At 40.5% G+C, this 467,769-nt stretch overlaps 194 protein-coding genes across 194 annotated transcripts; 91 read left to right on the top strand and 103 right to left on the bottom strand. All coding sequences in view use genetic code 12, as the record gives it.

Moving 5' to 3' along the window:
- Positions 1-537: 537 nt before the first annotated feature.
- On the top strand, positions 538-1,557 carry PICST_36611 (60S ribosomal protein L6; the record flags this gene model as incomplete). Its single annotated transcript, XM_001385739.1, has 2 exons — positions 538-549; positions 1,039-1,557. 2 exons carry the CDS (start codon positions 538-540, stop codon positions 1,555-1,557), a joined length of 531 nt encoding a protein of 176 aa, XP_001385776.1.
- Positions 1,558-1,984: 427 nt separating this feature from the next.
- On the top strand, positions 1,985-3,356 carry PICST_78835 (FKBP-type Peptidylprolyl isomerase; the record flags this gene model as incomplete). The annotated part of the gene is made up of 1 exon (XM_001385738.1): positions 1,985-3,356. The coding sequence occupies one exon, from the start codon at positions 1,985-1,987 to the stop codon at positions 3,278-3,280; it is 1,296 nt and encodes a 431-aa protein (XP_001385775.1).
- Positions 3,357-4,085: 729 nt separating this feature from the next.
- HMG1 (3-hydroxy-3-methyl-glutaryl coenzyme A reductase (HMG-CoA)) lies at positions 4,086-7,869 on the top strand. Its single transcript, XM_001385737.1, has 2 exons — positions 4,086-4,160; positions 4,492-7,869. The coding sequence occupies exon 2, from the start codon at positions 4,498-4,500 to the stop codon at positions 7,639-7,641; it is 3,144 nt and encodes a 1,047-aa protein (XP_001385774.2). The 5' UTR covers positions 4,086-4,160; positions 4,492-4,497; the 3' UTR covers positions 7,642-7,869.
- A 308-nt stretch (positions 7,870-8,177) lies between these two features.
- PICST_36608 (cystathionine gamma-synthase) lies at positions 8,178-9,968 on the top strand (the record flags this gene model as incomplete). Its single annotated transcript, XM_001385736.1, has 1 exon — positions 8,178-9,968. One exon carries the CDS (start codon positions 8,178-8,180, stop codon positions 9,966-9,968), a length of 1,791 nt encoding a protein of 596 aa, XP_001385773.2.
- A 409-nt stretch (positions 9,969-10,377) lies between these two features.
- Positions 10,378-10,962, bottom strand: PICST_61331 (putative steroid binding protein 2; the record flags this gene model as incomplete). Its single annotated transcript, XM_001385401.1, has 1 exon — positions 10,378-10,962. The coding sequence occupies one exon, from the start codon at positions 10,960-10,962 to the stop codon at positions 10,378-10,380; it is 585 nt and encodes a 194-aa protein (XP_001385438.2).
- A 283-nt stretch (positions 10,963-11,245) lies between these two features.
- On the bottom strand, positions 11,246-13,918 carry WAR1 (WAR1; transcription factor activity; the record flags this gene model as incomplete). Its single annotated transcript, XM_001385400.1, has 3 exons — positions 11,246-11,460; positions 11,551-11,753; positions 11,832-13,918. 3 exons carry the CDS (start codon positions 13,916-13,918, stop codon positions 11,246-11,248), a joined length of 2,505 nt encoding a protein of 834 aa, XP_001385437.2.
- Positions 13,919-15,283: 1,365 nt separating this feature from the next.
- Positions 15,284-17,716, top strand: MNS1 (mannosyl- oligosaccharide 1,2-alpha-mannosidase). The gene has a single exon (XM_001385735.1). The coding sequence runs from the start codon at positions 15,537-15,539 to the stop codon at positions 17,445-17,447; it is 1,911 nt and encodes a 636-aa protein (XP_001385772.2). The 5' UTR covers positions 15,284-15,536; the 3' UTR covers positions 17,448-17,716.
- Positions 17,717-18,488: 772 nt separating this feature from the next.
- PICST_32703 (bZIP protein that binds to CRE motifs, interacts with Mig1p) lies at positions 18,489-20,520 on the top strand (the record flags this gene model as incomplete). The annotated part of the gene is made up of 2 exons (XM_001385734.1): positions 18,489-18,500; positions 18,622-20,520. 2 exons carry the CDS (start codon positions 18,489-18,491, stop codon positions 20,518-20,520), a joined length of 1,911 nt encoding a protein of 636 aa, XP_001385771.2.
- A 1,929-nt stretch (positions 20,521-22,449) lies between these two features.
- MSB1 (polarity establishment and bud formation protein) lies at positions 22,450-25,910 on the top strand. The gene has a single exon (XM_001385733.1). The coding sequence runs from the start codon at positions 22,616-22,618 to the stop codon at positions 25,784-25,786; it is 3,171 nt and encodes a 1,056-aa protein (XP_001385770.2). The 5' UTR covers positions 22,450-22,615; the 3' UTR covers positions 25,787-25,910.
- YAT1 (mitochondrial carnitine acetyltransferase) lies at positions 25,871-28,364 on the bottom strand. The gene has a single exon (XM_001385399.1). The coding sequence runs from the start codon at positions 28,204-28,206 to the stop codon at positions 25,948-25,950; it is 2,259 nt and encodes a 752-aa protein (XP_001385436.2). The 5' UTR covers positions 28,207-28,364; the 3' UTR covers positions 25,871-25,947.
- Positions 28,365-29,294: 930 nt separating this feature from the next.
- On the bottom strand, positions 29,295-31,556 carry EMC38 (gamma-glutamyltransferase). Its single transcript, XM_001385398.1, is given in 2 exon segments — positions 29,295-30,245; positions 30,264-31,556. The coding sequence occupies 2 exon segments, from the start codon at positions 31,377-31,379 to the stop codon at positions 29,409-29,411; spliced, it is 1,953 nt and encodes a 650-aa protein (XP_001385435.2). The 5' UTR covers positions 31,380-31,556; the 3' UTR covers positions 29,295-29,408.
- A 955-nt stretch (positions 31,557-32,511) lies between these two features.
- Positions 32,512-34,737, top strand: BUL2 (BUL1-like protein; the record flags this gene model as incomplete). Its single annotated transcript, XM_001385732.1, has 1 exon — positions 32,512-34,737. One exon carries the CDS (start codon positions 32,512-32,514, stop codon positions 34,735-34,737), a length of 2,226 nt encoding a protein of 741 aa, XP_001385769.2.
- A 552-nt stretch (positions 34,738-35,289) lies between these two features.
- Positions 35,290-37,575, top strand: BUL5 (ubiquitination pathway protein; the record flags this gene model as incomplete). Its single annotated transcript, XM_001385731.1, has 2 exons — positions 35,290-35,356; positions 35,387-37,575. The coding sequence occupies 2 exons, from the start codon at positions 35,290-35,292 to the stop codon at positions 37,573-37,575; spliced, it is 2,256 nt and encodes a 751-aa protein (XP_001385768.2).
- A 1,540-nt stretch (positions 37,576-39,115) lies between these two features.
- Positions 39,116-41,769, bottom strand: MUC1.8 (possible mannoprotein; the record flags this gene model as incomplete). The annotated part of the gene is made up of 2 exons (XM_001385397.1): positions 39,116-39,159; positions 39,396-41,769. The coding sequence occupies 2 exons, from the start codon at positions 41,767-41,769 to the stop codon at positions 39,116-39,118; spliced, it is 2,418 nt and encodes an 805-aa protein (XP_001385434.2).
- A 783-nt stretch (positions 41,770-42,552) lies between these two features.
- PMT3 (mannosyltransferase) lies at positions 42,553-43,508 on the top strand (the record flags this gene model as incomplete). The annotated part of the gene is made up of 1 exon (XM_001385730.1): positions 42,553-43,508. The coding sequence occupies one exon, from the start codon at positions 42,630-42,632 to the stop codon at positions 43,506-43,508; it is 879 nt and encodes a 292-aa protein (XP_001385767.2).
- A 405-nt stretch (positions 43,509-43,913) lies between these two features.
- On the top strand, positions 43,914-45,273 carry TUF1 (mitochondrial translation elongation factor TU; the record flags this gene model as incomplete). Its single annotated transcript, XM_001385729.1, has 1 exon — positions 43,914-45,273. The coding sequence occupies one exon, from the start codon at positions 43,914-43,916 to the stop codon at positions 45,204-45,206; it is 1,293 nt and encodes a 430-aa protein (XP_001385766.1).
- A 185-nt stretch (positions 45,274-45,458) lies between these two features.
- Positions 45,459-50,177, top strand: APC1 (Anaphase-promoting complex (APC), subunit 1 (meiotic check point regulator/Tsg24); the record flags this gene model as incomplete). The annotated part of the gene is made up of 2 exons (XM_001385728.1): positions 45,459-45,683; positions 45,753-50,177. 2 exons carry the CDS (start codon positions 45,459-45,461, stop codon positions 50,175-50,177), a joined length of 4,650 nt encoding a protein of 1,549 aa, XP_001385765.2.
- An 849-nt stretch (positions 50,178-51,026) lies between these two features.
- PSD1 (phosphatidylserine decarboxylase) lies at positions 51,027-52,781 on the top strand (the record flags this gene model as incomplete). The annotated part of the gene is made up of 1 exon (XM_001385727.1): positions 51,027-52,781. One exon carries the CDS (start codon positions 51,027-51,029, stop codon positions 52,779-52,781), a length of 1,755 nt encoding a protein of 584 aa, XP_001385764.2.
- A 539-nt stretch (positions 52,782-53,320) lies between these two features.
- MOB2 (protein kinase activator involved in cell cycle and shape regulation) lies at positions 53,321-54,193 on the top strand (the record flags this gene model as incomplete). The annotated part of the gene is made up of 2 exons (XM_001385726.1): positions 53,321-53,397; positions 53,488-54,193. The coding sequence occupies 2 exons, from the start codon at positions 53,321-53,323 to the stop codon at positions 54,191-54,193; spliced, it is 783 nt and encodes a 260-aa protein (XP_001385763.2).
- Positions 54,194-54,452: 259 nt separating this feature from the next.
- On the bottom strand, positions 54,453-58,208 carry RPO41 (mitochondrial DNA-directed RNA polymerase; the record flags this gene model as incomplete). The annotated part of the gene is made up of 1 exon (XM_001385396.1): positions 54,453-58,208. The coding sequence occupies one exon, from the start codon at positions 58,206-58,208 to the stop codon at positions 54,453-54,455; it is 3,756 nt and encodes a 1,251-aa protein (XP_001385433.2).
- Positions 58,209-58,988: 780 nt separating this feature from the next.
- SNF7 (Vacuolar sorting protein SNF7 (Vacuolar protein sorting-associated protein VPS32)) lies at positions 58,989-59,657 on the bottom strand (the record flags this gene model as incomplete). Its single annotated transcript, XM_001385395.1, has 1 exon — positions 58,989-59,657. One exon carries the CDS (start codon positions 59,655-59,657, stop codon positions 58,989-58,991), a length of 669 nt encoding a protein of 222 aa, XP_001385432.2.
- A 709-nt stretch (positions 59,658-60,366) lies between these two features.
- On the bottom strand, positions 60,367-61,425 carry SED5 (SNARE protein SED5/Syntaxin 5; the record flags this gene model as incomplete). Its single annotated transcript, XM_001385394.1, has 1 exon — positions 60,367-61,425. The coding sequence occupies exon 1, from the start codon at positions 61,363-61,365 to the stop codon at positions 60,367-60,369; it is 999 nt and encodes a 332-aa protein (XP_001385431.2). The 5' UTR covers positions 61,366-61,425.
- Positions 61,426-61,797: 372 nt separating this feature from the next.
- On the bottom strand, positions 61,798-63,720 carry UGA3.2 (putative transcriptional regulator; the record flags this gene model as incomplete). Its single annotated transcript, XM_001385393.1, is given in 4 exon segments — positions 61,798-62,321; positions 62,335-62,354; positions 62,432-63,191; positions 63,294-63,720. 4 exon segments carry the CDS (start codon positions 63,718-63,720, stop codon positions 61,798-61,800), a joined length of 1,731 nt encoding a protein of 576 aa, XP_001385430.2.
- Positions 63,721-64,897: 1,177 nt separating this feature from the next.
- On the top strand, positions 64,898-66,980 carry TUB2 (Tubulin beta chain (Beta tubulin)). Its single transcript, XM_001385725.1, has 3 exons — positions 64,898-64,948; positions 65,164-65,199; positions 65,410-66,980. The coding sequence occupies exons 1-3, from the start codon at positions 64,937-64,939 to the stop codon at positions 66,706-66,708; spliced, it is 1,347 nt and encodes a 448-aa protein (XP_001385762.1). The 5' UTR covers positions 64,898-64,936; the 3' UTR covers positions 66,709-66,980.
- Positions 66,955-67,605, bottom strand: NBM4 (NADH-ubiquinone oxidoreductase B14 subunit (Complex I-B14) (CI-B14); the record flags this gene model as incomplete). Its single annotated transcript, XM_001385392.1, has 1 exon — positions 66,955-67,605. The coding sequence occupies one exon, from the start codon at positions 67,603-67,605 to the stop codon at positions 67,240-67,242; it is 366 nt and encodes a 121-aa protein (XP_001385429.1). The 3' UTR covers positions 66,955-67,239.
- A 249-nt stretch (positions 67,606-67,854) lies between these two features.
- Positions 67,855-71,019, bottom strand: RIC1 (WD40 repeat protein; the record flags this gene model as incomplete). Its single annotated transcript, XM_001385391.1, has 1 exon — positions 67,855-71,019. The coding sequence occupies one exon, from the start codon at positions 71,017-71,019 to the stop codon at positions 67,855-67,857; it is 3,165 nt and encodes a 1,054-aa protein (XP_001385428.2).
- Positions 71,020-72,596: 1,577 nt separating this feature from the next.
- RPS16 (40S ribosomal protein S16) lies at positions 72,597-73,692 on the bottom strand (the record flags this gene model as incomplete). Its single annotated transcript, XM_001385390.1, has 2 exons — positions 72,597-73,154; positions 73,672-73,692. 2 exons carry the CDS (start codon positions 73,690-73,692, stop codon positions 72,747-72,749), a joined length of 429 nt encoding a protein of 142 aa, XP_001385427.1. The 3' UTR covers positions 72,597-72,746.
- Positions 73,693-74,354: 662 nt separating this feature from the next.
- RPL13 (60S ribosomal protein L13) lies at positions 74,355-74,963 on the top strand (the record flags this gene model as incomplete). Its single annotated transcript, XM_001385724.1, has 1 exon — positions 74,355-74,963. The coding sequence occupies one exon, from the start codon at positions 74,355-74,357 to the stop codon at positions 74,961-74,963; it is 609 nt and encodes a 202-aa protein (XP_001385761.1).
- A 396-nt stretch (positions 74,964-75,359) lies between these two features.
- RPA1 (60S acidic ribosomal protein P1) lies at positions 75,360-75,978 on the bottom strand. The gene has a single exon (XM_001385389.1). It carries the CDS (start codon positions 75,931-75,933, stop codon positions 75,607-75,609), a length of 327 nt encoding a protein of 108 aa, XP_001385426.1. The 5' UTR covers positions 75,934-75,978; the 3' UTR covers positions 75,360-75,606.
- A 635-nt stretch (positions 75,979-76,613) lies between these two features.
- On the bottom strand, positions 76,614-78,326 carry HOL12 (transport protein; the record flags this gene model as incomplete). Its single annotated transcript, XM_001385388.1, has 1 exon — positions 76,614-78,326. The coding sequence occupies one exon, from the start codon at positions 78,324-78,326 to the stop codon at positions 76,614-76,616; it is 1,713 nt and encodes a 570-aa protein (XP_001385425.2).
- A 3,126-nt stretch (positions 78,327-81,452) lies between these two features.
- On the top strand, positions 81,453-83,891 carry EXG2 (Glucan 1,3-beta-glucosidase precursor (Exo-1,3-beta-glucanase)). Its single transcript, XM_001385723.1, has one exon. It carries the CDS (start codon positions 82,372-82,374, stop codon positions 83,686-83,688), a length of 1,317 nt encoding a protein of 438 aa, XP_001385760.2. The 5' UTR covers positions 81,453-82,371; the 3' UTR covers positions 83,689-83,891.
- Positions 83,892-83,909: 18 nt separating this feature from the next.
- On the bottom strand, positions 83,910-85,202 carry CSD1 (cysteine desulfurase Selenocysteine lyase; the record flags this gene model as incomplete). Its single annotated transcript, XM_001385387.1, has 1 exon — positions 83,910-85,202. One exon carries the CDS (start codon positions 85,200-85,202, stop codon positions 83,910-83,912), a length of 1,293 nt encoding a protein of 430 aa, XP_001385424.2.
- A 1,131-nt stretch (positions 85,203-86,333) lies between these two features.
- Positions 86,334-88,145, top strand: MDM31 (Mitochondrial distribution and morphology protein 31, mitochondrial precursor; the record flags this gene model as incomplete). The annotated part of the gene is made up of 1 exon (XM_001385722.1): positions 86,334-88,145. One exon carries the CDS (start codon positions 86,334-86,336, stop codon positions 88,143-88,145), a length of 1,812 nt encoding a protein of 603 aa, XP_001385759.2.
- Positions 88,146-88,275: 130 nt separating this feature from the next.
- Positions 88,276-88,650, bottom strand: PICST_49115 (conserved hypothetical protein; the record flags this gene model as incomplete). The annotated part of the gene is made up of 1 exon (XM_001385386.1): positions 88,276-88,650. The coding sequence occupies one exon, from the start codon at positions 88,648-88,650 to the stop codon at positions 88,276-88,278; it is 375 nt and encodes a 124-aa protein (XP_001385423.1).
- Positions 88,651-89,969: 1,319 nt separating this feature from the next.
- Positions 89,970-91,319, top strand: MST1 (mitochondrial threonyl tRNA synthetase; the record flags this gene model as incomplete). The annotated part of the gene is made up of 1 exon (XM_001385721.1): positions 89,970-91,319. A coding segment is annotated over one exon (1,350 nt), but the record flags the coding sequence as incomplete, so codon positions are not given.
- A 96-nt stretch (positions 91,320-91,415) lies between these two features.
- Positions 91,416-92,594, bottom strand: CDC73 (accessory factor associated with RNA polymerase II). Its single transcript, XM_001385385.1, has one exon. It carries the CDS (start codon positions 92,578-92,580, stop codon positions 91,441-91,443), a length of 1,140 nt encoding a protein of 379 aa, XP_001385422.2. The 5' UTR covers positions 92,581-92,594; the 3' UTR covers positions 91,416-91,440.
- A 441-nt stretch (positions 92,595-93,035) lies between these two features.
- On the top strand, positions 93,036-94,520 carry ATG17 (Autophagy-related protein 17; the record flags this gene model as incomplete). The annotated part of the gene is made up of 2 exons (XM_001385720.1): positions 93,036-93,392; positions 93,426-94,520. The coding sequence occupies 2 exons, from the start codon at positions 93,036-93,038 to the stop codon at positions 94,518-94,520; spliced, it is 1,452 nt and encodes a 483-aa protein (XP_001385757.2).
- A 600-nt stretch (positions 94,521-95,120) lies between these two features.
- TIP39 (Tuftelin-interacting protein TIP39, contains G-patch domain) lies at positions 95,121-97,361 on the top strand (the record flags this gene model as incomplete). The annotated part of the gene is made up of 1 exon (XM_001385719.1): positions 95,121-97,361. The coding sequence occupies one exon, from the start codon at positions 95,121-95,123 to the stop codon at positions 97,359-97,361; it is 2,241 nt and encodes a 746-aa protein (XP_001385756.2).
- A 1,055-nt stretch (positions 97,362-98,416) lies between these two features.
- Positions 98,417-99,112, top strand: PICST_32672 (predicted protein; the record flags this gene model as incomplete). The annotated part of the gene is made up of 1 exon (XM_001385718.1): positions 98,417-99,112. One exon carries the CDS (start codon positions 98,417-98,419, stop codon positions 99,110-99,112), a length of 696 nt encoding a protein of 231 aa, XP_001385755.1.
- A 281-nt stretch (positions 99,113-99,393) lies between these two features.
- Positions 99,394-100,179, bottom strand: RAB7 (GTP-binding protein; the record flags this gene model as incomplete). Its single annotated transcript, XM_001385384.1, has 1 exon — positions 99,394-100,179. One exon carries the CDS (start codon positions 100,177-100,179, stop codon positions 99,394-99,396), a length of 786 nt encoding a protein of 261 aa, XP_001385421.2.
- A 742-nt stretch (positions 100,180-100,921) lies between these two features.
- PICST_65879 (predicted protein) lies at positions 100,922-101,706 on the top strand (the record flags this gene model as incomplete). The annotated part of the gene is made up of 1 exon (XM_001385717.1): positions 100,922-101,706. The coding sequence occupies one exon, from the start codon at positions 100,922-100,924 to the stop codon at positions 101,522-101,524; it is 603 nt and encodes a 200-aa protein (XP_001385754.1).
- Positions 101,707-101,717: 11 nt separating this feature from the next.
- PICST_65878 (predicted protein) lies at positions 101,718-104,223 on the bottom strand. Its single transcript, XM_001385383.1, has one exon. The coding sequence runs from the start codon at positions 103,664-103,666 to the stop codon at positions 101,765-101,767; it is 1,902 nt and encodes a 633-aa protein (XP_001385420.2). The 5' UTR covers positions 103,667-104,223; the 3' UTR covers positions 101,718-101,764.
- Positions 104,224-104,667: 444 nt separating this feature from the next.
- Positions 104,668-106,959, bottom strand: PDE2 (nucleotide phosphodiesterase). Its single transcript, XM_001385382.1, has 3 exons — positions 105,617-106,959; positions 105,553-105,570; positions 104,668-105,478 (listed from the first exon to the last, which is right to left on the bottom strand). Exons 1-3 carry the CDS (start codon positions 106,537-106,539, stop codon positions 104,722-104,724), a joined length of 1,698 nt encoding a protein of 565 aa, XP_001385419.2. The 5' UTR covers positions 106,540-106,959; the 3' UTR covers positions 104,668-104,721.
- A 1,323-nt stretch (positions 106,960-108,282) lies between these two features.
- On the bottom strand, positions 108,283-109,829 carry PICST_32667 (predicted protein; the record flags this gene model as incomplete). The annotated part of the gene is made up of 2 exons (XM_001385381.1): positions 108,283-108,321; positions 108,345-109,829. 2 exons carry the CDS (start codon positions 109,827-109,829, stop codon positions 108,283-108,285), a joined length of 1,524 nt encoding a protein of 507 aa, XP_001385418.2.
- Positions 109,830-110,054: 225 nt separating this feature from the next.
- On the bottom strand, positions 110,055-114,277 carry LYS2 (L-aminoadipate-semialdehyde dehydrogenase, large subunit; the record flags this gene model as incomplete). Its single annotated transcript, XM_001385380.1, has 1 exon — positions 110,055-114,277. One exon carries the CDS (start codon positions 114,275-114,277, stop codon positions 110,093-110,095), a length of 4,185 nt encoding a protein of 1,394 aa, XP_001385417.1. The 3' UTR covers positions 110,055-110,092.
- Positions 114,278-114,703: 426 nt separating this feature from the next.
- Positions 114,704-116,809, bottom strand: RAD16 (nucleotide excision repair protein; the record flags this gene model as incomplete). The annotated part of the gene is made up of 1 exon (XM_001385379.1): positions 114,704-116,809. The coding sequence occupies one exon, from the start codon at positions 116,807-116,809 to the stop codon at positions 114,704-114,706; it is 2,106 nt and encodes a 701-aa protein (XP_001385416.2).
- A 792-nt stretch (positions 116,810-117,601) lies between these two features.
- PICST_32663 (predicted protein) lies at positions 117,602-118,561 on the bottom strand (the record flags this gene model as incomplete). Its single annotated transcript, XM_001385378.1, has 1 exon — positions 117,602-118,561. The coding sequence occupies one exon, from the start codon at positions 118,559-118,561 to the stop codon at positions 117,602-117,604; it is 960 nt and encodes a 319-aa protein (XP_001385415.2).
- A 335-nt stretch (positions 118,562-118,896) lies between these two features.
- TIF34 (Eukaryotic translation initiation factor 3 39 kDa subunit (eIF3 p39) (Translation initiation factor eIF3, p39 subunit)) lies at positions 118,897-120,130 on the bottom strand (the record flags this gene model as incomplete). The annotated part of the gene is made up of 1 exon (XM_001385377.1): positions 118,897-120,130. The coding sequence occupies one exon, from the start codon at positions 120,128-120,130 to the stop codon at positions 119,078-119,080; it is 1,053 nt and encodes a 350-aa protein (XP_001385414.1). The 3' UTR covers positions 118,897-119,077.
- Positions 120,131-120,372: 242 nt separating this feature from the next.
- Positions 120,373-121,490, bottom strand: DLH1 (carboxymethylenebutenolidase). The gene has a single exon (XM_001385376.1). The coding sequence runs from the start codon at positions 121,244-121,246 to the stop codon at positions 120,437-120,439; it is 810 nt and encodes a 269-aa protein (XP_001385413.1). The 5' UTR covers positions 121,247-121,490; the 3' UTR covers positions 120,373-120,436.
- Positions 121,491-121,928: 438 nt separating this feature from the next.
- PICST_47694 (predicted protein) lies at positions 121,929-122,084 on the bottom strand (the record flags this gene model as incomplete). Its single annotated transcript, XM_001385375.1, has 1 exon — positions 121,929-122,084. The coding sequence occupies one exon, from the start codon at positions 122,082-122,084 to the stop codon at positions 121,929-121,931; it is 156 nt and encodes a 51-aa protein (XP_001385412.1).
- Positions 122,085-122,343: 259 nt separating this feature from the next.
- Positions 122,344-123,387, bottom strand: ARR4 (pump-driving ATPase; the record flags this gene model as incomplete). Its single annotated transcript, XM_001385374.1, has 1 exon — positions 122,344-123,387. The coding sequence occupies one exon, from the start codon at positions 123,385-123,387 to the stop codon at positions 122,344-122,346; it is 1,044 nt and encodes a 347-aa protein (XP_001385411.1).
- Positions 123,388-125,750: 2,363 nt separating this feature from the next.
- On the top strand, positions 125,751-127,262 carry PICST_61460 (predicted protein; the record flags this gene model as incomplete). The annotated part of the gene is made up of 2 exons (XM_001385716.1): positions 125,751-125,905; positions 125,930-127,262. Coding segments are annotated over 2 exons (1,488 nt in total), but the record flags the coding sequence as incomplete, so codon positions are not given.
- Positions 127,263-128,343: 1,081 nt separating this feature from the next.
- PICST_23026 (predicted protein) lies at positions 128,344-128,781 on the bottom strand (the record flags this gene model as incomplete). Its single annotated transcript, XM_001385373.1, has 2 exons — positions 128,344-128,502; positions 128,530-128,781. Coding segments are annotated over 2 exons (411 nt in total), but the record flags the coding sequence as incomplete, so codon positions are not given.
- An 852-nt stretch (positions 128,782-129,633) lies between these two features.
- Positions 129,634-130,458, top strand: PICST_61692 (predicted protein; the record flags this gene model as incomplete). The annotated part of the gene is made up of 3 exons (XM_001385715.1): positions 129,634-129,995; positions 130,023-130,056; positions 130,231-130,458. Coding segments are annotated over 3 exons (624 nt in total), but the record flags the coding sequence as incomplete, so codon positions are not given.
- A 211-nt stretch (positions 130,459-130,669) lies between these two features.
- PICST_49015 (predicted protein) lies at positions 130,670-130,948 on the bottom strand (the record flags this gene model as incomplete). Its single annotated transcript, XM_001385372.1, has 1 exon — positions 130,670-130,948. One exon carries the CDS (start codon positions 130,946-130,948, stop codon positions 130,670-130,672), a length of 279 nt encoding a protein of 92 aa, XP_001385409.1.
- A 1,178-nt stretch (positions 130,949-132,126) lies between these two features.
- Positions 132,127-132,705, bottom strand: PICST_36574 (predicted protein; the record flags this gene model as incomplete). The annotated part of the gene is made up of 2 exons (XM_001385371.1): positions 132,127-132,557; positions 132,693-132,705. 2 exons carry the CDS (start codon positions 132,703-132,705, stop codon positions 132,127-132,129), a joined length of 444 nt encoding a protein of 147 aa, XP_001385408.1.
- Positions 132,706-133,004: 299 nt separating this feature from the next.
- PICST_32655 (predicted protein) lies at positions 133,005-133,814 on the bottom strand (the record flags this gene model as incomplete). Its single annotated transcript, XM_001385370.1, has 1 exon — positions 133,005-133,814. The coding sequence occupies one exon, from the start codon at positions 133,812-133,814 to the stop codon at positions 133,005-133,007; it is 810 nt and encodes a 269-aa protein (XP_001385407.1).
- A 270-nt stretch (positions 133,815-134,084) lies between these two features.
- Positions 134,085-135,509, bottom strand: PICST_36572 (predicted protein; the record flags this gene model as incomplete). The annotated part of the gene is made up of 1 exon (XM_001385369.1): positions 134,085-135,509. One exon carries the CDS (start codon positions 135,507-135,509, stop codon positions 134,085-134,087), a length of 1,425 nt encoding a protein of 474 aa, XP_001385406.2.
- An 866-nt stretch (positions 135,510-136,375) lies between these two features.
- On the top strand, positions 136,376-136,852 carry PICST_62274 (predicted protein; the record flags this gene model as incomplete). The annotated part of the gene is made up of 1 exon (XM_001385714.1): positions 136,376-136,852. The coding sequence occupies one exon, from the start codon at positions 136,376-136,378 to the stop codon at positions 136,850-136,852; it is 477 nt and encodes a 158-aa protein (XP_001385751.2).
- A 103-nt stretch (positions 136,853-136,955) lies between these two features.
- Positions 136,956-138,917, bottom strand: PICST_36571 (predicted protein; the record flags this gene model as incomplete). Its single annotated transcript, XM_001385368.1, has 1 exon — positions 136,956-138,917. The coding sequence occupies one exon, from the start codon at positions 138,915-138,917 to the stop codon at positions 136,956-136,958; it is 1,962 nt and encodes a 653-aa protein (XP_001385405.2).
- A 2,736-nt stretch (positions 138,918-141,653) lies between these two features.
- Positions 141,654-143,828, top strand: DUR5.1 (urea transport protein; the record flags this gene model as incomplete). Its single annotated transcript, XM_001385713.1, has 2 exons — positions 141,654-141,824; positions 141,960-143,828. The coding sequence occupies 2 exons, from the start codon at positions 141,654-141,656 to the stop codon at positions 143,826-143,828; spliced, it is 2,040 nt and encodes a 679-aa protein (XP_001385750.2).
- A 593-nt stretch (positions 143,829-144,421) lies between these two features.
- On the top strand, positions 144,422-145,138 carry SNF8 (sucrose non-fermenting; the record flags this gene model as incomplete). The annotated part of the gene is made up of 1 exon (XM_001385712.1): positions 144,422-145,138. One exon carries the CDS (start codon positions 144,422-144,424, stop codon positions 145,136-145,138), a length of 717 nt encoding a protein of 238 aa, XP_001385749.2.
- On the bottom strand, positions 145,131-146,712 carry DEG1 (pseudouridine synthase). The gene is made up of 2 exons (XM_001385367.1): positions 146,412-146,712; positions 145,131-146,366 (listed from the first exon to the last, which is right to left on the bottom strand). Exons 1-2 carry the CDS (start codon positions 146,620-146,622, stop codon positions 145,180-145,182), a joined length of 1,398 nt encoding a protein of 465 aa, XP_001385404.2. The 5' UTR covers positions 146,623-146,712; the 3' UTR covers positions 145,131-145,179.
- A 277-nt stretch (positions 146,713-146,989) lies between these two features.
- SPB4 (ATP dependent RNA helicase) lies at positions 146,990-148,843 on the top strand (the record flags this gene model as incomplete). The annotated part of the gene is made up of 1 exon (XM_001385711.1): positions 146,990-148,843. The coding sequence occupies one exon, from the start codon at positions 146,990-146,992 to the stop codon at positions 148,841-148,843; it is 1,854 nt and encodes a 617-aa protein (XP_001385748.2).
- A 34-nt stretch (positions 148,844-148,877) lies between these two features.
- PICST_62196 (predicted protein) lies at positions 148,878-150,440 on the bottom strand (the record flags this gene model as incomplete). Its single annotated transcript, XM_001385366.1, has 1 exon — positions 148,878-150,440. The coding sequence occupies one exon, from the start codon at positions 150,438-150,440 to the stop codon at positions 148,878-148,880; it is 1,563 nt and encodes a 520-aa protein (XP_001385403.2).
- Positions 150,441-152,478: 2,038 nt separating this feature from the next.
- ETF3 (translation elongation factor) lies at positions 152,479-155,769 on the top strand. Its single transcript, XM_001385710.1, has one exon. It carries the CDS (start codon positions 152,509-152,511, stop codon positions 155,653-155,655), a length of 3,147 nt encoding a protein of 1,048 aa, XP_001385747.1. The 5' UTR covers positions 152,479-152,508; the 3' UTR covers positions 155,656-155,769.
- A 481-nt stretch (positions 155,770-156,250) lies between these two features.
- PLB2 (phospholipase B) lies at positions 156,251-158,374 on the top strand (the record flags this gene model as incomplete). The annotated part of the gene is made up of 2 exons (XM_001385709.1): positions 156,251-157,965; positions 158,023-158,374. Coding segments are annotated over 2 exons (2,067 nt in total), but the record flags the coding sequence as incomplete, so codon positions are not given.
- Positions 158,375-158,637: 263 nt separating this feature from the next.
- On the top strand, positions 158,638-160,389 carry MEP3 (putative ammonium transporter; the record flags this gene model as incomplete). Its single annotated transcript, XM_001385708.1, has 1 exon — positions 158,638-160,389. One exon carries the CDS (start codon positions 158,638-158,640, stop codon positions 160,387-160,389), a length of 1,752 nt encoding a protein of 583 aa, XP_001385745.2.
- A 118-nt stretch (positions 160,390-160,507) lies between these two features.
- Positions 160,508-161,513, bottom strand: YMC2 (mitochondrial carrier protein). The gene has a single exon (XM_001385365.1). The coding sequence runs from the start codon at positions 161,505-161,507 to the stop codon at positions 160,605-160,607; it is 903 nt and encodes a 300-aa protein (XP_001385402.1). The 5' UTR covers positions 161,508-161,513; the 3' UTR covers positions 160,508-160,604.
- Positions 161,514-163,409: 1,896 nt separating this feature from the next.
- On the bottom strand, positions 163,410-166,289 carry PICST_62257 (predicted protein; the record flags this gene model as incomplete). Its single annotated transcript, XM_001385364.1, has 5 exons — positions 163,410-163,560; positions 163,645-164,357; positions 164,388-165,072; positions 165,106-165,181; positions 165,350-166,289. 5 exons carry the CDS (start codon positions 166,287-166,289, stop codon positions 163,410-163,412), a joined length of 2,565 nt encoding a protein of 854 aa, XP_001385401.2.
- Positions 166,290-167,204: 915 nt separating this feature from the next.
- LYS7 (copper chaperone involved in lysine biosynthesis and oxidative stress protection) lies at positions 167,205-168,010 on the bottom strand. Its single transcript, XM_001385363.1, has one exon. The coding sequence runs from the start codon at positions 167,988-167,990 to the stop codon at positions 167,244-167,246; it is 747 nt and encodes a 248-aa protein (XP_001385400.1). The 5' UTR covers positions 167,991-168,010; the 3' UTR covers positions 167,205-167,243.
- Positions 168,011-168,505: 495 nt separating this feature from the next.
- On the bottom strand, positions 168,506-170,821 carry PICST_32640 (predicted protein; the record flags this gene model as incomplete). Its single annotated transcript, XM_001385362.1, has 1 exon — positions 168,506-170,821. The coding sequence occupies one exon, from the start codon at positions 170,819-170,821 to the stop codon at positions 168,506-168,508; it is 2,316 nt and encodes a 771-aa protein (XP_001385399.2).
- An 809-nt stretch (positions 170,822-171,630) lies between these two features.
- On the bottom strand, positions 171,631-173,096 carry ARO7 (the record flags this gene model as incomplete). Its single annotated transcript, XM_001385361.1, has 1 exon — positions 171,631-173,096. One exon carries the CDS (start codon positions 173,094-173,096, stop codon positions 172,293-172,295), a length of 804 nt encoding a protein of 267 aa, XP_001385398.2. The 3' UTR covers positions 171,631-172,292.
- Positions 173,097-173,506: 410 nt separating this feature from the next.
- Positions 173,507-174,319, bottom strand: PICST_32638 (predicted protein; the record flags this gene model as incomplete). Its single annotated transcript, XM_001385360.1, has 1 exon — positions 173,507-174,319. One exon carries the CDS (start codon positions 174,317-174,319, stop codon positions 173,507-173,509), a length of 813 nt encoding a protein of 270 aa, XP_001385397.2.
- Positions 174,320-175,721: 1,402 nt separating this feature from the next.
- On the top strand, positions 175,722-177,131 carry PICST_48836 (predicted protein; the record flags this gene model as incomplete). The annotated part of the gene is made up of 1 exon (XM_001385707.1): positions 175,722-177,131. One exon carries the CDS (start codon positions 175,722-175,724, stop codon positions 177,129-177,131), a length of 1,410 nt encoding a protein of 469 aa, XP_001385744.2.
- Positions 177,132-177,174: 43 nt separating this feature from the next.
- PICST_68010 (predicted protein) lies at positions 177,175-178,040 on the bottom strand. Its single transcript, XM_001385359.1, has one exon. It carries the CDS (start codon positions 178,036-178,038, stop codon positions 177,292-177,294), a length of 747 nt encoding a protein of 248 aa, XP_001385396.2. The 5' UTR covers positions 178,039-178,040; the 3' UTR covers positions 177,175-177,291.
- A 167-nt stretch (positions 178,041-178,207) lies between these two features.
- Positions 178,208-183,024, bottom strand: MDR1 (multidrug-resistance transporte; the record flags this gene model as incomplete). The annotated part of the gene is made up of 2 exons (XM_001385358.1): positions 181,333-183,024; positions 178,208-178,274 (listed from the first exon to the last, which is right to left on the bottom strand). Exons 1-2 carry the CDS (start codon positions 182,964-182,966, stop codon positions 178,208-178,210), a joined length of 1,701 nt encoding a protein of 566 aa, XP_001385395.2. The 5' UTR covers positions 182,967-183,024.
- A 1,150-nt stretch (positions 183,025-184,174) lies between these two features.
- Positions 184,175-185,998, bottom strand: MDR2 (multidrug-resistance transporte; the record flags this gene model as incomplete). Its single annotated transcript, XM_001385357.1, has 1 exon — positions 184,175-185,998. One exon carries the CDS (start codon positions 185,996-185,998, stop codon positions 184,175-184,177), a length of 1,824 nt encoding a protein of 607 aa, XP_001385394.2.
- Positions 185,999-186,675: 677 nt separating this feature from the next.
- On the bottom strand, positions 186,676-187,881 carry PICST_36557 (predicted protein; the record flags this gene model as incomplete). The annotated part of the gene is made up of 1 exon (XM_001385356.1): positions 186,676-187,881. The coding sequence occupies one exon, from the start codon at positions 187,879-187,881 to the stop codon at positions 186,676-186,678; it is 1,206 nt and encodes a 401-aa protein (XP_001385393.2).
- Positions 187,882-188,156: 275 nt separating this feature from the next.
- Positions 188,157-189,812, top strand: SEO2 (Suppressor of Sulfoxyde Ethionine resistance; the record flags this gene model as incomplete). Its single annotated transcript, XM_001385706.1, has 1 exon — positions 188,157-189,812. A coding segment is annotated over one exon (1,656 nt), but the record flags the coding sequence as incomplete, so codon positions are not given.
- Positions 189,813-189,892: 80 nt separating this feature from the next.
- Positions 189,893-190,912, bottom strand: GRP1 (Cinnamyl-alcohol dehydrogenase Flavonol reductase/cinnamoyl-CoA reductase; the record flags this gene model as incomplete). The annotated part of the gene is made up of 1 exon (XM_001385355.1): positions 189,893-190,912. One exon carries the CDS (start codon positions 190,910-190,912, stop codon positions 189,893-189,895), a length of 1,020 nt encoding a protein of 339 aa, XP_001385392.1.
- A 270-nt stretch (positions 190,913-191,182) lies between these two features.
- Positions 191,183-193,003, bottom strand: PICST_32630 (carbohydrate metabolism, cell wall maintenance; the record flags this gene model as incomplete). The annotated part of the gene is made up of 1 exon (XM_001385354.1): positions 191,183-193,003. The coding sequence occupies one exon, from the start codon at positions 193,001-193,003 to the stop codon at positions 191,183-191,185; it is 1,821 nt and encodes a 606-aa protein (XP_001385391.2).
- Positions 193,004-194,423: 1,420 nt separating this feature from the next.
- PICST_78790 (predicted protein) lies at positions 194,424-196,338 on the bottom strand. The gene is made up of 2 exons (XM_001385353.1): positions 195,574-196,338; positions 194,424-195,351 (listed from the first exon to the last, which is right to left on the bottom strand). Exons 1-2 carry the CDS (start codon positions 195,927-195,929, stop codon positions 194,490-194,492), a joined length of 1,218 nt encoding a protein of 405 aa, XP_001385390.1. The 5' UTR covers positions 195,930-196,338; the 3' UTR covers positions 194,424-194,489.
- A 3,562-nt stretch (positions 196,339-199,900) lies between these two features.
- HBR1 (zinc finger transcription factor) lies at positions 199,901-202,215 on the top strand. Its single transcript, XM_001385705.1, has 3 exons — positions 199,901-200,301; positions 200,380-200,965; positions 201,056-202,215. The coding sequence occupies exons 1-3, from the start codon at positions 200,087-200,089 to the stop codon at positions 201,815-201,817; spliced, it is 1,563 nt and encodes a 520-aa protein (XP_001385742.2). The 5' UTR covers positions 199,901-200,086; the 3' UTR covers positions 201,818-202,215.
- A 293-nt stretch (positions 202,216-202,508) lies between these two features.
- Positions 202,509-204,459, bottom strand: GAP1.6 (amino acid permease). The gene has a single exon (XM_001385352.1). The coding sequence runs from the start codon at positions 204,446-204,448 to the stop codon at positions 202,655-202,657; it is 1,794 nt and encodes a 597-aa protein (XP_001385389.2). The 5' UTR covers positions 204,449-204,459; the 3' UTR covers positions 202,509-202,654.
- A 1,296-nt stretch (positions 204,460-205,755) lies between these two features.
- Positions 205,756-209,607, bottom strand: PICST_90675 (predicted protein). Its single transcript, XM_001385351.1, has 2 exons — positions 207,162-209,607; positions 205,756-206,972 (listed from the first exon to the last, which is right to left on the bottom strand). The coding sequence occupies exons 1-2, from the start codon at positions 209,432-209,434 to the stop codon at positions 205,901-205,903; spliced, it is 3,345 nt and encodes a 1,114-aa protein (XP_001385388.2). The 5' UTR covers positions 209,435-209,607; the 3' UTR covers positions 205,756-205,900.
- Positions 209,608-209,986: 379 nt separating this feature from the next.
- Positions 209,987-210,877, top strand: PICST_32625 (predicted protein; the record flags this gene model as incomplete). Its single annotated transcript, XM_001385704.1, has 1 exon — positions 209,987-210,877. One exon carries the CDS (start codon positions 209,987-209,989, stop codon positions 210,875-210,877), a length of 891 nt encoding a protein of 296 aa, XP_001385741.2.
- Positions 210,878-211,306: 429 nt separating this feature from the next.
- Positions 211,307-213,244, top strand: PICST_61778 (predicted protein; the record flags this gene model as incomplete). The annotated part of the gene is made up of 1 exon (XM_001385703.1): positions 211,307-213,244. The coding sequence occupies one exon, from the start codon at positions 211,307-211,309 to the stop codon at positions 213,242-213,244; it is 1,938 nt and encodes a 645-aa protein (XP_001385740.2).
- A 106-nt stretch (positions 213,245-213,350) lies between these two features.
- Positions 213,351-213,767, bottom strand: PICST_32623 (predicted protein; the record flags this gene model as incomplete). The annotated part of the gene is made up of 1 exon (XM_001385350.1): positions 213,351-213,767. One exon carries the CDS (start codon positions 213,765-213,767, stop codon positions 213,351-213,353), a length of 417 nt encoding a protein of 138 aa, XP_001385387.2.
- A 1,292-nt stretch (positions 213,768-215,059) lies between these two features.
- Positions 215,060-216,971, bottom strand: PICST_68004 (predicted protein). The gene has a single exon (XM_001385349.1). The coding sequence runs from the start codon at positions 216,926-216,928 to the stop codon at positions 215,105-215,107; it is 1,824 nt and encodes a 607-aa protein (XP_001385386.2). The 5' UTR covers positions 216,929-216,971; the 3' UTR covers positions 215,060-215,104.
- A 270-nt stretch (positions 216,972-217,241) lies between these two features.
- Positions 217,242-220,349, bottom strand: RIA1 (Translation elongation factor 2/ribosome biogenesis protein RIA1 and related proteins; the record flags this gene model as incomplete). Its single annotated transcript, XM_001385348.1, has 1 exon — positions 217,242-220,349. The coding sequence occupies one exon, from the start codon at positions 220,347-220,349 to the stop codon at positions 217,242-217,244; it is 3,108 nt and encodes a 1,035-aa protein (XP_001385385.2).
- Positions 220,350-220,572: 223 nt separating this feature from the next.
- Positions 220,573-220,827, top strand: PICST_62738 (predicted protein; the record flags this gene model as incomplete). Its single annotated transcript, XM_001385702.1, has 1 exon — positions 220,573-220,827. One exon carries the CDS (start codon positions 220,573-220,575, stop codon positions 220,825-220,827), a length of 255 nt encoding a protein of 84 aa, XP_001385739.1.
- A 488-nt stretch (positions 220,828-221,315) lies between these two features.
- DHH1 (RNA helicase of DEAD box family) lies at positions 221,316-223,559 on the top strand. The gene has a single exon (XM_001385701.1). It carries the CDS (start codon positions 221,751-221,753, stop codon positions 223,278-223,280), a length of 1,530 nt encoding a protein of 509 aa, XP_001385738.1. The 5' UTR covers positions 221,316-221,750; the 3' UTR covers positions 223,281-223,559.
- An 831-nt stretch (positions 223,560-224,390) lies between these two features.
- Positions 224,391-226,291, top strand: ADE4 (amidophosphoribosyltransferase). The gene has a single exon (XM_001385700.1). It carries the CDS (start codon positions 224,571-224,573, stop codon positions 226,161-226,163), a length of 1,593 nt encoding a protein of 530 aa, XP_001385737.1. The 5' UTR covers positions 224,391-224,570; the 3' UTR covers positions 226,164-226,291.
- A 1,790-nt stretch (positions 226,292-228,081) lies between these two features.
- On the top strand, positions 228,082-229,065 carry VRG4 (GDP-mannose transporter into the lumen of the Golgi; the record flags this gene model as incomplete). The annotated part of the gene is made up of 1 exon (XM_001385699.1): positions 228,082-229,065. One exon carries the CDS (start codon positions 228,082-228,084, stop codon positions 229,063-229,065), a length of 984 nt encoding a protein of 327 aa, XP_001385736.1.
- A 655-nt stretch (positions 229,066-229,720) lies between these two features.
- Positions 229,721-232,684, top strand: CSE1 (CAS specific exportin for Srp1p required for accurate mitotic chromosome segregation; the record flags this gene model as incomplete). Its single annotated transcript, XM_001385698.1, has 1 exon — positions 229,721-232,684. One exon carries the CDS (start codon positions 229,721-229,723, stop codon positions 232,682-232,684), a length of 2,964 nt encoding a protein of 987 aa, XP_001385735.2.
- Positions 232,685-232,848: 164 nt separating this feature from the next.
- HAP2 (transcriptional activator) lies at positions 232,849-233,553 on the bottom strand (the record flags this gene model as incomplete). Its single annotated transcript, XM_001385347.1, is given in 2 exon segments — positions 232,849-233,463; positions 233,476-233,553. The coding sequence occupies 2 exon segments, from the start codon at positions 233,551-233,553 to the stop codon at positions 232,849-232,851; spliced, it is 693 nt and encodes a 230-aa protein (XP_001385384.2).
- Positions 233,554-234,220: 667 nt separating this feature from the next.
- Positions 234,221-235,129, bottom strand: PICST_32615 (hypothetical protein; the record flags this gene model as incomplete). The annotated part of the gene is made up of 1 exon (XM_001385346.1): positions 234,221-235,129. One exon carries the CDS (start codon positions 235,127-235,129, stop codon positions 234,221-234,223), a length of 909 nt encoding a protein of 302 aa, XP_001385383.2.
- Positions 235,130-235,609: 480 nt separating this feature from the next.
- Positions 235,610-238,423, top strand: PICST_68000 (hypothetical protein; the record flags this gene model as incomplete). Its single annotated transcript, XM_001385697.1, has 1 exon — positions 235,610-238,423. One exon carries the CDS (start codon positions 235,610-235,612, stop codon positions 238,334-238,336), a length of 2,727 nt encoding a protein of 908 aa, XP_001385734.2.
- On the bottom strand, positions 238,390-239,307 carry PICST_47752 (Predicted DEAD-box-containing helicase; the record flags this gene model as incomplete). Its single annotated transcript, XM_001385345.1, has 1 exon — positions 238,390-239,307. The coding sequence occupies one exon, from the start codon at positions 239,305-239,307 to the stop codon at positions 238,390-238,392; it is 918 nt and encodes a 305-aa protein (XP_001385382.1).
- Positions 239,308-239,458: 151 nt separating this feature from the next.
- MTO1 (Mitochondrial Translation Optimization) lies at positions 239,459-241,528 on the top strand (the record flags this gene model as incomplete). Its single annotated transcript, XM_001385696.1, has 1 exon — positions 239,459-241,528. The coding sequence occupies one exon, from the start codon at positions 239,459-239,461 to the stop codon at positions 241,526-241,528; it is 2,070 nt and encodes a 689-aa protein (XP_001385733.2).
- A 111-nt stretch (positions 241,529-241,639) lies between these two features.
- PICST_32611 (hypothetical protein) lies at positions 241,640-243,751 on the bottom strand (the record flags this gene model as incomplete). The annotated part of the gene is made up of 1 exon (XM_001385344.1): positions 241,640-243,751. One exon carries the CDS (start codon positions 243,749-243,751, stop codon positions 241,640-241,642), a length of 2,112 nt encoding a protein of 703 aa, XP_001385381.2.
- Positions 243,752-244,203: 452 nt separating this feature from the next.
- Positions 244,204-245,391, top strand: YFL5 (Mitochondrial tricarboxylate/dicarboxylate carrier protein; the record flags this gene model as incomplete). Its single annotated transcript, XM_001385695.1, has 2 exons — positions 244,204-244,693; positions 244,718-245,391. 2 exons carry the CDS (start codon positions 244,204-244,206, stop codon positions 245,389-245,391), a joined length of 1,164 nt encoding a protein of 387 aa, XP_001385732.2.
- Positions 245,392-245,500: 109 nt separating this feature from the next.
- ECO1 (N-acetyltransferase ECO1 (Establishment of cohesion protein 1)) lies at positions 245,501-246,265 on the bottom strand (the record flags this gene model as incomplete). The annotated part of the gene is made up of 1 exon (XM_001385343.1): positions 245,501-246,265. A coding segment is annotated over one exon (765 nt), but the record flags the coding sequence as incomplete, so codon positions are not given.
- Positions 246,266-246,578: 313 nt separating this feature from the next.
- Positions 246,579-247,481, top strand: BNA6 (Nicotinate-nucleotide pyrophosphorylase [carboxylating] (Quinolinate phosphoribosyltransferase [decarboxylating]) (QAPRTase); the record flags this gene model as incomplete). The annotated part of the gene is made up of 1 exon (XM_001385694.1): positions 246,579-247,481. One exon carries the CDS (start codon positions 246,579-246,581, stop codon positions 247,479-247,481), a length of 903 nt encoding a protein of 300 aa, XP_001385731.1.
- Positions 247,482-247,879: 398 nt separating this feature from the next.
- PICST_22479 (predicted protein) lies at positions 247,880-248,347 on the bottom strand (the record flags this gene model as incomplete). Its single annotated transcript, XM_001385342.1, has 1 exon — positions 247,880-248,347. A coding segment is annotated over one exon (468 nt), but the record flags the coding sequence as incomplete, so codon positions are not given.
- A 618-nt stretch (positions 248,348-248,965) lies between these two features.
- On the bottom strand, positions 248,966-250,690 carry SMI1 (Protein involved in (1,3)-beta-glucan synthesis). The gene has a single exon (XM_001385341.1). The coding sequence runs from the start codon at positions 250,644-250,646 to the stop codon at positions 249,075-249,077; it is 1,572 nt and encodes a 523-aa protein (XP_001385378.2). The 5' UTR covers positions 250,647-250,690; the 3' UTR covers positions 248,966-249,074.
- Positions 250,691-251,858: 1,168 nt separating this feature from the next.
- Positions 251,859-254,162, bottom strand: GSH1 (Glutamate--cysteine ligase; the record flags this gene model as incomplete). Its single annotated transcript, XM_001385340.1, has 2 exons — positions 251,859-252,298; positions 252,386-254,162. 2 exons carry the CDS (start codon positions 254,160-254,162, stop codon positions 251,859-251,861), a joined length of 2,217 nt encoding a protein of 738 aa, XP_001385377.2.
- A 1,025-nt stretch (positions 254,163-255,187) lies between these two features.
- On the bottom strand, positions 255,188-257,732 carry PICST_78660 (predicted protein). Its single transcript, XM_001385339.1, has one exon. It carries the CDS (start codon positions 257,631-257,633, stop codon positions 255,246-255,248), a length of 2,388 nt encoding a protein of 795 aa, XP_001385376.1. The 5' UTR covers positions 257,634-257,732; the 3' UTR covers positions 255,188-255,245.
- A 625-nt stretch (positions 257,733-258,357) lies between these two features.
- On the bottom strand, positions 258,358-259,536 carry PICST_67997 (mitochondrial 54S ribosomal protein YmL3; the record flags this gene model as incomplete). The annotated part of the gene is made up of 1 exon (XM_001385338.1): positions 258,358-259,536. The coding sequence occupies one exon, from the start codon at positions 259,534-259,536 to the stop codon at positions 258,448-258,450; it is 1,089 nt and encodes a 362-aa protein (XP_001385375.1). The 3' UTR covers positions 258,358-258,447.
- A 615-nt stretch (positions 259,537-260,151) lies between these two features.
- Positions 260,152-260,334, top strand: PICST_62753 (predicted protein; the record flags this gene model as incomplete). The annotated part of the gene is made up of 1 exon (XM_001385693.1): positions 260,152-260,334. The coding sequence occupies one exon, from the start codon at positions 260,152-260,154 to the stop codon at positions 260,332-260,334; it is 183 nt and encodes a 60-aa protein (XP_001385730.1).
- A 282-nt stretch (positions 260,335-260,616) lies between these two features.
- PICST_47989 (predicted protein) lies at positions 260,617-261,939 on the bottom strand (the record flags this gene model as incomplete). Its single annotated transcript, XM_001385337.1, has 1 exon — positions 260,617-261,939. One exon carries the CDS (start codon positions 261,937-261,939, stop codon positions 260,617-260,619), a length of 1,323 nt encoding a protein of 440 aa, XP_001385374.2.
- A 1,225-nt stretch (positions 261,940-263,164) lies between these two features.
- On the bottom strand, positions 263,165-264,004 carry PICST_47649 (predicted protein; the record flags this gene model as incomplete). Its single annotated transcript, XM_001385336.1, has 1 exon — positions 263,165-264,004. The coding sequence occupies one exon, from the start codon at positions 264,002-264,004 to the stop codon at positions 263,165-263,167; it is 840 nt and encodes a 279-aa protein (XP_001385373.1).
- Positions 264,005-264,271: 267 nt separating this feature from the next.
- PICST_61936 (predicted protein) lies at positions 264,272-264,736 on the top strand (the record flags this gene model as incomplete). The annotated part of the gene is made up of 2 exons (XM_001385692.1): positions 264,272-264,635; positions 264,672-264,736. Coding segments are annotated over 2 exons (429 nt in total), but the record flags the coding sequence as incomplete, so codon positions are not given.
- Positions 264,737-265,062: 326 nt separating this feature from the next.
- On the bottom strand, positions 265,063-268,593 carry PICST_47968 (predicted protein; the record flags this gene model as incomplete). Its single annotated transcript, XM_001385335.1, has 1 exon — positions 265,063-268,593. One exon carries the CDS (start codon positions 268,591-268,593, stop codon positions 265,063-265,065), a length of 3,531 nt encoding a protein of 1,176 aa, XP_001385372.2.
- Positions 268,594-270,122: 1,529 nt separating this feature from the next.
- On the bottom strand, positions 270,123-270,743 carry PICST_32597 (predicted protein; the record flags this gene model as incomplete). Its single annotated transcript, XM_001385334.1, has 1 exon — positions 270,123-270,743. The coding sequence occupies one exon, from the start codon at positions 270,741-270,743 to the stop codon at positions 270,123-270,125; it is 621 nt and encodes a 206-aa protein (XP_001385371.2).
- Positions 270,744-271,784: 1,041 nt separating this feature from the next.
- On the bottom strand, positions 271,785-272,915 carry PICST_32596 (predicted protein; the record flags this gene model as incomplete). Its single annotated transcript, XM_001385333.1, has 1 exon — positions 271,785-272,915. One exon carries the CDS (start codon positions 272,913-272,915, stop codon positions 271,785-271,787), a length of 1,131 nt encoding a protein of 376 aa, XP_001385370.2.
- Positions 272,916-273,794: 879 nt separating this feature from the next.
- PICST_48545 (conserved hypothetical protein) lies at positions 273,795-276,542 on the bottom strand (the record flags this gene model as incomplete). The annotated part of the gene is made up of 4 exons (XM_001385332.1): positions 273,795-275,796; positions 275,866-276,046; positions 276,110-276,376; positions 276,425-276,542. Coding segments are annotated over 4 exons (2,568 nt in total), but the record flags the coding sequence as incomplete, so codon positions are not given.
- A 1,574-nt stretch (positions 276,543-278,116) lies between these two features.
- Positions 278,117-279,103, bottom strand: PHO3.2 (acid phosphatase; the record flags this gene model as incomplete). The annotated part of the gene is made up of 1 exon (XM_001385331.1): positions 278,117-279,103. The coding sequence occupies one exon, from the start codon at positions 279,101-279,103 to the stop codon at positions 278,117-278,119; it is 987 nt and encodes a 328-aa protein (XP_001385368.1).
- Positions 279,104-281,757: 2,654 nt separating this feature from the next.
- Positions 281,758-282,747, bottom strand: PHO3 (acid phosphatase; the record flags this gene model as incomplete). The annotated part of the gene is made up of 1 exon (XM_001385330.1): positions 281,758-282,747. The coding sequence occupies one exon, from the start codon at positions 282,745-282,747 to the stop codon at positions 281,758-281,760; it is 990 nt and encodes a 329-aa protein (XP_001385367.1).
- A 1,712-nt stretch (positions 282,748-284,459) lies between these two features.
- PEX3 (Peroxisomal biogenesis factor 3 (Peroxin-3)) lies at positions 284,460-286,033 on the top strand. Its single transcript, XM_001385691.1, has 3 exons — positions 284,460-285,600; positions 285,658-285,808; positions 285,854-286,033. Exons 1-3 carry the CDS (start codon positions 284,535-284,537, stop codon positions 285,945-285,947), a joined length of 1,311 nt encoding a protein of 436 aa, XP_001385728.2. The 5' UTR covers positions 284,460-284,534; the 3' UTR covers positions 285,948-286,033.
- Positions 286,034-286,510: 477 nt separating this feature from the next.
- On the top strand, positions 286,511-287,005 carry PICST_32591 (predicted protein; the record flags this gene model as incomplete). Its single annotated transcript, XM_001385690.1, has 1 exon — positions 286,511-287,005. The coding sequence occupies one exon, from the start codon at positions 286,511-286,513 to the stop codon at positions 287,003-287,005; it is 495 nt and encodes a 164-aa protein (XP_001385727.1).
- An 843-nt stretch (positions 287,006-287,848) lies between these two features.
- PICST_48789 (predicted protein) lies at positions 287,849-288,991 on the top strand (the record flags this gene model as incomplete). The annotated part of the gene is made up of 1 exon (XM_001385689.1): positions 287,849-288,991. A coding segment is annotated over one exon (1,143 nt), but the record flags the coding sequence as incomplete, so codon positions are not given.
- Positions 288,992-289,442: 451 nt separating this feature from the next.
- Positions 289,443-291,056, bottom strand: PICST_84628 (predicted protein; the record flags this gene model as incomplete). The annotated part of the gene is made up of 2 exons (XM_001385329.1): positions 290,548-291,056; positions 289,443-290,487 (listed from the first exon to the last, which is right to left on the bottom strand). Exons 1-2 carry the CDS (start codon positions 291,006-291,008, stop codon positions 289,443-289,445), a joined length of 1,506 nt encoding a protein of 501 aa, XP_001385366.2. The 5' UTR covers positions 291,009-291,056.
- A 1,233-nt stretch (positions 291,057-292,289) lies between these two features.
- On the top strand, positions 292,290-295,317 carry KSP2 (serine/threonine protein kinase). The gene has a single exon (XM_001385688.1). It carries the CDS (start codon positions 292,791-292,793, stop codon positions 295,239-295,241), a length of 2,451 nt encoding a protein of 816 aa, XP_001385725.2. The 5' UTR covers positions 292,290-292,790; the 3' UTR covers positions 295,242-295,317.
- Positions 295,316-296,455, bottom strand: GAT2.1 (GATA-family of DNA binding protein-like protein; the record flags this gene model as incomplete). The annotated part of the gene is made up of 1 exon (XM_001385328.1): positions 295,316-296,455. The coding sequence occupies one exon, from the start codon at positions 296,453-296,455 to the stop codon at positions 295,316-295,318; it is 1,140 nt and encodes a 379-aa protein (XP_001385365.2).
- A 1,281-nt stretch (positions 296,456-297,736) lies between these two features.
- Positions 297,737-299,506, top strand: PICST_84653 (STE-like transcription factor; the record flags this gene model as incomplete). Its single annotated transcript, XM_001385687.1, has 1 exon — positions 297,737-299,506. One exon carries the CDS (start codon positions 297,737-297,739, stop codon positions 299,504-299,506), a length of 1,770 nt encoding a protein of 589 aa, XP_001385724.2.
- A 117-nt stretch (positions 299,507-299,623) lies between these two features.
- On the bottom strand, positions 299,624-304,149 carry PICST_78610 (putative mitotic spindle protein). Its single transcript, XM_001385327.1, has 4 exons — positions 303,266-304,149; positions 302,129-303,085; positions 300,908-302,080; positions 299,624-300,664 (listed from the first exon to the last, which is right to left on the bottom strand). Exons 1-4 carry the CDS (start codon positions 304,029-304,031, stop codon positions 299,664-299,666), a joined length of 3,897 nt encoding a protein of 1,298 aa, XP_001385364.2. The 5' UTR covers positions 304,032-304,149; the 3' UTR covers positions 299,624-299,663.
- Positions 304,150-304,404: 255 nt separating this feature from the next.
- PICST_90137 (predicted protein) lies at positions 304,405-305,653 on the bottom strand. Its single transcript, XM_001385326.1, has one exon. It carries the CDS (start codon positions 305,613-305,615, stop codon positions 304,461-304,463), a length of 1,155 nt encoding a protein of 384 aa, XP_001385363.1. The 5' UTR covers positions 305,616-305,653; the 3' UTR covers positions 304,405-304,460.
- A 1,160-nt stretch (positions 305,654-306,813) lies between these two features.
- Positions 306,814-308,004, bottom strand: CHT2 (chitinase 2 precursor; the record flags this gene model as incomplete). Its single annotated transcript, XM_001385325.1, has 1 exon — positions 306,814-308,004. A coding segment is annotated over one exon (1,191 nt), but the record flags the coding sequence as incomplete, so codon positions are not given.
- A 1,470-nt stretch (positions 308,005-309,474) lies between these two features.
- Positions 309,475-311,578, bottom strand: POL12 (DNA polymerase alpha-primase complex B subunit; the record flags this gene model as incomplete). Its single annotated transcript, XM_001385324.1, has 1 exon — positions 309,475-311,578. One exon carries the CDS (start codon positions 311,576-311,578, stop codon positions 309,521-309,523), a length of 2,058 nt encoding a protein of 685 aa, XP_001385361.2. The 3' UTR covers positions 309,475-309,520.
- Positions 311,579-312,228: 650 nt separating this feature from the next.
- Positions 312,229-313,366, bottom strand: PICST_78927 (predicted protein). The gene has a single exon (XM_001385323.1). The coding sequence runs from the start codon at positions 313,340-313,342 to the stop codon at positions 312,422-312,424; it is 921 nt and encodes a 306-aa protein (XP_001385360.2). The 5' UTR covers positions 313,343-313,366; the 3' UTR covers positions 312,229-312,421.
- A 669-nt stretch (positions 313,367-314,035) lies between these two features.
- Positions 314,036-314,788, top strand: PICST_48387 (predicted protein; the record flags this gene model as incomplete). Its single annotated transcript, XM_001385686.1, has 1 exon — positions 314,036-314,788. The coding sequence occupies one exon, from the start codon at positions 314,036-314,038 to the stop codon at positions 314,786-314,788; it is 753 nt and encodes a 250-aa protein (XP_001385723.1).
- Positions 314,789-314,947: 159 nt separating this feature from the next.
- PICST_72886 (predicted protein) lies at positions 314,948-317,662 on the bottom strand (the record flags this gene model as incomplete). Its single annotated transcript, XM_001385322.1, has 1 exon — positions 314,948-317,662. The coding sequence occupies one exon, from the start codon at positions 317,660-317,662 to the stop codon at positions 314,999-315,001; it is 2,664 nt and encodes an 887-aa protein (XP_001385359.2). The 3' UTR covers positions 314,948-314,998.
- Positions 317,663-320,040: 2,378 nt separating this feature from the next.
- PICST_62444 (predicted protein) lies at positions 320,041-320,760 on the bottom strand (the record flags this gene model as incomplete). Its single annotated transcript, XM_001385321.1, has 2 exons — positions 320,041-320,502; positions 320,527-320,760. Coding segments are annotated over 2 exons (696 nt in total), but the record flags the coding sequence as incomplete, so codon positions are not given.
- A 2,933-nt stretch (positions 320,761-323,693) lies between these two features.
- Positions 323,694-324,797, top strand: SWD2 (member of Set1p complex, histone methyl transferase; the record flags this gene model as incomplete). The annotated part of the gene is made up of 1 exon (XM_001385685.1): positions 323,694-324,797. One exon carries the CDS (start codon positions 323,694-323,696, stop codon positions 324,795-324,797), a length of 1,104 nt encoding a protein of 367 aa, XP_001385722.2.
- A 385-nt stretch (positions 324,798-325,182) lies between these two features.
- Positions 325,183-325,731, top strand: PICST_21007 (predicted protein; the record flags this gene model as incomplete). The annotated part of the gene is made up of 1 exon (XM_001385684.1): positions 325,183-325,731. A coding segment is annotated over one exon (549 nt), but the record flags the coding sequence as incomplete, so codon positions are not given.
- A 142-nt stretch (positions 325,732-325,873) lies between these two features.
- On the bottom strand, positions 325,874-327,175 carry RIB6 (DRAP deaminase and pseudouridylate synthase; the record flags this gene model as incomplete). Its single annotated transcript, XM_001385320.1, has 2 exons — positions 325,874-326,815; positions 326,840-327,175. The coding sequence occupies 2 exons, from the start codon at positions 327,173-327,175 to the stop codon at positions 325,874-325,876; spliced, it is 1,278 nt and encodes a 425-aa protein (XP_001385357.2).
- Positions 327,176-327,434: 259 nt separating this feature from the next.
- PICST_47641 (the plant PR-1 class of pathogen related protein-like protein) lies at positions 327,435-327,860 on the bottom strand (the record flags this gene model as incomplete). Its single annotated transcript, XM_001385319.1, has 1 exon — positions 327,435-327,860. A coding segment is annotated over one exon (426 nt), but the record flags the coding sequence as incomplete, so codon positions are not given.
- Positions 327,861-329,454: 1,594 nt separating this feature from the next.
- On the bottom strand, positions 329,455-332,400 carry PICST_32574 (predicted protein; the record flags this gene model as incomplete). Its single annotated transcript, XM_001385318.1, has 1 exon — positions 329,455-332,400. The coding sequence occupies one exon, from the start codon at positions 332,398-332,400 to the stop codon at positions 329,455-329,457; it is 2,946 nt and encodes a 981-aa protein (XP_001385355.2).
- A 575-nt stretch (positions 332,401-332,975) lies between these two features.
- ATP7 (ATP synthase d subunit) lies at positions 332,976-333,672 on the top strand (the record flags this gene model as incomplete). Its single annotated transcript, XM_001385683.1, has 1 exon — positions 332,976-333,672. One exon carries the CDS (start codon positions 332,976-332,978, stop codon positions 333,501-333,503), a length of 528 nt encoding a protein of 175 aa, XP_001385720.1.
- Positions 333,673-336,045: 2,373 nt separating this feature from the next.
- On the top strand, positions 336,046-337,362 carry PICST_61648 (predicted protein; the record flags this gene model as incomplete). Its single annotated transcript, XM_001385682.1, has 1 exon — positions 336,046-337,362. A coding segment is annotated over one exon (1,317 nt), but the record flags the coding sequence as incomplete, so codon positions are not given.
- Positions 337,363-337,964: 602 nt separating this feature from the next.
- Positions 337,965-341,831, top strand: CDR6 (ABC transporter family protein; the record flags this gene model as incomplete). The annotated part of the gene is made up of 2 exons (XM_001385681.1): positions 337,965-339,941; positions 340,047-341,831. The coding sequence occupies 2 exons, from the start codon at positions 337,965-337,967 to the stop codon at positions 341,829-341,831; spliced, it is 3,762 nt and encodes a 1,253-aa protein (XP_001385718.2).
- Positions 341,832-341,883: 52 nt separating this feature from the next.
- On the bottom strand, positions 341,884-342,198 carry PICST_48210 (predicted protein; the record flags this gene model as incomplete). The annotated part of the gene is made up of 1 exon (XM_001385317.1): positions 341,884-342,198. A coding segment is annotated over one exon (315 nt), but the record flags the coding sequence as incomplete, so codon positions are not given.
- Positions 342,199-343,244: 1,046 nt separating this feature from the next.
- Positions 343,245-343,649, top strand: PICST_48859 (predicted protein; the record flags this gene model as incomplete). Its single annotated transcript, XM_001385680.1, has 1 exon — positions 343,245-343,649. A coding segment is annotated over one exon (405 nt), but the record flags the coding sequence as incomplete, so codon positions are not given.
- Positions 343,650-344,107: 458 nt separating this feature from the next.
- On the bottom strand, positions 344,108-345,874 carry PICST_16565 (predicted protein; the record flags this gene model as incomplete). Its single annotated transcript, XM_001385316.1, has 3 exons — positions 344,108-344,262; positions 344,353-344,862; positions 344,896-345,874. Coding segments are annotated over 3 exons (1,644 nt in total), but the record flags the coding sequence as incomplete, so codon positions are not given.
- Positions 345,875-348,640: 2,766 nt separating this feature from the next.
- PICST_32567 (predicted protein) lies at positions 348,641-353,689 on the top strand (the record flags this gene model as incomplete). Its single annotated transcript, XM_001385679.1, has 1 exon — positions 348,641-353,689. One exon carries the CDS (start codon positions 348,641-348,643, stop codon positions 353,687-353,689), a length of 5,049 nt encoding a protein of 1,682 aa, XP_001385716.2.
- Positions 353,690-353,924: 235 nt separating this feature from the next.
- Positions 353,925-354,227, top strand: PICST_48525 (predicted protein; the record flags this gene model as incomplete). The annotated part of the gene is made up of 1 exon (XM_001385678.1): positions 353,925-354,227. A coding segment is annotated over one exon (303 nt), but the record flags the coding sequence as incomplete, so codon positions are not given.
- Positions 354,228-354,795: 568 nt separating this feature from the next.
- Positions 354,796-357,087, top strand: PICST_61353 (predicted protein; the record flags this gene model as incomplete). The annotated part of the gene is given in 4 exon segments (XM_001385677.1): positions 354,796-355,071; positions 355,126-355,704; positions 355,774-356,773; positions 356,792-357,087. 4 exon segments carry the CDS (start codon positions 354,796-354,798, stop codon positions 357,085-357,087), a joined length of 2,151 nt encoding a protein of 716 aa, XP_001385714.2.
- A 1,510-nt stretch (positions 357,088-358,597) lies between these two features.
- On the top strand, positions 358,598-359,891 carry PICST_79035 (predicted protein). The gene has a single exon (XM_001385676.1). The coding sequence runs from the start codon at positions 358,920-358,922 to the stop codon at positions 359,664-359,666; it is 747 nt and encodes a 248-aa protein (XP_001385713.2). The 5' UTR covers positions 358,598-358,919; the 3' UTR covers positions 359,667-359,891.
- A 5-nt stretch (positions 359,892-359,896) lies between these two features.
- Positions 359,897-361,975, bottom strand: PICST_32564 (predicted protein; the record flags this gene model as incomplete). Its single annotated transcript, XM_001385315.1, has 1 exon — positions 359,897-361,975. The coding sequence occupies one exon, from the start codon at positions 361,973-361,975 to the stop codon at positions 359,897-359,899; it is 2,079 nt and encodes a 692-aa protein (XP_001385352.2).
- Positions 361,976-362,877: 902 nt separating this feature from the next.
- Positions 362,878-366,063, top strand: PUT3 (transcription activator involved in proline utilization potential fungal Zn(2)-Cys(6) binuclear cluster domain; the record flags this gene model as incomplete). The annotated part of the gene is made up of 1 exon (XM_001385675.1): positions 362,878-366,063. The coding sequence occupies one exon, from the start codon at positions 362,878-362,880 to the stop codon at positions 366,061-366,063; it is 3,186 nt and encodes a 1,061-aa protein (XP_001385712.2).
- Positions 366,064-366,311: 248 nt separating this feature from the next.
- PICST_32562 (predicted protein) lies at positions 366,312-367,196 on the bottom strand (the record flags this gene model as incomplete). The annotated part of the gene is made up of 1 exon (XM_001385314.1): positions 366,312-367,196. One exon carries the CDS (start codon positions 367,194-367,196, stop codon positions 366,312-366,314), a length of 885 nt encoding a protein of 294 aa, XP_001385351.2.
- Positions 367,197-367,423: 227 nt separating this feature from the next.
- Positions 367,424-370,080, bottom strand: MEF2 (mitochondrial elongation factor G- like protein; the record flags this gene model as incomplete). The annotated part of the gene is made up of 1 exon (XM_001385313.1): positions 367,424-370,080. The coding sequence occupies one exon, from the start codon at positions 370,078-370,080 to the stop codon at positions 367,543-367,545; it is 2,538 nt and encodes an 845-aa protein (XP_001385350.2). The 3' UTR covers positions 367,424-367,542.
- A 1,440-nt stretch (positions 370,081-371,520) lies between these two features.
- MCH2.1 (Monocarboxylate transporter) lies at positions 371,521-373,059 on the top strand (the record flags this gene model as incomplete). The annotated part of the gene is made up of 1 exon (XM_001385674.1): positions 371,521-373,059. The coding sequence occupies one exon, from the start codon at positions 371,521-371,523 to the stop codon at positions 373,057-373,059; it is 1,539 nt and encodes a 512-aa protein (XP_001385711.2).
- A 1,229-nt stretch (positions 373,060-374,288) lies between these two features.
- Positions 374,289-377,077, top strand: PICST_90468 (predicted protein). The gene has a single exon (XM_001385673.1). The coding sequence runs from the start codon at positions 374,346-374,348 to the stop codon at positions 375,915-375,917; it is 1,572 nt and encodes a 523-aa protein (XP_001385710.2). The 5' UTR covers positions 374,289-374,345; the 3' UTR covers positions 375,918-377,077.
- Positions 377,078-377,505: 428 nt separating this feature from the next.
- On the top strand, positions 377,506-378,639 carry PICST_62189 (predicted protein; the record flags this gene model as incomplete). The annotated part of the gene is made up of 2 exons (XM_001385672.1): positions 377,506-377,752; positions 377,816-378,639. Coding segments are annotated over 2 exons (1,071 nt in total), but the record flags the coding sequence as incomplete, so codon positions are not given.
- Positions 378,640-379,217: 578 nt separating this feature from the next.
- On the top strand, positions 379,218-379,619 carry PICST_48488 (predicted protein; the record flags this gene model as incomplete). Its single annotated transcript, XM_001385671.1, has 1 exon — positions 379,218-379,619. The coding sequence occupies one exon, from the start codon at positions 379,218-379,220 to the stop codon at positions 379,617-379,619; it is 402 nt and encodes a 133-aa protein (XP_001385708.1).
- Positions 379,620-380,608: 989 nt separating this feature from the next.
- PICST_36516 (predicted protein) lies at positions 380,609-381,646 on the top strand (the record flags this gene model as incomplete). Its single annotated transcript, XM_001385670.1, has 1 exon — positions 380,609-381,646. The coding sequence occupies one exon, from the start codon at positions 380,609-380,611 to the stop codon at positions 381,644-381,646; it is 1,038 nt and encodes a 345-aa protein (XP_001385707.2).
- Positions 381,647-382,009: 363 nt separating this feature from the next.
- Positions 382,010-384,180, top strand: PICST_84899 (predicted protein). The gene has a single exon (XM_001385669.1). The coding sequence runs from the start codon at positions 382,032-382,034 to the stop codon at positions 384,123-384,125; it is 2,094 nt and encodes a 697-aa protein (XP_001385706.2). The 5' UTR covers positions 382,010-382,031; the 3' UTR covers positions 384,126-384,180.
- A 114-nt stretch (positions 384,181-384,294) lies between these two features.
- Positions 384,295-387,828, bottom strand: PICST_62134 (predicted protein; the record flags this gene model as incomplete). Its single annotated transcript, XM_001385312.1, has 1 exon — positions 384,295-387,828. A coding segment is annotated over one exon (3,534 nt), but the record flags the coding sequence as incomplete, so codon positions are not given.
- Positions 387,829-388,481: 653 nt separating this feature from the next.
- On the top strand, positions 388,482-390,002 carry EXG3 (glucan 1,3-beta-glucosidase; the record flags this gene model as incomplete). The annotated part of the gene is made up of 1 exon (XM_001385668.1): positions 388,482-390,002. One exon carries the CDS (start codon positions 388,482-388,484, stop codon positions 390,000-390,002), a length of 1,521 nt encoding a protein of 506 aa, XP_001385705.2.
- A 383-nt stretch (positions 390,003-390,385) lies between these two features.
- PICST_62413 (predicted protein) lies at positions 390,386-393,076 on the top strand (the record flags this gene model as incomplete). The annotated part of the gene is made up of 3 exons (XM_001385667.1): positions 390,386-390,770; positions 390,828-391,389; positions 391,477-393,076. 3 exons carry the CDS (start codon positions 390,386-390,388, stop codon positions 393,074-393,076), a joined length of 2,547 nt encoding a protein of 848 aa, XP_001385704.2.
- A 25-nt stretch (positions 393,077-393,101) lies between these two features.
- Positions 393,102-393,749, bottom strand: PICST_61589 (predicted protein; the record flags this gene model as incomplete). Its single annotated transcript, XM_001385311.1, has 1 exon — positions 393,102-393,749. The coding sequence occupies one exon, from the start codon at positions 393,747-393,749 to the stop codon at positions 393,102-393,104; it is 648 nt and encodes a 215-aa protein (XP_001385348.1).
- Positions 393,750-393,920: 171 nt separating this feature from the next.
- Positions 393,921-396,022, bottom strand: LCB2 (palmitoyl transferase). Its single transcript, XM_001385310.1, has one exon. It carries the CDS (start codon positions 395,748-395,750, stop codon positions 394,050-394,052), a length of 1,701 nt encoding a protein of 566 aa, XP_001385347.1. The 5' UTR covers positions 395,751-396,022; the 3' UTR covers positions 393,921-394,049.
- A 726-nt stretch (positions 396,023-396,748) lies between these two features.
- Positions 396,749-398,374, bottom strand: PICST_49011 (predicted protein; the record flags this gene model as incomplete). Its single annotated transcript, XM_001385309.1, has 1 exon — positions 396,749-398,374. The coding sequence occupies one exon, from the start codon at positions 398,372-398,374 to the stop codon at positions 396,749-396,751; it is 1,626 nt and encodes a 541-aa protein (XP_001385346.2).
- A 567-nt stretch (positions 398,375-398,941) lies between these two features.
- PICST_47663 (predicted protein) lies at positions 398,942-399,961 on the top strand (the record flags this gene model as incomplete). The annotated part of the gene is made up of 1 exon (XM_001385666.1): positions 398,942-399,961. One exon carries the CDS (start codon positions 398,942-398,944, stop codon positions 399,959-399,961), a length of 1,020 nt encoding a protein of 339 aa, XP_001385703.2.
- A 717-nt stretch (positions 399,962-400,678) lies between these two features.
- Positions 400,679-402,928, top strand: PICST_32546 (predicted protein; the record flags this gene model as incomplete). Its single annotated transcript, XM_001385665.1, has 1 exon — positions 400,679-402,928. The coding sequence occupies one exon, from the start codon at positions 400,679-400,681 to the stop codon at positions 402,926-402,928; it is 2,250 nt and encodes a 749-aa protein (XP_001385702.2).
- Positions 402,929-403,247: 319 nt separating this feature from the next.
- Positions 403,248-403,466, top strand: PICST_23784 (predicted protein; the record flags this gene model as incomplete). The annotated part of the gene is made up of 1 exon (XM_001385664.1): positions 403,248-403,466. A coding segment is annotated over one exon (219 nt), but the record flags the coding sequence as incomplete, so codon positions are not given.
- An 881-nt stretch (positions 403,467-404,347) lies between these two features.
- SNA1 (aries arylalkylamine N-acetyltransferase) lies at positions 404,348-405,034 on the top strand (the record flags this gene model as incomplete). Its single annotated transcript, XM_001385663.1, has 1 exon — positions 404,348-405,034. The coding sequence occupies one exon, from the start codon at positions 404,348-404,350 to the stop codon at positions 405,032-405,034; it is 687 nt and encodes a 228-aa protein (XP_001385700.2).
- A 483-nt stretch (positions 405,035-405,517) lies between these two features.
- On the top strand, positions 405,518-406,278 carry PICST_32544 (predicted protein; the record flags this gene model as incomplete). Its single annotated transcript, XM_001385662.1, has 2 exons — positions 405,518-406,214; positions 406,256-406,278. The coding sequence occupies 2 exons, from the start codon at positions 405,518-405,520 to the stop codon at positions 406,276-406,278; spliced, it is 720 nt and encodes a 239-aa protein (XP_001385699.2).
- Positions 406,279-406,523: 245 nt separating this feature from the next.
- USP39 (ubiquitin specific protease) lies at positions 406,524-407,993 on the bottom strand (the record flags this gene model as incomplete). The annotated part of the gene is made up of 1 exon (XM_001385308.1): positions 406,524-407,993. The coding sequence occupies one exon, from the start codon at positions 407,991-407,993 to the stop codon at positions 406,524-406,526; it is 1,470 nt and encodes a 489-aa protein (XP_001385345.2).
- Positions 407,994-408,287: 294 nt separating this feature from the next.
- On the bottom strand, positions 408,288-409,226 carry RPN11 (multicatalytic endopeptidase; the record flags this gene model as incomplete). The annotated part of the gene is made up of 1 exon (XM_001385307.1): positions 408,288-409,226. The coding sequence occupies one exon, from the start codon at positions 409,224-409,226 to the stop codon at positions 408,288-408,290; it is 939 nt and encodes a 312-aa protein (XP_001385344.2).
- Positions 409,227-409,630: 404 nt separating this feature from the next.
- Positions 409,631-411,058, top strand: PICST_62767 (X-Pro dipeptidase; the record flags this gene model as incomplete). Its single annotated transcript, XM_001385661.1, has 1 exon — positions 409,631-411,058. One exon carries the CDS (start codon positions 409,631-409,633, stop codon positions 411,056-411,058), a length of 1,428 nt encoding a protein of 475 aa, XP_001385698.2.
- A 350-nt stretch (positions 411,059-411,408) lies between these two features.
- GDI1 (Secretory pathway GDP dissociation inhibitor) lies at positions 411,409-413,090 on the top strand. The gene has a single exon (XM_001385660.1). It carries the CDS (start codon positions 411,671-411,673, stop codon positions 413,033-413,035), a length of 1,365 nt encoding a protein of 454 aa, XP_001385697.2. The 5' UTR covers positions 411,409-411,670; the 3' UTR covers positions 413,036-413,090.
- Positions 413,091-413,571: 481 nt separating this feature from the next.
- AKR5 (Aldo/keto reductase) lies at positions 413,572-414,543 on the top strand (the record flags this gene model as incomplete). Its single annotated transcript, XM_001385659.1, has 1 exon — positions 413,572-414,543. The coding sequence occupies one exon, from the start codon at positions 413,572-413,574 to the stop codon at positions 414,541-414,543; it is 972 nt and encodes a 323-aa protein (XP_001385696.2).
- A 481-nt stretch (positions 414,544-415,024) lies between these two features.
- Positions 415,025-415,975, top strand: AKR3 (aldose reductase; the record flags this gene model as incomplete). Its single annotated transcript, XM_001385658.1, has 1 exon — positions 415,025-415,975. The coding sequence occupies one exon, from the start codon at positions 415,025-415,027 to the stop codon at positions 415,973-415,975; it is 951 nt and encodes a 316-aa protein (XP_001385695.1).
- A 1,911-nt stretch (positions 415,976-417,886) lies between these two features.
- On the bottom strand, positions 417,887-419,080 carry HAT2 (histone acetyltransferase subunit; the record flags this gene model as incomplete). The annotated part of the gene is made up of 1 exon (XM_001385306.1): positions 417,887-419,080. The coding sequence occupies one exon, from the start codon at positions 419,078-419,080 to the stop codon at positions 417,887-417,889; it is 1,194 nt and encodes a 397-aa protein (XP_001385343.1).
- A 421-nt stretch (positions 419,081-419,501) lies between these two features.
- On the bottom strand, positions 419,502-422,147 carry SUL4 (Putative sulfate transporter; the record flags this gene model as incomplete). The annotated part of the gene is made up of 3 exons (XM_001385305.1): positions 419,502-420,218; positions 420,285-421,972; positions 422,009-422,147. The coding sequence occupies 3 exons, from the start codon at positions 422,145-422,147 to the stop codon at positions 419,502-419,504; spliced, it is 2,544 nt and encodes an 847-aa protein (XP_001385342.2).
- A 2,620-nt stretch (positions 422,148-424,767) lies between these two features.
- On the top strand, positions 424,768-426,315 carry SUC1.2 (Fungal transcriptional regulatory protein; the record flags this gene model as incomplete). The annotated part of the gene is made up of 2 exons (XM_001385657.1): positions 424,768-424,984; positions 425,087-426,315. Coding segments are annotated over 2 exons (1,446 nt in total), but the record flags the coding sequence as incomplete, so codon positions are not given.
- Positions 426,316-428,639: 2,324 nt separating this feature from the next.
- Positions 428,640-430,358, bottom strand: AGL1 (alpha-glucosidase maltase; the record flags this gene model as incomplete). The annotated part of the gene is made up of 1 exon (XM_001385304.1): positions 428,640-430,358. The coding sequence occupies one exon, from the start codon at positions 430,356-430,358 to the stop codon at positions 428,640-428,642; it is 1,719 nt and encodes a 572-aa protein (XP_001385341.1).
- A 1,305-nt stretch (positions 430,359-431,663) lies between these two features.
- Positions 431,664-433,409, top strand: MAL3 (maltose permease; the record flags this gene model as incomplete). The annotated part of the gene is made up of 1 exon (XM_001385656.1): positions 431,664-433,409. The coding sequence occupies one exon, from the start codon at positions 431,664-431,666 to the stop codon at positions 433,407-433,409; it is 1,746 nt and encodes a 581-aa protein (XP_001385693.1).
- Positions 433,410-434,535: 1,126 nt separating this feature from the next.
- Positions 434,536-436,065, bottom strand: MAL5 (maltose permease; the record flags this gene model as incomplete). Its single annotated transcript, XM_001385303.1, has 1 exon — positions 434,536-436,065. The coding sequence occupies one exon, from the start codon at positions 436,063-436,065 to the stop codon at positions 434,536-434,538; it is 1,530 nt and encodes a 509-aa protein (XP_001385340.2).
- A 761-nt stretch (positions 436,066-436,826) lies between these two features.
- YIC1 (Alpha-glucosidase II; Alpha-xylosidase) lies at positions 436,827-439,298 on the top strand (the record flags this gene model as incomplete). Its single annotated transcript, XM_001385655.1, has 1 exon — positions 436,827-439,298. One exon carries the CDS (start codon positions 436,827-436,829, stop codon positions 439,296-439,298), a length of 2,472 nt encoding a protein of 823 aa, XP_001385692.2.
- Positions 439,299-439,548: 250 nt separating this feature from the next.
- On the bottom strand, positions 439,549-441,111 carry SUC1.4 (Probable sucrose utilization protein; the record flags this gene model as incomplete). Its single annotated transcript, XM_001385302.1, has 2 exons — positions 439,549-440,793; positions 440,896-441,111. Coding segments are annotated over 2 exons (1,461 nt in total), but the record flags the coding sequence as incomplete, so codon positions are not given.
- Positions 441,112-443,728: 2,617 nt separating this feature from the next.
- Positions 443,729-444,727, top strand: ETF1 (Electron transfer flavoprotein alpha-subunit; the record flags this gene model as incomplete). Its single annotated transcript, XM_001385654.1, has 1 exon — positions 443,729-444,727. The coding sequence occupies one exon, from the start codon at positions 443,729-443,731 to the stop codon at positions 444,725-444,727; it is 999 nt and encodes a 332-aa protein (XP_001385691.1).
- Positions 444,728-445,344: 617 nt separating this feature from the next.
- Positions 445,345-447,930, top strand: PICST_84922 (putative stress-related vesicular transport protein). The gene has a single exon (XM_001385653.1). The coding sequence runs from the start codon at positions 445,388-445,390 to the stop codon at positions 447,869-447,871; it is 2,484 nt and encodes an 827-aa protein (XP_001385690.2). The 5' UTR covers positions 445,345-445,387; the 3' UTR covers positions 447,872-447,930.
- Positions 447,931-449,610: 1,680 nt separating this feature from the next.
- Positions 449,611-451,263, top strand: NAG5 (hexokinase I; the record flags this gene model as incomplete). The annotated part of the gene is made up of 1 exon (XM_001385652.1): positions 449,611-451,263. One exon carries the CDS (start codon positions 449,611-449,613, stop codon positions 451,261-451,263), a length of 1,653 nt encoding a protein of 550 aa, XP_001385689.2.
- A 373-nt stretch (positions 451,264-451,636) lies between these two features.
- On the bottom strand, positions 451,637-452,395 carry NAG1 (Glucosamine-6-phosphate isomerase (Glucosamine-6-phosphate deaminase) (GNPDA) (GlcN6P deaminase); the record flags this gene model as incomplete). Its single annotated transcript, XM_001385301.1, has 1 exon — positions 451,637-452,395. One exon carries the CDS (start codon positions 452,393-452,395, stop codon positions 451,637-451,639), a length of 759 nt encoding a protein of 252 aa, XP_001385338.2.
- A 774-nt stretch (positions 452,396-453,169) lies between these two features.
- NAG2 (N-acetyl-glucosamine-6-phosphate deacetylase) lies at positions 453,170-454,432 on the top strand (the record flags this gene model as incomplete). The annotated part of the gene is made up of 1 exon (XM_001385651.1): positions 453,170-454,432. One exon carries the CDS (start codon positions 453,170-453,172, stop codon positions 454,430-454,432), a length of 1,263 nt encoding a protein of 420 aa, XP_001385688.2.
- Positions 454,433-454,614: 182 nt separating this feature from the next.
- NAG4 (Synaptic vesicle transporter SVOP) lies at positions 454,615-456,567 on the bottom strand (the record flags this gene model as incomplete). The annotated part of the gene is made up of 2 exons (XM_001385300.1): positions 454,615-456,364; positions 456,386-456,567. 2 exons carry the CDS (start codon positions 456,565-456,567, stop codon positions 454,732-454,734), a joined length of 1,815 nt encoding a protein of 604 aa, XP_001385337.1. The 3' UTR covers positions 454,615-454,731.
- Positions 456,568-459,677: 3,110 nt separating this feature from the next.
- Positions 459,678-461,690, top strand: PICST_36494 (zinc finger protein; the record flags this gene model as incomplete). Its single annotated transcript, XM_001385650.1, has 3 exons — positions 459,678-459,863; positions 459,915-461,462; positions 461,535-461,690. The coding sequence occupies 3 exons, from the start codon at positions 459,678-459,680 to the stop codon at positions 461,688-461,690; spliced, it is 1,890 nt and encodes a 629-aa protein (XP_001385687.2).
- Positions 461,691-461,794: 104 nt separating this feature from the next.
- AMD2 (Acetamidase) lies at positions 461,795-463,420 on the bottom strand (the record flags this gene model as incomplete). Its single annotated transcript, XM_001385299.1, has 1 exon — positions 461,795-463,420. One exon carries the CDS (start codon positions 463,418-463,420, stop codon positions 461,795-461,797), a length of 1,626 nt encoding a protein of 541 aa, XP_001385336.2.
- A 474-nt stretch (positions 463,421-463,894) lies between these two features.
- DUR3.2 (Urea active transport protein) lies at positions 463,895-466,572 on the top strand (the record flags this gene model as incomplete). The annotated part of the gene is made up of 2 exons (XM_001385649.1): positions 463,895-465,818; positions 466,520-466,572. The coding sequence occupies 2 exons, from the start codon at positions 463,895-463,897 to the stop codon at positions 466,570-466,572; spliced, it is 1,977 nt and encodes a 658-aa protein (XP_001385686.2).
- Between the last annotated feature and the right edge of the window lie 1,197 nt (positions 466,573-467,769).

Raw genomic sequence — 467,769 nt, 5'->3', positions numbered from 1 at the left:
TCAAGAGACACAAACTGTGCACTAATACAGAGATTTAGTTGAGCAAATAGCTGTTAACTTGATATACCATCTCATATGATCTAAACAATGACAATTGCAGTTACTCTGGTCCATTCAAGGTAAATTTTCTGTATCTCAATTTCCCATAGTTAATATGTTGGACTGAGCCATCTGAATAGATTCAACAGTCACCTTGGTACGGCACATAAGCCGAACATTCCGTCTCCTTCCAAGTCAAGCAAATGCGACTTTGATATTTGCATCACATGACTGAAAGCAAATTGTGACTGCTTTTTGTCTACACGTGAATTTGGTTTTCTGGGTCTCACGCACTATGTGCACTCATCCTCATATTAACTTGCTGGTAGGTAGTGAAAAACTGAGTGACAGACCTCGTCGCTGTGTGCACACCCTTTAATTTCTCATTCTCACTCTTCCAAAAATCTCTTACAGCGAAAAATAGTATCAAAAAAATTTGTAGAGTATTTTTTACAATCTACCATCTTTTCATACCTATCACCAAACAGCTAGATCAAAATGAGCCAAATTGTATGTTATAAGTATATCAGAAGGCTATAGAAGGGATACAGACTACTGGTGTTATCCACGCATCGTTGGTTTGATTGAAAACAGACATCTGGAAGTGGATTATTGAAGATGAAAAACCCAGTTGAAGATTCTTGTATCGAATAAAAGTAAGACACGAATGTCAGAGCAAACAACATCAGAACAACTCCATATTGCATCAAGACTTATCTACCAAGAATATCCCAGTGCTTTTGAGAAAGTTGTCTCTATTCACAAATCTTTTGACTGTAGCAAACCGAGTTGAAAAATTTTCAGATTCATTATCTCGAAGAGGACTAATATATTAATCTTCTCGATTGAAAGATATAAAACTGCAGCTACTAGAATAAAAGGACACTTATTTATTCGCTCCAAAAAGATTTTCAATAACTTTCGATCCATGCCAATCACCAGTAGATTCTCAAATAGCCAAATATTAATCACGAAGAACAATTACTAACATTTTTATAGGCTCCAAAGTGGTACCAATCGGAAGACGTTCCAGCTCCAAAGCAAACCAGAAAGACTGCTCGTCCACAAAAGTTGCGTGCCTCGTTAGTTCCAGGTACCGTCTTGATTTTGTTGGCCGGTAGATTCAGAGGTAAGAGAGTCGTCTACTTGAAGAACTTGGAAGACAACACCTTGTTGGTTTCCGGTCCATTCAAGATCAATGGTGTTCCATTGAGAAGAGTCAACGCTCGTTACGTCATTGCTACTTCCACCCAGGTTTCCGTCGAAGGTGTTGACGTTTCTAAGTTCAACGTCGAATACTTTGCCAGAGAAAAGACCCCAAGATCCAAGAAGTCCGAAGCTGACTTGTTCAACGAAGCTCAACCAAAGAAAGAAATCAAGGCTGAAAGAGTCGCCGACCAAAAGTCTGTTGACGCTGCTTTGTTAGCTGAAATCAAGAAGACCCCATTATTAAAGCAATACTTATCCGCTTCTTTCTCCTTGAAGAACGGTGACCGTCCACACTTATTGAAGTTCTAAGTAACTGAAGAAAACGAATTAATACGTTCCGTTTCCAAAAAAACTTCTTAATGTTAATAGTATGTCAGTCATAATAGGAATAATACTATTTATTAATTAGCTCTTTTTCTTGCAGTTATGAGACTTTATTGGTGTAAATTTTTCTCTTTGTATATTTAATACATTTCATACGATTAACTTGACGTAGGTACAGTAAAAGTTATATATAGCAAGTTCGAATAGCATAGCTAATCGTATAGGTTATCATATGGATTATCAGATATTGGAGTACAGATACCAGAAAGTCTCTATATTACACCACACGTGACCCACGCAGTGAAAAAAATTCCAGCCTGCCTCATCTCATCACAGCATATATATAGTTGGACTCTGTCACTTATCTACTGTTCTTGCAATTTCACCAGTAGTACCAATTCACAATAGAAAGATGGCCAGTTTGATTCCTATTTCGACCTACAACTTGGCCGTTAAGCCATTCTTCCCAGTCCCTGCTATCGAGGATGAATATCCAGTCACCATCAGATTGACTTTGGCTGCTGTTGACCCAGAAGCTGTCGACGACAAGGAAGAGCCTTCCACCTTGAGATTGTTGAAGAGATCGAATCCTTTCATTGACGATGAAGAAGACGATTTCGAAGACGAAGATGAAGAAGATGAATTAGACGAAGACGAAGACGAAGAAGAAGAAGAAAAGGAAGAAGACAAAAAGTCCAAGAAGTCCAAGAAGACTAAGAGGGCCGAAAAGGAAGAAGAAGAAGAAGAAGACGAAGAAGAAGACGAAGACGACGAAGACGACGAAGATGACGAAGACGATGTATCTGAATTTGTTGTGTGTACTTTGTCTCCAAAGGTTCAATACCAACAAACCATTGACTTGACCATCTCGCCTGATGAAGAAGTCTACTTTGTAGTCACTGGTTCGTACCCAATTCACTTGACTGGTAACTATGTTGAACATCCAGCAGACGAAGACTCCGACGACTCTGACTACGACGATGAATACTACGATGACGACGAATATGACTTGAGTCCAGAAGAAGACGAGTTGGTTGGTGGTTACAACTTGGAAGACCTTGAAGACGAATCTGACATCGAAAGTAAGATTGAAGAGTTGGTTGAAGAAGAAGAAGCCAAGGGAACGAAAAAGAGAGCCGCCGAAGAATCTGAAACCAAGTCGGCCAAGAAATCCAAGAAGGAAGAAAAGAAGTCTGTTCAATTCACAAAGGAATTGGAACAGGGTCCTACTGGCTCTACTTTGGTTGACAAGAAAAAGGAAAAGAAGGAAAAGGCAAAGGCAAAGAAGGAAGAAGCCAAAGCTAAGAAGGATGAAGCCGCTAAGGAAGCCAAAGAAGCTGCCAAGGAAGCTGCCAAGGACGGCAAGAAGTTCCCTACCAAGACCTTGTTGGGAGGTGTTGTCACCGAAGACAGAAAGGTCGGTACTGGTCCAACTGCTAAGTCTGGTAACAGAGTTGGCATCAGATACGTCGGAAAATTGAAGAACGGTAAGGTCTTTGACAAGAACACTACTGGTAAGCCATTTGCTTTCGGCTTGGGTAAGGGTGAATGTATCAAGGGTTTCGATTTGGGTGTTGCTGGTATGGCTGTCGGTGGTGAAAGAAGAGTTGTAATCCCAGCCAAGATGGGTTACGGCTCGCAAGCCTTGCCAGGCATCCCAGCCAACTCCGAATTGACTTTTGACATCAAGTTGGTTTCCTTAAAATAAGTCATTGACTATAGAAAATGAACATGTACGTGGTAAGCATGTAGATAAATTAGAGTGAAAATATAGGCTAGCCATCACAGGGTATGTAATGTAAACAATAGAATAATCACGCTCAATAAAAGCTGCTCCCAGGGATTCAAAGTAGTTCGCTAGTTATTGACTATATACCAACTTTTATACTTCAGGCATACCAAGCAGTGTGGTGGCCTTGGGCACAGTGCAAATGGCTTAGAGTGAAAGTAAAAGCAATTATACACTAAGCACAATTACACACTAAGTGAACAGCGTATCCAATTGAGCCTATAACATAAACGGGGAGTATACACCTTAGAGCATATGAGTGATGGCTACAGCGTGAAGAATAGACTTTTAGCATATGCTCTAAAACATGCAAATAATATGCCAACAGTTGATCCTGGTCCAGGAATCTCCCTATATATCTTCAAATTAGGCCGCGCTACCACAAAATAGACGTGTCAAGCCATCCTAGACAAGTCGAACCGTGGATACCGCCACAGCCTATGAGTAATCCAAACGACAGCCATTGGTCAGTCACACTTGTGGCAGTAGAGTACATAAGTCTATACGGTCGTACTCGGTGGTCTGTGACTCAGTTGAGCCTGTTGGAAACTCAGTGCTAAGCTCTGGCTATTATGGCTCTTTCGCGAGGCTTGCCTATCGCGTCTGATTCTCTGTTTATACGACCAAAAAAAAATGTGTCGTATAACCATCATCAAAAAAAAGATTTGCAGATTCCTGTCGAACGCATTTATACTCATCTGCCTTTTTACACAACCACCTCCAGGTGACTCTATTGTACATACTCTCGTGCTCGTGTCTACATTGTTTGTAGCCAGTATTGAGATTGCCATACTACTAGGTATGTAATTGTCGCTGAGCAGCGTCGACTTCTTCTGTCGGTAACTCGTCCCAGAATTTTTCTACCTATACGTTTGAGCGGTTGGGTACGAATAAGAATAAAGTACTAGAAGGACACCAAAATTCGCCTCCTTAAAATCTCTCGACACCAATGCTCGAGAAACTTCTCTGGAGGACAACTTTGGCTTCACGGTTTTTCGTCTTGAACTTGTTCGCGTCGATTTATCATTCTCGCACTCTCGTCTGAAAAATTCTGAGATTTCAGTATCTGAAAATTCTGAAATCATACCATTGATACAATGGTCCCATAGAATTTCTACTAACTCTTCTAGCTCAGAATGGTTCTTGGCTTCATAACCAGGGCCACTAGCGCCTTGGCCAGGACTTCGGCCCATCGCCCAATACATTTCATCATCATCACCTCATTGCTAGCATCGATTGCTTACTTATCAGTAGTTGACGAATATATTCCAGAGAACTTCAGCGATACAGACATTGGGACCTCCTACTACCACCCGGCAGGCAGAGCGGATTACAAGAACTGGATCAAAATCGACAATGCCTCGGAATACCCAAAAGCTAATCATGTCACAGTGGTTCCTTTGAGATTCAAGAGAGTTCTTCACAGTGAAATACCAACTGTTGAAAACACGTTCCAAGGCTTACAGCAAAACGAACGTGTCCTCATTGTTGATTCTGATGTTGTAGACTCGGCCTTGCAGTCTATCGACAAGATCTCCTACAACGGTCTTACATGGAGAGCCAGAAACAACAACAGAATTATGAAATATTATGAGTATATCCGTACCAGTCTTCTGAAAATCAGAAGCTTGATGCAGAATGCCGAAAACTTCGACATCACCTTGATTACCGTCGCTTATCTTGCCATGTGGTACACTTTAATCAAGGTTTTCGTCGATATGAGACTCGTAGGCTCCAAGTTCTGGTTAGCCTTTTCAACAATTATCTCTTCCACTTTTGCTTTCCTCTTTGCCTTAGTGGTTACCACTAAGGTATTGGATACCAAGGTTCCATTGATAAGTATTTCAGAAGGTATTCCCTTTTTGGTAGCCATTATTGGGTTCAAGCACAAGGTCTCTATTGCTTCTGCTGTCCAGACAGCATCCAATACCTCAGAAGATGTGAGAACCATCGTGGCTAGAGTAATCTCATCCCACACCGTTAGTATGTTGAGGGACCATGTAGCCGTCATTGGAGTTCTTCTTGCATGTGCTTCTTACGGCTCTCATTTGGCTGGATTGAGAAACTTCTGTATTTTGAGTTCTTTGATCTTGTCGATCGACTTAGTTTTGGTCTACACCTTCTTTTCTGCTATCTTGGCTTTGAAAGTCGAAATCAACAGAGCTCGTCGTACTGAAGACTTGAAAGAAGCTCTTGAAGAAGAAGGTATTTCCTCGTTGATTGCTCAAGACGTGGCTCTTCAATCTTCCAATATCGAACACCCAAATGAAAAGAACTTTTTTGCCTCAGATGACTCTTCTATTGTCTCTTTCAAGGTAGCTATGATTCTTGGGTTCTTGGGGTTCCATGCTTTCTGGTTAGGAAGCTCATGGTTGTATAACTCAACTGGAGATGCTACACTCTCTGTGTTGGACACTGCTCCACAGTTAACTAAATCTACTGCTAAGTATATCACCATTGGTTCTAAGGGTACCATTGTAACCATCTTACCCGCCAGAATCTACTTGCCATTGGGATATCTAGTTCTTACTGAAGACTTTGTCTTGTCAGTTTTGGAAAAGATCAGTTATGCCATACGAGACAACCTCATTTCCAAGTTCCTCTTGTTCGGATTTGCTATTTCCATCAGTGTCAACGCATACTTCTTAAATGCATCTCGTTACCAGGTTTCTGCCACTACAAAGCTCATACAAAGAGAATTCTCTAGACCACAATTGAGCGAAAAGTCCAAGACTCAAACTGTGACATCTGCGCAAGCCCCTAGAGTTTCCAAAATTGACACCAAAGAGTCGTATGAAGACTCTTCTAGTGAAGAATTGGAAATCAAGGTCCCTGCTAAGCAATTGCCATTGGAAGAATGTATTGAAATCATGAAGGATGGAAAGGTCAAGACTTTGAATGATAACGAAGTATCGTCCTTAGTGGTTTCTGGAAAATTACCATTATATGCTTTAGAGAAGCAATTGGCAGATAACACTAGGGCTGTTGCTGTTCGTAGAAAGGCTATTGCCAAGTTAGCCAATGTTCCTTCGTTAGATTCCGGTCGTTTGCCATACAAGCACTATGATTACGATCGTGTGTTTGGTGCCTGTTGTGAAAATGTTATTGGATTCATGCCTATTCCAGTAGGTGTAGCCGGACCTTTGATTATCGACGGTAAGCCATATCATATTCCTATGGCCACTACTGAAGGTTGTTTGGTTGCTTCTACTATGCGTGGTTGTAAAGCCATCAATGCTGGTGGAGGTGTTCAGACTGTGTTGACCAGAGATGGTATGACCAGAGGTCCATGTGTCTCGTTTCCATCTTTGGCAAGAGCTGGAGCTGCTAAATTGTGGCTTGATTCTGAAGAAGGTCAACTGACTATCAAAAAGGCTTTCAACTCTACTTCCAGATTTGCGAGATTGCAACATATTCAAACTGCCATGGCTGGTGATTTGTTATTTATTCGTTTCAGAACCACCACTGGTGATGCAATGGGTATGAACATGATCTCCAAGGGTGTGGAATACTCCCTTAAGTACATGGTTGAAGAGTGTGGATGGGAAGATATGGAGATTATCTCGGTCTCTGGTAACTACTGTACCGACAAGAAGCCTGCTGCCATCAACTGGATCGAAGGGAGAGGTAAGTCTATTGTGGCTGAAGCCAGAATTCCATCTGAAGTCGTCAAGAAGGTTCTTAAGTCTGATGTGGATGCTTTGGTTGAATTGAACATATCCAAGAACTTGATTGGTTCTGCCATGGCTGGTTCAGTTGGTGGATTTAATGCTCATGCTGCCAATTTAGTCACAGCTGTGTTTTTGGCGTGTGGTCAGGATCCAGCACAAAATGTCGAATCCTCCAACTGTATTACCTTGATGAAGAGAGTTGGAGATGATTTGCAGATTTCTGTTTCTATGCCTTCTATCGAAGTTGGCACTATCGGTGGTGGTACTATCTTGGAGCCACAAGGTGCCATGCTTGACTTGTTAGGAGTCCGTGGCCCACACCCAACTAATCCTGGTGATAATGCCAGACAATTAGCTCGTATTGTTGCATGTGCCGTGTTGGCAGCTGAACTTTCTCTTTGTTCTGCTTTAGCTGCTGGCCACTTGGTTCAATCCCATATGCAACACAACCGTAAAGGTGCTGCTGCCACTCCTGCTGCTCCTGCTGCCAACGGTTCGGCCAATGGATCGGCCAAGGCACAAACCAAAGCTCCAAAACCCAACGGAGCTGCCAATGGAAATGATTTAAAGCGTCTTAAGGAAGGTGCTGTCACTTGCATCAAGTCCTGAAAAGAGAAAATCAAAAATTAACTATAATGTAATATATTCGGTCTTATCTTCAAACCGCTATTCGTCTTTCCAAAAGGATTAGAATTTGAAAACTAAATACGAAAAACCCAAGGCGAGGATCCTCCAAATCATTTAGCTTGCTATGTTGTTTGCATTATTTATACAAGGTTTTCTTTATATCTTTATTTCATAATACCTCTTTTGCATTAATAGATATCAACATATCGTAAAAAGATGTAGCAAGTTGGGAAGTTGATCGTTTAGGATTTTTCAAATACGATATACCGCCATAGAGTGTTTAACTAACTTCTCAACATATATCTTAATGACAGCAGTTGAATAAGATTTGTCAAAATAGAGATTTTTAGACATGGGTGCAAAATCGCGACACTGATCGCGATTGAAAAATACGACATGAAAAATGTTCAATGTCGCGGTGACTCAAGCTTCCTCGCTATTCATTTCTGACAAACGATGATTTCATTCATGAAGCACCATAGCAGCCAGGAATAGTATTATACGACAGATTAGAAACAATGCCTTCACAAGAGATCGGGATGCCCATCCCAAATATTCCCCATGCTGTCTCAGTTACGTTACCTACGTGGGAGGCAACTGTGGGATATGAAGAGGGAGAAGACTGGGTTGTAAGCAAGATGAACTCGGGATATCCAAGATTTTTCATCCATAGTGTGATCCAATCTTTGTCGAAGAAAATCGAGACTAAGTACGGAAGAGACGGTGAAAGGTGTATGATCTTTCCATCTTATAAAGTAGCAAAAAGATGTAGACAGTTCATCAAAGAGAAGTCCGAGAAGTCCTTGGTAGTTAGAGTGTTACAATTAAGTACACCCGCACCAGCGAACGAAGAAGAAAGGTCAACTGTGATAGAAGCTACTATTGGGGTTGTTTTCTTCCCTGCTGACGTTTTTCCATTAGCCAAAAACTACTGGCAACATTCTGGTGAAGGTATCAGTTCCAGAATGGGAGAGTATATTTCCCGTGCCTTGTTTGAAAGCGAAAGCAGATCTATTAGCCCTAGCCCAAGACCGTCAATTAGGGCTGCAAATAGCAACTTGAAACAGGAGCTTCAAGTCCAGCTGATCCAAAGGAAGTCACCTTCGATTTCTGCTAGCATCCGTAGCCCTAGTTTTACTGTAAGCGAAGAAGAAATCAAAGAACACGACACTTTTATCGAACAAAAGTTTGGAAGAGTTTTGGACTTGAAATTTGCAAAAGAAGCAAAAATAGCATTGAGAAGAAGAATCTGCGGTAAAGTTGACAAATCACACAACCAAAAGGAAGAAATGGAGAAGGCTAGAAGAGGTAAGAATCTAAGTGAAACTGACGTCTACTTGTTCCCGTCTGGTATGGCTTCCATTTTCTACGCCCACCATGTTTTGCTTAATGTTTCAAAAAAACCAAAGAAATCTGTGTGCTTTGGTTTCCCTTATGTCGATACTCTCAACATTCTTAAGAAATTTGGTCCTGGTGTCCATTTCTTGGGACTTGGCGATGACAAATCTTTGGATACACTTGAATCAGAATTAGAATCAGGAGAATTAGATATCATGGCTTTATTCTGCGAATGTCCTTCAAATCCATTATTGAAAACTCCTAATTTGAAGAGAATTAGAAAATTGGCTGACAAGTTCAATTTTGCCGTTGTGGTCGATGAAACAGTTGGTAACTTCTTGAACATCCACGTCTTGCCATTTGCAGATATGGTATGTTCTTCGTTGACCAAGGTCTTTTCAGGAGATTCCAACGTCATGGCTGGGTCTCTCGTGTTGAATCCAGCATCGCCAATGTATCATGCCTTAAAGGAATATTTTAATAGAGAGTACGAAGATTTGTTCTGGGCCCAGGATGCCTTATGGTTGGAAAGAAACTCTCGTGATTTTGCTGAAAGATCCGCCAAGATCGATAGAACTTCATGGTTAACTGTGCAATTATTACAGAAGAGTCCGCTTATATCAAAGGTCTACTATCCAAAGATTAGTGAATCCAAACAATATTACGACGAAATCAAAACTGCCACTGGTGGTTATGGTGGTTTGATATCTTTCCTCTTCAAAGAACCCCATCAGGCTGTGGCTTTTTTCAACGCGGTTAACTTACACAAGGGTCCATCTTTGGGAACCAATTTCACGTTAGCCTGTCCTTACGCTATCTTGGCCCATTACCAAGAGCTTGACGAAATTGCCAAGTGGGATGTGGATAGAAACTTGATCAGAATCAGTATTGGTTTGGAGGATCCGGACGAGTTGTTGGATGTCTTGCAAAAGAGTTTGGACATCGCAGCCGCCGAGCCTAAAACTGACTGAGAAGATTATAGTGACATATTAATGCATTTAATCAATAATATATTATTTACGACAAATCTGATATTGTAACTTCTGAGAATTAGTAGGCCAATACATTTTGCAACTAGATTGTGTTGGATGCAGTACACCGATATCGGCTGCAAACAACTTTACAAATAAGTAAGTAAATCGGGTCTTCATTTTTGGTAGTTTCAAATGTCAAAAACGAGTTAACTTTGGGACGACTCAAAAGAGATATTTATTGAAAAAGTCATTCCAAGAGATAATCAAACCGTTGTAAGTTCGCAAAAGTTGCCCTGTGAACATATTCCTATGCCATTTTCAGAAGCAGATAAGGATACTACTACAAAAAATACTACTCCAAAGTATTTCTATTTTCTATAAGTTAAATTCTTTTTCGGCTAACTTTTTAATTGCCAGCATTCTTTGTACGGCGACCTGGAAACTTGATATGCTCACACGGAGCTGGTGGTTCTCCTACAGGGTCTGGTCGTTGAACGTAGCCTGCTAGCCAATACTTGGGATGTTCCTCGAAGAATTGTTGCCATTCGCTGAGTTCCTGTTTTGCTTCTTCCTCTTTTAATCCACGCAAATCATAGGTGTACTCTTCAGGATTCATAAAACATCCTGTCACATACAATCTTGATGCGTCCTTTCCGCTCAATTTCGAATACGAGCCTTTGGGACCATATATTCCACGAGAAGCTGTAACATCATACACGTATCCATTCACACCGATATAGATAGGCAACAGCATATCACTTCCATTGTACAATGCCAATTCATCTATAGTGAGATTAACATAGTTATTTGTCAACCTATGTTTCAAGTATTGCGTATTTATCCATTTTCCATTATAGCCCCATGTCGAAGTCGAGGTAAACCACCACGAGAAAAACGCATTGAGAAAAAGTAGACCACCTACCACGCGAACTATATCTATAAGAGTAAACGCATCGCGTGCACCTGAATTAGTTCGTTTAGGTCCGGCCATCTTATCTTGCTATAGAAACAGAAGAAAAGTGTAGAGTCAGATCAGAAATATTCGAACACCTCAAGTTGAAAATTGTTTACGATATGCAGGCAATGATATCAAAATCGTCTTTTGCAACTACATTTTCCTACCAAATCATACAAGTACACCTTTCTAGAATATTCGTACATTTGATCTAGAGATCATTTCTATGGAAGTAATTAAACTCAATCTAAGTATCATAGAGATATTAATAAATAAGGGTAGAAGGAAGGGCAATAAATAACATCCAGAATTGAAGCCGTTAGTTCATGAAAAACAACTCGTCGTTGACCTGTGCTGAATTGTAGTTGTTGTTGGAGAAGTTGATCCTGTCGGACTCAGTGCTAAGCAAATCAGACCAGAACTCATCGTTCAAAGCCATGTACGAGTTTTCAAGTTGATCTGGATTGGCCAAGTTGTTGTAAGCTTGTTTGTTCAGGCCAATGGATGGTTGTCTAAATTGAGAAGGCAACTGACCTAGTTGCAGCAGCGAGGTTTGCTGGTGCAGTTGATTCTGATGCTTTGTTGATGGAGCAACAACTGAGCTCAATAATGGAGGAGTCATACCAGCATTGGGGTTCCCATTAGTGCCAAACATCGGTGGTAAGGCATGGCCATTGCTGGGAATAGGAAGTGAGGAGTTGTTGATTATTCCAAGTGAGGAAGAACGGTGTAAATGAGATAGATTAGAAGGTTGAAGAGTTTCAGATGCTCTAAGAGGAGGAATGGAAATAGCTCCTACCGACGCACTACTAGTCAAAGGAAGAGCACTAGGTGTAGGTGCATAAGATTGTGGAGTATTCAACTTAGCCTTCGAATCTTCCAGACCGTTAGTGGCATGGGCTGACGGCGAGCTTCTTCCTCTCATGTTAGAGTCCTTAGAATCTCTTCTGTAAGAGGCAGCATACGACAAGATGTCTAATGGGACATTTGAATCATATTGGTTAGCATCGTCATTAATGATAGACTTCTGTCCAGCTTGATGGTGTGCTCTGAATATATTGGAAAGTCTATCCATTTCATGAAGTTCTTTCTTTGGAGTTGGCTTCAAGTTCTGTGGAGTTTCACCATTCTTGCGCAACAATTCCTGAACTTGGGTTGCATACGTTTGTATGAACAATTGCAACACCAAACGCGTCTTCTTCAAGAAGTGGTTGGCCGAATGTGCTATACTAGCCTGATCAAGAATCTTATTTGCTCTCTGAATGGCAAAAATAGCATGATATGGAACTAAATCCTTTTCAATATGAGATGGCAACGATAATATCAAGTATCTTAATCTCAATAACATACCAGCAGTATAAATGATTCGAGAACTATAAAACAAAGGAATACCAGCCACCTCCTCCAAGGACAATTTGTTGAATTCATCCAATGCATTGAGACAAGAATTGGTACAATTTGAAATGGACTTGGCTGAAGACTCTGTAAGTTTCATGTTGTCGCCATTTTCATCATTGGTGAACACATTAGTAAGACATGGTTCATGCAAGTAAGCCTCTACCGAAAAGTAGTAAGCCAAGAAGGCATGATCATCGTCTCTGATCTTGTGCCTGACAATGGAGAGCGCCTTCTGCATCTCGTGGATGATGTAATGTGGTGTTGAACGTCTTGATTCTGAGATCTCGGGCGAGTGTATGATGTGGTGTATTTTATCCAAGAGGTGGCTCAACCTGGAGAAAAGAGCAAGTTCTCTCCATGTTCTATTTGGAGACCTCTCAAGTGTCGAACAACATTCTTCGACAAAAGGAGTCCACTTGACGTAGATGGTTCTTTTAAGTATTAAACAGATACTGACGGTGGTGAAATATACAATCAACACCAAGCTCTGGTACTCGGAATTCTGTTTTTTATTGTCATCCTGAGTCACCGCGCGATCTTCTCCTTTGAAGCTGTAGGAGGGTCTAGCAACAATTCCCAAATCATGGAGCATGGTGACCCCAAGAGTGTTGAGAAGATGGTAACGACGCTGTCTAAAGAGTTCAGGACTGTTGTACCAGACACAGAGCAAGATCAAACTCTTGACCAACTCATCAGACTTGGTACCAGAGACCATGACTTCTACTGCTATGGATTGCACAGCAGCATTGTCAATGTTCAACGCCTTGTCAATGTCCAATTGTTTATTATATACTACGGAGGTGACAGACATGACGGCGTTGAACAAGAAGGGCAGTTTTTCTCTTAACTCTTGTATCGAAATCTCGTTAGGAATCTCGATGAGTGGGTGCTGCACGAACAATACTTTTCTGTAAGTCTCGAGTCTTTCAGTTGCTTCCTCAAGGGACAACAAGCCAGTGGAGACCACATCCACAGGTCGGGAGTCACGGAATAGCAGAGTTCTACGGTCAGCTACAGTTTTCAAGTCATTGGTTAAATCGGTAAGCTTGGTCACACTGCTATCGCAGAGAAATAAGATCTCCCTTTCCAAGTCAGATTTCGAGATGAACGGCGGTGAATCTACATCCGATATAGTATCATTACTTGTGTTTATGTTTCTGCTGTGGTGCATTGCATGCTGGTTGAAGGCTTGCTGTTGTTGAAGCTGGGCTTCGAGGGATTTAACCTGTCTTTTAAGATTTTCAATAACTTCTTCTGAGGTCGTAGGGGCTGGCGAGGGGGCTTCCAGTACCGAAGCAATGATGGGAGTACTGGGAGCAACGCTGGACTCAACTGTGGGTGCTTCACTGCGATCGCGGAGGTTAGCCAAAAGGATATCGGCCTTTTTCCGCCTTTTTCTGGTTTGGTTAAGATCAATCTCGCATTTACGATTGGCATTTAGACACCGAATACAGCTCCCACTGGGGTTGGTAGGGTCGGCTGGGGTACACTTGACTTTAAGGGAGTGACAGCTCTTGCAAGCCACCGATCTGCGAGCCGACTTGGATTTCTTGGTGCCAGTAGAGGCATCATCGCTGTTGTTGGCTTGTGACATCGAAGCCGGGGTTGCGGCAGACGAGGGGGGCAGAAAGTCGTCTGGAGGCAGATTGCCCTGGAGAGACATGGGAAGAAACGGAGATATAAGCTGAAGAAGGAGGAAGTGAAAAGGTTATGTTAAAGGTCTGGCAAGAGAGTCAGCGTGAATACAGTTGTGTTGGCACAGAAAGTTGTGATTCCAGCCAGTAGAAAAAATTGTAGCCGATGGAAAAACCGTGGAACCGATGTTGCGCACTGAGAATTGCACCTGCCCCAGCTCAGTTCCGACGTGCGGTGGAGATGATCGGCTTATTGTGAGTACTGGAAGCAGGTCGTGACTGTGACATAAACCGGAGAGCAGCATGAGTGATTGGGATGGGAAATGGAGTTGTGTTCGTTAGAGCGAGATATAAGAGAGTAGAGACAAGAGAGGTTGTATGAACAGGTTCCAGAGGGCCAGTGCTAGGTTTCGCTTATGGTTTATATACGTTCTACGAGAGACTTCTGGGCAATGGTGATTGCGTGGTTTTTAACTATGGTGCCTTAATCCCAGTTCGTGCTCGCACAAATTGTAGTGCTATTTAATAGAACTTTTCACAATTTTATAGCGCATTTATCCGTCGATTGATCTGAATAGAGATTGAAGACTTTACTGTCTACATCTGCAAGACAGCAACCGTATGAGTCGCAAACAAGACTATATACCAGCGAACATCACACACGAATCACCAACCAACTGAATTCTCTCTAGCACTTGCCGTGAATGGTTCGATCTGTTCGTTTATTCTTTTTGCCGGACCAAACGGCTACCAGCTGCATATGAAAGAATTAGTGTGGATTTTCTCCCTAGCCACTAGTCTGTGGTTGTGACACCAAACTCTAAAGACCGAAGCCCTGACACATGGCAGCTGTCTCGATTACAAACCACAGCAATTCAGTTCTCTTCCTCTCCAACCCTCAATCTTGTCACAATACTCTTCCAGGAGACTTCACCGTGATGCACCTGCCTTGCGGCTAGTCCCGATTGCAACTAGGAGCAGGGCTTAAAGTCCTGCATGGCTCAGTCAAAAGTTTGACCGGATCGACTCTCGAGGACTCGCTCTGTCTACTCCGAAACTACACAAATTACACAAATTACACATGGATAGTTATATTAAGCTACAACTTGCTTCAGCAGTCTTTGACTTTACTGGAGTGCACTGTACTCCGCTGTGAAACTTACTCTTCCACTATTTCTGTCCACGCTTCCATTTCTACGTGGAAGCGTTCTCTCGCCATACTGTACATACAAATTCCTATCTAGTCACATGACCGCGACTCTCCACAAATATGACAACTGTTAAATCAATCTTTACCGTCTCCTTCTTCTGCAACATCCAGTGATTCTACCTCCACACTGCTCTGCTTTCGATACGTTCTGTGTGCTGGCTCAATCTGTTGCTGAATCCTCTGCTTACAGCTCCATACTTGATCCGCTCTTTCTGTGGAATTGTGATATATTACAGGAAAGCAGTTTATTTTCACTCTTCTATCAGACTCGCACTTGGATTTTTTTCGGTGCAAGAATTATCAATTTAGCCATTGCAATTTTTACTGAGTTTCTACTCTTTGCGCTGCGTTCCCTTCCTCGGCCATAGATGTCTTCGTTCTCATTTAGCGCAGACAAACTCTCTCTAGGCAACCGTTGGAAAGCCAAATCCTCTTCATCGTCGTTGCCAATGTACTACAAGGATAAACCCAACTTGAAATCTCCTCGTCCGTCCAAGATCATCATGCTAGTCAAGGGATTCATAGGCTCCTTGGTGCTATACTACATCTATCTGTTGACCTTCGGCTCTAGTGGCTTATTTGGACTTACATATTCCAGCGGCTCCAAATGGACTCGTGCCCAACAGGAAGTTAGACTGGCCATGTTGGACTCATGGCACACCTATGAAAAGTTCGGCTGGGGCTACGACATATATCATCCTGTAAGACAAAAAGGTGAGAACATGGGCCCCAAGCCTTTAGGATGGATGATTGTGGATTCGTTGGATACCTTGATTTTGATGGATGCCGAAGACGAAGTTGCTAGAGCCAAGAAGTGGATCAAAGAAGACTTGGACTACAGGTTCGACTATAATGTCAACACGTTTGAAACTACCATCAGAATGTTGGGAGGTCTTCTTTCAGCATTCCATTTCACCAATGACGACTCCCTCTTGGATAAGGCTGTTGACTTGGCCAATGCATTAGATGGTGCCTTTGCTAGTAAGACGGGCATACCCTTCAGCTCTGTAAACTTAGAGTCTGGCGAAGGCATTCCTAACCATGTAGACAACGGTGCTTCGTCAACTGCTGAAGTGGCTACTTTGCAATTGGAGTTCAAATATTTGGCCAAGTTGACTGGTGAAGTGTTGTACTGGAATCGTGTAGAGAAAGTAATGCAGGTATTAGAGGCTAACCAACCAGCTGATGGACTTGTACCTATCTACGTCAATCCACAAACTGGTAATTACCAGGGTAAGTTGATCAGATTGGGTTCGCGTGGTGACTCTTACTATGAGTACTTGTTGAAGCAATACTTACAGACCAACTTACAAGAGCCCATCTATGAGGGCATGTACCGTGAGTCTGTCAGAGGTGTGAGAAAGCATTTGGTCAGAAGATCGAAGCCCAGTGATTTGGCTTTTATCGGTGAATTGGAGAACGGTATCGGCAAGCACCTCTCACCCAAGATGGACCATCTTGTGTGTTTCTACGGTGGCTTACTTGCTCTTGGTGCTACCAATGGTTTGACCTACAGCGAGGCTAAGAAGTTGCCGGACTGGACAGATGAGAAGGAAGAAGAGTTCCAGTTGGGTGCCGACTTGACTTATACTTGTTACAGGATGTATGCCGACACGCAGACAGGTTTGTCGCCAGAAATCGCTGTGTTCAATGAAGACAAGACACAAAACTCTGATTTCCACATCAAGCCTGCCGACAGGCACAACTTGCAAAGACCGGAAACTGTTGAGTCGTTATTTGTTTTGTACAGATTGACTGGTGACGAAAAGTACCGTCAATACGGGTATGAGATTTTCAATAGTTTCATGAAGCACACCAAGATAGAAAATGAAAACGGGGACATTTCATTTACGTCATTGAAGGACGTCACTAGTATCCCCTCACCTACCAAAGACAACACGGAGTCCTTCTGGTGGGCCGAGACCTTGAAATACTTGTATTTGTTGTTCGACGACACCAACAAGGTACCGTTAGACAAGTATGTGTTCAACACAGAAGCACATCCATTCCCTCGCTTTGACTTAAACAGCAACCTCAAGACCGGCTGGATCAGAAAGATCGACGGGTCCAAGGAGCCTGAGCTTCAACAACCCATGGTAAAAATAGACAAAAACAAACTTCCAGAAGCACAACCGGTAGATAAGCCTGCAGCCGAAGAAGCTAAAGAAATCCTCAAGAAAAACCCCGAAGCTGCAAAAGAGGAGAACGTCGAGGCCAACAAGAAGAAACTCGACGAATTGATCAAGGATGACATCGGTGCCGCGGCTGTCAGAGAATGAGCGAATATACTAGTTTTGCATTTGCCTATCAGCATGTAACATTTAATAATTGAGATATTACCAGTCCGGAGAAATTTGCAACGTCGAACGTGTCATGACGTTCTGCAGTTTTAAATAGGTTGCGTTTTGTTCCCAATGGGGCAAGAAGTCCTTCTAGTCTACTAAGAATATGTATGTAGTTACTTAGAGTTTACATGCTTATAGTTTAATTACGGCCCGTAATCGTAATTACGAATGCATGGAACGCAATAAATCTCCGAAGAAGTGGGACCATAAGGCTGCGTACTGCACTGAGCTATGAATAGAAACTCCATATGGCAAGATAATTTTGCTCAATTGCCGTAGAGCCCCTCCGTAGATGTAAAAGCTCCAGATAATACTCTGATAATACCGCGAAACATTCAGAAAAAAACTTTAAAATGGCTTCAATCTCAGATAATATCTTGAGGGATGTTCCAGGGAGCTTTTAGACTTATTTTGGAGAATTGCGCTGGAGCTGTGACCGGGCTATGATATCATCGCTCCAAGTGATATCCCGCAACAAAAGCAATTACCTCTGTGGTCCAGGCTCTCCTGGATACTGGCTGTCGCAGCCGTGTGGGAGAGATTGCTAGATGAAAGGGCTTGCTCCGGAACAGCGGTCGGAAGTTGGCGCAGTGAGAGATCGATCCGGTAGCAGAAAAATTTGAATCAGCCTGCCAAAATGGAGACACAAAGGAAATTGCCAGTACACGACAAGCAGGGAGATTCACTATTACTAGAGAAGAAGTAAGGTTTTGGGATGATCACGTGATATAATACATATAAACTAGCGTTACTTCCGAGGCTATCTCCGACCGCGTAATGAGCCTACTCCTCTTGCGAAAGGGATGACGTAACTGTGAAAAAAACATACAAAACAAAAATAATTAAAAATACTTCAATCAACCAGTTAACCAGATTCACTCCACTGTCTGAGCTCCATACCATAAATAGTTGACGATCTGCCCTCAAGCCAACTGACTCTACATCTACAACGAATAAACCAGACAACTTCCTAATATGACAAACGAAGTAAGTATACTGTGCCAATGACAGGAAAAAGACTCGCACCAACCGTTTCATTACGTCACTGTACTGATGCGATTAAGCGACTCACCTTAATATCTATGGCGGTACTAACGACACCCTATAGCAACAGAAGACTACTTTTGATTTAGAGCCCAATCCTTTTGAACGCTCGTTCGCCTCCAAGGACTCGCTGGTACTGAACGCTTCACTGGTTCTGGAACATCATAACAGAGACTCCGAGAACTCATCAGCCACTTCGTCTACCAAGTCCTCTAACAAACACAACCTCCACATCCCCAATCTTTCCACACTCAACGGTGCCAACAACAACATTAATAACAACATCAACATCAACAGCAACAATAATAGTATCAATAATAGTAGTAATAGTACCAGTAACAAACTTCCGGGAATCACTCCTCCCCTTTTTACACCCGGTGGAAGAAGATTACATCCTTTGGGACTTTCTCCTCCTGTCCCCGGATCTAATGGTGCTGCTGTCACAGCTAACGGAACGGCCTTGCTGAATCCTGGCACTCCAGGTTCTAACTTATGGAACAGTTTGTTGAGTGCTACCAACAACCACAATAATAATGGTTCCAACGTCAATACTGCCAATGTTGCTACTAACGGTGCCAATGCCAATGTGATAGCTGCAGGCAATGGTCCCAATTCTCAAGCCAATTTCAACCAGTTTGTGAATACTCTCAGAAAGACTGGATTGACTCCTAACGAGTCGAATTTGCGTTCTGGCTTGACGCCTGGAATTCTCTCCCATCAGTTTTCATTTGGAGCACAGGTTCCGGGCTTGACTACTCCTAGCGCCTTGCTTAATAGTCCTATGACTCCTGGTTTGTCTTCCTTGTTGGGCTTGACGTCTAACAATTCTGCCAATAACGTCGCTACCATTAACTCGTTACAGCCAACACATCAACAGACATACGATACCCTTCCCCTGATCCCGCAAGAACCTTCTGAAAGTTTGCCTACTTCAGAACCCCTTAGACAGCCAATGGCTGCTCCAGTTGTGAAACAGGAAATTAAGAAACAAGAAACGAGTAAACGTAGTCAAAGCAAGAAGAGAAAGGCAGATACCGCAGATTCTAGTAAGGGAAAGAGGCAAAAGGCAGATTCCGCTGCAGCTAAGAAGGCTGCCGCCACCAGAGCCAACCTGGAATCCGATTCGGACAAAGAGTCCTCTCCACCTAGAAACTCGAACAATCCCAAATCTGAAGACGAGAAAAGAAAGAGCTTTCTCGAGAGAAACAGAGTGGCTGCGTCTAAGTGTAGATTACGTAAAAAGCAATTGGTTCAGAAGATGGAGGACGAATTGGCGTTTTATTCTACAGGCTACAGAGAGTTGTCTGCTGAAGTCAACCAATTGCGCGATCTGTTGATTACACTCAAAAGTATTATAGAAAATCACAAGGGCTGCGCTTTGTTGGCACAGAATGTCGGAGGTTTTGATCAGATAGAGAGAATAATACAACAAGCCAACTACATCGCTGAGATGAGTAACAACAGTCTGAACGATGTTACCTCTATCCCACTGACTATTCCAACAACTCTTCACAGCACAAATTCCGTCAGTGCCATTCCTGCTCGTGGAAATGATTCTCAGTTTCAGGCGATGTCCAACACCTTAGTTACTAAGACCATCGGCACTCCTAACAGCAACGATGTTCAAGCCAACTCTAGCACGAATACCACTACTGTGGTGACACCTGAATTGGCAGGAGCTTATTCTCATGCCACTATCAACCATGCTCACGGCATGTCAGACATGCCACAATCTAATCCTGATGGTCCTGTTGCTATGAATGGAGGCAATGGTGAGTTGAGGGCCATAAACAGCATGTCAAACTTATCCGCTTTGAACACAGGTGCTCAAGCTCAAATGCAGCAACTTCCACATCCTCAACAGGCCTTGCAGAACTATAGTCTCCGTCCTGTTAGCAGCATGGTTGAGTTACAACAAGCCATGCATGCACATGGCAATCTTGGAAGCGAGTTGAACGTATAGTAAAGAAACTTCACATATAACGGTTGAATTTATAAACGATTTGAGAATGTGATAAGTATAAATATTGCTCATTAAATAGTCTTATAATACAAGCTTAAGTTATTATGGAAATGAAATTTGTAGTCAAGGTATATTTTCTGTTATACTTTTGTACACTGTTTAGGTGCCGATGTTATGCAACGTAAGTAAAATGTATAGTAGCATAGCAATTCTTTAAGAACATCGTTGACGTATCCTACTTCTAGAATTTCAATAATTTAACAAATATGGAAACATTTTAAAACAAGAGGAGGAAATCTAACTGGTTTGGTGTAACATATTAACTTGCAATTCTTATCATACGAAATATGAACCTGAAAGCAGAAGGCACTCTGCACAATTAGGTTTGCCGTGGATGTTATGAAATAGTCTATTGTCCAGAATCGGATATTGGAAAGGGTCATATTGTCACGAATCGTATTCCCAAGTTTTAGTATATTGCAGCTCTATCTCCTTATGAAACTATCATTTATAGTTCTCTTTTTATAGAACCATGCATGGAACAATAGTCTTCAGAAGACCCTGGAAAGCTTATTCCCTGCATTGGCGAACGCGAGCCGAATAGTTATTCCAACTACGAGCCAGGCACGAAGACGCGTCCGTAAGTTTTCAACTATACTTCTACTAAGACTAGTCTAAGAAGAGCATCAAGACGCCTTCGTTCTGTAAAGCGTTTTTCGACATACGCGATTTAGCACAGGCGATATTTTCACCGACAATTAACGAGTACGAGTATATAGGTAGAGCAGTCTGCTGTCTGAATTTGTTGGCTGTGCTATCTCTACTTCTCCTCTGTATTATACGATGTTGCCTGGTACACTTTGCGCATTATAAGTTAGATGTCGATTCTTGTCTAATTCGTGTAAAAGTACTCGAGCAGACTCAGCTCATGTCGTCAAGGGATGAACTAGTTTCTATTGTAAGCAGTAGGACTCGTCTCCTCACCAGTCAACTCCGATACTTACATAGACAATTGTTGCTAGAGTATCTTCCTATCTACAATGGTATTGCGACAATGATGAGAAATTGCCAAATAATGGAAATCCAGATAGCACATGTCGTCCAGCACAAACTTTAACCACCCGATGGAGGTCCTGCCATTGCTGGAGAAAGACCCTACATCATTACAATGGTAAGAAAGGCGTTTGCTATTGTGGAAGAATCGACAATCAGACTGTGAAAAAGTCTATTGTTACTAGCCATATCAGTGCAGTCTTTAGGGGTAGGCAACAATAGCTCATGGTTGTGAAGGCATACAATGGAGGAGACACATCGCTGAGCAATAGACAAGGGATAGAAGGGCGACACTTCAAAAATGAATCAACAGGAGAGGGACATCGTTCCCAAGACTACCACCACAAGTAACATTCTTGTCGTTTCCGTGAGAGTAGAAAAGAATTCCTGGGAATGGATGCGAAAATTGTTGCTGCGACTTCCAAGATAGTCGAATGTAAAAACACAGATGGTAGCGAAAAACGAGCAGAGGCTTTTCTCTAATTTTACTCGGTTGTCATCTACAGACTTCAACATACATTATGCATGCGATGACTGGGAATGTTGGCAATGGCTTCTTGATCTCATTGCCCATTTACCTGTCTGCCCATACCCATAACACTTCCTAATCGGGGCTAATTGGGTGTTTTAGACTTGACGTGCCACGCCCAATTTGGCAAAGGTCAATTGAATCTGCAGCTACGCGCCCACGACAAAAATGTTCGGGTGTAAGCTTCAGGCCATATGCAGGTCTAAAGTAAACACAAGTATATTTGGTTACAGCGACAAAGGGCCAAAAAAGCTAGTCTAGTAGAAACTCCCAGCACGTATTTATATCGTGAGATATCTTTGCAAGTTGATGTCTGGCTGACCCTCTACAACGTTCTGATATTACGTCAATTTCAATTTAGTAGCGTTTTGCTCTTCTCGACTCTTGTAGCGCGACTGAGAGTCCAATCCAGATTTTATTTGTTTACCTTTTTATTTTTCAACCAACCAGTTTCAAATTTTTTGATTTGCACCTCATCCTCCACTGCCAGTTGAAAGTCAGTTACCAACAGTCATGGCAGCGCAACAGACACGTCGCGCCGACTTCGACCTACCCAAGTTGCCGGACATGGCCACTGTCCGCAAATCAGCCAATCTCATCCGGCCAGAACAGTTTTCGAAACGGAAACTCAAGCTGATACTCCATTTGATCACAGCCGAGCTCAAGGCTCGTGGAACAAATGTGCCTCACATCCTCTTACCGTTCAGATCAAAGATCAACGATTCCAAGCTCGAACAGTTTCTTGAACAGCTTTTTCCGAATGGAGAGCTCATTGACGTAGACCATGACGAAAACCATGCGCTCATTATTATACAGCTGTACGATGAGTTCACTTTGATATGTGCCTTGAAGTACATGTGGTCAAGATTGCCTAACAACGAGATCATCGGCTGGGATGTATATTTGGAATATAGAAGAAGGGAGAGAGAGGCTGGCTACCCCAAAAATGCATTCTTGTCCATTATGCCAAAGTGTCTCAGCTCGCCAGCTCATGCCTCAATTGTGTATGATTTTCTTGACTTGTTAATCAGTATCACTTCAAATTCACAGTACAACTATTTAAGTGGAAGAAAGGTCACCAAAATGGCGTCCATTTGGGCCTTCAACCCCACGTCCAAACTCTCAAAATCTGCCTTCTATGATGCTACCATCAACCAGGAGTTCAATTTTATCCAGGGAGTTGAAGCTTGGAAATCATCCGGCAATGCTTTGTTTCATCTTTTGCTTTCTTTCTTACGTGCCATGTTGCCTGAAAATGATGCAGAAACTTTGAAGTTGCCCAAGGCATTGCAATCGCTTCTCATAACAACAGCATACCCACCTTCCGAAGATACTGGCCGTACACTCAAGTCCATGATCACCATCCCATGCGTAGTAGTCAAATCTACACGTCCATCTTCCAATGTGTACGAGTTACTCTCCAAAGTAAGACACACGCTTTCCTTTGACAAAAAGGACGCGTTCCTCTCCATCGAAAACTATACGATTCTTAAGAACATTTTCAAGAAAGATTCAACAGATGATATTGTGAGAGGTCTTACTGAAGAATCAAGAAGAGTTCTCGGAAGATTAACCGATGATTCGATTGAGTCCAAGTATGAATTGTACCCTGGATGGCCCAAATCACAACCTGAGATCGATGACAACATACCACTCTTCTCTCAGGTTTCAGTCTACGATGTAACTTTACAGGATTTCTATATTTGGACATGGTTATCCACTTTGGGATCAGACCAATCTACAGAATTCAAAAAGATTTTTGGTCGTTCGTTAGTCATGGAATCAGACTTAAAAGGCTTCCAGAAATGGATAATCATTTCTGAACAAACCATGTCTTCAGATGAATATCTCAAGCATTTCAAATTGGAACCAGTGCAAACAACCACACCACCACGTTCAAGAAACCCATCCAATGAAAGTATCAAAAGAAAGAACCTGCCTTTGCCTCCGCTTCCTCCAAAGGATTTCAAGCATTTGGATGAAACAGTCGATCCATTACCAAATATTCTGTTCGAAGAGAAAGACTACAAATTGGATGTAGGTTCGCTTACCCTTGAGGACGATCAAATGAGCTACATATACCCAAGCAAAGTCAGCGCCGATGAAGCTTCGGAATATAGACGTTACTTGGAAACAACTTCAATTGCTGAAGTCAGCATTCAAACAAGAAGCAGAACCAATTCTACTGTCCCTATTCCAAGAAAAGTTCCACCATCTTCAGACTTTGACATCAATAGCGCGCCACTGTCTAGTTTGTCATTGGGCCAACCTTGCCAAACTCCAGTTACACAATATTCTAGCAACACCGGAGATTTCAAAGAACCATTTGATTCATACACAACAGAACAAGAACGCAAAGAAATGATAAAACAGAACAAATCAGACGAGCCGTTTGAAGATTACTATGTCCCTGGTACGGGCCAGTCTCCAATGGAATTGTTAGAGAGGCATCAGCAATTGAATTCTCCAGTTAGCGAGCAACTGTTAGACAAAGCAAAGGATCCAATTGATACAGAACTTGCGTCTGATACTCCCAAGTTAGACGACAAGTTAGATGCCAAGTTAGATTCCAAGTTCGAAGCCGAATATGCCGAGAGCAAGGAAGCCAAGAAGGAGAGAAGAAGAATGAGAAAGGAAAAGAAAGAGAAGTTGAAGCGAGAGAAGGAGGTGGCTGAAGTCATGGCAGCAGCTGCTGCTGCCGCAGGTTTTACTGATACTCCAGAATTTGCATCTGTTGGAACCCCTCCAATTAGATCTCCTCCAGGCTCTTTTGCCCCACCTGATGTTATCATGTCTCCAGTACCAGAGCTGCCAAAGCGTGTTAAAGATAAGTCACAAGACAAAGAAAAGAAGAAGAAAAAGAAGAAAAAGCCAACGTCATATGTTGCAGATGAAAAGCAAACTGACTATACTATGGCACTACCACCACCTCAACCAATTTTCAATCAAGTACCTCCTCCTTTAGATTTGAATATGGCTTCACATTCTCCTGCTGTTCAAAATGGAATCTTTTTCAGTCCATTTCTGGCCCCACCAATGCCTTATCAACCCCAATATGCATACCATGGCTCCCAAGAGTATTTACCAGTACCTCCAACTCAGTATATGTACCACAGTTCTCAAGAGCAGTTGTCTCTTCCTACTGAATATCATAAATCCCGTGGTTCTTCTCCACAACTGAGATCTCCAGAAAAGTCACACACGAAATTGAACTCCAACACTGAACCACAAGGTCAAGTGTATCTGGCAATCCCTCCACAGCAATTCCCGCATCCGCAGCAATACTTACACCCCCAGCAATATTCACAGCAATATCTACCTCATAATCCTCAGCAATATCTTCCACATCCTCCTCAGCAGCAGAAACCATCTCATCATTCACCTGCTCTTCTGCTGCAACCTCAGTACCAAGCATATCAACCTGTTGCCCATGAACCAATTCACCATCCTAACCATACACCAGCTCCGCAGCCCATCTATTTGAATCGCCCTTCAGCTTCCAATCACCACCCCATATCTCCTCCGCATAGTCGACCAACAAGTGACACTGGTTCTGGTGGTAAGCATGGCGTTAGTGACTTCACGATGATGAGCATTCCAAAACAAGGTAAACACAACAAGAATTCAACTACAAATAAGGCTAATCTCAGGGCTGCGTTCATACAAGGAAGTTTTGGGATCTAAATAATTGACTGAGATTCTTGAATGAAACATGCTATGTATTTTAATGATTTATAAATAACAGACCAGAAATGAATACGAATAAAATCAGAATAAATTAATTGTTAAATAAATAAAGTATTTGTCACGTTAATAAATAAGGAAATGTAATGAATAAATATCGTCTAGTATTCAGACAAACGTAACTTCTTGCCGATTTCACGAATAGAGAATCCACTATTGTTTCTATTCAAGAAAGGCAACTCTGGACTTGGGCCTCTAGACTTGATATCGTCATCACCCATGTCGAAGTAACCGTAACCACCCAACAAACTAGACAAGTTGCTGACTGGAGTAGGTTGAACAATCTTAGGAAGCGAAGCGACAGTGGCTGCCTTGGCTGCAACAGCAGCAGCAGCTTTCTTTTCTCCCTTCACTTGCTTGAACATAGTTTCAATCTCATTCAAGTATGATTCCAAAGTAGTCAAGAATCTTTGCGTTTGTCTATGTTTGGAAGAAGCACAGATGGAGATAGAATCATCCTTTAAGATGTAACCAATACCAAACCCATTGGCAGAAACTGGACCGAAACCAAACAATCTCAATGAAGGGTTACCACAGTTGGACGTAGAGATTATAGTGTTGTTAAGCTTGTCCCAGCCATTGTCAGCAAAGATTTCTGGTAACACCTTCAAGTTGGCCATCGAATTCTGAGCCTTAGCATGGCTATGGTGGTCCACGATGGTATTTTCAGACGAAGAATCGTCGTCGTCAACTAAAGTAGAGATAGAGGCTCTTGGATCCATGTTAGTGGATTCACCATCTTCCTCGTCCTCATGAGTATCAAGGTATCTCTTCCAGAGGCAGAATAAGGCATAAAGATGTCTGTCCACACCTTTACCAGCCGAACACAATCTTGTTTGTTTAGAGTGCAGGTTACAGGCTTCTGCAAGGTATTTCAACTTCTCTTCATTAGAGATTAGAGAGTCAAAAAACTTTCTGACATACAAGTTTGACTCCTGTGAAACAGTTCTGATGGCTTCAGTTCTTCCATGGAAGAAATGCTTGGTCATAGCTGGCTCATAGGTACACTCGACTTTACCGTACAATGCATAATATGTTGCTTGAAAGGCCATTTGCACAAAAGCATCTGGGGAGAACTTCATTTTTTTGATGAACGATGCACCATATCTCTTGAACTCCAAGTGTCTGAACTCATTCTGGTTGATCAAGTCACTTAATCTGGTTTCACCGAATCTAAGAGCGAGAGACAAGTCTGGAGTTAAGTCCCATTCCAATTTACGGGGAATGGTGATTAAGTCATCATTGATCTCTATCTCATTGCTGTTCTTTCGGGTATTCTTCCAGAGGGAAGGAGAGTTAGTGTTGATTGACTGGGCAAATGACAAGATTGAGTCAGTGTAGATATCACTGACAAATCTTAATACGGTGTGGCCGTCAACTCCTGTGTGTTCAAAATTAATACCAGCCTTACCATTCTTGGTAATGATGATCTGCAACTTGTCGTACCATCTGTTGGTACAAGTACCTACCTGGATACCCTTGTCAAGTATCGACAAGCCGCACAACATATTCTTGGACAACTCCGACAAATCGTTGATTTCAATGTCGTCTAAGCACAAGATGAAGAGAGCCGAGTCGATGATCGACAAGATCTCATTATTGATGGGGTTGTTGTGAATCAAGTTGTTACGGACGTTGGCCCAGATTCTTCTGTTTTCAGTGGTCAACACTCCGAAAGAAGACTTGGCAATATCAGCATGATCAGTAGTCAACGAGTCTTGGACAATCGAGGTGAAATTGACACTCAACTCAGATTCAGACAACAAGATGTTGTTTTTGGAGTCCAATACATCAAACCAGTAGAACTGAGACTTGCTCATGACGACAATGTGGTTGGACTTGTTGTCGGATTGCATGATACACCCATCATCAGTGGGGATTCTCGAGGCACCAAAGAGTTTGGAATATTGGTACATGCACAAAGGTTGGCCATTCTTTAATACGTCTGGAGGCAACGTCTCATTCTTGAGAGCCTGGATGAACTTCAAGGAAGACAATGTAAGCGAGGTGGCACGCTTGATCTGAGGGTTGCTATGGACATTGTTATCGTTGTTGAAGGGATCGTCTTCCAAGAGGAAGAATGGGTTCAAGTTCAACACTACGGGGTTGTCGTAGTTCAAGTAGGCATCGTACCAGAACTGTTCAATGTAGGAGTTTCTTGTTTTGGCAAAAGTTCGAAGTTCCAGATCCAAGTATTTACCCGTGCCGCTTTTCAAGAAGCTCTCCACGGCTTTGACGGTTTGCTCGTGCTCCGACTCTGTCTGCAAAGGCTTCAACACCTTGAGGTAGTTGGCGCAGGTTTCAGTGAGGTCGGGAATGGGCAACTTTTGCAAGCTGTCCTGATGTTGGTAGGTAGCCATTTGTGTTGGTATGAAGAAGTGAAAATTGGGTGACCGGGAAAAAATGCAGGTGTCTTAAATAAGTACTATAAATAGAAGAAAGGATAGGAAAAGTGAAGCTAACAGTGTACGAAGTAGATATAATGTATACGCAGCCAAAGAGTAATAAAAGTCAAGGGCATTATAGCGTTGGTGTGCCAAAGCAAGGAATTTATCAGCAATTTATATCCACGAAAAATGAGGCCTACCCCAGAAGATTTGTTCGTTTTAGTGCTGCGTCACCACCGGAGTTGCATTGCTCAGCGATCGTGAGCGGGTAACTGTGTTCTGTTTGCAGGAGCGGGACAATTGTGCGGGACATTATTGGTGAAATCTGGGGAATTCGCCATAGTTAGGCGCTCAAGCCTGCGGTGCAAAACTCCGAGCATTCCACTATATACAGGCCGTGCATCTCGGAGTTTTCTTTAGCGTTTATACAGTGTGGGGCAATCCGACATGTCAGAAAATATTACTCAGATGCGGGTCGCCAGTGCGTTCATTGGCCAATTTGGTCTCCAATCCCCGTTGAACCGATCATTCAACTCCGTAGCTCTACCAACTCCGGATACCGGCGCCACATAGTTACAGTTTAAAATCGTCCGACAAATGGTGATTATCAGCATATGTCAGCTCCGAATACCCCAGGAAAATGAAATTCTAATTGTTCATTCCAATTGTTCATTAGGGTTTGGTTGTGCGTCCCGACAAAGGGAAATTTAAGAATGGGAAATTTAAGACTTATCATAAGCGTAGAATGTAATAATTGTATATTAGAGATGTTAAAAGGAATGTAGGTACATGAAAAATCTTTCTGCTGTCACACTTTCACATCTCCACGGCACTCTCATAAATTCACCTTACACGGTGTAGAATGGTAAATATGATTCAGCCTGTAATTCGTGTCTACGTAGTTCGTATCTATGAGTCCGTATATATGCTACGCAAACTGCCAATGTTGTGCAATGTGCACATCTCCTTGGGTATATCTACATATGATCTGGCTATCCTGATAAAAAACGGAGTGTGTGATTGGAGCCCACAGAAATAAAAATTGGTCCTACACTCCAGCAGAAATTTTTTACTTGATCTATTAGAATATTATTTACATTGAATAATCCAATTTCTCTATCACGGCAAAATAACGCTCCGGAGGATCAAATCGATATTGGACTTCTGCACAAATTCTAATATCCATCGGCCTCGCCTCGTTTCCGCCAAAAGTCACTGACTCCTTCTAGATGGTCGCCGTTGCGGTGAATCCCATTCATTGACGTTAATGACCCGCTTTCGTAGAAAGTGTGGCCCAACTTGCACAACGCAGTCTGTATGTTGTTGTGGCCATGTTCATCATCAAACACAGTAAAGTTTTCCACCATAATATTCCGTGGAATGAGCTGATGATGTAATCGAGGGAAAGAGATAGTGTGCAATAGCTGCTTACGCTCATAGTAGATACGCACGATAGCCTGTAAAACAGCAGTAGGAATACGCAGGCCACCCGCAGCTCCGATCAAAAGATCCGGCTTCCCGGTATCGCTATCTACAATAATCGTGGGCGCCGTCGACGATAACGGCCTTTTATGCGGACCGATGAAGTTGTAGATAGAAGGAGTTAGGTTGAAAGCATTGGGCACCTTTGGCTGCGAAAAATCATCCATCTCATTGTTAAGAATTATACCTGTGCTGTTGTCGTAGACTAAAGAGCCGAATAGAAGATTAACTGTAGTAGTCATGGAAATGGCATTGTCCTCCTCATCAATAATCGAGAAGTGAGACGTACCTTCAGGCTCAGTCAACTCGTACTTGGGATGGTAGTTGGTCCAGGGAAACGTCCTTTCGTCTGAGTACTCGCCCTTGTCGAATACCTCCTTGATCCACGACTTGCTGGTGTACTTGGTAATCAAGTCTTGCTTGTAGTTATCGATGTTGACGTCACCAAACTCCGATCTGATAGCAGATAGCCATTTGAAACTCTCAACTAGCTTGTGCGTAAGCAGGACATCATCCTTATCATTGATGATCTGAGAGTTGTTATGTACTTCGTTGAAGAAATTCAATCCGGCTACCAAAGCTAAACCACTGGAAACACCATTGGCCGTATACACAGAAAGGTCCTTATCTCCGATGGTAAGATTAACATTGATAGGGTGTTCTACATTTACTTTGTAGTTCTTGAAATCATCCTTCGTGAGGATTCCTCCAAATTGCTTAATAGTTTTAACCAAAGAGCCAACAATAGGTCCTTCTGGATCATAGAATACGGCTGAAGACCCATTGTTGGCAATTAGTTCTAACGTATTGGCATAGTTAGGACGTCTGATCCAGTCACCTTCCTTGACTGTCTCGTCATTCTTGAAGATAAAGTCCCAGTTTGTCTTGATTTCTGGTACCTGCGAGAAAACAATACTGTTCTCCATGGCAATGACTGTTTCCAATACTTTAGTGCAACGGAATCCATTTCGGTTCAAGTGAATTACAGGTTCAAGCAATTGTTTCCACGACAATCTACCCGAGCCATGTCTGACAAAAAGCTCGTACAACCCCTTCAATTCACCAGGAACAGCTATTGCCAATCCGCCTATCTTGGAAAGAACAAAGTTGTCTCCGTACATGTCTTTAAATGCTCCACTAGGAGCCATTTCACGAGCATCGATACTGATGAAATCGTTCTTATGTTTACTAACTATGAATCCCCCACCACCAATACCAGACGAGTGAGAATTGATAGTTCCAATACAGAGCGCTACAGTCACAGCAGCATCAGCCGCATTACCTCCCAGCAAAAGTATATCTTTACCCATAGTAGAACAAAGAGGTACATCACTGGTAACCATGGCTTTGGATCCAAGGTGTAAATGTTCTTCCAGTGGAGATAAAGTAGGTACACCAATACGGTCAAGTAAGGGGTCGTCATTGATGAAAATCTTATGAAGACTCCTATAGGGGTCTGGTCTCTTAATGTATTTGATCTTTTCTTCAAGGAGAGGCTGTTTTCCTTGTAGAACTAGCAATGTGTGCATAACCAAGATGGTCATAATGGCTGCTAATACTACAAGGAATCTGCTTTTGAAGTGAATTGCTGGTAAATACCGCAACCCTCGTACAGATCTCTGTTGTTGGTGCTGTAGAAGCGTGGTTTTCTCGTTTAAAGTCATCGAGTTAGATAAGCCAGTGTGGAATTTGTTGGAGAAAAAAGTCCGCTTGGTGTAGAAGTATTTATCTGTTGATAAACTATTGGAGCAGTATTCGAGCCGTAGTCGGTAGTAGGCAGTATAATGAATAAGTAGTGTGTCTATATAACTAATGTATGAAGCTGCTCTGGACAATAATTAGTCAGATCGGAATAAATAAGAAAGCTAACTCTCGCAAGACTGTGGAGCTTTTCGTTATCAGTGCGCGGAATTTCTCTCTTCTCTAAATGCGCGCCTAACGAAGAGTGCACATACCACACTGCTTGAAGACTGAGTGGTGAAGGTCATTCAGGTGCAAAAAGCAGAGAATGACTCCAAGCGGATGAAGAGGAGGCTAGCTGGAAGAAGAGTGTGGAAATGGCAATTCTAAGTATGTGTATGAGGTGATTCGAGCAGCGGAGAAGCCCAATCAATGACGAACTGTGAATCGCAAAAGAATACCCTATGAGTCTGTGAGTGTGCATTTCTCAATTGCAATTGAGCCACCACAGATCCTTGCCACACAAGAATGAATGAAAAGTTGTCTCTGCAACAAGTCAAAGCAGTGAGCTATTACAGTAACGGTAAGAGAAAGAACTGGGCCCAATCTGTTCTTCAAACATCAAACACCGAGATCTACCTATATCCCAATTGTAGTCATGTGATCAATTTTGCAGCACATTAATTAAATACGAATGTTTACCACTAAAGATATGTCGTATTTTGCCTCACAGCTCTTTCCAATACAACAGCAAATAGTTCTTCATCCGTTTATTCCATAGATATGGAGGTTTCTTTTCCTCTAAAAAAGATTCGGTTCTTGCTACCCTGGCGCCTTTCGATTTTGGTTCCAACGAATTACCTTATTCGGCCAAGCCCTGCATCCAAACACTCAGCTCATCTTTACTACAACCGTTGCTAATATATTTTTCAGTTCTTCAAGGCACTTTGCTAGCACCTTACAGCAGTCTAGAACTTCATATTATGTATATTGCGGCAGCACATTATGTCTTCACCAAATAATGACTCTGACGATAGCCACCAGAGTCCGAAACCCATAGCGAAAGTGAGGGACTTCCCATCTATAGAATCTGTGCAAAATGAAGCAACTTCAGAAATGAACTTGCAATCGCAGTTTTCAGGAATATCCATTAGTCCAATAGTAAGCGCAGGCGAAGAAGACGAATTGATAAACAATATTTTGCCTTCTTACCACATGTACCAGCTGACTATCTCCAAGAACTTGACCCCGACCGATGAAAATTTCAGAGTGGATCCACCCATATACGAGGTTAGCCCTGTGACTACTTCCAATACATTAAATAGTCTGTCATTATTTGGCTTTCAAACACCGATGAATGAGTCTGTGAACAACAGCGTAGAAGCATTCCCGTTGTCCATCACTGAATCCCTGACTTTCAACGAAGAGTCGGCTCAGGTTTGGGAGAACACCATCTTGGCAAACGCTCACAAATTGCCTAACTTGACCAAGACCAATAATGCTGTCAGCTCCAACTTGGAAGTGAAAATCACTGTCACGGAAAAAGTGTGTCAAGTTGGTATGAAACCAACAGTTATCGATCCATCCAATAAAGAATTCAGACAAGGTGACTATATCCACGGTTATGTCACCATAGTCAACAAGTCAGATAAACCAATTCTGTTTGATATGGTATACATTGTATTTGAAGGAGTTATAACTGTGCTTGACAATAACAAGGGATTCCTCGACTCAGAAAATCCAGTCAACGTTTTTAAATTTTTGAACATGACCGATTTGTATGCTTCATGGACATACGCAAATATTGATAGACTTGTAACCGATAACGGGGACCCGCACGATTGGTGTGAAGGTGAAACTGACCCTTACGATAATACAGCATTATCCATAGATGTGAAGCGTTTATTTCAACCGGGAGTAACATATAAGAGATTCTTCACCTTTAGAGTTCCGCAAAAGTTGTTGGATGATATCTGTGAGCCACACAGCTTGAGTAGACATACGGATGTTCCTCCCAGTATAGGCATACCTAGAGGTCTAATTGCACCTTCACTCCTTTTGGCTAATAGAGAGTCACAGATCCGTGATATGGCATTTATAGATACTTGCATAAGTTACAGTGTTGATGCCAGAGTCATTGGAAAGTCATCCGATTATAATTACGAAACTCACGACAGCAGGGATCGATATATTATAGCTAAAGAGGCTACGTGTCCCATTAGAGTGATACCTACTACAAACTTAGAGTACGAATGTAACCCTAAGGCAATGATACAAGAGGCGGGATTATACTACAAAGCATTTGTCGATTCCATTGTTTCTAAGATTGAATATGGCAATGACCTTACGAATGCTTCGACAAACCCTCGGACCTTGAATCTACAAGCATTGACCCCAGTGGGATCCCGAGATTCAAATCACAAGTTGCGTCAACTATATGACGTGGCTGATATGTCCATAAAACACAATTTGAAAAAGAATAGAAAACAATTTGCTGATGATATTTATCAATTTACAACGTCGTTCAAAAAGAAGTCTCTCACCGGATCTGTCAAAGTTTTGGGGATTGTGTCATTGTCTACGCCAAAGGAACATTATAGTATATCGTATGTCCCTCCAATTAAATTTAGAGAACCTGGTAAAAAGTACAACACCACGATACTGGTTCCCATAGAATTGTCATACTTCGTTGAAGGATCAAATACTTCAAAGGTTGTCTTCCCTGAAATCAAATCCTTGCAATCTGAGCTTGTTGTATTTTCTGTCAGATCAAAAAAACATTGTTTCCCATTTGAATTCACACATGAGATGTGTTTCAAAGATGAAAATATTGACTCGTCGAAGAAGAATGAGCCTGATAATTTTGATCTGATTATAGTAAAGCCGTTCCAGGGGTACATTAACGAAATCCAGAATCTAATCAAGAACGTCAGTAACGAAGTCTTGAGATTCGAAACGCAAATGTACAAAGATATCAGAAGTGTGTCGGCCCTGAGTACGAAGTATATTAACTTGTCAATTCCCGATTTCGAATTACATTCAAAGTCGTCGAAATCCAGTGGAAACCATGCACTGGTTAAGACAATTCCATGGGAATCTGAACGTATTGAGCAGGAAGACCACTTGCTTTATTCCAAAAAATTCGATGTCACCCTTGACCTTAATAGCTGTCATTTGAAGGGACCTGACAACAAGCACAACAGGGGATTCGACTATCTCACTTTGGTTCCTAGTTTCCAGACTTGTCTTATGGCTAGAATGTACTACATAAAAATTGTCATCAAGATGGTTAGTGGAGACTCTCTTGTGGTTCATGTTCCTTTGACAGTAGACAATTATTAAAATAACATGCATAGAAGGTGTATACAACTCATGATTTTAGAAAGTTTGCACCTTCAATTACTTAACTTATTATAACACCTTTACCGGTAGTACACTATATGACGAATTTATGTATCCTGTATTGTAAGAGCAACAAAATGTTCATAATAAACGCTTTCATAATCAAGAAAAGTTATCTATGAGCTGTAACCCAACCCATGTTATTGATATTTGACCAATACGTTCTTCTGAACAAATTGGGCTCATCTAAATTCATTTCCTCAATTGTTTGGCTTTTATGTCTGTAGTCTGCAAAGTAGTAGAGTGTAGTTCGATTAAGCACACAAAGTCTGAAGAATAGGTGCGAAAAGCTACTTTTCAAAAGCGGCAGAAATGCAACCATCAGGCGATTCCTGTATGAGGCGCTCCGGTTTAAATATATTGACAGGCGTTTGGTTGAACTTTCTGGGTCCACTAGGAGAGAAGGACAGCAGTAGAAGAAAGGAACATATATATTAAATAAAGTAGTGATTGGGTAGAACTAGAGGTTAAGCAGCAAAATATTGTCAGCCAATGGAGGACCGCAAAAAGTTCAATTTGAAGTTGTCATCTTTGTCTTTGCGACGGAAAAGCAAGTCAAGTGCATCAGCCAATGACATTGCCAATGAAGATGGCAACGACAGCGAGCTTGTCAACATTTTGCCATCCTACCAAATGTACCGTTCAACTATATCTAAGCAATTGATCCCAAGCAGAGAAGATCTCCGGACTCAGCCTCCTAGTTATGAACTTTCACCTATTTCATCTGCCCTGTCATACAACGAGTATGGTGGTTTCGACGGCATCCCAAGCACCTATTCTTTGCCCACCTCGCCAGTACGAGAGCTATTCGCAAACCCTTTAGATCTTGAAGGAGAGTCCAACGAAACAATTTTGGAAAATGCACACAAGTTAAAAAGAATATCTGCCTCCAATAAAGAAATATCGAAGGCTCTTCATATTCATATCTTTATGACTGAAACCGTTGGCAAAGTTGGAGTCAAACCGAAGATTATAGATCCATTATCGATTGAGATAAAGCAGGGAGACTATTTGTATGGGTTTGTGTTAGTTACTAACAAGACAAAATATGACGTGCCGTTCGATATGTTTTCTACCGTCTTAGAAGGATGTGCTACATTTGGAAGTAATGGTAACTTGCAAAGCTCTGTAGTCCGCCCTCCTACTACAGTGGTCCGGTTTCTTACCATGTTTGATTTCAATGCGTCCTGGAATGATGCAGCCCTAGATAGACTTGTTTCCGACAATAATAACCCCATGGTGCCCACTATTATTATAGACCCTATAGATGGAACTCACGTCCAGCTCGACCCAAGAAAGATACTCGAACCCAATATTACCTATAAGAAGTTCTTTGCATTCAAAGTGCCAGAAAAGTTACTAGATGTCACATGTGAACATGGATTTGTTAAGCATCTCCAGATTCCTCCCACTTTAGGAATATCCAAGAACGAAGTCATCACATCATTGCGTCAGAAATATAAAGAATCAGATTTGGAACTGTCTTTGTCGGAGGAAGACGCTCACCGAGGGAAATGTTACGCTTCCTTGACTAACGACATGTTCTTTTCAAGTGCCTCTATTGATTTTAGTGTTAGTGCAAGAATTATTGGACGTGCTTCGGACTATGAATCAATTTTTGTAAAATCTTTAGGAAAACAAGGTGATGATGAGTACGTGGTTGCAAACGAAGACTATTGCTATCTACGTGTTATTCCAGTGACTACAAACTCTTTTGAGTTGAACAGATCAATGATAAATGAAGAAGCAAAACTACTTTCTGCTAGCATGGAGCAAAATATCAAGGAGAAGATTTCATTGGCCCGCGAATTATCCGCAATTCCAGTAGATGAAAGAAGCAATACTACTTCACCAGATAACCAACTACATCCAACAGATAGTGCAGCAGATGTTGCTAAGATGCAACAATCGTACTATTCTAAGGTTCGAGCTCGTCACGTACATAGAAGTAGAGATGATTTGTATGAGGTTCTTTTCCCATTTAAGAGGAGAAATGTCTTTGGCACATCCAAGGTGTTGGGCATGTGCGGGTTAACAACGCCAAAGTCAGAATATCATGTGGACTATCATCCTTTGCCGCGATACCTTCGTGGCAAGGCTCCACCTACTACAACCGTTTCAATTCCCATGGAACTAACGTTTTTACCTGCCGAAAACGGCAGCCGCGACTTGCCTGGATTCAAAAGAATATCAGTTGAGTTGATTGCATTAACTGTGAAATCAAAAAAATTGCCAATACCACTTGTGATTCACCCGGAAATGATGTTTGAGAATAAAGGAAAATCTGTTGACAACTTTGATACTGTAACATTGAGGACATACCAAAAGTATGCCTTAGAGTTATCCAAGTTGATTAAGGACGTTGGTGTAGAGTCCTTAAATCTTGAGAAGCAGATGCTTCGGGACTTGAAATGTATGGCTAACCTCTCGACAAAATATGATCATTTTAAGATTGACAAGATGAAACTCCAATCTGATGTTTCTTCTACTCCTGTGCAATTGCTTAGTTCAATTCCTTGGGAACAGGAAGCTGTGGCAGGTGCTGGATCAACTGCCCCTCACGACGAAGTTAAGTTCACCAAGAAATTCAATATTAATATCGACCTTAGTTCAGCTATTCATTTGCCTTCCATGTCCAGTGATTTTTGTCTTGTTCCAGATTTCCAAACATGTTACGTTGCCAGGCTATACTATTTAAATATAGGTTTGAGAACACCAAACGGAGAGAAATTTCATGTGAAGGTTCCCCTAATTCTCCAACGTCAAAAACAAGTATGATTTGTCCAAAAATATTGTAACTAGGTTCATATTCTATTACAAATATATAGATTAATTTAACGTATATATTATAGCCAACAACCTTTGGGGTCGCTATAGAGGTTGCAAAAATTGCAGCCATTTCCGGAATATGTCACGTGTTTTATGTATCGGATCTCATCTCTAAAATTTATCAAGTCTACTTGATTACTATTCAAAGAAAGCAGAGTATTACCAACATCTAGATATCTGTATCATTATGAAGATAGAAGACGCCGAAGATGCTCTCATCTCTGAATGGGAGAAGAGAAGATACGTTCCAAAGCCGGGCGAGCCTGACTTGCCTCCACAGTTGTCAGATATGGCTGAAAAATCTACAGAAGATGTGATGAAGGAATTGAATAGAATGCCATTCTTCATGACAGAATTAGATGAAACTGATGGGGAAGGTGGAGAAAACACAAACTTGGAAGCTCTTAAGAGTTTGGCATATGATGGTGAACCAGATGAAATTGCCACCAATTTTAAGAACCAAGGAAATGATTGTTATAAGGCGAAGAATTACAAAGCTGCCATAGATTATTATACGAAGGGACTTGAAATAGAATGTGGAATAGATTCTATCAATTCGGCTCTTTACTTGAATAGAGCTGCTTGTAATCTTGAACTCAAAAACTACAGGAAGTGCATTGAGGATTGTAAAAAAGTGCTAATGATAGACGAAAAGAGTATCAAGGCATGTTTCAGATCCGGCCGTGCATTTTTCCTAGTCGGTAGATATGAAGAAGCCAAGCAAATCTTGGAATATGGTTTGAATATAGATCCAGAAAACAAATCTGTCAAAGATCTTCTTGAACAAGTAATTGCCAAAGAAAAAGCAATTGAAGATGCTAGAATCAAGAAGGAAAGGGAACAACAAAAAGAGAAGATGAGATTGGATATCTTAGACAACACAATTAAGTTAAGACATTACACCATATTGAAGTCTGTCAACCCACCAGAGCTACTTACAGATGCTAAGATTAGATTGGAAAATGAAACGGATCATGAATCCCAATTGATCTTTCCAGCAATGATTTTATACCCCACCACTGATGAGTTTGATTATATTGCCGAAGTTGGTGAACTTTCTACTCCATTGGAGATCTTAGAATTGCTTATGGATAGACCTAAGGAATGGTTTGAAGATCCAAAGCATGAGAATTTTAGTGTCAAGAAATTAGAGTGCTACATGGAAACTATTTCGGGTGGCCTAGTCAAGGTTGGTAAGAAGATCTCCATCAACAATGCACTCATGAATGACAAATCGAAGGCACCCTTGTTCGACAACAGTTTGAGACTCTACGTGGTACCTAAGTCGGATTCGCCTGATTGGTTGTCCAAATGGAACAAACAATTTGCATTATCCAAACGTCAAGCTTAATAATAGACATTTCTAATATAATACATGTACTATAGGATATAATTCTACAGTTTGTAGCCCATGTAGCTAGCATATTCCCGTTCTTCCTTTTGCCTTTGTAATAAGTTTAATGGCGACATATCAGGCGATTGCATTGCTCTAGCTCTGGAAGAATGGGAATCGAATATCTCCTCCATGTTGAGCTGAGGAACATCACCAAATACTGAAACTGGATTCACCTCTATGTTCTTCATTATAATCAGTTTGATCTCAGGAGTATGTCCCCATGTTTGTAATATTTTTCGGTCTTTTCCGTTGGAATCGTCTTCGTCATCAGTAGGAATATCAGGTAGGTTTTCAGCTGAGTAGTGCAATTTTGCAGGTGTAAGAGGATCAGCATTCTTGTGGGGCGTTCTTCTCTCAGCCACAGAAATCCTACTAGCTTTCTTCTCGAGAAATTGTTTCTTTGCAAGAGCACCGGTTCTAGAAGGTGTTTTATCTTCCTTGTTTGTCTTTCTTCTTTTTGCACTGCCAAAACCTCCCCTTGCTGCTTCAGGCAAAGCGACAGCATTATTTCTGTAGCTATATTTTTCAAATTGATGGACGTCGTGACTCTCCTTTGTGTCTTCATCTCGGGCGAAGACGTCTCCAAGTTGCTTCTGATTCGAAAAGGGCACTATTTCCGCCTTGTGCTTAGAAGTATGATTCATCGAAATCGTGAATTTCTGCTTCGGTTTTTGGGCTGCTGCTTCGCTTCTTTCTGCCATCATTGATTTTTTCTTCAAAATAGGTATAGCATCGGGCTCCAACTTGGGTGCAGTTTTAATCTCTAGATCTTCAATTGCTGGGTTTCGTCTTCTAGTTGGGGAGTGCAACGGCTTGGCGGCGACTGATTGATTTCCTTGAAACTGTGGTCTTTTGAGACTAAATTGGGGATTGTTGGAGTTCAATGTAGTAGTCAAAAATCTATTCTTTGTATTCATTAAATCAGTCTTCCTGCCTTCAGATTTTCTGCTCTCTGTTTCTCTTTTTGAAGATGTCGGTGTCTTTCTCTTTGCTGCACTTGAACTTGTCGGAATGGTTAGACGAGAGATTAACCCCTTTTCGTCATTTTCAGGAACATCATAGCCAGTTGTATCGTGAATTTTCAGTATTGGAGATGACTTCTTGGATAACGGTCCAACACTACGTGTAGGAGATCGGCTACGAGATCTGGTAGTAGGTTCTCTGGGACTGCCCTTGTACTTAAATGAAAGGTAACTTCGGGTAGGAGACCTACTTCCATTTGTTGACGAATTAAATGGTCTGATCGATGGCAGTTCAGAAAGCAATGTCTTTCTTACTGTTGCAGAAGTTGACTTGACATCTTCTGGCTCTCTCGGAGCTTTTGTAGAAGGGACGCCGATTTCGCTGATGATATTTTCTTCAGTTTCTGCTCTGCTTGGGATGGTGTGTTCTTTGTTGGGAATTTTTACTGGCTTGTCTGGAAGTAAATTGCTTTTTGAGGTGGTGTTGCTTAGATCGGGGACTGAATTGAGGTTAGTCGTACCATTATTTTTCATATCCACTTGACTTTTGATGCTATTGAAATTTGCAAACGCTCGCTTGGGGATTGCTACAGGAGACATATCAAAATTAGCATCAACGTCATGTTCTTTATCTGCTTTATCTTCGCCCTTGTTCGCAACCTTATTGTCAATAGCAATTTCTGAGGATGTATCTCTTCTGGAAGCAATATCTAGTCTTTCAAATAGTCTCAGTGATCTACTTTTGATGGAGGAATGCTTACTAGATTTAGTATTGACTGTAATAGGCTCTCTTGTAGGAAGTCCAACAAAGATGGAACTTCTCATAGAAGCCGATATCTTCCTTGTGTTTTCATTGCTCAGTGCAGTTGAATGAATAGTTGAGCTTCTATTGGCTTCTTCAGGTTGTAGATTAATTTTTGTCTCAAATTCTTCGTATACTCCACTTTTCTTAGCTTTTGCAGGAGTGCTCGATGATATCGTAAGTGCAGATTTTCCCGCTATTGACTTTCTGATAGCTGTGCTGATAGCCTGAAATGAATCATCTATGCCATTTATTAACAGTGTGTTTCTGGCGGTAGATGTATGTTCCGTTTGATGTGTTTCGACAGAAGGGAGAGATTGCTGTACAACTTTTGGAGGAGACGAAGAGCTGAGCGATTTGCGACCAGTATCAATTCGATCCATACTGGAATTCGAATGAGGTGGGGATATATCAATTTGATTTGGCGACGCGTGCATTAGTCGTGGTGGTTGGTTTATTCTGGGTTTCACTGGAGTTTGTCTATACTGAGAAGTACGATGTCGTATTGGTGAAGATTGTGCGATGATCGCTTGCTTTAGAGAATTACGTGATTCGGATATGACAGTATCCTCTTTGATGTTTTCAGGCTTGACGGGTATGGTGATATCGTTAGAATTGGCAGTTCGAATATTGGGAGTAGAATCCTTATGGTTAGATGAGTACATATCTTCTGGCTCTGTAGGCTGCACAAAAGTAGTTGATTTTGAAAACTCTGGTGAGAAAACGGTAGGGTTCAGCACAGCCAACAATAGCGATAGGTCTTCTGTGTGATCTTCTGTGCTATTGGTGATGTCTAGAACTTTCTGTACAAAGCTGGAGAGGCTATCATACCGAGAACTACAATCTTGAAAATGGTCCTCACAGTTGGTGAGGGCACTGTCATATTGGAGCGACATCTCGTTCGTGATCCATCGCAGTGACCCTGGAACGAGCTCGTTCTTCTTCTTTTTGGTTGCGTTCACCGCCCATAGTCTGGAACTCATGGTGGCTAGACGAGAAGAAGATAACTCGAATTTGGTGATTTCAGTACTCTTTGTTAATTTAGTTATTTGTTTATGGTATGTGCAGTACTTAGTAACTGGGTGCAAATAGTTGATAATTAGCCTTTATGTGATTACGGGTCGGGCCAGGGTAAGTTCGGAATCAGAAACTATCTAAGAGGTAATTCTGACACAGCCTGGAGATTTCGATTATTAGCAGGAAATAAATCTTTCAATAAAGTATTCACTTTTGCTATTCCGTGGTATAAGAGTATACAAATTAGGCAAACGGTGAAATTTTGTATGGGTTCTTCGAAATGCAGATACTAAAAGCTATTCAACAAGAAATCTGCAAAATAAGGATTTTCTGTACGACAGCTACAATATTTATTACGACCATATTATTGTTTTTCTTTAGTCATAATTGAAACAGATTTAAGAATTATTGCCAAAATTCTTAAATTGTAGATAATTATAAAACCTCTATTAACAACAGTGACAAAATATTCGCATGTTATATTCTTCAGAAATAAATTTTAAGACATTCTATATATATACTATTCTCCAGAATATTATAATATTCTTGAAATGTTAATTGTCAGTAACTATATCTAGACGTCACCACGCTATAAAGCTCTCCTCAAAACTATATCTGTCAAGGAAAAACGGTTGGAGTCACGATCCTGCACACCTGTTCCAAAATTTGTGGCACACATGTACCCCAAGGCACTATTTATATATGTTTCTTCTGCCATTGATAAAGAAACAGCTTGTCGGAAGAAGAACATCGCCAATCTTAATAGCAACTAATAAACACCATAGACACCACCATACACCTACAAAACACGGATATATCCAATAAAATGTTACACATACCCCGCGGCCTCGTTATACGAGACGACTCATGCTCAGTGTTTGAAGGTGCCTCGACAGTCAATCTTATCTTTCTGATCTTGATAACATTAGGGATTTTTATCAGTTATCTTCCACAATACCATCGGATATACTCCAAAAGAACGTCAGAAGGTTTGTCAACCAACTTTTTGCTTTTGGGATCGTGTTCCTCCATCTTCACCCTAACGAATATCATTTTAGTATCTTCCAAAGCCAGACACTGCTGTGCCACCGGAGCACTCAACACCTTTAACTGTATCAATTCACAACTCAACTTGGTCCAAATCGGATTGCAGTGCACTTGTGCCATATTGATTCTAGTTTTTGTGCTTATCTTGACACAAAACTCGTTGAAACAGGATAAACACGAGTACCAACGTATAGTGCAAGTCGGTAAACTCGTAGCTTTACATGGAGTAGTTTCGATTGTTCAGATAGTAGTAGGTCTCTATTCAGACAAGTCGGTGCTCTACTCAATTGCCAGCATCAATGGATTGTTGTCGACGTTGTTAACGGTGATCAAGTATGTGCCCCAAATCTACACTACTTACACCTTGAAGCACCCAGGTACGTTGTCGATAGGAATGATGTGTATCCAGACTCCTGGTGGGTTTGTATTCACTGCCACATTGTTCTTCACCAAGGGCTCGCATTGGAGTTCGTGGGTGTCGTACTTGGTCGCTGCTCTGCTTCAGGGTGTTTTGTTGGCTATGTGTTTGTACTATGAGTACTTCCACAATAAGGGACAGGATGCGGAGTTGGCTGAGCGTTTAGCAGTAGAGAGAATCATCGCCGAAAACCTCCAGGAGCAGGAAATCGACGGTGAAGAGGCAGCTCCGTTGTTGTAGAGTTTGCTAAAGTAATACTACTATTGGTACTGTAGATAACCGATTGCAAAAGACAATAGCTAAAGACGTAGTGTCCTATAGCAGAACAACATAATGCCATGAACATCGAATATAAAGTTATGAATTACACATTGCTACTACAATATAACATTGGAAAGAGTTAGCGTAACGGTTTCCATTCACTAGCACTTGGTATCTCATACAAATATAGTAGCATATTGTCTCACGCTCTTGGTTAGAATACCATCCTGCATACAAAACTGCGACATCGCTTACATAACTTTTCAGTGTTACCCGCAAATTCCCGACATCTGGCGATCCAATTTTTCAGAGTCCAATTGGATGAACTGATGTCAGCTGTTCTTTTCATCACCTACTAAAACTCGTCAGTGCCCAATTTCTACGATGTACAGAAGTGTAGTGAGCACCGTGAGTGCTTTACGTACCGCCGGCCGTGTCGGTGTGTTGAAGTTCCGTCCTGCCTTGACCAGAGGATACGCAGCCTTTGACCGTTCCAAGCCCCATGTGAACATTGGTACCATTGGTCACGTCGATCACGGTAAAACGACCTTGACTGCTGCCATCACCAAGGTTTTGTCGGAAAAGGGTGGTGCCAACTTCTTGGACTACTCTTCCATTGACAGAGCTCCTGAAGAAAGGGCCAGAGGTATCACTATCTCCACTGCCCACGTTGAATACGAGACTGACAAGAGACACTATGCCCATGTTGACTGTCCAGGTCACGCCGATTACATCAAGAACATGATTACTGGTGCCGCCCAGATGGACGGTGCTATCATTGTCGTTGCTGCCACTGACGGCCAGATGCCTCAGACCAGAGAGCACTTGTTGTTGGCCAGACAAGTTGGTGTGCAAGAATTGGTTGTGTTTGTTAACAAGGTTGATACCATTGACGATCCTGAGATGTTGGAGTTGGTTGAAATGGAAATGAGAGAATTATTGTCCACCTACGGTTTCGACGGTGACAACACCCCAGTTATCATGGGTTCTGCCCTTTGCGCCTTAGAAGGTAAGCAACCAGAAATCGGTAAGGAAGCCATTGACAAGTTGTTGGATGCTGTCGATGAACATATCCCTACCCCAACTCGTGACTTGGAACAACCTTTCCTTTTGCCTGTTGAAGATGTCTTCTCCATCTCTGGTAGAGGTACTGTTGTGACTGGTAGAGTCGAAAGAGGTGTGTTGAAAAAGGGTGAAGAAATCGAAATCGTCGGTAACTTCGACAAGCCATTCAAGACCACTGTTACTGGTATCGAAATGTTCAAGAAGGAATTGGACTCAGCTTTAGCTGGTGACAACTGTGGTGTCTTGTTGAGAGGTGTTAAGAGAGACGAAGTCAAGAGAGGTATGGTGTTGGCCAAGCCAGGCACCGTCACTTCGCACAAGAAGTTCTTGGCCTCTTTGTATGTTTTGACCACTGAAGAGGGTGGCCGTCACTCTCCTTTCGGTGAAAACTACAAGCCTCAAGCTTTCTTCAGAACCACCGACGTCACATGCTCCTTCTCTTTCCCAGAGGGTGAAGGTGTTGACCACTCTCAGATGGTCATGCCAGGTGACAACATCGAAATGGTTGGCGAGTTGATTAAGGCTACTCCAATCGAAGTCAACCAACGTTTCAACATCAGAGAAGGTGGTAAGACCGTTGGTACTGGTTTGATCACCAGAATCCTCGAGTAGGCTACTAGTTGTATATTTAGTGGTTGAGGCTCTTGTATATAGAGTATGAATTGAAAGCAGTGTATATAAAAAAGTGTAGAGTATGTAGAGTAGAAAATAGACTAGAGCTAGAGTAAGCACTAAATCACTATCACTTTCTTCGGCTCTTTCAGTATAAATCACGTGATATATAAACAAACAGATCCACTTCAACATTAATTCTGTTTGCAACTTCTATTCAATTTTATTCCCTATAGAGACAAACGGAATCAAATGTCTGAAAAGCAGTCACAAGTACTCTCGCTGCCGGCGTTGAGTCTAAAAGACGAGTTACAGGTTCCTTTCTCGACCTCTCCTTATTCCATACAGCTATTCAGTCATTATAGACAGCTTCTCACATCTACAAGAGAAGTCATAATATTAGTTGGATCCTCTGTTTCAAAGAAATTGGCTTTTGAAGAAGATATCGTGACTGCAACATTTACGTCGTTCAACAGCGTCAACTATATAGGATTTTCATTGTACGGCGGAACCAATTTACATAAGAGAAACAGCCATCACCAAAAGCCAGATCGAGAAGCAAGCAATTCATCAGCCGAATGTCTTGTAGTTTGTTTCCGTAAAGCAGCCAATATCTACTATTCCGATGGCAGAAATTATGTAGTCAGTTTTCCATTTGCTGTCAAGAATGCTTTCCCATTTGAGTCAGGGCTTGTTTTAGAAAGAGATGTCAATCTGGCCGAATTGAGCAATACCCAAGAAAGTATACAATTGTCTCAGTTGGGAGGGGCAAAATTCCTTACTTTGGTAGATCCAATAGGCGATTTCCGGATTATAGCCACTTCGTCCACATCAATTGTGTCGCCGAATGAAGTTTTACTCTCTTTTCCTAGACAAGGGTTGAACAAGACATCGTCTTTATGTGCTACATTTAATCCTCAAGAGAGAAACGTCATAATCTACAGTATACGAGCGTCACATAGAGGTACGAAGATATTAGATTCAGGTACAAAGTATCTGCGAAGGAACTACTCCTTGCTTTCTACACCCAATCCTTCCAGAGTATTAGAAGAAGAAGGACACTTTGATGCCTCTGTAGGATCATCTGGGGTTAATCAAAACGTATTGTCGTTGAATATGGAGAAAAAAAGAACGAGTACTCTATTAGCAGACATATCGTCTATTGCTAGAATGGGAACAGAGAACAACTTTCCCGATAATACAAAACGTAAGTCACATGTAGCACATGAAGTACCCATTTTGAGACGAGATATGATATTGACTAGAACTGATGTGCTTCCTACAAATACAGATAAAGCTCATATGCAAGTTTTTGGCATAAACTTTGAAGAGCAAGAAGCCATAGTAGTGGTTAATAAATTGAAGAAAGAAGCACGGGTATACTTGTACAAGCATCATTCCAATCATTTCCACCATTGCTATCAGATAACTTGTAAAGAATGTATTCCTCTAAACAGTCGAAAAATGGAGGGATTTGTTATTGCATTAAAAGAAGATGGCTCCATCATTCTCGTCAATCCATTTGTTGATGTATCTTCTCAAAAGATATACTTGAAACTGAAGTTCCCCAATGTCGATGGTTTACAGAGCTCTTTCGAAGAAAACTTGGCCATTAAATATAAGGATGGCAATGTGGGTACGATCAGATTATTGCTTCAACCAAACAACGAATTTGTAGCCAATTGTTTGCATTCTTTTAAATACTTGTCAGGGTCTAAAGTAACAGAGACCATCTGGATGCTATGGAGGTCTGCACTTGCATTAGATGAGTCCAAGGATGAATGGAATGCCTTGGTAATCGCATTACTTACCCTATTTTTCCCATTTCAAGATGGAATTGAACAATGTACCCCTAACGAGATCACTAATCTATTACCATCAGCAAAGAGGTTACTGGAATGTCTTGATTCAAAAGTCAACTACGGCGACCTTGCTTCATATATTGCATTATCATTGCATCTACTTCGCGAAGAGGCAAGATTAGATTGTACAAGCAAGTCATGTTTGAATAAACTTGGAGTCCTCCTAGCACAATTCACAGTTTGGATGGGTTGGCCAGAATCCTGGACGAAGTACTATTTAATTGACTTCAGCAGTATAGATAAATCGGTCAGATTTCTTCTGTTGCTAATGCTAGATTCAGCTCCAAATCTTTTTGAATCTCTAGCCAGTTTGTTCACAGGTAAGATTATAAGATACCTAACGTTTTCACAATTGCTGGAGGAGAGTGATTCAGTGGACTCCCTTATAACTCCTAGAACGCATTGCATTCTAAAGCTTTTCGAAATACTCGTGTCACCAAATTTTGGACCCACGGCAGTGGTCGACATGATGTGTGAATATGGAATAACGAGAGGAGAGCTAGAAACCTATCCTCCTGGAATCAGCATTCTCCTCAAAGAGGCCATCCTGCTTTGCCAGGAAAATCCATCATTTGCATGGACAAACAAGACCTTGGAGTTGGTAGGCAGAAAGGACCTTACTATGTTCTTATCCAGAAACTCCAATCCACGAAGTTTTACAGGGTCGAAAGTTGAGGTGAAAAGTATTAGCTCTATTCTCTCAAATGTCCTTACAAAGTATGAATCGATATCGCCTTGGGATGGACAGTCAGAGGCTGATAGAATTGGCTTAACAAAGTTAATCTTTGACTACGATAGAAGATATTATGAGATTACTACACTTTTGCATCAAACCAAGACGCAAACGGCAACTTTACTTGCTGAGGAAGGTATCAGTGAATATGATTTGGTTCTTCAACAAAGAAATTTAGCTGCTCTCGTGGCATTAAGAACTCTTACAATACCCTTGGGAAGGGCAGCATTATTCTACGCTGGTCGTAAACCATTGCTAACTGAGAAGTTTCCCGTGCCCAAGTTCAACCTAAACACTTTGATCGCCCCCACTATGACTAATATCATTCTTTCCGATGGATCCATACCTGCTAAGATTTCAGAATGGGGGTACTTCCATAACGGCGTTTCTTCTGGTTTAAGTATTAGTAGAGAAGCTAAGGGTATTACGGGAAGTTGGATCATTTTTAACAAACCACCCGAATTGAATACTCAACATGCAGGCTTCTTATTAGGACTAGGATTGAATGGCCATCTAAAGAAGCTAGAGGAATGGCACATTTACAACTATCTTGGTCCTAAACATCCTCTCACAAGTGTTGGCTTGTTGATTGGTATGGCAGCTAGTATAAGAGGATCCATGGATAATAAATTAACCAAGGTATTGTCTGTTCACGCTGTGGCTTTGCTTCCACAGGGTGCAAATGACTTAAATGTTCCAATTATGGTGCAAACTGCTGGTTTAATCGGGATAGGTTTACTTTATCTTGAGAGTCAACATCGCCGTATGAGTGAAATTCTACTCTCCCAGATTACAAGTTCTGTGTCCCAGAATGATACAGAACAAATTCATGAAGGGTACAGATTGGCTGCTGGTATTTCTCTTGGTTTGGTCAATTTAGGAAAAGGAAATGATTTAAGTGGGCTCAATGATACTCATGTTGTTGACAGATTATCTTCACTTGCTACGTCCATGAAAGACTATCAACCAGTACAAGAACTTGACAAGTCATGTTGTGGAGCAATTATGGCTCTCGGTTTCATCTATATCAAGACCGAGAATGCTACTGTTGCCAATAAGCTAAAAGTTCCTAATACTGAACAAATGCTAGATTATATTCGACCTGATTTGCTATTGCTTCGAAGCATCGCTAAGAATCTAATTCTTTGGAATGATATTGGAAAATCGGTTGAATGGGTACAATCTGAAGTGCCATCAGTCCTTTTCGAAAAGTATGGTAAAGGTCATATTCAAGTTCTTGATAGTGACCAATTGGGATTTTTCAATATCTTGGGGGGTTCATGTCTTTCAATGGCAGTGAAGTATGCTTCCAGTCATGACAGCACTGTCAGAAACACTTTGTTGCATTATTTGGACTTGATGATGAGGATTTCGTCGTTCAACACTAATAATTATGACCAAAAGATTGCTCATCAATGCGCCGGAAAAATCAGGAACTTGATTGCATTATCACTTTCGGTTGTAATGGCAGGAAGTGGAGACTTAGAAACTTTCAGAAGATTAAGAATATTACACGACGATACTAATAAGGAGATGGGATATGGAAACTATATGGCTATTAACACCGCATTGGGGTTCTTGTTCCTCGGTGGTGGCCAATATGCCTTTGGCAATTCTAATTTTGCAATTGCATGCTTGATAACCTCTTTGTATCCAATCTATCCAAATGAAAACAGCGAAGTCGATGTACATCTTCAGGCCTTGCGACACTTCTGGGCTTTGTCGGTAGAACCTCGATGCTTGATTATCCGTGATGTCAATTCACACAATCCTCTCAAGATTCCCGTTTCAATTCTGCTCAAGAATGGTGAAGTGAAAGAGGCATTATCGCCATGTTTGTTGCCTCCTCTTGACGAAATCTTGACCATTCAAACGCGGTCGCGGGATTACTTCAATGCACAGATCGACTTTGAGTTGAATTCTGAATACTTGGAAATATTTAAGAAGTCGCTTACGGTTTTTGTCTACAAGAGAAGAAACTTTAAGTTGCTATCACCGTCCATTGGGTCGTTGATCAAAAATGAAAACAAGTCGTTACAAATTGAAAACGGAGAAATCAAGATCAGTGAAGATGTGTCTACGTTGCTTAAGTTGGAAGCTATGGGTCATATCGATGACTACGAGAAACAGGTGTTACTCTACGAGTGCAGTGAGAATGACGATTCTCATGCCTACAGCACCGAGCTTTCAATCTTCAATATCATTGACAATAAGATCGATTTAGCCCGAATGGCCAATTCGCCCCAGTCGATGGAAGATCTCTGGAACTTGAAGCTTTTGTTTTCGTATTCTGACAGACTCATGAACAGCGAACTACACTATGTTTCGGTGGAGTTTATTGACCAATTGAAGCAAGAGGTGTGGGCAATTTCCTAAGTACCTCAGGCAATGGAGTGCATCTACATCTACATGAAGTCTACTGTAACAACAATAGTTAAAATGTTAGTGGATAGTGGATGGCTTTGACGCGAATTGTCATGTAAGAAAGAGCCACAAGTGTCAGGCACGCTTGCCCAATTTCCAGGGATCGAACTAGAAACCAGGACGACTCATTCTGTATGACTACTCTGCATATTTGCTAGAATCTGAGGTGGAGTCAACAAACCGCACAAGAGGATTGGGATTGACGACACACGACAATAGTGACCTGAATGTAGTAGGAAGATCTCATGTGATTCCTAACTGGGAGGTGCGAAAGTCTAGAATATAACTGTCAGGGTACAATGCCATAAATAAGCCGTAAAATACAGTGTAGTGTAGAGTAGTATCGTAAAGGTAGAACCTGATCGTTCCGTGAAGAGTAGAGCATAGCGCAGAAGAACAGGTGGAGTGGTTCAGTGATATTTGTATATAGACTGTAGATTCACGGGACACATTATTGTGCTGCTGAGGCTACCAATCAGACGGTTAGGCTGAAAAACGTCTCGTAAAAAAACAATAATACTACCGCACACGATGAAAAAAAATAATATACCAGTTTACGTAGTAAACCTTCACACTAGTTAAACAAACTTTCGACAACTTTTGTTGATAGTGCTACGTTTCTCAACTGAATAAACCGTGCCCAGTCCCAAAGTTAGACCATATTATTATATAACCATCAGATTACCTATTTTTGTCCCTTCTTTTGTTATGGCCTTCAGACCTCCTTTCTTCGGCCCCCCTCTGGCCAGACCCAGAATGAAGTACTCTCAGTCTCCCTCGACTGTGTTTGGTCCACACACAATGAATATCAACCACCCATTGCTGAGAGCCACTACCATGGCCGAAATCGCACTCAAGGCGCAGCGGAATCAGCAACAGGAGCAACAGCAGAAGCGGAACTTCTCCCAGTTCACCTCCTACTACTACCAGTTCCCCAAGATTCCTCGCCCCAAGAGGAACGTCTTGTACTACTCGACCTGGACATCCAAGGGCTCTAAGTTCATGCCTACAAGAAAGAACATCCACTTCCCCAACTTGAGAATCTCCCGTAGATCGCTTTCCAATGCCAACCAGAAGTTGAAAGTCAAAACTAAGAACTTTCACAAGCGATTCTTCTCTGTAGAGGCTCGTAAAAGGAGACAACAGCGCCGTAGATTTATCAGATGGTGGACCATCACGTCGTTGGCCATCGTGTTGGGTGGTGTTGCTGCCAAAGTCAGCTACGAACGCGGTGAGCAAAACGACGAAGAATCGGGTCCTCACCAGTATCGTATCAAGCCACAGTCATGGCACTTGTATGCCTATTCGACTTTACCCTTAAAGACCATTTCGCGTATCTGGGGCCAGGTCAACTCGATCAACTTGCCTGTCTGGGTCAGGTCGCCATCTTACAGACTCTACTCGGCCCTCTTCGGTGTCAACTTGGACGAAATGGACGAACCGGATCTCACTACATACAGTAATCTCTCAGAATTCTTTTACCGTAAGTTGAAACCAGGTATCCGTCCCCTCGGTGATAGTGACCTTGTTTCTCCATCTGACGGAAAAGTGTTGAAGTTTGGTGTCATCGAAGACGGCGAAATCGAACAGGTCAAGGGCATGACCTACTCAATTGACGCTCTTTTAGGGTTGAAGACTCAAAGATTGGCAGCACCAAGTCACTCCTTGGACTTCGACTACAATCTGGACGACTTTGCCGTTATGGAAAGGCACGAAGAGTTTGCCAAAATCAACGGAATCTCGTATTCTGTAGACGATATAATTGGTGGCGAAGGCTCAGAAACTTACCACATTAACAAATTAGATTACAAGGATGTTCATGATGGTACAGCCAAGGGTTCAAGAGCCACATTCTCTAAGGAAATGGCCGTGGCCAAGAACTTGGCCCCCACTCCGTTAGACGCTATCAAAACTAGCCCAAACAAGCAATTGTATTTCACAGTTATCTATTTGGCTCCCGGCGATTATCATAGATACCACTCTCCTACTAACTGGGTGACTACTTTGAGAAGACACTTTATTGGTGAATTATTCTCTGTAGCTCCCTTCTTCCAAAAGACCTTACAGGGCCTCTTTGTGTTGAACGAAAGAGTTGCCTTGCTCGGCTACTGGAAGTATGGCTTTTTCTCGATGATTCCTGTAGGTGCTACCAACGTCGGTAGTATTGTAGTAAACTTCGATAAGGACTTGAAGACCAATGAAAGGTACGAACACGAAGTATATCTGAGAAATTCTACCCCTGATGAGAACACTCCTTTGCTTGAGGGAGTCAGCGATTCTGAATCTTCCACAGACTTGACTACACTCTCCACTACTAGTTCAGAGCCAGATAAGAAGGAAAAGAAGAAATTGAAGAAGAATACAGTTTACGAAGCTACGTACACCAAGGCCAGTAGATTACTAGGCGGTGTTCCATTGTCCAAGGGACAAGAGGTTGGTGGATTCAAGTTGGGTTCTACAGTGGTGTTGGTCTTTGAAGCCCCCGAAAACTTCAAGTTCAACTTACAGATCGGTCAAAAGGTCAAAATGGGGCAGTCATTGGGAGATTTTGTGTGATTCGAGATTTTCTGGTAAAATTATACCATGCATATATAAAAGTAGTTAACGTATCTATTTAACAAATAAAAGCGATATTATATGAGTGCTTCATAATTTGCCAGACAAATAATAAGTTAGATTTGTGAACTATAAATGCCATATTCTAATATGAAATATTGTAATAAGCTCAGCACCTGTCATGGTCTACTAGACTCGTTAATGCTAGTAGCAAAACAAACACGACCGAAATAGGTAAGAATTCCACGTGACTATATACCTGCTTGTTGAATTTTTTTATTTAACAGATTGATTCAGGTATAGTTCATAAACAAACAACACCAGCCCAAACCACCAACTTTTAGGTTCCAGTTCCTTTTTCTTCAATCCTTAGACAGTATACTACTGGTATAGAACGACCAAATTGTCAAAGTTTCGATAACATTGTCGCAAGTCCTGTTTACATTTGGTTGCCAGATCATATCTTTTTAATAGTTTCAGGTCAAACGATACTTTTACTTGAGCCATCACCAGTTCCCAAATTCATAGTTACTCTCTAGATGTCGTTCCTTAACACCATAAGAGGATTTGGCAGAAGTTCCAAAAAAAACAAGAAGGAGTTAGATTCACTGTCGTTGTATTCACATCCGAACTCGTCAGGGTCTCCATTACGAAGAACACAATCTCCTACCAAAGCTACACCAGGTTCCCCTACAAAACAACAAAGAGTACACAACCAGATCCAGTTTGCCAATAGCCATTCTCCAACCAAGGGACATAGGTCCGGACAACAGAGTTCACGTCAGATGCTGCCGAAGAGATCGTCTCACTCATCCACTCTGGCATTTAATGGCTCGTCAAGCATTAAGGAACAACAGCTACCTCTATTCCTTTGTGAGCCGTTTGTTAAGACTGCCCTCGTCAAGGGCTCTTTTAAAACCATCGTGCAATTGCCTAAGTACGTCGACTTTGGTGAGTGGTTGGCACTTAACATTTTTGAGTTATTCAACAACCTAAATCAATTTTACGGTGTGATAGCAGACTATGTCACACCAGAAGCATATCCGACTATGAATGCTGGACCACGTGCGAACTATCTCTGGGTGGATGGAAACGGGCAAACTGTCAACTTGCCAGCATGCCAATACATCGAATATGTGATCGCTTGGATTTCAAACAAGATCAATGATCAATCAGTATTTCCAACAAAGACGGGTGGTGCTTTTCCACCGAACTTCATGAAAGATTGTAAGAATATTTCTAGGCAAATGTTCAGAATCTTCGCCCACATTTACCATAATCATTTTGACAAAATCGTCCATCTCTCTTTGGAGGCGCATTGGAACTCATTCTTTGCGCACTTTATCAGTCTCGTAAAGGAGTACAACTTAATAGACAGAAACGAGCTTGAACCGTTATTACCATTGATATAAAGCTTCGAACAGCAAGGCAAGATAATATAGAAAAGTCTGATGGGAAGCCCAGTCAGTTTAGGTCATTTACATGAATTCAGATATTAGTTTCCCAATGTCATATCTATTAATACAAAAAGTAACGTAACTATTTACACTCTTTAAAAAACTGAGCCTCTCTAACTATCTGCGTAAAACCAAACAAAAATGCAATATGATGCTATGTATAATGTGTGTGGAAAGAAGGTGACGTGAATCTATGTACATTTTGTAGTCACCCTCATGAAAAGAAATATGGTGATTCCTTGACTACCTCAACGTCAAGCTCACCCTTGGCTGGAATGTCTGGGAATGTCAATGGAACCAAGATCTGGAAGTTCTTGGTGGTTCCCACAATGGAATTTAAATCGTATTTTTCTGTAACACTTACTGTAGTGACCATTTCCTTACCAATCTTGACCTTCTCTGGATCTTCGGAGTTCAAATGCTCTAATCTGGTCTTTTCCAAGTAGATTTCGTCAGCTGCAGTCATAGCTCTGCCCAAAATCTTGACGTTATTTCTTCTAACTTCCTTTATCTCCTTGGCCAATGGATGCTCTCCAGAAATGCTTATCACCTGAAGACAGTTTTTATAACGCTTTTCGAACTCTTCCTTGAGCTCCTGAACCAAATTACTACTGTGCAACTTCACAAACTGGTTTCTGATTTCCTTGTTCATATGGTCCACATCGGCAGCATGAGTCCAGTATGAGTCATGAACCGAAGCAAACGACAATCTGGCATCCCCACAAGCCTTTGCTGTCATTAGCATGTGAGTGGCATCCAACGAATGGACAAAATTAGGTGGGAATGCTGCTTGCTGCTTTCTAGCATCAACTTGCGATGCACTAAATGGGTCAGAAATGGAAATATCTTGCAAATTGGTCTTGATCAATTGATTTTTGGATATTCTGTAAGGTTGGACACATGGCAATCCAAGAGGTGTGGTCCATATGACAGAAGACAAATGGTTTGGTTTACCATCATTGGACTTGGCATCCTCGTAGTCAATACGTACAGACTTACTGACTCTCTTGGCAGCATCACCCAACCAATCTTGAATCAAATGCGCACCTTCAAACAATTCTCTAATGGAGTTGAAAACGTGCATCGTTAAGTATCTTGCATAGTCAGCAACGTCTTCCTCACCGCTGAAGTATTGGTCTATCTGTTTCTTGATTTGGGCAGTAGCACCAACGAAGGTGACACCATAGACATTAGTCATGACGGTTTGCTTGACCACTTTACGTGTGATCTTGTCCTGTAAGAAAACGGCATACTTGTTCCCTTCTTCAGCTTCAGCGTCGATTCTCTTTTGAACCAACGAGGCAACGTACTTGTACACATCCTGAGGTCTGTCGGCAGGAAGTAAATTAACTTGCCTTGCACCTTCAATATCACCTCCCAAAGCGGCATAGTGTTGCAAACCATTACAAGTACCATCCTGATGGATTGGAATGTGCGAAACATATTGAGTTGGATTCTCCAATTTGTAGGCTTCTTCCAATTCAAAACAGACACCCAATGCCTGCCATGGCTTCTCTGCCTTCTTCCACCAGGCATCTGTATCGTATGGGTTTCTTGCCGATTCAAAGACATTTTCCAAATTGTCATTGACAAACTGAACTCTTTCGTTTAATGGTGCCTTGTCTACACCATACACGTTAGCCAAATGAATTTTCAACCATTCCAAACCTCTTTCACCAAGTTCTCTGCCTTCCCAGAACAAGAACAAGGATCTGGTAAGATCGTTACCCAAGTGGTTGAAATGTGGTGAGATTGGATATGCTCTGCCTCTGAAGTCGACGTTGTGAGGGAAGAATACCTTTTCGCCCAAGAAACCTCTCGCGATTTCCAACTTATAGTTGGTGTCACACCTCTGAGATCTAAGTGATGCTGCTTCATTCAAGGCGCTTCTGAGCTTTCTTTGATACTCAAACTTTTGAGCAGGCTCAGCATCGACAGGTAATGGCTCAGGCAAGTTTGGTTCTTCCATAATAGGTGGAATGTCCAAGAATTCCTCTCCAGAGTTCCAGTACCTAGTGATAATTTCAAAGACACGACGATTGACAGTCCATGGTGTCTTTCCAAGAACATTCAATCCATCATAAACTTCATTCAAATTACCCAAATCAGCAGCCTTTCTCAAGTATGCAGTGGTTTCAGCCGAGTCCTTAATTCTCACCAAAGTCGATCTAGAGTAAAGATATCCACCGTCGTTGTAACTGTGCCATTCTCTTGGTGCAACAAGCATAGGCAATAATTGTGGCTGGACGGCATTAGATAATGATCTTCCTGCCAATTGCTTGATTATCTCCTTATGAAGTTTGATAACCCCGAGCTTTTGGCCGTTTAAGAATTGATATGTATGGAAGAAAGCTGGCTGACTTCCAGTGATGGTCTTGCCTGTGGTTGGATTATGGGCTTTGACTGGAACTTTTGCCACGAACAAAAGCAAATTGGTCAAAACTGCTCCCAACTTCGCATATACTGTATAACTCCAGTCGGTAGAGTCGTCTGGATTTTCTATTATGTTGTTTTTCTTGTTGGACAAGATTCTCTTCCACTGGTTTGTCGACTTAACCTTCTTTGAAAAAGCCTTGATTTCAGACTTCAACAACGATTGTGACTTGTATTCAAGTTCAACAGCTTTACCTACAGATATAAGAGCCCTGGCAGCTCTCATACCATCTACAATACCACCAGTGGAGTTCAATTTCAACAACTCAAGAATAGTGATCACACACATCTTCTCGGGAGGGACAAGCACCATGTATGGGGCGTAGTATTCTCTGTCCTTGTACAATTTCTTTTCGTCCGGCGAAAGATCCGTTTTGGAGACTTTGCCATCCATTAGCTTTTGACACATTTCTGCTTCTTTTTTGACATATGGCAATAAGTTCTTGTACCATTGGAATAATTGAGCGTTCAATCCTTTGTTCAAAGGCAATGCTCCTCTTTTTTGCATTTCTTCAAATTCATGCTTCCATTTTTCCTTAGCCCCATCGGCACCTCTGACCTCCAATCTTCTTTGCCTGGTAAGATTGAACGAATGCAATCCACTATTAAATTTCTCACGTTGTTCTTCAGTCTTTAACGTTTTGTATACTTTGAAAAAGTCTAACTTGGATGCTTCATCGTCTGACCATGATTGGTTACCCAAACCGTCCTCCATTTGCTTGATGATAGAGACTATCTCTTTGGAGTCTGCTTCTTCTCTTAATCCCAAAAGGGTATGTCTAATCACTTTCAACCCAAACGAGTCCACAGCACGTAACGATTCAGCATCCTTATCGACGGTTGGTACTTCTGTATTATCGTCGTTGAAGTATTCTGGTTCTGATATTAACGTTTCCTTGTCGTTCAATTCGTTTCTGACTTCTCTGAAGAGGTTCACCAAATCCTCGGGGACATCTTCAATGCTGATGCTATTATCGGAAAAAACTTTCATGAGACCTTCAACTCCGATGACATCGATATAAGACAATATTTGAGTCTTTTTGGATTGAGAGAAACGGTTCAAGTACAGGATGTAAGGTCCATCTTCCGAAATGTATTTGGCGAGAATAATCGCAAAAGTCCGCTCATTGGCTGTTATTCCGTATCTCTGCTCCATTGTGGAGAAAAATTGCTCAAGATCTCCGTAATGAACAGAGGGGTCATGGGACCATGTCTGCAAGTATTTGTTCACAGAGAAGATGAAGGTATGAGGCTCTGATAAAAGAGGATGAATGGCCTCCAAGATCTTGCGAGCTCTGTCGAAGTTTTTGCTAGTCAAAAGAACCTCTAAAAGTGACTGTAAATGGGAAACGTCTTTGGCAAAAGGCGACCTAGTTACTGGATCGTAGTCAGAAGACCATACCCGTAAACGTCTCTGTTCATCTGTAATGGATTCTGGTTCATTTTCAATGATTTCTGAGAAAGTTTTATTGTGAATAGAAGGACTCTTCTTGATTTCCTGGTCTTGAAGTTTCAAATGCTCGAGGAACTGATGCATATAGTAGACAGACAGAGGTGGTTTGGCTGTAGATGTGAGAGTAGTCATGGAGCGCAAACCCGAAGAGGCAAGCTGGCGACTTCTGGCTCGCTTCAAAGACGCAACACTTCTCGACAACATCTTGGGCACTATCTGGGTATGCTACACAGTCAGAACTACCAAGTTTGTAATTTGAGCTCAAGAGTATCTGTGATTGTAGAGATAGTGAAAAACATCGTATATAAATTTTGCAAAAAAAATTTGTAGGAGATGGCAAATGCAGGAAAACAGAAATCTGCTTATGTCACAGCTTACCTGGATTATCTAGCCATATCCCGTAAACGGTGTACTCTAGTTTGTGTGAAGTAAGAGACGGAGGCAATATGAAGAAATCGATAAGATGGTATAACTGTAGAGTTAGAGTTTGCCTAATGAACAAATTTCTCTTGTAATTGTTCCACATATAGTGAATATATTTGTCTCGATGGGAGGAAGGAAATGAGACAATGAACATCTCCCCTATACTACCTTTCTATGTATAAACAATGCGTTTCTAGTACATATCTTATTATTATTATCAAAGTATATAGAACAACATCCTGCTCGTATGTATAGCGAACAATGCCTCTCGCACAAAAGATAATCAACGAACAATCGTAAGTAGCAAACAATCGGTGTAGTATTTCACCAATAACCCAATAAATGAAAACAGTAATATAAAAAAGATTACAATTATGTCATGAACTAAAATCGTATGCCACATTCTGGACGACTATGACCTACAATCTAAACCTTCTGAAGTTACAAGCCCATCTCGGCTTGCAATGCCTTCAAGGCTTCTTCGTCTTCGTCTTCTTCCACAGTAGCTTCTGGCTGAGCTTTGTTCACCGTAGGGAAGCTAGGCAACTGTTGGGCCGGTTGCTTTTCAGGAGCAGCCTTCTGTGCTGGGACTTGTTGCTGTTGCTCTTCTGCTTGTAATGCTGCCAATTCTTCCTCCAATTCGTCTTCGTCTACGAACTCAGTACCAACTGGTCTGGATATGGCTTCTGATATCTCATCGGCCAACTCAACCTGTTCTCTGATGTCGTCCATGGTGTCTTCCACCTTTTCGACGTTGTATTCGCCATGTATCTGTTTCATGGCACTGGCACCTTGTTTCATTGCCTTCATGGTTTCCAAGTTCAAGTTGGCACCTTCGATGGCTCCCAACTGGGTTTCCAAGGATTCAATCTGGTTCTCGGTCTTGATCAAGGCGACTTCGTAGCCCTTCTTTTTCTTCAATGCATTCTTGGCGGCTGCCTTGTTGGTGCTGAGGTTCTTACGGGCAATGGCCTCCTGATCAGCCATCTGCTGTTCCAAATGGGAACGTTTCTTATTCAAGGTGTTGATGTGTTCTCGCAACTCAACAATGGCCTTCTTGGGAAGTTCCTTCTTAGTCAGGCTGTTGCCACCGAAAAAGTAGTTCCACATGTTGTTAGCTCTGTTTTCTATACGGTCTAATGAATAATTATAGTGCAATGTTTAGCAGTTTCAAAATGCTGGATGCTATGAGTATTTACAAGTCAAAAATATGATTGTACTCGCGCGTTTGGAAAGAATCGATAGATAGTGTAAGACAGTAGACGACTCGGCAAAGTGGTGTGGTCTTATCACTCCTGTTACTAGATATTGGCTGGTTGACTTGGTTGGATACCTGCAGATATTAGTTAGTATCGTTGTTTAAGAGGAAACTCGTGTGTGTCGATTGAGATAAGAAACGATGAGATTCGAAAATCTCGCTGCTTTAAAAATTAATACGCGGTTTACTTACAAGTCGTATTGCTGGTATCAATGAGACGAAGTAGATGTCGCTTGTATCTATAGGATCTTATCCCCAGAAACTGGCTGGTGTAACGAAGTTGTCTAGCCCCTAAAAAGAGTGGATGAAGTGCCACTATCTGGAGCTTCTCATTCGTTTTTCTGTACATGACATTCGCATCGGTGCACGACCCAAGTACGCTTTTACTATAGCCACACTTAACTATGAGACCAAGTATCTAGAACAGGCTGGGAAAGATTGTTAACTATGAACTGTAATAATGATCGTATATATACATATATATTATTAGATGTCGTCTACGAAGGTTTTTAAGAGTCATTGCATCTTATTATGTATGCGATACAAATACTATATAGTTCATCAGCTCACCAACACCCAGAGGAAGAAGAACACTATCAATACACCAAAGATCTTCAAGAACAACCATCTGTTGCTGGTTATATGTGCGTAGTACTTCAACAACTCTCTCTGTGCTCCCAGGATGTTCAAGCTGATGTCCTCCACATTTTCGTCTATTCTCTGTATCTGTTCACCCTGTTCACTTACCATAGTAGCCAACTGCTGGAACAAATTTCCGACCTCGTTGATGGTAGACTCTATCGTTTCGACAGCTCTGTTTCTCTGTTGCAAATACTGACCACCCTGTTCTTCCATAAGTAGCATCTGTTGTGTCTGGTTGGGTATTGACAAGTATTCGCCGTTGGAATATGGATACGAGACATCTGGATCGGCATCTGGGTCATATGGTAGGGGCGATTCAGCTCGTTGCGTGTTCATGAGATATGGGTTTTCGCCTAGATTGCTGAGATGGTCGCCTGACTCCACTAGCGGCGATGGATTGTTGCTCGAACGGTGATTACTGGCCGCAGACAAAAAGTTCTCGGTTCTGTTTTTGTTCATAATTTCGTTCTTCTGTCTGATTTCCAAAACATTTTTGAATTCTCCAGATACATTCTTCATTTTAGAGTTCAACAAGTTCAACACATTCTTGGAGAACTGGGTCGTTTGCGAGTCTACAACTACACTAGCATCTCCTTTCACAAACCGTTGTAAATTTTGCATGTTCTGTTCAATCTTGAAGATCTCTTGTTTGATAACATATGTGAGCTCACCTATCTCTACTGGTTTATCGTCAAAGAGAGGCTTTCTCTTAGCCAAAAGTGCCAATTTGCTCAACAACTCTGTCACATGTACAATATCTTTAGCAATGATTGAAGCCTGCTGGCTGAATTTCAGCTTTTTGGGTGGCCATTCTTGGTTATTGGGCTTGATATAGTTGTGCTGTTTTCTATTTATTTTATCATAGGAAGTAACACATTGCTGGAATTCAAACGTTCTGTTCTGGATCGACAACGACATATCTCTTCCTTGTGTGTCTATATCGGGTCTATACGAGAAGAAAAATCGTTGTAATTCTGACGTTGTCTCTATTTGCCCTCTACAGAAGAACAGCTAATAGCCATAAAAATGAATTGCTGTTTCTTGTGGACATATCCGCGATTGTGCTGCATATAGGATGTAAATAGAATCTGTATAAATAATTCGATTTTCGTGCGGCTTGTGAAGATTGTGAGCGAATGTGATGGGCCAAGTGATAAGGAGAGAAAGTACAGTTTTAGACAAAGATGAATGTGATTGTTGAATACATGTTCATACTCAGTGTAGCGTTCCTTTCTAATTCCTAACCTGTGTTTTCAATTCCTGCTGCAGTAAACCAATAATATTCATTATGTATTAATTTCTATACGATTTTGAGCCTAATCCGGGTGGCTGCAACATTGAAAAGCATAATTAGCATACAGAAAGATTCCAGTCCTTCTCGTTGCACACCTCCACCCAATCTATACATACGTTTCCGTTACTATTCCTCTTCCATACTTCTTTGATGATATCAACCATTCTGGTAAGATTGGCAACCTCGTATGCCAGCTGGATCTTCTTTATTCGCACCTCCATATCTAGTCTATCAGTGGCTGTACAACATGTGATACCACACAAGAGTAACAGCAAAGATAATGAAGACACCAATTTCGTATCTACGAGAATATCGATACAGCTCACAGCATTGACCAATATTGACTGCATCTCTGCTGACGAAGCCGGCATTCCTTTGATCTGATAATTCATCGATAATTGACAGGTATACAGATAAACCTCAAACAAAGTAAGATGCAACTCGACTTCGTGTTTGTCATCGATAATTGGCTCCATTTGCTGTATATTTGGTTGACACCGCTTCAATTTTTCCTTCAACTGATCGATAACTTCCTCCATTTCATTATAGAAGTTTTGTCGCAATATGCGCAAGTTTATTACTTCTCCTTGAACTGTAGCAGTGTTGAGTAAATCTGGATTAGTTTTATCACTATCGTTGTATGCTTTTCGTGCATCCTCTAAGAGTTTATTGATATGTTTCTTCTTAGACTTTAGATCAGATGAAACCTGTAGAATCTCGCCTAACAACAAATAAATAGGTTGGATACATCCTTGGAGTGGGTCCAAACCATAATTACCTAGCTCCAAGATCTTGTTGCGTTGGAAAATGGTATTGTACTCTTCCATTGGTAAGATTGTTCCTTTAGAAAATGCTCTTGAGGACATTATATCATGAAACTGTACATCGGATATTAACCACTTAATATCATTGGAATAGTCAAACATGCGACATATTTCTGACAAACCGCCGTTCTTTTGAATCACTTCAATACACTGCTTAAATAAGATATTCCACTGAGAAACATCTCCAGCACAAACATGAACACCTATGCCTATCAAAAAAAAGTTGAGCAAGATATAAATGTCCTCTTTGCTGAGTTCGTTGAAGTTAGGAAATCTCTCTGTAATCGATTTATATGCCTTGATCATATATGACTTAGTTGCGTCGGTGCTTCCTTCGAGGAACAAACCTCCCCAAGAGGCCAATGCGAACAGAACAGATTTGTCTTGTTCTGCCATCTGATAGAACGTTTTGAGAAAGTAATTGCACCAGTCTGGCCCTATACATAAATTACGTGCCACCTTATGAATAAATCCGTCAAGGAAATACTTTGCTTTATCGTCGAGGTGTCTAAACGGATTGAATATTGGTGTTGTAGTAGGTGATAAATAGGGGAAGTCGCTAAAATCATCAGACATTAGGAAATCTATGTTCTTGGTCGTGAATTCACTTGTATCCAATCGCAAGTCTGTTGTGTAAGGTGTCAATTCATGATTGTTGTTCGTAAACAATTCGTCTTCTACATTCTCGAATTGGTCCAATTCAGCTGCGTTCAAGATGTCAGTATGACTCACTTGATCTATCTCATCATTAACAAGTTCTATAATGCCTTTTGAAAGTTCCATCTTATCCTGTGATTCAACAATCGCTTCTGATAGTTCTTCGGACGGAGATTTCGTTGAGACATGCCGCACAACTGCTGACTTCTTTGTAGAGTCTCTGGAATCGGAATACCTCTTCATCTTGAACTTAGTAGAGTCTCTCCAGATACATTCAGCTCCTCGATACTTACACGAACCGCATGTGGGAAAACTTTCGTCACATTTCTTCTTTCTCTTTCTGCAATTCAAACATCCATTGCGAGATCTCTTTGTCGGGCCGAGGATTATGTTTCTCGAGAGGATTCTCTTTGAGCTATAGCTTCCTATGTGAGCACTAGTAGGAGAGCTTCTGGATTCGACTGTCTCCAACGAATTGACGTCTAAAACAAGATACATATCCGGCCGCACGTGAGTGTGCTGATTTGTGAGATTGTCGATAGGCCCAAACTCCTGATTTGTAGTGAAGAAAGGGAAAAGAACTATTCCACAAAAGAATGGGAGAGAAACTTGACTGCTAGCATTTAGTAAGGAAGTCGACTACCGGCTGGAGTGACCAGATTCGGAAAAACGCGAAAGGGTATACTGTGATAGGCGAAGACTGCGATCACTGCCAAATGGAGTCTAACCAAAACTAATCTGAATTCATGTTAAGTAGATCCTAATCATCACAGAATGTAGAAAGTAAGGAACACTCTGCAGCTGCAGCGGCTGCAAAATTAGACCACTCATCTTGGAGATAACCATATCACCAGATTGTGCAATTCGATTTTGCGGTAATTCGTCGGGTAGTGCCTATTTAGGAACGTGCAGGACAGTTATCTACAATGAAGGCTGCTGTTAAAGAGAGAGGATCTTTCAAGAAGTTGTGAAGAAGAAGCTGTATAGAAAAAGTAGAAAAGGTAGAGAAGATTAAGCAAGTGGGAAGCAGAACGGAGAATCCATAAAGGAACATCAACGTTGGCTGTTGTGCGAAGCTGTGTAATTTAAAAGCTGTTTGTACGTTATCCATTATGAAAGTGCCTATCGAAATGCCTTCTGTCTACTTTTGTTGCTAGAAGAATCTCAGTAGCATTTTCACTCAGAAAACTCTCTTCATATTATGTAATTCTGATAGAATTTCTGACGTCTTTGAATGTTCACGTGCTAGTCGACTTTTGCACTTTAAATTCGCAGACTAGATTCAAAAGTTTGAGATCAGTCTCATCTGCCTCAAGCTAAATGACACAAAAACATGGCAAGAGAAGCAAAAAAGTCCACTATGGCAACAATATTTGACAAATTTTCGTAGCTTAGTGGTCTCCCTACCTGAGCACCCAAACTTGTCATTTGGCTTCCCAAATTCAATCACGATATCCTTAAATTAAGGTAAAGCCCATTAGCTGCTACACGTCAATTTACTTTCCCAAACGAGGCAAATTAAAAACACTATTTCCAAACAAATGGGTGTAGGTCGTGTGCACACCCATTCCTTCTGTTTAGACGAAATCAACAAATATTTACAGCCTAAACAATCAAAACAATTGATAAAAACTCTCTACGTATCTCCTGCTGTTCCTAATATTGAAGTCTTCTTCGTAGTAGATCATCGGAATTATTATCACACGTATCCACTATGAGAGAAATTGTACGTATCTCCCCACGAAAGACATCCCATGTCCAAATCTCACATCTTCATTCTCAGGTTTGGCCTCGTTACAGATCAGATTCGAGGTTTCTCCATTTCACCGGCATTGTCAACGCGTAGCTTGGCCCCCTAAATCTACAGCAGATGTGAAAGAAGATGGTGAATTCGCTTGCATAAACATCACATCTATAGAAACGTTACTAACATCCTTTTAGATTCATTTATCCACCGGTCAATGTGGTAACCAAATTGTACGTATCGAATTCAAAAAAGACACGAAATTTCCATTAAATTTGAACAGCAAATTTTCAAAACCAATAAACATAGCCATCCATGGCTACAAAACGTAACGACACGTAACACACAGATGTCTATCATGATCATTATCCAAATGACCTTATTAACTTGTAGCATATTTCGTGTCCTACTTTATTTAGTGTTTCATATACTAACATCTCTAGGGTGCTGCTTTCTGGGAAACCATCTGCGGTGAACACGGCTTGGACAGTAACGGTAACTACCATGGCGATGATGACCTCCAAAAGGCCAAGTTAGACGTCTACTTCAACGAAGCTACCAGCGGAAAGTACGTTCCTCGTGCTGTTTTGGTCGATTTAGAACCAGGAACCATTGACGGTGTCAAAACCTCCCACATCGGTAACTTGTTCAGACCTGACAACTACATTTTTGGACAAAGCTCTGCCGGTAATGTCTGGGCCAAAGGTCACTACACCGAAGGTGCTGAATTAGTCGACTCCGTCTTAGATGTTGTTAGAAGAGAAGCTGAAGGTTGTGACTCCTTGCAAGGTTTCCAAATCACCCACTCTTTGGGTGGTGGTACCGGTTCTGGTATGGGTACTTTGTTGATTTCCAAGATCAGAGAAGAATTCCCTGACAGAATGATGGCTACTTTCTCTGTCGTTCCATCACCAAAGGTGTCTGATACCGTTATTGAACCATATAACGCTACCTTGTCGGTTCACCAATTGGTTGAAAACTCCGACGAAACCTTCTGTATTGATAATGAAGCTTTGTACAATATCTGTCAAAAGACCTTGAAATTGCCTACCCCATCTTACACTGAATTGAACAACTTGGTCTCGTCAGTAATGTCTGGTGTTACCACTTCTTTGCGTTACCCAGGTCAATTGAACTCTGACTTGAGAAAGTTGGCTGTTAACTTGGTTCCTTTCCCAAGATTGCATTTCTTCATGGTTGGTTACGCTCCATTGACTTCAATCGGTTCCAAGTCGTTCAGATCTTTGACAGTTCCAGAATTGACTCAACAAATGTTCGACTCCAAGAACATGATGGCTGCTTCTGACCCAAAGAACGGTCGTTACTTGACTGTTGCTGCCTTTTTCAGAGGTAAGGTTTCCGTGAAGGAAGTTGAAGATGAAATGCTCAAGGTTCAGACCAGAAATGCTTCCTACTTTGTCGAATGGATTCCAAACAACGTGCAAACTGCCGTTTGTTCAGTGGCTCCAAAGGACTTAGACATGTCTGCTACGTTCATTGGTAATTCCACATCTATCCAAGAATTGTTCAAGAGAGTTGGTGACCAATTCAGTGCTATGTTCAGAAGAAAGGCTTTCTTGCACTGGTACACATCTGAAGGTATGGACGAAATGGAATTCACCGAAGCCGAATCCAACATGAATGACTTAGTCAGCGAATACCAGCAATATCAAGAAGCAAGTATTGAAGAGGAAGAATTGGACTATGCCGATGAAATCCCATTGGAAGACCAATTAGAATAGGTAGTTAGTTTGGTCAATGATGTTTGCTTTTACAACTTATTATCTCTTAATCCTCTTTTACTTCGTTTGGTTTGCTTCTTATATACATAATTTATACCCTTGACTATTATTACAAGATTTAAAAATTGGTATTAGCACCTATATAGTTTAGTTTGTTGAATAGGTCATGTTATTATTCTGTAAGATTCACAAAATACTATCATAGTACACTGATAGCTACAGCTACCAACATTACATCAAAATTATGTTACTTATAACGTGAAATTAATGATAAATATAAACATTTTGTAGAAGTATATGAATGTTATTCAATAATCTTCGATAATGGAAGAAATTATATGAATTATGAAGGCAGATGAATAGTATAGTTCGGAATCAGAATACCATTAAACCCGACTATTCATCAACATTGTGAACTGTAGTTGGCGAAACTAATGCAATTTAACAAAGTGTTAAAGGAAGCTGGATACTGTTTATGTATCCTGTTCGTGGAGATTTTCTAAGCTTGTATATTGTATTTGACCATCCACTTTAGTTTCCTCTCAAGAAGTTCTTGACGAAGTCGTTCTTGTCGACAACGTTGTAGCTGTGCTGGTCATCGAAGTATCTCAAGACATGACATTGTTGTTTCCAGAAGTTGATTAATTCCTGGAATTCCATTTGCCCCTTCATTAACAAAACATTGGAGACATCCAAGTTATTTACAAATCTTTGTCTTTCGAATTCCTGTCTGATTTTGGTCTTGACGTTGGCAACAGGCATGTCCAACTCGTATATGTCACAGAATTCCTTGGAATATCTCATGTATCTTCTGTACAAGTGCAACACTCTCTTTCTCAATTCGGGAGCGGTGGCCGAACGGCGGGTAGTCTCAGCAAATTCAGTAGCTAAAGTCATTGTCAGTGAATATTACAACACTATTAGGCGGATACAGGAAACAAACAGCTAGTCTTTTGAATCAGTTTATCGAGAGGCCATCAATGTTTTTTACTCTTTGATTCTTAGTCTGCTTTTCAAAAGACAAAATTTGGTTGGCTGGATTTATGTGCCGGATTTTCTGGTGAGCACGATTGCTATAATCTCAATTTTGCAACTAGAAGGAAACAGCACTGTCTGTGAATATAATTTGTATTGTCTATAAAACTTTTACTTCTGCAATGTCTCCTTGATCTGTTTCAAGAGTTCTCCTGAAGGTTGGAGCAATTTGATGAATCTGCACAACTCAAAGCACCAGTCCCATTTCAGCGAATCGTCCAACATCTTCATAATCTTGAGAATAATCTCTTTATCATTGGAATTAAGAGCTTCTTCGTCCGCTGCAGAGTCTTCGTCTTCACCTTCTCTTTTGTAGTTAAGATATATAATCAAGTAATTGTAGCATAACTCAACATTGTTGATCTCGATCAATCTCTTCATGAACGTAACTGGCTTCGTATCAAGAATAGTAAAGAACTTATCCCAATAAATAACTTCTATCTTTCTTAAGCAGTTGATATAGATATATTCAGAATGCTCGTTCAATTCAATAAGAGTAATCAACCTTTTAAGGATATTGTTGTTGTCGGACGTTAGGTACTTGAAAAGAAGCAATTCCAAACAATAATGATAGTTCAGAAATTGCTTGTATTTGGTGACTGCTGCCTCCAAGTCATTTGAAGTTTTGACGAGCTCATTTTCGATGAAATTATTCAAAACTAATTTCCGGGCAACCTTTGTCTTTACAACTAGTCCTCCACTAGATAACTTGTTTACAATTACATTTTCCAAGCCAACCAAATCCAATGACTTAACTGAAAGTGAGTTAGGAGCAACTACTCCATCCAATATTATCGGCTGAAAGTTCTCGGTTTCAATAGAAATCGGAATGGGAAAAACGTGCTTTTCTTTTTCAAGTTCATCTATAATTATGGTTGACATGTCAAAAGAATTTTCTATCAAGTCTTCTAATTCGTATATCAATAATTCCTCGCCGTTGAAAACGTAGATGTATTCAGTAAGCAGATCATTGAATCTCAACTTTTGGAACTTGAAAAATTCAATAGTGTCTCCAATTTTGATCAAGTCATACATGTTATTGGGTTTTAGTGCTCCGATGGGAGTTGACTGCGATGGGGGAGTTGGCATGGTTTGGTTCTTGAGCAAGAACAACTCTCCTGTTTTCAACAAGAAGAAAAAATGTCTCCGGTCAACCATCCCTATTTGAATCACATCTTTGATAGCTAATTTATGTTGAACAGATAGCAAATGGATGGTTTTGTTTACACCGATGAATATCTTATAATTTCTACGAATTCCTCTAACTTTTAAGTCTGCAGATGACGACTTTCTAGCAAGAGCCTTGTTGTCATTAAGCTCGAGGATTATCAATCTGAGATCATGCGTTAAGATAACAACATTGCAAACATGTTCGGAGATTGTGATCGGTTGTATCTTTATAAAAGTTGTCTTGAAATCGTATTTCCATAGTGTCAGATCATTGTCCAACCTTAATTCTTCTCCTCCATTTCCATATTTGAACCGAGTAGTATCCAACACAATCAACTCATCTACCATTGCCGAACTTTCATTGGCAGCAGATTTCCCATTTTCGGTTTCATCTTCAAAGTTATCTTTCGTTTTCCTGTTGACTATAACTAAGTAGTCGTTAAACCAGAATTGCGAAACAATATTGTACGCATCTAGATAATAGTTTCGGAAGTTAAACCAAAGGATATTGTTGAATTCAGTGCCACCCGATGAGAATGGAGTTGATAATGAAATGTTGTCACCATAAGAAATTGCCAATTGATTATACTTATTTCTTGAAATATTGAGAACACCACTCATGCTCTTTGAAGTTGATTTAGATGTATTGCCATTGAATCGTTCAATCTGAGAAATTATTTTCTTTACCCGAGGTTGTATTGGAAATCTAACAAATGACTTGTTGTTTTGTATTATGCTCAAATACTCATGATCATAAAAGACGTCCGCTGAGTCGTTTGCGGCTAGCAAATTTACCTTGTATAGCTTGGAATAATCGTGACCAACAATGAAAAGGGAATTGGCATTGGGTCCTATTAAGATCTTTGCTGCTCGAAGGAATCCCCTGTTCTCTTCATATACTTCGTCTAATTCTTTAATTATCTCGGTAGTGCTGAAAGTAAAACTTCCAAATTTAGTAGAGATAGACCAATATCCAGTCGAATCATCAAGAAGAACGAAATAGTCTCCACATGGAGACCAAATAATTGAGGATTTTTCCAAGCCTTTACTTTTAATATCCTTGAGATACACAAGTTTAGAAGTATCCGTGAATAACTTGAATAGCTCTATTCTTCTATTTACGTGGATTAGTATCAAGTTTGACTGTGGGTTGAAGGAGATCTTGAAGTTTTCAAGCAGCTCGATAGCTTCAAAAGTGAATATCTTATGTCCAACAGGTACTAAAAGATCACTGTCATTGAATTCTACTGTGAAGTACCATAATTCCTTGTTGTCGTTGAGAAATATAAAGTAATTCTGTTCAGTATTATAGTTGATATAACTTATGTTCGATTCAGGATCAGTCAGATGATACCAGTCTGAATCTGAAAGTTGAAATACTTCACTGCGGAATGATTGCATGTTAATTATTTGGAAGTAGTTACCCTCTTGTGCCTGTATTGCCGAACTTTGACGTTCATTTTTGTTGTTAAAGATAATCAAGTTGTGTGAGTTGTGTTTAAGCCAGTAGTTTTGAAGTCCGATTCCTATTTTGAGGATCTTGAAGACGCTGAGTTTGACAGTCGGTATAGTGAAGTTTCCTTCTTCATCTTCCAATTGCACATTATTGAAATTTTCAATATTCTCTAGATCCACATGATTTTCATTTCCCAGTACAATTGCTTTCGTGGCCGACTTTATCATTCTGCTGAACGAGTTCTTTTCCACAGTCAGACTCAAAGGCAATCCGGTTTGAATAAGTTCATAGTTCACATTATTATTCACTTCAAAAAGGGACTTGGAGTGGTTGATCAACACCAGGTAGATCACCAAATAGTTATGTTCTGTTTGAACAAACAAGTTAACTGTGTGTATTTTGAGCAATTGAGCCGTATTCACTGTGATTTGCTTTGTTTGTATATCTTTATTGGTACCATGTTGCGCTACTGAGTCTTCTGCACGTGTGTGTGAAGCGATCGGTAACAATGTGTTTTGATCATATGCTGTTATAGTAGTATTCGTGAGAACTATAAGTAGTGGAGTATGAGGCACCCGAATCACTTTTAAGATCTTCTCATGGTGAAGCAACGACGTCAGTAGTTGGGGACATGAACTGACCCATACCATAGTTGAATGAAAGTATTCTATCTTTTGTAGTTGGTTTGCGAAGGTTTCTTCTATTTATTGATTGTTCCATAATTGATAAATGGTATCACAATTGGTTTGTACGCTGCCCCATGTGAGACATGGAAGCGCGACATTTGTATCAATTGTCGTTCCAAGTATTGGGTGCAAAATCTACATCTCGGGTATATTAAGCAATAATGCCATCAATATAATCGGTCATGATATTTATATATTATAACAAAACTCTTACTATTGAAATATTGCCAATGCCATTCCTGATTGGGCAAAAATGTGTTGAGATAGCTATTCTTCCATTCTAAGGGAAGTCGGTTCAAGATCACCACACTATTAACCATGTCTACCACACACTATTGAACTTGGATCTAGTTTCATTGCTGATTGTTTGTGGATATTTGCATTGGCAATAAAAACTTCAAAGTAAACAAAGTGTTGTATTTTTTGTTGACGGAGTAAAGTTTTTTTTAAATATCGCTCAAAAATCATTAAATCCAGCATAATTGTGTCTCCTAATTTCTATTTTCTCATTCATGGTATCTATTCTGCCTCACATCCTGAAACTTTCCATTAGCAATAGCACTAAAACACTGATTCTTTTTGGATCTTGTATGTCAACTTTTTTTGAATACACGATATATTAAACCTATGTAGAATTCACGAAGTAGTAGACCTGTTGGGCCATGAGAAAATGCAATCAAGCGTGTCTGCGGAATGAGACACCACGCTGATGAAGTAGGTGGTTTGGTGATTAGATGTTCGAATCCAAGGTTTTCGATTAGTGTGAATAGCTGTCCTTCCAATTAAATACCACTTGTTGCATCGAGAGTGTTCAATGGAATAGGTAAAAGGATACGACATATGCAAAACTTCCTGAGCAAATACAGAGAGAAAGAAGATTACCATAATGTTTAAGTTCGTCAAGCTGTTGCGATCATTTGTGTGAGATTGGCAGTTTATTCTGCTGAATTATCGATCGTATAGTCCTCTTGTAATACATCGATATGAAGGCGATCAATTTGAACACCAATGCAGGAGATTTCGGTAATCACTTTTTTTAACGTAGTAAAAACTCCAGACAAAATTACTTAAAGACATATTTCATATCCTTGGAATTAAAATGCTTAGCACCGGTATAAAGCTACCGGACTTGTAAAACTGTTTAATAGGACGACTAGGCTGCAAAATCGACACCAAGTAGAAAACGGCTTATTTTCAAAACATGTGACTTTTAAACCTATTGGTGATTTTGGCCAAAAGATTCACCAACATTTGGGCGTGTGGTCTAGTGGTATGATTCTCGCTTTGGGCGACGATTCAGCAAAACTGAATTGATTACTACAAGCATGCGAGAGGCCCTGGGTTCAATTCCCAGCTCGCCCCTGTTACTTTTTTTTGGATGTTATAGGCAATGTTATACGAATACTTCCTATTTGTGAATCTCCTTTATTTTTCTGTGGTGTTTCGCTGAAGTTATAAGGAAGTTAGTGCTCATCAATTTTAGTGCAAGAGGTTGCAACTTTTTTTGCGGTGAGAAATGTAAGAAAATCTACAGGATTAACCAAATTTGATAAATTTGTATTTTTGACGTTGTATTAAAAAAGTTAAGATATTAATAAACCTCGAGTACCTAATAAACAATATTCATGATCTGTAGAATAATATAGTATATGCAACGAACGGATCGATGTTGTAATAATATGATAGCTCTTCTAACGGTAAGACTTTTGGAATCTGGCTCTGGCACCACGACCACCGAACTTCTTTGGTTCCATTCTTCTGGAGTCAGCAACCAACAAGGTCTTGTCGTAAGAAGCGAAGATCTTCTTCAATTCGTTCTTGGAAGCTTCGTCGACGTATTTTTGGTGGTAAGCAATCAAACCCTTAGCAATAGCTTGTCTGATGGCGTAAACTTGAGAAACGTGACCACCACCGGTGACCTTGACTCTGATATCAATATTTTGGAACTTTTCAACACCGACTAAGGTCAATGGTTCGTAAACTTTGAATCTTAAGATTTCTGGTTGGACCAAGGTGATTGGGGCACCGTTGATTTTGATTAAACCCTTACCGGCCTTGACGTGGGCAACGGCAGTAGCGGTCTTCTTCTTACCAAAAGTCTAGATAGATGTTAGTATTGGTTCAATAAAATAGGATGACAAGGAGGAACTTCGAACATTTAGCTTGATTATGAGGAGTATTGGAATTGATTAGATTAGAAGTAGGTGAATGTTAACCCTGGCATACAATATTTGTTTCTCTCTTTAATTTTTCAAAACATTTACGGAGTTGATGGTCGATCGTAGTCCACCATCAGAGATGGCCCTATCCCATATTGAATTCTTCATTTTTCAAGGCTAAGGGATATTGAAACTTAAATCTGCGCTTGTTGAATAATCTAGTTTGCATTCAGTTTGTCATTTCTATCGAAACTTCCACTTCTACGTCTATATTTTCATTCGTTTGATAGGTGACTGGTCTGTTGGATATAATGACTGTGGTAAATCTTGGGTTTTGGTTCTCTTTCTATTCCTGATGACAATCCTCCAACGTCTAGAGGCTACAACGACGTCTGAGATACATGGGTTGGATGCTTTTGTTCGTCTAGTTCTCCTATATGCTGTGCTCATTACATACTTGAACAGATTGGGTGGACATTATGTGCTTTGGCTGATACTGTAAACAAGATGTTAGAATCAAAGTATAAAATTTTTTAACTGGTTTTTTTTTCTCGCTCACACCTGGTCCAAAGTTCAGAAAAAATTTCACTAACTATGAGAGATGCTACCAGCAGTAGTGTGAGAGAGGGAGCAGTTTGTATGGCAGAACACCCGTGCCGCAGTCTTTAACTATGTTCGCGCACTGGCCAACTCCCATACAGTGCCGGGACTTACTAGAGACTAGTTTAAGAGACACCAAATTTGAACTGTATACGGAATACTGCTGTGGTGCACATAGGCTTAGTGCTTCCATTTACGCTTAGATACTCATATTTACCAATGTCGCACTCGTGCACAGTGTGACTGGTTTCTGCTTACTTCACCTCATCTGTATGCAGTCGTCGTGTTATGGATACAGTGCCAGAATTGCACTAGCTAGAATTTGTGTGATGAGACAAATCTCCATACAATATGAAAATTGCAGTATTGTGTCTCCTGCACACTGCGTTTTTCACGTTAACTGAGAGACTACGCACTAACTCTCGATTTTCTCACTCTTCCTCTGGTACCAAAAGTTCTGAAAATTTTTTTATACCTCTACTATAAACCTGTTTCGCTTTTTCGAATTCTCATCAGGACAACCTTGACCTTTCATTAACAATGGCTATCTCCAAGAACTTACCATTATTGAAGAACCACTTCAGAAAGCACTGGCAAGAACGTGTCAAAGTTCACTTTGACCAAGCCGGTAAGAAGGCCTCTAGAAGACAAGCCAGATTATCCAAGGCTGCTTCTATTGCCCCAAAGCCAATCGACACCTTAAGACCTGTCGTCAGAGCCCCAACTGTCAGATACAACAGAAAGGTCAGAGCCGGTAGAGGTTTCACCTTGGCCGAATTAAAGGCTGTTGGTTTGACTGCCAAGTACGCCAGAACCATCGGTATTTCCGTTGACCACAGAAGACAAAACAAGGCTCAAGAAACCTTCGATGCCAACGTTGCTAGATTACAAGAATACAAGTCTAAGTTAGTGATTTTCGACAAGAAGACCAAGGCCGCCGAAGCTGCTGCTTACGAACAAGTTTCTACCGGTGCCGTCTTCCCAGTTGTCCAACCATCTGTCGAATCTGCTCCAAGAGCCGTCGAAGTTCCAGAACAAACTGCCTTCAGAACCTTGAGATTGGCCAGAAACGACAAGAAGTACAAGGGTATCAGAGAAAAGCGTGCCAAGGACAAGGCTGAAGCTGAAGCTGACAAGAAGAAGAAGTAAATTAATTAGTACAATTTATCCAAACATCATTCACTTACGAGTCAATATTATGCATCTTCTATCATAACTAATATTGTCCTTATTTGAATCCTGAGGGGAAAATCCCATATGATTAACCTCGTTGTGTTAATTAGTTAAATGAAGTAGAGGAACTTTAACTTTTATGTATTTCATAGTATTTCTTGGTTATTAATAATATATACATATATATATAAGACCAAATCATGTACCAAAGTATTTTGTAAGCTGTTAGTTGCAGAGTTGACTGTTGAAGTTATTCGTTCTGCAAGTTGCGGTGAGAGTTGAATAATCTATTCATATTAAGTGTCTTTGATCTGACATTTTGCTTATGACTATGTTCCGCAATTGTTTCTAGCTGAGTCTACAAGACGATTTATTTCTAATTTTTATTCAATATAAATCCAAAACCAATGCTAATTAACTAAATTATTACAAATTACTATCCTGATAACACAAAACATTCAAAGATTGGTATAAAAATCTTTGAAATATGTAGTCTTTCAACTTTTTCTGTGATTGTCATCATCAATATAATTCCCAATTTGATGATACTTTTTACAACTAAATGTGCAATAAAGGTGTCATCTTTAATTTTAATTGTTTAATAAAGGTATTAAATTGTTTAATCGAACAAACCGAAACCCATGTCATCATCGGATTCTTCCTTGGCTTCTTCAGCCTTTTCTTCAGCAGCGGCTTCTTCACCACCGGCAGCAGCACCAGCAGCAGCGGCAACTGGAGCAGCACCAGAAGCTGGAGCAGCAGAGATGTTGAAGAACAAGGCCTTCAAGTCTTGGCTTTCCAAAGCCTTAGCGTAGATATCAGCCCAGATACCTTCAACTTCGACGTTAGCCTTGGTGGTCAAAGCCAACAACTTTTCAGAAGTGATTTCGAGCTCAGAGTCAGCCAAGATCAAGGCAGCGTAGGACAAAGCAGTTTCAACAGACATTGTAAGTTAACTAGAGATAATCGATTTAAGCTTAGGCAGACTATTCTTAGTTTGTTGAAGAAGAAGCTCCAAATAACCCGTTGGTACTACAACTGGTATTGAAACTTTTTTTTCAAAACTCTTCACTCTGTTTGCGTGTGTGCACCGGATATTAGGGTTGCAGCCCTCGTTATCACGTGCTCGTGTATACCAATAATCAGTAGGTTTAATAGTGCGGGTTGCTACACAACTAAGGCAAGGTTGCAACACTTGAAATTAAATTCACAGCTTTGTCTTCACAAAGCTTAGATGGACAGTCGAGTTTAAGAGACTTAGAATTTAGATTGGCATTGCTTACTGTAATATCTAGAGAAATTAGTTAAAGCGAGTTTATTTTTTGATTTTTATTGATCTACTGAACGTGCACAATTGACCTAGTCAGTTGGTTTAGGAAAGTATTGAGCTTTTTTGGTCTAATGCTGATATAAATTATGCTGTTATCTATTGCCTGTTACAGAAATAGTGTAGGTCCTTAATTGTAGATTTTCTTGGAATTCATGATCAACATAAATTGCTCCACCTATTTTGTAATTTGGCTGCGAAAAGTTGAAATAGAGACAAATGAGAATATATAATAATGGCGAGAATAGATTCAAATTATAATATAATTGTTATTAAAGTCTTCTAATTAAATACATGTTTTACATACCGTCACGCAATTGACAGAATTCAATATACCAATCCTTAGTCCAGTTTCTGATTCTCTTGCCATACCAGATCATTGGCGCAGCACTGAACATAATAACGGCTTCAATGACTGCCAAAATAATGAAGGTGTGTGTGTTTCCCATGGCATCCAACCAAGGTGAACAAGCGAAAGTAAAAATGCAACCAATCATGTTGTTGATAACAGAAACACCACACATCATTTCAATAACCATATCTGGGTAAGCATCCATAAGATAAGACATGGAAACATCTCCAGAACAACCGAAACCGAACCCAATAAATCCTAAGCCTACGTAAGTAGGTGGCCAGTCCCAAACTTGATCAGTACCCACTGCAAACAATATCAAACCGACTGGAGCAATTACTGCAGGGGCAAAAAGGAACCAAAGACGGTATTCAGCTTCTTGAATACCGTTATTTCTCTTTGCCATCCAGATGGAGAACTTATCGCTTAGAGGACCAGCAAAGAAACACCCAATAATGGCTCCAATTAAGGTTGGAACATTCATCAAGGCAACACCTGTGTTACCGTAGCTGTAAGGAGGGTCATAGTATTCGTCGTCTTCAACTGTCAAGTAGAATGTTAAAAGGGCATCTTGCATACCCCACACTAATCCAGAGAAGATAACTGGAGGATACAAGAAAACCTTCAACAACATTCTCAATTGGGTTAAATATTGTAAGAAACCAGTACCTTGCAAGTTTGGAGCTAAGGTAATCAACTGAACGTTTTTCCAGTAGGACTTTGGTGGGTCATTTTCGCCCATATTGATCAAATCAGTGTCTTCATCCTCAGAGGAGTTGGATTCATCCACGGTAGTAAATTCCTTAGAGTGTTCCTTCTTGATATCGTCGAATTCAGGCACTTGCTTGTCCGAAGATGGAGAAACTCCATTTATAACGCCTCTGGAGAATATCTTTCTGTCGAACATGGTTTCTTCGAGAACGAAGAAAATGATAAAGAGCAAACCAATGGAAATGAAGACTGCAATCCAACCCACCCATCTGAAACCTACATATTGAACAATAAAACCAGCAATTAAAGGACCCAAGAAAGTACCAACGGAAGTAGCCAAAATATATACAGTTAAGACGGAACCTAATTGATGTTGGAAATATAACTCACTCAAACTCAACTGAACCAGCGCCTCAGCACAACTTTCGGAAATACCTACAAATAATTGGGACCAGATGGCATCGGCAGTACGCCTGGAAAGAGCAAACCAAACGGCACCAAGTAAACCCAAGAAAATACAGATGAAGTAGGACAATTTACGACCATACAAAGATGCAAGTGGGGTTATGAAAAAAGTACCCCAACCAATTCCCAAGAAAAGCACCCCCGCACCGATGTTCATTTTGTCATACGATATATCGTACAACTCGTTAAGGGAATCTTGAATAGCACCAGCATCGTTAGAAGTAGCGGCGGTAAAACCAGTGATAACGGCAAGAATAGCAAAGTTCACAAACTTTCTATACTTGGACCAATTAAGTGGATCATTGGGAGAGTTACAAGGTTGTGGAATCAAAATGATGTTACCCTGAGTTTTCACTTTCTTCTTGGTAACCTCATCTTCCGGACCTATGGCATCCGTATAAATATTCTTTGTACCAGGAATAAAGTCGTCGTTGGCTTTATCGTTGATTTGAACGTTCGACAAAATTGGAGCTTCGAGATTCATCGTGGATATATTTAAGGTTTACAAGCTAAAGTTTCCATGCCAAGAGTGCAGCTTCAATATTTTGTGCTAGTAAGAAAAATGTAAGAAAAATGTTGACAGCGTCAAGTCCACAAGAGCAAATCTTGAACTACAAAATGCAACAATACGATCTTGTGGATCAACGTCTATTAATATAAGCTGGGGTAAGCAACAGATGAGATGACTCGGCTAGTGAAATTTTATGCCGCACACCATTTATAAACTTCGGATAATAGATAGTACAATCGAAGATAAGAGTATTAGAGTCGTTTCTTTTTCCGCCAATTAGCCGCTTAGATCAAGATTGGACACAAGCAACCTGCAAACTTCGACACTTCTCACCACTCAAAAATCGAAACGGCATTGCAGGTTAGATATTACTATATAGTCCCCACTGCGAGATAAGATACGAGAGCGCCCTGCAAGTACCAGATATGGCCACTTGGAGCGGTTCCGGCTCACATCCGCGGTGAAGTCACTGGACCCCAAACTAGAAAGGCGGTTCGACCAAGATTCAGATCGGGGCCCCACTACAAATCTCCACCACAGCCGACATCCCACTGAAATATATAAAAGAGAAGAGGAGCTAGGTCTAACCTGTGGATAAGCTAGAGGAAATCAGTTCCCTACCGCCCTACCGTTTAGAGTTTATTGCAGCCAGGGCATAAACCAGATTCCTTAGTGTCTTGAAAATCCCTGTCACCAGATTTGACACATTTGGTTCTTTTCCTGCATTGTCTGGTTATTTGTAGTAACCCATCACAAGGTAGAAAGTCCTCAATCAAATTGATGTATTAATTTGTATTGGACATAATAATATTTTTTCTGTTCACCGCTGCCGTACTGAATGAAGAAACCGGCCACATTTTATTGAACGGTTCTTTTAAAGTAATATAAGAGCTTTAAAAAGAAAAGTTAAGATGGGCTTCACCCTGGGATCCAATTTCTCTATCCTGATTTATTTCTAAAGTCCGTGCTGAGACAAAGTGGAGGCGTTAGGAGTTGTGCCAGGATAGAGTGCATTTGACGTTTATCAAGTTTGAGACTCGCCTCAATTTTTGTGTCTTTACCTAAAGGGGTAACGCGGATACCAGGATATGCGTCTACTCCCCACTACAATATTAGACTTTAGGGACAAGGCTACCAGCTTTTACAGAATTACTCTACTTGTGGAGTACTCTGGTGGACAATGTCCGACTGCTCCTCAAGAGCATGCATGACATATCAGTCCCTGAATTTTAGGAATTCCATTTCAAACTATTTGAGTTGGATTGTCAGCAACCTCTCTTCAACAATAAGCTCTTGTTACAATAAATGGCGGCTGCATACTTCAGTCAAAGTATTCTGCATTGCTCAAAGAAGTATTTTAATTACATTGTGGCAGAAAGTGACGTTTGGATGTCAATTACATGGCTGGTTCATACTTTGGATAAGTATACCGTAGAGACCCTTCCACGGGGTCCATTCCAGTTCAGATGTTCCAGAGAGCATTTCACTAGATTTGGTGTGAGAAGAGGCTGGTTGGCGCTATATACTGTCGCTGCAATAGAGAGACCACTTCGAAAATTTCCAAATATTTCAGTAGATCTAGTGAAATGAATAGAAAGGACCTCTACCCAAGATCGGCGCTGTTACTCCAGTTTGCGATTGTGGAGTTTCTGCGGAATGTCGCGGTATGGACTGAATGGATTGTGACAGATTTTCAGGCACGCGACCGTAGAACGTTTTTGGATGCAAGACATTAGCCCTCAAGTGGAAGTGGCCCCAGCGTGCAGATACATGAGATGGCAGCGAGACACGGGGCCCATGACCAACTCAAACAATCACTATGACACACCGACATACTTCCACATTGTCTATACGAGAGATGGTCATCTTCTCTGTGCCGAGATTCAGCGGTGGATGCCAGAGACGACAAGCCTGCTCTCTTGGGATAGGGGGTACCAAATTCCACATGGGAGCTGCGTTCCACCCCCCTTGCGTTGGTAGGGGCGCAACTGGAAACTTTCACGGAAACGAAACGGCCAAAAATGGCACTGAACCAAACCGTCCTACACAGGCATGATATATTCGTTTTGGTTTTAACCCGTTATGAACAGCAGTACCTCCAGCTCCTCGGATCAAGAAATTACAAAAGTTCCCCTAGTAGGTAATCAACTACCAAAAGAAAGTTTAAACTGCACAGCCGGACATTGATTGTGATCGACTCTGCCTCAGAGTGGTGAGAGCGTGTCTGGCGTTGCGCTCCGTGATTCTGCTTTGTCTCTTCATTGTTTCTAAGTTGTCTCCGAATGTTTGAAAAGAGGGGGATCAGAGGACAACGATTGTCCCCAGGTGTGGATGCTACTAGGCACGAGGGCATCTCAGAGGCCGTATTCAAGTTTACGACACAACACGGCTTAAAAGGCACACATGTTTCTACAAGAAATGTGCCAGTTTCACATCCACCGGCTCTACACCGGAATACCACTAGGTGAACCAGCCATGGACTTGGACACGGAGATGAGATTTGTAGTTCCTCCTGTATGGCTTTAGGCTGTGCAGCCACACACAGCAAGGAGGACCAGAACAAAAGCTAGCAGCGCGTTTCTTGTCTCAAATCCGGCCCCGAGATAATAGATTGAGATTTTCTCGTACCAAATTTATTTTGTGTGCTGCTCTCTATATTTTCCCGACCAGGCTTGGTCCCTATCTAAAATCTAGAATTGCCAGAAATCACAAGGTTCCACCTAAAACAATGAAGCCTGGTGGCTCATTCACTCATTGCACGGTGGCACAACTAACTGTAGCAGATTCTGACGCAAGCGTATCTCAGCTCAGCATGACAACCTGCTGAGTTGGGTTTAGCGAATACTGTTTTGATCGCCGCTGTGACTCCCGCAGATTATGCATGGCCAAAGCAAAAGGCACTTCGCGCTGAGCTTGTCTATCCAGTGAATGCGTGGTAACACGCCCTCCATGCAGACTATCCGTTGAACCAATGGATTTGTATGTGTGTATCTATAAATACGATACGGAAAAATAAACATAAACAGTACATATGTAAGACCGGTTGTAGTACCATTCGACTGGTTATTGGCTTCAGCTGACATTGTCTTGGAGTCTTCTCCACCATGACTCCGTTATTGTAAGGACAAGAAGCGACACTGGCACATCTCTAGCCCCTTCCAGACTTGTACATGAACAAGCATAGAGATACAATTGGAAATGATCCTTTGTCTCTAGTGGCTGGTTGCCAGTTCGCAGCACACGAAAAATAAAAAGCCAACTTATCAAGCCTAAAATTTCTTTGTGTTGAATAAATCCAACGCACACTCGCACCTTTTTTTTTTACCGTGTGGAACATTCTCGGATTCCTACCCAAGCAACACCGATTGAAGGAGTGCCGTCGCCGGCTTGAATTTCACTTGAAAACAGGTGCACACTCGCGTTCTAGAAACAACAACCGAAGATTGTCATCTCCTGTTCATATAAATATATAAGCACCCCCCGTCCAACGTGGAAGAACCCTTGTTCCACTTTTTCTCACTGTTCGTTTATATTCATAGATTCAAATCCGTATACGGTACACTACTAAGGCCCAGCCCTCTTCTCATTTCATCTTCAGCCTTGTCGTGAGAACTCTATAGTTGCAACCTTCGACATCGCCATAGCATTTCCTTGTTTCATCCACTTCGTTTCAGCCGTATTAATAGCCGCTGAGTAGACAAACCTGGCTCCTCTCTTTTCACTTGCAGCATACAATTCCAGCTCCAGGAATATCATAGCTCGTTGACAAGACCGCAAAATTATCGTCACCTAGTGTTGGACCGAACTCCCGTACGATTTCATCAATAGCTCCTTGCTGCATCAATTGTCGTAGATTGATTCACAATTCTCGGATTCAATAAATTCTCCTAAAATAACAGGATTAATTTAGAATATTATCAGAATATTATTTCCCGATAAATTTATTTTCTGGTGCATACGTCATAAGGTGCGAACATAACCTCCTTGCACATTAACCTTTTGACACCTGTACAGCAATATGGTACAACTTACATCCATTGTCTCCTCCATTTTGGTGTTGTCACAATCTTTACTTGTGGCATCCGCCTCCATCAACAACCCGCTCTTGGATAACAATAACAACTTGAAGAAGTTGACGAAGAAGGGTGCCTCCTGGGACTACCAAAATGATGTCATCAGAGGGGTGAATTTGGGAGGCTGGTTCGTGCTTGAACCCTACATCACACCATCTTTGTTTGAACAGTGGGAAAACTGGGGCGACGACTCTCAGGTCCCTGTAGATGAATACCACTACACTCAAAAGTTGGGCAAATTGGTCGCTGGCCAGAGATTAGATACGCACTGGAAGACATGGTACACCGAGCAGGATTTCTCAGACATAGCTGCTGCAGGCTTAAACTTTGTCCGTATCCCAATCGGCTACTGGGCTTTCCAATTGTTGGATAACGATCCCTATGTTCAGGGCCAAGTTGAATACTTGGACCAGGCACTTGGATGGGCCAACAAGTATGGCTTGAAGGTGTGGATTGACTTGCACGGTGCTCCAGGCTCTCAAAATGGTTTTGACAACTCTGGTTTGAGAGATACTGTCCAGTACCAACAACCTAACAATGTCCAGGTTACATTGAATGTGTTGGAGCAGATCTTTGAAAAATACGGTAACGGCGAGTATTCCAACTATGTTATTGGTATCGAATTGTTGAACGAACCTTTGGGCCCTGTCTCGGACATGAACAACTTGAAGAACTTCTTGACCCAAGGCTACAACAACTTAAGACAAACTGGCTCCGTAACTCCCGTGATCATCCATGATGCTTTCCAGGCTCCAGGTTACTGGGACAACTTCTTGACCGTTGAAAACGGTGACTACTGGAGCGTCGTTATTGACCATCATCACTATCAAGTGTTCTCCTACGGCGAATTAGCCCGTGATATCGACCAACACATCTCTGTTGCATGTAACTGGGCTTGGGATTCCAAGAAGGAATACCACTGGAACGTTGCTGGTGAATGGTCTGCTGCCTTGACTGACTGTGCCAAGTGGCTTAACGGTGTTGGTCGTGGTGCTCGTTACGCTGGTCAATACGACAACTCTGCTTACATTGGTGATTGTACTCCATACCTTGACTTGGGAACCTGGACTCAAGATTACAAAACTAACGTGCGTAAGTACATTGAAGCCCAATTGGATGGTTTTGAACAGACAGGTGGTTGGGTCTTCTGGAACTGGAAGACTGAAAACGCTGTTGAATGGGATTTCAAGAGATTGACAGCTGCTCAACTCTTCCCACTGCCACTCACCGACAGACAATTCCCTAACCAATGTGGTTTCTAAAGCATCTAAAGAATGATTTCAAAAACAAAAGTTGAATTGGGTTCAAGTGTTTGGTCTCAAATACTGTTACACTATAGACAACCTTTCTCAAACACACTAGTTGCTTTTCTCATTTTCGATCACACAATCTTCATTTCAGTTCTGGTTGTTTATTAATACATTATCTTACTAATTAATACACTATTATTAAATTTATTGTCTAGTCTCATTTAGTAGTTTCTCTATAACTTCGACTTCCCCGACAACTTTCTAAACTTCGGATCATCAGCTAATGTGTTAAATACTTCGACAACCTTTCTGGCAGCAACTTCGAAATCGGAGAGTTCCGTATATACCTGTGCCGAGAAGCGCCCGTACATCTTCTTGTTGTGGACAATAACTGGCACATACGTGTTATACTCTTGAAACTCTCTTCCAAAAACGTATTCAATGGTTTCAACATAATTGCCAGTAAAATCAGTGATCAGCAAACCAAACTGCTCGAGTGGTAGTTCTACAGTAACCATCGTGCTGACCAATGTCTTTGCTTTATTTTGCAAGACAGGACCTCCCCATATTTTGCTTACGGCATCACCAGCCTTAATAGCAAGAGAATGACAATAGTCATAGACGGCTTGTTCACCTCCACATTCTTCTTGTCTGAACCTGATACAGTCACCAATAACAGCGATTGAAGCAAAGTTCTTGGTTCCAATAAAGGTAAACCTATCAACCAACCAGTTCTCTTCATCCTCAGCACTGACCTTGGAATTGTCATCCAAGTACGAGTGGCTAACAGGAAGAGTATGAACACTACGGTGGTGCTTTTTATCAATGTACAAAGAAGCACACACACGAGGAACAAAGAGCCACTTATGCAAGTTGGTGACGAAGAAATCTGGCCTCAACTTACCCAAGTCAATAGGATTCAACCCAGCACAATGAGCGCCGTCAATCAAGGACAAGACTCCATATTTGCGACATAATTCGGTCATTTCCTCGTAGGGGAACTTGACCCCTGGCATAGAGATAACCACATCGAAGAGAGCGATCTTGGGCTTCTGTTCTTTGAACACCTTTTCAAACTTGGACAAAATCTCTGTTTCTTCCAATGGGTAGACCAACTCAATAGGAACAGCTTCAATGCCATACCGATTGACCATGAATTTGATGGTTAGGCCACAAGCACCATATATGGTACTGGGATAGACGATTTTGTCACCCTTATCCAAGGGGAAACTTCTCAAAATAGTGTTTACCCCAGTGGTAGCATTGTCAACAAGAGCAAGATTGCGGTAGTCACAATGAAAAAACTCTCCAAGCGTCTGAAGTGCCTTCTTGTACGTTTCGGGTTGTTGCACCTTCACGTAATTGTCAGGATTGTACAAATCTTTTTTCATTTCCTCCACATATCTGTGGAAGATCTTGTCAGGGAACAATCCGTACGAACCATGGTTCACTGCAGTGTACTGTGGATTGATGTTAGTGAAGTAGGTTTCTTTGAATTTCTTGCCAAAAGGCACAGTCTGTGTCATTGCCTACCGGTCAGTTTGCTGTGGATATTGTAGAAACAAAAAGTTGAACGTTAACTTTCTAAGATTATATATCATTCCACTTAAATTCGATTGACCTATATTTTTGATGTTGAAGTAGTCATTGTGCACGATTTCACTGCAATTTACGAATCTGTCATGATAGTGACTAATAGTAACTATGTGTGGTGGGGATGGTGCAGTCCCAGATAACTAATCAACAAGTACAGTACTAAGGAGCGAAACTCCGAAGCCGTTTCTAAACCGCCTTATCGAAAAAGAAAACACTGTAATCGGATTGGGTGGAATTAATTGCTTCAGATAACCTGTTTACTTCTAAAGAAAAGCATTGACAAGTGTTGATTAGAAATTAATGTAGTTGCAAAAGATGTTCATTAAGCGTTGATTAGTAAAAAATAGTTCAAAAAGAAGCTTGCTGTTACTCGATGATTGCGAAATGGGCATTCTTCCATAATTGCAAAGACTAACAATTGTGCAACAGTTTGCCAGTAGGATAAACCCACAATCTGGTTCAACGGAATTGATAAGTATTCATCATTACACAAGAATTTGAACGAGTATGATGAATTTGATGCATTTTTCATGAACATATCATGGCAGCAACGACTCAAAATGAGTCATTTCAACGATTTTTACATGTCTATTTCGAACTAGCATCTAGTGAATTTTCAGAATTCTTAACTATACCACCATGCAGTTATTTGAAGTACTCCGAAGAAGTCTTTGCGTAGGGTCCTTCTTTTGCTTCTTTGAGATCAGAGTTGAGATTTTTCGTTTACAATGCAATTCAATTCTCATTTAATGCTCTACCATACAACCCCCTTTATGAGCCATGGGTTCAATAAATTTCAGCAATTGACTGATTGACGACAATTCCATACTTGATCAACTTTGGGACATATTTGGACCCATTTCCTTCAGCTTGTTCAATATTAGTGAACTATTTCTCTGGATCTTCACCATATGCAGTTTTCAGGACCTATAGTAAATCTTCCAGCCCATCTACAAATTCACATTTACTATATTTGATCCCCACAAATTAGACACAGCAAAATCAATTACCGAATTTTCAATCGTAAGGACTCATTTGTTTGAACCTTTTCACATATTGAAATGATTCTGTTCCGACTATTCGGCCCGAACATTTCTAAACGGCTAGGTCCGCCGCTCGTTGCAAGAACTTCTATAGTGAAGCCCCTAAAATTGTTTTACCCTTCAGCCACCATCATACCCAGAAGATTCAACCCTGTACATATATACTCCATACGGAACTATACTTCCAAAGACAATGGTATAAGAAGCGAAAAATCCAATTCGTTGAAGAAGCCATCTGATGGCCAAAAAGATTCCAGCCAACAGCCTCATAACTTGCAAGAGGAGCTAGCCAATTTGAACAGAGTAACGAAGGAACAATTGCTTGCTAGAGCTAACAATATTTTTTCTCGTTTCAAGATCAGATTCAGATGGTTACTCAAGAAATCCAACCGGCCCTTCAACACCGACGACTATTCTGCCATCTTTTCGTGGTTGGTGATGGGTAATGTGCTTATGTTCTTTCTTGCTACCACGACATTCTTCTCCATCATAATTTTCACAGCCAATACTGTTCTCGCTCAAGAGTTTGTAGCTCGTAAGCTTGGAGATTTTATTACCAGGAATTCCAATTTGGCTGTAACTTTCGAAAACGCAGTTGTTCCTGGATGGTCAGATGGAAAGATCAGTTTCAGAAAATGCTTCGTTAGTAAACGCCCACGATTATCAAACAGATTCAGTAAAGGATCACAAGCAGAAGCATATGCTGCTAGTATATCAAAATACGAAGAGGAGGAATACGATGATGGAAACTATACCCAGTTTGACCTTACAATAGAAGAAGTGAACATCTCGTTATCGTTCAGCAAATGGGTTAATGGCACAGGAATTGTAGACAACATGGAAATGAAAGGGGTTAGGGGTGTAGTTGATAGAACTCATGTGCATTGGGATCCTGATGATGATGCCACCAACTACTTGAACAAGTATCAACCAGGAGATTTTGAGTTTGAAGACTTCAAAATGGAAGACGTTTTATTCACGTTGATGCAACCCAATGGATTCCGACCATTTGAAGTAGCCATCTACAACTGTGAATTATCGCGCTTGAGAAAGCATTGGTTATTCTACGATTTCTTGAATGCCAATATTATGAGTGGAGCATATGACAATTCCCTATTCACGATACATAAGAAGCAAAGACTTAATGACTTTAGTGAAGATGGCGAGACGACTCCACAAAGCTGGAAGAGGGTGACGAGAATGAGAGTAGATAACTTGAATATCGACCATCTAAACACAGGCTTGGAGGGTCCTTTTGGCTGGATATCAAGTGGAAGAGTGGATATGATAGGAGATGTGATGGTTCCTCAAGAGAATGAAGACTTGAACATGACTGAACTTGTTTCTGTCATTGCTGAGTCCATCAAAAAGGAGGCAAACAGATATAAGAATCCAGAAGTAACCAAACCTCCAAAACATCCTGATCAGCACATGAGGTTGACCAGGAACGACATTAATGACATTCTGAAATATTTCGTGCTAGACTTGACTATTCGCTTGCATAACGTAAGGGCAAGTGTTCCATTCCAGACTCCTGAGCTCACGTATATCAACTATGCCTTGATCAGACCTATTGTGGCATACATCAACTCCAAGAATACGTTTATCAAGATCCATAATCGCATTGTCAAGAACATCGAAGATTTCAGTGGATCGTGGACCATCTATGACTCGTTATTGATGGATGATATTTCGGAAGAGGTGTATGACAACTTTGTTGATTATGTCGCAGATGAAGAGGCCAGATATGTGAGAATGAAGAAGGTTGGTTTTTGGTCTATCCAGCTCATATTCCAAGTCATCGTCTTTGGCTTGGGAGCACTTACATGAATGACACGAAATAAAAACTACTGTAAATAATATATAGCTAAAAGAACTAAAATGTGAACCACCCAGGTTCACAGCGGCCACCAGTGGCAACACAATATATAAGAAGGTGGGAAATATTATTCATAATTTATCACATCCGTAAGATTAGCACTAGCAAGGCAACATAACTTACTAGACTAATTACCGATAATAGAAGTACAGAGTCTCCACTGGTCTTGAACATAACCATGTCCTTGTCAGGATTATAGTATGTATCGACCGAAGAAGCTTTGTAGACTCCAATGAAGTAAAGAAGAGAACCATAAACTGTGTATATAGTTCCTATTGGCAAGAATTCCTTAGAGAAAAGCTTTATAATGAGAATGGAAAATGACAAACACCCAATTGCAGAGCGGGTGTAAGCTCCTTCGTAGGTCCTTTGGTGGGCACGCACATCAAGCTTATGACCATTGGAAAGGATATCAAGCCGAGAAGGTAAACGTTCTCTTTGTGGAGGCTGTTCCATTGATTTGATATTGCAAGTTCAGGTGGTTGTGAAAAATTGTAAAAACAGCTATGCCAATAAAATTGTTACAAGATTGTAGCAAAGTCCCACTTATCACAACTTGCAGACAATGTTGTTTTGCAATTAGGGCGGGCTATATATTCTAGTCGCTATCCTTTGCTTGGGACTAAAGTAACTCCACAATGACTTTAGAATTGAGGCTACGATATATTTGAGGTAATTTTACCTGCACAACAACCAACGAAGAGTTCACTATTCTAACTATTTTCTGTCTGTTCTTAAAATCTTATAGATATATCACTATATATTGGTCTATCATAGTAAACGTTGTTAATATATCCCACAAATATCTGGAAAATATCTTCTGTTCCCTTCATTATCTAAATCTCTTTCATTACAGCTACATAACTATTCATCATTTCATAATGGCTCCTCCAAAACGGTATTGGGTCAAGATAAACATGTCACAGAAGTTCCTCAAGACACTTCCAGAGTTTCTCCCGCCAATATCCAAATCTCGACTTAAGAAGATTGCTGCTGAAGAAAGAAAAGCTGCTTCCAGTAGTATCGCATCTGCTGCTGGATCCAAAGTATCGTCACCAGCTCCCGAAAACGGCACTTCTGCCAATAATGCCTCCTCTTCAGGCAATCCTAAGATCAATTCCGGAATGAAAGAGTCGTCAACTTCAGGATTGGTAGTGAATAGTATCAACAACTCATACTCATTGGACAAGTCTGGCAAGCCATGTAGGAAATGGATCAAGAAACCTAGAGAGTTCAAGACATTCTCAGGCTTCAAAGTTGAATACATATCATGGAGACACGAACAGGAAAAGGGTAGTCACCCAATAAATAGTGTCAAAGAAGAGATGGAAAGTGTACCGATTAGTGCATCAGCAACTCCGGACGTAAGACTGGAGGCATAATGGGCAAATCCATAATATAATAGCAAGTATTATTGTAGGTTCACTTTCACAAGTTGAAGAACTTTACTATTTACGAATAACATGACAAGAGGAAAATGACAGCGTAGAAAATCGAAATTAGAATAGATAGCTTAATTTCTATACTGCTTGCACTTATAGCTTTATCTTTCTTCATTTATTGTATCATGAACAAATCCAAGATCTAGTTGTACTGCTCTATTTCAGTCGCACTACTAAGATTTTTCATCCAGCCTTAAATTATATTTTTCAGATCCACCCATTCTTAACATTATAGACTAGGCTATAACTATTTGTCCAATGAGATTACTGCTTCTGCAAACTTGCAATGCAGTAAAAACAATACCTCTGCTTGTGCGATGGACTCATCAAGTTCGCTACTATTCAACTAGCCATCAAGAAGCAGAATCGTCTACCCAGAACAACCAAACGATTTCCAATAAACAGCTTCTCTACACAACAGACCCTCTTACTCCAGGTTCTATATTTTTCTTGCCTCATGGAACTAGAATATTCAACAAGTTGGTTCAATTCATGAAAAACCAGCAAACGAAGTATGGGTTCCAGGAGGTCATCACACCTTTAATCTACAAGTCTAAACTATGGGAAACTTCGGGACATTGGCAGAACTACAAAGACGACATGTTCAAAGTAGTTGGAAATGACGTTTCTAAAGAACACGACATCCATAATGAACAGTATTCCCACGACAAGAGCGAAGGGTTACACGAATATGGACTTAAACCAATGAACTGTCCTGGCCATTGTCTTATATTCAGCAAGTTTGACAGGTCCTACAACGAATTGCCTATCAGGTTGTCTGACTTTTCGTCATTACACAGAAATGAAGCCAGCGGAGCTCTTTCAGGACTTACAAGAGTTCGCCGTTTCCACCAAGACGATGGTCATATCTTTTGTGAGATGGGACAAATCAACCAAGAGATCCACAACACCATTAATTTGATCAAGGGTACATACAAAGTTTTCGGAATAGGTGAAAAGGACATCGAATACTTCTTATCTACAAGGCCAGAGGAAAAGTTCATGGGTGATATAGAAACTTGGAACATGGCAGAGGAACAGCTTAAGAATGTGTTGGATACCGCTGCTGGCCAAGGAAACTGGCAGATTAACGAAGGGGGTGGAGCCTTCTATGGACCAAAAATTGATGTTTTGTTAACTGATGCTTTCAACAAGAAGCATCAAGTTGGTACTATCCAATTAGATTTCCAACTTCCTGCCAGATTTGACCTCAAATATGTGGCTGAGGATGGGACTCGTGATAACCAACCAATCATGGTACACAGAGCTGTTTTTGGATCTTTGGAAAGATTCTTTGCTATTCTTTTAGATCATTATCAAGGAAAGTGGCCATTTTGGATTAATCCAAGACAAGCAGTGATTGTACCTGTAAATGCTAGCCATGTTGAAGCAGCGGAAAAGTTGCATAAGATGCTATCTGGCGACATCATCAACTCCGTCAATGACATCTCGCCTATTACAGGTTACAATTTCTATGTTGATGTAGACAGGAGAGCTGAGACTGTAGGCTCCAGAATCAAGGATGCTGTTCAAAAAGGCTACTCCTATATAATTATGATTGGCGATAAGGACATTAAAAACGGAACGGTAGCCATTAGAACGAGAGACAGCAGACAGATTGTGAACCTCAAGCCCGAAGAGATATACGAAAAATTCGTGGAATTGGAAAAGTCTTTCCAGTAGAACTTCCTGTAGAACAGTTCTATTCACTTTGTACATACTACATTTGCATATCTTATTATAGAAGCATATTATTACAAGTTGCGAAAACTGAGCGACAGAAATACTGTTTATATTTGTACATCTATTGCTTTCCGTAGCCCTTGGCTAAGAGGATCTTTTCGATTTCAGCCCAGAAATCCTTCACTATCATCTTATCTCTGAATCTTTTATCGCCTCTGTCTACTTTTATTTCAGAGACGTTCCAGTCTTTAATCTGTGGAGGTGTAGGGTCTCCCAGGTAACTCAAGAAGAAACCAGCGTACCTTTGGAACAACGTCTCTGGCTGTGAGTATTTGTATTTGGCAAACTGCCATGATTGTCCGGTTGTGAAAATTGCAACTACGTTGTCCCAGTACTCGGGTTTGGTAAACATATCTACGTTGTCGACGACCATGATCTGGTGGGCGACAGGAATCAATCTTTCTGATGGGTGATTTATAGTCACCAAACCACCCGATGGTCTGTTTGTAGGGTTTGGCTCTGTGAATTTACCTTCTTCAAGGAATTGCTTAACGTTAGACAAAGACAATAATGCAGTGGAGGCAGGAGATACAATGATGAGGGGCTTTTTCTTCGGTCCCAGATCTCTAGAAGCAGCGGCACCGTTTGGTTTGGAGCGCTTCAATTGTTGTATCAACCTCTTTGCATCAGAAACTAGTTGACCAAACTCAACGTTTTTAGAACCTCTCAATGCGGCATTATGGTCTATAGAATCTCTCTCAAATTGGGAGATTCTTTCTATCTGAGGATCTTCTAACTTGTGCTTCTTATCAGTTGTAGTAGCGTCGGTGGCTGTAGATGGCGTAATCAATTTGCTCTTGGAACTACTATCCACAGCAACTTCGCCGACCTTCTCGTCTTTGACAAATGTACATGAATCCGAATTTCCGTTCAACCAGGTGGTCAACTCGGTTTTGACCAAGAACTTGAAGTCAGCTATACCTAGTTCAGAACATTCGTTCTTATAGTCGACAATGGACGATTTGTCGTGTAGCCAACAGAATATGACAGCACGCAAGTTTTGTGGCTTGTCTTCATTGTAAAAGTTGGTGATGGAATTCAAGTCGTAGATGTTTTCTTCGTTATTACCAAATTGGACATGAGTAGCATCTTTGATGGATTCAGTAGATTGAGAATCAGATCCCTCTATCTTGAAAAACTTGATTGGCTCCTTATGCGTTGTAGCACGATGCAATATACTGGCAGAAACTACAGAACTCATGTTGAGACCTGAAGGATGCTTATAACGAACGGAACTGACGGATACACTATCTATTGTCTTGCTGTAAGGTTGTTGAACTCGATTTTTCAAGGTTGAAATTTAGTTCTAGATACCGCACGTGACATGAGCTTCGAATTATACAGGATCATAAAAATGATTACCATTGCTAAATCTTTAACTACGATGAATCGTAGAGATTCGAAAGTTCTAGAGAAAGGCTATCTATAACCTATTTGACTTACTTTTCAACTTCTCTTTATATTTGAAGTGACAATAGTGTATCCAAGGGAAATAGTTATATATACATATCTAGCTTCAGGACTGCATATATCTGGTTTCAATCGCACTGGGTCACCTGACACAAAGCCTATCTTCAGATAACGTAATCTACTTGTCTTTATCATATCCTACTTTTGTTCACTATCCATTGCTTCAATCTACACATAGATGATGATATGCACGCAACCGTAGATAGAGCCACGGTGACTGCGTGGGCGAAACAGGCGCAATCGACCCTTGAGAAAGCGCAAACTTTGTGTACCAATGCTCAGACTCTGTTGCATGCCACTAGTTATCAGCTCACTTCACACCTACCAGATCTACTAGAAGAAGCCAATGTGTTATATGAATCGCTCAAGACACAGCATGAACTATTAGCGAAGATTCTGGAGTCATTGAGAAGATCTATCAGAGACCAACTATTGAACACTTTAGAGAAACAACAGAGTACTCTCCTACAACCTGCATTGAATAATCTAGATGATATAGTAGGACATCTTCTGGCGACTATTGTACCATCTTTCTTAATAGAAGTCAATGGAGAAGACGGCAAAGAGATCTTTGAGAAAGACGAAGCTGAAAATAGAACCCTTGCAGACTTTATATCTACTGACTCCATCAACCTCTTGAGAAGAAATATACAAATTTACACGAATAACCACGAAAAGATACGACAACTTCTCAACAATAAACTCCAGGATGTGATCTTATCTCCATTTCATGAAATTGGCTCTAAAAAGTTCAATAAAACTGTAAAATTATACGAAGAAATAACTCCATTGCAGCTCAAGCTAAAGGCAATCACATCGAATATAGCACCCCTCGATTCAAGTAATGTGGTGGCAACTCTATTAAAAGAGAATGCAGCTCTTGAAAACGAACTCGTCTCAATTCTAGAGATGCTTACTAACCACTACGACCAGTGTACTCAGGGAGTTCAAATTTTATATTCTGGAGGTTCTCAACAGGTAAACTTGGAGATCTTAAAGAATGATGCCCAAGAGTTACCAGACGTATTGAAAGAACTTCACACTGTCTATGACATCATAGTGAACAACGAAGCCCGAGCCCAGAAGTTCATAAATGCCCATTCCCCAAGCATAGAAGTGGTGATTGCTACCATGAAGGATCAACTCAGCTTTTATAGAAGTTTTAAGCTGAAGAACATTCCTGAAATCATGGTTTTATTCACGGTATGCGAGGAAATCTTGATGAAGTCGCCAATAGAAGACCCGGGAGGACCCGAGCAGACTCCTATAGAAAAATTCACTGATACTGTGAATCAATTGGTGTACCACTATACTCAATTTTTGAATGTATTCAAGTCACAGTACTTACGAGAACTTCATCATGAGCAATTCAGTTATCCCCGAAAGTTTCTTTCAAAGCTTACAAATTTCCTAAATGATGAGCTCTACAAAATGCAAATCGAGGAAAAGGAGAGAAGAAGAGCATGGTTGACAAAATATGGAGATTTCATACCGAAGGAGTTTAGATTGCCTGGAGAGTATAACCAACCAGTGATAACGCAAGTGGTTACAGAGGGATTAGAAGATGTACAAAAAGAAGGTGCCGATGCTGAACGTCACATTACACAAGAAAAAGAATTATTAGAGTTGCTACGCAAAATGGAAGAGCTCAACCGAGAAAGAAGATACTAAAATATACGATGCAATAGAGAGAAAGATTGGAAACGTCGTTAACACTGGCTATACGTCACGTGATAAATATATAAAATTTTGTTCGGATCTCGATACTGTATATTGAATCCTTAAGTCTTTTAGGCTTAATATTTAAGCTGGCTACGTCGAAGTTGTTTCTACTGAAATCCCTTGCATTAACAGCTTGCTATGAAAGCTCAGATTTGACTCACTTCCTAGGAGGCTTCTAGGTTCCTTAGGAAATTCTGTTAGCTAAATATATAGACAAATTCTCGAGGCGAGAATGTGAAAAATTTTCACGAGATTCCAACTGCCCAAAATGGGATCAACTTGGTCGGGAAATGTACATCTAGACCCATACCAAGTAGGACCAACCATCGCAGTTACATCATATGGCTAAGCCTTCAACTTCGTTAAACATTCTTGAAGTTGATGGAATATAATGTAGGATCAATGTCGTACCACAGCGACATTATACGACATTTGGATTGAATTTCCAACAAATTTAGATATCATATATGGTATACATTTGAACTATTTACCAATTAGATTATGCACTGTAGCTACTTCTAGAAGAGTTTTACGTCGACAGGAAATTGTATGTCGTTTCTGGGACTCGCATTTACCAAAGCAAGTAATAATAATTCCAATAATGATACGACTAATAATAATGTGGGTAGTAAACCCTTCAGTATGATGGCAGCAGCAGTTAGAGATGGATATTCAGATTATGAAGAGGAGATGGAGGAAGATGTAGTTGTACATAACAATGAGAGAGACCTGAAGTCAAAGTTTGCGTCACCTACAGAATCATTTAACAAGAATGCCGCTTGGCTCAACCCACCGACGGCAGTGAATTCCAATTTTCAGAAGTATGGAATAGGTGCACAACTCTTGGTTAAAATGGGATATCAAGTAGGCAAGGGTCTCGGAGCTAATGAAGAAGGTATTGTTAATCCAATAGAGACTATGTTGCGGCCAAAGGGATTGGGTGTAGGTGGTATACGAGAAAGAAAGGATTCAAATCGAAAGAAGGGGAACGATGATGTCGATATGGATATCGAAAGCAGTGACGATGAACTGACATCATTACAAAAGAGAGAATCGATTAACTTATACAGTATTGTAGAAGAGTTGGAATTGAAAAATATGACTGTTCCCAAAAAGTACATCGAATTGTCTGATCAGTACTCTCAAAATCAGTACTCAGAGGATCTATACGATCAAGTTAAAGAGGCATACAATCAACTCAGCAGAATATCAGAAGAACTCAATTCGCTTGATCAACAAGAAAAGTTCATAACATATCAGTTAAAGGATATAAATCTCAAGTCAAATACCCTTGAATCAGAACTTTCTTCCACTGTCGTCACGTTAGAGAAAATTGAAGAAACATTACCGATTCTACAGAACACGAAAGATTCCATCGCAATAATTAAAGAAGTGGATATACTACTTCGTTCAATATTGGAAACACCACTGAAATCATATCCCAACATTAGTTCATTGTGTGGGAGCATAGTTGCTGTGGCTATACCATTACTCTTCAATGATGGAAACATTGATGAGAAAAGTTCGAGCTTCAATACATTAGCCGAATGGTCGATCATCTATAGAGAAGTAGAAAAAAGTGCACTGTCAGAATTGTCGTTTTTTGATTCCTTGATCTATCCCCAAATTGCAAATCAAATATCGAAGACTATTTCCCTGACGATACCTGCAGAAGAAAGGAGTATTCAAATATTGAACTATTTGCAATTCTGGCTTGAGTCACCGATTATCATAAACCCACAATTTTGCATTCAAGAAAAGCTCATGCTGGAACTAGTAATTCCCTTCATATCTGAATCAATAGATCAATGGAACCCGCTTGATCCTAAAGATTCGTCTCCGACCTTTCTTATTGATTATCTTGCCGGAGTAGTTGACGGTGATATTTCTTTATTTGAAGAGATTTTACAAAATGTAAATCAAAAATATTTGGACTTCATAAACTATAACAATCCCAAATCTATTTGGCAAAACATTTGCAAAGCAACTCTGATTGAAGAAATTGCTTGGATAGAAGAAATCAACAAATTTACCAAAGTATGGATTCCTCTTTTCAAGGAATACCCACAATTAGATTTTGCTGCATCCAATGGAACAGAACTTTTGGAAGCCTTGACATGTGGACTACAGTTTCCTTTTAACATTCGCTCGGATCTTCGAGTAAAATTATTATTAGCATTTGAATTGCTTTCTTTGATAGAAGAAAATGATTCTGTCATATTACTTCAGTTCACCTGGGGCAACAATTGGATTGAATCACTCTTAAGTATGATTGAGGAAAATCCATCGAGAGTCGCAGAAAGTTACAGAGAGTGGTTTAAGTATTTTCAAGAAACAAAGAACTCGTATCTGGAAAGAATACTTGATGTGATTAAATGGTACCTAGATCTTGTATTGAATATTATTGAGAATGGGAGGGACGTTGCAAATAAACTTCCAAATATTAATGGAAATGCACACCCAGAAAAGTCTGAAGTTTTGAAGTTGATCCAAAATAGCACTTCGAACGAAAAGGAAGAGCATCGCTCTGTTCATGGTATTCCCGCTTACCGACTAATGACATCATTCAAAGATGTCGTGGCAGATTACTGCTTACAGAAGGGATTACTTTTTGGCTCCGAAAAGAACAGAGTACATCCGACATTAGGGTATCCACTATACACTATAAAGAGTTCGAGAGGTACAAAGCTCTTCTGCTATGCCGATCAGGATGTGCTTTGGATTGCACAAAGTGGCGAAGCTATGGAATATGATCCTATTTCGCTTGACGACTTACTACTGTATTTATAGAATGATAATATATAATTTGGAGACGAATAATGGCTGCGAAGTTAGTAATTGTAGAAATTGAAGGTGCAAAATCTCGAGACACAGGAAAAGTGCAGTGACTAGAAATGGGCAAATAAAAACATCTAACATCAGAGAAGACAAAGTTTGGTATAAACTTTATAGAAAAGTTCACATAGACCATGTTGGCCAGAGCATCCTTACGCAGAGCCAGTCAATTGCCACTAAGAAACGGCAGCCGTGCCTTACAGAACTATTCGAACAGTTCCAATCCTCAGAGTTCGAACTCTGAAAGTGAAAAATCAGAGTCGCAGGATTCGATAGTAGGAAAGGTGAAGAGTAATCTTGGCCAAACAAAGAAGTTGCTACACAGGATAGGAACAGAGGATACGAAAGAATCTGAGATTGTCTTGAAATATATCAGAAGATTTGGAATGTTTTCCATCTTAGTGGTCTTTGCTTCTATAGGATACGCTAGTGCCTATGTAGGCCAGCCCAAGGTGGAACAGGAAGAGACAATTGACTTGTCCAAGGACATCAGACAAAACAGCAAGTAGAGCGGAGAAGTAAGTTTGTATATATCAAGAACAATAAATGTACATATGGTCTAGTCTGTAGCACCTGCTACGTTGTTTCCATAGACAATTTCATTCAGTGAATCACAATAGTGAGAGAACTTCACTGAGGGTAGCAAGAGCGCACAGTTAAGAAGGGAAGCACCGCTCAGAGATATTGGTATAAGAGAAAATAACAAAAATAACAAAAATGCTGCCGTTACCAGAAACCAATCAATAAGTTTTCAGAACAGCAAAACTTCGAAGTAGACTTACCTTCAACAGCCAGTAGTTTGTTTCCGTCTGACACATCGGATACTATCTTCATACAAACCCCATACCATTAAAACCGCTCTCCTGCACACAAAGCACAGTAGTTTGTCATCGAGAGCATTTTCCAGAAATCGGCCGAAGATCAAGTTCAATTCAGTAGCTGAAAAATTTCAATATCCATACCGTTTTCCTTGAATTATAGGTTCTTTCCAAAAATAAGATAAACCGAGAATGTATAGATTTATTGCCAGATCGTCGGCTTTACGCCAGAGCTCCATGAGACTCTCGCAAAGAATGTACTCGGTGAAGCCGGTCAGAATAGCCAGGCCATTTTCCTCGAGAATGGTGTTTGCCGCAGGTTTGGTTCCAGCTGTGATTGCCTTCTCCATGCTTAATGATAACAGAATCAACAATGATGTTGATGCCGAAAAGTTAGCTCAAGAAAAGAGTGTTATTGTTGACATTGTTTCCGAAGATGAAGGCAAAGTCATCGAGGAAGTTGTAGATATTGAAGTTACTCCAGAAGAAGTGACTGAAACTGTTGTTGAACGTGTTTCTGAAGATGCTGGAGCCGAAGAAGCTGACGGTCAAGAGTCCTATGAAGGTGCCGCATACAATCCCGAAACCGGAGAAATCAACTGGGATTGTCCCTGTTTGGGAGGCATGGCCCATGGTCCTTGTGGAGAAGAATTTAAGGAAGCCTTTGCCTGCTTCGTGTACTCCGAAACCGAACCAAAGGGTATCGACTGCATCAAGAAGTTCGAGGCCATGAGATCCTGCTTCAAGAAGTACCCAGAACACTACAAGGAAGAGTTGTACGAAGACAGCGAAGAAACCAGCGAGTTGCCATCTAAAGAGCAATCAGAGACCGACTCTACTCCAGTTGAATCTTCAGAGGCTTCTGCTGAAATTAGTTCTACGAAGTAAAACTTGCATAACTGTAGACCCGTTCGCGGCTGAGTGCTAGAGACAACAAAAAAGTCACTTCTTGTTATCACATATACATACGAACAAACATAGTTATATATTATTATTGTACATAGTCAAATAATTATGTTTTCCCTTTGAACGTGAAATTAGTCTATAAAAACTATCTATTATCTGGAACCAGATAAGTGTAAATGTGCCATTAGTTTCATTAAAAGTTTTAGATGATCTCGCTTAACATGTTTTTCATTAATATCGTACATGAACATCTTGCATGAACATTAACATGAACACCTTGATGATGTGGTATTCGAGTTGTTGAGCGTATTGAGGGTGTTTATGTCGATTCTGTCAAAACCTTTGAGGTTTCTCTTTTTGACTCCGCCATCGGTGACTGCTACACCGACCTTCGCTACTTGAGTGAAAAGAGCCTCCACTTGGTCGAGCCTTTTAGATGTGACTTCCCGCAAATCTGTTTCCCAATCTTCAACATAGTCGCCTACACTCACATCAGTGTTTGCTGTGATGATTTCCTGAATCTCTTCCAAGTCTACACATCTTTCATTGACTTTGTCGACTTTGTTTCCTACGATAATGACTCCTGGCTTTTCTACAAAGCAAAACTCCATAAACCGCTTGAACCAGTCACGTATGCTGAGAACTGACTCGTAGTTAGTGATGTCATAAACCAATACTACGACATCTGTACCTCGATAGAAAGCTTTAGATATGGAATTGAACCGTTCTTGTCCAGCCGTATCCCAGATCTGGAGGTTTACGACTCTGGGAGCAGTCGTTTTTGTACGTTTTTTAGCAAGTTCATCGCTGGATCTGCTCTCGTCAAGCTCGTGTTCCATTCTGTAACTGGATGGAGTTGGAGTCTCTGGTGGAAGGGTGACGGTAGTGGTCAAGTAGTCTCCTCCGATGGTCGCTCGGTACGCGTTGGTGAAAACATGATGTACAAACTGTGATCGAAGACATGTTTTCCCTACACCCAGATCTCCTAGAAGCACAACCTTGAGAGTAGGCGTCGTTTGCTTGAGCAAATCGTCTGAGGAAGAACTCATGTATAGGAATCAACTTGGATACTAATTATAAACGTAATGAATGAGATGTTGATGCGATATGGGGTCTATTGAACAAGATATCCGAAGTATCCGAGGCTTGCAGTAGATTTATTGGTTGTAGACTTATTTGGTGGTCTATGCCGTTGAATGTAGGTAATCTAACGATTTCCTAGACGAGAAATCCAGGAATGGCTTGTACTGATAGTAGATGCTGGCAACTGTGTAACGTATTTGTTGTCGACAATGGCGATCTGTAGGGACCTTACTATTTAAAGTGAATGAGGACCAGATCAGTTGCAATTAGCTACAACGATAGTCTCCTATTCCAGAAGAGAACTAAAAGTTGTAGGATATACGACAGAAAACGAATGGCACTGGGCAGTGACGAAGGTGTGGAATTGACTCACTCTAATGACATGTACTGTTGGCATACACGCAGCAAGAAAGCAATAGTCGTCACGGTAAAGTCGCTAAAGTATGCGCAGATGGCCAGGAACCCCGATCTAATGTATATTTGATATTTCACAAGCCTTTCCAGTATGGAACTCTCAGTAAATAACAAACAATTAATCGGAGACGGCTGGGTTTGGCGTGCAGGAAGGTGCGCACTCTTTATTTTTGTTGATCATCGAACAAAAGATAACCTATTTTTAATGGGCAACAGTGCCTTTTGCCTGTCGTGTACTATTTTCGTTATTTCCGATATACTTAATTCATTCTCCCTACAATAGTATAAAGCAATATGAAGATCTACTACATCGGTATCTTGAGAACAAGCGGCGAGAAAGCGCTCGAGTTGACTTCTGCCAGAGACCTCACCCAGTTCTCATTCTTTGAGAGAACCGGAGTGTCCCAGTTCATGACCTTTTTCTCTGAAACTGTTTCCCAGAGAACCCAGGCTGGCCAAAGACAAAGTATTGAAGAAGGCAACTATATCGGACACACATACACAAGATCAGAAGGTATCGCCTGTGTTATCATCTCAGACAAGGAGTACCCTGTCAGACCAGCATACACATTAATCAACAAGATCTTGGAAGAGTATTTGGCATTACATCCACAACAAGAATGGGCCAACATCTCAGCCACCAGTCCTAGCTTGGCCTACGACCAGTTGGAACAGTACTTGAAGAAGTATCAGGATCCATCTCAAGCTGATTCTATCATGAAGGTGCAACAAGAATTGGACGAAACCAAGATCGTCTTGCACAAGACTATCGAAAGTGTGTTGCAGAGAGGCGAAAAGTTGGACTCGCTTGTTGACAAATCAGAGGCGTTGTCGTCGTCGTCTAGAATGTTCTACAAGCAGGCTAAAAAGACAAATTCGTGCTGTATCATCATGTGAATGCTCGTAACATCAACTACTAATACTATTCATAAGAACAAATCTCTAGACAGCCATATCAGCTCAAGTGGTTCTAATGGTTCTAATGGTTTTCAATAGCTTCCATCTTGTGTCTTTCATACATATATCATTCTTTATATGTCTCATCTCTACTCTATACCATTAATACACATACATACATTTCTCATGGAGTACACGTAAAATGTCTATTTTGGCTATTATAGCTCCTACTATATATGCTTACTCTTCTAATGTCAACTTGACGGCATCGAATGCCTTCAACAACTTTCTTCTCGCACCCAACGCTGCAACACCCTTTAGTTCCAACTGTTCGTTGTCCAACTCGATCAACTCCTTCCATGGTGTATCTTTCAAACAGTCGGTGTACTTGTGCAAACGCAATAACTTCAACCACGCTGGGATGTTGTTCAACAATTCGATGTTGGCAACTTCACTAGGCATAGACGAGTTAGACGAGCCGGTAAGACTAGATGAAACACTCATATTGGTAGAGCCAGTTACGACAGAGTTTATTCCTGATAAATTCTCTTGCTTCTGTTCGCTCTTTTTGCTCTTTGGCGACTTGGAACTATTGGCATTGTTACGATGGATGGAAACAGGCACCGACGACGAATTCAATGTTCTGTTGATCTGTTCTTCATGAGAAAGTGACTGAGCCATCGTCTTCATCTGCTGTCCAGGGTAATGAGGCGAAGCATTCGTCTGGTAGTAGCTGACATTTCCAGCATGTTGATGGTAGACATGCTTTCTGTTAGAGTCTAAAGCAACACGAGAATTAATGGTGGCCAAAGCACCCAATTTCAAGGCAGTATGAGCATTGAGTTCTAAAGAATCATCTTGGGAAGAACCTTGTTGCTGCTGTTGCTGTTGTTGCTGTTGAGGTTGTTGCTGAGGTTGTTGCTGTTGCTGAGAGTGGGTGTTATGCAGAGAGTTGCCGGCAGCTAATTGCAAAAAGTTTGTCTTTTCATATAAATGAGAAGTAGGCGATTTGGCACGTTCAAACTGTTGATGTGCTGAAAAACGATTAGCTCCATTCACATTGAGGCTGGGTTCAGCAGATTTCGGTCTTGGGTTCTTTTGCTCTACAAAAGCAAGATACTGCGCTGCGGTTCTATAAGTATTTTGTTTTGGCTTTGGTTGGTAGAGATGGGTTGGTTGTGGTTGGGTAAGAGTCTTCTCATTGCCCAAGTTTAATTGATCCATGTCATTATACAAGTCCAGCTGGGAATAAGAGCTATACGGCGACATGATATTGCCATACGGTGGGGCAGTCTGGCCCTTTTGCTGCGAGGGATGAGACGTCAAGTGGTTGTCCAACTTGGACTTGAAGGTGAGTAAGATATCCAATGGCAAGTTGGAGCACAAGTAATCAATCATGGATACAGTGTCCTGGGGATTCAAGTTTTCAATCCAGCCTGTGAAAGTCATGAGTTCCAGATAGAAGTTGGAAGTCAAGGGAGCCAGGGCTTGTGGTTCGAGCTGCTGCTGACGATTGAAGAAGTTTGAGAAATCGTTCACTGACTGAGGTCTATTGGGTATAGATGCGAGAGGTGGTGGATGCAAAAGCAGGTTGCCGTTATTCGTAGTATTTCCTGAACTGGTTGTAGCCAATAAGGACGCGATTCCAGCGTTGGCAGAAGCTACAGCAGGGATAGGCGAAATGGCGTTTTCCCTGAAAGGATGATTCAAACCAGAGCTGTTGCCACTGGACATAAGCAATTCTGACGAGAATCCGTGCTTAGAAGCTGCAGGAGCCAACAAGCTGTGTCCATGTCCCAAGGAAGTTGACGAAGCAGCAGCCGGGGATGGGTTTCCGCCAGTGGTGTTGTTTCTAGAAGAACTTGTAATAGAATTAGAATCACGGTTGTTTCTTAAGTCTAAGTCCAAGTCGACTGTCAAAGTCTCAAACTCGTGCTGCAAGTTATAACCAACACTTTGCTGCCTTTCAGCGTGGCCAACAGGGAGCTGTTGAGTGGATCCGGCACTTCCAGAAGGAGTAGTAGACGCAGCGGTTGAAGCACTAGACGACTGGAAATTAGCAAACTTATGTTGCTCCAAAGGAGGAGGCGATAATATGATTGGTCGAGACATGTATGGGTTCGGAGATTCGTTTGATTCCATAATTCAGAAATATGGATGGTAATTAAGATGAACAGATGAACTCAAAACTAGACGGATAAACAGAAAAATGGCGATGTCTTCACGAAAAGTCAAAATTCTTCAAAAGTTTTGAATAATGGGATTCACTTCTTGTCAAGAACTTGTTTAATTGTATGTGATGGCACGAAATGTTGTATTCGTACAATTCTATGGAATATCAGTACCAGCAGATTCCGAGATCTAAGAAGTAATATCTGACAAAATAAGAAGCAACAAGTTGAGAAAAATCTTCAATATGACGCTTCACACAAATTATTTAGCGATATATAACTTGTGAACAATATCGTAGTCCCGTAGCAGTTTTGGGCTCCAGGAATTGGGTGAAAAAAGTCAAAGCACCTTTCGGAAAAAATGCTAAAGATGTTCTGTAAAAACACAGAATATTTCAAATGGCCAGACTGCGAGCAGACAAAATCTCTTCAGACAATGGTATAGCAAACACGTGCAGCTAGAAAAGCAGTCTGTCGATAATGTTGTACTGAGCGTGATTTCAATTGCGGAGAGAAGCTTCCCACAATTCTCACTACAATTGGCAAGTCAAATACTTCTGGAGATGTGTTCAAGCCGGAAAATATGAAACGGTGGACTTCTAATGGCTGGGAAAAATATTCTGAGATGAACATCCGGCATGAGACATCAGGTCACATGTGTCACGTGTCTACCTGTCAAACTCGAGATTGTTAGTGGAGTCCAACACTATTTCACTAATACTGGAGTAATTAGAGTCTACATATTATTTTTCATTTCAATCTCACTAATGTATAGTCCATCATAATCTACCGTTTTCTAATTGTAATTATCCTATAATTTTATAAAAGATTTTGTAAGTGCCTAAATTTCAGTAATTTAAGGATTGGTGTCCTTCTTTCTTCGCCAAAGATTAGAAGTCGCTATTTGTTCTAGATTGTGCCCAATCAATTGATCTACGCTTGTAATCGTAATTCTACAAATACTTCTACCTTGACATAACCTATATCATATTATTGTTGTATATCCATCTATAGTACATTAGCTAACTATGCCTTATCCCGGTTGACCCAAAATTCCTTATTCTCGCGGATGATATCGCAGGTGTATTTTAACTCCGGCAACAACTCGGCGATGTTGCTGAACAAATTCTCTGCAAAAGTATTGATGAAAAAGATCTGGCCCTTATGCAAGTTTGGTGTAGACTTCAAGATCTCGTTCAAGCTCAACGGCACCTTGGTGTAGGTCAAGTCCTTAGCAGTGTCTAAGTCTCCAAGGTGGTCTTCCAGGGTAATCTTCTTTTCAAGCATGGCCACTTCGTCGAATTCTCTACCTAAAACCATGGCCCATTGAGAAGACACTCTCAACGGACGAGTGACATTCGAGATATCAGCACACTTGATCAAAAGCGACGAGATCAATTTGACCCGGTTGTTGTGCTTGATGAAATCATGTGACTTCAAGTTCTTTAACCTATCGATATATTCGAAGTGCTCAGCCATGTCTGTTGCCAATATGCTTGATATGATGATTTCTCGGAGCGACAAACCAGAAACTGACTCTCCAGATTCGGTGAACACAGTCAACAACGAGGGCCAGTTGACGGCTAAGATCTTGTTGATGAAGACAGACGAATGGAACAGCTCCAAAACCGACCTGTCATTGAACAAGATTGATGTAGGTGCAAAATTCTTGATCATGAATGCATTGGTGACACCTGGATGACCAACATCATGACCTAATGCGGCCACCAACAAACCAAGAGTCTGCAAATGGTTTAAGTGGTTGGGAGAGTGAGCTGGAGAACTCGAGTTTGACGTGTGGTCCTGAAATACCGCTTTTAAAGTTGGGTTGGGTGAAGTTGTCTTTGACGTCAGAACATATGCAAAATAATCAGGCTGTCCGATTATGGGAACCAACTCCTGATCCTCTGTGTCCGCCAACTTGGTTTGGAGAAATGCAAGCTCGTCGGACTTAGGGTCGTTCTTCAACTGCTTGAAGACAGGCAAACAGTCCAATCTGATCAAAAAGTGGAAACATGCCTGTAATACATCAACAGCATGACGAAAGTTGTGGAACGGGTTGCCATTCTTGTAAGTGTCTCTTACCATGAAGACAAATGCCAACAATTCGTTAGATGTAGGTATATGCAACAAGCTTCCGCTGTGATTCTTTTTCACTTGCTTCAAGGCATATTTGAACATCAAGAAAACACAGTATACCAAGTCGTCGTTTGATAACTCGTGTGCCGGGAATGCCCAGTGGCCAACAGCATGGCATAAACGGGCCAAATGCTCAGGCGTATGGTTCGAAAGCAAACTCTTGAAATCGATATCTGCAATGATCAAGTCTTTGAGGTAGATGATATGCTCGGTGGTTTGCGACGATTTGTTCGTGTTATTGCTCAAGAGAAACGACATGGTGGAAATGACTTCCCCGAGCTCCAAGTCTTCCTCTTGCGAGTAGAAGTCGTTGATTGAGTTTGTGCCTGTTCCCGTCCATGTCTCTACACGAGAGATACGGTTCGTGATCAAATTCGTCACTTGAGTAATCTTGTTGTTGATATAGTCAGGATTGAGATCTCGGGGCAGCACTATGATTATATTCTGGTGGATGAAGAAATACTTGAGCACCAACTTCTTGTCTGAAAAAGACAACTCATGCAATGAAGTGGCTGTAGAAGTTCCGCCTTCGGTTTCATCTACAACAACAACTATGGGGTAGTTTGTGTCTGCCTCATTGTTTCCCTTGGAAAACAAATAGGCAACTATATCGCGGAAGTTCTGGTAGTACTTGAACGATCTGTGGTGGAGGTTGAAGGCACGAGCTCCAGGAGTATCTGGAACTAAGGACAAGATCTCAGCCATGATAGTGATGTGGGCTTAAGATTACTATGTATGGCAAGATTTTCTGTTGAGCAAACAATGGAAGTGGAAATATGAGAGAATGTGAGTTGTAATATGAATCACAGCAAGTCTCTATTGAATACCAGAGTACACTAAACAATGAACTATGATCAGTAGCACGGTCTAGGTATAAACTGTTTGTGGCCCTATAGCTCTGTATCTTTCGTTAAAGCACCAAAGTATAGCAAAAATCAATACTGTGTAGTGGGCTTGTTGGCAACTGTTATCTTCAGATAGGAAAGTTCGGGCAACAGCCAGCGAAGATCAGTAGTACACTCGTTTGAGGGTTGAGAGTGCGAACAGGTAGCAGGAATTGGTACTGTTGCAACAAGTACACCTCAGATGTGGTAACGAGAAGAAAACAATATCAAAAAGAATAATATTCCTAGATAGAGATTGTAAATAGGTTCACTGTTTAATTGACAATTCTAGTTAAACTTGATCTTTGGCGTGAATTTCTTTTTTTGCACTGTGCAGTGCCGCCGGTAACCAAGGTTGGAGAGAGGAGATGGGGAGAAGATGCAAGTCAAAAAGGCACGTAATTATTCAGTCGTGCGAGAATGATTCCAGCCGCGAGCTCCTCTTTCACTCCATGTTGGGCATATTAACTGAGCAGAACTACTCCTCATCGCGTAGGCCGGCTTTTGAACTATACTGATGGCCAGCTTCGTTAGTATGGTGCCTGAACTAATAATTCAAGGCACCTGCAGACAGCCTGGCGACACCAATATTATATGGTAAATTTTCCGTCGTAGGAAAGTCTAAGCAACACTCACGTGACATGACTTAAGTACTAGGGTAGACACTCTCCAACCATGGCACTGGCAGTTCTTTCGCCTAGTTTTGGGGTACCCTGGGAGGATAAAACGCCTTTCCGTGGGGGCAACACTGCCTCAAGCGCAAATAGCGAATGGTGTAAGCATAAACGTGGGGGATCCGTTACGTCCTTTTCTTAACACTTCGTTGCCGAACTTCGATTCTCTAAACTTGCATATCATTACCAGAGTGATGTGATCCTGCAGATATATATGTCAGTAAGCATCCTTCTGGCCAAATTTGATGAGGCGGCCGCAATTAGCGAGCCTAGGAGTAAAGTTGAAATCTCATCTGAGGAGATGATCAGCCAGATCGATCCTTCTAGACTAACGACCAATATCTGTAAGTTTGAGCACATGTGATTCGAAGCCTTCGCAGTGCCCCCTACTGGAAAAAAGCCCGCCCTCACCTCTAACTAAAATTTCGACCACTTGCATATTTCTGCGGTTTTTTTTCTATTAGTGAAAATGTACGATCTATTCATGCAGCGAATGCACACTACCGACCTTGGCATTAGGGCTTTGTGAATTTTCTCGTAAACTTTGGCTCTAATTATCAATATAATTTCTTCCTTGTATATTCGTTTACGTATTGGGCTGGTCTGGTCAAAGCTTTGCAAATAAAATCAGCCATATTAAGCAATGTCGGAAGTGTATTTGCGCTTCCCTCAACTGCTAGTGAAGCTTATAATACGAAACTTGAATGTGTGAATCAACGATGGCTTTGTTTTCTACAAGTTCAGAATGCTTTGCTATATCCGATCGCAAGCCAGCAAATTCTCGATTTATGTCCGATTTGGCAGACTTGTTCTGATGACATCCGTTCTCTTCGTATTTGATCTCTATAGCAATACAAAATGGTACATTTTAGTCTCGACCGTCGGCATATCTAAGTAACCCTTTTGTATTCATTTCTCATAACTGCTATCTATATCCAATGTATATACTTACCACCACCACTAAGACAGCTAATGCAATATTGTACTGCTTGAAACGCATGTTTCTCTTTTGTGTGGAGTAGTCCTTGAATCGGTCATTAACATACTCCAACAACTCTATTTTATCTGCCATTTCTCTCGACATCACAGTTTTACTGTCATTTATTTTATTCTTGATCACTGAAAGCTTTATCTCTAGGTTGTTAAGCTCTGCTGAAAGATCACTGAGTCGGTTCAAACTATCCTTGATTTCACTTCTATAATTGGACTTGATTTCCTCTCGGTTCAATATCAACCTTTGGAGCAACTCGTTCGTACTGTTGTGCAAGTCCAGCAAATACTTGCTCAACCCGTTTAATTGTGCCAACGATTCAATGTGATCGTCGTCATCGTCAATTAAGTTTAACTTCGATTTTTCTACTAATGTCAGAGAAAGTGACTTCATTATCGTAGCCAATGGTTCCAACAGATCCTTGTTCTGTTTATGGTGGTCGTGCCGCTTGCTTTTTCCATTGTTGTCGTTCTCTTTATTGGGGTCCTCTAGAATTGTGTCAATGTTTAATAAGTAATTTGTAAGCTCTTGGTCCTCTATCAACTTTGAACTGTTAGAAGTGTATGTGAACCCTCCATTGTTGATTATGCTATTAAACTTCTCTTCTGTATAGTTAATGATTTTGGGAGTGGTTCGTATTTTGAATGGTTTCTGGTCACTTTCATTTGAACTGGAGTTCTCTATCCATTTCAACGCTTTTTCAGCTGTAGGCGATTGCAAGTTGGTGGAAGTACTCTTGAAATGCTGCGCCAACTCAGAACTACTTGAAGCTCGACTTACGGGATTCGATTCATTCACGGAATTATAGAATTGATCTACAAGTCTCTTTTTATCGGCTTCGCTACTGGAAGCTAACGCGGCCTTGGCATCAGAGCCAGATATAGATTGTACAGATCCAGCCACCAAAGGAGTCAAGGCTCCGATAAATTTACGATTAGATGTCATGGGACTTCTACTGCTACCACTGATAGTTCGCTGTTGAGCCTGATGGGTAGTATACTGTCGAGGTGACATTGGCGATGAAAGTAATGAACCGTTACCATTATTAATAGAACCACCTCCTACTGTTGAACGCACTGGTGTAGATTCTGTGCTATACAACGACAGACTTGATTCAAAAGGAGTAGACTTCCGTCTTCCCGAGTCTTTACCACGTTTCATGAAGGCACTTTGTACACTTGTTGTTGAAGACTCTCGTGAAATATCCGAGGTAAGAAGATTCGTATCCATTGAACGAGCATATTCTTTGTTATATGCGATATTGGAAGATGATATCGGATCCAATTCCATTTCAACAATCGTATTACTACGGTCCTCTACTGATTTTAAATGGTTCTCAAAGGGTACTTCCTTTCCCTTTGGGGTATTATTAGGGGCACTAGTACCCGTAGGTACCGAAGGCTGAGCCTTGTTCGGCGTGTAATCTCGTGATATCATTGGGTGCATAATTGCATTCTTATTTTGAATTATTCCGGCTGGAAAATCAAGCTGAATATGTATATTTATAATTTGTTGTATACTTGTTGGTTAGGTGATTTCCAGGTTAACTTGACTTGAATTAGTATATATAATCGCGTCACATGATATTACTACGGCGCTACCACAACAAATATTTGCACCCATAATAATTCTCTATAGGAACCATTGCTACAATTCAACAACACACTTTCTAATAGCTATGCATTTTCGATTTGTGAAATTACTTATACTTACTTAGGTGCAGCAGCCGAAGAACGGGCGCTGGCTCCAGAATTAATCAAGTCCAAGGTCACTTTGCTAATTTCAATTTGAGGCAACTTTGCACCTTCACCAGTAGGTACAGGCAAGAAGCCAGTCTTGATCAAGTAACTGATGTAGATGCTCATCTGCTTAGCGTCCACACCCCTTCCAGAACTGAAATCGACTCCAGTCCAGGCAGCATCAGCTTTCAAAGAAGTGGCAGCGTTGGAATCGTCCAATTCTGGAGCCTTGGTATCCTGTGGCAAGTTGTCCAAAACAAAGTGCAACAATGGGAACAAAGCAGATTCCTTCGAGTCTTCCACTACAAATCTTTCTAGCTCCTTTCTCCATTCAGGGTAGTCGACGATATCGACATTGTATCCATAGGTCTTCAAAGTACCCAAGAAATCATTAAATTCGATTCTTGGATGTCCAGTGACATGAGCTACAGCCAATTCAGTGTCTACAGGAGGATGCAATGCTGTTGCTACGACTACTCTGGCAACATGGTCTACTGGAACCATGTTGACATTGTTTGAAATGTTGGGGTAGAATCCCAATTCAGCACTTCCCTTTAACATTCTCAACAAGAAATCATCAGTGTTGGAAGCACCAGTCTGCGAAAAGCCAGTTACGTAACCTGGTCTCGTGATACAACCTCTCAATCCTCTCTTACCAGCAGCTCTGATAATATATTCGGCAGCCCATTTGGATTGACCATAACCATTGCCCAAGCCCTTGGCGGAACCTTGTAAATTATCGGATTCTGGAAGACCAGGCAAGCCCTTAGCAATCAATTCGTCGGAAAGGTGGACAAAGTAGTCTGTGTCAAGAGCAGATGTAGAAGAAACGAACGAAAAGAACTTAGCCTTACCTTGACCACACAAGTTCAAAACGTTAATGGTGCCATTGACATTGGCATCTCTCAATTGAGAGTATGGATACACCCAGTGAACAAAAGCACCGTTATGAACTATGACATCGATTTCGTTTGCTAATTGTACCCAATCAGTATCGTCCAAACCAAACTGCGGCTTGGACAAATCACCCAATACCACCTCGATATTCTTTGACCATTCGTCTTGCCAAATACCGTAAGTAAGACCAGCCTTGCGTAACCTTTCGAGACCTGCTTCTTTGGAAGAAGCTCTGACATGAGCGTAGATCTTAAAAGATTGGTTTGGACGAGACGTCAAGATATCGCGTATGATGAAAGAGCCCAAGAAACCAGTACCACCAGTGACGAACACGTTGATTGTCTTCGATGTATCAAGCTCCTTCAACGAGTCGTATTTTTCAAGCAATGCACTTTGAGCCAACTCAGCAGCGTCTTTGGAATAGTCGATAATTTCTTCGGCTTCTTCTTCAGTTTCCTTGCCATCAGCTAGTTGAAAGTCGGAACCCTTAATAAACTTTTCCACTTCCTTGGCAAAAGCTTCAATAGAAGGGTTCTTAAAGATAACACCCAATGGAACATCGACATTCAATCTCTTTCTCAATTCAAAAATCATTCTAGTACCCAAGATGGAGTGACCACCCAAGTCAAAGAACGAGTCGTCCTTGGAAATCGTTGCTGGTCTGGTGGGCAAAACCTCTAACCACAAATCTCTGATAACTTCTTCTAACTTAGAGAATTCTTCTTCTTCGGCGGCTTCAGCTCCACCAGCTCTACTGCTGGCAACCAATTTGGCCACAGCTGACAATTGTGCCGTATCTGGGAATGGCAATTTTGGCTTGTCCACCTTACCGTTAGGGTTCAAAGGCAATTTAGCAAGAGGAACCACTACAGTTGGCACAGCATAAGATGCCAATCTCTTCTTCAAGTAGTTCTTGATGTCCTTTATCAATTCTCTGTAGGAAACTAAACCTTGAACAATAGGATCAGAGTCGGTTTCATCGTCCACTTCAGCCTTAAATTGAGCCAATTCGGGAGACTCTTTGGGAACTATATATGAAATCAATGTTGGTTCTTCGTTTTTGTCTCTTCTAACCAAAGTAACGTTCTCCCTGACCAAGGGATGTTGTGACAAGTGGGTGTCGATTTCTCCCAATTCAATTCTGAACCCTCTGATCTTGACTTGATCGTCAGCACGACCACAACATTCAACATTACCATCTGGAAGATAACGTCCTAAATCTCCAGTTCTGTACAATCTGTCTCTTGGACCCAACCATCCGTGTTCTCTCCATACTTCTTCTGGCTTCTTGTTTTCCTCGTCTTTCTTAACCCATTCGCTAGAATCAACATACCAGTTAGTAACAAACTTTTCTTTGTTCAAGTCTGGCAACCCTCTGTACCCTTCGGCAAGTCCAGCTGCTCTAACGTAGATTTCTCCTACTTCACCAACACCACAAGTTTGCGATCTGTCATTTCTGTTGACAACTAGCAACTGGACATTGTACATACCGGTACCTGCTGGCATGACATCCTTTAAGTTCTTCAAGTAAGTTGAATCAGCCTTTCTGCTCTTAATCTCGAAGAAGGACACCGACCTTTGAGTTTCAGTAGTACCGTACATATTTACAATAAAAACGTTTTCTGCCAAAGTTTGCAATCTCAAACAGTCTCTCTTCGTCAAAATATCACCAACAAAGAAGGCATGATGCAAACTTGGAATTGGTGTAGAAGCTTGAGCGCTCAACAATTGACCCATAGCTGGTGTCAAATGAGTTACAGTAGCACCATATTCAGCCATCCAATCTGCCAATTTACCTGGAGTTCCAATATCGTCTGCAGTGGGCACCAACAATTGAGCCCCCAAAAATAAAGGCGTGAACATATCTCTTTGGATTGGATCATGAGCAATACCAGACAACATGGTAAACTTGTCCTTTTCAGACAATCCAAAAGTCTTTGCCATCCATGGGAAATAGTAAGCCAAAGAGTAATGACGACCCAAAACACCCTTGGGAATACCTTCAGAACCAGAAGTGAATGAAAGAGTAGGATTGGAATCAGGACCAACAATGACTCCTGTAGCCTGATCTTGGAACTTTTCGTAGCCTTGTAAACAATCAGCGGATTGGCCTTCAATCACACCTCCGACCAATGAACCGTCATCGTTGATTTTCAATTGAGGAATTGTGGTAACTACCTTCAACTCGTTTTTGATGTAATCCACAACTAATGAGTCTAAGGTCCCAGCCTTTTCCAACCCAATTAACCCAGAAGGCTTGGCTACAGAGAGGTAGATATTTTGTCTAGCTGGAGGGTAGGCAGGGTCAATCACAGAAAAGGTGGCACCAGCCTTCAAGACACCCATCACAGCTACCATCAAATCAACACCTCTGTAAGCGTAGATCATGACTATATCTCCTTTCTTGATACCAGTTTCCTTCAAATAGTTACCTACTACGTTGGAAGCCTGATTGATTTGTTTGTAGTTGAAGGTTCGAGTCTTTGTAGAAGGATCCAAGAACGACTTGGTTTCAATCACACATGGTTTTTCTGGATGTGCTAAGGCATTCTTCATGAAGATGTCTTGGATGGCTCCACGGTATCCGCCCCAGTCCAAGTCCAAAGTTGGATCTGGCAAATGTTCCTTCTGAGATGGAGTGATCAAGTTAACCTTTGTAATCTGAACATTTGAATTGGAGGAAGCTTTAGCAATGTATTGCGAAAACTGTTCTCCAAATACAACAACTCTGTCATGCTTATAGAGCAAACTGTTGTAGAAAATGGTGAACTTGTTGCCTTCTGTGAATACAGCCAAATCACGAATGGAGCCCTCAACAGTGGTGGATAGCTGTTGGTTAGGATTCGAGTGCTGATATGATAACCTGAACAAGCCTGGATGTTCTTCCAATTTCTTAGCAGCTCTTATCTGTTCTGATACCTCCGAAAGAGAAGTGTAGTCAATCTTGGCAACATTATTTTCGAATTCCTTGGTGACATTAGCAACTAATTGATCAAAACTCAACTCTGGTGTCAAACTCAATCTGATGATGAACTCAGTTCCTGAAGTCTTCGCATCTGTAGCAATGACTATGTCCTCGTCTCCAGTCAATCTGTAGATTAATGCAGAAAAGACAGCAAGTCCAGTAATAAAGCTCTCTTCCTTTTCAATTTCAAAACTATAGGTAGCCTCGACCGACTGGTTATTGGCAGGCTTCAAGAAGTCATGTGGTAACACAGACAAAGTTGGACTATCCAAATACTCTGACCAGAAAGACATGTTAAGCACGATTGGTATGACAATAGCAAGAATTTAGAAAAGTTGTAATAACTATGAGTTTCAATGAAATTGTTCACTGTTAAAAGAACTATTCTGTCAATTCTTTTTCTTCTATCTAATTGCAAGAAACAAGAAGATGAAACAAAATTAGACTCCCAATTCATCAAAACTTTTCACAATTTTTCACTCCGCTATTGGTGACTCGATAAAATCAATGGTCCTGCATGTCAACTGGTTACTTTCCTAATGCCTGGAGATACGCCGTAGATGAGTCAGAGTAAATTTCGCAGCATTTTGAGTGATATCAAGTCACGTGAAGATAACAATCAGTTGTACGGTTGTAACTATAGTTGCAAAATTTTACGAATCTAAATTGCTAATATGTATGATTGCAGATAATACAATAAAGTCTTATACAAACCCCATTTAGTTCATAAACAAGAACTGCAAGTCATCGGGAGTCAAACGATTCACCGCACCGTCGTCGTGGTTTATAGTAGCATGAATCATATTGGCTTTCTTTTCCTGTAACTCAATAATCTTCATCTCTATACTGTCCTCAATACAAAATCTGGTAATTCGAATAGGTCTCTTTTGGCCAATTCTATGCACCCTATCCATGGACTGCCATTCAACACTTGGATTCCACCAGGGGTCCATCAAAAATACTTGAGAGGCTTCACACAAATTAAGGGCGACACCACCGGCTTTCAAAGAAACCAAGAATACTTCTACTTCAGTATTATCCATGAAATACTTGATAGTATTGTCACGCTGTTGTGGAGACATCGATCCTTGTAATTTCACTGTCTGGAACCCAGCTCTCTTTAGTCTCCATTCGATCAAGTCCAACATCGAAGTAAATTGTGAGAAGACAATGGATTTGATCGTATGTTTGTCTGATCTTAACTTGTAGAGTTCTTCTACTAAAGCTTCGATCTTTGTAGAAGATCTCCATTCACCTCCATGCGAACCCATCTTGATTCTATTGACGATAGAAGCCTTTGAAAACAACTCTTCGTCAACTTCAAGGGCAGTCTGCTCCAAATCAATAGATAATCCAATATGGCAAACCGGACACTGTAAATTCTTCTCTTCGCCCATAAATGACTCTACGTATTCCAGAATACACATCCTGCAAAATCTATGGTGACACTTAGATTCAATCGGCTCTTCAGCTTCATCGTCACAAAGCTGACACATTATCACTCCTTCGATTTCACTGGAAATTTGATTCGTGCCAACTCTTTTTAATACCAAATCCGGATGATCAGCAAGCTGTCTCATTCTTGTTATCAAAGTAAAGATATTGGCATAGTTATTCAACACGACACCTTCAGCGACATAATCGTTAAACTTTCTCTTGGAATCACTGTATAGCGATGTATACAAATCCTTTTCTTCTTCGTTAAACCTGTCCCTTCTGATCTCTACTATTCTTGGTGGTAGTCCCAAGTCATCAGCTCTTTCAATTTTGGTTCTTCTTAACATTACATTTTGCAAAAGTAGCCTAATATTCTGAAAACTTACTAGACCGTCACCCTCAATACCAAATTTTTGAATATTCTTCAACATGAAATGGTTAAAGAAATTGGTGTGAACCATTGGTGCATGCCCACATTGGTCACAGTGTCTCCAATCAGAAAACTTCCATTCGTCACTCTTACAATCACACTTGGTACAGAAGTATTGGTGAAAAGGCTCCATTTTCATGAATCGAATTAAGGAGTACATTTCACCAATTCTGTTTTGTAATGGTGTTCCTGACAAACACCATCTCTTCTTACATCTTAAGTTATTCGCTGCTTTAGCTGTTCCAGATGTTCTGTCCTTGATGTTGTGAGCTTCATCCAAAATCACTCTGTAGAATTCCACTGCATGTAGTGCTGACTTTTCCTTTACCAATCCGCTTTTTCTCTTAAATCCATGGTTTTCTTTACGATATACAGATTCAAGAACGGAGTACGATGTCAATATGACGTCATATTTACTTAACTCTTTGACATCAGTAGTTCTGTTGGCTCCATGGTACAACAACACTTTCAACAATCCCGGTTCTGTATGTTTTTCGATTTCATTTTTCCATTGCATCAACGCAACAGTTGGACCAACTACCAAATTGGGCCGCTTAGTCAAGTCACTGGTGAATAACCCGATTGTCTGGATGGTTTTACCCATACCCATTTCATCGGCCAATATTCCACCTTGAAACTCACCATCTTCTTGTTTCTTCAACCAGTTCAAACCTTCAAGCTGGAACGGCAAGAGTTTGATATTCATTGAAGGAGGTTGTGGAGAGCGTTCTACTGGAATCCGTTCCAAAGACGCCAAATAGGGGAATACATCTTTCAAGTGAGGGTGAAACTCGTACAAACGGTTGGTGATACGCGTGAAATATGGAACTTTAACTTTGGGCTCCTTCTTCTTCCTCGGCTTTTTCTTGGTTACTTTACCTTTCTTGTTTGCACCTCTACTTGATAAAGGTAAGTCGTCTTCCAAATCAAGATCGTCTTCTGACAATTCGATTGCCATATCTTTCGAGGAGCCATTTTTGTCAACCGTATTGAAAGAAAGAATTTCAAAGTCGTCGTCTGCGTCATCTTCGTTTTCTGTAATCTTTAGCACGAATTCTGAGTCTCCGTTATCTTGTTCTAACTTCGTCTTCCTTTTGGTAACTTTGGAGCGCGTGGCTCGAGTACGTTTTGCAGGTGTTTTCGCTTCGCTAAAATCTTCGAATAACTCATCATCGTCTGTAGACTCATGATATGACGTGTCCTTTGTGGAAGTTCTTCTTGTTCTTCTTTTGTTGTAGCTTGGATCATTGACGATGAATCCACCCTCTGCATCGGATCCAGACGTGTCAAGCTGGTTACCATTGGCACTTTCTTGGGAAGGAGCCATGGTGAATTAGTCTAGTTTGCTATAGCAATACTGGATAAAGCAAATGAGTTGAGAAAAAGCAGAAAAAATTATGAACTACACGTTCTGATCTAAGAGGACAATTCTGTAAGAAGGTTCATTGCAAAAATGCATTCTTATTAATGAAAAATATAGATAGTGTATTCACGTGACTCTGCGGCACAATCTCATTACTATTCCTAACCAGGTTTGTGCAACATATTGTTGATTTAATATCCGTTATATAGCGCATAATTATTTAGTGTAATATTTCTTTTTGGATAACCTCTACTGGTGCAAATCATATTTAGAATTTGCAATAACGAAAACTATTGTAAAATATCTACGAAAAACAAGTTTAATAAAGCATCATGTCATAATAATTAAAATATGTAAGTGTCTATCTAGAGCCTCGTTTCCTAGTGTTTACAAACAATCTTGCGAATCTGCTAAACGTTTGTTGTAGTTTACAAACTCTTCGTCCTCAATTTCTTCTAAAGAAATGGTATGTGTCGGAGTTATTGAAGGACTACTAGTTTCTTCCTCTTCTTCTGATTCACTGGGTGTTTCGTACTCGGAATCAGTGCTGCTAGATACTGGAGCAACAACTGGCTCCAACACTGGAGAAGCAGGCACTCCAAAAATCGGCTCAACTTCAAGATCGCTATCTTCAGTGGCTAAAACCGATTTCTCTGGGTTTTGATAGCCATATTTGTGGCGATTTTTCCTTTCCTTTCTCGATATTCTGGCCTCTTCTCTTTGTTTATGAGCCAATTCCCTTTCAGCTCGTTTCTTCAACTTCTTCTCAAGTCTCCTCTGTTTTGATTTATGGATTTTTTCAGTCACCTGTTGTTTCTTAAATTTCCTCTTTTCCTCCTTAGTTAAGGGAGAAGTCACAGCAACATCAAGTTTAGGCAAATACACCACCAATGCATTGTTACCCTTGAGCCACTTCCACGTGACGTTGTGGACGTCAATGGATTCTTCATCAAGATGGAACGATCGGTCGAAGTCGTCTTCATCGCTGTGGATCTTCAAGAAAACCTCATCTGAGTTCTTGACTACTCTTATCTGGTAGTTATTGAAGTCTCCATACCTCTTGAATACCTGAATCTGGTAGTCCTGAGAAGTTTCCAATTGTTTAAGATGAGAGGGTCTGCTCAATTGATGGTAAGCCTGTTGCCGACATATTCGTTCATACTCTCTCTCTCTGAGAGCTGCCTGTCTTCTTGCATAACGTTCTCTTTCTTGTTGTTGTCTGATCCTGTACAATTCCTGTTGACTGGGGATAATTGCCAGTCTGTCGAAACGGTTGATCAAGTCAGAGAGAATACCGTTTTCCACAACGAATGGGTAAGATTTGTTTGGATAGTAGAAGTCTAGCATATTTGGCAAGGTCTGATTTGATATTGTTAAAATACTGAAATATATTTAATAAATCAATATAAATCTTAAAAACATGAATTTTTTATGGCAAGATTTCGCCTCCTTATAAATACAAATGCTTATCTATGGAGGATCATTTTCGCAGTCATCTGAATTTCAAGCTACTGGAACCTGCTAGAAGTTTCTGAGTTGTGCACATGGAAGGCTGAAGAACAATACAGAGCAGCCAAAAAAAGGTAGCGATGTCACATGACTACTATTTGAAATTTGGAGGAGGTTCTCTCTTTAACTCTTCACACTTACTTAGAAAAACCATAGACTACGGTGACTCAGATAGAGACATTTGTATGAATTTATGATATGTAGTATACAAGGCATGACGGAAGTTTCGCCATTAGTTGGACCCAAAGACCGGCTGGAGCTACAAAGCTCTCTTCGGTCCAATGGGCAGTAAATCTAGTTGCATGCAAACGATTAAGTCTTTTTCTTATATATGCCCAGATATTGGACCTACGTTTAAGCCTTTTCAGCTGACTTTTCGGTATTCTTCTCAGCGGCATCGACGTAGAAGTCGAAGTACGACTTGTCGAAGGTATGCACTCTGATGAAACCATCTTCTCCTCCACTACTGTAACCAGTACCATCTGGGTGAACAGCGACGGTGTTCAATGGACCGAAATGACCTTTGACACGACCGATTTCGTCTTCAAACACCTTGTGGTAGAATCTGGCCTCGAACTTACCCTGCGATTCAGCAGTCGTTGTGACGTTTCTGGCTTCCTGACCACCACCCAAGATGACGAAGTCTTTAAGTGGGGTTATAGCAGCGGTGTTCATAGGTGCGTCTGCCTTGTATACCTTCAAGATTTCAAAGGTGTCGACATCGATCAATGTGGAACATTTGTCCTTCGAAGAAGTGATGAAATAAGATCTGTCTTCAGCAGCAAACTGTATGTCAGTAACGGTAACGTTTTTTTCTTCAGTGTGAATTCCGTGAGCTTCAAGTGAGTTAACGGCTTCACCAGTCTGGGCATCGTACTTGTAGATGTAGCCGTCATCATGACCGGAAATAATGAACTCGCCGTTAGCTGACCATCCAGCGACAGTAGCCTTAGCTCCATCCTGAGGAGTCTCGATCACCAATGATGGCTCGGTGCTTTGGTTCGTTAAAGATTCGTCGTCGTGATTTATTTCGTAAACTACAATCGTACCAATATGTCCCATGACCTGGTCAGCAATAGCTAAGAGTCTAGATCCATCTGGTGAGAAAGCCACTCTTCTCACAGGAGATGGAGATTCCCACGTGAAAACACATTTACCAGTCTCGACCTTCCACAACTTGATAGCCAAATCACCACCTCCTGTAGCACATAAATGGGTATCAGGATCAACGTCAATCGACCAGATCACACCCTGGTGACCTTCTAAAGTACCTAATCTCTCACCGTTGGAGGAATACCAGATAGAGGCAGCATTATCTTTGGCCACAGAGAATAATAAGTCCCCTTCTCTGTTGTACTTGACTTGTGTCAACGAACGCTCGTGACCCATCAACTTTATTGGTCTCATATTATCGGCTGTATACTAGTTCTAATGGTCTGTTGAACAATTTGTCAAGCTGAAAGACTTGATGAATTTTTTTCAGGATGGTGATTTTTCAACGAGTGTATTCCTGCATATCCTCGTGGTCGTGTGCAGGGTAAATTTGAATTCGCGCTACCATATGTACATAAAACATATAAACCTTTACATTCAGTAGACTGGGGTACTTCCTTTTAAAGGTATGAATTTTGATTGTACTCTTCATTTAGATATTAGGCATAATTTTTTATTTTGTTTTTCTTTTTTTTCTACCTTTTCTATGTCATATACTACTCAGCAGATGTTCTCAATCACCTCAGCCTTACCGTCGTGGTCACCATAGTCCAACTTGAGCTTTCTGTTGAACAATTCCAAGAGCCATTCGAAACAGTTCTTAGTAGTAGCAGGGTCGTACCTGCCTTTACTGAGCTCGTCTCTGACAAAGGCATGTTGAGCATCGTTGATCTCAATAAAGGTCATATCAACGTTGTTGGCTCTCAATGTAGATCTGATTAAGTCTCTACCCTCCAAAGGAACGTGGTTATCTTTGCAGCCAAAGATCATGATGATTTCACCCTTGATCTCGCTGGATCTCTTCAAGGAGTCATCATTCTTACCCTTGCCCAAGGCATGGATGTGGATGTCTGTAGCAAAGAAACAGACAGCAGCTTTGACTCTAGGATCCAAAGATGAACGGAATGCTAAATGGCCACCAAGGCACATTCCAGTGGCACCAATCTTGCCGTTACATGTTGGCAACGACAACAAATACTCAATGGACAAATTGTTGTCTTCATCGTAAGACTTCAACTCCTTTTCAATCTTGTACTTGTTACCTTTGTCAGTACCTTCATCATCGTAAGTCAATGCTTCATAGCTCTCAAAGTTATGGTAGATCGATGGACACACGACGATGAATCCTTGACCTGCAATGTCCTTGGCGAATCTGGAAACTGGGCCGGTAACCTGGTAGATTTCACTGTAGACAATGACACCTGGGAACTTGACCTTGGGGTAGTTAGGCACCTTGGGATGGAAGACAAATAATCTCATGGTGGTGCCATAAGAGGTCTTGACATCGTGGTAGGTTTCTTCGATCAACATAGTGGTAAAAAATTGGCAATTGAGTGGATAATTGAAGTAGAGAACAGAAAGAGTGATAAACTGAAAAGTATTCAACGAAGTGAAAATTATGGGAATATTATATACCCCCGCACTGCAGGTTTTCCTGGCATAGTGCAGGCGGAATTCTCCGACCAATCCCTTTGCTTATATATATTGGAATAGGAAGCTTTTCCTGATTCGGATATTGGGATATCGAATTCGGTTCATGGTAATCATATAGTCGTTTTATAGCCTGCTATGATTACTAGATAGTTTATTGAAAATAGTTGTCCTACAATAGCAGATTTCCCCAGAAGTAGGCCGATGACATCTGGAACCTGCTCTCCTTGTAAACGTAAAACATTTATGCTGGTTATTATTTGTTGAACTACAAATCAACATACTCAATGCTGGTTCTTCTGCTTTTAGCTTCAGCTAGGCCTCCAACTCCAACAGAAGATTGCACCCTAAACCTGTACAATACTGGCACAAATGTAAAAATACCAAACAAATGATGTAAAGATATCCAACAGCAACGCTACTGTCGAAGCAACTTGCTTCTAGTATCAGAAGTTGGCTTACTTCTTGTTACCTTGTTGCTCGGCCATCTTTCTGGCATCAGCTATATAAAAAATCGTTAGTATATCACAGAAACATGTTCAAAGCAAATTGTCATAGAGGATTACCACATACCTTCAGCTTGCTTTCTTCTCATCTTCTCAGCATCACTCTCCATTCTTTTGGCAGGATCGCCACTCTTCTTTGCGTTCTTGGCAGCATCCTGTTGCTTCTTCAAATTCTTAGCTCTGGCCAAATCTCTCTGATTCCCTCTGGCCATGATTGAAATTCAAGATTTGTAAACTTGTGTTTCCAGATCGCTCAGTTCGTAGTCAACCAGTCCCTGCACTGTGTTGCAAAGAGAGACTCTCCTTTGTCGTAAACTGATAATCCGAAATAAATAACTCGGAACAGCTTTGGTTCGTAAATAATTTTCCAGTCCGATCTCAATTCACGAAAGTCACGTGCAATATTTATGTTCTTCGAATAGAAGTGTTTAAAGACTATTAAGTATATTTATATACATTCAGAGTTACTATTTATTTCTCCTCTAAACTGGTGACAAGGTCACCATTGACCTTAGGGTCATATGGAGTTAACAAGAACTTAGAGAATTTCTTCAAGTTTTCTACGCCTCTGATTTCGGTACCTAATAAAGGCATCTTAACCAAATGGTAGTCTTCGTACAATTCGGCCATTTGGTCCAAATACTTCTTTTGCATCTTCCATCTACTGACACATCTCTTACAAGGCTTTTCGTCGTCGTCGGCGAACAACAACTGGTTGACAACAATAGAGTTGACGTCCATGTTGTATGACATCAATTCCTGAATCATTCTCTCGGTTTCGTACAACGACAAGAATTCGGAGATACATACACACACAAAAGTGGTCAAATCGGGGTTAGTAAACTGTTCGTTCACCTCGGTGACATTTTTTTGCACTTCGTTCAACTTATCAAACATTTCCTGCTGGTTACCTCCACCCAACATGCTCATCATTGGACCAAATTTGCCTGACAAAGCCTGGAATTTGGACAAGAGTTTTTGTAAAGTAGAGGGCAACTGCAAGAAACGCAATGTGTGACCAGTAGGAGCAGTATCGAAGATAATGGTTCTGTAGGAGATCTTGTCCTTGTCGTCGTTTTCGTCCACCTTTTGGCTTTTGATGTGTTTCAACACTTCCATGAACGACAACGCTTCGTCAATACCGGGAATTGAACCGGTCATATCGTTCATCATACTTTTCAAAGGATCGTTTGGATCATTATTGTATTGTTGGGCTTGTTGTTGTAAGTCACTCATAGCAGCCTCGGGGTCGATTTCCATGCATGACAAGTTGGACAAGCCGTCGACCTTTCTGGCATCTTTCCCGAATTTTTGACAGAATGCATCAGACAAGTTGTGGGCAGGATCGGTTGAGATCAACAAGAACTGATCGTTGGGGTGGTTCAATGCCAATTGTACAGCGATAGATGAAGAGGTGGTGGTTTTACCGACACCACCTTTGCCTCCGACAAAGATCCACTTCAAGGTATCCTGTTGTACTATTGATTCCAAAGTAGGTTCTAATTCGAAATCCATGTTGGGCTCGCTAGTATGGTATATTTTATGAATAAATAGGTGAGGTGGTCAATAATTTAGATTCGAAGCTCGTAGCATTCATATGAGTTTAAACGTTCTCAGATGTTGGTGACTGTCTGCAGGCTTGTTCGAGAATGTTCTGCACACTCAATATGTTCGTATGATTGCAAAATGGCTGCGACTTGCGTTGAGCTTTTGCAAGTGTATTTCGGCTGGATACTTTTCGTTTAATAGAATTGTGTCTCTCAGTAGTAAGTACTTAATTCGTATTATTATCGATGTAGACAAGAGACTTGCATCCAAAACTTATTTTTTATTTTTTGATAAATTTGGAAATATCTTCCAGAAATATAATTCAAAACCTTGTGAAAGAAGTCAATTTATATATATATTGTTAAATACCATTGAAACATGATCGATAAAACTATTCTGGAAATGTTCACACTGACATATAATATTACTACAGTTATGCACAGCTAAAAGGTGAATCATTTATGAAATTGCAAGTATCGCAAAAACACTCAAGCATACTAGTATATAAATCTTCCTCTAATCCATAACGAAAGTCTGGAGGACACCTACAGCTAAAACCATCGACGGCTTTACCTGAAAATTAGGTGAAATCTTAATTTTTACGAATTGACATGTATTATAATCCAAAAAACGGGCTGTTGCAGAGGCTGTCTTCAATTTTGCCTCGAGCCAACAGGGAAAGCAAAACCAACAACTTCTCCGATATAGTGTAACGGCTAGCACGGTTCGCTTTCACCGAGCAGACCCGGGTTCGACTCCCGGTATCGGAATTTTTTTGCATTTTGTTGTATAAATTTTGAAGAAATGTTCATGTATTATTGAATTTCGTTGCAATTGTTAAATTTGGTGCATCTTTTTTCACCCATTAATTTAAAGTTTAAATAGGGTATCGACAATTTACAGGAAAATTTCGGTGCTGCATACTGAATCACAACGAGCTTCCCCACAAAATTCCCCCGGCACATTGTGGAAGAATAACTTGTTAGGTTACAAGCCTGTTGGCTGCATGGGTTACCAACTAATTTCCCGAGACTACTCGTAACTGACAACAATAGAAGTGAGTTGAAGAGATACCACCAGCACTGAACGAAACAGCGAAAAAGAAGCGGTTGAAACAGGGGAAGCGTCAGAGACAAAAAGATATCAATGTGATCACCTGTGTGTCTTTAGCAATATTTACTACATATGTAGCTACAGTGACTATATTTGTAGCGATAGTGGAGGATCGGCAAATTGTTTTATTCGTGGGAGTTGGAATAGAATTTTTTTGCACCCATTGTTTCAGAATATCCACCATGAAGCGCAAGAAAGAGCAAAAAACACCAAACCCTAAAAATAAAAGAGCCCACAGGATACTTCCACATCTTTGCATTTGGAGGAATTACGACATCTGCAAGTCTGTTGGTTACCCACCTTCACTTACTGAAAGATAGTATAAGGAGCATTATTCGTGCCTGCATGCTCTGCCTATCAGAGAAAGTGGTCACTGTGCACGTGTCTGTCAGGCGACTCTCGATCTGGTACCGTGACCCTGGCTAACAAGACCTGAAACCGCCATATCTGATTCCCACCTCCCCTGGCTCCAGTAGCTTCCCCTACCGACCTGATACGATTGAGCCAAGACAGGTTGCAAACAGATAGTTGCAGCAATTGTCACCCCGCGACACAAAACTCATCTGCAAGAAAAAGTTGGCATCTGTCGTTTCACACAAGGCTTCCAGAATATTGTATGGAAAATTTCTCCCACGTGTGCTGGCTTCCAACACTGTAGTGAGAAGCTAAAAAAAACAAACGCCAAAAAATTTCAGCCTTACATGGATTCTTTTCTTATCTGCATTCTAAAAGCAGTTTAAGGTCTATTAATCTCCCCAACGGCTTCAAAACCATCCCGAATTACATAGTGGACCATCTTGAGGCTAAGAAAATTATTATTCAGCACCCTGTAATTCGCTAGTTGCATTTGCCCCACGATCTACCTCCGATCTTGCCAAGTCCTTCAGGCAGACGTCACATCCTGCTATGGTCATCGACACTGCCAGTTATACAATAACTAGAACATTTATATAGCAGAGCTCAAATAGCCAGAACCACCAACACTGTTTGAGCCAAGCAAAGTTGTAAAGGATAGGAACTGACAACATTCGACTCATAATAGCCACATTCTCATCGCAGACGTTTTCTGCTACCATAGCTCATCACGACCACAACCTTGTCTATTATCTAGTATATCCAGGTCATCTTCAGCTCATCGCATTTATCAACTGAGATAAGAATCAAGGTTCAAGTAACAAAACACATCCTATTCAAATCTCAGCAACCACGATCTCGTCATGAAGTTCGCCAAAGTTCTCGAACAGACCTTGATAGAGGATGACATACCCGAAGAATGGATGGAGGCAGCCATTCAATACAAAGCTCTAAAAAAGTGCATCAACAAGGTAGTCAACGAACTCAAGTTCTTGGGCCTTGAAAAAAATACCCTCAAGTTGCTCTTCCAAGATGCTGACAGTAAAATCGTTGAACTCGACGAAAATGATACAACTGCCTCAAACCCAATAGTCGCTGAATATACCTTGACCAAGTCCAAAGACAACAGTCACGACATTAAGCCGATGCTAAAGATCACCTTGGACTATTCAAACGACCAATACACAGATGATCATATCTATGAGTTGGGCCAGCAATTGAAGAAACGAATAGAATCTTTGCTTAATGACGATGCACCTCTCCAGCACTTGAAACCACCTCCACTAGAATCATTTAAAGCTGATACACCAGAAGTGGATTCATCAGAAGATCTGGATACCGAAAAAATCATTGAATTGAAAGAAGAAAATGATGAGATCATTGTGATATCACCAGCGCACAGTCGTGAAGGTTCACCACCAGCAGTTGCAAAATCAATCAGTGAAAAATCAGAAGCAACAAATATAGATTCTGCATTGTCTGAGTCTACACCACCAGCAACACATAACAGGAAGAAAAATGAAATTTACATCATGTTAAACTCAGACTCAAAATTCTTCCAAATGCTAGAAGGTGAACTTGAAAACCTCGATAAATTAAAAACGGCAGAGGAAAAGAAACTTATCGATGAGGTTCAAGAATTAGGAGGAATAGTAGCTACATTGTCAAATAATGCTTCTAGATGGAAGAATTCTGATATGTACACATGGAGAGAACTTTTTAGAATTTATTTGGATTCCGAGGTGTTTTTCAAGTATAATGAGACCTCCTTGCTTTCATCACAAAGGAACAGCGAACAAATCAAGAAGAATCTTGCACAATTTCTAGATAACGTTGAGAAATCAGGAATTCTACAGAAATTCAAAAACCTGAAGAGCTTGGATGCTTTCAATCAATTTGTGAGCATGAATTATCATCTTTTGAAAATCTTGCAATTTCAATCCATAAATACAGAAGCATTCAGAAAGATCTTGAAAAAATTCGACAAACAAACTTCACTTGGTATTCTGCACAAGTTTCCGGAATTAGTTTCCAATGACCACATTTTTATTACAGGAACCTCTATAGCTCAATCCATTTGTTACATTCTCCAAAATAGAGTCCTCACTTTGATTCCACAACTAGAGGACTACACTTGCCCAATTTGTATGTCAATCGCTTACAAGCCGATCAGGTTGCAATGTGGACACTTGTTTTGTGTGAGGTGTTTGGTCAAGTTGAAGCAACAAAATAAGATTAACTGTCCAATTTGCAGAAACGAGAACGCAATACTTATTGCAGACGGGTCTAATTTGGATATGGATGCAATGAATGTAATGGAAAAATATTTCCCCGTTGAAGTCAAGGAGAAATTAAGAGATAGGAAGAAAGAGCAGTATGAGGATATTGTTGGCGCAAGGAAACAGCAACACGACAAGTGTGAAATAATGTGATATAGATTTTCTATAGAGAACGGATTTTAGGAATCACTTTAATTAATCTGATAATTTATTGTAACGAAATATCAGTGTAAGTAGCAGTTGTTAATTGCTGGACATGTTCTACAATCACAGAATAACTCGTTTTCTCATCAATATTTTTCTTGATATTACCTTTGATAATTAAGACTTCGAAAGGACCAGAAGTTACAATAGCACCGTTAAGCAGAACCTTTTTTGCTATTCCCAGTTAATTTTGCAAAATCGGTATAGCAGTTAGAGACCTGCATATTACACATTCGGTCACAATCATGCCACATACATCACGTGATACAGGTACAATCTGAAATTTCGAGGTGCTATTTTCTCAAGAAAACGTGATCCCATAGTGTAGTGGTTATCACTCTGGTTTCTGATGCTGGCAACTGGGGTTCGAATCCCCATGGGGTCTTACGTTATTTTTGCCTCTTAACTTACTGGATGAATTAAGTCTTGTTCAGTAAATCTCTTGCTTTTTGCAGTATTGAACAGATGAAGTACTTTTAGGAAAAAAAATCTACAAAAACTGAGCAACGCCTTCAAGTACGTCAGTGTATTAGTATATATAACGGAAAGACTTTTCTTCATGTTAATAGAAGAGCAATTCAATCAAGACCATCCACGAATCTCTATGAATGAACCTCCAAGCGCTGTTGTACATGTTGAACGAGCTATAGCCACCAATAAATAGTATATGATGAAGTGAATGGTTTTGATACATGATTGCTTACACAGTTTCATCCAAGATGTCTTTAGCTTTTTCTTCTGCGATGTCTACATCTTCTTCTGCAATATCTTCTTCTGTGACATCATCTTCTTCTACATCTTCAACTGCAGCCTTAGCCTTAGCAGCCGGAATACCAGCACCATCGACTTCCTTGATAGCCTGCGGCTTTTGTACTTCTCCTTCCTTGGAAGCTTTATAACCCTTCTGACCACCATTGGCACCCGCCTGTTGTTGAAGTCTAGACTTCTTTCCAGTACCAATAATTTTATCTTCATCACTACCTACCACTGCAGCTTCATTGGCAATACCACCTTTAGGAGCTTCTGCTACTCCTATACCTTTTTGTCCTTTTGATCCAGCTGCCAAATTTTCAGCCAAATCGATATTGAGAGCTTCCTTGTCTGCTTTAGAACCTACAGCGTTGGCTATTTTCTCTAGGTTGTCAGCTGGAACTTGAACGGTAGCTTTGATGGTTTCTGGCTTAATTATCTCGTATGACGGAGGAGGAGAAGGTCTCATATCCTGCGAAATCCAGTATACACATGTTCCAAACAATGACAAAAGTATCAAATAACCCAAGATCTTTCTGGGAGACGAGGTGAAGAATGCTACTGGCATCTTCATGTTATCATAGGGTGAGTGTTTTCTCTTAGACTGAGGCTTCATGTAGTACGGTCTGGGTAAACCGTTGTTTTTGTAAGAGCCCTGCATCTTGGTTTGCGTGTGACACAGATACGAACCAAGTAGAGTTAAAGAATCTGTTTAATCAATGCTGAAAGAAAGATCTCTAGATAATGCTTGGAATTTCTGGCTTGTGACCAGCGATTCCAAACTTTGAAGAAGTCGCACATACACAACCAACGAATGGATAACGCGTCACGTGCATATAAGAAAAATAAGCCTCTTAACTGGTGTAGAAGTTGAGGTGGAAAGCAGGGACTAAGATGGTCAATTAAGGAGACATTCATACTTCTTGGCGTCGGACTCATAACAAAGTTCGCACGATTGCAATTTTGTGATTTTTGGATAATTACGGAAGAGAGGTTATCTATGGAAAAACTTTGAATGCACCTTTCCTTTCTTCTGACATTTTTCGCAACTGTGTCTGATCCGTATTCTGAGCACCACACTTGGGTTAGGATGTATGTGAAGACATCTAGAGATCTGTTATATGTCTAGTGATATAAATTTGGTTGTTTCTGATTGGAGTATCAGCTGCAATTAAAGCTAAAATCCTTTAACTGATAGATACATCATAAACGAAGAATACACTTTTTGCTCTCTATACATTTGAAATAGTGAAGTACCTACATTCTTCAAAAATACCTCCACACTACAACTATCATTTTAAGTTGGCAAACTATCCCTTACTGTAATCTCATGCTAACGCTAGATAAAATCGTGAAATAATGAAAAAATTTGGTTAAGTAAATTACCCGCAAATTATTTTCTCTCTCTTATCTTATTTTTCGCAGCTAAGTAGAGAAGCGGTTAACAATGTTGCAACCACTTTTTATCATCTTATATTTACCCTTCCTTCTAGTGATAATCAATACAGAAATAATGTCGTGGTTTTGTTCTATTACGCTCATGGCTCTCGTTATTGCCTACGTAAATGCAACTCCTCCAGCATGTTTCCTTAGCTGTATTGCTGAAGTTGCCAAAACATGTCCTCTCCAGAAAATGGATATCACTTGTCTTTGTGCCAAAGAAGATTCTGTTCTTGGCTGTATGGTTGATATCTGTCCATATGGAACATTCTTCAGTGGAAGAGATCATTTCATTGGTACTTGTATGGAACACGGCAAACCGTCAATTTCAAACCCTCATCCGCCAGATCCAATTTACCCGCCAAAATTATCTTCATCTATTTCTACAAAACCTACTCCAATTTCTTCTTTCAGCCTGACTATTACCGACGGCCTGTTAACTAGTGAAAATCTGTTAACTAGTGTTAGCCTTTCAAAACCTGCTAGACTGTCAATTGTCAGTCTGTCTACCACTGTCAGCTTGTCAACCGGAACAACATCACCATATTGGACTTCATGGACAACTTCGACTATTTCTTCATTACCTACTTCGAGAAAAACTTCGATAATCACTTCGACGATTTCTTCAATCAAGTACAAGCCTTCTATGACTTGGACTACATCTACACAGCAACAAATCGAAACAGGCAAACCTGAATCCGACTGCGATTCTGATACAGAGTCCGAAGATGAATATAACAGCGACGAAGATTGTGAATGGGAAGAAACCCAATCGGTTGATGCTGACGGCAATGTTATCTTCATCAGGAGACCTATCAATGTGCCGCAGAAGTATCGCAACCCAAAGAACAACGGCAAAACCCGAAAGGTTATCATCAAGAAACCTCCCCAGGATTACCAGTGGAAGGTCGGCAAAGACAAAGTAGTCAGAGTGGTCCGAAAGTTGAAAAACACTCCAGCAGCGGCCATTCCAACCAAGAGCAAGAATATCGAATCAAACTTGTACCTGCATCCTCTGCCAACAATAAAGAAGAGTCGGTATAATCGGTACCCTAACTAATTAAGTAGATATAGCATAAGGTATAGCAATTCATAATAGAAAAAATCCACTACTTCTTACTAAATAGTCTTCTATGAGTGTTCGTATCCACGGAGACAGTTACAATCGTTTCTCGAGGTACACTAACCAAACCAATGTCACGTTTGTGAATCCCTGGAGGACTGATTATATCCTCTGATTCCTCAATAACATTGGAGAGGAGAAGGTTGCCGAAAGGGTCTATTACAGTCAAGATGCCTGTGACTACTCTGCCATCTTTTATTGCTACTCTCAAGTTAGAACCTATGAATTGGTCTGGTGTGAGCGAAGGATTGGAAGCAGAAGCCATGATAGTCAAAACCTCAATGTAACTACTGGCGAATACTGCTGCTAGTAATGTATGTTACAATGTAAATCAGGGTAAGAAAATTGACATACTGATGCAATTATTAAAATATGTGCTAGACAAGGAAATCTGTATATGGCATGAGTTACCCGCATTTGAACCAGTAGTATAAAAGTGGATTGGAAAATTTTCCAGAATAGAAACTTGTCTTTTCTCTCTAACATCAATCGCGGATTCACCCTTCATATGGAAGTCTGTATTGCTACTCCAGGCTATACTGATCGGAGGTTCATAAGTGAATGTATGCGTAGAGAGACCATTAAGTTGGAGCACGTTTCTGGGCGCCTGGTGTTGACATCTACGTGGAACACTGGGAATCAGTTGTGACTATAGCCTCTAATTGTAGTTGTAGAATTAGTGTAGATTGCAGATAAGAGTATGAAATGATCAAATCTCCGTAGATTCTACAGCAGTAGTCATTTGCGAATGTAATGATTATATCTACGTCGCTAGTAACTCTATAGCGCCTACGTTGGAGTAGTGAACCGTGTACTCAAAAGTCTGTCAACTATGAGAGGATTTGCGAGCTTTTATATGTACTCTTGTAACGATCGCCTGATCGAATTCCTTCCAATAAAGAATGTCTTCTTTCGGAACAGGGGACGATTGATGGTGGTGAATTCCACATTGCAGTAGTCATGAACTCTTTCAACCCGACTGTTGAGCTCGAGAATATCTACGCCGAATACAAGAGCTTCTTTCCATTCTGTGATTTGATAAACAAAAAGGAAAATTGTTATCTCCACATAGAAACTAAGGAAAACACCGAGTTGAAGATATCCGTTAGCACTTTTGGCTGGTACCAGTTGATGGATGTTACAAACCGTTCAAGATACAGAGAAACTTTTGAATCGCTCATGATGACCTTGAGCCCCGGGTTTATGGATAGGTTTAACAGTGAACTTACGAATAAGTTGAATGCTCATCTTCGACAGACATAATAACTTCACTTGTGTAAATTTCACATTTCATTAATCTTTTACATTTGATATGTTTAGGAGAATGGCAAAGCAGTTTCCAATTATTCTGGAGATGTGAAACCAAAAGTTTATAGCTATATGTTTAACGTTTATTCATTTATGTACAGGGTAGGTGTACGAACTCTTCGTACTGTTATTCTATCACTTGTGTTGTTGACGCTTGACGTAAGCTTCGACATCGTCCACATCAAGTTTGGTGTTCCTAATGTAGTATTGCTTGGCTCTCGACAAATATTTCTTTGGCTTGTACAAGACCTCGATATTACGGAGCTTAGGAGAGAATAATGGGATTCTGACTTCACAACCAACACGGTTGATCTTGTTACGGATCAATATGTTGGTCCCCACATTGTTCTGACCTCTTTTTATTCCCAAAACTCTTCCTACGACATCGGTTCGATCCATATATGTGACCTTTATAACATCTCCAGCTCTCAAGCCAGTCTTGGAATCCACCAAAGCTCGTCTCTTGCCAGTAGGATCGTATTTCTGTACTAACTGCTTATGCAAGTAGCTGATAGCATTTTCACCACCTCTTTTTTTTGGCAATGGTTCGTAAACCGTTGGCACATCTACAGATATATTGTTAGTGAAAAATTTCCTTAGCGATTTAATATGAAGATATAACTTACCTTTTTTCAATGAAAAATAGGTTCTAACCGTCTGTACTAAGGAGGAGACCGGCTTCGTAGCTGAGCTCTTCACACTAAGCCCAAACATAGTGTCGTTGCTTGAAAGTTGTGTGGTTCGTTTGCTTCTGGTAGTTGTAGGCTTCTATGATTTGCTCGATTTTTCAACAAGTAAAAAAGATTTTTAGTGCCTGAAATTACGCGTGCCGCACAATTTTTACGCAGGTTGAATTTGTATTAATGTACAAGTTATGCAATGAATATAGAGAAAAAACACGGAGCCGCAACAATCTTAGTAATAATTCTAAAAATTCAATTTAAAACTAGTGGTCACTAAGGCTCCCGTAATGGTAAAGATATTATGAAAAGAACTGAAGGGAATGACTACATCTAGAAACGAGGACGTCTCTTTCTACCAGTGAATTTGGAATCAAGGGCAACCTTCTTACCTCTTCTCTTCATGGTCTCCTTCTTTCTATTGATGAAATCCTTGCCGGACTCCATCTTTCTTAACAATTTCTTGTTCACCTTCTTGTTCATGACAGGAGCCTCCATAGTAGCACCAGTCAAGTTAACCGTTCTTTCAGAAAGACCAGCAGTCAACACCAAGTAATATTTCTTGTGTCTTTTTGAATCTGGATCGTCGATGATTAAGCCACCGCCAAAACCAGCAACTTTAGCAGCACCTAGTATAGCTTCAGTTTGACTATCATTCATAGGATAGAACTGAGCCACAAATTTTCCTCCTCTTCTCAATGACGAGTATAACGTATTAAAAAAACACAACAATCTCTTCTTAGGATCTACACCAGCTGTGTCAGCATTGCACAACCACTGAATGGCAGAAATAGAAATAGCTGCATCAAAAGTGCCAGCTCTGAACGGCACACCATTACCAAGATCACTTAAGAAAAGGTCTCCTTCAACATCTCTATCCAAACCTGTGGCCAACATACTAGGTGAAATATCCATCCCTATCCAGTTGTAACCTTCTTCGGTCAATATTTCTCCTGATAAACCAGAGCCACAACCCAAGTCTAGTAAGAAATGGGGCTGTTCCTTTTCCAAGTTCAAAAGTTCCAAGGCTCTCAAGGTCATCTTGGCTTGAATATGCTGCACACGTGTAGACGACGTGTATTTGAAAGATTCTGTATCATTGTAAAATACCTCAGGTGGAGCAAGCTCTTCCGGTCTTGACATTTTTGTAGGTTCCAAAGGTTGAAAAGTAGAGTAAACTATAGATCAAATGGTATCTCATCTTAATGTAGAAGACTACAAAAAAAAGATTTTGATCACGTGGAAATAACGAAAAAATATTTATTACTGCGAAATTATGTGATCCTCTTTCTACTATTACTACAATTTCCATAATATTATATATCTAATACATTTAAAATACAATCTCTAAACAATTATCTATTAAGGGGAGCAATAAGTGTGCTCAATTGGTATAAGTTAGTGAGAGTTTTGTTAGAAGTGGAACTCTTCATCCTCGTCATCTTCCTTATGAATATACTTCTCATCCACAGGATATGGTATTTGGAATGGTCTTTTAGGGGGTTCATAGGGTCCGCGGACACTTGAAGCTGGTTCAGGGTCCAGGAAATCAAAACCTTCTGAGTCGTCGTAAGTCTCCTTGTCGTTTTCTTCTGGAGACTCAAATCCATCGGACTCTGATTCCCTACTAATTAGGGAAGGTTCTTGGGAGACGTTGGCTGTCATTATATCTCTGATATCCTTTGGAAGTCTATCTGGTCTGTAAAATCTCAAGTCCACTCTGCCAATTAAGTAGCACAAGTTGATAAAAAGTTCAAATACACCCCACACAATGTACATGGCAACAGGACGACAAAGTATACTACTATCCTTTCGGTATCTGCCTTGGAAAACCACTATGGCTCTGAGAATACAGCCAACAAAAATAAGAACGGTGGTAACTGTAATTAGCAACAATGAAGCATTATGATTAATATTTCCTCTTTCTTTACTTAGTCCTTCGACTATACGGTAGTGGTGATGAGAAGCAGGAATAACACGAATGGCTCTTCTGTGTATTGAATGTCTTCTAGCAAAAGACTGAGCAGCCTCTTGAGCAGCTCCCTTTTTCACATAGTACAATGGAGAAAAAGACTCGATCCACCAAGGCTGAAATGTGTATAAATCCTCGTCTTTTTTGGTTGGCTTGAAAAAGTATGCCAAACCCAACAATGAAATCGAAGTCAATGAGTACAACAGGACCAAAACTGACGTAACTTGAACCACTTTCTTGTATCTAGTGTACACCCTTTCAGACAAGAAGTAGAGATATGGAACAATCGAAGCTACGATGGTCATTGCAACCACGCCAGCCACAACTACATACAAAGTTATCATGACTCCCCAAAAGAGTTTTCTGGAACCACCAACAGGATGTCTCCAAGTGAAAATACGCTGGGCTAGGATCAAATTGAACGAGACAATGAGAATAGAAGGTAAAATTAAAAACACTTCACAAGGTGGACCATACAAGACATAACTCAAGTCTCTTCCCCATACTGGTCTTAACGAAAATCCTATCACTCTCATTACTCCATAAATGAACCACCCGAGAGATAACCAGAAATAATGGCCCCGGGAGTAATTCATAATGAAGATGAATAAATGAGCTAGAGCTATTATTCCAAATATAACTGCAAATATGACAGATGGAACTAAATCCAGAGGTCCAGGGTAGTCTCCAAATAAGTTTATTTGATAATCTGTCGTGAATTGTTGCATTACGGGAGGAATGCTCCCAAGCAAATTACGCCCTTGCTGTGCCTGTGGCCATGATCCACTTGAAAGATCCGGATAGTTGTTCTGGTACCGCAATAATTGCATGAGACCATACACTGCGGTGTAATTTGTTGCGGACATTTTATATAGTCTGTGTATAGTTTTTGTTGATGTGTTGTTGATGTGTTGTTGTTGTTAGTACTTAACGCTTGCTGAATAAAAGGATAGTAAAGAACTTCCGGAAGGTGATGTGTTCGGTAAACTCGACAAACTCAAGCAGCGAAACATGGTACTATTTATTCGACATTTGTGCCTCGACGATGCCTCCATATTTTTCAGCAATTGTGTGTTCCGAAGAAAAACAGTTACTATTCTTCAAATGCAAGAAGATGTTCCTGGATGCTATATTGAGATTCATGCAGTGTGACCAGAAAAATTTCCAAATTAGTTCAATGTAATGCATATATCAAGGCTTCTCATTTCCTATTTTGGACGACATCTAAGAAAATGTCTGTTTCTCGAGAGAGCTTAAGAATTTGACAATAGATGAGTCTGTGGCACTATTTGATTGTGAGACATCGGACCACTTCATTGAAGAAAATCACGGAAAAAGGAATTTGGTTGAATCTATTTCTGCTCAGCTTATCGCCCTACTGCCTTCGCTTTTGTTGTGGCGTTAACGGCTTCAAAAGCAAGATTGCACCCACTTTCTAATCTTTCCTTACGCCACTCAATGTGCCAAATAAAACAAATGTCAAAATGGTTGATTTGACGTTCTTGGTGGACCCAACGTATTTAAGTGGCTGTACTAGCGAAGAATCTAACTAAAAAGTTTATTATCATTTGTTTGTTAGGAAGTTCCGCCATAAGAAATTTCCCAATTAGGTAACAAATACTTCGATATGCACTGGAGTAAACCCACGTGATACATTAGCACGCGACCCAAACGCGTTTATAGCATGTAAGAGAAGATCAACTCTTGTATTCATTCAATATAGATCAACAAAATGCCCTCTGCCATAGTAGACTTATCAGGTGTTCGCCTGATAGCAAATTCAGAACGTTCCTCAGTAAATACTCCAGATGACGTGATATCGACCCCATTTGGACTTTCACTCATAGAAATCCAAGGTGAGTTGAATTTGCCTCATGAAGCTCCTATAAATGTTCAGAAAAATGATACCAACGCTGAATATATACGAAATTTCGTCACTGTGGACGAGATTAAACATGCGGTGAACTTTGGACAATTGCAGCTTGATGAAAAAGACCCTTCAAAGGTGACCCTTTTCATTGGAAAATCACAGAGATTGTTAGGTTCCATAGTCGAATTGGATCTTCCTTTAGGAGTTATGAAAATTCCACTCAACCAAGATACCAGTCCAGAAAACGGAAACGAAAAACAAAAAGAAGACATACAGATTGTCGACATTGTTCGCAAGAAAATGATCTTCAAACAGAGGCCATTGCCTATAATGCAATAAGTATGTAATCATCTGCTAAAAATGTATATTAGAATCAGGATAGAAATAGAGGTGCAATCTATGCCATTTGTAGAGGAACTTATGATCAAAGGCTAAATAGTTGTTACAACTTGACTCTTCCCAGGTTCCTGTGGTCCCAGTTGAGAGCTCCCGAAACTTCGAATCCACGACTTTGAGGATCAATAATAATTAAGTTTTCGTAGATTCTCTTGATTTCACTGTCTGTGAAGCCCAATTCGGTCTTCATATATTTGACAATGTTACCATAGGTATCATGGAACATTTCAATTGTGGCCAACATAGCTTCGTATCTGGAACTGATCAAGTTGTTGAATCCATCTTCTTCGATGGTCCAATTCTTTCTACCTTGAGAAATCAAGAGTTCGACATCACTATTATCGCCCAATTTCTCTCTCAACTTTCTGGTCGTTTCCACAAACTTTTCCCTTAATTGAGGATGGTCTGGTCTTAAGCCAATGGTCGTCAACTCGTATTCCTTGGCAATTGTATTTTTATCAACACCAAGTAACAATAATATCAACATTCCTAAGATACCAGTTCTGTCCTTACCAGCGGTGCAGTGGAACACGAAAGGTTTGTTTTCCTTGAGGATGTACTCGAAAATAGTTCTGTAAGCACCAATACCAAATTCCAACATATTCTCATAAACATGGACATAAGTGTTCCAACTGGTCATTAAGTTGGTATATCTAATAGCAATTGCGTGAGGAGAGTAATCATCCTTGGAGAAGACTGGTGCATGTATCCTTTTGATTCCATACTGCTCTAAGTTTTGTGGTACTCCATCTTGCTCAACTTCACCATCAGAACGAAGATCGAACACAGCCTTCACCCCCAATTCTTGGAGAGTTTTCAAACCTGCTGGTTTGATGCCAGAAATATTAGCACAACGGAAAGCGGTATGAGGCTTGACATAGTACTGCAAGGCGCTTTTTTCTGGGAAACTTGAGCTTGAATTTAAGGGGAAAGTGGGATTATGAATCTTCCAACCACCAATATCTCTAAAATTACTCACCCCTTCGACGTTTTTCCATCTCGATAATCTTCCAATCTCCAAGGACGTGTGCAAGAAACGTTGGAGTTCATTTTCAGGACTCAAGAAGTTGGCTATAATATCGATCACCTTAAAGTTGTAGTTGACAACCTGCTTTTTGTTAAGTGGTAAGTTTTCTGGATTTTGTTCAATGTTGTGGTCATCGTGTTCAATTGGTTCAACTCCATAGAAATTGTGGTCAGCCTTGGGAATTAATTCCAATCTATGGGAGAAATAACCTCTGTTCAAGGCATTGGCATATAAGGAACTATCATTAATGGGTATAATCTCGTCCTCAAGTCCATAAATACTCAAGACAGACCATTCTGTAGTCAAGCCGTGTAACTTGGAGAGATCGGGCTTGGATAGAGACACCAACTCACTTTTGGGGATCAAGATCTCAGACATCTGGCCATGTCTGAGACACATCATGGGTACCTCTTTAAAGAACTCGTCATGAAGAGGGTATCTGTCAGCTACAGTAGGCAGAGAAAATCTTCCTGAACAGTTAATCAAATTTGGAACGATGATAGCATTTGGATCACCAAGCTTCAGATACTCATCTTGGAGCATGGCCCACAAGAACATGGCTACAGAACCACGCGAATGGCCGATAATCGACAGCAACGTGAATGACATGCCTAGAGGGTTGAGCTTTCCATCTCTAAGGAACTCAGCACAAGCTTGAATGTCATCCACATCTTGTGCAAGGACTCTTCCTTTCTGAGCATCTTCATTTTCAGCCGAGGATCCACAGCCACGGAAATCAATACGAAGCGAGTAGATTCCGAGATCGGCTGCAAGCTTGTGAGCAAGACGTTTTTGGTAGCAGTAGTCTCTGTGACCTCCCTGACCATGGAGAATCAAAGCAGCCTTGTGGGTAGCTGGTGCGTACCCATCTTCATATGGGTTTTCAGCTTCGGCAGAGTGGGGTATGGCTATAGTACCTGAGATACCTTTTCCAATGGTGACCTGGATTTCTTTGGGTACTGGGATTGGATCGTATGACATAGTGGATGGAGTTGATTGGTCTCTGGTTACCGATGTGTCGAACTTAAAATTTAGGTAAGAAAGCAAGAAGAAGGTAAGGTGGATTAAATTGAAAAATTAAGCTCGGTACTAAAATATTGGGTGCAATATAGATTTTCAGATGCGTAAAAGCAATTTTGGAACCACTTTGAAGACTGTTCTTCTCACCGAAGATGGTACAATCGAACGCAAGCTATTTCAAGTAGATAGAAAAGATGGACGCTAGCTGCTGCTAAAGAACAGTTGTGACTACCAGAGCAGTTATACTATATATCCGGAGATCAATAAAGAAGTGCGGAAATGGATTGGTAGACCGAGCTTAAGTACTGTATGTCCATGTGCAGATTCAATAGGATTTCATGTGATCGAGATCAAGATTGTTGGGGCATTTTTCTACGTTAGTCGATACAGTTATATCATATATGTTTTCTTCTCTCTTTGATCATAAAGTTTCACATGTGATGATATGAGTCTATTCTTCGACGAGATGTTACGCTCACCACTTTGAGCATATTTTCAAGAGTTAGTCAATAAATTTCATAAATAAGTGAGTGTAGTTTTTCCTAGACTTTTGAAGTTTACTAATCATTGTGCTTAAATCGTAGTCTTCTCTTCATTCTGCTTTCTATTGTTGTATAGTGGTTTGTGCTAATAGAGTAATACATTGAGACGATAGCGTATATTATCGAGTTGACAATTGTTTTTTCATCTGCGGCATTCATGCTATTTCCAAAGACTGAATACTATACCAAAGGACTCTTTTGGAGCCAATAAGTAACCGAGATATAAACAATTTTCATATTCATAGTTGAATATATACTCAGATGTTTAACGAACACTGTTATACGTTCAGATCGCAAGTTTATTAGAAGTCGCTGCTTGCAGGCTGGTGGTTCAATCTATAATCAAATTTGCAACTCGAAATAATCTTTAAATCGCCATCGATGTATAAATCGTGCAATGGCTACCCCTTTTGTAGTCCGAGCTTCACTTTTTCTTTAAAGGAGACGGTTTTTCTGATCTTGTGCTTTTAGTTAGCGGGGAGTAGCACAAACTTTTGCAAATGTTAATTTCTCGCTAGTCACCCACGAACTGTCGTATGTAGCTTAAACAGAACATAGGCATCTTGTGGTCAATTAAGCAAGACAGGACGTATCGGCTAGACAATGGAATGAAATTAAATTTTTTTGGTCATAATGTGATCTTTTCTGAAGCCGGAATTCAGTCTGGACAATTTCGCAGCCAAAGTATGTGGCTTCATAATCTCTATCGAAGGGCTGTAGCAGTGAGCAACATTATCTTTAGGACCGAAGTCCCGTTAAAAATAGTTCGCCACTGAGCTTCCGTCAAATCTATAGTGTTCCTTCAAGCGATTTTTTCTCCAGACAGAACTGACTTCATGGGCCGAACCATGTACCAGGGCAAGCTAAATATGGATAAGAGACCTCTATGTGAATAAAATGCTTATATTGTAGGTGCAGACGAGGATCTTGTCAATGAGTTTCGACTTCTCCAAGGCTTTGGAGAGTCTTCAAAACGCAGTGTAGCTAACCGATATGAATGGCTTTTGGCAGCAGTCTTCAAAATGATTGTACAATATCTGCCAAGTCTTGGAGACATGGCGAATTCATAGTAACAATTGTGCACTTTCAACGATTTGCGAAACAAGCAACCCACTTCTATGAACTTTTAGATACTACGTTTAAAATTTTGGTCAAACTATTTGGTTTTAAGGCACATTGACTTATTCACAAAATTAAAATCAATTCTCCCTCAATATACAAGAGCGTTCAATTAACAGTTGAATGGTTACCGGATTAAAATAGAGACCATAACCAACAGTTTATTTGGTTTCACAAAGACGAAGTTTAAGAGGTTTCACAAGCCTAGAATTCTTCCACAATTTTGCAGCCACAGTCAATTTGCTAGTTCACGTGACCCACTTACATTTGGCTGAGCATTTTCTTACTGAAGCTTATTTACGGTTTTCAAACTGTTTGGTCATAACGGGGTAGATAATGTAATCTGAAATGGTCCACAGTTTTGTTATCCGAACGAAAGGGTCATTTTCATTTATCTAACGGTCTGCTCTTTCACCCGAACCGAAGCGATCATCTGCAGCTTGGCAATCAGGAAATGCACTTTTCTTTGACTAAATTTTGCAAGATCTGGCTACAATGATTGGCAGTGAGTAATTGTGGTAAGCATGGTATTAGCTCTCCATTACTGATGAACCGGAGAGAAAACGGTAGTAGCGGTCTTGAATTGGTAGATAGTGCTTCAGCCAATTTTCCAAGTAGTTTCTTTCCTCAATACTATAGGCCCAGGGCCCCCTCCCCCAGTTGTAGAATCGGCTGAAAAACTTCGCTCGCCTGGAGCTGCAGCCACACTTTTTCAACAGGTATTTCGTATGCGACTGCTTTCCAGAATAGTGCGAATATGTTCCACAGTTCGCATGCAGACTCAAAAATGGCAGTTATCAACCCGCAGCCATTGTGGTAACCAGTTTTCAGCCGAACCGAAGTTTCATCCTTAGTTAATTAACTAAACTATTTTTTGTAATGACATTTCTACTGCAGTTGTATGGATGGTCTATAGAGGTGACATTTTTTCACGTGTGGGAATGAAGGCAATTCTATAACTATATATAAAGAACGGCGTCAATCCGTCGATTTCACCTTCTGAAATTTACAAATACAATCGAAGTGTAATTGAAGAATGTCTCAGTCAGTTGAATTATTGGGTCAAGGTGCTGGATATGGTATTTTGGTCGGAGTTGGTGCTCTCTTCGCTGGGGGTATGATCTTGACAACTAAGTTGTTGCAGAAGTACTTGAACGAAAATGCACACTCCACAGAAACTTTCTCAGTGGCTAACAGAAGTGTTGGTGTACGTAATAGTGTAATTTTTACAGTGGAGCTGGTACCTGAAATTTGTATCTTTTTCTTATGTACCAGAGGATCTACAGGGTTGCGAAATCTACTCTGCAATTTTTTAAGGGACCCTTGCTAACATTATTTCTAGACATTTCTTTCTGCTTCTGCAGTCTACTCGTCGTGGTCCTGGGCCACTGAATTGTTATGGGTGTCAACTATGGTTTATAGTTATGGTATCCAGGCTTCATATTACTACGGTGCCGGTTTAGCTGTTCAAATCGCTGTGATGTCATTGATTGGTATCCATGCTAAGAAGAAGGTCCCAACTGCGCACACCTCATTAGAAATTGTTGAATTAAGATACGGCAGAGCCAATCATTTGCTCTATTTATTCCTTGCTTTAGCCAATAATTTGCTTTCCTGTTCCTCTATGATTCTTGGTGCTTCCGGTGCCATCTCGATTATTGCTGGTAACTTGCATCCAGTCGCATCTACCATGCTTATCCCATTTGGTGTTTTGCTTTACACTGTTGTTGGGGGCTTGAAGGCCACATTCTTGACAGATTTCGTGCATACTTTGATCTTGCTTTTGATCTTGTGTTACCTTAATACATCTGTTCTCACATCGGACCAGATCGGAGGATTAGACGGATTATATGACTTATTGGTTAAGAAAGATGGTGAAAGATACATTGCTGGTAACTACGATGGTTCTATTTTAACAGGTAAGTCTCAAGGTGCGTTGTTCTTTGGATTGATTTTAACCTGCGGTAACTTTGGTTTGACTGTGTTAGATTCTTCTTTCTGGCAAAAAACATTTTCTGCCAGTCCAAAGGCTACAGTTCCAGCTTACTTGATTGCTGCTTTCTTTATTTTCGCAAATGTTTGGCCATTGGGTTCTATTATTGGTGGTGCAGCAATTGTCTTGGATGGTACACCTGGTTGGCCAACCTACCCTAGAGCCTTGACTCAATACGAAATCGATTCTGGTTTTGTTTTGCCATATGTATTAAAGCAAGTTTTGGGTAACGGAGCTGTTGGTGCTCTTCTTTTAATTATCTACTTGGCAGTTACTTCTACTGTCAGTGCTCAGATGATATCTGTTAGTAGTATTCTTTCTTTTGACATCTACAAGAAGTACATCAACCCAAGAGCACAGAACAAGCATATGATCAGAATCTCACATATTGGTGTTGTTTTTTTTGGTCTCTTCTGTGCTGCTTTTTCGGTTATGTTACATTATGTAGGTGTTAACATGACCTGGTATGGCTACTTTTACCCATTAATTATTTGTCCTGGTGTCATTCCATTGATTTTCACTATTACTTGGGATAGACAAACTGCGCTTGCCGTTTTTGTTGCTCCTATTTTTGGTTTAGTGTTTGGAATCACAATTTGGTTGACCACAGCCTACCACTACTATGGAAAGATTACTATCGTCAGTACTGGTGGTCAGTTGCCTGCTTTATTTGGTTCCTTGACGGCTTTATTACTCCCAGGTATTGTTTCTATCATTGTTAGTTTGGCCTACCCACTGAAGTTTGACTGGAAGAAATTACAGGAAGCTGACCTTCTTATTACCCAGGAAGAAGACAAGCCTGATTCAGAAAGCAACGGTGAATACTCGGATGAGGTTAACGAGAAGAGAGAACACACTCATACGACAATCAACGAAACTGGTTCAAAGGAAGAATTGAGCTCCAAGGAACTCGACGAAAAGTTGATTGGCGAAGAATTAGAGTTACACCAATTGACTGAACGTGAACTTGACTTCTGGATTAAGATTGCTACAGGTGCAGCCATCTTCATCCTCTTGATTACTTGGGTGCTCTGGCCATTGCCATTGTACAGAAACTGGAAGTTCTCTAGGGCCTACTTCAAGGGCTACGTTACCGTCTCTCTTATTTGGCTTTATGGTGCATTCATTGTTATCGGGCTAGTTCCACTTGTTGCAGGTAGAAAATCATTCTACAAGGTTTTCAACGGTGTCTATCGTGACTACATTAAAAGAGACTGAATTTGGTGAGCTATTTCTCTAATCGGGGCAAAAGTAGAAGCGTATTCAATTCTACCGGGAATATAGTGTTATTCCCTACTTATTATTTATAAACACTCTTTATTTTACTTCTCTATATATAGCATGTCTATAACTAGATTTAATTCATAATTCAAACAAATTCTGAAAAACTAGAGATATGTCATAACATGCCAATAGTCATTTTGAAAATTTTCCATAATTTAAAAATCGATATACTTGCCCAAATTGCAGTTGCAGTAATTTGTTAATTTGTTGACCAAAAATTAATTAAATAAAATGGATCTTCATGCTTCAAATTAATTCAAGTTCTCCAAAAATTAACATCAGATTGTAGCATTCTGATTAAACTGCAAGTATATTACAAAGTAAAATATTGGTTTTGAACCAAAGAAATATTTCAAGAAACAGAATTCTAATATTATAGCAAAAGTTCATTGTATATTCAAGGTGCCGAACTTGACGGACTCTGATTTCCTACATGTTAAATATCAAATACCAATCCGCAGTAAATAGTAATTTACTATACGATTCAAAAACCGATTCCGTATAGAGAAACCTTGCTTAAGGTTAAAATGAGTAATAGAAATGACGACGCATACACAAAGCTTGGTAGATCACTAAGTGAAAGACATTCAGACCAGCTTTCAACCCAATTGGCTGTGTTTCAATCTGCTCTTATCAACTTTGCTCTGGATCATGGAGATGAGATCAAACTGAACTCAGAATTCCGAAACAAATTCACCCACATTTGCCAACTGGTGGGTATCGATCCTTTAGATCTTCTCTTGTATTCGAGTTCACTATCGAATACAAAGAGCTCGCAGGACAGTAATTATACAATAAGTCTAGCTGTAAGGATCGTAGAAGTGTGTCAAGAAACAAGAGATGTTAATGGTGGCCTTATCCGTCTCAAGGAATTGGTATCTATTATACGAGAAAACACATACATTAACATCGAGGTGACAGAAGCAAATATCGAGAAGTCTTTGGCTACGCTTACTACTTTGGGAAAGGGATATGAAATCTTGACAATATCAGGCAAGAAATGGCTCAAATTTACTTCTGCAATCGGAGGCTCTATCACGAATGACCAAAAGAAAATATACGAGATCTGCGGTTTCATGGGTGGATTTGTTACCTATAGATTACTCAGAGATAATTACGGCTGGGATAAAGTACGTTGCAAGTCTGTAATTGATGAAATGATCATGAATGGATTTCTTTGGGTCGATTCACAAGGCGAAAAGGGCGAATGGCAGTATTGGGAGCCATCGTGGATTTCCAGTTAGATTCCATCTATTCTAAAGTCTATGATACAATATTTACAGGACTATTGTTCTTCTAAAATGCTACTGACTTCGCTGTCTGCCCTGCTGTTAGCTTCACTGAGTGCAATGGCTCTTTTTCTCTTCTTTTCCTTGTGTCTTGAGTTGATTGCCTCAACGGTTTCGCCTACTTCACGCTTGCTGATTGGAACGTACTTGGAATAGTTACGACCACTACCATCACCAACATTCATGGTTCCACGTTTCTGGGTGTTCTCAATTTCAGGAGCATCTTTCATTACCAATGGTTCCATAATTCCAATCATGTTAGCCTTAACTTGGTAGTCCAATACTTGGCCCCTGAACATGGCGAAGTGTTTGTAGAACTTCTCGATGGTACCTTCAGACCCGATTGGCGAGAGCCATTCCATTTCCGGATATATACAATCGTAGAGAACCAAGGGAATATCATTGGCCATTTCGTAGACTGGCTTAGTAGGATATTTTTCCAAGTCAAACAAGTCTTCGATTATGGTGGTAGCTTCAAGCTTCTGACCAATCAAGAACAATATAGCCACCATACAACGGACCTGATGCCAAAGGAAGGCAGAACCCTTCAAGTCAACAGCATAAAAATCATCTTTTAGGTGGATGATTTTCATGCTGTAGACTTCTCTGACGTAGTTTGTGATCTGTTTGGATCCGTCAATCTTACAAAAGTTACGGAAGTCATGGGATCCGATGTATTTTATGCAAGCCTCATTCATAAGCTCAATATCAAGATCGTGTTTCTTGAACAAGTATCTGTAGTGTCTATAGTCGCAACTGAATCTAGCATCGAATTTAGGAGGAGGTCTTAAACAGACAGCTGTCATTCTTATATCTGGAGGTAACAAAGCATTAATGATGGACAAGTACTTGATTTCTTTGTGGTCGTTTTCTTTGAGCAATTGCTCTTCTTCATTTAAGTTGGATCTCACGACTAACGAGATGACTTGGTTCATGGCACTGACACCTTTATCAGTACGGCCACAACGACTGAACTTGCACTTGTCTGGAGTAGGTTCAGTAATAAGTCTTGACATCGTCAAAGCTTTCAAAACGACTTCTTCAACAGTAGGCAATGGTGTTGGCTCCAGCTGGTAGGCCAATCCGTTGTAGTTCCAACCTAAATAGGCAAATTTCAATGCTATAAATCTCTTGTTGTATTTGTTCATATCGAAAGTTCGAACCTTTTTCTTTTTCTTTGACCCTTCTGTGGCCATGTCCATGATTGGAGGAGCAGACTCTGATCTACTTATGTCTTTTGCGGAAGCAACTGCATCGTTTACAACTGGACTAGCAACTGGAAGTGTTGAGTTTAATTTCGAGGATGAATTTTCCAACTGTTGGATTCTTTCTATAAGCTGTTCTTTAGTCCAGTTTTCATAATCGACCCTTGCTTCTGTTTTGGTCATGCTGCTAAATGTCCTTTTGAGCATCGCCCACGTCGGTCTATACCTTAGCATACACCTGGTATTTGATACTACTGCTGGATCCCAGTAATAGGCTCGCTGGAAGTGAAAAGTTGAAATTGGTATTGATGCTCATCGTAAAAGTCTCACTTCGAAAAAAGATTTGGCTGCTATAATAATAATTACTTACTGTGAATTTTATGTTGACTTATGTTTCTTGAAGAATAGCCCGTTTATACCTGGTCATCCATTCAAAGTCAAGAATATTAGACAGTCATAATAGAAACATCCTGTCTCAGATATTTATCATCTGTACATGCAATTTTTAAGAAGCAGAGATAAATAAAATTTGAATCATCGCATCTCATCTTAATTTTTTACGTTCACCACCAGCTACTACAATACTAAATAGACAAGTATAATGGAAACAAAGAAAGGTTCACTCGACTGGAAAAATCTCCAGTATGACCTCCAACCATGGATCAAAGAAGCGATTGCCTCGTTGGGGTTCCCTACCATGACCCCAGTACAAGCTGCTACGATTCCTTTACTTAGTGGGAACAAAGATGTTGTCGTAGAAGCAGTGACTGGTTCAGGCAAAACTCTTGCATTTGCTATACCCGTCTTACAGAAAGTCTCGAACCGTTTGTATGACTCACAAGAAGAAGGCGAAGCCCCCGAAAAAGTTAAACAAGGACACATGCTTGCTATTGTATTATCTCCTACTAGAGAACTCGCTAGTCAAATCCAATCCGTATTCAACAATGTCATCGAATATTTACCTGAAGATAAAATTCCTATTAAAACACAGTTGCTTGTGGGTTCCCTTTCCACAGTGAGAGATGACTTGGATCGTTTCTTGAAAGATAAACCTCATATCTTGATTGCCACACCTGGTAGAATGCTTGACTTCATGTCTTCACAATATGTAAAAATGAATTCGGTAGAGATAGCTATTTTAGATGAAGCAGACAAGCTATTGGACTTCTCATTCGAAAAGGATGTTGTTAACATCCTAAAGAGATTACCAAAACAAAGAAGAACGGGACTTTTTTCAGCTACTATTTCAGCTGCTGGAAATACAATTTTTAGAGCAGGCATGAACAACCCAGTGAAGGTGGCTGTGAAGTCCAAGTCTACCACTGCCAACTCAGCTCCTTCAGCATTGCATATCTCCTATCTAATGATAGAACCAGAAAAAAAGATCACTACTTTAATAAAGTTATTGCACGATTACAGATACAAGAAGTGTATTGTATATTTCCCTACCTGTACATCTGTTAAGCACTTTTATTCTATCTTCCAGAAAATTGTCAATGGAAATGACAACACTGAATCGTTCAAATTCTACTCATTACATGGGCAGCTTGCTACCAAACCAAGATTAAGAACATTGCAAAGTTTCACGGATGGAGATGTGGCATTGAACAAACATATCTTGATGACCACAGATGTAGCAGCCAGAGGTATCGATATCCCAGATGTAGACTTGGTTATCCAGTTAGATCCTCCAACTGATCCAGATGTGTTTTTGCACAGATGTGGTAGAACTGGAAGAGCCAATAAGGTTGGGCGTGCTATTGTCATGTTAAACGATGGTAGTCGAGAGCTAGACTATGTTGATTTCATGGAAGTGAAGGGTGTAGCAATGCAAGAAATGCCAACGCCAGACTTGAACCAGAGTGACCATCAACAGTTCCAAGACAAACTCAGAAAGTATATGCTTGATGACAGGGCCCGCCATGAAATTGCAATCAAGTCGTATGTTGGATTTGTCAGATACTACACCAAACATATGGCAACTTCTATCTTCAGATACCAGACTTTGGATTATCTTGGGATAGCTAAGATGTATGGGTTGTTGAGATTACCCAAAATGCCCGAGTCGAAATATATACCTAATGATAATATGCCTGATGATGGATGGCTAGGCGAACCCATCGATATGGACAAATATAGTTATGCAGATAACCAGCAGGAAGCATCGAGATTGGAAAACTTGAATGCAGAAAAGATCAAGAAGATAGCTGATGCAAAGAGGAGAAAGGAGTTGAAGGTCAAAAATGAAGCATGGTCCAGTAAGACAGAAACAAAGGAAACGAAACAAGAAAGACGGGAGAAGATGAAGAGAAAAAGAGAAGCCATTGAAAAACAGATCATGGAAGAATCTTCGGACGACGAAGAGACAAAAGTCGACTGGAAGGACATCGTAAAGAGTAACAAGAAGAAAAAGGCAAACTCTGGCCTGATGCAAGGTTCATTCGATGATTTATAGGATTGATACAAACAACTATACAGGTTAATAGATACTAAATCTTCCATTTTTCACTCACAGAACGAATACCATCAAATACAAAGAGATTGTCTAGTGGGGTATACTGTGCTGTTGCAAGTTTAAGCACTTCTTGACTGGCAATTCCACCCATCAAACTATTGATATTATGGTAATGACGAGTATTATGACTTAGTAATTCTCTGAACGTAGTTATTACAGAACTTGGGACCGAAGAACGATTTAAGATGTTATCAGCAAACAATATCTCGAGCAAGTCCAAATCCTTCAAGGTAGGTGATCTGTTGCACTTTTCTATGAATAAATTGTACGTCAATATCGCAAAGTAGATACCCAACGTGTTGTAGGGATCGTTTTCGGCATCGTTAGAACTGTTCAACAACTCTTGTATTAGACTGGAACTGTAAAGTTTTTTCGAACCTGAAGTCACATATAGCATTTGAGAATTTTTGCAGAAACTTGTGATGGAGTCTCGATTGAGTTCTTCTTTAGACCTTCCCACTTCTTCTAGGACCTTGATGACTTCCCTTGTGAAAAGTTCTTGGTCTTTCCAAGCCTTTTCTCTATATATGGTCTGCAAACACAAATAGCTAGTAGTATCGGAAGCCATGTCAGGTAAGGTTCCCGGAAGCGGGAGCTGGTTGTCATTTTTTTCTACAAATCGCTTGAGTGCCTTGATAAAGATCCAGAAGATGGGCGTGGATGCATCGAAGCTTTCATTGGCCGCGGTTACCTTTTCAAACAATTTCTGGATAGAAATTGGAATGCCTGTTGTCTGTAATGCTCTGTGAATGGAGTTGGAAGCTTCGATGAAGTTGGCCTCGAGGTTAATGTTTCTTGAGAGTTGTTCAATGTAGGAGCGGAAGAGTTTCTTTTCGTGGTAGTTCTGAGGTACCAGACCGTTATGATCTACTTTCCACGTCTGTAATGCTTTGATGTATATGACAATGTATGGTACATGAGCATGATCTGTATCATCCAACGAGTCCAAGTCTATCGAGTTTACAAAGGCCTGCAATTCTGGCCAGGGCTTATCTATTCTTAAGTCGTAAAGTCGTGAAGGGTCGTGAGTTTCGATGACGGTGATTTCGTTGGCGATGATGTTGAGTGAACCGTAAAATCCTATGGTGTTGACAATAAGGAGAGGCGTCTTTTTATTCCAGAGAATCTCCTTGAGAAGCTCGAGCTGAGGCACATAGTCGCTGACGATGACTACGTTGAACTGGTCCCAGAATTGATGGGATTCTTCCAGGAGAATGGATATGATGGATCTGTTGATCGAATGGCCGCATACTTCCGAGTTCAATTCGCTGAGATTGGCTTTTACTGCATCTGCTAGCACTTGGTTTAAATCCTGCCTTTTGAGAAAGAAGTTCCCTGACAAGTCTTGCGGTGTTACCCGTCTATTATCGATAATGGTGAACTCGCCGATACCAGGAAGGACCAAGTTTTTGAGGATTTCGGAGCCAGTAGGAGTGGCGTTGATGAGACAGATATGGGAGTTCTCAAGGTTGGTTTGGCCCGTCGAGGCCCACAACCGGAGCTGTCTATCATAACGAGACTCTTTATCTATGAGCATGGCTTCGTAGAAAGAACTTATAGAATGAATAAAAGATTGGAAAGACGATTAGAAGAAATAATATGACGGCTGAAAAAAAATAAACAGGAAAATTGAAGAATTCAAAAAGCAGGGTTCTACTAAAATAACTGTAGAAGGAAACTGTATGTATATGTGAAGCTACTGATGTGACGAGCAATACCAGCCTGCCAAATCGTGTAAAAAGGAAGCGAACCTGGAATGTTTTCTGGAACGAGTCTAATGGCAGCGACACAAAAGCTCATAAATACGAGCCAGAGAATACGCACTGTGGACAATACATGGAGATTGTCTACTAGGCACAGTTTCCGTTAGAAACATACAAACAATAACTTGTAGGCTGCAGTTAGTTTGTCCTATATTTGTCTATTATGAGGCAGGGGTGACACGCAATAATAGACCTAAGACCACAATTTCTTAAAGACTTGATGGACAAGGTGAGACGTTGCAGGATTTGCTCGATCGTTATGTACAACAACACGGAGAATGGCCGGAATGAAGGGACCACGGTAATTCCTACAGACTTTTTTGGGTAGCTTGCGGTATTTGCTATTGCTTTTCAAATTCTCCACATTTCTCGAGAAAGCCGGCTATTTTGGAGAAAGTAGCTGTTAAATTCTTCCGTTCCTAGTCGCTGCTTGTGCATAATCATACTATCTTTGTATGCAGTGAAAACCACTTTAATCTAACAATGATTTGTTCTTTTTCGGCTCTACTGCAAGGCACAGGTATACTAGAAGCTGATACTATCCTACAGAGAGTGTCTAGTGCATATCTTGGTCTAAAAATATTGGAACGCACATAGATAAAACTGAAAGATTATGATTGCAAATCAACATATACTGAAGAATAGCTACATATTCCAAGTTGACTTGCCGTTTGTATGAATTCCGCTGATGGCAGGTTCACGCTTGAAGTCTGTGCATTATTTTCCTTTTGTACGAACCAAAAAATTGTCACTACTAAGCTAGTTCTGGATTTCGAGTAGAACGCAAAGGTTGCACAGTTGACCCGGAAGTTGCATCCACTTGACTCCAAATCCTACGTGCCATTGTTCGGAAGACTGTCCTACCAATATTTGGTATCCTTCGAGCTCAGCTTCCCCATTCATGCAAATGGAATGTTCTGAAATTTGCATGGTGTGGATAATTCTTGTCACGTTATTCGTATATTGAATTGGTCATTCGGTCATTCGGTCCACAAAAACTTCTAGCGACTGCCAAGTTCTACCTGAACTGTTAGGATATCTGGCACTATGAGGAGTTATAGCATTAAAGGGATCATGTGAGCATAGTCACACGACTGGCTCAGCGATGAGATAGAGTTCCTATGCAAGACTAACTACCACCAATAGATCAGGGACAAGGAGTCAACGTGTGGGACTAGCCTCGACGAAACGGGTTAAATTGCTGATTACAGAAGTTGGCAAAAACATCCAATTGGTTAATTCAGGACGCGTGCTACCATTCAATTCCTTTCAATCACCACCCTGAATCATCCTATCTTCCAATGCTAGATTATGAGATAGCTATATATGGCGGCATGGGCCCTTCATCAGAGTCACATGGAGATGGTGGCCGGGTAAGTGTAAACGTGAGACTGCAACAGAAAAGTACCGTTACACAAAGGATCCGGGTAACAGAATTGATAGATAGCATTCGCAGTACATTACACGTTGACAATGGACCAGTAAGATAGATAAAAAAGTGGAACAAGAAGAAACCAGTCTGTTTGGCCCTTGTAGAATTCTGTTTTCGGCAATTCGAATTCTCGACATTTCGAACCATAACGGCCAGCCCGTGGCCAACAACGGCCAGCCAGTCGCTGAAGCGATATTTATTATTAAGATTCTGAAAAAGAAATGTGTCCCAAAACGGAGTGTGCGGCGCGTGCGGCTCAAATCTTTTTTTCCATCTGCGCAGCGCAGAGATTCTAGCATAGTGAAAATTTTTTTGTTAAGTATGGTGGAATTTATAAAAATGGCGGTTGACGCTAAAAAAAAGTTTTGCTGATTCAGTTCTTCTTTTCTTTCCTCCTCACCATATTGGAAATGTCCGCCGCCAGTGAATCCAAATACTCCACCGAGGTGCTTTCCGAGTTATTAGCCAAATTACAGGTGGCTGATAACAAGGATGATGCTGCTGCTTCACTCTCGTCCTTCTTGAACTCATCCATCGTTGAGCACGATGCTCCTGTTGAGTTCTTCCAGGACTTGAAGAAGCAAATCTCCAACAAGGCCACTGCCATTGGTGCCTTGCAAGCTTACAGACACATTGCCTCTGCCAACGCTTTGTCTCCATCCATTGAGCCATATGTTGTTGAGTTGGTTGCTGACGTTGCTGCTAAGGCTGGTGACAAGGACAAGGATGTTCAAACTGCTGCCTCCGACGCCTTGTTGGCCATTTCCACTGCCATCACCCCAACCGCCATCAAGGTCCTCTTGCCAAAGTTGTTGGAATCTTTGACTACCACCAACAAGTGGACCGAAAAGGTTGCCGTCTTGAGATCGATCACTCAATTGGTTGACACTGCCAAGGACCAGATTGCCTTGAGAATGCCTGAATTGATCCCTGTCTTGTCCGAATCCATGTGGGATACCAAGAAGGAAGTCAAGGAAGCCTCCACTGCTACCATGACCAAGTCTACTGAAACCATCGACAACAAGGATATCGAAAAGTTTATCCCTAAGTTGATTGAATGTATTGCTAAGCCAACCGAAGTTCCAGAAACCGTTCACTTATTGGGTGCCACCACCTTCGTTTCCGAAGTCACCATGGCCACTTTGTCCATCATGGTCCCATTGTTGTCCAGAGGTTTGGCTGAACGTGACACTGCCATCAAGAGAAAGGCTGCTGTCATTGTCGACAACATGTGTAAGTTGGTCGAAGACCCACAAGTTGTAGCTCCTTTCTTGGACAAATTGTTGCCAGGCTTGAAGGCTAACTTCCAAACCATGGCTGATCCAGAAGCCCGTGACGTTACCCAAAGAGCCTTGAACACCTTGAAGAGAGTTGGTACCGTTGGTGAGGACGATGTTATCCCAGAAGTCTCTACTGCTGGTGACATTCCAGTTACCTTGGGTGAATTCGAAAAGTTGTTGGAAGGAAAGAACATCAACAAGAGATTCGACGTTGTCAAGACCTACATTGCTGCTATTGCCGGTGACTTGATCGACGAAAGAGAAATCCAGCCTGAAGCTTGGTTGCACAACATCTTGCCATTTGCTACCATCTTCTTGCACGAAGCTGAATCCAAGGACATCATTGAAGAATTCAGAAAGAGAGCCCTTGACAACATCCCACAACCTCCTGCCTTCGAAGACGAAGAAGATGAAGGTGAAGACTTGTGTAACTGTGAGTTCTCGTTGGCCTACGGTGCTAAGATCTTGTTGAACAAGACTCAATTGAGATTGAAGAGAAACAGAAGATACGGTTTGTGTGGTCCTAACGGTGCTGGTAAGTCCACCTTGATGAGAGCCATTGCCAACGGTCAAGTTGAAGGTTTCCCAACCCAAGATGAATGTAAGACTGTCTACGTCGAACACGACATTGATGGTACTCACGCCGACACTACTGTCACTGAATTCGTCATCCAAGATGGTGAAGTTGGTTTGACTGAAGAAGTCGTCACCGAAAAGTTGATTGAATTCGGTTTCTCCGATGCCATGACCAAGATGCCTATTCAATCTTTGTCTGGTGGTTGGAAGATGAAGTTGGCCTTGGCCAGAGCTGTCTTGAAGAACGCTGACATCTTGTTGTTGGATGAACCAACTAACCATTTGGACACTGTCAACGTCGCTTGGTTGGTCAACTACTTGGAAACCTGTGGTATCACTTCCATCATTGTTTCCCACGACTCCGGTTTCTTGGACAACGTCTGTGAATACATTATCCACTACGAAGGTTTCAAGTTGAGAAAGTACAAGGGTAACTTATCTGAATTCGTCAAGAAGTGTCCTTCTGCTCAATCTTACTACGAGTTGGGTGCCTCTGACTTGGAATTCAGATTCCCAGAACCAGGTTTCTTGGAAGGTGTCAAGACCAAGCAAAAGGCCATTGTTAAGGTGTCTTCCATGTCTTTCCAATACCCAGGTACCACTAAGCCACAAATCCAAGACATTAACTTCCAATGTTCTTTGTCTTCCAGAATTGCTGTCATTGGTCCAAACGGTGCTGGTAAGTCTACCTTGATTAACGTCTTGACTGGTGAATTATTGCCAACTACTGGTGAAGTTTACGTCCACGAAAACTGTCGTATCGCTTACATTAAGCAACACGCTTTCGCTCACATTGATAACCACTTGGACAAAACCCCATCTGAATATATCCAATGGAGATTCCAAACTGGTGAAGACAGAGAAACCATGGACAGAGCTTCCAGACAAATCTCTGAATCCGACGAGCAAAACATGAACAAGATCTTCAAGGTCGAAGGTACCCCAAGAAGAATTGCTGGTATTCATGCTAGAAGAAAGTTCAAGAACTCTTACGAATACGAAATCTCCTGGAACTTGGGTGAAAACGTTGGTATGAAGAACGAAAGATGGGTCCCAATGATGTCTGTTGACAACACCTGGTTGCCAAGAGGTGAATTGATGGAAACCCACTCCAAGTTGGTCGCTGAAGTCGATATGAAGGAAGCCTTGGCTTCCGGTCAATTCAGACCTTTGACCAGAAAGGAAATCGAAGAACACTGTGCCATGTTGGGTCTTGAAACCGAATTGGTTTCTCACTCCAGAATCAGAGGTTTGTCTGGTGGTCAAAAGGTCAAGTTGGTCTTGGCTGCTTGTACCTGGCAAAGACCTCATTTGATCGTCTTGGATGAACCAACCAACTACTTGGACCGTGACTCTTTGGGTGCTTTGTCCAAGGCCTTGAAGGCTTTCGAAGGTGGTATTGTTATCATTACCCACTCTGCTGAATTCACCAAGGACTTGACTGAAGAAGTCTGGGCTGTTTTGGACGGTAGAATGACTCCATCCGGTCACAACTGGGTCCAAGGTCAAGGTGCTGGTCCAAGATTGGAAAACAAGGAAGATGATGAAGAAGACAAATTCGATGCTATGGGTAACAAGGTTGCCGGTGCTAAGAAGAAGAAGAAGTTGTCTTCTGCTGAGTTGAGAAAGAAGAAGAAGGAAAGAATGAAGAAGAAGAAGGAATTGGGTGATGCCTACGTTTCTTCTGACGAAGAATTCTAAGCTATTATTGTAGCCCAACCTCATTCATATTTCTTCCTTTTTTGTCTATATAATAATTGTTTATTTCTATACTCATAATATTATAGATTGATTTATAAAATATAAGAACTCTATAAATTTTCAAATGTAGAAAAGTCGATAGAACTACTGAAATATAGAAAGTGTGTGTATAAAGTCATTTTCAAATGGTTGCTAAAACTGTGGTAGCGCTTGAAGAAATGTGCCTACCAATGGGAAGATGTTTGCAGCCATTTATCTTCACTAGGTATATAAGAACACTACAATTTAAACCATGAAATTCAAAGCAGTATCATTGCTTCTACTGCAATTGTTCATGTACATCTTGGTAGAGGTAGAATGTGCTTATTCTTTTGTCAACTCTTCACTCTATACCAACTTCACGTTTGTAGCGAACAATCTCTTGGTTAACAATCAATTAAAATCAACTAAAGGCCAATACCTTTGGGGCCTGTCATACGCTCCATACACAGTAATATGTCCTTCCACATCGCTTATCAGAACTGCAAATAATGTATGTAATCACTTGACATGCTTCAAATTTTGAAAGCTACTAATAATCTAGGAAATATCAAGTGACGAGAAAGAGTATACTACTAGAAGGAATTCAAAAACAGAGATCTCCCTAAGAGAATTTTTCAAGAACTCCAAAATACCAGGGTTCAACTATGACTTGTTCTCTCGACTAAAAGCAAAACCTACAAAGATTGCACTAGCTTTTTCTGGTGGAGGATACAGATCTATGTTGATAGGAGCGGGATGTGTAGCAGCTTTGGACATTAGAAACGAAAATACTAGCGAACGTCTAGGAGGCATCCTCCAAGCAAGTAGCTATATCGCAGGTATTTCAGGCGGGTCGTGGTTAGTAATGAGTCAGTTTGTCAACGACTTTCCTACGATTGATGGCTTGAAAGAGTCGTGGGATTTGGAACATCAACTATTAGAGGGAGTACCCAGTTTCGACCCAATTGGAATTCAGACTCAAGTTCGAATACAAGACAACAAGAGCGGGACGGAGATAAAGAAAGAAGAACCACTAAAGAAGAAGAGCCAAGAAGAGACTTCTTTCTTTGGAAATATATATTCGTTCTTCGTAAAGAAGACACCCAACCAGCTACTTCTTACAAAAGATGATATGAACGGACCATCACCCAACAATATGATTGTCAAGTTTATGAAGTCCATGTTTGTCAACAATAACAATAACAATAGTGTAACTCCCAATATCAAAGGGTATACCAGGGATACTCCCCTTGAGAAGATCTTTTCGTACTACAAAGAGCTTCAGATAGAAGTCAGAGATAAAAGAAAAGCTGGATATCAAATTTCTCTTACAGATTACTGGGGCAGAACAATTGCCAGAAGAATATTCAGATCTACGGCAAGATCTCCTGGTGCAACCATGAGCACTAGCATTCAGATGTCTTCATTTCAGAACTATGAACAGCCATTCCCAATCATAACTACGATAGAGAGAGATCCCAGATATATAGAGACAAATATAGATTCTCACCAATTCGAAATAACTCCTTTTGAATTTGGTTCTTGGGACTCATTCCTAAATGGATTCCTACCTATCAAATACCTTGGGACCAAGCTCATCAATGGATCATCAACTTCGAGGACAGACAACAACAGCTATGCGAGATGTGTAACGGGGTTTGATAACATTGGGTTTCTCACAGGAACCTCTTCATCGCTTTTCAACCATATCTTCGTCTATCTCTACCAGATCTTATTGGATATAAAGCTGGAGGCTTCTACAGCTGTGGGAACTATATTGAAGTCACTTGGACTAAGTTCAGAATTCAGGTCTCTTATGAATCCCAGCTTACATCCAGATAACGCTATATACTCACCCAACCCATTCTACGGGTATGAGAACAAACATGGTTGTGATGGGAGAAATATAACTTCGAATGAGAACTTGTACTTGTTTGATGGCGGAGATGATGGACAGAATATCCCCTTCCAACCACTCTTGGTAAGTTCCAGAGAACTCGACATCATATTGGCCTTTGATCTAACAGCTGATTATTTGAACTATCCTAATGGAACTACATTAGTACGATCTCAAGAAAGATTTCACAACAGAGACCTGAAAATGGGAACTCCGAAATTTACTTTAGCACTGACTTATAATGGAACTACTAGGAGCAGTGTAAGATCATCGTTTCCTTTTGCGCCATCACCAGAGGAAATCGTAGAAAATGGACTTAATAAACGGCCATTGTTTCTCGGTTGTGACGTTTACCAGGACTACCCTGAGCTAGATGTAAAATGGATGAATAAGTCAAGCTCCAAATCAAGCAACTTGAGAAGTTCATATGAGTACAATTTTAACAATAGTTATAGTTCGAAGATCGACAACAAAAATAGTAGCTTCCACCTTCCACCATTAATCGTATACTACTCAAATGGCGACTACGGTTACAAAGCCAATACTTCTACATTTCAGCTCAGCTATAGCAAGGACGAAGTTGACGGCATGGTGCTGAACGGGATCAATCTAGCTACCTTCAACAACTCCAGCTACTACGAAATGTGTCTCGGATGTGCTCTTCTAAAAAGAGAATTTGATCGCCTTGAGCTAGACCACAAAACCGATGCATATGGGAATCTGCTTTTTACGACACCAGCTATATGCCGCAGATGCTATGCTGACTTCTGCTGGAAGGGTCTGATTCGTGCGATTAGATAGTTGTGTGCAGATTGATGCAGCAATTATGATCGAAATCGGCGTCACACACCATTGTTAAAATATTTAGTAGGCTTACTTGTGTATTCAACAGCCTGAAAAATTATCCAGCATCGCGCACCACAACGTCATCTGGGTTGTACAACCCATTTTATTAAATTCTATTTCTACAAGACTTGTTTCTAGGGCTCTCACGAAGACTTCTAAGATTGAACAACCATCTCTTAGATATACCCCTATATTCTTGTCTAGTGGACTAACTCAGGATGTCTGACGACACAGACATATTAGACCTACGGTCGGGGTTGAATTCCTTGTACATGATATATTGTACTTCGCTATTACCCTTGGTGATCATCGGTATAGCCTTTTTCTATTCCGGTTTGACACAGAGACGGTCTTCACTCACAATGTTTGCTATTCCTTTTTTGATTAGTCCCCTTATTTTCATCGACTGGTTCATATGGGGCTATTCGCTTTGCTATGCTAAAGCTTCAAACAAATTTATTGGAAGTATGGAGTTTGTCGTATTAAGACATCTCAAAGACTCGCTTCTTACCGTCTATGCCAATACTAGAGGCGAAATATTTGCTTTGAATCATTTCCTCTTTAATGGTCTCTTCAAAGTCATCTGTGCTGCTTTGACGTTCCCTGGCTGTATAGCCGAAAGAGGAAGAATGCTTCCCATGCTTGTATTCTTGTTTTTCTGGTCTTGTATGATCTACAACCCAGTAACATATTGGTTCTGGAATCCGAACGGATGGCTTTCCGTAGACTTGAACAAGCTTCCGGTGTTGGATTTTGCTGGTGGGAACTGTATTCACATTGTTTCTGGCTTCACGAGTTTGGCATACTCCTACATCTTGGGTCCCCGTAATCCCAAAATCTTGTACAACTACCGCAACATAAATACGGGCCATATAATATTTGGGACGTTCTTGGTGATGTGCGGATGGGTAGGCTTTGTGGGCGGATGTGACTTCAAATTCTCGCCCTATTCACTTTTTATATTTGTAAACACCATCCTTTGTGCTTGTGTTGGAGGAATCGTCTGGATGCTGATTGATTACTACTATTCTTCCATACCTCTTGAAGGAACTCAAGACTCGGACAACCAAGATGAGCAGCAGCAAAATAGACATGTGGATTCTTCTGCTAGACTTAGTCCCTTAACTTCACATCTTAGCAACGTAGCACCTGTGATTTCCGAGACTGGAGTGTTACTCAATCAGCATTTACGAGAGACAAAGTCGAATTTTGTTGAAAGAAGAAAGTTTTCTATGATTTCGTTCTCTTCTGGGATCATGACTGGGCTCGTTGTGATTACTCCAGGTGGTGGATATGTTTCCTCTCCCAATGAGTTTTGGAAGAGTATAGTTTACGGAGTTGTAGGTGCAATCTGTTGCAATCTTTCCACAAGATTGAAGTACTTTTTCCATATCGACGATGCACTAGACATCTTTGCTATCCATGGGGTGGCCGGGTTTGTAGGCTCGATATTGACTGGTATCTTTGCCAACAAGCAGTTCAATTCTGATGGAGGGTGGGTTGTGGGACACTGGAAACAAGTGGGATACCAGTTGTTGGGAAGTGTAGTTACTGCATCGTATGTGTTCATCATGACTTACTTTTTCTTGTACATAATTGATCTTGTTCCTGGATTACACTTGAGGATTGACAAGACGTTTAACAGAAGAATGAAGGAAGAAAAGATGAAGGCTAAAGCAGAAGGAAAAGACGAAGAATCCAAGATGTCTACCGCGGATCATCCACATGCTGACGACATGAGTTTCTTAGAAGCTGCTGAGTTGATGGGTACCGATTGTTACGAGTTCAACGGTGAGTACATGATGGATTTCGTAGAGTTCATTAAGGTTTTGCGACCTCAGGACTACGAGGAGGATCAACTCGAAGAGTTGTATCCGAACACAGATACCCAGTTCGAGAATATCCACGGCTTAGGCTCGGATTACGAAATGCAACATGAAGGTGGAACCCATCTCACTAAGAGAGAGTGATTTAGAGCCATCTGAAAGTTATAGTTTTATTTGCTTCATTTCCGTGTTTATTAGTATTTATTGGTTGGGATTACGGTATTTTAGAAGGGCTAGAATAGTAATATAAAAATAATATTTTAACGAATAGTGTATATATTGGTATGTTACAGATAGGATGCAGATTCGATGAAATGTCTATAATAAATTAATGTAAAGGGTCAGATGAGTTGTGCTACTCAACCCAAGAACCTCATGGTGATCTCAAAGACTGCGAAAGTAGCTCCGTTGGCTGGGGCAGCTCTCAAAATGGTAGGAATGAAACCTCTGTAGAAGCCCTTGATTCCACTAGAGGCAAATACCTTCCTGACTACGTCTATGGAACCCGTGAAGTTTGGCTTTGTCAATGAGTCTGTCTGCAATTTAGACTTGATGACATCTACAGGGTAAATAGCGATCCATAAGGTGTAGCCTGAGAGACCCCCGAAGAGACACAACTTCAACGACGAGATATCGCTTCTAGCGATGGACTTGTCCTTCTTCAACTCGCGTGCGATAAGAGCTTCATAGGTAGCAAAGTAGATACCCAAACCTACGGATTCTCTAAACAAACTTGGAACCAATCCTCTGTAGATTCCGTGGCCCAAACCTTTTGCATTGTAGAGCTTTTTGGCACAGTCAATAGGGCCATTAAACAACTTCTCGGAGCCGGTCTGTGTTTGCAATCTGATACGAATATGTTCTATTGGAGAAGCCAAGAACCCATTGGCAAAACCGGCAACTGCACCACAAGTGAAGAACTGAGCAAGTGATAAAGGTTGGCCTTGCAATTTCTGATCGTAATATCTCTTCATGTATTCGTTAACTGAGAACTGTACGGACACACAGGCACCAACCCCGACTAGAGGAGTCAAAGTTCCTTTATAGAAACCACGAGGACCTTCATTCTTCAACAATCGCTTGATTACATCCAAGGCTCCGCTGTAGGTTCCCTCTGGAGCAGATTGCAATCTGACCTTGACGGTATCAAACGGCTGGCCCACCAATACTTGGGCAATACCTCCCATGGTACCCCCAAGCAAATCCTTGAAGACTTGGTTGTTGTCTTGGGTGAGTGGGGGTTCTTCAAGCTCGATCGTCATGTGTGGCTGTGTTTATGAGACTTGAACAGGAGTGTTTGTGATTGCTGAGATGGCCTGGCTATCTATTGGAATTTTTCAGATTGCAGAAGCGTCGTGCGCTGCCAGCTTACGATGTGACTCGTTTTCTGAGGAGTCAAGAAGACCTAGACAAAACTGCACCAAGTGGCCAGGGAGACGTTAGAGATAGCATCCGGTGTTTACATCGCAAGGGAAAAGTCCACCAATCTTCACTGTAGAATTCACGATCTGCTTGGAATACAGTCAGGAGATTTCTAATGTATTACGAGTTCGTATTTAGAGATCCTTTCAGATGTTCCCCACGTTTGAGAAACTTGACGTCGCAAAATACAATTAGCTGATGCACACTATTGAACTGCAGACGAGTTGGTTTAGTCGATTCCATTCCCTTGACTTGTAGGTCTCTGGATGTAGTAATCAGCATTTCACTGGTTGCAATAGGCTGATCTCGGTATCTCACGACAATGTCGCACTATCCTAATAATAGCTGTCTACATACGTCAGATCTGTGCACCATCAGCTAGCATGCGTTTCCTGTCTGCACCAAGGCGACCATATTTACCAGTACGGGGCTGAAGAGCCCTGGTCATCTCCACATATCCGCCATTCCCAGATATTTCTAGAAAGACCCATCACCTGCGCAGAACATGTAACCTGTGTGGTGTCGTTAATGCTCCCTTGTTCCTTCGTTTGCCAGATACATGACATACGAGTTTTCGAATGCCCTTGAAAAAATGGTACCTCGAATCATCCGTTACCTTTTTTTGCCTGACTGGACTCCCCTCCTTTGCTGCTGAAGCTAACAGCTGTTCAGTTTTAAGCGACTGAGGCAGTACACAACAATAGACACCAGATCCACCTCTATCGCCGCAGAAGCAATTGGTACAATCGACACAATCGACTCAATTGGCTCAAACGGGCCGGGACGCTCCCACCCATGACTCCCATCAGTCCACTAGCTTTGCAGGCTTCCGGAAGGGTGCAAAAAGCCTCTAGAAAAGACTCGGAACTCGTCCCCATTTGGTCACAGAAAAAGTGCGACACTCGGATAATGCAACCTGCCGATGTTGCGGAAAATCAACCCTGCAGCAACACCAATCGTCACTGGGAAACCACTGCTCGTAGGTAACATGTGTTGCCATTTTGGACAACACCGCCTGCAGAAGTCTCGGACCGATAGCAGTATCATTGTACGCCTATTTTCCAAATGGTTTGCCTTTCAAACTCGTATTTATATATAAACGAGTGCTGTCCAACTCCAGATGCTCTCTCTCCACAAGTACCCCAGAATTTACCATAGCTACCATATACATAACCACTACATAACTAACCAACTCCAATTATTATCATATCGATACTATCTATTATTCAATCTCATATTCACAATGTTCAACTGCCAAAAGTACGACAGCAACGATCTCGAAAGTGTCTTGAGACACAATGTTCATGCAAAGAGTGCTTATTCAGCGGTGCTAGTAGACAAGTGCCTCAATGTGGTGCTATCAGACTTGATTTTACATTCCATGGAAACCATCAACATTGCGCAGGCACAATGTGAACGCGAAACCAATATCCTCAGCAGGGATATCAACGGTTTCAAATTCCACGAGAACGCAAAAACCTGGTTCAGTCATATCTTGGACCAGGACGAAAGTCCCACCTACGAAGACGAATACTTCTAGATGGCCAAGAATCTGGAATTCGGACACTCTAACAGACATAGACCCATGTCGCTTCCAGAAACCATTATTTATTCCCAATCCCGTCGGATTGCCTTACGAGTCACGACTTCTATAGCGTCATAGCTTTATGAACGTTTTACGATTATTTCATTCGTAGCTACCTATATTTGTAAACTATTTGATTCTATGTCTATAGACACAACTATTCTGCATCTACAATCTCTCTGTCATGATTACGACTAGCCATAATTAAACCATCAAACGGATTCATGCCGTTCTTAGCATAGTACTGGCCAGAAGACTGCGTCGGGGCTGTCAATGGACCAATGTTGTGGCCATTAACAAGTCCCGGACTACCCATTGGGGTAACCCCTGCGGCTGTATTGGTAATATTTCCTAACGTGCTAGAAGAAGGTCCTGATATTGACAACGATGACGTCTTGATGGAAGAAGCCGTTAACGATGAAGTCAAAGGTGTTCTAGTTACTCCCATGTTTCCATTACTTGCAAGCTGAGCCAAGTTAACCAGCGACGGCGATTGCAATGGTGGATGAGCAGATACAGGAGTAAAGAGATTCGATACACTGGGTATCGATACCAATGCTGGCGGATATTGCGTACCTGTACTATCCGTAGCCAAAGTCTTGTAGGATGAAACTTCTAACATATACGTCACTTCCTTTGCAGTCTTTGTCAAAGTAGACATAGAAGCCCTAATGTCATCTAAGATAGGCAAGTCCTTGACAATACCCTTGACACAAGCTAATGTTTGAACTATGGATTTGATAAACAAATTGATATCTTCTCCAAACGACTTTTTAGTTGTTTGAGAAGGGTTATTTCGAATAGTTATCAACTTCGTCTTCAATCTCTTTGTAATATCAAAAAATGACACACAGACATTGGTTAATTCGTTGACCTTGTTGGCAACACTAGCATTTGTCGCTGGATCTGAAGATGAGGCACTGGCAATTGCACTCTTATTGATGGCTTTGTTCAACTCGCTGAAGATATTTTGAGCTGTGGTAGTAGCAGAATCAATTGTAACATATAATTTTTCATCTACATCATCGTGGTCGAAATGAGTAGTATTGATAGACAATTTTTGTTTTGTCGACTCAGTTGCAGCAGCGGTAACTGGTACATTAAACTTAGGAGGAGGCTTCTGAACTGCAGGTACAAGTGTTCTGTAGGCATTTAGTAACTCGTTGAACGACCCATAAAGCGTCAAGTAGAGCATCCGAATGAAACAGACATCTATCTTGTCTACGAATGATGCAAAGTTTTCACTAAGCAAAGTCATGATTGCCTTGAATGAACTGATGCAAACATGTAAGGAGGCGACAATTTGGTCTAGGTTGGTACCTGTTTCTTCCATAATCTCCAAATTCTCTACCAACGAGTCTATGTTGGATTTGGTTGTATACAAGAGAGAAACCATTTTCATGGTGACCTTCTTGTCAGCGCAGAATCCAGTGAATCTTCTTACCGAGGAATGCAACTCGCTGAAAGAAAACAATACTTTTCGGGAGACTTTCACAATTGACAGTATCAGGTGTTTCTTATTGGCAACAGCTACTGGATTGGTTCTTGAAGGAGAAATGTCATTGGAAACTATTGCGGGAGCTGTTCTATTTGCTGCCGAATGTGTTTTTGTAATTGTATCTTCATTAGTTTTAGTGGTCTGAGAGTTTTGGATCAGTCTCACATTCTCGGATTGAACATCCTTCTTATCTCCTGGAATTTCTTGTAGAGTAGATAACCTTCTGAAATAAGCGCCCGATTTGTGTTCTGTATCAACTTTATCGTTTTTCTCTAAAATCCTATCTATTTCCTTAAGCGTATTAGACCGAGATCTGTTTCTGCTTGTAGGACGACTTAATGTAGATACATTTGACGTTGTATTTGATGAAGCCACAGAAGCATTAGCAGTCTTAGAGATTGGTGCGGCAATAGATGTTGGAGAATTTGATGCTGTGGTGGCTGTAGTTGTGGACATGGTCATGTTTGGTGGTGGTGGTGTAACTATAGAGAAAGAAGTTTCTATAGCAGATGCAGACGAGGGGTTGCTCAAAGTGTTTGTGAAGTCGGTATGAAGATAATCGCTACCGCCTGTAAGTATGCTAGTAGTATTTATAATACTGTGATTTCCATTGGTTTGAGCCTGCGAAGCAAATGGGAAGCTGGCAGTAGTATCATCTAGAGTTGAATTGGCATTCAGAACACCTGAAGACGCAAACGTATCATTAGTGCTATCATGGATACTGACACTACTGGCATCAGCTGAACTTGGGGGACTCGAGGCATCTTCTCGTTTAATCAACAATCCCATTCTTCTTGCTGCTCTAGATGCCTTTGACTTGTCTGAGATGCTTTTGGGTCTTGTAAGCATTGGCTGTTGACCATTGGGTAAAGCAGGAGGTGCCAGAAGAGGCTGGCTTTGTTTCTGGAGATTTTGTTGCTGCTCTTGAATTTTGAAGTCTAAAAGTGATTTGTGAGCCATCAAGTACGATTTTAGTTCAAGAATCCAATCGTAGTCGCTATTCAGTTTTTGTAACGATCTGATGAGTTCAAGCGAGGGAACAACTAAAGGATTTTCAGCGATCTCCATCAAATTGATACTGGGTAATTCCGCTAGTACGGGAGGCAAGTATTTGAACTTGTTATTACGGATCAGGATGATTCGTAAGTTCTTAAGTTGGCTTAAATTTCCTGGCAATGTTGACAAGTTATTTGAAGAAAGATCAAGAATCTCCAAGCTGGGAAAACAGGATATGATTGATTCTGAGATGGAATGGACATTATTCTGGTGAAGATCTAAGTATTTGATGGAAGATGAAAATGATGAGAAGTTGCCAGAGATTTCGGATAGCTGACAACTTTGAAGCAGGAGTCGTTCTAATTCTAATGGAGGGTTGTACAGATTGACAAAATCTTTGATTACCTCTATGATATCTGATACTACAAGTTTGGAACCAGGTAGATTGGCCAATTTGATGGATTTCTTACGATGAACAGCATCGAGCTGATCTGTTAGCAACGGCCAAAGTTGCGACTTGTGTAGTAGATATGACTGGGACATTTTCTTCTGTTCTATGGCCACTTCGCAAGCGGATATGGCTGTTTTTAGTGAAAAATGTGAAAAAAGGAGTCCAGATGAATGAGATCAGAGGTTCATTACTTTGGGGGGGATTGGCTAGGAGTCTAGGCTATTATGGTACGCCACTATTTTGTAGGTCAGTACTCGTGAGAAAAGTGGATGTAGATGAAGTGGGTGGTTATTGGAATTAGTGGAGATGATTTCTTACTGTGGAAACTATTGGCGAAGATGCGCTATTGAAATCCAAATTAGAATTTAACTTTGAATCAAAATCAATCAAAATCAAATCCAAGCGGTGATGAGAACAGTGACAAAATCTGCTAGGGGGAGAAAGCGCACAAAAAGGCAAGATCGCGCTAAATCGTCAAAATGTTCGGTAAAATAGGGACACTAACAGAATCTTTATACTGGTAATGTCACAACCGTTTTTGTTAAATTCGAAATGAAAAAAAGTCTAACCCAGCAATGTATTTCCCCGATAGTAATCCTTATCCTTACAATCGATGAAATAACATTCATCAGTTGAAAGTTTCATGCCATGTTGAACTATTTACCCGAGGAAACTGGCAGCCTCGTTATCCCCACCATTCACGTGCCACGCTCGCTAGCAGCGCTCGCCCTCTCCCTAACGTACCCTCCCTAACAACCAAGCTGCAATTGACGGCCCCAAGATGGCTAGGTAGAATCGTACAACCTGTTCCTTATAACTTTCGTATCATCCTTCGGAGCCTCCAACATGTGACAGTTGTCATTCCATTTGCCTCGCAATTCTGATGATGTACTTCTTATCCAGCAAGGCCAATTAGCGAGACTGGTAGCGAAAATTGGTAGCGGCAACTCCAAGTTTCTAAGCCATTCAGAATAATCTACCCACTACTAAAAACCATACATACTATTCATATATCAATGTTCATAAATCATACCTATAGTCTGCGATTATACACTTATACCCTTATTGAGGGCATCAGTTCTCTCCTGCCACACTGTCTTACCACTACAAGTACAAACCTGTTTGTCGTTTTCCCAGACTCCAGCAGACCTGGCAATGACTCCACAGAGAGAATCAGACGTCACTTCATCTTTCAACTTGGACAAGATGACACTTCTGCCTATCAAGTCATCTATACTCAACTTGGCATGTAAGAACGACTGGCCCGAGAAAAGTCCATCTTGTTCAACAACAGTGGCACCGAGAGCATTAATGGTGGTAGACAATGTCGAAGGTAATTCTACTTCCACTGGTTGCAATTGGTAGAACAACGAGCCTGTGGAAAGAGCTCCTTGTGAAAGATTGCCCGAAGATCTGATAGAGGGGTAGTAGGTACCTTTGGGCAAGCCATTAACAGTCAAATCGATGAAAAGATCATTTTGTGATACGCTAACAATTCGGGCTAAACCTTTAACGGGCTGCTGGAAATCCTTAGGATCGAACGATTCTAAAATACACACAGCAGCAGAGTTAGGCTTGCCGGTTCCTCTGATGATTGCATCTCTGCCAGTAGACTGGATAGCTTTGACTATTTCACTGGGAGGAATTGAACCTTCGGTAGTGACAAGATTGGCACCCAAATCTACTTTGAAATTCTTGATACCTTCAGTCTTCTTTAAAACTGTAGAAACTGAGTCTACACAAGCTTGGCATTCCATTGGCACGGCCAAAACAATTTCGAATGTATTTGACATCTTCTTCTAAAGCTTTAATTGATGTGAAAATGCTGGAAACGAGAGCAATTGATTATAGTACTGATTTTTCAGTCTCGTTAAGTGGAGATAAATTACTAATCGTACGGTTCTTGCACAAAAACGCAGTGCTGGGGTTTACTGCATGGTGGTAATTTTTGTACTCCTTACTATGGTCCAACAGCGGAAATGCGTAATTTGCATGCCAAAATGCGACAATAGCTCTCCCGATTTTGCAGCTAAAAGTCTGACCACAGATTTTCACATTTCCCATCCAATAATTCTCTTATTCATACTTTGAAATTCTATATTTTGTATTATAACATTTTGTATTTAACATATTTTGTATTCTAAGCATTTGTGGAGAACTGAAAATAATAGATAAATAAAATATAGAACGAGAATGTAACAACTTCTGGTATATTTATACTACAAGCCAGTCAATGGTGTATATATAGAAAAAATGGAACAAAGCAATGCAAATTGGTTTCGGTAAGACTTTTGTGATTTTCATCTTCTTAAATCTTCAAACTGCTCATTCTTCTACGGCCAATGCCAATTTCTTCCTCGTCTTCCTTGGTTGGAAGCTTGGTGCATACCCAAGTAGAAGCGTACATGTTGACCCTGTCAATAGATTCACCTGAGATTCTGACAGCAGCAGCCTTACAACTAAAGCCCATAGACTCAAAGGTGCTGATGTACCATGGGTGTTGAGAAGCAGATCTCAACAAGACTCTACCACCGTCGACAAGACTTTCCTTAAGAACGGAAATCTCATCGTTGACATCCTTGGAGTCATGATCAAACCAATCCATGTGGTCCATAATAATTGCGATAGTCAACGACTTCTTGCTCAATCTGGCAAACACGTCGTTCAAAAAGTCAGTATGAATTCTGATGTTGTCCAATGGGTTTTCTCTTTGGGGAGTAGTCTGGGCCGTCAATCTCTTGTAGCCCTTGACAGTCAAGTAGTCGGGACAGTTGTTGTAGGCGTACTTGTTCATCAAGCACAAGTAGTAGAAATAATTGTCCTTTGAAATCAAGGATCTCTTCAAGAGAGGCTCTATTGTGTCGACAACATACTTGAAGACGGATTCTCCCATCATGGAGGCCTGATTAGCTGGAACTCCAAGAGCCTTCCACAAAAAGAGTGGGTTTCCAACCAATAAAGTAGCCACTACTGAGTTGAACAAAGACTTCTTCACTCTCTCTTCCCAGATCTTCATCTGCTCGTCCATAGTAGCTGCTTCGCACAACTGCTTGATATCTTTAGTGACACCAAAGGCCTTGAAAGTGTACTTGGCGAGTCTGAGAGCCCATCTACTAGAACCAGTGTCGTAAAGTCCGTTCTTGGAGAAACACTTGTGTCCTCTGTCCATCCAGTACTGGAAGGCATTGGAAGACATGTGTGGGGACAACTTGTCGATCAACAAGTCGGTGAAGTTTTCGATCTTACCTTCACCAAACATCTGCCAGATCTGTTGGTGTGTCAAGGATCTGAAAGCTGCCAACTTCAACTCCAACAAGTGGTTTTGACATGGGTTTAAGTCTACAGCATGGATTCTCTTTGGTGGGTCCGGTAAGGTAGCATAAGATAAGATGTTGTCACCCGCAGAAGTAATGGCTAAAACTGTGTCATTGCTGTTGAACTTGAGGATATTGTGATCTTCACGTGGATCTTCCCATGTGAAGGCGTAGATGTATTGGTTCTTGAACTGTTCGTAATGCTGGTTCAACTCTTCATAGTACACTCTCCAGATTTCGCGCTGGTAGTAGAAAGAAGGAAAAGGTAAGTTCTTTTGCAAGTTCGTCAAGGCAGCTTCATGGCCCTTACTGATAGGAACGTCTTTGAGAGCAGTGGTAATGGGAGTGGTAGAAGGTGCCAAGTAAGGAGATTCAGTAGCCAAGCAGTTGAGACGGTGTAAGATATTTTGCGACTTGGACTTGTCACAGCCAATCCAGATGTAGTAAGGGATTTTACCCAACTTCTTGTTATAGGTGTTGAGAGACTTGATGGTTCCAAACTTGTATTCCAAGTAATTTCTTCTCGATGAGTCCAAAAAGACTTTGTCGGCTTCAAACCAAATTCTCCAGAAGTTTCTGAGCACCCAGGGGATGTTTCTGTTGACCAAACCTCCTACAGTGTTGATTCTGCCCATAGAGGTGTCAAAACTCTGGATACCAAAGTCTACAGCAGCAATAATACCCTGCTTATCCAACTTGGTGACTGCATTGTCGATAGCAGCATTGAAAGTTGGAATCATAGAAAGAGAGTAGGAAAACGTGATCAAGTCAGCAGTCTTGTAGTCGATTTCAAAGTCACAGGCATCAGCAACAATGACCTTGACATTCTTCCAGTTACGAGCTGCGAATCTGGCACGAGCCACTTCACAGAGTGAAGGAGACAAATCAACCAAATAGACGGCCTTAAAGTTTTCGGAAATGGAGCAGAACTGGTCCATGTACTCGATGTTGGAACCAGTACCTCCACCAACATCGATCCAGACCAACTCTTTCTTCTTCTGCAAATGGGAGACAGCAAGACGAAGACATTCCTGTCTTCCCTTCAACAAGAACTCACGGGTGGTGTCGTAGATGTGAGCCTGGTTCTTGTAGAATTGCTCAAGCGAATGTTGCTGATCCTTCTTCTTGCCGGAAGTCTTCTTCTGGATCAAAGGCTTGATAAAACAGGCCCAAGCAAACACAAGAAGCGAGTGTACCGTCTGGTTCACTTTGGCCAGCAAGAATATGAGGCCACAAACGATGGAGATCGAGGTCACCACCTGGAGCTTGGAGATGTCTGTGGGGAACAAGTCCAACAATGTTTCAGACATGCTACTTTTGTTGAAAAATAGGCAGAGCTAGGTGCAGAGATCTATCCTAGGGATGAGATACTATAAATACAAGCGTGGTGGGAGAGAGTAAAAAAGAGAAGGAGAACAGGCCAAGGTGAAAAAAATGAAACCCGTCCAGAATGTCTGGTTTATATAGATGAAACGGCGGACGACAATTGTGGAGCGAACATCTCAATACTGCAAAGTTTACTACGAGACGTGTTTTGCTCTTGGGACGTGTGCAATTGAAAAATGCTATACATCGTTTTAGCCAACAATAATATTTAGCGGCAGAATGGCTGTTAAAAAAGCTGAAAATTGGGAACAATTGCTATCGGCCGCCTGCACACAGCGTCTGGCCCTACTGCCAACTCGTGGGGTGCGACTCATGTCCTGCTCAATGAGGCAACAGGCTAAACGTGGACTCCTCTTGTGCACCAAGACCTGAGGATCTGACAGCTGGAAATCTCAAGGTAGAAGTGGCACGTAGCACGTTGTCATTTAACTATGGCAGTTTGATCCTCAATTTTCACATGCACTGGCTACAGCCACGCACGAGGCTAGCCATTGTACGGTGATTGGCCGTGGGCTCTAATTGCAACCGGATTGCTGTTTGCACCAGCTGGGGCCATGGACGAGGGCACATGGTGGTTGTTGGGTACGCGTACCATCAGTCTTTCTTTTTCACCGTAAGCAACCCCGTCGATGATCCCTTCTTGACTTTTTGCCAGAACGGGCTACCCTCTGAGTCGCTCATCGCTTCGTATTCTCCACCGTTGACTTGGGATAGCTGTGCTGCATACGGACCTACCAAATCGGGGAATAGTATGGATTAGGCAATGCACGAGAAGGCAATTTATCAACCTCAAGTGAAAACTCCACAAACCCAACACAAACCGGCGAACCGTCACAAACCCCAGTTGCTAAATAAAGGAGTGCAAATTAAGGAGTGTAAATTAAGGAGTAGCGCTGGCATTGTGTTAGCATTGTGACACGTAACAGAGTTGTAGCATGTAGCAGTGTAGCATGTAGCAGTGTAGCAGTGTAGCAGAACTGTATCACTGTAGTGCTCGACACAATACAGCTGAATTACTGGCAATGACAAATATTACAATTTCGAAAATAGCAAATTACATTAACAAAGCAAATGAGTACTTATCAGCATAGCCGTCTAATTGCATAATTCGCAATTACAGAAAATATCGACGATGATCCCTAAATATTGTTGAGCTGCTATTTGCTGCTGCGCTTGGTTTGTCTTGTCTATTATTTCTATTATTACTTGTAGATTAACGCTGCTCATACTAAACATGAATTTGCACTCTATGATGATGTCATGTCGGTATATTACCGACCCAGCCCTATGGCGTGTGCCTTATTTCTAGTCTCGCAGGCATCGTTCGCCGACATGAAATTAGTTGCTCTCACCGACCCTCTATCCGAGGATAACCTTCCAGTGCGGCTGCCCAATCTAGACGTATTTTTCAATCTGGCTCTGGTCCTCGTCCTCTAGTCTTCTCAACAAGTAGTCAATTTCTACCTTCTTGGTTAAGGGAATGATCCAATCCTTGTACAACTTGGCAATGACCTGTGGATTGATTTTACTCTGCGGATTTTGGCTGTATCTCAAGGAAGGGTCCACACCGTAGCTCTCAGCCTTGATCACCAATCTCTCGAGGATCTTCTGCTCTACGGCGCTGTTTGTGATGGATGCCTCGATGCCGTCCACATCAGCTTCCTTGATCAACTTGATGTATAAAGGCTTGTCGTTCTGGTACTTGGCTTCGGCTACAAACTTCCCAAAATGGATTCTTCTGGATATAGCCTGTAAGCACTCGATGTCCTGAGTCAGAACCGAACCCAAGTTCTCCTGTTGCTCTCCTTCTTTACAGCTGATCTGCGGCACAATCTCTTCAACGTAGAACTTCTTGATGTTGTCGTTAACGTTGATTTCGTCAGCATAATTTGCCAAGATCTTGGGGTAGTTAATCGATGGAAGAATAGTGGGCAAAAGATCGTTAGGAAAGAAGGGAGTTTCGTCGGGCGCTTCGTATCTTCTGATCTGCGAATGTGCCCTTTCCATCTGTAAAAGAGCCCAGTCCAAGAACGAGCCGTTAAAGTTGGGAATCTTGAACTTGTTGGGCTCGTAAACAGATGGCGACGAGAAGAATTGCGACCGCTCAATGAGATCAAATACAATCGAATCCTCCATCCTTACCAAGGCTTGACGGATGTTGTTCAAATCAAGAACTGTTTCGGGCTTTGTGAAATCCATACCGGTTGTTTTGTGTAGTCTATAGAAACCTAGTATTGTAGACTCTTATCGGGAACGTCTAGGTGAAAAAAATAAAGTATACTCCAGCCTGGTATTGCTATCGCGTGTCGATTGAATTTTTCAGTTGAAGAGTCATTGCGCAGACTTGTTTTTGCGTTACTTATCTCCACATAATGCACTATAAACGGATAATTAGGGATAAATGTGAATATCCGACGGACTACAATATGTGTTGGTTTTGGATATGCCAACAGCAAACCACCTCCAAGCGGAGGTAGTACCACAACATCACACAATTATGAACTTTGTTTGAATCCATCTATAAATAAATTTACATATATATAGATATATTGATAACAATGAACTCAAATAGTGAAACTCCTAATAACCGCAGAAATTGATGGTATGACCTACTTTTCCACCTTCTGAGCGTATTTAATCAAGAGCTCGTCGTCCTGGTTTTTCAAATCAGTGTCGTCTACAATGTCACCTTTCTCTTTCATTAATAACGTTGATCTACGAGATATGAGAAACCGTCTCATTCTATCCAACGGCTGCAATCCATCTCCGTAGTTGTCTGTACTGTGTTGAAGATCTTCCATAACTTGCAAATTTGTGAGTCTACTTTGTAACAAATACTCATTGGTTCTGTCAAGAGCCAACATGATTTGAAGTGAAAATGCCAACAGTGCTACGAGTAGCACTCCAGCCAAGATCTTGTACTTGTTCTTTTCTAGCTCTTCCTTAGTAGGTGGAGCTCTGTTATATTTCATCTTATAGTAATCTTCCCAAGTACCAGCCAGCCAGAACTCTTCATCAGCCTTAAAGCTTTTGGAAGACCTATGGCCCTGGGCCCTTCTGTATGCTTCATAATTCTGTTTACTAAATGGAGCTGTGTTTTGATTGTATCTTGGAGCTTCGTCCCAATTGTTCGTGGTATAGCGTCTGAAAGCTACACGACGTCTGGGATCTTTCAATATATCATATGCCTCTTGAACTTGGTCGAATCTCTGTCTTTTGATATTTTCGGATAGCAACGAGCCCTTGTGGTATATCTGGAGATTCTTGGATAAATCCGGATGGTACAACTTCACATACGATACGTATTTCTTCTTGAGCAACTTGTTCATTTCCAATTGCGACAAACTCATGTCACCGTCTGAGAGATCAAAGATCTCGTATGGGCTGGGATTCCTTTTGTTGGGCCAAGGATGAAGATTCATTCTCTTGTGATGATCTATTTCTCCATCTCCATCTGCTCTTGTAGCATAATACCGTGGTACAAATCTACATCGAACTATCAGCACTCCTATACGATGTGCCGGTTTGGCTACAACAAACATCTTGGGTCTGGATGGGTTGCTCTTTGAAATAAGTGACACCGTCTTATCGCGTTCTTTTTTAGGCTCGTACGGATTTTCTGATATAACCGATTTTTCGGGATTTCGCGGGGTTTGCAGCAATTATTCCAGCCAATAGAATAAAATGAATCGATAAGTTGCAGCCATTTCCAGTGGGCACAAGTAGTTCATTTTGCATTTACTAGCAGAAGTTTGTACAAGCAATATTTTCAGTTAAATGGTTGCATCTGTTTTTAAGTAGCTGCAAGTTTTCATTGTTGGTATTTTAGCTAATTATTTGTAGATAGGAATTTCTATTCATAAGTTGAGTCCACTGCTCTTGATTAGAAGAAAATCGCGTAGCCCTGCTCCGCAATTCTGTTTAATGGTATTAGATATTCCTTGAGCTCTGAAATAATATTTGAAATTCAATAGAATATTCAAAAGCTTGCAAACAGCCACTATTTGCGCCTGTTTTTCGTTATTGTTTCTTAATTTTCTGGAAATAGGGCAAAATGTCCAAAAAAAACCGAACCACCTTCTTGGGGTGAACGATCACATTCTTGTTCTCCACTTTAGGTGTCCTGTCAATCCTTCTTACCGAACCTAGACCACGAACTGACGATGACATAGTTATGGAATCGCGTCCATCCTCGCAAAAACCTTCGGAACACTTTCCAGAAATGGAAGTCCTCCAACAATCAGCCAACTATATATTCGACTTGGCAACAAAATACATGGGAAAGGAAAGCAGGAAATTCGGAAAAATTTAGCTAGAATGTCCCCCAACATGTTCGTCCACTTTTCTTCTAGATTCCTACGGGCATAAATTGTACAACTAAATACATGAATATTCACTTAAGCTAGTTATAGAGATTGCACAGAAAAAAACAAGAAAGACGATACCATATGGGTGGAGGCGACTTTCAACGAGATAGACTACATCCCAACATGGTCCAATCTCACACGGTTGGTGACCTCAAAAGTCATGAAATCAGATAGTAGGTATCCCCCACTGATCGCTATACCTCCAAAGAAGGGTTTGCGAGCTACTCCCCATCAAGCATCAAATCCTGTGCGAAAGTCACCCAAAGCGGAAGTGAGCCCGCTGCGAATTGCTATATTTTCTTTAGGCTGCAACAATTCACATAAGAAAATTATGCGGGGCAGTATGTGGTACATACTTCCACGAAAATTGTTCCGGACGAACATCTTTAGGTATATAATCATTGGAAAAGTTCTGTGGTTTCATGATTTATTTCAACAATAACACACACTCCATCCAATGACTCCAACAAAAGTAGTTACCACTACAGAACCTCCAGATCTTGAAAACAGATTTATCGATATCAAACGTAGTTTGGTTTCTCCGGAAAATATCGAAAAGGTGACTCAAAGCTGGAAGCGATTGCTTAGAGCATTGGAGAAACAGGCTGATACCATTTCTGAGGAGGGCCCCAAATACGTTCCACAGGTTGACTTTAAAGATATTGTTGCCAACAACAATCAACTTCCTGACAATGTATCTGCACTTTTTAAGGAGAGAGGTACATTAATGATCCATAATGTAGTTGATGAAGAACAAATAGACACTTGGTTCAACGAGTTAGTTGGTTTTTGCAAAGAACACCCCGAGACTGCTGGTTACACCTATCCTAATCCAACTGCATGGTATAATGTTTTTTGGTCGAAACCACAATCTGAAGCCAGATTCCACCCAAATACCCGTGCTTTATTCAAAGCTATGGCAAACCAATTCCATGTCGAGAACGAAGATCTGTTGATTGATATCAACACCCAGGTCGTCTACGGTGACCGTATCAGGATCAGAGAACCTGGTTCTGTTGCTTCATTGAAATTGCACTTGGACTCCAGTTCCATTGAAAGATGGGAAGATGAGCACTACCGTCAAGCATACCATGAAATATTGGAAGGAAACTGGGAAGAATGGGATGCATTTCGTCTTGATGAAAGAACTTATGCAAACGAAAACCTTTATGAACATGTTCTTACTGGAAAATCGACCATCTGTTCAGCATTTCGCACTTTGCAGGGATGGTTGGCACTTAGCAACAACAAATCTGGAGAAGGTACTTTAAGAGTCTTACCCAACTTGAAGATGGCAATGGCCTATATAATTCTTAGACCATTGTTCTGGAGAGACCCAGTTAGTGGTGATATCGATGATTATGAAATTGATTTGGAAACACCAAAGTTTCCTGGTTCCGTTCCTTCTACTGGTCAATTGTTTCTTCCAGAAGAATACTTTCCACATTTGTATCATCAGAAGTCTGTTATTTCTATCCCAGACGTTCGTAAGGGAACATTTGTCTTTTGGCATGTAGATATCCCCCATGAGGTAGACAAGGAACACAACGGTGAAGGTCATTCAAGTGTTTTCTACTATGGTCAAACTCCATTGTCTATCACTAATATTAGGACAATTTTAGATACCAAGAAAGCATTCTTAAACAACAAGTCTCCAGAAGATTACAGCTCTCAGTTGTCTGAAACAGAGAAGGCAAAAGAATATCAAGGCGCGGATATCAACCACATTAAAAACATTGAAGGTATGAGATCAATGGGATTAGAACCATTTGATGTTAACGAACCATTCTTAACAAAAGGTCAAAGGGAGGTTAGAGCATTGGCTAATGAAGCTTTAAAAGCGGGTACTTTTGATCCCCATTCGTAACCTTGCGAAAATATTCTGCACGAAAAAAGTACATTATTCATCATCCATTGTATCATTGAATTTAACTTAACCTTTACTAACTAACAAGAAGAACTATAAAACAAAACACCATTTCCAACATAAATTTAATACAAGATGAAAGCAAAACAACAAAAGAAAATTAAGCCAAGGAAATCGCATAATCTTCCTTGACCACAAACTTTTCCCAATCATTAGTAAAGCCTAAGAACAATCCGTCATTCTTAGGATTCCCGTCGTCAATAGTTTTACGAACATATCCATAACTATTGTCGTCACTCTGCTCTAAGTCTCTTCTTTTCCAAATGTCCAAGAGAATCTTTCTGGTCCTTCCAACATTACCTAATGTTGTCTTTTCCAAAATGTCCAAAATTTGTAAAGCCAAATACCTCAATTCTTCACAATCTTTACTCAAGCTCAGAATTTCCGAACTGGCCATGAAAACAGACCAAAGCAAGGTGGAGTACCACTTGAAGTCGTTCTTGATAACTATGAATTCCAAAAGAGAGAATATCTGTTTCACCAATTGCTGAATCATTTCATCTTCTGGCGTCTTGTTTAATAAACAACATTCCAAGTAAACGACGGTGGATAATCTCTTTACCTCACAAGAAAGTAAGAAACAGAATTCTTCCACCTCCATCTCAGAGTTGATTAGACACAATTCAGCTTCAGCTGGAGTGCTGGGTTCGGAAGATGCGCTCGGTGTACTCAACAGTTCTGGAATTAACATAGTTTCCATCAAGTTTAGACTCATCAGGTCCAATTTACGTCTCATTTCATTACAGAGAATCTGATAGTTGGTTTCACTAATTCCCTTTGAGAATCTTTCGAAGGACAAATCGGTGATATCAGAAATGATATTAAGCAAACGTCTATCACAGCCCATCCAAGACACCAAATTGACCTTTTCTATTTTAGACACTTGCAAATTGTTCTCTTCTTGTTGTTCCTCTTCTTCAAATTGAAGGAAGAAACTATTATTATCTTTACAAGCAGTTCTACCGATAGACTCTTGGTAATCCAAAAATTCTAACGAGAACTTCAAGAGAGAGTATTCAAGCGAATTGTGGGGTAAATTGAACTGTGGATCGTTGATGATCTTTTTGCACATTTTTAAGTAAACTGTCCACTGACGATTGCAGTCGTTTGCAAGTTCGTACAAGATAAGTAGCACAAGAGATATAAGGACATCAGTTGTGTATAGTTTAGGAGAGTGTATTCCACCCTCGTTGAATAAATCGTACAATTCATTTCTGATACGGGCAATACCCATTTCCTGGAAGTATTTTGCTTTCGACATCCAGTTATTGTCGGAAAAGCCGTCCAATTTCGACAAGTATATGGAACCAAGAGAAAGAATAAGATAGAATAAATTATTGTTATTTTGGGAATATTGAACCAAGGATGACAAATCCAAACCTTTTTCAACGACGATGTATTTGTTCAGTTTCTTGGACTGTAGGTTATAGTACTTCGACTGGTTTCCCACTGGGTTAAGAATGGGGGACACGAAGCTAATGTAGTAGGTTAATGCAAAGTTTAAACTCAGAGGATCATCAGTTAACGAGTGAAGGATATCTACGGGGATAATCGACGATTGTAGAGAGGGAACCAACCGGTCAGGCAAGTTTAGTATATCGCGGTACTGGGTATTAATGAACTGCAACTTTCTGATGTTACGGATATTCTGGTAGTAGGAATCTTTACTCCTCAATACAAGATCGCTGCTGGAGTTGGCGTTTCCACCATCTTTGGACCAGACACCTTCTCTACCAAACTTTTTACCTTGTTCTTCGAGGTCTTCTCTGAATTTCAAGGTGATTTTGTAGTTGCATCTGATGCCTCTGGACTTACATCTGGAGCACCTGGGCTTTGTCTCATCACATTTGATTCTCTTGGTCTTGCATTCTTCGCAGCCAAAACGAGATCTCGAAGGCTTTGAGTCTGAAGAGACCGACTTACGCTTTTTAGCGACTTTTGGAGCTTTTTTGGGTTTAGCCTTGGGCTTGACAGGAAGAGGCTCTGGGGTCGGCGAAGGAGCGGAAAGGATCGACGAAGTTGTGGATGGCAAGGTCGAGGTAGAAGCCGTGTCGGAGGCGGTGGAAAATGGACTTAAAGAAGGGTAATAAAAACTAGACAACGGAGACCCAATACTTTCTGGGGAAAAGTTGGTAGAATCCATTTTGGTTGTGGGTTGATTTTTTTGCGGGACTTAAATAAAGCTAAAGCTGAGCTGAAGCAAACAAGATGAAGACTTAAAAGCTGGATGTAAGGGACGTGTAAGAAGTGAAGATGATGTAGATGAAGAAGAGTAGACGTATGGTGTCTGTTTTGTTGGATATGACAAAATAGCTCTTGCTGGAAAAGTTTGCAAATACACGCACAGAACGTCAGTTGAGAGAGCTGGGAAAACTCGAATTTGTATGACTTTGCTCGTCTCACACAAACAGACAGTTCAACGGCAACGCGGAGATACAGTCAAACAGAAAGGCGGCTACAGAAGAAAAAAGTGAGGCCGAAGAAGAGAAGTAGTTCTGGTCAAGAAAACACCTGAGGCAAAAGAGTGAGTTACACAGCGAGAAACAGAAAAAAACCAAAAAGAGTAATATAACTTTTGCTCGGAAAAAGAAAGACTACATGGCTCTTGTTCCATAACCCCAGGCCATTATTTGGCTGGTAGAGCTGATTGCTAGCTGCTAATAATATTAATATTTTCATTAACTAATTCACTGACATTTTCTTTGGGACGGGGATTAACCCTCGAGAAAAATCACTCAGTCACCAGGAAAAATTACCGTGTAAAATGATGCAATTCATGCTGTTGCTGGATGACTGCATGGGGGTCTGTCCCCACTTTTATCTGCTCGCCCTGACCACTGTCTGCAATTCCACAGAGTGATGCTGGGGTTATTTTCTTGTTTACGAGAGGCAGCTGACCAATCACCGCCGACCATCGCTCCATTCCGCCGGATTAGGCTATACGATCCTATGGTGTCACCGTAACCGCTAACAAATTAATCTGGGCTGTTTCGGTGAACTGTCTCAAATGCTGAAGAATACATGTGCCCGATCAATTAGGAAATATCCAAGCCATTCCCCTCCAGTCCCAAAATTCCCTTCACTGGAGAGGGGTCCCCTTCTGCCAGATCTCTACCCCTCGTACTCTATCTAGTCTGTCTAGATAACAGCCATGGCTAATCGTCCTTCTTCCTCTCTCTCTCTGGCTGGCTGGAATTTGGAACTGGCTCTGTTGGTTCAGATGTCCGATCTAAACTGATCGTACGGCCCCAAATAGTACGCACATTTCTTGCCTCTGTAGCTGTAACTGGGCATTTCCGCTGCCCGGTCAACGTCTTTATCCCCAGACAATCTCCCTGGATCTCCTGGCTCCACTGGTGCAATTATCGCAACAATTTTCGCTGCCTCCCAAGCCTACCTTGGCCCTGCCATTGTGGACCATGAAGATAAAGATTGTGTGTGGTGCTCGGCGTCCGACCGCACTTTCCCGAGCATTCGCGATTTCTCGCAACCACTTTGGAGCCATTGTTTCTGAAGATCTCTCCAAGCGGACAATAGAGCCGTTTACACAAACGTGCCGACTTTGGCGCCACCAGTACAACATCTTCTGTTTTCGTAAATTGGCTACTCTAGTCTAGATTTACCCTGCTGGTCTTCTTTGTGTTAGATACTACACGTTACATTTTATCATTTTTCGCTAGGTTGCTGTTTTCCGCTTTTTTGCTGTAGCTACATGTTCTGCATGGCAAGGCGAACAATCTAAAAAGTATGTTTATTCTATATTATTTGTATTGAATTAATGTGACCCCAGTAACTTTGCTTGTATATGTACACGGAAAAACTCAGCAGATTGTAGTTGTTGGAATGATGTTTCACTTAGTGTTATTGTGTCGGAACTGTCGAGATTTTGTCTCTATTATTGTCATTATACGTGCGATCTCCGTCGCAATTTTTATGCATTTACTTGCGGGTAATAGTTGTAGAAGACTCGTCGCCAGATGCTTGGATGCTTCTCTTTTCGAAGTCGGCATCTTCTGCAATTTTGAGAACAGCTGCTTCGGATTGAACGTCATTTGAGTCAGAAGGCGATTCAGATTTTTCTTCTTTTTCTTCTCCCTCTTTGTCTGCAGCATTAGCTGCTCCACCACTCATGTCAGGCAACTTCTTGTTAGTCACGAAGAAACATGCGATGAATGTAATAGCAGAGAGCCCAATACCCATGTAGAACACGTTTCTGATGGCCTTGACAATTTGGGTCTTGACGAAATGTTGAGTGACAGGATTCAACTGCGCAAGGACCGACGTGTTGGACACCAATTCCGAAATGTCAACGTCCTGTAAATCAGACAAGATGGTGGTGTTGGTTGTAGCTTTGAATGCCTTCTTGAAGTAGTTCTTAAACGAAGAGGCGTAGATAGCATCACCAAGATCAGCAGCAAGAGCCGATGCAATGGACCTGCTGAAGTTCAAGAACACAGTGACCATGATAGTAGAACCAGGCGTCTTTGGAGCACAGATTTGCGCACTGACTATAGCAGGCTGCATTTGGGCACCAACCGCAATACCACCGATAATCAAAAGACCAACCTGAGCCGAAAACGAAGAGTCAACTCCAAGAATAGCCAAGAGACCGAAACCAACTGGAGCAAGAATACCAGCAGCCACACTGAATGGTTTGACGTATTTCAGCTTTTGGATTCCTACACCGCTTATTATTGAACACAAGACAACTGCAACAATCATGGGAAGCAAATGCAAACCGGCACCCATTGCACTGGCACCATGTATAACCTGAAAGTAAATAGGCAAGAACACCATGGAAAGGATGAAGGCAGCGAAAACACCGGAAAGTGCAAAAGTGGAGGCAACGATCTGGGGGATCTTGAGCACCTCAACGGCGATGATTTGGTTCTTGGAGAACCATCCATTCCAAATGATAAATGCTATAATAAGAAGACCTCCAAGAACAAAACAAAGAATCACTGCAGCCGAATCCCAGCTGAAATCGCTTCCACCGAAAGTCAATGCTAACAAGAAGATAACACACCCAGAAATCAATAAGAAAGTTCCAAAGTAATCAAAAGTCTTCAACTCTTCCACAATACTAGAGGTGGGTCTAGGAGGGTTGAAAGCCCACAACAAGAAAGCTAGAGCTATACCACCAATAGGCAAGTTGATGTAGAAAGCCCATCTCCAGGACACGTGAGAGGTGAAGGCACCACCAATCAAAGGACCCAAGACGGAGGCCACAGCAAAAACGCTACTGATAATGGCCATACCGATAGGTCTCTTTTCAATAGGGACTACTTCGGAAATGATCACAAACACCATTCCTTGGATACCTGCGGCACCTACACCAGCCAAAACTCTACCACCAATGAGAACATTCATACTCTTTGCAAGAGCACACATCAACGACCCAGCTTCAAACAAAACGATTGCTGTGACCATAGTGTACTTTCTTCCAAAGATAATGGAGAATTTACCAAACGGCTGAATGCATACAGCCATAGCCAACAAGAACCCCGAAGCTAACCAGCCGACCTTGTCAAAGTCATTAAACTTGTTTCCGACAGTGGTTAAAATTGTAGTGACAATGGTTTGATCTAAAGCCACCAAGAACATGGACAAGAAAACGGCGACAAAACAAATCACCAAATGGATACCATGCAAATATTGGTCTTCTCTCTTGGTTCCGTCACCGGCATCACTCTCAATGAAGACTTTCTTTTGCAGCTGCTTTTCAGGATCTTCCACAAGCGCCTGTGGAGCTTCAGTAGACGAATCACGAGACATTGTGTTTACGTCAACTTTAGTAAGGTATTACTGTAGTTAGTGAGCAAACAAAAATTGGACAACCTGGAGGATTAGATGATGTTTAAATATGAGGCTAATGGAACTGGCTATGAAAATAAATTTCACTATTTTTGATAGCTTTTCTCGCAGCCAAATTTCTTCTGAGGTGCATGCCGTGAGTAACTCCGTTTAAACTCCGTTTTTAATTGCTCTGAAATTAAACCCGTCTTCTGGCGCTTGTTTGTGTTGCTAAGTCCTGCATATTCTGACAGAATGCAACCAGTGACAGATTCTTGGAACACAGACGGCGTAACACGCGCCCAGATAGAAACAACTCAAATAACAAAACGGGATCTACTTACGAGAATTTCTGGTTGAATACAAATACTGATTGTAAGGATTCCTAAAGAGCAAAATATATACGAATGACCTACTGTAGAGGTTATGCGCTGGTACCGTGAAAGCTTATTCATACTTAGCAGGCAAAAACCACACAAGTACTTCGGAAGATCTCCGCATCTCAGATTAAGGTTCGGTGCGTGTTGGAATTCCTTCGAAAACGGAGTTATGGTGACATGCTCGGCTGAGATACTTGCATGAGGACAGATGGCAAATAGGTGCAAAACCAAATCTGATATCACTCCGCTATCTCTCCGTTTTCTACGTAACTGCGAAGATGAATGTAAGCTTAGTAACCCTCTAGTTCGCCAACTCCGAAAATCCGTGCCACCTCCCAATGTACCTTCCGTCATACTGAAGTAGATTTCTCTCACCAGCTGCGGTTCTCCCAAGGAGCTCCCCTTTCGTAGTGTTCCAGTCATGGAATTGGATCTTTTCCCATTGCTTCAACTTGTCCTCTCTGGTATATTCCAACCTTTGTAACGCAGGAGAGTCCAAAAGCTCGGGGTCCATCTCGGAGTTGTCGCTGGGGTTGCAAAAGTAAATAACCACAAGCCGGTTAAATCCCCTCTGATCCACAGGAGGCTCGACAACTCTGTGGAGACAAGCCTTGAAATGTCCACCACTGATGAACTCAAGCGCATCCCCAATATTGACAATCAAAAATCTTCGCGATGAGCAACATATCTCCACGCTCCAGTGTAGACATCCATAATCTGCAAGGCCAATATTGGGTGATATTGTATCGGGTTTGTTGAGACTTTGTCTCTATTATATTGTCATTATTCATGGATCCAGTTTTTTGGCATTTACTTGCGGGTAATGGACGTAGAAGACTCGTCTCCAGATGCTTGGATGCTTTTCTTTTCGAAGTCTGCACCTTCTGCAATTTCGTGGACAGCCTCAGACTGAATGTCATTTGAATCAGAGGTCAATTCAGTTTTTTCTTCCTTTTCTTTTTCTGCAGCATTAGCTGCTCCATCACTCATCTCAGGCAACTTCTTGTTAGTTATGAAGAAACACGCGACGAATGTAATAGCTGCAAGCCCAATTCCCATGTAGAACACGTTTCTGAGCGCCTTAGCAATTTGCGTCTTGACGAAATGTTGAGTGACAGGATTCAAGTGTGCAAGGAGCGACGTGTTGGACACTAATTGCGAAATGTCAACGTCCTGTAAATCAGACAAGATGGTGGTGTTGGTTGTAGCTTTGAATGCCTTCTTGAAGTAGTTCTTAAACGAAGAAGCGTAGATAACATCACCGAGATCAGCAGCAAGAGCTGATACAAGGGATCTGCTGAAGTTCAAGAGCACAGTAACCATGATAGTAGAACCAGGCGTCTTTGGAGCACTGATTTGTGCACTGACAATAGCAGGTTGCATTTGCGCACCAACGGCAACACCACCGATAATCAAAAGACCAACCTGAGCCGAAAACGACGTGTCAACTCCAAGAATAGCCAAGAGACCGAAACCAATTGGACCAAGAATACCAGCAACCAAACTAAATGGTTTGACGTACTTCAGCTTTTGGATTGCAACACCGCTGCAAATTGAACTGAGAACAACTGCAACAATCATGGGAAGCAAATGCAAACCGGCACCCATTGCACTGGCACCATGTATGACCTGGAAATAAATAGGCAAGAACACCATTGAAAGGATGAAGGCGGCGAAAATACCGGAAATTGCAAAAATGGAGGCAACGACCTGGGGGATCTTGATCAACTCAACGGCAATGATTTGGTTCTTGGAGAACCATCCATTCCAAATGATAAAGGCTATAAGAAGAAGACCACCAAGAACAAAACATAGAATCACTGCAGCGGAATGCCAACTGAAATCGTTTCCACCAAAGGTTAAAGCCAACAAGAAGACAACACACCCGGAAATCAATAAGAAAGTTCCAAAGTAATCAAAAGTCTTCAACTCCTCCACAATACTAGAGGTGCATTTAGGAGGGTTGAAAGCCCATAACAAGAAAGCTAGAGCTATACCACCAATAGGCAAGTTGATGTAGAAAGCCCATCTCCAGGACACGTGAGAGGTGAAGGCACCACCAATCAAAGGACCCAAGACGGAGGCCACAGCAAAAATACAACTGACAATAGCCATACCGATAGGTCTCTTTTCAATAGGGACTACTTCTGTAACGATTACAAAGACCATTCCTTGGATACCTGCAGCACCTATACCAGCCAAAACTCTACCACCAATGAGAACATTCATATTTTTTGCAAGAGCACACATCAACGACCCAGCTTCAAACAAAACGATTGCTGTAACCATAGTGTACTTTCTTCCAAAGATAATGGAGAATTTACCGAAGGGCTGAATGCATACAGCCATAGCCAACAAGAATCCTGAGGCTAACCAGCCAACCTTGTCAAAGTCATCGAACTTGTTTCCGACAGTGGTTAAAATGGTAGCGACAATGGTTTGATCTAAAGCCTCTAAGAACAAGGACAAGCAGACCGCGATAAAACAAAACACCAAATGAATACCATGCAAATATTGGTCCTCTCTCTTGGTTCCGTCACCGGCATCACTCTCAATGAAGACTTTCTTTTGCAGCTGCTTTTCGGGATCTTCCACAAGCGCCTGTGGAGCTTCAGTAGACGAATCACGAGACATTGTGTTTACGTCAACTTTAGTATAGGAGTACCGTAGCAGATGTGCAAACAAAAATTGAGACAACCTGGAGGATTAGATCATGTTTAAATATGAGGCTAATGGAACTGCCGATAAAAATAAATTTCACTATTCTTGTTCCATTTCTCACAGCCAAATTTCTCCTGGGTTAAATCTGTTCAAACTCCGACTCTCCATTGTCTCTCTGATCAAAGCCGTAGTTTTGCAGATGTTTGTGTTAGCCAAGTCCTGCATGAGCTGTCAAAAAAATGCAACTGCAAAAGATTCTTGGAACGCTGATGGCGTAACACGCACCCAAATAGAACCAACTTAAATGACAAAACGGGATCAACTTACGAGAATTTCTGCTAAATACGATTACTGTTTGAAACAATTCATAAAGAGCAAGCTGTACATGGATGACATACTATAGAGTTATGCGCTCTCGGTTTTCAGACTTAACTGACAAAACCACACACGTACTTCGGAAGATCTCCGCATCTCGGATTATGGTACAATGGTTGCTGGAATTCAATTTGAAAACGGACTTATCGTGACACGCTCGGCTGAGAAACTTGCATGAGGTCAAACCTCAAAACAGGTTCAAATCCGAATCTGCTAACACTCCGCTATCTCTCCGTCTGTACGTAACTGCGAGGATGAAAGTTGGCTTAGCAACTCTAATTTGCCAATTCCGAAAATCGGTGCCACCTCTCAATGTACCTTCCGTGATACTGAAGTAGATTTCTCTCACCAGCTGCGGTTCTCCCAAGGAGCTCGCCTTTCGTAGTGTTCCAGTCATGGAATTGGATCTTTTCCCATTGCTTCAACTTATCCTCCCTGGTGTACCCCAATCTGCGTAATGCAGGAGAGTCCAAGAGCTCGGGATCCATCTCGGAGTTGTCACTTGGGTTGCAAAAGTAAATAACCACAAGCCGATTAAACCCTCTCTGATCCGCAGGAGGCTCGACCACTCTATGGAGACAAGCCTTGAAATGACCACCGCTGATGAACTCAAGCGCATCCCCAATATTGACAATCAAAGAGTCGTCGCGATGAGCAACATATCTCCACGCTCCAGTGTAGACATCCATAATCTGCAAGGCCAATATTGGCTGGGAAGTTATAAAGGTAAGCGCGCTAATATCTGAGTGCCCACGCAAGAACATCTTGTCTGTCTGCTCAAACTCTTGTTGATTCTCATATGGCCGGTACAACATAAGACGACCATGGCTGCCTGACGTATCTTCGTTTGTTCCACTTTTGTGGAAATACCGTTTCAACAAGGTACCTTCGGGAATCTTGAAAATTAAGTCAAACAATCGCAAAAGTTTGGGCAATACAACTCTATGTAAATGGTTATAATAGTCTGCCACTTCTTTGAGATGGACTTGCAACAACTCAGGGTGTGCTTCCGGAGTCTCTAAGAACGAATCATGATAAGTATCTCTGACATTATAGAAATCAATCGAGTCTCGAATTCCGTTCTTGATGGACCAGTAGCCTTTTGGCTTAAATCCCTGGCCACGCTCGGCACCTATGCTTTTAGGCTTCTCTTCTTCTTTAGTAGCGGCACTCGCCAAATACTTCAACTTTTCTTCGTATGGAATTGTAAGCAAGCTCTGACTAATAGCTCTTATATGTTCAATTCGTTCTTTAGGTATACCAAAATTGACCAAATTGAAAAAACCATATGTGGTTACAGATGATTCTAGCACCTTTGCTAAACTCTTTCTTTCGTTTAGATGTTCATCCCCTTCTTTGAATAAGGAAAGGTCTATTGCTGTTAAAACTAAAGGATTCACATCGATTTTAGTTGGCTCAGGGTCAACAAACGGACGCACATTATACTTCCTATCTAATTCCTCAGCAGATAGTGCCAGCATTGTTCGAATGGTTTTGTTTCTGGCTTTTCAACATTCATTCAAGAAAACTTGTAAAATGGCTATTTGTAATCCGAACCACTTTTATTCATGCTGCATAGATAAGAACTGTGGCTGCAAACTATAATCTTTTTCGCAATCCTTTATCAGACTATCCCTGCAGCACGTTACTAGATTCACAGCATTATAGCAAAACTAAGGGGAAGTGTAGAAAATATGTCAATATGCTGATTTGCAGATTCTTAGACCTACATGTTCTTTTCGATAATTCATAAGAGATGAAGAAACTTCCTTGGTTCATTCCTCAGTACAGAGAAGTTAACGATTACGAGAGTGAGTCTATATCGCTCCTACTGAATAAGGTAGGGGATGAAGCATCCTTGAACTCACTATCAGAGAACTCAAAAGATGTTGTTGACGAAATTGTAATTAAGGAATATCGTGATGAATCTCTTAGACCATGGTGGAAATTCTTTGACGAATATGAATACCGCCCAACTCCAGAAGCAGGTAAGAAACAAGAATGGTGGAGATTTCGTTGGTTCAGCAAAACATTATCTACAGAGGAGAGGAATTTACTTATAAAGTTAGACTTAACAGTTGGCGTATATGCTTTACTAGGTTACTGGATAAAATTTCTAGATTCTGCCAATTTGAATAATGCCTACGTTACTGGACTCAAGGAAGATATTGGTATGAAAGGAAACGATCTTATCGACACGCAAGTAATCTTCCTTGTGGGTAATATTATCTTCGAATTACCATGGTTGTTCTTGTTACCTCGTGTTTCATTGCCATATGTCCTCTTTGGAGCTGAATTAATTTGGTCTTTTTTCACTTTGATTACTTTTAAAGTGCTGACTCCGGCTATGTTGAAGGCTTTCAGATTCATAATTGGATCGGCAGAGGCTCCATTTTTCGTGATTTTTCATTACTCAGCTGCATCCTGGTACAAACCAACTGAGATAGGAACAATAGGTGCAATTTTTTACTGTGGCCAATTTATTGGTGTGCTAACATCTGGTTTCTTACAAGGAGCAGCTTCAACAATCCAAGGAAATCTTAAGGGCTGGCAGTATATGTTCATAATTGATGGTTCTATCTCTTTGTTTGTTGCAATCCTTACACTTTTCCTTCAGCCAGGAACCCCATCAAGATGCTATTCCATTTGGCTAACGGATGATGAGATTCGTTTGGGACGCAAAAGAATGAAGGAGAATGGTACCGACATGTCTCATGATGTCAAGTCTTTTTTTGATAAACAAACCTGGAAAAAGATCATAACTTCATGGCAGTTTTGGGTACTAAGCTTCCTACAAATGTTTGGTTTCAATACCAATAATACTTCAAGTGGTTCCTTCGCTTTGTGGCTAAAGAGTTTGGATCGATATTCTCCTAAGAAATTGAATGATTTGACCACCATTCCACCGGCCTTGGGGTTAATCTGGATCATGATCGTTTGCGTAGGAGCTGATATCACAGGCAAGAGGTTTGGAATGGTATTTTTCTCTTTTATTATGAATTTCATCTCGAACATCATATTGGCAGTTTGGAATGTGCCTGAATCAGCGAAGTGGGCCGGCTTTTACCTTTCATACTGGTCATGGTCCCAAAGTTCAGTATTTAATCCTTTAATTAGTGATATTCTAAGACACGACAGCAACCAGAGAGCTATTGAGTGGATGATCATATACATAATGGGTCTACAGTCCAGTGCCTGGGTTCTGAGATTGGCTTTTCCTACCGTTGATGCACCTCGATTCCTAGCTGGATTCACTACTTGTGCTGTTTTAAGTTTAGCATTCAATCTTTTGTTAATAGTTGCGTACTTCTTCTATAAAAGGGACGAGAGAAAGAGTGCCATCAAGAACGGTATCTATGTCTATAACAGTACCAAAGGAGAAACACCAGAGTTTATTCAGATGCATAAACAAACTGGGCAGTCCAAGTTCGCCAAATATAGTACAGAAGACATTGCTGTGGAAATTGATGAGTAGTGATACTAGTGTATAATCTATAATTTGCTTCTAACCTTTTGTATCTGTGTCACTGTATCAACAACAATCTTGTCTAACGTAATGAACTCCCAACCAAGTAACTTTTTCGTGGTTCTATTACTCACCTTAGCTAGGGTCTTGATGTCTTCCGATCCAGTACCTGGCTTTCCAACAGGAATCTTACCTCTCAAATTGTCAAAGTTCTTGTTCAAGATATCAACCATCATTTGAGTACTAAAGTGTCCGTTTGTCATGTACAAACGTTTGCCAATGAGATTATCATTCTCAACAGCAGCCAAATGAGCTTTGGCGACATCTCTCACATCGATGAAACCGCCCTTGTCAACATCAAAAGTGTCGTTAGGCCCCAACTTAATAAGGGAATGAATAAGTTCATTGGAAGTGTTGAGCTTTTCCTTGACTTCACTTTCAAAAGCCTGAGGACCAAACACATAGACAGGGTTAACTGAAATTATCTTGAAGCTTGGTTTCTCGTCTTCCAAGAATTTCCAGGCCAACTTTTCAGCGAAAGACTTTGCTCCATAGTAAGCTGCAATTGGGTCTTTTATTGCCTCTTCGTACGTAATGTTGTTCCAGCTGGTTTCGTCAAAAGAAAGAGCGGGATTTTGTTCGTCAACAGAAGAGTAGATGGCAGCATCTGAAGAGGTGATAATAACTTTTTCGATCTCAGGACGGAATTTCTTGATAGCATTGAGCACATTCTTGGTACCATTGATCGCTGGTATCACCAAATCATGCTCTGGATCGGTGGAATCATAGAAAAATGGCGATGCAGTGTGCAACAAATATTTAACGCCAGAATGCTTGGCGAGAGCTTCATCAAATGCGTCTGGGCTGCTAATCTCTGCCACAATTTCGTATTGGAAACGATCTCCAACATTCAAATTGGTCTTAAGAGCTTCCCCTTTCTCGATGGATCTTACCGTTCCAATGACACTATAACCATTGTCGATGAACAATTTTACGATGTGCTGTGCAATGAAGCCGGAAGCACCTGTAATAAACACTTTGGACATAATGTCGCTAGATAGAGACGAACAAGATATGGATGATAACTTTGGTAAAGAACAAGAGATTTCGTTAAATATATAGACTTTAGCCTCTGACAATTTGTGCTCATATCTTTGCCTAATCTGGGTCGATTTTATCCACCCGACGCGCGATTGAAGACTTCAATTTGCGCACTACGATAAGGTAGCTGAAGTATTTTATGCAAAATCGCTTACACGACTTTCAGTAGATATTAATTAGCTATTACAACTCTATAAAAGTTACAGATAAAAGTACTATTGCTTTTCGTTTGCTTTTCCGGTTTCGTATATCTTTCCCACGACTGGTTCATTAATGGCCCAGCCAGTGCAATGTACGAGGTTTTCATTAAGGTCGTTAAAGTAGTCCCAGGCATCTTTTCGCAAGAAGGGTAATTCTCCCATCTCCTCCACTCTGTAAGTAGCCGGGTTGTCTAGGTTTTTGTTGAGTAATTTGTGTCTATCTGCCGAAGGTTTTACGATATCGTATTCATCGCTTAACACAGGGCTATGACAAGCTCCTTTGTAGGAAAGACCACCATGCTCGTTGAATCTTGTCTTTATTTTAGGTGGTTTCGAACAGATCTCATCAGGAACCCATAGATCTATGTCTTTTTGGAAGTTATGGTGGTGGAAACTATAGTCAGACATAGAGTCAGATCCATATTTGCGTGACATGATCTGAGTCACTTTCTTTGGAATGTATGCCGATCCGCCTTCAAAATAGGTATGTCTAAGGGGTAGGATCTCATCCAAAGAATTCCAGTTCCAGTTCTTGCAATGGACCCATAGCTGAGACAAGTCTCGTCTTTCATTCTGCTCATTATTTGGAGGAACGTCACCAGTATATTGCACAGCAGAAATGTCAATGTAAAGACCACTGTTGATGTCGATGAACCTGGCATCAATGAAATTTCTACCATTTCCATATTTCAAGTACGTTGGTGCAACCACAAGATAGTATTTTCCATTTCCATAGCGTGGGTTTTCAACAATGATAGAGTTGTTGTGGTATCTTCCAAGTTTGTCGATTTGCACAATTGGCATTTGTATATCCACATCTGTATCCCATGGCATGTTAACCCCATTATATGTCCAACCAAGTAAAGAGCCATGCGCAATCCAACTGGCATAGCCAGTCGTCTCTGCAAACAGGAACCAGGCTCTGATCATGTGGTGTATAATACTCTGTCTTTCTCTGTCTCCAATGAATCTCTTAAAAAATGGATATGCTATATGATGCGATCTTCCTTGGACGACATCAGTGACGATCCATGGATATTTAAAGAACTTGTCTGCATGGTCCGACAATTCGCTTGAAGTCTGTAGAAATTCTAAGTACGTCAGTTCTTCAGAAGTTAACTTTGTTTGTGATTCTTTTTCTTGTAGCTTGAAGGTTTCAGCCTCTGGATCGAACAAAAAGTCTGCCACACTAATATCCAAGTTCGACTGCAATGCTTTAATAGGGTAGGTGGTGAAGTTCGAATGTACAACACTTTTTTCTACTTTTTTCATTTTCCTAATGAGCATCTGTTTGTTCATCTTTATAGGCTTGCTATCGTATCCCATTCTTCTCTTTCCAACTACAGGGACTTCGATCATCTCGTTGTCAGTAGTGAGGATAATTCTGTCAGGCACTTCCTTGGAACAGTACAAGTTGGCCATCCCTCTAAGTACTTTTCTATTATATGATTCCATTCGGTAGCCGTTAACTTTGGCAAAGTCTTCGATGATGTCGTCGCATTCTCCTAAGGGAAACCCCTTTCTGTACCTGTTCAAGATCCGATCGGCTGGAGACAAGTCCACCCAGTCATCCCAGTGAAAGTATATACCGTCGGGATTACCAGCACGGGACACTTGACTGTTATGTTTTATTCTATCCAGCACAAATTTGAATACTGCTCTGGTGCTGGCCCTAGGGTTAAATTTCAGATCTCCGTGCAATTTGAGAGCTGTCGATTCCAAGTACTTCTGGTCTATGCGTGTCGCTATGAACAAGTTGAGACTACATGCGGCCACCACAGCGAGGAACAACAAGGTCAAGACTTTATACTTTCTATTATGTAGTAGATGTAGCATTTTTGATATAAGCATATGGACGTAGGAAGAGTAATATATACGAAAATCTGGGAAATTGCTTAATAAATACGAAATTCACCAAAGCGGTGGAGGACGAAAAAAAAAAGTCAAGCGATGTACCTCAAAAAAAAATGGAGAAAGAATCTAAATCTTCTAGATAGCAGAAGTGTAGACGATACACAGAGAAAGAAAGATTTCAAATTCAGGTCAACGTAATCATCCTCCATATTGCATCCTTGAAAGTTCCCCGAGTCTTCGGTCGGTATAGCATTTTTGTGAGTGGCACGGCTAAGTTGAAAATGTATACAGATCCTCAAGAGTTTTGCTTCGCCTCTTTGAGTTTGTATCTAATAATTGACGGTTGTGCAGCAGCTCAATCAGGTTTCAAAGTGTAGTTGAGTATTGTGGCAGTATATCGTATGGCTACAATTCTTGGTACTCTCCTAATTTTGAAAGCGTTTCTTTTTAACACATAATTCATCTATCTTTTGGTGCCTTATTTCGCCCAGATTCTAACGTCTTGTGCTGCAAAGTGGTTGTCGTTATCTTGTTCTGCATATATAAGAGAAATCTCACTAAAAAACTATGTTCTGCACCAAGAAGGATGCAGGATTAAAACACAGATGATGTCCTGTCTGAGATTAATTTCCAGCTCCGAACAACTAACAGCTACCGGCCTCCCGATGGTGCAGGTGTACATTTTGAAGTGAAAGTGGACAATACTATTTTTGCAGAAAGTAATTTTCCAGGAAGCAATTTTCCAGAAAACAATTCGTACAGGTGATGTTAGAAGGTGTAATCTGTGTTACACTCAGCCCCTACTGTATAGATCTTCTTTAGCTAAAATTGTAATATACAGTAGCTATTAGGCACGAAAATAATGGTCACGGCTACCATTCCGGAGACGAAAAACTGGCGGCTGAAATATGTCGTGTGCTTTAGAGTCACGATCAGCAGATTCTCACTACGAAGATCTACGTAAGCGGTAAAAGTGAAATTGGCCACTTTTGTGTTGTTCTCCTCCAGATCTTACCAAAATGAGAATAATGGAAGTCATAAGTGTTTGCCGTTGTCGAATTAGAATTAGGCTATAAGTAATTACTTCCCCACCATGCATTTTGCGAAGGCGCTGTTTTGGCATCAAGTCCCAAATCCTTTTGTATATTTTTTTTGCCAGAGCAACGCTGAATTCATCGCAATATTTTTCCGCCGATTGTACCTCCTTGTGTTTTTTCTGTACGCTAGGAGAAAAATATATTTTTTATGTGCACGCGATGCGATGGTATTATTCAGTTCCGAGAACAGTAGCGGTGCCGTATCTGAATTAGCCGCCAGACCTCGGTAGGGCCCCTACCTGTCTAACGTAGTTTATCTGTCGACCCTATTACAGTAGAGCAATAGAGTTTACAATATGTATGTATTATAAGATCGATCGTAGACCGATATGCATTCGTAGATTAAAGGCGTAGGTAAATGTATTATATGTCTATGCTAAAGGATCGAAAAAGTTCTGTAAGCGGGTATTCCTGAAAACTCTCATTCCCATAGTCGATCCATTCTTGAAATCAAATCGTAGTCTAGCTTTCATGAAATCTGAATCAACTTTTTTAATTCCCCTGGGCCAACAATATAACAACGTGAAGCTGGTAATCGCATACAACATGCCAACAACCAAGTCTAAACGCCAGTGGTGGTCCAAGTAAATTGTCGCCCACCATTGTAATGCTACAAAAGATGCGGCAAGCAATTTTAGGGTTGTCCATCTCGAGTAGTACGAGACAAAGAAGAAAGCCATCACTGCCATGGCTGAATGCAAAGATGGCAAAGCTCCAAACACAATGGGTGAAGCATGGAAACCGTTGGAATTGAGATGGGTTCCCATGGCCATATCGACTCTGGTTAATCCAGCGGCATAACCAGGCAAGTCATAAGTTGCTTCCGCATCTTCGTCGTATAAGTGGATGAACCAAGGTGGAGCATTGGGGAAAAGCAAGTGGGTGCAAACACCTGCTATATTTTGCATTCCAAGTCCAAATGAAAACAATCTCAAAGCTCCAGGGGCGTGGAATACATATAACCATATGGCAGTGAATAAAGGAACAAAGAAATGAAACAAAACATAAGAAGTCCATGCAAGTAAGTCCTTAGGAGTGTTAATTGGGTCCTTGAACCAGTAGTCAATGTTAAGTAGGAACCAACTCAATGCCATAAGAATTGGTGGAGACAAGTTCCAGCAGTTTAATGGCCCGTATCCTCTGGTTTTGATAGTTCTCCATATCCTACGGTTGGTTTCTGAGGTCTGTGTAGAAATGGCATTGGACGATAAATTTTTGAAAAACTCAATCGAACTGTGATGGGTGTCGTCTTGCCAATCTCCTGGAGAATTGAAAATAGACACGTCCCCGAGATCAGACGAACTTGAATTCATATCTGTTAATTCGTATTCATTAAAATCTTCTAAATCGGAAGAAGTCTCGGACGACGATCCGACAGCTGTAGGATCGTCGGAATCGATGGAATGTCCATTATGGAGTTCATTTTTGTAAACATTGGAAAGAGCCGAATATGACTGTTCTTGCTTTTTGGAGGTGGGGGTTCTATAAAACACGTAGTAGATCAACCAAGCCCCAGACACTAAGCTCACAAGAGCTACAGTGGAGATGAGCGGATGACCGACGAAGTTGAACATATAGTCGTCAACATGCATAGCCAATGCGACGTAAATCTTAGGACGGATTTCCTTGGGTATAATTCCGGCATTCTTAAACATAAGTAACCAAATAAAGACTGGTGAAAAGTTGAGCCAGAAGTTTAGCACTAGCTGGAAAACGGTACGGCCGTTTAATCCGGACCAGAAAATTCTGTTTAGCAACTGGAAAACGAATAGGAACGGCTTTAGGGCGTACTTTAGGAATAGGACAGACATTTTTAGATACAATGAGTAAAGGACACAGGTAAATGTTCAAGAAGAGAAAATGGAGTAATCTATATGCCTTTGCCGAAATAAAATGGAAATGTTCTGGGTAAAGTTCAGTGTAAAATCAAATCTATATGAACAGTTTTGTTCCCACTATGTTAACACTCTTATGACCAAATCAGCGAAAAAAGGTGATTGGCCAACAACAGACAACACTTAACTTTTGCAGGGCAAAGATGGAAGCTATAGCGAAAGTCCGTGTTCAGAGTTGGAAACACAGATGTCAAATTCACAAGATATGAAAATTAGCTAACGGAACCTATATAGATTTGGCAAATTGGTACGGAGCCTCTAAGGATGAGGTCGACTGGCAAGTCGGCGCAAGTACTGGTTGAGTTGCGAGCACAAGTGGGGACAACGATGCAAATCAGAAGAAATGAAACCACTAAATCACAGAGAAAGAACGGCCGAAAGAAAAAGTGATGGTAATTTATCTGAATTGTCACTAGAGTTGACAAGTTGTCCTTCTTAGGGGTATTTACAAAAATAGAGGGCTCAGCCTATTATATGGCAAAATGTGTACTCAGAGACGCACTACATATAAATTCAAAAACCAGTAGAAATTTTTACTGGTTTTGTCGATTACAAAAAAACAAAGAAATGAAAAGCCTAAATTCACAAACTATAACACTAAAGCGCTACTGATTAAGGTGTCAGGAAGTTTGGCCCCGCTTTGTGTCCCATACCTTATACCCTCATACCCTAAAACATTGCTGGAGAAGAAAGGTTGGTCTGCAGATGGAGAGCAAAAAGTTTTTCGTGCATAATTCAGCGCACTACGTCATCCGATCGAAAGCAAAAAAAGATATTTCTGCCGGAGCTAGCTCTCTATTTCCTTTCATTCCGACAGAGTAATCCAGGCCCAGATGAATTCTGAAGATAGCCAGCTTCGGCTCGGGTATACTCAAGAACTTTCCCTGAATTCGCTTTCTTATGGAACGTCGAAATAGCCCAAATGTCCATAAAGTCAATTACTGGACACCGTATCGACTATCGGTTCTCTATTCCACTATCCGAACCGCAGTAGAGTTTTATCATGCGTCTTTCGGTTTTTACTTTGCAGCACTTAGTCAGAACAGTATTCAGGACAATTTTGCCACGTAGCGCCAGATTGATCCTCTCTTCGGGCTGTGGGAATCTCCTGCCTTCTTTCATAACCTGCGAAGTTCTAGTGCTGGATATGGCAATGTCGGTACTTGTATTGCAACTTCCCAAAAGCTGGGGAAGGTTCGGTTAGAAGTCACACCACATTTAGTTTTATCGCATTCCTTTAGGGCGCAAATCTTGGCCCCACTTTATGAGGAGTTACAACTTGTAGCGCGCAATACCTGGACGCTTCTTGAATTAATCTTTTTTTCCTATTCCGAGCTGTTGGCAGACGGAGAAATAGGTACCTTCACTATTGAAGCTTGGCTCTGAGGTGGCGAAGGAAGAAAGTGCAAATTGACATATGTCTGCTTCTGCTGGTTATGCACGCGGACTTACATCTCGTTGCTTCTTCTGTAGAGTTTTCCTTTGAGTCTCCAGCTATTTTTGTGAGGGTGAAATTCCTCACGCAAATAAACTTTCCAGTCACACGAATTGTAGCTGGTGTATACACAACATAGGGGCATTGTCAAGCAGGTTTGTGTAGAGCAACATGAAAGCAAAGGCTGAGAATGTTCTTTTTAGGTTCAATCACCCCTGATTAGTCCACCAGATGCTGATCAATTTGTATAATCCAAATAGCGGATATCTCCAACTGTTAGCTGGGCAGCGCAGGACATCGCATACCAAGGGTAGTAATATATAAGCACTTCTGAAGAAATGAGTTGGCTGAAAATGTCGTACACTACAGAATTAACAACAAGACTGAACAAACAAGACTTGTACCAGACCAATTTCGCTAGCAGCAAACAATGATGTCGTCAACTGTGAAGAACATTGTCGTTACTTTCGATATCGTCGTCTCTTAGAATAGATAAAAATGACGTTCTATGCAAGACTGCAAGCCTAACATTCTAAATTTGTAATTAATTTTCACGAAGTTCCCCTAATCATGGACACTATCTTCGATATATTGTAAGATGAAAACCTGCTCAATAGCAATTAATTGCTCCACGAGTTCTTCTGAAAACAAAGATATAAGTGAAGCTGGAAATGACATTGTGCTTGACGCTACCACAAAGTGTTTGCAATAAGATTCAATAATGATACTTTTTGCTTGTCTAGGAAAATGTATAGCGACTTTTTTTAGAGACGTGATAATAATTGAGTTCCGGATATGCCATTTGATTCTACCCTCGGTTGCCACTACATTTGGCGCTACTGCAAATCGCTCTTTGTTATGACTTTGTTGATCCTACAACTGGAACATGTACATCCTTCCTGAATTCTGTGCACAATATGCTAAGTAAGCCTCGCATGAACTGTACGGCTCCGTTGACCAATGCAGAATAGAGGAAAACTATCCGCATATGTAGATTCGCGACACAAGAGGAAAGATTAGTCGCCTTGTTAAGATGCTACTGCAGGCTTGATAACAAAACATAGCTCAAAGCCTTGCCTTACGCGCCTAGCACACTAAAACTCTTTCCAATAAGCACTTCGGAAATTGTCGTGGTTGAAATATAGAATGGTATCTTATTCAATGATTTCTTTAGAGCAGCAAATATCTAGTACTGCACATCCAAACGTACGATATTGTACACTACGAATAGTATCTTGACTAGGATACAAAGAGGCAATAAAATGAAGAGCGTTATATTCTAAATAGTCTAATATTTCTACAACAGCTAATCAGCTTTGTACATACGTACAACACAAAATAGGATTCTTGCTGCTCTAGACCAAAAAGACTTTACTACTATTATAAGGATATTGTCTGTTTTCCTTTGGTGTTCTTTTGTACCTTAAATACCTATTGTAGAATTTCTTCTTGGTCTCGGCAATAGAGTTGACCCTGTTGTAGACGTATTGAAGGAAGTCAAATTTCTAAATTTCCATGGTTGATGCTCAGAGATATGCTACAAAGTATCCATTCAATAATGCATGGACTACGAAAAAAACTATTTTGATTTTGATTGTTCTTAAGGTCTACTTTCACCAAGAATTTGAACAAATTCTGAAAAAGTTTGATGATTTTTATTTTCTAAAATTCATGAAAGAATCGTCAAGATGCTTTGATACTCGATTTTTGATTATGTCCTTTGATTATGTCCACAAATCATTTACATAATATGCATAATCCCTTATCGAGCAGATTGTTTGAGCTATTCAGCCGTGTGCAATTTCCCGGTGTTGGTCCGGGACAGAGCAGTTGCAAAATCGCGAAGGTACCAGAAAACAGGACCCGAGCTCGGCCGGCCACTGCAACAATTAACCCTTTCGGGCTCTGAGAAAACACGTTTCGCTTTTTGCGAGCAGAGTCCATCAAATCCAGCAGCCAGAAGTTGTACCCTGTTTCAACCACCGGACTCTTCCAAGTTCTTCCGACGCTGAAGCTGACACACAAAGACAGTTAGTACATTATGTCTCATTCAGGTCTCTTGAAAAGCCTACAAATTAGAAATATACATATCACTAACTGTGTTCTCATTGGCGGACACCCAACTCTATTGCAATCCAATATGACCAGAATGTCTTGGACATTTGCCATTTTACCAGTGTCATTGATCAGAACCCAACAAGCAAACTTCACTTAAAAACTCTTTACCTATTCTTCCGCCTGTTCTGTCTTTTCTGTACAGGAGCCCCCACAAACACTATTTGTTCCGAAGGTGTCCGGGATTTCTTTCCTGTCTTTTCCTGGTTTTGTAACCACAATGTATGTAAGTAGTGAGAAAATTATTGAAGCTATAAGTACCCCAGATTTCCACTTTTGTCATCCTTGACAAATAACGCAGAATCTCGTCGCCATACCTATAGTTGTTCTGAGTCCAGACAAGAAGCCTTATTGAGATAGACTTGAGTGTCTCCTTTTATCTCCTTTGAATCAAAAACCGTCTGGGTTGAATTCGTTTTGTATATATATGATTTGAGTCGAACTAAAATTAAAGTGAACACTTTTCCAATTCACTAAACGATCAACCACGACTCTCACAATCGCATACGCACATATTCCAGAAATGACCAAGCGGCTCAGTCCTCATGAGAAGAAGAATAGGAAGCCTGCATCACGAGCGTGCGTATTCTGTCATGAAAAACATCTACAGTGCTCGAATGAAAGACCTTGTAAGAATTGTGTGAAAAGGGGCCTCGCCCATGAGTGTCGTGATGTGATACGAAAGAGAGCTAAGTATCTCAACACAAATTCACGAAGAGGCAGCGAAGCTCAGGCACAGTCCGGTTCTAAAAGAGCAAGAACAAGTGTCAGTTCAACCATAGACTCATCGACAAGGTCTTCGCCTGGAAGCTCTAGTGCAGATTATCCCCATAACCCAATAGACGGATTCATGTCACCAACTATTAAACCGGAGATACCGTCGCCAGCATCGAATATGGTTGTTTCTCCACAATTTGTAGGCAATGCTTTACTTCAACAGGAGGTACAACATCCTCAGCAGTTTCATCCTCAGCAACAACAGAAATTATCTCTTCATAACTCCATGTTGAACACTACCAACGATGTGCTTAATAGGTTACTCGAAGAACAAAATTTCAAGGACACAGACTCCGACAACATGTCAGCAAACTCTGTAAATGCCAGTAGACCCAACACTGCCATAGGAACAGGAACATTCAGTTCAAACTATTTGAACGAAGAGTACTTGATGTTGGGAGATATAATCTTGCATTCAAAGCCGACGTCGCCGTCGCCTTCTAACACCAGTGTTTCAGAATATAATACAAACACAGTATCTCCCAATTTTAGTAGTCAAATCAACTACGACGACCTTAACCAGCCTCGGAGAAAAGTTTTGCAGCGACTCAAGGATTCTCGTCCCTTCATATCACTTGGGTTTTCGAACGAATCGAGCCAATTACCTAATCTAAACAGCAGTAATGTTAAATTGGAGTCTACTGAATTCCTTGATAACAATGTTACCCAGCGTCCCATGTTTCAAGAAGCAATCAATAACCCTCTCATGCACAAGATAGCCCAATCGTCGTCTATTCCAACAGAGTATGTTTCTCCGCTTGTAACACACCATCTCTATCAGTCCGTACAGGATATATACACCAACAACATTATGAACTTTGATTATCCGCAATCGTATCATCTGTTGACCCATTTTTTAAAGAAACGGTTCCTGGGGAACAACCTACCTGCGGAACAAAAGCAAGCCAAAAGGCAGAGTCTACTTGTAATTCTTAAGTTAATTGCAAGCTACAGACCTACATTTATTTCTGCCCACAAGTCACTCTTGAAGCCCTACGATTTACAGTTCTTGGAAATGACGTTCCAGCGTTGTTTAATTGACTACGAGAAGCTTTCGCAGCTAAACTCATCGCCCACTATTATTTGGAGAAGAACCGGCGAAATCGTGTCGATAACGGACGATTTGCTCAGTTTACTTGGTTACAATCTAGCCGACTTATTGTCGCACCGTACATTTATTATGGAGCTCATGTATGACGATGAGTCGATTACCAACTATTTCCGGTTGTTTAAGACTGTCGCAGTCGGAAACCTCCATCTGAGTATTATTACCAAAATCAAGCTCACCAAAAACCAAAATAGAAACGTATCGGATCAAACAGGAACAAGACGGCTTTCATATGAGTTGTCCGAGAGGGATCACATCGAGTTTTGCTCGGTATGGACCGTTAAGCGAGACATGTTTGATCTACCTATGATGATCATAGGTCAATTCCTACCAATTCTTCCTGCAGGAGACGGTGTGAGGATGTACTAAAAATGTGACGAGTGGAACCACTAGATGCAAAAGTGGACACACCAATACAGACATCCACCCGCCCTGGTAGAGTAAAAAAATTACATGATCATGAGACCCCTCTCGATAAGGTAATCATCGGCGATAGATTGTCATTTCTGGGTGGTGACGGTCGATGAATAATAAGGTGTAAGACCAAATGCAGAAATGGAGTGATCTTTTAGTGGGGTGACATTTTCTTTTTTCGCATACAGTAGAAATTTTTGCGACTGCCCCTTCTAACTGGATTGTCTTCCAGCTGAGCACTATGACCACTTAGAAGTGGTAGAGATCCACTTACGAGGACTATATATACTGGGATTTAGGCGTATCTATTTATTTCTATTTATTCTGTATTATACAACAAAGACAACTTTGCTACACAACTAACAAACTAAAACTAACATGCTCGCTCCAGCTAAGGCCTTATTGATCGGTGGTATCTGCTACGGTGCCGGTGTCTACTATATGAGCAACTACTACTACAAGAACTCGCTGTTGAAGAAGATCTACGTGAAAAGCGACAATGAATACAACAACGTGAAGCTCATGCACCACGCTTGAATAGTTCCACAAAAGATGCTTTGTCTTGCTACTCGGCGTCAGCGATTGAAACAGTTTTGGGTGCAAAAAGTGAGACGCCCTTATCCTTTTACATATTCAGTTCACCACATTAGTTTTTCTACTTTTATTAAATGTTATTTATTATATTAGAATCTTGAAAAGTGACATTCGTAGATATGACTAGGATATTAGAATATAGACTCTGTATGCGTTACGAAGTGAATTGAAGAAAATTATGAGGCTCCCTGAAGCCATCTAACACCAGAAGTGGTAGAACTTAAGATAGAATGGTTGTTGTCTGAGTGTTTCTCTTTCGTCTGCAATTTCTTGCTTCAATAATTCGACGTCAACATCTCTTCTGCCGGTATCCAAATCAACGTCTTCCAACTTAACCATGATACGGTTCCAAGAACGGTACCATGTCTTGTGGGCAATGATAGAAACAAGCATTAATGGCAAGGACAAACAGTTTTGCCAGAATGTGATGTTGCTAGCTGGTTCACCAATTGGCCAAATAGAGATCCAGATTTCACCGACAACAATCAACGATAAAATTAAAATACCAGAGTAGGAACCAAATGTTCCCAATGGCGACACGAATGCAACTTCATCTAATGACCTACCCTGAGCAGCAAGAGCCCATCTCCACCTAAGATGTGTGAAACATATGGCAATCCAGGTGAAGAAAGCAGCCAAAGAACAGATGGAAAAGAACCAAGTAAAAACAGTACCTTGGTTTTCACTTGCAACCAAGAAACCGAGTAAACCAACCAAGTTAGTAAACATAATAGCAACCATAGGTCTTCCAGCTCTGTCAATGTAACCAAAGATGGAAGGAATCAAGCCCTGAACAGCCAAAGAAGCCAATGTTCTGGAGCACCCGTACACAGAAGAGTTACCAACAGAGACAACTGCAACCAAGATAACAGCGTTCATGATATGTGGAAGCACTTTAATACCACCAGATTGAATAGCAATAACGAATGGAGAAGCAACGATATCTTCGCTTGAGTTACCGCTCAATAACATGGGGTTGTTGTATGGAACTAAGAAACCAATGATGATAGCAGTAAGGATGTAGAATATAGTAATTCTCCAGAAGACTTGCTTAGTTGCCTTTGGCAAAGATTTTCTTGGGTTTCTGGTTTCAGCAGCAGCCAATGCTACCAATTCAATACCACCAAAGGAGAAGGCAGCACCAATGAAGACAGAACAAACACCTTTGAAGCCATGGTTAAATGATCCAGGGTTGTGCCAGTATCTGCCACCAATATATCCACCTTCACCAACACCGCAAATAATACAGACACCAACAATAAGGAAACCAACGACGGCGACAACCTTGATGATCGAAAGATAGAATTCAGCTTCACCATAACCCTTAACACCAAAGAAGTTGATAGAAACAATAACAACATAGAATACTGCAACCCAAACGGCAGGATTTACAGACGTATTCCAATATTGAATAGTCATAGAACAGGCAATCAACTCAGAGGGGAAGGAAACCAACCATGATGTAGCATACAATAAACCTAAGGTGAAACCCCAACTGTCATCGACAAATCTGGTGAAGTAGGCATTGAAGGAACCGGAGACTGGAAATTGAACAGAAAGTTCACCTAAACCATAGATTACACACAACATAGAGTAACCAACCAAGAGATAACCAATCAAAAGACCGGCTGGACCACCCATGTACAACGAGTAACCACTACCAATGAAAAGACCCGTACCAATAGAACCACCAATAGCAATCATTTGCAAGTGCCTAGACTTTAATCTTCTGGCCAAAGGATGTCTTGCACTAGCAATAATAGATTTCTCCATAGGAGTCATGTTGGTGGTGTCAATACCATCTTCTTCTAAGTCGATGGGTTTGAAAGAGTCGATGAAACGGGTGAAAGCGCTACCACCTTTTGATTCCAGATAGTAGGATCCACTACTGTAGGAACTGCTTCTATCGTCATCTTGAATGGCGGGGCTATTGCGGTAGCTGTGTGCCTCTTCGTCCAACGAGCTTGGATTTTTGCCCTTTTCGTACAGCATGGTTAGGTCCTATACTTTCTCGAACGGCTATATACAGCGACTAGATTATATGTTCGCAAGAAAAGGTAGCAAGCAACAAACAAAGTAAGAAGACAAATGAAGCTGTTGAAGAGCGAAATAAATCAACATCTACAGAAGGGGAATGGAGCCGTTTTTAACATTTCTAATCGTGGCTTTTAGTTAGATCTTTAGCAGAACCAAAAAATTGATTAGGGCATCTTGGAATTAGTCCTGCAGTTGCAATTATAAATTAAGCAATTTTGGGAAATCTTTAAAAGTTGACAGAAGAAAATAAAAAACTGTGGACATGAGTGGTTGCAGACTCACGTGAATCACAAAGCCGTAAATGCCAACAACATAGCGTCAACTGTCCCGTGAGTAAGGTGCGAACAGAATACACTATTGTTATGTAAAATTTCTATGGTAACGAAAAGGCCGATCTTCAAAAATATGCCTTACCCATTGGATCTCAAACGAGTTACAAATTGAGCAAATGTTTACAGTTCACCATTGTTACATTCTCATAGCGCCGTTCTGCCCAACTGCTCTTTGCTTAATGGAATTCTGGCATTGGCATTCTCAGCTCGAACTAGCTCTGCTTGAGTTAAGGGACCTCGGTGGCCTCTCTCTTTGTTGTTACTACTTAAGTTACAAAGTTATTTTACGATTTCTAGACAAGTAAATAATATACGGAAAAATAATACCCATCGTTTACGCCACAACATTCCAGAGCCGAAAGACAAAAGCCAAAAGCCAAAAGCCAAAAGGTAGCAGAAGAAGTCATGAGCCCGTGGTTACCACTGTTCATACAGGCATCGTCATCTATGTCCTGGTAAGGCAGTGGATTCACTTACCTTCTTTCCTCTGCTCTAGGAAGCTTGTCTAAACGAAAAATTTTATTTCTGAGCCTTACGAAACTTGGATCTACTTACAGCACTGTGCGGCTTCCTTTGCTGCAGTGGCTCAAAAAATACCTCTTTCTTGCCTAAGGCACCTGTCGTCGCATGCTAGACTACTGTGGCATGACAATGGAGTAAGTCAGTAAAGACGAAAAGGCGTCAAGATATACAAAATCTACATCGGCAATATACTGAGCTGTTTCCTGTTACCTTCTCGTAAATTTAGGTATCCTTTTCATGTACATTTCCAGTTATTTCTAGTAATTTCAACTGTATTACGTTCTGTTCCTGCATGTCTCATGAAAGCCTTATGTTTATTGTAACAAAGTACCCTTTACGTTAAACAATAGGAGAAAGTGTTGAGATCGGTCCCTGAAACGGTCGCAACAATGGCTACGATTTTTACTTCATCAAGCAAATTACATTCTAAATGCGTGGACGGCCCGCCCGTAACAACTCACATTATATAGATTCACTTTACAATGAATAGATTATACTACAACTATAGTTTGTTTCGTTTCATGGTTGCTTATAGACTTATGCGTAAAATTTATTATTGATCCGTAGGTGCAGCTGTAGCTGGAGCTGGTGGGGACGCAGAAGTCGCTTGTGCCACGTCAGAAGCTGGAGCTTGTTCAGGTACTGGTGGTGCATGTCTTGCAGTAATACCAATCATACCTGGTGGAATAATCACTGATGCTGGGATTATAGGATTACCTTGTTCGTCTTTCTGGAGAGGAACAGTACCACCTCTTGTGATTGCATAAAGTGGACATGTCTTGTTAGTTCTAATGTGTCCAAATGCTCCACAAGAAGCACACCTTCGTGTTTTAGACTTACCCTTTCCAATACCTTTACCACCGATGGCATATGAACCATCCGGCAACATGACAGTGTTGGCATCGATAATCGTACCACCAGCAGCGGCAGCAGCATGGATAGAATCTTTGGGAGGCTTCTTAGATTTGTTCTGTTTGGCTCTTTTTTCTGCTGAAGCCAATTTCTCTTCCAAAATCTTACGACGAATCTTGTTCAATTCCTTGTCATTTGTAGGCAAAATGTCACCCACTTCAGCATTCTTCATCATTTCATCTTCAATCTGCTTCTTGCGTCTGATGTATGCTGTGATCAACCTCGGATCGGTGATTGTTTCAACTTTTCTCTGGAGAATGCCATTCTCGTCTCTGACTCTTCTAGTAATTCTCAACACCTTGTTTTCGAAGTCATTCTTGTCTTCCTGTTTGACCATGTTTTTTATCGTTTTCATTTGATTGACTGGTTTGTATTCATCATAGATGGCTTGAAGATTGAAGTCAGGTCCGTGATCGACCAACGAACTCCTCTGAGAGTACCAAATTCTCTTGACCTCAGCCTCATATAATTTCTGCTGATAGGCAGCAGTATTATTTTTAGGAACATTCTCTCTGACAGGTGCAAATAGCGGCTTGAAACCATTTTTCTGTGTAGATCTCAAAAGAGAATAGCCCAACCCAATACCTGTAGGATCTCCTTCACCGTTAAGCTGCAACATCGACTTAGTCTGGTTTGCGTTGACAAAGTTACGAGACAAGTTCCAAGGAGCCAATTCCTCGTCCATATCAACTTCGGCATCTGGATCTCTGGGTCTTCTTGTTCGTTCTTTTTCTTTATCCTTTTCTTTCTTCGAGCCATTCTCTTGGGCTTCGTTTTCATTGTCCTCTTTATCTTTATCTTTTTCCTTTTCTTTTTCTTTATCTTTTTCATTAGATTCGATTTCTTTTTTCTCCTTCTTTTCTTCCTTTTTGGCTTCGTCCTTTTTATCATTGTTAAACAACATGTAGGTATCGTCTAGTGTCTGTTGACCGTATTGCATACTATCCAATAAAGAAATGTCTTCGGGAGTAATCATGGATCTTATTTCGTTCTCATTTGGAACACTGTCGCTATTTCTGATTTTCCAGAAACCTTGGTCATCACCCTGTCTCTGATATTCCATGAACTCCTTCAATCTCTGTCTATTTTGCATATCATTCTGGTCAGGAAAGTGTCTAGAAACGTCTTTAACCGACACACGAGCGACACCCATGCTATTCATTACTCTGAAAACAACCATCTTTAATCTATTCTTCGACGTATTGGTAACCTTTCTGGAATGTGGTGCTGGGATTTCTACAGCAGGAAAGACATTACCCACAGAGAACATGAAGTTAATAGCCCTCAAGAAGTACCTTTGATGCGAACCGGCACCTTGGGATTTGATGAAGAGGAAATCAGTATTCTTAACTTCATGCTTGAATATAGGAGCTCTTACCATATTGTTATACAAAGTTGGAACAAAATCTCCCGGGGCTACCTCTCCAAAATTCCAGAAGGGAGATCTGTCCTCAACACCAAGGACATGTGTCTCGCCAATTTGAGCCTTTGGTCTTGATGAATCGTCTTCCCTTTCTTTTCTATAATAGTTGATCATCTTGGAGCCCATACCAAAGTTTGAAAGTATGAGCGGATATTCTTCTGAGTATTCCATTGCAACCAAGGGAGCAGTGTCAGTAGTAGACAAATCTGAAGTTTTAGAAAATACTTCTTGTAGTGATTTACCACGATCTTTCTTCTTCTTACGCAATTTAAGTTTGGAGAAACTTATCAAAGAACCTGGTCTGATAACAAACTTGGGTCTGTGGAAGGAACGAGATTCTTCCTTAGTCAACTTGACCTTGTAGTATGGAGATTGAAGTCTTAATGCAGGGATGGAATGTTCGATATTTAAGTTACTCAACTGACTTCTAACCTTAGTATTGTAGTTAGACTTCAAGATTTCGTACTGTTTATCATTTGAAATGTTGAATTTCAACAGCAACAACTTTTCGTTAGTTGGAATCAACGATTTCGATTTATTTGACTTCTTTTCCGGAACAAACAACAAGTTAGGATCATTCATGTCCAACTTCAATAGATCTGTGTTCAACTGGCCATTGAATATGTTTTCATCTTCTTCGTCAAATGTCAGCGTATCAACAGTGTTCGATTCAAAGTTGACTTTCTTGACTGCGAACTTGGTATCGCCAGCATTGATAATGGCATCGTCGTTCCAATCTGTAGTAGAAAGAATCAAGTCTTTGGAATAGTTTGTGAATTTGTCGTTATTGGTCCAGTCATTCTTCAAGAACGAGATCTGTTTCAATAATGTCTCTGTCAGGGAGCTCTTACTGTTCAAGTCTCTGATGAATTCAATATCTTGCTGGGTTACACTTACTATACCTTTAGTAGATTTGGAATTTGATAAAGGCTTTCTAGATTTGAATAGTTTTCTCTCATCAACTTCCAACTCAAGACTTAACTTTGTAGGCACAAGAGGCTTGATATTCTCCTTGTACGCGATGTATGGCTTCTGATACCGATAGTATTTGGGCTCAGGAAGAAAAAAGTTATGAAAGTTAAATGGCTTGTTTCTGGAATAGGATGGGAAGTGGTATGCTATATTACGTCTAACTCTCTGATTTTCAAGTCGTTTTACGATATTCTCTAGTCTTTGTCTTTTTATCTTTCTCTGTTCTTCCAGAAGAACTCTTTTCTTGATAGAAGGAATGCTTGTCTGACTTTGAGTAGTTTCTTCATCAAATATTCCACCCATGTTCAAGTCCGTCAAGCCGTCATCATCTATGAGATGGTTATTGTGATCCAAATCAGTGAACAAGTTGTTGTTTCCACCAGCATCCTCAAACCCTCCGTCGCCAAACATGTCATCAAACTCTTCATTGGCTCTGTTTTGGAGCTCTTCTTCTTTCTGAGGTTCATCTAGAAACGCTTCGAAGTTGTCGTTTTCGTCTACATCGTCCAAATTGTTGGTGCTAACTTCTTCCTCGGGAAGGTCTTCTTCATCTGCCAACTCATCGATATCTTCGTAGTCTACAGCGTCTACAGCATGTTCCGTTTTCCTTTCCAGAAAAATAGCTTCTATCACGGTATCGTCAGGAACTTCAGCTGATTCTACAAATTGGTTGAAGGCGGTCTCATCCTCGACTTTCGAGTTGCCTTTGCGGCTTCTCTCTACCATCGTCTCCTTGTTGGTAAGTTGCAGCAAACGAGGCAATATGTAGGGAATCTTCATACGAGTTCCGCGGTTTTTGAGCTGTATTTATAAATTTCGATTTAATAAAATGGTTTATGAACGACAAAATGCAGCCTGTGAGATTAAGATAAGGGAGATCGAGGATGCAAATGAGAGAAGAAAGAGATGCAATTGGTACTGAACTAGTTTGATGCTGAAGCTTAGAGTTTGGGGAATTACCTCAGAGAAGAAAGAAGCTTTCCAAGTTAGTATACGTGAATCGGGGTTAGATACATAAAAAACTTACATATAAATTTCAATAGCACCTATAACTCCATATACAGGCCAACCTTCAACAGTTTTTGAGGTTCGTTAAGGTGCTACTGCATAGTCACCAGGCAAGAAAGTTCATATTGTCAATTATTGAATAATGATAAACAGTGAATAAATGCCTGTTCACATCAGAAAATTCCAAACAAGTATCTCGTTAGAACAACACGAATAAGAATAAAAGTAGTCAGTGACCTCATTACTCGGTATTCATCATTCTATACTCATCTCGGGACAATACAATACAATATCAAATTCAAACACAAATAAAACTTATCTAACATGACATTTTTCTCTGAGTTGATTCCAAAGAAAGAACTCCGAGATCTTATCGTAGTCTTCACCTCCGATTTACAACTGAAAATTCAATACTCAGAATCTGATACTAAGGCAATATACACGATTTCAAATATTACAGCCTTTTCTGTCTATCTTGAGAAACTATTGGTACAAGAGTTCAACCAAATCCATGTAATTATTCAGTTTCGGTCCTATCAGCGCACACTTGAAATAATTAATTTCTTGTACCGATTGGAATGCAACAGAGATGCAATCAAACAAACATACCAGAACGAATTCAATGCCAATTTGAACCTGCTCTCCAAAGCAAATGAAACAGGAAGCCTCTTGGTTGGCTTGGGACCTGGCCAATGTGATCTACCAGTACAATTCCGCTTCTCGATTGTCCTTGACTCCTCAGTCTTGCTAGGGGATCCTTTATCTAAAAGAAGTATTGCCCTACAACAGCATTTAAGATATATCGCTCTTAAACACGGCGGATCGATATATGTGGTATCAAATTTCAAGCAGGTTCTTCTGGCCCCTGCTGATTTAGTTCTCACAAAAAGAGAACCACAACCTATCTACGAACAAGAAGTGTCTGACTGTGACTCTTCCGATCAAATTGTTATAAATCAACATATCCCAAGAGCCTGGGACTCCTGGAACAAAATTCTTCTTGTATCTAAATCGGCCAATGCCGTTTCTGAATTCTTATTTCTGAATGAAGAAGATATTGAACAATTCGACAAGGATTACACTAGTAGCTTTTCTGCTAATTCAGTTGATGCCACATCCAAACTTTTCCGATCACAAGATTCAGTGAAGACAGACACAGAAATCTCAAAGCCAGAAACCAAATCTTATTCATTATCTGAACTTCTCAGTGTATGACATCCTACTAGTAGACATTGGTTGCAAAATGTGAAAATCCTGCATGATACCAAATACTATTTCATAATGTCCAGAACTAACAGCACACATACTACAACAGTCACTTCAAAATTCTCTCAGCACCAAATCTATGATAGTAACAAGCCAATTGACGATAGATAATTGAAATAATAATCCTATTCTTAACAGCAACCAAAAATGTCTTGTAGAATAAACGCACGTGAAACTTATCACGCCGCGACATCTTTTAGCGGTGGAAAAATTTCAATGCTTTATACAGAAATTTGGCGTTGTACTGTTTGCACCTATTGGTTAGATTTTATATATTCTACAAACTTGTTACCGATGAAAAAGAACGTCTAAAGCAGTCAGATCGTTCATTTTTTTATCCTCCATTCACATATATTCTAAAATTACAGCTTTGCTGGTATGCCTGAAGTCGCTGTCGATGATCCGCTCAGTAAACGAACTGCTCGTATGTCGATTTCAACCTCTGATCTAGACGCCGAGAGTCACAACGCTCAGATAAGAGAGCTATTATCGGAATCAGGAATCCCTGGAAGACGAGACTCAGCTGTTTCACTTACTTCATTAAACGAAGACGAAATACAAAAATCTGATCCCAATGCTAGCACAGACGCAATTAGACCACCAACATCTCAAAAGAGAAGACGGTCTTCTGCTCAATCATTTTCTAGTACAACCGTGGCACAAGTAAATAAGCTCATTAAAACTGAGAGCCTTACCAAAGGAAGAAGCAGGAAGAAACTGTATATGTCTGCTGGTTCACCACAGTTATCAATCAACGTAACTGGCGAAAAACGCTTGCCATTTCGTAGTATGCGAGATTTGATTCTCAAAGTATTTAACTGTACACTGGAAAGGCCACCAAAGTGGTTTCAGTTTGAAAAAGCCTCCGGTATATCCAAAGTCGTTGTATGTATGGTTCCTGGCTTACCTATTCACATAAGCGAATCGATAACAACTCCTCAAGATATATATGATGAGAAGTTACTGTTTCTCTATGAAACTTTTTCAGACTTCATTGCTACTTCAAGTCCAGGATCAAAGGATTCGCTCTACCCTTCATTGGAAACATTAATCAATGTGCCATTGACAAAAAAGGAAAAGAAGCAATTGTTGGAGGATTCCAAAAATACAAAGATTACCTTGTACGATTTACTTATGACTACGGACCAAATGGTGCTGCATAACTATCCAGTAAAGGTTGACGTTGAGAAAGACGAGAAATGGGTTGAAACAAAGGCATTTGATCATGATGGTTCTCATACGTTTGCGCTTGACTGTGAGTTTTGCGAAGCCAAATCTGGTAAAGTGTTGACGCGAATTTCATTAATTAATTTTCAAGGAGAAGTCGTTTTGGATAAATATGTCAAACCTGATGAAGAAATCATTGATTATTTGACCAAGTACTCCGGAATAACAGAAGAGAAATTGGCTAATATCACTACTTCTCTTAAGGATATCCAAGAGGAACTATTGCTGATTATTTCTGCCGATGACATATTGATTGGGCATTCTTTGGAATCTGATTTGAATGTCATGAAGTTCAAACACTTAAAAATTGTTGATACAGCTGTTATTTATGAGCATGTAAGAGGTCCACCTCTGAAGCCGGCGTTGAAATGGTTGACTCTGAATTTCCTTGATCGTCAGATCCAATGCGGTGAAGTTACTGGAGAAGGACATTCTTCAGTTGAAGATTCAAATGCTTGTTTAGATTTGGTCAAGTTGAAATTACAGGAAGGCTTATGCTTTGGACTTAATGTTGGAGAAGTATCCATTTTCAAGAGGTTAGCAACTGAGCACAAGTCAAGAGGAGAAGACTTCCAATCACTTCTTATCAACTATGCTAACCATAAGGAACAGGAATCTTATGCTGAACCCAGCGATCACAATGTTCAAAGAATATACGTCAGCAACGACGACGAAGTTTTGAGCAGGTATCAAGAAGAAAGCGTAGATAAAAATATGGTAGTTTTGAACTTAAGGGAGTTGGATTTCACTTCTGGTAGATACAGAGTACCAGACCATTATACTGGACCAGTTTCATGTGAGAACAACTCCCTACTTGAGATCACTTTAGAAAGATTGAAATTGATCTATAATAGTCTCCCTGCGAATGCCTTGTTCATAATTCATTCTGAAGTAGGTGATCCACGTGAAATGTTCAGATTACAAAGCATTCGCAAGAAGTTTCAAAAGATGGATAGAGATGGAGAGGATCTCCATCAACTTGCTAAAGAAGAGATTTGGGATTCTGATAAGCTTCAGCAGTTAATTGAGGAAACCATAGCAGCCAAGGAAGCTGTCACTTTGGTCAAGGTCAAGACCGTGGATACATAAATTTGTGTCTAAATGTATATTAGTTTACTGGTTATATATAATCGACTCATTATCATTAGGGTGTAATTTTATTAGAAAAGCGAACAAATCAACAAATTGTGAAGGATCAACCTAAGCCAGAAATCAGACCTTCTTCAGCAGAGAACTTTATGGCAGACTCCAACTCTTTACTGGAAACCTTGGCCTGGCTCTCTTCATTCGTGTCCACCAGTCCAGTCGAGTCCGAAACGGAGTTTGTGGACTCGACAGCATGGATAGAGGTCTTGTGGTATCTCCACTGGTTCAAGTCCAAGACATCTTGGTGGCTGTAGCTCAAGCTGGACGAATTCTTGTGGTTCATATTGGTTCTAAACCAGCCCTTCAACCTGACGGAGTCAGAAATTCCGTCTTCGCTAGAGTTGCTGGTCAAGTTTGGGGAGTACCAGTCCTTGACCCAGGTGACAGTTTCGCCTAGTTGTTCGTGGTACTGAACTACGTTGACGTTGGAAGGAATGGGGGTGTTGGTTCCGCTTTGTGAAAACATGGCTACTGGCATAGGTACCAACAATACTTTGTGTGGGGTAATGTGGAAATACTATAGTCGAAAGATGTGACGTTTTAAAACAGTGCAATGAGACTAGTTAAATACTAAAGCAGCTAATTTGATGGCGAAAACAGCGGCTATCACTATATATTAGCAGTGGAATGGATATAGCTACTAATAATTAACTTGGGCGTTGGAAATACAGCTATAGTAATTAGGATTCGACAGATCAATAGTTTACGTAGAAGAAGAGAAAGTGTTGGCCATTTGGTGGTTGCCCCTGGCCCGCTTATATACTATGAGGCAGCCACCCCACCGACTCGAAAAATTGGCTCTGGTCTAGTTTTCGGCTGTATGTAACCACAATGGCCAGAGCTTTTCTAGTAGATCTCATCCTATATGCGACTACAGCATATGGCTAGATCTATACTAGCATAGACGTCTGCCTAAACGTCATAACTTCTCTTACATAAGCTATACGTTTATGGCACTCGCCACTGGCCCAGCCTCACTAACTGAAATCGCTCTAACATTGTGCTAACTCCATCCACCTTATTTCGTAAAGGGGGGTCACTGTGAATATTGTGAAGGATCATATGTTATAACGGCGCTGTTAGCGAGCACCGCACTGTTGCAGTCACGTGACGATCAGCACATCAGCAAGGGTAGAGGGCCATTGTTCACCCAAGCATATTGAAACTCCAAATATTTTGGAGAGAGCAGTTCCCGGTGGAGCGGACTGACGAGAGCTTTTATGGATTTTGTAAATATCAGAACAGGACGTCACCCCCAAGAATTGGGAAAGACCGGCTAGCTACTCGTGGTCCAAATCACGTTTTCAATTTGCAATCGTAATTCATGCATGAACTGCACACAATCATATAATTTTAGAACATAATCTTCTCCAGTGAAACCTCTGACGAACCATGATTGGTCTGTCTTCCTGTTAACATTCAAGTTCAAACGCCTGCATTTCGCAATTTATGCACAAGGAGTATTTGAAACCTTTTCTTTTTGGGAAAGTTTATCTTGGCTTTGAAACTCAGTCGATAGTCCGTTACTATTGGTCCTCCGCATTTTCACGCAAGACATAATGGCATACTAATAGCCTGGGAATAAACAATAGGCATGTGCTCTATTCTATGAAAATCTCCGTGATCACTATTTAGTCATTGAAATATAAACCCATCTCTATCTCCATCCGCCATCTCATATTTGCCCAAATATCACGTGATATCAAGTTGCAAACTACAAGCTATTTACAATACAGTTCAGCAATTACTTACTATACAGTTGAAGTCGTTTATTATCATACTATTCTGCCATTTACACCTATGTCAGATGCTGGTCAGCTTTGGGACGTGATCCTCTTCGTGGTGTTCTCCGTCGAAGCTTTCCTCTTCGATATGTTCAATATCACTGTGTTTGTGGTCACTTGCTACAGGCTGTTGGACATCTTCATTCTGACTGTGCAATTGTCTTTCTCTCATTTCTCGCTGTCTCTTCATTGCCTTCAGTTTTGCATTTTCCAACTTCTTCTTGATTTCCTCACGTCTTTGCTCGTCTCGGCGTATCCTTTGGTCGTACCATTTCATCATCTGTCTGGGTTTAGAGCCAAAGATCAACTCATACTCACAGAACAAACAACAACCGCTACCAGGGGCAGCAGGATGGTTATGTTGCTGCTGCTGTTGGTGAATTTCATGAGACGCTTGTTGTGTCTCGTCTATGCCAGTATTGTTCTTTTTCTTTTTCTTCTTTTTGTTCTTCTTTTTAGATTTTGAAGATCCAGACGATAAATCATGATTGCCAATATCAAGCTCGTTTATCGAAGGAAGTTTCATTTGACCTCCATTTATTCCTTTAGATCCATTAGCATTTTGTCCCTGCATTGTCTTTATGAAGCGGGCCTGTATTTCCATTAACCGCATTTTCTCTTCTACATTGCTATAAGTAGGCACGAGTTTGCCAGTGTGATCATACTCAAATGTAAACTCACAAGAAGGGCCCTCATCGCCGAATTCTCCGCCCCGAAATTGCTCTCCATCTTCGTACTCATAAACTGGACAATCACAGCCATCCATTCCATGTTCGTCGCATTCAGGAGCTGTGTTTAGTTCCAACTCAATATGGTGTGTGGGCGGATAGTCGTACACATATTGATCGTCGTCGTTAATTTCCTCTAGGTCGTAATCGTCTTGGTCGTTATGAAACATACCATCTTCATCAAAGAAGACTTCGGTATTGCCTTCATGGAGACCCTCCTCGTCTGTGGTATCGTAAAGGCTGAATCCCTTTTTCCTTTCATCAAATCTGGTATATTGCAAAAAGTTTTCGGGTGTCAATCTGGCGAGTCTCTCACGAATTGTATCTATTTCACCTTCTTTTAATAAGGAATCCGACGGGTTGATGAGTTTTTTCTGTCCGTTTTTGACCGATTTTCGAACTGGTCTTTTCGTTTTAGCACTTACTAGCTTTTTTACTGGCTCTGGTACTTGCTCTGTTGCTGGCTCTGTTGCTGGCTCTGTTGCTGGCTCTGTTGGCTCTGTAGCTGGCTCTGTTGTCTCTGTTTCTGACTCTTCTATAGGAGGAGTAACTACGGATGGTTCTCGGCTGCTTTGTATAGTATCGTCTTCTAATTTGTTGATCTTGTCTGAGAACTCTGACGAAGCCTTCTCTAATGCTTCAAGAAGACTGTAGTTGAATATGGGCTGCGATTCTGAACCATTTCCAGCTTTACCATTTGGTTCATTATAGTCGTCTTCGTTTGGAAACGGCAGAAAGTTGTCATCTTCTTGAAACTGCTTGTACATCGCTTGCAGCCATGACTCGTAGTTCTTCAGAACAAGTTCAAAAAGCTTTTTGGGGTCTAATTGTCCATTAGCACCAGAAGGAATTGAAATGGGACTCTTAGAATTACTAGGTACAATTCGAGACTTGATTGAGTGAACATATGCGGGAGGTGTCGTGGTTGGTTTTTGCCTCTGTATATTGGTAAGTCCGGAGGGTCCAAGGAATTTGAAGTTCCGTACATCCTCGTATGAGAACGGAGAGGATGTTCCATTCTCTTGTGACATAGTGGGTCTTTCTGAAGGCAATTCTTGTGGTTTTTGCGATGATTCCCCGGGCACTTTTTTGTGTCCTTCAATTGGTATACTCATAATATAATACTCGTTGGGTTTATGGGCTTCATAGATTAAACGGCTGTTAAACTTGGCGTACACTGTAGACTAGGTATCGATTTAACTATAGAACTTCTTCTACTCAGTAAAATTTTTGCTACACAAGTGTCCTGTACATAGACCAAAGCATACGCCAACGGTTGCTAAAGGTGGCTGCAACTTTTTTAATATATTCATAGTCAACGTATACATTCAGTTTTTGAGTATGAGATTAAATTCACATATATAGAATACGAATACGAAGTCTATGAGACGTTTGTGTATATCAATGATTTCTACTAATAATCGTATACTAATCCTTTCTCATTGTTCTCTGCTTTTCAGCGTTCTTGACAACCTTTTCGTCTACAAACAAGCCCTTCCTTCTTCTTATAGTGTTCATGTATCTCCTGGCCACATTTTCTCTTTCAGCAAACTCGCCTAGGTCCTCAAGTTCTTCTTCGGTATGTGGAACCCAATACGGATCTATATCCAACATGTCATAACCGGCGAAAACCAACTGAGGACTAGCAGCACCGGATGTCTTTTTACGTATGTCTTCTGAAAACCCAAAGGCTTCAACAACAGGAATTCTGGCCTCAATGGTGAAAAATGGAGTACCCTCCTTCATTTCCTCAGAAATGATAGAACCGCCCGTACGTTGAACAACAGCGTAAACCTTACCTAAGACTTCAGAAGTAGCTTGGATATCACAAGTGTACATAGCAAGGAACAATCTTGGAGACTTCAATAAGAATTCCTTGTGAATCAAGTTACGAGTATGGACAATGATTCTACCTTGATTGATAGCTCTAACAGGTTCGCCATTCTCGTCCATGATCTGTTCACTTCTCTTCAATGTGATAATTACTCCCTGTAAAGGTTCTGAAGCCAAGGGCCCTTCGTTGAATGCAAGCTGAACACCGTTGAGAACGTTATTTTCGAATTCAAACTTTGACAAAGAGTCGTTGTCTCCAAATAAGTGTGTGAACTTGTGAGAATTACCCTTTGACTCGACAAAAATGTTAGGACCAATTCTCTTAGGACCAAATGCTATCAAGTGGTTAACTAGATCTTCTACATTTTCAAATTCTGCGTAAAACTTCTCTTCATCAAGGACGGATTTGAACTTCTTCTTGAATAAGCCTACTTGCTCCTCGGTCGCAAGCTTCTTATTTTGAATAGTTTGTATTTCTGATTCATGGTCAATCAAGAATTGTGTGATTTTGTTTGGCATAGGTGAGACTGAGAAATCCAAATCAACACCAAGTGAATTCTTTTCATCTTCATCGTCATTTTCATCGATGTTAGAAGTGTTCTTCCTGTCATCAGCTAAGCCTTCCCTAAATGGAATAACAGGTTCTTTGACAATGACTTCACAACCTTTGGCGAATCTTTCTTGTAGATCTTTGAGACATCTTTCAAGGTGAAGTTCACCAGCTACACACATTATCAACTCACCAGAGTCATCATCAAAGAACCATTCCAAAACTGGATCAGCTTTGGACAAAAGATCCAACCCCCTTTCCAACTTAGTCAATTTTGAAGGATTGGTTGGTTCAACCGCAATCTTCATAATTGGCTTATTGTGAATTAATGTTGACGTCGAAGCCAAGTTGATATACGGCTTGTCATCTAGTATTTCAGAACACAAAGTGGCATTCTTTAAAACAGCTTCATCAAGCCCAACAACCCCGACAATATTTCCAGCGGGGACAGTATGCATTGGCACCAATTCTCTTCCCATGATTAAGTACAAATCCTTAATTTCAACTTCTTTAGCAATTTGTTCTTTGTTGGATTCAGAATCTTTAGGAAGGGATGCATCATACTTTGGTCCAATGACAGTAATCTTTTGTCCTTTCGACAAAGAACCAGAATAAATTCTAGTGAATCCGACTAATGTTTCCGTTTGAACGTCAAGATCTTCTTCTTCTGTTTCTTCTTCAAAGTCTTCTTCTTCAAATTCCCATTCAAAAGGATCCTTTTTAACGATAGTGAATTCATCAGTATTAGAACCTTGAGCAGCTGCAGCAGCCTCAGAAGCTTTCTTAGCCAATTCTCTGGCAATTCTGCCTCTTTCCTTTATCTCATCAGCAGTTAATTCAGCAGAAGTACCAACTCTTGGCAAATCCTCATTTGGAATAGACAACAATTTAGATACGTATGCCAATGTATGATGCTCCGGATCTGATGAATCACACGTACGAATTGACTTGTCGAAGTTGCCATCAACCAATTTTGTCTTGTCAGTCTCAATTTCAACAACATTGTAGATACTTTCGTCCAAGATCTTTTCAATTCTTTGCAGTTGAGCGACAATTGGACTTGGCAAATACTCAATGACTGTGCCTAGAATAGCGTGACTAATAGGGATCCATTGTGACATGATCAAGTTCAATAAGTTCTTGTAATCTTTCGATCTCAATTCTCTTGGGCCAATTTTTGCACCCAATTTCTCAATTATCCTTTCCAACTTTTCCTGGTTTCTTTCAATGACGCAATTTTCGTAGACAGCCCAAATTTGTTCAAGAATCAAGGATACAAATAAAGGTTTCAAATTACCTTGAGACGCTTTCAATTTACTTCCAGGAATGATCTTTTTGTTTTTCATGTCCAAATAAAAGTCACCCCATAAGGTCTTGGACAAAACTGAATGAGAGAAGCCAAGTTTGGCCAGGTAAATCTTTGCAAAAGTATTTACATTAAAAGCCCAGCCATCCACAGCAGATGCAAAAACTACGTTGTTCTTTTCTGGAGTGAAATACAACTCTTCATCATCCTTTTCAACGAATTCTCCTTCGGCCCCACTTTCTCTCCAGATCATATCGTCTTCCATTCTGTCACCAGCGAAGAATGAACCAATAACAGAGTTCACCTGTTCAATAACTCTGGATATATGCTGATATGCTTCTAAAGGAGACATCTTCCATTCTGTGATCAAACGATCGATTTTATTTATCACCAACATTGGCTTCAACTTGTCTACCCAACATTGTCTGAGCACATTAACAGTCTGAGAACATACTCCCTCGACTACATCGACTAATACAACGGCACCATCACATAATCTCGAAGAGGTAGATACTTCGGATGAGAAATCGATATGGCCGGGCGAGTCAATCAAGTTGATTAAATGCTCTTTGATCTCAGTTTCGTCTGAGTCTTTCTTTCTGCGCATAACTTTGAAGTACAATGAGATCGCCGAGGATTCCATAGTAATACCTCTGAGCTGTTCATCCTCTCTTGAGTCTAGATACCTGACTTTTCCTGCCATTCTCTGTGAGATGATTCCGTTGGTAGCTAATAGAGAATCACTCAATGAAGTTTTGCCGTGGTCCACATGGGCCAAAATACAAATATTTCTAATGCACGAAGCATTCAGCTGGAGCTTGTTTACCGTCTCCTCGGATAGCCTCATAGTAATTGAACAAATACAGTAAAAGTAGGACGATATAGCTGCTGGTGAATGCTGACTCACTTATTGCAAACGATTTATAGGATTGAAAAACCATACTGTGTATGCACAATGAGCATCGCGAATTAGTCTCATCACAGTACGATTTTTCGGACTACTATTTGTTTACCATACTCAAACAAGTTAATTAACCAATATATGTTAAGTTGTAAGGGTACTAATCAGCATGAAATGTCCGTTGTGTTCTACGGGTCTCAAGCAGCATTTGTTGAACCCCAGTTTGTCCATCATAGCTTGTCCTTCTGAATCATGTGTCTATCCATTCAATATGTCTATTAGTGAGCTCCACGACCACAATCTTATTCTATCGGTGTCTACAGCTGATATCATGCACAACGTTCATAAGAAAATGAATGATAACAAAGATATAGATGAGAAGTTGGCAGAATTCATAGCGAGAGACGATCCTGAAGTCAGCTAGATAGAAAGACTACGCCAGTACAAAAGTGATGCAGAATCTTTGACAACGCAGATAATATTTAGAGAACAAGACCTAACTATAAAAAGAATAGAGATTCCGTGACGGTGATCGACTAGCTTGCGTTCTTTGATATTCAAGAGTTAACTCCATAACGATATCCAGAGATAGCTTCTACCTATTTTCTATATTTCTACATATGGATGCATGACCATGTGTGAGTCGAAAAATTCATTCAAGTGATATGATTCTCCTCGATTAACTAGAAGCGGTTTTATCAATGCATTTGAACTCGTTTCAGAGTTATTTTAGACGTTCCTAAACCCTTCCCTGTTCATTGATCACATTGATCTAGTACATATGGTAGGTTGCAAAATGGGCGGGTAACTTCGGTCGTGCGAGCAACAGAGCCCGTTGATCAAAATTTTCTGAACAACTGACAACACATGTGAGGATTATATACTCACCACCTAACAGCATTAGAATATATATACATCTCATCTATTAGATATTTAGTGTTACAAGCAGCGGTATTGTCCAATTCCAACTTGTACAAATCCATCGATTCCATAATCAAATCTTTTGGTCCTTTTTCATCATCAAAAGCATTCGTAGAGTTCATTTCGTTCTCATATTGTCATATTAATCGAAGAAAACCGACAAATAACCATTTCCAACTCAAAGATTTTAGATTCGGCTATTACTATTCAACGAATCAATTCTTGTGATTAACTTCAATTGCACCCCATAGAAACAGCCCATATTTGTTCTGTACACTGTTTACTTCTTGTATTATACATTCGCCTTCTGCATTACATTAGGTTCACCAAAGCTATACATCGCTTGTCATAGTTCCTTATTTCACTATTGTTATTATTCGTTTCACATAAAGTCATTAATCATATACAGATATTACTCACATTAAAATGTCTGAACAAAACTGGAAACAAAACTTGAACCTTCCACAGAGGGATACAAGACCACAGACCGAAGATGTCTTGAACACAAAGGGTAAGTCCTTTGAAGACTTCAATTTAAAGAGAGAATTGTTGATGGGCATTTTTGAGGCGGGATTCGAGAAGCCTTCGCCCATTCAAGAAGAATCCATCCCAATGGCTTTGGCAGGAAGAGACGTCTTGGCCAGAGCTAAAAACGGTACTGGTAAGACTGCATCGTTCATCATTCCATCATTGCAACAGATCAAACCCAAGTTAAACAAAATTCAAGCCTTGATCTTGGTGCCAACAAGAGAGTTGGCATTGCAAACATCCCAAGTTGTGAGAACCTTAGGAAAACATTTAGGCATTCAATGTATGGTGACCACTGGTGGTACTTCCTTGAAGGATGACATCTTGAGATTGAACGATCCCGTTCACGTTTTGGTCGGTACTCCTGGTAGAGTTTTGGATTTGGCTGCCAGAAGCGTTGCCGACTTGTCGGAATGTCCCTTGTTTGTTATGGACGAAGCCGATAAAATGTTGTCCAGAGAATTCAAGGGCATCATTGAGCAAATCTTGGAATTTTTCCCCAAGAACAGACAGTCCTTATTATTCTCTGCTACTTTTCCGTTAGCCGTCAAGTCCTTCATGGACAAGCACTTGAACAAGCCCTACGAGATTAACCTTATGGACGAATTAACGTTGAGAGGTATCACTCAATACTACGCATTTGTTGAAGAAAAGCAGAAGTTGCACTGTTTGAATACTTTGTTCAGCAAATTACAAATCAATCAGTCTATTATCTTCTGTAACTCTACCAACAGAGTTGAATTGTTGGCCAAAAAGATCACTGAATTGGGCTACTCTTGTTACTACTCGCACGCCAAGATGCCCCAACAGGCAAGAAACAAAGTTTTCCATGAATTTAGACAAGGAAAGGTCCGTAACTTGGTCTGCTCTGATTTATTGACCAGAGGTATTGATATTCAAGCTGTCAACGTTGTCATCAACTTTGATTTCCCAAAGACTGCCGAAACCTATTTGCATAGAATTGGTCGTTCAGGTAGATTCGGTCACTTGGGTTTGGCCATTAATTTGATGAGTTGGAATGATCGTTACTCCTTGTACAAGATTGAACAAGAATTGGGTACTGAGATCAAGCCAATTCCAGCTACCATCGACAGAAAGTTGTATGTTGCTGATAACGAAGATGCTATTCCCAAACCATTCAAGATTGAACAGTTGCCAAAAGGTAACGAGAAGGTTCATACCAGAGCTGGCTATGAGTACAAAGGCCAGCCTGAAGTTCAATCGGGCCAGCAACACGCCCAACAACAACTCCAACCTTCACAACAACCCCAACAACAACTCCAGCAACCACAACAACCACAAGCTGCTCCTCAAGGTTACCCACCAGCTTTCAATGGCTATCCACCATACCAGCAATACCCACCCCAAGCTGGCGGGTACCCTCCACCACAATTCAACGGCTACCAAGCAGCTCCTGGTCAACAGTAGTTGAATTATGAGTTCTAACATTTTTATTATGATATTTTTGTTGTTTTACGATAGGAACGATCTGCAAATCCATGTTTGAAAATGAATCCGTTCCATAATGGATCTGAATACTGGCTGATCTTTCCTATCACTATTCTAAATTAGAAGAAAGTTGACACACATGCCTAGTATGGAGATATTGAAGCTACAACAGTTAATGGCTGCAATGGCTACATTTGTAGTGTGTATTCTTTTTTCTGTTTTTCATTAGTAACTAGTCAAATAGATAGTTCGATGAGGAAGCGAATTTGTAGACCGTTTAAGAAGTAGAAGTAAACTATTTATTGTTAGATGAGTGGCAGGTATGCTCAGCTATACAGCTGCTATTGTATTATAGGAAATGTGTATTGATAATGATTGTTGCAGATAGGAGTTGTTTTCGAACTGGTAGTAATAAGACTTTTGGTGAATTCGTTTATTCGTTTGCATAAAATATTGTATTTTCTTGTGATTTTCTCACCAGAGTTAGACAATTACCAAGCATTTTTCGCAACTATAGAATTACAAATTCCCCTAGAAGGACAATATTTGAATAGTCTCACCTTCATTATATGTTTTACAATATATCCAGCCAGCTGTATTTGGTGCCTCTTACTTACGCTTGATGTCTCTCTGACTAATAGGTTCTTGTTCTTAACTAGTAGAGTTGCAAAAACGATCCAAACCACAAAGTTGAGTAATCTTTGACATGCAGGCAAATGTCTCAATTTTGACTCAGGCATCGCGAGCCTATAGCAACATGAAAAATTACCATTGCTGGAAGGCTCGATGAGGTTGCTGTGGAATTCAGAGAATTATTAGATAAATTGGCAGAAGCCGCCACCAAATGTTTCTTTTGACTTCGTTCATAGTATTTGGTTGCATTTGTAAGTGCGATACCATTCCTCCGCTTTTGCTGATATCTCTCAGCATAATTGTAGTTCTCTTTGCGCTATAACTCTATCAGAGCGCCATACCAAATTTTTGCTCACAGGAAAATTATTTTTGATTCAATCATCTCCACTAAAGCAATTTTTCAGACTCTGTACAGAGAGCTCTTGTTTTCTAGTTTTCTTCTTTTTCAAGAAATCACTTTCTTCATTGCTAAGTACAGCTCTCTCATATCGTACCACTACATCTCCATTCGATCGTTCTTTCAACAGATCGATGCTCCGTTTGTTGTAGTCTTCCCACGTTTATTTCTACCTCGTTTTCCTAGTTTTTCATTTTGTTCAAAGATTCTTCACCACCAGTTATATTAATTCTACGATTATGTGTGGTATTTTAGGTATAGTGTTGAATGACCAGCGCAAGAACGCTGCTCCAGAGTTGCTTGAAGGTGCAATGTTCCTCCAACACCGTGGTCAAGATGCTGCCGGTATTGTCACCTGTGGTACCAGAGGTAGGTTCTACCAGTGTAAGGGTAATGGTATGGCTCGTGACGTCTTCACCCAGTCGAGAATGGCCAACTTGATGGGAAACATGGGTATCACCCATTTGCGTTACCCTACTGCTGGTTCCTCGGCCGGAAGTGAGGCCCAGCCTTTCTACGTCAACTCTCCCTACGGGATTACTTTGAGTCACAACGGTAACTTGGTCAACTCCATCGAGTTGAGAAGACAGTTGGATGAAGAGGTACACCGTCACATCAACACAGACTCCGACTCTGAATTGTTGATAAACATCTTTGCTGCCGAGTTGGACAAGTTCAACAAGTCCAGAGTCAACAACCGCGATGTGTTTGCTGCTGTTGCTGCCACAATGAACAATATCAGAGGTGCCTATGCCTGTATAGCCATGTTGGCCGGTTATGGGATCATCGGTTTCCGTGACCCCAACGGTATCAGACCCTTGTTGTTTGGTGAAAGAACTAACAAGGACGGCACCAAGGACTATATGTTGGCCTCGGAATCAGTTGTGTTGAAGGCTCATGGTTTTGACAACTTCAGAGATGTCAAGCCTGGTGAAGCTGTCATCATCCCTAAGGATGTCTCTGGCGTCAACAAGCCGGAAGCAGAACAAGTAGTTGAGCCAAAGTTGTTTGCCCCAGATATCTTTGAGTACGTCTACTTCGCCAGACCTGACTCAGTCATGGATGGTGTATCTGTGTACAGATCCAGAATCGACATGGGTATAAAGTTGGCTGCTAAGATCACCAAGGAATTGAAAGAGCTCGACATCGACGTAGTTATCCCTGTTCCAGACACTGCCAGAACTTCTGCATTCCAATGTGCCGTGTCGTTGAACATTGATTTCAGAGAAGGATTCGTCAAGAACAGATACATTGGTAGAACCTTTATAATGCCAGATCAGCAGGAAAGAAGATCCTCGGTCAGAAGAAAGTTGAATGCCATGGAATCTGAATTCAAGGGCCGTAACGTGTTGTTGGTTGACGACTCCATTGTCAGAGGTACCACCTCCAAGGAAATCGTAGCCATGGCTCGTGAAGCCGGAGCCAAGAAGGTATATTTTGCATCATGTGCTCCACCTATCCGTTTCAACCACATCTACGGTATCGATTTGGCCGACACCAAGGCTCTTGTTGGTTTCAACAGAGACGAAGACGAGATCGCCAGGGTCATTGGTGCAGACAAGGTCATCTATCAGGACTTGCAAGATCTTATAGACTGTTGTAAGAGCGAAACCATCCGCAATTTCGAAGTAGGTGTATTTACAGGTGACTACGTCACTGGTGTAGAGGACAACTACTTGCAAGAATTGGAGAAGATCAGAGCACAGAACCAAAGATTGAAGGACAGAAGAGACCGTGGATTCAGTATCGACACATGCATAGACGCCAGCGACATGGTTGACGTTAAGGCTGAAGTCGATATTAGTATATACAACAGAGGCGATTATCAGTAGATTTTGGGTGCAAATGTAATAGTGCAAATGCATTGACAAAAAATAATCCATTTTCCATAGAATTCCTTGAAGTTTAAGTTTAAGTTTTACATTACAGGATACATAGTAATAATAATATGTTTGCATAGAGAGACTAGAAGTAGAGCAAATAACAACTCGGCGAACCAAATGATGCTCTCCTATAGAGCTACATAACTTATAGACTGCAACGTGTGTAAGTCTATACATAGTCTTCTCTCTTCACTATGGAAGTCTACAAGATTGCTGCATTTCATACAATAAAACCGAGTCTAACCGGAGTGAAACGACATTGTGAAATTTGCATTGTTAGACATATCTCACCAGAATCGGCCTATGCACACAATACATGAACCGACAGAAGCAGATTAGTGCGCCCAAAAAGGTATTGCCTTGGTCCAAAACGGAACCGTGCATTGACATATAGATTTCCAAAGGACCTATTGACGACTCATTTACCAAGCCATGGAAACATGGCGACATTACTAAGACGGCAGTAGGTGCCTTAAGTTGGATACTGCTGGCATCGAGAGTCGTTTATGAGCGTTCAGAAGATAGAGACATGAAACAGATATTTTCTGACGTTGGTTAAATAACTGCAAGCCGTGTTACATACATAATGGTTTTGAAAATGCTGTACAATGCGATCCATATAGACTACCGCATTGAAGTGAAATGTTCGGACGCTGGCCGTTTTCCTTTCAGATGTTGTGTATCACAGGCATTGTCAAAGTTTTAGGGCGTAGATCTAGAGATGAGGCCAGTGTCTCAGAGATCTGTGGTGCGGTAATTTCAGGAACAAAGCATGGATGCACCTTGAATATATTGTTTCTGGCTAGGGTGGCTTCCTTCACATGGCGTGGACTACACGCTCAGCGTGTTGTTGATACCAGATAAATATTATTATCGTGCTCAATGTTACGCTGGAAAACCATGGATAGATACGAAATATTCAAATAGATAGACAGAGATAGGACTAATGGAAAGTTATCCTAGCAGTGGTGATTGTAGCGAACTAGTGCACTTCGAAAGTATTCTGGCGTTGTAACATTGGGGTATGTTATGTCAAAATAGACCGAGTGGTAGATGGAACCTCAGATTGCGACTAATTAGTCTAAAGAGAAACTACAGTGCTACTGATCAGCATTTGCAAATGGCCCACACCATTGTAAATTATTCGCTACTTCCACATAATAGCAATTTCTTCAGCGCGTACCGCGCTACAAATTTTGAATAAAAATAAAGATAACATTAGAACAATTAGGATACAGACACTATCTGTTGCAACTTTTGACACGCTATTACGATTTATTATATATGACTATATTTTACTATATTTCCAGACAAGTCAATGGACATTTTACTGGACAGAGGACCTATACAAGCAACCAAAAGGTACAAGATTATGCCAGAAATACAACAATAGTGACAATACAAACCAGCCTCGCTAATCTGCCACCACCCGCCGTGGCTAGTAGCTACACTCTAACCGCCAATGTGGAAGTCAGTCCTGGTTTTACTCAGTTGGCGCCAGATATTTTCCAATCAGGCACGTCTTGTTTTCGTATTGTTGGGCCGTGTACAGGATCGCAGCACTAGCCATCGATTTTTTTTTCCTTCACTTCGCAGTCGAGATTTCCCAGTGATGTGTGTGTTGTTGTCTTGTTATTTATAACTAGCGATCTGTCTTAGTTTTCTCAACATATTGTTTTTCTTTAGCCAGGTAGATTTCTATTTTTTTGTAGTGCCACCCCCAACACGTTAGTACCCAATCTTTGAATCCCTAGCTGGACTTTGTATGGGCTTACTTCTGTTCTATCTTGTCTCCCAATCCATCTACTTCCTCCGTAAAAAGTACCTTAAGTACCGCGTGCAACAACCCAACCATAACGTCTTCGCCATGGAATCCTCATTAGCTGCTATAGCCAACTCCGGCCCCATCTCCATCTTCTCATACTGTGTCTCGTCCATCTTGATGACGGTCACCAACAAGTATGTGTTGTCTGGTTTCTCGTTCAACATGAACTTCCTCTTGTTGGCTGTCCAGTCCATCGTGTGTATTGTCACCATCGGCTCGTTGAAGTCGTTTGGTGTCATCACCTACAGACAGTTCAACAAGGAGGAAGCAAGAAAGTGGTCCCCTATTGCTGTCTTGTTGGTCATCATGATCTACACCTCTTCCAAGGCTTTGCAATATTTGTCGATCCCAGTGTACACCATTTTCAAGAACTTGACCATCATTTTGATTGCTTACGGTGAAGTCTTGTGGTTCGGTGGTAAGGTCACCACCATGGCATTGTCATCATTTCTCTTGATGGTGTTCTCGTCCGTTGTCGCTTGGTACGGTGATGAGGCCGTTTCCGGTTCTGGTAACGAATCCTTCATTGCTTTGTATTTGGGTTACTTCTGGATGGCCACCAACTGTTTTGCTTCCGCTGCCTTCGTGTTGATCATGAGAAAGAGAATAAAGTTGACCAACTTCAAGGACTTCGATACCATGTACTACAACAACTTGTTGTCCATTCCTATCTTGCTTGCTTCTTCTATTATCTTTGAAGACTGGTCTGCTGAAAACTTGGCTGTGAACTTTCCAAGTGACAACAGAACAGCCACCATCGCTGCCATGGTATTGTCCGGTGCTTCTTCCGTCGGTATCTCGTACTGTTCTGCTTGGTGTGTAAGAGTTACATCTTCCACTACTTACTCTATGGTCGGTGCCTTGAACAAGTTGCCTATTGCTCTTTCTGGATTGGTATTCTTTCCAGCAGCAGTGAACTTCTGGTCCGTTGCTTCCATCTTCGTTGGTTTTGCTGCTGGTTTGGTTTATGCTGTTGCCAAGCAAAGACAACAAAAGGAAAACGTCTCCTTGCCATCGTCGAAGTAATGTAACCATAACCATAATAACCACCAAATGAAAGTTAACTGTATTTGTAACAGCGAAGAACAGATGTACAAAAGATATTGATCTTCCGATAGCTACATCTATCCCCTAAATTGGACTTATCTAAATGAACTAAACTATTTCCTACCAGTACAATAGCATATATTTTATTTATTTATTTCCCTCTTGTTCTACTGAGGATACAGTTGATTTTTCTTCCTATTTAGATAACTAGGCATTATGTCACCTGGATGTATCTTCTTCTTTTATATGTTAATAGAATAATTCAAAAAGTGCAATGTAGGTTATAGAATCCAGAGGTAGCCGTCTCCATTGAGTTACCTATGGAATTTCAACAACATTCAAAATGGAATTATCCTAAAGTTGCTACTTTATATTGGAAAGTTATATGTATATGCAGTCGTTCTCGATCTGCTTCCTGCGTACGGACACAACCATCTTTGGCGAAAAAAACATCGAACTTGTACTGGCAAAGAGTTTCACTGGAGCCTTTCTTATATTCACCCCAATTCTTGTACCAAGCAGACAATACTTCGTTGTAGTGACGCGGATTGTGCGTGCAGACTCCTTAATTCCTCGATTCATTTCTAAAATTTTGTAATTGTTTTGCGTATTTTCTACTTGCGATCCATCTAACATGGCTGAAAACTCATTAGAAGCCATATCCAAGTATTTGGAGCAATCACTTTTGCCACAGCATGCTAAGTTGGCCGAAGGACAATTGAAGTCAGTTGAAACTCAACCTGGATTCTCCATAAACTTGTTGCATGTCATCGCCTCTACCAACTTGCAACCATCTGTCAGATTGGCTGGTGCTCTTTTCTTCAAGAACTTAGTCAAGAGAAAGTGGTTGGATGCAGATGGGTCTAACTATTTGTTGCCTGTTGAAGATGTGAACAAGATTAAGTCAGAAATTTTAGACGTCATGATAAAACTTCCAAATCAACTCCAGATCCAGATCGGAGAAGCTATCACTCTCATCGCCGAATCTGACTTTCCACATAATTGGCCCAACCTTATAGACAATTTAGTTGGAAAGTTGTCCCTGGATGATTTTGTCAGTAACAAGGCAATTTTGTTAGTATCGCACTCGATTTTCAAGAAATGGCGCCCCCTTTTCAGATCTGATGAGTTGTTCTTGGAAATCAAATTAGTATTGGACAAGTTCACCGATCCATTCTTGAAACTCTTCGTAGGATTGGATCACTTAATTGAGACTAATAGCGACAATGGTGCACTTTTGAACATATACTTCGAAAACTTATTGCTTTTAATGCAAATCTATTACGACTTCAACTCTCAGGATATTCCTGAATTCTTTGAAGATAACATGAATGTCTTAATGAACATAGTTCATAAGTACCTTAAATACCAGTCGACTTTGATAACTAAAGAAGACGAGGACGAAGAAATCGACATATTAATTAAAGTGAAAACTTCGATCATTGAGTTGACATCCCTCTATGTTACAAGATATGCCGATGTATTTGAACCTTTGATCCAGCCATTCATGACATCAGTTTGGGAATTGATAACGACTTATTTATCAAAGCAACAGAAGTATGATTTGTTGGTAGTCAAGGCATTACATTTCTTGACTTCTGTAGTTAAAATACCTAATTTCCAGTCATACTTCCAGTCGGAAAGTTCAATCAATGAAATTATTGAAAAAATTATTTTGCCTAATATTTACTTCAGGGAAGTCGAAGAAGAGATGTTTGAAGATGAACCGATAAACTTCGTCAGATCAGATTTGGAGGGATCAGATTTTGATTCAAGAAGAAAGTCTGCCACCGACTTCTTGAGAGAATTGAAGGAATTGAACAGTGAACTCTTGACAAACACAGTGATGAAATATGTGAACCAGTTCTTGTCGTTGAGCACTAATCAAGATTGGAAGAATAAGGATATTGCCGTTTACTTATTTTCTTCGTTAGCTACCAAGGGGTCTGTTACCAATATCGGTGTCACTTCTACAAATGTTTTAGTTGACGTTGTTAGATTCTTCAGTGAGAATATTGCCAACGACTTGGTTAACCCTAATGCTCATCCAATCTTGAAGGTTGACTCTATTAAGTACATTTTCACATTCAGGAACCAATTGACAAAAGAGCAATTAATAACGACAATTCCCTTGTTAATCAACCATTTGAGTTCAAATGAAAACCCAGTAGTCTACACGTACTCTGCTATAACGATCGAGAAATTATTAGCAATGACTGATTTCCACCAAAACCACGAACCTGTTTTTAACAAACATGATATTCAACCTTTCTTCACGGAATTAATTACAAAGTTGTTCAACTTGATCTTGTTGAATGATTCATCTCCAGAAAAGCTTGCCGAGAACGAATTCCTTGTTAAAGCCATAATGAGAATCTTGAACACTGCCGAAGATTCACTCACGCAAAGATTGCCCATTATTGATCAATTGTTAAAAATCTTGAAAATTACGGCCAAAAATCCTTCTAATCCAAAATTCTCCCATTATGTTTTCGAGTCTTTGGGTTTGTTGATCAAATTTGATCTAAATGAAATCAATAAATTTATTGAATTGATTATCCCTGCATTATGGGACATCTTGAGTGAAGATGTTCAAGAATTTGTACCATATACATTCCAAATTTTAGCCTTTTTGTTGGAAAATTACCCAAGATCTAACGGTTTACCAGAGGCCTACAAGTCATTGGTTAAGCCATTGATGGCTCCCACTGTATGGGAGTTCAGAGGTAATATTCCTGGTATCACTAGATTGTTGGTAGCTATTCTTGAACACGATCCCAGTGTGTTCGCTGTTAGTCAGGAAAGCTTAACTCCACTCTTGGGTGTATTCCAAAAGTTAATTGCTTCAAAATTGAACGATGCTTATGGTTTTGACATCTTACAATCGATCTTGTTGAACATTCCGTTGAATGCACTTCAGCCATTTTTGAATCAAATTGGTATTTTGTTGTTAACTAGATTGAAGAATTCGAGAACTGACAAGTTTGTCAAGAGATTCACATTGTTCATAAGCACTTTAAATTGTATTTCTTTGGATCCAGAATTAAACAAATTTGTCAACTCATCTGCAATCAATGGTGATTTTGTTATTGGGTTCATCGACTCTGTTCAACCTGGTGTTTTCAAGCAGCTTTACAGCAACATGATTCTTCCAACAACGAGTACTATTATCAATTTACAGGAGAAGAAGATTGTCAACTTAGGTGTATCTCAATTCTTAGCAACCGAATCCTTTGCTAGCACTTATCAGTCTCTTGCTGTTCCTACTATTGAAAAAATGACTCAAAATATCAATTCATATGCTGGTATTGCCAAAGAAAGTGGTACGGCTGCTGGGAGTATGGGAGGAAATGGGTCCATCGCCTTGTCCAATGCCCCTTTAAGTGACTTAGATTTGGATTCAACGTCTTTTGGCTCTCAGTTTTCCAAGATTGCTTCCATTAGTATCAAGCCTTTTGATCCCGTTTCCAAGATCAAGAATAACGATTATAATTCCATTAAGTTTGGAGTCATCTCTAATATTAAAAAGGTGCCTGTCACCGAGTTGAACCAGTTGAACCCCGAAGCAACTACATTCTTAAAGAATTTGGGTTTATAGACGGCGGTACCCAAAGATTGGAAATCTACATATTATTTATCATAACACGTTCATTCCTATATAATACAGCATAAAGAAGTCAAATAAATATTCTTTACCAACCAGTATGAAAGAACCAATAGTAGAAACTTTTACAAATGAATTAAAGAAACCAAACATTGCACCTATTCAGTGTTGCTCATCAAGTTCTCGAAGATGGAATCTTCAACATTAGTTGTTGTAGAATTCGTTTTCTCAGAAGTATTGGCTTCATTTCCTTTTGAGATCTCTGCAACTCCATTCGCAGGAGCTGGAATAGACTCATTTTCTACTTTAGTAGCGGTCTCTAATTTAGTGGACTCCTCAGAGTCTTCGTTTTGTTTGTCTTCGAATTCTTTCAATTTTTCGAGCCTTTCCTTTTCGGCTATTTCAGCAGCCGTCAAGAAACGACCTCCTTGACCTCTCGGTCTTCTCATGGCATGTTTGTGTCTCGATTCGTGCAAGTAAGGTTTCCTTGTTCTGGCAATTTTCAAGTTCTCTTCCAACTTGGCACGAGCAATTCTTCTCTTCAATATGCGGTGGTATTGTTTTGCGTTGACATAGAAAGGTTGCTCAGCTGAGACATCTGCTGGAGGGCTGGCTTGCTCGGGCTGTTCCTCGTAGAATGCCTGTTGTGATATCTGGTGGTGAACAGGAGATTGTGCTGAGGTCTGGTTCATAGTATCATAGTAGGGTGTCAGATGACTGGAACCTGAGGACGGTGAACCTGTTCCGTCTATAAGTGTATGTGGATCTGATTGCTGACTGCTGACATTAGTTGAGTTATAGAATGTTGAAGCTGGAGCCGAGGCTTGGTCCTGATAATAAGTTGATTCTGATAAAGAAGCCATACTCAATAAGAACAGTTTATGTATTTTATGTAAATTAAGAAAAACAAGGCAAAGTTCGAAAAGGTTATGGTAATTGGAAAGTGTCTGCTCAGGATGTGATAGTGGAATAGGTTATGTTTTTGCGGAAAGTTGAACTGCGTCAATTTTTTAAGTTTTCGACAACAAGCAAATACTAACAAATGGGTTTCAGTAGGATGTTTTTCGGCCTGAATCTGTAAAAAAAGGAGGTCAAATATAGATAAACGTAGTTAGTGTCAAGAAGTTACGAGACGAAATTCTTGTGTTGAAAAATCAACTTATAGTTACACTCCATAGTCCAAAAGATGTCCTGTCTACAAGGGCTAAGTTAAGAATGCGAGTCGGCGAGAAAATTTTAAATCTTGAGTCTCTTCCGAGGGTTTCCGATCTCGGAATAGAGGTCGTAATTAGATTTTACTACTGAGTTTATATCGAGTACGAATATTGTTTATGTGAATATTGTTAATATATGTATGGTCATATGAAACGTAAACTAAAAATATATGGCTCTGTAGATGTCAAGGGCATTCAAGTTGTACGCTTATTTATAGCATATATAGCTAAAGAGTTATAGATTTACTCTATCAGGTTGCTATGTGTGGAGGGCCCGGTATTACCAGAAAGTATGAATTAAGTATTTATAGTACAATTATCGGTTGGTAGATGTTTCTGGTGTGGGTGATTTCAGATTGAGCTTTGCACAGTTTGACTCTATAGATATTGTTGGGTTTAGAGACCGGGGGGAGAAGCTAGTCGGCGTAGCAAGATTAGATGTGGATTGGGTAATAATTGGAATTCCAGCCACTAGTCCAGCCTTACCACTAAGTAAATCAAACTGGTAATCTGGGTACAGAGATGGATCCAAAAATGATCTTGTCAGACTTTGCGGGCTTTGAGTTTGATCACTGAACTCTACTAATGGATCCACATCAAAGTCCTTGACCGAATCTTCAGTTTCAACACAGTCCTGCTGCATTGCGATTCTTTCCAAGAAGTAACCATGAGGTCGTACAGAACCTGAAAAACTTCTGCTGGACTTTTTTTTATCGATCAAATGCCCCAGTGTCCACTTCAGATGTCCAAACTTGACACCACTAGTTTCAGATTGGTCTGGACGTCGTATTTTAGGAATAACTCTTGTATGCAATGTAGTTGAACCAGTAGGAGACCCAAATTCCGAGCTAGCAGATAAGTTAACAAGATCGATATTGTTTCTACTGGCAGAGGTTGCCAAGTAATCCATCTCAAAAGTATTGTTTAGCTCTTTTAGGTTTATACTACCTGGTTCCATCGAGCTGTGTTCACCCAGGACGGAACTTTTCTCATAACTTGTCAAGACAGAAGAACTGGTCACAGAAGAAGAATCAGTATATTTGACTTCCTCGAGTTTCTTGTGAAGATCTAGTTTAATCGGTGGCCAGGAACATTGTAGGTTCTTGCATTCGCAATTCTGACACACTGGATACAGCAATTCATCACACTTTTTCTTTCTTTTTCGACAAGTAAGGCACCCAGTCCGTGAGCGTGTTGTCTTGAGCTTCTTCCGCGAAACATCCATGGTCAATAGACATGAGTTCCGGCCACTGGTGTGAGCTTAAGTTGGTTGTAGTTTGATTAGTTATAAAAAATTTCTGAATATTTCACTGTCCGGATTTGGCAAGAGTTTTTCTGCTAACCGCGCTTACGCACATAACCTCGACCAGACACGCTCTGAAAGGTACTTATACAATCTCTGTGAATTGTATTCACCAGGAAAGTGAGATTAATATAATTGGATTTGAATTTTCGCCTCTGGCAGATGTCACGAGGTTACACGTCTCCTGGTATATAATGAATAAGGGTACATAACTGAGAAATCTAATGGATAAGTACTTTCGAAGCCATGGCAGCTCAAAGAAATCCACGTGACTTGACCAGATTGAGTTCATGTTTGCGGCACGGATCCACATATTCGACACAGTACCTGAAAAAGATTACGTTTGACTACACTGCAATAAATTGCAATATATAGCAATATCTACTGATATATATAACTGGAATGAGTGTCCTGCTGATGGAGTCTCCCTTTCTGGATGCGATTGAGGTCGGCGATCCCGATGCAGCATCTGTTGACGATATTTTCAGGCAGATGTCGATTCCACAGATCCACAAGTTAAGCCGCGAGTATAAGCTGAAGATCGAAAAGACCAAATCTGACTTGCACAGCTTGGTGGGAAGCAAATATCGAGATTTAATTAAAATTGCAGAAGACATAGATTCTATGTACCTTATTTCGAGTGATGTCGATCTGAAATTGACCGATTTATCGTATCAGAAGTCGAATTTCATTCCTTTTAGCAATAGTAATAGCCATGCCAAATTCAATACTATTGTCAGAGCAAACCATGCCAGAGAAGCAAGAAGAAGCTCTCGTATCTTGATATTGAGAGATGCCGTTAACAATATTTTAGAAAAATTTGATTTGAAGTTGTCAATAAATGAGAATGGTTCTCCATTGGTCCATACTTCCAACTTAATCTATTATGCTAAAGTTTACTACACGATCGAGAGTTTATTTGCTGATTTGCTTGAGAGATATTCCAATCTAAAGCAGAAGTTTCTTCGTCTCAAAGAAAATTTTATAAACTATCTCGAGAACGAATTATCGAGCTACAATTTGTTTGACAACGCAGTATATGGAACTACAAATGACAAAATAAAACATAATCAGAAGTTGAAGCTTTCTGATTTGAACAATAATCGTACAATGTCGTCGTTAGCAGATGCTCAGGTCTTTGATGATCTCTACCAGGAAGAAAGTTTTGATCCAATTGAAGAAGATCCAGCAGATAGTTTTGAAAATGACGAATACATCAAATCCAAGCACGAATCGTACAACAAACTGCTGCCTCCAATTGTCAATTACTTGATTGCATACACAATAGCAAATATCTGTAACGCAGAATTGAACTCCGTCCAAAAAGTCCTTTTGAAATTTATCCAATTGAGACACAACTATTTGGAGAGTTTGTTGAATAAGGCTGACACAACTTATGACGCCACACAACTTAATTACTTTGTTATCTTCAAATTTATCGAAAACACTTGTGGATACATTGAGAAATACTTTGAAAATGTGCATAGCACTTATCATAGAAGTTTAAACTTGGCAATTAGACCGTGGAAAGCATCAAATTTGTTAGGCTTCAGAGGCTGGTTCAACGAAGAAGACGTGAATTTGAAAGAGGCCTATAATTATGAAGTTTTTCCCTTACAAGTAAGCGCTTCTATTGAGAATTTACCCAATGTAATCTATAACTTCATGAAAAACAAAATAATTTCAACTAAGGTAGAAGTATCGTTTGAAAATGTCTGGAGGACATTATTGATTTACCACAACTTTTTCTTTGGTTTAATTCGACTCTTTGATTACGCATCTTTCAACGAATCGCAATCAAAATTGATAACTATTATTGAAAACAAAAAAGAAGATAATATTTTGATTCAATTGACGAAGGCAGTGAAAAAAGTAATCCAAGGAGCATTTTCAGATCATTACGGGGAACTACTCTCAAAGGACAATTCCAGCATCATAACAAAAATTCAAGAATATATCCACCAAAGGGATAAATCAGAGCATAGTGAAGAAAGATTAGAATTATTCTCTTCTGGATTGACTGATTTGATGGACGCAAATCTTGAGATGTACATTGGCGAGATTTCGAATATTTCATTTGCTTCTTCTGGAGAAACCATCTCTGATTCATTGATGAAGTGGTTCGACAAGTTTGACGATTTCAATATACTATTGGACTTACACTCAGCACAGGATGATAACAAATTGAGCTCGTTCAATTGCTTGAAAAACCTTAACGTTTTCCTTTCCAGGCCCATTTCAGAAACCAAGCAAGAAATTAAATGGGGTTTATTTGATAAGCAATGGTTTGAGTCAGAATTCTCAAGTTTGTACAAAGAATTGAACAGCTCATTTTCTTTCTCTATTAATTCATTTGTCTCAGATCTCCAGAACATACTTGAAAGCAGCGAGTCCAACGATATTGTATCCTACTACTACTTGCTAAATATTCTCATCACAATCAAGGAAAGGTTGACTTCGTTGGATACAGTCAATTTGGACGTTATCCTGGCTGAGAGCAGCATAGATGAACTTTGTAAAAAGTTATTCTCCTATTCGATTGAAGAACTTCCGAAGGATAAGTTTTTCGCTTCTTTTGATGATCTTGTGCATGAGCTTGTTCTGTCAAGTCAAATGGAAGATTTACCAACCAGACCGTCCTTGAAATTGGCTGCATCTATCTACGAATTGGCAACGTCGTACTTGAGCGCTGGCGTTTCCGACACCAACCACACGTATGAAAAGTTGTTCCTGAGTGTTAATGGCAGTATAATTTTTGTTAATCTAAAAAACAAATGGATTCAACATGAATTGATTAATGAACGTTTTGATAAAGCTATAGAAAAACTTCTAACCAAAGATCAGGAGGAAGAGAAGGTAGACATTGAATTGAGACCTAAACAAGAAAATCAAGTCTCAAATGCACCATCAAAGGAGGTGCAAGCTGTTAACATTTTTGCCAATATGGTCTTCTTGTATCAATTCATTACATCTAGTGAAGAGGATAGTCAAATGTTTGCTGAAAGTACATTCAAGAAATTAAACGAAAACGGTACTCTTATTGATGATGTAACATTGAGAATTGTGACAAAATCAATCGTGGATTACTTTAAATCAAGTCAAACTTTATATCTTCCGCTTCTGATTTGACAGCATACGTATTATATATACGAACTAGTGTACAGCCACTAATGAATGATTGTCTAATACAAATAGACTTTAGATCCATTCTTGGTTAATGATTTTAAGGCATCTGTAGTTTCCTTTATATCCCAAATGTTTTGTTGTTTAGAGTCCAAGTAAGAGTTGTCAACTACGACAATTTTGATTTCCTCTTTCTTTAATACTTGGTCCTCGTTGTCCAAAACTTTGATTAATCTACCCGGAGTACAACAAAGCACGCGAGATGTAGTTGTCTTTAGAAGTTTCAAATCCACTTCAATCTTGTTCTTATTGATGACTTTTAATGAAGATCCAGCCAATTCTTTTGTAGCACGATGAATATCGCAGGCTCTAATGGCAGACATCGAGATAATTGCAATAAATTTTCTCTCTTCATTCGGATCAGTGTATTCTTTTGACTTCTTTTGACTGCTTGATTTTTTGTTTTTCTTTTCCTTCTTAGATCCGGTAGAAGGTAACATGTTCTTAAATCTGGCTACGATAAATTTTGACAAGTTATCCAAGTTACGTGTTTCAACATTGAAGTCAGAGGTTGATCTGATATCTGACTTGTTAAAGTAGAGCTCTCCAAGCTCCAATGCTGATAAGTCAGAGTTCTTTTGTCTGATCTTGGTGTTTATGTAGTCTACGATGGTTTCAGTAGAGCTTTCTTTAGAAAGGTTTTTCTTTTGGTCCGTATCCATTTCCATCTTTAATCTCTTTTTTTCTTGAAGTTTGGTGCTTTTAGCTTTCCTCTTTTTGCCTTCGTTGGTTTCCGTTTTAGCCTTGGCCGTTTTAATGTCTTCTTGAAAGTCATCTTCATTTACATTAACGTACTCATCGCCAGAGATCTCATTTCTAGCTCCTGATTCTGGCTCGGAAAATTCCACGTCGTAGTCTAAACCATCACCTAAGTCGTCTCCTATAGACTGTTCTATTCTTACTTCTTCTTTTGTCATTTTATAACCGTCTCTAGAATCTACAACCAGAAAGTATGAATTGTAACTCATCTGGTGTACTTGAAAAAATATATTTTCTAAATGAGATGCTTCATGCGAAATGATATTTTTCAATCTGGAGCAATCTTGAATTTCTACTAGGAGAGAATCAATGCTTCGACTTACAAGATTACAATCCAATAGATGTGTCCCATCTTTCCAGCAACGTCGTAACATACTTATAAATGCAGATTTGCGTCTGAAAATAGAAGAAAGTCCTTTCTTCCCAGTTGTTGTTATTGGCGGAGGACATGCTGGGTGTGAAGCTGCAACTGGATCTGCCCGTTCGGGAACTCCAACAACGTTAATAACTCCAAATGTTGACAAAATAGGAACAGCTTCTTGTAATCCGTCTATGGGAGGTGTAGGAAAGGGTACTTTGCTAAGAGAAGTGGATGCTTTAGATGGTGTAGCTGCGAGAATCACAGACAAAGCTGGGATTCATTTTAAAATCCTAAATGCTTCGAAAGGGGCAGCTGTTCACGGACCAAGAGCTCAAATAGACAGAAAGATATACTTGGAAGAGATGCAGAAAGAAATCTTAAACTATCCCAATTTACTGGTTCTTGAGGCACTGGTAGAGGACATAATTATTGAGCCTACTAGAGATCAATCTACAGATGCAGAAGGCAGAGAGTTTGGATCGGTAAAGGGTCTTGTACTTGGAGATGGATCTATTGTTGGTTGTTCAAAAGTAGTTGTGACTACAGGTACATTTTTGGGCGGTGAAATCCATATTGGACTCACCGCATATCCTTCTGGAAGAATCGGTGAGGATGCTACATTTGGATTATCAGAGACATTTAGAACTGCTGGATTCAAATTGGGAAGATTGAAAACTGGTACACCAGCACGATTATCATCTAAGACAATAGACTACTCCAATTTAAACGTTCAACCATCGGACTATCCACCACAGCCAATTTCATATATGAATGACAAAGTTCAATTGCAAGAACAACTTGTCAACTGTTACCAAACTAGTACAACTCCTGAGTTTCACAAACTCATATCAGAAAATTTGGACAAATCTATTCATATCAAAGAAACTGTTAAAGGGCCACGCTATTGTCCTTCCATTGAATCTAAGATTATAAAATTCCCACAGAAGCAGTCACACATGGTATGGTTGGAACCGGAAGGGCTAGATACCGATCTTGTTTATCCTAATGGAATTTCATGTACAATGCCAGCAGATATCCAAGAGCAACTTGTGAGGATGATGCCTGGTTGTAATAATGTAAAAATGATTCAACCAGGATACGGCGTGGAGTATGATTATGTGGATCCTAGAGAATTGAAAATGACCTTGGAATCAAAACTTGTAGATGGTCTTTATTTAGCTGGTCAAATCAATGGAACTACTGGTTATGAAGAAGCAGCATCACAGGGATGTTTGGCAGGGATTAATGCAGGTTTGGCTTACAAAGGAGCTGAACCACTAGAACTTACTAGGGCAGATGGTTACTTGGGTGTTTTAGTTGACGATTTAATAACCAAAGGAATTGAAGAGCCGTATCGTATGTTCACTTCGAGGTCCGAATTCAGGATTTCTATCAGATCTGACAACGCTGATAGAAGATTAACAGAAAAAGGATATAATGCTGGTGTAGTATCTGAAGAAAGATATCATCATTATATGAAAGAAATGGTACAATTCCATTCCATAAAGGACCATTTGACTTCTCTCTCTCTTTCTGGGGCTATTTGGGCTCCTGCTTTGAAGGGACTTTCCCTGGATGTCAACAGAAATACTCTCGTAGACGGATGGAAGCTTCTTTCATACAAAGGTATGCTGATTGCTGATCTTCTTCCTCATATGTCTAAGTTCACTAGAGATGGTATTGTTCCACCGTACTACGAGAATCTTTCGGCAAGACTTATGAATAGAATAGATGTCGAAAGTGATTATACCCCTTGGATGCCAAAAGAGAAGGCTCATTTAACCGCATATGCAGCGGACGAAAACTTACTACTCCCTGTCAATTACAATTACAACTATGAAGGTAAATTAAAGATTTCGCACGAAGTATGTGTATTGTTAAACACAATTCAACCCAAGACTATTGGACAAGCAAGAAGAATTCAAGGAGTTACACCCGCAGCTATATTTGAATTGTTCAAATTGGTGAAGGGAAATCAAGCACAGCTAGCCATCCAAAGGCAGAATTTAGAGAATTAAGAGCTTGCAAATTAACTATGAGACAAAAAATTCGACTGTAAATAGGCTAAATGTGTTTAGATATTAAATATTATTTATACATTTATCATTAATACACTTATATATATTACATCATGGTAAGTAAGTATCATCATAATTCTGTGACAGTATATCCGAATCCAGCATGTACGCCACATCCTCTTCGCTTTCATTGCCATCATTGCCGCTCTCGTTCAAATTCTGCACAAGTTCTTCATTGTAATTCTCTACAATCGATGCATGACTTCTTCGATCAAGTTTACTCAAGTTATTATCCAACGCAATTAGGTTTTCTAGTGGAAGAAATTTTTGTGCAATTTGAGATATTTTGTCGATTTCCATCTTCTTATTGGGACCTAATCCAGTAAAATTAGTACGTTTGAGATATAGTATTACATCACTCAAGTTGATCAGAGAAATTTTACCATTGGCTCTATGTCGAGAATAGGCGTCTAAATCTTCTAACATGGATGTCAAGAATATATCAGATTTCTCTTGGATTAGATTGAAAATATCTTGGCTGATGTATGATAATTTCACTTTCTTACTAGGAGTGGTTGTATCATCAAATGAACTAGAATCATGAACTTGAATGGTCTTCACTAAACTCTTAATTGTACTGATTGGAATTGAACGTTTCGATACGTTCTTGCTACTAGCTTTCGATTTCTTCATCGCTAGGTCAGGCAATCCTTCATCGAACTGCTTAGATGTAGCAGTTCCCTCTTTTATATTTTCTTTTTCAATTTCTTGGGGAACATCAAAAATATCTGTAAATTGTTCATCATTGTCCAATGTGAAATGATCCTGAATAATCCCAGAGGGGGATTCGCCGCTAGCAAAATCAATGACTCTAACTTGCTGGGGTGTAACTATCTGACTTCCAGACGAAAATGAAGGGCCAAGATAACTCATATCTCTTACTGGAGTAAGCTGAGCAACTCCAAGTATTGTGGAACGGTCCATTTGGCTTGAAAGTGATTCAGTTGTCTCTTTGAGAACATTACGTATTTCAAAATCTTCGAATCTTTCATCAGGATCGTACATATTAAAGTTTTCTTGAGGTTCGTCTTGATCTACTTCTTCAGGAAGAGCGTTCATTTGCTCTGATTCAACAATGAAATTATCACCCTTTATTTCAGAGTCTTTAGTAATACGTGGCTCATGTTGATCTTCATCGTAGTCTTCTGCTACAAATAGTTCCGGACTCTGTGGAGTCTCCTCTCCTAAACTTTTTGACAATGAAAATCTTGTTGAACTTTGTCTGCTTTCTTCCCTTGATTGTCTTTTCTTTTTGTTTGCAAGTAAGATTTTCTCCAAGTAGGACAAAGGCTTACTTCTAGGCTCTTCTTTTTCCTCAACTAGGAAATTTGGAACATTTTCTTTGTTCTCGTACGTCAGATCTTCAAGTTCATTCGTACGCGTAGGATCTCGTGATGGAGGAGATGCCTGTTGCTCATTATTATATCCAATAGGAGATTTAAGTATTCCCTCGATATCGTTGGGAATTGGAAGAGATTGGTCAAATTCATTAGGAATATTAGGACGTGGTGGTGAAAAGTCTATGTTTCTTGGTTGTGGTGTCTCTGGACTAAGGTCCCTTTCTGACTTTGGTTCATTCAATTGATCTCCATTCAGATCGAGATTTGTTTGCAACAGTGCTATCTCGATTTCACTATTCGGTTTATGCATTTGAAAACTTTCTTTTCGTATCTTGTCTCTCTCGATTTGTCGCACTGTGACTCTACAAATAAATCTCAAGTAGTCAATCGTTATCGGGCCAACATAATGAGGACCATAAACCACAGCTCCAGTATTAGTTCGAATCATTGACGAGCGTCTTCTTCTGGCTAGTAAATCACTGGTTCTTCTGTCATTGAAATTTTGCGATAAGATACGCGAGTGTGATCCTGATATTCTTCTTCCAGGAGTAGAGGGTCTAGATCTTGGTCTCGAACGTGGTCGACTACCTTGTTCTTGAATTTGCAGTGAAAGTTTAGCTGTTGCTTCGGTGAGTTCATTTGGTGGCAAATGTATATTTCTAAGATTGAATAAGGGTGGATCCAAACTTCTGTAAGGAATAGTTGAAGATAGAAGGTCTGCCTTATTTATCGGAGGTAGTGAATGATTTGATCCCAGTGTATCAACTACAGAGATTCGATGTCGAGGTGTCGAAGGTTCTGTGACACTTCTCATATCAGACATTATAGAAATAGATCTCAAGCAAAGACTTGAAAATACGTCTGGTGTTTGGTTGGAGAGATGGAGATGTAGATAAATCAGTGTTTGTATAGTTGATTTCATTGTTATTAAACCGGAAAATAATTCCGGGGGTTATATGTAGAACTGAAAAATTGTAGGTCCATATAATGTTCTATATTAGAGCTCCCTTATTGTTACACAACTAATGCTAAACAGAAATGCTGAACATGGATTTATGATGAGTATAAGAGAACCAATACTATAACCAGTTCCAATGCTCTCTTCGATATCAATACCCATCAGTACGTTCCACTCTAAAGACATCCACCCTTCCCTATATAACATCCGGAAGTCCACGCATCAATTTGGTCGGATCTCGATCAAACAATATCAATTGACATTCTGCGAATTGCAATAACTCTTAATGGACATAAACTCTGCAAACAACCAAAACAATGGCGACTACTTCACCTCAGTCAGGTGATAGTCTTCTAACGGCGCTTATTTCTGGATGTACGGCTGCTGCAGTATCGGGAACTTTGACTTATCCTCTTGACTTCATCAAGACCCAGCAGCAGTTGAACAACCATGCATATATGAACAAATGGAATATACCAGGTAACTATCCCGGTAGTATTGCTCAATTGTACCGTGGATGTAGTGCATTGGTGATAGGCCTGGTAATCAAGAATGCCACCAGGTTGATCTCGTATAATTGGCTGCTGAAGTTCATGGCTATAGACACTTACGATTCACAAGGTAACAGTAAAACCAAAACTAGTCCTCCTAGAATAGTCATAGCTGGAGCCATGAGCGCTTTCATAGAAACGCTTTGGTTGATACCTTTTGAAAACATTAAGATTGTTATGATTCAAAACCAAACGTTACAGAACGAAATCACAAGGCTGGAAAAAGCGAAGATACCCTTTGACATCACTGGTGGCAGTTCTACTTCGGGTGTTTCTGGAGGAATCAAACATCACCATCAACGAAGACTATCGCCCGGGAATCTCTTTACTAAACAGTATATCTCGCCACATGCTTATTTCTCTTCAGAGTTGTTGGCACAATACAATGGCAAACACCATTCCAAGTTTTCTCATTCTGCATCTCACAATAAGCTAGATGCCTTGATCTCCAAGTACAACAAGAACCCGACGTTGACTTATTTGGGTACTATAAAGGAAATGTATCAAATGAAAGGAGTGGGAGCTTTCACTGCTGGGACATTCATAACATTCACTAGACAAATGGCTATTTCGTGGGTATGGCTCTCGACCTATAATGCTACTAGACAACTAATTGATCCTCACAACTCCGAACAAAGTTGGTTTGGTCACAAACACACAGCCATTCAACTGATAGGACTCCATGTCCTTTCTTCGATTGCAGTGATTGGATTTACTCAACCATTGGATGTGATCAAGTCTCATATTCAATCCAAAAACGGAAAAGCTATCTACAAGGACTCGTTGTCCACAGCATACCGTTTGTTCGTAGAACAAGGACCTCGATCCTTATTTAAAGGTGCTCTACCTCGTGGGCTTAAAGTTTTGGTGAGTGGAGGCTTGACAGCTGCTATATATAGTTATGTCGAAGACATCGTCAATGTTGCCGGTGGCCAAACTGTTTTTGCTTCGTGAATTCATTGGATCTATAAATATAATATACAATTCGTATGCAAATGACATTATGATAAAATGTAATCAGTAGTGAAAAATGATAAAGGCTAAATGGTAGCGACAAAAGACATCATTCGAGATACACGGGAATTAGTAGTTCGCCACTCTTATGAGTTACACCATTGAACTTCTTCGCAAGTAATCCACCACTATGACTTGGTTGACTGAAGGCAACTTCATTCCTATTAAGAGTTGTTCCGAATATGGAATTTGTGAGCACAACTTCAAGAAGTATTTGGGCTAAGTGGTTACGTCTCCAACTGGGTGCAACCCAAATTCTGGAGATTCCTACCTTGGCTGTCTTTACAACTTGATTCGGTACTACCGTTTGTAAACGATGAACCATCCACCTTGCCTGTCTATCTACATTAGTTATTGGGTCCGTATTACATATCGCAATTGCATAGCCATTGATGACTATAACAAATGCTTTACTTGACTCACATTCAACCTTCTTCCAACTTCCTGAATCAGAAGGAGCGTTGAGTTCACGATTCACCATATCTAAAATAGTTTGGGCCTTCTGGATCTGCCTCTTACTATTCTTATCAACTGAAACAACTTCAGCTTTTATTGAAACAGTAGAAGACTTGACTCTTTTAAAGCCCTTCTGCTTCGGTTCTAGTACTCTATGCAACATGAACTCACGCACTACCTTGGTAGAAAGTGATGGAGGCCACGGTATACCCGAATTGTAGCGAGCGTGGTACCTCATGTGAAGCTCCTTTTCCTTTGAAATGTACTCATAATAAGTCATATGACACTCTGGGCAAGTTGTAGACTTGGAAACCAAGTTATTTCGATTTGGAAAATTCAATGTAGACTGAAACTTCTTTGCATATCTTTTCGAATTTCTTTCTACTTCAGATAAGGAACAAGTTTCAACTCCTACAGAGTCTGTCTCGTTACTGCGTCGTTTCATTCACCATATAACAATCTTTATTCTACTACTCCTTAAAGATCATTGGTCTTTTCTGATTTAAGTAGACACGCGTTTTGCATTATTGATATTAGTCGCAAAATTATGTCTCCCCAACATGAGAATCACGACTTTCTCCGGATGTCGCGCCGTAAAGCATGCCATTTTAAATCTGACTAATTTTCATTATTTTCACCAACCATTGTCACAATATTGCAACATAACCACAATGGCTTCTGCTTACGCTAACTTGTTACCTGTCAATGGCAGATGGAAACAACAAATCACCGACTATTTAACTGAAGATGTGCCTTCCTTTGATTTTGGAGCATTTGTTGTTGGAGACAAGGTGGAAACTGCTTCGTTGTATATGAAGCAAGCGGGTTTGATCTGTGGGGTTCCTTTTGCTGCCGAAGTTTTCAAGCAAACTGAATTAGAGGTTATTTGGCACTACAAGGAGGGTCAGTATATCAACAATGATGACTTGAAAGCTGAAGGTGGTAAGATCGTTGTTGCTACTGTTAAGGGTCCAGCCAATAAGATCTTATTGGCCGAAAGAACAGCTTTGAATCTACTTGCCAGAGCTTCGGGCATTGCTACCCAATCTTACATCACCAAGAAATTGGCAGATGAAAGTGGCTACACTGGTTTAATTGCCGGAACAAGAAAAACAACTCCTGGCTTGAGACATCTTGAGAAATATTCTATGCTTGTTGGGGGTGTAGACACTCATAGGTACGACTTGAGTTCTATGGTCATGTTAAAGGATAACCACATCACTTCCACAGGAAGTATTACGAAGGCTGTTAAGAGTGCTAGATCCGTATGTGGTTTCGCAGTCAAGGTCGAAGTAGAAGTTAGCACTGAAGATGATGCTCGTGAAGCAATTGATGCTGGAGCAGACGTTATCATGTTAGATAATTTTTCTGGTGCTGAATTGCAAAAGGTTGCACATAACTTGAAGAGCTACTATAAGGACTCCCAGAAGTCATACTTATTGGAATGCTCTGGTGGTTTGACCTTACATAACTTGAGCAGCTTCTTGTGTAATGATATCGACATCTACTCCACATCTTCTATCCACCAGGGTACTGGCATTGTTGATTTCTCCTTGAAGATTAATGCCAACTAATTTGCATCGCACTAGCAAGTAAAATAGAAATTAGAAAAAATAAACGATCATATTTAACGAATCGACGAGAATGTCTTAAGCTCCAAACTCTGATATCCAGAATTAAACCCGATGACATCGGCCACATTATGTAAGATCCGAGCCGTCCCGTTGTCTTCTTCTGAATTCATCTTCTCGTTTTCATCGTTTTCTTCTTCGCTGTAGGCGAATGTCAACCTGTCACTGATGTTGCGAACCGATCTGTTATTCAACAGAATTCCCGATGCCGTAGTTAATCCACTTTGTAAACTTAAGTCTTTAAGGAATTCGCTCTGGTGACTTGAAAAACTATGGATGTTTTCAGATTGTGGAGGAGATCTCTCCAGAGTGAATCTATTGGAGTTGGACGATTTCTTTCCAAAACATCTAATGGCTCGAATATGAGAATCTTTGCCGTCTTGATGATTGGCAAGTACGATCAATTTTACCACAAAACATTTGAGTACTCCATCACTCCTGATCCCGTTGAAGATGATATGCGACCATCCGATCGGCTTACTAAAGTTAACAGTACAAACTTCGTTTAAATCCCAGCCATCAGAAGATCCAGCAAGGATCTTGATTTTAGAAGGTGTATAACTTTCATCAAGACTGTAATTGGTGAAAATGGAGATCCTTTCCAAAGATACTTTTTTGGAAAACTGAATGGTTATAGAATGTGGATTACATAACTCGTTATTCATAATAGCACTGTTGTTCTGATTACTACCGTTGCTTCCATCTGACTGCCAGTATGTGTCAGGAGAGTCATCTCTAAGCTGAGGGAGTCCATATCCTTGTTTGTAGGAAGATAACTTCCAATTAGCTAGTGGTGATAAATCCAACAATTGGAGACTTTCTAATTCTTCCAATCCTTTAGAATAATATACTCGTTGTATTTGTTCCAAACTCGGCTGGTCAGATTGATTTAGCCCAGAAGCAGCTCCAGAACCCATGGTTTCTTGCTCCACATCTACCGTGGTGTTTTGGCCACTGGATATATCTTCCAGGTACTGGACATTGTCAGCTGTTAGGCCGGATGTTATTGAGTCGATCAACTCCTCCTGAGAAATTTCATCTTGCAATTGCAATTCATGATGCAGTTGATACAGGGAACTGGCTAATGCGTTCATGGACGATAAGTTACTTTCATTATGAGTAGTGTTGTTATTATTATTATTAATGTTGGAGGATTCTCTGCGGAACAGTCTTGATCCTGGGTTATTTCCTGGAGTGATAATATTTCCGAGACTGTTGTTGACACTTTGATCAAAGTAGCCAGAAGAATCCATACTGTACTCTTGAATACTATTAAAATTAGAATTAGTTCTTCTACAGTTATGTTCCTGATAGATTATTAAACGATTCTATAAGTAATTAACAAGTACGAGACATCTTTTTTAAGACGGAAGCGCGACATATTCGCAATATCTTAAATTCTTCTGTAGTATTTCTACACTGCTTCAAATGACTAATATGGATTTATATATATACGATAGGATAGGTGATAATTTGAATAACCCGGACTGAATTCACTGGTATAAGTGAGGAAAATACAAAGTAAACGACAAAAATCTATAAAGCAACGTCCTTCAAGCCTTCTTCAATTCCTTCAGATCCTTCGATCAAAGGCTGATCTTCTGGCTGCTCAGATTCTTCCGCAGTTACAAGAGCATCATCCGATTCCTCTGTTTTGGAGGCTATTTCTGGTTCTTCTTTTATTATCTTGTCTTCGATTTTGTTTTCTGTCTCAGTTTCGAGCTTGTCGTCGATAATGGTTTCTCTTTGTAAAGTTACACTCTTGTTGGCGGATTCTACATTGATCAACGGACTGGATCCAGAACTTTTAGCAGCAGTGCTCGACTGCCCCAAGGAAGGACTTTGAGCTCTCAAGGGAGTGTTGGAGCCGCTTTCAGTGGCAGATGGAGCCGCAGGTTTCTTAACTGGAACCCTTACAGGAGTGAAAGTAGTCGAGAAGTTTTCTGTCAAACCATATTTCTTCAACGATCTTCTCTTGATAACTTCAACGTAACTAGAAACTCCTTTGAGGGCACCCTTGCCGAACTCCTTTCCACCCTGATCGTAAAAAGTCAATTCACCTTGGTCTTCGTCTTCATCGCCAATCATGTAGTCGTCGTTTCTGGAGTTCGAGAGGTATCCCAAATCTTCATGAAGTTGAGCGGAGTCAATTTCGTAATTTCCTGCTTCTAAATCATTGACGAAGTTGAAAATAAATTCTTGGAAACTCGAAGCTACAACCAACTTGGTGTCGTAATCTCTTCCGAATATTATGACTTGTCCCCATATACCCTGAGGACCTGGTGCCAAATCCAATGCTATCTGGTTACCAATGTGGTCCTTCAAGATAGGAACCCAGCCCTTGTGGTAATAATATGGCTGCACCGAGTTAGGTGGAATAGATCTCTGGTTAGCTATGAATGTATTGCTTAAAGGTCTTTGAGTAGCGGTGGCAGCACTGGAGGAAGTTTCTTTTTGCTGCTGTTGTTGTTGCTGTTGAACAATGTACTGTTGACCTTCCAACCTTTGGGCTACTTTGGACCAGACAGCATACTCTTCAGCAATTCCCTCTAAGTCCAAAAGAGCTAGGCCCATGATCAAACCGGTTGGCTTACCTCCACGAAATTGGCCATCGTGTCTCTTATAGAATTGTCTGAATTCTACAGGAAGCGAACCACAGCCCAAGTCGTTTTCAAACTCGTTCAAGTCGGCAGTGGTGACTCCATCGTTCAAGTAGTCTTCCAACTCGGGGTACTCATCGTCGATCCAACTTTCGATTCTGTCCCAAAGCGAGTCAATGGTTGGTAGAGGAGGTTGTCCGCTCTGGTTCAAAGTTTGCAAAGGGTACTCAGTAACAGTTCCAGACGACTTTTGACCAGGTCTGTAGCCTACATTGGAAGTTGAGCTGTTGCGACTGCCGTCTACAAGAGAATGACTCGAAGAGTTTTGGTACGCATTGAGACGGTTGAGTTCGGAAAGTCTGGACGACGATCCATTAGCTCCTGAGCCTCCTTCGACATTGCTACCATTGGCACTGCCGGTATGTTTGTAAGGAGAGTCGTATGTAGCGTAGTGGTCATCTGTGGTGATCAGATGCACGAAAGCCTTGAAGTTATCCATCAACCCCATAGTGAATGTAATGTAAATGAGGTGGAAATGTTATTGTGATGATTTGATGGGTTGGCAATTAACAACAACTGATAATTAAAAGTTGGAAATGAGCTGAGAATGAAAATTAACTTAACTGAGAATTCTGAACAATATCCAATTGCTTAACTATTGAGCGCGTTTTGGTGACAGATGGACCAGGCGGAGGGAAAGCGAAAGAAAAGATAAGTCAGACAGAGTTCGTCGAATATAAACGAAATTTTGCTGAGGTAACTAGTATGAGAAAGACAATCACACCTAAACAACTAAGAATGGCGGGATACAACTAATTCCTTAGATGTGAATATATGATTGTAAGTTGGCTCTTGAAAATTGCCCTGTTGTGGACGAGTCGTGCGCCGAGTGAAAGTGGTGAAATTTTGTGACCTTGTTTGTGGAGCAGAGTTTAAGATGCCGTCAGATTAGTAGATGAAATGGCACTGATAGCAGTATTGAGGCGAAAATAGTCGATATTGAATTCGTTTGTCGTGAATATAGTTTAATTCCTGTCTCTTCTGTAAAATCTACACTCTTAAATATGGTGTTGTGGTATAGATGGTATCGTGCCTAGGTGTGAAATTTCAACTGGAAAGTTACTGAAAATAGAATTATCCACTTTACGAAACACGCTTATTCTTTTTGCTTGACTATAATATCTGCTCTTTCAGAGATAAAAACAAAGAACACAGCCTGATGTCGGAATAACTGGAACCTCCAATCCCGATTAATATAGAGGACATTCCAAGATGTTGAGAACTCAAACATCGGAGTAGAATAAATTCAGCAAGTTCATTGTCTGCTTTGTTTACATTGCTTGTGTGCCTTGTATAGATTTCCCTTCTCGTGTATCTTACTCATGTGACATCTGTTTCTGTATTATATCTCTTCACCTGAGTCTGCCTTGCTATCAGGCTCACTTGACTACTCATTTTTCGCAGTGTGGAAGTGTTGCTTCGCTTAGTTTGGAAAAAGGTTCTCTCGATCACCTGATTCTGGCTTAGCAATACTTAACGTAGAATTGTATTCAATGGATGCAAAACATGGCTCTCGATAACTCATATTGTGCCTGCATGTCTGTTTCAAACTCTTATTACAATCTACTGTCTCTTAGTCTACAAACTTAATTGAGTCTTAATAATTGCATTGTATTACCAGCAACGAACCACCAGAAAATCATACAATAAATACTAGACTCTAAATGCTGTTCAACAAATATTCGGTTGTTGTCTCTCCCAACAAGTCTATCAACAAGTCCTTGTCCCTCAAGTCAGTGATGGCAGCAGCTTTCTCAACAAGAACGTAGTTCAAAGCTTCGCTTACCTTCGAGTCTCGCTTGTAGAAGTCAGATCTTAACACACTGTTTCTCAACCAGTTGGCTGTCGTGGGAACCTTGCCACTTGCTCTTTGAGAAATCAATTGCAAGTATTTCTGAATTCTAGTCAAATTCTTAGCCAAGTCAGAGTTCTCACAATGGTGAGATCCTTCAGGAAGCAAATCTGTAGCAATAACCTTGACGACCAATCTGATCAAACCTGGGAACTTGTCATTCCCATTGATGATCTCATTGATAGAATATCTTTCGTCGATTCCATGGTCATCGATATCGTTGACGGCCTCAATGGTTCTTCTTCTCCCTCTATAGAAACCCTTGTGTCCGTAGGAACCATTGATTGTACCGTTCAACAACAAGTCTTCCTCAGACTCACCGGTAGTATTAGTACCGTTAATGGAGTAGCCATTGACGTACACTTCATCGTAGCCCAATTCGTCATTGCCCTTGTTTAAGAATCTGTCGAACCATGAGAGGTCATAGCCAACAAAGTCGCTGTTATCCAAGTTCCATTGGTCTAAGGACTTGAACCAGAACTTCTCGTTAAGCACGGAATCAACATTGTGAGCCAATCTCATGTTGGTTTCGATCTTCAGGATCGGAATGTAGAGATTAGGTTTGAACTTGATGATGGCTTTCGAAAGCAAAGAAATGAAGTTAGAGTATGCTGCATTTTCGAAGTCGGTCAACTGGATCTCCATAGGACGGAATTCAACTCTCCAACCGGGCTTTGAGCTGAGATCCGTGTCAGAAGAATATAATGCTGGAGGCTTGAATCTGAGGGTCTGCCAGTTTGTGGACTGGAGATTCTCGAAATGGTCGTTCTCCGTACTGTTGTCCTGATCTATCCGCTCACTGAACAATACCAAAGGATCTCTGATGAACAAATGCGCGAAATGCTTTGCTGTATACTCGTCAAACAAGTCGGAGTTCTGTTCCAACAAACGTTTGTAGACTTTTTCGTTGATGGGCGAGTAGATATCATTGTATTCGTCTTTGAAGTAGTTAGTCGAGTAGTTTTGATCGTTTAAGTAGTTGTCAATGGAGTCGTATCTCGATTTCGGAATCTTCTGGATCGGCTTCCCATCTTTGGTAGTCAAGTTGTTGATGTCTCCATACTTGTTTACTGACTGCTTTGGCAGTGGTAAGTGCTGCCTTTTGTCTACATTCATGCCTCCAAATAGATCGTAGCCATTATATGGCTCTACGTCACGTTCTACAAATGTTCTGTCGTCGACAGCACCGCTGATTACGTTCCATCTCACGTCTTGATTGACGAGATAGCCTTTGAATATAGGGGAAGCAGCTGACAAACTCAACATGATAGGCGTAATGGGTGCCAAAGTGTCGTAGAGATATCTGGCTTCGCTGATGTCCTGGGCTTGCATTGTGATCTGCAAACAGCTGGAGCCCATACCAAACCCCATCGAGTCCATATAGACATGTCCGGGTTTAGCAGCACCGAGCCAGGGCTCTTTATCGCTGACAAACAAGTCTCTGTCTCTAGGAATGGAGTCGTCAATCAACTTCGTATTGACGTCAGGGTACATGGGCAAATTGATAGCCACTTTGGATCCTCTTCTTTTTCTGATGTTGGCTGTTAACGTGGGGAATCTCACATGACGATTAATGATCTCGTCGGGGAGAAACAACGACTGCGAAGCAGGGCCAATGGCTTTGGCTGGAGGAGACGTGAAGTTGTTACATCCCATACGTGGAAACGAAGTAAGTGTCAAAGGCTTGATGTGGGGAGGCAACTCAGACTCGCTGATCTTTCTACGGACGATCATATTCTCCTCTACATAAACGTAGTCTTTCAAACAAGTACCATTATAAGGTGAAGCAGGGGTACTTTCAAGCATAAACCGACCGTACTCTGGATGGAACAGAATATTGTTATCCACCAGCTTGTGCAACGACTTGTCAGGGTCGTTCAAGTCGTCGAGGATGTAGTCCTTGTCGATGGACAATCTGGCTGTCTTGTTCTTGCTGTCTATGTCTACAAGCATGTACTCAACCTCATCCCCCCAGAGGAACTTGTCGTTCGAGCGTGAGGCATGCTGGCGGAAGATGTTGATCAACTGGGTGATTCCGTTCTCCCGAACATGTTCGTTGTGTTTCTTGGACTCGTGCCAATCAAGGGGAGTTCCCAAAGATAACAAGCCCATGAGGTGGATCAGGTGGAGATGGGGCCGAAGTGAATGAAATAAAATGAAATAAAATGAAAAAATTCTCTGCACAAAGCTGGAGTCTGGTTTACGAGAAACTACAAGATAACGAGGACCAACTGAGACTGAGCACTGGGATGCGCAAATCCGTAACGACTAGAGACTAAAGGATAAGAACTGGGACTCGACGAAAATTGGAACAGTGATTCACGATTGGAGTATACACTCTCACTGCAATATGACTGTGCTAGCAAACACAATACAACCCCTGTAGCAATTTATTCAGCGAAAGTGTGGAGCCAAAAGAAGTCAGAAGCAGGGCAATCTAAACTGTTAGCTGAAAAAACTTTGAGAACAATTCAATTTCAGAATAAGCGATTGATTGCGTAGTTTATGTACAGATCGGAATCCTCCTGATTTTCAACCGTTTTCTCTCTGGTGCTACGCTTTGCTCTTTATAGGAAAAATATACGAACGTGCTTTGTCAGAATCCAAGTAGCTCTGCTCCTATCGACTCTACCGCCTGTATCTCATACATTGGCCATTGCACCATCGCATCTGATTATTAATCGCATCCTCCATATTAAGTCACGTGAGTACCCTAAACGGAGCGGATTTTTTCCGTGGGTTTCATATCCGCTTTCTTACCTACAAAATCTTTTCCCATAAATGAATATGATCTCATGACTTCCAAAACCATACAAAATTGTTGGAACCTAAGCCACCAACTCTACAGAAGTAAATACTCCAATCAGAATCTCTTTATCCATTCCAGCTGCTGTCTCTTGAATCGCAAGTCTCTGATTATGTGACATCACGTGCTACAATCAAAGCCCTGAGTGCGCGTCCCAAAACGGCAACTCTATCGATTGCAAAATTTCATTAATAAGCTCACGTACTATTATTGCACACCCTTGGTATCAATGGCGGATTACAAATGATTCAGCCCCACACAGAGTATAATTGAGCATGGTCAGGAAGTCAGTTTCAAGCTGACTATTGCTTATCATTTTCTACCATTTTCTGATCTTTCATGATTTGTATTAGTGCTACCGTAGTTAATTATTTGTTTTATAGTGTAATTTAGTACAACCCCTCAACATTGTCAACAACACATCCTTCTTCGCCTTCCTTTCTGTCAACAAGGGATCCAATGACAATACCTGTTTCACCGGATGCCTTTAAGTTTGACAATACCTTGTCGACATTGTCCTCTTCGACAATCAACACCATACCAATACCCATGTTGAAGGTCTTGAGGATGTCGTTGTAAGGGACCTTACCTTGCTTTCCAAACCACTTGAAGATTTCTGGAACTTCCCAAGTGTTCATATCTATCTTTGCCTGTAAATTCTTTGGCAATGCTCTTGGAACGTTTTCCACCAAACCACCACCCGTGATGTGAGCCAATCCCAACAACAAGCCTTCGTTGATGGACTTCAAAAACTGTTTAACGTAGATCTTAGTAGGAACCAACACTTCTTCACCAATAGTCTTGCCTTCTTTAGACCATGGAGCAACCGAAGTGTATTCATAGTCGGAAACTTCAATGATGCGACGCACCAACGAGAAACCATTGGAGTGGATACCATCGGAAGTGACACCAATCAACACATTTCCAGTCTTCATATTTTCAATCTTAGGCAAAATCTTACTCTTGGTTACAGCACCAACAGCAGTACCGTTGGTGTCGTAGTGACCTTCATCGTACATACCGGGCATTTCGGAGGTTTCCCCACCGACTAAAGCACAGCCAGCTTGGATGCATCCATCTGCAACACCACTGACGAATTTGGCGGCAACTTCAATGTCCAACTTACCTGTAGCAAAGTAGTCTAAGAAAATCAAAGGTTCGGCACCTTGTACAACTAAATCATTCACGTTCATGGCCACCAAGTCAATACCAACAGTATCGTGGATGTTCATGATTTGTGCGATTCTCAACTTGGTGCCTACACCATCAGTAGCAGCCACCAACAAAGTGTCGTCGGTGTTGTAGCCAGCTTTCTTCAAATCGAACAACCCACCAAAGCCACCGATGTCCGAATCGGCACCAGCTCTAGCAGTTGACTTGACCTTGGCCTTTATCTGTTCTACCAATAAGTTACCATTGTCTACAGAGACACCAGCATCGGCATAGGTGATACCTTGAGAAGTAGAAGCGGCATCACGGAAAGCTCTGTGGGCAATGTCCTTACGGTTATACTTGCCGGTGAAGGAAACATGGTCTACACCTACATAGGCCCTGTCAACAGATTCTCTCAAAGTAGGAGCAATAGCAGTAGAAGCAATAACTCTACCGCCAGCAGTAACTACCTTACCGTCCTTTTCGCCAGTACCAGCATGGAACACATAAGTGTTGGCAGGCAATGGGGACTTAACAGTGATTTCGTCTCCCTTCTTGTAGGATTCTGGATAACCACCAGCAGCCATAACGACAGTAGTGGAGAACATGTCTGGTTTAGTTTTGATAGTGACAGAATCTAATCTGTGTTCAGCACAGGCTAAGAAGACCTGGGCCAAATCTGTGTCTTCAGTCAACAAAGGCAATACAGTCTGAGTTTCTGGATCACCAAATCTAACATTGTATTCCAAGACTTTTGGTTCTTTAGAAGGCGACAACATGATACCTGTGAACAAAACACCGTTCATAGGCGTACCATCTTGTCTCATACCATCAATAGTAGGCTTAATGATTAATTCATCAATCTTCTTCAAAATGGCTGGTGTAGCAATAGGGGCTGGAGCATAGGCACCCATACCTCCAGTGTTCAATCCCTTGTCACCATCGCCAATTCTCTTGTGGTCTTGAGCAGCTGGCAAGTTGAAGAAAGTGTAACCATCGGTGATGGTCAAAATACTTAACTCGTCACCTTCCAAGAACTCCTCGATAACGATCTCGTCGCCAGCAGCGCCGAAGTTCTTGTCCACCATGATTTCATTCAAGCCCTTCAAGGCTTCCTCTTTGGTCTCTGGGATCAAGACACCTTTACCAGCAGCAATGCCGTCGGCCTTCAAGACGATCTTGTAGTCAATCGTCTCAATGTGCTTCTTGGCTTCTTCCACAGATTTGAAGTTTTGGAACCTGGCAGTAGGGATGTTGTGCTTGTCCATGAAGATCTTGGAATGAGCCTTAGAGCCTTCCATGACAGCAGCAGCAGCAGAAGGTCCAAAAACTGGAATACCAACCTTGGTGAAAACTGTGGTGATACCGTCTACCAAAGGTTGTTCTGGGCCTGGAACCACTAAGTTGATATTATTGTCAACAGCAAACTTCTGCAAAGCTTCAAAGTCCTTTGGCGAGCCGGACAAGTGGGGTACATTCACAATCTTATCCGAGTCTGTAGCCGTACCACCGTTACCTGGAGCAACATAGATCTTGTTGACGGAGGCAGACTGGGCCAATCTCCAGACAATGGCATGTTCTCTTCCACCGTTTCCAATAACAAGAATGTTTAATTGCTTGGACATTGTAGAAGTGGGAAGTCACTAATTGGGGACGTTTCTGAGAAGAACGTGAGTTGTTTCTAAACAAGTAGTGAAAACTAGAAGAAGTTCTACTTCAAAAAGAGAATGAAAAAAAAGCTGGAGATCTGACTCTTCAAATAAGCATGGCAGTTGGTTGTCGCGGTGAAATATTTGTTTCTGACTCCGGTCAATTTTTATCAATCGATGAGCTGACCTGGTTTTGTGTAATATTGGTCTTGGCTTCAAGATCAAATAGCTAGCTTAGAACAAAGAGTTAGACAGCAGGAGGAGGATGGGAGAGGCTGATGAGAAACATGATAGGAACAAAATAAGAACAAAATAGGAACTAAGATAAAAAAGAGAAATACAGTTCCTTTGCCCATATATCTTCGTTTAGAGCTGAGCAGCCTATTGCAATATTATAGTCACTATGATTTAATGAGAAATACAATCTTTTTAAGAGCGGGACTTTTGGCTACGTTATGCTTTTAGTTAATCTCGTCACTGTGAAGAGAAAGGAAAATGCTCTTTTTGTTTGTCTTGTTATATAGTAGAAATTTGAAACACTTCTTGGTGAATTGTTATAATTCTGTTAGAATTGCTGCGAAAATTCAAAATTTATAATAAAGCTTGCGAACCATCTATTTTTTCATATTCTCATACACAAAATTCCGTATTGCAATTTGTAATAACTTCAACCTACAATTACAAGCAATTGCTCAAAGTTCCAGACTACGTCTATGTCATTAGAATGTATGTATGTGACTCTATGTACACAGGTTATTTACAGAAGTGACTATGATAATAAGGAGCTCAGTTAGATGGCAACGTCACCAGTGCCAACTATGCCTTCGAATTTGTAGTCAATGTCGCTTGGAAATTTGACATCAGCACCATCGGCGCTTATAGGAGAATATAAATAGTATGACAACAAGGCATTGACCACAGATCTGGTCTTAGCTTCGGCTAGCGACGATCCTATTCCTTCACCCAACTTTTCGACACCACAGAATGCACCAGCTACATAAATTGGATGAGCTGACAATCTACCAGTCTCAGCAATCAATCTGATTTCAACTGGTTCAGTGAAGCTCAACTTGTCACACAATCTGATCAATTCTCTGGTAGGTTGCGAGAACTGGAACATCTGTTCCAAAGGCAACTTTCTCGAGAGAATGTGGTCACTTATAAATGCCTTGGTGGCATCTTCACCAACATGAGTGTACAACCCACCGACTATAGATCTCACAGCGGAGGCATATGCTTCAGTTTCTTTGGCTACAAAAGATTTGTTTCTATGGAGAGAAGCAATTTCTTCTTGACTCAACTCGTAGACCCCATCTTCCTTGACCTGACTTTTTCTCTGTTCTGAAACAAATCTCAATTTTCCGTACTTCAAAAATTCTGACTCTTGGCTCAAGTACTTTTCCAACTTGGAAGATTGGTCTACTTCGATACCCCAGGACTTTCCTATTTCATGCAAAGTTTCTACGCCCATCAACGAGTCGACAGCAGCATTGTGAATAGGCATGGGCAATCTGGGGTATTTAATCAACAAATATTCGGCTACGTAGTACGACATCAAGTTCTTCCCCAAGGTGTTCAAACCAAAGTTGTTAGCTAACCCATCGTCGAACTTGTTCAAGTTTAATGCTTGTGACAATGTAGATAACGAGTACGAAGTTGGCAAATTCAATCTTGAATGTAATGCCACCAAAGGTGGAGACTGTTGTGCTGTTGATTCAGGCAATCTATGAGTGAAAATATTGTTCTTGTAGCTTCCGTAGTCGGTCAAGGAATCGTAGTTTGTTTTCAACGACGTATCCAAACGGGCCACCTGGTAGTTACGTGTAGGCACAAGAGTCCGCAACATGGGCCTTGGCAATCTGACTATCCTTCTCAACATGCTGTGGTGGGTGTTGTATGGATACTTTCAATTAGTTCAATTAGTTGTTCTATGGCTGTACTGCTTAGAACTTTTCACTGTAGAGAATTTTTTTCATCAACACGATTACATAAGCTAGTGCGGATTTGTCTGATTTTGCAACTAGATGAGATTTTGGAGCGAAGAAACAGAATCCTAGAGTGTTGTAAACTATAGTGATGTAAAGAAAGATGGTTTTAGGATAAGTTGTTATTCTTGATGTACTTAATCTGTAATCATTCGAATTGACAATTTGGCGAAAAGTTTTCAAGAAATTATACTTTCTCTCAGCGTTCGTTAGCGTGCTCCAAGTTGAATGATTTCCTTTGAATTTCATATATTCTTTTTACCATGACATCTACTCACGAGTAAAGATAATATTTCCCTTCGTTTTAGAAATATTACTTCAATATCACCTTTCATTGATCCATCTACATAAGATGCCATATAGCTCATGCAAAAAGCAGCGCTACCAATCAACATTAAAGTCGTGCCCAGACCATAAGTCCCAACCAACCAAATTTCAACCATTATGAATCGAGACATCATAACGAAGGATTAACATTTATACATAATACTTCCACAATAATAAGCAAAATGGCAGGTCACCACGGCCCCAGTTTAAGTATCGCTGCCATCGCCACCATGGGCTCAGTCTTGGTCATTTACGCCACCTTGAAGTCTCCTTTGAAGTACCAGTGGGCTTCTGAAAACAGACTCAGTCCAAAGGCTGACTTAGCTTGGAGAAATGCTGCTCAGAAATGGCTTGACAACCAATAGTTGAAGTGACTTGATTAGTAACTGATTTATCTTTATGATCTAAAGCTGTCTAGTACTGACTTTTGAATTAATATAGCATAAATCTAGAACTATTCATATATTCTTCACTTATAGTTACATTTCATTGATGATTTTCCATCTCATATGAGTGGGGTCATCCATCTTGCATTCTTCATCATTATTATTCATATAACTTATATTGTACATTTAGCTATCCCTTTCCGGTTAATATAGGAGATGTTTTCATTGTAATTTCTATGTAGTCTATAAATACAGGTTTAGTTAGCCCAATTTTGAGGTATTGACCAACTCAATATCGTTACCGGTAGCTTGTTCAAGCGTGGCCCAGTCTGAGTCGAGTTTGATGAAACACCAGGCCCATCTACGGAGGATCTCAAGGAATTCAATCACGGTGTACCCAAACGAAAATGCATCGTAACCGAATAAAAAGGTTGACAACATATGCAACGTCGTCCATTTGACTTGGTCCTGTCCTTCTTTAACAATGAAAACTTTGAGAATCCAGACAAACCTCACTATGAAGTCAAACAAGATGACAGCGAAATAGACAACGGGCTCAAATGCTAATTTAGGTCTCAAGAGAACCATTTTGAAGTAGTAAGTTTTGGATTCGAAGAGAAAATCAAACATCTTAAGCCCCCAGTCCATCTTCACATCCCAAATAAACGAATACGTTGAGTTTACAAACGAAAGCAAGTACCACCACCTGTTCAAGGACTGCAATTTGTCCAAGAATGCAGGTTCATTAAGATCCTTTCCTGGCGAAGTGATAATAGATTTGATCAACAGGTTTACGAATAATGGACCCAAGGTTGTAGAATACTTGATGAAATTGAATAAGTGCTGTCTGTTTGCGGTGCTTCTGTATTCAGAATAACATTGCTTCATGCGAATAAATGTCGGTATACATAGTAAAATGAATTCTAACTCGACACTGTATGGTATGTCTCTGGCGTAGTAGTAGTTCCAAAGGTACAAGCCGAAGTCATTCAATACCTTGCTGTAGGAGACCAAACTATCTGATATCAAAATATCGTTAGTTCTCATTGTGCTAGAGTTTATCTTACCCAACAAGATTCTTTTCATGGTGGTAAATGCTCTGTACTGTCCCATAGAATTTTGCACTTTGGATTTGTAGAACAATCTATAGAACAAATGAAAAAATAATGCTAACGGGATCACATAGGACAACGGAATAAAAATGGCTGGCGAAACATCGTCGTTCAGACTCACTTTACGTTGAATAATCTTAAACACAGCCCAACCTATAACATTGACGATAGTCACAGGTCGAAGGTTAGCCCAAATTCCATTGGCTAGAATGAGGTTGGAATTGAAATCCGGAACGAGAGTCGTAGCAAACTCTCCATTGGGTATGTAGTGGTCATCGAGTTGTGAGTAGTCATGTGCTGAATATGACAACTTGATTAGGTGCAAAATGTTTAACTTCCTCAAGTTGTAACACGAATAGACTAGGTAGTACCAGAAAAAAACTCCGAGTTGGACGAGAAAAAGGATTCGGAATGGAAGCGGCACCAAGTCATCGAAGAGAATCTCGTCGGATTTTTTTTGGTTTTGGTCCATGGAAATGTGCTCTGGAGTGTGAATAATTAAGGATGTGCAAATGGAAGTCTGAACAAAGCCATAAAGGTGCCAGTAACTTTACAGAGATTAACGCCGTTACAAATGCGAGGGCCAGATGGACGAATATGTATCGAGAAACAAACACAATATATTTCTACGCAAAATAAAAACAATAAATCTTCAAAAATATTGGAATACAAAATTCATCGCTGAATTGTTTATTATACACGTAAACTTTGAGCACGGTCTGATTCTTTCTTTGGGTGCAAAGTCGTGTCTAGCGAGTCCGCAGCACATACAAGTAAAGATTTGGGCAAAAGAGTAGGGCCATGCCAGTGAGACCAACGACAATGCAAGGGATTGATCTCTAGATCTTACAAGACAGAGAGAATTAACTGAATACACAAGAATGAATAGAGGTGCAAATACATTTACGTAAATTTGTTCTCATCTGATTGAGACTCATCTATGCTTCCATTTCAATCGCTGTCTTCCAGTGTAGGCTTCAGACGCAGCTAGTTAACTAGTCCGCGATTTAGGTATGTTTTAATCAGAAGTATTCATGATTAGCATGGAAACATCATTAGCCACCAACCGAATGTCCAGAGAAGAATTGGATTCTACATAGGATTCATGATTCACTATTGTGTATTAACTACATAGACAGAGAAGTAAACGGAGTACGATCAACATACTCCAAGATAAGAACACCGTGAAATCATTGGCTTTATTCAAGGCTTCGTATGCTAGATTATGTTAGTTATTTGACGTCTGTGATTTGTAAAGTCATTGCTTCTAATACGATCAGAATTTTCAGTGTTTGGCTTGAATCGAATCGGTCATCGTCCTGAATAGGAGCCTCCGTTTGGGGCGACATCGTGTCATCACTGTAATAGAAGCAACATGATATTTCGGCTTACATACTGTTCAGCGATAGTTGCTTTGCACATATTCCACACAAGAACCATTTGTTGAATTGGATCTGGTTAAGAAAAAATGCTCTATTAAAAATTTTCAAATCTGCTCTCTTTAAACAGTGGAAAAAACTTGGATGCAAGCATACAGGAAAATTTCCAAGCTTACCCGGCTTTGTCATAAAGGTCAACACCAGAAGGGCACCAAGCTAATTGCATCCATCGGCAATATATGGTAAGTAATGTATAGTGAATGGTCTATAAATGCTAATAAAGTAGAATTATAATGTATCTCCCCAGTCAGAGCCAGCTTATTTCTTGGCTTTCCCTCTGGAATATCCTTTCGACCTTTCCTTTCTGGTATTCTCTCTTCTTTCTGCTTTCGATAAATATCTGAACTTCTTCTTCTTTTGCTTGATTCTGTCTCCAACTGATGGTTTGGCCACTCCAACCATAATGGCGTGGGTTTTAGCTTTCTTTATGGAGTTTTCTAGCACTTTTTCAGATTTTCCAAGATCGACGTTATGCATGCGTGCAAGAGCTTCTACGCTAGCCTGTTGAGCACTCACTATAGCTGGGTTGTCCAACGAGTCCACAGTTACTGTGGTTTCATCGTCTATTATAGCACTGCTTTCAGGCAACAATTCCGTCGTTTCGTCTAGTTTGTACACTTCTGTATGATGCAAGATTCCCTTTGGTTTGGGAGCAGGAGGCTTGCTTCTTTCTTCTCCATCATTATCTTCTTCACCATCGTCATCAACATCATCATCTTCTTCTTCATTAATTCCATCATCGTTTTTGTCGTTATCAGCAGTTTTGTCATTGAAACCTGACCAGTCGTCGTCATCGCTCTCCACATAGGATGTTATCTTTTTCACTGTGCTGTTGAAGTCTTCAAGTTGCTTTTCCATATCTTTCTTACGTTCGGCTCTGATTTGCTTTCTTTCTTCAATTCTGGACAATCTTTCTTGTTCTTTGATGTACTCTTGAGCCTTCTTCTGCCTCTGAACCTTTCTCTTGTGGAACCCAGTCAAATATTCAACTCTGGAGTCTTTGTCGAATACCACTTCTTCAACTCTGTGTTTTTTAGCAGCCTTCTGGGCATACTTTTTCCCTCCAGTCAAAATCTCCCTGTTCTTTCTGACAACCATCGTATTTCTTTATTCTGTGAGTTATGTCTAGATAAGAATAAAATTTGGAATATGCTTCTACTCCAATATAAATGTGATGTGATAAAGTGAAAATATCTATCTACAGGAAATATTTTCAATGAGCATCGCAAACACAAATTGTATAAATTGTATAAATCAATAATGTACAATACTTGTTAACTATTACATCCAGAAAGTGGACGCACACATATCGTTACATCTCAGCATATAACACTAGCATTGAATATATTAGCATAGCAATCAAAAATGGAAAACATAGAGAACGTCAAGCTTTTCGTCAAGTCACTCGACAACAGTGTGGACCAACTTGAAGACGCTCTAAAGCCAGTCTTGAAAAAGTCTCTTGCCGAGTTGGTAGCCGAAAATTCCACTACTCCATTTGAAAGAATAAAACTCTACAACAACTCTGCATACACACTCATCTCAGTTATATACTCCTATCTCAAAACTGCAGGGGTTGACACCGATAAGCATCCGATTTCCCAGGAATTGACTCGTATAAGAGCATACATGAAACGAGCCAAGGAGCTAGAGTCTTCCACTATGTCCAAGGAACAAGAACAGAAAAATGCAGAAGCAAAGGCTAAAGACTTCTTGCAGAAGACGTTGGGTTCAAAGATAAATGGTGGAGGTGCTGCTGCCACAGCTAACATGACTTCTCCAGCTATAAGTGCAAGTAATTTCCAAGGCAAGCATACGAAGTTCAAAGAAGATAAAAATTCCGACAGCGAGCCAGAGTCTTTCAGGGAATCGAACAATTCAGTTGCTAAATCGAAGACCAAGAGCATAAAATCTAAGACTACAAAGTCAGGCAAAGTTACGAAACCAAGAAAGAATGTAAATAAAAAGTGAAGTCTATTCTCAATAGATAAATATGAATTTAATGTATTAAAATGACTGATATTTCCGTTTAGAACTGAAAATTGGAATATATGTATATGAATTTTGTAAGCTATTCGTCCTCTATTGAATAGCCGTTAAAGAATTATAAAAGATGAAAATAGATTTCATATGCGTCGTTAAAAACCAGACCGTGTCTAGTAAAAATCCTTAAATGCATGTTCTTCTGCGAGATTCTCCTCAATCAAGAAGTATATCTGCATAAGCAAGTTAGGGAACTTGTTGTTGAAGTACTTGTAGAACCCACCTGGAAGCGGGCTCATTTGTGCTTGTAATGTTTCAGGCATGTCGTTAAAGTGATGGTACTTATTACGAATAGCTCTTAGCAAATCCATTAGTTTCTCTTTGTGGTACTTTCTGTATTTACCCAAGTTGTCCATGAATTCATCATCGAATTGCTTATGCCAGTTTCCTCCATGGACAGCATTGGCACGGTCCTCAAGTTTCAATAATAAGTCACTAGGAGGATCCCTTCTTTCCACTTCGAATCTATCGCTGACCTTTAATAAGAATTCCAAACGCTTTTTAGAAGACCAGAATAATGGATGAATTAAGATCTTAGATGTGCTTCGTCTTTTACTTGGGTTCGCATGGATCATGCTGGCAATAAGATCGGTGGCTTCATACTTGTCATTGGGGCAGCACTGTTTTAACAAGGAAATGTCGTACTCACCCTTGATGATATTACCTTCACGCAAATATCTGTCACCAAAAGGATGCATTCCTCCAGACAAAATGTAGTAGTAAACACATCCCAAGGAGAAAATGTCAATTGCCTTGGTCAATCTCTTTCCACCTGAAGCTTGTACTGAAGAAGAGTTCGTAACAGTCGACCACGACTCTGTAAATGAGTGACGAGATCCAGACCCAACAGAGGATATGGTGTCTGGGGATATTTCGAGTAAATCGTGATGCAACAATAATTCTGGTGCTCTCCATCCAGAAGTTCCCAGAGCAGCATGTTGTGTAGTTGCTCTGAACGAAGATTGGTCAGAGTCTAGCTTCTTACATAAGCCAAAGTCAGAGATAAGCAATCTCACATTGTTTTCCTCTTCGGAAGGCTTTGTCGTTGCTTTTGAAGACGATGTTTTTTTGATATCTGCAACTAATATGTTCTGAGGCTTCAAATCACGATGAACGATTTTCAATGAATGCAAATAGTGTAAACCACTGGCCAATTGATACAAGACGTCATTAACTTTAGGAATGCTGAGTTGAGGAGACTTCTTGGGCTTTTCAATAATATCTTCCAACGAGCAGAGACATAGTTCCAAAGCAATATATAAAAACTTTTCGGACTCGCTTGATTGAGAACAGAAATATCTGATGACATTGGGATGGTCGTCACTTTCCTGCAATAAGCGAACTTCATGGTTAGCTACATCGTAGAAATCCAAAAGCATACGCTTAACTGCAACGGGCCTGTTCTCAAACGTGCCCTGGTATACAATGGTTCCATGGGACCCATAACCAAGAATCTTGTCAGATATCACAAGGTTATTTTCGATTTGTAATTTCTTGGAAGGAATCTTCACTGGAGTAGTGATAGTTTTTACCAAGCTCTTGGTAGCAATGGAGATGAACTCTTCTTCAGGACTTTCGTCGTTGATTTCTTGGTCATCACCAGCATTTTCCTTGCTCTTATTAACTCTACGACCACCCCTTTTACCACCTCTACTGCCTCTCTTGCGCTTCTTCTTAGTTGTAATTTCGTCGCCGTTGCCTTCTTCATCGTCATCAACATTTTCTTCTAATTTACTGGGATCGTCGTTTGCTTTCTCTAATGATTCGTTAGGAACAACAATCTTGACTTTCTTGAATACCTCATTAGAATCTTTCGCATCTTTGTTGTCCTGATTTGCAAGCTCAACAACTTGTGAACTCTTGTCTTTCTCTGTAATAGACACTTTTTCTTTGTCGTTCGAAACTGAAAAGTTCGAATCAAGAACAACGTCATTATCGAACACCGCGTCTTTCTCAATTGAGACTGGGCCCACCAAGCTTCCATTGTTGAAAAAGCCTTGCACAAACTTGTTGGACTTTCCAAAAGTCATTACTAAAACAAAGAGAACCAACAAAACAACCAAGTCTTCCAAGATTCTACGAATGATAGCAGTAGTGGAATTTGGTTCCAAATTATTGATTATTTCATGGCTGGTTTCAGGGTCTTTGTAGGGCCTGTAACTTTCCACCTCATTGTTTGATGGTGGTAGATACAAGACTTCTGAACGTGAAGTTTCATGAGCGAAATTAACTCCCTCTGCGATATTGGGCTTTATCTCTTCTAAATCTGTTTTCAAAGAATTGTCATTCTGATCGTCTTGCTCTGTCCGCTCGTCTTGTTCTGTGCGTTCTGTTTGCTCGTTTTGTCCAATACGTTTGATGTCATCACTCTTTTCAAATCTAGAAGAAGGCTGGTACAAGGTGTCGGCAGACAATTGAAAAGCTCTATGTATGCCACTAATCAAAGTTTTCACTTCCTCTGGTGGACTCGTAGATAATTGAAAATTCTTCAAGTAGTCAACATTCACATTCAAGTCTTGGAAGTCAGCCTGAAGCTTAAGCAAATACAACTGGTAATTGGAAATTGGAGCCGTTTTGATTAATGAAGGATAATTATTAAAACTCATTGCAAACCACTCCTTTCTGTTGGATGTTCTGTCGATGAAGACAAGGTCGGAATTGTTGTCGTTGTCATCATCGAGTTGTGGCTGGTTGAAGATCTTCGATGGGTGAGGCAAAAGAACACAGTCCGAGTTCTTGAGATTGCTGAAGACATCAAACACACTGACAGCAAAAGAAGGTAAGTTCGTCAACCATTTGGGTGCACTTATATCCTTGTTGATAGCCAATATAGACTTGTTGTAGAAAGGGGTAAAGTAGAGTTTATCTATGCTCTCTGAGTTTTGCATGATCAAGTCGTTGTCTATATTGTTGGGTCCCCATTGAGAATAGGACACGTTCCAAACTACATTGGTATTCAACTTGGAGTGGATGGTCAACTCGTAGGTCGTTCTCCCTATGTTGATGGTATCCAGACGCAGATACAAGTTGTCTATCTTGTAGTGGGTATTGGCAACCGGGCATTTCTCCTCATTTCCGAACGATGAGACAATCTCACCTGTGAAGATGTTGACAGTATAGAGGGCAGTTTTCCTGCTTCCGGTGTAGATTTTGTCGTCTCCACTGAGGGAGAAAGGAGACTCCATCACCAACTGTCTGATGCTAGTAGGAAGTTTGTTGAGCCCAAATTTGGGTGTGAAATAATAGAGAGATCCATCCTGGTATGGCTCGACAAACCATAGGATATTGGACTGGCTATCTTCTGTTGAGCTATTGGACTGGATTTTCACTAGAGGTTCGTCGCTGGGAAGTGTCCAGATAAGAGCTCCTTCCTTACGTTCTACAGCGTGCAAGTTACCGTCGACGTCTGAGATCAAGAGTAAGTCTGTTAATTTAAAGTCTTTTAGTGATCTCACGTCCAAGGGTAGTATGGACGAGTCTGTTGTTCTTTTGGAAGGAGGTTCTGTAGTCTGAGGAGCAGCATCATTTTGAAGTAGGCTATCAGGTAGATATCTGGTGGTGACCTTCTCTAGTCGCGGCAGTGCAGCTACGAGCACAACGTACGCCATCATACAGAGGCTCAATAGAAATAGAAGCTTCCTCATGGTGTGGATTTCTCACAGCTACGGTCCTCAAATCAGAATCTAAAGATAGACAAAAGTGCGGGACAAACAGGATAGAAGTAGACAGGGGAAGATGGAATAGACCAGAATTTGAAAGCTCAGTATCAAATAGATGAAAAATAGTGACCAAAAAATGGAAAGGGATGGTGAGGGTTCGTAGCAAACAAGTGTCCAATCTGGCACCAGTATAGATATACAGTGGAAGATCTGTAAAACAATAGAAAGAGGATTCTGGATATGTGAATCAGACTAGACTATTTTTTTTCATCCCTTTTTTCGAGCCTGTACAGAGATCTCTAGGATTGTATAATATATACGGCTCGTATTGCTGCAGCGTCGGAATGCTTAAGAGGTTGTTCTACAAGTTTCTGAGGCGCCTCACGTGACCAACATTCCCATGTGACAGCATGAATAGAGGCTGGGGCGGGAGATGGAATGGCTTCATACTGCGGTCTGGATCTGTGCTTGGCTCAAGCTGATGAAATACTGGAGGCTGGTAACTTAGCAAGTATAAGTGGGGTGTAGAGAATCTAGCGGGATGGACTGGTGCTCTGGCGAGGCTTCTACTGCATCCACGCATAGGGGTGCGTTTGCTTTCTGATAGCAGACTCTTGAAGTGCTGCGATAAGCTACAAGTCTAGAAGACCATACTGAGTATTCTCTACTTTGTAGGTGCAGAGTGGATAAGTACGATTTCTACACGGTGAGGTGTCGCTTACGCTGGTTGAGTTTGTATTCTATTTTTTTTCTGACTTCCTGGATTTTGTCAAGAGACCAAACGAGATTTGCAAGAGCATGTATTGACTTAAATTTGCATATTGTCCTCCTCGTGGCTACGACAACCACAAATTCTGCCAAATGGCCAAAACTGAGTCGGCGAAGAAACTATCAGCAAATGACATCCATTATCTTTGTAGTCAACATTGGTAGCTCAGGTGTTACAAAGAACCTAAATTGGTCTTACTAATTAGGTTGATGTACAATTCGTTTGCAAGTAAATGTAGCACTTTTTGCAATCTTCGCACGGCAGCATTTTTCATTTGCCGGTTCCCCAATCAGTATGACGATCTAGTATCATGTGCCAATTCAAAGGGGCAAGCTATCAAATTAATTTGTAATGATATTTACTACTCTAAAAACAGTCTAGCAAAATGATTTGAACTTATAGTGAGGCAATAAATGAATGAATGAAATGAAACTAAAGAACGTAGAAAATAATACAAGCAAAATCAACCCGGCCAATTGATAACAATAATAATAAAAAGTAAGCACATCCCATGCGTGGAAAAAAATTGAACACTCTATGGCAACTTCATCTATCTTCTAACAAAGTAGAAAGTAATAAATATAGTTTTGTCGTTTGTCGTAATCGTTGTTAGCTACAGCGATAATAGTTGTAACAACAAGCTCGAAGTGAGCTGTTAGCAGTAGGCAATGGTAACATAACTCCCGTGGAAAGGTCAAGAAAATACAAGCTACTGTCATGAATTCGTCTCAGTCGATAACCCAATTTACTCTGGATTGTGTTCGACTTTTACTTCTTCCAAGATATCGGTGGTGCGGATGTGTCTCTGATCCGCAATCATAGTCACCAATCCCAATGCGATATCCTTCAACTCATTGTATTTGTTCAACATTATTATATGCTTTCTGACGATTTCCTCGGGGTTGGGGTTCGCATCTAACTCGCTGATGAGCTGAGAACACTGCTTCTTGATCTCATCTAGTCGTTCGTCTTTCAGGAGCAGACTACTTTGATTGGCGTCGTCATCGACTGTGGTTATTTCTGGATTTGCGCTGATTGTTGGTGGTGTCACGCTGGGGAAGTATTGAGTTTGCCCAAGGTTTGATTTTTCAGACGAAGTACCTGAATGGTTGACGAGAATTGTAGTTCTGGGCGTATTCTCCAATATCGCAGTATCAATGACGGTTGGATGGGGCTGTGGGTTCTGGGATGCCGTCAGACAGGTGCAGTTGGCTATGGTTGCACCCGATGGGGGAGTATTGGAGGCGGAAGAGGAGGTCACATATGTGGAGTTGAAATGTAGATGGGGAGTCTGGATGAGATCTGGTGAAGGAAGCGGAGTGTCTTTGTCAGACAATTTCCCAGCTACTGTGATAGGTGGTAGCATGTATCGGGAGTTCAAACGCAAGAGTCAATGTCCTGATAAGAATTGGTGCTGGCTTTGCTGAATTGCCTTGATGGTGTTCTAGTTAAAGGCTATCTGGAAAGAGAAGGCTCGTGAAAAAAGATTTGTTCGCGGGCTGGTCTGACATTTTGTCAATTTGACATATGAAGTCGGAGGAGAGAAAAACCCCAAGTATGGGCTAATTGCAGAACCGGAACTCCTATTAAGTGGAACAGAGTGCATTTTTTTTGTTAAATTTGCTTTTCAACGGTAAAACGAACACCACGTATGCTATTGTACCAAAGCTATCACCAAATTGGCATTGTTAAGTGTTCAGGGCTCAAGAGCCATTGGCTGAGCGACAACTGAGGTGCACTGAGCCATTTCTCACTTTACAATAACCTCACTTCTTTGTCGGTTACAGTTTCTGTAAATCATGCGAGTGGCCAATTCCAGCTTATATCCATATATGAGTCTGGCGTAATATTCGGTATTCGGTAATCTAGCCGATGTCTATTGGTTATTCACAAACCGTTGTTCCTCATACCAAGCAAATGTAGGCCTCCAGTTTGTATACAGCCCAGGGATACCAACCGTTTGAGTACAAAACCTCAACTGTTGTGAAGGAAGTTCCATTACGTCATTTGGGTAAGCACTCACACATAGTTTAAAATCCTAAAATGTAGTTGCTTCGTGTCTTTGGTGTGTGGTATATCTATCCCTTGCAAATATGAATTGGGGTGAACCCTATTGTATCTTAGCCTAAATCGTAAGGCTATTTGGTGCAAAATTGGGAAGGTCTCCTATTTCATGTATATTCTTTAATAATGCTATCCAGAAGTAGGTTAACACTTGCCTTATTTACTCGAACGTGTGCTTCTTACTCTCATGGCGTCGATTCTTTTATGTTATACTATCACCTGTTAAGAGACTTGTATATGATAAGTCTACAATCGTCACATTGTTCCCTATGGATTATCTCTGCCTGTATATTCTATAATTTCGTACCCAATATAACCAGTGTTAAAAGCAAATAGTAAATAGTTAGTTTAGTAGCTGTCTTGCAGGAGTTGTTCTACCCGAAGAAGGTGAGGACACCGTAACTAATGGGGGTATGTCGTTCTCTCTCTGCTGTTCCATTTGGTACAGCAGCCTGATGGAATTGATTGAATTGGGATTCACTCTAAAACCAGCCAGTGGACCAAAACCTCTTTGTACTGTATCCGATTCTCCCGCAGAACTGGACCTAGGCTTGATGCCAAAATACTTGGAAGCCGCTGCATCGATTCGTTCAGATACACTACGAGGTTTGTTCATGAACTTGCTCAATGGAACATTTGCAAGATTATCATTGAGAATCGAATTGGATCCCGTCCCCACTGGGTACGGCATAGATTGAGCATTTGTATAGTTTTGTCCAATAGCATCACCATGCCTATTGAGCTCTAGTACTGTAGCTTCATGGTACAGACCTCCGCCAGAAATGCTACGTGGAGATGACCCGACATTGTACACCAGTGGCGCTGTTCTGGTGCTGGTACCAAGGCTCTTGGACCCTCCACTCGATGACCTATGACGTTGATAGTGCTGGACCATTTCATTTCTTCTAGGAGAAGTCTTGATATTTGGCAGAATCTGGGGAGCAAATAGCGAAACCACTAGCATTCGGGCCAGAGATAGTATACGTTCTAAAAGAATAAACAGCATATCGTCGACATTGGTGTCATTGGCATATTTCTGGCCCAATCTGATAAGATAGTATTGTAGTTGCCCCATTCTCTTGCCTCTAGAATCAGTACGGATCTGGGAAGTTACGTATTTACTCAACAATGGGTTAATGTAGTTGGCTTCAAGATGGTAGAGGCCATTGAAGTCTCTGGAAGAAGTGACTCTGGTGACAATAAACCGGTTGAATAGAGCCAAATTGTTCAGACTACCGTACAAAAACCAGAGCTTGAGCGTCTGTGAAATGATGTCAAAGTAGAATTGCCCATGGGTGGTTACAAAGTTGATGTTGACGAACTGAAGTATAACAAAATAGATCCAATAGTTGAGTAGAAACTGGTAGGATGTGTATGGAATCTGGCTGGCAATCACCGGATCAAAGCATTTAATGGTTAACACAAACGGTACGACTGTAGTTAGAAGCGAGCATAGTATAGATAGAAAAATCATTGAACTTAGAGATTAAAGCTGTGAATTTGATTTAATCGGCTTCTGCTTTAATTGTGAAAGGAAAGAATCTGCTTTTATATCAATTATAACTTGTCTCGTAATCGGAAGGTCTGATTTTATTCTCCACAAAGAAGTCATGGCCAAATTGCAAAACTGGGCTCCGCAGAATATATAACTTAGACAATGACCCTATGCAAGATAAATCGATGATGTAACACTTCCTGTACGTCAACTCCGAATTCTGTGGTCAAGCGTTGGCCGTCTTAGTTTGTGGTACAAAGACTAGTTCTAGGTCTTAGCTATCAGCCAATTGATCAAATACCCAATTAATTTGGCCCTATTGGGAATTCAACCTCTTGTCGAAACATATGAATTTTACTAAACGAAATTTTCGCCTTGGATAGGATGTCCAGGGATTTAAGGCTTTCTCTATACATTTCCGAACTAACCTAGCTATAAATTGCTACTAGATGATATATAGACGAAATACAAATTTTGATTCTCATGCCTGTTTTACAATCACAAAAGTACACCCACAAAGTGTTCTACTTTATGAGCCGAGATCTTTCGGCAAGTTCTATTGGTTTTCTAACTACAGCTAGTGTTTTCGCTTCCTTGTATCACATATATATGTTGGCCAATTCCATGTTTCAGATCCAATTGTGTTTTGCCGTTGCTGTAGTGCAGAAACCGTCGGTTGCACAAATGCCTTTGTTTGCAGACTAAAACTATTCGGATCGAGCATAACAATATGGGCCACGGTCTAGCCCCAAGCAATGGAGAATTCTCAATTACTTCTAGTATATCTGACGTCATATTTATGTCAATTGTATTATTCGCTTAAAACTCTAACCCTTGGCGTAGTAACTCGACACCATTCTATTTCAACTTCTCAGAAAGCTGTCCGAGCTTCATTTGAGTGATCTTCACTATCTCGTAAACTTCCTGGTCTGCATAGTCCTTGCGTGCATCACTTTTACCTATCGGCCCTGAACTACTATTGTCGTCAGACACTATCTTGATTTTGTCTTCACTTCTCTCTCTGACCCAGTTCCAGAGGTTGACTTCATTTTCCATAACAATCTTCTTGTTGTGAAAGTTTGTATCGATGCTTGGAATGATGATATACTTGTTGTCGTCTATTCTGATTTTGGAGACATACGAATCTTCGGGAATGAATTGAACTCTCTTGCTAGACCCGCCGGTTATCGCATTGAATAATCGAAATGAGATCATGATCCCTATAAAAAGTACGATAAACCCTGTTATCAAGTCCCCCAAATACGGTATGGGCAAGAGCTTGCCCAACGATTCTACAAAATCCATGAATTTCTCTCCAACTCCCAACTCCTTGACTACCTCCGGTTCTTTCTCAATTGACGGCTTCTTGACGATAGTGTTTTTTCTGCTTCTAGTGCCCTTCTTCTTACTCTTAGCTTGCTTGCCTTTACCAGCACCTTCGTTTCCGGTACTAATCATTTCATCTAAAGAGTCCATAATGACCTTCATAGATTCTTTCTGGCCATCAATGCTACCTTTTTCTATAGCTCCTTTGATCCAAGATTTACCTGTCCATTCAATGGAGGTGACCACGTATAATCTTGTATGGTTAGACTCGACCCAACTGAAAAACATTTTAGTCTTCACAGAAAACGAGTTTCCACTAGGAACATCTGGAGTCGACGTAACTTGTTCAACCAAGATGTAATTTTCTGGATTGAACTCAGTGATCTTTTCAACTATTATACACTTTGTTTGCTTGGGGCCAATCGGCCCACCCAACGGCTTAATGTAGCTGTAGTGTCTTTCCTTATTTTTAGGTGATAATGGCGTAATTTCAGACTCGGTGATATCGAAATTCTTTTGCTTCTTCAAGATCTTAATAAACAAAGAAGTATCAGCGCCAAACAATATTGAAAATACAGCACCAACAGGTGCTTTCAATACACCTTCTGAAATGAATGTTTCGCTGGCTTTTTTAGTATAGTTAATATCAGTAGGAGCATGAGCCATTGGCCCTACCATTGGGAAGCCTTTGAATGTGTTAGCACCTTGTTCAGTAGAACCATTTGTGCCTTCATCTCTACTCATGGACTTGTTTGCAGAGCTCGGCGTATGATCGCCGCCCTTAACAGATCCACTGTCACTTCCTGCCTCTTCGTCGTCGTTATCCTTATCGCTGTGTAGAGATAAAGAACTGAAACTGCCATCGAAATCGTCTTCTTCGTCATGCAGTGCTGAAAGAACATCTCTTCGACTGTCGACTTCAGAAATGTCATATTCATCGTTCAAGGAATTAGTACCGTCGTATCTGTCTCTACTTACAGACTTAGAAGCGCCTGTTGATCTTGAATTGCCTCTTGCTCTTCTCTTGACCGCTAATTTACTATCATCTGCTGTTTCTAATAACACCTTGTGCCAGACATTGGTGATTAGATTGAATGTGGTGTCACGACTCAAAAATGTAGCAAAAACATATCTATGATGCAAAGTTCTGATAATCATACCATTTGGAAACAATACGGCTGTCGATTTCTTCTCTACTTGTATCACTTCTTGTAACGGTATCACCAAGTTAGTGACCCAGCCTAAGATATTGGAGTTGAAGCAAATGTAGTTGCTACTTAAATACATTCTCCCTTGAACTAATATATCCTTCGACAATGCACAGCTGAAATCGTCAATCAATGGATCGCTCAGTGGAAGCTTCTTGAATACTGAATGGAACTCTTTGTTTCTCTTTCTCGATGCATACTTAAGATTGGAGTAGTCTATGACTTCAGATTCATCCCTGTCAGAAGACTCGTCTTCTGAATATAATGCGGCGTCGCTTTCATCCAAGTCAGCATCTGTGCTTCTCAGCTTTGAGTTAGAATCACCGCTAGGACTAACCACCTTTTCTAGGTTGTCAATTCTATTGTCAGTTCGAGAAACTGATCTGGCCATTGACACTGTAGGAACTGAACTAGCCGTTACTATATTGGATTTTCTACGAGGTCTTTTCACATCTGAGACCGTGTTTACTGCATTTGAAGATTGGCGATTGACAATATCGGGACTCAAGCTTCTCTTGATGTCCACCAAGTTGTCTGTAGATTCACGTGGTGATGCCAAGAACCTGCTTCTTGTCTCTGTCTCGAAGTTTGGTTCCATGGAAGATCCGACAGTCATAGATATGTCTCCCTGAGCCGCACTCTTTGGCTGTGCTTTATCAAAAGCAGCAAGAGAAAGATCACCCTGTCCCAACGTATTTAAAGGAGACTCTCTGATAGATTCAAACTGTACATTAACCGTCGAAAGAGGTGAAGACGGCATTTTTGGTTCGCTGGGCTCTTTAACCTCAGCATTATCCGTATTCATAAGGATGTCTGCCTGCTCTTCATCGAACGAGCTTTTTGAACTACCAAATCTTGCTGGTTTGAGCAAGAAGTCAAGTCTGTTCGAGAAGGAGTGTTCTTTGGCTTCCTTTCTGGAATGTGAAGGGGTTATTCGTAAGTTATCAATACTACTGCGGCCCGAAGTGACACTTGTGGTGCTGGCTTCTATCTTGTTATCATCCGTAACAGTAGATGAGATGATATTATTAGCAGCATTCAAAATACTAGACAAGAAGCCATTGGAATCCGATTTGACTGGTAACAAACGCTCCAGATGTGGTTGACGACCTGCAGTAGTTTCGTCTACCTGTGGGGGTGATGCTATCTGAACTCGTTGTTCTGGAACATTTGGACTCATAGGAGAGCCTTCGATAGTGAGAGGATAATGCGATGTAGCTGGACCTGGAGTAGTGGTGTCGATCTTGGATAATGAATCTCTTCTCGTTCTGCTAATGGAATTGGAATGAGATACGGACGAAACGCCATTATTGTTGGAAGTCTTGTTGACTGAAGAATTGGATCTGTTTCTAGTGGATTTCTGCACTGAATTAGCAGCTGACAGAATAGAGTGGGAACTAGCCGATTTCGGTAAAGTCGACGACGAGTCCCTTTTCTTCTTACGTAGAAGTCCTCCCATCTGTGAATTCTATTAGAGACAATGATGGTTTCACAATTATTGTGTAGCGTTTTTGGTGCAAATGATAGAAATGGTGTCTGGTAATACGAGATTGTTTCAATATAGGGGTATTGTGTATAATTTTTCAATTGATGTATTCCACACCAAATTGCATGACAACGAACTCAAAGGATGCAAGATTGGCTATATATGACTCTATTCGAATCCTCCTATTCTACTGCAATTATATCGTTCGGTACTTAATCTGCCGATATCAAACTACTGACTTATATAAGAGCAGAGGAGATTGTATGCCGAGATGAAATTTAAAAATGAGAATAACGAAAAAAGTTACAGTGGGGCAAAAGCGCAAACGACTGAACCGATACCAATATGCGCAGTTCTACGGAATGGTCTTGACTTTTCGCTACACCTTCGATGATAATGTCTAATCTTCTATTCTATTCCATATAAATGCTTACGAATTGATATTGATACTCGTTATGTCGATGCCTATCTTGAATGTGCTGTCACTCAATGCATAGTCTGCGCTCGAGTGAAAAATTCAGGCTTCTTTCTGCACCCCCCTGCCAGTTCTGGAATTACCGGGAGAAAGTGGTCCCAAACATCTCTGATATGATCTTGTCGCTTGGCAATCGTTACGCAATTAAGCTAATTTTTACTTCAGGTTAATTCAATTTCAGGCGGTGGCCATGAGTCCGCCGAGCTTCGGTTAGCTCATTACATTCCGTTTCCAAGAAGTGCACAGAAACTCCGTAATAAACTCCATTCACTCAATTAGATGGAACAGTAAATCAGAGCTATCCAAAAACAGTTAGGTGATTTGAGATACATACCGCAGGAGACGGAGCTTGATTTACCCCTTTATTGTAAATCCAAATGGACCAGAGTTATGCCGGAAAAGAATATGCTTAAATTTTTATCAATTACTGCGAAATTATTATATGCGATCTTTCACGACTGCCTACACTGAAAAAACTTATTGAAAATTGTATATTGGACCATAACGTGGTCCACGAAATTTAATAACGGGAGAACTGAAGGGACGATTTAACAGCTTTATATAGTATTTTGCTATTGGAATTTGTAAACCAATACTTTTGAACGACCACAAACTTCATAAAATCAATCAACAGAAGAACAATGTAACGGAAAGTGAAGTGCTGCCATACAGGCTAACAGATAATCTAAGAGAACAATGGTTCCAACAAGGCGGTGACTTCTTGACTCAAACTGAGCTTAGCGTCGTAATCAACAGAGAAAGCACTGACAGAGGTAGAACATTCTGTGTATTGGACGATTAAGTTTTCAGATGGCAAGGAGCAGTCACCATTGTAACAGACTTGGAGACCAGACCAAGAAGTTTGTTGCCAGATGAAAGAATTAGATGTAGCATTGTAGGCCAAGTCGGCACCAGAAGCGTAAGCACCGGTCAATCTGGTGTTAACCCACTTTGGAGCAATACAGGATTCATTTTGGTAGCCAACTGGAGGGAAGTTGACGTTAATACCAACACCCAATGGCAAGGTTCTAGAGTTGTCACCTTGAGCAGTGAAAAGTTGGGCAACGAAGTCAACAACCAAGTTAGCATAAATAGTAGATGGGTCCAACTTGTCTTCCAAGTCCAAGGAGTCCTTGAAGAAGGAGTTGTTACCGTTAGAACCAGAGAAAGCCACAGCAGGGTATCCTCTGTAGACGGAGTTGTAGGTAGCACCCATAGTACCAGAAAGAGTGTACATACCTGGGGACATGTTGGTACCTTCATTTGGACCAGAGACAACCAAGTCAACGGTAACGTTGTTGCCCTTTTCAGCAAAGTAGTATGGGAAGACGTAGTTCAAAGCAAAAGCTACAGCAGAAGCTGGGGTACCATTGAAGTACCAGATGTGGTCATCATCAACTTCGTGACCCCATGATGGTTCACCGGCCTTAACGTAGGCAAATTCACCGTCGGTTTCCAAGGTTGGCGAACTTGGAACATCGAACTTACCACCCCAACCAGATCTTTGAGAAACTGGAGCAACTAAGTAGACGTCATGACCTGCGTCCTTCAATTGGTAGTAGGTAGCTCTGATGTTAGTAGCAGCCCAGGAGTCATCGTTGGTCAAGAGGATGGTCTTGGCCAAACAAGCAGTGGCCAAAGCCAAGAAAGCGATGTAGTTGTTCAATTGCATTGTTAGAGGAACTGATGATGGAATGAAGACTGAAAATATGGAAATATAGAAATATGAAGAAAAATGGTGGCTATTTATATTTGAAATTGTTGAATAGTGGAGAACAACGTGAAGTGAAAATTTTAGATTGACCGGCAATTGTTACAAATAGTTGTACGAATTGGCTCTTCAGCCAATCCTACTCCATAACATGTTGGATGGTGCAAGTAGCAAACGGCTCCAAAAATTATTTAGATAATCATCATGAATGTTGGCCCGCATGCCTTGCAGCAGCAACTTTTGGTTCTGTGTGCAGGAGGTCTAGGATGCTGTAGATAATTTGCGACTAATTAAGGCACACGCTGGACCACGTTGCGATACAATTGTCTATGCGGCGGTTATTGTTAACAGATGTAGTAATAACTTTACCAAAAAAGATGTAGCCATTCTGCACTTCGATTGGGGGTAATTGGGGAGTGTACAAATGAAACCGGAATTTGGTGAAACAGGGAGGTGTAACACTCAACCGAAGATCAACCACTGTCACAAATTCTGGTCCAAGTGATTTCAATTTGGGGCCAGATTGATTTCTGGGGATGCTGTTTTTGCGGCTCTATTTTTACATTATCTTGTCCAGCCTTCCACTGCATAGACGTAAGCTCCTATATTCTGTCGCAAGAAAAAATTGTTTGACACACTGGCCAAGGATTATGTCATGAAATTCTCCAGTCTCCTTTCCAAACTTTTAGGGGTTAGTCTTCTTTGTGACAATTATGTAGAAGACGGCATGCGTTTAAAGTCTCAAAACACACAGGCTACCTTGAAACAATTATGGTGAAGAATTGGCCCAGATAATTTCTTGGTATGCATTTATTAATAGCTAACGGAGAGAAACGTTGTCTCTTTGTCATCCTGATAGGTTTAAATAATTCCGGAATTTGATTTGGCCGACCTCGATCCGTAAAAGGAGGCAACGATGCTGAAAACGACAAGACTTCAAAGAAGTAACCGAACTATTCTATAGTTTAAAGTACGATGCCCGTGGGTCGCTTGTTCGTATCTATGCTTGTCTGCTTCCGATCTGTCTGTTGGAAATCTAGTTTATTTCTCTTGGACCTGGTGTGAAATTATTCGCTATTGTCAATTTCTTGGATCCGAGTATTAGCACAATCGGGCCGTATGAGACTATGGGCTATCAACAGTACCTCAATATCCTTTAATAATGGCAAAAATAGCAAAAATAATAATGGTGCAAAAAATATTGCGGGTATCCTGGAGGTGTAACCGAACAAACGTTTGTGTCAGAAGTCGGAAGCCAGGTGGCTTGAGAGAATTGGGGAATTGCTTTTGACATAATACACTAAATTTGTTCTGATATTGAGGCCGTTGGCAGCTTTAAAAATATTCATAATCTGCTTCAGATGGTGCATCAATCCGTTTGGATCCGTCTCAAATCTAATTGGAAATTGTTAACCTACTAAACATTAGTAACGTCTTTCCTAGAATGAATCAAACACACCAATCGGGGGTTGAACAGTCACGGCAGCACCCGCCTCGATCGTCGTATGTCCTTGTCTATGGTTGGAAAGGTGGTTCCATACACAAACCGAAATCTGCAAGATGTTGCCATCTCGCAATCCACTGCCTTTTGTTGAATTTGTTCTGCTTAAGCATCGATTTTTCGGGAGACTCGCAAAGTATATCCGCACAATGGTTTTGTTCAATAACTCTAATAGCTATCCTCATAAATACGTTTGAGACTAATCTCGCCTGTTCTACGGTGTCTACCTTGGCTCTATAATGGTCCTGTTACCTTGCTAGTTATTTTTCACGTTCTTTCCCAAGAAAACCTGATTCCTGTATTCGTTTGCGTTTGTGCTGGTAAAATGCCTGGTGTATTGCCTGGTGCATCTTCTTGTGATTTTGTAGTAATTCGTTCATTCCATGACTACAAAATCTGATTGGTGACCGACATATGCAACTTGAATCAAGAGCATACCCTGTCTCACCACCAATAACTTGTAGACGGACAATATAGAACCTATGAAGATTCTTGAGAGAAATGTTCCGTTGATTATGCTTGTTTTTGTTCTGCGGTTGTATTTCTCCTTCTCTACTTCTTCAGTTCAATATTGCAGTGTACACTTCAATTCTATATTTGCACTGCCATATTGTCGCAAGGTAATGTAATACAAGAGCCTGCTGGTGGTACATATCTAAATCGCGATATGTAGTCCGATTCCGCATTAGAGACGTTTCTTTTTCTAGTAAACTCTCAGAAAAACCAATTAGTTAATCATTTTTTCACCATTCTCTTGCTCTGTGTTCATTTCCCACTGGTACGCATATGTAATGCAAAAAAATGGCTTTGTCTTGTTCCCCTGATGTCGACTTTTGGTGTGCCGGAAAAGCCCTTTAATTTAGAAAATATCATTTGACGTCAAAATGACTGCGAAAAAATCTTGACTGCTCACACATTCTAACAATCTACACTAAAATTCTGCCACCAAAATGTGTATTTTGTTTGAAAATGTATTCTATTAAAGAATCTCTAAAAGGGTTGACGAAAGAAATGAAAATATTGACGGAGATTTAGAATTGATTTCTATTAATTTTGAGATTTGACAAAATTTCTAGGAAATCATGTTGAAGTAGTCTATGGCTGTGTGAATTCTTCAGCTGGAAAACAAAGGTTGCAATAACGACGTAACTTCATTGCTCATGCCTAAGGTAACATCATAATCAATAGAGAATGCACTGACCGATGTAGCGCAATCGGTGTATCCGAGAATGAGATTTTCAGATGGTAACGAGCAATCGCCGTTGTAACAAACGGAAAGGGCCGACATAGTCGATGGTTTCCAGACAAAAGAATTAGAAGTTTCGTTATAGTACATGTCTGCACCACCAGCATATTCTCCTGTTAATCTGGTGTATACCCATTGTGGACTATTACAAGTTTCGTTGAGGTAACCAACAGCCGGAAAATTGACATTGAGGCCAACACCCAAAGGCAAGGTTCTTGTGTTCTCACCTTGAGATTCAAATAGTTGGTTGACCATTTCAACTACCAAATTAGCATAGATTGTTGATGGTTCCAATTTATCTTCCAAGTCCAACGAATCTTTGAAGAACGAGTTGTTAGAATTAGAACCAGAAAACGAAATAGCTGGGTAACCTCTATAAACAGCGTTGTAAGTGGCCCCCATAGTACCAGAAGCAGTAAAAAAACCTGGAGACATGTTTGTACCTTCATTTGGCCCTGCAACGACCAAGTCAACTGTAATATTCTCACCTTTCTCAGCAAAGTAGTATGGAAAGACGTACTTCAAAGCAAAAGCAACAGAGGATGCTGGGGTACCGTTCACATACCATATATGGTCATCATCAATTTCATGACCCCATGATGGAGCACCAGCCTTAACATAACCGAATTCTCCATCTGTATCCAAGGTTGGAGACGTTGGTTCGTCGAATTCTCCACCCCAACCAGATCTTTGAGAAACTGGAGCAACCAAATAAACATCATGGCCAGCACTCTTCAACTGGTAATACGTAGCTCTGATGTTGGTAGATGCCCAACCATCGTCGTTAGACAAGAGAATTGTTTTGGCCAATGCTGTTGCTGCAATGGTAAATAATGCTAAAGATGTCTTGAATTGCATTGTTATTTGTTAATGGTTATAATGAAGTTTCCAAGTTATTAGAATTTCTGGACGGGAATTGATTTCTATTTATAATTAAATCGTTGGAAAGCGAAGAACGCAGGGTCATATCGGAAACTGAAAATTTGGTCCACGGAATCTCCTCGGAGTGTCAAGGTTTAGTGCTGGCATAATATATGGAATGCAGTTAGTGACAAACGGCACTGAGTAGGAACTGCCTTTATGGCCTGCCAGCTACTACCTTGCAGTAAGAACACTGACTGATGTGCAGGAAACAGTATAGTTAATGTTAATGTAGATACACAAAAGTATGTTTCAAAAGGACGTCAACAGGAGCCATTGTTATCTGACAGAAGTAGTAATCGAATTGACCAAAACAGATTTCGTCCATATTGTGATCTTTATTAGGGATTTGATGTATAACATGGAAAGAGACGTAAATTGAACTGAATGATCAACTATAGATTCTACTTAGAGAAATAAAGAAGCATAAAAGCATAGAAGAATTGTGTTAGAATTCTTGTCCGCTTAGGACATTTTTTGGTCTTCTAGCTTCTTCTTGTGCTGCTATAATACATCGGGGCTTTCCAATAAATCAAAAATACTCTTTTGAAGACTTTGGCAGGAGTTGAAATTCCTGACTCTCCTATTGGATGTGCGTCAGCATCTGGGGCCGTACAATTCAAGACAAATATAGACAAACTGCGTTTACCTCAACACGCAGGTCATTACGATCCTTCAATTTGTTCCATTCAATATGCGGCAAAATGAAAGGATAGATAACCGTTTAAGATGATAAATTACATTACTGGAGAAATTGTTGATCAAGCCATCCAGATACTTAGTACCTGACGGAACCAATTTGAATTAGTGATCTCAAATTTGTTATAGCATGATAGTATCCTGAATTTATTCAAAAATAGCTTGAACGATAACGAAAGGAGGATGCAAAAAAATATGACAGTGCAGCCGAGCCTATCTTCGAAAGCGGTTAATTCTCACACGATATTAAAAGAATTTAACGAAAGGAATTTTTGAATGATAATTTTTTTGACATTGTTAAATTTGGAGCCGTAATCCCACAAAAAATATCTACTTCGGATCTTATTAAGTCCATCTGGACCTTGGAGGAAGAATTCTGCAAGTAATATATCTTTCCGGAGCCACTTCTGAAGAGTTGTCTGAGTAATCATTTCTAAGTCGGACAACGAAGACGCCCTGCTTCAATCGTCACGAATTCTCAGTGGTGTTGGCAAGACTACATTTTTGACTTTTACTTTCCACTGAATTTCTTCTATTTTACGGACAAACACATCAGTATCTTATCTACATAATACGGCAACTTATAGCAAGGTGTGCATATATTCCGATATTGGCACATTTTTCACATCCCAAAGCTCAGTGTAGTCCGTACAAACCAACCGCAAAAGCTGTTCAAACTACTGTCTAATGCAAAGGCGTTTATCCTAACTGTCAATCTTAGTTTTCTATCAGATGGCTGTTTTCAATTGACTCCTATCTGGTAGACTCTTTTTTTGGCCAGTGAAGATAGCATATGATACTCTGTGATGTGTCACCTGACCGCACTCGCGTGTTCTTTCTCCACTTCTTCTGCCTGCCTCGGCTTAGGGATTATCGACATTCTTCAACTCCATAGTTTAGTATTTTCAGCTTCTACTAGTATCACAGTCCAGATATTGTACGAGTTATAGATTGAATACGGCTGTTCTATATTTGTTTTTTATTGTATTTGACTGTTTTACGTATTCTCAACCTCTGTATCCGCCATGGCTATCTTCTCGTCGTTGGCTTCATTTTTCAATCGCCATAAGCGAAAGATCTTCATCACTTCCACATTGACAGTGTCGATCTACTTTCTTTTCAACCATTTTGTTATCAAGAAGTTCAGAGACTACCAGAATGCGCTAAGACAAGAGTTGATCTTCAAACAACAAATCAAACAACGTTTCATCCAGACTCAACAGGATTGTTACTATACTCTTCTAGCATTATTGCCGGTGTTAACAACACCTGTGATTGACTATTTACCAGTGGAGTTGATTACCCATGTGTTGAGATTAAAGAAGAACAACCCCAATGGCCAAACAGCCGCTGGGTCTGTCACCGGTGGCAGCAACAGCGAATTGACCACTGACAACTTGAACTTGTTGGACACCAACAATAACCCCCAGTCCAAGATGACTGTGTACATGAACAAATCCAAGGTCGAATTGTGGGCCCTCTTGAAGATCAAGACCATTACAAGAACGTTGACTTTGATATATTCTATTTCTGGCTTATTGCTCATCACAAGATTACAGCTTAACATCTTGGCCAGAAGGTCGTACTTAGAATCCGCTATCTCCATGGCCGGAGTTAAATCAACTAACAACGATATCAATCCTCACGATAATTATCTCATCGAACAAAGTTACCTTTCGTTGAGTTGGTGGTTGTTGAATAAAGGTTGGGTCAATTTGAATTCCATCATTGAACCCTTGGTAATTAAGAAGTTTGAGTCTATTACTCCAAAGTCAGAATTGAGCATCGAACAGTTTGACTTGATATTGCACGATATTGTCAACGACATTAGCATTAACCATAAGCAAACAATTCTTGCAAACCTCTTCCCTCTCAATTATGACGATTTAGTGGAAACTTTATTCAGCACCAACCCTGACTTACTCGTGCAGTTAGAAATCTCTGATTCCAATTTGAACAAATTGATCAATGAAACCAATAGTATCATGTTGGACTCTCAGCTGGGATTCTTTGATTTGTTCAACTCTGTAGTGTCGAACATGTTGAACACTTTGGCAAATAACTTGTCTCTATCCATGAACAACGGCAATGGTTCTTCCAGCTTGTTGTTGGCGTCATCTTCCAACTTGAGAGACCAGGAAAAGAAAGACATTGCAGCTGAAAGTTTCCTTAGCAATGCTAATAAGACGTTCAAATTGGCCAGCTTCTTAGCACAATTATCGGTGCAGAACTTCATATTAAGTGATAACGACAACCTCAAGCTTGAAGACCAAGTTAACGAAGAGGACGACATTGAAGGGTTCATAAGTAACTTGAACAACCCTGGTGGAATCCTCAACCCAAGTAATAATGACTTGACCGGTAATGTGTATATCAACAACTTATACTTGGAAGAGTTGGACGATTTCAGTGCTGGCATTTACTCTAATTTTGAATAGACTTATCTTATATGTTGCACCATTTGTATAATGCCAAATTGAAGAATATTTAAAAGGCTATTCTGTAGTATGTGTACTCGATCTTTAATTGTGAAAAGTAGAAATATCTGAAAATAGAGTAGTTTGGATTGTGTCCTAAATATAAATGCTAAAGTCTATATTTAGTTGTAGCAGAAACCAACAACAACCCCAAACTGAAGAACAAATCGAATTCCAAGAAGATGGCGAGTTTTCGCTAAATTTCTTTACTTGTATATGCATAAAGCCTCTTTCGCAACCAAAAGAATTTGCCCTATAATGCCGAAAATTTTTAATTACTGTAAGAAGAAAAGACATAAAAGATCCCAATTAACAAAACTTATATCTTGATCATACAAGCGCCAGTCTAGAATTGATATAACCCTACTCCATAATTAAGTATATAGTATGGTTGCTGGTTCTGGGCTACAGGATCAAGTATGTTATTACATAATCAATGTTCCCTCAGTTGTGCGATATCAGGATCGAAATTGAAGAACGATTCCACACATTTTCCTTTTTCTTCTACACTCTATATATTACCCATGTCTGCTCCTAAGGTTATTGTAATATCATCTGACGATGAGAAGTTCCCAGTCGACCCCAAGGTCGCTGAAAAGTCGCTTTTGATGAAGAATATGATCAATGATTTGAACCCAGACGGCTTACAAGAGGATTTCGAAATTCCTACGCCAAACGTTAGAGCCAACGTGTTGGCCAAGGTCTTGGAGTGGTGTGAACACCACAAGAACACTATATTCCCAGATGATGATGATGACGATGCCAGAAAGTCCGCTCCTGTTGAGGAATGGGACAAAAACTTCTTGAAGGTTGACCAGGAAATGTTGTACGAGATCATGTTGGCCGCTAACTACTTGAATATTAGACCATTGTTGGATGCTGGATGCAAAATGGTTGCTGAGATGATTAAGGGTAAATCTCCAGAAGAGTTAAGAAGAATCTTCAACATCGTCAACGACTTCAGTCCTGAAGAAGAAGCTGCTATCAGAAGAGAAAACGAATGGGCTGAAGACCGTTAAGTCTAATATGTAAAATACGGGGATAGCACCTACGAATATATGTCAAATCTTGTTGCTATACAAATGTCACGAGTGTGGAAAGGATTTAGTCGATGTAGAACAATTTACCTTGTATACGTAAAAGATGTAGTGCATACTTTTCAGAATACACTGATGGTATTAGATATTGTAAAAATGCTTATTTATGTGAATCAGGAATACTATTCTTATGCAATCTTTTAAGTATCATGACAATTTCATCTATTAATTCAAAAAACAAAAACCACTTGTATCGTTATTCCATTTCAAATTCCATTCTTTTCCATACATATTGGTAGTATGCCCGATTGCCATTTCCCGTTGTAGCGACTCGTTCGTTTCCTAGAAGCACGCCTGCCTATTTGAGGCAGGCTATTATATTATCGCAGGAAGGTTTTGTGTGACTTTTATTGAAAAGGCTCAAAGAGAAAAATGCAAAAGTTAAGTTCCAACCAGAGGACCCGCTACAAACGGCCCGCCAGCATAAAAGAGCATATACTCGACCTTACTTAACTGTTGAGCATATATTCTATAGCGATAGTGCAGCACCAATCCATAAGTTTATTTACTGACTTGGAAAAGCATTGTGTGGCTGGTTACAGACGAGTGTCCATTTAATCGCAAAAAGTACTGGAACAGCTTATAATAAGAGATTGCCCATATTGTTTCTTAACATTTGCAAGTCTTGTTTCTGTCAAAATTAGTATTAATAGCTGGTAGCATATAAGAGAACAACATTTGCGTCCTTGCAAAACGAAATACCTTTGACTTTGAATTAATTTCGACATTTCCACTTTTCCACTCCGTTTAACTGTTTGTTTTACCATGTCGGACGAAGTTGAAACCCAGGCAGGTGAACAGAAAAAATCACAATTTTCCGTTCAGAACATCGTCAAAATCCCCAACTTGTCGGTTGAGGAGTTGACAGAGCTTGAAAAGGAAATTCTGGACGAATTCAGAGATATCAGCAAAAGCTATCTTGCTACTAGATTATCCAGAATCGATACTCTCATTGAAAAGATTAATAATCTGATCAAAATAACTACTGCTAATGACCGCAACTGGTTGAAGATCTACAATTTCGAAATCGAAACCATAAATAACATTAAAACCAACACAGAAGACTTGGTTTTACTTTCTGGTGGCTATATACACAATAGGGCTGATATACTAAGATCCATTGACGAATACGAGGAAGAGTTGAAGGAAATATTCAAAAACTTGCAGAGCCCGTTGGATTTTGATGAAACGTTGGGAGATCTCGAAAATGAAAATAATAACAACGACGAAAACAGTACAAAGCTACCATTTGCATACCTTTTCGAAAGATTTTTCAAACCTCATACTAGAAGTTTGCAGACGATTATAAACGAGAAAGATTACCAATCTCGCTTGCTTCAGAACAACTCCAGCGGCAATTCCGCTATTATATGGAAACTGTACTACTACAATTTGATGCGCCGGAAACATGAACTAGTTCAGCAAACGTTTTCTGAACTCAACAATCTCTACAAAGAATATCATTCTGTCAATGACCAGCAACAAATAGCCAGGGGTTGGAGTAATTACTATAGATCTGTCATTTCTCCTATTGATTTGAGGCGTACATACGATGAAGGAAACAACAACAAGCTCAATCATACAATTTACAATACTACCAACACCCATGACTACAAGACCATCCTCGAAAACAACCGTGATTCCAACTATTCCAATTTGGACAACCTGTATCTCCAAAAGAATAGAATTGAACTCACCAACATCAGAAAGAATATTTTTTCTCAGCAGCATCGTTTTAATCACACTCAAAACCGTGATTCTCAGACATACTTGCTGGATACAGAAGAGCCAGCGAAGAAAAGAGTCAAGTTGAATACTTGTCTTGGCCTAGTCAAAGATGAAATTGATGACGATTTGAGCTTGTTAAGGAAAGAAATCAGAAAGCACAAACAACTTGATGAACCGGAAGTGGAAGAAGAGATTCAAGTAGTAGATGCAGTTGCCAAGGAGAATAGTCCATTGAAGATTGAAGAAGGAAGTGAAAATGAAAATGAAAATGAAATTGAAAACGACGATGACGATGTGGCGGAAGATGATCTCGAAGATGAAGAACTAGAAGCCTATTACAACGGAATGGAATACGAATACGATGATGATGATAACGATGATGATAATGACGAAGATGATGATGAAGACGACTACAGTGACGTCAGCGACGGTTACGATTCTGATTTCGAATTACTGAGAGAGGAGCGAGAGATAAAGTACAAGTATAAACAGTTGTTAGGTCTAGATTCGGGGCGACCATCTTCAGGATTGACAATTCTTGATCTACCTCCTCTTGAGCTGTTTCCACCACTACAATCGAATATGAATTTGTCATAAATTGACAGGTAATATCTATAAATAGAGAATGTATTCATTCCTTTTCTAATAAAATACTAGCATTTTTCAAGTTTGCTTCTTCTATCGTAGTGTCGAGTGATTCTATAAACTTGAAAGACTTTTGCGAGCTGTTTGACAAGCCAAATCTATCATCGGCAGAGAGGCCATACTCCTGGGCACTTTCAGCGAGAATGAACTTCAACCACAGGAATATCGTCACTACCTTATCATCCAAGTTGAATTTGTGAACCAATCTCTTACCGTTGGGGAATCTAACCTGAATCCTAGTAGAGTTAGAACTAGTGGGCTCTTCATGAGAAATGGCAGCAATACTTTCAAATGGATCTGTTGGTTCAGTGGGAGCCGGTGCTTCTTCTTCTTCGTCTTCTATTTCAGGTAAGTTTTCGTCATCGCTATCATCTATTGCTATAGCATCGGAGGCAGATTTGCCATTGTTCTCGAGTATGGACTGTTTTAAAGCAAATTCGATCTGTTGTTCTTCTGTCAAGGCGTCAGGGTCGAATTTGACTTCATGCTGTACTACGGGGTTGTCTGAATTAGGAAGTAATGAGAAGGTGTGTAAGAATTCGTCAACTTCCCTGAGCCATTCGTCCACTTTAGGAACTTCTCCATCTTTCCATTTGTACACTCTCTCACCGGTCAAAGGATCCAAGATGGCTATGTGAGGAAAGTCGTCAGACGAGTAAAAGTTAAGATATGATACACCGTTGGGCGAGTCACTTTGATATTGCAAGAATATGAAGTTCTCCTTAACAGCGGCTTTCACTTGCGAGTTTGACCAGAAGTCTCGATTAAGCATATGAGACTTGAATTCAGACGTCTGTTGGATATTTATTAAGATCCATTTGTTTTCTACCTTGCCTTTTTTCTTTGCCTCGTCCAAATTAACCATGGACATCAAATCGAAAGGCGGACGGAACAAGTTAGCCAAACGACGTTGTGTGGAAGACAATTCTTCTTCTCTTTCTGATCTTAGACGTCTTCTTCTACCAGCAGGTCTGGATGGGATGACATCACCGTGTTCGTCCAACTCCATTATGTCATCGTCTTCGTCTTCGCTGTCGTTAATGTCGTCTACAGGAAGGTCTTCACCATAGTCATTTGCTGTTTCGTGGTACTCGTCGTCATCGTCGCCATCCTCTATCTCTTCGAAGCGATTGAGATAGAATTCGTTTTCTGCCCGATCAAATCGCTGGTTAAAGGGCCCAACATTGCCTCTACCAAAAATGTCTCCCGGACGACTTGTTGGTTGGTGCATCAGGGGATGAAAACCAAAAGATGGCCCAAAACTATCTACCAAAGTCTCGTGTCTATGGACATTTGCATCAGCAGCTCTAACATTATCTTCCATATTAGACGAATACGCCTCGTTCTGAAGACGTTGTGCCAACTCTTCATCGTTAGAATGATCATTGGATGCAGCAGGTGCTGAGCCAGCCAGACCGTGTTGTCGCGACTCCATGTACAAAGTAACCGCATACTCCAAGTCGCCATTCGTGAGTTCGAGAAACTGTTTGGCTGTGTCCTCGTCGTCGATTCCCGCTACCGCTAGGAATGTCGCAATTGTATCGTCGTCCATTTTCTGTACAAGATTCTTATGCAAAACTGTCTTGTCTGGCTCTTCTGGTCGTGGAAATTAAAGAGTGTGGAATCTGCTTTCTCTTGAGTATTAGTAGTCAACCTTAACTACGAAGAATATATTGATAGATCATCTGACTCGTAGTGCACATAGTTAATCGCCAGCGAAAATGTCGTGATGTCGCTGATATGCGGCAATGTCGTCGCCATCACATGGGCAATTGGGAATTGTGACTCCATCCATTGTTTCGTATATCGGTACATGTAGATAGCATTGTTGCCAACTTGTAGATGATCTCCACTTCCTCGATATGCTGAAATAGGGGATTGTGGTGGCGGTATCTTGTTGGGCTGTGCGACTCAGCAGCAATGTATGGAATATATGGGGTAAAATGAGAATGTCGCACTATGTAGCTCAATAATTGGGTACCAACATTAGGAGCTGTAGTATACGTTACTTAGGAGACTAATGTAGCTTAACAGTATTGTCGTCCTACATGATACCTGAAACTAAGAGGCTACACAACCCAATCTGTGGTGCCGTTCAGTGTGCCTAACCTGCGCCATAGTGTGTCATAATCTCTGTAGTGCGTCTGGTCTCATCTGTCAATGTCGTAGGACTCTTCGATGAGATGAGTAGATTCACCAGCTGAAAACCGAAAGAAGAGTCAAAATGGCTAACTTACAAAATCATATCAGACGTAGATGTCTGTTATCTTTATTTCTGTTTTCTTCCAAAACTTTGGGCCCCAAATCCGCATGCCGTTCCACGGATTTCTACCATGTTCTACGACTGGCTAAACTCTCACTGAACCACCAAATGTCGCATGACTCTTGGCAGCAGCAACGAGTCCAACACCGACTTGCACTCATTTCAGATGTCGCGCGCTGCTCTTCCCCCAGGACGACATTTCTCCGACATCACTACCAGTCAACTAAGATTGTTGTACTTAACTAAGACATGACCAACAGTGTGATTTCCACTTTTCCTACAGAAACCCCAGCATATACTTTCGATCTCTGCCGCTTGCCTCTAGTTCATCTGCTAATACCTCCTAGTGTATCACATCAGCCTCGGCTTACCGCTTTTCGTATAGTCTGTCTCCTTTTTCCCGAATCCTCGAGTTGTTACTAGTGGGAGATCCCGATCCCAGAAACAAAGACAAAAATACATCACTACAGCCTATCAAAATAGGACATAAACAGTCTCGTGACCATACCAGCTGCTTCTAAAGCGCTGAACCCTCCACTCGGCATCAAAGGACCCAGATTTGTACGGTATAGCTAACGTTCTCTAGCGCACCGTGATCTCATAGTATACTCCAGCAATAAAACCCAAAAAAGAACTACTTCGGCTTATTATCGTAAACCGACACTCATTCATAATAAAGACTATACTAGTCTATAAATCCACAATAGCCTATTGACTATTCGTTAACAGCAGTCATTGGCTTTCAATTAGTCATAGCCATCAACTACCGCAAACTATTTTATTTATAACTGTTAACAGTCACTTGCATAGTCTTTCTACTCAAAATCTGCATAAAATCATATTTCTTTCCTATTTCCACAAACCCTACGATTACCTTCTTCACTATATGTCCCACTAACGAAATTGATACTAGTCATATTTATTGAAATTCCATTACGATTTGCATAGTTCTCCTACGATATTACCATTCTATTTTTATCTGACAAACGACCTTATTTATTTGAAACATAATCTTTTGTTTATTTACAATTCTTCTGCTACTTTTCCATTCTAGACTACATTTCTTACAATATGATGGAAGAGTATAAACAATATGACAGAGGTGGCTTGTTGAGAGAAAGATACCACAAGGTCAATGACATCAGTGAAGGCTCATACGGGCTCGTCTCGGTCGCCAAAGATACAAAAAACAACAACAAGTTAGTTGCTGTCAAGTTCATCTATCCAATTGACTTCAAGAAAGACGCCAAGGATGAAAAGACCTCCAGACCTTCTTCCAGTCCCGCAAAGCTCAGATCACCCAACCCTGTCTCTGCATCGAAGCCATCCAGAAACTCGATTCTCACGGGTTTGTATGAAGAAGCACAAAAAGAAATCAGGATCCATAAAATCTTAGGCAGTCATCCAAATGTTTCTTCTTTGTACGACCACTTTGATTCATATCTTATATTAGAATATTGTTCTAGAGGTGATCTTTATGAAGCGATTCATGGTGGAAATGGTCCTTCCACCTCGCAGGATATCAAGGACGTCTTCAGTCAAGTCTTGGGTGCCTTGGAGTATTGTCATTCGCACCAAGTTTATCATCGTGATCTTAAACCTGAAAACATTTTGATTGCCGAAGACTGGACCATCAAAATTTGTGATTGGGGTTTGGCAACAACCACCAAAATCATCACCAACAAAGACGAATTCGATATTGGATCTGAAAGATACATGGCACCAGAGTTGTTTGACCCTGCTCTTGAAAGCTATGATGCTTCCAAAATAGATCTTTGGTCTGTAGGTGTGATCTTGTTGACATTAGTTTTTCACAAGAATCCTTTTCAAGTAGCCAACTACTCCGATAAGAGATTCCTTCAATTTGTGAACAACAGAGAAGCCCTTTTCGATATCTTTTCCACAATGAGCGGCGACATGTTTTCCATCACACGTTTCTGTTTGAACATTGATCCAAGCAATCGTGACTTGGCCAGTATCAAAAGTGAGTTAGAAACACTTCGCTACTTCACCATTGACGAGGAATATTGGGGTAGTGAAGAAGAGGAAGACCTTGAAGAAGACTATGAATTCGAGATGGATTCTGATTTCTACAAGAAAGACGCTACGCCTTCTCCTGAGAAGATCTCCCCTATTGTAGTTACGGTAGAATCCCAGGACGATAAGAACTCTGGGGACAAGCACATTTCCGAGTCGCTTTCGACGACCGAGTCTGAGTCGATCCACTCAAAATCGTCCCAATACCGTGTAGGATTCCAGGAAGACAGAATTCCTCATAATCACAGAGCTGACGCTCTTTTGTCTTCGAATACAGAATTGAAGCCAATTCCTATTGGAGGCAAATTCATTCGCAACACCCGTAAACCATTCAACGTTGCTTCTTATAATCAATCTCACAGTAATGCCAGATCCCTAAACAACAAGTTCAACCGTGAGGATTTCTTTACTCCCAAATCTATTTATAATCACTATATGGATAAATATGGCGAGCAAAGATTTGGAAACATTCAGAATGGTCAGAATGGCCAGAACGGCCAGAATGGAAGCAAAAGTTTTCATGGACATCACAATCACCATAGTGCGGATTGGAAGAAGAATAAGAGACCTCCTCGTTCTTGGAAGAAACCGAACAAGAGAAAGCCTCGGACCAGGTCTAATCGAAACCGTTATGGTGTTGAAAACAATCATCACCAGAATTCTAATCTGACTGACTTGTCGAGCCAACAGGCTTCTCAGAAGAAGAAAACTAGACTGGCCTCTACTTCAAAGTTGCGTAGAAGCTTCATTCCGCCAAGTGCTGGAAATTCATTGACAAACAGCTTCCATAACCTTGCTCATCCAATGGGACCTCAATCTTTAGGCTCGTCTGCAACATCTACTGGTAAGTACGTACCACCTTATTTGAGATCTCCAGCATATACAAAGTCACCAGTAATAGAGCCTCTTACTGAGGAAATTGACCGCCTAACTTTAGCAAATGACTACGATGAGGTTTTCCATTTGGAGGATGACTTTGAATTAGAAGCAGTTGACGAACCAGAAACTACCTTAGCAGAAAAGACAGAACGCCCGACCACAATTGATGACATTCTTTTCAGGAAACCAAACTACAGAGGACAAGGCGAAGCAGATCCAATTAGAAATTATGGAATCATCTATAATCACAGTAACGGTAACGGAATGGCGATTCAGAATGGCATGATTACTGGAAGAAGAAACTCTGCCCTAGGATCGTCTCATAAGAGACCTGCTTCAAATCCGATTCTTGAATCTCAAGTGTTGTCTACGTCTGCTGGTAGTGGTTCTGGAAAGTATGTCCCTCCATTCAGAAGGGGATCGCATTCTGCTGTTGCCAGTAACGGTAAACCTCTCAAGGTTGTTGATAAGAAAGATGAAGGCTACATCCATGGAAAATTACTTTCCAGTCCACTCGTTGAAATTAATAACTACACAACCAATTCTGTTCCTGTAAATGGGAGAGAATGGTTTGATTATAAGAAAGACTGGAGTGATTATGATTAGTATTGATGTTGTTTCGATCACTAATTAAATTTCACATTCATATTTCTATGTAGTTTTAAATACACACAAAATCATTACTTTCGAATTAGCCGTAGTTGTTTCTGTAAGATAGCATTACTCTGTAGAGTGGTGGGAATAGTTCTGTCTATCAATTTATCAGACTCCTTTCTGGATAGAAAGATGGTATTTGCATCTGTTGTTCCAAACTTCTTAACAAGCTTAGAGTAGAACAACCCACAAGCGTTACACAATGAACGAACACCTCCTGGACCCCTTCTCCATTCCGGTGTGCTATGTGATTGACAATGAGAGCATTTCGAAACTTTGACATTGATTTTAGATTTCCTCGGTTCCTTAGCCCTTTTCTTAAGTAAGATTGGGCGTCCTTTTTTGGGTTTTAAAGACTCTTTCGTTTTGGTTTCTGTCTGTAAAGTTTGTGGAGATTGTGTTGGAACTGGCATAGAAAGTTGAACGATCTGCTTCTTTTGTACAAGGTTCTCTTGTGGTTCAGAATAATGAAATGTCTGAATTTGTGCACTTTCTTTCTGTGCATTAGGTTCGTGTATTACAATTTGTGTCTGTTCTTCTAATGGAGGAGTAATGGGATTGTTTGACTCTTTGTCCGAAGAAATTTCTCTGAGCTTGTTGACGGAAGATTCAATATTTGTAATTGATGAAGAAGTAGCTGCAATTGTCAGCAAATGACCCTTTACTTGGTAAGACAAATTATTGAAGTTGTTATAAAGCTCCTCACTTTCTGCCAGATCTTGAGCGTTCGCTGCAACTATTCTGTTCAAAGTGCTCTTGTAATTCCATAAAGTGCTGGCGTAGTTGTTAGCATTATTAGACACTTCATTAGCAAGTCTAACAATTTGGTTCTTGTATTCATGACCACAATAAATACAGTTAGCGCAATAAGGATTCATGATGTGGAAGTTAGCTTGGCTGTGATAGTAGCAAGTTCTATTTTTGTTTAGCTGAGGAGCGGTATATGCTTTGGGGTCGGTAGTATATGGTGGTGTAGGTGACGGAGTTGGTGGAGGAAGACATCTTACCGTACTTCTTTGCAAAGAAACCTCCTGCTGAACCATTGGGGTATTGATAGAAACGAAAGTTGTATTCAACGGTTGCAAATTTTTGTTTGCAAACTTCGCATTCACAAGAATTCTTGCAGCCATTATTTCATTGTTCAAAATTTCGCTAGGGGGTGCCATTTTGTACTAAGAGTTCAGAAGAAGTTGGCTACATGTCGAAGAACAGAAAAGCTACAGTGATGGTATATATACTCTGGCAAGCATAGCATATCAAGAACCAGACTGTTAGCTATGGAGGTTGATTAAGCATAACTATTTAGCAGCTGCCAAGTTGGTAGGAGTAGAATTTTCTGTGGCAATAGACTTTTGTGCTGCTAGTGCGATCCGCAAAATAATTTCCCGAATATTAATTATGCTGTGTTATTTTCCAAGAGATACATTGTGCGCTGTTCATGACTCAAGCGCAGTAAAATTCTTAGTCAGGGGTTTATCCACTCTGTGTGGCTTCTCCTTTGAATCTACTCCTCTGGATCTAAACTTTCCTTGACAAAATTGGAATTGGGACATAGAATATGTGATATAGTTGCTCACCCCATTTTTTGAGTTGACGAAGTGTTTGTTGTTGTATTGAACCATTGGCTGTTGTTCCTGGTACCTGCTTGGTGCAGTCGTCTGCCCTAAAGAGGAATTCACTAATGCAACCAGCCTAGTAAGGGGATATGCAAAAGGCTCCTTGTCTGCCATCCTTCCTGCATCCTACCGATCTGAAACCTGTGTTGGGCTCGTTGCACGGGTGCGTTCCTACATGGGCAAACTCTGAAACCAGCAACAGGAATGCCTAGACCAGGTACCGGTTCCATAAAAAGCAGGTGGAGGCTGGTTGCGATTTTGTGGATGTTTTACATCTGGAATCTGAAACACATCTGCGGGAACTAAAACAATTGTATATAAGTTTCGCTAGATCCAAAGTAGTTTCATGGCTGAATCTAACCAAGCTTGCTGCACTTTTGTTTAGCAACTCCAAACTTCCACAACCCTGTTCAGACTCTTATTATTGTAGTTGACTGTTGTTGAATCCAAATCAACCGCACTCACTTTGTTTTCCATATTTTTCACCGTTTTTCCCACACATTAAAAGTCGTCTGGGACCTGGCCAACAAATATTTAGCTGTTGCTTGACAAAGCTATTCTAGCCAGTCTACAGTCCCAATTGAGCTTCCTTTCACCATAAACTTCACCACAGGCCAAACAGAAATTGCATTCATCACCAGTGTGCCAATTGCTCCGCTGTTACGGCCAAGAAAGCTTGAGTTACACTACCGTCTAAAAACAAAGGGTTCGCACAATCGCCATTCGCCGAATTATCCAATACCCACATTTTCGGTGAAACCGTATCGCAGTCGTCAGCACGCTAGAGTGGATAGCTTATAGTCTATAAACTGTGACTCGTCTCTGTGTCCAATGTCGCTCGTCAAACAAGAGTCTCAAACTTCAAGTCGGGACGGTATTAAGGACGATAATTCTAAACCCCAGGAGGATGATATCACCGAGTCGTTGAGACTTATAGAAGACCTTAAATTTTTTCTAGCCACAGCTCCAGCAAATTGGCAGGAAAATCAGGTTATTAGACGGTACTATCTTAACCACGATGAAGGGTTTGTTAGTTGCGTATTCTGGAACAATCTCTACTTTGTCACTGGAACCGACATTGTTCGCTGCATAGTCTACAAGTTCGAGCATTTCGGACGCACCATCATAGACAGAAAGAAATTTGAAGAAGGCATTTTTTCAGACTTACGGAATCTTAAATGTGGAACCGATGCCATTCTTGAACCTCCACGGTCGGACTTTTTGGAATTTCTCTTCAAAAACTCGTGTCTTAGAACTCAGAAGAAGCAAAAGGTATTCTTCTGGTTTAATGTGCCCCACGATAAGTTGATGGCAGATGCATTGGAAAGAGACCTTAAAAAAGAAAAAGCCGGCCAAAACCCAACAACTGTAGCCCAGAGGGAGCCAGCCAAATCATTCAAATACGACGAATCAGCGAATTTGTACACTCAATTGGCTGAACATATGGAAAAACAAAAGGTAAACAATCAGGAAATTTACGACCATAATCCTCCTGTAACTACTAATGAAAATGATAATTCGTCTCCAGAATACACCACCAGCACAAACGTAGTACTTCCAAATGTGGAGAAATCAAATGGTGAAAACTACGAATTCTTAGACCATGAAACACCAGCCCAATTCAAAGCTAACTCGGATTATGAAGACGACTTTCCGTTGGACTATTTCGATCCCAATTACGAAGATAGTTACATCACATTGGATCCCAACTACCAGTTGGGTGGATACTCCAGTATGGTGGACGAAAACTACGACAGCATCGTAGACCCTTCGGTTTTCATATATCCCACAAACACTAGCTCCGCCCCACCAGCAACCACACCCAGCTTCAACCAAGTGGCATACAATGCAGAGTATTTAATAGAGCAAACACAACCCTTGAAAACACCTTTACCTCAGATGCCCAGCGCAGTAACATTACAGCCCAAGTCAGCCAACTTCGTCGGATTCCCGTCGGCAACCGATGAATTTTTTCCAACATATTTACCTCCTTTATCAGCCAAGTACCAAACAGGATTTCCAAGAAGTACACCGACGCAAATTGTGTATCCTAATATCACCCAAGCAACACCAGAAGTTGCCTATGAAACCCTTCCACCTAATCATTCTCAATCGGAAATATATTTCCAGCAAGAACCTGAATACTGGCCACCACAGAGTGCTGCCTATGGCGGCTCTTACGAAGTGCCAATGCACTACAATCAACAGTATGTGATATTGAACGAACACGATTATGCTCCTAATGCCATGTATCAAGTAGTCAACCCTCTGTCAATGCCAATTCCTCCTCCATCAGCCGGTGCATACTTGACTCATTTCGGATTCTCTCCTCAACATGGCGCTCCTTCGTTTCGTCAGCAACAGATCAGTGCAAACATGATGAAAAAACGTCTGGCTATGGCTCAGGGTAAAACTCAAGGTATTTCAAAACCTTCGGGAGCTCGTACTACGAAAACAGCACATTTCACTGTGGAAGAAATTGCCAATCTGAAATTGACGAGGTTACTCAACCAAGACAACCATGAATCGGCAAGACCAGCAAATGACGGAATGATGCCTACTCCTGTTTCTTCTGCCAATCCATCTGACGATAAAAAATGACTGTAGAATTCTTAATTAATACATCAACGCTGCATGGTGCATGAACTACAGCTATTCCAGAAATAGAATCGTAGTTTATGTCACTCTACTTTACTTCATTTCTACAATGTTTTATCTATGTTAATAAATTCTCTGCTTATTATTTCAGTGTAAAATTCTAGCTCTTTGGGTCTTGACTATAGTATTCCACCAATCTTCTCTGGCTTGGGGAAAATCTCTGAATGATTCCGTCTAGAATTGTGTTGTCGGGAGATTTTCCCGCAAAACTAACTCTGGAGGATTTGACAAGCTTCCCGTAACAAAGAATAGCATATCTTCGACACTCGGCATTTCTGCTATTAACAAAGTTCCTAAGAACTCGATCAATCTGTTGAAGAATTGAATCACTTAACAATTCTGGGATTGATGTGGAATCCAAGACTTTTGAAAGTGTCCCCAAAATGAATGTCAGTGCTCTCGATAAGTGGTCGCTTGTAAATGAACTGAATAAAACATCAAGCAATTCATCACTCCGGTAAAGACCAGAAAGAATTTCGGAGGAAATATCACGTAGAGCAAACGCGATCTCGTTTTCAGAATCTGGAAGGCATGCAACATTGATCAATGTTGTCCATAAGTTGGCCAAGTCTAGTTTCGAATGGATGATTAATAATTGCTTCAATAATACTAATCCTCTGACTTTGTTGGTAATGGAAACTTTGTTGCAATCATGGAAAAATTGCCAGAGAGATTCCTCCATTAATTTGGCTCCTTCATTTTCATAGTACTTAACAAACTCGAATCCAAACCTATGCATATTCTGAAGTAAATCAAGTGCAGTTGTTAAGGTCTTAGAATCTAATTCTAACGACTTCAAACTCTCGCATACATCCATCAATAACTCACTGTAATCGTCTTCAGTAGTTTCATTGTCTTCGACCTCGTCATCGTCTGATTCGAGTTGCAATCTTGCAACCTGAAAGTTAAACCAATTGAATTCTGAATATCTGTGTTCCTTTAGTTTCTGAGGAGAACCCTTCGAATCTTCATAAATTGCAATGGGTTTATTTCTGTTGGAGATGCTCTTCAACGGATCAACCTTATCAAGAAAAGTCTGGAGTTGGACATTCTGGTCAATGAGAGAGGGCGGCTGCTCGCATATTTGAACCTGAGCTAAATCTTTAGCCAATTCAATTGAGTGATCTCCATTAGTTCTGTTGAACAATCCAGATTTGATACTACTGGACGAATCAAGAAACACATTTTCGTCAGTGGCCCTGTTTTTGGGACTATCGTGTTGATCCATGGATAAATCAGCTACTCCTTCAATGGCAGCATGCAAAGAATTGGATTCGGAGAGCTCTCCGGCAAGAGCTGGTGTCGAATTTCTGTCGTTGGCAGCGGGATTGTCAATATCCATACTATCACTATATTCTTTCACAGGATCTTCAGATTTACTTTCATGATGGTTGAATCCTTGAAATTGAGCTGCAATATTCTTCTGAGAATCATTTGCACTTTTGGGAATGAAATTGTAATCATCGTTGTCTTTCCTTTCTGGCCATATCATAGTAAAATCTTGATTTGTTTTGACTGGCGAGAAGCCGTCATAGCTATGGGTCTTTTGAACTTCGGTCAACTCAAATAAAGAATTAGGCATTGTATTGGGAATATTCTTCATACTTAGTGTATGGTCGATTCCAACAATATATTCAACTTCTTCTTTTGTATTGATGTCAACAAGATCCAATTCGGATACGAATAGCGCTATATTGATTGAATAAAGCTTAGCTAGTAATTTCGAGAACTCAGGGTAAATATCAGTTGATTTCAAAATGCTTACCAACTCCAAAAAGTTTGAAGTGACTTTCAGAAAATAACTGTCTCGAATCGGTATCTTTTCAAGGCTGCTCTGAAGGAAAACCACAATCAATTGAATGATGCTAGATTTGTATTTGATTACTTGCATTGTAAGTTCATCATCTCCTAATATATTAGCTGTGTTGATTGAGTACGACAACAATTTGATTATCGACTCGTAGAGCTCATCGACTGTCATCATAGAGATTAAAAGCTCTATAGTTCTTCCTTCGATTGGATTAATAACTATTGAGCAAATACGAAGGAAGTCTTCAGCAGAAAAGAACTGAAAACTTCTTTTGAACAAGTTGTCATTGGATAAAAGAAGAGGTTCTAAAAGCTTCGGTTGTCTGAGAGAGATACTCTTCAATAATGAGGTTATCTCAGGAGATAGTTCTTCTTCGCCCATGATGGCATATTTAAGTAAATTGATTCCTTCCTTTATTAAATCTGTTTGATATGAAGATAAGAATTTAAGGATAGGATCTGCTTGTACATCGAAGGCTACTTCTTTAGAAGCTGGTGCTGTGTCTGTCTGTTTTGTGCGTGTTGTCTCCTGCTGCACACTCTCCTGTTCTATATCCTTTGGAGATACTCCTTCCTTGCTGGGTGGTCTTAAATCTGGCTTGTGAGAATTCGATAAGTTTCTTTCAATTGAATTTTGTCTAAATCCATTTGTAGAATTGGTCCTAGTGGCAACTCTTTTAATATGTAACTCTTCACGGTGACTCTGATCTAATTTCTGGGAATCAGACGCTTCTCTGGTTGACATTCGAGAAGAACTCAATTCTCTTTGCTTTAGTCTGAGGTCCTTGTTCCTTTCAATTATAGTTTCTTTTAAAGAGGGGCGGGATCTTTGCATATTTAGAGTAGGGGCCGAAACTTCCTCGTGTGAAACATCCTTGGGTCTTGATCTTTCCACAATTTTGATAATCTTGGGTTCCAATTTGCTCAATAACAATTCTGATTGTGTTGGCAACTTTCTCCAAAGACACCAGTATGAATCTTTTGCTATTTGTCTTACTGTTGGATTTGGATCCTTGAGCAATTTTGCTAATGCTTTCATCGCCAAATCGACCCCTGTATTTGGAGTAGATCCATGAGAAGAAAGAAAGGAATGCGAATTAAAGAAACGGGACACAGTGATTTGCAACCAAATACCACTGTACGACCTTGGTTGAACGTTTTTCTCGTTAGTAGCATTGACAATTCTTTGCAATAGTCTTGGGCTATAGGAAGCATTCGCACATATAGCAACAATGGACATATTGGCATTTGTAGAAGCTATATGCTTAGTTGCAGCACAGAGCCTAACCAAGGAAGGCATGAAAAGATCAACAAGAGAGTCAATATCAGTCTTTAAGAATATGGCGCATTCTTTTACTAATTGACAACCATGAGAAGACAATGTAGTTCGTAAAGAAGAAACTGCCTTACAGATTGCTTCGGCGGAATCTTTTAAGCCGACTATAAGATCCCTCCTATAAAGGGATGGAGCATTGCCTCGCAAAATAGATCTCATTTGAACGATATTCTTCTCACGCTGGCCCCAGTTAAATTCTGTTTCCTTGCTGTTGAATGGAGGAAGAAGGTCGTTGAATGTGGAAAGCATTTGTTCTGATCCCTCAAAGCTGACAGATCTAATTGAAGTATCTAATTCATAGTTGTACTTAGAAATGATGTCGCGAATTTCTGGAAGTAAAGTTTCTGCTTCAGACGGTATGCTTTGATGGTCTTGAACTGGAGGCGGCGTCATTTTCGTTTGAGCTGGTACTGGTACTGGTAATGGAGAAGAAGCTTTCGCTGTCGGAACTAATTCAGAACGAGAGCTCACTGTAGAAGCAGTATATCTGGGTCTGACTGGAGCATACCTTTTTTCAGTCGATTCTATTGTGGCCGTTACGCGGACGTTGCCATCACCAGCTATTACGAAATTGGAATCGGGCTTGGTTACAGAAGTAGATTCTGGGTTAATCCCTGCGATGTTTTGCATTATGGATTCTTTGATGGTATCAGGAACATTCTTAAGTTCAAGTTCGCGAGCCAAGTCGAATTTGTATAATCTGTTCTGTTTAAAATTATAGTAGTCACAGAGCAATGACTTAATAGAATTCTGTAGTTGTGTAGAATGCGACGATGGGTACGTGGCCAATAGTTTAGCTAACTGTGGAACAAACCTTGTGAGATTGAAATGCTGGTTGACATTGCTTATGATGTGGTGGAGCCAATGGACAGCTTCAAGAGTTATGTCGGTGTTTCTGTGCTTCAAGGCTATGTCTAAAATGGCACTTTCAACTTCGCGAGGTGATGAGAACCAATATGCCTCCAATGCTTTTCTTGCTGAACTCAACGTAGACGTGTTTGAATTGGCCAATCGGTTGATTATGATGGGTAAAACAAGAAAGCTTTGGTTTTTAAGCACCATTCCTGTTTTGTCTTGCATACTTACTCTCTTGATCAAATGAGCAAGGGTGCTAAAGCTGGCTACCAGAATACCCAAATCGGGAATGTCTACACCTATAGATAACGCTTCAAAATAAGTTGGAACTTGAGCAATATCAACCGCATCCTTTTTTATATTCGTCTTTAGCTTTAATACTAATTCGAGCTTTCTTGTCTGGTCGACGTCCCTCGATGCCATAATCTGGAAAAGCTCATTTGCATAGACCTTGTGGTGCAGCAGCATTTTAGATGAAGATGAAAAATGACTTTGCTGACAGAAATGAAGGGACTATATGGAAGCTGGAATGAGTTTATGTGATAAAGTAAATGTTATATATGTTGAAAATGTTCAGCAATGAAATATTAACTAGTTTCATTAATTACTTACTAAAAAGAAGAGATCAAACTTCCGTACATAGCGCGTATGGATTGTTTACATTTTTTCGCAGACACAACTGTTACCCGGCGCGTTTTACTATTTAATTCGCAACCGCATAGGCTGCAAATTTGCAATCTCCTCGTTTTACTGCTGTGATAAGAATTAAAGCGTGAAATCGTTTGATGACGATTCGCCTTATTTGACAACTTACTTACTTCTTACAGTGCCTAGTACGTTTGATTTTCTTTTTGTCTTTCTCACTATTTCTGTAAATTACTATGCCCACCGTGCTATTCATGCAAGATCTTTGGCAATCACCCACAAGGCAATGACCAATCCAGCAATACCTACACCCATGGCTCTTTGAACCTCCGGAGCTATCTTGGTCAATTCATTGGAGTCTTCGGTGTCGATACTGATATCAATCTTGCTGTAACTATGAACCGGCCTAGTTTCGTTATTGTCAGTAGCTTCCTGTTTATTGTGGTTGGAGTTGAACAAGATATCCTTCTCTACGTTGTCCAACACGATATTCTGCACATTGCCCAAGAAATCTGTAATCAACACTTCGCTGACATTTCTCTTGAACAAGTCGGTTCTTATACCCGGATTGGAATGCACGTTGTCATATGTGAACTCGTCAAAGAGCTTATTCATGGTTACTCTCGAATCTCTGTTGATATTTTCAAGGAATGCCAATGTGTAGTATGTAAATCTATCAATGACAGCTACACCAATTTCCATATCAGAATGGTGAGAGTATGATGACTCCTCAATACGAGAAGAACCCACAGCTAAAATATTTGGCGAATAGAATCTCTCATACATAGTGTTAGCTTGACAAGTGTCTATCATAAAGAAGATCTCATTGTATCTCTTCTTTTCATGCATTTGTGCGAAAGCGTCGGCAATATCGTAAGATCCGATTTCTTCAGCATCCTGGAACTTGAGGAACTCTTCACCTCCATGGCCAGTCATATAGATGAAAATGTTGGAGTTCTCGTCAGTAAGCAATCTCTTGGAACGAGGTTGGTCTTCATCCCACCTGTCAGTTAACAATCTGACAAAGTTCTCCACGGTGACCTCATACCCCCTATAATCCACTTCTATGGCATCACCATATAAATCTATAGCCTGGTCCTTGTTGTTGAAAACAGTACCTGGAAATGCATTTCTAGGATTACAAGCTATATCATCAGAAAGCATAAGAATGATTTGTGAGTCCGGTATACCCAATCTCTTGACTGTTCTGTATAAACTGAGCACATTAGCCATGTGACGGTAGTTGAACCAGAACCGTGACGTCGATACCAATACCGCCCAGTTGTTGGTATGACTTGATTTGCTTATAACTGATTCTGCCTCGTCGGTCGTAATCACCTGTGGATCAGCCGCGGCAAACGATGCCAATAGGGCAATGGCCCATACTAAACATCTCGCCAATAACATTTACAGGCGTGTAATTTTGTTTTAATGTGGTATTCTTTAAGTACTGGCAGTTGTCAATTGTTCAATATTAATAATCCTTTCACTGTGAACTACCTGTACATGTAAAGAATTGAAACGTCATCTGAAAAACGCATGTGACTCACATCATGTGATCTTTTTGCTAAATCCCCAATACCTCGATGAAAAGGAAGAGATGACCAAGCTCGTGTGAGAGCATTTGGTGGATCTTCGGTCTCGATTCTCCAACTTCTTGTCCAGTCAACGAAATAGTTTTATTTATTACGCCGTTTGCTCTAATGTCTTGCGCTGCGACGGTCTTCCTTCTACAATGTCGTCATGCCTATTCTAATTTCACTATTCATTTTCACAATTGGCTGTTTATTTTGACAATTGCCGAGGCAGTTTCGGCTGTTTTCCTTCAAGAATGGCCGGCGAACTTCAGTAAGCCAGTAAGAATACAAAAAGAGCGCTGGGTTCGTGTTTGTGAAAATCGTATTCTTGGCGCTCTTCAAAGGTGCATCTGCATACATTGTTTCTGTGGGTTCCATACCAGCACTTTGTGTACTTCCGCATGCAGCACAGGCGTTTTGTTTACTATTGGGCTGCGAGAATTCGAACCGCATGCTCGTACAGTTTGCCTTGTAGAAAAGCGGCCCAGTTGTACTCTGTTGACCAGATTTATGCCACTAGTTGATTGGCTCAGCCTTAAGGCACTTGAAGTATTCTCAGTTATATTTTGCTATTAAGGATGTAATCAGATGCCATATTCCAGCTATTGTCTACAATAATTTACAAACAATTAATCTTGTATTTATGTGAAATATGTAGGGTATCTAGACTCCTCTAGTGTATTTTATGTAGGAGTTTAAAGGAAAGCGGCGATAGCCAATGGGACAATCAAGCCCCATGCGAATGAAACGGAAGAAGCACCACCTTGAGCAATCACTGGGACAGTAGCGTTGCTGATGTTAGCGGCAGCAATTGGTGGGTGGGCAAGTGAAATGGTAGAGGTGATCTCAACAACAACAGTTGTTTCCACGTCTTGAGGAGCGACTGGGGCACCAGTTGGAACCTTCACAACGGTGTAACCAGCAGCAGAAGAAGTGGTGGCAGGAGCCTCAGTAGCTGGAGTAGAAGCAAGAGCGACGACTGGCTTGGTTGTGGCAAGAACTGGCTTGGACGAAGCTGGAGTTTCTCCGGTCAAAGGACAGTAAGTAGTGTAAGAAGTGTAGAGGTCGGTGACAACGACGTAACCGGTAGTAACAGGGCTAGCAACACACTTGTTTTCGTCACAGCTAGTGATGGTGATGACAGTGGTGTGAATGTCAGTGACAGTGGCACCAGCAGCTTCGGAGGTAACAGAAGCAATAGTAGAGTTTTCGTAGACAGCAGAGGATTCCACAACAGAGCTGGTTGCAACAGAAGAAGAAGCAACTTCAGACGAAGAAGATGGAGCTGGACAAGAGAGGGCGTTCAATACATCCTTGACTTGAACAACAAAGTTGTTACCAGCAGCATCAACGTTGGCCCAAGCACCAGAAGCATCCCACAAAGAGACACCGGCAAAAGTTGGGTCACATACGATTTGGTCGAGAACAGTCTTGATGGTGGCTGGGTCTACGTAGTTAGCAGCGTCTGGAGAAGCTGGCAAACCAACAAACAATTTGAGGTTGGCAGAAATAGATTGAGCAAATTGAGACCAGGTGTCATAGTTGAAGTCACCGTCCAATCCACAAGGGTTGTTGTAGAATTGAATGAAAGCAAAGTCAAGAAGTCCCAGGGACAACAAGTCATTGGCACCAGCATCTGGGAAGACACACTGTGGAGCAGCAGACAAGTAGTAGGTCTTGGAAGCGTCGGAAGCGAACAAGGTCTTCAATTCAGTAGCCAATTCGACGTAGCCAACGTTGTTTCCGTTTTCAACGTCGAAGTCGAAACCATCGACAACAGCATCGTCAAATGGTCTTTCATCATCGGTACCGGCACCAAACTTGTTCCACAAGGTAGTGGCGAAAGAGGTGGCATCATCAGTGGATTGGAAACCGTAGTTACCGTATTGTCCACCTAAGGACAACAAGACCTTCTTACCGAGAGATTGACAGGTCTTGATGTCTTCACCGATTGGAGGACAGTGCAACAATCCACTTGGGAAAGTAGTTCCACAGGCATTGGCCAAGTTCAAGTTGAGTGGATCTGGGAAATCGTTCAAGAAAGCCAAGTTGACAACATCAAGGTCGGTTTCTTGACAGTAGGTGGCTAAGGATTCTTGACCACCAAAACCGTTTTGGCCCCAGTACAAGGCAACGTTGTTAGTGGAAGAAAGATCGAGGGAGTAGGCTCCGCTTGCAAGCAAGACAGCAGCAGAAATGAGAGACTTGATTGGCAACATGTTAACGAAAGACTAGAGTGAGTTATCAATCAACGCAATTATAAAAGAATGGCTGAGTTAGTGGCGACTGATTGCAAAAGAAGAAAAAGCCTCGAACATGATCTATAATTCGGCGTGACATTGTCGACTACTTATATACTCCATCCAACAATTGATGAAATAATCTGCAAATTTTTATTCTATGGAAATGAGGGTTAGCGTTGCAGGCGATAGAAAATAATCCTAAAAAATACGACTCGCGACGCATCTTCGTGGCTCCAAAGACGCACAACACATACGAATCAGGCAAGCCACTGCCAGAGATGGCTTACCCTGCGAATAGACGAAACTAAATTGTCCTGTCTCCGCAAATTGGGCACAAAACTCGATTGTTAGAGCCAATCGTAAGCTAGCATGGCAAAGATTTGCGCTGCAGCTGCAGCTGCATGCAGTATCTGTCAACAACAACAGCAGCAGCAAAAACAACAACAACAACAGATTTGACCGTGTCATGCGGCCCTCCGAGCAGGCTGGGTGAAATGTCGGTCGTATTTTTTTTTTGCCGGTGAAATGAAATAATACACAACTTGGCAATACTACAGGACTTTTTCAATGAGGACTTAGACAAGCCCAAGTTTTAATGGTGTAGGGGAAGATGGCTTGTGCTCGAACTATTTGGTAGTTATAATCAAGCTTGCGTGCTAGGCAGCTGACTAAAGACCAACAAGGGTCCCGTGAAATAGACTGGATTGTTTGTTTACTCGGTTAATGAAATAGACTTCGGCTTTGTTCCGGTAATTGTAACACCAAGCTTTTCATGCATATCTCGATTACTATTTTGGTAGTCCAAAATCTCAAGGTTAAGAGCCCAAGTTGCATTCTTGATCTGAGGAATAGAAAGTTTGAACACAAACCATGGTCTGGTCTGGTTGCATCACAAGATGATATGGTAAAGATGATATGGTAAAGACAACAACATTCTTCTCCACCAATATCGCCAACTTTTACAATAAGACTAATGAGCCCATAAAGCGCGCATTTCTCTTTTGATCGACTGTATGTATGGCGCTGTATGTAACAACCTTCATTCCAGTACCGCGTCTTTGTGAGGACTTTAGAGTTTGGCAATGTAACAACTGTTTCAACTGCCTATATCCAAAATTTGCAGTTGGTCATTAGGACTACATTAGGAGTTTTTGATTGAAGCTGAAACTTTCTCCAGCTGGTCCCTAATTGTAGACTGCAATGCATTTGTTGAAATGGAATAGCTGGTTATCTACCAAAACTGTTCCTGGCGCCCTTATGCATGACAGGAAGTCCTGTTCGTGCAGTAGCAAGGGCCCACCACTAAACAGTATTGAATAGGTAAGATAAGGCAGTGTAATATTATCACTACGTAATCGAATTCTTTGGGCAACAAACCAGAATTTGCAATGCAGTTTGCAATCCAGTTTGCAATCCAGTTTAAGTTTCACCGAAAACTGTAGAAGTCTATTTTAGAAATATATTCAATCGTATAAACAATGGCATACTTGGACTAGGTGCTATAAATGTCAACACGAGTTCTCTTGTGAATGTTATGGAAGTACAATTCCAGATCTTCAGAAACGGGTTGCACATTATTATCACCTCCGGCATTCAATTGAGGTGGAGTGATGTTTATCACAGCATATGTACCATCTTCCCTAGTAGGATCTTTATTGAGTTTTATGTAGTAACCGGGATTGATCACGACTACCCCGCTAATCACCTTAACAAAGCTCTTCAAGTCAGAAGGGCTAATAAGAATATCTGGGAGCGAATCTCCCAATTCTGTTAATCCCAAGTAGGGGACTTCCAACGAAGGACCTCCTACCGAAGTGAATGACAACTCTTTACCCATAATACCTTCATGTAGTTCCGGAGGTGTAGCTGTTTGAAAAGGAGTAACTCTCTTTATTGAACCAGGAAATACAGGGTAGAATCTTCTCTGTTCGAATATGTGGTTTGCGATTCTCTCAAATCTATTACTGAACAGCTTTCCTTCTGGGTTTTCTTGGTGTACATCCTTTAAATCCTTGAACACATCGAGGTTAGAATTGGCTATCAAAACTTCGTTGACCGAAACACTTGATGGGTTAGGAACTATTCTCACGTTCTTAGGCAAGCCGAACTTCTTTCTTTCAAAAGAATCTTGTGGATATGAACAATGTTTAATAGCGGTATCGTTCACAGAGGGAATCAAAATGACTTGAATTCTCAGATCGATTTTTCTTAGTATAGGACTGATAAGTTTTTTAAACAACTCGTCGAGATTTCTGGGTGGCAGCTTATCATCGGGTATCTCGATATCTCCCAGGGCTACCATAGAGTTTGTGATGTCAATAAATGGACCGTTTAATACAACCACATGTGGTTTCATGGAGTTGTTTATTATTTCTGTTAATTTTTCAAGCTTCAGGTAATTCAAGGAGTGATGGTTGCTGAAGGGTCCTGCTGCCACCATGATCTTTAATCCATTTTCTGCGGTCATTTCCTCAAACTCCTCCAAGTCTTGTCTTGAAGACACTGCGGCTCCCAATTCTGGAATTTCTAATACTTCTTTGATAGTGAAAGATCTCCCAGTTGGGTTTCTACCTCTTAAAAGAACGATTTGTCCAGGGAAGAAGGAGTAGCCCTTCAATTGGGACAAATCCAAAGGTATTCTTTGGCCAATACCGTTAATTCTAGATGTTTCTAAGTATAATGAAGTGCTGTTGAGTTGAACGCTAGCAGTCTTATCGTAATTAGGAGAATCAGGGACGATTCTTCCACAGCAGTTGATATCAAATTGAGAGCTTATACATGGGTTTCCAAACAAGTTCCCATCCTCCTTATGGTTGTCTATATAAAGTTGCGTAAAGCTATCGATTTGATCATCTAGAACATCGGCACTTTCCAACAACTTCATAGACATGGTACGGTACTTAAACTTAGACGCATCGAAGTTGTACATGAGCTTGTAAGGCTTCAAGCTAGTGGCTGGATCTTCGTCAAGCTGGACAAATCCTGGGAGAACATCGATTTCTGGGTTCAATGTTTCGATGATAGTATTGGATTCCTGTTTCTTGGAGACATTGGGAGTTGAAGGGGACTGGAAAGTGTTGTTTGCCGTGTTGAAGTCAGCTGGAGATGAGGCATTGAAGTCTGCTCTTGGAGTTTTAAAAGCAGGAGTTGCTTCCTCTATGACTTTACGTTTCTTCAAATTTGGTGTAGAAGGAATAACTGGACTGGAAGAGTTGAAATCAGCATTGGACCTGATGATAGGTTTCTTCTTGATGTTGCTTCCTTGGATGTCTCGCGCTCTTTTGGCAGTAGGAGTTGCTCTGGATGTAGACAACGACGATTGGAGGTACTTTTGGAATCTGTCGATGTTCTCAATGGTTAAGTCTAAGTTTTCTTGTACTTCGGCTACGTTGAAGGATTCCCACTTGATGTATAAATCATCACTGGAAAGCTGGTAAAGCAGCATCAAAGTTCCAAGCTCTTTACAAACATCTTCGGTGAGAAGGTCTGACAGACCGAATGAACTCACGAGCTCCTTCCTTATTGCGTCGATTTCAACTTGTGTAGACATACTTCGGTGTTAGCCTGATATCTCTAGAAATAAAAATTGAAATTTCAATTATTTACAATTTAGAGTTAGTATCGACTGAACGCGTATACAAACTACGCGTATGCAGACAAAAGGTTCCATTGTCGTGGACCACCAAATCTAAGATGCATTTAGTGCTATTTTTCGCAGTCACCACTGTACAGCTAAGATCTCAAGAATATGAGAAAACGAAGTGGTTATTGATTATTAATAAATCCACCCAAACAAACGTTTCAATAATTCGTGATAGCGATCTGATTGCAACTTTGCATCAGCTGTCTTTTCAGCACGAGCAGACGACCAGCATTTTGTTTTATCGTATGTAGCAATATAGGCTATAGATTCTAGAGGTAACGTCTGGTATGAATCGCAGTGTCTCCAAACCGAAGTAATCTGGTTATGAAATGGTCCAAATTATACAAGTTATCTTATTAGACTGTGGAAGGTTGCAGCACCCAAAAATTTAATTTTGTGAAACTTTTAGCTTTCAATGTTAGGTACATGCATTTGGATCATTATATACTTGGTTTAAACTGAGAAAAATCGATGCCAAAGTTGACACTACAATGAAGACACTAAGTCTAAATTTCTACGCTATTTTATGCTGCTGTTTGGTGTTTACCCCCTATCTTAATATAGTACATTGTTATTACTCGACTCATACTTAAACCTGAAATGGTTGCAAAATGCACGAAAACTCAATCCCAGTTTTTACACGTGCTGTCATTCGGAAATTCTATCAATATCTAAGTACAAGGAATAACCTTCAGTGTTAACGATTAATTACAAGAATACTTTTTGATTATGTGGTTTTTGATTTCTGGTTTATTTGGCAACTTCTTCTGTAGAAGCAGCTGGAGCAGCAGAAACTGGTTCTGGGGCTGGGGCAGCTTCTGTGGTTGAGGCTGGTTCAGCAGGAGCTGGAGTAGCCGTCTCAGAAACTTGCTTGGTTTCAGGAGTTTCGGTGGTTTCAGGAATGGCTTCCGTAGATTCTGGCTTGCCATTCTCCTTCTTGTCGTCTCTCTTGGCCTTGAAGTTCTTCTTGAATTTTTTGTTACCACGATGGTTATCGTTGAAACTGTTTCTTCTCTTGGTGACATCGTTGACGCCGAATCTCTTTCCGCTTTCTCTCATTTCTTGGAAAGTCAATAAGGACATCTTCTTCAAGAGCGTTTTTTTGTCCACGCCTTCGTCATCAGCTTTTACAATTCCCTGGGGATAAGTGATTTCCAATTTGTTGAGGATGAATTCGGCATCTTCTTGACTTTTCAATTCGATGTCGACAACACCAAAGAATTCCTTCTTGACTCTGCTCTTGATTCTACGCAAAGAGTTGAAACCAGATTCCTTTGGCAAGTTAGGAGCAATCTTGGTGTTGAACCAGTTTTCCAAATCTTCTTGTTCAGCTTCGGTTGGAAAGCCTTCGATGTGGACGGTGTTTCTTTTTCTGGTGTTCTTTACTTCGTTGAAATCCTTGACTGGATCCTTTCTTCTTATCAGTTCCTCGTTGGCAGAAAGAACTAACTTTTCCGATTCTTTCAAAGCAGCGATGACTTTTTCTTCTGGGCGGTATTGTCTCATTCTTCCGAAGGTCAAGATGGTTTTCAACTCAACCCAGCCATCGTTGGCTTCGTAAATTTTCCATAAGAACTTGTCTGTCTGCAAATTAGAGTCAGAGAAGTAGAATTCCACTTGCTTTCTGACTTTTTCTTCAAAGTCTTCACCCTTGTAGATGGAGTCGGACATGTTCCTTATCTATATATTTTCAGTGGAGCTGTTAGTGTTGGAAATGGAAATTGGTCTGTTCGCTAAAGTAAAAAATCTGTCCAGATCGATCCTAAGGAATGAACGAGAAGACATCGCTTTGCGAAAAAGTTATGTATTATGCAGGATTTGTTCTATATGAAAAGAAAGATGTGCCAGACCCTAATATGACTGTAATAACAATAGAGTATGAAGTAAAAGCAATTAGAATGGAAGAACGGCCTCTATCTGTTATTTGTTCTCAGTAAACAATTCTGAGCAGGATATTAAATTGCTGAAGGTTTTTAATTTTGCTCATTATTGTACAATATTTTCTAAAATATTGGTTTTATTTCTAACGCTAAGTCTTAATTTCAAATAAGTTACTTACAATAATATACCATTTTTAGGAAAGCTTCCTGACAAAGTAATCCTGATAATTAAACAGTTTAAAACCATGGCAACACATACGTGCTTCTCTGTATCTGAAAGAAGCATCATAATTTGACTCTATTAGTCACAGTAGAGTTCTACTGAAATTTCAATAAACTCACGTGACCAATTTTTTTCATTTGCATCAATTTGTGTTCATACTAGCGAATTGTAGATCATCAGATATTTCAGAACCTTGCTAGCCTTCGAAGCTCCGTTCCCAGAGAGCTAACGCATTTATATTGTATTCTACAGCGTATAAACATGTCTTCTGCATTTCTTCAAGTTTCAGCTAAACGTCAGAGGGAACTTGTAGCCAACTACAATACTGTACTTGAACAAGTCCAATCTTTAGCCAAGAAGCATTCTAATGTTCCTGTCAGACTTGTAGCTGTTTCAAAATTGAAGCCTTCAGGTGATATCATGGCATTGTACAATGCCGGTGTGCGTCATTTCGGAGAAAATTATGTCCAAGAATTAATTGGCAAATCCAAGGAGCTTCCAAAAGACATTAAATGGCATTTCATTGGAGGTATGCAATCAGGAAAAGCCAAGGATTTGGCGAAAGGTGTAGAAAGTTTATTTGCAGTTGAAACAATAGACGCTTTGAAGAAATGTAAGCAACTCGACAACACGAGATCCAGACTCGATGGTGCACCTATAGAGGTGTACTTGCAAATTAATACTTCTGAAGAAGATCAAAAGTCAGGCTATTCATTATCTAACTTAACTGAGTTATACGAAACTATTGATTACATTTTATCTGACGAGTGTAAGAAGTTGAAACTCGGCGGTCTCATGACAATTGGATCGTTTGCAGAATCCCATACAGATGGAGAAGAAAACGAAGATTTCTCAAAGTTGGTGAACTTGAAGAAAATTGTAGATGAAAAGTACAAATTAAACTTGCAGCTCAGCATGGGTATGTCGTCCGATTTCGAGCAAGCTATCAAACAGGGTAGTACCAGTGTTAGGGTTGGAACGTCTATCTTTGGCGCCAGGCCACCAAGAATTTAATGTACATACACTTGGACAAAGAGATATTACAATGAACGATGATTATGGCAATACAAAATGTAACGTATACTGGAAAACGAACTGAAAACTTACTAACACATAACTTGAAAATGTAGTTGAGAATTTACATCAAACACAAACCAATGCCAAATGCACAATAAATAGTACAAAAAAGTAAATTTCAATCTATTTCCTTTAAAAAACAATAGCTCATTTCTTGTTCTTGAAGAGTTTCTTCAAGGATCTCTTCTTAGTGGCTTTTTCTTCGACGTTTTTCTTGGTCTCATTGATAAAGTTCTGATAGTCATTACTTTCTGCTGTAGAGTCGATTGTAGAGTCGACTGTAACATCTGCATCATCAACATCGTCCACAGCATCACCAACACTTTCCTCAACATCAGCAACGGAGTCAGATAACTTATCAACTGCCTTTGTAGCTTCAGAAGTAGTGGAGTGAATGGCTGCTTTGGCATCTTCTGACAAATGAGTCACATTTTCCACTGGGATGTGCTTGTTGTTATCGATGGTAGCAAGATGTTCTTCACCTAAAGTGTTTTTAGATTTGATAATTGTATCGTCGAAGTCCTTTACTTTTTCCAAAGCTACTCTTTCGGTTTCTGAAACAGTGGCAGTGACATTTTCTGCAACAGACTTAGCTGTGTTCTTTCCACGCTGTTGTACTTCAGTAATGTTCGTTTTAGCTGCAGTCAGATAAGCCTCAGATTTTGTTTCAGGAATTGGGGTTGGGCCACTATGGCTTGGTGCAGTTGTAGCTGGAGAAGCTTCAGTATGAATAACCTTCTTCAAAGGGAGTTTTGAAGCAGACTCAATAGATTCTTCGGCAGAGAACGTTGCCCAAGCACTGTGATCATCTGGAACATAGTGTGGCTTGACCTTGTCGGAGTAGTAGTCATGTCTCAACTTAATGTCGTTGTCGACAAAATCGTTCTTCCATTCCACTTCACTCTTGAAAAAGCTGTTGAATTTGTTGATGAAGTAGTTGAGAATGAAAAAGCCGTGTTCGGATACAAAGAGAATGAACATCAATCTAGCAGTTGACGATACATTGACGCTAGCCTTGTCGAATGCAAATTGGCCCAAGGTCTTAGGTGGCTTAGTGCCATGGCGGTAAAAGGCAGTGATAAGAGGAGATACGATGGAACCAACCCATGTCAAGAGGAAAAGGGCATAGTTCCATGGGTGGATGGAATCGACTCTTGATGGGACAGGTGGCTTGAAATACGTACCCTTGGCTAATCTGATCGTATCCAATTTGAAGACGATAATGTTGAATATAAGACAGATTAAGGGAGCAATAGTCCAGACAGGTCCAAACATGACCAAGTAACCATATTGCACTACTAAGGATCTGAAGTCGTCGTTGACATTATAAACAGGAAGATCAAGAACATGGCGTACGTCTTCAAGGAAAACCTTTTCTTCTTCATTGTCTACAATTTCGTACTCTTCCTTGCCTTTATTGAGCACATCCTTGACGAGTTTGCTTGCTTTTGTGATTATCAATGGTAAGACGTACTTGAGAATAAGCTGGATGACCTGGTTGGTTACGATGAAGTAGAAGAACTGGGCATTCAAACGCTCTTGGTTCATCTTGAAATCTTCCTGCTTCTTCAACTTGATTAGATACTTGTAGAAGAATCTGCTTTCGGCTACATTGGCACTAATGGCGTCTTTGATATCGCCCAAGTGAGGTTGAACCAAGTGAGCGTAAGGTAAGTACACGAAAGAAGTGATTAACAATGGCATGTAACTGGTGAGGAAGTTCAACACAAATGTTTTAATCAACTGAGAACGGTCACGAGAATACACACTATCGTGGTTTTCCCAGCTAATGGCAGCGTCGCTGACGATATTGTACACAATAGTCAAGATAGGTACAAACACAGAAATCAAGATGGTGGGGATAAGGGTCAAGAACGACTTGCCTGGTCCATCATAGACATCTGTCAAGAAAATCTCAATAGTGAAACACAACAACTGATACAGCACCAACACAGCAGCGAAAATGGCTGCAACAGGAATGAACAACATCTGCCTGATAAATCTGTATGCATCCGAATTGTCCTTGTGCAGGTAGGAGGATTTTGATTCAAACAGCTTATTGATTTGGGCCAATTCGGCATTGTGCTCATCGACCAAGTGTGAGTTCTGGACTCCCCAGCAGTTGGCCAAGTACCTCTGACGACGTTCCCAAAAGCCGATAAAGAATACTCCCCAAACGAGGTTGATGAACGAGTACAGCAACAGGAAGATCTTTCCCAGTTTCAAGTACAGCGTAATGCCTACCACGACAAGGAATACGAGCCAGGTAGTGTAGTACTTGAGGAATTCAAAGTAAAGAGCTACCTGCACACCGTACTTGTCCTTGATGTTTGACGTTGTGAGTTCACTGGCCGACAAGTGGGTCTTGACATGTTCGGTTATCGTCTTGGAGTTATCAAACGCTTCAGTGATCGGGAACACCGAGTTTACAAACAGCCATGGGCCCGCACCGGGATTTACACCGAGTCCTCCAACCAGCTCAGGTGCTGTTAAGTACCGATAGACAATTCGCGAGTGGTCAGCGACCGTTTCGATTTTGGCGGTGACACCAAACTCGTAATTTTGGATCAAATCCTTCTCTGCCTCCTCAGCATACTTATAGGATGTTAGCTTGATGAACACCAAAAGCGTAGAAGGAGTGGACGTGCCAGGTCTAATCTGGGTCAGGAAGCCGTTACTATGGAGCTTCTCCACAAGGAGCGTAAGATTCTTTTTGGCCTGTGTGGTAGGCAAACCCGACGATGGACTTTCGAGCGGATATTGCACCGCAAGCACGTAGTCTGGGTTCAATTCCGAGATAGGCGGTGACATTGGCAGCAATTGAGTGAATGACTTTAACCAGGAAGAAGGACAACAGTTTTTCTAAAATGTAGAATATTTCACAGATCCATTCCAAGGTGAAGCCCCGGTATGGCCCCATCTACGTGCAGGACGGCTGCGAGCAAGTGAAATTTTCACAGCACCACGACCCATCTACAAGACAGGGTAGCATGTTGTCTGGTGATAGTACGTACACACTTGACTGGATGGGGAAATTTCTGGAGAAGAATAACTAAAGATTGAAAAAAATGGCGATCAGCTCAGATGTAGCAAAAGCGCGTGCTTAAGAGGATATCACTAATCTGTTATGGTAATTTTGCACTCAGGCACAATGGAGCCTTGTGTCTTCTCGTAACGCAGGTGGCGTTGCACGATCCCCAGTCATTCTTCGAAGCGATGTCTAAATCTTGCCATATGCCACAGCGATATAGAACTTTTCAGTAGATAGAGTGGGGAGTCAACTGATAGCATACCTATTTCTGAGATTGCGAAAAATTGGTGAAGTATGAAATGGGGAAAAACGGACGTATAGCTTTAAACGCAAAATACTTGTAGTTAGAGGAAGAAAGTAGCTATTGTTTTGAATGTTGCTAGTACTGTTAATATTATCTCGTGGACCCAAAGAGTTTTGAATTCTTGTGAATGGAAAACAAAAAAAAGTGAATACAGGATGGATTATAATTGATAAATGGCAGAGGAAACAGCAAGCAGATCTACGATCAGGACGACTGAAACCACTCTAGCCTTTCTCTGTTGATTCGCTACCACTTCTGAACGGCTCCAGACAAGGGGTATGCGCTATTCGTGTATGGTAGCAGTCATTTCCTGGCAAGAAGTATGATAAGTATTTATAATACGTCAATAATTAAAATCTCATTAAGAATTTCAAGCTCTTAAAAAGCAAGACTTCTCTAACATTATCAACTCATTCCCATTCTGTTGACCGAACTTGAAAGCGTAGACTTACTCAAATCTTATTGATAGTGACAAATAAGAACGGCTGCAACACCCTCAGAGTCTATGTAGATCTTCTTATCACCTCTCATATGCACGACAAATTAAGCCCTACCATCTGCAGGCAGAAGACTATCCAAAAAGCACAAGCCAATTCTAATTTCTTTCAGTTGACCACGCTGACATGCCTTACCATACATCTCCTATGGAAGCTCACTATGCCTACGGTCTATGGTGCAATCTTCCAACTTCTAAGCAAAACCTGGTGATGAGGGGAGGTGACCAAGTGATTTTCGCATGCTGGTCATGCGTGTGTCCCTGCAGGACACAGATATCGTACTACTATAAATACAGAAGAACAGCTTCATTTTCAATTACACTCATTCTGCCATGCCATCATAATCTAGCTACTATTACTAACAACGTGAATTATAGAAATCATATCACTGTGTCCATGTGCTTTGCTTTAGTCCAGAGTAAGACGAACAACATAGAAAACTATCATCTCACCTTTGCTCATTGTCTTTGATTCAATCCAATCCAGTAATTTGAAATCCCCTTTTCACTTCCCACTCTATTCATGAATCCCACAACTAAAACAGTAAATGTGAATCAGCATGTCTTAGTGTATGTATATAAACTATACAGACGTACAGGTGTATATTGCTAGACATTGTTTTTCATTTTAGCTAGAGTATAGGATAAAGTCCCTCAAAAGTCCCTTCCATGAAATTATGGCTCTATGAATTCCAAGATCGAAAACTATGAAGTTTCTTACTCTGTTCCCTATTTGTGATCCCAATATTGTACTATAGCCCCTTTGTTTTTGTTATACCTTTTTATATTGAGAGCGTGTTACCATATGGCTTCAGATCCTCGCTATAGGTTGGCTTTCTGGTCAAGCAACCTGATATAATAATTAATATGAAAATCATTTAATTCTAGGTATTTTTTAATCCGGATTTTTTAACGACCCTTTATGTTCCCCTTATCCATCAGTTCCTCGTCCCATGTAATGGTTTTAGATGCCCTTTATGTCAAGATGAATTGTTTTTTGTTTGTTTTTTATAAATTTTTTATTTCTTCTTCATTTCCAAAAAGAAAGAAACAAAAAAAGATAAATTGATAATAGATCAAGTAAATTATTTCTGAATATGAACTACAGCTTTTGTACATAGCTGGTAAGTCAAGATGTGGGTAAGTATTTAGTTAACTTATTTTCTAGTGTTTGAAGGCGATGGAAAAGATCTTCGACATATGAGCGGGTGCGAGATAGTTTTGCTTATTCTGGTCTAAGGTATGAACGTGTACACAGTGATATTAGAATGATACGATTGATAGAGAAGGTAAATTAGAATAGATAAGAATATAAAATACTTCGTGTTTACATTGATGTAAGTAACTAAAAACTTGGTCTAGTCCCACTCAACGTAGTCTCTTCCAACTGGTCTGAACACTCTGATGCGTCCAGACTTGAATTCACCGATTTTGAAACTTTCCTTCTTAACATGGCCAGTGGAATCCAGTTCGATTACTTTGAACTTTTCCTTCTTGGGATCATATTCATAAATAATGGCAGTATAGACGTTGTCAGGACCCTCCAAGGTGACAGACTTGGCTCCCATAAGACCCTTGTGACTGACATACTTTCCATTCTTGACCCAGAGTACATCGCCAGGTTTGATTTCATCAATCTTGGAGACATTTGTGTTGTTTAAGTTTTTATAGATGGTAACTCCAAAAGATTTATTACCAATTGGCAGAATGATTTCTGCTCCACTGACCTGCAACGAGTGGCTGACTATTTCATCTTGAATTTTAGTTCCAAGAAATTGTGCTGCATAAGAAACGATTTGTTGCCCGTATAATTTATGATACTTATCGAGCAAATCTTTACGTACCACTGGGATAGGCTTGGCATAGCTATTAATCAACTTGACAGTGGAGCGAGGATCTTCCGACTCAAACTGGATTTCAAAAACTAGTTGTGACAAGTCGTAGAACAAGATGTAATAGTCACGATATTCAATGGTTCTGTTACCTCTCCTTCTAATCTTGTTAGAATCTGATTCAAAAATGAAATCGGTTCCACTTCGTCCAGCAATCAGCTCTGGCAATCCATTTTTGAGCCACCAACTAGCAGAACTTAACTCTTCGAGTTCAGGCTGCAAGGAGCTAAGAGTTAATTCTGCCTGCGTGTGTTCAGAAATAGATCTACCTCCTATGCTTCTGGTACGAGAAACTCCCGAGTCTATAGATTGACGTCCATGTACAGAGCCAATGGAAGCACCAGTATGGGTTCTTGCTAATGGCGCTGGATGAGACATAGTGGAAGAACGTTTGACACCATCAGCTGGCGGCTCAGGAGCCACTCCTGGAGGAGGCGGGGGAGGAGCATGGAATCCTACGGGCATGGTTTGAGCTCTAGAAGGTAGTGAAGGGGCGAACTCAAAGTCGTCTTCGCCTTCATTATCCTCTGGAACAGCGCGAGACTCCTGAAAGTCATCATCTGATGAATCTTCTTCATCAAGTAAGCCTGGAGCTGGCGGTCTAATTGCTGGAGGAATGGCTGTTGGAATTGGTGGAGGAATAGAAGCTATAGGCGATTCAGGCACTGGTGGAGGTGGTGGATGTGCACGTGAAGGCAAAGGCACTGGAGGCATCGTTGGTGGAAGCGGTGGAGCTGCTCTTGTCAAAGGCGATTCTGGGACCGGTGGAACAGGAACTGACGGGATAGGTGGCGGGACAGCCTTAGACTGTGAAGACACATGAGATTCTGAAAGAGGAGGTACTCCTGGAATAGGCGGAGGAGGAGCCTGTGGTCTGGATTTTGAAGAGTGAACGGAATCCCCAGTAGTTACAGAAGGAATAGGTGGTACTACAGGAATTGGCGGAGGTACGGAGGGGACACTTTCTTTAGCTGATAAGTCTTCATCAGCATCATATCCTGTAGCCTCCGGCTCTACAGGCTGTGGAGTGAGCTTGATTTCGTCATCAGATCTTTCGAAGTCGTCAAATCCACTGTCGGAAGCTTCCACGGTACGACTTCCAGATACTACAGGAACATGTCTTTCAGTTTTGGGACTGGTGTATCTTTCGTCTGAATCGGTTGTTTCGTCACCTTCAACCATAGAAGAAGATTCCTGAGCAAATTCATGCTCTGCTTCCTTAGTAGTTGGTTCAGGAACTGCTGGAACAGGATCGATCTTTACCTTGGGAGAAGAGGCGACTACAGGTTCAGCTCCTGATTGTGAAGAGACTGACTTCTTTTTCGTCTTCTTGGGAGTACCCTTTTCAGGAGCAGGTGCACCGAATGGAGTAGGCATACCCATCATTCCAAACATGTTTCTACCTCCTGAAATCTTGGCCATACGTTCCACAAGTTTACGTCTCTTGAGTTCCTCGTCATCAGACTCTTCTTCTTCCTCTTCTTCCTCTTCTTCCTCTTCTTCCTCTTCTTCCTCGCCCTTTTCACCTCCTTCTTCTTCGTCTTCTTCTTCATCTTCACCATCTTCTTCGGATCCTGCTTCTTCACCTACTGATTCCTTACGTACATGCCCCGGAACTTCTTCACCATCTTCCTCTTCTTCACCTTTGTCGTCTTCTTCTTCTTCTGGAAGTGCATTTGGTTCTACAACCAGTGAAGACAATCCTTCTTCAGCATGAGAGACCTGGGAATCAATGGAACGTCTGGGTGCAGCTACTTCTTTTGACTTTTGCTCAAGTTCAGTAGCTTTTTTGAGTTTCAACTTTTCCTTTTCCTCGGCTTGTTTCTTTCTCTTTTCTTCCTTTTTCTTCAATGCAGCTTCTTCATGTTCTGCTTCCTCCTGTTGACGTTTCTGAAGTAAGGCAATACGCTCTTTTAAGCTGAGTTTAGGCTCGTCTATTTCCTCAGGCTGATCTTCAGGAGTGGCTTTGACGATGTTCGCATCAGCTGTGTCGTGAATGGCATGATGAGTCAAGTTCGAATCGTCGCGAGGAGTTATCTTAGGAACATATGAAGAGTGTCCAGCGGCTACAAACTGCTTCTTGATACTGTAGGGATCGTTGATCTTCTGGTTGGGCATTGGCAAAGGCACACCGGCGTTAAACTTGGGAACTGCAGTGGCAGAGCCAGAAGAAGGAAGCGAAGGTGCAATAGAAGAAGCAACATGTGTATCAAGAGGAGATTTGGCCAGCTCTGGTTCGGTTTCATCATCTTCATCGTCCTCCGCAACTTCTTGCTGTTCGGGAACTTCGGCTGTCGCCTTTTTCTTTTGGGGACGACTGGCTGGCAAGGGCACTGGAGGCTCTTCAACGTTTTCTACGAAGTTTTTAGGGAACATTCCGGATTTACCGCCGTATTCTCCAGAATACCATTCTTCGTCTTCAATCTCGGTCACGGTGATAATTTGGCCAACGGGAAAAGTCAAGTCGTCTTCAAAGTCAGACTTGTACTCAAAGATCGCCTTGACCTTGAAGGGCACGGGGATAGTCAGCATTGCGGTTCCGGATCGGTGCTGTCAGTTCAATTGGTAGCGTGATTGACTTTATGGAGCGATATATATCACAGGGATGCTTTTGCGAGGTTGAATATGGGCTGGTTTGTTGTTGTGGAAAGAGAAGTGAAATCATTCCATCTGATTTTTCCCCTATAACCAAGTTCCAGAGTCTGGGGGGAAGATCCTGCAGAAAGTATTGCGCTTATGAGCCTTGCGCGAGGTGTTGTACGGAGAGAAAGAGGAAGAGTGGCAGAGCAAGAGATTGGGCCAGAAGAAGAGTGTAAATGGTTGAGTTATGGTTGTCACATAATCCGTATGTGTTTTGCTCGTAAAATCGTCATAATTTCTCATAATGAATTATTTTTTATTAAATATATTAACATTTTACCCGCAATCATTAATTCTCTTGAATTTGCTAGCGCATTGTGGAGGCTCCACTTTATTTCTCGCTAAATATTTCAGTCAGAACAGAATTATAAGGCGCGACTGTCTAGTATGCAATCTTGATGCTCTACATACTTAGAAGACAATCCAACTTTTCAGTCCTATTAGTATACCTATCTTCATCGTCCATTACATTGTATAATATGTTTCTGCGACCTTCGTCTTCCTCCTCGTCTTCCACAACAACTCCGATCACCGACAAAGTAATAGCGTCGTTTCGTCCTGCGAAAACCTTCAACTACCATCGCGAAGCAACTATAACCTCACTAGATTTCGATGATTCTGGCCAGTACCTCATATCAGCCGGTATAGACAAATCTATCCAGCTCTACGACATCCACAAGGGCGTCCATCACAAGGATATCCAGTCCCAGAAATACGGAGCCCATGTGTCTCGTTTTGCCCATCACGAGCTCAATTGTCTATATGCTTCTACACCTACTCCATCTTTGGAAGTAGACAACGGGATACGATATCTTTCCCTAGGTGACAACAAGTACATTCGCTACTTCAAGGGTCACAAGGAACAGGTAACATCAATAGAAGTCAACCCCGTGCAGAACATCTTTCTTTCAGCCAGTATGGACTACTCTGTCAAGCTCTGGGACTTCAAATCGACAAATCCAGTAGGTAATTTGGACGTAGGGCAAAAACTGGTGATAGCCTTCGATCCCCAAGGAATCATTTTCGCTGTAGGAAAATCACCATCTGCGCTGGATCCTTATGCAATGGGAAATGTGGGGTTTTACGATATAAAGAACATGGATGCTGGTCCCTTTCTCTCTGTAGACATTCCCCTGAATGAAGGTAAGGTATGGAGCAAACTTGAATTTTCCAATAATGGTAAACTGCTTCTTGTATCTACAGATTCATACGAACACTACATTATTGACTCGTTTCTGGGCCAGCTCTTGACCACACTCAGCCTTAAAAACCACGACAAGCCTACTGACTACTGGATGTCATTCAAATATCCCTTCACTGCATCTTCTACATTTTCTCCATGTGGAAAGTTTGTCCTAGCAGGGTCTCCTAATGGATCAGTCTCTGTATTTGACTTGAACTCTCTTCGTACAACCGATGGCAACACTCATATGGTCACAAGCGAAGACAACCCCATTTTCAAAAAGAGACAGTTTGTGTTACCTTCAGGTCAGGGAATTCCAAAGATCATTGCATTCAACCCCAAGTTGCTTACCTTTGCCACGGCAGATAATACGGTGACATTGTGGCTGCCTAACACATAGTTTCTGCTAGTTATAGAATTGTCATTTTTAGTGTCGCACAATAATTTTTGACATACAAGGCACAGAAGAGACATACAGAATAGAAATGTTCCAAATATATTACAATTTTTCCCTAAATATTGATTTCTGAAAATTTTCATAAAACTACCTTAGCATATATACAGAAATAATGATATCATTCATACGACGAAACAGTAGTTCCGTTCGAAAATTTCTCCAATCAACAAATAAAGATAGAAGCCGACCTAAACTTATCCAGCAGGATCCCATCTGTTCTGATAAACCTACCAATAAGCTGGAGTTCACCACATATAAAGTCCAGAATGCTACTCACAAAGACTTTATTAACACAAAAGTTGTGCCATCATTCGCAGACTCATCACTGCTTCCACACTTTCCCGAAGATATAAAGGGTGTAGATGAAAACGCCTATTCTTTATTATACAAGAACAAAGTTCAAAAACCTATGCCAGTACTTATGTCAAACGAATTTTTCAGTCTTATCTTCTTTCCAAGTGACCACTTCGTGTCTTCCTACAGAAAATCGAACATTTCTTATACATTTACCAACTATGGACCACTGAAGTTGAATAGTCAAGTTTTGGAAAAGGCCATTAACAGCTACAAAGGCAAATACCGATCTACTACATTTTTCCAAGAGAATCTTCAGCCTTTCACAACGGCAGTCGGGAGATCCAACAATAGAAAATTAATGAAGCGGTGTCTTTTCAATGCCTTGTGTGATCAGGTTAAGACTCAAGATCAACTAGTGAGTGTTTCTGGAATCTTCAGGTTTAGATTTCTTCTGGTTCCTGTAACAGATAAGGACAAATCAAAGGTACAGCGTGATATCAGCAATTCTGTTAACAGAATACTAGAAGATCGAATGTACCGACTGCTCCTAAGTAGTGGTACTAAAAAGAGTAATCAAGCAAGAGAAGTTCCAGGAGGACTAAAACCAAATGCTTCCCAAACGTCTTCTTCATGGAAAGTTCCAGAAAACTTCCCTAAGACACCATTCTACAATAAATCTACAACACAAGGTTCAAAACGAAGAACTCGTCGAAGTTAATTGTCTATATAGAGCACCAGGAAGGTTCTTCCGTCTGAAACGAAAATTTAAGATCACCTATGTATTGGTATTTATAAGCATGTAACCAAATTTGCAGATCAGTCATATCCTTATTTGTATCAAATAGTTGACGATTGCACTCTGTGCAAGTTGTGTTATTCTTGGACTTGAGTCGGGCTAAACTTTCCTGTCTAAGTTTTTGAAGCTCTTGGAGTTTACTTTGAAGTCTATTGTCATCCTTGATTGATGCAATCTCAAAAAGATCGATGCATTCGTCCGTTTTGGCTATTGTAACATCAACAGGTTGAACTTTGCCAAACGAAGGGTACTTTTCAAATAGTCTGTTATATATCTCCACTTCTATGGAGCCATTAATCTTGTTGATTTCTTGGTTATGAAGTTCGTCATTTGTAGGGTTGTATAAATAATCATTAACTATAGGGTGTCCAATGTTTCGTAAATGTATTCTGATCTGGTGCATGCGTCCTGTCAACGGCCTACAAATTACTATACTCTGATTCAATTCCTTAGAATATCTGAGTCTTTTGAAGACAGTCGTAGAATTAATAGGGAGCATGTCAGCATTCAATGGTTTTATATATCCACCAGTTGAATTGACAGAGAAAATAGGACAATTAACCATGACTTCGGTGGTGGGGAATTCTCCTTCTATTCTTGCGAGATATTGTTTGCTGATATTATCCTTCTCGTTCTGAAATATTGACAGATATGTGTCACAAGCTGTTTTGGACTTTCCGAAGATCAATATCCCAGACGTAACCTTATCGAGTCTGTGGAAGGGCCATACATTCTTCATATTCAAATCATGCTTTAGTATTTCTGTCATTGTGTTATAGTAATAGTTCCCTGTTGGATGGGTGGGAATTCCAGATGGCTTATCTACAACCAACATGTCTTCATTCTCAAACACAATTTTTAATCTTGTCTTAGCCTGACTGGGGTAATCTACATCTTCGTGAAGTTGGAGAGGACATTCAGGAACACTTGGTTCATGCATATGTTTCAGATTACAGATAACATCGAATTTGTCCAATATTCGATCTCCAATAGAATCCCATCCTTTCAATACTGTCTCTCCTCCCTTTCTCCCGAAACCGGTTCGTATGTACATCAACTCATTATCGATATCAAGTCTTAGGATATCTTTTGCTTCTCCAAATTCTGAACTAAACACATCCACTACAGTTCTACCAATCCATCTTGGTTTGGGATGTGTGTTAAATTGAAGGTAGTAAGGCCTTACCTTACGCAATCCATTCTCAAACACATATACGGACAGTTGCATAGAATAATTTGGACATGTAACTATTTAACGTTGCTTGAAACTAATGATTTTATTTACAATGAAATTTTCTTAGCGAGCATTGACTTTTTTTAAATATGGGGAATACTATAATAATTTTAAGTACCGAGAACTGAAGAGATGAGGTTTTGCAAAATTTGAGCAGAGATTGCGCGGCTTTAGTTCCACTTATGACGTGATTTTAACCCCTGTTCATCTATGTTACATTTTATATATGGTATCAGTTGTCACTGGAGCCAGCTCAAGAGGTGGCTGGGAATACATTATCTTTGTTTTCTCCAATGACGTTTCCAGCGGGATCGTAGGAGCAGATAATGTATAGACCCCAATTCTCAGCACGGCAGTCCTTGTAGGCACAACCGACCTTTGTAGAGTCCTTCCACACAACTTGCGTGAAGTGATCGTAGGTGTTAGCATTAGAGTAACTGTAGGTTTCACCTTCCACGTACCAGGCATCAACTGCTGAAGGACCATCTGAGAAGCCAGCTGCGAGGTTCTCTCCGAATGGACCATGGGTATGTGTTAAGACACCCGAACAGTCGTAGTTGTCTGCATTGTTCTTGGCATAGTTGTAGGCGCTGACTTCCCACGATAATGGAGCTACTTGGTGGATCTTTCTGTATTCGTTGTGTCTATCCAAGATCTGCTTGGCAAAGGTTTGGTCTACATCTGAGTCAGCAATAGCGTCATAAATACCACCAGTAGCCACAGGGTTAGATGAGGATGCTGGCGAGACAACTGCAGCAGTCGATGGCAGGTATACTGCAGCTGGAGATGCGGCCAGCGTTGCTGCATACCCAAGTAAAGCAGCAGGTGCTGCAGTATTTGCGATAGGGGCACTGGCAGCTGCAGCATTTGAGTTAGGAATGGCTGCCGCAACGGGTACTGATGTAGCAACTGGTGCTGCTACCGGAGCGGCAACTGAAGCAGAAGCTCTTCCAAAGAAGCTATCAAGAAGTCCAGACCAGAAAGATGGTTGGAGCAAGTCGTTCAAGGCAAAGGGAGACGTAGTAGTAGAAGCAGGAGTGGCATTTGAGACGGATGAAGCAGGTGCTGCTACTGGAGCTGCTACTGGTGATGCCACTGGTGCTGCTACTGGAGCTGCTACTGGTGCTGCTACTGGTGCTGCTACTGGTGCTGCTACTGGAGCTGCCACTGGTGCTGCTACTGGAGCTGCTGGTAAAGAAGCAGGCGAACCTGGTAATACTGCAATGAGTGTACTGGTTGGAGCAGCATCTTGAGTTATTGTTTGCCACAAGGTGACGATGGCTGGAGCTGGTGCAGACTTTACCTGAAGGGCCACCATTAGAAGGGCCAACAAGAACCCAAGGGTGGAAGCTATAACCCTCATGATTTAGTTCTTACAAAGGATGGAATGTAGGTGATGGTAGAGGTGAACAGTGGCGTCAGCATCTTGTTTCTGGAAGGAATTCGTTGCCTTATAAATGAAAAAATTCTGCTCCCAATCCCCTCACAAAGCGGTATTCTGGCGTCTCTATTCTTCAGACCAGTTGCAAAATTTATTTTCAGTTGCACTTCCTAATTAGGAAATGGTTGTAGAATTTCCCCGATTAGGAAGTGAGATTGCGATGGCTGAACTGAAGTCCATGAGTAGCACTTGTTTATCAATACTCTGGAAGTAGCAAAATGACAAGATAGACTCTACCAGAGGCAGCTCTGTTACATCTCTGGGAAGTAAACAACGAACTAAGGACTTGTTCTACTCTATCGTATCAAGTTCACCAAATTTCGCAACATAAAAATCACTGTTCGCTTTTGAGGAACCATTATGCACATGCAATAGCGACACAAGTCTCAGTAGGCAGTTCTCAACTTCGACATGATCTATTAGGGCATATATGATCTTGTGGACGAACACATTCCTACTTCCATATTTACTAATATAGTAGTGTTGCGAACTGAAGATCTGGGTCTGCTGTCTTTTTGTGCGCTAGTCTTTCTCAGCCATTTTGGTGTAGGAAATTTTCCGAATTTGCTATGAATGTGGGGCAAGAATCTTTACCCATGAAATTTCCCCTGTGTTGTGAGTACAAGATTCACACTACATGTCCATTATAAGTAGTCGGCCGTTTCACCATAATCTACAACAAGTTTCAATGTTCTCCACAAAATCATGCAGAAATTAACCTCATTTATCTATACTCTAATATACTACTATTTTCACATTTTCCTTTATGACCTGTTTTGATTGATCCCTGTGTTTTTCTAGTTCATTTCATTACATAGTACTTGTACGGAAGTCAGAACTTCCCTTCTAAAATCTCCTTCATCGTAATAGCCACAACCTCGGCAACTCCCCCGCCTGAACATCTGATTGCAACCTCAAACTCTTTTCCCACTTGATCTGTACTTTTCAATGTAGCCAAAACCCCGTAGTTAGTCTTCTGCGTATGCAAGATACCTGCGCCCATCACTAGAATAGTGTTATCGGTTTCATCCAGTGTTGCATGTACGACTGCAAAGCCTAATCTGGACAAAAGTCTAACTATATTTGAAGAGTTGTACCTGTGAGTAAGATTGACAGCTTGTGAAGACTCTCCTTGAGGGCCCAATAACTCTCCGATTTGAGCCCAACGTCTGTTGAATTCATCCAACCCGTTTAAGGCCGTTGAAGTTAATGTCTTCAACAATAATACAGGGAACTTCAAATTTAGGGTGTTAAATGATCCACCACACATGAATGTGATCGATAAGATTGGACTCTCGTGGTTTTCCACTACGTTTCTTATTTTGACTGAGATCTCCATGTTGGCTTTATCGTGAAATGTGGATTCAGGGAGTTGCTTTAAGTTGAGAACGTAATTTGGGTCATGGTCATCAGTTAAACTCTCTAGATTCAATACTGTTAACCCTGTAATATCTGTACCTGCAGTTTTGGCAGAATTGTTGATGATCGTAAGTTTTAATGTCAAGGCACAGCCTTCCTTGATAACTCTATAAGTGATCTTGATGAGCTGATCTTCATAAAAGATACCTGCATCGTAATGCAACATTCTGTGGTAGCCTGAATACCAGTTGGGAGAAAGAACAACTGGCTTCGATTCTTCTTCAAATGGATTCGATCCATCAGAGTTCTCGTCAAGAATAGGACTAGAATCAATTCCTCTAGCTGCTTTTGACTTGTTACTGCTAATGTTTTTAGCTAAAACTAGTGACTTGGATCTGTTAACACCTACAATGTGACTAACACTGCCTATTCTGTCCATCAAATGACTTTCTTTCTTAACAAAAATAGGCATTGGTTTCAAAACTTCTTTGAAAAGTTGCTGACTATACTTATGCGTAGCCAATGTAAGATATTCATGAGCTCTGGTCTGTATTTCTAAATCCAATGAAAGTTCTTCAATCTCAAATAAATCCATAATTTCAGGAATGAAATCTTCATCTGGATACTTAACGAAGAACTTTAAGAAAGTTGTTAACAACATGGCCCTTGTAGTCAAAGACACCTTAAAGTAGGCATCATAAAGCAAATGAAACTGTAATTTGGTACTAAGTTCAGACATATAAGTAACTTGGTCTCCATATTCCCCAAGTACAAAAGCGGCTACTTTAATAAGATTTTCAGAAAGAGCAATTGGAGTGTTGTCAGTAGAAGAAAATGGTTTTTTCAATAAGTTAATAATCAATTTTGATGTTTTCTTTTGTAAGTCTTCGTTGTTGACGATAATCTGAACAATCCTCTCCCATACTTCATTCCCAATGTAATTCGTTCCATTGGAATTGACGCCTCCACTAATGGATAATAATTTCAACATGGTGGTGACATACCAGGTGGAGTCTGTAGCAAATTTTTCGGCCAAAACGGCGATTTTAATAGCCAATTCGGGTTTTAAGGTGAAGTCACATAAAGGAAAGTAGTCTAGCAATTTAGTTATAACCATACTGTAACTCGAAGCATTAGTAATGGTGTAGAGTAAGTCCAACGACTTTCTTCTAACAGAAATGTCTCTGTCATACAATAATTTGAATATCTTGGTGTACTTTTCGTCGATGGAGGGTGAAGCTGACAAATTGTTTGAAGTCAGTCTTGCTGTGAGTTTGATGAGAGCGTCTAGAGCAAGGTATCTTGTATTTGTCTCGTTTGAAGTAAGCAACATCATAAGAGCATTGATAGCTCCATTGATGGCATCTGAAGAGGCGTCCAAGAAAACTGCCAACGACACTGCTTGAAACAAGGTTGAACTTTGCGAGTTTCTATTGGGCAAACCCTTTATAGGCTGAGATGCATTTTGAATCGATTGGGCTACCACCAGTCTCAAGTTGTTAAGAGTTTGTTCGTCTAAATCCGCTATTGACAAAACAGCGTAGTCGTTTGTGTCACTCAAGAAAAAGAAGTATTCTATCAACTGTAAGAGCTTGACTACCAACCAAGGAGCTGGGGACTTGTAATAGTAGTATTCTTCTGGACACTTATTCTCTATGATGATATTGTACAATTTCAAAGAGATAGCCGGAATAATCGCTTTCACAAACTGAGGCTTCAGCTTGACTACGAATTGTATCAAGGGGATGCTGGCAATGGATACGCCGTAATCCTTGTCGTCAGCAAGAGATAGCAATCTAGGAATCCAGTTGTTGTTAGAGATCAAAACCTGGGGATATAACTTCAACAAGGAGTACAATGCAATAGCTGCTTTCTTTTTGATAACAGACTTGTGGATAGGAGACGTGACAAACGAGTAGACGATATCTATCAACTCCAACCATTTTGGAGCCGACTCGTCAGCTTCGTTAACTCTGACAGTCGTGGATTCTGGTAAGTTGAAGTTGGAAGCAATGAATTGAACAGCAAGACAGTTCGTGTCTTCGTTGGACGATTGAAGATCCTTGATCAAATACAGATGCACTTGGTCCAACAAAGAGTCCAAGAAGTCACGCGTGGATTGCGTGGATTTGTCGTTATTGATGAGAACCAGAAGTGCCAAATAGCCCAACTGCTTTTCGGAATGGCTGGAGGAGCACACAAGCTGGAAAGACTCCTTTAAACCAAAATCGACTGAATCTGCATAGCCACTCAAGTAGATGTAGATCAACTTGCAGACATACTTTTTCTTCTGGTAGCTGTTGATGTTGGAGTTGAATTTGGACTGAATGTTATTAAGCTCCAAATTGATTCGCTTCTTTTCTTCTTCGATATCTTTGGAATTGCGGATATCTACGATGAATTGATTCAACCCTTTCATCTGTACAGGCGGCATGGTGAGATGAGAATGCGAGTAAGGAATTTAGAAGATGAAGAAATTTAGAAGTTTATGATTATCTACGTGTAAATATGGAGTTAGATCAAAATAGTGAAAAGTGGATGGTATACTGTGTTCACGTGAGCTATATGGTGCGATTAGGATCTGAAAAGTTAGATCTCTCACTGGGAGAGACACTGTAAGAATAGAGCATACGCAGAAATTTGGTATTATTGAAGAATAAAGAAATGAAGAGGATAATCAGCAGAATGGATGTCTCTTTCACTTCTTGACTTTGCAGTTTATATTAACATTCTAATCAGAAGAAATTGTTACATTTGCCTGTAGTACTGTACCATACTTGAGACTACATACTGAATATACTGTACAAACCCCATATTCTACAGTGCTAACAGAGAGAGGTTCGCACTCGGAGTCGTGCGAGTACCACCTTTCTTGTCACTACTCTCATTGGTTAACGAGTCAGGTGTACCGGACCAGGAAAATTGAAAATTTCAACAACTAATCAGTCTTACTATACTCTACAGCTACATCTACATTCTTCAATACACCACAACATGTCATCTGTTGCCAAGACTGCTGCCACCAAGTTGAACTGGACCAAGGTCATCTCGTCCCTTGGATTGACTGGATCCACTGCTGCCTCGTTAACTGCATTCAAGAAGAGACACGACGAAGCCAAGAAAGACCAATTGACTTTAGCACAACAACCTACCACAGTCGACTTTGCCTACTACAGATCCGTCTTGAAGAACACCAAGGTCATCGATGAAATCGAAAAGGCTGTTAACGCCTACAAGCCAGTCACTATTGACGTTTCAAAGAACTTGAAGAACATTGAAATCTTTGAACAGAAGGCTATTGAAAATGCCAAGTTGACTGAAAAGTCTGTGTTGGAAGAAATTGCCCAATTGCAAACCACCCTTAAGGACATTGAAGGTGCCAGACCATTCGACCAATTGACCGTCGACGACGTTGCTAAGGCCAGACCAGACTTGGATGAAAAGGTCAAGTACATGGTCAAGAACGGTAAGTGGGATGTTCCAGGCTACAAGGAAAAGTTCGGTGACTTGACTGTCATGTAAGAGCAAAGAAAGCAAGCAAGCAAAGCTGGTAAGGAAGCAAAGTAAGCGAGCAAAGCAAGCATAGGTTTTCATGTTATTTATTTCTGATTTCCCATTCATTTTCCGATTGTTCGAGTTTAGCATGCCATAATCGTTCAAAATTACTCAACAAGAATATACATTAGAATAGAGTGAAGTGTAGACTAGTAGTTGTAGAAATTACAACCTGTAGGGGATGTATGTCTGAGTTGTGGGATGTATTATGAAAAAGTGCTTCTGGGTCATTTTTATTGCCATTGTAAAAGTTTTGTTTGATTCTTATGTGTGTTTAATATAGAACGATACACTATACCAATACGGTTGTAAACTTCAATGCTAATATGTCTGAAGATTTGAACTTTCTATGCTCAACATACTTAGCAAACGTACATTAATGTACAATAGCTGTACATTACCTTCTAATATTATCATTGCCTGTTACAGATTCACTTTTTTAATTTGAATGGAACAAATACACAATTTTCGCAACCATATTCTTTTATATTCATTAGTATAAACTAGCTTATCTCTCCCAACATTTCCCATTTCCTGCTACGGCGGTTGTACTCTCTTACCATTCCGCTCTCCATATGCACCAAATGATCAAATCGTAGAAGATAGCTTTCGGGCAAGTACGACACCGCAGCCATCGTGTCGTTATCCTGGGAATGATGTTTTCTCTCATTCTTTTGGTCGTATCCTCGGTCGAAAGAGACATCGTAGCTAGTGACGATGACATTGCATTTGTACCTGGCCAGGATTCGCAGCACGACTTCTACTAATCTGGTGTACCATTTCGCAGCCAGCACAAACTCGTTCAAACCCAAGCTTCTATAATTGTCGCTATCAGCCACCCTTAAATCCCAGTAGAAGGCAGAGATGTTGTCTACCACAAGGGTTGCCATCACTACATCCAAGCTAACATGTCCCCCCGCGATATCGTCTAAATAGGCTACGAGATCCCCGAAGCCCTGCAACTGCGGTCCGAGCCTCGTAACCCCCCGCACCCCGTCCCAGTGTCGTGCTGACAAACACGGAATCACTACAGTGTTGCCGGCTACCATCCGTACGAAAACACGGCTCTGTTCACGATCGTGGAAGAAACAGTGACAGGTGGAATTTACCAACTCAAGCTTGGATAGTACCGCCCTTCCGGGGGGTATAACCACCATATCATAGAGTGGTCTCGACTTCATCTACCATTTGCATATATACTTATACTATGACCGATGTACTCAGTTGCAAAACAAGGGTAATCTTTGCTAGCCAAATATACTACGAAACGATCTACTTTTAATGATTATGTCGATGAGAATGTCGATGATATTGTCGATGAGAACGACTCTATTTATCCACTGTTTTCTTTACCATTGATAACAATAGAATCTGGCTAAAATGGATCTGGTCTGAAACGCGGCGTCGTGTTGTTTATGTTGGAGAAATGTGTTTGGTGTCGGCTACCGTGTGTGCACAGAGGAAGGCACTGTATGGTAGCTGAGTTATGTTCAGTATGGCACTGTATATCTGTCTCTTATGTTCAGTATTCATTGTCTCGGTCCCAGAATTAGTCAATTGTGCTTCCGTTCTATGGGGGCTGTGCATTACTCGATTTTCGGTACTAGTGCCTCTTCGGGGAATAATCTGGACTTGGTTATGTGCTATGACGAACACGACATCTCATCATCAAAATCTTCCGATACATACAGAATTCACACCGATAACGTCTACACAAGCACTTCTACACGTATCCATCTCACGTATTCACCACTGCCAAATCTCTCCATGCTCTATATCGCCTCTCCCACCGTTTACGCCCAACCTCTCCTCCACCTCGGTCTCGCTAGGGGGCACGACTCCGAGTTGTTCCACCCAGATCGTCTGCAGGTACCCTGCTAAAAATATTTAACACTTAAAATATTTTCGCACATCTTAAGCTACGGTCGTGTGCCATTATGCTGGGTTATAAAGACAAGGAACAATCGGATGATGCCCTGACGTCCATATCTACACATGCGAACGGTTGTAAGATGATGTGTGGAGCAAACTGAAGACGAACTGAAGCCACTCTGAAGCCGTAATCAAAGAGACGAGACATTCTTCATGGTTTCCGTCATACTAGTCACGGATAATGAGCCTCTTTTTCTAGCTAGATCTCTTCACCAGATACCGATTGTACCTGCAAGCTTTTGTGGTTTTTTCACTATTCTTAGTTTACCTGTGGTAGCTTCAAACCTTCTTCAGAATCTGATGTTTTGTATTTCGTATTCTTTTTTTCTTGAACCTTTGTTTGTAATACTCGAGATTGTCATCCTTATATACCACGGGTGCGCCCAGCATCACCCAAGCTTATCTGTCTAGTCTTTTCTCGCTATTGGTGTCTTTCACTTCCTTCCTTACTTGTTTTACTTTCACTCTTTAGCTCTTATCAGTTTTTCCACCCCGGTGGTCCCTCAAAGTGATTCTCAGAAAGAATTCTGTTTCCACCCCAGCCGTCCCATTCCGTCTGCTGAGGGTGGACGCTCCCTACCAGTTCTTTGTACGGCTCACCACTTCGGTCTTGAACCATCGAACCCTCCTAGCCTACTTCAAAAAGATAACCCTCAACTCGCTGCTTATCCTCGTGTGGGTCTTTCTCACGGCCCTTCTCAACTACATCCCTCGTCCGAGCCATATATGTTCGCGGGGCCTACTCTGGTTAGAGAGATATCTCTTTGACATCCATACCCACCAGTCCATCGGTGCTGTCACCTTTCTTCTTTGCATCGCCTCAGCCAGTTGGTTGTTGGCCCGTCACTATCGCATCACCCCGGTCTACGAGCCGGAATACACTAGCAAACGTACTTTTCTCCATCCGGAGCCTATTTACCCCATAGCACCCATCTTACCTATCTCAAGCTGCACATCTTCAGGTAACACATTAAATTCCCCAACATCGTCGTTCCAATTGTCAAGGACCACCAGTCCCATTTTAGAGCCCCATGATTTTAGCTCCTCGACATCTGACTTGACCATTGCAGAACTAGATGACGCATTTGTAATAGAATCACATTTTCTGGAAAAAGGCTCTTGTCGGCCAGTAAACTGCTGGAACTTGGCTCCTCCAGTGCTATTGGCCATGTCGTGGTTTATCATCAATATTCTTCATTCATTTTCGATATCGTTATCCAAAGTGCTCAATATCGTAGCTTGGGTATTCTATGTCGTTTTGCATTTCACCATACCTCCATTTATCGGAGCTTGGCTCTATTTTTTCCATCCTCCAGGAGCCCTCAAACTCTACGCTTTGTCTATAGGGGCACAGAACATTTTGGTGGTACTCACTCACTTTGTCATACCCACAGCCCCACCACTATTCATCAAATTGTACGGAGAACACAAGGTACCGAGTTTCGAAATGACATACACAGATGGAATAACCAGACAAGATATGAAGTTTGGCTCCAGCATGTACAGATACGTCTACTATGCCATTCCTAACAAATTCGCTTCCTGTCCTTCTATCCATGCCTGTACATCGAGCTTGGTGTTCTTCTTTGTGTGTTACTACTCCAGAACTAGCATCTTCAAACTCATGGCCATGGTGTATTTGTTTGGCCAATGGTGGGCTGCTCTTTACTTAGACCACCACTGGCGTTTTGACATCTTTGCCGGCTTGATCTACTCCATCTTCGTATGGACAGTTATCAAGACCTGGAAAAACGGTCTAAACCGTATCGATTCCAGATTTGTCAGCGCCAGATCTAATGCCGATTTAATCAATGGAACAACCATGGGAATGAGAATTTTCAAACATACGCGAATCCAGAACTTATTCGATCCGCTAGCATCGATTTCTAAGTAGAAACAGTACCATACATAGCTCAATACCTTAATAGGATAGCAATTGCGGTTCTAAGTGAACGAAATCGTCAATGTAGATGCCTAGAACCCATATTGGCTTATATGAATCGAACAATCTTTATTCTGTACAACAAAGCTTGGCACGTAGAATTACTAATAAGACCCTTCTCTTGAAACTGATGGTTCTTCGTACATACTATCATGCGGACGTTGTTCCCATTCTTATATGGACTTATCTTGAAACTAATAGAAGACAGATACAAAATTCGAAGTGAACCAGGTCTGAAAAAAGTAATTAAGGTTGCGCAACTGTGGTTCAGCCGCCATTTGCTCGCAGGAATTGCGTCTAGAACCGAACTCCGGCCATTTGTTTGCAACCATTCATTTGTCATACGCACCGGATCCGAGTGATCGCTTAAGCCGAACATTTTATGAAGGATTCAATCACTACTTTTCTTCTTCAATTTTCTTAGCCTGAAGCAGATTCAGTCATAACTCTGAAATCTCTATGATGATAGAAGCCGTATATAAACTGTTGGACATTCTTCCTGTTTGATGTGCTTGCTCTCTTCTCCATACTGCATCTGACCATTATCAGATAACATGAACGCAGAAGTATTGGCCATAGAGCCTCATCACAGAGTTAGCATTCTGGTTAGAAACCTAGTGGTATCAGTAAAGGAAAAAAAGAAAAAGACGAGACAGAACAGTAATGAAAAGGAGTTGGAGTCGCTGGCTGCTAACCCCAAGATCCTTGACAATGTGTCGTTCGACATTCAGGCCGGTGAAATGATGGCTATAGTTGGAGGTTCAGGCTCTGGCAAAACAACTTTGCTTAATACCCTTTCTACCAGATTAAATGTGGAGAACCACAGCTTGGACTTCTCAGGCTATGTAGAGTTTTCAACTCCCAATGGCGACAAGAGAATCAAGAACTCGTATCTTCAACAGTCTGATGTGTTTTTGCCAGGTCTTACTGCCTTTGAAACATTGAGGTTCCAGGCAGACTTGAGATTACCACCGCTGGTTCTGCAAAATGAAAAGATTGCTCTCATTGAATCGTTGCTAGATACTTTAGAAATCTCCCACTTAAGAAATACGAGAGTTGTCTCCTTCACCCAAAGAATCAACCTATCCGGTGGTGAACAGAGAAGATTGTCGTTGGCTGTTCAATTGCTCAATAAGCCTTCCGTTCTTTTCCTTGATGAACCAACTACCGGCTTGGATGCTAGTAATGCCTTGAAATTGGTTCAAGTTTTGAAAAAGTTATCGTCTCCGGAATTTGGAGTCACGGTGGTCATGTCGATTCATCAGCCCCGTTTGGAAATCACAAAGCTATTTGATAAGATTTGCTTGATAACCAGTGGAGGAAGAATGGTATACTATGGAGACCTTGCAGAATCTGCTTCCTACTTCAACAGAATCAGTTTCCTTAGCAAGAACACAATTAGCAGCCACAAATCGTCGAATTTCATCGACTATATCATGGATATTGCAGTTAAGGACTCTACTACAAAGGCAAATGAAGAGCTTACATCCAAAAGAATCGATCGCTTGGTTGAATATTGGAATGAATATAGTCCCTTCAATCTGACAGATATTTTTGATGGTGATGGGAGCTTAAAAGATCTAATGAAGGTATTCGAAAGACCAAAGCAAGATAGAATCTCTTTCTTCAAAGAAGTCTACATTTTGACCAGAAGAACATTTCTTTTAACGTATCGTGATAAGCTCTCTCTCTTGGCTCTAGACGGTGGATCTCTTGTTACCGCAGTTACCTTAGGTTGGATGTTCTATAGACCTGTCCATGACCTTTCAGGTATTAGATCGCTTATTTCGTCCTTATACATTATGATGGAAATTATTGGGTTTGCCCCTGTATTCATTGAATTGGAGAGATTATGGGGACCCGATGGTAGGAACTTCTTCAGAGAATACAAAGAAAACTATTCAAGTATTCCTGGTTTTGTGATTTCTAGAAGATTGGGCAAAGTCCTCTTAGAGGATTTCCCATTAGCTGCAATCTTTGCTATCATTACCTATTTTATGTGGGGCTTGAGAGAAGGTGTAGGTCATTTTTTCGTCTATTTTGCTTTGACGGTATTGACTTCATTTATTGGTATGTCGACCGGTATGGCTTTCTTTGCGATTGGTTCCGATTTTGCCATATCGAGTATGTATCTCAATGTCTTCTACCAACTTCAGAATAATGCCTCAGGTTACTTTGTTAATGCTGCGACCATGCCGGTGTATGTCAAATGGACCAAATATATTGCCTACTTTTGGTACACCTTTGGCGCATTGAACGCAAATCAACTAACAGATTGGGAAGGTGTTTGCACCAGTAATGACCAAGCTGAATGTGTTGAATACAGTGGTAATTATCAATTGCTGGTTTTAGGATATCCTCGGCATTGGGTGGCTGAACCTATTGGCATTTTGATTGCCTGGTTGGCAGGCTTTTACGTTATAACAATCATCGGTCTTTATTTCAAGAACTATGAAATGGAAATGTCTAAGACAAGGACAAATACAATTGGCGAAGAAGAAACTGAAGAGGATGAAGAGGAAGATGATGAAGTATCTAAAAAGTCTTTTGCAGCAGAGATGGACAGTCCAGACGATCTCTTTAGAACTCCGGGCTTATTTGATGTTCCAGCAACCCAGTCTGATCACACCTCCGAGAACATTAGTATCTTCCTCGATCAAATTAAACTTAATGTCATAACTAGTAAGTGGATCCATAAAGTCAAGGTATCGAAAACCATATTGAATGAAGTTACTTCAGAATTTAGGGCATCGTCGATTAATGCAATTATGGGTCCATCTGGTAGTGGAAAGACAAGTCTTTTGAACTTTTTATCCAATAGATTGTCACACTCTTCCAAATTTGAATACGGTGGTGAGATAAGTTTGAATGGCGGTGATAAAATAGCAAGAAAGGAATTAGCAAGTATTTCTGCATATGTGACTCAACACGATAATTCCTTAATTGGAACTTTGACTGTAAGAGAAACCTTGTACTTTCAAGCTCAATTTAGGTTGCCTCATGAAGAGCATCCTCGTATTCCTGCCATTATCAATAAATTGATCAGAGTTACAGGACTCATAGATTGTGCAGACACTGTTATTGGTTCCGATATGGTTAAAGGGATCTCAGGAGGTGAGAAGAGAAGAGTCTCTATTGCTATTCAATTGTTAAGTCGACCAAAGATCTTATTCTTGGATGAGCCTACTTCTGGCTTAGACTCGGCTACTGCCTTATCCATTTTGTCACTTTTGAAAGAACTAAGTGAACTCAGTAAAACAACTGTGATTCTCACCATTCATCAACCAAATGAAGATATGATCGCCAAGTTTGATAATGTCTTATTGATGGCTGGCGGTGGAAGAGTTGTTTACACAGGTGGGAGTGAAGGTATAGATGAATACTTCCGATCGATTAATTACCCAATCCCTGATGGCGTCAATAAAGGTAACTATCTTTTGGATTTGGTTTCAAGAGGTCTTGATGAGGAATCTTCCGAAAGTGAAAATAGAATTGCTACTCTTGTTTCTGCTTGGGCAAATACGGAGGGTTCAAGACAAGTTTTGTCAAAGGATTTAAAGAGATCATCACTTGATCTAACACAGTATCATCGTAAAAAGCTTCCTTTTCTGACAACCTTAATGGCTCTAATTAGGAGACTGTTACTCAATTCAATAAGATCACCTGATATTCTCTTTGCAAGGGTGTTCCAAGTCATCTTATTGGCTATCATTCAGACTCTTTATTTTGCACCTTTGAGGAATAACAGGGACGGAATAAGTAACAGATTAGGTTTGGTGCAAGAAGTGTTAAATCTTTACTTCGTTGGATTAGTCAACAACATATCGGTGTATCCAATAGAAAGAAATATCTTCTACCAAGAATACAAGGACGGTATTTATGGAGTTTGCGAATTTAGTGCTTCTTACTTGCTCAACGAATTGCCTACTGAGATTTTGCCTGTTGTTTTCTTTGCTGTGCTCATTGTGTTTGCAATAGGCTTGCCTCGAAATGCCGCTATGTTCTTCACTATGTTCGTTGCTTCGTTCATCCCATTAAACATTGGTGAATCACTTGGTATAATTGTCAATTCCATTTTCAATCATTTGGGACTCGCAACAAATCTCTTAGCAATCACGATTCTGTTTGCCATTTTCATGGGTGGTACAATGTCGTTGCAGATGCCTATATTGTTTAGAGCAGTGAACTGGATCAATCCATTGAAGTTTGCGGTGGGTATCACTGCCAAGTTGGGTTTCAAAGATCAGACCTTCGACTGTGGTTTGGAAACCTGTACTTTGGATACTGGTGATGCTGTATTGTATTATTATGGGTTAGACCACAATTTGGGGGTTTTCTTTGGCGCTCTTGTAGCTTGCCTTGTTGTTTATAGAGCAATAGCAATCCTTGCTCTCTATACAAGAGTGAAATACTTCAATTAAATATATTTATTAGGATTTAGCTATATATATTATACTACGATGATTGAGAATTTTAACATTCAATCAACTCGACGACATCCAAGACAACAGGATTACATTGCAATCCAATGGGCTCATGGTACAAATTGTAGAAATCACCCGAAGCACATTGGTAGAACTCAGTAGAGTTTCCTAAGGCTAACTGGGCGTGTTCGGTGATGTACCAACCTGCAGCATAAATAGCACCATGTTGTGGGACAGGACCATCGAATTGAAACTGATGTCCTGAAACAATAGACCCGATTCTGTTGTTGGAATCTCTCAAGATGGTATCTTGAAGAGTCATCTGCAATGTTGTGTTGGTGGCACAAGCAACAGCGTAAACAGGAGAAACGAACTCTTTATCTTCTTCTTCTTCATCATCGTCGCAGCATTCTTCATCATGGCGCTTATCCAAGGAGTCACTGTTCTCTTCAGTTTCTTCAATCAAAACCTCTTCTTCATCTTCGCATTCTTCTTCTTCTGGAACTTGAGAATCATCCGTAGGCTCAGCGTCTACGTTAACTCTTTGGACTTGACCATCCAAAATCTGAACAATATCAGCAACCTTTGTAGGTTTAGGAGCGGCGGTAACAACTGAAGTTGTAAAAACGGTTGTCAACAGTCTGGCAATGGTTGAAACTGGAGGAACTTCAAGTTCTCCGTCTTCTGTTTCCTGGTATGGATTGACGACGATACCAAAGGAAAATGGTACAGAACCAAAACTGTTAGGAAGAGGGTCCAGGTCGGGTCTCAAAGTAGTCCAGTCCCCGTTGGACTCAGGAATCCAAACAGGAGATGAGAGAACGGTTGAAGATAACAATAGAGTTGCCAATACACTAGAGAGCATTTTTGAAGTTGTTGAACTTAAATGTAGTTTAGAGAAAAAAGAAGAAAAACAGAAAAAAACGATTGCAAAAAGACGTTTCACGCTTTATATGGCTGCGAAAAATTGTGAGCGGAAGATTGTGAGATCGATAAGACATTAAAGCTAAATGTTAGTTCATGGAATATATATGTATTTCAATATGGATATTTAATAGTTGTTTGAGTTTTTGAGTTTCCTTAAACAAGAACATTTGCTCTTTGGCTGTTAATAATTCATTTTGAATCTATTGACTTCAAGTTATAGTCCACATTTTACCAAATTAGCTTTACTCCCTGCACATAGTATATTAGACAAAATGTAGCGCTGTATCCTCATTGAATTTCCAGATGAGTAAGCGAGAATAGGTTAAACCACAGTCGTTCACACTTATATCTGCTAGAATCGCTATAATATGTTTAGAAGAGCTTTATTGAACGGATCTCAATTCGTAAGTACAAGTCGAATAACCTTCTACCGCTTTTTGGACATTTACTAACTTTATTCAGAGAGGTGCCAGACAAATCCTACAATCCAGATTTATCTCGACTGAAATTAAAGATGCTATAGACAAGGCTGTGGCCAGCTCACCTGTAGTATTGTTTATGAAGGGTACACCTGAGTTCCCACAATGTGGTTTCTCTAGAGCTACTATACAGATGTTAGGTCAACAGGGTGTTGATCCTGAGAAGTTTGCTGCCTACAATGTTTTGGAAGATCCAGAATTAAGAGATGGAATCAAGGAATACAGCTCATGGCCCACCATTCCACAATTGTATGTGAACAAGGAGTTTGTTGGAGGTTGTGATATTGTCATGAGCATGGCACAGAGTGGAGAATTGGCTGAATTATTAGAAGCCAACGATGCTTTGGTTCCTGAGGATGTCGAAGAAGAACCGCAAGCTGCCAACGTCAAGCCATCTGAAAGATCATAGAGCGAGCCTTTCATTGTACATAGCTATTGGTCAATATTCTGTAGTAGATATACAGTATTGTAAAGAGTGGGAATAGGTGTAGAATATCTATAAAATAGTAGACATACGGTGTTAGTCAACAAAAAGTGGATATACAATATTGATACAATATACACAATGTGTATTGATATGCGATAGTAATAACAAATAACAACATAGAGTGTTACACCCAGAGAACGATACATATAAACAAACCATAAAAGAATGCAAAGAATGAGAATTGAATAAATAGCAGCTTCAAGGAAAATACATCGAAGGAAGTCTCTTCTTGCAAAGTTTATCCCGTAAGAAATGAAAAGAATGACATGGAGATTCGTTAACTTGGTTGGTAATGACTAGCTGACAATAGTTGATGTTACAGTAGTAGCTGGTGATCCTGTGCTTGATGTATTTGACGAATGTTTCTTCAAACTTCTAGAGATGGTGGAGGATCTTCTTCTAGTGATCAAGTTGGAATCATTCAAACTGAGGGTGAATTTGAACTCTCCGTTTATTCCGGAAATTATCGATGACGATCTTGTTTGATAATCAAGATCATTTTCTGAAGACGAGTTGGCACTAGAAAACTCATCTTCTTCTACATCAGGACTCTTGATACCACCCGAGTACAGATCCAGACCCAGTCCTAAGGCAGACTTGACCATAGGTGTAGCTTTGGTAGAACTTTTACGTTTCAAACCCGAAAATTCAGTAGGATTCAAGCTCGTAACCTGGTCTTCGAGTTCTGAATCCTCGTCGTTGTCATCGTCAGCATCGTCATCTTCATCGTCACTGTACTCAAGACCATGTGAAAATGCACTCTTTTTGATACTGAACACATCCTTGAAGTTGAGAGAGATGGGATTAGGGGACTTTGGGTAAACCTTGTGTTTTTCCCCTTTCAGAAGGACATTCTCGATGAATTCCGGCTCCTCCTCTTCGTCTTCTTCGTCATAGGCAAAGTACTGAATGTTTTTAGAGTCCTCCTCGTCCTGTTCAAGCGATTCCATGATAGCATGATTGTCAAATACTTTCCTGATTGCTTGAGCTCTAGGGGACTGCAATGGCTGGTTGGGTAACTTAAAGGTTAAGTGGTCTGGATCAGACTTGTCCGACTCGTTGTTTTCGATATGCATAACCTCGTACTTCTGTTCAACAGCCTCGAAGTAATGTTGAGGAACATCCTCTTCTTCTACTACTTGTTTAGGATAAGGAGTACCGTTGGAACCTCTGACCCATGGGTGTTGCCAGATTTCTTCTACGGTAATTCTTTCTTCTGGATCAGTGTTCAACATCCGGGTAATTAAGTCCTTGGCTTCGTTGCTGATTTCGTCCCACCATGGCTTCAAGAAAACAAAGTCTCCGTTGATAATCTTGGTTGTCAATTGGTTGGAGTCGTCGTCGTAGAAAGGAGGAAAGCCGCAGAGAATGGTATAGAGCAAACAGCCTAAAGACCAGATATCCACAGACTTAGAGTAGTAATTCTTCTTAGATGCGTTGTTGAAGAAGAGTTTCTTCTTTCCACCATCACTAGAATTACAGGTTATTACCTCGGGCGCCGTGTAACCAGCTGTTCCGCAGGGGGTCTTCAAGTTGGTTGAAGAGTTTACGCGAGGCATCAACTGTTTAGCAAGACCAAAATCAGCGAGTTTGATGATGCCAATGGTGCCCCCGCCTACACTGGGTTGAAACTCACCTTCGTCTACTTTAGAACCATCGTCTGATTTACGCAAAACCAGCTTGAACTCTTCAGTTGAGCGGGCAAAGTATGGGATCTTGAGGAAGAGTAGATTCTCTGGCTTGATGTCACGATGAACGATGTCGTTCTTATGCAAATGGTCGATGGCAGACACCAACTGCTTGAACACATGGCGTGACAAGGGCTCGGAAAAGTAGGTGTACTCGATAATCTTGTTGAAGATCTCACCGCCGTTGCAGTATTCCAATACGAGGAAGCAGTGGTCGTGAGTGTTGACGGAATGCAATAGTTTGATGATGTTGGGATGTGGCTGGGCGCTGGCCCGTTTCATGATGAGTATTTCGTTTTTGATGTTGTGGTACTGTTTGGCTGAGAGGTTAGCCTTGTTGATGACTTTAATGGCAACTGTCAAGTCATTCTGTTTGGTGTCGACAGCCTTGTATACGGTGGAAAAGGCACCTTCTCCAAGCACTGAGATGAGTCTGTAGTGCGAGGGTAAGTCTGGGTACTGGTCGGAAAGCGAACCTGAGAACGAGAAACTGGGTCTCGACGACTCACCCTGAGAAGGACTGACAGGTGCCAGGTGAGGATGGGTGGTAGTGGGGCTCATCGAGCTCGTGTTGCTGAAGGTAAACATGACATTTGTTTTAGTGGGAGGGTCTACTGGTTCTACTGTAAAGAGATTCTTGAAATTCTGCACTAGTTAGTATGGGAAGAATATGGTGCGAGTGGAACAACAAAATGGTAGTATGAGGGAATGAAATATGGCTCTTTGTAGCGACTACAAATGAAGGATAGAGCCGATGCAAAAAAATGAACGTTGACAGCTATGAGATGGTCAAACAATTATAAGTCTCGCGATATGAAAAATGGCGAAGTCAATGGAATTATATAGGTAATTGTGCCAGCTGAAACTTCCTAATGGGGCTCTCACAGATCTTTCCCCACGGATTGGCGAAAAAAATGTATAGAGGAGTGTGAGGAACAAAAAATTTGGGACACGATAGTCTGCATTGATTGGGGCGACGGGCGATAGGGAGAGACAACCCCAGGCGATGGAGTAAGGCCGGGTGGTGGGGAGGAAGCTCAGTGTTGCTTTGTTGGTTCTTTCATACGTTAGGGCTTTGGCAGGGCCAATATAGTGATATTGGAATTAGTGGTGAGATGATTTGAGGTGGCTTTTCTAACTTCAATTGGCTACGAGTTCCACTACAGAGTTATCTACCAAATGAGACAGTAGTCGGATGGAGATGGAGACAGTGGTGTTGGATCCAGATGTGGTTCGTTCTATGGCCTCTATGTTCTTTTGTTGTGTCATTTTTTTCCTGTTTTCCCATCTCTCTTACTCTGTTCTCTTGTTCTCTGTGTTTTTCATTCTATTTGTTTGCACTCTTCCGTGTTTATTCTATCTTTACGTACTTGTATGAGAGTCATAGGCTCTGGGACAGTTTTGCTACGTCAACCAATGGCAGTGACGTACAAATAGTCTCTGTCGATGTCGTAAATGGCAAACTACGACAGACCTGCGGTAGCTACGGGGTAAGTTGGTGTTTGCCTGTTATATATAAACCTCGCTATGAAAACTCGGCTTAGTGTATAATTAGACTTCCTACTTACAGGTTTCCCCTCTCTATTCGCTGTTATTTACATTCCATTTCGGGGCGCAACACCTAATGCACCTATGATGTCATCGGAAGTCGCGATTATGTCGTGGTCCCAAACTTACCCCAGTAAACAATGGGCGAACCGAACATTGGACAATTCCTAGAGGCCCATCCTACATGTACATGGCCGGAGACTGTGACTTCTTCATAAGACACTGATACACCAGAAGCCCCTTCGTCCACATCTACAGTTGGCTCATCGCAAGCAAAAATAATAATTTTTATTCTTCTGTGTGTTGACAGGTGCTGTGAACTCTTTTATCTGTTCAGCCCTTTTATGCCGGCAATCTCTGGTTTCCAGATAAAAATGATAGCAGCGAATGATGAGGATCCGTACCGCCCACCAAAGTCATCGCAGGTTGCAGTGACCGCCACGACGGCACCTACGTGGCATTGTTTAGTCAGGAGAAAACTGCGAGCTTCTAGAAGTGGCTCATTGCCGTTAGATAGTAGCGATACTTTATCATTGTCTTGGTCACGTGCCATCACTAGTAGGCATCGAAATATGGGGCTATCTTCAAGCAATAAGCCAAGCAGCCAAGCTTGTGTCTAACTTTTGATACCTTCACTTCAGCAGTAGGAGCATTTCAGCAGTAGGAGCATTTCAGCAGTAAAAGTGGTAGAAACCGGTGACATTGTGTTTATTGTTGCTTGTGGTTTGTATCTAATTGAATCCTACGGCATTATTGTCTGTTCCATTCACAGCCGGTTCGCATCATGATTTTTCCATCTCTGATTGTCAGAATAGACTCTGCAGGTGATTGTGGTCATGGTGCAACTCGAGTGAAACTTTATCAGCGTTGCAGCTGTAAACAGGACCACCTTTCGGCAGTCTATTAATAGCCGATACTGCAGTATTCTATTCAAAATTGGAACCTTTAGCGAAGATTTCGTTCACGGTATGACCAAATTATGGAGCAGAGAGACTCTTGTTGGTAAAAACAGCCTCTCATTCGCAATAGAAATTCAGAATCTTCCTTTCGTGGAACAGTTACCGGTTTTTATAAACGTTATTTCTGCTGTTAAAACTACTGAGAATATCCGTCATTTTTTCTTTGCCTTGAAAAGACCCTCAGAGAGGAATCAGTGCTGGTTTCGATGTATTGTAGTAAACGCTTAGATTGCGAATCCAAAGCGCATATAATTTTTGAGTGTTCTATGCAAATATGAAGCTGTTTAAATTTTAGAAATGTAGACTTAATCAGATCTGCGCTTCAATTTTGCTTGAAATCTTATTAGGGAGGGTGCAAATTTTGGCTGGGTGTAACATACACCAACCATTCTGGTTCCAACTGGATGGATTGTAGTCCCGTGATGCTGCACGTGACATGTCTGAATTATACTGAATTCCGGACATAGACTACTGTCCCAACGTGTGTACTTAGCTTGATACCCCACTATGTAGAACTGGATTCAGTTCTTGCTTTGCCATCTGTATTTTTATCTCTTTGTTGGATGGCACACATTTTCAGCTCCAAGTCTCGAAACATGTCTTTTCATTTTTTGCAATTCAGTAGGCGCACTACCCCTCATCGCTAGAAACAATTTATTAGTGAAATATTTCAACAGTATGTAGACAATATATGCTAGTATTCGACCTCTGCCTCGCCATGAAAGATAGTTCTAGAAAGATCTACCCATCTGGAGGAACGGCCAATGTCGATACTTCTTTTCTTGAGAAAATTTCCACGATCCTCGAGAAGAATGACATACCGCAACTCTTGTCTTTGATTGAGACTTCGTCTCTTACCAAATTATTGTCCAATTGGTCTTACTTTGCATCAATAAACAACCACAATCAGTTCATTGACTTGTCAGTCAAGTTGTCGAAAATTACCTCCTTGTTTCTTCAACAAAGTTTCAGTCTCGTCCGTCCGCAGATCATAGAGTTCTACAAGGATATCTTGAACAACCACTTGAAAGTGATCTACAGAGCCTTGAACAACAGCAAGCCCAGCTTAACCAACCCAAACTTGAGAATCCTTACCAACATTGTTCAGTATGATGGAAGCTGTGCACATGAGTTTTTAAACACTTTTGATTTGACCTTGAACGTTTTGCCCAATCTTTTGGTTCCAACCAAGACAGAATTGGAAAACAAATCTACAAAAGAACATTTGTCCATTAGATACAATTTCATACGATTCTGGCTCACATTGGCTTCGTCTGTTCCTCATTACCACCGTAATGACTTATTTGCCAACCATCACAAGATCGTCAACAATCTCTGGAAGTTCTTGTATATCGATTCTGTGGCTACTACGAAGTACGTGGTAGAATTTCTTGACTCCAAGATCTTACAAGAGGTCAACTTCAAAAGAGCCTCAAAATGTAAGATCCTCAATGAAAACTTCATGTATAAGATTCAATCCGTTTTTGCTAAGTTGGAGCAAGAAAAATGGTACTTGGACTTTGTCTACAGATTAGCCACGGATTCTAAATTGGGTTTAGTGTATCCTCATGATTCATTATTTACATCTAGCACTACTGGTGTACCTGTCCATATCAATAACAAGACTTTTAAGATCAATAACAAGTTGCTTTACACCTTGTTGACCACTCTTAAGCCCAGCGAGTCCCATGCAGAATTGGCATTTGTCACAAAAATCCTTGAAGTCAATCCAGAACTTGTGGCTCCTTACATGAATTGGATGGTTCAACATGGCGGAGGCTATCTCGATCCTTCTTTGACCTCTTGGTGGATGGCCCACACCTTGTTGTACTCGAACATTCTTCAATTGTCGATAAATCCTACCCTTTTTGATAACCAGCATTCCTCCAAGGTCAATGTAAGACTTATACAAGAAAATGTGTCGTTGGCTCCTATTAGTAAATCTTCTCTCGTTAAATGCTTAGAATCATCTAATAATCCATTGATCATACAATTCGCATTGCAGTTGATAATGTTCACTGTTCAAAAACTTGAATCCTTTATTGAGATCATGGAGCTGAATAATCAAGAATTGCTCGATTTGGTATTCTTCAACTTGCCTGATTTACCAACCATCATTCAAGTGTACAACAAATTCGAAACAGGTGACTCTAAATTGATCAAACTTACACTGTCAATAATCATTCAAAAGTACGAATCTTTATATCCCCGCCAGGTCAACTCCGGTTCTTCCAAATTGGCTAGTGCTGGTATAAGTAGTATTATTAACCAAGATATTTCCAAGTGCTCCGGTTATGATATTACTTTGTTGCATACATATCTTTCCATTCAGGCAAATCAACAGCAAGAACAGGAATTAAAATGGTGGAATAAGACGAATGGATCCAACTCACTCTTCACTTCTTTAGTACGTTTGTCCAGTGATGGGAGTATCGGTGATTCTAAGGCCAAAATTTATGACTTACTTGAAAAATTAACTCAAGACAAGTCGCTTTTCAACAAGGAGTTGATTGTATCGCCTCTCTATGCACTTATAAATTCATTTTCTAGTGACATCCAAGTCGACGACAAGGTATGGAATTTATTGGATGAGGTAGTCTCACGTACCGTACGTACACCATACAAGTATCTTGATTTATCACACAGCAAATATGGTGACTGCAGCTTATTCATTGTTGCAGTTTTCGAACAATTCAAGTTCATATTAATGCAAGCAGATATATCTTTGAGTACTAACTGGCTCTTCAACTTCTTGCAATTAATGATTGTTATTGGACAGTCGAAGAAATCTATCCTTCAATTATTGCAAGACTTCTTGTTAGAAGATGAAGCATTTGCAATGTTTGTTGAAGAAAATGACTTGATGTCCTTACTAGAGTTCAGAAACTTCAAACAAACGTCTGAAGACAGTTTCTTCAATTTCACCGTTGGGACTCCGTCAAAGGATCTCATGTCCAAGCTCAATAGTTTTGAGAAAAGACTTCCTACTTCAGATCTTGATTTTGCCGCATTGCTTACAAGAGTAAGGTTGACAATCGAAGAAACGTCAGGAAACTACGAAAATTTGCTTATCGAAATAATCTCAAAGGTAGGGAACTACTTACTATCCACCAAGAGTAAGCACCTCCTTGATTATATCAGTTCTGGACACTTCTGGAACCCGTTGCTCATGAACAGCGTCGCCGAGAACTTATCAGATACCAAATTCTTGTTTGGAGGATTGTTTAGTGAAGTGCTTGAACAGATTTCGGATACAGTTTCTTTGCAATTGCATGAATTACAGAAATATTTATTTGATTTGTTTTGCAACCAGGAATCTATTTCCGTCAGAAACCAAATTTATATTTCTAGATTTGCATGGATTCTCAGTGATGCACAACTTCTCCAGATAGTGGAAGGTGAAACATCCGAGATTCCGGTATCAAACGAACATTTAGTTTCTGTTTTAGCCCAAGAATGTTTGAACAGAAAACTTCGTATTGCTGTCGGACTCTTCAAACGTTTGTGTCAATGCTCGTTGTCGTCTAAAACAATTCTCATTCCCCAGATTGTGGAATCGGGCTTAGTGCATTTTGATGATAAGGAGTTGGTCAATATGTTGGATGACATCATAGCTTCAAAGTCTGACCATTACTTGCTTAAAAGTTTTTCCACTTCGACAGGTTGGCAATCACAATTAGTTATCCAATATTTGATTGAGCACTCTGATGTCAAAAATGATTACCTTCAGTGCTTCATTGCTTATTCCCTTACAATGTCAGACTGGCATCCAGATGACGATCAATATCAGGAATTTTTCAAGAAAGTCACACCTAGGGCACTTCTGGTCTTGCAAAACGGTAACTTTGAACAGTACATTCAATGGAGAGAATTGCTATGCATTTTCGCAAGAGGTGTCGACTATATCGATCCAGACGCGAAGAATGTCTTGGTTGACACAATCTTCAAGTATGTTGAAGCCAATGGTTACAAAAATAGTTTCATTGCAGAATTCGCGTCTTTGGTTTTTGCGTTGGCTAAATCAACTGTTGACATAAATAAACAAATAGGCGACTGGGTACATAAGTCTATGTTGTACATCACCAAGAAGTTCGCAGAAAGCTCGCAATTGTCATTCAATTTTAACAACTTCTTGAAAGAGATGCAAAAAGTGATTATTAGGTTACCGGATTTATCACTTTCGGTATGGAAGCTTGCACCCATCGCAATTATGAATACCCAGTTGGAGGTTCTCTTTAGGCATTCCCAATGGATTAAAGAGGATCTGTATGTAGAATATGCCAATATTGTAATCATGACTGCACTGAAGAATATCATTGACTACGAAAAATTGTTGCAAATTTTCATTAACAATGAATCGTCCTGTCTTACGGGATTACCTACGGCCGAAAATGCAAGAGTGAGGTATTTGTCAGCTTTGGTCCTTCATAATCTTTTCTTCTTTGACAGCGCTACGAATTCCACCTTAGTTTTACTTGAGAAAGTAATGCTTTTGTACCTAGGATCTATTCAAGCAGCCGATTTATTGCTCAAAGACATTCTTGTGAAGATTGAATCTCACATATCCAAATCGTGGATGGTCAAAGTGGCCAACTGGGACTTCGTTGAAGAAATGACAAGCAATGACATTGAACTAGTAGGTGAAGAAAGATTAATTCTTAAGGATAAGTCTGACTTTGTGGTTTCGCTCAATAAGAATTATGTGAAAAATACTATTTTGTACCGCAGGGATTTCGCAACCATTCCGAACACGGGCAATATCCTGGCTGCTGCTAAGTGGGATAAATATGTTGAGTTCTATAACAAGGTAGATGTAAATGTTGAGGGGTCCTTCCAGTCGACGGTCTATGATCCTGAATTCTTGATGATGCTTATAATCAATAACGATGAATTGGTATCATTCCAAAAAACAGAAGAAACTGCTGATGTCGCACTTGTTGGTGCCAAACTTAATATCAAGAGATTGATCGATTCGTCGCTTTTGCAATTCATTGTCGTTCAGCTCGGTAATCCTCAAGTGAGGAATATTTCTCAAATTTTGCTTGCTGGAGTGTTGAAATCTCTTGAGCAAACTGAAAATTTCAAGGATAAGAATATTTTCAAAGTTTATGTTGCCAACATTTTGAACACAGTGAGAAAGCAGGAGCTGAGGTTGCCGTCCTTGAATTGGTATATTTATTCCAGTTTCGTGCCTATATTGGTCAATCCGGGGCATATATTGTACGAAAAAGTGTTTAGATATGTTTTGTCTAATCCTTCTCTTAAACGCAGTGATATTCCATTGTACATCAGCATTGTGACGTCGAAGGCCGATGATTCAGATGCTGAGAATGACGAATCATACTACAAACAAATTACATGGCTACTTGAAAAGTTGATTGAAGGAACCGGCACCAAGGAAGATTTGGATTTGATCAAGTTCAGAAGTGTCGTTGAATGGATTATGAATTTGACAAACTCTCCTTACATAACCATGAAGATCAAATCCATGATCCTCAAGTTCTTGTTTGTTGTGCAAGGCATCGACCAAGGATCAGACATGCTCATTACCAGATTTGGCATATTGACCAATTTGGAACAGCTTATGGCAAACAATGTCTCCGCAGCAAATGAATTGCTTGAATTTCAATTGAAATTGAACATTGACCAATTAGTTGTTCGTTTTGGAATCAGTGTTGGTTCCAGCAAAAGAATTAAGGAATGGACAGGCGATGACTTACCTGCTTATGTCAAGAGAGTATGTTCAGAACCAGTTATTTCAAAGTAAAATAAATATTAGCATTTTAGCATTAGCATATATATAAGGAAAATGAAAAGTATTTCACGTGATAGCGATAGCCAATCTTTGTCTGCCAGATATAGTAAAATTTGGAATCTTCATCTAGCTACGAAGTAACGATAAAGCAAACAAGTAAAAATGGGTGTACGTATTAAGAATAGTGATAGACAAAATCGAACTATTGTTATTGCAATTGTTATTGAAATCGTTACTAACTTAACAGATTGGAAAGCTTGCACATTATTCGTTTGATTTAGTTTTGATTTCTATCATCTTAGCTGGAATCCACCGTAACACAGGATTGGTGTTTGACACCTCCAGTTTTTCGTCTGTGGATTTTCGTAGATGGTTTGGAAACTATTTGGCCTTTGGTGAAAAATGTTACGATTCTACCGTGTCGTTCTTGAAGATGACTGGCTACTTCAAGCAAAGAAACTTGGTGTATGATTACGTGCAAAGAGAAGCAGGCAAAGTGTTGAAGGAACAAACGGGAAGAGACATAAACGACCTTCAGAAGAATCAATAAAAGGTTTGGCAGAGTGCTTTTTAGGGTCTACTGGTGGGCTTTGGTGGTGTTACAATATTTATGTTTTTCCTGGTGATTTGTCTTCTACTATATCAACTGTTATTTTGGTTGAGCTGTGTATTCACATTCTTTGTATCTTTAGCTAATGTAATTCTTTGAAATATTGAAGGTATTTACTGTAGTGATTCAATTTTAGTAAAACATGATACTTGTATTGTGTGAAGCATTCTCTTCTAGTCTACTTAGCGATCTTGGGTACAGTGCGATTTTTCACTCACTGGGCTTTAACTCAACGGTAACCTCTCTTTTCATGCAAACAACCACAGTGCAAGAGAAGGTATGTCAATTGCGATCATCAGAATGGGTACGAAATGTGCGTAGTCGTACTCATGACGAGTAGATCGAATATCAAAACACAATACTTGAAATTCAAGTGGTGTACCAAGATGCATAGACTAGATTTTTCAACTGATTCAGTTGATTCACATCTGTTCTTGAAAAACGGGTACACACAGCCAAATTTTTGTAAGATAGTTACTAACAATTGACATCAGCTGTACATTGAGGAATGAGCGAGAATTCTCGACAGGCTCAATTGGTCGAGTCATTCAAGAATGCCATCAATATCGAACAAAAGTCTGATGTTCTTGTGACCAATTCATATTTAACCTCATATCCGCCAAAACAATTAGCCCGCTTAGGCCTTGCTGTTGTCAATTTGATAGTCAACAATGTTCGAACTGGTCTTGGTGGCAAAACGATAATCGAATTGGGTGTAGACCCTGCTCTCAAAAAGGATTCTTCGGATGAAATCCAAGTGGGTACACTTAGAGTAGGAGATATAGTCAAAATGGATAAGATGAGTAATGCCAGCTCGGCGGAAACAGTGAGCACCAAGAAAGCATTGGCTAATTCGTCTAAGAAGAAAGAAAATGTCAAAACGGATTTAACAGACGAATCTCTAGATGCCGTAGTAATTAAGATGAACCAGACTTCAATTGCTGTTTCAGTCGAAGAGGACTCTACGGACGAAAAAGTGCTTAATTTATACAACAACTCTTCCAACGATAATACTCGAATGTGGTTGGTCAAGCTTTCTAACTCTATTACGTACAAGAGGTTGATATCGACGATGAACAAATTGGGCGAGATGGGTGACTCAGAGAAGAACTACATCACCAGACTTTTATTGGGAGAATCGGTGTATTCTCCTCTAGTGAAAGTGACCAAAATGGCCGATGACTTGTTTTTCAATAATCAACTTAATCAATCCCAGAAGGATGCTATTAGTTTTGCAGTAAACGATTCTCCAATAACAATCATCCACGGGCCTCCTGGCACAGGAAAAACATACACTTTGATAGAGTTGATCAAACAGTTGGTCTTCAATCATGGAGAAAAGGTCTTGGTCTGTGGACCATCCAACATTTCTGTAGATACAATTTTGGAAAGGCTATCGCCAGTATTCAGAGGTGGAGTGACAGAAAGCACTGCTAAGAAACCAAGGAGGCTGGAATTTTCGCTGAGTGTCAAATCGCCAGAAAAGCTTATTAGAATAGGCCATCCCGCACGTTTGCTAGCTGGTAATCTTCAGCACTCTTTAGATATTCTCTCTAAAACCAATTATGGTGGAGGAGAAAGTAGTGGAAACAAGGAAATCCTTAGAGACATAGAAAAGGATATTGGTGAGACTTTAGGCAAGATCAAGAAGAGCAAACGATACGCAGAGAGAAGAGCTTTGTGGGCAGATCTAAAAGTGCTCAAGAAAGAATTACGAGTTCGAGAGAAGAAAATAGTTCTGGATCTCTTGCTCCATGCCGACGTTATATTGAGTACATTGCATGGTGCTGGGGCATATGAATTAACTTCGCTATATAAGGAAGAATCTCAAAATTTTGGTGCTGACAATCCGTTTTTTGACACAATAATAATAGATGAAGTTTCACAATCACTAGAGCCACAATGCTGGATTCCACTTGTGAATCATCTAGGGTTCAAGAGGTTGGTGATCGCCGGTGACAATATGCAACTACCCCCTACAGTCAAGTCTAAAGATGAAATAGAATCCTTGATCAGCTCCATGTCCTTGGAACAATCCAAGGTTGCGAACTTGGAGCATACATTGTTTGATAGATTAGTACAAGATCATAATGGAGATGCCTTTAAGAAATTGTTGGATACCCAATACCGAATGAATGAAAATATTATGAAATTTCCATCAAGGGAACTTTACGAAGAGAAATTGCGAGCGCATGAATCGGTTAGAGACATTTCATTACTCGACTTGAAGGGAGTAGCAGATAGCGATGAGACCAGGGCCATGTGCATTTGGTACGATACACAGGGTGGTGATTTTCCGGAAAAATCCAGTGATGAAGATGCAAAAAGTCTAGCTGACTCTACAGGATCAAAATTCAACGAGATGGAAGCACTCGTAGTCACCCAGCATATTAAAAAATTACTTGAATCAGGAGTTGCACCAGAGCATATTGGGGTTATTTCGCCATACAATGCGCAGGTAAGTGTTTTGAAGAAAATAATCCAGAGTGATAAGAACGAGATAGAAGGAGGAAGCCGAATCGAGATCTCTACGGTCGATGGGTTCCAGGGCAGAGAAAAGGAAGTGATTATCATCTCGCTTGTAAGAAGCAACGACAACCGTGAGATCGGGTTTCTCAAAGATAAACGTAGATTAAACGTAGCTATGACTCGGCCCAAGCGGCAGTTGTGTGTAATTGGCGATTTGGAATTAATGAGCACATGTGGTGTGAAGTTCCTTCACAACTGGTGCCAGTTTGTGGAAGGCTCTGGAGACCAAACAGAATTTGAGATTATTTATCCCGATCTTGGAGACTTCTAGAACCAAACAATAGTGTATGAACATGCTGTTACATAACAATGTATCATATTGTAGAAGCAGGTCCCGGTGCAATTACGTTTCCCATTGTGGGATATTCACAACAGAAACTGGAGCAGAGTTCTGAAAGAAATTATTTTTGTAGAAATGGCTTGCTGATTAGGGAGCCCCGCTAATGTTGTATTGTTTTTCGGGTTGTTCGATCCATTGTTCTTTCGGACTAAACAGCTTATCTACAACTTGTTATGATTTGGGAGAAATCAACGCAACGTTGTCTAACTAATATTCTATCTAGAAGTCCATTTAGCTACACTTTATCTTCTTACGCAGTGACATAGTTACATATTAGCGGAAGTATATATACTTAACACATGTACTCGTGGGCTTACAATATAGGAAGGACCCTTAGAGTCTAAATCAGATGTTCGGGTCGGATTTGAAAAATATGGAACGGGCAGCGGTACCTGAAATTCATTAATCCATCTCACAATGGTCTGCCCACGTATTGGGCTGCCTGGACTTGGAAATAATGAAATCTGATTATTGTCCTGGAACAGCAGCCAGAGAAGGATTTTCTCGGTGTGTACATAGGCGAGGACGTTAGCTAATGTTAGCTACAGCTCTGTGGTGTAGTACACTGTAGCTCATCAGAAGGAAAAAATGCTGGTATTTTCATTTGATATTTTGCGAGCCCACAATAATTTACCCCCATTAGGAAATATTGATTTGATCCAAGGTATGTGGGAGAGAGGGCCTAGAAGACCAAAGATGTCGATCCCGATCCAGAGCCCAAGACCATCTATTCATCCCTACATACATATTGCTGGTACGTGAAAAATTCATCTTAATATTATTATGGAGCATGTCTAGATCATCTAAAAAGAGCAAAGGCGAATGGATACTAACCGAAACAGACTGTGGAATTCTAGATCGAGATGGCGCTTGACAACACTAGAATCGAGTTCTAACAAGCAATTTAGACACCAGAGAAATGGAACGCACGATCTAAAGCTTGGGCAATATAGCAAGCCCACTGTCTCACATTACCTCTGTTTACAAATCCACGCTTTGTTCATTCATTGATGGGGTATTGGGCAGGCAGCGGATCTGGACTGACGTCAGAACAACCAGCGGATTAGCGCACGTGCCGGACGGACCGCTGGGTACAATGCCACACGAACTATAGCCCGTCCAGTATTGTCTGCTAACCCTACCGCCAGTCGCCTCAACCTATCCCAGCCAAGAAGGCACAAAGACACGAAAATACGTAAATTCAACACAAGACTAAGCCGAATTTATTTTTCACTCCTTGGGTGCGAATTCCATTCTGCTGCATGCAGCCCTGCTAATATTCTGCTGCAGAAAGCTTATTCAAATTGAATCTGAGGTTCACTGGCGAAAAAATCCATTCCCCCAAGATGTGAAACTGGATGTTTACAATATTACATATATATGGCACCTATCCCTTTAAAACACATAACCGAAGAATTTCTGCCTCCATTGCCTTACCTGACATCTCCATAACGTTTGGAAACCATCTTCTCTCCTTTTCACCCACCACCGCTCTTTACTGTTGCAACATCGCATCTGGGTCCACATTCTAAGGCACGCTTTTCGCTACTTTATTTTCTCACTAATTCCGCATCCCGGTCAAACAGTCTCGCGAGTATCGTCTGGTGTATTTCTCCTTCGTTTAAATATCACCGTGATTCCTCTTCTACGTGATCGTTGTTTTCTTGCTCTGTACCGCTGGGTCTCTCAAGTTAGTCTTCAATCCGTTCCTTACATCCACTCCTTCTTAGTGTCGCCTTGAACGTCCTTTCCTTACATTCATAATGAGATTTTTTACCTTCGCTCTTTTCTCGCTCTTGAGCGTGGTCTTTGCCGACATTGTCTACGTCACTCAGACTCACATAGTCACCGTTCTCGACGGTGTTACCACTATTTTTATCAATGGCCAGACCCCAGCCGCAACTACCTCGTCTGTTTCCACAAAGGCCCAGGCCAGAGTCATCGTCACAACCGTTGTTGACGGTAACGATGCTACTACTGCTCCAGCTCCTGCACCTGCACCAACCACTTCGGCTACTGCTGCTGCAGCTCCTGCTCCAGCTCCTTCTCCAGCATCCTCCGCAGCTCCAGCCAACGACTTTGGCAGTGCTGACAAGGATTTCGCCCAGTCAATCTTGGATGCCCATAACCAGAAGAGAGCCGACCATGGTGTCAGTGCCTTGACCTGGAGTGACGACCTCTATCAGTATGCTCAGAACTATGCCAACGGCTACCTGTGTTCTGGTAGCTTGGTCCACTCCGGTGGTAAGTACGGTGAAAACTTGGCTGTCGGATACCTGAGCGGTGTCACTGCCTTTGATGCCTGGTACGTGGAAGGTGACGACTACAACTACAACGCCGCCACTCAATGGGACCACTTTACCCAAGTTGTCTGGAAGGGTACTACCCAGCTTGGTTGTGCCTACAAGGACTGCTCGGCTGAAAACTGGGGCAAGTACGTTATCTGCTCCTACAACCCTCCTGGAAATGTTATCGGTCAAATCAAGGAAAATGTTCTTCCTTTGGTTTAAATTCATTGGTAGTGGTGGCTTGCTCTTATGTATCATGCCGCATCTTTTTACTCCTTTTTTTTTGAAAAGTAGGTCAAAATTTACAAGTACTTTTCATTCCTTTAGTTCTTGACGGTTTTTTTCCTAAAAAAAGTTGTTTTCTGTTTTTGGAGCAAAGACAATTGGTTTTCTTTCTACTATATATTATGGCACTTTCATACTAAAAAAATTCATTATTTACATTCGATATTTCAACTCGTAGGCTCCATTCCCCCAAAGTAGATACCCAGTCGCATGAGTTCCGTCTGGTCACCACAAATGCCGAAGTATTCGATCTCGGGAAAGTAGGGCACATTACGAATCGATTCCCAAAGAATTTCTTCGTGGATCTTGTTGTTGTTTAACTGTAGACATTTAATGTTGGTGGGGATATTCTGAAAATTTATATGTCCCAAGTCGTTATGTTGATAAGAAAGCCATTGCAAACCACAAGGATAGGTGATGTCATCGATCAGGCCAATGCAATTTCTTTCTAACGATAACGTTGTCAAATTGGGCAATATCAGTCTGAAGTCAAGACTGAGCTCAATTGATTTGTATTTGGTTATAGTTCCACTGCTATTCACTTTTGGAGTCCAGCATGTATTATCGAGGAACAACGTCTCTAATGACACGGGTAATTTACTGATAGTATCGTTGGTTAATAATCCAAGACCTATATCATTAAGGTGTAAAGAAGTTAAATGGGACGGTATCCCTATGCTATCCAATCCACGCATGAACTTGTTACGGCTCAAATCAAGCTTCCGTATAGTACGCGGTAAGTGTACTGATGTATCCAAATTGAATGTGGATAGGATGTTGTTGCTTAAATTCAACTTTGTCAACTCGTCACCAAAATTAACCAACTCGATTTCTCCGATTTCATTTTTGGAAATGTCGAGCTCTTTCAACCCCTTTGGCAATTGAACATGACTAAATGTAATTAATCCTGTAGATCGCAATGATAATTTGGTCAAGTTGGTTGTTAGTATATTATGCAAATCACTATGGTCAATCTCGTTGTTGTCTAGCATTAGTTCACTTAGACTATCTGGCAATTCACCAAGATCGTCCAAGTCGTCGATTTGGTTTTCTGACAAGTCCAAAATGGTCAAATTGGGAGTAGAAATAAATAAATTTTCTGGCAAAGTCTTTATAGAATTACCATTCAAATGCAATTCGCAGAGAGAAGGTGGAAGAATGATATCTTCCAAATGAGTCAATGAGTTTTTAGAGAGTCCCAATATGTTCAAATTTTGCGGAATCTGTGCTTGGTGTATCTGAGGAATTGAATTGTAAGTGATCTTGAGACTTGTGAGAGATGAAGGAAGCACTAAATTATAGTCCAAGTCATGAATGGCATTGATTGAGGCATCCAAAATCTTTAACTTGGTAGCTTCGTCATAGTTCGGACCATCCAAGCTCGTAATGTTGTTGGCACTGAGAAGTAGCTTCTCAAGGTTAGGAGGTAGTGTTAGACCTTGAAGCGAAGTTATCTCATTTGCTGTCAAGTCCAAAACTCGAAGAGTCTCTGAACTTCTGCGTAGGTAGTTTTTAACATGGTAGTTGGAAATGTTATATCTCCATAGGTAGAGTTCCTCTAAGCTGTCCAACGAATTTGTGTGTAATAGACGGATATTTTGAACTGAATTCTTGGATGTGTAGCTACTCTGTATCAACACTTTAACCGTCTTATTTTCTAATGATTCTATTCTCTGCATAATCTTGTTGCTTTTGGCTATTAATGCTGGGCTCAATGTGATGTTATACGATAGTTGGAAACAGACTCGAGGAATGGCATCCTTATAGTAATTGTCTAATGAAAGAATCTCAATAAGTTTAGCAAAGTAGTCTACTTCGCTATGGAGCCATTGAGACGGCATTTCAGACACATTCCCAGCTTCATTCTTGAACCGAAAAAGAAATCCCATTTCACGGGGAAAAATCAGCGTATTATTCATTAGGTTGTAGTGGATCAAGTTACGAAGCACATTGTAAGCTCTTTGGAATCCAATTATGACAAAGGCAGTCTGGAGATCTGCGGGGGAGTAAAAGACTCGGGAAGCGTCATATCCAGTTTTCCTGAGCGGCACCAGTCGTACAATGAGCTTACGAGTAAAAATAGAAGCGTAGGCGATGTTTTGGATACTATGGTTGGTCCAGGGACATAATTCGATAAACTTTTCGTATACCAAGTCAGGTGAGAGATACGAGAAGATGTAGGAGATGATTTCCGGAGGAAGATCGGATATGGATGGAGAAGTGTAGTCTATGATATCAGACTCCATTGTGGTATAGTACAGAGTTCTAGAAACATGATACAATGGGATAACTTCAGGAGATGAAGTGTATTAGTAATTGTCTGAGTAAGGTGTTAGTTAGAGATAGAAGGGGCTAGTGCGAAAAATTATGAAAAGTATGGGGAAGAAAAATACTTTTGTTAGGCTATACATTTGCTGTGATTATGTTAGAATGTAGAAGTCAGTGAAAGAAATAGGAAATGTAAATAGTAAATAGTAAAGCAGGTTATATGCTATAGAGTGTGTTGGTTAAAGAGATAAGCAAAATAGCAGTTGACAAAGATCACATCTCTCCTCTATCACCACGTTCCTATAATTTTCAACTTTGGGGTGTTTTTCGCAGCTAATTGGCTAATAAATTCAAAACTTCGTCTGTAGTCTGGAGAATGCAACGGTTTCAGATCAGAAAGATGAGATACCATAATTTCACCTCCATGAACAAAGCCCATTGTAATCTATCTGCTTCTGCTACAATTTGACTTGATCAGTCAATACATGTTTCTTTCGTCGCAGCAGTTGCAACTGTGGCAATTCTTTGTAGTGAGAAATGAGAAATGAGACGTGACAGAAACGGCTCTTCCTTGGGAACTATATCAATTGCACAAATCCAAGAAAACTCCATACAACAACAAAGTAGATGGAATCCCATTCTATCCTTATGAAACCGAATCCCACATGTATATCGTATTTGTTAGTAGCAGAAGGTTGGCTCGCTATGACTAACCCACTCCGAACGGAGCGCTATGTGCACTCCGCTTATTTCGTTATTTCAAAACGTAACGGTTCCAATGTGCATACTTCATTTCTGATGACAATGTATTCACATCTTTTCAATTTCTTTCGTTTCTGATAACATTTTCTTTTCCAATTAGACCAGTGCCATCGAGAATATGACAGACTGCGCTGCGGGCGACGAACATCGCCCTGCCGTTTCGCTCTCTGCTTCCGTCAAAGATGAGGAAGTAGCTGACTCCATGATAGCTGGAGGAGTGCTCGAGTTGCACCCAGCAAACAGCCCTGCTCTGGGGCAAACTACAAACATAACGTCCACATTAACAGACATATCATCTAATTCACCATCATCGTCATCAAATGCGTCGTCACATGCTTCATCAAATTTATCGAATATAACATCGTCTCACCAATCAAACAAGCAGAAGCGTACAGCGCTAGCCTGTATTCGTTGTCGTGCTAGACACATCCGATGTCCCGGAGGAGATCCATGTAAAAAGTGTCAGATTGCAAAGACGAAGTGCGAGTATGTAGAGGCTGATAAGAAGATTGTCGTATCGATGAAGTACTTGTCGAAGTTGCACGACGATATAGCCCGTTTGAAGAAGGATAATGCCGTTCTCAGAAACAACTTGAAGGAAGAGGAAACAAAACGCATCCGAGCAAACCCTGTGCTTCTGGCCCTGACACTACAACAGCAAAACAATTTTACCAACAACATCAAGTACTCCATGCCAAGTGTACTGCAATCGGTGCAGCAACCACAACAGCCTGCTCTGACGACAGGTGTTACGGCTAATAGCAATTTCTCCTCCACTGAGGTGATCCAGCCATCTTTGGATAAACACGGCAGACTTATACAGTCGAGAACGGGGGAAAAGGTCTATGTAGGCTCGTCATCCATGACGCTTTTTGGACTCGAAATCCAGAACATGGTACCTTCGTTTGTGTCTTCAAGTTTGTTGCCTAACAATTCTACAGATACTTCACCCACTGCTTCTCCCAATAGTGTAGGTGGCTCAACACCTCAATCGAACCAGTCTGGAGAACCCGGATCATTCAAGCGTAACAAACGAGAGACGGAAATACTCGAGAAGGAGGGAAACGCCTACCGAATCACTCTTGCTAAGACCAACACCAGACCAGGACTCTCCATTAACTTTACGTTACCATCGTATTCATACGCCATGCTCTTGGTAGATACGTTTATCAACTATAACGATGGGTGTTTTTACTTCTTCAACGAAGGGCTTGTCAAGAAGTTCCTTATGAATTTATATTCCGGAAAGGCAGCTGAGAACAAGAGAATACTCAAGAGAAACATCACCGAAGCTAAAGGTGGACCTGACGAAGATGAAAATGCGATAAAAAAAGACACAGATGATGATACAATTCTTGAAACCATATGGTTCTGTAAGATTCTACTTATATTTGCTATTGGCGAAATGTATCTTGGAACTGAATCAAACTCACACATCATAAAGCTGAAGGAAAAGTTGGAATCCAAGAAGGCGAGAAATAGAACTAAAGAAAGAAAAGAGAAAGACACGCTACCAGGATCTGGATTCTTCTACGAGGCTTCTGAGTTGTTTACCGGCTTGTTTGCCTCAGGTGCCATAGATAATATTACTAAAGATGGTGGTATTGAAGTAATGCTTCTTTATGCTTTCTACTTACAAGTGGCTGATTGTACCATTGCTTCGTATTTCTATTTTGGATTGGCTCTCAGGTCGACTTTGATCTTAGGTTGGCATGTGGATGCAGACAAAGAGAACTTGAATAGGTTCGAGCTAGAGCACCGAAGAAGAATATGGTGGACGGTGTATATGTACGAGAGAATGTTGTCTTCTAAAGCTGGTTTGCCTTTAAGTTTTGCAGACGACAGTGTTTCCACTGAATTGCCGGTTGATTTCAACATTGATCTCACCGATTTCAGAAAGGATGAAAATGATGTCAGAGGATACTATATCTTCCCACCGGCAGACTACATAAACAACTGCGTTACAATCACACAAATCAATGCTATCATCTTATCTTCTTTATACACCAAGCAGCCCACTGTCAATATTCTACCAGTTGTTTCAGATTTGGTGCATAAGTTGATGACATGGAAGAACTTGTTGCCAGACTTCCTCAAGATAGATTTTTCAGAAGAAAACTTGCGCATCACAAGACTTATTGTCAATTTGATGACGGAATACTTCCAAGGTTTGAACTTGGCTGTTCGTCCATTACTTTTCCACTTTGCTACCAAGAAACTAAAGGAACTCCAGGCCAAAAATACAGTCAACAAATATGTTGACTTGTCAAAATATTCAAAGAATGTATTATTCTTATTGAATGCCTCGTTCCAAGCGTCCATCAATACCATAAAATCAATATGGGCCCTTCTTCCAGAAAACATGGTAGCCCTTTTTGGATGGATGGATAGAGAGTATTTATTCACGTCGGCTTCGACATTAATCTTATTCAATGCCTCGTTTGGCGTACATGAAGCCACGAAAGAACACTTGGATCATGCTTTAATAATCTTCACCAAGATGAAGAAACTTGGAAACTATCCAGCTGCACTCAGAAGAGCTCAATTATTGAAGCTTATCAAAGTTCTTGACTTTAATGGAGTCATGAAAGATCTTTTGTTGAAGCACGATGACGATTTAAAAGAAATCAATATTTCCAATACAAATTTGTCATCGGAGGAAATTCAAAATCACATCGTCGAGGTTAACCAAATTTCAAACTCCAAGATTAATAGCGATCACTTAAATGTTCTCGACACGGAGCTAAGTGAAAGTATTGCTGTAGCTGCAGTTGCGCCCGATAAACAGGCTCCTCCATCTGAGCCATATCTAGAATTTCCAGACAGACAAACACCAATTCACCCATATATTCATACCACTTCATACCCTCTAGGAACAATGAGTGGTGATACTTTTTCTTACACCATCCCAACTCCAATGAATGGAAACAATACTGGTGGTGATGTATACACCAATTCAGACTTGGCAGGTATCGAAGGTTTGACGTATTTGGATGAAGAACAGAAGTTGTGGAATGAAATCACCAATGATGCCGGTTGGTTGAATGTTGCCGGAGGTAATCCAAACCAACAACATGGTCTGAGTGGTGACCTCTTTCTAAGAAATCACGCCGTTGAATCGCATTCGGCCACAGAAAGTTCCACTCCTCATAATACTGCCGGGCACATTCCTACCAACTATGGACCAGGCTCTGACAGCCGTGGAGATATCTACGGTCATCCCAGCTTTGGTACGAGCATGGCATCTGGAGGCTACAGTGACATCATCAACCTGGAGTTCCATGACATAATGGACCAATCCTAACAAGCGTGCTAACTTATGTGTTGGTAGTACGTGCATTAATTGTAACAATATATATAGGAAACATATAATACAATATGTGTTCAGACATCGGGGATTTAATAGAAATTATTTATATGCCAAATCAGCAAACATCTTAGATTTAGCAAATGAAACGTTAGAATAATACAACAAGAAATGTAAGATATTAATACAATTGAAATAGTCAACCTGGTGTGATAACTTCGGTTCAGGATCATGAAGGCTTGGTTTTAGAAGAAGTCCATCATGTTATTGTTGTTGCCGTTTCCAGCTGCCAAGTTGGAGTTCATGTTTCCGGAACCTCCCAACGGGCCGTTATTCATCTGCTGCAAAATCTGTTGCGGAGATATGGCCAGAGGCTGTCCCTGTTGCTGAGGGATGTTACCTCCGAATTTCTGGTTCTGCCCGTTGAATCCATTGTTGTAATGCTGCTGCTGCTGCAAGAAGTCTGGTTGTCCAGATGTAGATTGTGGGTTTATGGTGTTGACGTTGCCGAGCATGGGTGAATTACTGGCCATCATAGGGTTCTGCTGCTGCTGCTGCTGCTGCTGTTGCTGGAGATTGTTGATTTGTTGTTGAGATAATTGTCGCTGTGGCATTTGTTGGCCACGCTGAGGTAGTTGTTGTTGTGAAAATGAAGATGGCCTACTTTGCTGGGGCTGCTGGTTCTGATTGGGTTGGTTCTGGAACTGCAGTTTTCTCATCTGTTGAAGCTTCATTTTCAAGTACTGCAAAGCTTCCGGATACAATTCCTGAAGTTTTGTGTATAGTTGAATAAGCTCTGGAGTGTCTTGTGGGGCCGATAAAATGATAGGAAAGCTGGCCTTGTTCTGTTGTTGTGAAACCTGGGATGGGTCCGCGTGGTATTTTTCATGAATATAGTTCAACACAGTCAAGTTGCAATGGAGTCGACGCGTGCAGTTCTGGTACAGATCAATGGCACTTTGACGCGTCTGCTGTGGCATTTGTTGAAGTGTCTGCTGGTTGCACAAGATGTTGTGGTAGATGTTGATGGCTTTCTTCATCAATTGGGTGTTAATAAGTAAAAGACATGTGACACGCTCTCTGTCAAGCGCAAGCGACCCCACGCCGCTGTTGTCTGGCAAATTGCTCATCTGGGTTGTCTCTCCTGCTCTTATAGAATCTCGAAATTGGAACCGTGCTGAACAGCTGACAATCTGGTGGAAAACTGAAATTGTGGACCTGTCAAATTGACAAAAAACAGAGAATGCATTTTTGTAAATTCGTAGGTGAGACACCTGCACACATTGATCACGTGAATATGTACAAAAGAACAGAGGAGCATGTTAGGCAAACATAAAAATGAATTAAGCTATACTTTAATGATTTCGTATATTGACAATGTAGACATGAACTCGTCATTTGTTCCGGATAATACGATCTAGTAGTGTTTGTTAGTTGCTTGCCTATGTACAAGAATTGCGATTTGTTTATGTCTATTTACATGAAGTTAAATTCCTTCGAGATGGCATCGAAACGCGACTTGATGGCTCTTCTCATGCCAATGTAGGTCATATCAAATGTACCTCTACCTTGAGTAATCGAGCGTAGTCTTGATAAGTACCCAATCATTTCTCTCAATGGTGTCTCTGCAATGATAATCTTTTTGTTTTTGTAGGAAATTGCATCCTTTCCTGCCTTCATGGTATAGTCTGGAGGAAGGAATGTCTTCTCGGCTTCATCCTTTGCCCAAGCCAAGGCGTCGACGTCCTGGGTTGATTCATCTTCAATCGATTTGATCACGGCCTGGCATCTTTGCGTTAGATCATGAGATACTTCACCCATGATGTCTGAATCAATGTAGACTCTGGTTTCCATAATGGGTTCAAGAATACCGAACCAATCCCTATTCGTGGCTATATAACTAGTCACAGCACTTCTGGAGACATCCAACAATACGGTTGAAGCAACAGAACTGTCTGCCACCGGGAAATCCCAGCTCTTAACTCTTATCACGGTAGAGTGTAGCGATAAACCGAAAATTGGTCCTCCCATCTGCAATGCTGTCAAACACCCTTGAATCACGATTTCTTGAAGATCTTCTAAAGAATAGGTAGACTTCCAGCGTCTCTCTTCAAGAGCCTTAAGCATATTCTGCAGAATAGCCAGCGGCTCGATTATGATGATATTGTTATCTTCGGCAATGATCATTGCTCCATTTTCTTCAAAGAAACTGGATTCCTCTGCAGCACCTTCGAAACTATCCATTTCTATCTCAATAGATACCGAACCGCTCTCGCTGGTTTGTTTATAAGAAGAACCTGGATTTAATAATGTTTCTTTATAGGAGACGGCAACGTCTCTGAGAGTAACCTTCGCCTTCATATCCCTTACAAGTCTCTCTTTGACGATATCGAGATGTAATTCACCCATACCACTAATTATGGTCTGTCCCATTTCTTCGTCGACTGATACTTTCAAAGATGGGTCTTCCCTGGTAAGTATCCGAACACATTCTTTCATGTAGGCTTCATCACCAGCTGTTTGAGGCTCGATAGCAGAGTTGAACAAAGGTGGAGGAATCTCAATTGGTAAAAGCTTCAAGTTAGATTCCATTTCACTGAATCCCTTTTTGAGATGACTATGGGACACGAGAGTATCCCCAGTCTGTATGTCGTCTTCATGGCCAGTAATAACACCAATGTTACCAGATGAAATATGTTTCACTTCCTCAGGTTCATCACCGTGCATCATGAATAGCTTTTTTACGTGTAACTTTTTTCCCGTAGTTGTATTAGTAATGATAGAATTGGATACCAACTTCCCACTGTATACTCTAAAGAAGGTCATGACACCTCTAGTGGCATGTGTCATAACCTTGAATGCTAAAGCTAGAGTAAGATTAGGATTGGCATTAACCACCAACCCAGTTCTGTTGTTCATCTTGGTAGTTACTTCCATATCTTGTTTCACAGCCTGTTTTGCTTTTACATGTTTAATTTTGACGTTCTTCGTAGCTGAAGAAGTGATTTCTGGAACCAGAATTTGCAAAGGAGAAGGAAGATACTTCACCACACCATCCATTAATGGCTGTACACCAATGTTTCTGAAAGAAGATCCACAGTAGACCGGAGTTAAATAATTCTCAAGTGTGGCCTTTCTAATTGCTTCATTGAGGACGTTTATGGGAATGTTCATGTAGTCTTCATTGCTCTCCAAAAAGGAGTCGATTATAGCCTCATCAAATTCTCCCAATGTTTCAACCATAGACTCTCTACTTTTTACAACAGTCTCGTACACTTCAGGGTAAGTATCACGCTCCGCTTCTATATCAATGACAGTTATATTCTTTCCATGAGGGTCAATTTCAGGATTCCACTTAAGTAACTTCACATGGAGGATGTCCGCTACACCACAGAACACAGGATCGTTATCCTTAGAGTTTTCGAAATAAGGAACATTACACAAGACCACTCTAGTCTGAAGTTTTTCGATAATTTCCATAACAGTTCTGCTGAAACCAGCTCCAGGTCTATCCATCTTATTGACATAGGCAATCTTCGGAATGTTCAACGAAGTCGCCTGCTTCCAGACCTTTTCGGTTTGTGCCTCTACACCAGCTACGCCGTCCAAGATTGTCACTGCGCCATCCAATACTCTCAATGATCTCGTCACCTCAAATGTGAAATCTGCATGTCCTGGTGTATCTATAATGTTAATCTTGTGATTATTCCACGGTATTGAGATCGCTGCCAGTTGAATTGTGATTCCTCGTTGTCTTTCTGAGGGTAAGTAGTCAGTGACAGTGTCGCCTTCATCCACATTGCCAATTCTCTTGGTCTTTCCACTGTAGTAGAGCATTCTTTCAGTTGTGGTTGTTTTCCCAGCATCAATATGGGCTATTATTCCAATATTTCTGGTTCTGTCTATGGGAACTTCATTGAGTTTAGATTCGAGCCGCACTGCCGTGGAATGTACTGCCCTCCAAGCTCTCCATGTACAAAACGTTTGGGATCGTAGCGATGTCGCTATTATCATAATGAAATTAGACTATGTACTCAGCATCAATAGAACAATTAAAATATCGTTAACTATGAGCAATTCGATTTTTCAACTAGAGGTCTCGCACTGGGATTGAAGATTTCAAAATGTTTTTGATGCCAGAAAATGTACGAATTGTTTGAGACATAATCAGCTTGAATACCAGTCCACAAAAATCAATTGTAGTGTTATATAGGACTAATCTGTTTGCAGTTATGAGCTACTTGGATTCACTGCCCATTTTCGACGAAATTGCAGAATAAATGTCGAATTTAATGATCATTATGTCAAATCCTTTTTCAAAATCCTGTATATAGTCATTTCACGTGATTTGTTGAACATACCTAGGAAAAAAACTATTTGTAGAACATCTAATCGGGCATGTGGTCTAGTGGTATGATTCTCGCTTAGGGTTTGACTTGTCAAAACTAATATGCGGGAGGTCCCGGGTTCAATTCCCGGCCTGCCCCAACTTCGTTGATTTTTTTCTTCTATTTTTTGCACCTATTATTATTGTATGGAAGAGGTAAATATGGAGATAAATCGCTAATTTTTTAGAAAACAGTAGTCTTCGCAGCCATTATTGTCAAGATGTTGTTCTAAGGCAATATAGAGCCACACGAACGGGGTTCCGCTGGTCCTGAAAATTTGTTGAAGTATTTGTCAGCTCTCATTAGTAAGAGTCTACAGCACCATGAACTTTAACTATACTTTGATTTTCAATTTTGTCGCCTATGATGCCTCTTTTGATTAGCGTAAAAAGTAGCTGGTATACGATCGTTCTCATATACGATACCCGACCTCGTAGATGCCAAAGCCTAAGCGGATTGAACCAATGCATCCAATGAAGAAACCCGATCTTTCTATGACTCTTTGCTATTGTCGGGTAGTGGTGTACATAGAGTCCGCATGGATGAGAACGGTGAACCGGCCACGGCTGATACCCGAATTCTGCAACTTTTTGAAGTATAAATTTCATGGTCGTATAGCTGTAGAGTCGGAAAAAAAAACGGACTTGAAATTGATTCATTAAGCTAGTCAACATTGTAATCCGAAGGGAGAGTCACAGTTTACGCTTGCAGTTTGTCAGCTTGCTCTTCTGTGTGAATGTCCGACAAGAATAACTGTAACTGGTGGTCCATTAAAAGAACTGGCAGTGTATGAACCAAAAGCTGAACAGCGCAAGTGCTCATATTTTCTAGAACTCGTTCCGATATGGGAGGCAGATCCGAGAAATAGGAATGTCAAATTTTTTTACAAAATATAAAGAGGGTTAATTGCGCTTGAACCCCAATTTTTTTGATCAACCAATAATATCATACAATACCATCTCACATAGGCTTATCGTGAGCTATTATACTTCTAGTTGTGACTCCACGTACACGCCTATACACTAGACCATAGAATTTTGGTGCTCCCATTACCCAGTGGAAAAATATGCAGCGGGATAGTTCTTCATCGCATACAGAGGCTTCGGACAAGTCGATAGGAAATCCGAAGGAAGAACTCGAGAAAATTCACGACAAGATACACACAAAGCTTTCCACTAATGGCGATAGCCACCTAGTAGAAGAAATACGTGATACCCCAGGCGGAGATTTGACGAAAATTACAACCACTGATATAGAGAAACAGTCTCTGCCGCAACCACAGGATTCGGAGTTGAATGTCGATGGAGGATATGCATGGGTGATATGTTTTGCATGCTTTCTCCTAAATTTCAGCACATGGGGGATGAACTCTGGGTTTGCTATCTACTTTGCCAACTACTTGAATAACAACACATTTGCAGGCGCTACAAAAATGGACTACGCCTATATCGGTGGTATAGCCTTTGGGGTAGGGTTGTTCTGTAGCCCGGCCATCAACTTCATTCAAGGCAAGATAGGCACCAGACCCACTATAATAGTAGGTAACTGTCTTCAGTTTACAGGGCTCATGTTGGCTAGTTGGTCTAGAAAGCTCTGGCAACTTTACTTGACTCAGGGTCTTATCCAGAGTTTTGGGCTAGCCTTCATCAGCATTCCTGCCACAACTGTTCTTCCCCAGTATTTCAAGAAAAAGAGAATTTTGTCTGGGGGATTGTCTTCAGCAGGTTCTGGAGTTGGTGGTATTTGTTTCAACTTAGGAATGCAACATGTTGTTGAGAGTAAAGGTGTCTTCTGGGCACTTCGTGTTCAGAGTATCATTGGATTTGGCCTCACTTGGATTGCTATTTCGTTGATCAGAAGTAGATCCAAAGCCCACAAGATCCAGTTCACTGCCTTTGACTCTGCTGTTGTCAGTAGTGCTGCCTTCTGGATCCTTTCCTTCTTTGTCATTACCTGTATGTTTGGCTATGTAATCGTGTTATACACGTTGGCACAGTTCACTACATCTATGGGATATAGCGAGTACCAAGGATCGATCGTATCTGCTATGGTACAATTAGGATCCTGCTGTGGAAGACCAATTATAGGTTTATTGGCAGACAAGTTCGGAGGTGCTACTGTTTCAGTGGTTGCATATACTGTTGTTGGAACCCTTTGTTTGGCTATGTGGGTACCTGCTAGAAACTACGCAACAATTGTTGCCTTTGCTATTATTCAAGGTGCCCTTATGGGTTCGATCTACGGTATGATTGCTGGCGTTGTAGCTCGTACCTTTGGTTTGCGAAAGATGAATGTTGCCTTCTCCATGATTTGGACTATCATGGGTGCGGCCGGGCTCTTTTCTCCTGTCATTGGCATCAAGCTCACCAAAGGAAACGGAGCTATTCTAGATCCTGGTCTGTATATCAATTGTTCTATATTTGCAGGTGTTTCCTTCTTGGCCTGTGCTGGCTCCTTGTTACTATTAAGAGGCTACATCAAGGCTAGAGACCATCTACAAGTAGATCAGCATACTGATTCCGATCAGGGAGACTACACTGGTATCAACGTACCATTCAAGCTGGTAATCACCAGTTGTTTCAAGACGAGTCACGAAAAAACATAACAAATTTACATGAGAATACTCAATGTTACTAACATCAAAACCATTGACCATGTTCATTAATTAATAGAAGTCCTTGTAGCTTCTTCATATTTATTACTCTAAGAGTTATCACATCCAAAATATGTACTTATGCAAATATGCCTTATATATACCTCTTATAGAATAGAGAAAACTAATGTATAATCTTTTGAACAGAGAGTAGTTAATATCAGTCCAGTTCGCATGTACTATAGTAGACCAAGTTTAGCGAAGACTCTCCTGCATGGGTAGCATCAAAATTTGAAATGAATACAAACAGTGCTTCTCTGACTTTCCAGCTTATACTGATCATCCGCAAACACGCAACATCGGCGATGCCAACGGACGAGACGTCACATAGTGACAGCTATTTTCTAGAGTCCCTAGCTGGGTTTGAAAAATCTGAACAAACAGTAGCACTAGATGCGCAACCTATGGAAAGCGCAAATGTCAAACCAGAGCCAATCTCATCTCAACTTGAGACGGTCTCGGGAAACAGCAATTACGACGGGGATTTCCATTCACAGCACAGCTCACCTCCTTTAAAAAAAGCAAAACTCGAAGTACAACCTTCTTTGGATATGTTTCCTCTTTCAAACAATGAGAGTTCAGTACCGATGACCTTAACCAGCTCCCATGAAATACGACTGTTCCCGGATTTGGAGTCAGTAGCAGTGAAAACTGAACCCACAACTCAGAGAAGTGATACGCCGTATTTTCAAGAAAAAGACAAACAGAATCCAGATACCAACTTTGGTGTTTTGGAGGATTCATCCCTAGACTCAAACTCACATATTAATAACAGTTCAATTTTACATACACCTTCACTAACTGCTGAGCAGATCAACAAAGCAGCAGATACAGCGTTTGAAACTAGCTTGAAAGAAAGCTCCATTGAACCATTCAGTCCCAAAGTGCAGCATATTGGATATGAAGTGAGCACAAATGAAGTTAAATCAAGTACGAATACAGAAATACTTCCTCCACCCTCCTTAACAGCAACAATATCCTCGGCACCAGTAGTGACACCTTCAGACCCAACAGTGCCTTCCACTGTAGCATCTTCAATTCCAATAATATCTTCAGTTCCAGTCGTGTCTTCTTCATTGCCAGTAGTACCTCCAATAGTTCACAATGTTGAATCAATACCTGCTCCCATTTCACAATCATCTGCAATTGTTGCTCCAGTGAAAGCTTTACCTCCATTAAACCCTAGAAAGCATCGTCTAGTTCTTTTGTATGACAAGCCTCGCTACTACCATATCATTATGCAATTGAAAGAGCTCAGAGAACTGCCCGACGACATCGTAACAGTCCTCGAGCTTTCTGAAATAAATTCGCTATTGACAGATAAAGTCCTCTCCAATATCAGATTTGATCATTTGAACATTTGTATAGAGTACAACGACGAATTTGAGAATAATTTGAGAGGATTTGCTGAGTTCATCGAACAAAATCCGGCCAAGATTTCCAGTATGGGAGACATTGGTTATCATATCCACTTTGCACCTGGAAAGAAATGGAAAGACTACAAAGAATATGAGATCAAGGAGTACAATAGATTCTTGGATGTCTTGAACAAGGTAGCAGGTGACAAAGTTGTTCATTGTTCGGTCATTAACAAGTATGACATGGATACTGTCTACATCACTGAACGTAATGAACTCGCAAAACTTGGACAGGAAATTCAAGGAGATATTGAGTACTGGAAGCATTTGAAAGTATTGGATTACGGTGAAAGCAGCATAAGGTTCTTACCAGGGGTGCAGTTACCGGATAGTTTACAGGTATTGAATATTGGAGGAGGGTACGCCTTGGAGACATTGACTGGTTTCAAAATGCCTCCCAAATTGAAAACATTATTGGCTGGCCAGGGGGCAGTTCATTCCATTGATAATATTGTATTCCCTGCTACTTTAGAAAGCTTAGGCTTGGAAGACAACAAGATTTACTTATTAAATTACGTAGAATTCCCTGCTACTTTGAAACACCTAGATATTTCCCAAAACAGAATTGAATCCTTGCGAGGTGTGAATTTCCCAGAAGATTTGATTTCATTGAATTTGGGGTTTAATCCCATCGATTCTATCAAAGGTGTCAAGTTCCCAGAAACTTTGAGGTACTTGGAAGTATCTAACATTCCCAACGAGTCTATGACCGGAGTAAAGTTCCCGGACAATTTGGAAGTGTTGAATCTACAATCGTCAATGACAACCACTAGAGGTTTGAAATTGCCTTCGAATGTAAAGACTTTGATTTTGACTGGTAATGGAGTTAACAGTATCAACCCTTTGAAATTGCCGAACTCTGTGGAGATACTCTACTTGAACGACAACAACATCAAGACTCTTAACAAGGTGCAATTTCCAACAGCATTAAAAGAGTTGTATTTGGGAGATAACATGATAACCACTTTGAAGAATGTAACTTTACCCCCCACCTTGGAAATTTTAGATCTTCAAAATGATCCTGATGCCGAAGAGCACGAAAAGTACATTACAACTCTTAAGGATGTGGTATTCCCTCCGAATTTGAAAGTGCTCAAGTTGGGATACCACTCAATAAAAATCATAGAATCAATAGACTTCCCTTATAGTTTGACGTCATTGTATTTATCATACAACGACCTCAAGCTTATTCGCGGAGTGCGGTTTGGCAATTATCTCAAGTTATTGGATTTAAGTGGGAATCCAGAACTCACCAACATCGATAATCTAGTCCTTCCTGAGTCATTGGCAGAATTGCGAGTTCCAGTTGAGTTGATTCCCAACTTGCCTGCCTATATCATTGACAGAGCGAACAAAAAGCAATTGCTCATCAAGAAAGGGTTTTCGCCTTAATTGTCAAATTCATTAGCATTTCAGTTCACAAAACTGTAGTATTACATTTTAGTATATATCTCTTTACTTTTTAAGGTAAATAGTTACTCATGGGGATATAAAATCTATAACTATTTATAAGAGAATCTTCGTGTTCGTAGACTCGAGACCATACACCCTGAAACTAACTATTGAGTTGAAATGGTTTTGAATGCAGAGCATGTTTATTCTTCGTCCTCTTCATCAGAAGATTCTTCCTTGTCTTCAGCTTCTTTTCTTTCTAACAATGCCTGTAACTCAGCATCTTCAGTAGCAGTGACAGCCTTTGGAGCCATGGTGACCTTACAGACACCACCCTTTTCGGTGATGGTATTGGATATTTGTTCGATGGCGGATTCCAATAAGGTGATACCTTGGTTTTTGTCTAATGCTTGAACAGAAATAACATATAATGGGGCTGCAACCAACTTGGCCTTGACTTGCATTTGTTCGGTCGAAACGTTTTCAGCAGCTACCAAGGCTGCCTTGATGGCATCAATACCTTCGTATGAGAAACAAGATACTTCCACGTCGGCTCTAATCTTAATGGCCTGAGGAGTCAATCTTCTGGAAATGTACAATTTCAATTCTTCCAACACATCAGCAGATGGAGCTTCAACTTCGTCAAAGATGACAGGATCAGTAATAGATAACTTGAAGGCATCGTACGCATGACCGTACTTTCTACTTAATGGCCAGCCGATAGTCTGATATAAAGTTTCCAAAGGCACAGTGAACTTTTCGGCACAGTGTCTCAAGATGGAGTGCACGGCCTTGGATTTGTTGTATCTTTCGTCACATTTCACAATATCTTCTGCTGAAACTCTTCTCTTGGACAAATCAATGTAACCTTTTTCTTTGTCGACTCTCAATACAACGGCAACTTCGTTCTTTCCCACACGAATAAGCTTCTGGATAGAACGGATACGTCTTCTTGACAACTCTGACAACAACACCATCCCTTCGATGTTATCGTATTCCAATAATTTGACGTAGGCTCCCATTTCGGCGATCTCCTGGACGTTGACCATGACAACTTCGTCCACTTCGGGGTACTTATTTTCGTAGAATCTACAGTGCGACGAACTCATAATGCTGGACTTGTGGATGTGAGTGTGCGTTCGGCCGCTGGTGAATGAATGTCTACTAAATATAGTGGTGTAATCTATGACTATTCACTTTTTCTTTGGTTCAGGTCTTCAGTGAAAAATCAAATTTTTTTTGCTGGGTTACGTAAGCGGATACAGAGAGATTATATCATTTTCATAGTTAAGTCTTCTGCACTTTTTTTCGCTATCTGATCCAAATATTTTTCGATCTTGTCTGTGGCTGCGACTCCAGAGACAAAATATTGCGGTTGCAAATTGGCGCCTAAAGTAGTTATATAATTAGAGAGCTATGAGAGAATTACAACTTTAGTTTGAGAAGTCATTCATTAGTTGTGATACTAGATAGCAAAACATTATATCCAGTGAATCTTCGTATCTTCGACATGGCCACTTCTGTACGTTTGTTGAATCAGAGCCACGATCTTGCCGACAGCTTGAATCCATCATTCAAGGCGAACTACACCACTTTCTGTGAAAATGGATGCTATTTTTCCATTGACTCCAGATACGAGTTAGAGAAGGTGTTGGGCAAGGGATCCTATGGAACAGTATGCTCTGCAATCGATACAAGAAAATCACACCCCGATGCCGAATACTCTAGGATTGCAATTAAGAAGGTGTCCAACATTTTCAACAAGGATATCCTTCTCAAAAGAGCAGTTCGTGAGTTGAAATTCATGAGACACTTCAAAGGACACAGAAATGTAAGTAAACACACCAAATACAGATATTAGAATATCTACTAACATTTGAAGATCGTCAACTTGATAGACTTAGATATTGTTTTTACCAAGCCATATGACGGTCTCTACTGCTATCAAGAACTAGCAGATCTCGACTTGGCTCGAGTTCTCTATTCCAACATTCAATTTTCCGAGTTCCACATTCAAAGCTTCATCTACCAGATTTTGACCGGGTTGAAATACATCCACTCAGCTGATGTCATTCATAGGGATTTGAAGCCAGGAAACATATTGGTAACTACACAAGGTACTCTCAAAATCTGCGATTTTGGACTAGCAAGAGGAGTCAATCCACGTTACTTTAAACACCGTTCTTCACAAATCACCAACTATGTGGCTACTCGTTGGTACAGAGCTCCAGAACTAATGCTTTCTGAGAAGAGGTATACCAAGGCAGTTGATCTCTGGGCAGTTGGGTGTATTCTTGCTGAGCTATATGGGAGAAAACCACTCTTTCCTGGAAAGAATCAGATGGATCAGATCCACTGTATAGTACGAGTACTTGGTACACCCCTTCCAGCTGTCATCAATAGAAACAACTGGAAATTTCTTCTTCCCCCTCGTCCGCAGTACAGGGTATCTGAATGGAGCCAATTGTATCCATTTGCTTCCAAGGATGGGCAGGAGCTTATTGAAAGCTTGTTACAATGGGATCCAGAGAAGAGATTAAGCGTACACCAAGCCATCAGCCACCGGTTCATTGAACCTGTCAGAGACTCCAATAGTGAAGCTCTATGTGAGGTGTTCGATTTCAGTTTTGAAAACAGGGCTACGACTTTAGGAGAACTACGTGAACTATTGGAGAGAGAGGTAGAGATGTTCAAAGCGGAGCGGAAGCTGGCGGAAATGTAAACTGGTGCTGAGACCAACTCTGCTTTACCCATGGGATTTCTAAGCAAACCTGAATAATCATTTACTCAAAAGAGCTTTACACATGAATTACCGTTTTTCTATATAGACAGCCCCGCAACTTTATCCTAATATAGCCATTGACTGAAGGCAAAATTAGATTAGACCCGTAGACTCCATTGTTAAAGTAGGAATTGACAGCTCTGGGTCGTCGGAGCTATGAGCCGAGTTGCAAAATCTCGCAAATACCACATTTAGATCTTTCTGAATGGGGAAAATTTAGTGCCGCTTCCTGCACCACTCTGCCCTATTTATTTTGGCAGTTTGGCTTTTTTTACATGTGAATTAATTCTGCAAAAAAAAACTGCCGTGGAGAACAATTAGTTTGTTTAGACAGATAGACGAGATTTGTTTGGCCCCACTTGAAGTGGAGCAACCGAGGCAAACTCCATAGATATAAATATTTTACAAATCCCAAGTCACTGAAATGTGAAAGATTTGTATTCAACCACCCAAAATAGTTAGCCCAGGAACTACTTGCTAATCCACAACTTTTTAGACTCGAATACCCTACATACACTATGTTACCTACGCATCCAGATTTGGAAGTTATCAAATTCGTCACTAACGTCGTGGGCCGGGATCCAATTGAGACTCCTGTTTCTGGAGCAGAGACTATCGATGTCAAAATTCCCGAAAGCTCTAAGTTTGTCATGACCATTCATTTCAAGGTCAAGAACAGAGCCTTGAAGAACTTCAAGTACAAACAGGTCGTCAAGAAAGCTGGTATTACCATCAGGAATCAGGAGTTCCTCATTGGTGACTATGAGCCTTCTGATGAAGTCTACACCAAGGATTTCCCAGAAGATACTACTCCTGGTGGATTTTTGATGAGAGGGGTATACCCAAGTCACTCCTTGTACTTCGACGAAGTGGAACAGTTATTGGATGTGAAATGGGACTTGGAAATTACCAAGAAATAGGACGGTTTTGAAAGTCTGCAAATGATTAAAATTCTGGAAATTTTGCATCTATTTCGCAGACCTGTTGAAAAATACTGGCCTGAAGAAATGCGCTAGTATTAAGTAGTCTCTTACAAACAATTTACCGTATGTCCAGAAATACATGATAACGCGTAGCTCAAATGTAGAACCGTATACATTATGCTGGAAATTGTTCTATACTCTTGTCTATCTACATTGGTATCAATGTAATCAATGAGCAGAATTGAGAAGCGATAACTAAATAACTGTTTGTCGACCGAGAACTAGCTCAGTACGACAATCCAGATACTTACAAAATATGAAGCTTCAAGCAAATGAAAAGAGAAATGAAGGAATCACTGCCAACCACTAAGGGGGAAGAACAGCTATTTATTTAAATTTACAGAAACAGGGAAACTGATAGAGAGCAATTCCAGTGCAACTACTCGTTAGACATTTTCGTATTTGACGCAGATTTCCACTTTACACAATATGCGATAAAAGCACCTTCTTCAATAATCTCACCAAATAGCATATGCAACACCTAGTTAGACTACACATGGTCATCTACTTCCTTATGTCTACGATCATCACACACTCTACTCATATTTCGGCAAATCAGGATGAAACCCCGCTGGCTGCAAGGCATACGCATAGTTGCAACCCTTTCGTTGCCTGCAGGTCGGCTGTGATTACATCATCTAACCCTTGACACGAAGACAAGAAGGAACAGGTTTGCCCTTGGACTAGCATTCTGCTTCTTGCTTGCAGTCGAGATTTCAGTTGTGTGTTCACATTGGATAGTCTTAAGTAGAAAAATAGTCTGGACAAGTCTGTCTGCGTTTGACTTTTATTCATTTGCAAATGGTCCATAATCTGAGCCTTCCTCTCCACACACTGCTAATTCACATCTCACAATCTCCAGCTTCATCCGTTTCTTCCCAAACCGCAAGGGAATATCAACACACCATATTGGACCTGTTAGAACCATGCTGTATATCCGCCCTGCCACACATGCCGGCTCGTGGTACTCAAACAATCCTACCAAGTTGGGGTTGCAGTTAGAAGCCTACTTTCACAAGGCTGAATCACATAGCGGAGAAGACTCCAGACACATAATACCTGGTGCACGAATCTTAATAGGTCCCCATGCTGGCTTTGCCTATTCTGGTGAACGTTTGGCTGAAACTTTTACTGTATGGGACACTTCTAAAGTAAAGAGAATCTTCATGTTGGGACCTTCTCATCATGTTTATTTCAAGAATTCGGTGATGGTGTCGCAGTTTGAATGGTACGAAACTCCGTTCGGTAATATTCCCGTAGACACCGAAACGATCGAGAAGTTGCTCCACACCAAGCCGCAGTCACATGGCCACTCTCTTACACATGCAAAAGATTCTGTGTTCAAGTACATGAGTGAAGAGATGGATGAAGACGAACATTCGTTTGAAATGCACGCGCCTTTTATCTACCAAAAGACCCACGATTTGCCCCAGGGCATTCCCAAGATCATTCCCATACTTATCAGTGGAATGGATGAGAAGTTGAACGATGAGGTGGTGTCGGCTTTGTTGCCCTATCTCGAAAATGAAGAGAACCACTTCATCATCAGTCTGGACTTCTGCCACTGGGGCTCTCGTTTCGGATACACCAAATATGTTCCTCAGAAGGTCGACTCCCTTCAGCTCCTCACCGAAAACTTATCGAGCTTGGGCCATTCATTGAGAACCAAACCCAACGAATTACCCATATATAAGTCAATAGAGGTGTTGGATAAAGCTGCGATGGAAATTGCTTCACTGGGAAGCTATTCTGACTGGAAAACCTACATTTCTCAAACAGGAAACACTATCTGTGGCCAGAAGCCCATCGCAGTGGTGTTGAAGTTGATTCAAAAGTATAGATTGGCTGCCGGTGATACAGATAAGGCAGCCATCTTTAAGTGGATAGGCTATTCTCAGAGTAACCAAGCACGTAGGGCTTCGGATTCGAGTGTCTCATATGCTTCTGGTTATGTTACGATTTGATGTTATTCGATTTTAATTTTCAATGGTTTATCTAATGGTTTTAAGGTTTTGTATTTGCGTCTGCTTAGTCCCTAGTGTTTATTTTTAGATTATATACTATACATGCTTGCTTTATAGGACATGATATCTATGCAAGAAGTACTATTCAGTAATATTTATTAAACATATCACCGAAACATCTCATAACTAACTAGATCATTGCATATCACCAACAGAAGTCCAAGTCTCTTTTCGCAACCAAACCGAGCGAATTGCTTTCACAGACTGCACACAGTCTAAACCATACTGGGGGAATTTATCAACTAATATTGACCAGATCAACAACATGACAACTTCCCATTTTCTTTACCCGCAATTTCCATTGCCAAATACAACATAGTTAGCCATGAGTGATGGAAAGCTCTTTGCTAAATCGAACTCAGTGGAGTTGCGTGCGGAGTTAGAGCAGGCGATGAAGAAGTCTAAGTCGCATTCCCGAATCAAGATTGTACTCCGGAAAGTCATAGCCAACATCATTTTGAACAACAACGAATTGGCCGCCATGATGCCCGATGTAATTGATTTGTTTAAAATTGATGATCTTGAGATCCGCAAAATGTGTTTCCAGTACTTATCCAATTATGCCCATGTAAATCCTCGGGATGCCTCGGAAGCATTGCCATATTTGGAGCAGTTCCTCAACGATTCATCGCCTATTGTTCGAGCTTTGGCTATAAGAACTTTGGCTTCTGTAGCTAACAAGGACTATATAGAACGGACAGTTGGAGCAGTCAGAACTGGACTCGGCGATGTAGATCCTTACGTTCGAAAAACTGCTGCCTATGCTGTGTCTCGTTTGTACCAGCATGATCCAACAAGGACTGAAAAACACAACTTGATCAGTGAACTTAACGAGCTTTTATACGACAAAAACCAAGTGGTCGTTTCCAATGCCTTAGCATCATTGAGTTACGTTACCGACCATAGTAGAACGTTGACATTGGCTATAGACAAAGCCCATTCCATGGCTCTCATAACCCATTTGGGTAATGCCAATGAATGGTGCCAGATCTACATTTTGAATTCGCTCATGTCGTACGTACCACAAAATTCAGAGGAAGCCTTGGATCTCATCGAGGCAACTATTCCATCTTTGCAACATGAAAACTCATCGGTTGTTCTCAATGCCATTAAAGTCATCGTTTACTACAGTCATTACGTGAAGAACCCAGGCTTGATATTTCCTACTCTTCCCAAGAGATTGGGAACATCCCTTATCTCTCTCTTGTCAAAACCTGCTGAGATTCAGTTTTTGGTCTTGCGAAACGTCATTTTGCTCCTCTTGGGTTCCAAAGATTTAGTCAGTTTTGAAGTTGAAATGTTCTTCTGCCACAATGAAGATCCTATCTATATCAAGGACACTAAGTTGGAAATCATCTATCTATTGGCCAACGAGCAAAATGTCCATGTAGTATTGAGGGAACTTGAAGAGTATGCCACTGAAGTAGATGTTTCCATGGCAAGAAAGGCAATAAGAGCATTAGGAAACTTGGCAGTGAAGCTCCCCAATGCAGCAGACGCATGTGTAGAGGTGATACAAAATTTGTTCAACGAAGGAATATCATACATTGTACAAGAATCGGCAGTTGTGTTAAAAAACATCATGAGAAAGTATCCAAACAAGTTTCAGCAAGAGACGTTAGAGCTTGTGAAGTTCTACAAGCTAATTGACGAACCTGACGCAAAAGCATCGATGATTTGGATCATCGGACAAGCTTGTCAATTTATAGATCTGGTTGAAACAATTTTTGAAGTTATCATATCAAACTTTAAAGACGACCCAATCGAAGTGCAGTATGCGACATTGACGGCGGCAACTAAATTGTATTTGATGCTCCCTGAAAAAGGAGAAAAAACGGTATTGAATGTCCTTAAATGGGCTACAGAAGAGTCTGATAATCCAGACATAAGAGAGAGGGGATACATTTATTGGAGATTAATTTCTTCTGAATATGCCAGTGGTAAGTCTGGCAATTTCCAGGAAGTTACCAAGGAGATTATATTGAATCCTAATCCCATTATATCACCTGAAAATGATAGTATAGATCCCAAGATATTAGAAGAACTTGAACTCAACATAGGGACATTGGCTTCAATTTACTTAAAGCCAGTTCTGCATGTTTTCCGTCTAGCAAAGGTTAAATCCCTTCCCAACAGCCCAGTCCTTCAAAAGCGGGCACAAGGGCCAGTGACATCCGATGTGACAGTAGCAACCAAGAATGCACAGTCAACTCTGGGTAGAAAAGTCTCTGTGATTTCTTCGCCAGTTGCAGATACTAGTTTTCCGGCAAGAAATTTGACACCCAGATCTACTTCTTCAAAACAGACTTACGATTCTACTGGCTCGTCAAACGAAGACATTTCTTCAAAGGACAGTTTTGCAAAACGGTTAACGAGAAAAGCCACTCAATTGGCCGCCAGAAAGGGCTCAAGAGATTAGGAAGCCTTCACTCTACTACGCTTATGTATAAATATAATGAACTTTTTTATTTCGCAACAATCTAGTTGTCACACTCTTGTTTAATTTCAACTGTACTACTTGTGGGGGGTGAATCATCAGGTGAACCATGATTATTTGTGTTTTCGCCTTCCTTATTCACAGCGGACTCTTCCTTTACTTCTACCTTTGGATTCAAAGGGTGTCGAGCTTTTCTTACACTGATTATTTCCACATCCTTTGAAAATTTCACAGTAGATGGACCGCTTTCAATGGTCTCTATGGTGATAGCAGGCATATTTTGCTCCGGCCCATCTTGCACCTGCTCTTGAAATTCATTAAGATCGTATCCCAACAAGGAAGCCAAAATTAACAAAGCCGCTGGTTTAGACATCACTATCAGTCTCTCTTTACAAAACTTGGGAGCAATACACAATGGACAGCCCCATTCACATTCACAATTACGCACCTTGTCAAAAGTGGTTTGCAAAATCTCATCAAAATATTCAAACGCTTTTGCTGACATGCCACTGCCTAGTTCCCCTCCTTTGGAATCATTAAAGATCAATCTAGCTGGTCGCTTACGGTTAGATTCACGTCTCGCGAATTCCTTTTCTGGTGCTTTGCATTCTGTCACCAATTCGGCCTCTCCAACACCAGAGTAGTAGCTTTTGCTAGAAGTATCAACCGTACCATTGATGAAAACAGGTAAGATGTTGATTATGGCATGCAGAGCAGCATGAATACCAGCAGCTGGCGATAATTGCTTCTTATTGATGATATCGATTACCTCACTACCTATATCAACCCAGAATCCCTTATTAATTATAATGACAGGTGAATTTTTGACGTCTACTGCTTCAAGAATCTCATTTCTTCTATTCAACTTAAAAAAGCCAAACACTTTTATGGTGGTTTTCACCAAACCAAGAAATACGGGTATATCAGACGGGACAGCCAGATTGGGTGGATAGAGCTGCTTTACATATTGTGCTTCCATGGGGTCCATGTCCGTAAAATCTCTCTGCAGAGTTGTCCAATCGACATTCACTCTTTCCACCTTAGCAAACTTTTGGTCCGCATTGAATTCTCTGACTAAGTAGGGGAATCCTTGGTGAAGAAAAATGCCACCTTCGTAGAGAGTGAAATTGGTTCTCAGAGATTCCACTTCTTCAATAACGATATTACGTCCATTAGTGATATCTACAACAGCAAAGGAAGACTCTTCTATAGCTCTAATGGTAACAAGATCGCTGGGCCAAGGCAAGAAGTTAGGCGAAGTCCTGTATTTGCCAGTATTATCCTTGAGGAGTCTCTCCTGACAGATTTTAACAAACGCATTCGCCTTACCTGTTGAACCATCTGGAGCAAACCACTTCAAATCCTCTACAATATCAAGTGGGTCCTCAAATGCAGCACATTGCATGTGCTGTTCTAATGTCAAATGGTATGAACCTAAATCCAAGAGTCCATCGACGCAAAGGTCTTCATAGGAGTTCTTGTCAAGAATATCCTTATAATTGCTTAGGTAATACTGGTCAATAGGAGTGGGACCCGCTACAAATATTGCCAAACTTCCCTTGGAATCTCTTGCTCTACCAGCTCTTCCAAATTGTTGATGCATATGCAGCTTCAGAATGGGGAAGCCACATGTAATTACAATATCTAGATCCGATAAATCTATTCCCAACTCCAAAGCATTAGTGGCTACAATAGCTCTAAGTTGTCCGGTAAACATCTTCTGCTCAATGACTCTTCTATCTTCCTTTGAATAACCTCCTCGATAAGACATGATATCATGTTCATTCAAAAGTGCTCTCTCTGTATGGTCCGAGGATCTTAAAAGATGTCTTACTTCGTTCATAAGCAATTCGCACACAACTCTAATAGGGCAGAATACAATCACTTTAATTTCGGACAAATTTGAAAGGAGATGAACCAACAATCGAGCCAGTTCAGCAACTATTCCCACTCTTGGAATTAGAGTGTTACTTACAGTAGACTCTATCGTCATTGAAGACTTTAATGTAGACTGAATCTGACCCTTCTTATTCATCAAAGCTGGTGGATTCCACACTACCAACTTCCTCTCAGAGCATGGGCTGCCGTCGTTGGCAACATGAACTACTTGATCACACTTTGGTATAGCACAAACTGCTCTGAAATGAGCCACAGGATTGGAAATTGTTGCTGAACATGAAACAAAGGTAATGTCATTGACCCCATTTTTGAGTTTCTCGGTAATTCTTAGAAGTCTAGTCATCACATAACTTACTTGAATACCAAAGGTACCCTTATACACATGCAATTCATCGACTACAATGAACTTGAGACTACGAAGGAACGGAATCCACCCAGAGGAATCAGAATACCCTAGGTGATTAGGTAATACAGATGCATGAATTGTATCTGGGTTGGTAAATACAATATCAGCAAAAGATCTAACAAAGTTTCTATCTCGGCTTGCCGTATCTCCATCATATGTTTGTACTATAATTTTTCTCTTTTCATTGGTGGGTAGGTACAGTATAAATTCTTCCAAATGTCGTTTTTGATCCTGAGCTAATGCTTTGGTCGGAAATATGAAGAATGCAGTTGTCGATCTGGATTTCTTACCATTAGTAATATCCCACAAAATTTCATTCAATACTGGGATCTGATAGATGAGCGACTTCCCTGAAGCTGTGGCAGTACTCACAATAACATGTCTTCCAAAACTATTGGGTTGTAAGAGTGTTTTTAAGGCATCAGCTTGATGGGAATACAAGTCCTTGTATATATCAATTCCTTTATAATTGTATAGAGCATCTCTTAGTTCCGGATGAATATTATATATATGGCCTTCGAAGTCCCCTAAAGGCACCTTCATAGCTTTCTGAGCAGGAGTCAAGGTACAAACCTGTTCGATCTGACCTTTATAAAAAGGTTCCTGCTTCAAAACAATGAGCATTTCATCCAATGTTGGTTTAGACTTGCGATCTACAACTTTATGCGAATGTTCCAATTGTTCTACTGGATCGTTCAAAACAGGAGGTTGCGGTATTAAAGGCTCATATTTGGCAACCAACTTTTGCATGGGAATATCTTGTGAAACTTCTTCCTCACTAAATCCATCTAGATATGCCTTTAGTATCTCTTTGAAGTTGTCGGATCTACTGTTAATCATTCTAGTTAGTTGGATTTGAGTCAAAGGCAGAAAAGCCAAATCCGAACTGGAAAGAAAGAAATCATTATTAGTATCATTCTGTTCTACCTTTCTTCTTTTGGCCCTGCCTCCTTTTACTACGCCACCTATTCCGTGCATTCTTGTGTCTTGGAAGTCAAATACGAGTAATTGATTGGAGCCAGAGAGGCCATGGTTGTTCGCTACTTGTTCAAAGGCATCATCCATAGAGCTAGCATTCCCCTGCTTATAGCCGTGTGATCTGCTGTACTCCACTTTCTCTGCCATAGATAGCATGAGTTGATTCTCGTCCACATATTTGTAAGCAACGTGTTTATCGGGAAGTAAACCCTTCATTAATGTCAAATCAAGCGTGTTGATATCAGGATTGAGTTTCTGAAGAAGTTCAAATGTCGGTATGGTTGTTCTAGAATGAGACGAAAGAAAAGTCAAATGGGTATTGATCTGGACAAAGAGCCTATACAATCTTTGGAACGACGGGGGCCATTTCGACGTATTGATATTTGCTTTTTTGGGTGGCATTTGCCTACTGACAATTGATTTCTATATTCATCAAAAAGTGATTATTTGATAAGAATAAAATCTTGAAACCTTCCACGAGAAAGGAATATTGTGAAAATCAATAGGATGTTGTTCAGTGAAGACTCTTAAGCGCGAAAAGAAAACAATTATGCAACGTCCAATCTAAGAATTGCAAGATTAGATAGTTCTTGTTCTCTAAAATCTAATCTACAATTACTTGGACCTGTATGCAGAGATTCTTATAAAATAGGTAGATTTTGTCTTGATATAAACCCATTTAACATATAATTTTCATTCTTCGTCAGAAGTAATTTTCTGTTCTCTTCTACATCAGATTCCAACTTCAGCAAGCGAATTGTTTATTTCCCTTCATCATCGCCAATTTATTTACCTTTCAATGAACTGTCGGTAACTAACCAGTTTTCTTTCAGTATCTACATACTTCAGTGCCTGCATGCACTAGGTTGCAGATAGATTTATCGATTTGGGGTTGAAATTGCAATTGGATTTATGTTCTTTCTTGTCTGTGTTTCAGTTCATCTCCACAGAACTTGATGCAAAAAGATTAAAATCCTTGTTTTGCATATCTAATTATAAGGTCATCCTTAAACCTGATAAAGTAATCTGTATTGCGGTGAATTGATCCAATTGGCATGTTCGATAAGGTCAAACTCCGCTCGAAGGGCAGTAACCCAGTAGCTGCCGTTCCTGCGGCTACTCCGGGTCAACCTCCAAGTACAAGACAGATCTACCAATCGAGAAAGAATTTCGGAGTCAACATTGGAGCTTGTTTTGTATCGGAAAAATGGATATTCCATGAGTTGTTCGGTGAAAACGTTCCTGAATTCGAGCTCGCAGCAGTTGAAGCTATGGTGAGAGCGAAGGGTTTAGATGGTGCCAAAAGTACATTTGAGAATTTCTGGTCTAATTTTATGAATGACAATGACTGGAGATGGTTGCAGGACAACCAGGTCACTTCTGTAAGAATTCCCATAGGATATTGGGATGTTGCCGGTGGAAGGTTTACCAAAGGCACCCAATTTGAGAAGTATGGGTCTTCTGTCTATTCTGGAGCTTGGAATATATTTAAGGAAAAGTTCGTCAAGCCAGCAGGAAAACATAATATCTCTGTATTGGTGGATCTTCATGGGTTACCCGGTGGTGCTAACTCTAGCGATCACAGTGGTGAGAAGTCTGGTGGTCTGGCAGCTTTTTGGTCAAACGAGAAATTTCAGTTGCAGGTTGCTGAAATGCTCACCTTTATTGCCAGGGATTTACAGCAGTTTGAGAACATTTCTGGTATTCAAGTAGTCAACGAAGCAGAATTCGCGCAAGAGCCAGCTTCAAAGCAAACTACTTACTATGTAGCTGCTCTCAATCTGATCCGAGAAGCGGATTCAGGTATCCCAGTGATTATTTCTGACGGCTGGTGGACAGACCAGTGGGTGAGATTCATTCAGAAACACCAACAGAACAACAATAGTCTAGGTTTGATAATCGATCACCACGTATACCGTTGTTTTTCTAAGGAAGACAAGGATAAGTCTCCGATGAGGATCATTGAAGATTTGAACAATGATGTATTAACTAATTTGACTGATAATGGTAAGGGAGTTGACATTATGGTCGGTGAATTCTCTTGTGTACTTGACCAACAGTCGTGGAATAAAGATGGTGCACAAGGCAGAAGAGATGAGTTGGTGATCCAGTACGGTAATAGACAATGTGACTTAATTAATGAAAGAGCAGGTATGGGCTTTTACTTTTGGACTTACAAGTTCCAGTCGGGAAACGGAGGTGAATGGGACTTAAAGCAAATGGTGGAAAAAGGGGCTATAAGGAATCCATTTTCCGTCAATGGTAAGAGATTGCCTGACAGATCAATGTTCGAACAGGCTTACAACCAAGCAATGCAAGGTCATGTTGGATACTGGAGTGGAACCGATCCTGGTGGAAGATATGAACATGAGCGATATGGTGAAGGGTTCACTACTGCCTGGGCAGATGCCGAGGAATTCGCGAAGTTCAACGGGTCTGTCTTGGGCCGGGTTGAAGCATGGAGAATTGCACGGTTGTCGGAACATATCAGAGCTCGAGGTGCTCTGGGCTACTTGTGGGAATGGGAACAGGGTTTCTATGAAGGATTGAAGCAGTTTCATTCTAATGTGAGATGATCTATTTAGCCTGTAACGTATACCCTTTTTCTTAATGTGAAATGTTTTCGGATTTACCTATAAGTCTGCACATGTAGTTGTCTACTGGTCTACTGATAGTATTTCTGCTTTCTCTCTTGTTCCTTGTCTCCGCCTTTCAAAGTTGTTATTTCTCTATTCTTGAATTTACTAGCGAGGTATCTCAAAATTCGCACCCAAAATCTGAGCCCGTGTGCAGCACTTCCCGATAAAACTGACTCTCTTATACGGAGGCAATCTGACTAAACCTCTTCTTTATAGAACAACTACCAACACGTATAAAATCCTTAAAATCTTAGAAGTATCTCTTCCTAGAAGAATACACCCCTATAAAATCTCATACACACATAAACTGAGTCGAGGCCATGACTGAGGAGCCGGTCTCGTTCAGACTGATAGCTGATTTGAATAGTCTATCTAAATCCTTGCTTCGGGATTTGATCACAGGTTCATCAGGCATATCGAAACTTATTAAGCATCAAGTGTCTCTTCTTGAGTTGTACTCTCATGAATCGAAGAAGCTCGAGAGGATCGGCTACTGTGACTATGAACTTGCCTATGTTTGCTACACGTTGGCGTTGCTGCTTTATACGAACCTGGAGAAACTACTTTCAGAAAAGACTGTGGACTTTGTGCGATCGATTAAACAGAATCTCGTGATAAGAAAAGACAGTTACGAGACGATAAGGTCATTTCTCGATTCTAATGAGAATGAGACTAATGTAGATCCCCTGAACTTGGGTTCTTATGGTGGCGATCCTTTATTACAGAGGTTCAAATCACTTCAAGCAGGTTCTGATTCTTCAGTTTCTGTTGGGCACGTAAAGGCAAACTTAAAACTGCTGATGGACAATTTCAAGTACAGAGAAGTGATATTCGTTGAAGAATTGCACAATATCATCAGTCTGACATCTTCTAGCAAAGTCCTTTTGATAGACTATAGAGCATCGAAAGATTTCAACTACAATCATATCAAACATTCGGAAATCATCAATATCGAGCCATCTCATATAAATGCAATCTTTTCACAGAATAAAGACGTCACCGATCAAGACTTAGAGGAACGGCTAAAGCTCCATTTACTGCAGGACCAATTCCACAAATTCCAGAATAGATACAAGTACGACTTAATAGTCATCTACAACTTGAAGTATGGCACCCATATGTCGCATATGGACCGATTTGCATATCTCAAGGAAGTCCTTTTGAACGAAGATTCAAGTGCACTTCCTACGAGAAACCCCTTCAATAATTTGGTAGAATTGATCATGTTCAAGAACAAGTACATTAGCTCCAAGTTGAAACGGCATCCATGTTATTTGGCTGGCGGTGTATTCCATTGGCATTCGGTGTATGGGGACGACAGTTTGTCAAGATCAATTCAAGCTCAAGTATTGACAAGACCAGAGGCTAGTTTATCAAGAGGAAGCTCGCCCAATTCTTCTCGTAGAAGTAGTTATACAGGCACTTCCTATGGAAATTCTTCTTCTATTGCTCGAACTTCTTCTCCCTATCTTAAGAACTTTGGCGAGTACTTGCTGACAGCAAAGTCTACAGATGATACTCCAATATCCAATGCATTCGTGCCTATTATTCCTTCGGCAAGTATGTCCAAGTACAACCCTTCATCGGCAATTAAGTCCAGCACTTCTAGTAGTACGATTACGACGACAAATGTTTCACCTCCAATTCAGCAGCCACCAACCGTCAAGAGAACACTTTCAGTCACAATTCCTAACAACTCTTCATCTTCTTCGACGACTACATCAATAACAGAAAAGCCTACTATTGCGTCTGTAGCCGGTATAACTACAAATAACACTCCCAGCAAATTCCTTGATCTGTATGTAACTGGTTTGGTAAATTTGGGTAATTCTTGTTACATGAATTGTATTCTACAGTGTTTGGGTGCAACTCCTCCTCTTACAAAGTTCTTTTTCCCAGGTATTTCCAACAGTTTGCCATCGTCGTCACAGGTTCAATCTTATCGTCAACACATCAATGTTAACAACAAATTGGGATCTAAAGGTATTATGACCACAAACTTCTTTGGGCTATTAGCCAATATGTTCAACAGTAATGGGAAGTCGTATTCACCTACAAATTTTAAGAAAGTGATGGGATCCTTATCCCCTGGAGGACAGTTTGCCACATTTGACCAACAGGATTGTCTTGAATTCTTGACTTTTCTTCTTGATGGTTTGCACGAAGACTTGAATCAAATGGTGATATCAAATCCTGAAGAAAAGAAGGCCATATCAGAGCTCACGCCTGAACAAGAGAAAACGAGAGAAATCTTACCTGTTCGTTTGGCTTCCACAATTGAATGGGAGAGATATTTGAAGCTCAACTTCTCAATCATTGTCGACTATTTTCAGGGTCAGTACTTGTCGCAATTGAAATGTTTGGAATGTGGAATGACTTCAACCACCTACAATGCTTTTTCGGTTTTATCATTACCTATTCCTGAAAAACTTGGCTATTCAACTAACCAAAGAGTTCTGTTGGATGATTGTCTTAAGGAGTTTACAACTACTGAATTGTTGGATGACAACAACAAATGGCATTGCCCTCGTTGTAAGAGATTCACCAAGCTGACGAAGAAGATCACTATCACACGTTTACCGCAGATCTTGATTATTCACTTCAAAAGATTTAAGATGACTCCCAATGGTTACTTTAACAAGTTGGATACATTTGTCAACTTTCCAGTTAAAGACACTCTTGACTTGACATCTTATTGGCCAGATGTTGGTACCAGTGTCAATTCGAATCTCAAGGATTCTGAGATCATGAGTAAAGAGAAAGAAGAGCAGATTTTGTCAACATTGCCCAGCAGAAACCAACAGAAACCGTTCCGCTACAAGCTTTACGGTGTTGCTAACCATTTTGGAAATTTGACAACTGGCCATTACACTTCTTATATTCACAAGGAAGGTGAGTCAAAAAAGACCAGAGGCTGGATCTACTTTGATGATGCCAAGCTTACTTACAATTGTAAAGAAAGCGACGTAATGAATAAGAATGCCTACTGTCTTTTCTATCAACGTATCTAACTGTATAGACTGTTTTATAGATTTGTTAGCAATCCATCAACTGCATTTTCGATTCCTGTACTGGAGAACTGCTTGTAGTAGAACTCGTAGTCTCATTAACTCGTATTCTGGGATGGCTTCCAACTACACCTTTGCTCATTCCTACCCAAAGCCAATCAACTTTATCCTCCGAATTAATGTTGAGTTCCCCTTTGAATCCCTCTACAAAGCTTCTATCGTTAACTGTGATGTTGGCTGTGAAATTAATAAATTCATTGAAGATTGAAATTGATGACCAGAATTGTAATTTACGTAAACAGGCTATCACCAAACTTGTTACCTGCCCACCATTGAGACAATGGATATATACTGGAGCGAATTCGTTGTGAATCATGAAGTTGAGAGCTTGTAAAACTGTAGTGTACCCCATTGGCACTCCTCTCTTTTTCCCCTTCCCTGATTGAGCACATTCTACATGGATCAAGCCAATGTTGTTAGCTGTGGCAAATTCGTATAGTATAGGATCTGTTTCTTTCGTTATTGGGTTAGGAGTTAATGATATTATGACCTTTAATTGTAAGGTTTTGAGAAAGGTAAGATTAATTTCTCGCGGATATGCACCACGATACAAGTTTTTCTGCACGGTGTTGAACCTCAAAGGCGGTACAAACGGATCTGGGATGTCGTAGCTCATGATTTATATGATAATTAAGATTGTATCACTTTGTAGAAAAGAAGTCAGCGATATGTATGATTGTACATGTCTTTTCAGATTAGATATTGTTTTGTCGCAACATTTTAGACAAGAAAGCGCGACTAAAGAAAACTATCAATCAACTATTATTCAATTATCTTCTTAATTTGTGTATATTTGTATGACATTATGATTATTATAAATTAGTTAACTGTAATTAGAAGTGCTTATTAAAACAGTAGCAATATTGTATGCGTGTGGTGGTATATATATGTACATTGATGGGAGAAATCGCCAATTTCAGTTGAAGTATCCTAGCTTTGGCTTTTTACAATCCTCGACGTTGGTAGCAAGAACGTCTTCAATGGCCCATCTGGGTGGCTCGCCTTCAACCTTCGAGCCTCCAGCGATACCGCTACTAAACTTGAGGAAAATCTGGTCTCCGACTTCGTTGAACTTTTGAAGAACGTAGTCCAAGTCTTCTTTGGTCAAAGCTGCACTGACACACAATCTGGCTCTACCAGATATCAAAGGTGTGGCAGGGTAACTGACGATAACAACGGCAATCTTCATATCGTACAACATTCTCGAGACAGCTGGCATCTTGGCAGGCAAAAACAACAAGACAGGGATAACCGGAGAGTCGTCAGCACCATAGACAATGAAACCCAATTTCTTTAATCCCAATCTCAAATAACGCGAATTGAAGGCAATTCTCTGCAATCTTTCTTGTCCCTCACCTGGATTCAAAGTACCTTCAATAACGCTCAACGACGAGATGATCTGTCCCATCACTGCAGGTGGAACACTTTCAGAGTACACCTGGGTGATGTAGTTGGTTCTCATCTTTTCAATCAAGTACTTGTCCCCAGCAATGTAACCACCAGTAGCACCAAACGACTTGGTAAAAGTGCCCATCAACAAGTCAACTCTAGCCGGATCTACCGAGAAATAGTCACAGATACCTCTTCCACCAGGACCTAAGGCACCAATGGAGTGAGCCTCATCGACAAACAAGTAGCATTTGTATTTGTCTTTGATTTCTACTATTTCAGGCAAGTTACACATGTTTCCTTCCATGGAGTACAACCCTTCTACGGCAATGATGATCTTTTTCCAGGGACGGTGGGTCTTTGGCTGACCTTGAGCAATCTGGTTTCTGATTAACTTTTCTAAGTCCTTCGTGTCATTATGCTTGAAGACCTTGACGGAAGCACCGGACAATCTGATTCCGAATCTAATAGAAGCATGGTTCAACTCGTCAGAGATGACCAACGTCTTAGAATCAGCAATAGACGAAAACAAGTTGGCATTCGTACCATACCCTTGCGACACAATAATAGCGTCCTCCTTTCCGACAAAGTCAGCTATGACCCGTTCACACTTTTGGTGCAAGTCAGTGGTTCCCGAAATGGCTCTAGGAGAACAGGCAGAAGTGCCGTAGTCATCAACACAACCCAAGGCGTAATCAGTACACACTCCGTTGGACTGAGCAAAACCCAAGTAGTTGTAAGAAGATAAGTTCAAACACTCATTGGAAGTTCCATCGTAAAGATAGCCGGTTTTACCGTGTCTGATTCTGTTAAAACATTTGACGTAACGACCGGGTGCTCCGTGGATAGGTCTGGCAAAACAATCGTCGATTCTGATCTTCAAACGACGTACATAGAAACTCTCAAAACCGTCGTACCAAGGAGCGTAGCCGTCTTTCTCGATCAAATCAGCATACTCCTTAGGCTTGAAAAACTTGCCAAAGAAGTCTCGAATGTGACCTATTATGATCAAGATAAGATAACTTATATAGGTTGCAAGATAGATAATATATGGTGGTTCATCATCTATAGGAGTAGGTAAAGGTTCACCCACTGGATGTTTGGAAACATACAAATACCGCTTGGTAGACAATTTTCCATATTCCAATTCATCTAGAACTTCTTGCGGTCTGTCATCGGGTGCAGCGTTGGGGATGTTGGCTGTCAACACTCTTTCCTTCCTAGCCATTATGCTGAAAAATAAGTATCAAAAGAAGCCGGAAGATTAGTAAGATTCAAGTGCTATAAGTTGGATATGGCTCTACGAGTACAAAACGAGTGTGAATTGTCCGGACTGAATGGAATGACTTCGTCTGAGAGCGAATGAATAGATATGTATGCAATGAGGTCTCCTTTCGCTGTGTCAAAAACAAAAAGAATACCCTACAAAAAGAGAGAAAAATCCTGAAAAAGACTGAAACTGGAATTTGCAACTCCCACTGTTCGGAGAAATATCTTTCACTGCCAATACCTGAAATGATACGCAGCTCGAGCTTCAGAAACTGTTCAACTGTCAAAGAAGTACCAGGGTAAATTTTGCTTGCTTAAGCAAACCTGTTGATATTGTCGAACTGGATCACGTGCTACTATAGATGGTGGGCGCACGACAAACACGAATGCTGCTCAGAAAAGGTCAATATTACGCGTTTTCTAAAGGGCCGAGGAGATCTGCCAGTTCAGTAATATTTGAAGGGTGGAAGCTTTTGGGACTTTTTGAGAGATGGTGGTTACTTGAATAGAGAATGTCGAGTATTTACGAGCCGATAACACGAAGATTAATGCTCACGTACTCAGCTGGCAGTTCCAATTGCTCAGGTGTTTTTATAGCCGACTTTTCCCAACTAGGTATATGCTTATATAATCAGCCTGTAATTGAAAAATTATAGGGGTAAATCTGCGATGAGAAGATTCTTGAACTGTGTACAGGAATCATGCCATACTTCCAGTAACCGTGGAACAGAGATGCAACCATGCCGCAGTTGAAAAATTATTAACTAGTCGAATTTTTCGCAGCCTTTTTTTAGAAATATTATGCCATCAATCTCTTGCAAACGAACTTGGCTCTATTCCCACGTACGAAGCATGCTGGTTTCACTGGTTTTATGTCATTCAGGTCTTGTATATTTTAACGTTTTATATCTTCAAAGTCTAGAAATCACACCATGGAATCTGGTTTTCTATCTCACTCTATGTATACTTGTACACCTTGTAGTTTCTCTCTTCATCACCTATCAACTTCAACAAGTAGTCACAACGAGGCACTTCCCAATCGATGTGTCCAATTGCCAAAACTGTTGTGTTTGGCAAGTGATTTTCAATCACGTCGTGGCATCTGATCATGACGTCTTCATCATCCATAGTAGAGAATGCTTCATCAAGAATAAGAAGGTCTGGGTTTTTGATAATTGCTCTGAGGAACAACGTCAATTTCTGGTCAGTCATTGAGAGGTCAGTGAATTTTTTGTTTCCGTTGGCTTCTAGCCTATCAGCAAATAACGCTAATATACCTCTGGCGAAGTTGGTCAAATTCTCTTCTTTCCCTCTGAACAAGAAGTTGGAATTACCCACATCTTTTACAATTCCATTCAAGATGATGTCTCTCATAGTACGTGTATGTTGAGGGACAAGTGCATGTAACTCGGGAGAGGATAGTCCAATTTTATTGTTCACCTCAAAGAAAGTCACTCCATTACCAGTCTTACGCACCACACCATCAATGGTCAACACAGATCTCCAGGACTGTGGGTGGTCAGCGGTGATAAACGAAAGAAGAGTAGTCTTACCTGTTCCATTATCTCCAAGGATCCTCCATTTAGATCTTCGTGGAATTTTCCACTTAAAATTGTCAAGAATCTTCAATCCCCTATACGATACTGAAGCATTGTTGAACTCTATGTGAGCAGGAATAGTGCTTCCTTCAAACAACTCTTCATTGGAAATTTCAACTGGATTCTGATGCTTAGTATGGCGTTTTTCATGGTCAGCATGGGTTATATCTAATTGACTAGTTTCCTCGTGTAGCTGTTGCAAAGTCTCTTCTTTTGGCCCACTCACTTTCAAACCCGTCTCGTCTACATAGGCTATGCTATTTATCCAATTCGGGATATCATCTTGTACTCTCAATCCTAGGACGACACTCGCTCCCAATAATTGGCTGACTCTATTCAAGGAGTCAGAGACCATCTCCGTGGCTCCAGGATCTAACCCCAAGAATGGATCGTCTATGATTAGTAAACTAGGTTTCGAAACTAGAGATTTGGCAATCCTGGCTCTTCTCATCTGTCCATTACTTAACGAGTTAATCCACTTATGTGAGAGATGGTCCAAATTGAACAAATTGATCAATTTGTCGACATAATCAGACGTTATTTCACTGGTATCCTTGTTATAGTTGTTAGCTCCCGTAATGTAGTTTCTCACAGAATTGACATCGTCTGACATTTCCACCTCTCCTCTATATGAATACGTCTCGTAACGAGCGGACAAGTGAACCTTGTCAAGACCGGAGCTGTCTCTGAAGTCGAGAAACTGAATTTTCAGATATTCGAAAGTCTCTGAAAGAAAGGGGTACGAACGAGATAATGGCGGCGAAGGAATGTACCTTCCTGCGACTATGGACAAGAAACGAGACTTTTCAGGTCCTGATACCGACCAGAACGAAGGTTTATTAGCCTGGTTGGGTTTATATATTTCGAAGTGAGATACTGGCTTGGAGAAAATCAACAGTGAATTAGAAGAATTGTCGATTCTGAAGATGGCATCTTTTATCCTCAAAAGACAATTACTGTTTAGCAGCACTCTTGATGGTTTCATTATGCGTTCTTGATATGAATGCAAGTCAATTGGAGATATAGGGCCAGTTCAACAATTGATAACTGGCTCAATATGAGTTGCAAATTAGTCATAAAGGAATGGATCGCACGAACGGAATTGTAAGAAGGAAACGCGACACAAAATATTATGATTTTGCACCCATAAGAAGAGGTATATTGATATGATGTAAATGAAGCAAATGAATAATGTAAAACCGAGATAATGGTTTGGGACCTGCCAAGAACAGTCCCTAGAAATGGTGTTTTTATCGGTAAACCAAGAATCTCTTTGCTATTAACTCTCCCGCTCCGGCTCCAGCTACATTACAAAAACTAGAATTCTCAAGTACGATTTTGTATCAGAAACACTTCATCAATATGATGATCTCTCCTTCTAATACCTGCTTATACTAGTAATCTCATCGTTCCGCCTGGTACCAATCCAATCAAAACTTTAACTATTCCATTTCTAAACAAGGTTGCCTGCACATAACCATATAAAACCAAATATCTCTAACAATCATGAAGTATTGGATGATCCCTGTTCTTTTCACCACCAAACGTAAAGATGGAATTTGCAGATCCTGCTGTAGCAGAAGAAGAAGTCACCAAAGACACATCTGTTCAGAACGCTTTCTCAGAAGAACATGATAACAAAACCGAAGAAACGGTCCAGAAATTAGAACTGGAAATCAATAATATGTACAACGCCTTGGAAAGCAAGTTTCTGGATTTGTGGTCCAATGCCTCGAAGAATGCAAGCGACTTGCAAGCCAAATACAAGTTGGACGAACGTAAGGAGCAGTTGCTTGGACAATTGAACTCTGCAAGAGAAAGTTTGAAGAATAACAATACATTGAATGTCACTGAGAACTTGGCCTCTATTGAAGAACAGATTAAGAAGGTACAATTGCCTGCTGTTAAAGTAGATATTAAGAACTTGCTGGAACAAGCCAATACAGCCCTTGATGTTTTGGACTCCAAACTCGAAATCGTGGAGAATCAAGCTGGAAAATATGTGAGTTCATTTGCTTCTTTCCTTAGCAATATGATTTCTGTGACTCCGGAAGCTCCTGTCAATGAGAAGGAGACTTTGTTCGCTTCTTCTTCTGGTATCAATACGCATGAAAACTACGGGACTTCTCGTTATGAGACTGATTTCTACAAATTGCACACAACAGAATCTTACTACTTGACAGAGGAACTTGATGACAAGGCAGAAGCTGAGAAATACAGTGCTGATTCCAAGACTAAGGAAATTTCTGAGTTGTTAGAGCAGTATCCACAAACATTGACCAAATTGATGAATGAGATTGTACCTGTTAAAGTGTCGTACAACTTGTTCTGGTACAGATACTTCAAGAACGAGGATAAACTTAAGGAATCCGAAAAGAAGAGAAAGGAGTTGTTAGAAAAAAAGGGAAGCCAGGCCAGTGCCAATGACGATGACGAAGAATTCACTTGGGATGACGATGAAGAAGATGAAGAAACCGTCAATCTAAGCAAGAATCTCAAGGAGTCCGAAGATGAAGCCACAAAACCAGCCAAGGAAGACCCTAAGGACGAAGAAGATGACGACTGGGAGTGACTATGACCAGAACCATTGTATTAAGAACAATTAATATTATCATTGTCTCTAATGTCATAGTGATATGTATGACTGAGCCACTGTATCCTCTACTCTACTGTTAGACTCAATGTCTTCATATGTTAAGTATCTCGGTAAATACCAAGACATATGTCTTTCATCATCTGTTATAAATCAAGTATCACTACTTTAGTTAACGAGTATATGTACGTATTTATTTTGCCAATGACAATGTTCCCGTGTCTAGATATAACCCTCTTATCTGTGAAGTTCCGCCCCGTTTGTTTAATATGGCAACTTCCTCTACCAGCTTATAGATAATGGAAAATAGGGCGCCGCATACAGGAAACAAGATACCCTTCCTCACGGAATAAAAGCGAGTTTTTGTATGTCTACAAATTGATCAAAAAGCCAGCTCCTCCTAGCAAATCAAACAAACAAGGGTGTTAATTGATTTGAGATCAACTCGAGAAGAATAGCTGCATAGAACTGGTTCATCCTCAAGAAATCTCTTACATTATTGTTCGTTTATTTAATATTGATTAAATAGCTACTACACAATCCAAAAAAACCATTCAATCGCAAATAAAGTATTAGTTTCATCAATTATCATAAATAAAATATCTAGAGAGATACAATCTCTGTATGGAAGTATTAAGTCACTTAACTATCCCATAATATACCAGTAATAATCATCATCACATCATCGTATGAGCCATGAACTCGTATGGGTCTAAGATTGCTTCTTCAGAGAGCTCTGGGCCAAGAGTTTCTTCCAACACTTCGACACCTTCCAAGAAGTCTTCTAAAGTCACCACTCAAAGTCACCATTCCACCAACGCTGGACTTAACAATCAATATTCGAATGCTTCAGCTCATAGTAACATCAACAGCGCTAACAGTAGCCAGTACAGCCCATCTGCTGGAAGACGAGTCTGGGTGAAACGACCAAATGGAACTCCGACAACGTTAAAAGTGCACATCAACGATATTGTAGATGATCTCAAGCTCATGGTTATGAACAAGTTTCCGAACTCTTTGGCTCGTGTTTTCGATCCAGCTGACTTGGCGTTACATTTGGAACTGGGATCCAAACAACCTAACTCAACTCTGATGGGCAAACGTGTTTTGAACCTTTCTATGTCGCCTGATAATTTAAAGAATTCACCAACATCGATGAATACTTCGCATTCAAAAAACACGACTAATACGGTAACGTTGGAACCAGACCAGAACGTGTTTTCCATACTTGATTTATACTTCCCCAATGGTATGGGCATGTCTGATTCATTTGTGATAGTGGCACCCCAAGTAAGCGGTACGGAGTTCACCACTGTGATTCCACAAGTGTCACTGGAGTTAATGGGAGGTAATAGCATCAATGCGTATGGCATTCACAGTAACAATAATAGTGGCGGAAACAGCGCCAGAGGCAGTTTCAGCACCACTAATTACTACAGAAACAATAGTAACACCCAACTTTCTGCCATGTACAACACTGCTATGAGTAATAGCAATAATAACCCACAAAACCAACAAATTCAAGTACAACAGCCATCACCACCGATCATTAGTACTCATTCACATCTCCAGGAAAAAGTGTCCACACCTGTACTGAGCTCTTCGGGCCATTATCATGCCCCCAAACCTCAGTACTTGTACCAAGCTACATCTTTTAGTACTCCTGGCTTGCCCAAAGACCGGTCTGTGTCACCAGCTACTATTAATTCACCTGTACATGCCAGCCATAGAAGATCTCATTCAAATCCTCCACAGTCTCCCGTCTCTGCGTCTAATGGAACCAATTCTCAGGCAGTGCTATTATTACCCAAGAACTTTTCCTTGGCTGGTGGTGGAAGTTCGAGTTCTAACAATTTGAAAAAGAGATACTCTGTAGACGAGGGAATGCTTTCCAGAAAGGGGAACAGTCTTAAGGCGATCCAGACAAACAATTTAACCAACATAGGCGTAGGAATTACGAGTCCCGATAATGGTCTGAGCTCAGATGCGTTTTCGTTGCGCGACAAAGTAGGCAACAACTTGAAACTTAAACAGGAACCCATAGAAGAGCTTGTAGAGCCTCGAAGCAACGGAAAACACAATGTACATAACTCTGACTTGCCACAACGAGAAGCGTTTTCTATGTCGCCTTCACCTCCTGGCGAGGTGCAAAGGTTGAACTCACCTACTAGAGATACCCCTAATAGCAGTACGCAATCAGAGACGAACAATGAGGTCCTCAAACCAAAAGATGCTAAGGACCATGAAAAGAATACCAGTACCAAATCTAAAGCCAAGAATTTAAAGTCGTCGAAAAGCACAACGGATAAAGTGTTACCATCGATTTCTGTATTGGTTGTAGAAGATAATGCCATTAACCAGGCTATTTTAGGAGCATTTTTAAGAAAGCACAAAATACATTATCAGATTGCTAAGAATGGACAAGAGGCAATCGATAAATGGCGTAAGGGAGGATTCCATCTTGTTCTAATGGATATTCAGTTACCGGTGAAGTCAGGGATCGAGGCTACGAAGGAAATTCGTCATTTGGAGAAAATCAACAGAATTGGGGTCTTTGCTGAAAACGAGCTTGTTACAGATTTTGAAAATCCCGATCAGTTGAAAGAAGCGGAAAAGCTTGACTTGGGGATTTTCCGATCCCCGGTGATTATCGTAGCTTTGACAGCATCATCTAATTCTTCTGTTGATAAGAAGAATGCCTTGATGGCAGGGTGCAATGATTACTTGACAAAACCTGTTAACTTGGTATGGTTACAAAACAAGATTACTGAGTGGGGATGTATGCAAGCATTGATCGATTTCGATGGATGGAACAGTAGGGTGTTGACCAAGTCTGATAGTGACAAGGAGAATAACAGGCCCGTAAAGAAGAATCCTGTGAAGAAAGAGAAAAAGCTTGAGAAAATCATGTTGACCACCAAGGCGAAGCCGGTTCTGTTGAAATAGTATTTAAATAGTGGAGGATATAACCCAAGAACAACATATTAATAATGAAGAAGTAAGTCTGTGGAATAGCACTAGAAGTTTGATCTAATTCTGGACTGGAGTAGAACAGAACGGAGAGTTGGAAACATCAAAACTAATAATAGCAGGACGCAACAGCAAATAGTTTATGTTTTTGCAACCTGTCGTGTGGATACCATCTTCTGAACAAAAGTATTTCAAGTGCTTGATTGTTCAGGCTGCCACGACATACCATCTCTTGTATTTATCAGCAGCATATAGCATATAGAAAATGTCTGACATTCAGGAAGAAATTCCCGTGACTGTGTTGCCATTGGAAATCATCGACAAGTCTATTGGACACGAGATCCGTGTTTTAATGACCAACGATAAGGAGTTCACTGGTAAGTTGGTTGGATTCGATGACTTTGTCAACATGGTTTTGGAAGACGTCAGAGAGATTGACAGCGACGTCAAGAGCGATAAGGTTATCAAGAAAATGTTGTTGAATGGCGGACAAGTGGCTATGATAATTCCAGCAACGGCCTAGATACATAAAATGAAGAAGTAAAGAGAATCAGTGTTCAAGCAATATGGAAGATTCTTTCCAAATTGTCTATATTAATAGAGGCACTCTAGAGGTGTGATGTACTATAGTTTTAATTCAATAATAAATATCAAGAAATATCAGAACTATGCTGGCTATGTAGTCTACAGAGCTTAACGATGAGGATTATTGAGTCTGCTTAAGGTTATGAACTATGCGCAGCTTGTACAATTCGTAGACTGAAATACATAAGAAATACCGTGGAATGGTAATGAAGAGATTGTATGATATTAAATTCGTTATTCAAAGTTATTCCACAATACGCAAGCTAGTATAATATGTTTGTTATTGTAGTCATATCGTATGGATAAGTGTATGACATTACATGTGGCATAGTATTTGGTTTTCATGGTATTACAGTATATGGCATAGATTTTGTAGTACAAGTCAAATAATGAAATTTGTAATTAAACTTTTTTACTATTTTTTTATACTCAGCGATGGAATTTCTTTATCGAAACTTCTTGATCTCTAAATGTTGATCATCAGACCACATCGTGGATTGTATTTACTATTCTACAAGCTTTTAGTCAACATTGAACTCACACGATAATCTGCCAGTGAAAAATACTGCACATGTACCACAAGAAAAAAGACATCTTTTCTGCCCATATACGTGTTGACTGGCGAGAGCATAAATCAGGACCTGTTTCTTTCACAGATTCATCTACAGTTGGCACTTTTGTATAGCAAAGTTGATTACATCGTCAGTGATTCCACCCTAATCCAAAGTAAGCGTATTGCGTCTGATACTAAATTAGCACTTTTGACTCTTCTACACTTCCCAATTAATCAGACTATATCTTGAATCCACGATGTCTGATTTTCCTCCCAATTTGTCCATTAGACCTTTGACCATCGAAGACATCGACAAGTGTGTCGTCTTAGAGAACAAGGGCTTTTCCGAGTTTGAAAGATGCACCCCCGAAAAGTTCAAGTACAGATTGAGAGTTTGTCCGGAATTGTGTTCTGGATTATTCATCAGAGACTACGAATACAAGTACAACGCTATTAATTTGCCGGAAGTTGCCGATGCGTTGAGCAAAGAAAACAGCTCCAACGATGATTCAAACACAGAAACCAATGACGATGATCTCAATGAGTTACCTGCCAAGTCTTCTGTGACTAAAGAGACGTTAGTAGGGCACATCATCGCCACCAAGATCCACTCGTCCGTTATCACCGGTCTGGCCATGGAATTGCCCTCGGCAGAAGACCCCACCGCAGGTCATTTTGAGGGCTCGAGAACTGTAGGCATCCACTCTGTAGTGATAGACCCGGAATGGCAGGGCAAGAACTTGGGAACGTTGTTGTTGCACGACTACATCCAGAAGTTATCCAACCAGGACTTGGGAGACAAGGTAGTGATCATAGCACACAAAGAGTTGATTCCATTTTACGAGAAAATCGGCTTCAACAACTTGGGAGAAAGCGATTGTAAGTTTGGAGGAGATACCTGGTACGATATGGCTATTGATTTGATTGCTGAAGACGATATCTAATAGCAATGCTACTGTTGCTGAGCAAAATAAATATCACTATACAATTAATACCGGTATTACTACTAGTGCTATTAATTGTACTAGTACGTTCATTGCCACTGCTACAGTGCGATTGCATTGCTTATTCTGCCATCGATTCTACTTCTGCCACTACGTGCCATGATTTCAATACGATCCACCCCTAGAATGTCCCGTTTAATTCTTGTTCTTCAGCTTATGTAAATATAGTTTCCAGACTTCTGCTCCTGGATTGGTTTATTACTGGGTTGGACAAATTCACGGTTCTCATGATTTATTTTCATCGGTATCACGCCGGTCCATATATCTACATATGTATTTTAGATTATTGCCCATGATTATCCAGAAATTGTTGTTGTAGTATTATTTGGTCACGTGAACTCGTATGTGTCTACTGTATTTGAATTCTCTATAGCGAAAGGCATCACAGGTTTTCAACAAACAAGAAACATATGGGTAATTAAAATGTTTGACATTCCCGAGTCGGTTAAGAAATTATTTGATACGTTCCCATTGACTACTTACCCTGCTATACCGAAAACGACTTCGGGAAACGATGAATTCATAGAGGAAAAGAAGTTCTACTTTGAGAACGAAAAACAAAGTCAAATCTCAACCAACGCATCGTTCAGTTTAGGTGTTCACAACGTTGTGGAGTTCAAAGGTCAGGATGGAAAGAGGAAGTACATTCCTTCGGATCCTGTTTCGTTGGGCCAGGCTTTGATTCTATGCCATAAGAACAAATTGAAACTCCCAACTACTAGTAGTACGAACAGATCCTGCAACTCAATAATGAAAGTATCATTCCATGCTTCGCCTGACAAGCAATTGCCGATCTTGATAGAGGACGACAAACAGAGCAGAACCATAAGAACAATTTCAAGTATTATTGAAACTGTGGCAAAGTCAAATTTCCAGAAGCATCCCTATTTAGACGCTGAGCTTTTGGTTCTAAACGATTTCATAGATTTGAAGTTGTTTGACTTATGGATATTGTGCCTTTTGAACGAAAACATTGACCGTTTTGATGAGATCTTTGATATCGATTCTAAACTTGATTTGCTGTTTGTAGCCAAGAGTCTTGTTATCAATAATATCTACAGCGAAGTGGAACATTGGAGAGCTTTCAGAACAAGAAACCCCAATTTGTTTGACTACATGGGTCAGAACACCCAGATGATCGCAAGTAATACAAGTCTAAAGAACTACTATTATCTACAAATTGATGAATTTGCGGACATTCTACCATTATGGATCAAAGATATTAATACAGACGTTCTGCAAAACTCCATTCAACAGAACATTATATTTTTCAAATTGTCCAGTTACATTGTCATTATTCATGAGCTCTTACAAGGAACCAAGCTCAATGAGGTTCTTGTCCAACATCCTGACTTTGTCAAAGCATGCTTGCAAGTATTGCAAGACTTTTAGCATCCCCTATATTTGTAAATAGTAGCTTGATAGATTTCTAGCATCTTTCCCATATCTGTAAATAGTTCTCTTCTAGGAAAAGCAATCCTCCTTCACAGGCGTTGAATTCCAAATCCTTAATACATACCCAGGAATCATCCGTACGACGAAGACTTATAGCCCAATTGTTTTTGTCATCACTGTGATCCAATTTGACACCTTCAGTCAGCTGGCGCTTTATAGTACTGAGCAACTTATAGTTAAGCGACTGATCAGCTCCTTCAGTATACGGAGCCATATCGATAGTTGTAGAAAACTGTACTACTGTAGGGTTTCCTCTCGTGGATCCGTCCTTCTCGAGTCCTCTGTCTATATGGAAGATGAGGTATCGTGGCAACGGCGCAATAAGCTTATATGTCCTCAACTCTGAGGAGGAAACTTGACTGGTTTGTTTACCATCATACTTCTGCAATAACTTGGTTAATGCTACTTCCTGTATTTTAGTAACATCCATGAACAACGGTGATGATATCAAATCGAGAGTTAAAACCCAAAAAGACAGTACCAGCTCCTTTGCAGAATTTTCATCGGTCTCGAACTCAACTTTATCGTTAACTTCTTTGGTATGAACTTCCATTGAAGTGACTTTTATCCGACCTCGAAGATTGTCACTGAGTACAGTCAGTGACTTCTTGATCAGCTTGCTTAGCTGAAGATGCAAATTATTCAATAACCACACCAACAACTTCTTGGGAGTCGATTGCCGAGTTATCAGAAATTGGTTCTTTGTGGTGCTCGACAAGTACTGTAAAAATTCGTGTGGAGATACATGGTTTCTGTACAAGTACTTGGACCAAAGCTTTCTTACCAATATTCCAAAATTGTAATTCAACGGAGACATGGATTCCAATCTTGCGTTTAAGTCCTGTCGATGAGATAAACTCAAGTACCAATTCCTTATTGGAACTATATGACTGAGAGCTTGTATAACGACATTGGAATAGTCATTGGCTGATATATTGTTTAGTCCTACATAGCCCACATCGTAGGATTTATGATCGAGATCTCGAGCAGTAACAGGAAGATTTTCAATGTCTGATTTGGTGTATTTGGGATTCAAGAAGTTGTTGATATCTCTTAGCGATTTTAGGGCCGAATATGATGTAATTTCATAGTTTTCTGGAAGAACATAGTACTTTTCGTTGTGAAGATTTATGAAGACATGATGATTGTTCTCGAGCGAATGGGTGTACGATGGAGAAGTTCTGCTTCTTCCCAGGAAATACTTTCCGCAAACCAAACAGCAATAAACATTGGTGTTGGAAAGAGTCACCAGGCATACTTTCTCGAAATCAAAGTCCAATAGAGGCCTGTGGATGGTATCTAGGTAAAGAGTATCTTGTTGTGCCGAATGGTTGACATTGCTTGTCATATATTCTGGAAAATCGAATTCGGCATCACTTTGTGAATCTTCATGAGCTGCTACTTTTTGTTTCTTTAGCAAAGGAGTAGAATCGTTTCCATTCATATTATTGTTGTGAATTGGAATAAAAGAGCATTGAATTTAGCAGTTTTAATGAAAAATTGCAATCATTTTTCGCACACTAATTTTAAGCATTTTAATCTCACAGTAGTTAACTAACAGACATATAAATACTTTTTGGCATTTTAGATACAAATTCTCTGGAAATTCAAGCAATTGCAACAATTCTACTTATATGAAACAATGTATTCACTTCACATATTTAAGTATTACTTTTCATATTAGACACTTGTCTTGCAATGTACATTCATCACTATTTAATGATTCATTATTTATGTCCTACTGAATTGCAAGGGCGTTGATATTACTGGTCAATAAAGTAGTCACATTCTCTTCAATCAACTTCTCTGCCGTGTCGGACAAGTGTTTTTTTGGATCCTGCTTGCCTACGTATCTTGTCTTCAATTGCTCCTCCAGCAACTCCTTTTCCTCCAGCACTCTCTGGTTGTATAACTCAGCGATCTTGACCATCTTCTCCGTGTTTTCCAAGTTCTCGTGCTCTTTATGGTTGTAATCTACTAACTTCAAGCCCGACTGCCAGTTCTTCTTGTGCAAGTTCAACAACATATTGGTTTCGTACGATGTCTTGTGGTAGTCAATGTTCAACGAGTAGTAGTGGCGGTTCAAGCCGTGGATTAACGCCTGGATCGACGGCTTGTTCAAGTGACCGACGTTGGAAGTAGTTTGACGAGGTTCTTGGCCCATCATCATTGTTGTCGTGTCTATAGTTCTGAATGCATCTATGACAACTTTACCCTTAACTGATTGGATCGGATCTATAACAACAGCAACAGCACGCTTGTTCAACTGTTCAAACGACTGCTGGGTGTTGACATCAACAGACGACAACCAACAACCAAACCCTGGATGCGAATGGTACCAGCCTACAACCAACTGGTCGCGTCCAGTCTGTCTCAACATATCCATCATATTCGATTGGAAAACATCATCAACAGCTTCGACAGAAACTCCAGTACCTGATTGGGGCATGGCAAAAACATCGATTACGTGGATCGTGAATTCGTCTACATATTCACCCAACATCAACCCCATGACTTCCATTGGCACCCCAGCACGGCCATGTTTTAACATCTTCAATAACGCTAAGGATGATATGTATACAGTTTCAGCATTATCTATGGCAGGCCCGTCACTTTGTGGAGGAGCAGCTCCCCCAAGTCCGGCACCAGAGCCGAGTAATCTCTGCAATCTTTCCATGGTCCAAATTTGTATAGTATATGTAGGTTATGGTCCAGAAAAGAACTGAAAGTAATGAATAATTGGTGAAGAATCGTGAATCGAAGAAGAGTATTCGCTTAAGATTAGTGGCGATAATTGATGGAAAATGAGAGTAACACTCAGACATAGATCACATGATTGTAGTCAGGGGATACAAATCACACGACACGGCTCTCATCTCTCTTGATGCTCGCTTCTCCCTTCCCAAATGCCTCAATGCCTTATGGTCGCCGATCTGCTATATAAGGACATCAAGTATATAGGGTCTACTCTGTAACGTCTCTGAGTTGAACGGTATCTTTATCTTCCAGAAAATTCAAGTTGTTTTTCTTAGATTTTCCTAGATTTTCTTCACATTTTTCCTTGACTACTAAATTTTCACCATGTCCGGTCCTCCTTCTTTAGTCGGAAAGAAATACCCAGCCAAACAGCATGCCCGCACGGTCTACTCCCACTTGGTTCACAAGAACGAAGTTTCCGCCAAAGGCAGTGCTTTCTTCGTTTCCGGAGAAGACTTGGAATTGTACCTCTACTGCGACCAGACCAAGCCGGTCAGACAAAATCGGTACTTCTTTTACTTGACTGGATGTGACATTCCAGGATCTCACGTGTTGTATAACACTGTCAAGGATCACTTGACCCTCTACTTGCCCGACATAGATTACGAAGATGTCATGTGGCTGGGGCTCCCTTTGTCGCTTGAAGCTGCAGCCGAAAAGTTTGATGCAGACGAAATCAAATATGCATCGGCGTTGCATGCTGATTTGGAAGAATTCCACAACGACAAGGTGACAATTTTCACCACGGACATCAACAAGTTCAACACAAAGTATGAGGGCTTTTTGCAGCCCGGAAACAAGGATTTCTTCTATGCTTTGGACGAATCACGTTTGATCAAGGATTGGTACGAAATCGAATTGATGAAGCACGCAGCCAAGATCACCGACAACTGCCATTTCGCCGTGATGTCTGCTACTCCTATTGAAACCAACGAAACCCACATCCATGCTGAGTTCTTGTATCATGCATTGAGACAAGGTTCAAAGTACCAGAGTTATGATCCTATTTGCTGCGCTGGCGAAACTTGTTCGACTTTGCACTGGGTCAAGAACGATGAAGAAATCACTCCAGACAAAAAGTCGGTATTAATAGATGCCGGCGCCGAATGGAGCTGTTATGCCTCGGATGTCACCAGATGTTTCCCCATTAATGGTGATTGGACCAAAGAGCATCTTGAGATCTACAACGCTGTATTGAAGATGCAATCGGTGACCAAGGAAATGATCAAACCTGGAGCCAGCTGGGATGTACTCCACTTAACAGCCCACAGAATTATGATTGAAGAGTTCTTGAAGTTGGGAATTTTCAAAAAGGAGTATACCGTAGATGAACTCTTTGAGTCTAAAGTCAGCGCCCGTTTCTTTCCACACGGATTGGGCCATTTACTTGGAATGGATACTCACGACGTAGGAGGATACCCCAATTACTCCGACCCAGATCCCTTGTTGCAGTATTTGAGATTGAGAAGAGATTTGCAGGCCGGTATGGTGTTGACCGACGAGCCAGGAATTTACTTCTCGCCTTTCTTGTTGGAAGACACCTTGAAGGACCCAACCAAGGTCAAGTACATCAATAAAGATGTCTTGGACAAGTACTGGTACATTGGAGGTGTTAGAATTGAAGATGATATCTTGGTCACCGAAGATGGATATGAAAACTTCACTGGCATTACCTCTGATCCAGAGGAAATCTCAAAGATTGTAAGGGCTGGGCTTGCTAAGGGCAAGGAAGGCTTCCACAATGTTGTATAGTATGTGGTGAATACAGTATAGATTATAAATAATTGTAATAACAGAAATACAAATATACGATTTGAAACTGAAACAGATAAATATTTAAATTACGTACATAATCATACCAACAGCGTATGGATCTTCCACATCCAATCGTTATATATTATAGTATTTCAGTTCTCGTTCTTATGCTAACATAGCGCTCAAACTTCGTACCACATGAATTTTGCACCCAATAGCTGCGGCACGGCGCTTGCTTCTCGTGCAGGATACTCCTCCAAATCATTACGGGATGAGAGAGCAGTTCAACACATGAACAATCATAATAAATTAAAATACCTTCTACTAGCAATAGTTGTGAGACCTGAACAAGCAGCAATTGACGTGGACACGCAATTCAGAGAATTACTATACGGTAGTACTATCGATACGTGATCTGGCTTTGAATCCAATTGAGCCGCTATACCATTACTGTCTTCTCAATTTTGAATCATAATTTTGACTCCTCAATTCCAATTCCACAATTACAATCTTGTTTGTACTCTACAATATTCAATTGTACAATTAGATTGATTTTGAGACTGACTTTAATTTTATCTTAATTATATTAATTTGATAGTTATTCTCGCTATGGACGAAAACTACGACGTCATCGTGTTGGGCACAGGTTTGACCGAATGTATTCTCTCCGGGATCTTGTCGGTAGAAGGCAAGAAGGTGTTACACATCGACCGCCAGGACTTCTACGGTGGAGAATCGGCATCGTTGAACTTGTCCCAGTTGTATACCAAGTTTAGACCTTCGGCTCAGAGACCGGAATTGAAGGGCAGAGACCGGGACTGGTGTGTAGACTTGATTCCTAAGTTCTTGATGGCCAACGGCGAGTTGACTAACATCTTGGTTCACACGGATGTGACTCGTTATATCGACTTCAAGCAGATTGCTGGCTCGTATGTGTACCGGAATGGCCGGATTGCCAAAGTTCCTGCCAATGAGGTCGAGGCTCTTAGATCTAACTTGATGGGCCTCTTTGAAAAGAGAAGAATGAAGCGTTTCTTGGAATTCATTCAGAATTATGACGAAGACACGCCATCGACCCACCAGGGTTTCAACTTAGATACCAACACCATGAACGAGATTTATACCCATTTCGGACTCGAGAATGGAACCAAGGACTTCATTGGTCATGCCATGGCCCTCTGGCACACGGACGACTACTTGAACGATGTGGCACGTCCAACTTACGAACGTATCATCTTGTACGTTCAATCAGTAGCCAAACACGGTAAGTCCCCTTATCTCTATCCATTGTACGGTTTGGGTGAGTTGCCTCAAGGATTTGCCAGATTATCTGCTATCTATGGAGGAACCTTTATGTTGGATACTCCAATTGACGAAGTGTTGTACGACGAGACTGACGGAGTCAAAAAGTTTGCTGGTGTTGTCACTAAAGAAGGCACAGCAAAGGCTCCTATCGTTATTGCTGATCCTACGTACTTTCCTGAAAAGGTGAAAAAGACTGGTGCCAGAGTCATCAGAGCTATGTGTATTTTGGAGCATCCAGTTCCTAACACAGGTGACACTGACTCAGTCCAGATCATCATTCCACAGAACCAAGTTGGTCGCAAACATGATATCTACATTGCTGTTGTCTCCGATGTCCACTGTGTTGTACCAAAGGGCTATTACTTGGCTATTGTTTCGACTATTATCGAGACAGACGCTCCTCACATTGAGTTGGAACCAGCTTTCAAATTATTGGGTCCTAGAATCGATACCTTGATGGGCATCACCGAGATCTACGAGCCCATCAACGACGGCACCGCTGACGGAATCTACATCTCCAAAAGCTACGACTCATCCTCACACTTTGAGTCAACCACGGACGACGTCAAGGACTTGTACTTCCGTATCACTGGCAAGCCCTTGGTGTTGAAGAAGAGATCGACTACTGAAGAAGAACTGCAGGACGAGGCTACCATCGGAGGTCTTTAGGTACATTGATATATACGACTTGATTAGTATACAATATTACGATTTATTAAGACATAAACAGAAGACGTGAGAGTTGTGAAAATGTCGACTCTGAAATTGGGATTTCTACTGGAGTTGATACATGCCAAGGTTGTTCATACATTACTTCACTACTAGCCATTCAATAAAATGTATAAGTGTCCAACGTTGTCAATACTCCACATCATGCCTATATCTCTGTATGCATCCGATATCCGCCAAAAAACTCTATAGTGTGTTGTGTTGTGGTGTCGTAATATTTCGTTCATCAATTGTATCCTTTCCCTATCTGAAGACCAGGCAGGGCCACACTATTACTAATGGTCGGAATTTGTACCCCATTTGGAAAAGTGCGGCTCCATTCTGATAAGGTAGACCACGAAAATAGGTATAAATAGTAAGCGAATTTTCCAGGGAGGGAACTAGACAACTACAATATGGACAGAATTTTATAGAGGGCATATTCTTTCATATCAGTCGTTATATTTGCTATTTCAGTTTTACAGTATTTTTCAGCAATGACTAAATCCGCCTCCAAGCCTGTTGAGCTCACCCACAACTTCACTACTAAGTCTGGAAAACCTATTACCCTTGGTACTGGAACTGGAACTAAATGGCAGTGGCTCAAGAAAGGAAGACCTGAAGAAGAGCAGAACACTTTGACTACTGAATTGGTAGATCTGATCTTATTGGCTCTTGAAAATGGGTATAACCACATCGACACTGCCGAGGTCTATACTACCCATCCCGAGGTTGCTGCTGCTGTCAAGAAATCAGGAATCGCCAGAGAAGACTTGTTCATCACCACCAAGTATACTCCAGGGTTCCGTACATTCCCTGCAATTTCTAGTGGTCCTACTGAGTTCATTGATAGAGCATTGAAGGAATTGGAAACGGATTACGTAGATTTGTTCTTGATTCATTCCCCTTTTTTTGAAGAAAAGGTCTCTAGAGGTCAGACCTTGGAGAGCGCCTGGGCTGAAGTCATTGATGCTAAAAAGGCGGGAAAGGTGAGACATATTGGTGTTTCAAACTTTTCGAAGGAACACTTGGAAAGGACGTTCAAAGTTGCTGGTAACCCTGACTTCTATCCTAAAGTCAACCAGATTGAATTCCATCCATATTTGCAGAACCAATCGCCTGGCATCATCAAGTTTGCTCAGGAGAACGATATCTTGATTGAAGCATATGGACCACTTAGTACATTGTTCAGAATCAAGCAGAATGGTGTAGATGTGGAGGACCATCCTTTGAAGGAGCTCATTCCTAAGTTGGCTGAAAAGTACGGCAAAACCGATGCTCAGATCTTATTGAGGTACACGTTGCAAAAGAAGATCTTACCCATTACCACGTCATCAAAACTCGACAGAATTAGACAATCATTGGAGGTCTACAACTTTGAGATTTCAGACGAAGACGTAGCTGAGATCGACAAGACCGGCTCTAGCTACCATTTCAGACAATTCTTTGTAGAGGAGTATGATCATTAGATTCATGTTACAGACGCTTTCTAGAATATGGACATTCTTAAAATTGGTGTATATCCATTGTATGGCATTATCTTTTCGCTGATTGCAAAAAGATCGCAACAGATTGCAAATGCTACACTTTTTCCTGTGGGTGAAAAATAAACTATGGCTGCAATATTAATACATTTACTTAGAAATTAGATTAACCTGTAGTAGTAAAATTCAGCAAATAAACACACTAGCTACAAATTCGAAAAGATTACTAATTCTAGCCACTAGACACAAGCGGGAGCCGCAAGAAGTGCAAAAGCGGTAATCTGTTCCTGGCTCCGTTCTCAGCCACAGGAGAAATTCAATGCCTCAGTTATCATATCAAATCTGTTATCAGTTTCCTATATAACAACAAGATTTCCAAACGAAAGGCTACCTCCTGGATTTTTACATTGAGCTACATTCTTAAATTCTATTCATTTTCATTAAGTGAAGTACTCGTATATTGGTCATGACAGTAGAATTGACCCCAAACTTCAAGACCAAATCTGGCACTTCCATCACTATCGGAGCTGGCTCTGGTACAGCTTGGAAATCGGTCAAGAGGTCAGACCCCGACAACCAGGTCAATCTCGACAGAATTGTTGACAAGCTCTCCTACTCAATCAAGAAAGGCTATAACCATTTGGATACTGCAGAGGTATATACCACTCATCCTGAAGTCGGAAGAGCCATAAAGAAATCCGGGACACCAAGAGAAGACCTTTGGATCACAACTAAATACAACCCTAGCAGCAGAGTGGCTGAAAAGAAAGACCACTCTCCCGTGGAGTTAGTTGAGTCAGCCTTGAAGGAATTGAACACTGACTACATCGACTTGTTGTTGATTCACCACCCATTCTTCAAGCCAGAACAAACCAAGTACAATTACGATCTCGTTAGCTTATGGCAAGATGTTATCAAGGTGAAGAAGTCTGGTGCGGTAAGATACATCGGTGTGTCCAACTTCACAGTGGACCATTTGAAGACTATCATACCTGTCAGTGAAACTGAAGGTAAAGAGTTCTTGCCTGTTGTAAACCAGATTGAATTTCATCCCTATCTACAGAATAAGGAGATTGTTCAATTCTCCCAGAAGAATGGGATCTTGGTTGAAGCATATGGACCATTGACTCCGTTGTTCAGAATTGTAGATGAGAAGTCCAACAAAGAAGTAGCCGATCATCCTTTAGCCAAGTTGCTTCCACAGTTGTCTGAGAAATACGGGAAGACTCAGGCCCAAATTTTGTTGAGATACGCATTGGAGAAGAATGTCCTTCCCATTACTACTTCATCTAAAGAGGAAAGAATCGACCAAGCCTTGAATATCTACGATTTTGATTTGAGCAAACAAGATGTCGACTTGATTGACTCTGAGGGATCCAAATTCCCATACAGGGCCTTCTTTAAAACCTATTTCTAAATATACTTAGGATAATCTACAAGTTTTCCGAGACTACTGAGTATCGTACTAAATATTTCTTGTTAAGTATTTCTAATATACATTCTACGAAGCTAGTGATCATCCGAATAGCAAAGAAGCAGCTAACTCGACATTTCCTTCAGTCATCTTCAATGCAGATATAGCTTCTGTTTTCGAAAATCCAAGACCTATCAAATGGTCAATATCCTCTGGCTTAGGCTTATAAGTCGATGTAGAAGATGAAACATCAGATGCGCTTGGGGAAACACCTGTATTCTGTCTTTTTGCAGCAGCTTCGGCAGCAGCAGAATTTGCTGGCTTGGAGCGTACTGAAGCGGTAGCCGTAGTGCGAGTCGCCATGGGAGCATCGCTGAAAATATTCCCTCCCAATTGACTTCCTATAGTTCCTCCGGATTTTCCGAAGATACCATTGCTTGGAAGCTCGGAGGCATCCAAAAACTTTGTTTCGATAGATTTGCCTACAACCAACACGTTTTTATCGAGATCAATGACACACTTGTGTCTCTTCAACATGTCCAAGCCAAACAACAAATCTACCAGGGTATCCAAGACAGTAAAAGAACATGGAATTTCAATCTTGGAGTCTCCAATAGTTATTGGAACGCTGTGAATCTTACCTTCAATGGTCTGTTGGCCCACCCCTTGGGCTATACCTCTGTATCTTCGGTCGATTAACCTGTCTATGCCGACTTTCTCGGCCAATCTCGGCGATATGATCGTCGTTTGTGCTCCAGAATCTACAAAAGCCTGTACTTTTTCTCCATTGATAACAATGTTGATATAGAGCATGTCCACAGTGGTGAAACTTTCTGGGGTAATGTTGTATGCCAATTCCATATTCTCCTGGATCTGTTCTTGTCTAATGATATCCAAAATCCGCGCTTGGTTGGCTGGATCGTCTGGATTCTCATACAAACGCCTGAGTTCTTCTTGGTTGCCACCGCCATTGCCCAAATTGTGTTGTTCAATCTGCTGGATCATAGCATCTTTGAAACGTGTTGGATCATTCAAAGCTGCATGCAATTCTGGCTGTTGTGAACGAATCTGCTCTACCATCTGAGGATTACTTAAAAGCTGTTGTCGCATCATTTCTATACGTGTCTCCACGGCTGTAATCTCTGGATCCGAAGTAGATCCAGCTACAGATCGAGGTCCAGCATCAGCATCAGCTACAGTTCTCACCGATAACATGATGAGATCGTCATCTATGATTCCAAGTTCTTGCAACGTCTTTTTCTCTTCGTGAAGTGACTTTCCATTGAGAATCAACGTCTGTTTAGTAGGTTCAATGGTGGTCTCTGCTTCTAGATATGCTCTGAAGTCAGCAAGCAGAAGTTCACCAGGGATATCGGCCGAAACGATCTGGCCCGTGGAATCGACAGAAACCGTGATTCTCATATCAGAATAAGTAATTGAAAGAAATAAAAATAAAAATTGAAACAAGCTGGAACAATTCTAATCAAAAGGAAACTGAACTTGTCGGAGTTCGAAATATTGGTCTGCAAAATGCGGTCTAGCATGTATTTATAATGTATAAAATTGGTGGCAACTTTTCCGCTTAATCGAGCTGTGTACACAAGTTGCGAAACTACAATGAAAATCACAATATGTTGGAAAGGAATAGAAGATGCAAACTTGCCACTCGGCCGTAACAGCGATATCATATCAGTGATGCTAAACCCATCTACTATCTTTTTCTAACTTAATTTGTTATTTCAACTTTTCTATGATATGATTTCGTGATATAGCATGTATTTGTTAATATAGAACTACATTCTAGCATACAATAAATGCAAAATAGTACAATATATATTGATTTACAAATTCTAATTCAAATCATTGTTTGCTTTTGTTACTGTAGTTTCTCTACTGTAAGTATACTACACTGCCCTACTCAAGATCAGTTTCCTTGATCTCGCCAACGCCGTCTTCAAGCAAACTCTTGCCCACTTCCCAAAGATGGACAATGTTGTCATCAGCTACAGACCCAATGGTCCAGTCTTTGTATGGACACCAACTCAAGTCTGTCACTGAACCAGTATGTCCAGCATGCATCATAAATAATTCTGGGCATCCATCTTCGGCGTCCTCTTGTTGCTGTTCTTCCCCAATCTTGAATAAGTCCCAGACTATCAACCGGCGATCCTGGGCTCCAGACGCTATTATTCCGTCCCTGTGTGGAGAAAATTCCAACGAAGTAATCGAGTCTGAATGGCCCATCATGGTATGAAGTAGGCCGTCTTTACTTTTGACGTTGTTACTAAACTTTCGCAAGTCCAATACATTAATGTTGGAGTTAGTGTTACCCACGGCTAACAAGTACTTGGAGAAGGGGGAGAAGGCTACAGAGTTGATTCCGTCAGATACTTCGTTGTAGAACAACGATACCGGCCTATTGGGCGTTCTCAAATCGAAAATGTAGGCATGTTTGTCGTCTGAAACTGAAGCAAACATGTTTTCGTCAAGGGTGTGCCATTTTACGTCGTTGACTATGTCAGAGTGAGAATTGTTCTTGAATATCTGATTAGAAGTAAGTGCTTCACGATTGATATCAGTCAAAACAATTGACTTATCGTCTGAAGACGACAACAAATAACCCTTTCTGTGGCTGTTCCAAGATAGACCATACCCATTGCGGTCGTGAGGTGTGATGTGAAGAAGGGAGTTCTTTTCTTCACTTTTTAAGCCGTAGATATCAATGTTGCCTTCACCGTTTATGGTGGCTACCGTATCGGGATCTTGCGGCATATAACGAGCACGGTTGATTTCGTAGTCGTTGGTTAACTTCTTACTAATTTTGATCCTGGAAGTAGCCTTTTTGGCACTTTCTGTTGGCTGGGAAGAGGGAAGTTCGGTAGAAGCAACTTTCAAATAGTTGGTATCTTCGCCAGAAGTGTGTGTACCCAAGAGCAACTTGGACTGAATCACTCCGTCTTCTTCGGTATGCTGAGGTAACCATTGAATGGTTAAAGAAGGCCAGGTCAAAGCTGTTTCCGAAACAAACTCATACATATACCGACAGTTCTTTCTCCACAATTGGTATTCCTCCTTGATGGTGAGCTCGCGTTGAACATTTTCGTCCATATCGGAATTGGCGTCTACCTCTGAAGACATATCGGAGGGAATTCAATTACTTATAGTGGTTTTATAAAGAACTTTCTTGCAGAAGAGATAGCACTTGTTTTGGAATTGGTGAACGCAGATTAATGCAAATAGTGCTTTTTTTCAGCAACGCGATATTACGACACGACACCAGAGATTTCGCACTTTCGAACATTTTTGTCAATTGGAAATCTCAGTTACATAATCTCACTAATTTCAGTATCCTCTTCCTGTTCTCCCTCTGTCTCAAGTCATTGGCATTAGCAACTCGTAAAAAGTACTGATAGTTCTAATTTATTATTTACGATACTCTTAAATAATAGAATAAACATTCACGTCTAGTATGTCTCTATAATACATCAATTCTAATAAATAACATTGTCTTAACTAGTTTTGCAGCCAGTCAAACAAGAATATCTTCTGGGAGACTGGATCGTCTCTCCATCTGATCCACTTCTAAGTACTCGCTGGTACGAGTACATTCATTCACTTCGTAGAAATCAATGACCTTCAACGCATCACTGATATGGTTGAAGTAGGGCTCTTCGTTGCTTTCTATCAAATCGTAAATTTCGGCAGTATCGTCTAAATCCACAGGGATATTAGCTATTTCTTCTTCATTGTATTCGGCTGAAATTTCAGAGAAGCTTCGACGTCCTCGCATCCGAGAGAACACAGATCTCTTTTGAGCTTCAAAGTATTTTACATCCTCTAAATCATCAAGAAGCATCTGTACTATGCCTGTCTTGCGTAATCGTATTCTCAATCTGGCATTCTTGTTCACTCTAACAAAAAATGAATGGATATTCCTTCTCTTGTAGCTTGTAAGTAGTTCGGTCAATATCTTTGCTGCAGACGAATCAATATCTGTCATGCCATGCAAATCAAAGATAATGTACTTTGTCATCGCTGGACTTCTACTTCTCTTCAGAGCAGGATGAGCTTTGGTAGATCCATACATTTCAACTCTCTGAAGTCTGGTCCGTAAGTCGCTACTGTTGGTGAATGTCAATGGTTCTGGAATCTTGATAATCAAACAACCCTCGATCTCTTCAAGTACATGAGTATTCAAGTGCGTGAAATTTCCATCAGCAAATACATTCAATTGTGAGTTGAGCAACTTCTCAGATCCACTAAAGCTTGAAGAACCAACTCCGTTAAGCTGTCCATCTATGCTATCTGGAACTTGGAGATGAAGAAGGGAAGCATCAGGAATATCGGCATCAAGGAAAGTGTTCGAACCTGGGTATCTACCCAAAATCTGAATTCTGGATTCCGCAGAATGTCTAATTACTCGAATCAACAGATACACCAATCCAACAGCAATACCTCCTTCCATCGAGAAAAACAAAGTAGTCATTACAGTAACAGCGAATGTGATCAACTCGTTGTATCCCCCACTTTGCCAATGGAAATATAACTCATATGGGGCTTCTTCTATCAACAGGATCCCGATCACTGCTGTAATCACACTGAGCATACACTCAGGAACAAAGTAAAGGTAATCGAGAAGAAAGAAAACGGTAAATAAGGTACAAATCCCCATTATAGCACCCAGCATGGTGGTCTTGGCTGACATTGCATTGATCTTACTTCTTCCATAACCTCCGAAAGAAGGTAATCCACCAAACAGAGATGCCACAATATTGATGAACCCTAAAGCAACCAACTCTCTGTTGGAAGAAATGGGCAAATCGTAAGTAGAGCCTAATGATTTAGATGCAGTGGTAGATTCAAAGAAACCTAACATTGCGCACAAGAATCCCGATGTACTGAGGGTTTTGTACAATGGCAAGATCTTCTTGGAGAATGGGTTATAAAGCTTTACCAGGCCGTCATTTTTGATCTTTCCAATGATAGAAATACCATCGAGATCCCAGCGCAACTTCGAACAAAGATATGTTGAAATACTGACAACCAATAAGATTTCTGGGATGTAGGCTGCATTTCTGAATCTTTTATCGGGCCTTTTGTCGGCATATTTCTTGAATATTCTCAATGCCATAATGATGACAAACCCTGTCATACTGATCTTAAAAGTCAAAGGGTTTGTTTCTTGGTAGTGGTGAATGAAGAATCGTACTTTGTCAAAAGGGGAATGGATATCCATTTCATTGGGGTCATCGGCAATTTCCTGAAGTAGTTTCTCTAATCCACAAACTACGATCGAAGCGTTTATAACCATAACGATACCGACTCCACTTATGAATCCCTTCAACAAAGAAGCAGAAAGAACGTTATCTAAGAAGCCAAATCTTCCTAAGCCAAACCCGAGAAGACTCGCTCCACTCACAAAAGTTATAGCCACTACAAACTCAAGCGGGTCCAAATGCTTCTTGTTGGAATGGTGCAAAAGCGGCTCCACAGCCTGGCCAACAATAAGCGATATAGGACCTTCTGGACCAACAACCATCTGGGGAACACTTCCGAATACAGCGTAGATCAAGGGAGTCACACCTAGCGACAACAAACCTGAGAGTACTGGCACTTTCGCCAAGGTTGTTGCGTAAGAAAGCGAAAGTGGTAGTTGGAAAAAGACCAACGTCAATCCACCGATGAGGTCCCCAACAAAATAGCGAAAATTGTACTCTTTTATCCATGACATGCATGGCAAGTAGTATGGAAGAATGTCGTTCCACTCCAAGTTCTCAAGGTGTCTCGTAGTTGCTGGCATATAGTCGCTGTAGCCTTCGTTGTAATCGCCTGAAGGAGATGTTGAATCTGAACCTGGAGGAGGAGGATTAACATAGTGAAGACTGCTGGAATGGTGAACCGTAGGTGTACTTCTATAAACAACAGATTCTACATCAGCAGTATCTACAAGGTGTCTGTGTAAAGCAGGTGCTATGTTCTTAGTAGGAGGGGATGAGAAACCTCCCATGGGAGTCGATCCCCATTTGGTATTGGAACTCCGTGGCGATAGTGAATTTGTTATGCCCAGATAGTCCTGTTGTGGGCTCTCTCTGTCAAGAAGCAGTTGGCGATCGAAGCTGACGGCGTTGACTCTTTTGCTGGAGATGTGACGAATAGAAGGATTGGGACTAGTCATTCTGTTTTCGACTACCGGCGTTCTGGCCAGAGATCTGACTGACAGTCTTTGTGAAGACGAATTGGCCGCTTTCGACATTATGATAAAATAAAGGCAAAGCGTTGAATATATATCTGGATGGTATCCTATCAAGTAAGATAGAGAAATGGTGTCAATTTGGTTTCAATACGAAAGTATGGTGGTTTTTGTATGGCTACTGGTGTGCTTTACCTGTTAGGCTAGTGAAAAATGTACACCAAATTTGTTGGACAGATATGAGAAACGAGGATACAGACCTAGGTAAACTCTAGATAACGACCCCAACTGATAAGCATGTACATACATGTACGGATTCACGTGTGATAGAGAGTTAACGGCCGATGAAAATTTGCATCGATGCTAGCTGACTGGCTCAAGTATGACTATCATTGGAAAACAGTGGGGCATAAATGACGTCAATATTTATAGCGTAGAACTATGGAGCAGTTACCTGTCCACGTGAGCAGCAAATTTTTAGTATTTCATGATTGTCTCGTTGTACTCCGATATAAGAAAAGAGGACATGGCTTAGATGGATTCGGCATCGGTATGGATATCACATACAAGTTGCTTATGAATAGTGTATGACGTATTGCTGTAGTTGATGATAGCACATGCTGATATATGCTAAATAAAGATTGGTCGTGCTTAAGTTCTACTTTTTCCTCGGTTTTAACAGTTGCGAACTCGTTTTCCATCCAACTCTCATATATTGGCTAGCGTACAAATCATTAAAATTTTTGACTGTAGGTTTTCTTAGTGTTTAAATAAAAATGGCCGCAATTTATACCCCCGAGATTGAATTTTTACCTTCCTAAACTCCAAAACTGTCACTCTCAAAATAAGTACACTCACGCTATGGACTAGTTTCAGAACGGACTTTTCGCAATCCTTTATGGTTGCAACCTGTACGTAATTGGTGTCAAGACTGTAAGCTGATAAAAATCACCGTATGTGCTGGTGTCATAGGACAAAAGTTGTCAATGTTAAGAACAGAGAAGGAACTCCTCAAGGAATTAATCAATTGTTTGTCAAAGAATGAGAGGAATCTCATGAGTCCCGAAAGGGTCTTATAATGAATGAGTATGTGCCTTCTACTGATTTTCTTGATTCGGCTGTCTCTAGCCCTGTTCACTCTATCGTTGGCTATATAGACTTTCTGAGTTCTCTACATGATATAGAGAACGATATTCATGATATTATGGTGCAAACCCATCAAATCTGCAGCATCATCCCTCGATACCTTACAGAATGAATTTGCAAAGTTGTCTACCAAAAGTAGAAAGACTCGGAGATTGAGTACAATAAAGAGTCTTTCTGTGATTTTCATGGTATTTCTCTGAATGGCAAGTTTTCTGCGAAGCTGGTACTTTTTTCAATTGATCTCTATTTGGATTTTATTTGTTGTTGCTATAACATATTTCATAACTTTTGTTCATTGCTGTTCGCTTTCATAACGTTTTCGAAGGTTTGGCTCTAGATTCGAGATTGTGTGCATAGTGCCAATTTCTTCTCCGAGGTGATCAAGGCAGGTATCTCTGAACTCATAACTCCCATTTGTGTGTTTGTTGGTTGGAGTATTGAATAATATATACGAAAAGATCCTGGCATCATTATTTCATTGTGTACATCGGAAACACTCTCTGCCTGTGCGTTTGTGTTAACTGGATTGTAGGGGCTACTCTGGATTTGTGGACTGTCCCAGGCCAAAGTTGAAGACAGGGTTGGCATTCTTGCCTTTTTCCAGAAATGGTTTTTATGGGTATTCTTGGAAGGTAGGCTCAAATACACATTTCTTTGGACCTGCAAAAGGTATGTAATAATTTGCACCCATCCATATGGTGGTTGATTACAAGGGCGAAGTGGGCAATACGTACATGCATACTGATAGTACAAAGGTTACCCCAGTTTTAGCGCACGAGCACCGTACCTGCAATCCAGGCTGAAGTCCATTTGAAAGAAAGAAAAATAACGGCAGATATTTCGGAGCTGTTGGGCTCGTTTTTGGATGGCAATGAAGGGTAATCACCATACCTAGTTACTGTTGACCCGGAGATCTTCAGAATATCTGATTACTGAGCCGAAAGCATCCAAGATCATCGACTAAGTTTTATTTGCCTGAAGACCTCAAGATAATAAATGTTACAAGCCGTGGACAACGAATTGCATATGCCCTAGTACCATTTTCCCAGTTGCTGATCTCCCTGTTGCTGATCAACAAAAGTCTACGACGGAGCTGCTGCACTCCAAATTTTTTTGAAGATCTTTAAAAAAATGCGCATATAAATTCCCAAACAGTCATTCGAGTTTACGAACCCATTAGAGGTGTTTGGACAACAGAAAGACTTCATATGTTTTGACTTGTCACATTATTCCACACGGTATTTTTCACTTTTATACGATTGCGGCAAAAACACCCGTTTTGACCTTAAAACTTCAATCGATCTTTGTTTTTTCATTTTAGTTTTGGTCAATGTCTCCACCACTCACTTCCAAAGACTTGTCAATTGCAATTGGCAAGGGAAGAGATTCCTCTAAGAAGTTGAGCCCCGCGAGCCTAGCATCAACCAAAAACACCAAACGGTCCCAGAATTCAAAAAGTATCAGTCCTTGTGATGGCTGTTCGGTGAGAAAGGTTAAATGTTCAGGCTCAAGACCTTGCACCAGATGTGTTAAGAAGGGCATCCCTTGTACCAATAACAGGATCAAAAAGAAGTCGGGACCAAAGTCGAAGAAAAATGAAGATCAGACCTACTTCAGAACAGTGCATCTTGATCTCTTCTCGGAAACTGGAACTCACACCAACAAACCGCCTCCAGGTGTAGACTTTTTTCCTTCTAACGTCCCACAGCCACAATCAGAACCCATTCCAGCACCAATTTATTCTACTTATTTTGAGCCTTCCAAGCCCATAACGAAAGAACTAATCCCAATGAGTATCTTGCTCCCATATCTTCAAGTGTATCAAACCTGGTACTACAGTTTGTGGCCAGTATTGTCAGTGACTCATTTAGTCACCAAGTTAACCATTCTTGAACCTGGGGAAGTACTCGATCAAGAAGGTTCAGTCTCATATGCTCTATGTTTGGCAGTTTGTGCGGCAATATCGAGAAAGATTGCCTTCATAAGTGAAGACCCAAATATAATACACCTACCAACGGGAGTCCGGGGTCGAGACTATGTGCTAGCAGCTCTCAGAATTCGGAATGAATATGAGCATCTCCTCCATCCAACTAGTGAGACTTTGTTAACTTCATTTTTCTTGTACGTGTACTACTTCCATAATGAAGGTGGAATTAATGCAGCTATTACATACTTAAGAGAAGCCATATCTATGGCACAAATCATGAACTTGCAGGACCCAGACACATACTTAAATAAGAGTCCTACTGAGGTGCATCGTTTACGAAAGATATACTATATTCTCTTAGTCACAGAAAGATACATGTGCATTGAAAAGGGAATGCCTGTCATTTTGGACTCTACCATCCAATTTCCGATGTCTCAAGATGAAGAGTATTCGAACCTATTGACTGGTTTCACTGAACTAATTAAGATATTCTCGATTCCAGATCGTTCATTTTTTGAAAAAATGAGGATGTTGCATAATACTGGGAGTAATTACGATAATCTAAGAAATTTCTTCCATTTCCCGATAAACAACATTACCGAAGGATGGGTAATAGATGTTGACAATAAAATCAAAGGAATTTCCATAAAAAATAGTGCTGCAGATATTCAGAAGGCTAATTTCTTGCTCTCTAAACACTGGATGAGGTCATTGGTTTGGCATGTAGCTTTCCAAAATGGACTCGTAACCTATAATCGAGAGGACGCTGACTGTCTTAGTGTCAAATATCCTGTTACTATTGCATACGAGTTCTTGGCTTCTACTAGTAACTTGCCAATGTATGCATTCGAATCGAATGGACCCCAAGTTGTTGTTAAATTGCTAGAAATAGCTAATGGGATGGCTGATACAATGAATGATCTCGCCTTCTTAAAGGATGGTTACGATACGTTTGCATGTCTGAATGCTTTGAATTCGATATTTTGGTTCATCTCCAGGTTTAAGATAGATGTTAGTTTGCCTATGCAGTTGTATCATAAGATTGAGAGCATTGTCAATGCAAGCCCTATTCCAAAAATGAGGTTTTCGCCGGTGTCTAGTCCTGAGCGAGATCTTGAAGGTCACGTATCCAAGACGCTTGAGCCAGAAGGAAATTCCAGTAATTCACCTGAGGATTCTCTAAGTATAGTGGTATGGAGTTAATCAGTGGTCTATTGAAAAAGGGTAATCTATTTCCATGAACCCTCATGAGAGAAACCAACTTTTTTTGGAACTTATGATTATAATTCAAGCACCCTCAGATCGTCAAATACTACTGTCATGGCTTTATTATGGAAAGATTTGATCCACATATACATGTAGTGTGACGGAGGAGAACTTGTCCGGATAATTACCAATTTCAAAAAGAATAAATAACAAGTTCCTGAACTTATTTTCCAACAGAAGTTCCATTGAAAAGAGCATTATCTCAGAAACATTTGTGATTCATTGAGATTTTGGTCCTGATAATACGTTGAAATTTGGAAAATAGGCAAGTCTTATCTTGCGAAAAACAGTTATAATACTAACAGTACTTCTTAGTAACTTTAAATTACTCGAAGAAAATATGGAATACAATAGAACTATTATATGAGAATATACAATCATTGACTTAATAAGTACAAGTTAAACAATGAAAAATTACAAATAACAAAAGAGAGCATTGCTAAGTGATGCATTTATAAAAGATAAAACTAATGGTTTTGGATAGCCCACATCACATTAAACTGTCATCTATAGTAACATATGGATACTAAATAAAACCATAATTGAAAGGGCGCTGACGAATTTGACAACAATTAACAGATTAAATAAAGATTTGCAAAAGTAATGTCACTTGTTAGTACCAACTAGCACAAAAATAATGGTAAAACTGTAGTAATATAAAATTCCTAGATCACATTACATGCATTTATCCATACATACTTTTCACACCTGTTAAAAATTACTTAAATATAGTGCACCAAATAGAACTGACTTAGAATTAAATAGACATGAACCTTTTTTTTAATAATTATTAAATTAATATTCACAATTTCAAGTCCATTATCTGTTTATTGTATGGTTACAAAGACACCAAAGTATTGACAACAGCAGATAAAATCACTGGCCCGTGTTTTCAGTTAGTTACAATCCTGATGTTTCGATAGCAGCAAATATTCATTTCCTTTATTAGGAAAAAATATTTGAAAACAATATAAAAATGCTAAACTCAACAAATAATTGATTTTCTTAATAAATTAAGCTAGCTTCATTTGTAATTCTTGAAATCATTTTATCCTTGTTAAACTCCATATTTTTAATCCATATTCTCTTATCTCTTGAGATTTATTCCCAGGAATCTTCAATTAAGTACTATTGCTATTTAATAATTAATTCCTTTATTATCTAATCATTCGTAATTAGTTTTTTATTATTCCTGTATCTAATTTTCATTTTCCAAAATTATTACGCAATACCTTTAATGTACATTCGTTCATATATTATTTTTTGACTATCGATTCTATAATTATCCATTGCTCTCCTTCAATAGTATACAAAAAAATTCATCTCATTTTTAATTTTGTCAAAATAATTATATTTGATTAACTGAAATCCAAAAGCTTAGTATTTGTAAGAAATAAATTTTCCTAAACGACCCACTTAGTAGAAAAATAAGTACTGATAAATATATAAATCTATTTGTATTCAATAATTTCAAATATTCATAAATAAAGAATTAAATTGTTTCGGTACTATATGGTTTTGAAATATATTTCTTTGGTGCCTGAACTATTTATCAATTCAGAATTAAGAATACAATATTTGGATCAGGGAAACAGGACATCAACAATAATACACCAACTAATATATCTAAGATTATCCAGCACAATTGTGAGTTAAAATATCAGGCATAGCACCCAGTAATGGTAAATTCAAGTTGATTTGGAAGCGCTATTTTGAAATTTTATTTTTGATTAGTTCATATTTTTTAGTAGAGACTCCTTAGCTCGATTTCTCAACTTTTTAACAATTGGCTGCCCTCAGATTGTTCTATCAAAAATTGACATCTCGTTTGTTATATATTGATGATACATCATGAGTACTCCCAAGAAGTTGGGCATGCAAATCAATACATCCAGTCCTAAGAAATTGAGTCAAGAATAAAATTTTATCAATGAAGTTTTTTAAATTGAACAGAAAGTTAAAACTGTTGGTGAAGATCAAATAAGAAACATCAGAACTTAGATTTTCATGCATCCTGAATTCCTTAAAGCAAGCATAAGTATATAAAGAGAACCAGACTACTGAAGAAGATTCAGTGGTGTCTAATCGTTGCCATAGAAATTTAGCACTAAAGTTCTTATACTAAGGGTTATCTTAAATTAATCAACAATGTAAAGACGTGCTTCAAATGGAGACAATTTCTGTTCATTGATAACATCTACATTACTGAGAACTAGTTCAAAATCACCATTAATCAACTTTTCAAAGTTGACTTCTTCATTGGAGAAATTCAAGACAATATAAGCTTTTGGCGATAAAGCATTCTCGTTCAACTTTAGGTAGGTAAAGGTCTTTTGATTTTCATAATCTAAGATCTTCATATCTCCAAAAATGAGCAAGTCTTGATAACTTTTTCTAATTTGAATAGACTTCTTGTAGAAGTTTAAAACAGAATTTGGATCTCTAATTTGACTTTCAACGTTGATTGTGGTATAGTTCTCATTGACTCTTGTCCATGGAATTCCTGTGGTAAATCCAGCGTTTGGAGATGCATCCCATTGAACTGGGGATCTGCTATTATCTCTAGCCAATAGATTAATTATATCCATCAACTTTTCCTCTTTTTCCTTGAAATCAGGATCATTTCCATATTTATCCTTGAACTCCTTGTATCTGTTGATTGTATTGATGTCTTTATATTCATCAATTGACCAATCTCTTGGCAAGTTTTCCATGGCAATTTCTTGGCCCTGATAGATAAAGAGTGTACCAGTCAATGTAGTACCTAAAATTGAGAGTAACTTAGCAGCTTGGGAACGATGTTTTTTGTCTCCAAATCTAGTAACACATCTGGGAAGGTCATGATTTTCAATGAAAACGGTTGACCAAGCATCTGTCCCAGCAATGAAATCACAATCTATTTCAACGGCCTTCTTAAAATCGGTCAATTTCCAACCATCAAATTTCCAACGATCGTTTCTGTCACATCCGACCCACACTTTATTGAAAAGAAACATCATGTTCATTTCATGCTCTTTAGCACTTACGTACTTCAAGGCGTCTTCGCGAGAACAATGACCAACTTCGCCAACTGTCATTGCATCATATTTACTTGTGACCTTTGAGTACATTTCCTTGTGAAACTCATGAATACGGGGACCATTCTGACTGTACAACTTACTCGATTGAAATTCTTCCTCTGGAAAGATGATCGGAGTATCTGGAAAAGTTTGAACCTTAGAGTATAAACCAGCAGTGTCGATTCTGAACCCATCTACGCCTTTGTCCAACCAAAACTTCACTGCAGATTCGTAGATGGCATTTCTGGTCTCTTCATTTTCCCAATTTAGGTCTGGCTGGGAACTGGCAAAAAGTCTCAAGTAGTACTCATCTGTGCGCTCATCGTACTCCCAAGCAGAACCAGAGAAGTAAGATGCCCAATTGTTGGGTGGGCGTCTGTTGCCTTCTTCATCGTATTTGGGTGGTTTCCAAATATACCAATCTCTTTTTGGATTTGTCTTGGAGGATCTCGATTCCTTGAACCATACGTGCTCACTTGAAGTGTGGTTAATAACCAAGTCCAAAATCAATTTCATACCACGACTGTGACACTCGTCAATAAGTAACTGCATATCGTCGTTTGTACCATATTTTGGATATACCTTTTCATAGTCTCTAACGTCGTAACCCATGTCATCCTGTGGTGAGTCGTACATCGGACTACACCAAATAACATCAACCCCCAAGTCTCTGAGATAGTCCAAAGTTGAGATAATACCTTTAATATCACCAATTCCATCACCATTAGAGTCCTTATAAGAAGCTGGCCAAATCTGATAAACGGTGGAGGTTTTCCACCAGTTGCGAGTAATTGTCATGTTGTAGTTGAACTTTTTATATTTCTTTACTGATTGATAGTTGCAAATGGATCATTATTTCTTCGAGGGCTTAGTTAGCTTTTATACTGTACCAGCTTTGAAGTAATCAAATATGGAAAAAATATCGGATCAAAACTCTTAGTCTCGTAATGCCACCCCCACATTTAGACCACTTTAATTTCAAGTAAGAATCAAACAGAGACGAGTAAGAATACTAGATATATCGATGTATGTCAAACGAAGATTCGGGAGAAAACTTCAAATCTATCCGCGTTTTTCGTAATTATTTTTTCTGCATCTCCACAAACTATCTATAATTTGTGAAAGGGCGCAACAATTTTCCAGAATCGATAAAGTAATGCAAATGAATTATTTTCAGGTGTGAGGGGGTGGGGAATGAACCCTCAACGAGATAATCCTCCATGCTGAACATTTATACTGAGTGCTTGCAAAAGAAGGCTTATCGTTGGATCGGACCAGGGCGACAAAATCCTCTGAAGCAAAGTTTAGCTTCAAGATTGCATGTACTTCCACGGCCAAGACCCACACCACAGACTGTGAGTTGGATTTGTTCATTTTTCTACATTTACACAGAGCTCTTATATTTCCAAAGGCATTTATGACGGAAGGTTTTGCCATAAAAGTGCAGTTGGTGCGAAAAATGGAGAAGATTTTTTCAAAAAGGTGGGGTGGTGAGAATATAACGTTCGAGATCGAATCTCCGATGTGACAGTACTCTCCGCCCCTTTGGATAAAGTTGGCTAAGCGAACTGTTTGATCGATTCAAGACCTAAGATAAATCAGCAAAAGATAGAAAACGACAAGAATCTGATTCAAAATCTGCTTCATTCTATGCTAACGGTAAAGTTCATCAAGAAGCGTTTTGCAATGAAATGATAGAGAAACATAGTCAAAGTTCGTACCATAAACTTTTGAGGCTGTCCAAACTGAATTGCCAAGAATTGAATTCAAAAATCTTTTTCCTGTGGGGTATGGTGTACAGAGCGCGCGAAGAATTTGTCAATTCGTGCGGGCATGATCGAAAGATGCATTTTTCTATTGTTAAAACAGTCGTTCAAGTTCGTATATGTTGTTAAATCTACAATTATGTAAATTTGTGTGCTATCTAACTATATGACACCTCTGCCTGTATTCTCCCCTTTTGAGATGGTGAAGTTATTGGTACCAAATCTGCATATAAGTGACACTGGAAGTCAGGCTGGTCAAAATATAAAAGGACCACTTCCTGGTTCAGTTTCTCTTCAGCTATATTAATTATTGCTCAGTAACATTTAGACAAACGAAATGAGCTCGGTGTTTGTTGAAGATATAAAAAATCCAGAAAAGGTCGTCATAGTGAACTCAGTTGCTAAAAAGGCCTCTGATGACTCGTCCTTGAATTCAGTAGACGACTATGTGTCTAGGTTCTTAGATATGTCCAATGAGGCTAGAGATAACGATCACAATGAAAAAAGAATGCCACTTAGAGAAGGTTTAAAAACATTTCCAAAGGCAGTAATGTGGTCCATCATTCTCTCTACTGCTTTGGTAATGGAGGGATATGATACTTACCTTTTGAATTCTTTGTTTGGTTTTCAGGCGTTCAACAAAAAGTTTGGTCACTTCGATAAAAGACTCAACAAATATATTATCGAAGCTAAATGGCAAACTGGTTTGAATATGGGCTATAATAGTGGTTGTGTTATTGGACTTGCAATTTCTGGTTTTGTAGCTGATATTTATGGTTACAGAAAAACTTTAATGACAGCTTTGGCTTCTTCCATAGCTTTGATTTTTCTTCAGTTTTTCTCTCCTAACAAGGAAGTTTTGTTGCTTGCATACGTTCTTTTGGGGATCAACTGGGGCTCTTATCAAACATTAACTGTTACATACGCCAGTGAAGTTGCTCCAACAACTTTGCGTGTATATCTCACTACGTATGTCAATATGTGTTGGGTATTTGGCCAGTTGCTTGGTTCTGGTGTGCTTAAGGCTGTTTCTAGTATGTCAGAAACGCCGAATTCATACAGAATTCCTTTTGCTGTTCAATGGGTATGGCCAATTCCGTTAATCATCGGTGTATACCTTGCTCCTGAGTCACCATGGTTCTTAGTCAAAAGAGGAAGAGATCAGGATGCTAAGAATTCCTTGAAGCGTCTTTTGTCTGAGAATCCACTCATGCCAGACAAAGATGTATTATCCCAAGCAATGTTGACAAAAATCCAGATGACTGTCAGAGAAGAAGATGCAAAAGATGTTGGAAATTTTAGCGATTGTTTCAAGGGAACAAACTGGAGACGAACTAGAATTGCTGGTTTGACTTGGTTTTTTCAATGTTTCTGTGGATCTTCTTTGATGGGCTATTCAACTGTATTTTACCAACAAGCGGGATTACCTGTTAGTATGTCATTTACTTTTTCTATCATACAATACTGTTTAGGTATTGTTGGTACTGTTAGTTCTTGGTTTCTTTCCCAAAAGGTAGGAAGAAGAAAAATTTATTTAACCGGGTTAAGTACAATGAGCCTTTTGATGTTGCTAGTAGGAGGATTGGGAACCTCCAGCTCTAAAAGTGCAAAGTGGGGTGTCGGTACTCTCCTATTACTTTTTACATTTGTTTATGATTTATCAGTGGGTCCAATGTGCTACTGTATTGTTGCTGAAATGCCATCTTCCAAGTTGCGTACCAAGACTGTTATGCTTGCCAGAAATACTTACAACGTTGCTCACATTGTTGCTGGTGTGGTCACTCCTTACATGTTGAGCCCAACTGCTTGGAATTGGAAAGCCAAAACTGGGTTTTTCTGGGCTGGAACTGCTTTCGTTGGTTCTGTTTGGGTCTTTTTTGAATTGCCTGAAACTAAAAACAGGACTTATGCTGAATTGGATATTTTATTCCAAGATGGAGTTTCTTCTCGCAAATTTAATAGCACCGACGTTGAGGTATTTGATGCTGGAAAGTTGATGGAAAAATATGGTGCAACTGGTATTAAACAGATTATTGAGCATGTCGACAAAACCAATTATGATATTCTTGAACAAAACCGTTGATATTACTTTTGTATATGAATTTTTTTATATGGAATGTTATTTATATAACCAATGACGCTTTAATTAAACCAATGTTTTATGAAGAGATATATTTCTCCACGAAATTGTGCCTTTTGTAGAACATTGGACTAATAACCAATAACATATAAGCATTGCCAGCATTCTTCTTTATTTGACATTGTCATACAATATAGAATGTCTAATTAGCAAATTTGGGTCTTTAGTTCACTTTTTACTATCCATTCCTCTACCAAGAAGAATTATTCTAGAAACTGAGATAGTCAATATATACCAATTCATCAAAATGTTGTCACGATAACTAGAACAACTTACAAGTTCTACCTTTACTGTTAACAGTTATTACACGTAAGACACTATGAATATTTCTGAGCTTCAACAGTATCCTATATCATTTCAGGTAGTTCTGGTTCCTTATTTCTTCAATAATATAGTCCAGCGTGACCAAGAATTCGACTACGTAGAAATAGGTGACACTCCTATATTCCAATTTGAAAGGCTGTTGCTGCTCATAATATTTTAGTGAATTTCAAGACCCTCCCAAGTATTCTGGTCAAAAGAAAATAATTGAAGATAACAATTCTAAAACTTAAATGGTGTGAAACTTTCTGTAAACTAGTGCTAAGTTAACCAAAAGCATTTAAGGATAGCTTAAGCTATGTCGGTTGATTTGAAACCTTTAATATATACAATGCAAAAATATTCATTTCTGAAAGTTGCAGCTACCTGAATATAATATTTCAACTGCTAATGGTTTCCCATTGCATTTTTTTTAAAAAACTTTATCAACAGGGAGTTATTATAATCTTAAGGTGACATTTCTTTTGCAAATCTAATCTTTTTGAAAATAAGCTGGTTGATAAATTCTCATTATTTCAAATGCCTATCTAGTTTGATCTTTGGCATGATAGATTTTCGAGAATTGATTTCCTGAATTGGAAGAACTGCATCTTCTTGCGAGTAAGATATTGGTTGAGTAGTTTACATGAACGTACATAAACTGAAGGTTTTCGTAACATCGTGTGTTTGCCTCATATTAATAGAGTAGTGAATCATAAAAATAAAATTGATCATTATTTTCAAAAACTAAAAAGAAAAGTTTGAAGTATTATTCTTCAAACTTTTCGATTTCAGAAGTATCTCCTGAATAAAGATCATAACTTGCAAATTGTCTAGCGGGAACTCTTTTCTCGAACAACAAGTCAAGTTCTTCGTAAGTTCTATTTCTTGTTTCAGGCAACCTGTAATAACTCCAAATAAAAGTTGGAAGTGCTGTAGCAAACCAAACAAAAGCAGTCTTCCCCCTCAAGTTTGCTGATCCTGGGTTAATAAGGTAGGGTTCAACAATGTACGAAATTAGATTGACAAGATTGTAGGAATTTCTTGCAAGACAAACAGACTGCGATCTAATTCTCGTTGCTGACATCTCAGCAGAAATTGTGAAAGCAAGTGGACCAATCGTTAAAGCATAGGTACTAACCCAAAGCATAGTTAAACCACATTGAACCCATTTCACTGTACCATTTGATTCCGCTGGCTTTGCTAAAACACCAATTAAAAACAAAAATAAGACAAGAAAAGCAAAACCTGTGACATAGATTGTTCTTCTTCCAAACCTTGCTAAGAGAAACCAAGAGCATACAGTTCCACTAAATGCGATTGCAGTTGTACCTAAATTTAATTTGTATGTTTCGCTGCTATTCAAGCCAGCTTGTGAAAAAAAATAGCTTGGAGAATAAGCAAAAGTTGAACCAGATAGAACTTGACCAGCAAAGGCAATACAAACTATTTCTGTTCGACGCAAGTTAACCCCTTGAAAGCATTGAATATAACCTTTCCAGCCACTAGTTGATTCAAGATTTGCTAACTGTTGCTCCTTTTCAAGCTTGTTAGTATGAATCATCAATGCGAGAGTTGTTTTTGATTTATCTGCAATTCTTTTGGAACCCAAACGTTTGATAGATTTTTCAGCTTGTTCGATTTTTCCTTTTCTAATTAGATACCAAGGAGAATCTGGAGCCAATAGAGTCATAATAAATAAAGGTGGAATCCACATCCATTGTAGACCGTATGGAATTTTGTAAGACCATTTGGTATCATTGTTCACTAATGCTTGCAAAGCCCCAGCTGCAACAAATTGACCTGTAGCCCAATATAGGTTAATAATTGATGTAAGATAACCTCTTAATTGGAGTGGAAGTATTTCCGATGCATAAGATATACCCATTGTAGCAAAAATTCCCCAAGGAATACCACATAAGATTTGACCAACTAAAAGAACTTCTATTGTTTTTGCGAAGAACACAATGAAGAGAAATCCTGCCATAAAAGTCAAACTCACAAGAATCACCATTCTGTGACCAAATCTTTCTGCCAAATAACCATTGAAGAAGACACCTATCATTGTCCCAACAGTGCTAGCACATCCAAGACCAATTTGCCATCTAGTGGCTAATTCGTACAGAATTGACCCATCTTTAGCGACTATTTGATCTCCAAAAACCTTCTTAAATTGAGGGTAGGCATAAAAAGAGCTTGTCAAAATACAATCGTAACCTTCCATAATGATTGTAGCACCCAATACGATGGACCAAAGCATTGCCGGTTTGTGATCTTTCCACGCTTCACTAAGTGTCATTTCATGTTGCTCATCAGCAGCAATTCTGGCTCTGTCTTTCAAATCTGCTTCGCTTTGATGAGTTTCAATCTTCAAATCTGTAGAAGAAATGTCTTCAACATGTTCAACTAGCGTCTTGGACTTTATGTCAGTTCCCATTGTTCTTATTTTGTTGTTAACATCGACAATTTAACATTTATTGGAAGCGTAGTCCAGTTGGTTTATATATCGCTTTTTGGACGTGTATATTTGCAATTGTCTCACAATATTGACCCCACACAGTTGAATTCAAGATCATTACGTATTTTTTTCAGATTGTCTTCGGTACAGGACTATCAAGAACAGCATTAAGGTACACATTTCTTTCAGTGAGGAAAATCTTCGCATTAAATTCGGGACAGGAATGACCACACATTAATTGAAAGTGGCTTGTCAATGGAAGTCGGGCTTGGCTGTAGTTACGCATTCAGATCTCCACAAAAGAAGGAATAACTTCGGAATAATATATTTTCTTCACTATATTTTGAAAAGTAAGATTTATCGGCCCCACTTTTTTTCCATTGTTCGTCCTCGAAGGGGGGTAGTGCCCCACTCTCTGTTATATAATTTCCTTGCTGATTATTCCGAAATTGAGCCAAATAAGCGGAACTAAAGTCTAAGACCCCAATTATATTGTGAGAATATCGTCACTTAGGTAGCGTTATTACGATGTAGCTTGAAGTATATATTGTATAATAATTCCAAGATGTATCATTTCTGAAATTTAAAATGACAACTTGAAAATGAGCAACCATCAAAACATGGAATATTATTCGTTGGATCGTCTGATCGATTCAGACACACGGTTCACCCGCGGGATGTGGGAATTGAAACATGGTATTAATCTCCGTTGGGCATTAGAAAATGTCAAAACTGTAGTTAAAGATCCCAGTTCCATTCAGACTGTATCTGCAACTCAAAGAATTTCTCAAAGAGGTGATACTTTGAATAATCCAACTATTACTTCTACTATATCTTCACCTTCGGAAGGTATTGTGAAGTTTGAAGCTTATCATCACCTATCTGGGTATAACAACCACAGCGAACCTCGGTTTGGTTTGAACGAAAAAGATAGTCCTGATGTTACAACTTCAGTTTCTGATGACTTCTCGAGTTTGGAAACGGAGGGTGATATTTCGGTGAATGTCTCTAACAAGCCAGCGACGTTTGAGTTTTTGGGTACAAAAGGTAAACTATTAACAAAGTTAGGGTACAAGTCATTGGGATGGGTTAAGGACGCTCGTGTTCCTCACAGCTCCACTCCAAGAGGCTATACTACATATACTACTGCCCAATTACATCTTTCTGTTGGTGAAAGATTATTTGGATTGGGAGAGAGGTTTGGTCCTTTTGTTAAGAACGGTCAAAGAGTTGAAATTTGGAATGAAGACGGAGGTACTCTGAGTGAATGGACATACAAGAATATTCCATTTTATCTTTCTGACAGAGGGTATGGTATCTTTGTTGATTCTTCCTCAAACGTTGTTTTCGAGTTACAATCTGAAAGAACAACCAGGGTTAATATTACTGTGCCAGGAGAAGGCATTAGATTTTATGTAATTCATGGTCCTGATCCAAAAACTATTTTGAAGAGATATACGAAGCTTACTGGCAGACCAGCTTTACCACCAGCTTGGACTTTTGGTCTTTGGTTAACTACTTCATTCACAACTGAATATGACTTGAACACTGTGAGTTCATTTATTCAAGGAATGAAGGATAGAGATATTCCCTTGACCACCTTCCATTTTGACTGCTTTTGGATGAAAGGTTTCCAATGGTGTGATTTTGAGTTTGATCCTCAATACTTTCCAGATGCCAAGTTGATGTTGAAGGAACTCAAGTCAAGATTCAACGTCAAGGTTTGTGTTTGGATAAATCCATACATTGCACAAGAGTCAATGTTGTTTAGGGAGGCAGATGAAAAGAGGTATCTTATTAGGTATAACTCAAATGTGAACAATGGAGCTTCTTATCAGACAGATTTGTGGCAAGCAGGTATGGGTATTGTTGATTTTACTAATCCTGATGCTGTCAAATGGTACCAATCCAAACTTGAACATTTAATCGATCTAGGAGTAGATTCATTCAAGACGGATTTTGGTGAAAGAATTCCTGTAAAGGATATCGTCTACCACAGTGGTGAAGATTCTGTGGCAATGCACAATTATTATGCATTGCTTTACAACAAGACTGTTTTTGAACTTTTGGAAAGGAAGCTAGGAAAAGATAATGCTTGCGTCTTCGCTCGTAGTGCGACAGTTGGTGGTCAACAATATCCAGTTCATTGGGGTGGAGACTGTGAGTCCACCTTTGAAGCAATGGCTGAATCATTGAGAGGTGGATTAAGTCTTACATTATCAGGTTTTGGATTTTGGAGCCATGACATAGGTGGCTTTGAAGGTGATCCACGCCCTGAAGTTTATAAGAGATGGTGTGCATTTGGCTTGCTTAGTTCTCATTCTCGTCTACATGGAAGTAACTCTTACAGAGTTCCATGGAATTTTGATGATGAAGCATCGGAAGTTTTGGCAAAATTCACCAAATTGAAGATTTCATTGATGCCCTACATCTACAAACATGCTATTGAATCACATGAGACTGGAGTTCCAGTAATGAGAGCAATGATGTTAGAATTCCCTGATGACAAGACTGCTGTAAGTGTCGATTCTCAATTTACTTTAGGAGATTCTTTGTTGGTTTCTCCTGTATTTTCTGGAGATGAAGGTGAGGTTTCTTACTACTTACCTAAGGGCTCTTGGTATGGTCTTTTGGATGGCAAAATTAGATCATCTGTGGGCGAGTGGATGAATGAAGTTCATGGTTATACGTCTTTGCCCATTTTAGTTCGTCCAAACTCGGTGATTGTCACGTCTGGTCCTGATGCTGAAAATGAACACCCTGTGTACACTTGGAATGAAAGATTTATGCTCAACGTATTTGATGTTGACAAAACGTGGAATAATTCAACTAATATTCCAAATAGTAAGAAGCTTGGAAAGATTGATACCACTATTGATGTTTCTAAAGGAGATAATTTGTTAACAATCAAGGTAAGTGGAGATTTCAAGACACCTTATTTTGTAAGCTTCTTAGGCAAGAATGCTGGTGTGGAAGTTGTGAAGGGTAAATCCAAACCATCAGGAAGCGGCACTATTGGAAATCTTATTTTTGAGTGCAACAGTGGTGTTTTGCAATTCAAAATTTTAAACTAAATACTCAATTTTTATATTACTAGAAGAATAAATGTTTTGCTATATTTTTTTGCTATACTTATCTCTATCTGTGCATGATAGTTATTTCGTTTTCTTGTCATCAACAAACATAGATTATGGTAATCTTATTATACAGTTGCTATGTTTAATTTAGGTCTTCCTCATCATTACAATAATAGTTGTCACTAATGTCAATATCGTCATACTGGTTAAGTTCTATTATTTTTGCGTTTAACCTGGATGTTTCAAAAGACAGAAATTGTCTTGGAATGGACCAACGACTAACCATATTCTCAATCTTGCGGTACATTCTGACAGGTAAAGTTACCTTTGTCTTAAACTTTGATATCAAACAAAAAACTGACGTTAATGCGTTTTCAAATAATGACAAGTCATATGTCCTTTCCATTGAACTTAAATCGTTCATTGAGTCGCCCAATCCATTCGCAATATCTAATAATTTTACAACTACACCTGCCCCATTGCATTCAAATGCAAAAGCAGGTAAATTGCTTGTGGATGAAAGAAATTGATAAGCGATCGTCATAGGATAATTCAAGCTTAGACAATCATCTTTCTCTCTGAGTGCTGATGTGAGAGCATTTTGATAAGCAATTCTCCATATTAGCGACCTCATCCAATCTTTAGAAAGCAATAAGTTAACCTTCAGTATATCTGACATTGAATCAACGATAGTTATTCCTTTAATCTTTTTGTCCACTTCTCTTACCCATGCCTCGCTTAATGAAGTTGCAGAGAGGTGGAAGAAGTTTTGGAAGATCTCGTAATCCTTTACATTTTCGGTTCTCCTATTAGCGATACTCATTTTTTCGAAAAAGTTTCGATCAGGGATTGCAAAGATTTTGACAACTTCAACAAATCCAGCTAATAATTCTGGATATTCATCATCCTCAACCAATGGATAAGGTACACTAGAATCGAGGATAACTGGAACGTTATCTTCAATGCACATGAACCTTTCACTTGCAAGAAGTAGGTAATAAGTCTTCTTCAAACGATGCAGTGACTCACTAGACATTTGCAAATAAGCCTGAGGATCATGTAATCCTAATATATGGACCATCGAAATTGCTTCCCTCAAGTACATTATTGCTGCTTCGGTTCCATTTTTGACATTAATGTAATAATTATATAAAAAGAACGAAGTCAACAATGTTTCTTCGGTTGGCTTCATTCTGTGATCAAATGTTTCTCTGACATTCAATGCTGCTCGAGCAAGTTGACTGGCACTTACTGTTGTGGTCATATGTGGCAAATCCGAACTCTTGCTCAAGAAAGCAAATTGTCCCGAGATAGCAGCACAAAGAGCGAGCCCCAAAGAGTAGTATGGTGATGTTTGTTTGTTTAGGGATCTTCTATCTGTTATTGTCGTCAAATTTGTGATAAGTGATCCAACTGAAAGAACAGGCCATAAGCCATAGTACCATGTTTGAAAGAATTGAAGAAAAGGATATAGGTCATCTATTGGAATGAACTCACCGCCATATCTCAGGAATGTTGAAACATTACTATCCATAGATGATTCAACTTCATCTAATGAATCTTGACCCTTCTTGCTTCCACTTACAGTGGTAACTATTGTCAAATATTGAGAAGTACCTTTAGGTGAAGTTGAAATATTATTGCTGAATGGTAATTCACTTATTATTTTGGGTTTTGGTCCACTACGCTTTCTGATTCTTGTATTGGTGCATGAAATACCATAGTCAATACATCGACTACAGGGTCGATTGTCGGTACATCGTACCTTTCTATGAGCACAAGCATCACATGGACGAGAATATTTGGATCGTACGTTTCTTTTAGTGGACGGCTTGGCCGTTGAGTTCGAATTCACTGTCTCTGCTATTCTTGCAGATGACATTTGATTAGTTATTTGTACTGCTAAACTCCAGTCATATAGCCGTCGAAGATTTCGAATTCATTCTTTATATTTCCATGAACCAAGGTTGACAATTTGCGAGATCGCAAGTGACATTCTCCGCACCATTATTTAGATTATGCATATTTTTAGTCCAATTTGTGGAGATCGCGTTGGAAGAAGGTCCAAACAGCTCGTATTAGTCCTTCCAAGAGCTATTTGGTGGGGGCAAATCCAACTACCAAGGTTACACTTGCGATCGACTATTGTAAGTAAAATGATGATTCTGTGCCACCTTTCATTTCCAAAAATAATGTAGCTGTTGAATCCAATCGTCACCCAATTATAATTGGATCCCCCACGTTCAAAAAATTATGGAGACATAGATGACTGCACCGACTTCCCGAAAATTAGACCCTGATCCACTATCCCAACTGCTTGAAAAAACTTATGCTGTATATGAGGACATCATAGCCATCCAACATTCAATCCTGCAATGAAAAATAGTGAGACCGTTGCAACGACCATTTCATCTAGTGCCCCTCATTAGCTGTCTGCAGATCTTGCAGGACTTACGTACTGAAGCTATCAAGAACAGTATTTTCTTTCGCCTCGGATCATACTAACATGCTTTTGTTGTCCTAAATTACTGACAAAAATACATTTAATTCTTGAGCAGGCAAACTCCAAAAATGACCCACTTACGTGTTATCTTTGAAGGGTAGAACATCAACTGCTAAATGGAAGTATTATGAAGCCAAGTACGACAATGAAGATAGCTCTTTGTTGCCTCCATCTTGCATCAGATAATTGAAACTTGCATGATATTTCACAGTTTGCATATTATCTGTTTGATTTCAGTTATAAATTCGTCTGCTTGATTGAGTATCTTGGCAATTGATAAATAGTGACTTTTTTATTATACTTTTGTTGGAGTTACGATTGCTGGAGCCACAATTTACTAAAAAACATACATCGAGTCTTCTAGAAAGACACCCACAAGAATAATCTACTATGCTATAGCCACTATTCAGACATTTGACTTGGTTGATGTACAATAGTTGAAATCTATAAACCAAACAGTTGCAAATTAGATTGAGTATTAACACAATACCTCTCTTTTACGAAACGGCATGTACAACGATTAAAATCTAACCTGTTCACATATTATACAAAACCTCCTCTAATCCTCACCGAAGGGTGGAGGAAGTCCTAAGATAAAAACCTCCGGGCCCCAAATAAACAGATAAGTTTTTTTTAACGTAGTGGCATACATTGAACATACTAACCCATATGAACAGCTATAAACTAGAGATAGCTCTAAACATTTTTTTGACGAAATGGCATGTATTACGACTAAAGTCTAACCTATCTACTACAAAGTATATAAATCATCCTCTAATCCATACCGAATGGTGGAGGAAATCCTAGGAGTAGAGATATTATGGTATAAAGAAATTTTTGATTCACGTGCATTTTTCACGTGCGGCTAGGCACGTGTACGCTTGAAACAGAATCATGCTCACTGTGGTTCAGTGAGCAATAGATATCAAATGGCTCTGTGGCCGAGTGGTTAAGGCGGTAGACTCAAGTTCTACTATCGTAAAGATGCACGCGTTCGAACCGCGTCGGAGTCATTATTTTTTTATTTTCATTTCTACTTGAATCTATAAGTCCAACGAGAGTTTTCAGCACAATGTACCAATTCGGCTGTGTCTTAAACTATCAAGATTCTCAATGATGAAAATAAACAACCATGGGAGATCGGAATTTGAAGATTGCATTGAGAAACAGACTGCACTCAAGCAGATTGAGTCAATGATAAGACTTAATCTTCCCCAGACATTGTAGAAATGGAAGTTAAGAGTACTTAACAACTGCAGCAGGAAGACCATCTCTCATACAAAATCATCGCACCACTGGTCATTTTGTTCCAATTTCACATACTTCCCTGGGATCTTGGGTTTAATTCTCTCCTTTCTATTTTTACTTGATTCTTATGTTTTATTTTCAGTTTTAACTCTTTCTTTTTCTCGCTAATCACTGTCGCTATATCTGATGACTACTTGCTTGGTAGAGATATGCTGCGCTAACAAGATATATGAGCGAATCCAAAGCAATTTCTTGTAACAATGTCCTCAACACCTAGGTAGAGCACTTGAAAGTTCATAGTAGATCTAATTGAACTTTCATTCGCGTAGTCTATGAGTGCATTATGTCATCTTCGTTCGTATACAATTAGACCCAATCTGTTGTGGAGCCTTAGCATATATCGCAAAATACATCTTTCTCAACGTTCACATACCAATGATCCCATACTACAACTGTCCAATATATTACCCAAACCCCCAGTCATACACCTATTTACTCTAGTACATCGGAATAAACGTTTTTTTTTTTTATGTTTTATAAACTTCCAATTCAAACCTAGTGCCGATTCCGGAGTCATGGCACGTGATCACATACTGTTGGCCAATCTGAAAAATTGCCAGAGTCCAACGCAATTAGAAAGTTAGAAGAAGTCGTTGCTCTTTCTCAACATTTCCTTATGCTTCGTTCGTGTATCTCAAAGAGATTATTCTCTACTACAAGAGCCCGTTTGGACACCTTGGCTTTCGTAGAAGCTGCTGGTGGGAAAATTTCGCCTGCTTCCTTGTCTGCAATCACCGCTGCTCAGCAAATAGGGAAACCAATAACTGCGTTGATTGTTGGTGAACAAGGTGAAGCTGTGTCTAGTGAAGTCGGCAAAATCGCCGGTGTGTCAAAAGCTTTGTTTGCTAAAGGAGAACAATATAATCACTATCTTGCTGAGGAATTGTCCCCGTTAATCAAGGATATCTTGAGCTCGTCTTCTGATTATACACACTTTGTCACCGCAGCTTCTGCTGTAGGTAAATCGGTATTACCAAGATTGGGTGCTCTTGTAGATGCTCAACCAATTTCGGACATTATCAAGGTCGAGTCGGAAAACACCTTTGTCAGGCCGATCTATGCTGGTAATGCTTTAGCTACTGTCAAGTCCAACGACAAGTTGATCTTGGTGTCTGTGAGAGCTTCGGCTTTTGCTCCAGCAGAATTATCTGGTGATGGTTCTGTTTCTGTAGAAGAATTTGCTACTGTGTTTAAATCAGATAACAGGACAGAGTTTGTCTCGGAAGACTTAGTAACTTCTGAAAGACCGGAATTAGGCTCTGCTTCCAAGGTCGTTGCTGGAGGTCGTGGTTTGAAGAACAAGGAAACTTTCGAACAATTAATAGAACCTTTGGCTTCGAAGTTAAGTGCGGCTGTAGGTGCTTCAAGGGCAGCTGTAGACTCAGGATTCTGTGACAATTCGTTGCAAGTTGGCCAAACCGGTAAGATAGTGGCCCCAGAATTGTACATAGCCGTCGGAATCTCTGGTGCCATCCAGCACTTGGCTGGTATGAAAGACTCGAAGACCATTGTAGCTATAAACAAGGATCCAGAGGCTCCTATATTCAACGTTGCCGACATAGGTTTGGTGGCAGACTTGAACGAGGCTCTTCCAGAATTGACGCAAAAGTTGTAGTTGTCTTTTCTAACCTTGTCGATTAAGTTAATACAAATGTCTCGGATATATAAATGTTATTTCATTAGGTGTACATTAGTGTAGAAGATAACTATAGGTCAATATGGTAAATATGCGTACCTTATCTTTGTGCAGTATTTAGACCCTTTTTGCAACTGGGTTAGAAGTCTTACGGTCTCATAGAAAAAACAAATTATACAAAACTCCCTTTCAAGAGGAAATCTTGTTCTTCTAAGAGGAAAGATAGCTGTTACCGAAAGTTAATGTTGCAGAGCTTTGAATTGTAACAATGTCCTTTAATCACAACTTAGAGAAATTTCAAAAATTTATCTAATTCTGCTTGTAAAGTAGAAAACTACAGTACATTTTAACACTCACAAAAGTAAAAATGTAAATTGTTTTCATCCAATACATTTAAGTCCACTCAAAAACTAGATTAGTCTACTGTACCACATCCAAGTTTACTATCTCTCGTATGTCATTCTAATGGAAACAATTTCAAGAAATTCACGTGCCTGGTCGTAAAAAAAGGTCGTGCGAAAAAAAGTGAACCCCCCACTGAATATCTGGGGATCATGAGCTTTTTCACTACTGATGAACACGTAAATACGAGAGGGCAAGCTTTTGTCATTCCCTACTATCCATTTATAGCACATTACCATGAGCCAAAGTTCTCCTTCTAATGCAGAGACTGATGAAGATCTCTCGACTACGTCCTCTCTGTCTTCGTTTGTTCCCATTGAACAGCACCAGATCCAGGATGCCATCCAGGTAATTGACGAAAATAAGGAATTCAACAAAAACATCTTGCCATATGTAGTTAAAACGACTCCAATCTCATCTGTAGGCAACAATTACCATATAATTTCCGTTTTTGGCTCGCAATCCACGGGAAAATCAACATTGTTGAACAGATTGTTCAATACCAACTTCGATGTCATGGACGAGTCCAGACGTCAACAGACCACTAAGGGTATCTGGATGGCTCATTCGCCTCAAGTTTCCACCACGAAACAGATGGATACCCATCAAGAAAACATTTTTGTCATGGATGTAGAAGGAACTGATGGTAGAGAGCGTGGCGAGGATCAAGACTTTGAACGTAAAGCTGCTCTTTTCGCCTTGGCGACTTCTGAAATATTAATCGTGAACATATGGGAAACCCAGATTGGATTGTATCAGGGTGCTAATATGGGTTTGTTGAAGACAGTGTTTGAGGTGAACTTGACGTTATTTGGCAAGTCCAAGTTGGAGAAAAACGACCACAAGGTCTTGTTGCTCATCGTGATAAGAGATCATGTGGGCCTTACTCCTAAGGAAAATTTGTCCAGCACCATTACCCAGGACTTGTTGAAGATTTGGGAGAGTTTGAATAAACCGGCAGAGTTGGCCCATTTGCAATTTGAAGATTTCTTCGACACTGATTTCCACACTTTACGCCATAAGGTCTTGCAGCCCAAGGAGTTCTTAGAAGATGTCAACGAGTTGGGTGATAGGTTGGTGGTCAAGAAGGACTTGTTCAGGCCAAATTACCACCACAACATCCCTATTGATGGCTGGACTATGTATGCTGAAAACTGTTGGCAGCAGATCGACAGCAACAAGGATCTCGACTTGCCTACTCAGCAAATCTTAGTGGCCAAATTTAAGTGCGACGAAATTTCTGCATCAGTGTATGAAGAATTCCACCAAAAGTTTAAGGCCATTCTGTCGGCTAATACTCCTGGTATTTCAACTCTTGACTATCAAGATTTGGGATTATTGCTTGTAGATTTGCGTAGCGATACTCTCGAGAATTACGACTTATCAGCTTCCAGATACACCAAGTCCGTTTACGAGCAGAGGAAGGACTTGTTGAAAGAGAAGTTGAATGAGAAATTCCGTGAATTTTTCGATGCTCATATCAAGCACTTGAGTGAAAAGAGCGTCAAGGAATTCGAGACCAATATAGTAGGCTTAAAGGGCAAGAATTTCGATAAAGAGGCCACGAGATTAACTAGAGAAACTACTGATTACTTTATTAACAGCGCTATTCTTCTCTCATTAGAAAACGAACTCGATTATGACGTCCATGTCTCCAACTTACAAGATCAGTTAACGAAATTGATTCAACAACAACAATTAGTGGAATTGAAGAATATCGTCAACAAATCCATCAAGAAACTTTCCAGCGGCTTGACAAAGGCTGTTCTGTTTGAATTGGCTGACCCAACAGAAACTTCTTGGAATAATATATTATCTAAGTTTAAGGAGTTTGTCCTCGATTTCTTGTCCAAGAATGAACTTGAAGAAGAGGCCGGTACATATGATTTTGGTTTGGGAACCAACAGAGCTCAAAATAAAGAAGCTGTCGAGACTTTCAAGTTCAAGTCATGGAATGCATTCTATGAAATTATCCATAAGATCATCTCCAAGGACAACCTCTTGACATTATTGAAAGATAGATTTGACGACAAGTTCAGGTACGACGAGAATGGATTACCAAGAATGTACCAGAATACCGTCGAGTTAGAGACAAATTTTGGAATTTCCAAACTGTTTGCATTGAGGATCGTTCCATTGTTGACTATTGCTAAATTGAATGACAATTCGGAAATCTTACCTGACTACGATATTTTTGATTCAAAACTTAGAGCAAAGTATCTTGGTCTAGTCGAGAACGAACATGACAGTGAAGATGAAGAAGATGAAGAGGACAGATGTTTTGCAGAAATCATTTCTGAAAGTGAAAAAGCAGAAGTGTTGAACAAATTCAAGAAGGAAACTGACGCTAGGTTCATTGAAACCAAGAGATCGATTGTACAACATGTTACGCAAATTCCCTACTACATCTACTTAGTCATCATGGTGTTAGGTTGGAATGAGTTTATGGCGATCGTCAGAAACCCATTATTTTTCTCATTGGTGTTGGTATTTGGAGCAGGGTTATACATCTTGTACAGCATGAACCTTTTAAAACCAGCCATGGTTGTAGTACAACGTCTCATCGATGAGATCATCGCCATGGCCAAAGAGAAGATGAGAGAATTTCTAATTGATGATCATCCAACTCAAGCTCACAATCTTCAGAAGATTAGCGCTTCTAATAGAGAGAAGGTCGAGGAAGAAAAGGTGGTAGAAACCATTGAAATGCAAGACTTATAGTGTTAGAATGTAGTACATAATATTTAATTTATAATATAGATGACACCCCACCTCATAAATTTATGAACTATGCCCAGTGTATATAGTTACAACAACTTTACTCCGTCACATCTGAAATAGAACCAAGAAAGGAAAGGAGACGAGATGCGAGTATTAATAGAGTGCAGTTAAAAGAAAATGTTTAGGTTGTAGTCATTCCATAGGGTTTAATTAAATGGTACAAGAAATTTGAAGGATCAACCTAAAGCATAGGCGTGGGGAAAATACGGCCATCTTTCCTGATTTAGAAAAAATTACCAAGATTTTCCGAAGCTACAACTCATAAATCTTGGGTAGATTTCAGCGTACTGCAATACCGAAGAATAAATATATAGAGTTCTCGATCGCGTTAGAGAGCCTGGTGCTGTCAACACAGAGGTAAAGCGAACAGTGGCTTAAAGAGAACATCGGAAGCGAACAGTAGGCAGATAGATGAAGTTCTCGGTTTACTTCACGTGACTGTGGGGTAGATTGTCCCCAGGCAATCATGTTGTTAGATTAGTTACAACAAAAAAAATGTAACCTTTGCGAAACATAAGTCAAAAAATGCAACCACAGGTGGAAATTGCACAAAGCCGGCTGTGAATTTGGCTGTAGTTGGAATTTGAATTTCTCGCAAAGTGGAAGGTGGGAGAGGTTTTGGAAGACACAGATACTAGGCTGCAAGGTGGAAGACTGAAGAAAGAAAATCAAGTAAAAACGACAGCATCTTAGAGTGTAGGTATTTTAAAGAGCAAGAACATGCAAATAGTTGCTTAAAATTGTAGAAACCAGATGGAAAACATTTCAAGGTTTAGGTGTAGATTTTACTGTAGCGGATATCTAAGATTGAACATTTTGTGAGCCCAGATTGCTGAAAAAAATGTAACCTTGTCTTTGAGAAACTCCAGCTGGAGAGCCCCAGGGAGACAGTGGAATTGAGGACGAGACTTTGGGGTAGCTACGAGATCTTCAATTGGAAATGGAGGAGATGTAGGCCATTTGCAAGTATCACTGTTTTTGGTTGTGAGTTTCTACAGAATCAAGTTGAATGTGATCTTACGATCCTGACCTAGCAAGAATGCTGGAACCTTTGCAAAAGTTCTGCGATAGACTGAGGTGAAAATCAATCGTGGTTACATTTTTTTTAGACAATGAAGAGCGTACTACGGTAATAGGAAAGAATAGCAGAGAAGAGATACAAAGAGACTAGGATTGAGTAGTGAATCGTATGTGACAAGGACTATTGAAGTTGATTGGTTGGAAAAGTATACGGCAGTAGAGAGCTTATTGAAGTCTTGTAAGTATCGGAAGCATTTCTTCTTCGGTTAAACTATTGCTATCCTATGTATCAATTGTAATGTTCCTTTTTTTCGCATCTATGTAGTACTGTTTTTTTCTGTGATGTTTGGATTCGGTTACATTTTTTTCTGATATTCTCTAGTTGACCTGATCTTTATGGGCAAAAGCATCTGGCGCCTACTTGTGGACGATCTCGTTACTACTACTGACTATATGTTCAACTTGTAATTTATTATTATTTTTCTTCACTTCGCTAACAATTTATTTATTGGTGTTATCGTACTATTTGGTCCTTGTACATATATATATATATAAATCCACATTTCAGTTTTCTGATTGCTATTCACGGAACACCATTGTTTGTGTTCAAGCCGTGTCTACTATTTACTCGTACCATCATCACCCAACACTACCGTACCATGGCTATGATCCACAACTCTTCCAAAGTCGCATCACCAACAGAAGAAAGCATAATACTTCCTATGAAGGGCCTTCATGGAGATGTCACTATAAGTCCAACACCCATTCTCATAAACCAGAGCGAGGAAAGTGACTTCATAGACGAGTTGCTGTCTTCTACTTCTACTTCCAGCGAACCTTCGCCCAACTCATCCATTTCCACTGATAGCTCGTGTCTTTTATCTTCCGTAGTAAACGATTTTGTTTATGATCTCACCAGTCAGAACTTCCTCGAACAGACGGAGTTTCTTGTCGCCGACTTGAATGAGTCGTTATCTAGAAACTCCAAGATAACCATGTTGCCCAACTACAATATTTCTCCAACAGGACAGGAGTCAGGTGAGTTTTTGGTCATTGACTTGGGAGGCTCCACCTTGAGAATCGCTGTTATCAAGATAGACCAAGCGTCGGATTCAGACGACGAAGACAGATCAAAAAGAATACACATCTTGATGGAGAAGAACTGGACTATCGATAACAGCTTCAAGACTCTCGATCTTAACTTCTTCAAGTTCATAGGCTCCAAGATCCACGAGATATTGTGCCATCAGGATTTGATTGATATCCGCAACAATATAAAGACTGGGATCACCTGGTCGTTCCCTTTGAAGACCACATCGTACAATAACGGTAAGATCGTCCATGTCTCTAAGGGCTACACCATTCATCCAGAAATCTACAACCAGGACTTGAAGTCCATTTTAGAATCAGTTTTACTAAACGAGTTTGATTTACACATTGACGTCAAAAGCATTTTGAACGATTCCTTGGCCGTGTACTCGGCAGGTGCCTTCATTGATAAGTATACCAAGTTGGCACTTGTTTTGGGAACGGGATTCAACATGTGCTGCTCATTATCTACATCGGACAAGATGCATTCTGACAAGACGTTGGAAAGCTGCGACAAGATCTTATTCAACACTGAACTCAGTTTGTTTGGTGAACATTTGATTAAGAGCATAGCTACCAAATATGATTCGTTGATTGACGAGAGATTCAAAACCTTTGACTTTCATTTCAAGCCATTCATGTCAACTGATCCTAATACCCATTCCATTTTCCAACCTAACGAGTTGATGACAAGTGGTAGATACTTGCCAGAGTTGACTCGTTTGGTGTTGGTAGATTTAGTTGAAGCTAAAGAAATCTTTGTCAACATAAGCCAAAAGGAGGAACTTTTATCTTCGGCCTATGATGGCTTCAGTGGTGAGTTGATGTGCTTCATCAACGAATCGACAAACGTTGACGCCATTACCGAAAAATTGTGTGCTCAATATGGTTGGTCTGCTTCTGAAGTCACCATCGGAGATGTTTTGACGTTGAAGAAGATTGTTCAAAGTATTGTTGAAAGAGCAGCCTTCATTGTTTCCGTCTCGATTGTGTCCTTCATTAAGTTGCTCCAACAGCACAATGATGATCACTTTGACTCATCCATCATCAACATTGGATATGTTGGCTCAGTGTTGAAGCATTTCAATGTCTACAGAGACTTGGTTAAACAATATGTTAACGATAATGACGATATTAAAAGGTTAGGAGTCCAGGTTGATTTTAAGTTGATTGAGAATAGTTCAATCATTGGTGCTGCTATCGGTGCAGCATACTATTCATAAATAGTTAATTGCTATAGACATATATTTGTAAATACTATTTGGATAAAAAGAATATATTTAGTTCAATCATTGGGCTGCAATTGGTGTTGCACTACTCATAAGTGCTATAGACATCTTTTTTAAAATACTATTAGGATAATAAGAATAATTTTATGAGATTGTCCCAAAAAGAAAACGACTAGACAACATGGATGATGCTAAAAAAGATACCATCCAAAGAACAGACTTGAAAGGTACATTCGTACTATCATGGTATGTACTCAATGGATCATGTCTAGAATTTCCTCTAGAAGCATCGTATTACTTTATTGCTATCGTTCTATCAATTCAAACTATGTACATTACCTTAATTGGCTATGCTAACCCATTGTATCTACAACTTTGACTTCAAACCAGCAGCAGCATTGTCACAAACAACCAAAACACTACTGTGGTCTTGCAAGTAGCTGGATGGGAATCTGGCATCATTCTTTGTACCATTGATGGTCTTGTCCAACGCAAACTTCTTGTTCTCACCCAACACAATGAGAACAATTTCATCAGAGTTATCCAAGATGGTGGATATACCAACAGAGAGAGCCGATTTTGGAACCTTGTTCAAATCGTTGTCAAAAAATCTGGAGTTAGCCTTGATGGTGGACTCTACAAGGAAAACTTCTCTGGTTTTAGAGTCCCTTGTGGAACCAGCTTCGTTGAAAGCTAAATGGCCCTCTGGACCCAAACCACCTAAGAACAAGTGGATTCTGCCGTAGCTCTTAATGGCTTTTTCGTAATCCACACATTCCTTCTTGATGTCCTTGGCCAAACCGTTCAAGATGTGTATATTTTCTCTGGGAATATCAATATGGTTGAAGAGCTTGTTGTACATGAAGTAATGGTAAGACTGGTCGTTCGTAGGAGGCAAACCCAAGTACTCGTCCATGTTAAAAGTGATGACATTTCTGAAGCTGATTCTGCCATCCTTATAGGCCAGTATCAAACGGGCATATATACCTTCAGGAGAGGAACCAGTTGGCAAACCAAGAACAAACGGTTTTGAGGCAGTAGGTTTGAAAGAGTTTATTTTGTTGATTATGTATTCAGCCAAATAGGTGGAGGCATCATCTGGGGAAGAAAAGGTAGCTTGCTTCATTATGGTAGATTCGGTTGGTGCGTTGAGTAGGCAAACTAATGAGAAAAACTAAGTAAGACGAACTTAAAGATATAGAACACGTAAAGCAAATAAATTCACGGTTGTGTGCTCTGTATATATAGCCGCACAGACAATAAAAGTCTGAAGACCCATGGCCACCTATTTTTTAGGACAACCTTTATATTTAAGTATATTAGTGCAACATAAAGAAATCCATAGGTGACACTTGCAAATTACTATTGATAACTATGTGCATAAAAATGTGCGACTTAAGCAATGTGAACTCTGCAAATACAACCAGAAAGTGGGGATGTGGTGCTGCGAGGTGGTGGTGTGACTTTCCTAAGCTATAACTGCGTACAACAACGTCTTGCTAAAGGACGGCGAAGGATCTTAAATCTCTTTCCTTAGTAACTGGTTTCAGGTACTCGAGTGAAAAATTGTGCAACATTGAAGAAGATGTTACATTCTTTTTGAGGTTGCAATTTCGAGCATTTCTTTTTCTCCTGCAGAGTCTATGATTTTATCCGTTGCACCCAATTAATGTCACTCATAACAAGATGCAGCAGGTGGAAAAGTTAAGCTGATGAAAGGACCGCTTTTTGCACATATATATATATACAGATGTGGTTCATATTATATCCGTCGAATGCTTTGTCTTTTACCATAAAGTTCTGTCTTGATCTTCGTACAAGCCCCAACTTCTATTCATTGCATTCACATCTTATCTAATCTCTTCTTACATATCATTTTTCATTAAAACAATATTTTACAATGGCTTCCTTCACCAGATTCACCAACTGCCACTTGATCGACAACGGCCAGCTCTACGAATACACCGACCTTTATGTCAACAACAAAACCAACAAAATTTCACATCCTCCAGCAGACTCCAGCCTTATCACCATAACCGTCGATGTCCACGGCAATATCCTTGCTCCAGGTTTCTTGGATATCCAGAACAACGGAATCTATGGCTTGAACTTTTCCAATCTAAACGCAAACTCAACCCCTCAGGATGTCGCTGCTTTCGACAAGTTCTACAAAGATGCCATGACAAAGTACTTGTCTACTGGTGTCACCGCTACTTGCCCTACTGTGACTTCTAACTTCCCCGAAGTGTACGAGAAGGTATTACCATTTTACAAGAAGTCTAGATTGTCAACCCAAACGGACTCATTGGGTGCTCACATTGAAGGTCCTTTCATCAACTTGAAGAAGAAAGGCTGCCATCCTGTAGAAACCTTTGTCGATGCTAAAGAGGGTGAAGCTAAGTTGTACCATATTTACGGTGAGAGCAACTTGATTGACAACGTATGCATCTTAACAGCTGCTCCTGAGATTCCAGGAGTGTTGGACCTTATTCCTCTTGTTAAACTGAAGAACATTGTCTTCTCACTCGGCCACACCATGGCTGACTACAAAACTGGCATTAGAGCTGTAGAATGCGGTGCCTCCATGATCACTCACTTGTACAACGCCATGCCGCAACCTCACCATAGAGACGCTGGCGTCGTTGGTTTGATCAACTCTCCTGAACTTGGAGAAGAGAATACCCCATACTTCGGCTTGATCGTAGACGGAGTCCACGTTGATCCTTCCATGGTGAACTTGGCTTATAGATCAAATCCCGACAAGTGTGTCTTGGTCACCGATGCCATGCATTTGATTGGTTTGCCGGATGGAACTTACAAATGGGACGACCAATACATTGTAAAGACCGGTGACAGATTGTACTTGAAGGGCACGAAAACCTTGGCTGGGGCTGCTACTACTTTGCCCCAATGTGTTAGAAACTTGATAAAGTGGTCCAACATCACTTTGCCAGAAGCTGTGAAGACTGTGACTAATAATGCTGCTGTTTCTGTTGGTCTTGAGCATCAAAAAGGTTTCTTGAACGTTGGGTGTGATGCCGACTTGGTCGTTTTGGACAGAGATGGTTATATTCAGAAGGTCTACAAGTTGGGTAGGGAAATCCAATCAAGTGATATCAACTTGTCCAACGAAAAGAATCCAAAAGTGATGGCTGTTTTGTAATAAATATGTTTTTTTTCATTGTGTTACTAGAAATATAGCTAACTTTAACTTTAGAGATGCTAAACTCTTGTAAATTTATCCTAAGGTGGAATTGCACAGCTTCGGTTGGCCCTTTGCAGCCAAAATTGCAGGGTCAAATTTTTTCTGTTAGAAAATTAATATAAAGCTACCAGCGTATCATTAAATATGTATATATGTATTATTATTTTATTATATCTAGTCTGTACTGTAATAAATATTGATTTAGGCTTACCAAATCACTGTAAAATGCAAATGATGAAACCTCAGAAGGAAGTTAATTACTTCTGGTTCTCTTCATCTTTCTTGGTATCCATGTTTGGAGAGTATGCGTACTTAGAGAACGTTCTGATTCTTGCACCGTAGATGAAGAACAAGAATGGAATAGCACAACAAGCCAACGATATGAAAGCCATCAAGGTACTGGCCCATTCCAAACCTAATCTGTGGTACATTTGAATTGTGAAAAGTGGAACGCAAGCACCCCAGATGGATCTAACGAAGGTCTTAGCAGCCAAGGCAGAGGCGGCATAATGTTGGTAAGAGTCAACAATGTAGTTGTTGGCAGGGTTGTACAAACAACAGAAACCGAATCCAACCCCCAATCCTGAGAAACATGGACCGGCCCAGGAGATAGTTGGGTAAGAAGACCAGGCAAAGGCAAATAAACCAGCTGGAACGAACCAACAACTAACCATCATTGGAATCAATCTCAATTCGGCAGGTGGTAATTCACCTCTGTCTCTATAGACTTGAGCTCTCTTATTGTAGTCTTTGTTGAAGAATGGGGCAGCCAAAGTGGCAAGACCAACACCTGCACCAATTGGAATAAACATGACACCGGTCAAAGATGCAGAGAAACCCTTTCCTTCTTGGAAAACCATTGGGTATGCAAAGAAGAACATGTACAATAAACCGTAGACAACAGACATGTACAAAGTCATTAAGAAGACAATCAATTCATTTAACAAGACGAATGGTCTCAACAACGAAGATTTGGCTACTTCACTGAAGGATCTGATCTTCAATTCATTAAAAGATCTGTATCTAGAGTCGCCCGTTTCCTTTCTCAACTGCTTAGCTCTCTTCTTCAACAAGGTACCAGCATGGGTTTCTGGAACAATGGAAATGAACAAGACATAGACGAAACCGGCAATAATCAAGAAAGTCCAGTAGATCCATCTCCAGGTAGGAGCGTGATCAGCCAAAAGACCACCGAAGATGGGACCAGTAACGGGACCCAAGAAAGGAGCAGCAGAAAAAATAGCCATAGCAGTACCACGGTCCTTACCCTCCCAGATATCAGCAAGAGAACCTCCTATAAGAGTCATTGGAGCACTGAAAGCAATACCGTCGATCAACCGGCAAACAAGTAAAGTACCGATGTTCTTAGCTGCACCACATGGCACAATGAAAACAACAGCAATAGCCAAAGTTGTTGCATATATAGGCTTTCTTCCGACTTCTTCTGACATTGGTGCGAAAAGTAATGGACCAACACCGAAACCAATGACGAATACCGTTACGGAAGCTAAAATAATGACTTCTTGACTTACTCCAAAGTATTCAGCTGGTCTTTCTAAATCACCCGTGACAATGGCAGAACCAAGAGCCACCACAAAACACATGAAACCCAATACACCAGTGTACACCCACTTGGTGGTTATAGATAAGTTCTTTGGGTTCTTTTCGTCATTTGGAACAAACTCGACAATTCTCAATCCCGATTCTGAATCAAGGGGATATTTCCAGGGATCGGCTTCATTGAAATCACTATTAGGGTCAGCCTGGGTTGTTATTCTCTTTAAGTCGTAAGGCTGTTCCAAAGGACCTAATCTACCGGTACCTTCTTCCAATTCAGAAATAATTCTTTCGACACCCTTGTTGTTGGAGATTAACTTCTTCAACTCTTCTCTATCTTCTTTGTCTTCAGACTCACGACTGTTAATGGAATGTAAGATTCTGCTGATAGACCTGTGTGGTGTCAAGTTCTGGTGTTCTTGTTCTGTGTTCAAGGCATCACCGTAAGATTGCACCTTTTCGGAGTCGAGAGAGGCATTGTCAATGGTGTTCGAGTCGTCATCTTCCGATGCGCTAATTGTATGATTTGGATCCATGATAATCTTATATATGATGGAATGAAATTAATGAAAAATTAATGAAAACTAAGTGTATCTAACATTTCAAAAGAGGCGTCCATACTGATCCATTTATATACTCCTAGCGGATAATCAACATCGGCTTCTTGTGGCTTGAGATGGTGCATAATACATGTGATCCTCCTGCTTTTTAGGGTAAAGAAATGTTATTCGGCATTGTTATGTACGCATAATATTTTTTCAGGCTGTTAATGCGTCAAATTAGAGCCAATTTTTCGGTGACTTCAGCCGATTTCCTATATATGGCTCACTCATCGGCTCTATTTATCGGTACTGTTAGTCCAAGAAGACGAGCTTCATCCAGGGAGTACAAGGGAATATGGTTACAAACGGTGAGCAAACCAAATTTGAAGAAAATGATCTTAATCCCAAGAGCTGTAATAAAAGAGAGATGTCTATACTTAAGTCGTATATATTGAACTTCGTATCCTCTTCTTAAATTGATGCGCTAGCCCCATTCATTTCTCAAATTTTTTGTGGAGTGATTTTTATTTTGTGGCTAATGTTGAGATGAGATAAGGCCCTTCTCGTCCCATCGACGGCACCTAGGCACCACATTGCAATAATATCTGCGAAAACCGGTGATCTCCTCTGCAAGTGCAGCAAGTGACTGCTGCTGGATTGACTCGTATTACAATGTATGGATACTGACGTCTTGCTCTGGAAGTGATCAAAATGGCCGCGATGGAGAAACCGCTGCCTGCAGTCTGTGTTGCCAATATGTCAGCCGCGCTGTCGGTATAATGTGAGGGATTTTTTGTATTGTCCTTCCTAATGGTGGAAAAAATAAGCCAAGGGCCGACATCCTGCACAATAACCCAAATTATTACCGATGGGTGCAATTGTCTCTACTGTCGGCTTGTCTTTTAAACTTTGTTTACTAATTGCGATGATATTTGCAATGATATCTGCTTTCACATTATCATTGTGGCTCGGTCGCATATTCACAGCCCTGTGTTTATTGGAAGAGTACACTAAAGCACACAAAAGTTACCAAATATGGCTGCAGCATACAATGTAGTATAATTTGCGGAACAATTGCGAGAGGTTATAATCAGAGATATGGCATTATTATGAATATACTATTGCCCCTGTGAGAAATCAGAGTGTAAAGGTGCTACTCTAGGTAATTGCCCAAGACAATCATGCTATCAGAAGAGCTAAGAGCGGAGCAAATCATTACCATTATTATACACCCGCTTACTTAAAAACTGTCGTAGACTTTTGTTGTATTATTTCCTGGGTTAATCTTCAGAATTAAGCCTTAATATGCCCTCGTCTATACACCCAACCGTATTTACATTATTTAAGGAATCGAATGTGAACTGGTGATAGGTGGTGTCGGGCCCACTATCGAGTACTATCCGGACTGTTCCACGTTTATTTAACTGGTCACCTCCCAACACTTAATGGATATCTATGACAAGGAATTAGTAGTTTTGTAAGGTAGTCATTAAGTGAACTGCTATCAAGATCATTTGTAAGTATGTATCAAACAAATCTTCTCGCTTCGCTTCTTGAAGCTTCTCTTGGACTTTTCACAAGTTCGACTTCAGGTGTCATACGCGTAAACGGCAACCACAATGGAATTTGGACTATTGTAAATAGACTTGAACCTCTTACAGCGAGGACACATGCAAATAGGTTGGTCATCTTTGTCTCTCAGTGTATCGGTGCATTCTAGGATAAGCATTGGGCCAGAATGTTATTCCACCCCCAACTTCCGCTGCTGAAGCAACTACTACAGCGGCTCTAGCAGCTTTATAACGATTACGAGTCAATTTGGGGCCGATATTTTAAACTTTATCTGGTGCAGTGTCAGTGTTCCAGCATCACAATAAGGTTGTGAGTTCTGATGTACCTGGTCATCTGCTATAGTGAATGTATTCAAAACCATTACTAGAATGATAATCCTTCCTAACTTCATATCTAACCGATGAATATTTGAAATTTCTATATAAATGGGTTGAAAAGTTACGTGTGAGTGCATTTGAGAATAAGAAAGATCTTCGAAACAGGCCAATACAACATTTAAATTGAATGAGCCTTAGTATATTGTGAACGTTGATCGTATGTCCATAATTATAAGGTTAGAGCATTAAAATTTGTAAGATTGAAAGTTCAAAGATTTGGTTGAATGAGGACAATCGAATGGTATTACTTTTAGAAATAGAATTGTTGCTGCAATTAGTGATTTTTAAGTATATTTCGCATTCTTCTTAAAAAGACTAGCAGTACCTATTATTCAGTAATTGCGAAGAGTTATAAATACAAGGCAAAAGTTATGATAGCATAATGTAGTACAAAGTAAATAAAAGGTAGCAATTGAGCTATTACAGATTTGAAAGATTGGTAGTGGAGTTATGTGATTCTGGAGAAGTTAGAATTGGAAAATTGTGAGCTTTTAGATATTCGAATGAGAGCAGTTTCAAATTGTAGAGAAAAGAGAAGTACATGCACATAGTATTAATATCATAGGCATATGTTTCTTGTGGATGTGTTATTGGAGGTGCCAGTAGTATTGATGTGTTGTATTTTTGGAGGGAGAATACAACAAACGATGGACAACCTATATTTAGGGGCCGGCTTTCCTTTTATATAGGGAAATGGATTTGGACCTTATATTAATCACCAAAGAGTTATTTAATTCTGTTTGAACCTGAATGAATTTCATATCTTCTTGCTCTCAAAAGTTATGACCAGCGAATACCATCAATTCTCTTGGGCACTTATATACGTGCAATCCGAAGCTGATAATCAGAGATCCTGTATATTATGTTACATCAACGAAACAAGAGCACGATTAAGGAGTAATCAGGTGACCAAGTAAACGTGATTGTAACGGACTTTAGACAAGATCTGCATACGTTTGAGGACTGCATAAGCAACAGATGGTGCACACAGGCAATTATAAACAGTTATCGAGGTTCCATCATTATATAAAGGCACCACATTGCGACTCGATCCTAATGAAAAGATAAGATTGCATGGGTGCTATCCTCTGATTTCGTTGTTCGCAGTAGCACTGTCTACCTGCCTGTTGTTGTGTGCTCTACTGCCATAAAATAATGTCTGCTACTCCATTCAAAATACGGCATACCCGTATCTTGAAAGCGTGTGACAACTGCCGACAGAGAAAGATAAAATGCTCTGGCGAGTCCGTATGTTCTTATTGCAAGAAATATGGCGATCCGTGCATTTATAGAGAGAAAACTAGACAATCCAAAAAAGTGGTAGATAGAGGGAATATTGACGTCGATGCCACATCAACAGATTTGCATCAAAAGCCCGTCTCTCCAGGAAAGTGTGGACAGGAGGTTTTGGATATGCCTACGTTCTTATCAGTTAGAAAATCCAGCGTCAATTCTTCCACAATGGAGTACTTTGGGCCCGCAAGTAACTTCTCTTTCGTCAACCAGTTGAACGATTACTTGAGGTTGTTGGGTAAGAACACCACTCCTATTGACGAGGATCAAGGGTTGCGTAGATTCGGAATGAATTTGATGGTATTATCCAATCCTGCCGAGGATTTTGACTGTACTTTAAGTACGATATCAGTAGAAACGGTTAATCAGTTGATCACAGCATTCTTGGAAACATGGCATATTCCTTGCCCAATATTTACCGGCGAAGACTTGTTTGATCTCTCTGTCACAACATGGAAACAGGGCTCTGCTCCCAAGCACAGAAAAGCTTTATTATACTTAGTGCTTTCTATCGGAGCAGCAGCATCTTACTTTGAGTCCACCCATTGCAGTGCTTCATCAACTTTGCCTCTTGCGAGAGGTTTCTTTGAGCTCTCGATTCGGACTGTTCCTGAAATATTCACGGAGGTTTCTTTTGATGCAGTTAGAATAATATTCCTTATGAGCTTAAGTGCGTGTAATTTAGGTGATACTGCCCAGTCCTATCTATACTCAGGCTATTCTGTCAGAATAGCAATAGCTCTTGGTTTACATAAATTGACGAAATTCGAATCTCAGCACCAATGTCGAGTGTGGACTTGCGCTTGGCAATGGGAAAATTATTGGAGTTTCTGCGTGGGACGTCCAAGTTGCTCAAGAGAGGATATGCTGATTCCTATGGTACCAGAGGATGCTTTTACAGCACTGGGATATGGAAACAAGGACAGATTTGCAATACATCATCAGCATATGGAGCTCAGAGTCTATTTTGGAGCCAACTGCTCGAGGATTCATTCGCAGCTATATGACTCCGAAAGTGATTTGCTTGCAGTATTAAAATCAGTGGAGAAGCTCTCCACTGACATTGACAACAAGTATTTGGGTTGCTCAGATCCTTTATTGAAGGAATCCCAGGTCAGCGATTTGCTTTTGCAAAATACCGACGCTAATGCTTGTAGAGAATGGTTTTGGATTCGAATCTACTATTTGTATTTGAAAATGGTCATATACCGACCCTTTATGATCTTTTATGCTTACTTGAATAACTCTAAAACAGAGGCTTCAGAGAAAATTACTTTATTACTAAAATCAAAGTCTAATCTTTGTGTACAAGTTGCTATTGACATCTCAAGGTTCATTATAGACTTGAATAGAAAGATTAAAATGCGACAACCCATTTTCTTTATCTGCACATATTTGGAAAGTGCGTCTACAATTCTACTCTTCTTTATTATCAGTAATCGTGATAACATTCCGGACACTTTGGCAGAGAGCATTTGGGAAGTTCTTCAAGATACATGCGCATTTTTAAGTGGGTCGTCGGGACCCTATGTTGGTAGTATAAAGATAATTGCAAATGATGCGTTGAAATCCCTCCATGATATTTTACTCTCAAATAACTCAGAGATTGCCGAGCGGACTTATTTTGGAAAGGTTCTTCAAGGAGTGGTAAAATGTGATGTATTGGGAAGTACCAATGATGTGGTAAATGAAGGAGTTTTGAAGGAAAGAAACCTAGAGCCAAATCATTCACCTGATTCAAATGTACTCACAGAGCCTTCTTCAGATGCTACAAGTCGATTTAATGCTGAAAAAGACGCACAGTTAGGCGACATGTCCACATATGGATTGGAAGACTTCTGGCAGCAAACTTTAGATTGGATTAGCATTACATAGACTACTTGGACTTGAATATATATGTTGAATTATAGTTTAGTAAGAACCCTTTCGAAGGCTCCTCCTTAAATGAGATGATCTACATAAGAAGAAAACTGAATTGTTCAATTGTGTATCTCATCGATAATTGATGCTACTACGAGTGCCTTCTCTTCTTCTAACTTCTTAGTGACCACTTGAAGACATACGGGCATCTTGTCAAATAAATCTGGATCGTATGACTGATACATGTGATTGTCAGCGGGATTAATTGGCACATAAGAAGTATCAATCTCGTCAATAAGTCGATCCACATTTGTTATCGGGACCACTACAGAGCAGCAATCGCATAAGTTGAAAGGAGCTGTGTAGTTAATAGTAGGTTGTCCATAAGGTAAACTGGCCGTCGATGGCCAAACCGGAGCCAAGATAGCATCCAAAGAATTATCTTTCCAATATTCATAAAACTGCTTCTTCAATCCATACACCTCGTCAGCAAGGTTCCACCATTCGTTAACCGTAATTGGTTCATTGATATCATCACATTGGATCATTTCTTTCACTGTTGGTACTATTGGCTCTCCACTGATGGCACATATACTTTCAACATCATATGCTGCATCTGCTCCAAATACTCTACTAATAGTAGAAAGTATTTGTGACTGCAATGGGAAAGTTAATTCAACAATCTTGTGACCCTTTTCTTTCAAGTGTGCTTCAACCTGTCTAAGAGCTCTCTGAATAGGTGGATGAGGCATGACGGCTCCATCAAATCTCCAGATACCAATGGTTAAAGGTGTGTCTTTGAGGTGAGACATATCTCTCCAAGGTATAGGCATCACTTTTGGGTCATTGTTCCATGTTTCACTTGCAACAATTAATTCTGTGATGATTTGTATATCTTTGAGAGAAGTAGACATTGGACCAATGACCGACGGAACGACTTCTTGTCCTGAATAAGAATTAGTGACACCCAGATATGAAAACCTCCCAACAGAAGGCTTTAAAGAGTATAGGCCCTGAAAGGCAGAAGGAATTCTGATGCTTCCCCCAATATCTGTACCGAAGCCCATACATGACCCACCAGCTCCAATCAATGAGCCTTCACCCCCGGAACTCCCTCCAGGTGATAGGTTAATATTCACCCCATTGAATGTGTATCCATGTAGGTTTGAGTAAGTCTCTGGTAGCATCATAGCCATAGGGACTGCAGTTTTCACGTAGAACACAGCTCCCATATCTTCAAGGACTTTGGCCATAAGTGCAATTTGTCCTGCTGGCTGGCCTAGGAGTCCAACATAACCAATAGACGAATCTTTGCCTGGTAAGTCTACCTGGTCTTTCAAGGAGATAGGAATCCCATGCAAGGGACCCTTGACATCACCTGTTACTGCAAAGTAATCGTCCAACTTCTGTGCCTTTTCCAAAGCTTCGACATAGAAGATCTCAATGCAACAATTGAGTAGCTGGTGTGCCAAAGCTGATCGATGACAGAACGCTTCGGTTACAGAGTACGCAGAAAGAGTGCCCTTTTTTATTAGAACTCTTAGTTCATGAAGATGTTTATTGGTAATGATAACCTCGTCCTTAGGTAAAATCGAATCCAAGAATAAATGAGGGTTTACATATCCAGCATTTTTCATCTGAGTCTTGATGTCAGCAATTCTCCATTTTTCAGGAATGGACAGGATTAAGGATTGTTTCTTTAACTCTGCGGCTAACTTCCAGTCATTTACTTCTTGTGCAATCATTATTCTTCTGAAATGGGTAAAAATGAGTACAGGAAAAGATTGCCATAATAATCTTTCTTTTTAGATAATCGTATTCTTTTTATAGTACTAGCAGAACCATTTAATATTACTAGCTACTGGCTACCGTCCATATATTCCTATCAAATTTCGCATCATGTTATATGCAACTCTCAACTGATAACGGATGGAGGAATTCGGATGTCGGATATCGGATATCGGCTAACTGATAGCGCGCATTTACTTCCAAAATCACTTCCGTTTATCGGGATGTCTTTGTTCCAGATTGCTTATCAAAAGATTGAAAGCAGTTATCGGGATCATGGCCCTTCATTGTTTTGTACCTAAAGTGGTAAATTTTAGCTTGTTGCAATATTCAAACTTGATAGGGATCAAGATGTATATAAAACCGTCTTAGCCAACAAATATTGGTCAAGAACAAGTACGGTAGTTACTTCAAGCTTATTGCAGTAAAATATGGCTGAATCTTTGCTCAACGAAGGCTATGGCTACGGCTTCGTTCTTGGCCTTGGTGCCGCATTCGCACTTATAATGTCAATCATCACTAAGGTGTTATCCAAATATGGGGGCCAGGTTCAAAATTCCGAAAGATTCTCAACTGCATCCAGAAATGTCAACTCAGGTTTAATCGCCTCAAGCACAGTTTCTGCTTGGACTTGGCCAGCTACTCTACTCTCAGCTGGAACATGGAGTTATTCTCATGGTATCATGGGTGGATTCATGTATGGTATTGGGGGAACTATTCAAATTACTTTGTTTGTCTTCTTAGCAATTCAAATTAAACTCAGAGCCCCGTCAGCACACACTGTATCAGAATGTTTTTCGATAAGATATGGTAAGGCAGGTCACTGTGTATTTCTTTGCTACTGCATTGCTACCAACATTTTGGTGTCCTCTCTTCTTCTACTTGGAGGTTCGCAAGCTTTTTCCGCTACCACAGGCATGCATGCAGTTGCTGCAAGTTTCCTTTTGCCTCTAGGAGTAATGGTGTATACTGCTCTTGGTGGATTGAAGGCTACATTTATGTCCGATTGGATCCACACTGTCGTTATATATGTAATTTTAATGGTTTCTTGTTTTACTATTTATTGCAGCTCAAGTCTAATTGGCTCTCCATCAAGAATGTATGATCTCTTAAGAGAGGTTCAGGAACAGTTTCCCTCAGAAACTGGTACAAGTTATCTATCATTCAGAGACAAGGAAATGATGCTTTTGACTTGGACAGTTATGCTTGGAGGACTTAGCTCAGTTTTTGGTGACCCTGGGTATTCTCAGCGAGCAATCGCGTCTGACGCCAAAAGTGTGTTCCAAGGATATATAATGGGTGGTATCTGTTGGTGGATCATTCCTGCAGCTCTTGGATCATCGGCAGGTCTTGCATGCAGAGCATTATTAACCAACCCTGCTTCGGTTACATATCCGAGGGCACTTTCCACTTCCGAAGTAGACTCGGCTTTGCCAGTTATCTACGGTTTGACTGCAATTTTTGGTCGGAGTGGTGCAGCCGCAGGTTTAGTTATGGTATTTATGTCAGTTACTTCAGCAACTTCAGCAGAATTAATTGCATTTTCATCTGTCACTACCTATGACGTTTACAGAACTTACATCAATCCTTCTGCAACAGGAGTGCAGTTAGTTAGGGTTGGTCACATCGCTGTAATTGGATTCAGTTTATTCATGGCTGTTTTGTCTACTATTTTCAACTATGTCGGAGTTACTTCGGGTTGGCTATTGAGTTTCGTTGGTATTGTTCTTTCTCCAGAAGTCAGTGCTGTATTGTTGACCTTATTCTGGAATAAAATGACAAAGACGGCATTGATAATAGGGGCTCCTTTGGGCACTATTTCAGGTATCGCATGTTGGATTGGAGCTACATATTCATTTGCTAATGGAGTCGTTGATAAAAACAGTGTAATGATGAGCGAGGCAACCTTCGTGGGAAACATTGTGGCTTTAGCCTCAACTCCAATTTATATTTTTCTCATTAGTTTCCTTTATCCGGAAAAATCGTTTGATCTAGCATCATATAATCGGATTGAGCTAGGTGATGATCTTGATGAAGAGGAAAAAATGGCACTTATTGTGGATACGAGCGACAAGAGAACACTTAGGATACAATCGTGGTGGTGTTTGGGTATCAACGTCTTCATATTATTTGGTTGTTACATAATAATTCCTTGTGCATTGTATGGAAGTGGCCATGATCTAAGTAAAAAATCATTCACAGCACTAATTGTTGTACTACTCATATGGTTGGTGTTAGCAGCATCATATATTATTATTTTCCCACTATGGCAAGGTAGAGAAGCAATCAGGTTGATTATAAAGAGCATGCTTGAGCAGGATGAATATCAAACTGAAAGTTTGGATGGCTTAGATGGTACGGGTGTTGTAGAGATTGTTTCCATCAAATATGAAGCAAAGAAATGATGATATCCCTTTGTAAATGTTTTGAAAAATATATAATTGAACCTTTTCTTTAACTAAAATTCAAAGGTGATGAATTCTTACTTGATTGAATGAAGGTAATCGAATGGTATTACTTTTAGGACAGGTGCTATTTTTTGCAGCAATTAGTATTTTTATAGTATATTTCGCATTCTTTCTAGAGAGACAAGCAGTACTTACTGTACAGTAATTGAGAAGAGTTATAAAAGCAAAGTAAGCGTGTAAAATATTAATAACAAGGATTGAATATGTTAACAGTTAAAAATACCATGGTTTAGGATTGTTTGGATGTGTTATCGTTGTACTATATTGTAGTGATTTGAGGAATTGGAGGGAGAGTTATGTATATAGAATCACATGACTAAATCTCATGGGAAATGGAATTATATACCGTCCATATAGAGGTGAATGTAATATAGTGCGTGTATTACTAAAATGAGAACTGAGAGGTATATAAGAGAGGCGAGATCCTCAAAATTTGAAAATTAATATCAAGTTTATAATTAAACAATTTATTATTCATTTGAAGGAGGATATTCTTGATTTTTGGGGAATAACATAATGTTCAATAGTAGGATTCTATTATCAACTTAAGACCAGGTGGGCAGCTTGTCTAAGCAGTTGTCTAAACAGTTGTACCAAAGCAGCAAAGAATTGCAGTAGGTGAAAGCCTGACCAGAACGTAGGGACAGGCCAAGAGAATAATATAGAGGTGAAACAATTTATCCGCATTTGATGTGCGTGTATTACCAAAATGAGAACTGAGAGGTATAAAAGAGAGGCGAGATCCCCAAAGTTTGAAAATAATTATGAAGATCAGATCATCAATTGATTCATTTGAAGTAGGATATCCTGGATTTTTATGGAGTTACAAAATGTTCAACAGTAGGATTCTATTATCAACTTAAGGTGGGGATCTTGTCTAAACAAATGTACCAAATTAGCAAATCGGTGGTCAGAACAGTAGCGACAGGTCAAGAGAATATTGTCTGAACAATTGATACCCCTCAAAAACTCGTCACTCCTACGAAAAGTTGGACAAGTTTGATCCAGTCGAACAGACTGCTCCATTGTGTATTGACAACCAGTTGTATGAAGAAGGCTTTGAGGTAGGATATTTTTATCTAAGTTTTCATAAGTATTCCAGTGTTTTGTGCGAGGAAGGAATGTGACCTAAGACATTCTTCGCAGTAGAAGTATCGGATCGCCCAAAAGCAGCCACTCACGTGACCGGAGTGTTGTCTTATCTATTTCTGCAGATGTAAAATGCTTACGTCATATTTTGCCAATAGTCCTGTATGGAATCGACCCAAATAGGACATAAAGTGACAATATTTACGAGATATTAGTTGTTCCACGGGCAGGACATAACGTGACCAAAGATGCGTGATATTGGTTGCAGTAAGGATGTTAATTTAACTGACCCAAATGGGGAATATCGTGTCCAAAGGGGTATGTGTTAACTGTTGCGGCACGGGCCTTGCGGTATGGATCTTTTCACGTCTTGCGGTATGGATCTTTTCACGTCTTGCGGTATGGATCTTTTCACGTCTTGCGGTATGGATCTTTTCACGTCTTGCGGTATGGATCTTTTCACGTCTTGCGGTATGGATCTTTTCACGTCTTGCGGTATGGATCTTTTCACGTCTTGCGGTATGGATCTTTTCACGTCTTGCGGTATGGATCTTTTCACGTCTTGCGGTATGGATCTTTTCACGTCTTGCGGTATGGATCTTTTCACGTCTTGCGGTATGGATCTTTTCACGTCTTGCGGTATGGATCTTTTCACGTCTTGCGGTATGGATCTTTTCACGTCTTGCGGTATGGATCTTTTCACGTCTTGCGGTATGGATCTTTTCACGTCTTGCGGTATGGATCTTTTC

Source organism: Scheffersomyces stipitis, chromosome 6, assembly GCF_000209165.1.
Source record: "Scheffersomyces stipitis CBS 6054 chromosome 6, complete sequence".
NCBI classification, from domain to species: Eukaryota; Fungi; Ascomycota; class Pichiomycetes; order Serinales; family Debaryomycetaceae; genus Scheffersomyces; species Scheffersomyces stipitis.
The sequence above is the reverse complement of the archived record's forward strand: the minus strand, read 5'-3'. Positions and strand labels throughout refer to the sequence as shown.